The 576,716-nt window shown below is 43.6% G+C and overlaps 5 protein-coding genes, 1 non-coding gene and 1 pseudogene across 19 annotated transcripts; 4 read left to right on the forward strand and 3 right to left on the reverse strand.

Moving 5' to 3' along the window:
- Positions 1–15,518: 15,518 nt before the first annotated feature.
- Positions 15,519–38,162, reverse strand: P2RY2 (purinergic receptor P2Y2). Of its 5 annotated transcripts, XR_005020900.1 has the most exons (4): positions 37,775–38,069; positions 28,016–28,298; positions 19,765–23,034; positions 15,519–19,111 (listed from the first exon to the last, which is right to left on the reverse strand). XR_005020900.1 is itself a non-coding variant. In XM_036860465.1 (3 exons), exon 3 carries the CDS (start codon positions 23,028–23,030, stop codon positions 21,900–21,902), a length of 1,131 nt encoding a protein of 376 aa, XP_036716360.1. In that variant the 5' UTR covers positions 23,031–23,034; positions 28,016–28,298; positions 38,077–38,162; the 3' UTR covers positions 15,519–21,899. The 5 variants fall into 5 exon arrangements, 4 of the variants coding, with proteins under 4 accessions (XP_036716360.1, XP_036716362.1, XP_036716361.1 ...); XM_036860465.1 differs by lacking the exon at positions 37,775–38,069 and adding an exon at positions 38,077–38,162 and having other exon boundaries at positions 15,519–23,034; XM_036860467.1 differs by having other exon boundaries at positions 15,519–23,034; positions 37,835–38,069.
- Positions 38,163–110,826: 72,664 nt separating this feature from the next.
- On the forward strand, positions 110,827–428,150 carry FCHSD2 (FCH and double SH3 domains 2). The gene is made up of 20 exons (XM_036860366.1): positions 110,827–111,609; positions 113,387–113,484; positions 178,738–178,783; positions 250,464–250,540; positions 263,241–263,385; positions 275,667–275,800; positions 279,504–279,558; positions 280,424–280,552; positions 346,099–346,221; positions 357,342–357,437; positions 376,359–376,475; positions 385,966–386,070; positions 398,380–398,541; positions 416,611–416,745; positions 422,082–422,165; positions 422,286–422,463; positions 422,745–422,965; positions 423,948–424,077; positions 424,220–424,302; positions 426,808–428,150. Exons 1-20 carry the CDS (start codon positions 111,589–111,591, stop codon positions 426,889–426,891), a joined length of 2,223 nt encoding a protein of 740 aa, XP_036716261.1. The 5' UTR covers positions 110,827–111,588; the 3' UTR covers positions 426,892–428,150.
- Positions 343,724–343,796, forward strand: TRNAR-CCU. The gene has a single exon. It is a non-coding gene; the product is annotated as a tRNA-Arg (tRNA).
- A 129-nt stretch (positions 428,151–428,279) lies between the features above and the next one.
- ATG16L2 (autophagy related 16 like 2) lies at positions 428,280–449,139 on the reverse strand. Of its 5 annotated transcripts, none has more exons than XM_036860367.1 (18): positions 448,990–449,139; positions 447,024–447,123; positions 446,398–446,500; positions 442,859–442,932; positions 442,301–442,552; positions 442,114–442,179; positions 441,658–441,765; positions 440,194–440,256; positions 439,481–439,589; positions 438,978–439,083; positions 438,138–438,208; positions 437,804–437,875; positions 437,571–437,691; positions 437,141–437,246; positions 436,321–436,470; positions 436,065–436,112; positions 435,841–435,942; positions 435,153–435,492 (listed from the first exon to the last, which is right to left on the reverse strand). In XM_036860367.1, exons 1-18 carry the CDS (start codon positions 449,105–449,107, stop codon positions 435,405–435,407), a joined length of 1,857 nt encoding a protein of 618 aa, XP_036716262.1. In that variant the 5' UTR covers positions 449,108–449,139; the 3' UTR covers positions 435,153–435,404. The 5 variants fall into 5 exon arrangements, with proteins under 5 accessions (XP_036716264.1, XP_036716265.1, XP_036716262.1 ...); XM_036860368.1 differs by having other exon boundaries at positions 435,482–435,558; XM_036860369.1 differs by lacking the exon at positions 440,194–440,256 and having other exon boundaries at positions 428,280–435,492.
- Positions 449,140–467,510: 18,371 nt separating this feature from the next.
- STARD10 (StAR related lipid transfer domain containing 10) lies at positions 467,511–502,217 on the forward strand. 2 transcript variants are annotated; one of them, XM_036861940.1, is made up of 7 exons: positions 467,511–467,854; positions 477,954–478,264; positions 498,076–498,223; positions 498,846–498,949; positions 499,582–499,699; positions 501,513–501,565; positions 501,797–502,217. In XM_036861940.1, exons 1-7 carry the CDS (start codon positions 467,827–467,829, stop codon positions 502,040–502,042), a joined length of 1,008 nt encoding a protein of 335 aa, XP_036717835.1. In that variant the 5' UTR covers positions 467,511–467,826; the 3' UTR covers positions 502,043–502,217. The 2 variants fall into 2 exon arrangements, with proteins under 2 accessions (XP_036717835.1, XP_036717836.1); XM_036861941.1 differs by lacking the exon at positions 467,511–467,854 and adding an exon at positions 477,432–477,573.
- Positions 502,218–504,051: 1,834 nt separating this feature from the next.
- ARAP1 (ArfGAP with RhoGAP domain, ankyrin repeat and PH domain 1) lies at positions 504,052–567,345 on the forward strand. 5 transcript variants are annotated; one of them, XM_036861693.1, is made up of 35 exons: positions 504,061–504,174; positions 522,195–522,279; positions 526,832–527,383; positions 538,657–538,826; positions 539,407–539,474; positions 540,087–540,217; positions 540,359–540,514; positions 541,051–541,120; positions 541,429–541,549; positions 541,953–542,155; positions 542,665–542,774; positions 545,217–545,416; positions 547,253–547,338; positions 548,570–548,752; positions 549,840–550,014; positions 551,226–551,360; positions 553,092–553,227; positions 553,502–553,604; positions 554,473–554,668; positions 554,944–554,995; positions 555,102–555,265; positions 555,430–555,663; positions 556,009–556,114; positions 556,521–556,668; positions 556,757–556,843; positions 556,931–556,999; positions 557,320–557,437; positions 559,133–559,246; positions 559,500–559,645; positions 560,190–560,222; positions 563,858–563,940; positions 564,727–564,777; positions 564,948–565,011; positions 566,395–566,544; positions 566,796–567,345. In XM_036861693.1, exons 3-35 carry the CDS (start codon positions 526,875–526,877, stop codon positions 566,811–566,813), a joined length of 4,389 nt encoding a protein of 1,462 aa, XP_036717588.1. In that variant the 5' UTR covers positions 504,061–504,174; positions 522,195–522,279; positions 526,832–526,874; the 3' UTR covers positions 566,814–567,345. The 5 variants fall into 5 exon arrangements, with proteins under 5 accessions (XP_036717586.1, XP_036717587.1, XP_036717588.1 ...); XM_036861691.1 differs by lacking the exon at positions 522,195–522,279 and having other exon boundaries at positions 504,052–504,174; positions 555,451–555,663; XM_036861694.1 differs by lacking the exon at positions 560,190–560,222 and having other exon boundaries at positions 504,062–504,174; positions 555,451–555,663.
- On the reverse strand, positions 544,211–544,601 carry LOC118899765 (annotated as a pseudogene).
- Positions 567,346–576,716: the final 9,371 nt, after the last annotated feature.

A 576,716-nucleotide genomic window follows, 5' to 3' on the forward strand; every position in this document is an offset into this window, starting at 1 on the left:
TCGCACAGAAACGAAGACCCAACACAGCCATAAAAAAAAAATTCAAATTCTCCAGAGAATTCCCCTCTCAATTGCTGTATTAGTTAGGTTAACACTAGCTGCAAAAACAAACAAACCCAAAATAATAAAACAGCTCAAACACAATAGAATTTAAAAAAAAAACAAAACACGCAAAATAATACTATACTTATGTATAAAGACATGAATGGGAATGACCAACCGGGTAGAGGTCAGCTTTGATGGGAAGGAGGAGGTGAGATTATAGGGGACACAGTAATAGACCCTGTTTCTCCCCTGACTCCCCAGCCCCCCACATGCTTTGCAAAGACAGAGGGTGATCAGGGCCAGCACAGAGAGGAGGCACCTCCTCTCAGAAGCCTTCTCTGTCTCCCTCCCCATCAGACAGCTCCCAGGGCCTCCTCTGGGCTCCCAAGGCCCCAGTGTTGGCCTCTGATGCATCCGATCACTCTGGCCTGATGTTGTCTCTCTCCACATCGCTCCCTTACCAGCAGAGGTGAGGCACTGTTCCAGAACAGTGTTTGGAACACTGCCTACGAACACAGGCACTGTGTCTGTGGTTCACCAGCCCTGTTTTCTCCACACTTGGCACAGTGCTCTATAATAACTAAATGAAGGAATGAATATAGGTCTCTTTGGGGATTTAGAGTCATCATTATCATTCATCTCTTCTCTGACCCTCTCTATGTGCCCAAGCATGCTCAGGGCACCGGGGATACAAAAATGAATTGTCCATGGCTAGTGCCCTCAAGAAGTGTCTGGTTTGGAAAGGGGATAAGCCAGGATGTTGTGGGCACAGGGATGCAGAGATGCGCACTGAGGCATAGGAACCCAGAGGGGCCCAGGGCCCAGCCTGGAGACATGGGCACAGGGGAAGTCAGGGTACAAGTCCTAAGCTGGTGTTTAAGAACAACTAGGGTCATCTGGGTGAAATCAGGGGAGGGGGCAGCATGCAAAGACCTGGAAGTGAGAGAGAACATGGCAAATTCTGGGAACCTTGTGTGGCTCAGTCCTGTTGGAGAGTCCAGTGGAAGGGAGGAGTGGGACGGACAAGGCTGAAGAGGTGGGATGGACCAGGTCTTGCAGGGCCTTGAATGTCAGGCTGGGAAGCTTAGTTTATCCTCAGGGCGATGGGAGCCATGGAAGGGTATAAGCAGGGGACGGGCATAATCAGAGTAATGTCTTGGAAAGTTTGCTCATCCCAGCTGCTGTGCGGAGGGGCAGAAGAGGAGGCAGGGGACCAGTGAGGGCCAGTAGTCCAGGCAGGTGGCCAAGCTGGTAGGGATGGAGGAGGGGTGATAAGTGAGGAGCTGATTAGAAGGGGGATTGTGGGGGCTTTCTAGGAAGTAGAATCAGCAGGATTTAGGCAGATTGGATGTGAATGTGAGGGAGACAGAGGGTTATCTTGGTTTGGGTTCCCCCAGAAGCCAACCCTGGGGCAAGGAATCAAGTGCAAGTAGTTAATTTCTGAGATGATCCTGAAAGCATCATAAGGGCCTGGGGAAGTAAGACAGGAAAAGGAAGGAAGCCAATTCAGGGTGGTTGTATGGTCAGGCCAACTCAAGGTGGCTGTTCTCCTGTTCTCTTTACATCCCCTGCCCGACCAGTGCCTGCTTCGCCTACACCCTACTCACATGACTGACCTTCCTACCTACTTGCTCCTGGCCCCAGCTGGTAATTGTTCTTATCAAAGGGGCAGTGAGGGGTGTGCCCCTCTGTTAGTTTCCCTGGTAACTGATGAGCCAACCTGATGTCAATCCCCTTCTACCCCCTGGGAGTGAAGACTGCTGCCATGTCCTGCCCCACGGTTGCTCCAGGACCTTGCTTCAGACGTGTAAGCTCCCCCATCCATTAAACCATTGATGTCTTTGTCGCTGACTCCCGGCTTTTTCTTCGGTCTTGAAGCTGGGCAAGCACAGGCCTTTGTAGGCCTGTGAGGTACAGCCCAACAGTGGTCAGTGAACAGATTATCCCTGGGGGTCAATCCCATTGGGAACCTCTAGGAGGCGGCACAGAACATGCCTCAGAGATTTCCCACATGAGTGGCAAGGAATCTGGAGCATTTATCTATCAACTCTAGTTGTCATTGGTTAAAAGCTGGTCCCCAAATTTTCTGGCCCTTCTGGCCAAGCGTGCTCCAGACGGCCAGAGAAAGCTCCCAGGCAGAGTCCCAGGTACCGTCAGTGAGAAGCTGTCGGGATGTAGGGAATAGTGAGTGCTGAGGGTCGTGAGCAGGGACCTGCTCCAACATCTGCTACAGGGGAAGAGGAGGCCCATTTACTCCCAATAGGCTGAGCCCTGGTTCTCCAAGGTGGGCAGAGGAGAGGAATCTGTGTTGAAGTTGGGGAGTGGGGGTTGTCTTGATGGCCCTGACTTCTCCCCAGCGTCCTCTCCCCAGTCCTCAGCCTTCTTGCCTGGTCCATCCACTGCCCCCAGATGGTATGCAGAGCCTCATCTGATTTCCATGGAGACTGTGCTCCAACCCCTGGAAATGCCTACTCCGATTAGCTTTGCCAAGTGGTTTGATCATTGCACCCGCATCAAGTCAGAGAAAATTGGTGGCTCTTTAATAAAATAATATCCCATCACCCGGGGTTGACAGCGGGCTGGAGACACAGATTTGGGGAACTTACCAACTTAATGTTTGGTTTTCTAGGCCATAGGGCAGTGAGTTTGCTTAATGGGAGAGAGAAGATAGAGAAGAGGGTTTGGGCTGGAGCCATCAGTTAAAGGAGGGAAGAAGAGATGCCCAGGGATAAGACTGAGGAGGAGCAGCCAGAGCAGTAAGATGTGCAGCAGAGCAGTGTGGTGTCACTGAGGCCGAGGGAAGACAGGCTTGGGAGAAGGAAGGAGAGGGCTGCAGGCTCAGAGCTGGGCCCAGGAGCCAGGCCCCATCTACCTGGCTCCAGGAGAGGTCAAAGAGCCCTTCGTTAGAGTGTGTCTGGAAGAACACTTGCTTCCTCCTCTTCCTCTCCCTACTCCTTCCCCCTCTCCCAGCCTCTGCCTGTGGCCTCAGAAGCCTTAGCAGCTGGCAGACATCCAGTGAGACCCAGAGCTATGTCTGGCATTTCCAACGACTTCTGAGACTTCCCTTGCTCCTGTCAGCCCCCAGCCTTGATGTGCCTGCAGCCTCCTCTCAAGACCAGTGCTTCTCTTTTAGCCCCAACCATGGTCCCAAGACCCCCCATCCCCTTTCCTGAGGTCCAGGAGCCCCATGCCGCACCTGTTTGCTCTGTCAGTCCAGCATCCATGGGCAGCTTATGTCCTGAAAAGGGCCACCACGTCCGGAAGTTCCCCCTTTCACATTCCTACCACATTCCAACTGCCCAGCCAAGTATTAACCCTCAAATTCATAACCCAGGAATTTCAGCCCTGGCAGCTCCTCCTCAGGGCTTTGAATTCCTCCCCTGCCTCCATGTACATTGATGGGAGATGGGGGTGAGTCATTGCCCCTTTCCTGGTCTTAGTTTCCTCAACTACAAAATTGGGTCGACAATCCTTGCTCTGCCTCCTCCCATGGCTGGCTCTGAGGGTTCACACTTTGTAAATTCTGCTAGTTGTACGTGCTGTTCCCCCTCTTGGAATGCTGTTCCTTTCCTTTCTTCTTTGTGAGTCCTGCTCACCCTTCCAAGCTCTACTATTAAAACATGCTACCATTTTTTTCATGTGTGCTATGAGCCAGCATTGTGCTAAGGGCCTTACATATGTTATCATGCTTCATTTGTACATGGAGTCTGAATAGATACTCTGATTATTCCCATTTTACAGACGAGGAAACAGGCTCAGAGAGACTATATGACTTGCTTTAGGTTACGCAGCTAGGAAATGTTGGTCAGAACTAGAACTCAGGACGTCTGAGGTAAGATGAGGCCTTTCTCATTTCAGTCTGGCTCCCTCCTATCATGCCCACCAGAGCTGCCCCTGATTCAGAAGTTAGCTTGTATTAAAAGGAACACAGTGTTGGGCTTCCCTGGTGGCGCAGTGGTTGAGAATCCACCTGCCAATGCAAGGGACACGGGTTCGAGCCCTGGTATGGGGAGATCCCACATGCCGTGGAGCGACTAGGCCCGTGAGCCACAACTACTTAGCCTGCGCGTCTGGAGCCTGTGCTCCACAACAAGAGAGGCCCGCGCACCGCGATGAAGAGTGGCCCCCACTTGCCGCAACTAGAGGAAGCCCTCGCACAGAAACGAAGACCCAACACAGCCAAAAATAAATAAATAAATTAAAAAAAAAAAAGTAAAAGAATTAAAAAAAAAAAAAAAAAAAGGAACACAGTGCATGTAGTAAAGAGGTGATAGTCCACAGAGGTCTGCTGTTCAAACTACCTCTGGAACCTCATTGGCCTCTGCAACACTGCCTGCTGCAGGGGGACGGAGAGGGTAACAAAATCAATACGAGGAGCAAGAAGCCAAATTACATGAGAGTTGAACCCTGAGATCAGGGGGCAAATCTTTCACTGGGTACCAACAGATCCCTGTCCCTTTTAAATCAGACTTGTTGAATCTGAGGTACAGCCAGACATTATTGTTTTGTTAAATAGTTTAAACCTCATAATGAAGAAAGAATTGATGTTTTCATTCATTTCAGCTCTTTAAAAATCAACAAATCAATATCCAAAGATTGGAAATGACCTAAATGTCTACTCATAGGCAACTGGTTAAATAAATTATGGCTGTGAACAAAACAAGTAAGCTTTTTGTGCATTGGTGTGAAGAGACTTTCAGGAAATCTGCAGAAGAAAGCTAGAAATATGTGTACAAGTATGTAGCCTTTTGTGTATAGAGAAAGAAAAAAGAGCACACGGCTTTTAGGGCTTGTATATGCATACAGTTATCTGGAAAGATGAAGAAACCATGAATGGTGGTTGTTTAATAGAGTTAATGAGAGAGAGACTCTTCACTGTTTACCTTTCAATATTTGTTTTGTTTGAACTGAGTGAATGCATTCTTTAGTTGAAAATTAAATAAAGAAACATATCACTTTCTTAAATCAAGATGTCACATTTAATAAAGTTGCTACAGGGACTTCCCTGGTGGCACAGTGGTTAAGAATCTGCCTGCCAATGCAGGGGACACAGGCTCGATCCGTGGTCCGGGAAAATCCCACATGCTGCGGAGCAACTAAGCCGGCGCGCCACAACTACTGAGCCTGCCCTCTACAGCCCGCGACACAACTACTGATCCCACACACCGCAACGAAGCCCGTGCATTCTAGGGCCCGTGCTCCGCAACAAGAGAAGCCACTGCAATGAGAAGCCCGCGCACTGCAATGAAGACCCAATGCAGCCAATAAATAAATAAATAAATTTTAGAAAAAGAAAAAAATTAAAAACAAAACAAACAGACAAACCCACAAAAGAGTGTGCTAAGAAAGCATTCTTGAAAAAAAAAAGTTGCTGCAAATGAAGGGGTTTGATAGCATCTCATTATTGAGAAAAATTGAAAAATTTTATAAACAAAATTTTATATAGGGATTTACCATTTTTCTAAGTAGTTTTGCATAAATTAACATATTAATCTTCTTAAGCCTTACTTAGAAGAGATGACTACTCTTATTTCTTAGAGGAGGAAACTGAGGCTCAGAGAAGGCAATGGTCTTGTTCAATGTCACCCAATCTGTAAGGAAAGGAACTGGAACTGGAGCCCCGGGGCCTGATAACAGGAACCACAGAAAATGCAGAACAAAGCCACACCTTTGCTTCTCAGAGTGCTGGTGACTCATTAAAAGGGAGATAAAATAATTCTGTCCTCTTGAGTGGTTTGAAGATTAACTGAGGTAATGTATGTAAAACTCTTAGCACTGTGCCTACCACAGAGCAAATAATCAAAAACTTTCTTTACCTGTTGCTTTATTAAAATTTTATTTAAATAACAGAAGAGGATGTTCCAATTCAGTTGGCGTTTCTTGAAATGCCATGAAATGTTCATGAGATATGAACACCCCATATTTCAGCCATACTAACTAAGAAGGGGAGAAGCAACAGAGAACTGAAGGAAGTCTAGGAAATGATCTTTGCCCTAACGATGCTTATGGTCTTATTGGTGAGACAAAGTTTAAGTAGACTCACATAACTTTTCTACAGTTATTATTGTCAGTGTTCAGATAATTTTTTCCATACTAAGCCTCATTGTAAAATTAAAAAGGAATTGTCCAATTTTATGTGCAGTGCTTTTAAATGACAAATGACAAAATTTGCAGGGAGAACTAAATGTTTTTTTCAGAATATTTTATTCTATTTTGGATAATATTGTGCACAACGTTTATACTCTCAACCACCCTCCAGCATAACTGAGGTCCTGGGCACATATCTAGTCCCCTAATCATCCTGCATTAGTGAGGGTTTTGGCATTAATGGCGCCAAAATGGCGGTGTTGTCATCTGTTCTCTGCTTTATCTAATGTTTATTGTATTGACATACATGATGCTCACCTTGGCTTCTGGCAATTCCCAGATTAGAAAAATACTAACAGAGTAATGCTGTACTTATTGAAAACTGTCATATAAAAAAAAACAACAGAATTGTTCTTTCCAGTTAATTTTTTTCCCCAAAGTTTGAGAATAAGGGGATTAATTTGCATCTCAGAGGAGAAAGCCCTTATTTTCTGGAGAGGGAAGTGTGAGGAGGGCCGCATATGTCCTTACTCACCAGGAAGCTTGGTTCATGTGGAAACACTGCCATCTGCCACCACTTGAAGATGTGACTGGCAGAAGCTCTTGGATGTTGCCACTCTCAGAAGTGGACAAAAAAGGCCAGAAGAACAAAAGGTAGGATAACAAGAGGGCAAGATCAGGAGGGTTTGTGTCCACCTTGAGCTGCTTATGTGGGTTGGAAGGGAGGCATTTCATCAGAATCCTGCTGCCTCTTTCAGTAACAGAACTGACAAGAAAGAGGACCCTTCCAAAGGATTTGGCACTTCTGGGTTTAGGGGAGGAATCCACAGTGTTCAGCTTTTCTCCAGGTGGCTTATGGACTGATGGTGTACGTCCAGGATTTAAAAAAGAGCAGGAGACAAAGGGTTCCAAGCAGTGATGTCTAGTGTATAAACAACTACACCTGGTCAAACCTGTATACAAGATGTGCAGGAGATGAGAAAGCAAAGCACAAGCCAAGATTACCTATGAGGGAAGTGATGAAAAGAGTCTCTTAGAAGAAAGATCGAACAATCCTCCATCTATAGAATGGACATAGGGACAACATCCCTCCGTGAAAAAACACCAATAAAATAAAAACCTGGATCTCCTTACATGATCACTGCTTTTCCTGGATTTTAACCAGCATTTTCCTTGTTCCTCAGGCTTTAAATAGGGAGTTCAGCATGGACCCCTGCACTGGAATAGAAAATTCACCAGTTTGCTGACCCTGGTTCATAGACCCTGGAGAATGTTTGATACAGGAATACTACTAGCCAAAGAAAAGAGAAATGGCATTGATGTGAGAGAGGCAGGTGCCACAGGGTTTTGATCTGCCTTGAGCAAACTGGATGAAAATGAATAGAAACGAAGACTAGGTACTGTGATAGCAATGCCCACTTAAGTGAAAACCACCACCTCACTGACATAGGTGCTGGTACAAGGTGTTTAGAGGACCAGGAAGCTGTCATATAGATAATGGTTGATGACGCTGACATTGCAGAAGGTTGGCCTACGCTTCTGTCCTGTGTGGGCAGTGGCTCCAGCAAATCCCATCTCATACATGCACACACACACACACACACACACACACACACACATGCTTGCACAAACCCAAACCTCAACACCAAACACATCTGATGAGACGTGGTGCCTTATACAATCATGGATTATAAATAGCTACAAAGCAATCACTGGTCATTATTGTCAACACATAGTATTTAGAGATGATAATGAAGAGAAAGAAAGTCAGCTGAGTCACGCACCCAACACAGGAGATGATGTTCTTTGATACAAAAGTCAACAGCAACAGAAATCCATGAAGCATTTGTTGAAGAGGAAACATAGCATTCAGGTATAAAGGTAAGAACTTAGGCCAATTAGAGTGATTAGGGCCAGGTTCCCCACCCTGGTGATAACTTGTTAACCCAGAAATGGTGAGTTCAGGCCCTAAGAAGTAGTTTCCGCCAGGCATTCCCATATGGGGAGACATGTGCAAAGAAAATGCACCTCCCTTTCAAACTATAGAAGATGGGATGATTCTCATGAGTACCATACACACTAAGTGGTCTGCTAGGGCTGCTGTAACAGAGTACCACAGACTAGGTGGCTTAAACATCAGAAATTAATTTTCTTACCGTTCTGGAGGCTAGAAGTCCAAGATCCAGGTGACAGCAGGATTGGTTCCTTCTGAGGGCCTCTCCCCTAGGCTTGTAGATGACCATCGTCTCCCTGTGTCTTCATACCACCTTCCCTCTGTTTGTGTCTGTATCCAAATAGCCTCTTCTTGTAAGGACACCAGTCCTACTAGATTAGAGCCCACCCCAGTGACCTCATTTTAACTTAATTGCCTCTTTAAAGATCCTTTCTCCAATAAGGTTACATTCTGAGGTACTGAGTGTTAGGACTTCAACATATTTTGGGGGAGGGATTCAGCATAGAAGAGTGGAGAAAAGCAAAATGTAGTCCAGTCTCTTCTCCGTTTCTGATTTCCTCCCCCTGTTTCCCTTCGAGACAAATGGCTTCTGATCATTTAGGGATTTGGGACTTATATCTTTGTAGCAGTGAGTAGAGATGGGACCCTGGCTTCAACTTCCATTCCTATATTTACTCCTCTGCCATTTTTTCCCCGTGTTTTGTTTTGTTTTGTTGTTGGTTGGTTTCTTGTTTTTTTTTTTTAATGAAGAAACAGGTCATTTATCCCATAAAAGTTCTCAAATTCTGGATCTGGTTAATTGCATCCCCATGTTGTCATTTAACATATTCTTCTGTACCCTGTAGTTCCTGAAAACTGATAGTTAAATCGGTTTGATCAGATTCAGGATCAATTTTTTGGCAAGAATTCACAGGTGGTGGTGTGTACTTCCTTTTGCACCACATCAGCAAGATATGACCGGTCTCCTCTCTCTCTTTTTGTGATGTTAATATTGGTCAGTGGGTTGAGGTGTTATGAGACTGTTAGTGGGGACACAGCCATTGATGATCACTGCCTAGACCTGTCCAATGGAAACATAATGCAAGGCACAGGTACAATATAACAATTTCAAGTAACCACATTAAAAAAAGTAATCAGAGAACTTCCTGGTGGTGCAGTGGTTAAGAACCTGCCTGCCATTGCAGGGGACATGGGTTCGAGCCCTGGTCCGGGAAGATCCCACATGCCATGGAGCCCGTGAGCCACAACTACTGAGCCTGTGACCCATGACTGCTGAGGCCCGTGCACCTAGAGCCCATGCTCCGCAACAAGAGGAGCCACCGCAATGAGAAGCCTGCTTGCCGCAACGGGAGGAAGCCCTCGGGCAGCAACGAAGACCCAACGCATCCAAAAATAAATAAATAAATAAATAAATAAATTAAAAAAAAAGAATATATTAAAAAATTAATCAGAAATAAATGAAATTGATTTTAGTAATATATGTTATTTAATCCATTCTACCCAAAATATCATTTCAACATGTAACCAATATGAAAAATTAATGAGATATTTTACCTTTTTTTGTTGTACCAAGTCTTCAAAATCCAGTGTGTGTTTTACGCTTGCAGCACATCTCAGTTCAGACGAGCCATGTTTCAATAGCCACTCATGATATGATTACAAACACTGTTTAAGATTTCTTTATAATTCTCATTGTCCTTAGAATATGTCCCTCTTAGGGGTGTACAGTAAGGCAGTTATTAACTCCAGGAGAAACAAAAAGTTATGCAAGAAAGAAAATGTAATCATAGAACACTATTAGATGTTAACTGCCAACAATACTTTCAAAGTCATAAAAATGTAAGCACTGAATATTGATTTAACCAAAAATTGCAACAGGAGGATGAGGGAAGACAACTAAATATTCATCTTTTATAGAGGAAATCGGTAGATAATGTCTAAGATGGAATTAACCAATTTTTTTTAACAGTCTGAATTTGTTATTGCCATGAGACAGTTTTCTTTCCCTCCGGTCAAGCTTACATTTCCAGCTCATTTCCGTTTTGTGAATTTAACACTAATTGCTCTCCTCCTCCTCTCTCTGCCCTCCTACCCCTCCTCCTGAGGAGGAACTGGGAGAAACGGAAAAGTCTCTTTTACTTCAGCAGGATTGTGATGTCCATGCTGTTAGGGTGAAGTACATGCTCCCTCTTCCCTAATAACCTTGAGTTGGACCATGTTTGTCCTCTGTCAGAGGCAGGCCCTGCAGTGAGGCATCCCTCCTCGGCACTTGTGTGAGTTCTCTGCCCAGGGAGATGAGCGAGCGTGGGCAGGGATGGTGATCAGCAAGGCTTGGAGGAGGAGGAGGCATTTACCAAGTGAGCAAGGACACTGCAGACAGAGAGGCAGCATGGGCAAAGTTAAGCCACCTGGCACAGACCCGCAGTGCACCAAGGGCCTGGGGTTACTCCTCAGAGACGCTGTGCAGCTACCCTGACTTTGCTGGCAGCCCAGGACCCAGGGCCATTTACTAATCTACTTGATAATAGGCAAACACTCTGGCGTCTGCTCAGCCCAAGGTCTTGGAACAAATGGATCCAATTAAAAGGCCATCATAGGGGAATTCAGGGGAAGAGGAAAAAAGCCATTGATCAAATCAATGCCCAGCTGCCCTGGGGCTGGTTTGTGACCTTCTGCAGCAGAAGCCTTTCTCCCACTCTGCCCTAGACCTGGGGACCTTCCAGACACCCCGGCCCCATCCTCCGCTCCTCCACGCCACCCTCTGACCAGCTGTGTGGCACTTCACTAGGTCTTCTCTGGATCTCGATTTTACTGCCTGCCAAACCCTGCAAGAAAAAACTGTCAGGTATCCTGCTGGCTCTTCCTTCAAAATACATCTGGCATCAGTCCATTTCTCACCACCTCCATTGCCTCCACCTGGTCCTAATCCTCAAGATCTCTCACCTGGATTTCTTCATTGGCTCCTTCCTGCTCTGGCTGCTCCCATCCTCACCCCACTGTAGTTTATTCACCACACTGAACCCAGATTTAGCCTTCTAAAATGTAAGGCACACCGTATGTCTGCAATGGCTTTCCACCTCACTCACTGTCCTACAAGATTCCACCAACCTGTGGCCTCCACTTCACTTCTTCCGTCTTCACCCCAGGCACCAGCCTCCTTCCTCTGGCAGCCAGACCTTTGCACTTACTGTTCCCTCCGGCTGGAAGGCTCTCCTTCAAGTCTGTTCGAATGCTCTCTTTTTAGCCTCTCCTGAGGCTTCACCTGACCACCCTATTTAAAAATCACATCTTCCATGTCCTCCTAATCCCTCTTCCCACTCTGCTGTTTTTCCCACAGCACCTGTCACCTCCTAACACAGCATGGAATTTACACTTTATGATATCTGTTGCTTTTTGTCTCTCTCACCCTACTAGGCTATAAGCTCTGAGGGAAGGATCTTTCTTTTTCATTTACTGATGATTTCCAAATACCTACAACAATGTCTACAACATAGTAGGCTCTTGGTAAATATTTGTTGAATAAATAACGAATGAATCAATAATAATAAGGTTCCTGCCTCAAAGGGCCCTTGTGAAACTTACATGAAATAATTTGACTTGCTTTGCAAAGGAAAGGAATTATATAAGAGTACCCACTGGTACTAGATGTTCTGCAAAACAGTTACATGGTTTATCTCGTTTATTCCTCACTATGAATCTCATTCATTCATTCAATGAGTAATTGTTGTGCACCTACTATACACTAGGCACCGTTCTAGGCATTGGGGGTAAAGCAGTGACAAAACTAGACAAAAACCCCTGTCCTCTGGGAGCTTTCAGGAAGAGACAGACAATACAAATAAAACATAAGGGACTTCCCTGGTGGCGCAGTGGTTAAGAATCTGCCTGCCAATGCAGGGGACATGGGTTCAATCCCTGGTCTGGGAAGATCCCACATGCTGCTGAGCAACTAAGCCCGTGCGCCACAACTACCGAGCCTGCGCTCTAGAGCCTGTGAGCCACAACTACTGAGCCTGCGTGCCACAACTACTGAAGCCCGTGTGCCTAGAGCCAGTGCTCTGCAACAAGAGGAGCCACCACAATGAGAAGCCCGCGCACCACAACGAAGAGTAGCCCCCGCTCGCTGCAACTAGAGAAAGCCCGCGCGCAGCAACAAAGACCCAATGCAGCCAAAAATATAAATAAATAAACAAATAAACAAACAAATAAATAAACAAACAAGCAAATAGAATGTAAAGTGAGTGTGATTACCCCTCTTTTTTATGACGAGGAAACTGAGATGCCCAAGGTCATCTGATAAATGAGTGGCAGAGCCAAGATTCAAATGTAAGTCTCCAAGGTTTATGTGCTTCTGTGCCTCGTGGATGAGGGCATCCGGGTTTAGGTGGAGTGAAAGCTTGTGGACAAGGTGTGTGGGTCTGGGGTGAGGATGTGGGGTGGGGCCTGGAGGGCTGGCTGAGACTCCCTCCTTAATTTTTGCTTCCCACTCTATCCCAAGGGCCTCCCCTTCCTCATGATTGAGAGTCAGATGCATTTTACCTACTGCCATACTGGTGGGATCCAAATCACAGGCATCTCGTGGGTGGTGGGTAAGCTCTTACTTCTTCCCAGATGGTGTCACAGGGGGCGCTGGGAGGAGCAGCTGAGCTCAGTCACACCTCCCAGGGGAGGGAGTCCAGTTGTAGAGGCCGCCATTCGAGGAGGCAAGGACTGGGGGCATACAGAGGGCAGGGCTTCTGGTAGGGGTGGAGGTCCTGGAGTGGGGCAGGGTAGGGAGCTGGGGGTGCCAGCCTGGAGAAGAGCCAACTCGGGGTCATGGTGACACCTTCCCGTGGCTGCCCTGGGCTGAGGGCAGGTGTGCCGTGTGCCCCTAAGGCCATGCTGGGGAGACAGGGCTCCTGTGAGGAGGGTTCTCCCACAGGGACAGGGGTTGCCTAGGAGGGAGTGATCTCTCCATCTCTGGACGTTGGGGGGAGGATGCAAATGATGTCAGGGTGTTAGGGAGGTACAGATAGGACCCTTGTTGGTGGGATAAACCTTTTCAGAGACCCCAGCTTCAGAGAGAGGAGAAGATTCTGACTTCCCTTCAGAAGAGCTCCCAGACCAAATGGAGGGGCTGGTCCTCAAGGCCTAGAGCCCAGCCCCAGATCTGCAAGTCCTTTGGGAGGGCCTCTCTAGCCCCACTCCCCAACACTCAGCTGTGTCCTCAGACCCAGGGTTTGGGTGTCTTCCTGGCAGCCAGTGAAGGTGGGGGACACCATCTGGGGCCTCTGGAAGGTAAGCAGGAGGTCAAAGGAATACCCATGGCCAGAGAACATCATAGAGCTGTCCTCAGGGGCCACTCCTGGCAGAACCAATGAGGATCAAGTCAGTAACTTTGAAACCCCAAGCTGGGACATTGGGCCTCAGAGGGGCAGCGCCCTGAGGATGGAGCAGCTGTATCTGCCCCTCAGTCTTACCTTCACAAAACCAGCAGTCGGACACATGCTCCTCTGAGGGAATAAAATACCCCACAGTGCTGGTGCAGAGTGGATGGATCAGCTAGGGGCTCTAGGGCGCTAGATGGGGAGTCCTTGCAAGCTCACAGGGGCAGGTTGGCTGGAATGGAGATCTGAAACGTCACCTGCTCTCACCCAGGAAGAGGCAGCAACCTCTTGTCAATGCTGATCAGCCCCCACCATCAGGAACACACCTGTAGCCAACAAGGTCAGGCTTATCACTTGCTGCAGCAAAGACTTCCCATCAGGGAATTCCTTGGGGTGTCTCCAAAGGGAGGAGTTAAGGAAGGGGTGCTTATAGGGTTGTGGGGCTGGAGTGAGTCAAAGGATGGTCTCTGGCAGAGATTGGTCAGGATTTGCAAAGCAGGAAGTTGCTGGAAGAGTCAGAGATCTTATGTTGAGAACACAGGAGCCCTTGTGGAGAATTACTATTAAATCAGTTTGCCTGTGGTTTTCTCTTGGAACATGTGGGTCTAAATACATGGGTGTTTTCAAGTGTGAGCTTAGTCTGAGATGGACATCACGGCTTGGTCAGGCACTGTTAACTGTTTTGTAAATCAGGTATGTTTCGCAAATTGTGTTCCCAGTTTCAATTCTCAGTCCTACCCCTATCTCGCACACTCCAACAACCTGGCTGCCAGCAGGATCATTTTCTTCTCATCACTCCACAGGCGAGAGTCTGGACCCCAGCCCCCATTCCTGCCTCTGCTGCCAGCTCTGGGCACCAGGGGGCAGCAGGGCAGCATCCATGAACCCAGGACTCACAGTAGACTAAGCACAGCCAGGCAAGGGAGCTGAGCCAGCGCTCAGATTGAAGGGATATGTCTGAAGCTCTGAACTGTCCCTTTTGATTTCCTTTGTTCCCAGGAATTCTGGGGACAGGGAACAAAAGGGTAAGGGAAATGGGAAGTAAGGAGGGAGGGAAACTGAAGGAAAGGGAGGAAGAATGGCGAGGGAGAGAAGGAAAGGGGGTCTACAGAGCTGGCAGCTGGATCCCCTCCCCACTCCCATCTCTTCCTGTCATCCCCAACCCTGTCTACTTCCATCTCCTGGTTTTAGTCTGACTCCATGGCAACCCTTCCTGGTCCCTCTCTTTCTCCCACAGGCTAGGCACCCACCTGTGGCCCTTCTGTCTCCAGGTATCTATGTGGTACCTGCCGGGACAGCCCCTACCCCTCAGCTTTCTCCCTCACACACAGATGTGACCACTGTGTGTGACATAAACACAGACATAAACACACACACACACACACACACTACCACAGGCTGGGTGACGACTTTTAATTTCCTCCCCCACATTTTGCAATTGCTTTGGTCACAAAGGCTGGTCTGACAGTTTAATCCCACAGTGAGGTAGGACTTTTCATGTGGCTGCTGATTTGGAATTTGGCTTCAGGACATAAAGCTGAGGACACAGAGGGGTAAATTACCCACCTACTAAAGTAACCTGAAAACAATTGGTGTTAGATACCTTCTCTGAGTTTATTACCCCAGCTCTCTACCACCCTTCACTCTTTTTAAAAAATTATTATTTATTTATTTAGTTGCACCAGGTCTTAGTTGCGGCAGGTGGGCTCCTTAGTTGCAGCTCCAGGGCTCCTTAGTTGCAGCTTACTGTCTCCTTAGTTGCGGCATGCATGTGGGATCTAGTTCCCTGACCAGGGATCGAACCTGGGCCCCCTGCATTGGGAGCACAGAGTCTTATCCACTGTGCCACCAGGGAAGTCCCCCACCCATCACTCTTGACTCTACAAGCTGAACACCTGACATCTCTGCAGCTGTGAGTTCACAACCTAGTGGGACGGGGGAGGGGGCCGGACAGGGCTTTCCCACTCCCAAGCCAGGTGAGGGATGCTCTAGGAAAATCACTCAGGGAGACTGGAGTGTATCAGTTAAAGAGTCTCAGCAGGAAAGATGGGTCACACTCAAACTGGTGACTTTGGGATTGTTTAATGAAGGGACTCTTACAAAAGTGTGGTCTGGTGTTTGGGAGACTCCATGCAGAGGGGCACTGATGTCAGGTTGTCAGGATCAGAGAAGCAAGGACAGCAAGAGGGGGCTGTGGCAGTCCTGGGGATGATCCACTGGTCCCTTTCCTCCTCACCTTGCCCCACATCCAGAGGAGAGGGGCACGCAAAGGAGAGGGAGCAGGGTCCTCCCAGCACAGGGGAAGAGGAGGAGGGAGCAGTAAATTAAGTAGGCGATTGGAATTTTAAACTGGACTGAACTTTAGTTGTTATCCAAAAGTGACTCAAAGTTTTGGAGTTTACCAAATATGCAGTTATGGATGGAAAAGGGAAATTAGACATCATCAAGCAGAGAGAGTCGATGGGAGAAAAATAAAACAGTTGCACGTTTGTGCCTTACTGCATGCTCACTGTTCAGTAAACTGGAAAAGGAGGTACTATCAGTTCCATTTTACAGATGAAGAAACTGAGCTTGCAATCACAGAGCTAGTGGTGGCTAAACTGGGCCAGAACCCTGATCTTCCTGCCTCAGCTTCCCTGTGTCCCCCGACCTCCTCCTTTCCCTGAAGCTGCTACTTGGTAACTCTGAGTTCAGCACACACTAAAGCCACAGTTGGTACAAACAGAACTCAATCGGGAGCTCCAAGGTCAGAACCCAAGGTACACCCCCTCTCACCCACATCACTCAGGCTTCTCCTCAGGATGTCCACCCCAGGCCTTCCAAGATGAGCTGTCACTCCCAGGAGGTAGAGACCAGTGCTGATGGAGGAAACGGAAGAAGCCACAGAGCCCTGGCCTCACATTTAGTCTCTATGCTGACTGCTGCGTGACCTTGGGTGAGGCACAGCCCTCTCTGGTCTCCAGTCTCTCAATGCAGCCAAATAATCCCTGGGGTCCCTGCCAAGAGGGAAAACTGTTTCCAATTGGTCAGGTCTCCCAGGGGGCTCACATGCTGTTTCACAGTGGCTTTTAGGAGTAACAGGCCCAGGAAGTGATGTCAAGTTTGGGAGGTGAGGAGCAGGGCAGGGAGGCCCAGAGGGTAGAAGCAGGGGAGATACTTTGGGGCAGGCGGATGCCCTGCTGGACAATGGTGCAGGGCAGCCATTGTGCTGGGAGTGGAAGATCCTTTTCTGACTTCATCTCCAAAGGCTGAAAATAGTCTCAGGTGAGCCCCTGGGGGCTGACTCGGTCTGGCCCATTGTTCTTGGCTGGGACAGGGCTGAGACTGGACACCTGGCTGAGCTGGAGCCGAGACAGAGGCAAGCCCTACCGAAGAGGCTGGAGTGGCTGGGCAGAGCCAAGGCCTGTTGCATATGGGGAAACTGAGGCCCAGAGAGAAAAAAGTATTCACCATGTCACATGGTGCATCAGGACAGAGGAGGATGAGTTTGGCTTCTGGGGCTCATTTCCCCCACCCTTCACCCCCCACCTCAAGCACATACCCCTGGGGAAGGTAAATGCATCCTTCATCCTGCAGCGCAGTGACTCCTGGCCAAGTTCCAGCCTCTACCCCACAGGAGGCAGAAGCATCAGACATTCAACTGGCTCCACTCCAAGGCAATGTGTGGTGCCAATGGAGTCACTTCACCTTTCTGGTCACTTGATACTAGGGGAGACCCACTGCCCCACTCTAGTCCTCAGAACTGAGGACTCATGGGGTCTTGGGAGTGCCTGGGGGAGTAGCTGTTAGTTGTGTCTTTGATGAAAAATCTGGGTGGCTGCTGCCCTAAGGTAGGGAGAACTGGAATGTGGGAAGCAAGGTCTCCAGGTTCTATAGAGTGACCCAGAGAGGGCAAGCAGTTGGCCTCAGGTCACACAGCAAAAACTGTCCATCCATTGCCTGCTCTGGCCCAGCTCCAGGCCAGTCCTCCAGCCCTGGGTCTCTGACTCTTGGATAAACCAAGGAGAGGCTGCAGCACCCTGTGGTGGGCACCACCAGTCAGGGAGAAATGGCTAAGCCTGCTGCCATGGGTGGGTGGGAGCCCTCGAGCCCATAGGGGCGGGCTCTGGAAGATCAGAGGCATCCTCCTCTTCCTCCTCCTGCCATCACTTCCCCTTACTGCCCTTCCACAGCCCATCACCTGGACAAGGTTCTGTAAACACACACAAGCTCAAGGGCCTGAGAGCCACCCAGTGCCAAGCAGGGCAGAGGGTGGTCCCACACCTCACCCCAGGATGGACCTGCTCTTTCCTCCCACACCCTGGGGAAGCCTCAGCCACAGGGGACACTCTATTGCTCACTGGCCGGACACACTGTCCTTTCCTTCAAATCACTTATCCCAATGTGGTTACTTATTAAGTTATGTCAACTCCCTGAGGGCAGGGTCCAGCTGGCTCGCCTCTGTATCCCCTTGGCACAGTGCCTGGCGTGTAAATGCTTATCATGTGCCAGGCCCTGTTCTAAGTGCTTCATGTGTATTCATTCAGGTAAGCCTCCCAATGCCCTACATGGGAGGTAGTATCTCCTTCTAGAAATGAGAAAATGGAGGTGCTGCAAGATTGATTTGCCCAAGATGCCACAGCTGGAAGAAGTGGAGACAACCCTCAAACGCAGGTGGTCTGGGCAGAGAACTGGTGCTCTTAACTCCATCCTCACTAGACTGCCTCTCTCATCTTGAATCACACAAAGGGTCACTTACAAACTCTCCTGCCCCGCAGGGGTTGCAAGTGGCATGGGATACTGGAAAGGGAACTAATCTGGGCATCAGATGGACCTGAACTTAATCTTGACTCACCCATTTACTGCCTGTATGACCTGGAGCAAGTCCTCACCTCTCAGAGCCTGTCCTCTCATCTGCTAAATGGGGGTAATAATGTCTATTTCACATGGTGGTGGTAAAGAATAAATAATAATGGATGTGAGAGGGCCCTGCCTGGTGCCTGGGACATGGGTCAGTACCTTAGCTCCCTTCCTCAGGGGCCTGGCTCTAAACAGATCAGCCCAAATCTGCCTTGACAAGGGTGGTGGCAGACGGGTAGCTTTGGTGGCCTGACCTGGACCAAGATAGGAGTAACTGTGTCTGGAGGGCACGTTGGCCAGGGCCTTTCCTAGCCTTTGGAGGGTGAGAGTGTCCCTCCTGGGCCCTGGGACAAATGCCACCCGGGGCAGAGACCCCTATGTGCCAGGGCCCCTGCCCCCGTTGCATGGAGCTCACTGAGAAGAGCTGCTGTAGGCCAGTCAGCAGGCATTTACTCCTCCCAGCTGCTCTCCCCGCCCCCCTCAGCCCCAGGTCCCTGGCCTCAGCTCCCCAGCTCCATCAGAGGTGGGAAGAGCTGGGGTGGTGGGGGTGATTGCAGGATTCCCACAAAGGCACTGACCTGCACTAAATGGAGCAGAGCCGCAGGGGCAGCCCGAGCCCCTGGCGCACGACCAGGCGCCACGCTGACCTGCTGAGTGACCATGGACAAGGCCCTGCCCCTCTCTGGCCTGGAGTCTGCAGCTGGGCTGGATAATCCCTGGGGTCCCTGTCAGGTCCTGTGACCTTTCACAGCGTCCTTCAGGAGTCAACAGCCCCAGGAAGTGATGTCAGGGTGAGGAGGTGGGGAAAGGGCAGCAAGGCCTGGAGAGTAAGAGGAGATATTTTGAGAGCAGGCAGGTCCCTCCACGTCACTGCTGGACAATGGTCTGGGGCTGGGAGTGGAAAATCCTGTTCTTACTTGGGCTGAAAATAGTATAAGGCAACAGGGTCAGGAACCTCACCCACCAGGCGGGGGGCCTGGGCACTGAGAACAAGGCCAGATGTCCACACCAAAGGGCCAGACAGTTTGACTAGGGTCCTCAGGAGGGGCCCTGGGCCTGTCCCTGGTTCCCTTAGGGTCTTCATTCCCCACCCCCACCAGTGCCTGCCACACGATTAGATGGTGAGTCAGGCCCTCCTGTCCCCTAGGTCCTGTGTCCTTAGAAATCTGTAGGCAGTTGGTTTAAGGAAGGTGTCCTGGAGCTAGGCCATAGTGTGGTCTCTGTGTGCTGTGGCGCCCTCAGTTCTTGGGGTCTCCAGGACAGCTGCTGGAGGGGTAACTGGGCAGGACATGAAAGGAATGGGGACTATAGGGGAACTTGGGCCTGTGGTGGACACAGCCCCATCCCCAACCACAGGTAGACACTCAAGAGCCCCCAAAGTCACAATGTATAAAACTCCCTGCCTCTGAGTCTGAGCAGGGCTGAGGGGGTCAGAGCTCAGCATTAACACTCCTGGCCAGTAGAGTATCTCACCTGGGTAGAGGTGCCTTATAAACTGGGATTGGGTTCAGCCTGAGCAGCAGCTGGTAGGCAAGAGATAGGCTCGGGCCTGCAAGAAAGGTTCAAGGACAGACTGTAAGAGATCATCACAAAAATGCTCATAAGGACCTGGGCTACATTAACAGGAGTATAGAACCTAGAATGTGGGAGGTGAGCATTTCACACTACTTTGGGCAAGTCACCCACATTGCACAATGCAGAGGAATCATTTGGGTCATGGCTTGTGACAGGTCCCTGTCACATGGGGGAGCCCATGTGAGCGACCTCTGGGGGGTGCCGTTTTGAAGAGGCAGAGTGGGAAGAGTGGAGAAGTCATAGGAGGTAGGTGTAGGTGGGGTGGGGAAAGAAGGACCTTCTCTCAGGCAGAGTGGGCCCAATGGGCAAGGGCTCTCCCAGAGGGAGAGGGAGAGAGAGAGAGAGTCCTTATCCTTGAGGTTCAAAGTGAGGTCTGTCAGTTTTGCCCTATTCCTGCCCAAAGGCTAGGGCTGGGCCCTGTCCAGATGAACTCCACAAATCTCCAGAGTGGTCCTGGCTAGACCCAGAACCTGTCCCAGGTGAGACTCATCTCCCCCACACTAAGCTCTGACCCAGCCTGAGCACCAACCATTATGCCAGGTAGCTGGATTTTCCCAAGAGGCAGAGGACTGGACAGGAAGACTGAATCTCTCCCACGCTTATCCCCAGTGCAAAAGAAACCTCATGGTCAGGGAAAGGAGGGAGCCCTGACTTGGCCTCCTTGTGACCCGCCCCCCCTCCCCATTCCTGCCTTGAGCCTGGGCACCAACTGCCCAGCCGGCTTCCAGTTCCTGCACCCCCTGCTCTCCTGCCCCCATGTCTTTGCCTAGAATGCACCTGCACCTGGATGTTCTTCTCTGATGAAGTGCTTTTCTCAGAAGTCCACCCACTCCAGGAAGCCTTCCCTGATGCCCTGGTCCACTGCCCCAACCACTCAGCATTATCCAGTGGTGTGCTAGAGAAACTTGTACCTGCTCTCAAGAGCCCTCTGTTAATTTTTCAGGAATTTTGCAAGGAGGCTGACATCACATTGGTAGTCTGAAACTGGCTGTGGCAGGAGTATTCGTACCACAGAAACTGGCAATGCTACAAATAAGGGGTTCCTCTCACCCCCGCACCCCCCGCCGAGAGTCAGCTAAATGGTTGAACATTTACCAGCACATGACTGGTCATCGCCATTAAATCCTAAACTGGGGGATCCTGAGGACTGGGACCCCACCTGACTCCCCTCTGCACCCAGAAAAACCAGGCATAAAAGCCAGTTAACTTTAAAGTGGAGGATGACCTGGGGTCTGGAGAGGATATTCCTCATATGAGACCACCACTGAGGCAGCTACTGGGAAGGCAGGTGGCAGAAGAGAACAAGTTGGAGAAAGGACCCTAGTGTGGATGGTGAGAGCCCCCCAGGCTGTATCCCCAACCTCCAACTACACAACGGGGTCCGGCTCAGCAGGTAACAACACCTTTAGTACAAGTCCCAGCCTCAAACTGGCTCCCAGCCTCCAGATGGGTTTATGACATCAGTTCCCAGACGTTCATCCCTTGGGCTGGGCGTCCTCCTCAGAGCTGAGCCCACGGTGGCACTCAGACCACTCCGACTCATCGTGGGAACCTCTGGCTCAGCCCTGACTCCTTACGAGGGTCCTCTGGTCAACTTGCGACCCTGTCCCTCCCAGGTAGCTCAGGCGCAGGCTTGGCTGTGTGACCTTGGTTAAGTCACTTTCCTCTCTGGGCCTGTTTCTCCACTTGACTTGATTAGTCTGGAGCCCAGCCTAGGTACCTTGGCAGGTACAGCCAGGTATTTACGTGGGATTCAGGTCAGGGGCAGCACTGGCCCCAAACCCTTGCCTTTCTTAAAACCTTACTCACCAAATCTCACATACAAATGGTGACTGGGGATGTGGGGACTGCTGAGCTCTCTGGACCACAGAGAACAAACTGCGCCCCTGTCAAATGACAGAGCACTGGGGTCACGGTCCCCTTGACCATCCGGCCTGATTCACTGATGGTCCATATCTGGGGAGACTGTCCCATTTGAACAAGTCTACAGTCCCACCCGACACAAACTGGCACAGGCCCAAGGGGTTCAGGTCCTACAGCCGGATGTCCTTAGTGTTTTCACCACCAGATGGTGTGGACTCTGTCTTTCTAGAGTTCTCACTGTTGGCCGAGTCTTCTGTCCTCTTAGTATCAGTTCTGTTGAACCTGTGCAGGCCCAGCCTGCGGCGAGGCTGGGTGGTAGGGGTGGGGTCTGTGGGTGCCTTGGCATCCCGAGCAAAGCGCACGAGCCTCTGCCCAGCCAGGAAGTAGAGCACAGGGTCAAGGCAACTGTTGGCGCTGGCCAGCGGCCGGGTGACCTTGTAAGCCATGTTGATGGCGTTGAGGGTGTGGCAGCTGAGGTCCAGCGAGCGGAAGGAGTAGTAGAGGGTGCGGGTGACGTGGAAAGGCAGGAAGCAGAGGGCAAAGACAGCTAGCACCACGGCAATGGTGCGCACCGACTTGCGCTTGGCCCGCGGCAGGCCTCCCGTGGTCCCGTAGGTCGGCTTTAGCAGCCGCCGAGCCATGAGCACATAACAGACCAGGATGATGGCGAAGGGCACCGTGAAGAGCAGGCTCAGCATGACGGAGCTGTAGGCCACGAAGTGGCTGAAGAGCTCGGGTGCCGAGGTGTCGTGGCAGGTAATGCGGCCACCACGTGCACTGGTGGTGACGAAGTAAAGCACGGGTGCCTGGCAGGCCAGCACCAGCACCCACACGGCGACGGCCACCCTGCGGGCATAGCGGGCCCGGCCCCAGCGCAGTGAGCGCAGTGGACGCAAGACACCCAGGCATCGGTGCACACTGATGCACGTGAGGAAGAGGATGCTGCAGTAAAGGTTGGTGTAGAAGAGGAAGCGCACCAGCTTGCAGAGCACTGTGCTGAAGGGCCAGTGGTCACCACGGGCGTAGTAATAGACCAGCAGGGGCAGGGAGGCCGCGTACAGCGCATCCGACATGGCCAAGTGGAACATGTATGTGGTGGAGGCGTTCCAGGTCTTGAGGCGGCACAGGAAGATGTAGAGAGCCACGGCGTTCAGACACAGCCCGAGCACGCACACCACGCCGTAGGACACAGGCAGTAGCACGTACTTGAAGTTCTCATTGAAGCGGCACTTGTAGCCCAGCTCATCCCCATCCCAGGTGCCATTGATGGTGCCATTCCAGAGGCCTGGGCCTGTGGCCATCGCCCTGAAGGGAAGTGGGTGGTGGGGAGAACGGCCATCAGGACCCAGCAGGGAAGCCTGACACCCCCACCTGACCAGGGCCATGAGGGACCCCAAGTGCCCATAGACTCCCTCGGTTGAGATCTGCCCAACTACGTTCAAGGCTTTTGTTGCATCTGATCTGCCTCTCTCCCTGGACCCAGGGGGCCCAGAACCTTGGAACCCTGGAACCTTAAGAATTCATGAGATCCATGACTGTCAGGATCATATAATTCTAACACTTTGGAACAGGGATAGGCAAACTACCCCCTGAGGGCCAAATCCAGCCTACCAGTCTGTTTTTGTAAATAAAGCTTTATTGGAACACAGCCATGCCCGTCTGTTTACGTAGAGTTGAATAGTTGTGACAAAGACCATATGTTCCTCAAAGCCTAAAATACTTACCAGCTTGCCTTAAAAAAAAAGAAAAATCAGTGCCCCTGTTTGAGAACCTCAGGAACACAGAGTTCTAGATCTAGGATTCTGAGCTCTAGAATCTGAGGATCTGGTGGTCCCAAAGGGGTACCATCTGAGATTCACGGAAAGGGGCCTTTGAGGCTGACTGGGTCCACCTCACACCCAGTGCCCACTGCCTGTTTGTGGCCAGTGGGCAGCCCACACCTTCCTGGTGGCATTAGGAAGTTCTTTCCTTTGGCTCATCTTTCTTCTCTCTGGGGAGGCTCTGGCCCTGTGCCTGGTATTTTGGTATTTGAGGGAGTATTTCCAAGGGTCTCCCTCTTCAGTCATTCATTCACCTCTCAGCAAATATTTTTAGGCACTCTTATTCTGGTACTTCCTGCATCTGTAAACAAAAGTCCTGCTCCCTGGCCTATGAGGCTACCAGATGGGGCTGTGACCCTCCTGAAGATTCCAGGGAAGTCTGGGGTGTAGGTGGTAGTGTGGGCATCGGGGGACTCCTGCTGGGGGGCAAATTCAGCTTCCTCCAGGCTTGCCCAGCTTCTCTTCACACATCATCACTACCTTGACCTTCTCCTACCTTGTCCCCAGTGAGCATATAACACAGCCGTGATGCCTGACCACCCAGACAGTGAGCACCTGGAGATCAGGATGCCACCTTCCTCCTCTCCCCACCTCTCCAATGTGACCAAGAGCTCTCTCTCAGACTATCCAAGTCTGGAAGGCAAAGATGTGCCCAAAGGTCTCAGGAGGTAGGCTGGAAGTCATAATGGGAGTCCCAGCGGGGCAGGTTTGGGACAAACACAAAGAATAACTTTCTAATAGTGTGAAGGGGCAGGGGGAGCTGACATTATTCAAGCCCCACTACTACTATGTGTGCTTTATTCATGTGACTTCATTCTATCCTTACAACATGGTTCTGGGAGCCAGGTTATCATGCCAGGTTTCCGATAAAGAGGCTGAGACACAGATCATTCAAGTAACTTGGCCCAGGTCACAGGCTGGGGATAGGCTGCAATTCCTATCTGGGTTCATCCCACAATGGAAGGGGTTGTAGGAGGAGGTAGTGAACTCCCTGCTTATGGGGGTGTGCAAGTATCTCTCTAGCAGAGTCTGCAGAAAGGCTTGTGCCCTATGTGTGGGTGTGTCTGGGATGACAGAGAGGGCAGATGACATGTGTGTCCTCCCCACCCTGAGAATCTGGGGCTGTAAAATCCCTTTCATTTTGGAACCTGGGGTCCTGAGAGACTGGAGCTCAGAGATTCTGCGGGGCCGGTGACATCTACTGCCTTAGACACTGAGCTTCTTGCCCAGCCTGGTCTCCCAGAAGCAGCCTGAGGCCCATGAAGTTACGATTAGGGGGGCTGAAGGACACACTGCTCCCTCAGCTTCCTTCTTTCCCCATAACCCTCCCCTTCCCCCATCTTCCCTGCCTCCTATTGTCAGCAAAGATGCTACCAGGAGGCAGGGAGCCTGCACTTGTGACCTCCCTCCCACGGACACAGGTTCCTCCCCAAGGAACCGGGACAGATCCAGGGTGAGGAGGTAGGTATGGGGTTGGGGTGCGGGGCGCTGGCAGGGCCAAACTTCTGGGACCCCTCTTGCCTGGGGCCAGGACTCAGGGCCCAGCGTTAAAGCACTTCCTGCATCCCACTCCACTCCTTGCAGCCCAGTGTCACCTCCACCCTTGCTGCTGGAGCCACTGCATCAGCCTCCCTGTCTCCAGCCTCAGTACCCCCAGTCCAGAGGGGTCTTTGGAAAAGACAAAGTCATTCTCCTGCTTGAAACCTCCTGTGGCTCCTGTCTGCTCTCAGGAGAAAACCCAGCTCCTCGGTCTGGTACCAGAGGTTTTCATAATCCAGCCTCGGTCACCAGCCGCATCCCCTGTGACCTGCAGTTTCCTGAATGCACCCAACGCTTTTCCCCTCCCAGCCTTATGTTGCTGCTTCAATCTGGAATCCATTCACGCCCCTCGCCTCCACCTGTTGAAATTACAACTCTATCCTTCAGCGCAGCAAACTCCAGTGATTAAGAAGAGCCCGGCCTCTGGACACAGAATGCCTTTGTTCCCTCATCTGTAAAATGAGGTGATTAACAGAACCTATATCACAGGGCTGCTGTGAGGATTAGGTAATTCGTGTAAAATGCTTGGAGCCATGCCTGGCACACAGTAGGTACACTGTGTGTTATGAGCTTCGAGGCTCAGCTCACATGCTGTTTTTTCCTGAAATCTTTGGGGAGCTCTTTCAGGCCAGGGGTGGAGGAGAGACAGAAGGTCCTGGAGGCTGTGAAGCAGGTGAGTGTGGTGGACCAGGGGAATGACTCCAAGGCCCAAGCTGGGGTCAGGCTTGGGGACCTCGTGAGGGGAGAGGTCTGAGAGCTGTTTGGGAGGGAGGCTGGAGAGACTGGCCCAGAGGGAGTCTGGATGGAGGAGGGGCCAGGATGCCTCAGGCTCAGGGGTCGGGAGGAGGGGGAACTCAGTGTCAGGCGTGGTAAGTGTGAGATGCCACATCATGGACTGTGGGGAAGGGCGAAGGCTGGGACCACCAGATCTGGTGCACTGGGAGATGAGCAGGAGTTGCTGGCTCACAGGAGCTGTAGGAGGAGCCTGGAGGCCCGGGTGTGAGACTAAGGATCTGTGGAGGAGCCATTCCCCCTGGGGACACCGGCTTGGGGTGTCCAGCTCTGCCACAGAGCCCCAGATGACATCAGGTATTTCCTGCCCTCCTGAGGTTCAGACCTCTCATGGGCTGAATCCCCTGGCCTGGTAGAACTGTGGTCCTCAAACTCCCCCCATGAGGTGCTCTGCCCCACTGGAGACAGGGAGGGTGGCCCCTCTGTACTCCATGCTCAGGGAACCACCCCCCCAAGCCCCACCTCCCCACTGCTGCTCCGCTCCTGCCCCGGTGCTGAGGCCTGGTGGGTCTCTCCTCAGAGTCGGGGTCAGGGCCCTCATCTTCCCTTCATGGTCAACATCTCATTGCTCTACACAGTTTCTTGCTAATTACTCATGATGGAATCTCTGACACTGATGAGAGGGGCGGAAACTTCCCTAAGTCTTTCATGAACCAAGGGAGCTGCCCTTTCCACCTGTTTTAAGACATCCTGACCTCCACCCTCACAGGCCAGCTGGGGACTCTATCACTATGGCTCCCGTCCAGACTGACCCTGGCTGTCCTCTCCCTCCGCAGGCTGGCCCACCAACCTGTGAGTACATCTTTCCTGCCCCACCCCCTCTGACCAGCCCCTGCTTATAGAGACAGCCAAGTGCCCAGCCCTCTCCCTCGGCCCTCCCCACTGCCTCTCCTGACCCCTGATGCCCTTGGGGCCTCACTCCCATCTCCCCAGGACCAGCTCCCGCCTAACTTTGTCCAACACCACTCACCAGCCCCTCTGTGTCCAGTTCTGGCTGGCCCTGCGCTCAAGAGCTCCTAGAGTGGAGGGAGATATGAGCCATGTAAGTGCCTGCCAGGCTTTCCTGCCTTTGTGTATTGCTGTTCTTTCTGTCTAGAAAGCCTTTCCAGACCCACACACACTGCACTCTATCCTGCCCATCCCTCAAGGCTTTTCTCAAATGTCACCTCAGCTCTGAAGCTCTCCCCCTCCATCACTAATCCCCCAGGGCATTCCTCACACCCTGCTGGGAATTTGTCCTTCCACTCTCTACCCCAACACATTCCAGGTGCTCCTGGAGGACTGGGTCCATCTGATTCCTTTCTCTGGCCCTATCATCCAGCAAGAGGCCTGATCCAAAGCAGGTATGACATGAATGAGAGAATGAATGAATGAGTGAGTGAATGAATGAATGAATGAATAAGTGAAGCAAGCACAAGAGCTATGGGAGGCCAGAGGAGGCTAAGCTTTATGATGGTGGCTCTCCTTTCCCTTATTCCTCTGAGGACTTTTCAGAGGACAATGACATTGAAGGATTTCTCAGCTGCTGATCCTAGGTGGCCAGGGGTCATACCAGCCCTCCAGGGGCCCAGCCCACCTGAGGCCTGCTCCTGCCCTAGGCAGGCTCCTGGACTGTCTCTCTTTCAAGAGTCCTGCTCTACTCTGGACACATCAGAGAAATGACAGAGGGAGGGGAACCGGACCCAGGCGTTCTGGAGACGGGTCAGCTCTCTGACCCACATTCCTTTACCTCACCCATCTCTGGCTCAGGTCATGGGTCAGTCTGGATCAGGAGCTCCTGATCCTAGGTCACCACCCCCCTTCACTTTGTAGGGGTCAAGTCTGGGCTGAGCAACTTCCCTGCAGCATCCTCATTTCATCCCTCACCTCATTCCTTGGCAGATGCCGCCATAGACGTTAAGCTATTTGTTCAAGGTCACACTGCCAGGAACTGGAAAGATTGGGTTTGATACCCAGGGCTGTCTGGCTCTGAAGCCTGAATTCATCACAGCCTGGGATGGAGGGAGCAGGGCACAGATCCCCTTGATTTACCCCCAGTTCAGTGTATACACATGCACGAGTGCACCAGTCCCAGCCTCCCAGCCTCCAGCCTCCCAGCCTCCCAGCCAGTGGACCCTGCCCTTGCACGCCCATACCTGACTAGCCCCTGCTCTCGCTGTCAGGATGCTCAGCGCAGGCTCAGGTTCCTCACTCATGAATGCACCCGCCTGGACCCCTGGACCGAGCTGCAGGGAACTCTGTGGGAAACAGGAAAAACAGGTCCCCTGGCCTGGAGCCTCGCCCAGCTTCCAGCATTTCTCAGGGCAGGCAGTGCCCAGGCTCCTGAGACAGGGAGGTGGAGACAGCTTGGGCTCTGGGTCACAGGAAGTCAGCCAGGCCGAGCCTTCCCCGGGCTGCCTCTTCTGCTGCAATCTTGGTCTGAAAGAAGCAAAGAGGTGAGCTGGTGTGCTTGTCCCGGTAGGCAGGAGTGTCCTCTGCCCACCCTCACCCCCTAGCCATCCACCCTTAGCTCACATGTTCTAGGGACGGTTGTTCCCAGCCTTCAGGCCCAGGTCCCCTTTCACGGGAGGGTGGCTCTGCCAGGCAGGGTCTCCCCCATACCCTGCAGAGCTGAGCTGAGCCTCCAGTGCCCCCTCCCTTGGTCCTGGTCTGGAAACAGTCAATACCCTCCTTGCCCAGTGTACACTCGACAGTACTCTGGCCAACCTAGTTTAGCTCAAGCTGGGTCTCTATCTGGAATACCCTTCCTCCCTCATCCCACCTCTAACCATTCCTCCCGAGGTGTTGTAAACACACAAGGACACACACAGGCATGGACACACCTAGATACACAGATACACAGAGATTACACAGTCATACTCAGATGTATACACACACACTCTCTCTCACACACCCAGAGTCTTAAACAGTCAGGGCCTGGAACAGCCTTTAGAAATCACCTCTGCCAACCTCCCATTTGACAGAGGAGGAAACTAAGGCTCAAGCCCTCACAATAAGCCACGGACAGAGCCAAGAGCAGAACCCAGCTCTGGATTCTGGCCCTAGTTTTATGTCTTGCTTGGAGCCCCTCCCACAGAGCAGGCACAGTGCTTCAGTGAGGGGATGGTGACCTGGTGGAGGAACGCCTCTGTGTGGGCAGGTCCCAGCAAACCTCAGAGAAAAAGAACATCCCCTTCCTTTTTCTCCTGGTTTCATTTCCCTGCAATGGGGGAGTGGGGTCTGAGACAGCTGAGCCAGGTCCCCAAGCTGGAAGTACAATGCAAGCATGGGGGAAAGTGGGGAGAGGAGATGGGTGGCTGCAGGAATAGGGCAGGGGGAGGGGGTACTGGAAAGGCCCTGGACCCCGTTTCCCCAGTGCACCTTGCCCCAGGAGTCTCAGGCTGACATTGGCCAGCGGGCTGGTAGCTGTTTGCCAGTGTGTTCTGGAGTCTAGTGACAAGGTGAAAGAAAGAGCTTCACCTTTTCACCCACTCCACCCAGGGTCACACACAATCTTCTCCTCCTAGGGAGATATCTTCACTCAAAAGACTAAGGTAGAACAACCCACATTCTCAAAGCCACTCTCCCATTTCTGAGAAGGGTCTCTACCATCCATCCTTCCAGGCTTCAAAGCTCCAGTATACCCTTGACAACCTCTCTCTTTCCCACCCATGTGAAACCCTCACTCACCAAGCCCTGTCAGTTCGACCAATGCAGTGGCTTAGACGTGCCACTCTTCCCGACCCCATGGTTTTGGGCCTGCGTTTCTCCTCTAGACCATTGCACTAGCCTACTTACTGGTCTCCCTGCCTCCACCCCTGCCCCTCCTGTCCATCTTTCATACTGCAGTTATGGGTCTTCCTAAACCACACATCTGACCACATACTATGGAGCTCAAAATCCTTCCATGGCTCCCCATTGCCCTCAGGTTGACATCTAAGTTCCTGAGCCTGGCACTCAAGGCCCTGCTGATCTGGTGCCTGCCGCCCTCCACACTACTCTCCCTCTCCGCCTCCACCCTCATCCTTCTGTCTCCAACACAGCAAAAGCAGTCCCATGGTCATATCTTTGCTTAGGGATACCCTCCCTTATCTTCTAGCAGCTATGTCATAACAAGAGTTGAATGCTTTCTCTGTGCCAAGTTCCATGTTAGATGGCTCCATCAACCTCTTCTCGTTTAGTCCTGAGAATTTCAGAGAGGTTGAATGACCTCTCCAGGGTCACATAGCTAGCAAATGGCAGAGCAGCCCCGGTCTGTCTGACTTTAGGAGCTATGCCCCTGACTGTAAGCAGATAGGGTAGGGGTTCCCCAGAGAAAGAAAACCAGGCATGGCTTTCTTGGCATAAGAGAAGCCATATTAGGCCTAGGATTTAAGCCTGGCCAAAAATGCTTGCCCTTGAACAGGTCTCAGTAATTAATGATCTTAAGGGCAAGAGAAGTAGCGATAGCAAATACAATAAATCAGTTGTAAAGATTCCCAGTCCTGTTTCAATGGTAAAGATTAGCCTGAAGCACTTTCTTGAGCAGTTTTGCAAAATTTAAACCCCCCTTGAGGGCTCAACCACCAGATCAACTGGAACCTAAGGAATGATGATGATGACCTTTTCTGACTTGAGTCCTCAGTCAACTAAAGCTTGGACCCTGTCAACCTTTGTCCCAATTATATGCTGAGTTCTCTGCTCATATCCCTTGCAAGTGAATATGCATGTGCTCTTAGCTTAAAACTCCCCCAATTTTGCTGTTCGGTGAGACACTGCTTTGGGAAAGGTCCCCGGTGTTCTCCTTACTTGCTGCAAGTAGTAAGTACTTCCCTCTCCTGCTCTTTGGCTTGGTTGTGCCTTTTGGCTTGATGCCCATGAAGAGGCGAACCCAGTTTTGGGGTAACTACCTCATACCCTCCAAAGCCCGGATCCTCTCTTCCAGGAAGCTCCCTGACCAGCCCTCTTTGAGCCCCACAGCTTTGCCTGTCTGATTAATTCTCCACCAGAGGGAACGTCTTACTGGCAGGGCCCAAGATCTACTCTTCCTGGTAGTTCCCCATTGTGAAGCAGCCATGATGGTTACTGTACCCATCTTACAGTTAAAAAAAAAAAAACCAACAAGGCCAGAAAGGGTAGCCCAAGATCTCACCCAAGGTCACCAATAAGCCAAGGGCAGAGCCAAGCCTAGCATGCAGACTGACTACCCTCTCCCTTAACCTGGCTCTGCCTCTATCCCACACTGAGTCTTTCTCCCTGTGGTCCCAGGCTAGCGAGCCCAAAGCCAGGAGGAGTGGCTGGGGCAGTTCCCAGGCTGGTTGCAGAATTTCCAAGGTGGTTGGACAACATTCCAGCTTCTCCACTAGGGTGGCTCTGGAATGTACTGCCTGCTCGACACCCACCTGGCTGGCCCTGTCCAGTTTGGCAGGGGAAAGTGACCCATCACCATTCTGGAAACTCCTGCTGCCTGCCTCTGCTGGGGGTGGAGTGCTGTGAAGGGAAACAGAGGCTCTGGATCCAGAACACCATTGAGGGACAGGGGAGGGCACTGGGCAGGTGGGAGATCCCAGTTCTGCCATTCCCAGCTATAGGATCTGGACGAGCCTCAGCTCCACAACTTAACTCTCAATTTCCTTGCAATCTAAGAACAGTACCTGCCTCATAAGTTTGTCGAGATAACTAAAGGAGATGATTTAGACTCATTTTGTGAAATAATTAAAAGAGATATAATTTTAGCACGTGAAGAAGGCAGGGAGGATGGGAGTATCCCAGGAAGATAAGAGGGGCAGGAAACCCACAGGTATTATGGGCAGAGTAGCAAGGTCACAGACACATGACCACAGATCAAGGTTCCCACACTGAAGGCTATCCTCAGAAGGGAGGGCAGCTTAGGGACCCCCAGCAGGACTTACACCCCACCATACCCCATCACTCACTCACCCTTTACAGGGGCTGCCATACCTACACCTGTCCCTGTGAGGGGCACTTAGGGACTCTGAGGTGGGTCAGACCCTTCCGTGATCTTGAGGAGCTCACTGTCAAGGCTGAGGGTGGAGGGAAGAGGACAGGGGAAGAACCAGAAATAGTCAGTGACAACTTAAGGTGATGAGAGTTGAAGGAACCAAGAGGGCCGCTAATGGGAATGGGGGTGGGGGCGGTGATCAGGGAAGGCTTCCTGGAGGAGAGGACACCTGCCTTTGGAAGATGGGTAGGAGTCAAGTGGGTGGAGAGAGAAGAGGAGCAGAGTGAGCGAAAACTGGGGCAATATGTTTGGGAAACTGTCAGTCATCCCTGTGGCTTGAGGGGAGTAGAGAGGGCAAGGCTGGGTTGGAGGACAGGAAGAGTCTTGGAAGTCATCCTCTGCCCCCTCCCAAATGTCCTCCATGGGGCTGAAGGCCAACAGGCCCCCAGCCTTGCCTGGTGTGCTTTCTGCACCACAAACACTGGGGCTTGTCTGGGGAAATAGCTGAGGGCTAACTTCAGATGTTATCAGCAGGTGCTGTTGTAATGTGAGGCCTCTGCAGCCTCCTCTGGAGGCCCTGGGTCTCTGTAGCCCCTTCTGGAATCTCTCTCCCCCTTGGGAGCCCTCAGGATCCTGACCGTGGGAGCCACCCATTGGGGCTGAGCTCAGAGCATCTGAGTGTGTGGGTCTCAGGTCAGCTAGGCTGGTCCTCCCACCTTACAGATCAGGAAACTGAGACTCCTGAAGAGGAAGGGCCTTATCAAGGTCTGGTCTTCTAATTTTCAGTGTGGGGTTGAGCACCCCCAAACCCACCCCAGGGCAGGACTCCAAGACATCTGATCCACCTCTGACACAGCCCAGCCCCGCACAGTTGCTAAACTGAACAAGTTCAGAACCACAATGCCCTGGACTCCACCCTAGCCCATCACACCCGAATGCCTCCAGCCATACTCAAGAGGCAAGAACCCTGGGTTCAGGCTCCCACTTGGAACCATCCATGCTGTGCAATCTTGGTCAAGTCAGTTCCACTCTCTGAGCCTCAGGTTCTTCACTGGTCAGACAGGGAGAATCACTGCTACATAAGACAGCTCATGAGGAATGAGCAAGACAAGGGGGCAGGTGGGTGCTCCGTGAGGCTAGCAAATCATGCACTGTCCTAATGTGGGGGCTGCATCTGCCCATCTTGACAAAGAGACCCTGAAACACTTCTCAGCAGGGGCCTTACCAGGTGACCTAGCAGAGGAGCAGGGGTCATGGTCAGAGGAGTCAGGAAAGGCTCCTAGAAGGGGCTGTGATCAGGTCTGTGCAGAAGCAGGAAGGGTCCAGTTTTGGAGGAAAGAGGGAGAATGGAGACCCCAATGTAGAAAAAGGGACAAAAGTGTTGGCCAGGATATACGTGAGCCTGTGATTCTGATTGTCTCACTCAGAGTGCTTCCAAGATTTGGAGTTCATTGGTTCTTACAGTCCAATTCCAAGAGTCTCTGGTTCCAGGAGTGAATGCTAAATGTTTCTTCACTTCTGTTATTCATTGCTTCTGATAGCTTTGGTTTTGAGATTTTCAGAACCACAGGAGTCTAGACTCTCAGAGTAACACAATCATAAATCACTTTCCCAGGAGCCACAGTGTCTCAACAAACATTTGCTAATACCCCCATATGCCCAACCTCGGAAAGACCCTGCAAACCCAGACTCAGATCAGACTCTGTCAGGCCCTTGAGCAGCTCCAGTCCGGATGGGGAGAAAGACACAGACATGGACCAAGTCTGCTTGAGTGATTAAGCCATGACTAAGGGAAGCCCTGGGGATATGGAATCCAGAGTAACCTCTAACTGGCGTGGGGAGGTAGTCAGGGAGAGCTTCCCTGAGGAGGGGTCATTTGAGCTGGGACTTGATGGATGATATGGAGTTTGTCAGGTAGACAAAAAGGTAGGAGAGCACTGAAGGCAGAGGGAGGAGCATGAGCAAAGACTCCGTGGTGTGACAGTGTGGCCTGTCGGGGGAAGGCTGGGGGATCATGTGAAGTTGGAGTGGAGGGTTAGGTGGCACAGAATGCGGGAGGGCCTGCAGGTCTCACACGAAAAGGCTTGAAGGCCAGGTTGAGGCCTCAATCCTGAGGACAATGAGGAGCTATGGCAGGGCTTAAGCAGGGAAGGACATGGTAGGAGTTGATCTTTGCAAAGATGGTGCCACGTGGAAGTTGGATAGGAAAGGGGGGTCAGAAAGGAGGGATCAAGAAGGAGACTACACACATAATGGTCCAGTGAGGGGAGCTGATCCCTTGGCCCTGGATTTCCTTGTGAGATGGAAAGTATCCTTGCTGGCCCACAGCCCAGCCACAGCAAGACTCCTCCCACAAGCTGAGGCTGGGGAGATTGGGCGCTAACCAGGGAGCTGTAGCAGCACCAGGATCCTCCCCAAGGCAGGGGGAGAGGAGAGGAGAGGGCCCCAAGAAGTCTGAGGGAGGCCCTCCTCCCATGCTCCAGGGCCCAGGCAGTGTCATTGTCACCGTGATGACAGTGACAGGGCACCAGGGTAGAGCACCAAGGAGGAAGCAGCTGCCCAGAAGGGCCTAGGTTGCCCACCTTCCCAGCAGGGGCTCCAGCTACTCACTGGACCAGACACAACTCAGGCCTTGGAGACGGCATGACAGAGGAGTAGAGGAACCCCTCTGTTCAAGAACCAACTGTATCTCTCCGTGGAGCAAGATCTTCCTCTTCTATTATACACCTACTTTCACCTGGTCATTCATTTCCCAAACACTCACTGGCACCTTCTCTGTACCCAGCCTGTGTTGGGTGATGTGGACAGAGAGAGACAGTGGGCCCGGCCTGGCCTAGTCCTGCAACTGACCTCTAGGATGAGTACAGAGGTCAGGGAAGGCCCCCATAGCCAGTCTCCCAATGGCTGGGAGAGGCCAGACCTGAGGACACAAAGGCAGGCCTAAGAGGAAGGTGTGGGTCAAAAGGTACACCAGACAGACCCACAGAAGGAAGTTTGAGGAGAGGAAAGATTTCACCAGGGATAACTCCACCTCCCCTCACCCAGATCAGCAAGGCTTCTCCAGCCCTGTGGGCAGCCTGAGCAGATACTATCTTACCAGCAGCTGGGTAATCAGGCCACAAGCAAGAACTGAAGACATGTTTTCAGGATGGAATTCAAACTTCCCTCAGCCTGAAAACTAGAGGACCTGGCCTCACCCAGATGGGGCTTCTGTCTTGAATGGGGAGGGTTAAGCTAGGTAGGGCAGGTAGGCAGGAACCCCAACTTTCACCAGCTTTGTGACTTTGGTCAAGGTGCTCTCTGAGCCTTTATTTCCTCATCTGCAAAATGCGAGTAATAATTCCTCCCTTACAGGGTTGGTGGAAGATAAAATGAAGTACATTTATAAAATGTTACTAGTAAGCTGTCTCTGCAGAGAGGGCAGGGAGAGGAAGGCTGTCAATAGTTAAAATTCCAATAAACAGCACGATCTCTCACTATTACATTAGTGTTCTTGTATCGTCTTCAAAATGCATTTAGGTCTATAAGTATCACGCGCCTCCCCTGTGCACTGCATTTTACAGCTTACAAGGCCCTTTCCTAGACACTGTCTTAAGAATCCTCATAGCAACCTGCATTCGAAGACACAAGGACCATCATGCCCAATTTACAGATGGCAAAACTGACACCTAAAGGGGCACAGTGGCTCCTCACAGTCAGGAAAGAAGCCAAATCAAAGCCTTCACAGGGTCACCTATGAGAACTCGGTGATGTTCTCACACTCTTTTAGCTGGTCCTTGGAGGATCCAGAAACCTCAAAGCTCTGTGCACCCTGGGCAGGAGGAGGACAAGAAAGGAGGGGCCATAGCCTCACTCTGCAGTCCAAGCTTGGCAACCATTTGTGAGTGTCACCCACTGTGACACCCCAACCCCTCCAGCCAAACCCCAGGACAGTCCAAGGTAAGACGAAGTGGGGAGTGATAAGCCTTTCATGCCAGCTGTCCTCCCCCCCACCCCCACATACTCTCAATTCAAGACTTCACTGGTTCTGGCCTCCTTTTAGAGGCTGGCAGGGCAAGAACTGTCCCAAGGTCACCCAGCGTGTTGGGGGCAAAGCTGGGATGAGATCAATTTCAAGTCTCCTGGCTCCTACTAGGGGAGGGAGAATCCTAACTGTCCTCAAATTCCTCAGCAAGAGCATCTGAGGACTCAGAGAAGTGTTTAGCCAAGGGGACAAGGGCTCCAACTTTAAATAATGCCTGGATGGTTCTGGTGTCAATCTCACAAATGCCCTAACCTTCACGTACTCAACACTACTCAATCCATTCTCCACGCTGCAACCAGAGAGATTTTTCTGAAATGCTGTTCTGACCATGCCCTGCTCACAAAACTTCCAAGGTTCCCTATTGCCTTCTGGATGAAATCCAAGTTTTCAGCTTGTACACCCTGAGTCCTGTAGTGTCCCAGGACACACTGTTCTGATAATCTGTGCATCCATTCTGGTGACCTGATTCTGGTTTCCCCTTCTTTGTAATGACGTGGAGCTCCACTGTAGACAGGCTTTCACTGGGGAAGCTGGGGACAGGGAGCAGGCGTTAGGGGCTGCTGCTGCTCTCCCAGTTTAGCTCAGCACTGTGCAGGGTCCTGGCAACACAAAAATGAGTGAGACCCAGTTCCTGCCATGCAGGGGTCCCCAGACCTTGGGAGAGGGAAGGAGGAGACAGACAGAGACCATAACAGTCCAAGGTGGGACCAGGGCTGTCAGCACCAGGACTGCAAGAGCCCAGAAGAGGCTCCAACTCAGCTGAGGGAATCAAGGAAAGCTTCCCAGAGGAGGGGGCATCTGAGCTGGTCCCCAAGGCTGGGTAGCTCTCCAACTGAAGAAAATGAGAGTAGAAGGGCATTTCAGGCAGCGAGTATAGAATATGCAATGGTCCAGAAGCAAGAAACTGACTACTGTGCACAGCAGATTACATGCATTTACTAGAGGGTGAAGAGTCAGGCAGGAGAGGTGGCTGGAGAAGGTGGCAAGGACCAGTTCTCAGGGGCCTTGAGTCCCAGGCCAAGGGGCTCAGGGTTAGTCCAGTGGAAGTCCTGTGAAAGTTTAGCCCAAGAAGGAGAATGATTGGGATTTGTGTTTCAGGAAGTTCCCTCCAGGAACTGATCCTCCCACCCCCAAGCAGTGAGCCTGCCCAGGAGGATATTTGTGTTGAACATGACCCACACACCAGCTCTTCAATAGTCCTCATGTTCCACATCATTATTACTCCCCCTTTACAGACGAGGCCACTGAGGCTCAGAGAAGGGACATGCCTTGCCCACGGTCACACAGTGTACAAGGCACGATGGAGTATAGCTCTCTGGGTCTCCAGAGAGCTTTTAGGGGGCCCTGTCTGCTCAAAGACTCTCTTTCCCAACCGCTCCCACCAATAGATAGCTGAGACTTTATCTGGTCCCCACCCTGACCCTCAAAAGCTCCCCATTATTCCAGCCTAGATCCCAAACAAAGTGGGCACTTCAGGCTGTGGGCCCAGGGAAGCTGGGGATGCATGATGAAAGGAACAGCTGCCATCAGTCCCACAGACTCCAAACTGGCAGTTCTGGTCCGCACCAGGGCCTGGCCCTTGGGTCTGGCTCGTGGCGACCCCAAGCCTGACACCTGCGGCCCTAGTTGGGGTGGGGAGAGAGGGAACTGTCTTTCTCCAGACTGACCCTTCGTACCGCAGCCTGCCAGATTAAAACTGCCCTGACAGAGGGTTAACTGTCCTTCTAGGCCACTGCTCTGGCACCCCCACCCCGCCCCACCCCAGTCTTGCCGATGCCCAGGCGAGGTTGCCACCCAGAGCGCCCCTGGAGGGAGGGGGCTCAGCGGGCTTCCAGGGTTGGCCTGTCTCTGGCCCCGGTCCCACGCTGCCGGGGCGCCCACACCAGAGCACAAACACAAACAAGTTCCACAGGTTCAGCAACTCGACCCCGCAGGGGCGCATGCACTCACCCAGTGACACACAGACTTTCCCAAATACGCGGACGCACATTCACCCGGGTATCCGTGCACATTCACCCGGGTATCCGTGCGGGTATTCGTCCACATTCCCCAAGTTCGAAGCTCCGGTGGAGACCCAGCTCGACCACGGACCTGCCGGAGCGCTCACACCGGCTGGGAACCGCGACTCCTCGGCCAGCCCCGCGCGCTCCGCTCTGCCTGCCCGGCGCCGGCTGAGTCGCCACCGGCCGCGTACCCGGGCCCGCCCGCCGCCGTCTCCTCGTCTCCGGGCCCTGCAGGCGGCCCGCCCTCACCTCGCAGGGCGCTCGTCAGCCCGCAGTGCCCCGGCCGCGACTCCCGGTTGCCAGCGCCGGCGTCCAGTCGCCGCGGCGGAGACCCACGTGCCTGAGAGCCCCGCCCGCCCCGCCCGGCCTCCTACCCTGCCGGGTCAGGCCGGGGGCGGGACGGACTCTGGACAGACCCAGGCACAGCCATCACCACCTCCCGTCCCGACAGACACTCCGCCAACCACTCGGGGACGCTGCCGGGCGATAGGGCCGCGGGGTCAGGGCGTCCGCTTCGGGTGCTGCCCGGAGAGGGGCTGGCGGCGACTGTCCTACCGCCTGGGGACCGAGGCTCCCTGGGCTTCCTCATAAGGGATGATGAGTGGTTTTCAGAGACGCTAAAGTTTTGCAAAGTTTGGTATCTTTGTGGCCCCTGTCACTGCCCACCGCGAGACCATCCGCGAACCTGTGTCCACTCCTCCCAGGCACCTTGCTCAGAGCACTCGCCTCCTATTTCCAGGAGGAAATCCGGGCATTCAGGGTTCTGACTTTCCAGCTCTGGAGAGGAGGGTGGGGGGAGCCTCCCCTGTGCTCTCTGTGCTTAATCTCAGACAGAAAGAGTCACTAGAAATTTCCTGAACACTCGGCTTTTTTTGGTCCATCATCTTCAGCTGCTTCCCTTGAACTGCCTTCTCAGACGACTCCAGCCACAGACATCACTCCCGTCTCTACCCTCAACCCCACTCCCATGGCTCCTGTGGCCAGGGACCCTATGTCTGTCCCTTTCCTGGACTGTGAGCTCCAGGAGAGCAGGGACCAGGTCTGTCTGCCTTCTTCTCACTGGTCCCAGAGGTCCCAGGAGTTGTTCAATACTTGTTGGATGTTTGAATGGATGAATGAATGAATACCCCCCTCTCTCTCATTCTGGTCTAGGCGTCAGGAGTGCATGTTCCGGCTCAGCTTCAGCACTGACTCTGGGAGAACTTGACCCAGTTCCAGCCCCTTTCAGGGCCTCTTTTTCTGTGAATTAGAGGCAATTACACTCACCCTCCCAACAACCAGTGACCTTCCATGTATGGCTTTAGGCAGTCAGTGTCTGGACCCAGTGCACAGGAGGTCTGTTTCTGTGGCCAAGGAGCTTGCCCAGGGCCCTGGGACCTTGAGTCCTGCTGGGCTCCACATCAGCTGACTGGGGCCTGGCTGCAGCCTTGCCAAGAGTGGGAGCAGGATGGACACACAGTCCTGTGTGGCTCAGCCGCCTTGGCAGTGCCCCAGGGACCTTCACCCGGGAGACACAAAGGCCTCTTGTCCAGTCTCCTCCACCTATTGTCCAAGCTGGTCCATGCAGCTTCTAGGGGGCTAGGAATCTCTGTGGCCCCTACTTGTGGAGTCTGGGCCTTGGGGTCTCAGTGTGGGGAAGGCCCCCTGGACACTGGAGGCCTCAGCCAACCTCCTTCTTGCCTCTCCCATCAGCCCTCTACTGTAACTGCTATTTAGGTCCAGAGAAAAAATTCCTTTGATACCAGTATGAGGACCCAGGGCTCTGCCTCAGTCTCCAGCCGACTGGAGGGTGGGCAGCCCAGAGTTCTGCTCCTGCTCTGGTCAAGTCCCTTACTTTACAGCAGAAGAAACTGCATCCCTGAGAAACAGTGTCTGAGCTACCACAACAGGTGACTTAGGCCTGAGGCACAGAGGAAAGGGATTTGCCCTTGGACACCACAGCCTTGAGTTCAGGTTCCCATCTTGCCTCACCTCCTTTGATGCTTCTCTGAGCCTCCGTTTCCTCTTCTGCAAAATGGCAATAATGATCCCTTTTTCAGTGGCCCGTCTGGTGTCCTTTTTTCAGGGTTTTGCCCATCATCCCCAGTGACCTAGGTTCAAAGGGTTAGGATTCCCCTCTGATAAGGGGCTGGAAGTCTAGGTCTCCTGACATCTTTCCCTGACACTCATCACTGGGCTTTGGAGATCATCAAGTCCAGCAGGCTCCAAATCCCCCAGCTGAGTTTCCTCTACTTAGGGCAGCTGAGGAGCCCCCATCCCACTTCAACCTGAGCTCTTTTGCTTTTATCTTTGTATTTACTTACATTTTCTTGTAAGAGTTTGACGAACCATGATCCGGCTAGGAACTGAGGCCCAGCGAGTCCCATAGCAAGCCCCACACAAGGCTCCGTTACAGATGGGTGGAAGAGCATGCAATCAAGCAGCCAAGGCGGGCTAGTGGCGAAGGCCCAGACACGTAATGGTTCCCACAAGGAGGGGGGACCATGAGGGGAAGCAGGGAGCAGGATTCCATTAGCGGCAGCAGGTCAGGATGGGGAGGGCAAGTCCAGGAGCGCTTCTCCCCAGGCATTAGGAGGCTTCCTGCCTCTCCAACCCCGAGGAGGCATTTGGCTCTCTCAAGCCTTCTCATCTTCCCTCTCTGACTGTTCTCATCTCCCCTGAGAAAACCCACTCTGAGAATTTGTGCTGGGGGTGGAGCCCTGGCCCCGGCTCAGGTCTTGTCGCTAAGCTGGGACATGACACCTCCAAGCCCTCCTTCACAGGCGCCATCACTGTCCCCCAGCCATTGCCTGCCTTACACCCTCTGGTGGCCACCACCACCCTCAAGATAAATCCTGGCTCTGCAGCCTACCACACCAGGCCTTTCCTCCCCGCCACCTCCCCTCCTGCCTCTGCTCCAGTCAGACTGCAGTGCTGAGCCCTCACTCGCCTCCTGCCTGGCACTTGCTGCTCCCTCTGCCTGTGCCCCTTGATGCTTCTCCACCCTTGGTCCTTTCTCCTAACTCCCCACCATCGCTCCTCTAAGTCCCAGCCCAGGTGCCCCATCAGGTACCTCCCTCTGTCACATCACTTACTGCAATCTTATCACTGTCGATATCTATCTCCTCCTCTAATGGGGATCTACTTGAGGGCAGGGCTAGGGTCCATCCTGTTCACAGTTACATGTCCAGCACACAGCACTGTCTTTGTCACCCGGGCAACCTCAATGAATATTTATTGTGTGAGTAAATGAGTAAGAACTCTACTGATTGCCTTCTTTGTGCTTGTCATTGTCTCTTTTTTTTTAACATAAATTTATTTATTTTATTTATTTATTTTTGGCGGTGTTGGGTCTTCGCTGCTGCGTGTGGGCTTTCTCTAGTTGTGACGAGTGGGGGTTACTCCTCGTTGCAGTGCACAGGCTTCTCATTGCAGGGGCTTCTCTTGTTGCAGAGCATGGGCTCTAGGCATGTGGGCTTCAGTAGTTGTGGGTCGCGGGCTCTAGAGCTCAGGCTCAGTAGTTGCAGCGCACGGGCTTAGTTGCTCCGCGGCATGTGGGATCTTCCCGGACCAGGGATCGGACCCATGTCCCCTGCATTGGCAGGCAGATTCTCAACCACTGCGCCACCAGGGAAGCCCTAGTCATTGTCTTAAAGTATCTAATTTAATCTTCACCAGAACCCTAAGAAGTATGTGTTATCATTATCATTTTACATATAGGGAAACTGAAGTGCAGAAAGCGGAAGTGAATGTCCAAATCACACAGTGAGTCTGCGGTAGGTCTCCTGGCCCTGAAACTGCAATGGGCTGGGAAGGAAGGCCCTGCTGAGTTCCCGGAGTGATGACTGAGCCATGGCACTGGGACCAATGCTGCAGCTCTGGTTACACAGGGCTGGGCTGGCTCCAGCAGCCTTGTCTTGCTAGCTCTCTGGACTGCTGCATCGGACTGGACCATCCCTGCCTCCCTCACCGACCGGGAACTGTGCTCCTCAGATTTCCAGGGCAGGGGCCAGGCCTCTGATGTCAAATGCGGCCTGGAAGCTCTGGCTCTTGGCATGCCAAGATGCTGGCACCCAGGGGAGGCAGCCCCGGAGGCAGGAAGCCTGGTCCAGGTCTAGGCAAGCCTCTGTTCTACCTTTCTACCATCAGGACCAGCTACATAATTTGAGGGACCCAGGGCAAAATGAAAATGCAGGCCCCTTGTTCAAAAATTGGCATGAGGGCTTCCCTGGTGGCGCAGTGGTTGAGAATCTGCCTGCCAATGCAGGGGACACGGGTTCAAGCCCTGGTCTGGGAAGATCCCACATGCCACAGAGCAACTGGGCCCGTGAGCCACAACTACTGAGCCTGCGCATCTGGAGCCTGTGCCCCGCAACAAGAGAGGCCGCGACAGTGAAAGGCCTGCGCACCGCGATTAAGAGTGGCCCCCGCTTGCCGCAACTAGAGAAAGCCCTCGCATCGAAACGAAGACCCAACACAACCAAAAAAAAAAAAGTAAATAAAAAAATAAATAAGTCAGGGGCTCTTTAAAAAAAAAAAAAAAAAGCAAGACTTGCTAGATCTTTAAAATAAAAAAAAAATATTGGTATGAATCTCAAGATGGGATAGTAGAGCATTAAATCAAGTACAGGGACCTTCAAAGCATGGGTCAATGCCTGTGAAGCCAGTCCTATCCTCAGACCTTGGTTTCTTCCTCTGTCAAATGGGCAAATGATGGCCACCTGGCCAGGCAGTGATGAGGATGAGGTGGGAGATGTAATCAGGAGTTTCAGTGAACAGCCTGAGGTTGCGTAGGGGTCTGTGTGGACATCATTTGTTGTTTACCTCTCAGCACTAACTAGCAGACCAATTCTTGTCAGGAGTTTGATTCCTCACACAGCTCCTTTTCATGAACTAAAAACTAAGGCTCAGGCAAAATGGCTTGGTCAGGGTCACACAGAGACTCAGTGGGGGAAGCCAAGATCAGAGCCCTGGCCAGTCTCTCTGCAAAACTGGTGCTTTTTGTAACACAGGCAGAGAGAGAAAGGCAGGAGGGAGGGGGTTGCTGCTCAGGACAAAGAGGGCCACTGTGCAGACACAAAGACCTGACCACAGAGGCCCCTGAAGGAGCTGGGCCAGATGGGTGGATAGAAAAGCCCCTTGGCAACTGGGGGAGGAGCCAGGAGCTGCCTCCCAGCCTCTCCCTGGTCGTGATGGGGGTGGGGAGGTGGCATGCAGAAGCTGGGAAATGGGTCAAGGAGGAGAAACAGACTCAGGGCCAGGCCCCTTATCCCAACCCCAGGCCCAGGCCACCAGAGCCAGAGCTACCCACTCTGCCTCTCCCCAGCTTCTCCTGGGCAGCCTGCCAGCTGAAGGAATCGCCCCCTCATACCACCCACCACCTTACTTTCCCCCACCTCAGTGAGAGTGGGGCTCGTCAGGGAGCTGACAGCTCCAACCTCATAATCCTGCTCAGAAATTTCTGGCTACTCTCCATCACCCACAGGGGGAGGAAGCATAAACCCCTCAGTGTGTCATTCAAGGTCCTTCGTGACCTGCCCTGTTGACCTTTCCACACCCCCCTGTCCCCACTCCCTATCAGCCTTCCACAACCTAGTCATATGAGACATCCCACAGTTTTCCAAATCTCTCAGTCCATTCACACACAACCCTGCGTTTGCTCATGCTTTTCCTTCCTCCTGGAGAGATCTTTCTCCCTGCTCATTGCTGACTGAAATCCTTTCTCGTTCACTAACCAGTTCAAGGCCCCCTCTACCAGACAGCTTTCCTCTACTCCCACGGTTGGATGTAACCTCCACTCTGCCCCCAATGTTGGATTCACCCATTCTCTTGCAGAGCTTACCCCAGTCTGCCTTGAGCTGTAGTTTGGATCCATAAAGCCTGCCTGGAGGAGGGGGCATTTGAGCTGGGCCTTAAAGGGTAGGTGGACTTGACTGGTGGATGACAGTGGTAAGCAACCAACAAGAGCTCACAGAACCAGCTCTCTCTCAAACATTTTATTTAAATCAATCTATTTGGTTCAGATAGCAAGGGATCCATAGTTCAGAATGGCAGGAGATGAGTGTGGGGGGCCAGGTCAAGGGATATATAAACTGCAAGGGCCAAGTCATGACAGGTTTTATATGACATACCATGGACTTTCTTTTGTTTGCTTGTTTAAAACACACCTGAATTTACTTCTCAGCTCTATGGTTTACTAAGTAATTCTGCTTTTATCTTTATTATTTTCTTCCCTTTAATTATCTTGGGGTAGCTTTTCTGTTCTTTTTCTACAAGCTTATTAAAGTGAATGCTTATTTTGTTTCTTGTCATTTTTTAAAATAACATAAGTATTTAAAGCTATGTTTTCCCTCTGAATTTAGCTTTGGCTGCACATTGTACATTTTGATATGTAAAGTTTTCTTTATCATTATTTTATAAATAGTTGGTCATTGAATTTTTTATTTTCTTTGACCCAGTAAAAGTCTTTTTAGGGGAATATTTAGGCTGAGGAGTTGTTTGTTTTAATTGTTTAAAAGAAATATTGTGTTATGAATTTCTAGTTTTATTTCAGGTGTATAGGGGGACGTTGGTTTAATTAAAGTCTGTAGTTTATGTATATTTTATTTTTTAGAATTTACTTTTTATGTGTTCTATGGATTTTTTAAAAGATGTGTGTTCACTTTTTATAGGAGCCATCCCTTGATATTTTATTAGTTTAGTTGTACCATATACATACACACACATATATTTTAAAATAATATATATCCATATTTATTTTTAGCCTATGTAACCTATCAGACTGATAATGATGTATCTCTTAATACTTTTTTATTTACATTAACTTCTCCTTCTATTTGTACTTCATCTATTTTGATGCTCTATGATTCAATATATAAGAGCCTTCCTCATTATGGATTGTATTTTTTTTTTTTGGCTGTGGGCAGGCTTTCTTTAGTTGCGGCGAATGGGGGCTACGGTGCACGGGCTTCTCATTGCGGTGGCTTCTCTTGTTGCGGAGCACGGGCTCTAGTGCTCAGGCTTCAGTAGTTGCAGCACACAGGCTCAGTACTTGTGGCACGCGGGCCCTAGAGCACATAGGCTTCAGTAGTTGTGGGGCATGGGCTCAGTAGTTGTGGCACAAGGGCTTAGTTGCTCCGTGGCATGTGGGATCTTCCCTGACCAGGGATCGAACCTGTGTCCCCTGCATTTGCAGGTGTATTCTCAACCACTGCGCCGCCAGGGAAGTCCATGGATTGTATTTTTTAAATGAATAAAAGTATCCCCCTTTTAGCCCATTTAATGCTTTTAGCCACAAGTTTTATTATTTCTTGTATCACTATTACCATCCCCTACTTTGCACTTACCTAACATAGCTTTGTTTGTGGTTTTTAATGTAAATTTTCTTTGTCATTTAACTTTTTTACTTAAATTTTTGAATGACTAATGTATTTACGTTTCAACAATTAAAAATACAAGAAAAAAAAATATACAGAGAAAAGCCTCCCTCCATTCTCCATTATTCATCTACACAGTTCCCACTTCTCCCTTCACCCCTAAACTGGAAAGTGGTTTTATTATTTTCTTGTGTATCCTTGAGTTTCTCTGTGCAAATACAAATATTTCTACTTATTTTCCTTTTTTTAAAACACAAACGTAACATACACAATACACAGAATTTTGCATTTTATCACTCAGTTGTACCTCGGGGATTTTTCTTAATCTTCCTTCTTCAACTTGCACATTGCAAGTTTCCTCATTCTTTCCAGTGGCTGCAGAGTATCCCATTGTATAGAGGTTCCAGAATGTAGTTAACCAATTCTCTGTTGGTAGACATTTGGATTGTTTCCAATTTTTGCTAGTACAAACAATGTTGCATTGAATAACTGTGTACATACTTTTTGTCCATGTAGGAAAATTTCACAGAAATATTATTACTAAATCAAAAGGATTGTGCATTTGTAAATTTGATAAGTACCGCTGAATTGCATGTCATTGGGTTGTACCAATTTACCCTCCCATCAGCACTGTATGAGAGAACTTATTTCTCCATAGCTTCACCAACACTGTGATAGCAAACTTTAGCAATTTTGCCAATCTGATAGGTGAAAAATCTTGTCTCGGTGTATTTGAATTTGCATTTCTCTTATTTTGAGCACATCTTTTCATAACAAAAGAGGCATTTAAGATCTATGTGCAGGGGCTTCCCTGGTGGTGCAGTGGTTGAGAGTCTGCCTGCCAATGCAGGGGACACGGGTTCGAGCCCTGGTCTGGGAGGGTCCCACATGCCGCAGAGCGACTGGGCCCGTGGGCCACAATTGCTGAGCCTGCGCGTCTGGAGCCTGTGCTCCACAACAAGAGAGGCCGCGACAGTGAGAGGCCCGCGCACCGCGATGAAGAGTGGCCCCCGCTTGACGCAACTAGAGAAAGCCCTCGCGCAGAAACGAAGACCCAACACAGCCATAAATAAATAAATAAATAAAATTAAAAAAAAAAAATCTATGTGCATTTCTTTTTCTATTATATCCTTTAACCATTTTTCTATTAGGTTGTTGGGCTTATTGATTCTATTAGCTTTTTATATTTTAGGAAGATTATCTATCCCTCTGTTATCTGAATTAAAAATGGTTCTTCCCAATTTATCATTTGTCTTTTGAATTTACATAGGTTTTTCTTTTTTCAATTGTAGAAGTTTTTATTTTTCTGTTGTTGAATTGATCAATCTTTTCTCTTATGGTTTCTGGATTTTGAGCCATAGTTAGAAAATCCTTTCCTACTCTAAGACCTTTTCCCCATGTTTTCTTTTAATACTCATATCCTATTTTTTACATATATATCTTTACTACACTTGGACATTATGTGTATTTGAAGTATTTCTTATAAGCAGAATATAGTCTAGTTGAATTTTATTTTTAAACATGAGGCTGAGAATCTTTGCCTAGCATAGCAGAATTTATTTATATCTATTTCATAACTGATGTAGTCTCATTTTACTTCTTTATTTTTGTGTTTCTTTATTGCTTTGTTTTTTCTTCTTTGCTATACATTCTAGGTTTTTCTTGTTTTTATCTTCTATAATGGTTTAGAAAGTAGAGCTCCAGTTTGTAATTCTATAAGCTTTCAGATTGTCAAGCACATATATTTAAACTCATATGTACCCAGTTACTAAAGTCAATAAAATGTGTCACTTATTGATTATGTGCTAGACACGGTGCTGGCTGCTTTCCCGGAGTCTCTACTACTGTCTGCATTTTACAGACAAGGAAACTAAGCTCAGAGTGCCTAAGTAGCCTGCCCAATTTTCGATGATCTCCTCTGCATGATCCGAAATTTAGTAGGCTTCAGGCCATCAGGGCCACCCCTGGAGCTGGAATGGAAGAAATCTCACTTAAACAACATGGCTGAAAAGGAAGGAGGAGTGAAGTCTTCTAAGTCAAATCCCCAAAGGATTCAAAAATCCCCACAGTGGATTTCACAAGGGCCTCACAACCCTGTGACATCAAACTGTTGGATTTCTGCCAGTCTGATAGGTGAAAAATCATGTTTCCTGTAGTTTGGGTTTGCATTTCTCTTATGAGGGAAACAAGCATCCTTTCATGTTTGCAAGCCATTTGCATTTCCATTTCTATAAACTGCTTGTTCACATCCTTTGCCCACTTGGGAGGCATCCAGCAAATAACCACTATATCAAAGCTTCCTGGGGTATGTGTTTGTTTTGAGAATACCAAGCAGATGACTTTTAGAGGTTTATTCTGCTTCTTATAGAAAATCATTTCAGAGATAATAAGTTCTTCATCTGAATCTTCAGAACAATTTTCTTCCTCCTGTGTGTAGGATCTTTTCACAGGTCCCATGTTGATTGTTTTTGTTCACTCTTGCTCCACCAGGCAGAGAAAAAGCCAGGCCAGGCACCGCCTCCTGCCCCTCTCAGCTTTACATTGCATTGCTTAATAATGGTGGAAGTTTCAATCCCACCGTGAAACAGATGTTGTAGACACAAAAAAAGAGAAGCTGATGGGGTTTATTAGGGAATTATCACCAACATCATCAATAATAGCTGGAACTTAAATATCACTATCTATCTATATTTATATCTATATCTAGTATATATTATATGTAGTATATAGCATATATAGTATAATATATAGTATAGTATATACAGGTACATTTATTTATATATATGTATGTGTATACATATATATACTAAATATATACACACTAAATTTACACACATGCACGTAAATTTAGTTCTCACAACAATGCTCTAAATTGGTATTATTATTATTATTTTTTTTTTTTGGAGAAAAATAAAAACTATGCATTTATTCGACACGGGGTGCACTTGAAATGTTAGTGGTCATTTCAGGGAAGCTGGAATTTAGGCTGTTGATAAATTCAGACATATTTTTCAAACACCCAGCCCTCTGGCAATATACTTTTGACTTAATAAATTTAGACAAGTCTGTGTTAGTGAGCAATGTCCTATTCAATTTATATATGATTGTAATGTAAATAAATTCTTTTTTTTTTTTTGAGTCAAAGGTCTTATAATTTTAATAGATGCTGCTAGACGCTTCTTTTTATTTTTTATTTTTGGGAGAGCATAAATATTTATTTGCTGAATAAGGGCATGAATGAGGGTTGAAGTGGAAATGTTTCTAGTCTTAAAAATCATAGTGAGAGAGATAGCCCAGCTTCCCTTGCCAAGATCTGCAGTGAAAATCTTCATCCCTCCAACCTTGTCTTCTGCTTTCGTGGTTAACCCCATCCTGAGCGGCTAGAAGTGATATATGACATTCTGGTGGGGTTTTATTCTCAAAAATCTACTACCTCCTTGGCTTTCTTTATCTTACCAATAAAGAGTGCATGAGAGGATGAAGGATGGGGTGAACATGGGGAATGGGTGAGGCTCAGGGGTGGGTGTTGCACATAACATTTGCCCTTATCAAGGTCATGGTCACTTGTGGGTCCTCATCTCATGTGGCCTCTCATGGACGCTGAACAGAGTGTCCACTCTCTCCTTCTTGAAACACCGTCTCTTCTTGGCCTCCAGGACACCACATTCCAGCTCACTGGTCCTTCCCCTTTCCTCATTGGATCTCAGCCCTGGGCCTCTTCTTTTTTTTTTTTTTTTTTTTTGGTACCCTAAACCTAGCCCTAACCCTAAAACTAACCCTAACCCTAACCCTAACACATACCCTACGCCGTACCCTAACCCGTACCCTAAGCCATACCCTAACCCGTACCCTAAGCCGTTCCCTAACCCTAACCCTAACCCTAACCCTAAACTACCCTTTACTGCTTCTGCTTCCAACAGATTTCCTAAGCACTAGTATTTTAAGGAACAGGTTAAAAAGAAAATCCTAATGTGATTTATAAATTGGTATTATTACTATCCCCATTTTACAGATGACAAAGGTGAGGCACAGAGAGGTTAGGTTACTTGCCCAAGCTCACACAGTTAATAACTGATGGAGCCAGGACTCTACCATGACTTTCTGGTGCTGGAATCCATGCCCTCAACAACCCTGACGGTTGGGGTATGGCCAAAAGTCCATTTAGTCATTGCTGCCCCTGGGTCCCTGAGAGAAGGGTAGGCAGTGGGAATTAGTCTGTTTTATTTACTTTGGAACCATTGGTTCTTCATTCATTAATTCATTTAATCCTATGATTCATTCATTCAACAAATATGTATTGAGTGCCTATTACATGCCAAGGCCTGTGCTAGGTGCCAGAGACATCAAGATAAATTTTAGACACGGTTCTTGTCCTTAAGGAGCTTGCAGTAAAGGAGAAGGGAGGCACATGGTCAGTTAATGACACAGTATGACACATGCTATTCTGTTTCAGAGGGAGGAGCAAGTGGTGTGTCACCCAAGAATGTGTTTCTCACTCTGTCCCTGTCTACCATCCAGTTCGTGCAATTTCTCCCTCACACTTTGCCTTGTGATCCTCTCTTATCTTTAGTTTATATAGTATCATGGCAAGTTTTTGTATTATTGCTTATCTTCCTGATCATTTCACAGGGAAAATGATAGTGGAATGATCAGTCATGTCTACCCTAATTTTTTTTTTCATCCAAGAAACATGGCCTTGTTCCTGAGAGTGATGGGGAGCCAGGAAGGGTTCTGAGTAGGACAGACGGGCACTTTAGAATGAGGTCTCTGGATGTAGTGTGGAAAATAAATTGAATGGGGGAGGTGAGGCAGGCAGTGCAATGAGAAGGCTGCTCAATAGTTCAGGTGGAGGATGAGATCTGAGCCAATGTTGTGGCTGGGGGAAGGGAGAAGGGTGTGGATCCAAGGAATATTAAGGGAATGGAATTCAAGGAATTTACTAATTCATTCAATAATGTTTAATGAGCAGCTACTAAGCGCTGGCACTGTACCAGGTGCCAGGAATACAGCAGAAAACAAGATAGACACAGTCCCTGCTTTCATTCAGTCTAGAAGGAAAAGATAGACAACTGGAGCTTTTACAATAAAAGATAATAAATGATGTGACAGGACACTACAGAATAACAGAAGGGGAGACATGGGGGCTGTGACGGAGGAGTCCAGACTGATGCCTGGATTTCTGCCTTGGCTGTAGAAGTAGATGGTGGTATCATTATCTGAGCCAAGGAACTCAGGAGGGCAGAACCCCATGGATGTCTCTCGAAGTCTCCCAAGCCCAGGACATGCAGGAGCAGGGGAGGCGGTGAGCAAATGACCATTGAATGAATAAATAAATGGATGAGGGCTTGTGGATACTCCCCAGCCCCCAGCCTGACCCTGAAAGAGGAAGATGGGGAGTGGTCCAGAAAGAAACTTGAAGTTTCAGGAAGCTCAGTGGTTACTCAATACCTGCAAACCACTAACCTCTTTTCAGTTACCCAACGGGCCACATGTGGCAGCTGTCACTTTCTCCTGATGCCCAGCAACCAGAGCTGGGCTGCCATGACTCAATATATTTGGGGCCTGGGCAGCAGGCAGACTCAGCATAGCCCTTGGTTATTCAGAGGCCATCAGCCTGGGCCCCAGAGAGTGTTGGAGGAACTGAGGGAGGAGAGAAACAGCCTTGCAAAATCTCTGGGTACATGTCCTCAGAGTTAGGGACCCTTCCTCTGGCTCCCGCATCCCCTGTGTGCCCTCTGTCTTGGCATCGAGACCCCACCTCTGGGTCTATCTGCCTCCATCCAAGGGCAGGGACTGGGTAATCACTCTTTGTATCCCCAGCACCCAGCCCAAACAACCGTTTCTCCCCAGCACATGATAGAAAATATTTCTTGAGTTAGTTCATAGTGCTATGCCTTCACCCCCAGGGGTTAGTCTCCTCGACCCTCAGGATAAGCCCTGCTAGCAGCCACACAAACACCAGTCCCATTCTTGGCATGTGGCAAGGATGCCTATGGTGGGACTTCCTGGTGGCGCCGCGGTTAAGACTCCGTGCTCCCAATGCAGGGGGCCTGGGTTCGATCCCTGGTCAGGGAACTAGATCTCACATGCATGCCACAACTAAGGAGCCCACGTGCTGCAACTAAGGTGCCCGTCTGCCACAACTAAGATGCAGCACAACCAAATAAATAAATAAGTAAATAAAAATTTTTTTAAAAAACAGAATAAATTAAAAAATTCATTTCCAAAGAAAAGGATGCCTATGGTTATGTCCCTGAGTGGGTAGGCTGAGGCTCTGAAAGCATCTGAGCAGGTAGGAAAAGGCACCAACCCACTGCCACACCACTCCCCCCGAGCCTATCAATATCTGAGAGTCTTAGAATTGTAGAATCTTAGAATCTGAAGGACAGAAAGGCCCTCTGTGGTCATGACCTCCAATTGCCCTTTTGTGAAATCCCAACTGTCCTGTCCAGGCCCTGATCACAGTGCCCTTGGCAACAGGAACTCACCGCAACCTGGGATCTGGGACCTGCATTATGTGATTTCCCTGAGGGTCTCCTTTCTATCTTCAAGCCCACACAAACCCCAGCTTCCCCCAGGGCCCAGAACGGGCCACCAGAGCCAGGGCTGGGGATGGGAGTGGGGTCCCTGCAACTGTTACCTCCAGCTCTCTGCCGTCCCCAAGAGATGAGGAAGTAAGCAGGAGGTCCTTTCTCCAAGGCCACAGTTAAAGTGTCATCACATGCAATAACCAAACCATCAATGGGGCTGCATCAAGGCCAAGTAGGACAAGAGACAGGTCACTTTACCAAGCAGAAAGCTGAAGTGTTGTAGACTATTTTAAGGTCGTGTGCAATAGTGGTTAAAAGCACCTCCATTACGTATGAGCTGTATGACCTGGTGCTTAATCTTTCTGGCCTTAGTTATCTTGTAGGTAAAATGGGACACTGACCCGGTGGGCTTGCTGTGTGGATTAAATGAATGTACACAAAGGGTCAGCCCAGTATAGCACTAAGGAGGCACTCAGTGAATCCGGGCTCTCACATGGCGATATCTGGAGACCACGTGAGCCAAACACCACCCCTGGCTCCTCAGGACTCAGAGTCCGTCCAGGCTGATGGCCAACTGCAGTACCATTGGGAAGAGAGAGGCCTGCTCCATCCTGGCAATTGCCCAGTGCTGTTGGTCGTGCCCGTCTTGTGGTCTCCCCACCCCTTGGGTCTTTTCTACCTGAAAGTGAGCTAGGGCTCTCCTTCCAACTCATGAGTCACTTATTTGTGTGGCTCTTCAAGCAAAATGTCATGTGTTTACTGAAGTTTCCCAAGTGCCTGCTGGGAACAGAGCCCTGTGTGGGGAAGTCCAGGGGACCAGAAGAACCACTGAGAGTGGGTCCAGGGAGGTGGGGAGTGCCACACAGCCAGCCCCGGGCAGGGCAGGAAGTGGCCAGGAGAAAACTGCAGGCAGTTTCCATGGAACCCCACAGCTATCCCAGTTAAATTCATTCTCAAGTACGTATTAGACAAAGGTTTTTTTTTAATGACTATAGATATAACGTCTCTTCATTAAAAAACATCTGAAGAATACAGAAAAATATAAAACACAAAATAAAAGGTCTGACAGTCCTAATCCACACAGATAACTGACGTTAAGATTTTGGTGTGTTTTGTATCAGAGTTTTCTACGCATTGTAACCTAGTCATAATGCACATAGAAATTGTATCCTCTGCTTTTTTTCACTCACCATCATGGCACAAACAAACATTTTCCTGGGATTTTACAACCTAGTCATTTTATTTTATTTTATTTTATTTTATTTTGGGCCGCGCTGCACGGCTTGTGGGATCTTAGCTCCCCAACCAGGGACTGAACCCGCGCCCTCAGCAGTGAGAGTGCAGAGTCCTAACCACCGGACTGCCAGGGAATTCCCTATAACCTAGCCAGTTAAAATTCTACCCTGTTGATTTCAGTTCATCATTCTTACAAAAATCCTTAACTTGTGTTGAGATTTAGCCGCCTCTTCCCAGGATAGAATGGGGCTGGGTGCCAGCCTGGAGGAGAAGGGAGAAAGAGGAGGAGGAGAGGAAGGGGAGTGGAGGTGAAGAGACAAAACCAACCCCACTGGAGGTTCATTCTCTTTGCCCCTCTCCCCTCCTCAGGCTAAATCTGTTTCTCAGTATTGAAAAACCCCAGGGAGTCATCTGACCCCCAGAGTCACCTGGGCATACCTGATGTCCGTCTGAATCTTTCCCCTGCTCATTCCATACACCCTTCCCTAAAAGGAAGGGAGCTCACTCCCTGGTGGGTCAAAAGCCTTCTTTCCTGGGCACCAGTCCTGCAGACCTTGGACAACAAAGACCCTGCTCCAGCCTCCCTGCCTACACTTGGATCCTGTGCCCACTTGTCACGTGACCTGGTTTCCAGGCCTCTGTAGTCTGGTCACCTTCTCCTGACCCAGAGCATACCCCAACATGTCAGAGAGGCCTGAGAGCTCAGGTGGGTCTGGCTGAGTGTGCAGCAGAGCAGGGCAGTCACCTCTCTTCTGAATGCTATGTCTCTGCTAATGCCTCCTTCATTTGCTTGTTTGGTAGCTGTTGCCTTGGCTCACATAGAGTTGTGGTCAGCTCAAACTCTGAGCTCGGTTTTGCATTATTGTTGGTAAACCAATTCATCCACATCCTGTGCTTGGACAATCATTTGAAAAAATCTAATGCAAGACTTGATACTTTGCTCTCTTTATGTATTTGAATTGTGATTTTTAACTCTTTCTCTTGGCTTCTTGTAGGAGAATTTGATACATGTGTGCTGTCTTTATCCAACCTATTGATAAGATGATAACTTGACAGGCCCAAGACAGAAATCCCCTTCCCACAGGCCCTAGTCCATAACCAGAGCTGCTACATAAGTTTGACCAGCTTCCTAAAAACCTGTGAATATATATCACCTTCTTTAAAAATCTAATCATGCATAGGTATACACCAAAGAATTGAAAACAGGTACTAAAACAGATACTTATACATGAATGTTCATAACAGCACTATTCACAATAGCCAAAAGGTGGAAACAACCCAAATGTCCAGGAATGGATGAATGGATGAACAAAATGTGGTATATACATACGATGGAATATTACTCAGCCGTAAAAGGAAAGAAGTTCTGACACATTCTACAGTGCAGATGAACCTTGAAAACATTATTCCATGTGAAAGAAGCCAAACACAAAAGGTCACATATTATGATTCCATTTATATGAAATATCCAGAATAGGTATGTGGGCTGAGGAGAGAGGGAAATAAGGAGTGACTGCTTAATGGCTATGGGGTTTTCTTTTGGGGTGATGAAAACATTTGGAACTAGATAGAGGGGGTGGTTGTACAACACTGTGAATATATAAATGGCACTGAATTGTGCAGTTTAAAATGGTTAATTTTATGTTAAGTGAATTTCACCTCAACTTAAATAATGCATCTGCAAAATGAAAACAAAAACAAATGCATCTGCAAAAGAAAAAAATCCAATGCATTCATCAGACAGCCTTGTGCCAAGTACTGGGGACACTGAGATGAAGGAGACCAGCTCCCTGTTTTGGCCTGGTAGAGCCCAAAGCCTTTGACACTAACAGGGCGCTACCCTCTGAGATTCACCTTCCTTTTTGTGGGTTCCCTCATTGGTTACTATTATCACCACCATGCAGACTTCCGGGGTGCTGCCCCTCCCATCTTAGTGAGCTGGGCTGGTACAACACAGAATGCATCCTCTTAGTAACTTTGCAGTGGAGAAACCTGACAGACATAACCTTGGCCATGTGATCAAGGTTAACATCCACAGTAATGAGTCATGTTGATCGAATGTACCCTTGATCTGACGTGATGAGAATGGCACTTTAGCTGTGAGGTCTTACTCCTAAGGACTCCTAACTCTAGTCTAATCATGAGAAAAACATCAGGAAAACCCAAATTGAGAGACAGTCTACAAAATACCTGACCAATACACCTCAAAACTGTCAAGGTCATCAAAAACAAGTAAAGTCTAAGCAACTGTCCAGACCAGAAAGAGGGTAGGGAGGCATTATAACTAAATGTGAGGAAGTATCCTGAGATGGAAAGAGGACGTTAGGTAAAAGTTAAGGAAATACAAATAAAGTATGGACTCTAGTTAGTTGACAATAATGTACCAATACTGGTTCGTTAGTTGTGACAAATACAAGATGTTACAATAGAGGAAACTGGGTGGGGGAGTATATGAGAATCCTCTGAACAATCTTTGCAACTTTTCTGTAAATATAAAACTATTCTTGGGACTTCCCTGGCGGTCCAGTGGTTAAGACTCCGCACTTCCACTGCAGAAGGCACAGGTTCGATCCCTGATCAGAGAACTAAGATCCTGCATGCTGTGCAGCACGGCAAAAAACAAAAAACAAAAACAAACAAAAAAACTATTCTTTTTAAAACTTTATTTATCTTAAAAATGTATCCTTCTAAAATCCTTACAAGGGCTATAACAAGGCTGTTCAGATAGAGGTGACAACGGAGAAATGAACAGAGTGGAGTGTGACCTGCTAAACAGTTTGGTGTAACAGGTGTCATTTGTTCTCAGGTGCTAAGTGACCCCAGGGAGAAAAATAAGGGCTTGCCTGATTGCGACCCTACTTTCCAAGTTCCTCACCAGCCTCTTCCTGACTTGGGAGCCCCCTTGTAGACACCAATACCTTCAAAAATTCAGACTAAGAGTCAGGGTTTCTCTTCCATAGCCAAGGACCCCATAGCGGTTCTGCTTTCCAGACCCTGGACCACACATCTTCCCCAGAGGACTTACACGGGGAAGAAATTTAGGTGAGATGCCTCATTGCCTTTTCACAGGTGTAGTTTTTTGTTTTGTTTTTTTTTAATTAATTTATTTTTATGGCTGTGTTGGGTCTTCGCCTCTGCGCAAGGGCCCTCCCCAGTCGCGGCAAGCGGGGGCCACTCTTCACTGCGGTGCGCGGGCCTCTCACCATCGCGGCCTCTCCTGTTGCGGAGCACAGGCTCCAGACGCGCAGGCTCAGCAATTGTGGCTCACAGGCCCAGCCGTTCCGCGGCACGTGGGATCCTCCCAGACCAGGGCTCGAACCCGTGTCCCCCGCATCGGCAGGCAGACTCTCAACCACTGCGCCACCAGGGAAGCCCCTCACAGGTGTAGTTTTGAGGCCTGATGGTTATGTTCTAAATCAACAGTAGAATGATATTTTAATCCTACATAATATCCATAGATGCTCCCACCCATTAATCAGGGATTATTTCCTTCTCTACTGAGCAAATATTCCTCCATTTGGTACGTGATGATATCACGGATGCCTTTGAACAAGGCCTTTATCAAATACAAATGCAGGGTAGGGCACGGTAGAGGTTAAGAGGAATGGTTTAGAATAAACAACCCTAGATTCAAGCCCTGATTCCATCACTTGTTAATTTACTTAAACCCTATGACCCTGTTTCCCCCACTGTAAAATAAGGATGATAATAATAATGTCTATTTTATAGGATTGTTGGAGGAAGAGATAATTCATGTAATGTGTTTAGCACAGAACCTGATATAAGGTCTAAGGTTCCTGTCAAGTTTCTTGGATGGAGCTGATGAGAAGTCTACAGGCTCCAGGGAAGTGGCACCTGCCACCAAGGCCACTAGTCCATGAGTGAAACAGAAGCCAGAATAGAGAGAGAGGACTGACTGAATCCTGGAACCAATGGGAGAAAAGGAAGGGGTAGCAAAGGATCTATCCACAGCCAAACTTGACTCTGAGGGTTGCTGGTGAGGAGACTGGCACAGAGTGGCTCTCAAGGTCTCAGGCATGTCTGTATCCAATAGTACGTTATATTCTCCGAGGCCATCATCAGATGAATCATAGTGAAAACTGCCCCACACCCACCCCTGTGAGGACTTGCCCTGTACCGGGTACATACCTGGAGAGGCCAGTGAAGTCCAAGAGGTCCAAGACGTGGGTTTTGATGTGGCCTGAGCTCCTGGAGCCCTCTAGTTGAAGGACCGTGAGGAGGCTTGTGTGGTACACCCAGGGGCAGCCAGGGTGGCAGAACAGTCGGAAGCCTCTGGGCGTTTCAGCCCCAATTGCACCCTGGTGCCCAGCACTGTACCTGGCACACAGTAGGTGCTTACTGAGCACACAGATGAGAGAATGAAATATCCTTGTCCTCAAGTCCTTCACAGTCTAGCAGAGGAGACATGGCATACCGCAGACCCATGAAGCATCTTGCCCAGAAGTAAGCCTGGATTGTGGCCATTGAATACCTTGAGGGAGCGAAGCACTTGCAGGGTGATGCGTGGTAGGATGGTGTGAGCCTGGGCCACGGAGAAGGAAGGCTGTGTCTGTGCAAGGGGACCAGCCACCCCAAGAGTGCTGGGGAGTGCATGACTCAGGGTAGGGCAGGGCTGCGGGCTGGAGGAAGGGTGGAGCACCCTGGGAAAGTGCCAGTGAACCCCAGGAGAAGCCAGCCTCATCTCTGCCTTCCTGATTCCTTCCCTCCTTTATTGTTTCTGGGCAAAGACCGCTGCAGAGTTCAGAAACAAGCAACAGCTTTGCTGGCATCGGCAGCATGAGTAGCAAAGATCAGAATGGGATAAAGCTGGAGTGAGTTTCTCAGGGCCGAAAATAGGCAACATCTCAGAGATTACTTTAAAAAAATGAGGGCGGGGACTTCCCTGATGGTCCAGTGGGTAAGACTCCACGCTCACCAATGCAGGGGGCCCAGGTTCGATCCCTGGTCAGGCAACTATATCCCGCATGCCCCAACAAAGATCCCGCATACCGCAACTAAAACCCGGTGCAGCCAAAAGAAATAAATCTTTAAAATAATAATAAAAATAAAGACAAGGGCGGCTCAGGGTGACAAAAGCTTGAGCCTCAACATTGGATAAAGCTGGGTTAAAATCCTGGTTTAGCCTAAACTCCTAGCACCTGAATTCCCTGCTTCTTTAATCTGGGTATTGGAAATGGTGTCAGTAGGGGCCTGGCTCTTTGAGTTGGGGCTCAGTGCCTGGTAGGTAGACATTGCCTGTCACTGTCACTGCACTGCCCCAGACCATGGCTGTGAGCAGTCTGGACAAGCAGACGCTGAAAGCAGCCGGGGCCTCCATGTAGGGCAGAAAGCCACTCGCCTTATCTAATATTGCTGAGTGACTGTTTTCATCTACAAAAATTGCCCCAGCAACACCTGATGCCCTGAGTATGACTGGTCCTCCCAGCCAGCCAGGAGCAGCTGTACCCTCCCTCATCTCTCTATCATTTCATCTTCCGTTCTGGGTTCTCAGCCCAGTCCTAGAGAGCACGAGAGAAGAGAAAAACCCAGCCCCTGCCCTCTGGAAATGTAGGATCTCGCAGGACAGGCCACCCTCCGAGCAATGGCACGTCATGACGCTAAGCCTCCCCAGGTCACAGGGCCACAGCACTAGAGCTCTTGGCAGGCCTGCTCTCAGCCTCCTCTGCACTGATCCTCTACGCCATCCACACCCCTCCCCGCTTAGTTCATTGCACACACCTGGCCTTCACCTGCCCTCTTCCCTCCGTCTGGAAGGCCCTTCTTCCAACTTCAATGGGGAAGGTCTCCTGGGAGGCCCTCCCTCCACTGTTCTCCCCCAACACTTTCATTTTTTCCACTGATTGAAGCCTGCTCTGTGGTAGGGCCCGAATAAAACAGAACAGGTAGGGCCCCACTGGCACAAAGCCTCTAGTCACGTGGACCGGTCAGTCCTGTGAAAGCACGATCATACTCCTGTTTTGTGATCTTTTGTGTGTCTGTCTCCCCACTAGACTGTGAGCTCCAGGGAGGCAGGGGCTGTGTCTGTCCTGATCACTGTTGCGTGTCCAGCACCTGCTACATAGAGGGCACTTGGCTGATTGAATGGCTCTGTGACAGTGAGTCTGACAGCACTCTGGGAACTCAGAGGAAGCGGTCCTGATGCTAAAGAACAGCTAAGGGAGCTTCCTGCAGTGGGTAGAGTTTGTATAGGAGGGAAGGGGGCAGGAATAGAGCAAGGGTGTGGAGGTAGGTATGAGTCTGGGCTGTGCCGGAGATGGTGGGGAGACCTGCCTGCCTTACTGGGAGGAGGGGTGATGACGTTAGCTGGATACGGGGCAGGAGGAGTTCAGGGGCTGCCTCTTGGTGCCTCTCTGCCTCTCTACACAGCTCTTGGTTTCTCCCAACTCCTGGTTCTCCCTCCCTCATCCCCCTACCTTCTAACAAGGCATCAAGAAGTCCATGGATAAGGGACTCAGAGAGCAGCAAGGTAGGTGACCAGAACTCTGGTCATCTGAGCGTCTGGGACCTTCCTCTGTTGAAGTCCCGGCTCTAGTCACCTTTCCCACCTGGAGTTGCCAGATAAAATACAAGACACCCAGTTAAATTCAGACAAACAATGAGTGATTACTTAGCATAAATAACATTGGGGACATGCTTATACTAAAAAGTTATTCATTGCTTACCTGAAATTCAAATTTTTATTTGCTAAACCTGGCAACCCTTTCCCCACCCCACTCACCCCTGACTTGAGCCTCCGGGGAGCCATCAGAGAGATCCTGGGCCTCCTGCAATATACTCAACAAAGGCAGAATTTAGATGGAAGAGATACTGAAGATTATTTAGTCTCATCCCTCGCCCCATGGACTGGGAGACTGAGGCCCAGAGGGGACAGGCACTGGCAAGTCCTTGGGCCCCTCCCAACTCCCTGGCTGTAACTTGGGCCTCCTGGAGAGCAGAAGGACCCTTGGGGATAGGGGTTTAGGAAAGGCCAGGGCCCTCCTGGGTAAGGCAGGGCAGGGAGCCTCCAGGTTAACCTACCCCCAGGCAGTTTCCTGGATCCTGACACCCCAGGTGAGTCACCACCTGCCAGACTACATCTAGAGCAGTTCCAAGGCCCTGGGCTCCTCAGCTCCTGCTGGGCTTGCTGCCCGGAGGAGCTGGGTGGGGTAGGGGGGAGGGGATGGGGGAGCTGGGTGGGAGGGGGAGTCTCTTGGGCAGGAGCAAGTGGGTGGGGCTGGACTTCATGGGAGAGGCCTGGCTAGCCCCCTCAGGCACTTCAGAGATGACTCAGTTTCACTCCCAATGAAGAAAATGGGTGGGGGGCAGGAGAGCGTGGTAGAGGCAGGAACTTGATCAAAATCACCCAGGAAAGTCAGACCCACAGGCCAGGGTTTTTCTATCAAATTGTCATTCCATGCCCCCTGCTGAACCTGCTCACCCCCTCTCCCTGCTCTGTGTTTCTTCATCTCACTTTTCCCTCCTTGATATTATATTATGTGTTAGTTTGTTTATTATCAGTCTCCAGTTAAAACATAAATCCTGTTCACTCTCTGGAGATCCCAGAACAGTGCCCGGCCCTGAGTAGGTGCTGAATAAGCCTTTGTTGAAGGAAAGCGCCGCTGTTACATCTCGCCTTGTGTGGAGCACGTGGCATGATGCTTCAGTCCCCCCAGCCCCAGGTGTGCCACACAGCCTCTGCCAGGAGCGCAGCTCTGTACGGGTCTGTGAGCCCCGGGTCTGTGAGTCCCCCCGCCTGGATCAGTGGCTCCCTCCTCCACTTGCAGCCCAGCCTGGGTCCGGAGGAGGGGAAAGTAACAGCACAGGGCTGGGATGGCTTAGGGGTTGGGCTCTCACCTGTCTGTCCTAGCGTACCCTCTGAACCAGACACACCCGGACGTGGCTGGGGGGCTCAATCCCAGAGTTACACTGAGCTGACCTTCCCAGCCAGTGTGGCCCAGGGGATGGCACTGAGCCAAGAGCTGATGACGTGTCCGCCTTGCCACATTACCTGGCCTTTCCCCTCCCCTTACTAGTCCTCATTCTCCTTCTTTGTACAATGGCAGCTTTGGGCTGACTGATCGCTAAGGCCCACCAGCTCCGCCTGTCTTTGGTTTCTTCTTATTCCCTGTCCACCCCAGACCTCTGCACCAGCCACTCTAAGCCACTTGGTAGAGGTACCCAGTTCCAGCTAACAGCTATGTGCTCATGGCAGGTTTGCACAACAGACTTCCCTTTTAACGTATGGATAAATAGTAACCTCTCAGTAAAATCTTGGAGTCCTCTCGTGGTAGTAATGGTGCACGTACTGATGGGAAGGAACTTGCCACAGTGAGTAACATGCTCTGTTCCCCTCTCTTTGATTATCACTTTGACATTTGTCACAAACATACCTTCTGTTCCTCTAATAATATCTATGGGTCTATTTCGCTGTCAGCAGCAAAGCTCCCCTGAGTAATCTCAAAACCCTGAAGAAACAATACCTTGGTATCACATTCTTCTCAAGGTTTATTTTGTAGGCAACTTTGCCAACAACAACCTCTGTTTATGTATTATGCCCTGGGGGTGTCCACTGCGCCAGCCACTACCCTAAGGGTGCCCCTTATCTTTAGGTCCAAGACCCTCCCCTCTATCCTGGTCAGGCCCTTTGGTGACCCTATTCCCTGTCCTTCCCTGGGGCTCAAATCCAGGCCTCATCTGTCTTAGAGACCATGGATGGTTGGGGCCTCAGGGACTGTCTTAAGGGCACTTGGAACACTTCAATGTCATCCAGAGAATGTTACTCAGAGAGGTCTGTCCAGACTTGTCTGGCCCCAGCTCTCTGGCCAGTCTAGACATCTCCACCTCTAGTCAAACGATCTCCCTGGTATGTCCAAAGGTGAGCTTTGCATCTCTCCCCAAACCTGCTACTATCTCAACCTCAGCGAGGGCACCTCCAGCCAGCTGGTCACCTGTGCCAGGAACCTGAGAATCATGGAGCCTCCTCTCACCCCCTCCCTGCCCTCCTCCAATCACTCAGTCCTGGCCATCCCTCAGTGATATCCTGGGGATTGTCCACCTCTCACCTTCATTAGCCTCACCTATGTTCTTATTTCACCTTCTCTCATCTGAACCTTGAACAGTGGACTCCTTCAATCTCTGCCCTCAATTCCGTGCTCCATGCAGCAGCAGGGAGGAATCCTACTGGCAGCACATCCAACCTCATCATTCTCCTGCTCAAAACCTTTCCATGGCTCCCCATTGCCCTCAGGATAAAATTAGCTCCTTGCCCTGATATTTGAGGCTCTTCATGACCTGGACCCTGCCAGCCTCACCAGCTCACCTCACACTGCTGTTCCACTGACTGCTGAGCATTCTCCTGCTCCCAGCCTTGGTTCAAGGTGATCCCTCCACCTGGAATGCTCCCTCCTTCCTAATCCTTAGATTCCTTCATCTTCAATCATCTGGAGAGTCCACAGTGGGAATCAACTTGTTATCCAGGGAGGATGGATAAACAAGGCTTTTCTCAGGGCACATGTGTATGTTTAGCATCAGTCAACGTTTATCTGTTTATTCATGTATATATAGGCTTGTTTCAAAAAGGATTTGAGGTGGACCCTTACGTATTTACTGAGTGGCAGCCAACCGCCGCAAAGCTCCATGTGCGCATGTGCATCCACACGCCCTCTGGCAGACATGAGACCCAGGAACCGCAAGGGCCAGGGCACAGGGCTCCAAGGTGAGGGAACTCAGAGGAGTTGGGAAAGAGGAAGGAGGGTGGCTAGAGAGGTGGGGGGACTTGGAAGGAGGGAACAGTGAAAAGGGCATGACAGGAGGTGGGAAAAGAGGGAACAGAAGGAGCAAAGGCTGCAGGTGGGGGAGGGAGGAGAACCACAGCTTCCTTCTGTGACCCTTGCTTGCATTTCCTTTCTCTTTTGCCCACGTTGGCTTCAAGATCTCTTCCCCTTTCCTCTTGCAACATTGCCCAGTGGGGGACAGGGGGACAGGGGGACAGGGTGGCGATGGAGGTAGTGGGGGCTGAAACTGCGGGAGCCACTCAGGCTCCAGATTGCCCTCAGGAAGGAGCCCTGGTCCCCAGCCAATGAAAAGCCCTGTGGTCACAGCACACTCCGGAGTTCCCAGCACACTTTCCATCCTCCATTCGTCTCCCAACCAGCCTGTGACTATGTATCACTGTATCCACTTCATCAGAGAGGAAACCAAAGACCAGAATGTTGGTGACAGAGCAAGGACGCCATCCCTCCGTCCTCAGAGGCTAAAATCCTTCTTCTGTCAACTATTCCAGGTGCCATCTGCTCCTGAATCCTCTGGGCACAGCACAGGGAGCTCAAGAAGTAGGTTGGGGGCTTCCCTGGTGGCCCAGTGGTTAAGAATCCGCCTGCCAATGCAGGCAACACGGGTTCGAGCCCTGGTCCGGGAAGATCCCCCATGCCGCGGAGCAACTAAGCCAGTTCGCCACAGCTACTGAGCCTGCGCTCTAGAGCCTGTGAGCCACAACTACTGAGCCCGCGTGCCTAGAGCCCATGCTTGGCAACAAGAGAAGCCACCACAATGAGAAGCCTGTGCACCGCAATGAAGAGTAGCCTCCGTTCGTTGCAACTCGAGAAAGCCCGCGTGCAGCAACAAAGGCCCAATGCAGCCATAAATAAAAATTAAAAAAAAAAAAAAAGAAGTAGGTTTGCATCGGGGAGGGTCCCTGAGAAAGGTCTCCCCTCACTGCCCTCTCCAGGCCAGGGGGCACCAATACCTGGGCTTAACCTTCATGGGCTACTTTAGTCGCTGGGCCCCTCTGCATTTCTACCTAGCCCTGGTGCACAGGGCATAGAAGCCGGCCAGGCACCAGGAAGCCCAGGCTTCAGCCCCAGTGCTGCTATCACTAGCTATGTGGCTCTGGCCAAGACCTCAGCTCCTCTGCCCTTTGCCTTCTGCAGGCAAGTTGCTGAGCTAGAGGGTCTTCAAGGTCCTGAGCTCTCTGAGCTCCATGACTCAGATTTCCCTGGATTTGGTTTGTCTGTCTGCAGAGTGTGTGCCAGGCTGAGAGCAGGACCAGTTCCCATCCCATCCTGCTGGTCATCCCTGAGGGGGCTCTCCAGGCAGTGGGGATGGTGGCCAGGGGGTACAGATTCTAGTTTCATCTGTTGCAGCCAAAGCTGGGGCTGGCCTGGCCCACTCCCCAACCGTCCCCAGCTGACCCCAACACTGAGCGGCTGGTAATTGACCCAGGTTGAGCTGAGGCAGCTGTCAAGGCAGCCCTAAAATTAGCCCCAACAGGGATAGCGAGAGAGCCCTGACCCAGGCTTCTGGCTCCAACAGCCCCAAGGGACTGAGCCCACACTTCACTGAAGGTGGGAGAGGTCAGCCAGAGTTCTGGCAGTGTCCCTACCATGATGTTGGGTGGGGAGAGTCACAAATGAGTATGGACACATTTCAGGAGGGGGGATGAAGGGCGGGCACCCTCTGCCAGTTGATTGGGCCCTGATGTAGCTCCCATTCCCCAGCCCATCAGAACCCTGAGAGGGTCCAGGGAAGGACCTTGTTATTTATATTCTTCCAGAACAAGGTTGAGGCAGCCAGCCTCTCTTCCCAAGGCTGAGTTGGACAGCCTCACACCTTAGCATGAATTCCCAAGCACAGAGGAGGAGCCAGGAGGTATATCAGCCTGCTGTGGGAGTAGGTTGGAGATACCAGGGACAGGCCCAAAGCCAGCCCCTCCCACTTAGAAATAGCAGCTCCACCCACTTCCTTCCTCTCTGCCTTGTGCTCTGAGGATCTTGTTAAAATGCAGATTTTAATTCAGAAGGTCTAGGGTGGCATGTGAGATTCTTCAGGATTCTAACAAGGTCCCAGTGTTGGTCTGCAGACTACTTTGATCACAGATCTTAGTTCCCAGCCAGCCTGGGTGGACCCCAAGGCCAGGGTCCTTGTCTTCTGTTTCATAGGTATTCCCCAACCAACCCCAGTAGAGCCTGGCACAGGCATGTGGGCACATGATATAGCAGGTGGCTGACTGTTTTATTGTGGGTTCCTGTGTGGGTGTGTAGACGTTCATGGCAATCCTTGTGCCCCTGTGCATCCAGCTTGTGACTTGTTACATGTATAGAGAGTGTTCAAAAATGCAAGCAATAAAACAATAAAACAAAAAAACAATAAAAACAAAAGTTGCTAACATTAAAAAAAAAAATAGCCAAGGGACTTCCCTGGCAGTCCAACAGTTAAAACTTGGCGCTTCCACTGCAGGGGGCACGGGTTCGATCCCTGGTTGGGGAACGAAGATCCCGCATGCCGCATGGTGTGGCCAAAAAATTAAAATTAAAACATTAAAAAATAGCCAACTTTTACTGAGCACTATGCCCAGGCCAGGTACTAACAAGTTTACATACAATGTCGTATTTAAGTCTCATAACAACTCTGATGAGATGAGAAAATTGAGGGTCACAGAGGTTAGGTGACTTGCTCAAGGTCACACGACTGTTAAGTAGCAGTCAGGGTTGCTGTCAGGGCTGGGCTACACATGTGCACAAGTGTCAATCAGGGCACCCACCTTGGTGCCTGTGAGCTGGGGGGCATGTGTGCAGTTGGGTGGACATGGGCGAGTGCAGGAGCGAAGCAGCACCAAGGATGAGTAGGGGAGGTAGGCGTCAGTGCATAACGATCAGAGCATGTGCAGAAGGCAGGTGGGGAGGAGGAGGGAGACACAGGCAGGAGTCAGACCAGCCTGGGCTTGAGTCCTCCCCCTGCCAAGCCGAGTTTCCACTTTCTCCTCTGTGAAATGAATGTATAAGAGTTGCCTCATGAGGCTGCTGCTGTGAGAAAGAAATGTGATAACATGTACAAAGTGGCTCACCCAGGGCCAGCCTGACACACAGTAGGTGCTCAGGATGTGTGAGTTGGCCTTTCCTTCCGCCATCCCCCCATGACTGAACTGCTTGTCAATCTGGGGAGTGGTTTCTGGCCTGGCTGGTTGCCGCCAGTTCATTGGATTAAAAGGAGGCATCCTGGGAAGGGCCAGGGACAAGCAGGAACAAGGCCAATAGGGTGGTGTTGGGGTCACAGCTGAGAGAGCCCCCCAGAGAGGGACAGACATCCAGACAGAGCTTAGAGCCTGGCCCACTGCCTCTTGCACTGGCTGAGACAGGAGAGCTGCAAGGCTGGAGACCACCTCCCCCCACAACTCAGGGAAGCCCTCTCAGGAAAGTAAACACCCTGTACCTTGACTCAGCCCTCAGCTATGCCAGGCACATCAGTCCTCATGGTCCTCTACAGACCTTGGCCCCCAGTGGGGGCCAAGTCTCCTCTGGGTTGGGCCGGATGTCTATTAGGTCAGGCTTTTGTAAGTCCCTGATGACTCATTTTCCCTTCCTCCACCCACACCCTAACCTTGCTCCCAGAGCTGTGGTGTCCCTGACGCTGCCCACACCTGGATAGCTCCCAGCATGGGCAGCTGTGAGGCTTCAGTAGGCAGACCCCTTACCCACCAACCATGCATTGCAGCAAATTTGCTGCCTGAGTCACTCCTAGAGTAATAAGCTGCCTCCTGTAGGCCTCTGCAAAGAGTGGGAAGTTGCCTGGGTGGGCATTAGTCTCTCCTGGGACTCAGGTGAATGGAGAAGAGGAATGGAGTCTAGGACACACTGCTGATGAGAGATGGCTAAAGGTCATCAGGGAGACTGAAATATAGCACTGGTGAGTCTAGATGGCTCACAGCATTCACCTCCTAAATTTCCCACGTGAGGATCCTAAGGCCAAGAGAGGGCCATCACCAGGCCAGGGTCGCCAGGAAAAGGGGCACAGAGCCCACCCCACCCACGTTGCTGATGGGAGAGCGCGTGGATGAGGCCGCGAAAGACGCTGGCTTTGGCGCCCCTATGTGGCAGAAGAGAAGAAAGACAGGGCTGGGCTGAGATTTAGGAAACGGGTTCCCTGGGTGGAGTGACCCCAGTGTGTGGGGAGTACCCTTCCTGGATACAGGGCGAGGACTCTCTTCAGTTACACAGCCCCTGCCCCAGCTGGTCACTCCAATCCAATATCTACCTCCCCCACCAGACTGGGAGCCCCCCAGGAGCAGGGTGGGGTCTGATCCATCACATCCCTCGGATATGCTGGGAGGGCATTGTGAAGCTTTGAGGAAGTGGTTTGAACTGAATTGAATTCAGTATAAATGGAAGGAAAGAGGGTGGAATGTGGACAAAGATTTATGCACAAGAATGTTCACCAAATCCATGTCTGTAAGAGCAAAAATTGTGTTGATTATTGTTGAAGTGGGTGATGGGTACAGGGGGTCCATTATACTATTCAATTCATTTTAGTGTGTGTTTGAAATGTTTTGAAACAAAGGAATTAATAGAAAACATAAAATTCTAACAATAGAAATCTAAATAAATTATGATGCAGCTGTGTAAAGGAATATTGTCTAGAGGCATTAAAAATGCTGCCATGGGGTTCTTTTGTTTTAATTATAATAGCTTTATTGATCTATAATTCACATAACATACAATTTACCCACTTAAAGTATACAGTGCAATGGTTTTTAGCATATTCACAACGTTTTGCAGCCATCATCGTAATCAATTTTGGAGCATTTTCATCACCCCCAAAAAAACCCCATACCCGTTAGCAGTCACTTATCATATGCTCCCAAACCTCCCCCTCCCCTCAACCCAGCCCACAAATCTACTTTCTCTCCCTGCAGATTTGCCTATTCTGGACATTTAATGAAAATGGAATCACATAATACGTGGTCTTCTGTGTTTGACTTTTTTTTACATAGCATAATGTTTTTAAGGTTCATCCATGTTGTAGCATGTATTGGTACTTCATTCTTTTTGTGGATACACCACATTTTATTTATCCATTCATTAGTTGATGGATATTTAAGTTGTTTCCACTTTGGGCTATTATGAATAATGCTGCTAATAACATTCATATACAAGTTTTTGTGTGGATATATGTTTTCATTTCTCTTGAATATATACCTAGGAGTGAAACTGCTGAATCATATATTAACTCTATGTTTAATTATCTGAGGAACTGCCAGACTATTTTCCAAAGGGACTGCATCATTTTACATTCCTACCAGCATTGTATGAGTGTTCAAATCTGTCCACATCCTTGCCACATGTGTTATTATCTGTCCTTTTAATATTCTAGCCATCCTAGTGCGTGTGACCCATGTAATTTTTAATGACATGGAAAATATCCTTGGTGTAATGTTAGATTTCTTAAAAGTAGACTTTAGAACTGTTATACAGTGTGATCTCAACTCTATATAATATAAATTCCTACAGAAATCAGACTAAAAGATAATCTACCAAAATGTTAATTTAGTTATCTGCGAACAATTTTGATTTTTATTCTTTCCTAAATTTTTGACAATTTGAACATGCTTTCATAGGGAAAAAAAGCCAATATTATAAAAGAAGTTTAAAAAATCAGTAAATATTAGAAAGAGATAATGCAAATAAATTAAAATAAAATATCAAAAATGTATCAAATGAAACTGATTAAGTGTCAGTATGCAGGACCTTGGGCACTTGGAGATGGGGTCTGAGTGGTGATGGAAGAGGCAGAAGAGTCAGGCCATAGATTTTAGGGTGTAGGGGTGTCCAGAAAAGGAACATTACTTTCAGTAGGAATCAGGGAAAGCTTCATGGAGGAGGCAGCCTGCAGCTATATGGACTCTGAAGCAAGAGGCAGATTTAGACTCAAGGAGATGAAGTGGGGGTATAGATTACAGATCCCAGATATCAGACATAAGCCTGACCTCTGCGTGCACAGACTGCTGGGGTTGCAGACAAGGACTCCAGTGTCTCTATAGGAGAGACGGTGATCTGAGCAAATCTGGCTCTGCCCTAATTTGGGGTGACTGACCTTGCCCAGTATGCTGAGGATGAGTTTCCTACTCTCTGAAATGGCCATGATAACCTTCCTTGAGAGTTGTCATGAGCACTGAATGAGATAGGAGTGTGAAGCAGTCTCCGGCACAGGTCTAACCCACAGCAAGTGAGTGATTTACTGCAAGGAAATAGGGAGATGCAAGGTTGACTCTAAGGATGGGATGATATAGGGGGAAGTCTGAAGCAAGGAACACTTAACTGGACCTTGAAGGATGGAGGATTGGTTGAGGAGGGGGCTGACATTCCAGGCAAAAGCAGCTGGGATCCTGAGTCTCCAGCAAGAGGCAAAGGGTTAAAGGACAGGCCAACTGTGGGTGGGATACTGGAGGGAGGAGCACCTAGCTTTCTGACAGTAGATAAGTTACTACAGTAAAGCTACAAATACTCCCCTGGGAGGGATGCCAAGCAGTCAGCTTATCTACTTTTACCAGCCAGCCCAGAGAGGCTCAAGGTCACATAAGGAGATTGGGGTCTCCCAGGCAAGGGCTCTTCTGCAGGAAGTGGCCCCAGGACTGTGGACTGCAGTGAGAATCAGGGATTTGCTCCTGAGCCCTGTGTGTCCTCCCCACCCACCTCTCAGACAAGTGGCCCCCCTGGGATTATGGATGGAGTTGGAATAAAGAGAGGAGGCAGTTTCATTTTCTTCTTTATTCCTGTTTTGTTTCGGTTTTTTTGCCCTCCACACTGGGCTAGTGCTGCCTTTGTTCCTATAATAAATGACACAAGTGGCTGTTGCTGCTTTTTTTTTTTTTTTTAAATATTTATTTATTTATTTATTTTGGCTGCGCCGGGTCTTAGCAGTGGCACAGGATCTTCATTGCGTTGTGTGGACTCTTAGTTGCGGTATGCATGCAGGATCTAGTTCCCCGACCAGGGATCGAACGCAGTCCACCTGCATTGGGAGCACAGAGTCTTACCTGCTGGACCACCAGGGAAGTCCCTGGTGCTGCTTTTTAAAGAATATTTCCAGAACAGCTTGCTTAGACTTTGCAAAAAGTCAATGTTACAAGATTTTGCAACTTATTGTCAAATGTTTCTGGGGGGGAAACCATATCCAGGGAGATAAAGCAAACATGGCAAAATGTTAACAGTGAATGCACTGTAGATGCAGGGTATGTGGGTGGACATGGTACTACTCTTTAAACTTTCCCATAGATTAGAAAAAAATTCTTTTAAGTTTTGGGGAAAAAATGCAACATATAAAACCATACATACAATGTGAACCAAAAATTAGAAGGAAGGAACACCAAAGAAACAGAATCTTTCTGACCTTGAGTTAGGCAAAGTGTTCATAGAAACAATACCAGAAACATGACCTGTAAATGAAAAATATTGATAAATTGTGCTCCATCAAAATTAAGGATTTCTGCTCTTTGAAAGACACAGTTAGGAGAATGAAAAGACAAGCCACTGTTTGGCAGAAGCTATTGCAAGTCACTATCCATAAAAGGAGTTGTATCCAGAACAACTATAAAAGACAAAAACAAACAAACAAAAAACTATAAAAAATATAAAGAACTCTGAAAACTCAGTAGTAAGAAAACAAACCACCCAATAAAAAATGGGCAAAACATATGAACAGTTACTTCACCAAGAAGGTATATGGATGGCAAATAAGTATATGGAAAGATGCTCAAAAGGCAAAAATTAGTAGAAATACAGAGAGGAACAGAAGAATCTATCATAGTTGGAGACTTCAGCACCCCTATTAGAAATGGGTCTAGGGCTTCCCTGGTGGCGCAGTGGTTGAGAATCTGCCTGCCAATGCAGGGGACACGGGTTCGAGCCCGGGTCTGGGAAGATCCCACATACCGTGGAGTGACTAGGCCCGTGAGCCACAATTGCTGAGCCTGTGCTCCGCAACAAGAGAGGCCGCGACAGTGAGAGGCCCACGCACCGCGATGAAGAGTGGCCCCCGCTTGCCGCAACTAGAGAAAGCCCTCGCACAGAAACGAAGACCCAACACAGCCATAAATAAATAAATAAATAAATAAATAAATAATTAAAAAAAAAAAAAAAAGAAATGGGTCTAGCAGACTTCCCTGGTGGTCCAGTGGTTAAGAATCTGCCTTCCAATGCAGAGGACACAGGTTCGATCCCTGGTCGGGGAACTAAGATCCCACATGTCGCTGGGCAACTAAGCCTGCATGCCACAACTAGAGAAGCCCGTGAGCCACAACAAAGAGCCAGCGCAGCAAAAAAACAAAAATGGATCTAGCAGGCAGAAAATCAATAAAGAGGGCTTCCCTGGTGGCGCAGTGGTTGAGAATCTGCCTGCTAATGCAGGGCACACGGGTTCGAGCCCTGGTCTGGGAAGATCCCACATGCCAAGGAGCAACTGGGCCTGTGAGCCACAACTACTGAGCCTGCGCATCTGGAGCTTGTGCTCCGCAACAAGAGAGGCCGCGATAGTGAGAGGCCCGCGCACCGCGATGAAGAGTGGCCCCCGCTTGCCGCAAAGAGAGAAAGCCCTTGCACAGAAACGAAGACCCAACACAGCCAAAAATAAATAAATAAATAATAAAAAAAAAAAAAAAGAAAATCAATAAAGACATAGCTGAACTTAACAACACCATCAATCAACTGTGTGTAATTGATATCTATAGACTACTTCATCCAACAACAGCAGAATATACATTATTTTCAAGCTCACTTTGAACATTCAGCGAGATAGACCACATTGTGAGCCATAAAACACCTAACCAAATTTAAAAGAATAGAAATCATACAACTTCTGCTCTCAGACCACAACAAAAATAAATTAGAAATCAGTAACAGAAAGATAATTGGAAAATCCCCAGATACATGGAGATTAAATGAGGCACTTCCAAATAACACATGGGTCAAAGAAGAAATCTCAAGAGAAATTTTTTTAATATTTTGAACTAAATAAAAATTAGGGACTTCCCTGGTGGCACAGTGGTTAAGAATCCGCCTGCCAGTGTGGGGGACACGGGTTCGAGTCCTAGTCAAGGAAGATCCCACATGCTGCAGAACAACTAAGCCCGTGCACCACAACTACTGAGCCTGCGCTCTAGAGCCCGTGAGCCACAACTACTGAGCCCATGTGCCACAACTACTGAAGCCCACGCACCTAGAGCCCATGCTCCGCAACAAGAGAAGCCACCGCAATGAGAAGCCCGCGTGCTACAATGAAGAGTAGCTCCTGCTTGCTGCAACTAGAGAAAGCCCACGTGCAGCAATGAAGACCCAATGCAACCAAAAATAAATAAATAAATGTATTAAAAAAGAAAAAATTAAAATACAACATCAAAATTTGTGGGATGCAGTGAAAGAATTATTTAGAGGGAAATTTATAGCATTGAATGCATATAATAGAAAAGAAGAAAGATTTGAAATCAATAATCTGTTTCACTTTAGGAAACTAGAAAAAGAAGAGCAAATTAAATCCAAAGGAAGAAGAATAAAAGAAATAGTAAGATTTAGAGATGAAATTGAAAACAGAAAATCAACAGAGAAAAATCAATGAAACCAAAGCTGGTTCTTTGGAAAGACTGATAAAATTGATATACCTCTAGCCAGGCTAACTGATAAAAAAAGAGAGGATATAAATTACTGATATCAGAAATGAAAGGGGGGACATCACTACAAATCCTATGGACACTAAAAGAATAATAAATGAATATCATGAGGAATTATGCCCACAAATTTGATAACCTAGATGAAATGGACCAATTCCTTGAAAGACACAGTCTGCAAAAACTCATACAAGAAGAAATAGACAATCTGAATAGGCCTATATCTAGTAAAGAAATTGAATCAATAATTAATAACCTTTCAAAACAGAAAGCACCAGGCCCAGATGGGTTCCCTTGTGAATTCTACCAAATATTTAAGAAGAAATTATACCAATTCTCTATAATGTCTTTCAGAGGCTAGAAGCAGAGGGAATACTTCCTAACTCATTCTATGAGGCCAGCATTACCCTAATACCAAATCCAGACAAAGACATTACAAGAAAAGAAAACTACAGACCAATATCTTTCATTAACATAGATGCAAGATGCTCAAACACATTATTAGTCATTAGGGAAACGCAAATTAAAACCACAATGAGATGCCACTACACACCTATTAGAATGGCTAAAATTAAAAAGACTGACCATATCAACTGCCGATGAGGATATGGAGCAACTAGGACTCTCATACACTGTTGGTGGGAATGTAATATGGTACAACCAGTTTGGGAAAAAGTTTAGTAATTTCTTAAAAATTTAAACATAAGCCTCCTATATAACACAGCCATTCCATTTCTAGGTATTTACTCAAGAGAAATGAAACCATATGTCAAAACCAAGTCTTGTACCCAAATAATCAAAGCATCTTTATTTGTAATAGCCCCAAACTGGAAACAACCCAAATGTTCATCAGCAAATAAGTGGATAAACTAATTGTGGTACATACATACAGTGGAATCCTACTCAGCAATAAAAAGGAATGAGCTGATGGACACCTTCTGGAATGGTGGTGTGAGGATCCCTGCAGACCCTCTCCCCAATGGAACAACCATAACTGTGAAAAATTACATATATATATATACACACACACCATTCTCTGGAAATTGCCCTAACGGCACACAGCAAAGGACGGAATGTTTACTCAAGAAAATCTACTAAATCTTGGTAAGGACAGTAAGAGTCTGGAGCATCTGATCCATGACCCTTTCCCTGCCCCCACCAGCTAGCTCAGTGTGATGGAAGCCCCACTGTAGACAGGTGAATCTAAGAACACAGGGCTCCTTCTTCCCCAGCTTTCAGTTGAGGGCTATGGTATCTTCCTAGGAGGAGCAGGCTGCCAGCATTTCTCATTGTCTCAGCTCTGTGTTGCTGGGACAATTGGTGCCACAAGAAAAAGGATTCAGTCAGTTGCTTCCTTCACACCATATACAAAAATTAATTTTAAATGGATCAAATACAGAAACTTAAGAGCTAAAAGCATAAAACGCTTAGAAGAAAACATAAGAGTAAATATTCAGCACCTTGGGTTTGGCAGTGGAATCTTAGATATGACAACAAAAGCACAATTGACAAAAGAAAAAAAATACTTTACAAATTGAACTCTGTCAAAATTAAAATCATTTTTGCTTCAAAGGATACCATCAAGAAAGTGAAAAGACAATCCACAGAATGGGGAGAAATATTTGTAAATCATGTATCAGATAAAGGACTTGAATCTAGACTATATAAAACTATTACAATTTAATAGTAAAAAAAACAACTCAATTTTAAAATGGGCAAAGATCTAACTAGGCATTTTTCCAAATAAGATGGACAATTAAACAAATAGAAAAATAGACCGTAAACACAAGAAAAGATTCTTGACATCATTAGTGATCAAGGAAATGCAAATCGAAACCACAATGGGATATCACATCATACCCACAAGGATGGCCATAATTTAAAAAATCATAGAATAACAAAAGTTGGTGAAGATGTGTGGAAATCAGAATCCTCATAGATTGCTGGTTGGAATGTGAAATGGTGCAATTACTATGAAAAAAAGCTTAGCAGAGCTAAGGCTGGGGGGTGGGCAGCCTGGAGGGCCAGGATCTGAAGCCCTCCAGCTTCCCCTTCTGGAAGGGATGTGCCCAGAGGGATGGGAAATGGGGAAAAACCTCTTTTTCTGGCATCAACCCATGCTAGCAAGGTACTAATGAGTGACTTTATATGCATTTTCTTACTTAATCCTCACCACATTGCCATGAAATAGGCACTATGATTATGCCCATTTTACAGTTGAGGAACCTGAGGCCAGAGTTCAGTAACTGCTTGGAGATTCTTCTCCTGATCCGAGGGCTGTGCCCGGGCTCCCTGGAGGCCAGAGAAGTCACAGGATTGTATCCCCTAGGATCAGCCTGTGAGAAGCCTGACCTAGCCCCTGGCCTTGGGGAAGAGGGGAGGCTCCAGGAATCAGGACCTTTGATGCTGGGTAACCTGAACCAGAGGGGATAGGGTTGGAGTTCAGGGTAGGGACTGTGTACCTGCCAGCATCAGGGGTCAAAGCAGGAGGTGATCATGGGGGGCAGGGAATTGCGGGGAAGCTCTGATGACCACAGGTACCAAGGGCTGTGACCTTTCTGACCTCATATCCTGACACTTCCTCTTCCCCCTCAGTCCTGTCACCCTCAAGCTTACACACATAAACTCTCTCCTCTGTGCCTTTGCACAGGCTGTTCCCTGAGCCCAGAATGCCCTTTGTTCACAAGGCAAGTTACTATCATTCTCTAAGCCCCAGCTCCAAGTGTCTAGCCCTGGGCTCCCACCTCTTTCTCATCCCTTTCTGTGAGATCATAACTGACTCCTTGAGAAGGTCCCCAGGACCTGGCCCAGAGGAGAGTCAATGGGATTTGGGATGACAGTAATTCCTCTTCTCCAGCCCTGGACTTTCTGCTGTTGCAGCCCCTTATCCCCAGTGGTGGCTCTCAGCAGGCCTCCTTCTCCCATGGCTGGGGCCAGAATTCCTTCAGCATCTACCACAGAGCGGCACAGAGGTCCTTCAGTGAGTGAAGGCTGGAGGTGGCATCCCCAGTTGGACTCAAGTCCCACCGATTGGGCCCCAGGTGGCGCTGTCAACCCAGGCAAGAGCTGAGAACCCTCAAGCCCAGGAGCCTCTGGCCCTGGTGCAACCTGGCACACAGAGATGGTGCAGGGTTGTTGTCAAACCCTCAAATTCCAGAGCTGCTTCTCCTCATCCGATCCAGTGCGTCCATATCTGATTTAAAAGCTCAGGATGTCAGGCCTAGATTGACAGCGGTGATCCTTCTAGTGCCCAGATACAGAGGAACAGCGATCCTTGCAAGGCCACACAGCTGAACCAAGAATGCCCAGATCTCCTGAGAGGTCTAGGGTGGGCCAGTAGCTGCCTAGGTACAGTCATTTCACCCAGACTCTACCACAATCAACTATATGATGGGACAGCCTCTTCCCCTCTCTGAGTCCAAGTCCTACTGCCTCCTGTGGGCAATGAGAGCTAAAAAAATGGCCAGAGTGCTGGGTTCTGGTCCTGGAGTGCTGACTGGCCAGTGCCCAACGCCTGAGCCTCAGGGACACTGGCTGTGAAATGGGGGCTGCACCCAAGAGCTCTGAGCTGCTGGCGTCCAGGATCCCACTGGGTGAGAGAAGCCTGGGTGTGGGGCCAGTGCCTTGGCCAAGGACAGATGGCTCCAGGAGCTGCCAGACGGGAAGCATTTTCCACGAGCCGGAAGGGCTGGCAGAGCCCAGGGCCAGGCTGAGCAACCACAATGGACCCTTGTGTGGAGGTTTAGCTTGGACCCACCTGCGTGCCTGGCCCCTGGGCTGGGGTGGGCCCTGCTTTCTGATCTGCAGCCAGACCCAGCTCCCAGACAACTCATCCTAGGCCCAGAGACTGGGATCCCAGTCCAGCTCCAGAGTGATGCCCACAGGCCTGTTGCCTGTGCCTGAATTTCTGCCATCAGCCTTCCTGGAATCTGCTTGCCTAAATGACCTCACACAAAATGAGAAAGCCCATCTCCCCAAGCAGATGGGAGCCCCAAGAGGGCAGGGGCAAGTCTTCTCCTCCTCAAGCCAACTAAGGGAGCTCAGGACAGACTGTTGGGCCAGCCTGCTTCAGGTCTGACAAAGATTGCTGGCTAGGGAGCCCATCTGGGAGACCTCGGCTCTAGTCCTGGCTGAGCATTTCCTCTTCTGCCAATGAGAGGGAAGGAGGGGTGGTAATACTCATTTGAGGGGACCCAGATGCTGGTGGGGAGGACTTTCAATGCATCTGGCTCCCCGTCTGCCTCAAGAAGGACTCCACCTAAACCGGACAGTCTCCACTTATTCTCCCCTCCTGCGGGCTCCCAATCACACTTGCCCCTGGAACCCTGCCTGAGGCTCTGAGCTGCTTCTGAGGCAGCCCTCAGGAAGCCCTTCTGGACACTCATGTGGGCTGCACACAGTCTCCCCTTCTCTGGGCTCCCATGGTCTTATACCATCACTGCTTGGAGCACAGGATCCTGCCCACCTAATGCTCATGGTCGTCTCAGCAGCTGTTGCTGGGACCCCTGCCATGACCAGGCTCCCCATGGGACACTTCACATCAGCCATCTTTGTGAGGTCCAGTAAACTGCCCTAAGCATGAAAGGAGATGATGCAGGAGAAAAGGCTGTGCATAAACTGTATGTACCACCACGAGTTGCTAATATTTACAAGATGGAAATTTTAAAAAGACCTTGTACCTGGATCAAATTTATAAAGGCTTGAGGTCTGAGATGAGAGGAACACAGTGGAACGTGACTAGCACAAAGGTGGATTTGATGTCTGGCTGCATTAACAGAGGCATAAAGCCTAGAATGTGGGAGGTGACCAACCAGCTCTTCCATGTAGCTTTGTGCCCATTTCTCAGGAAAGGCTTCAGCACTGATGCCCCTGCCCAGGTAGTTTTAGACCCAGAGCAGAGAAGATGCAGAGTCACTCTCCTCCCAGTTTAATAGGGCCACTCGGGGCCATAGGGCACTGACTTTGGGCCCCAAAGAAGATCTGGGGTGGTCCTGGGAGGCTGGTCTCAGCTCAGAATGAGAAAGGCAGTCCCACAGCAGAAGGAGCTGCTTCCAGAGATAGGCAGTGAGGGTGTGAGACCGGGGTTGGATGAGCCCATATGGGAAGTCTGTGGAGAGGATTCCTCTCCTGGTGGGGTGGACTGAAAACTTAAATGGCCCCTCCATGATAGGGCTTTGAGAGAGTCTAAGCTCCTGAATCACTCTAAGAATCTGAGTTTCTAAGATCAGTGGTGCCTTGGCCTAAAGCCACTTGGTAGTGAATATCTCAGCAACACCAGAAACCATGCCATTACCTTTGTTTGTTTTACAGGGTGTGGATCAATATACCTTAAAAAAAACACAAAAAACAAAACCCTGTCAGCAGGAGGCAAGTTCCTGCTGTCCCAAGGTCATTTCTGTTGATTTTGTCACTGGTACAACTGGGCAGCTGGGAGCCGGGGCAGTGCCTGGAGTTGGCCCCTGGCTTTCCCCCTCCCGCTACTTCCTTGCATTGTCAGCCCTGGGTCTCAAACACAACCTAGCCTGGGTAAGGTCAAGAGCACAGGCTTTGGAAGTAAACAAACCTGGGCTTGAGTTTCTGCACTACCATCTACCAGCTGTGTGGCCTTAGGCAAGTAGCTTTGCCTCTCTGAACCTCTGTTCTATGATTTGTTAAACATGGTCAAGAATGTTTGCTTCCAAGGTTGTGGAGATTAGAAAGAATATGTGCTAAGGACCTGGTACATAACAAATGCTCAGCAAATGTGGGCTCCTTTCTCTTCACCCTTTCTTCTCCTTGGGAGACATTGGTGCAGTGAGAGACCCTGGACTGGGGGTCAGGACATTCTGGGTCTGGTGAGTGGGTTTTGTTGTTCACTGGCTGCCTGACCTCAGACAAGTCCCTGGCCCTCTCTGACACTGGTTCATTATCTGAGAAATAAGGCAGGGGCACCAGACCATCTCTCTAGGGGCCCTTCCTTTTCCCCAGACCCAGATAGAGCACTGACTTTCCTGAGCATGGATGGGAAATGCTCTGGCTGGGAGGCAGGACTCTGGTTTGAGGCTGGACCCTGCCCTGACACACCAGGTAATCTAGGACATGCCCTTTTCTCCTCTGAACCTTGGTCTTCCCTTTAGTGTAATGGATTGGATGCCATGGGCTCTGTAGCCCCTTTGGCTCTGATGATCCAGGATCCAGTGATCCCCATGGGTCAGGCAGGTCCCCTGTCCATGGGCACTTCCATCCGCTTCCCCACCTATAGCAAAAAGCTCAAGTCCCGCATTCTCCGTGGCAGAATCCACCCTGTATCCAACCTCATGGTCTTTCCTTCTACATCTCCTCTAAGACCCTGAGAGATACTGGGACTCCTACCCCACTGTTTCCTTCTCAGTGCTCGGTGTCCCATGAGCCACCGGGCCTCTCTGGGCCCTTCTTCCCTGAAATCATGAGATTTCCTCCAATAGGGAATCATCTTGATGCCTTCCTACTCATCTCACAAGAATAGAAGGAATGCTTGCTTGCAGAAGAGCCCCCAAGTAATGATGGCTGCACTTTGGAGCACGCAAGCACACTACTTGAATTCCCACCATCACAGAGGCATCCTTTTCCCTGCAGCTCTGCAGAAACGCATGTTTCAGGTTGGGCTATAGGCCCAGAGGACTTTACACTATGCACCTCCTTGGAGAAGTAGGCAGAGCACTTTAGAGAGCCCTGCACTTTGGCGTCACGAGCCCTAGCACGTGAGGTGAGAGGCAGTCACTATGTTGGTCTCGTTCCAGACAGCTGGCAAATGGCAAGTTCACAGCCTCACAACCAATGTGTGGGCTCTCGAGGGCTTCTGGAACAGTGAGAGGCCATCACTCTGCTGGGAGCCAAGCTCCTGCTCAGCATCACCATGGGGCTGTGCCCAGATACTGCCACCCTGCAGGAAGACGGCTGCCCAGGTGCAGAGGCCTGGTTCACCCTGCTGGGCACACCGCTTCCTGCATCTGATTTCCTCCCGGAGAGGCAGCCAGAGGTAGAACTTGGGGTTCTCCTTCCCACTGAGCCTCCTGGCCGTGTTGGCTACTGCTACCAGGTTGGTGAGGTCTGGCCAGGAATTCCACACACACCTGCCCCCCCCCCACCCCGAGGCTGGGGGCCTCCTCTGGGCATCCACAGTCCTGAGCCCTGTTTCTCATGGACTAGCTGACCACATTGTGCATGGCAGTCAGCATACTGCCCAGCTCAAGTGCTCTGGGGAAAGGGGATTGAGTCATCTTGATCCCCACGGCCCATGTTAGGGCTTGGCAAAATATAGATACTAAATAATTTCTCCCATCTATGCCCTGTTTTGAGTCCTACCAGCACTGACCCATAAAGGTCCTAGCAGGGACCTCCTTCCGAGAGAAACAAAGGGGTCTTGCAGTGGGCAGTCCTTAGCTACAAATGACGGAAAGCTAACATTAGCATCAGGGCAGATCCTGAAGGGGAAGTAGGGACTGTGGAGTGGGATATGGGGTCCCAACAGTCTCTCTGCTTTGGTCTCAACCCACTCTCTGCTTGCGTCCTGGGCTCCAGCCCACCCAGACACACTGCCTGTGAACTGCCAGATTTGTAGGTGTACCATCTCAGTGCCAGGCCTCTCACTATTTCCTCCTCTTGAACGCTTTCTTCATCCCCTTTTCTCTGGAAACCCTCCTGGCTCCAAAGTCTACTGACTGTGGGACACAGAGGTGACCTGTCCTCTCCATGTTCTCCCAGTTTTTTCTGCTTATCAGCTCACCTGGTCCCAGAGCTATTAGTGCTCTTTGTCTTATCTGTCTCAGGAGGCTGCTCTGAGAGAAAGCAAATAGCAGCCTCTGCAGCCTCAGTTTCCCCATCTGTGAAATGGGGACAGCAATCCCTACCATTCCAGGTTGATATGAGAGTTAAATGAAATTAGTCAGGTCAGAACCCAGCACGGAGTCATTGCACTTGTCCACACACGTGGCAGGAGGTAAGGCATAGCCAACCTGCACCAAAGATGAAGGGGCCTCTGGGCTGGGGTTCTCAGCCCTGTGGAAAAGTTCCGCTAAGCAACTGAACACCTCACCTCACCTCCCAGGCACGGGGAGGAGTGGCCCAGGGATGTGGGAGGCCAAGGAGAGAGGGCAGGCACATTATAACATCTCCAGGTATGGGCGGAGTGAAGACTGCTAACCTCCTCTGGGCACAACTTGTGTGCCCAGCCCTCTGCCAAGTGCAACATGGACTCCATCTGATCCACCCATGCCTGGCTTACGGGATCCTAGAGGACTTAGGGCGCCACTTGGCTCTTTCCACTGTCCCCACACTGTACCAGTGATGCCATGACGCCTAGAGGCAGACAAGTGTTTACTTATATTTATAATCATAGATGTAGTGCTCCTCCACATAGTGAAAGTGAATTTCCACCATGAGAAACTAACTCTTTTAAAAATAAACTTTATTTTGGAATAATTTTAGATTTATGTAAAAGTTGCAAAGATAATACAGAGAGGTCCCATATACCTCTTACCCAGTTTCTCCCATTAACATCTTACATTCCTATGGGACAGACACAACTAACACAACTAAGAAATTGACGTTGGTATTAACTATTAACTACACTCCAGACTTTAATTGGATCTCACCATTTTTTCCAGCAATGTCATCTTTTGTTCCAGGATCCAATCCAGGGTACCACATTGCATTTAGTCATCATGTCCCCTACTCCAGTCTATAGCAGGAGAGACTGACTTTTTAACTGATGATTTCACATGCGAAACAGAGGAGAGGACTTTTCCGTGGCTTCCTTCACTTTCACTTTCACAAGTTCACTTCAGAAAATCCCCGTTAGACGTGACTTTTCTCACCAGAGCAGCGCACTCCTGTTCTCCCTTCACCGTGATGCCCCTCCCAGCCTTCAGGCCTCTGGATGCCCCAAGGAGCTCCCGCCCATCTCATGTCTCCCCTTCCCTCCTTTTTCTTACTGCAGGGATATTTAATTCTGCCCTGCCACTCCAACCCACCATTTTAACATCATCTTTAAGCATGCCAATGACTATTATTCTGAGAATTATAAAACACCTGAAATTTTAGTTTTAGTTCCACTCTCTTCCTGGGGCAAAAAAGTTATGCTCTCAGAGGAGTGAATGGGGAAAATACCCAACACAAAATTCCCCCAAATTCATCCTCCCTTCCTTCTTTCCTGCAGTTACCACATTCCTTTTGGGAACCTGTGGTCCCAGGAAAGCCAACCCCAGGGGTGGAAATGTGACCTAAGGGACTTCCCTGGTGGCGCAGTGGTTGGGAGTCCGCCTGCCAACGCAGGGGGACATGGGTACGAGCACTGGTCCGGAAGATCCCACATGCCATGGAGCAACTAAGCCCGTGCGCCACAACTACTGAGCCTGAGCTCTAGAGTCCGTGAGCCAAACTACAGGGCCCACGTGCCACAACTACTGAAGCCCACATGCCTAGAGCCCATGCTCCACAACAAGAGAAGCTACCGCCGTGAGAAGCCTGCGCACCACAACGAAGAGTCGCCCCCGCTCAACGCAACTAGAGCAAGCCCGCACGCAGCAACGAAGACCCAACACAGCCAAAAATAAATAAATAAATAAATAAATAAATAAATTTATAAAAAGAAATGCGACCTAAGCCTGACCAATCAGTACCTTCCATCTCTTGGCCACAGTGATTGGTTCAAGAGAGGCTTGTCGCCCAAGGTGGTCCAGCCAGAGTGAAGCTCAGGACTTTTGCAGGTGCTCTGGTTCATGGGTGCTTTGTTTTGCTCAGGGGGGTGGAAGGCATCCCTATAGAGATTGGAGGCCTGTGGCCATTTTGTTACCGCAACTGGTTGTCGAGGAGTTTCATTCAATCTGTTGAGGTAGACACATAAGCAATTATGGGTCTTTTTTCCTTCCTAATTACTCCCTTTACTCTTTCTTCTTCTTCTTTTTTTTTTTTTTTAACATCATGGGTAGACTTTTATAACTTTCTGGTCTCATTCATTTATTTAAACTTAGACCAGCCCAGTTTAAAACTTCAATCTCCTATCCAATTCATAGTGATTCTTCTACACCACCCAGGCTAGAATTGTGACTAGAGGGGCTTGGCATGGGAATGAACCATGATATGCCAATGACACACTCTGCTCCTTTCTGGTCACTAGCTCCTGGGGTTGGGGAGGAAGCTTGATGAGATCTCCTGCCAGCCCAAATTCACTCTGCAATGGAGAGGGGTTCCTGGTCCTTCTCTGGTTCTGAGTGCCCTTGGTGACCTCTGTGATATGGTGGTCTCCACAGAGGGGATATGTGCGGTTTCTTGGGTGCTGTTCAGCTCTACATTGGCCCCCTCATTGCCAAGGACTCCCACAGATAGGGGCCACCTGGCCTTCCTTTGTCCCTACCATTGGTCTGTCTCCAGCCCCTCCCCCAGATCAGGAGTCCTACTGCTTGGCCTAGTGGCTGCCGGTTGGCCCTCTGGTTCCTGCAGCACCTCTAACCCTCACGCTCTTTCACATGGAGCCATGGGAAGTATGAGGAACTGGGAGGGGTGGCCCTATTTTCCTCCCAGGCCCGCCATATCCTGGTCCTGACAAGCTTGCTGACACAGGCCCTTCCATGAGCTTCTTATCTTCAGAACTCTCTAAGCCACTATCTGTGTTCACAAACAACCCCAGTCTCACGGTAACATGGCCCAGGCACTCCCTGCCCACAGCCCAGCTTTCTCACTACACTTTATTCCAGCAGCAGTGCCAGGATGAGCCTGTAGGGTTCTATCTCAGCGAGTGTCCAGGGGGAGAAGCCCCTCTCCCCCTCTGCAGGCACCCCAGTCTCTTCAAGGGAGCCTCTTGGATGCCTCCATTCTCCCTCTTCTGCCCCCCATACACATACGCTTAGCTTTGATGGGGAAGAGAAATTCTGGAGATTTGGAGCCACTGTTGGTTGAAATGTGCAAGCATTAGTATTAAAAGGGGCCTGGAGAGCCAGTGGGATTTCAGCCTGGATCTTCTCTCTCACTTTAGAGAAGAGCCCTGTGCCCACATCTTTGACCCCCCGCCCGCCATTCCCCAGCACTAGGTAAGCCCCTGCCTGCCTGAGCTCCAAGCCCGCCATCTCCTGTAAAGGGAAAAAAATGATGCATTTACTGAGCTTCCTCAGAGGTACATCTACCACAAGATGGCTTTCCTGGTCACAGTGAAAATAAGTGCTGGAGTGTTTCAAGTTCATGAGTCCTTGGCATTCATTAGTTTGCCCCTCAATCTGATTAGCTAGTGCAGGGACCAGCTAGGTGCCAGCAAGTGCCAGTCCTCCTGGGTACCAGACTCTCCTCAGTGGAAGAGAGGATGCCCAGGGCTTTAGCCTGAGCTTCAGACTGGCTCTGCAGAACTTTCTATTGGTTGCTAGCCTCCTGCCTGCATCAGCCCATGTCTCCTGCCAGGAATGCAGACTCAGGAGGCTGGGTATATCTGCATCCCTTCTGCCTCCCCAGTTGGTACTGGCTCCTCCAGCCAGAACTCTGCTGCCAGAACGAGCCAGAACTCATTCTTATTCTCTAAGGACTGCCCAACTCCCCTCTCCCTCTTCTTCTTCCCACTTAGTTAACAGGGAGAATTTCAGGGACAGCATCATTCACGGTCCCAACAAGACACAGATGGCCCACTCAGTGGAAAGTGGAAGGAGGTTTATTTATAAAGTGCCTACTTACAAGGTGTAGGGGAACTTCAAGTGCAATATCCTGGAACTAGTAACAGCAGAATGGCCTGAATGGCCAAGGCGGGTGGGAAGCAGTTACCGGAACCTGGAATGAGAAAGACTCATGTGGAGTCAGCCTCTTTGAGAGGAGCAGTGACCTTTAGTTGAGGGACAGAGCCAACCCAAGGCACTGCCACAAGAAGGGAGCCAAGAGAATAAATACCCTGACCTCACTCTCCTCCCTTCCTGGGATCTCCATTGGCCTAGTCCAGCCTGAAGCCAGAAATACAGGACTCCTGTTAATTGAGTCCGCACAGATCAGCCTCCTGGGGCAGAGAGCAGAGTGGAGAAGGCTAGAGAATGGAAAATATCCAGCATAGGGAATCCAGTGTCTGGGGAGTTTCTGCCTTTTTCTGTAAGGCTTCCCTATCACTTGTACCCATGATTATCTGTTCTAGCAGGGCCAGATTCTCCAAGCCGTGGTCAAGCACATCTTGTGCTATAGCTCATGGCTCACAGCACAAGTTTTCAGTCTTAACGCATGTGGGGAGCACTTGTCTCATTCCTGTTGTCTTTAAGACATATGAATCCTGGCACCTCCCCTTTGCATTGCATATCCCTTTAAGTGGCACTGGTCAGTCTTGCACGGAGATGGAGGCATTGATTTGCAGCTTTGAATCCATGTTTGGTTCCTACTGCCAGAGCCTAAAACCTCTTAATTTTTGCCAATTCTCTCCCTCTTTCCACCACCATCCTGTAACGTTTCGTTGGGAAGCTCTAACCACAACTCGGCATCCTCCTCTCTTTTCCCTGGGACTGCACTCCCTGCAAATGTCTCTCCTTTCTGGTAGCACGTAACCTTGACCAGAGGTTTCAGTGCTTGTCTGGTAGCCAGCTCTACAGCAGCAGCTCCAGCTCCAGGAAATCCTGTCTCTGAACCTCAGGCTAAAAGGGGAGGGAGTGGGGGCCCAAATCAGCCAAGGGTATCTGCCCCAGTCCACCTCGCCCCTTCCTGGAGATACTCTGGTTTCTTAATAAGTCATGTGTCCTTCAAGGTTGTATTAAACATCAATTTCCAGCCTGGGGTCACACAAGGATGTTTGGGGGGGAGGGGGTTTGACATCAGTCTATTGAGCTCATTTCGTAGGGTGCATGTCTCCATTTTTCACTAACTCTTATTTTCCTATTCCCATTTCTCGTATCAGCACCTTGATTTCCTTTGGGAGATTTTCCTGCCTGTGCTCTCAGTTCAAGGAGTTCCTGTGTGGCTCACCCCATTCTTCTAGCTCCAGGGTTGGGGAAGTACCCCAGCCAGTCCCATAGGACTCAACCCTGGTACTTTCCTCAGAACTATTAGGAAATTAAGCTCTTTCCCGTAGGGTTGATGATGTCCTGATGGTACTTTTGAGGGCCATCTTGCCACCACATGGGGGACATAAACTGAGAGAGAAGCCAACACAGAAGAAGGCAGAGTGGTGAGATGGAGACAAATTCCTGGTGACTTGACTTGTATGCCTGGATCTAGCCATTCCTGAAGCTAGACCTACTCCTGGCTTTCACATTTATGTGAGCCAATAATTCCACCCTCCCCTTTTATGTTTTTGGGTTTTGTCTATTTGATTAATACATTAGAGATGAACTTCCATAATTTGCAACCAAAAGGATCCTGATTAATATACCTCTGGAAAAATCCATTCTTTTTTTTATTGGAGTATAGTTAATTTACAATGTTGTGTTATTTTCAAGTATGCAAAGTGATTCAGTTATACATATATATATTCTTTTTCAGATTATTTTCCATTATAGATTATTACAAGATATTGGGTATAATTCCCTGGGCTATACAGTAGGTCCTTGTTGTTTACCTTTTTTATAGATAGTAGTGTTTATATGTTAATCCAAAGTCCTAATTTATCTCCCCCCGCCCCTGCTATCCCCTTTGGTAATCATAAGTTTGTTTTCTATGTCTGTGAGTCTATTTCTGCTTTGTAAATCAGTTTGTATCATTTTTTTAAGATTCCACATATAAGTGATATCACATGATATTTGTCTTTCTCTGTCGGACTTATTTCACTTAATCTGATAATCTCTAGGTCCATTCATGTTGCTGCAAATGGCATTATTTCATTCTTTTTTATGGCTGAGTAATGTTCCATTACGTATATATACCACATCTTCTTTATCCATTCATCTGTTGATGGACATTTAGGTTGCTTCCATGTCTTCATTTTAACTAGTGTTGCTATGGACATTGGAGTGCATGGATCTTTTTGAATTAGAGTTTTCTCTGGGTATATGTCCAGGAGTGGGATTGCAGGATCATATGGTAGCTCTGTTTTTAGTTTTTTAAGGAACCTGCATACTGTTCTCCATAGTGGCTGCACCGATTCACCTTCCCACCAACAGTGTAGGAAGGTTCCTTTATCTCCACACCATCTTGAAAAATCCATTCGTGATCAGGCCAGAATGCTGATCTCACAGCCACAACTTCCCTCTGGTGCTGAGGTAATATTCCAGGGTTATCTCTACTTGGGCTGAATCAGCCTGTACTGGCACTTTTGCAGCAATGGGGAGGGAGGAGCATGTTGGCTTTTAATTTTTATATTGGTAAGAACATTCAACATGAGATTTACCCTCTTAACAAAATTTTAAGTCCACAATAGAGTAATATTAACTATAGGTACAGTGTTGTATGTTTGGTTCTTTGTTTAGGGTAATGATTAAAACCCAGATTCAGCTGAGAATTTAACTTCCCATCAAAAGCCCTGGGCTGGGACTTCCCTGGTAGCGCAGTGGTTGAGAATCCACCTGCCAATGCAGGGGACACGGGTTCAATCCCTGGTCTGGGAAGATCCCACATGCCGCGGAGCAACTAAGCCTATGTGCCACAACTACTGAGCCCGTGAGCCACAACTACTGAAGCCCACGTGCCACAACTACTGAAGCCCGCACGCCTAGAGCCCGTGCTCCGCAACAAGAGAAGCCACCGCAATGAGAAGCCCGTGCTCCGCAATGAAGACTAGCCCCCACTCGCTGCAACTAGAGAAAGCCTGCGCGCAGCAATGAAGACTTCACGCAGCCAAAAAAAAAAAAAAAAAAGCCCTGGGCAGGGTCCCAAATGTGGTGTCGGCCCTCCCACCACAGCCTCCACTCACGCCCCTCACCAAGAAGCAAGACTCAGAACTCCTCTCAATTACCCCAAAGTAAATCTTCACCACAAGGCCCTAGTGAGAAATGGACGTCATATTGAAGACTTCTATTTAGAGATGGAGTAAGGTTTACATCAAACGGGCTTCTCTCCCCTCAAGTGATCCCAAGCCTCTCTCTTCTCTAGGGTCTCCCCTACCCTCACCTTTCTTGCCTCTCTTTTTTGCAGCACAGTTAGCTCTGGGCTTCTCTTCCTTACCCATGATGTAAGGCTGTGATCTAGTGTAGGAAAGGCCATCACCCTGACAAAGACTTTGTTCTCAGCAAACCAGAAACCCTCGAGCTACCTGGATATAGCTTCCTGAGAAGGTATGGGGGGAAGAGAAATTTTAAATTTTCTGAAACAAATATATATTTTTCCCTGTCATGTGTTTTAATTCTTTAGAATCAAATATATACCCCACTACTAAATCATCCTCTACTGAAGATCAGTTTCTGAAAGTTACCTGGAGTCTTTTTCAGAAATTATTTTTCTGCTTAAATTGGTCAGTTTGTTCCTGTCACTTGTTCCCACAAGCTGACTGATGTAGTGGATCCCCTCTTTCCCTCAGTCACTGCTTCCTCCCAGCCTATGCTGACTCAAGCCCTTCTCTCTGTCTTCCTGCCTCATCTCCTGCTTCTAATGGCTTAGCTCCTTCCTCAGAATGAGGAGGAGGAATGGCTGGCCCACCTAACCCCTGTTGCCCCCACTTAGGAAAAGCATTAAGCCAGGCCATCTCTGCGGTCTCCAGCAAGTCTATAAACTAGCTGCCCTTGGGATGCTCAGCTGTAGCTAAGGGAGGTGGGTGGGAGGCATGTGGAACAGGAGGAGGGGAGACCCCTTCACAAAATGGCAGGCATGACAAACACTCTGGGGCTTGGTCTGTTCAGAACTGGAGGTGACTGTCCCCTTACCTCAGAACTGGTCACATCACACCTGGAAAGTAGCCTCTGAATCCAATCCCCAGATCAGGAGAGAGCCCTGGACTGAGTGAGCCCTGCCTGACCAGAAGAGAGAGACTGGAGCAAGGAGGGAACATCACCCACAAGGGCCAGGTGAGGGAAGTAGGGAGCCCAGAGGACATCATCTCCATCTATACCTACTGACAGGCTCTCCTAGCATGGGAGCTGAATTGTTCTAGGTGGCCTGGAAGGCAGCACTCAAAGAAGATATGAATATTGCAAGGGGCTGAGAAATATTTTCCTACAGCCAGAGCTGTCCCACAACAGTCCAGGCAGCCTATGAAGACAGTGAGCTCTCCAATGTTAGAGGAACTCAATAAAGCCTGGGTGATGGGCTTCCCTGGTGGCACAGTGATTAAGAATCCGCCTGTCAAGGCAGAGGACACAGGTTCGAGCCCTGGTCCGGGAAGATCCCACATGCCATGGAGCAGCTAAGCCCGTGCACCACAACTACTGAGCCCACGCGCCACATGTACTGAAGCCCATGAGCCTAGCGCCCATGCTCCGCAACAAAAGAAGCCACGGCATTGAGAAGCCCACGCACCGCAAAGAAGAGTAGCCCCCGCTCGCCGCAACTAGAGAAAGCCCACGCGCAGCAATGAAGACCCAAATGCAGCCAAAAATAAATAAATTTAAAAAAAATAAAAATAAAAAAGCCTGGGTGACTATCTGGCAAGGTTACAATGGAGAGGATTCCTAAAAGATTAAGTTGGCTGAACTAGATGTTCTTTGAGGTCTCTTCCAGCCCTGAGCTTTGATATTTGGAATACTGACTTGGAATGAATAAAGACTGAAATGACTACTTAGTACTTTGCTGAATGCAGGCTAATTTGTCAAAGAAGTGTCTGCTGAATCCATGTTGATTTGTCAAAGAAAGTGAATGAATGAAATTAACTGGTTGCTCCAATAAATACAGGATGCTTGAATAAAGACTGGTTCATTCATTGATTAGCTGAATGAAGATTGATTGCTTCATTGCAAGAATGAATCAACAAATATAGGGCATAGATGAGCAGGCTGGTTAAATGAAGGTTTGATGGCCGATAGGATTCAGTTCCTTGGTTCCTGCTCTGTTCTCTTATCACGACCTATATCCTGCTTGTCTTTCTTTTCCTTCCTAGTATAGTCCTAAGGAAATGTTTTCATTTGTGTGCTGGGTGTGGAAAACATTGAGGCTAAAGATTCCTTATGCATAATCAGGATTTCATTGTAGGCAAATTTGGTTGCCCAGGCATGTGCCTATGGTGACTGGTCTAACCTGCTTCAGGACTGATGGGAGATCTGAAATTAGCATCTTGACCAGAGGAACTGAAGGTTACAGCTGGGGCTGGGCCTCATCTGGACTCACTCATGTGTAGGCAGAAAATGCTATGTTCTCTGTGGGTTAGCAGAGGGTGCCTATTTGGCAAGAAAATATCTTCCCAAATATTTTTTCAAGGTGCCTAAAATTCCACCAACAGAATCACACCTTCTTTGCACAACAGAGCTGAAAGACTGTTGAGGCAGTACCTTCCAACAACCTGTTCAGATTTTTGCATTTTGGAATAAGTAAGATCCCTGGTAAAATGTGAATGGAATCAGGGAAGGAATGCATGTGAAGCTCTAGTGGCTACATTAACCAACTAGTGCCATCAACTCCTTAGGTCAATTTGGTCTGTCACCTGAACTCAGTGTCCCCAGTGAGGTTCAGAGAGATCTGGGCACAGGCTGGTTAAGTTTGATAGAGGGAATGAACAGGAGATAACCTGAACACTTGAGTACTATCCTGGGCTGTAGATCTAGGCGAGGGGGCACTGTGGAATCTTGAGGATGAAGATCAGATGGGGAGCTCTTGAAATGTACTTGAGAAGGATTTGCAGGGAAGTGAAGTGCAGAAAGAGGCCCAGGGTTGTCTTGAGCTTGCCTGGGTGCAGAAAAGGATAATACACTTGTCTGGTCCCCCTCACCCTGCCATACTTCTCTAAGGTAGAGAAGTCAAGAAGTTTAGAACTACATGTAACTGGTATGATTACTCTGTCAGCTTAGGGTACAAATTATAGTCACATTTCCCCCACCCCAATAATTGCTTGGGCTCCCACAAGATCTTAGTAATAGGAAGTCTTATTAATAAGACTGCCCCTCTAGAGGCCATTTCTCCCACCTCATCAGACTGCTCACACACCTCAGGGATTAGCTTATTTCAAACGCAGTCAATGCTGAGCACCAGCCTTGTTCCACCGCCTGCTCAGAGCCCCAGCAGCCAGTAACACACGACTCAGTTCCCATTCACACTCCTGAGCTCAGGCAATTTTCTCCAGGAAGAGAGTCCAAAGCCACAGAGTTGAGCCTGGTCACCAGTGCAAGGCCCCTTTCCCATACCACTGAGTTCCCCTTGGGGACCCAGGGGTCCTACCCCACTGACCAGTGGAGCTTACTGGGGATGGCTATCTTGGGAGAGAGTTGAATAATTTTGAACCTCACACGGGAAGGGGCTGGGCCTTCTTCCACCAGCACCCTGGAAGCTCCTTTGTCCCCTGCAAATGTATTGCCTTCCTCCCCAGCTCGGCATCCCACTGGATCTTGAGTGAGGCAGCCTTTGTCGAGTCCACAAAGTATTCTGTTTTGTTCTGCCAGGGCCTATTTACATCTGATAACCTCAAGTGACTGCCAAAACAGAGAGGGCCTCCTCCAAGGTGACTGGCTAAGTCCTCCCCCAAGGACAAAGAATGAAAAGCTTCCTGCTGCTGTTACACTTGGCCTCCTCCACTTAGTACTCTAGAAGGGAGGTGGCCATGAGTCAGGGACATTTTGAAACTGTGGAACTCAGATTGGGACTTGAACCCACGCGCTGGGACTCAAACCCAGCCAAAACCCACATTGGGACTTGAACCCACGGTCTTTTAACTGAGATCACACACCTGGTCTCAGGACTTAATGAAGCTCAGGTTCTTGATGTCTCATCATAGAAAGAATTCAGTGAGAGACAAAGTGATAGGTAAGAAGTGGAGTTATTTAGAGACAAACACCCCACAGACAGAGCGTGGGCCATCTCAGAAGGCAAGAGTGGTACCAGGGTATGGGGTTGTCAGTTTTTATAGGGATGGGTAATTGCATAGGCTAATGAGTGAGAGGAGTATTCCAGCTATTTGGGGTAAGGGGCAGGGATTTCCAGGAATTGGGCCACTGCCCACTTTTTGACCTTTATGGTCGGCCTTGGAACTGTCATGGCGCCTGTGGGTGTGTCATTTAGCTTGCTGATGCGTTACAGTGAGTGTGTCCTGAGGCTCAAGGTCTAGCGGAAGTTGACTCGTCCGCCATCTTGGACCTATTTGGTTCTAACCAGTTTCTGTCTTGTCCTCGGGCTATGTCATTCTTTTAAAGGTTGTGCCCTGCCCCCTTCCCTCCTGTTTCAGTTTTACACTGTGCCACCAAGTTCCTCAGAAAGACTTCAGGGACCTCTGGGTGGGACAGGACAGGGAAGGGGAGACCCAAAGAAAGTAACCTCACACACGAGCCCCCGACCCCAACACCTCTCCAGCCCTCCTTGTCTCCAGTCAGCAACTGCCAGCTCCTCACCCAGACTTCATGGAGCCTTTGGGTAACTTCTGCAGCTTAAATATGTTAAAAACAAAACAACAACAACAACAACAAAGTCCAACCACATTGAGATACTGCTTCACACTCATTAGAATGGCTAATGTTATAAAATAACAAAAAGGAAAATAACAAGTGTCTCTAGCCTGTGTCCTCAGGAGAAACTGGAACCCTTGTGCATTCCTGGTGGGAATGTAAAATGGTGTGGCCACTGTGAAAAACGGTTTGGTGGTTCCTCAAAAAGTTAAACATGGAATTACCAGAGGATCCAGCAATTTCACTTCTAGGTATATATCCCAAAGAATTGAAGGCAGAGACTCAAACAGATAATTGTACACCCATGTTCAGAGCGGCATTATGCACCACAACTGATAGGTGGAAACAACCCAAAACTCCATCAACAGATGAATGAATAAACAAAATGTGGGATATCCGTATAATGGAATACTATTCAGCCTTAAAAAGGAATGAAGTTCTGACACATGCTACAACATGGATGAAATCTGAAAACACTGTGCTAAGTGAAATAAGCCAGACAAAAAGGGGCAAACGTTGGATGATTCCACGTACATGAGGTACCTAGAATAGGCAAATTCATAGAGACAGAATGTAGAATAAGAGGGTACCAGGGGCTGGGGGGAGGGAGGATGGGGAATTATTGTTTGATGGGTACAGAGTTTCTGTTTGGGATGATGGAAAATTCTGGAAATAGATAGTGGTGATGGTTACACAACATTGTGAATGTACTTAATGCCATCTGAAAATGGTTAAAAATGGTAAATTTTATGTTGTATATATTTTACTACAAAACAAAACCTATCCAGGCCACGCTTCTTTGCCTAGAGCCAAAATTTGGTAGCTCCATCTCGGCTCAAAGGCTCTTCCTGCCCAAAGGTGCAGTTTCCGAAGGGGCCAAAGCAAGCTGTGCCCTCAGTTCCGTCAGCTTTACTTGAGCAGAGATATTCTTTCTTACTCCGTGGCTGTGAGATTAGACAGGATGAGGGATATTGGAACACCCAGTCAGCACACTGCACACAGGAGCAATTTCTTCTGCTTCATCCTGTCCTGACTGGAGGGGCCCTTAGGGTTTAGAGTCCATTTCTTCATTGTACATGTGGGGAAACTTCATTATACAGATGAGGCCCAGAGAGGAGGCATGACCTGCCCAAAGCCACACACTTTTCCTGACTCACTGCCCAGTATTCTTTCCTGGGCTGGGGTGCTGAGAACAAATCACCTTGGGGCTGGCAGTGTTTCTCTGGGAGGTGATGATCTGTGACTTCTAGGCTCTGAAGCCTCTTCAGCTGGGCCAGTGTGGGGACCAAGTCACTAGGATTAAAACTAGGATGGTCCCACACCCAGGTGGAGAAGCAGCCACTTCCATCTAGGTGTGGTAGGGATGCCCCACCTACCCCCAAGCATTTCCCTACCCCTACTCCCTCCCCCAGTCACCCCCTCTCTCTCCTGCCTTCTCCTCCCAACTTACAGTGTCCCTGATTACTTCACTAGCATGTGTCCTCAGGAGACCCCTTCAGGCACAGGGTGACAAGGCAGGACAAATTGATGGGTCAGGCAGTAGGGTGCCCAGATGAGTTTAACCAGTCAGCAAACTGTCACACGCAGGCAAAGCCTGCCCGAGGTGCTGGGGAACATTGATTTGGAGGGTAGGCATGTCTGGGTCCCAAGGTCGGGGGTCTAGAGGACAGACATTTCTTCCTACTCCAGCTGTTCTTCCAGGCCTAAAACTACCTGGTCTTATTTTCCCAGCAAAGTGAGAAAGGTTTAATGGAACCCCATTCCCAGCCCCAGAGGGCAAACAGCAAGGTCCTGACCTTGTCTGGGGTGGGGGAATCTGGGAGGGTTTTCTGGCATAGGGGACCCCTAATTTGAAATCCAGGCAATCTATGGGAGTTGGGCAGGCCCAAGGAGTAGGAGTTAGAGGGAGGTGGTCTAGTCATAAGGGGGTAGCTCTGACACTGTCTGGGGGCCCCTGTGTCCTGGTCCCAGTGTGAACTGGGATGGGAGAGGGTATAGGAGAGGATGGCTCTAGGTCCCTGGAGGGAGGGAGGGATGGGGGAGCGGGGTGGGAGATGGCCTGCCCAGGAACCTTAGAGGGGGACCTTACCCAGGTGAGGGCAAGGTATCCTGACCTTGCAGGAGCCCAGGATGTGGAATCCCACCACCCTGGGAGGAGCCTGCAGACTTTCCAGGGTGGGTCTTAGCAGGCAGCCTGGCTGGTTGTAGGAGCTCTCTTTGGCCTGGTGGCTTTCTTCCTGATAACCTCCAAACCCCCTCAGGATGTCTCCTTTATCTCTACCTGACACGCCACCCTACCCACCCACCCCGCAACCCCGGGCTCTGCTTCTCTGCCTAGGTTTCCACCTACCAGCGCGGTGCAGCACTGGCCTCAGAGATGGGGTTGGGATGGTGTGTGTGGGGTGGGGGGGTCAGGGATGGGTGGGGATAAGAGTGTAGTTCATCATAATTTGAATCCCGTCATGTGAGCCAGAAGGGACCATGGGGATTGTCTAACCCAAACTATTTTACAAACGAAGAAACCTAGACCCAGACCTAGACTTGGGTAGGGAGTTGTCCAAGGCTATTCAGTGAGCTAGGAACGGAGACAAAATTAAAACCCAGGTCTTCTGATCCCAACTGAGGGCCTTCTTTCTCTGCCCAGAATCCTGCAGGAAGGAAATAAGCATTTTAGCCAGAGCAGTGAGTCTCAAATTTATGTCAGCTTGAGACACTGCACTGAAGTTCAATGTGGTCACTTTAGGGATTCTTTGGAATCAGTTTGCTGATAAACCCAGACATGGGCACTGACACCTGTTTTATAAGATGTTCTACATTCCCACCAAGCCAGAATATTCTCCTGTCAATTTGTTTAGATTATTATTAAAGTGAAGGTACAACATTTTGAAATTCAAGTAGAGATTTTGCAGATACTCATGACTAAGGCTAGAAACCTGGTTTGAGAAATGGGCTGGAAGGACAGACAATCCTGGGAAGGTGAGCAGACAGGACTACACTGCAGAGTCCATTATGATGGGGCACAGGGAGGGGCTGGACTCCTGCCCTCTGCCCGCCCCATGCCCCAGCCCCCCCAGCCCTCTCACGGTGACAGGCAGGCCTGGGAGCATCCTTCCCGTGGTTTTGATCACACGGGAATCTTCAGGTTCCAGACAGAAGTCAAAGTCCTTCCTTGATGAGGCCTTGATGAGGGATCCTGGACTGGACATGCCCTTTTCTGGGCTTTGGTCTTCATCTGTAATACAATGAAGTGGAGAGATTGGTGGGGATAGGGTAGGGGGAAGGGGGCAGGAGCATCTGTTAGAGCTGCCACTGCAAACTGGGCAGTTTTTTTGGTAGTTGAGATAGGTGGGGAGCTAAAAAGATCATCTTACCCTTTACTCCAATTCTGAGACATCATCTTTCAGAAATAATGCAAGAGGAAAAGGCATGGGTCTAGAAAGGACTGATAATCGTCCTTTAGTTATAATCCGCAGTTTGTCCCTTGGCTGGCAGCTTATTTTATTTTATTTTTTTTTTAATTTATTTATCTTATTTTACTTTTGGCTGCATTGGGTCCTCATTGCTGCCCGCGGGGCTTTCTCTAGTTGCAGCGAGAGGGGGCCACTCTTCCTTGCCAGGCCCAGGCGGCTCTTGTTGCGGAGCACAGACTCTAGGCGCACAGTCTTCAGTAGTTGTGGCTCGTGGGTTCTAGAGTGCAGACTCAGTAATTGTGGCACGCGGGCTCAGTAGTTGTGGCTCACGGGCTGTAGAGCATAGGCTCAGTAGTTGTGGGGCATGGGCTTAGTTGTTCCGTGGCATGTGGGATCCTCCCAGACCAGGGCTCGAACCCGTGTGCCCTGCATTGGCAGGCGGACTCTCCACCACTGCGCCACCAGGGAAGCCCGGCAGCTTACATTTTTGTCCATAGATAATCATTTGATCCTGTGGCAGCCCTGGGAAACCATCAGACCGTCCCCACCCCTCCCCGAGCTCCCCCAAAGTGATCTCAGTGTGTTATTGCTGTCTGTGTTCCGATCACCTCCAGCCTCCTGCTCCACCCCAATGGATCTGAGCCACTCCAGAGTTGCCTCCTTTCTATTCTATATCCCTAGGGCCCAGCAGCTCACCTGGACCAGAGAAAGCACCCAAAGAGCTAGCTGAAAGAATCAGTTGAGACCAAGTAAGTGCTCCACACACATTCTCCCCCTAAGAACCTGCAACAGCTCTGTACCTGGCTACCCAGAAGGAGGCGGATCAGTGGCAAGTCAGTGGACCCAGAGCTTGAGCACAATAGGCCTGAGCCCGGGCCTCTGGGAAAACGGATGGCCAGATGACCTTGGTGAAGTAAGAGCCAGGACTGGGGCCACATCTTTTGGTTCACCCTCTGCTGGCCTCCCAGCTTCTTTGGCTCAGGAACGCCCAGGATTCCGGGCATGTCTGCCTGTAGCCTTCTAAAAATATCCCGGCTGCCCAGTGCCTCCCAGATGTCTGAGCACTGACTCTGTGATTTCCCTGCTGGTAACGGGTCAGCCCCGACATGCGCAACCGGTCTGGCTCAAGCCACTTCCTCTGCCTCCCACCACCCAGCCTACCGGAAGCTTGGCCCAGCCCCACTTCCCAACCCTTGAAAGGCAAGCGGGGGTAGAGGTCTGACTGAGAGACCTCAGAGATGTTGACTCCAGTGCCTTCTGGGAACAGACCAGAGAACTGAGGTCCAAGGACTTGCCCAGGGCTCTTGGGACACTAAGGTCCTCCCCAACCCACTCCCCAGCACTCTGTTCATGCCTGCTGCTGCCCCACTTCCCACATGCTGCCTGGAGTCCAGGTCTGTAAGCTGGATCTGACTTCCCCATTCCAGTTGTAAACTCCTGACAGCAGTGATGGAGAAGATCCCTGTGATCCCCATGGTGCCCAGAAGAGTGTCCAATCTGGAGTGCATGTCAGTAAATGTAGACTGGATTAAACGATGTAGTGGCAGCCAGGGCTGTGCACAGAGCCCTGGGCCAGGGACTAGGGCCTCTAGGTTCTAATCCAGGGTCAGCCTCTGTGATACCATATGTCCTCATTAATTGCTCTGGGTGAGCCTCAGATTAACGGAGTCTGGATGAGATAGTGTCCAAGGACTAAGCCAGCTCTGCTGTCCCAAAGCCATGAACTGATGACCTGTTGGGTATTCCTGTCCTCTCCTTTGCTCCACTGTGTATGGGGAGATGGCATATCCGGCTGGTTCCACCCAGCTCCAGGCTCTCAGCTCCTACTCCTCCCTGTGTACCTCTGAACATCCCACCTCTGGTCCTACCCCCGTAGACCGAGCTCTTCCAGTGGTGCCACCCTCTGACTCTGCAACTGGGGGCCCAGGAGTGAACACACCCGCCCCACCCCTCACTTACTAACCGTGTGACATTAGGTAAGGCACTGACCTTTTCTGGGCCTGAGTTTTATGCCTTGTACAATAGGGATAAGAAGACCCACCTTAGAGGAATGTTAGGAGAGTCAAAGGAGATTCCACATCTCAGATTTGAGGGCATACATCTCCTGCAGAATGTCTTCCCTGACCTCCCGGAATGGCTAAGGTGCCTTTGCTGGCTCTCCAGTTCTGCCTTCCCTCCGTCACACCACGTCCATGCTGTGTGGCTCTCCATGCATCCATCCCCCAACAGGCTGGGGGCTCCTCAAGGCCATAAGTCCCCAGGGCCCAATACAGAGTCTTCAAAGCTGAAGGCCATGGGAAGTTTTTTGGCCAACAAAGTGAGTGAATAAAGCCTGGGGGAAAGACAAAGTGTTGTGTAGAAGTCTGGGAGTCTGACTTAGGAGGGGTCTGCTTGAGAGTGGGCACTGGTGGTATGAATACAGAAAGCTGCTTGGAGCCCTTCCCTCACTTCTCTGATTGGTGAATTCATCTGTGAAGATCCCTGAGAAGTATCTTCCCTGAGAAAGCTGTTCACCTGGGCACATGATGCACTCCACTGCAGGATTCTTTACAGGTCTGTCTCTCCCCTCACGATGTGGTGAGTTCCCTGAAGACAAGACCCTGTTGGATCTCATATACCAAGCACTGTATCTGGTGTGAGTCCAGAAAGGGTTGTGGAGAGAAAACAAGTAGATGAAGGCAATGATTTCTGAATGTGACATGGGGTTGAATTGCCTCATCTTTAATGCCCCTCCCAGACTTGGGGAGAATATTAAGTTACCAAGCTGTTGTCTTCCTTCTGGAGTCACATGTGGGTTAAGTGTGAGCTGGTGAAGACTGATAAAGAGCTGTGAGAATATATTTCCAAACCCCATCTTTGGGCCTGGACTTTCCTCTGCTGAGGGAAGGCTGCAGAAACCAGACTCTAGGCATAAAAGGCCCCTGGATATCCCAAAGATGTTTCTCAAGCCCTTGATCTGAGTCTATTTACTCGTATTTTACACATTAATTTTACACCCTTGGCGATCTGGTTGTCAACAGTTTAAAGGTTAATTGGCAGCCACGGTGGGGTGAGGTTGCTGTTACAGGCAGGTGTCAGGCAGGCTGGCACTCACCAAGGCCGCAGAGAGAAGCGGCAGGGAGATAGAAAAACAAAACAATATTACACAGGCAAAAGCACTTAAGAGCAACACAGGTTGGGACCATTTAGTTAAGGTCAGGCCTCCCTAAAATAAATGCCCCTTGGTACATCACTGCTTCTGTTCTGGGAAAATCCCTTTTTGGACCTCAGTCTCCCCGACCTGTAAAATGAACAGGCTCCATGAAGGGCTCTGCGTGTTTATGATTCTGCAGGAGTTCCCTCATGTGAAGCCTTTCACTTCACAACTATACAGGTCAAATGAGGTCAAGACTCCAGTCTCCAGGGGTTTTGGGTAATCAGGCTTTCCTGCCACAAATCCCCAAGGGTAGAGACTGTCCTTAGGGGGAGTCCACCACCAAAGTTGTCTGGGCTGAACTCCCAAGAAGAAACAAAACTCCCCAGGTACTGGCACAGAGCCTGTGGCCCATCGTCGGCTTGCTGCCTACGGAAGGGGTGAAAAGGAAGCCTGACTCTGAGTGAAACGGAAGTGCCTAAGGTCTGACGGTTGCTCTCAGCATTCTGCAGCCAGGAGGGAAGTAAAACTGTCTGGGCATCTGGCAGCTTCCATCCTGAAAGCCCATGGGACAGCAACAGGTGAGGCCTGGTGTAGGCGTGCTCTCTGGTCCAGAGCCCTGGCCCGTGCCGCCTAGGGGGGAGGTGGGAGGGGGAGGTCCCTGGAGAACAGAGAGATATTCACAGCCTAGTGGGAGATAGTTACAAAATCATGGGTTAATCGTGATTATCAATGTACATATGGGTGCTGAAAAACTGTCAACAGAGAGCACCTAATCCAGCCTGGGGCTCAGGGAGAGCTCCAGAGCAGGTTAAGTAACCTGCCCAAGGTCATATAGCTAAAAAGCTGTCCAGCTGGGCCAGAGACTTGAAAGGAAGGGGAGTTCAGAAAAAGGCATAACTAAATAGTAGTCTAGTCAGCTTGTGCTTAGTGCTCTCATCAAGATCTGAACAAGGCTATGGAGACCCAGAGGCATAAGGATTAATTCTGACCTGGGGGAAGAAGGAAGGTTTTCTAGAAGCAGGGGTTTTGAGCTGGGGTTTGAAGGATGAATATGAGTTTATCAGGCAGAGAAGAGTAGGAAAGGCTGAAGGCAAAGGGAAGTGCATATATATGTTGTGTTTGGAACAAAGACACCTAAAACGGTGAGGCTGAGAGATGAGGTCAGGTGGGCCAGCAGGAGTCATGTGGTGAAGGGCCTAGAAGGTCACGTTAAGAAGCCTGGGCTTCATTTGGAGGGCAGGGGGAGCCATAGAAGCGTCTTGAGCAGAGGAGTGCATGGTCAAAATAGCATATTAGAAGGCTCGCTCTAGCTGCTTAGGAGGGCAGAGGATAGGAGAGAGCCGGGTTGGGGGAGAGGCAGGAATGTTGGCAGTGAGGCAGTGACAGAGGATGGAGGGTAACTAGGTCAGTGTCAGGCCCAACCCCTGGTGAGGAATTGAAACTTTTTAGGAGCCTCTAGAGGGTTGGAGGAAATGAGAATTGAAACCTGGGCCCTGCTATGGCTGCGGTCTGGGCAGGTGCGGTTAGCAAGGGAAGTGAAAGAGTTGGGGTGACTGGCCGTCCAATCCTGAGGGAGGTGAGAGAGCTTGGGAGGGAATGTAGGAGGCCTGTCCTCAGGCGGGAACCCTGTTCCAGGCTAGGGCAGCGTCAGGCACCATGTCCAGGGAGGCCGAGGGGCACCTGCCACTGACCACTGTGTGGCCCACCAAGTCCCTGCCCCTCAGGGATCTCACTTCCTTCTGCCAAGTCTTTGCTCAAATCTCTCTTGAGATAAGCTTTTCCTCCCTCTCCTTCCTGCCTTTCCAGCACCCTGTGATTCTGGATGAGGCCCTGCCCAGCCCTCCAGGGAGCCTTCTCTGAGCAGAGCAAGTTCCTGACTTCCCACCCTGCCTGAGTGGTGGCATGGCCATGCCCTGCCTTGAGGCATGTCTTGTTCTGTGGTCTTGGTTCACCGTTCTAGTCACTGTTATCTTGCTGCAGGTGCCCCTGTCCCATCTGACCCTTCCCACAAGAGTACATTTAGGAGTGACGGGTCAGAATCAGACCCTGGGGCCCTCAAAGAAGCCACATTGCACATGTCTGCCCTAGAGCAGCTGAATGGGAGGGCTGTTCCTGGGTCAGGCTGGTTGGGTCTTTGTTCTGGGGAAAGTCTTGACCTGACTAAGTCAAATAGGCAGATCTAGGTGGAGGGTCCCGTATTATTTTTGTAGTGTATTTAATTTTTTTTAAACTGAAGTATAGTTGATGTACAATATTATATGTTACAGGTATACAATATAGTGATTCACAATTTTTAAAGGTTATACTCCACTTATAGTTATTATAAAATATTGGCTATATTCCATCCTTGTAGCTTATTTTATACATAATAGTTTGTATCTCTTACTCCTTATCCCTATATTGCTCCTCCCCATCCCCTCTCCCCACTGGTAACCACTAATTTGTTCTCTACGTATGTGAGTCCGTTCCTTTTTTGTTATTTTTACCAGTTTGTTATACTTTTTAGATTCCACGTATAAGTGATATCATACAGTATTTGTCTTTCTCTGTACGACTTATTTCACTTAGCATAATACTGGAGGGTCCTGTATTTGTCAGGAGGCCAGCAGGAAGCAATTCACCTGTAACGGTTCAAATGAAGAGACTTAATGAAGGGACTGCTGTACTGAGGTGTGGGCAGGTTAAGGGAACAAACAAAAGATGGTGAGGCACCCACCCAGAGACTAGGGCTGAAAGAAGGGGCAGGAATCACATCACCGGAGCCCGATGAGAGGTAGGGCTGCCTGGCAGAAATGGGATCAAGGAGGGAGTGGGGAAGGAGCGGAGGGAGAAATAGCCCAACCACTCTCTCCTCTCATCTTCCAGTCTCCTGTCGTTTCTCATTGTCCAAGCCCAAGTGGAAGCCAGTTGGCAAGGGGGCCTTGTGATGCAGCCCACAGGGATCAACCTCCTGCAGGGCTGAGGCTCTGGGTTGAGGTGCAAATAGAGAATAACAATCCCCAGATATGCCTGAAAAATTGTCACCCAGATGGAATATCTGGAAGACAGATATTCACTGGCCTTGACCCAGTCATTTCTCTGTGATCAGTGCTGGGTTGGAGGTTTTTCTTACTGCCCCAGAGAGAAAAGACCAAACTTCACCTTTACATTCATATTGCTACCATCTAGAAAGCACTGTCTGGTGACCTAGAGAATAACAGAGCCACAGGGGTCTCAAGAGTAACCATCCCAACCTACACAGTGCCTGAGGCTCAGAGAAAGTGAGAGCTGCGCCTGGGGTCACAGGGCCAATGTGATAAAAGCAGTATCCAGATTATGTAGTTAAGACCACATAGCTAGAAAGCAGCAGAGCCAAAATTCAAACTGGTTAGTCTGACTTAGAACTTGACCCAGGCTCTTAACAGAGACCCCAAGCTGAGTGCCCAATATACAGGGAGGAAAGGCACTGGAGTTAATGTGACCCAGCCCAAGGTGCCTTGTCCTTCAGACCCACCCAAGCCTCTCCTTGTGGTCCATGCACTCATAAGCCTCCTCCTGGGTGGAGTGGCAGTGAAGTCACTAGCCCAGTGCAGCGTGTGAGAACAGAGGGCTCAACATAAACAGACGATAGGCCTGAGCAGGCCCTCAGGCACACCCTCCCTTACGGTGCTGTACTGGGCCTTCTATTCTGTTACCTGGCTGCCCATACTTAATGTTCCACTGCTGGTAAACCGAGCGGTCTTCAGGCCTTCAAATCCATCCATCCAGGATGCCTTGTCCTAGGTGCTGGGGATACAGTGACAAATAAGATCTCCTCCCAGAGATCTATGGGGATGGGGAACACTGATAGGAAGGATGAGACAGGCAATACACATGCCTATTATAGAGTGTGTCAAACACCATAAAGGGGTATCAGTTTTCAAAATTTAAAGCAAACATCAAAGTGGGACACCCATGAAAGGCCACAGTTCACCTTCGCAGGCTCATTTCCCAGGATTCATTATTCAAGCTCTTCCTAAACATGGCTCAGGCCCATCCAGCCTGCAGTTTCTACTCTCTCTCACTGTTCCTTTCCTGGGAGTGTACACCTCCCATGCTTCAAGGCCCACTTCCGGTGCAGCCTTCCAGTTCCCCTCTTTTAGACAGAGGCAGCTTCTGCACCTGGAACTACCATAGCACTTTGATTCTGTGCTTTGGAATTTCTTACTCAGGCTCAAACAATAGTGAAGCAATTCTAGATCTTTTTTCTCCATCTATAGCTCCTGTTTTTTAAAATATTTATTTATTTATTTTTTGGCTGCACAGGCTTTCTCTAGTTGCAGTGAGCGGGGGCCACTCTCCATTGCGGTGCGCGGGCTTCTCATTGCGGTGGCTTCTCTTTGTTGCAGAGAATGGGCTCTAGGCTCACGGGCTTCAGTAGTTGTGGCACGTGGGCTCAGTAGCTGTGGCTCGCCAGCTCCAGAGCGCAGACTCAGTAGTTGTGGTGCATGGGCTTAGTTGCTCTGCAGCACATGGGATCTTCCCCGGACCAGGGCTTGAACCCGTGTCCCCTGCATTGGCAGGCGGATTCTTAACCACTGGACCACTAGGGAACTCCTATAGCTCCTGTTAATTCAATTTTTCATTCTCCCCTCCCTGAATACTACAGGTGCAGTAACCATTTGCTCAATGAAAGTTTGGCAGCCCAGTTCTCAAGAGGAGGAGCTGGGTGAGTCCAGAAACTATGACAGAGTGGTTAACCATCTGGACACTGGAGTTCCAATCCTGCTTCTAATTGTGTGATCATGGGGAAGTTACTTAACCTCTCTGAGCCTCAGTTTCCCCATCCTGAAAGTCAGGATAATTGGTGTTGTGAGAATCAACGCGTTAACATAGTCAAAGCCCTCAGAGCTGTGCCTGGTACTCCATAAGCATGTAAGAAATGTTAGCTATTATTATTACAGCTGTCATTAGGAGCCAGGGGTGTGACCTTGTAAACAACTCCTCACACCTAAGCAAAGCTTGTGCAGATACACACAGTGACTCAACACACAGCCACATTTGGAGATGGGGCTGAGTGGGTAACTGTAACCCCATTTTAGAGATGAGCAGAGGCTCAGAGAAGGCAGGGGCATTCATTCATTTAACAAATATTTATGGGCAATTTCCACATGTCAGGCACTGCCTCTCTTCCCACATGAAGATTACTGAATCCTCAGAGGAAGGGATGAAGGTACTGTGTTTTAAACAGGTACCCCTAGGTGATTCTCAGCTCAGGCAAGTCTCGGAAAATGCTTGGATTCTGGGATACTAGGACAAGCATCTTGCCACATTCCAAATTTGGAACTGAGTTTTATAGGAAATACCATTTTCTGGTGGCAGATTTGCATATCAGATAACAGCACAGACCCTGGAACCTGATTAATTGGGTACAAATCTTAGTTTGCTTTACCCTTAGCAAGCGTAGGGTAAAATGGGGTTAATAATATTACCTACTCCAAACTTGTTGTGAGAATTAAATTAATTATTTATGTGAAGTGTTGACACATAGTAGCTATTATAAAGTGTAAGCTATTATTATTACTGTGCCCAGTGTAGACAAGCATCAGAGAGAAGGCAGGGGTGGTGGATTTAATGTTTCTTACCCCAGGATTGGCTCTGCCTACAGTGTTGGCACTGTCTGTCTCTTCAGGGAGACTCACCACCTGCTCCCTTCCGCTGGAAGAGCTTTCCTGAGCTAGGGAATTTCCTCCCGTAGCAGCTGACAGCAGCTCCCAGCATTCTGATGCCACGCGCTCTGCCTGCAGCAGCATGGCAAGAATTAGATCCCATGTTGGGGCCAAGGTTGGACTGTGAAGGCAGGTGGGCTTAGAGGTTGGATGTGTCCATTTAGGAGGGCTGAAAACCAGAGGGGGAGTACAGGTCCTGGGGAAGCTTCTCTCCTTACACTGGGTCAACTTCTGTTGAGAGTGGTGCTGAGCTCCCCCAGGCCACAGGATGTGGTATGTGGATGGATGTGTTGCAGACAGGGTAAGGGTGGGTGCCCAGGGAGGAGGCAGAATGCCAGGGCATCTGCCAGCCCCCTAGGATGCTCATTTTGGCCTACTGCCCTCCAGCAGGGAGCAGGCAAGCGTGTTTTGTTTTGGCATTAACTGGGCAGGCTGTGGGAAAATAAGCAACAGGCTTCCTAAGCTGAGCAGGGCCTGCTCCCTCCACAGGTCAGCACACAGTGGCTACAGAGCTGTCACCTCCCCATCCTGCTGTCCCTCCCCGACAACTCCAACTCCCTCCCCTGGTCTCTGCCTGATCCCCATCCCCCAGCTCAGCCTGGAGGGTCTTCTCCATGGAAGAGGCTCACAGATGGGTAGCATCCCATGCCTTCTAGGCTGGGAAGCCCCAGTGCTACAGATGAGGAAATGAAGGCTGAGGGAGGGCAGGGACTTCCCGGGTCCTCACGGTGAGTCAGGAGAAAACCAGGACTGTAGCTGTGCTTAACCTCCTCCCATGGGAATTCCTCTTTTTGTGTTTTATTATTTTTTTTTTAATTTGCAAACAAAACCAGAACAAAATGAAGGGAAGCTGAAGGAAAACACATGTACACACAGAGGAAACTCACATTTGTAGGCAATATGATTGCAGGCATTTTATATAAACATTCCCATTTAATTCCCATCACAATCCTGCAAAGAATCATTATTCCCCTTTTATGGACAAGGGAACTTGGTTTAAAAGAGGTTTCAGGACTTGGTCAAGAACCCAAAGCTTGGCAGAGGAGGAGGTGGACATCTAACCCAGGTGTGCCTGACCCCAAATCCCTGTGATGTCACCCCTCCACCCAAACCTGACTGTTTTACCCATCGGTCCTAGCTTCACAGAACTGTAATCACAGTGCAGCTCCCAGTGGGAAGCCTTGGTCAGCATCCCACGTGGCAGTCATTCAGCCTTCCTTAATGTATCCCAGGATGAGTAGTCACTTGTTTACATAGCTCCCCAGCCTTTTGCAGATTATGTACCCGTTATTTCATTTAAACTGCACCCACCCCCCTAGGAGGAACACAGGCCAGAATTTGCAATGTGCCAAAGGTCACACTCGGCAAGTGCCTGGCCAAGATAGGACTAGAACCGTGGTTTCCTGCCTCCTGATGTCAAAATCATGTGACTCTTAGCTCCTACTGTAGCCCTGGGACTGTCCCCTGATCCCCCATCCAAGCTGTAACACTCCCTGACAGGGGCACCAGCTGACCACGTAATTCCCTGCCCCAGTGCCTGCCTCTTGCGAACTCACCTCTGGCCTTAGATCCCTGCTACCCGACTCTCCTGGGCTGCCCTGCATGACCTGGACTCACTGTTAAACCTTTGGTCCACGTGTTGAGATTGGGAGTTGCTGGAGTACAGGGCCTGGGTCTCACCCTAAAGACCTGCTTACAACTGAGCCCAGAATAAGGGGCTTGTTGACGCTGGATGGAATCCAAGGTCTAGTTCTGCCACAAAGTCACTTTGTGGCCTAGGGAGAGCCCCTGCCCTCTTCTTGTGGCCACAGATCTTGAAGCCTCACTCCAGTGGGCTGTGATTCTCTGTCTGGAGAGCTGACTAGTGGAGGAGACAGGCACATTCCTACAACAGGCAGACCAGAGGCCTGTGTTGAGAGATCACCTCAGGCAGGAGCAAAGGCCAGTATGTGTGTGGGGGATGGAGGTGGAGGGTGAAAGATAACTAGGGTAGAAGGGAAGTGAATGGGGGTGGGGTTCACAGGCCGCATGGTCTGCAGCATCATCCCCAGGTCGGGGTGGTGGGGCTCAGGCAGGGGACAGCTGGCATTGGGATGGGCTGACAGGTATTCCTGAGCAGCCCGTGACAATGTGAGTGGGGGATAATGACAGAGCAGGAAAGGGAGTAGAGGGGGCTTTGAATCCCAGCTGCAGGAAGGGTAAGGGGTGCCTTGGTGCAGAATGGGCAGATGGGATGGTGGCCACCTTCTCTGGAGAAAGCCTTGGATGGAGTGCCAACCTGTCGCGGTGTCCATTCTGGACCAGGGTTGGGTGGGGTGCTGTTCACATTCTAGCCATGCTCAAGTGCTGCTGCATACTTTGCCTCCCTGAGGTTTCTCCCGGGAGCCCTGTGGAATTTTGGAATAGCTCATCTTCCAGTGCCCACTCTTTTTTTTTTTTTTAAACTTTGGATTTATTTATTTATTTATTTATTTATGGCTGTGTTGGGTCTTCGTTTCTGTGTGAGGGCTTTCTCTAGTTGTGGCAAGTGGGGGCCACTCTTCATCGCGGTGCGCGGGCCTCTCATTATCACGGCCTCTCTTGTTGCGGAGCACAGGCTCCAGACGCGCAGGCTCAGCAATTGTGGCTCACGGGCCTAGTGCTCCGCAGCATGTGGGATCTTCCCAGACCAGGGCTCGAACCCGTGTCCCCTGCATTGGCAGGCAGATTCTCAACCACTGCGCCACCAGGGAAGCCCCCAGTGCCCACTCTTATATCTGCTCCAGGCCAACTTTCAGTCCTGGCTCTGACTTAAACTTTAGAATCCATTACTTCCAGGAGACTTCATAGCAGCACGCATGCTGGAGGGAGAGCATAGCTTCAGAGCCAGAGGTAGCCAGGGGCCAGGCCTGGCTCTCCTGGCCCAGCTGTGTGACCTTGGGTAGGTCATTTCACTTCTGGGCCTCAGTTTGTGAAATCTGTGAAATGGGTCATATGTATCATTGGGGTTGTTGTGAGGGTGTAGAAACGTGTAAATAACATGCCTAGTTCAATGCTTGAAATGTGGAAGAGGTGAAATAAATGGTAGCTGTTATCAATTCCTTCCCAGGGTGAGAATCCCATCTGTGGCCTCCTTGATGGAAGGGAGCCAGCACCTGCTTGCACAGACCCAGGGATGGGGGAGCTCACCCCCTCCAGGGGCAGCTCTGCCTGGAAAACCTCCTTCCTTAGATGCAGCTGAGACCTGTTTCAGTTCAGTCTCTGGGGCCACAGTGCATGCTGCTCTGTGGCCACAGGAAAGCTTTGTGGCATTTCCCCCAAAGAATCTCAAGAGATCTTACTGGTAACACAGTGCTTGCCTGCACTGAAGGAGCAAGGCTCTGGAAGTCCCCAGCCTGGTTCAAAGGGTACATTTTAGTCAGGCTTACATGTCACAGAAATCTTCCCCATCCCTGTGGAGTTTGGAACATACAGATTGTATCCTCCTGAGTCTCCTTTTTTCCTGGGCGAATTCTCCCAATTCCTTTGAACATTCCTCATAGAGGCGAACAGGAGAACTGGGTTCTGGTCCCAAATCCATCACTTCAGGGCAAGTCACTTATCATCACTGAGCCTCTGGTTCCTCATTTGTAAAATGAAGAAAACAATACTCTCTCATAGGATTACAGTGAAGATTAGCTTGGAAAAGTAATATAAAAGTTTGGGGTTTGGAAAAGGCACTTGGTAAATATTAAACACATTTTAAAAGAAACCACATTTTAAAAATATTTATTTATTTATTTGGTTGCACTGGGTCATCTTCCTTTTTTTTTTTTTTTTGGCTGCGTCAGGTCTCAGCTGTGGCACGCGGGATCTTTGTTGAGGCATGCGAGATCTGTCCTTGGAGTGCGGGCTCTTTGTTGTGGCACATGGGCTTCTCTCTAGCTGCGGCGTGCGCGTTTTCTCTCTCTAGTTGTGGCGCATGGGCTCCAGAGCGCATGGGCTCTGTCGTTTGCGGCATGCGGGCTCTCTCATTGAGGCACTCGAGCTCAGTAGTTGTGGCGCGCGGGCTTAGTTGCCCTGCGGCAATGTGGGATCTCAGTTCCCCGACCAGGGATCGAACCCGCGTCCCTTGCACTGGATGGTGGATTCTTTACCACTGGACCACCAGGTAAGTCCCAGCACTGGGTCTTAGTTGCGGCTCCAGGGCTCCTTAGTTGCGGCACGTGGGCTTCTCAGTTGCGGCATGCAAGCTCTTAGTTGCGGCATGCACGTGGGATCTAGTTCCCTGACCAGGGATCGAACCCAGGCTTCCTGAATTGGGAGCGCGGAGTCTTATCCACTGTCAGGGAAGTCCCAGAAACCACATTTTTTGAGAAAGCAGTTAACAGGTAAGCCCATTTGGTGTTGCCCATTCGCTTTCTTTTTTTTTTAATAAATTTTATTTTATTTTGTTTATTATTTTTGGCTGCATTGGGTCTTCGTTGTTGCGCACGGGCTTTCTCTAATTGCGGTGAGCGGGGGCTACTCTTCGTTGTGGTACGTGGGCTTCTCATTGCAGTGGCTTCTCTTATTGGGGACCACGGGCTCTAGGCACGTGGGCTTCAGTAGTTGTGGCTCGCAGGCTCTAGAGCGCAGGCTCAGTAGTTGTGGCACATGGGCTTAGTTGCTCCGCGGCATGTGGGATCTTCCCGGACCAGCGATTGAACCCATGTCCCCTGCATTGGCAGGCGGATTCTTAACCACTGCGCCACCAGGGAAGTCCCGCCCATTAGCTTTTTATAACACCTGTAAAGGAAATCATTCCAGAAAGTCAATGCCATTCCTGGTTTCAGAATAATGGCAAATCAGGTGGAGGGTACCCTCCTAAATCCATAAAATAAAGCCCCAGGGTTTGACTTCAGCTGTGAAGAGCTTACTAAGTTCCAGGCTCATTCACTTACCTTACTCTGCAATTGGGGACCAAGGCCCAGAGAAGGCCCAGCAGACCAGTGATAGAGGCTGGATCCCAAGTCTCCCAACATCCAGCACCTTTATACCCCCAGTACTCACTTCCAGTAAAGGGAGGTGAAGGGAGGATAATTTCTGGGCCAGACTAGCTGCACCCAGGACTAGGATTCAGCAAATCTTTGTTAAGCACCTTTTGTGTGCAGGACACTGCATCTGGGCAAGCACTGTTACCCCTTCCTGCCACTAGCCCGGTGTCATTCATGGAATGGTTAGTCTGGAACTCAGCCATGGTGAAGGCCCAGGCTGATTCTTTCTTGCTCATCCTTGTGTCCCCAGTGTCTGGCCCAAGGCTTGGCACAAAGCAGGACCTTAGCAAATATTTTTTGAATAAAGGATGAATCAGAAAGCATTTATTGAGCACTATGTTCCAGGCCACATGGTAGGAGAAATTCTATTTAACACAACAAGACTGTGAGCCTGGTATTAGATCCCCATTTTTACAAGTGAGGTAATAAAGGTTCAAAGAGGTGAACTGACTAGGTCAACACCTCACAGTGAATTGGTGGTGGAACTGAGACTGGAGCCCAGCCTGGCTACCTCCAGCTGCCAGCCCCACAGCTGTCAGGGAGCTGGGCCTCCAGCCACCTGTTCCCTTGCCCCAGGCCTTCCCTGATAGTAACTGAGAACTCTGATAAAGGGTGCACTTTTGAATGGCTTCAAGGAAACCAGGAATAGCAAGCCTGGTCTCCTAATTCCTATACAGATTAATCTGACTCAAGCATAGCTCTGATTCTACCACCTTCCTATACAAGAATCTAGGCTAACAATGTAAACAACCTAGGTTGTTCCATCTTCCCAATTTCTGGCCAAGTGGCATTGGGCAACTTATTTGGGTCTCTCCAAGCTTCACTCACCTTCCTCTTTTGCCTGACCATACTTCTGAGAATAGGTGTTTGAGACCCCAACTTCTGATAAAACTGGGTTGATCTAATTCACCCTTCACACAGCCCTATGGCTCTGGAAGAGCTATTTTCATTCTTCTAAGGACCTCAAGGGAGGCTGATATCCCTACCCCCAGATGGTCTGGATAGAGGAGGAAGTTGGGGTGAGGAGAGCCACCCAGAACATCCTCACTGGGAGATGAAGCCTGAGCTCACCCAGCCAGCCAAGGGCAGGCAGAGTGGACTGGCACCAAGAGGTCCTGACTCTCATTCAAGAGCTTTCCTCTATTGCCCCTGCTGCCTCCTTTATTTTTCCTCATGATTGTCATCGGCACCTGTTTCTCTATAACCCAGAGAACACTTAGTTACCCAGAGATTCTAGTCCTGCTGTGTAACCTTCATAAGGTCCCCACTCCTCTGCCTCCCATTTGTGAAATGGGGATCCTGGCCTTAACACCCTCATGGTCCTCTAGCACGCAGTCCACACTCTTTGACTTGGACGCCCTGTAGCAGGGAACCGATTTTTTCTTTGCAGGGCAACTAGACGCCCTCCCCCAAGCCAGGCACCCTCGGCCGCTGCGAAAGGACTTGTCCACGCTCGCTCCTTGGTGCCTAGACCGGCCAGGCTCATCCGCCCGAGGGGAGAGGGGTGTTGGAGGACCAAGAAGCAAAAAACGGGACTCTACTACTGCCACAGACATGCTGTCCCCCCCATTATCACACACACACACACACACACAGACACGCTGCCCTCCCATTCACACACACACACACTCCGGCAGGAGGCGGGGGCGCCTTATGCGCGTGCGTCGGCGCAAAGCCCTCTCCCGCCCACGTGCGCGCCCCCAACCGGGGGCGCGCGCCGCGGCTGGCGGGAAAGCGCGCGGGAAGCCCCCAGCTGGCTCCCACTGTGGGGGAGGGACAACAGGAGGCGTTTGGAACGTGCCATTCTCGGAGAGAACGGGGGGATTTTCGTGCTGCGGTAGCATTTTTACCCCTCTCATTCGCCGACCGATCCGTTAGCTCCCCCCGTCCCCTGCCGCGATACGGAGCTCCGCGCCGCGGCCACGCTCCCTCCCTGCAGCCAGGCCCGGCCCCTCGAACCCAGCTCTGCCTAAGCTTATTCCCTCCGTCGCCGGAGGCGGGGCGCTGCGCCACGCGCTGGGGCCGGAAATTCCCGCGGCCTGAGTGGAGGAACCCAAGCGGAGAGTGCGGCGCCGCCTTCCACCTCCCCCGGCCGGGCGGGGTGTTGGGCCCAGCGAGGGCCAGGCTGCCTGAGTGGGGGCGGGGGGGGCCGCGTCTGAGGAGCCGCGGAATCGGCGGCGGGTGGATAGCCGCGGCGGGCAGGGAACCGGACGACGGGAGTGCTCCTCGAGAGCCGCTCGGCGAGCTGGGAGAGCCTGCGCCCCCGCACCCGGGCCCCCGCCCCCTCGCGGTCTTCCGCCTCCTTGCCTCACACACCCCCAGGGCCGCCGGAGCCCAGGCCTTCTCGGCGCTTCTCCTCCTTCTCTTCACACTCACCCTCGGACCCGGGTTGTCGTGCCATCCGCCGGCCTTGCTCCCTCCGGGGCGAGTCCTCGTTCTCAGGCTCTCCTTAAACACACACACAAGCACACGCCCGCTCTCTGGGCGGCCTTCTCCTCTTGGCCCTCCTCCTCCCTTCCTCACTTACGCCGCCCGTCGGAGGAAGATTGATTGTCCCTTCAGCATCATGCAGCCGCCGCCGAGGAAGGTGAGAATGCAGCTAGGGGTCTTCGAGGTTTTGGGGGGGGATGCGTACAAGGAACGCGGCTGGGGCGACCACTGCGCCCCCTCCCCCTTTGCGCAAGGGGCCGTGACCGCCGTCGTCTCGGGCTTGTCACTGAGTTGCCGCCGGCTCCTAGCGGGGGGCGCGCGTGTTTGGTGCCTTCGCGTCGGAGGGGCGGCCAGGGCTCGTCCCCTCCACCGCGCCGTAGACGCCCCCCCCCATCCCCAGACATTTCACAAGAGTTTCGGGTGTGCGTGTGTGTATGTGTGTGTGTGTGTGAGAGAGAGCGAGCGCGCATGGCAGTGCTGCTCTCTGCAAAGTGCTTTCTCGGGGCTGCACCGAGGGGAGGCGGGGGAGCCCCTGCAGCTTGCAGAGCCTTTTGCTTGTGTGATTGTTTAGTCTGCACCAGGTTTGAGCCCTCCGCCCGCTTGTCGCCACCCTCCCCCATTGGCAAATTTACAGGGAATTTGTTTCCAGCCTAGCCTTAATGTTTGGCCCGCTTTTCCCACGGGGCGACCGCAGAGAAGTCGCAGTAGTCACCCCCACCCCAAGGGAAAACAAGAAATTAAGCATTGAGCGGTCCTGTCTTTCTCTTCCCCATTCCTGCCCCGCCCCTCCGACTAGGGGGCGAGGAAGGTGGTGGTTCTGTCCCCAGGAGAGCGAGAACCGGGCCGTGCTTGGCGTTTGAGCCGTGATCTGGGCTTCGGGTGGGAGTGACGGAGTGACGGGTGCTCCGGGCTTGTCAGCAGCTTCCCCGCTTCGCCCTTCCAGAACTGTTTCAATGTCCTCCTCCCAGTTTTCCCAGGGACTGAGGCTGTGTCCTTGTCTTTTCAATCCTGCAGATGGTTCCTGAGTGTCTACTCTGGGTGGAGGAGGCTGTTCTATCCTCCCCTTGTGGGCAAACATTTGCTGAATGCCTAACTCATTCGTGTCTGCTCCCTCTTTTTTCTCTTTCTTAACCCGGGTTCTCCGGTTAAGTGAGTCTTTTTCTTTCACACACGTACACTTACCCCTCCGGTAGCCCTGCTTCGGCGATGGGGGTTCCAGGCCCACTGTAACCTGGATCCTGGCCTGGCAGGAGAGGCACTAGCCGGTTTGCATATACTGTTCTAGCTCTTTGAAGTGGAAACGCCACGGGGACCGGCTTGCTGTGGTGGCTTAAAAGCACTGCATATGTTGGAAGGTCACTTTTGCTTTCTTCTTTGTGAGAAAGAGATTGTGATTTGATGTGCTGTCCAGCAAGTTGAGGGCATCATCCTGAGAGTGTGCTTCTCGTAGCCATTATGGAATAATTTATGTAGTTGATTCATGCATAAAATTTCATGATTGTGTAAGTTTCGGTCATGAGATATTAGGCATTCTTATGCCCACTTCTCCCATCTACACTCTGCTCACCTCTCCTGATGTTTTAATGTCTTTGAATCCTTTTTGGAAGAAATAGAAGACAGACTCTTTTAAAGACCTGGATATGTATTGAGCTTGTACATGAAGTGAAATGACTGGCAGTTTATTTTGCACCTCTTTAATCTGTAATTTTTATACTCGTGTACTTTCATTTAGCCTCTGCTTCAGGTTGTTTTAGCTAGTTTTTTCATTAATTATCTGCAGTAAACAAAATTATGTGGCTAATAATGGGTTTATGGTCCTCTGGGGAGAGGCAAGTAAGAGTTATATATTCTGACAAGTATTTTGTATTTTCCTTAAGTAATTTTTTTGTTGTTAAAGTTGCAGTAAGGCCTCATAAATATATGGTATATTTTAGGTGAAAGTTACACAAGAACTGAAAAACATTCAAGTTGAGCAGATGACAAAACTTCAAGCCAAACATCAAGCAGAATGTGATTTGCTTGAAGATATGAGGTAAGGTTATAGTAAATAGTTTGAGAACTTCTGTATCTCTATTTCAAACAACCTTTGCATTACCAAGCTCCAGGAACTGATGACGGAATTTCCTTTTGGATTTCCTGCTTTAAGGCTGTTAGAGCTTTGACTCAGCTAGAAATTATAACTGGAATTAACACAATACAAACTTTTTTTCCTTTAGTGGAGAAACCTATAACCTACACATACTATTATGAAAAAACAAGGTTCTTACAAATTTATCAGTCAGATTATAATCACTGAAATAGAAATTCTTATTTAAATAATTTTTCTGCTAAATTGACCTTTCTACATTTATTGACCTTAACGATTTCACGTGGAATTTTAAACTGACACATGGTTAATGGTTAATATCTGGGGGTGAGCCAGTCAATCTCAGATGATTATTAGAACATGATAAATATAACTTTGTCTTTGAACATTAAATCTAGTGGGAAATGTGTTTATCATATTTTATCATTAAAGTTACTTGTACCCCTATTCAAGATAACTTTGAATTTAAAAGATAAGACATCTTGCCAGCCTTGTGAAAGTCAATGTCTTTCTTTATAGAGGTAATCATGACTCATTTTATTGAAAGAAACACCACTGTTTTAACAATCCTATAATACAAACTGACAGTTCAACAAACATTTTTGTAAAGGAAAATGATTTGCATGTTGAAACAGAGTCGCTGCAATTATTTCCCTTTATTAATACATTTATTAAATTGGAATTGGGTCTGTAAGCCTCATCAGTTACTTATTTTTTCCTGTGGTGCACAACCTCATGTTGGTTTCATGAAAAATATTAACTATATGTTATTATAATAAAATTATATGTGTTTGGATAGCTGAATTGTTCGTAGCCCAAAGATTTTTACTTAGAGTTCCTTTCCCCCCCATATTTAATTTAGATACTAAATTAAATTAATATTTCTACTATTTACGTATCTTTTCAGGGTTTCTAACTAAGGCATATTAATTTAGACTCATCCAAACTTGGATATACCAAGATCATTGTTTTCTGACTGAAAACTACTCTATTTTTTTTTTAACTTTTTATTTTATATTGGCATATAGGTGATTAACAATGTGTTAGTTTCAGGTGAAAACTACTCTATTTTAATTCTGTATTTGTTTCTTTGTTTTTTTTGTGGACACAGGGAAATTTTTAGACTTAAATAATTCCTGTGCAAGACACCTGAAACTTTTCATATGGTTACGAATTAAGCTTTTAACATCTATTAAGTGAACGAAGGTATTTTATATTTTAGTAGTTTAGGAAGGCAAAATTCGTTTGTAAGTAAAGATCCTCTGTGGAGTATGGATAGTCAGTAGTCATTAAGTCCTTTTGATTATATTCAAAAGACCTCTTGTTTGCATTTTCTCTATTTCCCCTGTTGCTTGTACCTTGACTTATGGTCAGCTATATGGACACGTCACTGCTAAGTTGATGTAGATTGTTGCTCCTGTTGCTACTGTTTAGTTGTTTGTATTATTTCTGACTTCATCACATTTCACTAGCATTGTTGTGGAATATCCTAATTACTGTAGTGTTCTCATATCTTCCACCTCCCAATCTCTCCTTTTAAATCTGTTTTCCACGTTGTTACCAGTTAACTTTCTAATAATTGTTTATTTATTTATTTTCTTTTTTAAAAAATTAATTAATTAATTATTATTATTATTTTTGGCTGCGTTGGGTCTTCGTTGCTGTGCATGGGCTTTCTCTAGTTGTGGCGAGCAGGGGCTACTCTTTGTGGTGCACGGGCTTCTCATTGAGGTGGCTTCTCTTGTTGTGGAGCACAGGGTCTAGGCACGTGGGCTTCAGTAGTTGTGGCGTGTGGGCTCAGTAGTTGTGGCTCACGGGCTCTAGAGCGCAGGCTCAGTAGTCGTGGCGCACGGGCTTAGTTGCTCCGTGGCATGTGGGATCTTCCTGGACCAGAGCTTGACCGTGTCCCCTGCACTGGCAGGCAGATTCTTTTTTTTTTTTTAAACATCTTTATTAGAGTATAATTGCTTTACAATGGTGTGCCAGTTTCTGCTTTATAACAAAGTGAATCAGTTATACATATACAAATGTCCCCATATCTCTCCCTCTTGCATCTCCCTCCCTGCCACCCAGCAGGCAGATTCTTAACCACTGCACCACCAGGGAAGTCCCTCTAATAACATTGTTTATTACGTATCAGGTTCTCTGTGGTCTTCTGGATAAAGACCAAACACTTTGTCATAGCACATGTGACCCTTTGCAACCTAGGTACAAGCTACAAGCTTCATTTCCTGGCTTAGTTATTACCATTTCATGCCCTTGCATATCCTTTCTCCTTATTCCCCCTGCCCTGGCCACTTAGGACTTCTGGTTATCTAATTGTGTTCTCGACATTCATGCCTTTGTGCCCTCCTAATTTTCACCTGGCAAATTCTGGTTACCACTAAGTTTGCAAGTTTGATCTTCTCTGTGATCTCAAAGAATTTTGATTTTGTACATGCTTCTGGCTTCCCCCCTCATGTGAATTCCTTGAAGTCAGAGGCTAAGTCTTATTCATTTTTGTATATTTGTACCCTTTGTAAACAGCTGGCAGAATTGTTAAATGAATGTAACTGGTTATATTTAAATGCAGCTTATTTGTGTTTAAGCGAGATATTTTATAAGCTCTGTTTGTAGGGGGCTGTAGTGGTGTCTCTTGAGCTTGTGTTTTAATTTGATTCATGTAGGCACTTTAAAATGTACTGTGGCTATTTGATGTAGAGCATATCTGTATTTAAATATAATATGTAAATACAGAGACTGTTGGTGCTCCAAGGATTCATGGATTCTTTATTATTTTAAAGGAGTCAGTGTGTTTTTCTTTGTATTAAATAAATAGGATGAATCCCTTCATTCCTATATAGTTGTGAGCAGAATACTGTATTACCTCCTAAAACATGAGTTTAGGTTTCTGATTTGCTTTCTTTCCCCCCAATGGTAATACTGAATTGGAAATTGAAAATTTTCTACTCTCAGTATTCATAACTTTAATTGCTTGAGGAGGAAGTGGTCTGGCTTTGTTGATCTGTCTTAGCAAGTGGAATGACCTTTTAAAAAAATTCATTAGAAATCTCTGAACTTGGATTTTTATATGTATTATGTTGTAAAGGATCTTGCCTGCTTTTCCTTTTTTGAGGCTCTCACCACCTTCCTCCCCAAAATCCCACAAATAGCTCTCCTTCTCACTGATGCACCCCCACCAGTGTTATGCTCAATTTAAATTAGTATGAATTCACCCCCCAGAGTGCAAATGCCTTTTATTCTTGACATAAAGAAGTAAGTAAACAGAGAGAAATTTTTTGACTTTAAAAAAAGTTAAAAAAAAAAAAAAAACCACAACACATTAAGCTGTAAATAGGAAAATTTTATTCTGGGTTATGGCTAGTTTCCACTCCCCTCCCCCCTTCTTATCTTCTGGAATTTTGAAAGGAGATCAATTATGATATAGTTTTTTTCCTTTGCTCTCTTCCCCTTCTTCAGTTCATTTGAGTTCCAGGGGTGCATGTAGAAGCTGGTGTGTTGGAGTAAAGTATGAGAAGGAAAGATAACTCATTTGTTGTTAATCAGGGAAATTCCATGCTTTGGGAAGATTTTTATACTGAAGTGCTTCCTGTTGACTTTTGCTGTCAGCAGTAGACTAGCACACTTTACTTTCTTTTTAGCTTATTATTTTTTATTCTCTCTTTGCTTTCTAGGGCCACTTATAAATAAGTTTCTAAATACTACAGCCTATGTGTTGTTTATTAATATAATGTATTTCTTGTTTATTCTTATGATGTGCTAACTCGAGTCAGTAAAGAAAGTTCTTTGCAGGGATGCAGAATATAAAGAATTACCTTCTTAGGGCTTCCTTGGTGGCACAGTGGTTAAGAATCCGCCTGCCAATGCAGGGGACACGGGTTCGAGCCCTGGTCCGGGAAGATCCCACATGCCGCGGAGCAACTAAGCCCGTGAGCCACAACTCCTGAGCCTGCGCTCTAGAGCCCATGCTCTGCAACAAGAGAAGCCACTGCAATGAGAAGCCCGCGCACCGCAGCGAAGAGTAGCCCCCCCTCACCGCAACCAGAGAAAGCCCACGCACACAGCAACAAACACCCAGTGCAGACAAAAATAAATAAATTAAATAAATAAATTAAAAAAAAAAAAAGAATTACCTTCTTAGCAGACATTTTTAGGTCATTATATAATATTGAAAAGTCATAGAATTTTAGAGTCAGGTGCATACTGTGATGTTTGCTGATTTTATAGATGAAAATGGAAACCGAGACAGTTGATAGGAAGTGAATCATGTTGAGGTGGACTCTTCAGTTATTTCTCCTAATTTCTAGACTAGTGTACTTTCCCCTATATCTGTATTTCCCAAGCTTCTAACCAAGGAACTCATCATGGCTCCCATTTTTGGAAACATTTTGCATATCAAAAAGTACATTTTTTGTTTTATTTTTCACCTTTCATATACTGAGCTGTCAGTCAGCTTTGAGTCAGTATTTTAAAACTAGTAACATGAGTCCAGCCAAAGGCAAAGATACTTAAACTTTACCTCAGAGCAGATTGAGGGTATGTGTGGTTTCTCACAGATGTTCTGAAAAATTTAACCTGGCTCAAGAAGCACTTGTCCTTTCTTTGCAGACATCTGGAGGTCTAGTGACCTCAAGTGAGGAATTGCTATACTATATGTTGCCTTCTCTAAACTGTAGGTTCATGGGCGTCACTGGGGATTGGATTCTGAAGTCTGTTGATGGAAGCTCTGAGACTTTTTTTCACTGCCTCAGAGACCTTTATGTCTGAAAGGGAAACTTAGAGGTAATCTGGTCTAGAGGGTTTTTTTAAAAACAGGTTTATTGAGATCTAATTCACTTGCCGTACAATTAACCCATTTAAAGTTTTTTTGTATATTCATAGCATTGTACAACCATCACGATACTTTAACTTTAGAACATTTTTGTCCCTCCTACGGGAAACTGCCTATTAGCAGTCACTTCCCATCACCTTATCCAGCCTTAAGCAATTATTACTTTCACTCTCTGTAGAAGCAGAATCTATATAAATGGAATCATACAATATGTGGTCTTTGGTGACTGGCTTTTACTTAGCATAATGTTTTCAACTTTCATCCATGTTATAGCATCAATACTTCATTCCTTTTTTATTGCAGAATAATATTCCACTGTATGGATATACCACATTTTATTAATCTGTTCCTCAGTTGATGGACTTTTTTGCTATTATGAATAATGTTCCTTTGAACAAATTTTTCTGTGGACTTATGTTTTCATTTATCTTGGGTATATACCTAGTAGTGGAATTGTTGGGTCATATGGTAACGATATATTTAACTTCCTGAGGAACTTTTCAAACTGTTTTCCAAAGTGGCTGTACCATTTTATATTCCCGCTAGCTATAATGTATGAAGGTTCCAGTTTCTAAACATTTTTACCAGTGTTTGTTATTGTCTGTCTTTTGATTATAGCCATTCTAGTAGTTGTGAAGTGGTATCATATTGTGGCTTTGATTTGCATTTCCCTAATAGCTTATGAAGTTGAGCATTTTTTCATGTGCTTACTGGCTATTTGCATATCTTCTTTGGAGAAATGTCTATTCATATCCTTTGCCCATTTTTTAATTGGGTTATTTGTCTTTGTCTTATTGAGGTGTAAAAGTTCTTTAAATATTTATCTTATCAGCTATATGATTTGCAAATATATGCAGTATCTGCAATATTTTTCCCACTCTGTGGAAGAATCACCTGAGGTAATTCTTATGTGCCCTAAATTTTGAGAACCACTGAAGTGGTGAAAAGAATAAGGACTATGAAGATAGACCAGAGATTGAAACCCAGCTCTGTCACTAATGCTGGATAATCTAGGACAAGTTATTAAGGTTCTCTGAGCCTCATATTTCATGTATGTAAAACAAGGTTAATGCTTACCTTTTTGCTTTTCTGTAAAAGTTAAATGAGATAGGTGAAATGCCAAGCACGGTAGATATTCACCATTGGTAGCTATAGGATGTTGTCTTATACAAGGTAACAAGATAAGTTATTGTGTTTTATTAATTCTAAGAAGCACATTTTTTTTACATTCTTATATTTCTGAAATCCGGATACATCTTACAGTTGCTTTTGGTTGTGATGTGTTTGTCCTTGTCTCTTCGTGAACAGAACTTGCAGAGTAGTTAGCAGCAGGCTTGGAAGAAAATCCCAGAGATAATGGTTTGAATACAAATGTTGGATCACCCGGGCTTTTGTAAAATAAATAAATTTATTTATTTATTTATTATTTTTGGCCACATTGGGTCTTCATTGCTGCGCACAGCTTTCTCTAGTTGTGGTGAGCGGGGCTACTCTTTGTTGCGGTGCACGGGCTTCTCATTGCAGTGGCTTCTCTTATTGCAGAGCTCGGGCTCTAGGCACGAGGGCTTCAGTAGTTGTGGCACATGGGCCCAGTAGTTGTGGCTTGTGGGCCCTAGAGCACAGGCTCAGCAGCTGTGGCACACGGTTTAGTTGCTCTGCGGCATGTGGGATCTTCCTGGACCAGGGCTTGAACCTGTGTCCCCTGCATTGGCAGGTGGATTCTTAACCACTGTGCCACCAGGGAAGCCCCCCACCCAGGCTTTTGATGGCACAGAGGATGATACTGTGTGGAAAAACAGTAATGACTGATTCAAAAAAGTGATTCAGAAGAGTTTGAGCCTGAGTGTGACCAGTTTATGCACCAATTTATTTCATTTACCTTTTAAAAATTGTGCACAAGAGTAATACATGCTAAAAATCTAATTAATGGGGACTTCCCTGATGGTCCAGTGGCTAAGACTCCATGCTCCCAATGCAGGGGGCCCGGGTTTGATCCCTGGTCAGGGAACTAGATCCCGCATGCCACAGCTAAAGATCTCTCATGCTACAACTAAAAGATCCAACATGTCGCAACGAAGACCTGGCGCAGCCAAATAAATAAATAAATAAATAAATAATTTAAAAAAATCTAATGAAGTTTAAAAGAGCTCTTTTAATAAGTATAAATAAAAATTGTATCAATAAGTGATAGGGTCTTGTATCAATTTAAATGGCAGCATTTTTTCTTAGTGGAAAATAATGTGACTTGCAATCAGTGGAGTTTTAGATATGATGAAAATTGGAAGTAGCAGGTCAGGTGCTGGACCCTGGTCTTTTTCATTCATTCAGCAATCATTGTTTCTCAATCCAGTATTCTTTCAAATTAGAACTTGATGTAAATCATGAGAGGGAGAATTTTTTAAACAGAGCCGTATGGAATTAAACTAAGGAGTAATAATGAAAGTTACCCACCACTTGGGTTAAGAACAGAAGTGTTGAAGAATTTTTATGTGCACTTTTCCTTGATTTGGTCTTTTTAGCCACACCCAAGTATATACATATGAGAGATGGTGAAGATGATCTGAGTGGTAGGGTAGCTGATCACAGCTACTGGAATGAGTACCAGCTTAGAGATATACAACCTGGGTACGAATCCTAGTTGTTAATCTTTATTAATTATGTGAATTTGGCCACAAGTTACCACAAGTTACTTAAACTTTTGTGAGCCTCATGTTTCTTATCTGTAAAATAATGAAAATTATAATACCTTATGGGGCTATTTTGATAATTAAAGTAATGCACATAAAAGCTTTCTTGCATAGTGTGTGGAACATAGTAGGTGCTCAAAAAATGCAAGTGGACTGTAATTTTGTTAAGTAATTGAGAACATCAGTTCAGAAATTATGGTCTTTGACTTACTCATCCTGTAAAGAGTTAACCTGTGAGTTAAAAAATGTGATGAACCTCAAAGATAAACTGTTCAAGTAATACCAAAGAATTTTCTTCACTAAGTTCAGCAGCCTTAGGTACCTTCCATCTTTCTGTGTGTTGATAATGATTCTCCTTATGATTGCTGGATGGCATATACAGTTCCAAGCATGCTATTCTCGTACAACGTTAGGTGGAAAAAGAGAAAGGAAGTGCAGTTTCTCCTCATGCAAAATTTCCCTCTTTACCTTCCCACCTTCCCTCCTTTCCTTCTACTAGGGAAGACAGTTTCTACCAGAAATTATCCCAGAAGACTTTCCCTTGTATCTCATTGGCTGAGTTTGCTTCATATGCCCCTGCAGCCTAGCTGCAAAGGAGGCTGGGAATGTGATTACCTTCTTGGAGAGGTGGTCTTTGCCAGTAAGAAATAGGTATTGGTGGCAGTAATATGGTTTTGCCCTGTTTGCCACAGGGACCCATTTCTAATTTACTCCTAGTGTTTCCCGTAAAAGTGTAAAAAATGTGTTGACTTTAGATTATGAAAGATATAGCTAGAATTCCAGTTGTCCCAAGCAGATTGGGAATAAAAGACTCCTTAGAAACCATTTGTATCCCCTCCTTTCAACTGCTTTTAAGTTCAGTGTCTTAGGTCGGGAGTAGGTTTTTGTATTTACCATAGGTAATGGGCCAGTAGGCCAATGGCCTCTTAGGATTCTCCTCTTAAGAATACAGGAGTGGTTAAATATCTTGCCACTTTTGGTTTTCTGATAATTTGGGGAAATCGTGGTCTAAGGGCCCTCCAGGTAGTTGCATTTTTGCTGAACTCCTTTTACTTCTCAGGTGAAAGCGTTAATAAGTAGTAAAGCGGCTAAACTGAAAGCAGGGAAGGACAAATAAGAGCTAGAATTACTCCTAGAAATTGAGGATTGGCAATTCAGTCATGAAAGTATAGAGAATGAAGCCTTTTACCTGAGGAGGCCTGTGGTGATAAGTTGATGTTTTTCTTTGTAAATTCTTCGAATGTTCATTTGAATCCCACAGGTGCTGTCTGTTTTGTTGGTGTCAATCTTCAGGAATGATCTGATGCATAAGCAGGAGTTAGTAACAGACTTACTAACTCCTGCTTATGCATCAGATCATGGTTTGTGCTGTTGGCTCTTCAGTGACTAATTTGGGAACTAGGCACAGAAACGCAACCCTCCAGTTTGTTCCATTGCTGCAGATTTCCTGTCATGTGTTGGTCAGGACTAACTTAATAGAATCTTAGCTGATGTTTTTATTTCATTTTATTGTTTCCTCACAGTATTCCTTGGTCATGCTTTAACATTCCATTTGATCTCCTTTTTGGCATTCATGTATGAGTGTCTTGTCATCCAGATGTTTTCTGTTTTGTTAACTTTGAAATAATCCCAATTCAAAAAGAAAATGTTATTTCTGGTGTTATGTAAAGTGTTACCATGTCTGTGGTCCCACAGGAAACAACTGGGAATGTATATCCCTTGATTATATTTTAGTGTTATTTGTTTTCCCCCCGTTGGTAGCTGGAGAAGGGGGCGAGAGGCAGAGACTTTTTATTGTATACCCTTTTTGGTAAGTTTTGAATTTGGAACTATGTGAATATTATCTACTCTTAAAACTAAAATTAAATGATTCAGTATTGGTGAATATTTTATTGCTTGTCTGTTAAAGATAACATACTATAAGAATTTATAGTAGTTGATGCTAAAATGTCATTTTTGGCTTTTAGTTAGTTTTTAGTGAAGTTATTTTCATCATTAATAGACTTTACAGTTTATTTCTAATATATACCAAGTATTAAGAATACTTGATTCACAAACTTCATAAAATGATTGGTCTCAAGCTGGTTGTTGTTCAGAGTTGGGGAAACAGGCTCTGTGTATTACTATGTTCTTTTCTTTGTGTGTTGTGGAATTGTTTTGTCTCCAAACAAGCAAACATATTGGGTGATTAGATTGATGTCCAGGCTCAAATTTTATTTTAGTTAATTTTATTCAAAGGTTTTATATCAAAGTCATCATTTAACATATTGTTTCTATGGTAAAATGTATTTTGCATTATTAGCCAACTTTCTCCATGGGGAATTCTTTCATCTGTTTTACTCTAGAGGTATTTTATATACTAGTTTTCTCAGCTATATTGACCTAATTGAATATTTTTGGTATTCCATTTGCTTCTCTTGCATTTTTAGCTATATCTTTCTATTTTTCAAGTGGTTGTTTTAGGTGTTACACCATGCATCTTTAATCATTCATTGTATACCTTGAGTTAATATTATACCATGCCACATAAGACACTTAAAACAGTCCAGTTCTAATTACTCCATCCCAGACTTTGTGCTGCATACTTTATAAACCTCATAGTACAATGTTAGTTTTGCTTTAAACACAGTTATCTTTTAAACAGATTAAGAGAAGGAAAAAAACTTTTATATTTACCAATTTTGACTCTCTTCCCTTCTTGAGACCAATACATAGGTTTGAGTTTCCATCTGGTATCATTTCTGTTTCGGCTGAAGAACTTCCTTCAGCATTTCTAGTGCAATTCTGCTGGTGACAGTTCTTTTAGCTTTCACTTATCTGAAAGTGTCTTTATTTCACCCTCATTTTTGGAAGATAATTTTTGCTGGATATAGAATTCTGCATTGACAGTTGGTTACTCCATTATCCTCTGCCTTCATTGTTTCCGATGAGAAGTTAGTTATTATTTATATACTCGTTCTCTTCTATCTAATGTGCTCCTCCCCCCCTTTCTGATAGCTTTTTTCCTCCTTTTTATTGGTTTTCTGCAGTTTGAATGTGATGTGACTAATGTAAGTACCTTTGTAATTATTTTTCTTGGGGGTTCATTTAACTTTTTGGATCCATAGGTGATGTCTTTCAACAAACCTGGGAAATTTGGGGCTGTTATTTCTTCAAATATTTTTTTCTGCCCCATTCTCTCTTCTTTCCTTTTTGGACTCCAGTTACACGTGTGTTAAACTGTTTGATAATAATCTGTGTTCTTCAGATTGGATAATTTTTTTTAAATTAATTAATTAATTTATGGCTACATTAGGTCTTTGTTGCTGCGCACGGGCTTTTCTCGAGTTGCGGCAAGCGGGGGCTACTCTTTGTTGCGGTGCTTTCCCCCCTGATTATGAGTCACATTTCCTGCTTATTTGCATATCTAATAATTTTTTATTATTTGGACATTGTGGATGACACATTATAGGAAGTTTCGATTGTGTCATCTTTCTTTAATGAGTGTTGAGTTTTGGGGTTTCAACTGAAAGCCTGCGTGTCCAAGGTGTGCAGCATTATCTCCACTCTGGCTGAATTGGAATTCCAGTGTGTCCCAGCAGTGTGCAGTTTCTGGTATCTGTTCGGCTCTTAGGCCTGCAGTAGTGACTCTCCTAGGCCTCATGGAGTCTCACCCTGGCTTATGTGTGGCCTAATACTCAGGCAAGGATGCTCAGGGAACCCCCATGCGGATTGCTGGGGCCACCTCTTCTCATTGTTGTCTCCTCTCTAGTACCCTGTCCTACAAATTCTAGCCTCTTCAGTAGCCCAGAACTGTGATCTCTGCATCTCAATTCAGTGAGACCATCATGCTTGGCTTAGGCTCCACTTCCCTGTGATGGAGTTGGGAAAGTGTCTCGGGCAGAAAGCTGGAGCAGATGTGGTACACACTTCCTATGCTGCCAGTTTCATACCTAAAAATACTAGAGTCATATATTTTGTCTAGTTCTATAGATGTTACTTGAGGAGGGCTAGTCTGGTACCAGTTACTTCATCATGTCTAGAAACGGAAGTCTACTTCTCAGATGTATTGGAAGAAGATATTTAACTGATTATGAATTTATGTATGTTTAATATCTGCCTAATCTAAATTAATCCTTTGCTTTTGGATATATGAATTTGGATATTCCCTATAAAAATGTATGTATTCTGTAGCACAAAAATTTTTTAACAGCTTTATTAAGATATAATTTTTAAAAAAAGGACATGCTATGTAAAAAAAAAAAGATATAATTCATATATTATGTAATGCACTTATATAAACTGTATAATTCATTGGCTTTTGTTATATTCACCGAGTTGTGCATCTATTACCACAGTCAATTTTAGAACATTTTCATTATGCTAAGAAGAACCCTGCACCCCTTAGCCATTACCCTTCCCTTTTCCCCCCATTTGCCCAGCCCTAGGCAGCCACTAATCTACTTTCTGTAGGTTTACTTGTTCTGGACATTTCATATAAATGGAATCATACAATATGTGGTCTGTTGAGACTGTCTTCTTTCACTTGGCATAAGGTTTTCAAGGTTCATCAGCATTTTAGCATCTGTCAGTACTTTATTCCTTTTTATTGTTTGGATATACCACTTTTTTTTTTTTTTTTGCTTTTTACTGTAACATTTTAAAATTGAGATATAATTGACATATAACATTCTTTTCAATTTAGGTGTACAACATAAAAATTTGATATATGCATATATTGCAAATGATCACAGTAAGTCTAGTTAACATCTATCACCACACATAGTTGCAAATTTTTTCTTGTGATGAGAACTTTTAAGAACTTTTACTCTCTTAGCAACTATCAAATATACAATACAGTCTTGCTAACTGTAGTCACCATGCTGTACATTATATTCCCAGGACTGACTTATAACTGGAAGTATGTACCTTTTGACCCCCTTTACCCATTTCACCCACTCTCTGCCTCTGGCAACCACCGATCTGTTCTCTGTATCTATGAGTTCAATTTTTTTTTTTTTTTTTCTTAAAGATTCCACATGTGAGTAAGAGCTTGTCTTTCTCTGTCTGAATTATTTCACTAAGCAAAATGTCCTCAAGGTCCATCCATATTGTCACAAATGGCAGGATTTCCCTCTTTTTTTATGGCTGAATAATTTTCCTTTGTGTGTATTTTTGTGTATACATGTGTATATATCGATATACATATCACATTTTCTTTATCTGTTCATCCATCCATGGTCACTTAAATTGTTTCCATGTCTTGGCTATTGTAAACAATGCTGAGATGCACACAGGGATGCATATATCTCTTCAAGAGAGTGATTTTATTTCTTCTAGATACATACCTAGAAGTGGAATTGCTCGATCATGTGGTAGTTCTATCTTTAGTTTTTTGAGGAAACTTCATACTGTTTTCCATAGTGGGTGTACCAGTTTGCATTCCCACCAACAGTGTACAAGGGTCCCCTTTTCTCCACACCCTCACCAAACACTTGTAATTTTTTTTCCTTTTTGATAATAGGTATTCTAACAGGTGTGAAGTGGTATCTCATTGTGGTTTTGATTTACATTTCCCTGATGATTGGTGATGTTGAGGACCTTTCACTTATCTGGCCATCTGTATGTCTTCTTTGGAAAATGTCTATTCAGATTCTCTACCCAGTTTTTTTTTTTTTAAATATTTATTTATTTATTTGGTTGTGCCAGGTCTTAGTTGTGGCTCACGAGCTCCTTAGTTGTGTCAGGCAGGCTCCTTAGTTGCGGCCTGAGGGCTCCTTAGTTGTGCATGCAAACTCTTATTTGCGGCACGCATGTGGGATCTAGTTCCCTGACCAGGGATCAAACCCGGACCTCCTGCATTGGGAGCTCGGAGTCTTATCCACTGCGCCACCAGGGAAGTCCCTCTGCCCAGTTTTTAATTGAATCGTTTTTCTCTATTGAATTGTATGAGATCTTTATATATTTTGGATAATAGTCCCTTATTAGATATGATTTGCAAATATTTTCTATCATTCTGTAGGTTGCCTTTTCATTTTGTTGATGGCTTCCTTTACTGTGCAGAAGATTGATGTAGTCTCACTTGTTTATTTTTGCTTTTTTTGCCGTTGCTTGTGCCATCTATAATGTAAAATATTAAAGATGATAGAAGGAGGGTGCCATTCTCTGGTCATTCCTTGAGTCAGGCTTTACTCATTATTATCATTAATAATAATAATAATCATCATCATCATCTAATTCAAGGAATGACCAGAGGGTGTCACTCAAGAATGACAGTTCTCATGTTTTTCTAACATATGTATCTGGATCTGTTGGCTTTTTAGCTATATTTCTTTGCATTATTATTTTTTGTGGCTGCCCTGGTGATTACAATATACATCCTTAATTATTTACTGTCTATGTGCAGTTAGTATTTTACCACTTCAGATAAATTGTAGAAGTGTTATATCCATCTAGGTCCATATCTACCCTTCTTTCCTTTATGCTAAAGTGATTATTTGTAGTATATCTACATACATTATAAACCCCACAAGACAATGTTACAATTTTTGCTTTAAACTGATATATGGTTTGTAAGTAAATTAAGAGGGAAAAGGCAAAAGTTCTAAAAGTCTTTTGTATTTACCCAGATATTTACCATTTTCAGTGCTTTCCATTCTCTTCTGGGGATTTGAGTTTCTATCTTGAATCATTTCCTTTCATCCTGGAGAACTTCCTTTAGCATATCTTTTTTTTTTCCTTATAATTTTTTCAGCTTTACTGAGATATAATTGACATGTAACATTGTATAAGTTTAAGGTGTAGATGTGTTGATTTGATATACATGTATTGTGAAATGATTACCACAGTAGCTTACTTAAAACCTGCATCACCTCACATAATTACCATTTCTTTTTTGTGGTGAGAACATTTAAGATCTACTCTCTTAGAAACTTTCAAGTATCCAATGCAGTATTGTTAACTATAATCACCAGGCTGTACATTAGGATCCCAGAACTCTTCCTATAATGAAAGTTTGTATACTTTGATGAACATCTCCCCATTTCCCCCACCCCCCAGCCCCTGGCAACTACCATTCTACACTCTGTTTCTGTGCGTTTGGCTTTATTAGATTCCACATATAAGTGAAATCATACAGTATTTGTCTTTCTCTGTCTGACTTATTTCACTTAGCATAATGCCCTCAACGTCCATCCATGTTCTTGAAAATGGCAGGATTTCCTTCTTTCTCATGGCTCAATAATATTCCATTGTGTATGTGTCATTCACATATATACATATGTATATATAATTCATATGTCATTCGTGTGTGTGTGTATGTGTATATATATATATATACACCATGATTCTTTATCCATTAATTTGTTGACAGACACTTAGGTTGTTTCCATATCTTGGCTATTGTCAGTAATTCTGCAGTGAACATGAAGGTGCAGATAGCTCTTCAAGATAGTGATTTTGTTTCCTTCAGATATCTATCCAGAAGTAGAATTGCTGGATCATTTGGTAGTTCTACTTTTAATTTTTTTTTTTTTTTTTAATTTTTGGCTGCCTTGGGTCTTCATTGCTGCATGCGGGCTTTCTCTAGTTGCAGCGAGTGTTGCGGTGCGCAGGCTTCTCATTGCGGTGGCTTCTCTTGTTGCAGAGCACAGGCTCCAGGAGCATGGGCTTCAGTAGTTGCAGCACATGGGCTCAGTAGTTGTGGCTCATGGGCTCCAGAGCGCAGGCTCAGTTGTTGTGGCGCATGGGCTTAGTTGCTCCACGGCATGTGGGATCTTCCCAGACCAGGGCTCGAACCCGTGTCCCCTGCGTTGGCAGGTGGATTCTTAACCACTGCGCCATGAGGGAAGCCCCTACTTTTAATTTTTTGAGGAACCTCCACACTGTTTTCCACAGTAACTATACAAATTTACATTCCCACCAACAGTCCACAAGGGTTCCCTTTTCTCCACATCCTTACCAATACTTGTTATCTCTTGTCTTTTTGATGACAGCCATTCTAACAAGTGTGATGTGATATCTCATTGTGGTTTTGATTTGAATTTCCGTTTAGTGTATCTTGAAGTTCAGGTCTGCTGGTGACAGTTTTGTTTTATGTGAAAATTTCATTATTTAATCTTCATTTTGAGGGTATAATTGCTGGGTAATGATTTCTGGCTTGACAATTTTTTTTTTTTTTTAATCTAAGTGTAAGTGTAGTTGGTTTTTACAATGTTGTGTTAGTTTCTGGTGTACAGCAAAGTGATTCAGTTATATATATGTACACATACACGTGTGTATGTGTATTCTTTTCAGATTCTTTTCCATTACAGGTTATTACAGGATATTGAATATAGTTCCCTGTGCTATACAATAGGACCTTATTGTTTATCTATTTTATATATAGTAGTGTGTATCTGTTACACTTCTATTTTATCCCTCCCACTGCCCCCCCATTCCCCTTTGGTAACTGTTTTCTATGTCTGTGAGTCTGTTTCTGTTTTGTAAATAAGTTCATTCATATCATTTTTTAGAGTCCACATATAAGTGATATCATATGATATTTGTCTTTCTCTATCTGACTTACTTCACTTAGTATGATAATCTCCAGGTCCATCCATGTTGCTGCAAATGGCATTATTTCATACTTTTTTATGGCTGAGTAATTTTCCGTTGTATTTATATACCACATCTTCTTTATCCATTCATCTGCTGATGGGCATTTAGGTTGTTTTCATGACCTGGCTATTGTAAATAGTGCTGCTGTGAACATTGAGGTGCATGTACCTTTTCAAATTAAGAGTGTTCTCTGTATATATGCCCAGGAGTGGGATTGCTGGATCATATGGTAGCTTTATTTTTTGTTTTTTTGTGGAACCTCCATATAGTTTTCCATAGTGGCTGCACCAATTTACATTCCCACCAACAATGTAGGAGGGTTCCCTTTTCTCCACACCTTCTCCAGCATTTATTATTTGTAGACTTTTTGGTGATGGCCATTCTGACCAGTGTGAGGTGATACCTTGCAGTTTTGATTTGCATTTCTCTAATAATTAGTGTTGTTGAGCATCTTTTCATGTGCCTGTTGGCCATCTGTATGTCTTCTTTGGAGAAATGTCTGTTCAGCTCTTCTGCCCATTTTTTGATTGGGTTGTTTGTTTTTATGATGTTGAGCTGTATGAGCTGTTTGTATATTTTGGAAATAAAGCCCTTGTCGGTCACATCATTTGCAAATATTTTCTCCCATTCTGTAGGTGGTCTTTTTATTTTGTTTTTGGTTTCCTTTGCTGTGAGAAGCTTATAAATTTGTTTAGGTCCCACTTTTTTTTGTTTTTTTTTTTAATATAATTCTGAATATACTCTTTTATTTTAATAAATTTATTTATTTATTTTTATTTTTGGCTGTGTTGTGTCTTCGTTATGGTGTGCAGGCTTCTCATTGCGGTGGCTTCTCTTGCTGCGGACTATGGGCTCTAGGCATGTGGGCTTCAGTAGTTGTGGCACGCAGGCTCAGTAGTTGTGGCTCATGGGCTCTAGAGCGTGGGCTCAGTAGTTGTAGCACACGGGTTTAGTTGCTCCATGGCATGTGGGATCTTCCCAGACCAGGGCTCAAACCCGTGTCCCCTGCATTGGCAGGCGGATTCTTAACCACTGCGCCACCAGGGAAGTCCCCACTTGTTTATTTTTGCTTTTATTTCTGGGATATACCACGTTTCATTTATCCATTTATCAGTTGATGGACATTTGGGTTGTTTCACTTTTGGCTATTATGAATAATGCTTCTGTGAACATTCATGTACACGTTTTTTCCATGTATGTGTGTTTTCCTTTCTTTTGGGTGTATGCCTACATGTGGAGTTGCTGGGGAATATCTTGGCTCTATCTTTATTTTTGTTTGTTTACTTATTTATTTACTGATTTGGCCACACAGCATGCAGGATCTTAGTTCCCTGACCAGGGATTGAACCTGTGCCCCCTGCAGTGGAAGTGTGGAGTCTTAACCACTGGACTGCCAGGGAAGTCCCTCTTTGCTCTGTCTTTAAGTGTTTAAGGAACTGCCAGACTGTTTACCAAAGGGACTGCCCCATTTTATATTCCCACAAGCAATGTATTGTTCTGATTTCTCCATATTCTTGCCAACACTTGTTGTTGAACATTAATTATATCTCAGAGCCTCCCAGCACCTATGCATTCTGTCATCATCACCATCATCACCATCATCATCCCCATTTTATAGATGAGGAGACCGAGGCTTAGATTGGTTTATAGATGAGGAGACTGAGGCTCAGATTGCCCAAGATCAGAGTACTAAGCAATTAAACATCTGGGTTTGAACCTAGGTGTATGCCTGCCTTTAAAGTTTAAGTTCTTTGTCCATTGAAAACTATTGGTATATGATATATCATTTGAAATCAAGGGAAATTTCATCGTATTTCCAAGCAGTGAGAGCACCTATGTAGATAGATATTTTCTCAGCTTTTATTAGCTTTTGGCAGGAATCCATTGAATATAGGAACATCCTTTCCCTGGTTTTGATAGCTGTACTGAGTTTTCTTTTTTTTTTTTTTTTTAATTAATTAATTTATTTATTTATTTATGGCTGTGTTGGGTCTTCGTTTCTGTGCTAGGGCTTTCTCTAGTTGTGGCAAGCGGGGGCCACTCTTCATCGCGGTGCGCGGGCCTCTCACTATCGCGGCCTCTCTTGTTGCGGAGCACAGGCTCCAGACGCGCAGGCTCAGTAATTGTGGCTCACGGGCCCAGCTGCTCCGCGGCATGTGGGATCTTCCCAGACCAGGGCCCGAACCCATGTCCCCTGCATTAGCAGGCAGATTCTCAACCACTGCGCCACCGGGGAAGCCCTACTGAGTTTTCTTGAAAGTAGAAGACAGATGTCTTTCAGGATTATTTTAAATAACTGGGGCACAGCATTTTCAGTGCCCAGCATGTCTAGATATTGGGGAGGGAGTGTTTTGTTTCAAGCGTTACTACTTAGAATAGATACCAAAGAAGAGGTGTAAGATTCAGTGCCTTGCAGATCTTTCAGTCTGGCTGATTAGTACAAGATGGAAGAAGATCCACTGCCTGGAGTTTCTTGTTTTTTCAGAGGCAGGATTGTTGAAGGACTGTGTGAAAACTGGACTTTTAGAGATCTCTTGGCTCTTCCAATAATTATATCTGGGGTTTAGGTTGTCTCTTGAGATGTTTCCGTAGTCAAAAATGCCTTATCTATTTTATTTTATTTTTTTGGTTGTTGTTATAAGTTAAGACCAGGAAGTTTTGTGGTCTTGGGGCAAAGGATACCATTTCTGAATAGAACTGAAGTCTTGCTATGCAGCAAGGTTTTTTCTGGCCACCTAATTATGTTTATTTTTAACCTTTTGGCAATGTACCTAAAATAAAATATACTCCACAAATAGCTTAGAATTAGCTCATAGTGGGTGGTAGAAATGTATATAATCTCATGATACTTTATATTAGTAAACTCACTTTAATAAAAAAATTATTCTTTACATGTTTGAAACTAATAGGTTGCAAAAGTTATTGAAATGCTTTTTATGTAGGAAATAGGTGCCTATTAGCTAATTATGTTGTTTCATTTTGTATAGCTGTGTGCATGAGGACAAATATTTTTCTGAGGAGAAAAGAATAATCATAAATTTACTTTCAGGAAAATAATTAGATTTTCAAAGTTTCATTAGTTTATAATAAATATGGAAGAATAATAGTAGCAAATTGTAAAACTTAAAATTTTAAAAATGGCTTTGACAGTGGCCTATTTTGTTAATATAGCATCTTTTGACATTGATTTAGGTCTACTCTTGATATATTAGTACACATGTATTAAAATTAAGTCTTCACACCTCCTATATGTTATACATCAGTATCGTTTTAAGGAAGGAGAAAGCAAGGAAAAAGATCTCAGAGATTAATTTTACGTAACTGGCAGGCAGAAAACTGAAAGATTTATGATGTACTATCTTTTAAATGTACAGTGTAATTCAAGTATGAGGAATAAGATGTATCTTGCACTCATGATGTTTAAAGACAATGTAGTAAAAAATTATGTTAGCTTTTATTTGCATCCTATAGAAATAGCAAAAGTTTTCATTTGATTAAAATGTTTGATATTTGTTCTTTGCCATGATGTCAAAAGAATGTGTGTTCCATTTTAATAAAAGATGATCTGACTAATGAATGTCTCCCACTCTTCCTGGCAAAGAAAACTTGGCATCTTAAATTGAGTCTTAAGCATGATATATCATAGATGAAAACATTTAGAGTCATGGTATTCAAAGGTGAACTTGCTTATGGATCTCCCGACAAAATGATTCTGGCAACTTTGTTAATATTGATAAATCCTAATGGATGGTTATTTTTTTTACTTAAAAATGCAGTTTTAGGTGGGGTTTTTATTTTAGCTTTTTAAAAAATTTTAATTTATTTTTGGCTGCTTTGGGTCTTTGTGGCTGTGCGCAGGCTTCCTCTAGTTGTGGCGAGAGGGGGCTACTATTTTTTTTTTTTAATTAATTAATTAATTTTTGTCTGCATTGGGTCTTTGTTGCTGCGTGTGGGCTTTCTCTAGTTGCGGCGAGCAGGGGCTACTCTTCGTTGAGGTGCGCGGCCTTCTCATTGCAGCGGCTTCTCTTGTTGCGGAGCATGGGCTCTAGGCACGTGGGCTTCAGTAGTTGTGGTGCGTGGGCTCAGTAGTCGCGGTGCATGGGCTCAGTAGTTGTGGAGCATGGGCTTAGTTGCTCTGCGACATGTGGGATCTTCCTGGACCAGGGCTTGAACCCGTGTCCCCTGCATTGGCAGGCGGATTCTTAACCACTGCGCCACCAGGGAAGTCCCTAGGTGGGATTTTTTAACCCTTTCTTTCCCAGGTCTTTTGTGTGTGTGTGCCATGAGATCAACACTTTTGAAAAATGAGAGGACACAGTAATCTTCTATCATCATGCAATTTTTACTGAATTGACCTAATACTGCTTAAAGGATGTTATGATAAAATGCATTAGAAGGTTTCTTGTGACTGTCTTCATCTTAGGGCCTATCCATGACAAACTTGGACTTCAATTTCTTTGTGATAAAATTATCTGTTTTCAGGTAACTCATTTTGACAGCATTATTTCTCTTTATTTATAGTACATCAAGAGCTGAAAGGCAAAGAAGTTTAAAGATGCCCAATTAAAATAAGTCAGTTGGTCAACACATGTAACTAGAGAAAAAGCAGCTGTATTTTAGACTGTGTTTAATCAGTCTGAGAGGTGGTGCTCCCCAACTCCTGTGGTGTTGGGAAGTAGGAGGAGGAAGAGGAGGAAAGATAGTTATGTGATGAGGAAGATCATAGAGTTTTTCCAAATTTCTGAATATTGCCATCACAATGTGATGATATTGCCTTCTTTGAAATATTTTGAATTCCCAGAATTAAACACAGCTTATTCAAATGTAGGTGATAACAACGCATTGTATAAGGAAGAATCCCCTGTGGACTTTGCAACATTACAGATGCTTGGCCCTACTCTTAAGATTCAGAGTTGGTTGATTTGGGGGAGCGATCTGGGCATGTATATTTTTAAAAGCATTGCAGATGATTCACATTTGTAAGTAAAAATGAGAACCAGTGTTCTAGGAGTTATCGCAGTTGTTTAATATGCATTTCAGATCTTCCTGACCTTAGGCATTCTAGGAAATGTTGCCTTGGCTAAGAGATACTATAGGAGAGGTAGATTTCTAAGATGTATAAAATTATCAATTGGTTAATCAGCCTGAGTAGAATAACTGAGTAGATTATTTGTAGGTTGAAAATGTCAGCAAGGGACTTCCCTTGGGAAGGTCCAGTGGTTAAGACTCCCTGCCTCCACTGCAGGGGGCACGGTTTTGATCCCTGGTTGGGGAACCTAGATCCTGCATGTGGTGCAGTGCAGCCAAAAAGAAAGAAAATGTCAGCAAAATAATGGGTAACTTTTCACATTTATTTTACTTTTAACACAATCTTGTTGGATGAGTAAGAAGGTGGTGGTCTGGCTTGTTATTAAGTGTTTTTCTCCCTTCTTTTATTTGTATGTGATTTTTAAAACTACATCTATATATAAAAATGATTTAATTATTATTATTTTTTTTTGTTTTTGGTGGAACAAGGAAGGATGAATAGTTTTATAATTATAATTCTCTGATTCTCCAAGTGTGTTTCCTAGACTAGTAGTATCAGTACCAACTGGGAACTTGTTAGAAGTGCAGTTTCTCTGGCTTTATCCCTGTTGACTGAAAAAAAATGCGCAGCATGAGATTTGTGAGTTAAGTTTTATTTTGGGCAAAATTAGGATTATAGTCCGGGAGATAGCCTCTCAGATAGCTCTGAGGAACTGCTCTGAAGAGGTAAGTGGAGAGGTATGTGATTTTGGTGAAGGGGGATATGTGTGTGCAATCAACCACGCATTTTGGCAGAAGGTTACTGCTAGTCACAAGAAGGTTGCTGCTAGTCACAAGAGGCAGATGTCTCTGTTAATGATTTTTTTAGTGCTTTTCTAGATATGAGAAGATGCAAGAAATTGGGCTCATAAAATCTTCTCCTGAAAATATCTAACTATCTGAAGGCCTGTTCTGCCAGTTCTTCCCAGAGAACAGAGTGCCTCATTCCTTATCTCCACCCTGAACTCCTTTCAGGGTGTGTGAAGGTCAGCAACTGCAGTGACTAGTGACCTAATCCTTTTTAGTTGGCAGGGCCCCCTCATGGTCATAAATTCCGCAGTGATTTGGGAGGCATTTCATGACCATTTTTATTTTGTCCCATGGTGCTAGGAATGCTCATTCCTAGGTCAGGCAGGGATTTTGTTGATAGCCACACAATGTGCTATTACTGGACTAGGCCCTATTAACAGTAGCCAAAGTCTCTGGACCACCTGTCATACCACCTGGTATGGTCCAGGAAATGACTCCCTTTTGTTGCTTCTTCCCATATCTAGAGTTAAACTATTATAATCATTGATCTCATATAGAACTATCTGGTCAATTGCTTCAAGTCACCTAGTCATCATTTTATCAGAGGCTCAGTCAGACATTTGGTAGTGTAAGAAAGAACAATATTGTAAAACAGGCAAAATACAAATAATATAGCTGGCAGTATTAGTAAGGTCATAAGTAAGAATTTAAGCCAAGAACTTCCGTTAGGTGTTGCCCAGTGTATACCCAGATCGTCTGACTTAGTCTGTTCTGTACCAGTCCTTATCTTTAGGGGAAATTATATATTGGCATTGTCCATAATGTACCCAGCCCAATTTCCTAGTGTATTGGTATGGTCTAATTGTTCCCAACGTAAGGGGAGCCTTAAACTTAAATGACCATAGTCTGGTGTTAACCACATAAATCCATTCTACAACTGAGGGAGGTTATATACTTTGGCTGAAATTTTGCTTGTTATTCTGATTGAGCTTGAGTGACCCTGAAAGCAAATTCGTATTTATGGCCAGGGTCAGAGCAGGTGTTATTAATTGGCCAGGTGAGGGAATCCCACCTAATCACATCAGTTAGTTGCCTGAACAGAATCATAATTTCTTCCTTCTAGAATAAATGTCCTAAGGGCCATCCAGTTAGAGCCTTGGGGTGGAGAAATTCACCAAGGTAACCTAGAAGTACTGGATACAGGTAATTGATCATAAACTTAACAATTAGATTAACTTTAACTCGGCATACGGTTGTGAAATATTTGGTTCATAAGCAAAGGTATGAGCAATTATCAAAGTAATTGGTATACAGGACTGGTCTGGCATCTTGGGTCACCTGTCTACTTCAGATGTTGTCATCTTCTCATCCTGGTCTGGTAGCTTCTTCTCTGTTTGAGCATTGTTTTAAGGTGATTTTAAGGTCAACAGTCCTCTCTGTAGACCAGTCCAGTGCAGGGGCCTAAGTGAAATATTAATTCAAGAGTCAATTCCCTTCAGTTTCACTGTGCATAGGGTAGTTAAGAGTACTTGATAAGGGTCCTTCCATCTAGGTTAGAGATCGTCTTTTAAATTATGTCTTTTCCAGTATGCATAATCTCCTGGTTGCAGGTCATGGGGCATCTGATCTTTATCCAAAGATTATTTAGATAAGCTTCAGAAACAAATTCAGAGTGTCCTGTTAATAATTTAGTAGCTGTCTGGGAAGTAAGTCTTAGGCAATAAATACAGACCTCAATTAACAAAATTAGAGTTTCATTTCTACTGAAACATAATATTTTTCTCTCTAAAATTACCCTCATTTCTACCAAATATAGCCAAATTAAGACTAATTTGTTTGCGAAATAAGTCTGGTTTCAGTAAACTTGGCCTGATGATTTATATAAGTATAATTGATCATGTAGGCTTTTTTAAAAATGGGCTTTGCTAGAATTTTTTATAAGGAATCTCAGATTAAACTTTTAAAAAAAATAAATTTATTTATTTATTTAATTTTTGGCTGCGTTGGGTCTTCATTGCTGCACGCAGGTTTTCTCTAGCTGCGGCGAGTGGGGGCTACTCTTCATTGAGGTGCGCGGGCTTCTCATTGCGGTGGCTCCTCTTGTTGCGGAGCGTGGGCTCTAGGCACGCGGGCTTCAGTAGTTGTGGTGCACGGGCTTAGCTGCTCTACGGCATGTGGGGTCTTCCCAGCCCAGGGCTCGAACCCGTGTCCCCTGCATTGGCAGGCAGATTCTTAACCATTGCGCCACCAGGAAAGTCCCAGATTAAACTTTTTCAGAGGCCACTTAGGGCCAGGAAAGCCATTCCAAGAGCTTGTCACAGATTTTGCCTTACAGATCTAGGTGAATTCTTCCCTTTTCAGGGTCCCCAAAATACCTTGAGATTCCTGCATCTGTTAGGAGGTGGCCTTCCTAATTAATCTGATGAAGCTGCTGGGAACCTAAGAGTTTTCAGTCTCTGGAGAGATCAGGTGGAGAGAAAGATAAATGTTTCAATTCTACTTACAAGGATATAATTTGCCAAATTGCTGTAAGTCATAATTAGCTTGAGGGGAAGGGTATCCTTATATCTGGAAAACATAGATTAAAACTAGAAATGTTTCAGACAGAAGTCATAAAAATTATCACCATATTCACCAGTTCACTCAGTCGTATGTAACTAATCCTTTTTGTTAACAGTTCTATGAAGACATTAGGTTTTCTATCAAAATTCTTTAATTTCTTACCCAGTTCAGTGGTGTGATCTGAAAGCTATCAGAAACCTGTACTTGTCAAAAAGTCCTTGCTGTGAATCTTCTTGAAGAGGAAGCATTTTTGCAGGGGCATCAGAGTAAAACAATAACTGTCCATGAATGACAAAAGACTTAAGAAGGCACGGTTAAAGACCTAATTACAATGCATTTGACAAAGAAACTTGTTTACTGCCACAACATACAACATTTTAACATAATAATGAGAATTAGACTGATAACATTTTACCAGGCATACCAGATTTTTAGGAATTCCATATAATATTTAGAATATCTATATAAATAACATTTACCCATATGGTATAACCTAAGAAGATTTATTACTCATTTGACAATACTTCCCATGTAATTTAAGACACCAAAAGAACCTAAGTTTAATATCTCTCTTTGGGATATTTCAGGGCCCTTTGAAGCATCTCAAAGTTAGCTAGAGGTCAAAGGAACCTCATTACAATTTGGTTTGGGAAGTTGGTCAAAAATTATCAAAAAGGTTTTAAAGCATTTGGTCAGGAAGGATCATAGGTCACCATGAAACAGAACTTATTCAGTTAACTGAAGTGACAATAAAAGATTTCAAAGGCATATATGGAACAGATCACTTAAAAGGTAAAGAAACTTAAAATCTGTTATCAAAAACAGCTTAACATTTTAAGAAAACTTGTCCTCTTAACAGGGAGAAAAACCAGATTCAAGTTTTGCACCAGCTTACTTTCAAAATTTATTTACTTTACTAAATTTGTTCTAAACATAGCCAGTCCTGACCATGCACAAAACTCTTTTCTCAGGGTTCCTTTTCCACAAACCTTCCATTACTTTCTGTATCTATATTAGTTTGTCCTTCATTTTTTCCATCTGGAAACAACCAGCTCTAGGACGAAATTACTTCCTTTTCCCTTAACAAATGAGGGAAATGCCCCTTCCATTCCTCATACCTTCTTTTACTGAAAACACACATCCTACTTTGCTACTTTGTACTGAAATGTTTCCTTTATTATTTCTGGTAGCTCTAATTACATATTTACTTATTTAATTTAATTTTTTTAAATAAATTTATTTATTTTGTTTATTTCTGGCTGCGTTGGGTCTTCATTGCTGCGCGTGGGCTTTCTGTAGTTGTGGTGAGCAGGGGCTACTCTTTGTTGCGGCAGGCGGGCTTTTCATTGTCGTGGCTTCTCTTGTTGTGGAGCATGGGCTCTACGTGCGCGGGCTTCAGTAGTTGTGGCACGAGGGCTCAGTAGTTGTGGCTCATGGGCTCTAGAGCGTAGGCTCAGTAGTTGTGGTGCACGGGCTTAGTTGCTCTGCGGCATGTGGGATCTTCCCGGTCCAGAGCTCGAACCCCTGTCCCCTGCATTGGCAGGCAGATTCCTAGCCACTGCGCCACCAGGGAAGTCCCTCTAATTACATATTTAAATTAGAATCCTCACCTCTTAAAATCCTTAGTTTCAAGTGAAAACTAAGAAGTGAGCAGTTATGAATTGTCCTTTACGTTAGTATTTCGTAGGTTGGCAAACATAAATACCAATAATAATTTCTAAACAATGTGCTTTCTTATAGAAAATATCAGTGTGGCACCAAACATATTTATTAATAGTCGTAAATGCCTTTAGTTTCTCTGTAAAAGGAAGCCAGTGTTCAGTAATTAATGTTTCAGTATCTTATTTTGTTTTTGAACCTAGCTATAAAATAAACTTCCATCATTTAACTTAATTTAGCATAACTAAATTTTGTTACCAAATATCTGGAGAGACTGTTTTTAAGTAGACATTCCTAAAGCATAATTATTCTTAAAGAGTTCTGCCAAAAGCTCTTCTCATTTACATTTAACTTACTTATAAAATTCCAGCATACCAAGTTATTCTTCTTGCTGACAAATTTGTAACACATATAGTAAGATCGTATTTCACTTTTATTAAACCTAGGTACAGTGAAACTATTATACTTGATGTTGATGACTCTAAAGACATGTCTATATTAATTAAATCAGCAAACTTTAACTTTAATACTGAATATTTCCCAGTTCATGTGAACCTGAAATTCATTCTGGCCAGTTTCCTTTTATATTTCTGAGAATTTATCTAAGTGCTTAATTTCCTTTAAGCCAATTAAGTAGAGCTCATTTACAAATTAATTTTGATAATACCATCCAAAGGTAAAGGCATGTATGCAAACATAGACACGTAGACAAACACAAGCAGAGATCTTATAGCTTTATTTTAAAACTTAAGTCACGAATCAAGTATTACAGTATAAAACTCACTAGTTTATAAATAACAGTTGGAATAAGGTAAATTTAAAAACGCCTCTTTCACCTTTTTTTCCTCCTCAGTCTCAGGAATTAGAGGTGATCTAGATAAATGTTTCTGAGAGCCCTGGTCCCAAGGCACAGGGAGAGAAAAAGCAAGTTCTCCTAGAAGGACTTTTTCCCTCAGGGTCAGAATTCTGAAAAGATGTTCTATCAAGCCAGCTTTGTCTAACAACTGCATACACAATGAAAGAGCCCATACTGGCCATTTTCAGAGCCAAATTATCCTTTAATTTCCAACTAAGTAAGTACTTGTAAGTATAAGTTTTGTGTGTATATAAACTTGGCTGGGGTCTTAGTCAGAGGCCAGCTTTCTCATGCCCCTCATTTCTCTGTTTGAAAGTCTCTATTTCCCATTTTAAAGTTGAATTTGTCAGGGATAAAATTTATTCATGAAATTGTGTGGTGGCCCATTGTGCCGCTTGTGAGCTTAACCCCTCTACAAGTCACCCTAGAGTCATTTAAGCCCTCTTACGTGGCTCAGTTTCTCCCTTTGGTGGTCTGCGACCCCTGTGGGTGTCCAGATCACTGGATGGCCAATTCTTTTAATTAATTTTTTGAATCTTATTTTATTTAATTTTTTATACAGCAGGTTCTTATTAGTTATCCATTTTATACATATTAGTGTATATATGTCAATCCCAATCTCCCAATTCATCACACCACCACGCCCTCCGGCCACTTTCCCCCCTTGGTGTCCATACGTTTGTTATCTACATCTGTGTCTCTATTTCTGCCCTGCAAACCAGTTCACCTGTACCATTTTTCTAGGTTCCACATATATGCATTAATATACGATATTTGTTTTTCTCTTTCTGACTTACTTCACTCTGTATGACAGTCTCTAGATCCATTCACGTCTCTACAAATGACCCAATTTCGTTCCTTTTTATGGCTGAGTAATATTCCATTGTATATATGTACCATATCTACTTTATCCATTCGTCTGTCGATGGGCATTTAGGTTGCTTCCATGACCTGGCTATTGTAAATAGTGCTGCAGTGAACATTGGGATGCATGTGTCTTTTTGAATTATGGTTCTCTGGGTATATGCCCAGTAGTGGGATTGCTGGGCCATATGGTAATTCTATTTTTAGTTTTTTTTTTTTTTTTTTTTTTAATTTATGGCTGTGTTGGGTCTTCATTTCTGCGCGAGGGCTTTCTTCTAGTTGTGGCAAGCGGGGCCACTCCTCATCACTTTGCGCGGGCCTCTCACTATCGCGGCCTCTCTTGTTGCGGAGCACAGGCTCCAGACGCGCAGGCTCATTAATTGTGGCTCACGGGCCCAGACGCTCTGCGGCATGTGGGATCTTCCCAGACCAGGGCTCGAACCCGCGTCCCCTGCATTGGCAGGCAGATTCTCAACCACTGCACCACCAGGGAAGCCCCCCTATTTTTAGTTTTTTAAGGAACCTCCATACTGTTCTCCATAGTGGCTGTATCAATTTACATTCCCACCAACAGTGCAAGAGGTTTCCCTTTTCTCCACACCCTCTCCAGCATTTGTTGTTTGTAGATTTTCTGATGATGCCCATTCTAACTGGTGTGAGATTATACCTCATTGTAGTTTTGATTAGCATTTCTCTAATAATTAGTGATGTTGAGCATCTTTTCATGTGCTTCTTGGCCATCTGTATGTCTTCTTTGGAGAAATGCCTATTTAGGTCTTCTGCCCATTTTTTGATTGGGTTGTTTGTTTTTTTAATATTGAGCTGCATGAGCTGTTTATATATTTGGAGATTAATCCTTTGTCCGTTGATTCGTTTGCAAATATTTTCTCCCATTCTGAGGGTTGTCTTTTCGTCTTGTTTATGGTTTCCTTTGCTGTGCAAAAGCTTTGAAGTTTCATTAGGGCCCATTTGTTTATTTTTGTTTTTATTTCCATTATTCTAGGAGGTGGATCAAAAAAGAGCTTGCTGTGATTTATGTCAAAGACTGTTCTTCCTATGTTTTCCTCTAAGAGTTTTATAGTGTCTGGTCTTACATTTTGGTCTCTAATCCATTTTGAGTTTATTTTTGTGTATGGTGTTAGGGAGTATTCTAATTTCATTGTTTTACATGTGGCTGTCCAGTTTTCCCAGCACCACTTATTGAGGAGACAATCTTTTCTCCACTGTATATCCTTGCCTCCTTTGTCATAGATTAGTTGACCATAGGTGCTTGGCTTTATCTCTGGGCTTTCTATCCTGTTCCATTGATCTGTATTTCTGTTTTTGTGCCAGTACCATACTATCTTGATTACTGTAACTTTGTAATATAGTCTGAAGTCCGGGAGTCTGATTCCTCCGGCTCCGTTTTTTTCCCTCAAGACTGCTTTGGCTATTCGGGGTCTTTTGTGTCTCCATACAAATTTTAAGATTTTTTGTTCTAGTTCTATAAAAAATGCCATTGGTAATTTGATAGGGATTGCATTGAATCTGTAGATTGCTTTGGGTATTATAATCATTTTCACAATATTGATTCTTCCAATCCAAGAACGTGGTATATCTCTCCATCTGTTTGTATCATCTTTAATTTCTTTCATCAGTGTCTTATAGTTTTCTGCATACAGGTCTTTTGTCTCCCTAGGTAGGTTTATTCCTAGGTATTTTATTGTTTTTGTTGCAATGGTAGATGGGAGTGTTTCCTTAATTTCTCTTCCACATTTTTCATCATTAGTGTATAGGAATGCAAGAGATTTCTGTTCATTAATTTTTTTTTTTTTTAAACATCTTTATTGAAGTATAATTGCCTTACAATAGTGTGTTAGCTTCTGCTTTATAACAAAGTGAATCAGTTATACATATACAATATGTTCCCATTTCTCTTCCCTCTTACATCTCCCTCCCTCCCACCCTCCCCATCCCACCCCTCTAGGTGGTCACAAAGCACCGAGCTGATCTCCCTGTGCTATGCGGCTGCTTCCCACTAGCTATCTATTTTACATTTGGTAGTGTATATATGTCCATGACACTCTCTTACCCTGTCACATCTCACCCCACCCCCTCCCCATATCCTCAAGTCCATTCTCTAGTAGGTCTGTGTCTTTATTCCCGTCTTGCCACTAGGTTCTTCATGGCCTTTTTTTTTTTTTTCCTTAGATTCCGTATATATGTGTTAGCATACTGTATTTGTTTTTCTCTTTCTGACTTACTTCACTCTGTATGACAGACTCTAACTCCATCCACCTCATTACAAATACCTCCATTTCATTTCTTTTTATGGCTGAGTAATATTCCATTGTATATATGTGCCACATCTTCTTTATCCATTCATCTGTCGATGGACATTTAGGTTGCTTCCAGGTCCTGGCTATTGTAAATAGAGCTGCAATGAACATTGTGGTACATGACACTTTTTGACCTATGGTTTTCTCAGGGTATATGCCCAGTAGTGGGATTGCTGGGTCGTATGGTAGTTCTATTTGTAGTTTTTTAAGGAACCTCCATACTGTTCTCCATAGTGGCTGTATCAATTTACATTCCCACCAACAGTGCAAGAGTGTTCCCTTTCCTCCACACCCTCTCCAGCATTTATTGTTTCTAGATTTTTTGATGATGGCCATTCTGACCGGTGTGAGATGATATCTCATTGTAGTTTTGATTTGCATTTCTCTAATGATTAATGATGTTGAGCATTCTTTCATGTGTCTGTAGGCCATCTGTATATCTTCTTTGGAGAAATGCCTATTTAGGTCTTCTGCCCATTTTTGGATTGGGTTGTTCGTTTTTTTGTTATTGAGCTGCATAAGCTGCTTATAAATCTTGGAGATTAATCCTTTGTCAGTTGCTTCATTTGCAAATATTTTCTCCCATTCTGATGGTTGTCTTTTGGTCTTGTTTATGGTTTCCTTTGCTGTGCAAAAGCTTTTAAGTTTCATTAGGTCCCATTTGTTTATTTGTGTTCTTATTTCCATTTCTCTGGGAGCTGGGTCAAAAAGAATCTTGCTGTGATGTATGTCATAGAGTGTTCTGCCTATGTTTTCCTCTAAGAGTTTGATAGTGTCTGGCCTTACACTTAGGTCTTTAATCCATTTGGAGTTTATTTTTGTGCATGGTGTCAGGGAGTGTTCTAATTTCATACTTTTACATGTACCTGTCCAATTTTCCCAGCACCACTTATTGAAGAGGCTGTCTTTTCTCCACTGTATATGCTTGCCTCCTTTATCAAAGATAAGGTGACCATATGTGTGTGGGTTTATCTCAGGGCTTTCTATCCTGTTTCATTGATCTATATTTCTGTTTTTGTGCCAGTACCAAACTGTCTTGATTACTGAAGCTTTGTAGTATAGTCTGAAGTCAGGGAGCCTGATTCCCCCAGCTCCATTTTTCGTTCTCAAGATTGCTTTGGCTATTCGGGGTCTTTTGTGTTTCCATATAAATTGTGAAATTTTTTGTTCTAGTTCTGTGAAAAATGCCAGTGGTAGTTTGATAGGGATTGCATTGAATCTGTAGATTGCTTTGGGTAGTAGAGTCATTTTCACAATGTTGATTCTTCCAATCCAGGAACATGGTATATCTCTCCATCTATTTGTATCATCTTTAATTTCTTTCAACAGTGTCTTATAATTTTCTGCATACAGGTCTTTTGTCTCCTTAGGTAGGTTTATTCCTAGATATCTTATTCTTTTTGTTGCAATGGTAAACGGGAGTGTTTTCTTAATTTCACTTTCAGATTTTTCGTCATTAGTGTATAGAAATGCAAGCGATTTCTGTGCATTAATTTTGTATCCTGCTACTTTACCAAATTCATTGATTAGCTCTAGTAGTTTTCTGGTGGCATCTTTAGGATTCTCTATGTATAGTATCATGTCATCTGCAAACAGTGACAGTTTTACTTCTTCTTTTCCAATTTGTATTCCTTTTATTTCTTTTTCTTCTCTGATTGCCGTGGCTAGGACTTCCAAAACTATGTTGAATAATAGTGGCGAGAGTGGACATCCTTGTCTTGTTCCTGATCTTAGAGGAAATGCTTTCAGTTTTTCACCATTGAGAATGATGTTTGCTGTGGGTTTGTCTTATATGGCCTTTATTATGTTGTGGATCCCTCTGTGCCAACTTTCTGGAGAGTTTTTATCATAAATGGGTGTTGAATTTTGTCAAAAGCTTTTTCTGCATCTATTGAGATGATCATATGGTTTTTCTTCTTCAATTTGTTAATATGGTATATCACATTGATTGATTTGCATATATTGAAGAATCCTTGCATCCTGGGATAAATTCCACTTGATTGTGGTGTATGATCCTTTTAATGTGTTGTTGGATTTTCTTTGCTAGTATTTTTTGATGATTTTTGTATCTATATTCATCAGTGATATTGGTCTGTAATTTTCTTTTTTTGTAGTATGTTTGACTGGTTTTGGTATCAAGATGATGGTGGCCTCATAGAATGAGTTTGTGAGTGTTCCTTCCTCTGCAATTTTTGGAAGAGTTTGAGAAGGATGGGAGTTAGCTCTTCTCCAAATGTTTGATAGAATTCACCTGTGAAGCCATCTGGTCCTGGACTTTTGTTTGTTGGGAGATATTTATTTATTTATTTACATTTATTTATTTATGGCTGCGTTGAGTCTTCATTTCTGTGCGAGGGCTTTCTCTAGTTGCGGCAAGTGGGGGCCACTGTTCATCGCGGTGCGCAGGCTGCTCACTATCACGGCCTCTTTTGTTGCAGAGCACAGGCTCCAGATGCGCAGGCTCAGTAGTTGTGGCACACGGGCTTAGTTGCTCTGCGGCATGTGGGATTTTCCCAGACCAGGGCTCGAACCCATGTCCCCTGCATTGGCAGGCAGATTCTCAACCACTGTGCCACCAGGGAAGCCCTGTTGGAAGATTTTTAATCACAGTTTCAATTTCAGTGCTTGCAATTGGTCTGTTCATATTTTCTATTTCTTCCTGGTTCAGCCTTGGAAGGTTATACCTTTCTAAGAATTTGTCCATTTCTTCCAGGTTGTCCATTTTATTGGCATAGAGTTGCTTGTAGTAGTCTCTTAGGATGCTTTGTATTTCTGCGGTGTCTGTTGTAACTTCTCCTTTTTCATTTCTAATTTTATTAATTTGAGTCCTCTCTCTCTCTTTTTCTTGATGAGTCTGGCTAATGGTTTATCAATTTTGTTTATCTTCTCAAAGAACCAGCTTTTAGTTTTATTGATCTTTGCTATTGTTTTCTTTTATTCTATTTCATTTATTTCTGCTCTGATCTTTATGATTTCTTTCCTTCTGCTAACTTTGGGTTTTGTTTGTTCTTCTTTCTCTAGTTCCGTTAGGTGTAAGGTTCAATTGTTTATTTGAAATTTTTCTTGTTTCTTGAGGTAGGCTTTATTGCTATAAACTTCCCTCTTAGAACTGCTTTTGCTGCATCTCATAGGTTTTGAATCATCGTGTTTTCATTGTCATTTGCCTCCAGGTAGTTTTTGATTTCCTCTTTGATTTCTTCAGTGATCTCTGGGTTATTTAGTAACGTATTGTTTAGCTGCGATGTGTTTGTATTTTTTACAGATTTTTTCCTGTAATTGATATCTAGTCTCATAGCGTTGTGGTCGGAAAAGATACTTGATACGATTTCAATTTTCTTAAATTTACCAAGGCTTGATTTGTGACCCAAGATATGATCTATCCTGGAAAATGTTTCATGAGCACTTGAGAAGAACGTGTAATCTGCTGTTTTTGGATGGAATGTCCTATAAATATCAATTAAATCTATCTGGTCTGTTGTGTCATTTAAAGCTTCTGTTTCCTTATTTATTTTCATTTTGGATGATCTGTCCATTGGTGTAAGTGAGGTGTTAAAGTCCCCCACTGTTATTATGTTACTGTCGATTTCCTCTTTTATAGCTGTTAGCAGTTGCCTTATGTATTGAGGTGCTCCTATGTTGGGTGCATATATATTTATAATTGTTATAGCTTCTTCTTGGATTGATCCCTTGATCATTATGTAGTGTCCTTTCTTGTCTCTTGTAACATTCTTTATTTTTAAGTCTATTTTATCTAATATGAGTATTGCTACTCCAGCTTTCTTTTGATTTCCATTTAATCCATTCACGTTTAATGTAATTATCAATATGTATGTTCCTATTACCATTTTCTTAATTGTTCTAGGTTTGTTTTTGTAGGTCCTTTTCTTCTCATGTGTTTCCCACTTAGAGAAGTTCCTTTAGCATTTGTTGTAGAGCTGGTTTGGTGGTGCTGAATTCTCTTAGCTTTTGCTTGCCTGTAAAGCTTTTGATTTCTCCGTCGAATCTGAATGAGATCCTTGCCGGGTAGAGTAATCTTGGTTGTAGGTTCTTCCCTGTCATCACTTGAAATATATCATGCCACTCCCTTCTGGCTTGTAGAGTTTCTGCTGAGAAATCAGCTGTTAACCTTATGGGAGTTCCCTTGTATGTTATTTGTCGTTTTTCTCTTGTTGCTTTCAATAATTTTTCTTTGTCTTTAATTTTTGTCAGTTTGATTACTGTGTGTCTCGGTGTGTTTCTCCTTGGGTTTAGCCTGCCTGCGGCTCTCTGTGCTTCCTGGACTTGGGTGGCTATTTCCTTTCCCATGTTAGGGAAGTTTTCGACTATAACGTCTTCAAATATTTTCTTGGGTCCTTTTTCTCTCTCTTCTCCTTCTGGGACCCCTATAATGAGATTGTTGTTACATTTAATGTTCTCCCAGAGGTCTCTTAGGCTGTCTTCATTTCTTTTCATTCTTTTTTCTTTATTCTCTTCCGCAACAGTGAATTCCACCCTTCTGTCTTCCAGGTCACTTATCCATTCTTCTGCCTCAGTTATTCTGCTATTGATTCCTTCTAGTGTAATTTTCATTTCAGTTATTGTATTGTTCATCTCTGTTTGTTTGTTCTTTAATTCTTCTAGGTGTTTGTTCTTTAATTCTTCTAGGTCTTTGTTAAACATTTCTTGCATCTTCTCGATCTTTGCCTCCATTCTTTTTCCGAGGTCCTGGATCATCTTCGCTATAATTATTCTGATTTCTTTTTCTGGAAGATTGCCTATCTCCACTTCATTTAGTTGTTTTTCTGGGGCTTTATCTTGTTTCTTCATCTGGTACATAGCATTCTGCATTTTCATCTTGTCTGTCTTTCTGTGAATTTGGTTTTTGTTCCACAGGCTGCAGAATTGTAGTCCTTCTTGCTTCTTCTGTCTTCCCTCTCCCAATTCTTATATATGACTCCCAGGTGAGCAAGTCTTTTACTTAATGAGTGGGTTTCCCTATGGGACCACTGCGTGGTAGGAGGACTCTGCCTCTACCACTCCCATAAATATTTCAGTTGTCTGAGAAAGCCGTAACTGACCAGAGGAGTCTTGTCTGTCTTCTTGGGAGCAAAGCTCACATCTAATATCTTCACTTTTATCTCAACAAATTCTGTCAAAGCAGCCAAATTGAGGAAAGGTGTCAGATCAGCCTCTTACCTAACCACTCAGTCCAGACCACTCAGTGACATTCAACTCAGCAAACCCCAGTGTCTTTCAACCAGCTCCCCACCCCCCACCCACAGTATGTTTCAGCTGAGGGGCCAAGTACCTTTTATACGATGCCAAGTAAAACTCAGGATCATCGACTGATATGGGAGATCTGAGAACCAGGAGAGACTCACCCAAGTATGTCTGGACTTTCCCAGGAGGCGGACAGGCTCAAGGGGCCTCTGCTGGTACCAAGTGATGGTTCCTTAGGGAGTTCAAGCAAAGGAGAGAAGTTTGCCCTGAGCCCCTTTTGTTGGTCACCAAAACTGTCGATTGAAAAAAATGCACAACATGAGATTTGTGAGTTAAGTTTTATTTGGGGGCAATGTGAGGATCATAGCCTGCGAGACAGCCTCCTAGATAGCTCTGAGGAACTGCTCTGAAGAGGTATGATGGGGGAGAACAGTATATATGTGATTTTGATGAAGGGGGATATGTGTGTGCAATCAAGCACACATTTTGGCAGAAGGTTACTGCTAGTCACAGGAAGGTTGTTGCTAGTCACAAGAAGCAGATGTCTCTGTTAATGATTTTAGTGATTTTCTAGATATGAGAAGATGCAAGAAATTGGGCTCATAATATCTTCTCCTGAAAATATCTAACTATCTGAAGGCCTGTTCTGCCGGTCTTTCCCAGAGAACAGAGTGCCTCATTCCTTATCTCCACCCTGAACTCCTTTCAGGGTGTGTGAAGGTCAGCAACTGCAGTGACTAGTGACCTAATCCTTGTAGAGGCAGAAGGCAAGTGATCAGTTTTAGTTGGCATCCCAAACCTACTGAATCAGAAACTCTGGGAGTGGGACCCAGCAAGCCCTTTTAGGTGATTCTCATGAATGTTGAAGTTTGAGGACCACTGTTACAAATTATAACGGTTGTCTACAGTGGTGTTTTATTGTTTACCTATTTAGTACTTAACTAATTCATTGTTAGAACTTCCAAAATTTTATTTTAGATAATGCTGCAGTAATTTTGTATACATACCTAAGGATGTAGACATTTTTTGGCCCTTAAAAATTACTAATACTTTGTTAAGACTTTATTAAGCTTTACAGGTTGCTTTTCTGTTTTTAAAATGCTTAAAAATTTATTTCATTTAAGTCTCAGCTACTCAAGAGGTAGGTATTATAATTCACTTCTTATAGGTGAGAGAACCTAAGCCCAGAGAGATTCACTAATTTGTCCAAGATCACAATTTTTAATTTTTAAATATTTTATTAAAGTTATATATTTAGAATGCTTTAATTTCGGAAGCCTTTTCTGTACCCCTCTACTCGTTACTTTTTAGGTGTCCTTCCTCTGTACAAAGTTGAAATAATGGACTGTCTAGCTAAGTGGGACATAACAGAATAGTACTTGAAATATGAGGTGAGGGAGAAAATTGCATTTACCAGAACTCCTTTCTGGGATAAATATGAGAGAAATAAGCAGAATTGGATAATCTTTTTGTTGTGTGTGTGTGTGTGTGTGTGTGTGTGTGTGTGTGTGTGTGAGTGAGAGAGAGAGAGAGATTCCAAGGGATATGTACTTAATTGCCTTTTAAAAAGATTGAGTAAAATTAAGTCTAGGAATAAGTTTCACTTAGTAGGATATGCAAGTTTGGCGCCAGAGCTAGGTTGCTGGCATAGGGAAGAGGGCTGAGCTCCGTAACTAATGGCCCTTATTCACTGCCCTTCTTTTCAGCAGCATTCTGCCTGTTTTCTAAACAGACGTTCAAAAACAACAAGAAGATTGACTTGAGGAGGTGCCAGATTAGCTTGCTTGGGGAGCTTGTGCTTTTTACTCTGCCTGTGTGCTCCCATAACGTCCTATGCTTGTCACCGTTAGAGCACTCATCACATTGTATGTTAATCTTCTGTGTTTTTATTTTTTGGTTTTTGGGTTTTTTGGTATGTTTTCCCCTCCAGTCTGTGAGCTTTTTGAGAGCAAGACTGTATCTTTTATCATTGTATATATTACAGCCTGGTATATAGATGCTGAAGAAATATTTCTTAGTGAATGAGACATTGTTGGCCAAACAATATTTAATAAACTTTAAAATCTAGTTTTTAGAATTGTTGTTAAACTCAAGTTTTATTTTCCTTTGTTTACATAAAGACCTCGTATGCACTATAGTACCTAATTTTCAGTGTTGCATGGTGGTTGATGTCCGTATTCATATCCTTGTATATTTATGTAACTATCTTTTTAGGATAAATTTGTAGAAGTAGAATTGATGGGTCAAACATTATCTACTGTTTAAGTGATTGTTTATACTTGTTGCCATATTACCTACCCCTACCCCCCACCCCCACTGTCTGTATAGATTTACTTATTTCCAGACTTGGGAACAGCATATATTATCATTATTCTAATGTTCTAATATTGGTCATTCTAATAGGCAGAATAGTCTTACTGTTTGAATCTGGATTTCTTTGGTTGTTAGCAAGGTCAGGTCTTTTTCCTTCATACTGGACTATTTCACATTATTTTACATTTTTTGTTAATCATCTGTCCTGTCTTCCTCCATTTGGGCTGCTGTAACAAAATGCCACAGATTGGGTAGCTATAAACAGCAAAAATTTATTGCTTACAGTCCCGGTTGCTGGGAAGTTCAAGATCAAGACACCAGCATGGTCACGTTCTCCCGTGAGGGCCCTTTTCCTGGTTTATAGCTGGCATCTTCTTGCTGTGTCCTCACAAGCCTGAGGGGCTAGAGATCTCTTTGGAGCCTCTTTTATATGGGCAGTAATTCCGTTCGTGAGAACTCCACCCTCATACTTAAGTTCCTCCCTAAGGCCCACTGACTAATACCATCACATTGGATATTAAGATTCCAACATAGGAATTTTGGGAGGATATAAATATGCACACTGTACTATGTCCTTAGCCTAATTTTCTGTTTGAATATTAGGAGTTTTGTAGGAGTTTTAAATATTTTAGGCTGTTTGCTTTGTTTATTGCAAATACTTTCCCCCAGTTTGTTGTTTCTTTTTTAACTTTGACTTTTTTTAATCTAAAAATCAAAAGTCTAGGTTGGTACATACTCATGGGACACATGTGAAAAACCTAATGATACCAAAATTGAATATAAAGCTATAAAAATATTCTAGAAAGTACTTTAAAAAAATGATATTCCATTATTAGATAAAGTAGAATTGAAGTCTAATCATTAATAAGAATAAAGATACTTAAAGATAAATGGAACAATCCACCTGGAAGAACTAATAAGCATGAAGATTTATTCACTTAATAACATAAGAAAGCACAAATTATAAAATTGTAAGGAGAAATTGACAAATCTGTAGTCATAGTGGGAGATTTTTAACACCAAGCAAATTTTAAAAGGTGTGTAGAATATTTAAATTCCATAATTAATAAGCTTAGTTACATACATATAGATTCTACCTAATATGGAGAATATGTTCTTTTCAAACACAAAAATTGATTACATAATTATTAGTTCATAAAGGAAGTATCAACAAATTCCATGAAAATTATACCATACATTTTTTCTTATTTTTTTAATAATTTAATGCTGTGTTGCCTTTATTTATTTATTTATTTATTTGGCTGCGCCAGATCTTCATTGCAGCATGCAGGATCTTTTTTTTCAATTGCGGCTCGCGGGATCTTTGGTGTGGCATGTGGGATCTTTTTAGTTGCAGCATGCAGGATCTTTAGTTGCAGCATGTGGGCTCTCAGTTGTGCGTGCGAGATCTAGTTCCTTGACTAGGGATTGAACCTGGGCCCCCTGCATTGGGAGTGTGGGGTCTTAACCACTGGACCACCAGGGAAGTCCCAGTATAATTTTGTAGATATAAAAATTGAGGCTCAAAGAGGTAAAAATACTTATCCAAAGCCAGGGTTAGAAAAACTCAGGTCTTCTGGCTTCTAATTTGTTCGCTTTCTGCTTCCCTAGTGTATCTTTCTTTTGGAGGTCTTCCCCTGGGAAAGCGAGGTCAAAGAATAAAGAGCCTGGTATATTGTGGAGGCAAATGGTGGTGTCTTATGTGGAGGGTATACTGTAGACTGTGGAAGGGAAGGCGATGAAGTAGGGAGAGAATGCAAAATTGATTATTATCCTGTTTCATTGTCCTTGTTCTCTTTATCTTTGGCTTTATTTTTATCACCAATCTTTACAACATATTATTTATTGTGAAAAAAAGTCTTAGATAAAAGTGGTTCTAGGTTCTCTTCCCAGTTTTTCCCCCTACCTAACCAGAGCTACATATTAACAATTTTGTGTCTTTTAATTGCTCTGATCTGTATTTTCCTCATTTATGGAATGGAAATAACCTTTTCTTCTTACTTCACAGGGTTGTTGTGAAGGGCCGATAGGATAAGATGGGAAAGGACTTTGAAAAACTTGAAGTGCTTTACTAACAGGGGGGATTATTGTTTGCACACAGGAGTCTCTGTGGCTCAGTCCATTGCTAGGCTGCTTCTAAATTAATGTATTCTATTCAAATGTAATGAAACTGTGTTGTATAATTTGGTATTTCACCATTTAGTGTTCTAGCTCTCTTGCTTTATGTTAATAAGTTTGTACTGTCTTTTCTGATTAGCAGAGGAGAATTAGGTGGTAATACCTTGAGTGTTATTTAATTGCACCAAGTGTAAAGAATACCAAGTGGCAGGCCAAGTGAGCTGGACTGGAATTATACTGTTAGCTACTAGCGCTCATATTATAGCTTGCATTTGAGTTCTCTGCGCAGTAGGGAAGTGTGATTGTCTAGTCCTTGGGAGCTGTTTAAAGGTTTTAATAACAGAAAACATTTCTTTGCATTTTTGTCTTAACAGTAGTATTTACTAGGACCTTAGGCACCTTGTTCCAGGTATTGCAAAAGTAAAGGATATAGGAGTGCTTTTCAAAAATTTAAAGACTTACGAAGCTCTGGAGGAGGGTTTACTTGATTCTCGGAATTCTTAGAGGAATAGTATGTCAGATAAGTGTGGCTTATTATAATTAGATTTTATGACTATCTAAAATAAATTTACATACATTTAAAATGACATGAAGAATGATGATGTTAACAAGCCCCTTTTCTTTTTTTGGGCATTTCTTAACTTTTTTCTTGAAAAGCGTATTTTTTTTTCATTTGACAGTAATCTATATTTTATGTTTAGATTTTATATAGGTTCATTTCAATTTAATTGAGCATCTATGTTCCAGGTATCAAACTTAATGCTTGGGGATGTATAGATGTGTAAGAGACATAAATGTAGGTATTTTCAATGTAACGTAGTTAGCAGTAAGAGAGATATTTGGTTGGGGAGTGTGAAAGACAGATACTTGGTCCAGCATAGAGATTCAGGCAGTGATCTCTGGAAGAGATGATACTTAACCTAAGTCTAATCAAATCTTATAAAAGTGGAAGCAGGTTAAGTTTTCAGCAACGATAAAAATTTTTTTGTCAATCTTTTGCAGATTCTGAAGTAGTGGTACTTAAAAGGATAGTAGTTGTTATTTATCATTTTTATTTTTTTCTCAATTTTATTGAGGTATAATTTACATAGAGTAAAACTCATCCATTTAAAAGTGTATGTCGTTTGATACATTTTAGTTTGTATGTAGTTGAGTTATCAAGGCCACACTTAAGATATAGATCATCTCCACCATCCTGAAATGTTTCTTTGTACCCTTCGATGCCCCAGCCTTAGAGGGCTACTGGTCTACTTTCTGTCATTATAATTATCTTTATTAGAATTTCATATAAATGGAATCATACAGTGGGTATTTTGTATTTGACATCTTTTATTTAGTGTAATTTGTTTTTTAGTGCAGTGTTTTTGAGATTCAAGGATTTTTTCAATGTTCCATTTCCACACACATCTTCATGGACACTATTTTGATTCCTTGAGCTGTATGTCTATCCTTAAGCCACTACCCCACTGTTTTGATAAGTATAGCTTTTTAGTAAGTCTTGAAATCAGGTAGTATAAGTCTTCCAATCTTGTTCTTCTTTTTCAGAGTTGTTTTAGCTATTTTAGATTTAAAATTTTTCAGTATAAGTTTTTATCATTAACTTGTCAGTTTCTTCAAAAAGCCTGTTAGGATTTTAATTGGGTTGCATTGAATCTATAGTACAATTTGGGGAGAATTGTCATTTTAATAATATTGAGTCTTCCAATCTATTATTATTTAGTTTATTTAATTTCTTTTTGTGGTGTTTTGTAGTTTTCACTATACAGGTATTCCATATCTTTTGTTAAATGTATTCATAAATATATGTATTTTTGATTTGTGTATAAGTGGAACATTGAAAAATTCATTTTCTAGTTGTTTATTGCTGATATGGAAGGGAAATTAATACTGAGTATCAGCTTATATCCTGTGACCTTGCTAAATGTATTTACTATTTTAGTAGCTTTTTTGTAGATTCCTTACTATTTTCCTGTACCTGATCATGACATCTGAAAATAAAAATAGTTTTACTTTTTCCTTTCCAGTTTTTATGCCTCAGTGCTTTTTCTTGCCCTTTTGTACTCTCTAGGACTTCCAGTACAATAGTGAATGGAAGTGGTAAGAGTGGATATCCTTGCTTTCTATCTCCTTGCTTTCTTCCTAATCTTAGGTAAAAAACATTGAGCCTTTCATTGTTGCATATGTTTTAGCTGTAGATTTTCCATAGATGCCCTTAAACCAGGCCTATGGAGTTTTTTATTCCTCGCTTCTTGAGGGTTTTATTTAAGCCATGGTATTGGATTTTGTTTGTTTTGTTTGTTTGTTTCCAGCCATATTGAGATATGATTGACATATAACATTGTGTAAGTTTAAGTTATACAACAGTGATGATTTGATACATGTATGTATTGCAAAATGGTTACCACAATAAGGTGAGTTAAGACATCCATTGCATCACATAATGACTTTGTGTGTGTGTGTGTTGAGAACATTTAAGGTCTACTCTCTTAGCAACTTTCAATATATAATACAGTATTGTTACTATTAATCACCATGCTGTACATTAGATCCCCACAACTTATAACTTATTTGTAGTCTTTGACCAACATCTCCCCATTTTCCCCAGCCCCTGGCAACCTCTATTCTACTCTCTGTTTCTATGATTTCAGCTTTTTGGGATTCCACATATAAGTAAGATGATATAGTATTTGTCTTCTCAGATTTATTTCACTTAGCACAATGTCTTCAAGGTCTATACATGTTGTTAAAAATGGCAAGATTTCCTTCTTTTTTATGGATGAGTTTTATATATCTATATACCTATCCAAATCCCTATCTATCTCTCACATTTTCTTTATTCTTTCATCTGTTAATGAACACTTAGGTTGCTTCCATGTTTTGGCTATTGTGAATAATGCTATGGTGAATGAATATGGACCTACAGATATCTCTTTGAGATAGTGATTTCTTTTCCTTCAGATATATATTCAGAAGTGGGATCATATGAATCATACAGTAGTTTTGAGTTTTTTGAAAAACCTCTGTACTGTATTCCATAATGGCCATACCAGTTTACATTCCCACTGGCAGTGCACAGGGGTTCCCTTTTCTCCACATTGGCCAACACTTATTTCTTTTCTTTTTGGTAATAACCATTTTAACAGGCGTGAAGTAATATCTCATTGTGGTTTTGATTTGCATTTCCTTGATGATTGGTGATGTGAGCACCTTTTATTGTATCTGTTGGACATTTGTATGTTTTCTTTGGAAAACTTTCCTTTCAGGTCTTTGACCCATTTTTAATTGCATTATTATTATTTTTTGCTGTTGTATGATTTTCTTATATATTTTGAATATTAATGCCTCATCAAATATATGGTTCGCAAATATTTTCTCCCAATTCATAGCCTTTTCATTTTGTTGATTGTTTCTTTTGCTGTGTAGAAGCTTTTTAGTTTTGATGTAGTCCCACTTGTTTTTTTGTTTTTTGCTTTTTGTGTTTGTTGCTTGTGCTTCTGTCTCGTATCCAAAAAATTGTTGCCAAGACCAGTGTCAAAGAGCTTTTGCCCTGTGTTTTCTTCTAGGAGTTTTATGATTTCAGGTCTTACCTTTAAGTTTTTCATCCATTTCACATTAAGTTTTGTGAGTGATGTAAGATGGAAGTCCAATTTCACTCTTTTGACATTCCTTTTTTTATATTTTTTTCCGTGATGGTTTATCACAGGATATTGAATATAGTTCCCTGTGCTATACAGTAGGACCTTGTTGTTTATCCATCCTATATATAATAGTTTACATCTGCTAATCCCAAACTCCCAGTCCTTCCCTCCCCCACCCCCCTCCCTCTTGGCAACCACAAGTCTGTTCTCTATGTCTGTGAGTCTGTTTCTGTTTTTTTTGTTGTTTGTTTTTTTTTTATCAGTCATCAATTTTATACACATCACTGTATACATGTCAATCCCAATCGCCCAATTCAGCACACCACCATCCCCACCCCACCGCAGTTTTCCCCCCTTGGTGTCCATACGTTTGTTCTCTACATCTGTGTCTCAACTTCTGCCCTGCAAACCGATTCATCTGTACCATTTTTCTAGGTTCCACATACATGCGTTAATATACGATATTTGTTTTTCTCTTTCTGACTTACTTCACTCTCTGTCACAGTCTCTAGATCCATCCACATCTCAACAAATGACTCAGTTTCGTTCCTTTTTAAGGCTGAGTAATATTCCATTGTATATATGTACCACAACTTCTTTATCCATTCGTCTGTCGATGGGCATTTAGGTTGCTTCCATGACCTGGCTATTGTAAATAGTGCTGCAGTGAACATTGGGGTGCATGTGTCTTTTTGAATTATGGTTTTCTCTGGGTGTATGCCCAGTAGTGGGATTGCTGGATCATATGGTAATTCTATTTTTAGTTTTTAAAGGAACCTCCATATTGTTCTCCATAGTGGCTGTATCAATTTACATTCCCACCAACAGTGCAAGAGGGTTCCTTTTTCTCCACACCCTCTCCAGCATTTATTGTTTGTAGATTTTCTGATGATGCCCATTCTGACTGGTGTGAGGTGATACCTCATTGTAGTTTTGATTTGCATTTCTCTAATAATTAGTGATGTTGAGCATCTTTTCATGTGCTTCTTGGCCATCTGTATGTCTTCTTTGGAGAAATGCCTATTTAGGTCTTCTGCCCATTTTTTGATTGGGTTGTTTGTTTTTTTAATATTGAGCTGCATGAGCTGTTTATATATTTGGAGATTAATCCTTTGTCCGTTGATTCGTTTGCAAATATTTTCTCCCATTCTGAGGGTTGTCTTTTCGTCTTGTTTATGGTTTCCTTTGCTGTGCAAAAGCTTTGAAGTTTCATTAGGGCCCATTTGTTTATTTTTGTTTTTATTTCCATTACTCTAGGAGGTGGATCAAAAAAGATCTTGCTGTGATTTATGTCAAAGAGTGTTCTTCCTATGTTTTCCTCTAAGAGTTTTATAGTGTCCAGTCTTACATTTAGGTCTCGAATCCATTTTGAGTTTATTTTTGCGTATGGTGTTAGGGAGTATTCTAATTTCATTCTTTTACACGTAGCTGTCCAGTTTTCCCAGCACCACTTATTGAAGAGACTGTCTTTTCTCCATTGTATATCTTTGCCTCCTTTGTCATAGATTAGTTGACCATAGGTGTGTGGCTTTATCTCTGGGCTTTCTATCTTGTTCCATTGATCTGTGTTTCTGTTTTTGTGCCAGTACCATATTGTCTTGATTACTGTAGCTTTGTAGTATAGTCTGAAGTCAGGGAGTCTGATTCCTCCAGCTCCGTTTTTTTCCCTCAAGACTGCTTTGGCTATTCGGGGTCTTTTATGTCTCCATACAAATTTTAAGATGATTTGTTCTACTTCCGTAAAAAATGCCATTGGTAATTTGATAGGGATTGTGTTGAATCTGTAGATTGCTTTGGGTAGTATAGTCATTTTCACAATATTGATTCTTCCAATCCAAGAACATGGTATATCTCTCCATCTGTTGGTATCATCTTTAATTTCTTTCATCAGTGTCTTATAGTTTTCTGCATGCAGGTCTTTTGTCTCCCTAGGTAGGTTTATTCCCAGGTATTTTATTGTTTTTGTTGCAGTGGTAAATGGGAGTGTTTCCATAATTTCTCTTTCAGATTTTTCATCATTAGTGTATAGGAATGCAAGAGATTTCTGTTCATTAATTTTGTATCCTGCAACTTTACCAAATTCATTGATTAACTCTAGTAGTTTTCTACTAGAAAACTGGCATTTTTAGGATTCTCTATGTATAGTATCATGTCATCTGCAAACAGTGACAGTTTTACTTCTTCTTTTCCAATTTGTATTCCTTTTATTTCTTTTTCTTCTCTGATTGCCGTGGCTAGGACTTCCAAAACTATGTAGAATAATAGTGGTGAGAGTGGACATCCTTGTCTCGTTCCTGATCTTAGAGGAAATGCTTTCAGTTTTTCACCATTGAGAATGATGTTTGCTGTGGGCTTGTCGTATATGACCTTTATTACGTTGAGGTAGGTTCCCTCTCTGCCCACTTTCTGGAGAGTTTTTATCATAAATGGGTGTTGAATTTTGTCAAAAGCTTTTTCTGCATCTATTGAGATGATCATATGGTTTTTATTCTTCAATTTGTTAATATGGTGTATCACATTGATTGATTTGCGTATATTGAAGAATCCTTGCATCCCTGGGATAAATCCCACTTGATCGTGGTGTATGATCCTTTTAATGTGTTGTTGGATTCTGTTTGCTAGTATTCTGTTGAGGATTTTTGCATCTATATTCATCAGTGATATTGGTCTGTAATTTTCTATTTTTGCAGTATCTTTGTCTGGTTTTGGTATCAGGGTGATGGTGGCCTCATAGAATGAGTTTGGGAGTGTTCCTTCCTCTGCAATTTTTTGGAAGAGTTTGAGAAGGATGGGTGTTAGCTCTTCTCTAAATGTTTGATAGAATTCACCTGGGAAGCCATCTGGTCCTGGACTTTTGTTTGTTGGAAGATTTTTAATCACAGTTTCAATTTCAGTGCTTGCAATTGGTCTGTTCATATTTTCTATTTCTTCCTGGTTCAATCTTGGAAGGTTATACCTTTCTAAGAATTTGTCCATTTCTTCCAGGTTGTCCATTTTATTGGCATAGAGTTGCTTGTAGTAGTCTCTTAGGATGCTTTGTATTTCTGCGGTGTCTCCTTTTTCATTTCTAATTTTATTGATTTGAGTCCTCTCCGTCTTTTTGTTGATGAGTCTGGCTAACGGCTTATCAATTTTGTTTATCTTCTCCAAGAACCAGCTTTTAGTTTTATTGATCTTTGCTATTGTTTTCTTTGTTTCTATTTCATTTATTTCCACTCTGATCTTTATGATTTCTTTCCTTCTGCTAACTTTGGGTTTTGTTTGTTCTTCTTTCTCTAGTTTCTTTAGGTGTAAGGTTAGATTGTTTACTTGAGATTTTTCTTGTTTCTTGAGGTAGGCTTGTATAGCTATAAACGTCCCTCTTAGAACTGCTTTTGCTGCATCCCATAGGTTTTGGATCGTCATGTTTTCATTGTCATTTGTCTCTAGGTATTTTTTGATTTCCTCTTTGATTTCTTCAGTGATCTCTTGGTTATTTAGTAACGTATTGTTTAGCCTCCAGGTGTTTGTGTTTTTTTACGTTTTTCCCCTGTAATTCGTTTCTAATCTGATAGCGTTGTGGTCAGAAAAGATGCTTGATATGATTTCAATTTTCTTAAATTTACTGAGGCTTGATTTGTGACCCAGGATGTGATCTATCCTGGAGAATGTTCCGTGTGCACTTGAGAACAACGTGTAATCTGCTGCTTTTGGATGGAATGTCCTATAAATATCAATTAAATCTATCTGGTCTGTTGTGTCATTTAAAGCTTCTGTTTCCTTATTTATTTTCATTTTGTATGATCTGTCCATTGGTGTAAGTGAGGTGTTAAAGTCCCCCATTGTTATTGTGTTACTGTCGATTTCCTCTTTTATAGCTGTTAGCAGTTGCCTTATGTATTGAGGTGCTCCTATGTTGGGTGCATATATATTTATAATTGTTATATCTCCTTCTTGGATTGATCCCTTGATCATTACGTAGTGTCCTTCCTTGTGTCTTGTAACATTCTTTATTTTAAATTCTATTTTATCTGATATGAGTATAGCTACTCCAGCTTTCTTTTGATTTCCATTTGCATGGAATATCTTTTTCCATCCCCTCACTTTCAGTCTATATGTGTCCCTAGGTCTGAAGTGGGTCTCTTGTAGACAGCATATATATGGGTCTTGTTTTTGTATCCATTCAGCAAGCCTGTATCTTTTGGTTGGATCATTTAATCCATTCACGTTTAAGGTAATTATCGATATGTATGTTCCTATGAACATTTTCTTAATTGTTTTTGGTTTTTTTTTTTTAATTTTATTTTTTATTATTTTTGGCTGTGTTGGGTCTTCGTTTCTCTGCGAGGGCTTTCTCCAGTTGCGGCAAGCGGGGGCCACTCTTCATCGTGGTGCGCGGGCCTCTCACTATCGTGGCCTCTCTTGTTGCGGAGCACAGACTCCAGACGCGCAGGCTCAGTAGTTGTGGCTCGCGGGCCCAGTTGCTCTGCGGCATGTGGGGTCTTCCTAGACCAGGGCTCGAACCTGTGTCCCCTGCGTTGGCAGGCAGATTCTCAACCACTGCGCCACCAGGGAAGCCCCCTTGGGTTTGTTTTTGTAGGTCCTTTTCTTCTCTTGTGTTTCCCACTTAGAGAAGTACCTTTAGCATTTTTTGTAGAGCTGGTTTGGTGGTGCTGAATTCTCTTAGCTTTTGCTTGTCTGTAAAGCTTTTGATTTCTCCATCAAATCTAAATGAGATCCTTGCCGGGTAGAGTAATCTTGGTTGTAGGTTCTTCCCTTTCATCACTTGAAGTATATCATGCCCCTCCCTTCTGGCCTGTAGAGTTTCTGCTGAGAAATCAGCTGTTAACCTTATGGGAGTTCCCTTGTATGTTATTTGTCGTTTTTCCCTTGCTGCTTTCAATAATTTTTCTTTGTCTTTAGTTTTTGCCAATTTGATTAATATGTGTCTCGGCGTGTTTCTCCTTGGGTTTATCCTGTATGGGACTCTCTGCACTTCCTGGACTTGGGTGGCTATTTCCTTTCCCATGTTAGGGACGTTTTCGACTATAATCTCTTCAAATATTTTCTCGGGTCCTTTCTCTCTCTCTTCTCCTTCTGGGACCTCTATAATGCGAATATTGTTGCGTTTAATGTTGTCCCAGAGGTCTCTTAGACTGTCTTCATTTCTTTTCATTCTTTTTTCTTTATTCTGTTCCACAGCAGTGAATTCCACCATTCTGTCTTCCAGGTCACTTATCCATTCTTCTGCCTCAGTTATTCTGCTATTGATTCCTTCTAGTGTAGTTTTCATTTCAGTTATTGTATTGTTCATCTCTGTTTGTTTGTTCGTTAATTCTTCTAGGTCTTTGTTAAGCATTTCTTGCGTCTTCTTGATCTTTGCCTTCATTCTTATTCCGAGGTCCTGGATCATCTTCACTATCATTATTCTGAATTCTTTTTCTGGAAAGTTGCCTATCTCCACTTCATTTAGTTGTTTTTCTGGGGTTTTATCTTGTTCCTTCATCTGGTATATAGCCCTCTGCCTTTTCATCTTGTCTATCTTTCTGTGAATGTGGTTTTTGTTCCACAGGCTGCAGGATTGTAGTTTTTCTTGCTTCTGCTGTCTGCCCTCTGGTGGTTGAGGCTATCTAAGAGGCTTGATGGGAGGCTCTGGTGGTGGGTAGAGCTGACTGTTGCTGTGGTGGTCAGAACTCAGTAAAACTTTAATCCACTTGACTGTTGATGGGTGGGGCTGGGTTCCCTCCCTGTTGGTTGTTTTGCCTGAGTCAACCCAACACTGGAGCCTACCTGGGCTCTTTGGTGGGGCTAATGACAAACTCTGGGAGGGCTCACGCCAAGGAGTACTTCCCAGAACTTCAGCTGCCAGTGTCCTTGTCCCCACGGTGAAACAGAGCCACCCCCCGCCTCTGCAGGAGACCTTTCAACACTAGCAGGTAGGTCTGGTTCAGTCTCCCCTGGGGTCACTGCTCTTTCCCCTGGGTCCCGATGCACACACTATTTTGTGTGTGCCCTCCAAGAGTGGGGTCTCTGTTTCCCCCAGTCCTGTTGAAGTCCTGCAATCAATTCCCACTAGGCTTCAAAGTCTGATTCTCTATGAGTTCCTCCTCCCGTTGCCAGACCCCCAGGTTGGGAAGCCTGAGGTGGGGCTCAGAACCTTCACTCCAGTGGGTGGACTTCTGTGGTATAAGTGTTCGCCAGTCTTTGAGTCACCCACGCACCAGTTATGGGATTTGATTTTACTCTGATTGCACCCCTCCTACAGTCTCATTGTGGCTTCTCCTTTGTCTTTGGATGTGGGGTATCTTTTTTGTGAGTTCCAGTGTCTTTCTGTCGATGATTGTCCAGCAGCTAGTTGTGATTCTGGTGTTCTCGCAAGAGGGAGTGAGAGCACGTCCTTCTACTCCGCCATCTTCCAGCTTCTGTTGTTTGTTTTTAATATTTATTTATTTGGCTTTGCTGGGTCTTAGTTGCAGCACGTGGGATCTTTGTTGCTGCATGCGGGATCTTTAGTTGCAGCATGTGTGATCTTTCAGTTGTGGCGTGTGAGCTCTTAGTTGTGGCATGCGGGATGTAGTTCCCTGACCAGGAATCGGATACGGGCCCCCTGCATTGGGAACATGGAGCCTCAACCACTGGACCACCAGGGAAGTCCCTCTGTTTTGTAGATAGGTTAATTTGTGCCATATTTTAGATTCCACATATAAGTGATATCATACGGTATTTGTCTTTCTGTTTCTAACTTATTTCACTTAGTATGATAATCTCTAGTTGCATCCATGTTGCTGCAAACAGCATTATTTCATTCTTTTTTATGGCTGAGTAGTATTCCATTGTATATGTGTACCATGTCTTCTTTATCCATTCGTCTGTTGATGGACATTTAGGTTGTTCCCATCCAATTTTATTCTCTTGTATGTGGATATTCAGTTTTTCCAGCACCATTTATTGAAGAGACTATCCTTTCCTCACTCTGTATTCTTGTCTCCCTTGTCAAATATTAGTTGACTAATTATGTATTGGTTTATTTCTGGGCTCTCTGTTCTGTTCCGTTGGTTTATATGTCTTTTTTAATGCCAGTACCGTCCTGTTTTGATTACTGTGGCGTTGTAATATAGTTTGAAATCAGGACATGTGATATCTCTAAGTTTTGTTCTTTGTCAGAATTGCTTTGGCTATTCAGGGTCTTTTGAGTTTCCATATGAATTTTGGGGTTGTTTTTTCTATTTCTGTGAAAAATGCCATTGGAATTTTGATTTGCATTGAATTTATAGGCTTTGTGTAGTATGGACATTTTAACAATATTAATTCCTCCCATCCATGAACATGAGCTTTCTTTCCATTTATTTGTATCTTCAGTTTCTTGCATGAATATCTTAAGTTTTCAGTGTTCATCTTTCACCTCCTTGGTTAAGTTCATAATGTTGAATTTTGTCAAATATTTTTTCTGCATCTATGGGAATGATCATCTGGCTTTTCTCCTTTATTCTGTGGTGAGTTACATTGATTAATTTTTCAGTGTTGAACCATGCTCAGATAAACCCCATTTGGTCATTATGTATTATCCTTTTTATATAATGCTGGGTTTGATTTGCTAATATTTGTTAAGGGCTTTCACATCTATGTTTGTAGGGATATTAGCTGCAGGATTTTTTTGATGCTGGTTGTTGTTGGTTTTTGGTGATGTCTTTTCAAGTTTTGGTGTGGTGATGATATTGGTCTCATAAAATGAGTTGGTAAGTGTTCCCTTTTTTCTCTGCTTTCTGGAAGAGTTTATGTATGGTGGTATTCTTTCGTTCTTGAACGTTTGATAGAATTAACCAGTGAAGCCATCTGGGCCTGGAGTTTTGTTTTTGTTTTTTGAGAGATGAGTGTTTAATTACAAATTCCACTTTTTAAATTGTTGTAGGGCTTCTCATATTTTCTATTTGTCTCCTTCAAGGAATTTGTCCATTTCATCTAGATTGCCAAATTTTTGGAGCATGTCTGTGGGTTCTTTGCACTTCCTGTGGATTTCCCATGGCTGACCTTGTACTTCCCTGATCCGTATAGTCATCTTTTTTTCTGGCTGCATACTGCTTCTGTAGCTCCTAGGAATTCTGGGGTTCGCCTCTTGCATCTATTTTTAAGACCCATTGACACACCAGGTGACCCTCTTCTATGATACCTGACAAATTTATATGCTGACATTCACTCTCACTTTTGGGCCCACATATATTCACAGAAAACATCAATAATTTTTTTTTAATTAAAATTGAAGTAAAATTAACATAAAGTTTACCGTTTTAACAATTTTAAAATGTACAATTCAGTGGCTTCCAGTACATTCACAGTGCTATACAACCATCACCACTATCTAATTCTAAAACATTTTTATCACCCCCAAAAGCAACTAATTAAGCTGTCATTCACCATGTTACCCCTCCCCTAAGTCCCTGACAATCTGCTTTCTATTTCTATTGATTTGCCTACTCTGGACATTTCATATAAGTGGAATCATACTGTATGAGGCTGTAAAGGTTAATTTTATATGTTGGCTGGGCTGTGGTGCCCAGATTTGTGTCAAACATTATTCTGAATATTTCTCTGAGGGTGTTTTTGTATGAGGTTAGCATTTAAATCAGTAGATTTTAAGTAAAGCAGATTGCTCACCATAATGTGGGTGGGCCTCATCTAGTCAGTTGAAGACCTGACTAGAACAAAAGACTGGTCTCCTGAGTAAGAGGGAATTCTGCAGGAGATGGCCTTCGGACTTGAACTGCATTATCATCTTTTTCCTAGGTCTCCAGTCTGATGGCTTTCAACTTAAATTGCAGCATCAGCTTTTCTCTAGGTCTTCACCCTATTATCCCACTCTGCAAAATTTAGACTTAACACCTCTATAATTCCATGAGCAAATTCCTTAAAATAAATGTCTTTTTATACATCTACACATGGTACTGGTTCTGTTTCTCTGGAGAACCATACTAACACAGTGGCCTTTTGTGACTGACTACTTTCACTTAGCATAGTGTTTTTGAGGTTCATCCGTGTTGTAATATATATCAGTATTTATTACTTTTTATGGATGAATAATATTTCATTTTATGGATATACCATATTTTGTTTATCCGTTGATCTCTTGATGGACATTTGGGTCATTTCCACTTTTCGGCTGTTATGAATAATGCTGCCATGAACTTTTGTCTACAAGTTTTTGTTTTAACATCTATTTTCAGGTTTTTGAGTGTATACTGAGGAGTGGAATTATTGCAGTATGTAGTAATTTTATGTTTAGCTTTTTGAGGAAGTACCGAGCACAACAGTTTTGCACAACAGGTGTACCATTTTACATTCTTACCAGCAGTGTATAGGGGTTCTTGTTTCTCCACATCCTGGTCAATAGTTGCTCTTTTCCATTTTGTTTTTGTTTGTTTATGTTATAGTCATCCTAATGGGCATGAAGTGTTATCTCGTTGTGGTTTTGATTTGCATTTCCCTAACAACTAATGTTGTTGGACATCTTGTCATATGGTTATTGGCTAGTTGTATATCTTCTTTGGACAAATGTCTGTTTAATACTTTTGCCCATTTTTAAATTGGACTGCTTGTCTCTTTGTTGTAGATTTGTAAGAGTTCTTTGTATATTCTGGTTATTATACTCTTATTAGATATATGATTTGCAAATATTATTCCATTCTGTTGTCTTTTCATATTCTTTATAAGTTCCTTTGATGCACAAACATTTTTAATTTTGATGAAGTTCATCTTACATATTTATTTTGTTGATTATGTTTTTGGTGTTCCATTTAATAATCTGTTGCCAAATTCAAGGTCAAGAAGATATATTCCTATGCTTACTTTTAAGAGTTTTATAGTTTTAGCTATTACATTTAGGTCTTTGATCCATTTTAAGTTTTATGTTTTGAATGAGATAGGGGTCCAACTTCTTTCTTTTGTGTGTGCAGATCCAGTTGTCCTGGCACCATTTGTTGAAGAGACTATTCCGCCTCTAATGGTCTTGGCATCCTTGTTGATAATCAGTTGGCCGTAGATGTTTGAGTTGGTGTCTGGACTATCAGTTCCATCAACAGACATATACAGAACACTCCACCCAACAAAGCAGAATATACATTTTTCTCAAGTGCACATATCTCAAGGATAGACCATGAGTTGGGGAATAAACAACTATCAATACATTAAAAAATACCAAAATCATGCAAAATATCTTTTTTGACCACAATGGAATGACACTATAGAAATCAACAGAAGGAAAACTGAAAAATTTGCAAATATGTGGAAACTAAACAATATAATCTTAAACAATGAGTGGGTTAAAAGAAATCACTAGGAAAATTAGAAAATACTTTGAGAGGAATGAAAACAAAAACACAACATAACAAAACTTATGGTATGCAGTGAAACTGCTTGGGAAATTTATAGCTCTAAACACTTACATTAAAAATGAAAAAAGATCTCATATTAACCTAACTTTACACCTAAGGAACTAGAAAGAGAGCAAGCCGAAACCAAAGCTAGCAGAAGGAAGAAAATAACTAAGATTAAATTAGAGATAAACAAAACAGAGAATAGAAAGACAATAGAATCAGTGAAACTAAAGTGGGTTCTTTGAAAAGATCAACACATTGACAAACCTTTAGCTAGTGTAAGAAATAGAGAAGATGACAATAAATAAAATCAGAAGTGAAAGTGGGGACATTACATCCTGTTCTACTGAAATAAAAAGGATTATAAGAGAGTACTATGAGTAGTTGTACACCAACAAATTGGATAACCTAGACGAAATGGATAAATTCCCAGAAACACACAAATTACTAAAACTGAATCAAAAAGAAATAGAAATGCTCAACAGACTTTTGACAAGTAAAGAGATTGAATTAGTAATCAAAAAAATCTTCCAACAAAGATAAGTCTAGGACTAAAACTCATGGTTGAATTTTACCTTATGGTTAAAGAAGAACTAACATCAATACTTTTCAGAATCTTCAAAAAAGTAGAAAATCAGGGAACACTCCTAACTCATTCTGTGATGTCCTTATTACCTTGGTAACCAAAGTCAGACAAAGATACCACAAGAAGCTACAGATCAGTATCCCTTATGAACATTGATACAAAAATCCTCAACAAAATACTAGTACACTGAATCCAACAACACATTAAAAGGATTATACACTATGACAAAGTGAAATTCATTCCAGGAATGCAAAAGTTCAACATAAGAAAATCAAGGAATGAAATATACCATATTAATAGAATGAAGGGGAAAAAAACTCCATTAATAGCATGAAGGGGACAAAATTCAATACCCTTTCATGATAAAAACACTCAAACTAGGAATTGAAGGAAACTTCTTTAATAATCCTGTTTTCTTTTTGTTTTTTTTTAAATATTTACTTATTTAGTTGGTTGCTCTGGGTCTTAGTTGTGGCAGGTGAGCTCCTTAGTTGTAGCATGTGAACTCTTAGTTGCAGCATGCCTGTGGGATCTAGTTCCCTGACCAGGAATCAAACCTGGGCCCCCTGCCTTGGGGGCTTGGAGTCTTAACTGCTGCGCCACCAGGGAAGTCCCCCCCGCCCCAAGGAAACTTCCTTAACATGATAAAGGGCACATATGAAAAGCCCACAAGTTAACATTATACTCAGTAGTGAAAGACTAAAAGCTTTCCCCCAAAAGGAACAAGGCAGGATGCCCACTTCACCACTGCTATTTTCTTGTGACTTTGACATTCTATAATTCTATCTGAAAGTGGTATTTGCTTCATTAGGGTTTTTGTTTGTTTGTTCGTTTTTTGTTTTTAAGTTTTAAAAATTCATCTGCTCCATGGCAGCATTTTTCTCATGAGGGTCCTTTAGCTACTCTGTTTTTCCTGTGCTGTTTTTTCTTCTTTTTAAAATTTTGTATTTGCATAGATCTATTCTTGCTCCTTTTGGGGTTATTTTTGAATGAAGAGGGTTTTTCCTGTAGAACTTTTTAGGATACCAGAAGTAGGTATCTTAGGGTAGCTTCAGTCTTCAAATTTACAGTAATTTTCTTTATGACCAGGGTTGAGTGTATGAATTTATTTTCTTTCTCCTCAGCTGGAGAAGATGGCTGCTGCAGGGCCGTTCATAGTGCAGGCTGTCTCACTATTTTTTTTTTTGCCACACCAGCAGCCTAATTTCTGCCAGTGTAGATTGTTTGTGTGATTTCTAATTTAGTACTTTCTCTTCTGTTTCTTCAAACTGAGCAGCAAACAAAGCTCCCTCTACCAGCCCATGTCCCCTGTTTTTGTTGTTGCGAATGTGGTTTAAATTTTATACCTCAGAAAGTTGCAGTTGAAGAAATGTACTCTCCCCCACCCCTTTGAGTTTTAGAACCTCATGCCTTATATTTACCCTCCTTCTCCAATTTAATTGTCTCTCCTTAGGCGTCTCTTCCACTTATATTTCTTATGTTTCCTAGTTTTATTGGAGATCATGTTTGCATTTATGTTTTTTATTCTGTTTGTTGCTTTTGGGTAATTTCTGAGAGAAGGGAGATTCTGACTTTGCTCTGTTATCTAATACCAGAAGTACTTAAAATGTAGTTTTTTGTTAGTGCTTTACATATTCAGTTAGTCAAAATATTTTAACTGGATTAAATTTCATAATTATAAACTGTAGATGTGATATTTTCACTTAGCTAACAAATACTTTTTTAGTATTTACTATGTGCCAAGGCTGTTCTAAGTGCTTTATCAATATGTACTCATAATTCTATGAGGTAGATGTTCTTTTTATTCCTACTTAATTGATAGGAAACTGAAGCATGGTAAGGAAAATTAACTTGCCCAAGGTTACCTAATTAGTAAGAAATAAGAACGAACACTTTCTACTTTTCATTCTATGCCTGTAGCATTTGTGGGTCTTGGCATCATTTGATTATACCTTATGTTAGTGAATCCCTTCAGAGCAGAGTCCATGCCTCATTCATTTTTATATTCCCAGTGCATATTTAGTAGAATACCTGAAATTCAGAAGATACTCAATGAATGTTGTTGGTGAATTAATATTTTTTATTAGGAGCCAAGTAATTTTCTCTCTGTCAGACTTGTATAGCTTCAGTTGTTCGTTCTAGTTGCCTTGTTTAAAAATTTTTTTTGTTTTTGGTATTCTCATGTCATCATTTTAATGCTATTGCCATATTTGTGTTAATAACACCTCTAAAAACAGCTGTTGTATTCCAGGGCAAAATTATAAAGGTTTCCTTATGAAAGAGTTGTCAGTGTCCTGATAATATAAGTACTAGTACCCTTACCCCAGTTTGCTATCCGTGCTAACAGATTATTTTTTATATTCTGATATTAGTTATTTTTAAACAGTGTCATTTGTAAAATAAGAGGTCAGCGAACTCAGAGTAGTAAAAATGTGGTGGTCATCTTGTACTTCATTTGTTTTTTTTTGTTTTTTTTTTAAATTTATTTATTTATTTATTTATTTTTGGCTGTGTTGGGTCTTTGTTTCTGTGCGAGGGCTTTCTCTAGTTGCGGCAAGCGGGGGCCACTCTTCATCGCGGTGCGCGGGCCTCTCACTCTCGCGGCCTCTCTTGTTGTGGAGCACAGGCTCCAGATGCGCAGGCTCAGTAGTTGTGGCTCACGGGCCTAGTTGCTCCACGGCACATGGGATCTTCCCAGACCAGGGCTCGAACCCGTGTCCCCTGCACTGGCAGGCGGACTCTCAACCACTGCGCCACCAGGGAAGCCCACTTCATTTGTTTTTATTGCTGAGTTTTATTCCACTGTAAGAATATGTCACTGTTTGTTGATCTATTATCCCACTGGCAGGCACTGTTTCCTGTTTTTGGCTCTTTATGAATAAAAGTGCTATGAATATTTTTGTCAAGTGTTTTTGTGGAGATTTGTTATCATTTCTCTTGGTAAATGCCTAGTATTAGAATTTATGTCAAGATAGATGTATGTTTAGTTACATAAGAAATACCAGATTTTTTTCCCAAAGTGGTTGTACCATTTTACATTCCCATGGACTACATGTTAGAGTTTCATTGCTTTGTACCCTCACTGATATTTATAATTATCAGTATTTTTAATTTTAGCCATTCTGGTGGATGTGTTTATTTTTAATATTCATCATTATGGGTTTGATATCCCATCTCCACTACCACCATTAATAGTTTGAATGTTCTTCGGTGTTCTGCTTATCCTGGTGATGAATTACAGAGTTAGGGGGTTCCCAAGACAACTCTCACTCCAGATACCAACTGCAAGTTTGGAGGCCTCCAAGACCACCCTCACTTCTGACATGGCTTGCAAGATCATGGTCCCCAAGACTAACCTTGGATTTGATAATTTGCTAGAAGAACTCACTGAAAGTTTACTTAAAATTATGGTTTATTATAGTGAAAGGATATATTTTAAAATTATCTGGCATGGCCTAAGTGTCCCAGGTAAACAAAAACACTCTTATCAGGCACGACATTCCAAAGGTTTAGAGATTACTTCCCAAAGCCAAGGGCAAAGGCCAGACCTCTCTTTGGGTGCGGCTAAACCTTTATTACACACCTTTATACCTTCCTTGGTTGTTTTTTATTTTTCTTTCATTAATTTTCTAAATATTTTTGTGACTTTTTAATGAAAATTTCAAACATACAACAAGGTTGAAAGAATTTTACAGTAAACACCCATCACCCAAACCTAAATTCTACTGTTAATATTGTACTATACAGTGTACTCATTTTGTCACTTATCTATGCATTTACCCATCCTCTATCTATCAACAATCCACCTTATTTTTAAAATTTATTTCAAAGTAATTGTACACATTACCAGGCTTTTCCCTAAATAATTCAGCATGCAGATCATTAGAGTTCAGTATTCCATATAGTTTCTTATTTTGAGGTAAAATTTATATACAATGAAATATAAATCTTAGGTATACAATTGCTAAGTTTTGACAAATACATAACACTCAAGTAACCCAGCCTCTATCAAAATTTAATTTTGTATTTTTCTTTTTTTTTTAAATTTATTTATTTTTTATTTTTATTATTTTTGGCTGTGTTGGGTCTTTGTTGCTGTGCGCGGGCTTTCTCTGATTGTGGTGAGCGGGGGCTACTCTTTGTTTCGGTGCGCGGGCTTCTCACCGTGGTGGCTTCTGTTGTTGCAGAGCATGGCCTCTCAGCGCGCGGGCTTCAGTAGTTGTGGCGTGCGGGCTTAGTTGCTCCGCGGCATGTGGGATCTTCCCGGGCCAGGGCTTGAACCCATGTCCCCTGCATTGGCAGGCGGATTCTTAACCACTCTGCCACCAGGGAAGCCCCCCCCCCCCTTTTTTTTTTTAACATTTATATATTTATTTGGCTGCACCGAGTCTTAGTTGCAGCATGCAGGCTCTTTTAGTTGCGGCAAGTGGGCTCTTAGTCGAGCCAGGCGGGATCCAGTTCCTAACCAGGGATTGAACCTGGGCCCTGTGCATTGGGAGCATGAAGTCTTACCCACTGGACCACCGGGGAAGTCCCCCTCCTTGGTTTTTAAAGCTCACAAAATGTTTGTGTTAACTGATATAATCTGTGACCAAGGTCAAGAAACTTAATTGGTTCATATGGATATAGACTGTGATCTTGATTCTGCCTATCCCAGGAGCTAACCTAACTGAGCTGTTTAACTGAAACTTATGAAGAGTCTAAAACGTGATTATAGAGTTTCTGTCTGTTCTTTCATTCATTCAGCAAACGTTTATTGAACTACTACCGTTTTCAGGCACTGTGCTACACATGTAAATACAAAGCACACTCATTGCTCCCAGGGAACTCCATAGTCAATTCACAGACAATTACAGTACTGGAAGTGCGTGCTATGTTATAAGATGCTGGAGGACCACAGAGAGGGTGTCTAAATCACAAGTGGAATTCAGGAAGATTTCTCAGGAGAGGTGATGTTTAAGCTAAGTTTTGAAGGATAAGAGACTTAGGTCAAGTAATAGGGGAAAGGAATTCCAAGCAGAAAGGACCACATTTGCTAGAGTGTGAAAGCAGGAGCCTAGGTCCTTTTACTATACTTAGCTCTAGCCTAGGATGTGAATGGAGGAGTTTATAGAGATGAAGCCACACTAGCAGTCAAGTCTGGATAGTAAGTAACCTCATCTGTCATGTTAAAGGAATTTAGATTTTTTTCCAGGAGTGATGAAGAGCCATTTCAGAAATGTTAGCAGGAAAGTGGCTTGATCAGATTTATTTTAGGAAAATTATTTAGAACATTAGATTTTTATTGAAGAATTGTTACATGGGTTTATTCTTATTCCTTTCTATATGATATGGAATTTATATGAGTTGATTGAAAATTAGTGCTTTTTTATCTTTAATTTTTTTCTAATTATAGAAATATTAATTATTAGAAAAAAAATAGAATAGAAAATAAAGAATCTCACGTCCCCTTCTTTTAACAATAAAAATTTGGATATATTCTTTGAGTGGCCCCCCCAGATATGTATTTTCCAGGTATACAGAATTTATACAGATACCTGTATTACATAGAGGTATCTATTAATATTTTTAAGATAAAATGAGATCTTGCTTTACATATTCTTCTGAAGCTTTTAAAAAATACTGGGTAATATATTGTAGCTTTCTTCATAGTATTTATAATTATCCCATTTATTATTAAGTATTTCTTTGTATAATGATTTATTTACTATCTGTTAGTCCTATTTGATGTCTGTCTTATTCAGTGCTATATCATCAGTACCTATACAGTGTCTTTTCCATGATAGCCAGTCAGTTAATGTTTATTGCATGAGTTAATTGAGGCTACCTTTCTATACCAGCACATACAGAATTACCACATTCTTTTTAGTGGCCATATAGGATTCTTCTGAATGTAATAGAATATATTTTGAAAGGTTAGTTTGTTCCATTTAACTATTAAATTTTTAAAAATATGCAGTGGGAATGTAAAATGGCACAGCTGTTATGAAAAATAGTTTGATGGTTCTTCAAAAACTTAAGCATAGAATTATCATATGACCCAGCAGTTCTACTCTTAAGTATACATTCAAAAGAACTTAAAACTTAGTTCTACATAGAAATTCATAAACGAATGTTCATAGCAGCATTATTCATACTATTGAAGATGTAGAAACAACTCAAATGTCCATTGGTGGATGAATGGATGAATTGTAGTATATCCACACAATGAAGTATTATTCAGCCATAAAAAGGAGCAAAGTATTGATACATTCTACAACTTGGATGAATCTTGAAAACATGCTAAGCGAAAGAAGCCAGACACAAAAGATTACATATTACATGATTCCTTCTATATGAAATATCCAGAATAGACAAGTCTATGGAGACAGAAAATTAGCTTAGTTGTTGCCAGTGGTAAGGGGAGTGGGAATGGAGAATGATTACTTACTTAATGGGTATGAAGTATTATTCTGGAGTGATTAAAAAGTTTTGAAAGTAGGGAGAGGTGGTGGTTGTACACACTGTAAATGCACTAAATGCTGTTGAATTGTATACTTTAAAATGCTTAATTTTATGTCATAAATTTTACCTCAGTAAAAAATATATACATGTACACATGGTATAGATTCAAACAATACAAACAAGAAATCAGTAAAAGGTCTTTCTTTTACCACTACGACCAATTCCTTTCTTCATAAGGAACCATTGTTAGACCAGTTTCATGTTAAATATTTCAGGGAATTCTATCACAGTGATTCCTAAGGGGACCACAGTAGCATTTCTGAATGGTACAGTTTTATATTTGATGGACTGTGGTAACTGAGAAGTATCATAATGATCATAATCCAGCATATACATGTAAACATTTTTATATGAAAAGATAGTAATATACTATATATATTATTCTGTAACTTTTTTGTTTACTAACCATTGTATCTTCCTATAAAGTTGCAGTTTACTAAATAATCCATCTTTTCCCCTTTGAATCAAAATGCCATCTTTTTTAGTTACTAAATTTTTATTTATTATATTGATATTTAGTATTTGGGTATATTTGGGTGTATTTCTGACTTATGTTTCATTATCTCTGTTTGCTCATTTCATTACTGAGCTGTTTTAATTACTGTTGCTTTTAAACTTAATTTTTACTATCTGGTGAGGGTAGGTGATAATTTTTAACATTATTCTTTTTCAGAATGTTTATAACAATTCTTTTAATATTTATTTTTATTTATTTATCTTTGGCTGCATTGGGTCTTTGTTGCTGTGCATGGGCTTTCTCTGGTTGCGGTGACTGGGGGCCACTCCTCACTGCGGTGCACGGGCCTCTCATTTTGGTGGCCTCTCTTGTTGCAGAGCATGGGCTCTAGGTGCGCGGGCTTCAGTAGTTGTGGCACACGAGCTCAGTAGTTGTGGCTCGCGGGCTCTAGAGCGCAGGCTCAGCAGTTGTGGCGCACGGGCTCAGTTGCTCCGTGGCATGTGGGATCTTCCCGGACCAGGCTCGAACCCGTGTTCCCTGCATTGGCAGGCATATTGTTAACGACTGTGCCACTAGAAAAACCCCTATAACAATTCTTAAGTGTTTATTTTTCCATTTGAACTTTATAATCAACTTACCTAAATAAAAGAAAAATACTGGAACAATGGCAAACTTATCTCTCAGCTCCTCAAACCTTGGCAACTGATAATCTACTTTCTGTCTTTATGGACTTGCCTATTCTGGACATCTTGTATAAATGGAATCATATAATATGTGGGATTTTATGTCTGGCTTCTTTCACTTAGCCTGATGTTTTCAAGTTTCATCCATATTGTAGCATATATCAGTATTTTGTTCCTTTTTATGGTTGAGTGATATACCACCATATGAATGTAGCACATCTTGCTTATCCTTTCATCAGTTGATGGACATTTGGGCTGTTGTCACTTTTTGGCTATGATGAATAATGCTGCTATGAATATTCATTTACAGGTTTTTGTGTAGACGTATGTTTTAAGTTTTCATGGGTATATACCCAGGAATATAATTGCTGGGTCTTATGGTAACTCTATGTTTAACCTTTTGAGGAACTCTCAGACTATTTTCTGAAGCAGCTGTACTGTGTTACATTCCCAAAAGCACTCTATGAGAGTTCTCATTTCTCTACATCCTTGCCAGCACTTGTTTTTGTCCATCTGTTTAATTATAGCACCCATTAATATTTTAACAGAGAAACTGATGTTGAATTTTAACAAATGCCTTTATATTTTATATGAAGGTTATCAGAAGATTTTTTTGCTCTGTTCTCTTGCTGTGGTTTATAATAAATAGATTTCCTAATATTGATGATGTAAATTTTGAGCAGTTGTGATCTTGTATTTGTTTTCTTTATTTAGAAGAAGAAATTACTTAGTAGACATGTAATTGTTTAACAACAACTAAAAATTGCACTGACAATTTTAAAATTAGTTGATATGCATGTTCAGAGTAAAAGAGTTAGTTCCCCTTTTCTTGGAGACTTCACTTGAACATTCTTATTTCAAGATGAGATACATCTAAGGTTAAAAGGGTTCTAAATAAATAGCTGAAATATTTCCTTTCATCTTTTGTAAAATATTAAAAATACCACCTCCTTCAAAATACAGGTAAGTTTTCAGATTTTTAATGATTAAAGTTTAAGCGAGTTCATTTTAATTAGTCTTGTTTGCCTGGGGAGATATATTTAGTAACACAGTCATAATAATTTCTCAGTCCAATTTTAGTAAAACAACATGGGTGTAAAAAAGGTTTGTGCATATGTTTATAAGTGCATTTATTTACTTAAAATAAGGACTTTATTTTTTCAAACATCGAACTAAAACATCAGAAAATATAGAAAGCAAAATCAAAAGAAGAAAGTGAAAGCCAGTAATCCCACTGTCCAGAGAAAACTTACATTACTATTATATATATGTATATGCAGACACACATAATTTACATATATATACACATACACCAAATATATATAATACAGTATACAAATGCATGTATACAGTGTGCTTTACATATATGCATATATAATATATAGTTTATATGTTTTCTCTTAAGGAGAGTAGACGAATTGTATTTTAAAGGACTGTGTTAAATGCTTTATAATGCACCAAACCCCATAAGGAAAAGGATCTTGCTCAACTCTTTTTTTGTTTGTTTTTTAAATTGTGGTAAAATACATATAAGATTTACTATCGTAATCATTTTTAAGTGTACAATTTAGTGGTATTAAGTACATTCATTTTGTTTTGCTGCCACCACCATCCATCTTCAGAACTCTTTGCATCTTGCAAAACTGAAACTCTATACCTATTAAATAATAACTCCTCTGATCCCCTCCTCCCACTCCCTGGCAACCACCATTCTCCTTTGTGTCTATATGATTTTGACTGCTCTAAGTACCTTATATAAATGGAATCATACAGTATTTGTTCTCTTGTGACCGACTTATTTCACTCAGTATAATGTCCTCAAAGTTTATTCATGTTGTAGCATATGTCAGAAATTCCTTCCTTTTTAAAGCTAAATAATAGTTATCCATCCCAAACAAATGTAGTAAAATTTTAAATACTTTAATTTCTTATAGAAGAAGTGAATAGTCATGTTGGTAAATTTAAATAATTATTAAAATGGGGAGTTTTGGTTTATCGCCTTTTTTTCTATTCCAGCTTTTTCTTTATATTTTTCACCTTTTACTGTGATATCTCTGCCTTAATGAAGTGCTTTTAAGAGCACGGATACCTGACACCTCACAGAAAAGTCTTTAAACTCAGACTACTCAAAGTAAATTATTAATGTTATCATATTTCATTGACTCTACCTTGCCTGTGGTTTGTAAGGTACACTGTTATTTCATGTACTGTTAAGATAGAAAAAAATACTGCCAATCATTATTTATTTGTTTATTTATTTTTAAAGGAACATTTATTTATTTATTTACTTTTTGGCTGCATTGGGTCTTTGTTGCTATGTGTGGGCTTTCCCTAGTTGCGGCGATTGGGAGCTACTCTTCGTTGCGGTGCGTGGGCTTCTCATTGAGGTGGCTTCTCTTGTGGCGGAGCACGGGCTCTAGGTGCATGGGCTTCAGTAGTTGTGGCACGTGGGCTCAGTAGTTGTCTGCCAATCATTTAAAAGATGAATACCAATATCATAAATGTTAAAATGTGAAAAGTATTTACTGTAGAATCTGTGAAATATAATACATGTGTGGAAAGGGTGCTCTTATTATACCATAACATGTGGTGGCCTTGTACTTTGTTTTGTGACTCTTGTAAAAGAATGGAATGAAGGAAATGATTTGACTATTTCATGTTGAGAAGCTGATCAAATTTTGATTTTCACCCTGTTTTCTGTAGTCCCTCTATGTTTATTATTATATTCAGGAAACATTTTTACTACCTACTATGCACTAGCCATTGTGATAACAGCAGCTAACATACACACACACACACACACACACACACATATCTGTCTTTTACTCTGTGCTGGTCACTATTTTGAGCACTTTATATATTGTCATTAACTAAATTTTACACTATCCCTATGAGATAGATACTATTTCTATATCCATTTTACCAAGAAGGAAACTGAGGCACAGAGAAGTCAAGTGACTTGACCAAGGTCATACAGCTAGTAAGTAGTGGAGCTAGGATTTGAATGTGGATTGTCTTAACTCCAAGGTCTGTGGTGTCAGCAGTATTCTTAGGCACATAAGGTGAATGACATATTGTGCCTTCCCTCAACACAGCTTACCAAGCAGTATGTGAGGGTGTGTTGATAACTGTACATAAAGTTATTGTTATATGTTTGGTAACGAATTTTTATTTGTGTTTTTAGGACATTCAGTCAGAAGAAGGCTGCTATTGAAAGAGAGTATGCACAGGTAAGCTTGGAAGTGGAGGTCCCCATCCTAGAATACCTCTTCTTTGGCTTAAGGGCAGATATGTTTGTTGGAGAGACGTGTTGGCATCCCTGTATCCTCCTTTTCTTATTTTTGGTTCTCTCACTTTGATCCTCCTTTTACTCCATTTGAATCTTCAAATGAAGAGCTAATTTGCTTCTTACTACAAAGAAGGTTGTGAACATTCTGGGAGAAGATAATAGTCACAATATTTGTAAAGTATTTACAAGTATAAGTAATAGTGAATACATTTTACAAGTATATGTACTCATTCTCCCTTATATATCCCATACTCTGCAGTTTTATGAAAGGTTAATTATTTTTGTTCAATCAGGTATTTATTTCTCATTAGGTCCCTGTTGATAGAGAATGGCATGCTTTCAGTGGATGATATGGTGCTATTTATAGGGAAATTTAAGCATTTATTTTATTTTTTAAAAAATATTTATTTATTTATTTATTTATTTATTTATTTATTTATTTATTCATTCATTCATTCTGCACCGGGTCTTAGTTATGGCATGCGGGATCTTTGTTGCGGCATGCGGGCTCTTAGTTGCAGCATGGGGACTTCTTAGTTGTGACATGCACACTTCTTAGTTGCAGCATGTGGACTCTTAGTTGCGGCATGCAGGCTTCTTGGTTGTGGCATGCGGACTTCTTGATTGCAGCATGCAGACTTCTTAGTTATGGCATGTGAACTCTCTGTTGCGGCAGGCATGAGGGATCTAGTTCCCCGACCAGGGATCGAACCTGGGCCCCCTGCATTGGGACCGTGGAGTCTTACCCACTGGACCACCGGGGAAGTCCCATAAGCACTTATTTTAATTAGAATCTTATTTGCTCTCAGATAGCTAAATGTGCCAAGGAAAAATTATGTTGATATATCATTTTGTGAGTATTAAGAATTAATAACTACCCATCCTTATACAAAAACAGTTTAACATAATTTGGAAATTTTGGCCCTTGTAAGCAATTACTTTCCATGTGGAGTAGAATTCTAAAATTGATCCCCCCCCCCAAAAAAAATCATGAAAGTAGTATTTGTTACAAAATTTAAAAATACAGGAGAACACTAGAAGGAAAAATTAACACCCAGAAAATGCTGTACATGATAACTCCTGTTATCAGTGTAATTTGTGTTGCTGCTGCTGCTGTTGTTATTATCAGTATAAATAATAAAATTGGGGAATGATTTTATTTGTACTTTGTTAGGTTTTGATTTTAGTTTTATTCTGATTTCTTTGTAGTTTACCAGGTAGCTGTCTGTCTTTATTTTATTTTATAGTCTTAGAAAAGGAATTATCTATTTTTGAAAACTTAGGTAGACTCAGTAATTCATTAATTCAGCCATTAGTTATTGAGTGCTTATTATATATCAGGTGCTTTACATAATGAATAGCATTAGTTCTAACTTTAGTGCTGGACCTTTATTCTTTGCATATATAATAGATACTAGTATTGATAGCTAATATTGATTTAATCCCTACATTGTACCAGGCACTTTGCTGATAATTTTACATATATTATCTGGTTTAATTCTCTCAATAAACCTTTAAAATAGGGAGTTACTATGCTGTTTACAGGTATGTTTTCATATAGTCCCTTTATAGATATGCTTCCATTGGGATCAGAGTATATTATCTGCTTTTAAAATTTAGTACAGGGAATTCCTTGGTGGTCCAGCGTTTAGGACTCTGTGCTTTCACTTCCGAGGGCCCGGGTTCGATCCCTGGTCAGGGAGCTAAGATCCCAAAAGTTGCGTGGCCAAAAAAAAAAAAAAATTTTTTTTTAATACAAAGTGAAAATTTTTGCATGATACATTCTTCTGTAACATATTGTAAAGTTTTAATAATCAAATAAATAGGACTTGTTCATGATTAAAAATATAAAATAGTATATTAAATTGTATGAAAAGTAGCAGTCCTCTGATGTAATGCCAGTCTTTTTCCTCAGAGAAAAGATTAAAAATGAATCCTGTTTTGGTTCTTTTGGTGATCTTTTCCATATCTTTAAATAATGTGCATATAATTGATACTTGATTTATCAACTCTAGACATTATTGCTTGATTACTACTTAATTAAATGAGAAATGAGCTTCTTAAGCCATTCCTTTCCAGCCTACTCTTTCCAATATAATTTGTCACTATTTTAGTGCCTTTGCTACTTTTCTTCTTTTTTTTTTAAAGGGAACTTTATTTTTTCCTTCCTTCCTTCCTTCCTTGGCTGCGTGGGGTATTCCTTACTGCGCGGGCCTTCTTTAGTTGCGGTGAGTGGGGGCTACTCTTCCTTGCAGTGTGCGGGCTTCTCGTTGTGTTGGCTTCTCTTGTTGCGGAGCATGGGCTCTAGGCGCGCGGGCTTCGGTAGTTGTGGCTTGCGGGCTCTAGAGCGCAGGCTCAGTAGTTGTGGCGCACAGGCTTAGTTGCTCCGCGGCAGGTGGGATCTTCCCGGACCAGGGCTCGAACCCGTGTCCCCTGCATTGGCAGGCGGATTCTTAACCACTGCACTACCAGGGAAGCCCAGCTACTTTTCTAACTCTAAATGATCTACTGAGACTTCTATCTCTTCTGTTAAACACACACACACATATGTTACATGTATAGATATATGTATTTATGTGTATATACATATACACATGATGCAGTTGAATTATATTTTACAAAGCAGTCAGATTTACTCTTGAAAAATTTCTTTAAATGTCTGTCAGGTAAATTATATCTGGTTGTGTTTATATAATTCTATATAATAATGTAAGCAAACTGTATAAGGAAGCTAATAGTAGATATTTCAAAATTTCATATTCATAAAGTAGAATATTTCTTTGTCTCTGCTTTGAACAGTTGAGTACATTTATAGAGAGCCAGTTTGCTGACTCTTCTTGTTATTTGTCATATTTGCCTTTTAGATGATATTTTTCAGTGTTTTCCCTGTTAATTTTTCAATTTATTTCTTTTCTTTTTAATTTATTTATTTAATTTATTTATTATTTTTAGCTGCGTTGGGTCTTTGTTGCTGCACGTGGGCTTTCTCTAGTTGCGGTGAGTGGGGGCTGCTCTTCGTTGCAGTGCGCGGGCTTCTCATTGCAGTGGCTTCTCTTGTTGCGAAGCATGAGCTCTAGGCACGCGGGCTTCAGTAGTTGTGGCTTGTGGGCTTCAGTAGTTGTGTGTTGCAGGCTCTAGAGCGCAGGCTCCGTAGTTGTGGCGCATGGGCTTTGTTGCTCTGCGGCATGTGGGATCTTCCTGGACCAGGGATCAAACCCGTGTTCCCTGCATTGGCTGGCGGATTCTTAGCCACTGCGCCACCAGGGAAGCCCCTGAATAACTTTTAGATTCAGAGCCATTAATTTCCTTGTTTTTCCACACTGTATTACCTCTCTACCACTTAGTGCATTAGAATGCAGCATTTCTTGACAGAGTCTCCCAGTATTTCCTCCAGGAATTTTTCCTCTTTGCTGATACCACTCTCTAAGTTTTCTTGCAGAAAAGTTTCTTGATCTTAGCAGATGGTGTCAATGGAAGGTTTTCTGACAATGATCAGATAGTCCTTAAATGTTTGTTGTTGGAAATGTGTAGGAGTTCGTTGTTTCCTCAAGCCACCAAATTCTGTTGTATCCTGACAGCAGTTAAGGGATGTTGTCAATGGTTAGATGCATCCTGATTTCAGAGATCTTAAAATGTTAAAAAAAAATGTATCTTGTTAATAGAATTGATGAGATATGTTCTTTTTCCCCCCCAGGCTCTGTAGAGATTTCATTGTTTGAAAAAAAAGTTGAAACTTGCAGCGAGGCATTAAAGAAAGGATACTCCTAACGGCTTCTTTCTTTCGTAGACTGAGGAATGTGTTGCAAAGTAAAATATTCATAATATTTTATACATATATATCTATAATGTAATATATCCATATTGGACTTTTTTTTTTGGTATGGGAAAAGATATCTAATTGCCTTTTTTTGTATTTATTGCCGTAGCCACTAACTACATATTTTTCAGTTTATGGACAAGAAGTGGGATACTAATTCAAGGAAAGGCGTTTTCAGTCTGAAATACAACAAATTAATGATAATGGGAAGATTACTTGACTTCTCTGACCTTTTTTTCCTTCATTTTTGAACGGAGTGATAACCATTCTTTCTTCCCTTCTTCTCAGCTAGTTCTGGAGACCAGATGCACTGGTCTCCAGAAATGAAGACTTCCCAGTCTATGTTTACACGTATAAGAAATATGAAAATAGTTCCCAATCTATGTTTACACGTATAAGATGGTCCCTCGTGTTCTTATTGTGATAGTTTTCCTTTTTTTTTGCAAATTGTTGTAACCTAGCTTTGCTAGATAATGGATTTCCATATTAGAAAGGGAGTGATGAATTATGGGGACCTTTGCATATAATATTAGATAATCCAAGTCCCATTTTTCTGGGAAAGGGTATAAGGTAAGGTAGTTGGAGGACCTTGTTCCCTTTGGAAAAGCACTGTAAAAACTCTGCCAATATGAGAACGTTTACTGTTTCATTAGGATAACTACTTAACCTTTTTATTATGCCAGATTTTTTTTTTAGCTGTCTTTTTTTTTTTTTGGCTTCGTTGGGTCTTCATTGCTGTGCTCGGGCTTTCTCTAGTTGTGGCGAGCGGGGGATACTCTTCATTGTGGTGCACGGCCTTCTCACTGCGGTGGCTTCTCTTGTTGCGGAGCACAGGCTCTAGACGAGTGGGCTTCAGTAGCTGCAGCACATGGGCTCAGTAGTTGTGGCTTGCGAGCTCTAGAGCGCAGGCTTAGTAGTTGTGGCACACAGGCTTAGTTGCTCCGCAGCATGTGGGATCTTCCCGGACCAGGGCTTGAACCCGTGTCTCCTGCATTGGCAGGCAGATTCTTAACCACTGTGGCACCAGGGAAGCCCAAGCTGTCTTTTAAAAGCCTTTTAAAATACAACCACAGCTCAGATTTTGTACTAGAAATTCATGCAATAGGACCAACTTTATGGAAATTTTCTTTATAACCCAAGTTATCTAGAATGTATCTATAATAAGAATCAATAACAGTTATTATCTTAAGCCATAGAGGTTTACAAAATGAAATTTCCATATGTTAGCCAGCTTTAGATTTTGTAATTTTTACTGAATTGAATTGAAATATGAAGAGAAATTTTGACCTAATGACATTTCCTCTAACTTTTTATTTGAAAAAAACTTCAAATCTGTGGAAAAGTTGACAGAATAATATACTGAAGAATGGTCAGTTTCCTCTGTATTAACCAATTATTAACATTTTGCCCCATTTACATTATGTAGCTATACTTTTTTTTCTAAGCTGGACAGTTTGAAAGTAAGTTATAGCTATCATGAGACTTTTCATCCACTTACTTTACTTTGCATCTTCTGAGAACAAGATCATTTTCCAAAATAACTAATGTCATTATCATATCCAAGATAATGAATAATAATTCTATAATATCATTTAATGTGTAGTTTGTATTCACATTTCCTCATTTATTCCCAAAATGTCTTTTATAGCTGTTTTTCCAAGATCCAGTTAAGGTTTACACATTGCGTTTGGTGTCTCTTGATTTTATTTCGAATATTTCACCTTTTTTGTTTTTCATGACACTGACTTTTTGAAAAATCTGGTCATTTTTCTTTTTTAAAAAATTACATTATTATTGACTGTATTCCCCAACTGTACATTTCATGCCCATGACTCATTTATTTTGTAACTGGAAGTTTACACCGTTTAATTTCTCTCCCCTATTTTACTCATCTGGTCATTTGTCTTGTAGGAAGCTTTTTCTAATTGTCCAGGTTTTTTCTTCATGATTAGATCTAGGTTAACTTTTTAGCAAAAATGCTACATAGGTGATGTTGGACCTAATAAGATTTTATGGTTTGTTTTGGCGAGTCTGATAGATTAGAACACATCACCGATATTGCCGTTTTCAAGCCTGATTGAATCTTTAACAGTGATAGTAGATTTTTATCATTTATCAGTTTTCAAAATTGTCTCAAGCCATTTCTGTTTTATTGTTTTTTTGCTATATCACATTTTGCTGGTGCTCTAAAAAAAATGAAGATTTGTTACATTAAAAGTATTTGGCAAGGCATAATTAAAGAGAAATTAAACATTTGAGAATTTGTTTTAATTTTAACTTATACATTTTAGTTTAAGTTATTAAAGTTTTTAAAATGTCAAAGCCTGTATATTCTTAACTTACATTTATACACATTTAAAAATCAACTGAAAATCAGAATATTTGTCATTATTGTGGGAATTTCCTTCAGAGAGTCTGTTAGTTGTTAAATTGAAAGCATGTGAAACATTTATGTTACCAACTGTCTAACGGATAATGTTTGATAATGACACTAGTATAAGCTTCCTTTTTGGGACATTCCATAGTTTTGGCTATTATTTGTTGTTGGTACATCATCTAAATAGTCAAGACTATTTAAATAGCTTTAAAAGAAGTCAAATCACAATTTATGTGAACAGCTGCTTTGAGTTTTTAATTTCCTCTATCAATTTTACCAATTTTAAAACAGTTTTTAAAAATATAGTAGTTGTGTTTTGGTTTCTTTTTGGTATCTAATATTAATATTTAATATTCTTTTAAGTATTTTAATATTTTGGTTCGTCTCTGTCAGGAGCTTAATCGTGTGAATATTGATGTTTCCTTAGTTAGACCATAAGATGAATGGAATCTATGCTCTAGCAGGACTTACTCCACTTAATTTTTTTATAAAAGTATTATTTTAAAATTAGTTTATTTTAAGATATACCACGTTTCATGTGTTGAGAAAATATTTTGAGCACTCTTTTAGGTACTGTGGATATAGCACTGTCCAAAAAAGAAGAAAAAAAAGTTCTAGCACTTACAGGACTTATATTCTATGGTTGTATATTGTCTTCCAATTAAATATATTAAATTCTTTCTCTTCAGGGAATTCCCTGGCGGTTCAGTGGTTAGGACTCTGCACTTTCACTGCCGAGTGCCTGGGTTCGATTCCTGGTTGGGGAACTAAAATCCCATAAGATGCACAGCGTGGCCAAAAACATAATAATAAAATTAAAGAATAAAAAAATTTAAAAAATAAGTTAAAAATTCTTTCTCTTCAAAGCCACTGATGTGGCATTATAGTCAACTGAAAAGAATGACCTTTATAGAATTATTACCTGTGGTATATGTTGTCATCCTCTACACAAAGAATTGATGGGCCAAAAAGGTTGAGTATTATTTGTGAGATTTAGAGATCATACAGATGAGCTGTCCCAAATAAAAAATATCGTAAAAGAAAAGAATTTAAGTGGGATTGATCAGATGACAGCAGCTTGAAAAATAGTACCTCAAGTACATGCACACTAAACTTGTAATACATTTTTAGGGGGATGTTAGAGGAAAGAAAGAAAATAATACTATGTATCCCTATTTACACTTGAAGGGATTTGAGCCCTGAACTTTTTCAAGTTTCTTGGTACTTTCAGTTTCCTACAAGAATATTAATGTTTTATGTATTAATGTTTATTAATGGTTTGTGAAATTCCAAAAATAATAGATAATAGATGTATTATTCAAAAATAATAGATGTATTGCATATCTATTTATACAAACAGACCAAATGAATCTCTGAAAACACAGAAGCCATATGAGTCACTAAACAACATTAAGTATTAGTGTAAAATTTAGTCTGGCTTTTGCCTGTAGTTAGCTAACCACTGAGGTATTGGTAAAATGATTTGCAGTACTCAAACTGAAATTGCTAAAGGCAAGTTCTGTGTATTAATATACTTCCTGTAGTCTTTGGCAGCATGCTGCTAGTGAAGGAAGGATACAAAAGGTTACTGTGGCTGGAGAGAAAGAGCAGGAAAAGATTGTGGACTTTAAGGGTGGCTCCTTGTCTGAGGACAAACACAGAGCAAACACAGGCACCCTGTCAAAAAGCCTGTGGTTATCACCACAGTCGCCCCTCAAGTGCAACTTTTTGCTATTTTTATTCTTTTAAGAAATAAATTTATGAAGAGTTGGGAATACTACCCAAGAAGTTAGTGTTGTGTATATGTGACAGGGTTCTTTTTTGGTAAATTTCATCAGCATAAAAGTTTAAAATGTAACTTATTTTAGCTGTGTACACCTGGCTTTCTGGCCATTGCTATTAAAGAAGCATTGGTAAAATTATTTGAAATGGTGGACTATATACTTGGAGTTTTCTATTTTGCTAGTCTTGTCCTGTAAAACAATAAGGATAACTATCTTGAGAGAAAGTTGAGGGTTGTTTTCTGTGTTCATGTTGATACTTATGTTTTTAAATTATTTTATTTTATTTTTGAGCTCCTTAGCTTGCAACAATGGTTAGAAATAAATTTTGGGAGAAAAGCAGTCTGATTTTTTTCCTCAAAATACTTGATATACATAGTTTGATTTTTAAAGTTTTAAAAACTGTTGAAAGAAGCACTGGTGGATATGAGTAAATGTTAGTATTCTTGGGCATGTAGATTTGATAGTTTTGTCTTCTTTTTTGAAACTTTGTTATATTTAGTTTTATTATCTTGCTTGTTATTTGGCTCTGCTCCCATATATAATTGAGGAATTATATGCAAAATATACTTTTTAAAATTTATTTTTTATTTATTTTTTGTTGAAGTACAGTTGACTTACAATATTGTATTAGTTTCAGGTATACATACTGCATAGTGATTCAGTGTTTTGCATATTATATTCCATTATAGGTTATTATAAGATATTAGGTATAATTCCCTGTGCTGTACAGTAAATCCTTGTTGCTTCTCTATTTTATGTATAGTAGTTTGTATCTGTTAATTTCATACCCTAATTTGTTCCTCCTTCCTTTCCTCTTCCCTTTGGTAACCACAAGTTTGTTTTCTACATCTGTGAGTCTCTGTTTTGCATATACATCTATTTGTATTATTTTTTAGAGTCTACATATAATTGATATCATATAGTATTTGTCTTTCTCTGTCTGACATTTCACTAAGCATTATATTCTCTAGTTATGTCCACATTGCTGCAAATGACAGTATTTCATTCTTTTTTATGGCTGAATTAATATTCCACTGTGTGTGTGTGTGTGTGTATCTCACATCTTCTTAACCCAGTTGTCTGTTGATGGGCACTTGGGTTGCTTCCATGTCATCGTGGCTGTTGTAAATAGTGCTGCTATGAACATTGGGATGCACGTATCTTTTGAGTTAGTGTTTTCCTTTTTTCCTGATACAGACCCAAGAGTGGAATTGTTGGATCATGTGGTAGTTCTATTTTTAGTTTTTTAAGGAACCTCCCTACTGTTTTCCATAGTGGCTGCACCAATTTACATTCCCACCAACAGTGTAGAAGGGCTCTCTTTTCTCCACATTCTCTCCAACATTTGTTATTTGTAGACTTTTAATGATAGCCATTCTAACAGGTGTGAGGTGATACCTCACTGTGTTTTTGATTTGCATTGCTCTAATAATTAGCAACGTTGAGCATTTTTTCATGTGCCTGTTAGCTATTTGTATGTCTTCTTAGGAAAAATGTCTATTCAAGTCTTCTGCTCATTTTTTGATTGGGTTGTTTGTTTTTTTGATACTGAGTTATCTGAGCTGTTTTTATATTTTGGATATTAACCACTCATCAGTTGCATCATTTGGAAATATTTTTTCCCATTCAGTAGGTTGTCTTTTTGTTTTGTCCGTGGTTTCCTTTGCTGTGCAAAAGCTATTATGTTTAATTAGGTCCTATTTGTTTTTGCTTTTATTTCTTTTGTCAGGCATTATTTCTTCAAATATTCTCTCTGCCCTTTTCTCTCTTCTTCTTCTGGGATTCCCACAATGCATAATTAGTCTGCTTGATAGTATCACACACTTTCCTTAGGCTCTGTTTGCTTTTCTTCAGTCCTTTTTTTTTTCTCATCCTCAGACTTGACAGTTTTCATTGTCCTGTCGTCAAGTTCACTGATTCTTCTGCCTGCCCAAATTTGCCATTGAATTCCTTCAGTGAAATTTTCATTTCAGTTATTGCACTTTACAGCTATAAAAATTGTTTGGTTTCTTTTTTAGATTTTTCCATTTCTTTATTGATATTTCCATTTTGTTCACATATTGTTTTCTTGACTTTCTCCACATCTTCATATAGTTCTTTGAGCATCCTTAAAGTCTTTGTCTAGTTTGTCTGCCATAAGTTCTTTTTCAGGGACAGTGTCAGTTTATTTATTTTTTTTCCTCTGAATGAGCCATACTTTCTTGTGTCTTTGTATGCCCTGTGATCTTTTTTGTTGTTGTTGTTGAATGCTAGATATTTGAATCTAATAATGTGGTAACTCTGGAAATCAGATTCTCCCCTTTCTGAAAGGTTTGGTGTTTTTTGTTGTTTTTGCTTTTTGATTGTTGTAGTTTGTCTCTGTGCCAAGTATCAGCCTGAGGTATAAACTTAAGTCCTTCTCAGGTTTTTTCTGAGCCTTTCTCTGTACATGCATGTTCACTTTCTAATTTTCCCTTTATATGTAGTAGTTTTTGAATTTTCTAGTCTTTAATGTCTGGCTCCTTAAAGGGAAAAATGACAGGAGGGAAAAGGTTGCTAGTCCTTTAAATTCCCTCAAAATCACTTCATCTGGATGTGGAGGTGCTTTCAGCAGTGGGGGAGGGGGTAGGTTACTTAAACAAGAATGGCTGCCTGCCTCTTTGTCTGCATTTCTATGATCAGAAGCGGCAATCAGCAGTCAAAACAGAAATCGCTGATATTTAGAGTACAGTGTCTTTTTTGCCCATCCTGGTTCTTGCAAGTTATGTGCAAGGTGCTTCAGGAACATGTAACACAAGCTGAGCTGCCTGCCATGTGCCAGGAGTAAAGGATGGATAGCTGCTACTGTGTGAAGAATTGAAGTTGACTGGAAAAAACCCTGCAATTTAACCATCCACATCTTCCCCTGGAAGTTGCTAACCTTCATCGGTCTTCAGAGTTCCAAAATAGTTACAGCAGATAGATTCTACCAGAGCAGTTGTTGTGTAGGTAGGGAGACTGATTCCTGCTGCTTCCTACTCCATCATTTTTCCAGAATCCTCCTCCCATTGTCTTCTTTTTAACCTAGAGTCTAACGTGCTTCTGACTTCAACCCTGATCATAGCTTCGCTTTCTGGTGCAGGGAGATGATTACCTCTTTTTGATGCCCATCTTTGTCTTATTGGTTTTCTTCTTTAATTTTTTAATTTCTCATTTATATATATTTTGAGTGGGGTGGGCAAACATTGCATCAGAGCATGAATTTATTGTATGATCTTCACTTAAAGTCTTTCTTCTTTTTTTAATAAATTTATTTTATTTATTTATTTTTGGCTGCATTGGGTCTTCATTGCTGGACGTGGGCTTTCTCCAGTTGCGGAGAGCGGGGGCTACTCTTCATTGCAGTGTGAGGGCTTCTCATTGCGGTGGCTTCTCTTGTTGTGGTGCTAGCATGGGCTCTAGGCACGTGGGCTTCAGTAGTTGTGGCACATGGGCTCAGTAGTTGTGGCTCGTGGGCTCTAGAGCGCGGGCTCAGTAGTTCTGGTGCACAAAGTTAGTTGCTCTGCGGCATATGGGATCTTCCCTGACCAGGGCTTGAACTCGTGCCCCTTGCATTCGCAGGCGGATTCTTAACCACTGTGACACCAGAGAAGCCCTGAAGTCTTTCTTAGTATTTATGGCTCCCTTTGGCTCTGGCATTGTATGGTATATTGTTGCCCATTTCTCCTGGAAAACTTTCTGACTGGAATGTATTCCCTCATTGCCTTTGAGTAGGAGCACGGGAAAAACAAAACAGTGCTATCCTGGGTATTTTTCCACACCCTTGGTATTAGAAAGATCAGGATGTCTCAAAATAAATCATGAGTTCTTGGGATTTTATGTTTGAATTTATTAGTGACAGAGAGTAGTAAGAAATGTGCACAAATTAAGACATGAATAGTGCCTCAACTTCCTGAACCGCTAGGTTTGGTACAATTAGATTTTTGGTTAAAAGTCTCCCTTGTACATGTATTATTTTCCTTGAGGTTTAACTTTAAACTAGTGATTACATTTGCATTCATTTAATGAATTTATCAAAAAAATTATTAACTCCTTTTTCAGTTATACAGACACAGAGGTTAGAGCTAGGCTTTGAGTGGTGTTATATCATATTTGCTCAGGGTATAATTCCACCTAGTTTTTTTAAAAAAACCTTTTAGTAAGGATAGTGGGTATACCAGGACAATATACAATTTGCTTTGCTTGTTGAAATAGGAATATTTTTTAAAGTTTTTTTCTTTCTTTCTTTTTGGCTGTGTTGGGTCTTTGTTGCTGCATTTTATTTATTTATTTTTGGCTGCATTGGGTCTTCGTTGCTGCGTGTGGGCTTTCTCTAGTTGTGGCCAGTGGGGGCTACTCTTCGTTGTGGTGCGCGGGCTTCTCATTGCAGTGGCTTCTCTTGTTGTGGAGCAGGGCTCTAGGCACGCGGGCTCAGTAGTTGTGGCTCATGGGCTCTAGATCGCAGGCTCAGTAGTTGTGGCTCACGGGCTTAGTTGCTCCACGGCATGTGGGATCTTCCCGGACCAGGACTCGAACCCGTGTCCCCTGCACTGGCAGGCGGATTCCCAACCACTGTGCCACCAGGGAAGTCCCAGGAATATTTTTTGATGCTATCATAAATGAGACTGTTTTCTTGATTTCCTCTTTGTATATAGTGTTGGTATAAGGAAGCACAACTGTTTTTTGTATGTTGATTTTTATATTCTGCAACTTTACTAAATTCATTTATTCTGATGGGTTTTTTTTAATAGAGTCTTTAGGGTTTTCTGCATATGAAATTATGTATTTGTAAACAGAGATAATTTTACTTTTCCCTTTCTGATTAGGATGCCTTTTATTTATTCTTGTCTGATTGCTCTTGCTAGTACTTTCAGCACTATGTTGAATAGAAATGGCAAGAGTGGGCACCTCATGTATTGTAAGTTGTGTATATAACTTTTTATCATGTTTTGTACTAGTAGTCTTAAAGTCAAGAATCTAGTCAGTTTGATTTTTAGGTGATTGAGGGGCAGATTGTGATGACATCCAGTTATACCAGTGTTACATTGAGATGTTACATCTGAGATTGTCCATTTTAAACTGAATATTGGTATATGTAGTATACTACCTAATGCCTGATTTTTAGAGCCCTTTATGCAGTAATAACCTCAGGTCTTAATGCCAAGTTGCTATGGCATAAGCCTGACTGGTTTTATGACATTAGAAAAAAATGTTGCAAAACTTTTAAAGAATGCAGAATTGGCAGTCCTGGTGGCTTGGTGCCTCATGCCCCTCTTAGCTCACTGAAAGGCTGAGGGATTCTCATTCCTGGTATAGCTGTGGGGGTGCAGTACATTATTTGGGAAGCTCTGATTTAAAGCTAGTAGAGAGACATGGAGTGGATTCTCCTTCAGAGCCTCCAAAAAAGGAACCAAGCCTGCTGACACCTTTATTTCAGACTTCTAGTCACCAGAACTGTGGAAGAATACGTTTCTCTTGTTTCAAGCCACCTAGTTTGTGGTACTTTGTTACAGCAGCCCTGGGAAATGGATACAGTAACCAACTATAATTTTCCTATTCAAATATTAATTTGAGCCTCTTGATGTAGCTACATGTATAAATATGATTGAAAAGAGGATCTTCTCCCTCCTAAGTTATGATAACCATAGTTTTTGGAGTACTAAGTATATGTTAGACATAATTATTTTATTTAAATTCTTATAATAAACACTGTAAGATACTGGCTATTATACCTACTTTTAAAATAAAGACACCGAGGCTCAGAAAGGGCAACCCTCACACAGTCTGAATGTTGGTGTCTGACCAAAAGCCTGTGTTTTCTTTCCTCTCTCACTGTTTCTGTATGTACTTACAGAGGTCAGTTTCCATTGGCGTTTATAGATTTTCTTGTGTAACTCACAATTTACTTCTGTATAATCTAGACAAATAAAAAATGATGGTCTCTTAAATGTACCAACCTTTTCCAAAAGTTCTGAGTTCTGTATAATTTTAGTATTTGTTTGCATTTCTTATTTTCAGCCAGGGGCCAGAGTATAGAACCAACTTATATCATTCTATTATATCATTCTATTCCTTTGGGATCATTGAATAGCTAAAACCAGTAAGTACCAAAAATTTCTCATGGGAGGTTCAGGAACTTTAGAGTTATGTCTAGAGAATCAGAATGATTAGATATCCATTCTTGTTTATTAATAGCTTTAAATAGATCATTCAGAACAAATAGTTAGTAGTCGATTTTTATGTAAGAGAGCCCCCAAATGTAGGGACTGCCAGTAAAGACTAACGTAATTGAAAGGGTATCATCTATCCCATTTGTGATGACTGGTCAAAGAGAAAATCAAACCTATTATCTATCTTCAGTGGAAGGAGATGACATAGTCCTGAACATGATGGTTTTGGGCTCATGTTTGATTACAGATAATTTTTGGGGGGAGGTTGTGACATTGCTGAGTAAATATTGAAACACTGCAGGGATCAAATACGTACTTGACAGTGCAGGGATCAAATGCATACTTGACACTGCAGGGATCAAATGCATACTTGTGCAGCTTCTCCATTCAATCCCTTTTCTAAACAGTATTGATTAATAGTGTAGTTCGACTAACACTGAAGACCGACCATGTGGCAGGTGCTGTTAGGTGGTGAGGATATCATTAATAAAATTAGAATATTTCCTTTTCAGATACAGGTTTTTTATATTGGTAATGGAAAGTAACATTTTAATTGGGTTGGGGGAAGATAAAGTAAAAACTATTTGCGGGCTTCTCTGGTGGTGCAGTGGTTAAGAATCCGCCTGCCAGTGCAGGGCACAGGGGTTCAAGCCCTGGTCGGGGAAGATCCCACATGCCATGGAGCAACTAAGCCCCTGCGCCACAACTACTGAGCCTGCGCTCTAGAGCCCGCAAGCCACAACTACTGAAGCTGGCATGCTTAGAGCCCGTGCTCCACAACAAGAGAAGCCACTGCAATGAGAAGCCCGTGCAGTGCAACGAAGAGTAGCCCCCACTCGCCGCAACTAGAGAAAGCCCGTGCGCAGCAATGAAGATCTAACACAGCCAAAAATAATAAATAAATTTAAAAAAAAAACTATTTGCAAATATGTTATAAAAGTGGAATTTTAAAAAATGGTATATATAGGTAGATAATTTATTTGATATTATACATAGTTTAAGCTTTAGAACTAAAAAGGAGGGGGCATGCCTTCTAGGATATTATAAAACCTGAAAAAAGAGAAGCAGTCTCTGCAAAATGAAATATTTTTATTCATTTGTAGTTATTAATAGGAATAATATAGCACTGATTACTTTTTTTTAACATCTTTATTGGAGTATAATTGCTTTACAATGGTGTGTTAGTTTCTGCTGTATAACAAAGTGAATCAGCTATACGTATACATATATCCCCATATTCCCTCCCTCTGGCACCTCCCTCCCACCCTCCCTATCCCACTCCTCTAGGTGGTCACAAATCATCGAGCTGATCTCCCTGTGCTATGCGGCTGCTTCCCACTAGCTAGCTATTTTACATTTGGTAGTGTATATATGTCCCTGCCACTGTCTCACTTCGTCCCAGCTTACCCTCCCCCCTCCCCGTGTCCTCCAGTCCATTCTCTACGTCTGCGTCTTTATTCCTGACCTGCCCCGATGTTCTTCAGAGCACTGGTTACTTTGTGATGGAATTTAATTGCTGTGTTGTTACATTCCTCTTAAAAGTAAAAAGGACATGGTTGCTGTGTTTGAGTAAGTCTTAGTCTAATGGAGAAATAGACCCATAAACAAATGAAACTAGCTCACCTAGTTTTGCGAAGGAGAATCATTATTCATCGTCAAATAAATGCATATCTAATGCTCCTCAGTAGGGCACTGCTTCATAGTATTGCCCACGTGAGAGAAGCTTCAGCACTGTAAATCATCAGGTGAGTTCGAATTTGGGATTCATATCTGAAATCACTTTTTATCTTTCCTTTCAATGTGCATGTTATGTCATTTACAATCAACAATTACATAGGTCTGTTGTTTGTTGTATCTGAGCATCAGTTGTTCTGTAGTAGGACTGCCTGTCTCTTTGATGCACTCTCTACAACCTGCAGAGTGACTTTTGAATAAGCAGTATAGCCTATGTTTTAAATCAGCTGGTCCCAAAGAATTTACAAATTGGGTGAAACGCCATCCAAGCTTTTAATGTGATGTATGGGAAAAAATAATGAACAGAAATTTAATTTTATAAACTGCCATTACTCTAGCATAAATAGTTGCTCTTTCTAATTCTCTAAGTTGGTTTGCTTTATGGATTTTCTGAGAAAGCAGGAGGTGATCTAATGCTTTTACTTTAAAAGAGGGGACTGTAACACTGTCCAGGAAGCATTCCATGATAGCACTCGCACCTGACTTCCCCACCTATAGAGTCCTTAAATACAGGATTATATTTCCCTTGTGATTTATTTCTAGCACTTAGTATAATATCTGGCACATTATAAGTGCTTAAATAACATCTGATGCATGAAGAATGCTTTTTTCATGTGTGCTGTGTTAGAAATTACAATTCAGAGTAAGAATCAATAAAATGTTATTCTTAAGCTGAGAAAGTGGTATTAGTAGAGGGAAATAGAAGCATGTCTTTTGACTAATAATTGAGAGCTACAAGTGGCTCATGTGGTATAAATTACTGCTTTATATTCTCAGAAATTAATCATTTAATGAAGTTTACATTTAAATAGTTTGCAAAAAGTTTATGTCTCATAGTAGGATTAAACTTTTACATCCATTTAATGACATTTGCCTTTGATTTTTAGAGTATTATATGTATGTAATTTAGCAGAGTTATATATATATAATTTAGCAGTATTATATGTGTATAATTTAGCAGAATTATACTCTTAGTCTTCATGCACTAATAAATGTAAACTAAACATTGATTCAAGGAGTATTCGTTTTTATTGAACTGCTGTTAATGTTATTAACTGTTATTTAATGAACAGTTATTAGTTCAAATAATTTTTTTAGTGACTTAAATATTAGAACTTGGTGAATTTTTGCATATGAGCAAGTGGTTTCTTAAATCAGTTTTTCAGGGTAGCTGCAAAGATTAGTAAAACTTGATTCTTATCCTCAAAGGATTTATAATCATGTAGAATAAAACAGATATGTAAATGAGTATAGTATAAGGCAAAATCAAGTGGTTTCCAAATCACAGTTGTATTCAGCAAGATTATAAGCAGAAACAATACATACTAATAGTGAATGATGAGAGAAGACTTTGGATAAGGCATTCACTGTCTATTACTGTTGGAATAAGATACTCCAGTTCTTAAAGTGAGGTTCCCTTTGTCCTGTTTGGCTCAGTTCTTAAGAACTAGGGCCTATTTTCAGTGCTTTTAGATTTTGTGAATTAGATATCTTGACTATTTGCTAAAAATGGGTCTCTGGAGGATAAGAATTTTCTAAATGAAGAGTATAGCCTGATGGTTAAGAATATGGTTTGAATTCCCCCTCTGTCACTTATTAGCTGTATAACCTTGGGCGGTTTACTTAACCACTCAGTGCTTCAGTTTACTGATCTATAAAATAGTATGATGATGATGATAATAATAATACCATGTAGGGTGGTCATTTGTCTTTATTTCTTATTAGAGTATGCTTTCTCAGGAATAGACACTTCATAGCAGAATAAATGGCTGGAGAGTCTGAGATAAACAAGACTGTCCATGTGCGTGCGTGCTCACGCATAGACTAAGACTCCAATTGTAGTGCAGTGAGATTAGAACTATACTGAAAATACGAGCAGGGAGACTGAGCGTAGGTTTTTAATCTGGGATTTTTAATCTATTGCACGTTTCAGGGAGAGAGCAACCGTTTCTTTGCTTTTTTTTTTTTTTTTAGACAGCATTGACTTTTACGTTTGGAACAGTTCTGGAATTCTGAGGATTCTAAAAGCCTGGATGTTAGTTACCTAAGTACCTTCTCTGATTTTTAAAATACTTTCTCTGACTCCTTAAAAATGATCAGTGCAAAATTAATGAGACCCCCCCCCCTTTCTTCTATTTAATTTTCCATTATTCTTTGTGTGCTGTTAACTAATTCTCTATTTCTGTGTTTTCAATTCAAATCATTTAATCTGTACTTGTGAATAAAATTGGGCTCATTCCAAATCTTTCTTTGTAGCCAAGTATATTGTAGTCACTAAATTTTTCAACTAATGTCATACTGAAAGGATGTTAAAATGTTAATATGCTTTATATTGTTCCCTTTTATTATTAATACATCTAAACATACAGCAAAGTTGAAAGAGTATAACAGTTAATACCCATATACCCACCACCTACATTCTACCATTAACATTTAGTATACTTGCATTATCACATATCCATCCATATTTTGATCGTTGTATCATTCAGTATTCCATTTTATTTTTGGTGTGTTTCAAAGTAAATTGCAGACATCAGGACACTTCCCTCTAAATACTTCAAGTGTGCTTTGTTTTTGAAAGATCTATTTTTTTCCCTTTTTTGTTTTATTCAGAGTTGATGTTTTAATACTTTTTATTTTCTATTTATATGCTTTATTTTAATTTTGGACTGAACTCACTGCAGTTAATTCTGTTACTAAGACTTCTCATTATTAATGCTCAAAATTAGATTTGCTTTTTTTTTGGTTTGGATTTTTTGTAGTCATGTAAGTCAATTTTCTTAAATATTTTTGGCTTATATAATTATAGCATTTTTACCCTATAGTTTCCAATACTTTAGGATATGATTGCTGATACAAGTTTTGAAGATAAGTTCTCCATACCATTAGACATTAAAAGCATTTCTTTTTTTAAACTATGTAGAAGATCTCAACTAGCTTATGAACTGTTTTTAGCCAAGAATTGTATATCATCTTTCCTTATGGCTTGTAACTTCTTGAAAGGAAGAACTCAAATATTCGTTGTTATATTGACTCTATGATATCAATGCTCAAGATATTCTGGGCACTATTGTTCTAAAGTTGAAAGTTTAAAAACAAATCCTAACTTATATTTTTCAGCAACTTTCAAGAAGTTATATTCATTATATATGTGGTGTATATTATAATGGAATTCAAAAAATCATAATAGGAAATTATTCAAGAGGTATGTAATAGTGAGGCATTGTTCTCAGAATAACAGGATATCCTTCTATTTTATAGACTTTGCATTTCCAGCCTATAGAAGAATATAATGACCTACTCTGGGCATAACTTTTTACAAAAATAATTTTATTATTTTAAAATAATTGAACTTGGACATTGAATTGGATAACTATTATAGATTAACTTGTTATTTTAGAATTGGATTCCAAGTAACAAATAAAATCCAAAGCACATCAAACTAAAATGATCTTTTCTACTGTTTTCGTTGTTGCTTCTTGAAATCTATATAGGATATCATTTTTTGAAAGTGTTCAAAGTGCAGTTAGATAAAAATTATAACAGAAGAAGGTCATTTTTCCCTCTGATCCACACACAAATGCACTTCTGTAGTTGGAACTCTTGTTTGTCTGGCTTGAAGATTCTTTTGGGTCTTCCAGATTTAGTGCTTATTCTTCTATCTGGATCAGATAAATCAAAATCAGACACGCAAATTAGAGTTTTAGGATACCAAGAGACAGACACCATGTAGAGGGGTTTTACATGCCCTTCATTCTCTGTCAGTGGTGATGCCTAAGTAGTATCTAAACTTATTCTTCTGGCCCTATGTCTGCAGGTAGGAATGTTTAATCGTCTTAATGGTCCTGAGCTCCAGTAATGTCTTTGCTTATTGAATGATTGGGGCAGAAAAATAGAGAAGCCTTCTCAACATTATGTTCAGCCATCTAGAGCAGGGGTTGGCAAACGTTTTTTTTTTTTTCAAAGGACTAGAGAGTAAATATTTTAGGCATTGAGGGCCATATGCTCTCTGCCACAATTGCCCAATTTTGCTGTTGTAGAGTGAGAGTAGCTGTAGATGGTTGGTAAACAAATACATGTGATTGTGTTCCAAGCTTTATTTAGAAAAACAGACAGCAGGTTGTAATTTGCCAGCCTGTGCGATATCGCTGTGCTTATTGAACTACCTGTTGTGAGGATTTTTTTTTCTTTAATAATTTGTGCATGGACACTTTTGTAAAGTACAATAAAAGTAAATTACTAGGAAAACAAAATTTATTTTTTAATGATAATTTATTCATTTTAATAGTCTTTTTTTTTTTTAATCTTTTGGCCGCACCACATGGCATGAAGGATCTTAGTTCCCTGAACAGGAACTGCACCTGTGCCCCCTGCATGGGCAGCGTGGAGTCTTAACCACTGGACCACCAGGGAAGTCCCTGGAAAATGAAATTTAAAAAGACAAAATATAAGCTTAAAAATTTTAGATTAAACAGATGATTACATTTCAATAAGTATAATTAAAACAGTCATACGTAAGGAAAAAGAAAAGAAGTAGAAATACTATAAATGTTGTTACTGGAAAGTATCTTCTAGCCTATTAATAGAGTTGCTATAAACAGTCAATTTTTTTGTCATTCTACAGTTCTACTAACTAAACAAAAAGTTGAGTGGAATTGCAACCCATTTATTAAATGTCTATATACACTCTAACAAACATTGTATATATCAATAAAATTTTTAATGTGTCAAATAAATTTGCTTCTTGCTGTTAATTTATCTAATCTAAGTTGGATTGACAACAGTGCTACTCACAAGAGATAATGTATATCTAAACTATTCCTATGTTTTATTTTAACAACATTCAGTGTAGAGAAACCAGACTCACAGAGGTGTGTTGATGAGAATGGGAGAAGAGATTTAAAAGAAATATCAGCTAACTCAGGATATTCGTTTCTAACTTTTTTTCTAAGATGAAGCAAATGTTTTTTTATTTACAGAATACGTTTTTCATTAGTAGTTAGTTCCAACAATTTGTCCTGTAGAGTTATAGTTAAATTTAAATTCTCTCTCAATTAAAGAAATGGATTCTGGAGTCATAAATGTCCTGTATATGGATCTTCTTTTGATAGGAAAAGAAGATTGAAAATGTTTCATCAAATTTGTAAGGTGTGTTCAAACTTTAAATGACACAATAGACCAAATAGACTTAATTGGTATTTATAGGACATACTACCCGAAAGTGGCAGAATCCACTTTCTTCTCAAGTGCTCACGGAACATTCTCCAGGATAGATCACATCTTGGGTCACAAATCAAGCCTTGGTAAATTTAAGAAAATTGAAATCGTAGCAAACATCTTTTCCGACCACAGAGCTATGAGATTAGAAATCAATTACAGGAAAAAAACTGTAAAAGAAATACAAAGACATGGAGGCTAAACAATACTAAATAACCAAGGGATCACAGAAGAAATTAAAGAGGAAATCAAAAAATACCTAGAAACAAATGACAATGAAAACATGATGGACCAAAACCTATGGGACGCAGCAAAAGCAGTTCTAAGAGGGAAGTTTATAGCAATACAATTCTACCTCAAGAAACAAGAAACATCTAAAATAAACAACCTAACCTTACACCTAAAGCAACTAGAGAAAGAAGAACAAACAAAACCCAAAGTTAGTAGAAGGGAAGAAATCATAAAGATCAGAGCAGAAATAAATAGAAATGAAGAAAACAGTAGCAAAGATCAGTAAAACTAAAAGCTGGTTCTTTGAGAAAATAAACAAAATTGATAAACCTTTAGCCAGACTCATCAAGAAAAGGAGAGGACTCAAATCAGTAAAATTAGAAATGGAAAAGGAGAAATTACAGCTGACACCATAGAAACACAAAGGATCATAAGAGAGTACTACAAGCAACTATATGCTAATAAAATGGACAACCTGGATGAAATGGACAAATTCTTAGAAAAGTACAGCCTTCCAAAACTGAACCAAGAAGAAATAGAAAATATGAACAGACCAAGCACAAGTAATGAAATTGAAACTGTGATTAAAACTCTTCCAACAAACAAAAGTCTAGGACCAGATGGCTTTACAGGTGAATTCTATTAAACATTTAGCAAAGAGCTAACACCAGTCTTTCTCAAACTCTTCCAAAAAATTGCAGAGGATGGAACACTCCCAAACTCATTCCACGTGAGGCTACCATCACCCTGATACCCAGACCAGACAAAGATATCACAAAAAAAGAAAACTACAGGCCAATATCACTGATGAACATAGACGCAAAAATCCTCAACAAAATACCAGCAAACAATGCAACAACACATTAAAAGGATCATATACCATGATCAAGTGGGATTTATCTCAGGGATGCAAGGATTCTTCAATATATGCAAATCAATCAATGTGATACACTGTATTAACAATTGAAGGATAAAAACCATATGATAACCTCAGTAGATGCAGAAAAAGCCTTTGACAAAATTCAACACCCATTTATGATAAAAACTCTCCAGAAAGTGGGCACAGAGGGAATCTACCTCAACATAATAAAGGCCATATATGACAAAACCACAGCAAACATTATTCCCAATAGTGAAAAATTGAAAGCATTTCCTCTAAGATCAGGAGGAAGACAAGGGTGTTCACTCTCACCACTATTATTCAACATAGTTTTGGAAGTCCTAGCCATGGCAATCAGAGAAGAAAAAGAAATAAAAGGAATACAAACTGGAAAAGAAGAAAAACTGTAACCGTTTGCAGATGACATGATACTATACATAGAAAATCCTAAAGATACCACCAGAAAACTACTAGAGCTAATCAATGAATTTGGTAAAGTTGCAGAATACAAAATTAATTCACAGAAATCTTTTGCATTCCTATACACTAACAGCAAAAGGACAGAAAGAGAAATTAAGGAAACAATCGCATTTACCATTGCAACAAAAAGAATGAAATACCTAGGAATAAACCTACCTAAGAAGACAAAAGACCTGTACTCAGAAAATGTATAAAACACTGATGAAAGAAATCAAAGATGACAGAAACAGATGGAGAGAGATACCATGTTCTTGGATTGGAAGAATCAATATTGTAAAAATGACTGTACTACCCAAAGCAATCTACAGATTCAATGCAATTCAATGCAATCCCTATCAAATTACCAATGGCATTTTTCACAGAACTAGAACAAAAAATTTTACAGTTTGTATGGAAACACAAAAGACGCCAAATAGCCAAGGCAATATTGAGAAAGAAAAATGGAGCTGGAGGAATGAGGTTCCCTGTACTGTACTTTGTAGTATAAAAAGCTACAGTTATCAAGACAATATGGTACTGGCACAAAAACAGAAATATACATCGATGGAACAGGATAGAAAGCCCAGAGATAAACCCACGAACCTATGGTCACCTAATCTATGACAAAGCAGGCAAGAATATTCAATGGAAAAAAGACAGCCTCTTCAATAAGTGGTGCTGGGAAAACTAGACAGCTACATATAAAAGAATGAAATTAGAACAGTCCCTAACACCATACACAAAAATAAACTCAAATGGATTAAAGACTTAACTGTAAGACCAGACACTATAAAACTGTTGGAGGAAAACATAGCCCGAACACTCTTTGACATAAATCACAGCAATATCTTTTTTGACCCACCTCCTAGAGTAATGAAAAAACAAAAATAAACAAATGGGACCTAATGAAACCTAAAAGCTTTTGCACAGCAAAGGAAACCATAAACAAGACAAAAAGACAACCCTCAGAATGAGAGAAAATATTTGCAAATGAAGTAACTGGCAAAGGATTAATCTCCAAAATATACAAGCAGCCCATACAACTCAGTATCAAAAAAAGCAAACAACCCAATCAAGAAATGGGCAGAAGACCTAAACATACATTTCTCCAAAGAAGACATACAGATGGGCAGCACACACATGAAAAGATGCTCAACATCACTAATTATTAGAGACATGCAAATCAAAACTACAATGAGGTATAGACCTCACACCGGTCAGAATGACCATCATCAAAAAATCTGCAAACAACAAATGCTGGAGCGGGTGTGGAGAAAAGGGAACCCTCCTGCACTGTTGGTGGGAATGTAAATTGATATAGCCACTGTAGAAAACAGTACGGAGGTTCCTTAAAAAACTAAAAACAGAACTACCATATGACCCAACAATCTCACTACTGGTCACATGCCCAGAGAAAACCATAATTCAAAAATACACATGCACCCCAATGTTTATAGCAGCACTATGTACAGTAGCCAGGACATGGAAGCAACCTAAATGTCCATCAACAGAGGAATGGATAAAGAATATGTTGTACATATATGCAATGGAGTATTACTCAGCCATAAAAAGGAATGAAATTGGGTCATTTGTAGAGATGTGGATGGACCTAGAGAGTGTCATACAGAGTGAAGTAAGTCAGAGAAAAGCAAATATCGTATAATAATGGATATATGTGGAACCTAGAAAAATGATATAGATGATCTTATTTGCAAAGCAGAAATAGAGACATAGACGTAGAGAACAAATGTATGGATACCAAGGGGGAAAGGGGTGTGGGAGAGAGGAATTGGGAGACAGGGGATTGACACATATACTTTTATTGATATTTTGTATAAAATAGACAACTGATGGGAAACATACTGTATAGCACAGGGAACTCTACCTAATGCACTGTGGTAACCTAATTGGGAGGGAAGTCCAAAAGGGAGGGGATATCTGTATGTGTATGGCTGATTCATTTTGTTGTGCAGTGGAGGCTAACACAACATTGTAAAGCAACCATACTCCAATAAAAATTAATTAAAACAAAAAAACAAACAGAAAAGACTGAGCAGGACCTTGAGGGGCCTTCCCAGGTACAAAAAAACAAAACAAAACAAATTTGTAAGGTGTGTAGAGATAATCTTTCAACAAATGTACAATATCTGATATTACCTACTTCATTGAAAATTATTATTATATTATGGAACATGTCATAAGCATCTCATTCAGTCTACTACTTCCTTCCTTGTTTGCTTTGACCTTATTGGCCATTGAGAAACATTTGTATGCCTTCCTTACATGAAGTATGAAGATCATTAAAAAATACCAAATATATAAGACAGGTAAGTCTGGCTGTCTAATTCACACCTTTAAAAATATTGGGACCAAACACTTTTATCTTGTAGAAACACTAAGAATTCATTTAATTTTTCATTTTTGACAGAACATTTCCCCTGATACCATGGACCTGTAGTATATGAGCAGTTTCCATATTATCACTCAGTGAGGATACTCTCTACCATATTGCATTAACCTTTTAAGTAATCCACAATTATAGTACATCAGTAAAGCATATTGTGTAGACAGGTGACTTTTATTTAAAATCATTGGCAAGAGGTTTCTCGATGAAGGAAGCCAGTGGCATTGACTTACACTCTGGAGTCAAGTCCTTAATGTGGTAAACTCCTAATCCGTTAACTGTCCAGAATAGTCCTGTCATGACAGTTTGCACCATGCAGAAAACACTGATTACACAAAGTTTAAACTGCAGATCACATTTGTTGAATAATAATCTTTCATAAGTTTATGCAGTTCAAAGTTTGGTGTGGCAATTAAGCTGAAAAAAAAAATTCTTCCTTCATAACACCATCCTAGTTCAAATGTAATTGCCATGTTTTATCTTTGCATTTATAAAGGGTCAATAAAAACACATTGCTAAGGTTGTGTGTTCTATGAATTATTTTCCGTACATTAGCCAGTTCCTGAATGCATTGGACTATGGTATCACTACACATTGATTCTTGCAGCGGGAGGTGGTAGTGGTGGGATGAACTGGGAGATTGGGATTGACATATATACACTATATGTATAAAATAGATAACTAAATAAAGAACCACCTGCTGTTATAAAAAATAAATAAAAATTAAATTTAAAAAAATTTTTTAAAAGTAAAAAAAAAATTGATTTTTTTAACATCTTTATTGGAGTATAATTGCTTACAATGGGTGTGTTTAGTTTCTGCTTTATAACAAACTGAATCAGGTTATACAATTACATTGTTCCCATATCATCTTCCCTCTTATCATTGCCCTCCCTCCCCACCCTCCCTATCCCAACACATCTAGGTGGTCACAAAGCACAGAGCTGATCTCCCTGTGGCTATGCGGTTGCTTTCCCACTAGCTATCTATTTTACATTTGGTAGTGTATATATGTCCATGCCACTCTCTCGTTTGTCACATCTTACCCTTCCCCCTCCCCATATCCTCAAGTCCATGCTCTAGTAGGTCTGTGTCTTTATTCCCCGTCTTCTTTATTGCAGGACTCACTGAATATTTTCCAAGCACACATATTTGATGGAGTTTTTCCTTAATGTCAACATATATGGTTTTTTTTAGTTTTAGTATCCTGAGGAGCTACTGGGTAAGAACACTAGAAAACACTAATGTTATATGGTGAAAGAAAAAACGTGCTTCCTTTGCTTTGTAATTCAGTACTCTTTATTTTCAAATTAATTTTTTGTGTTGAACTGTATTTTCTTATATTTTCTGTATAAATGTTTTATTGTTTCATAGCCAGTCCATCTCTGCAAATAACACATTGTGGTTTACCACTTCACTGTAAATTATACTTATAAGTAAAATTAGTATGAACTCTTTGGTCTTCCTTGTTTGAAATCACTTCCATTGTTATTTGATTTACCTACTTGTGCCTCATTCAGAGGTGTATCTTCCTCACCAACGAAGGCCAGTTAAGCTTTTGCTGTTTGTAAAACAGAGGTAAAAATATCTATTTATTTTCTTAAGTAAAAATATTAAATTATAAATTAACAGGATTGATTAAAAATTTAAATGCTTATAAAATGACAAGTTACGGAAATAAATGATTTTATTTTCCTCAGATTGTTTTCTCTTGCATTATAGTTGACAAACTAACCAATGTCAGATTGCTGTAAAAGTGTCTAAATGCCTACATTTAATTTCTGGTACTTTTCTTATTGTGGACCAGTAACAAACAGTTGGAGGACCTTTGTTCTGATCTAAGGATTACTGGAGGGTCACTGGAGTTGTTCTGAGGTTTTTAATTATTTTTCCTAGAGTAGAAATTCTGGGCCTTTGGTGAAACCCAATTATAACTTTGTTTTGCTTTGTTTGAAATACAGTGGGGAGAATATCTTCCCATATCTTTGTATGGAGACGTAATACCCAACAAATATAAAGTCAATTTGAAGTAACTTTAAGCAGGCAGTTTGCAGATGTTCCTTTTATCTCCCTGTGTAGACATGGAAAGGCTTGTTTAAGGATAATGGTTATAGTTAATGCTGTCTTATTTTTTCACCTGATACTGAAAAATCATTATGGTAGTGCCTGGGTTCCTATATCCATTTCACGATTACACCAATGTCCTTTCATAATAGGGACCTGTTAAGAGCCTTATATGTTTAGCAGCTATCTCTCAAATCTATTTTAATGAGGGTGACCCATTTCATATATGTTTATAGCAATCTTCTGTATATGATTTATAAATGTACACATACCTGTGTATCTGATATACCTATATCTTAAATATATCTAGACTGATAGACGTCCTTTTTTTCCTCACCTATTTCTATATATCATTGAATTGTTTTAAATGACTTTTAATGGAGCCTTGGAGCTGGAAGTGATGTAAAGTTCGTATGTTCCAATTCTCTTTACATTCATTCTCTCTTTTTAATATAGAGAAGGGGTTGGCAAACTACAAAAACCATCTGGCTTGACACCTGTTTTTATAAGTAAAGTTTATTGGACCATAGTCCATGCTCATTTGTTAACGTTATTCTCTCGTGGCTTCTTTCTTTTTTTTTTTTTTTTTAAGCTTGTACACTGATACCTTTTTTTTTTTTTTTTTTTTAATTTTATTTATTTATTTATTTATTTCTGGCTGTGTTGGGCCTTCGCCTCTGTGCGAGGCCCTCTCCAGTTGCGGCAAGTGGGTGCCACTCTTCATCTCGTGGCGCTGTGCCTCTCACTCTCGCGGCCTCTCCCGCTGCGGAGCACGGGCTCCAGACTCGCGCAGGCTCAGCAATTGTGGCTGGCTCACGGGCCCAGCCGCTCCGCGGCATGTGGGATCCTCCCAGACCAGGGCTCGAACCCGTGTCCCCTGCATCAGCAGGCAGACTCTCAACCACTGTGCCACCAGGGAAGCCCCTCTGGCTTCTTTCTTGCTGCACTGGCAGAGTTGACACAGGGATCATATGGCCTGCAAGGCCAAAAATATTTGCTCTCTGCACTTTACAGAAAAAAATTTGCCGAACACTGATACAGAGGTCTTGCAACTTCTTTCTGAATTCAGTGATAGTAATTTTATTGTCGTTCAAGGCATTCATCTTCTAGTTAGAAAGTTCCTGTTTATACTGAGCAAAAATCTTCTTTTCTGTGTAATCTTTGGGTACATGGCAGTCTTTTAGGAATTTGAAGACAACTTTTATGCTTGCTCTTATCTCTTTCTGCAGGTCTATACACCATTCCCAGTCTTCCCAGTCCTAAAATTCTGTAATTTATTTAGTTCACACTTGAATGGCCTATGTGCCTCAGTTTTAAACCTTTTACCAGTCATGTGTCCTGTCATTATTCCTCAGACATTGATACTCGGATCAGAACCCTAATAATCCTATGGATATGATTGGCTCAGAGTAGAGCAGACTGTTTAAGTTTTACTATGCATTTCTTATGTACTGGTCACTCAGTGACGTTATTTCTGTTAATAAAGACTAAGATGCATTATCCTTTTAGATAGCAATGTTACGTTAGTGGCTTTTATTGAACTTAAATTCAAAACCACGAAGTCTTTTACGTATTTTACCATTAAATCAGATCTTCTCCATTCTATTCTGAACCCACAGCAGAACTTTTACCTCTGTGAGGGTCCATTGTATTGAGATAGCCCACTGTGCCAGTTATATTGAGAAGTTTTTGCATCTTGAGTCTGTCATTCTTATATTTACTGTTTCTCTTAGCTGTCATGTAAGAATATGATAGTAGTGAGTTGCTTGATCATCACCTTGCTATATTTGCATGTTCATTATTGAACACAAGTGAAATTTTTATGGGAATTTCTCTTAGAATTGATGGTAATTTGAATCATTTCTCAGCAGATAATCCTTTCCCACCCTTTTCCTTGGGGTGAAATAGTCCTCTCTGACTCACTGACTTTGGACTTGGTCATATGGCTTACTTGAGCCAATAGAATGGAGATGGAAGTGACAGCAGGCAATTTCTGAAATGAGGCTTTAAGAGCCCTGGCAAGTTTCTTGTAGTTCTCTTGTACTTCTGCTATTTCCTACAAGAAAAACTTGCCCCAGCTAATTACTGCCCCTTCAGATTGGGTCCCAGAATGAAAGATAAGTGAAGGAGAACTGAACTCAATTCACAAACCTGAAGCGGAGGTGCTCTAACCAAACTCGAATTCATGAATAAGAAATTAGCATTTAATGTTGTAAGCCATTGGCATTTTTGGAGTTTTGTTATACAACATTAATTCAGCAATAGCTGACCCATACATGGCTAAACAAGTCATTCTGTTTGTAGGGAGTCGTCTCTGAAATGCCTATTACCTGTAAATAACAAAGTGATTCAATACTAGACCATCTACAGAGTGAAGTAAGTCAGAAAGAAAAACAAATATCGTATATTAACGCATATATGTGGAATCTAGAAAAATGGTACAGATGAACCAGTTTGCAGGGCAGAAATAGAGACACAGATGTAGAGAACAAATGTATGGGCACCAAGGGGGGAAAGTGGGGTGGTGGTGGGATGCATTGGGAGATTGGATTGACATATATACACTAATATGTATAAAATAGGTAACTAAGAACCTGCTGTATAAAAAATAAATAAAATAAAATTCTAAAATTAAAAAAAAAATACTAGGCCATCAAGAACCCTGGGTAAAAGGAGATCGGAGGTAAAATTTGGGTCTACATGTGCTGAGATGCATGTCCATGGCATGAGGTAAGAGATCCTCTGAGGAAAGGAACTACAGTTACTAAACAGGATACACAGATATATGCTGCTGCTCTAGCTGTGCCTCAAATGCTTTGGGTCAATTCTTTACTTCTTTGCAGTTTGACTTGCTACCATTGTTAGGTTTTTCTACTTCTTGCTATTCTGTTTTCCTGTACCTCCTCATCTTCTGTGATTTTTTTTCACTTTTGGAAATAGCGCATATTTTCACAGTTTATATGTAGTATGTAAAGAAATAACAGAATAAGACCACTGGAGTTCTAATTCTGGCTCTGCCATTTAACACAATCACTCCAAATAAGTTATTTAAATCATTTCGTCCTCTACATAGGGGGGTTAATAAATAACTCACAGTTGCTGCTAAGCTGAAATGAGATGACAAAGTCGTTGGCTCAGCATCATTTGTATATACAGTCATTTAGCAAATACTTACTGAGTGAATTCTGAGGGATACAGTGCTTTGCACATTATAAAAAAGTCATGCTGGAGAGGGTGTGGAGGAAAGGGAACACTCTTGCACTGTTGGTGGGAATGTAAATTGATACAGCCACTATGGAGAACAGTATGGAGGTTCCTTAAAAAACTACAAATAGAACTACCATACGACCCAGCAATCCCACTACTGGGCATATACCCTGAGAAAACCATAGGTCAAAAAGTGTCATGTACCACAATGTTCATTGCAGCTCTATTTACAATAGCCAGGACCTGGAAGCAACCTAAATGTCCATCGACAGATGAATGGATAAAGAAGATGTGGCACATATATACAATGGAATATTACTCAGCCATAAAAAGAAATGAAATGGAGGTATTTGTAATGAGGTGGATGGAGTTAGAGTCTGTCATACAGAGTGAAGTAAGTCAGAAAGAGAAAAACAAATACAGTATGCTAACACATATATACGGAATCTAAGGAAAAAAAAAAAAGGCCATGAAGAAACTAGTGGCAAGACGGGAATAAAGACACAGACCTACTAGAGAATGGACTTGAGGATATGGGGAGGGGTGGGGTGAGATGTGACAGGGTAAGAGAGTGTCATGGACAATATACACTACCAAATGTAAAATAGATAGCTAGTGGGAAGCAGCCGCATAGCACAGGGAGATCAGCTCGGTGCTTTGTGACCACCTAGAGGGGTGGGATGGGGAGGGTGGGAGGGAGGGAGATGCAAGAGGGAAGAGAAATGGGAACATATTGTATATGTATAACTGATTCACTTTGTTATAAAGCAGAAGCTAACACACTATTGTAAGGCAATTATACTTCAATAAAGATGTTTAAAAAAAAAAAAAAAACACCTATTAAAAAAAATAAAAAATAAAAAAAAAAATAAAAAAGTCAGTGTGGGACTTCCCTAGCAGTCCAGTGGTTAAGATTCCGCACTTCCACTGCAGGGGGCACAGGTTCAATCCCTGGTCTGGGAACTCAGATCATGCATGCTGTGTGGCGTGACCAAAAAAAAAATGTCTGTGCATTTTATGGCATTTTGACAATCATAGTCTTAGAAAGTACTTGTTGGTATCACATTGATGTCAAGTGAAAAGAAAAGAGAATTCTATTTCTATTTGTGGAACAAAGAACATAAGTATTTGCCACTAGAAATCATGGAACAGTTTTATGGATGTGTTTATGTTACATCATGGCTTAATGCTTTATTTCAGGACTTTTTACGTTACCCTTGGCAGTGAATAGGTACTGTCAGTAGCTGGTTTTTTTGTTCTATCGGAAGATATGAATCCAAGGCAGAGTATAAGAAGATTGCTTATGCTCTGTTTCCTCTTCTAGTTACGTTTATTCAGAATATATATTCAAGTAGATATCATGCCACTTGGTATTATGAATGATCATATTCTTTTCGTATAACCTTGGGTAAGGTACAATAAAAACAATGAAGCTAACAACTTTTCTCTCCTATTATTTGAGCGCGTATCAGACATTTTGACTGTTTCATAGAAATTTTTTTTTAATTTAAAAATTAATCGTGGTTTCAACAATTCAAATAGTACAGAGGTATATACAGTAAAAATCAATTGTCTTCTTTTGTTTCTTTTTCAAATTTACCCCCTTATGTTTGGCATGAATCTTTTCCTTTTATGTGTGCTCAGTTAATATGTAGGGTTTTTTTTAATCCTTTATAAAAGTAGGATCATACTTAAGCTTATTCTATACCTTGTCTTCATATTTAATAGTATTTTTATCATTGATATTTTCCTCAAGTGAATACTTAAAGAGGGCAATTTGGGCTTCCTGGTGGCACAGTGGTTAAGAATCCACCTGCCAATGCAGGGACACAGGTTTTGAGCCCTGGTCCAGGAAGATCCACATGCCGCGGAGCAACTAAGCCCTTGCGCCACAACTACTGAGCCTGCGCTCTAGAGCCCATGCTCCACAACAAGAGAAGCCACTGCAATGAGAAGCCCGCGCACCACAATGAAGAGTAGCCTCCGCTCTCCACAACTAGAGAAAGCCTGCATGCAGCAATGGAGACCCAACACAACCAAAAATAATAAATAAAATAACTTTTTAAAAAAATTTATAAAAAAAAAAATCTCAGTTTTATTGGCAGCACCATAGTTCACATTATGGCTGTAGATTATTTAACATCCATATTGATCCGCATCTGATTAATGTAAGCTGTTGAAAAACAATACTGTAATGAACATCCTTTTTTATCTCATTATACTTGTGCTTTTAATAATTTTGAAAATGACGTTCCTGTAACAAAGCATATCTGCATTAAATTTTTACTTATTTATTTTTTAAAAAAATATTTATTTATTTTTGGCTGCATTGGGTCTTTGTTGCTTCACGCGGGCTTTCTCTAGTTGAGGCGAGCAGGGGCTACTCTTTGATGTGGTGCACGGGCTTCCTGTTGTGGTGGCTTCTCTTGTTGCAGAGCACAGGCCCTAGGCACACACAGGCTTCAGTAGTTGTGACTCGCGGGCTCTAGAGCGCAGGCTCAGTAGTTGTGGCGCACGGGCTTAGTTGCTCCATGGCATGTGGGATCTTCCTGAACCAGGGCTCGAACCCGTGTGCCCTGCATTGGCAGGCGGATTCTTAACCACTGTGGCACCAGGGAAGCCCCTAAATTTTTTTTTTTTTTAATCTGTAGCTCCAACCCTGTCTTTTTTTTTTTTTATAGTAATCTTTTATTTATTTATTTATTTATTTAAAAATTTTATTTATTTATTTTTTATTTTTGGCTGTGTTGGGTCTTCGTTTCTGTGCGAGGGCTTTCTCTAGTTGTGGCAAGCGGGGGCCACTCTTCATCACGGTGTGCGGGCCTCTTCACTATCGCGGCCTCTCTTGTTGCGGAGCACAGGCTCCAGACGCGCAGGCTCAGTAGTTGTGGCTCACGGGGCTAGTTGCTCCGTGGCATGTGGGATCTTCCCAGACCAGGGCTCGAACCCGTGTCCCCTGCATTGGCAGGCAGATTCTCAACCACTGCGCCACCAGGGAAGCCCCTAAATTTTAAAATATATATTAATACGTAAAACAATTTTTTTTCTAATAGGTAAAAATTTTTTAAATGCTATAGCAATTTATGTTTCTACTGATGATTTGTAGGAGGATCTGGTGCATCTCACCCTTACCAGGAGTGGATATTGCCAGTCATTAATTTGTTTTTGCCAAGCTGGATCAAAAATAGTGTCTAACTTTAAGTTTTATTTCTCTGTATACTGGTGTTTATGCACATTCCCATGTTTGTAGCTATTTGCAGTGCCTTTGGCTATTCACGTAGTTTTTTATTGCTTGTTTTTCCTTTTAAGATCATTTCATAGGGGCTTTTCAAAACTTATTGCAGGCATTCAGGCAAGAGGTCTTTTTTACTTTCCTTCCCATTTTTCGTTTTAGAGTTTTTTATATAACATACTAGAAAAATAATGAATTATTTTTGTATATAATATGTGCATTGTTTTATATACATTAGTTATGCACCATTTGCCTAATTTTAATGTATATCTCAAACACATTTGTGCTTTAGTCTCTAAAAGACAGAGTTTGAATTCTTTTATTATAGGTTGGTAGAATTTTGGAAATAAGATTTGGAAGTGACTTTGGAAATATTTTTTGTGAAGTTCATTTCTAAAAAAATTTTTTTTAGTTAATTAATTCAACAGTATTAATAGAGTCAATAGTCCTAGAATTCTGTGGTTGAGCTTTAGAGTAAAATGATATTTATTCAGCATCTGCTGTGTCCCAGTCACTGTGCTAGGCATTTCATAGGCTCATTTAAATTCTCACAACAATTGTATCCCTTTGGTTGAATCTCCATGGGTCAGACTTGAGGAAATTTGTAACAGGGGTGCACATTGGAAATATCCATTGTAACCCTTTTGCTTTTCAGATGAGCAACCTGAGGTCCTAAAAAGTTACTGATTTTCTTGAGCAAGTAGTGCTATAGCTCAAATATCTTGGCCAGGCTGGGATTTCTTCTACCATCCTCTGCAGTAGTTACCCTGGGCTTAATTTTACTAAATGTCAGGAAAACTGGAACTTGGGGTAATTTAAAATTAATAACAGTGAAAAGTATGTCTGTACTCTGCTTGCAATGATTTTACTTAATAGGATGAGAAAGTTAATATTTACTTTTAATTTTTTAAAAAAGCAATCTGAGCTTGTTTTTGAACTTTATTGGAATGAAAGAATGATTCACTGCCTAAATTTAAATGAGTTTTATTTTAAATCTTTTAAGAATTATTTTTATGGTTGTCTACCTAAAAAATGACCTTACATATATGCAGAAAAATTAATATGTACCTGTTTTACTGAATTATAGTTGGTATATAAAATGTCATGGAAACTTAAGGAGCATCATATTCCTATTGTAGGAAGAAGAATGGTAGAGAAGTATGTCCAGGGCCTTCTAGAACTGTTGTACAGTTTGTGCCCTTGCTAAGCTAGGGTTCCAATGGAAACTGAAAACCAGTCTTGGCTTTCTTCGTCACGCTGAATGCCTTGGCATAGTCCCTTGAAGAAAGGCCCCCTTTCCTTCACACAGAGATAATGGTTGCCTTGCCAAGCTGTTTCCTGTGCAGTTGTGTCCTCCCAGAGAGGGCACCTTTAACTAATTCATCTACTAGAATGGTCCCTTTGAATCATACAGAGGTGATATATAGGATAGTGGCAGGCTCTGAATGTATCAGTAATCACAAACTTGGAAACAGAGTTACAAATACAGACTCTCACTGGTAATTGTTCTGTGTTCATCAGGATAGGCTATTGGTTTAACCAACAACCCCAAAATCTCTGAGGCTTAACAAGAAGAAACTGATTGTCACTTACTTAACACTTTATTGAAGGAGTTTGGTGAATGGCCTTCATGTGATCCAGGCTTCATTAATGTTGAGGCTCTAAGATTCTTTTTGATTGATTGATTGATTGATGATTGATTGCCGCTTTGGGTCTTCGTTACTGTGCGGGGGCTTTCTCTAGTTGCGGCGAGCAGGGGCTACTCTTCTTTACGGTGCGCAGGCTTCTCATTATGGTGGCTTCTCTTGTTGTGGAGCATGGGCTCTAGGCTCACGGGCTTCAGTAGTTGTGGCTCGTGGGCTCTAGAGCACAGGCTTCAGTAGTTGTGGCACACAGGCTCAGTAGTTGTGGCTCACAGGCTCTAGAGCACAGGCTCAGTAGTTGTGGCACATGGGCTTAGTTACTCCACGGCATGTGGGATCTTCCCAGACCAAGGCTCAAACCCATGTCCCCTGCATTGGCAGGTGGATTCTTAACCACTGCACCACTAGGGAAGTCCAAGGCTCTAAGATTCTTAGGGCCTCAAGTCCTCTGCTGGATACTCTGCATCTAGCTAGCAGAAGGGGAAGGAGGGAAACAGATTGTACAAGGGAGGTCTTGATGGGCCAGACCTGAATGTAGCACACATTATTTCTTCTTACATCCCATTTGCCAAAACTCAGTCAAATGGTCACATCTAATTTAAGAGGAGACTGTATGCCTTGAAGGAGGGGAGAACAAAAGTAAAGCTAGCAGTCTCTGACTTGTTTGATTTTAAAATACAGAAATAGTTTTTTTCTTAATCTGAAAATATTATTTTATCTATTTATACTGTGTACTGTTGAGTCAGTGTTTTAAGAGAACAATAAAAGTTGTATGTAATTTAACTGATTAATTCCTTTAATTACATAAATGGTCAGTGGATCTGGTAACCAAGATAGGAAGGAACAATTAAAGAAATAGAAATTTTAAATGATATATTACTTGGCAGGTTGCCCAGAAAAGTAGATGGAGCAATAAATACCTGCTTATGAAAACTAATAATATTTGCATTCACTACTTAATAGAGGCTTTTAATGATTTAATCTATGATGCAAAGAGTTTTGTACTGTAGCTAATAGAGATCTTGTATATGTTTCGTTAGATTTATATCTAAGAATTTCATTTTTTAAATGATAATGTAAATGGTATTGTGATTTTAAGTTCTGCTTTTCATTGCTGGTTTGTAGGAAAGCAGAGGACTTTTGTATATTAACTTTGTATCCTGGGATTTCCCTGGTGGTGCAGAGGTTAAGAATCTGCCTGCCAATGCAGGGGACATGGGTTTGAGCCCTGGTCCGGGAAGATCCCACATGCCGCAGAGCAGCTAAGCCCATGCGCCACAACTACTGAGCCTGCGCTCTAGAGCCTGCAACCCACAACTACTGAAGCTCGTGTTCCCTAGAACCTGCGTGCTGCAACTGCTGAGCCCTCGTGCTGCAACTACTGAAGCCTGCATGCCTAGAGCCCGTGCTCTGCAACAAGAGAAGCCACCGCAATGAGAAGCCCGTGCACTGCAACGAAGAGTAGCCCCCACTCACCACAACTAGAGAAAGCCCGCGTGCAGCAACGAAGACCCAACGCAGCCAAAAAAAAAAAAAAAACTTGGTATCCTGCAACCTAACTACAATCACTTGTTAGTTCCAGAGGTTTTTTCTGTTGATTCTTTAGGATTTTCTATATAGACGATCATGTCATCTACAAACAAAAGACAGTTTTATTTCTTCCTTCCCAAGCTATATACCTTTTATTTCCTTGTCTTATTACGTTAGCTAGAACTTCCAGTATGATGTCAAAAAGGAGTAGTGAGAGGGGACATCCTTGCCTTGTTACTGATCTTAGCAGGAAAGCTTCAAGTTACTCACCATTAGGTATGATATTAGCTGTAGGGATTTTGTAGATAGTCTTTATCAAGTTGAGGGAGTTCCTCCCTATCCATAGTTTACTGAGTTTTATCATAAATGGGTGTTTGGTTTTGTCAGATGCTTTTTCTGCATCTATTGATACGATCATGTGACTTTTTTCTTTTTGGCCTGTTGATGTGATGGATTACATTAATTGATTTTCAAATGTTGAATCAGCCTTGCATACCTGGGATAAATCCCACTTGGTCATGGTGTATTTTATACATCATTGGGTTCAATTTGCTAAAATTTTGTTGAGGATATTTGCATCTGTGCTCATGAGAGATATTGATCTGTAGCTTTCTTGTAATGTCTTTGTCTAATTTTGGTATTAGGATAATGCTGGTCTCATAGAATAAGTTAGGAAGTATTCATTCTGCTTCTGTCCTCTGAAAGAGATTGTAGAGAATTGGTATATTTCTTCCTTAAGTGTTTGGTGGAATTCACCGGTGAACCCATCTGGACCTGGTGCTTTCTGTTTTGGAAGGTTATTAATTATTGATTCAGTATCTTTAATCAGTTGAACATTAATGATTTAAATTATGAATTAAAAGAGATGTCAGATTAGATCAATAAATAAAACCCAACAATATGCTATTGACAACAAACATATTATAGATATATCTATATCCAGGTATAGGCCTCTTCAGATTGTCTTTCTTCTTGTTTGAGATTTTGGGCACATTGTGTCTTTCAAGGAATTAGTCCATTTCTTCTAGGTTATCAAATTTATGGGCATAGAGTTATTCATGGTATTCCTTTATTATCTTTTTTATGTCCATAGTATCTGTAATGCTATTCTCCTCTTTCATATCCTATGTTAGTAATTTGTATCTTCTCTGTTTTTTCTTAGCCTGGCTAGAGGCTTATCAATTTTATTGATCTTTTCAAAGAACCAGCTTTTAGTTTTATTGATATTCTCTGTTGATTTCCTGTTTTCGATATCATTGATTTCTTTGTTTTTTTTTTTGGGCTGCACCACGCGGCCTGTGGGATATTAGTTCCCTGACCAGGGATTGAACCCATGCCCCCTACACTGGAAGCACAGAGTCTTAACCACTGGACCACCAGGGAAGTCCCTCAGTTTCATTGATTTCTTTTCTGTCTTATTATTTCTTTTCTTCTATTTCCTTTAGATTTAATTCGCTTTTTTCTTATTTTCTAGTTTCCTAAGGTGAAACTTAGATTATTGATTTTAGATATTTTTTTAATTTTTATAATTTGTTTTGTTGAAGTAAAATAGTTGATTTAGTTGATTTACAATGTTGTGTTAATTTCTGCTGTACAGCAAAGTGATTCAGTTATACACACACACACACATATATATATATATATATATATATATATATATATATTCTTTTTCATATTTTTTTCCATTATGGTTTATCACAGGATATTGAATATAGTTCCCTGTGCTATACAGCAGGACCTTGTTGTTTGTCCATTCTATATATAATAGTTTGCATCTGCTAATCCCAAACTCCCAGTTCATCCCTCCATACCCCCTCTCCCCCTTGGCAACCACAAGTCTGTTCTCTGTGTCTGTGAGTCTGCTTCTTTTTTGTAGATAAGTTCATTTTTGTCATATTTTAGATTCCACATATAAGTGATGTCATATGGTATTTTTCTTTTCCTGACTTACCTCACATAGTATGATATTCTCTAGGTCCATCCTAAAATACATGGAAATTAAATAACACACTTCTAAATAACACATGGGTCAAGACTTCCCTGGTGGTCCAGTGGTGAAGAATCCACCTTCCAATGCAGGGGACACAGGTTTGATCCCTGGTCAGTGAACTAGGATCCCACATGTCACAGGGCAACTAAGCCCGTGCGCCACAACTACTGAGCTTGCATGCCTTGACAGGAGAACCTGTGTGCCACGAACTACAGAGTCCATGCACTCTGGAGCCCACTTGCCACAACTACAGAGCCCACGTGCCACAACTATAGAGGGAAGGCCCACGCTTCACAACTAGAGAGAAGCCCACTTACAACAACGAAGAGCCCATGCCGCAATGAAAGATCCCACATGCCTCAACGAAGACCCTGAATGCTGCAACTAAGACCCGACGCAGCCAAAAAAATAAAGAAAATAAACAAAAATTTTTAAAAATTAAAAATAAATAAAAACACATGGGTCAAAAAAAAACCTCAAGAGAAGTCTCAAGAGAAATTTTAAAATAGTTAAACTAAATGAGAATGAAAACTACTTATCAAAATTTGTGGGATGCAGTGATAACAGTGCTTAAAGGGGAATTTACAATATTAAATGCATATTTTCATTGTGGTCTGAGAGCAGACATTGTATAATTTCTGTTCTTTTAAATATTTTAAGCTATGTTTTATGGTCCACAATGTGGTCTATGTTGGTGAATGTTCCATGTGAACATGAGAAGAATGTGTATTCTGCTGTTCTTGTAGGAAGTTGTCTATAGATATCATTATCCAGTTGACGGTGTTACTGAGTTCTGCTATGTCCTTACTGATATTCTGCCTGCTGGATCTGTCCATTTCTGATAGAGGGGTGTTGGAGTCTCCAAGTATGATAGTGGATGCATCTGTTTCTCCTTGCAGTTCTATTAGTTTTTGTCTCATGTAGTTTAATGTTCTGTTGTTAGCCATATGCATGTTAAGAGTTGTTATGTCTTCATGAAGAACTGACCCTCGTATTATTCAATGCCCTTATTTATCCCTGATAACTTTCCTTGCTTTTAAGTTTGCTCTGTCTGAAATTAATGTAGCTACTCCTGCTTTCTTTTGACTAGTGTTAGCATGGTGTATTTTTCTCCATCCATTTACTGTTTTTTTTTCTGAATTTTATTTTATTTTATTTTTATACAGCAGGTTCTTATTAGTCATGCATTTTATACACATTAGTGTATACATGTCAATCCCAATCTCCCAATTCATCACACCCTCACCCACACCCCCCGCTGCTTTCCCCCCCTTGGTGTCCATACGTTTGTTCTCTAAATCTGTGGCTCTATTTCTACCCTGTAAACAGGTTGATCTGTACCATTTTTCTAGGTTCCACATACATGCGTTAATACACGATATTTGTTTTTCTCTTTCTGACTTACTTCTCTCTGTATGACAGTCTCAAGGTCCATCCATGTCTCTACAAATGACCCAATTTCGTTCCTTTTTATGGCTGAGTAATATTCCATTGTATATATGTACCACATCTTCTTCATCCATTCGTCTGTCAGTGGGCATTTGGGTTGCTTCCATGACCTGGCTATTGTAAATAGCACAACAATGAACATTGGTGTGCATGTGTCTTTTTGAGTTATGGTTTTCTCTGGGTATATGCCCAGTAGTGGGATTGCTGGGTCATATGGTAATTCTGTTTTTACTTTTTTAAGGAACCTCCGTACTGTTCTCCACAGTGGCTATATCAACTTACATTCCCACCAACAGTGCAAGAGGTTTCCCTTTTCTCCACACCCTCTCCAGCATTTGTTGTTTGTAGGTTTTCTGATGATACCCATTCTAACTGGTATGAGGTGATACCACATTGTACTTTTGATTTGCATTTCTCTAATAATTAGTGATGTTGAGAAGCTTTTCATGTGCTTCTTGGCCATCTGTATGTCCTCTTTGGAGAAATGTCTATTTAGGTCTTCTGCCCATTTTTTGATTGGGTTGTTTGTTTTTTTAATATTGAGCTGCATGAGCTGTTTATATATTTTGGAGATTAACTGTTTGTCCATTGATTCATTTGCAAATATTTTCTCCCATTCTGAGGGTTGTCTTTTCGTCTTGTTTGTAGTTTCCTTTGCTTTGCAAAAGCTTTGAAGTTTCATTAGGTCCCATTTGTTTATTTTTGTTTTTATTTCCATTACTCTAGGAGGTGGATCAAAAAATATCTTGCTGTGATTTATGTCAAAGACTGTTTTCCTCTAAGAGTTTTATAGTGTCCGGTCTTACATTTAGGTCTCTAATCCATTTTGAGTTTATCTTTGTGTGTGGTGTTAGGGAGTGTTCCAATTTCACTCTTTTACATGTAGCTGTCCAGTTTTCCCAGCACCACTTGTTGAAGAGACTGTCTTTTCTCCATTGTATATCCTTGCCTCCTTTGTCATAGATTAGTTGACCATAGGTGCGTGGCTTTATCTCTAGGCTTTCTATCCTGTTCCATTGATCTGTATTTCTGTTTTTGTGCCAGTACCATATTGTCTTGATTACTGTAGCTTTGTAGTATAGTCTGAAGTCATGGAGTCTGATTCCTCCAACTCCGTTTTTTTCCCTGAAGACTGCTTTGGCTATTCGGGGTCTTTTGTGTCTCCATACAATTTTAACATTTTTTGTTCTAGTTCTGTAAAAAATGCCATTGGTAATTCGATAGGGATTGCATTGAATCTGTAGATTGCTTTGGGTAGTATAGTCATTTTCACAATATTGATTCTTCCGATCCAAGAACATGGAATATCTCTCCATCTGTTGGTATCATCTTTAATTTCTTTCAACAGTGTCTTATAGTTTTCTGCATACAGGTTTTTTGTCTCCCTAGGTAGGTTTATTCCTAGGTATTTTATTCTTTTTGTTGCAATGATAAATGGGAGTGTTTCCTTAATTTCTCTTTCAGATTTTTCATCATTAGTGTATAGGAATGCAAGAGATTTCTGTTCATTAATTTTGTATCCTGCAACTTTACTACCAAATTCATTGATTAGCTCTAGTAGTTTTCTGGTGGCATCTTTAGGATTCTCTATGTATAGTATCATGTCATCTGCAAACAGTGACAGTTTTACTTCTTCTTTTCCAATTTGTATTCCTTTTATTTCTTTTTCTTCTCTGATTGCTGTGGCTAGGACTTCCAAAACTATGTTGAATAATAGTGGCAAGAGTGGACATCCTTGTCTTGTTCCTGATCTTAGAGGAAATGCTTTCAGTTTTTCACCATTAAGAATGATGGTTGCTGGAGGTTTGTCTTATATGGCCTTTATTATGTTGAGGTAGGTTCCCTCTATGCCCACTTTCTGGAGAGTTTTTATCATAAATGGGTGTTGAATTTTGTCAAAAGCTTTTTCTGCATCTATTGAGATGATCATATGGTTTTCTTCTTCAATTTGTTAATATGGTGTATCACATTGATTGATCTATGTATATTGAAGAATTCTTGCATCCCTGGGATAAATCCCACTTGATCGTGGTGTATGATCCTTTTAACGTGTTGTTGGATTCTGTTTACTAGTATTTTGTTGAGGATTTTTGCATCTATATTCGTCAGTGATATTGGTCTGTGATTTTCTTTTTTTGTAGTATCTTTGTCTGGTTTTGGTATCAGGGTGATGGTGGCCTCATAGAATGAGTTTGGGAGTGTCCCTTCCCCTGCAATTTTTTGGAAGAGTTTGAGAAGGATGGGTGTTAGCTCTTCTCTAAATGTTTGATAGAATTCACCTGTGAAGCCATCTGGTCCTGGACATTTGTTTGTTGGAAGATTTTTTTTTTTTTTAATTTATTTATGGCTGTGTTGGGTCCTCGTTTCTGTGTGAGGGCTTTCTCTAGTTGTGGCAAGCGGGGGCCACTCCTCATCACAGTGCGTGGGCCTCTCACTCTCGCGGCCTCTCTTGTTGCGGAGCACAGGCTCCAGACGCGCAGGCTCAGCAATTGTGGCTCACGGGCCCAGTTGCTCCGCGGCATGCGGGATCCTCCCAGACCAGGGCTTGAACCCGTGTCCCCTGCATTGGCAGGCAGATTCTCAACCACTGTGCCACCAGGGAAGCCCCTGGAAGATTTTTAATCACAGTTTCAATTTAATTACTTGTGATTGGTCTGTTCATATTTTCTATTTCTTCCTGGTTCAGTCTTGGAAGGTTATACCTTTCTAAGAATTTGTCCATTTCTTCCAGGTTGTCCATTTTATTAGCATATACTTGTTTGTAGTAATCTCTTATAATCCTTTGTATTTCTGCAGTGTCAGTTGTGATTTCTCCTTTTTCATTTCTAATTTTATTGATTTGAGTCCTCTCCCTCTTTTTCTTGATGAGTCTGGCTAATGCTTTATCAATTTTGTTTATCTTCTCAAAGAACCAGCTTTTAGTTTTATTGATCTTTGCTATTGTTTTCTTTGTTTCTATTTCATTTATTTCTGCTCGGATCTTTATGATTTCTTTCCTTCTGCTAACTTTGGGTTTTGTTTGTTCTTCTTTCTCTAGTTCCTTTAGGTGTAACGTTAGATTGTTTATTTGAGATTTTTCTTGTTTCTTGAGGTAGGCTTGTATAGCTATAAACTTCCCTCTTAGAACTGCTTTTGCTGCATCCCATAGGTTTTGGATCGTCGTGTTTTCATTGTCATTTGTCTCTAGGTATCTTGATTTCCTCTTTGGTTTCTTCAGTGATCTCTTGGTTATTTAGTAGCATATTGTTTAGCCTCCATGTGTTTGTGCTTTTTACGTTTTTTTCCCTGTAATTGATTTCTAATCTCATAGCGTTGTGGTCAGAAAAGATGCTTGATATGATTTTAATTTTCTTATATTTACTGAGGCTTGATTTGTGACCCAGGATGTGATCTATCCTGGACAATGTTCCATGCGCACTTGAGAACAAAGTGTAATCTGCTGTTTTTGGATGGAATGTCCTAAATATATATATCAATATCAATTAAATCTATCTGGTCTATTGTGTCATTTAAAGCTTGTGTTTCCTTATTAATTTTCTGTTTGGATGATCCGTCCATTGGTGTAAGTGAGATGTTAAAGTCCCCCACTATTATTATGTTACTGTCGATTTCCTCTTTTATAGCTGTTAGCAGTTGCCTTATGTATTGCGGTGCTCCTATGTTGGGTGCATATATATTTATAATTGTTATATCTCCTTCTTGGATTGATCCCTTGATCATTATGTAGTGTCCTTCCTTGTCTCTTGTAACATTCTTTATTTTAAAGTCTATTTTATCTGATGTGAGTATTGCTACTCCAGCTTTCTTTTGCATTCCATTTGCATGGAATATCTTTTTCCATCCCCTTGCTTTCAGTCTGAATGTTTCCCTAGGTCTGAAATGGGTCTCTTGTAGACAGCATATATATGGGTCTTGTTTTTGTATCCATTCAGCAAGCCTGTGTCTTTTGGTTGGAGTATTTAATCCATTCACGTTTAAGGTAATTATCAATATGTATGTTCCTATGATCATTTTCTTAATTGTTTTGGGTTTGTTTTTGTAGGTCCTTTTCTTCTCTTGTGTTTCCCATTTAGAGCAGTTCCTTTAGCATTTGTTGTAGAGCTGGTTTGGTGGTGCTGAATTCTCTTAGCTTTTGCTTGTCTGTAAAGCTTTTGATTTCTCCATCGAATCTGAATGAGATCCTTGCCAGGTAGAGTAATCTTGGTTGCAGGTTCTTCCCTTTCATCACTTTAAATATATCATGCCACTCCCTTCTGGCTTGTAGCGTTTCTGCTGAGAAATCAGCTGTTAACCTTATGGGAGTTCCCTTGTATGTTATTTGTCATTTTTCCCTTGTTGGTTTCAATAATTTTTCTTTGTCTTTAATTTTTGCCAATTTGATTACTATGTGTTTTGGCATGTTTCTCCTTGGGTTTATCCTGTATGGGACTCTCTGCACTTCCTGGCCTTGGGTGGCTATTTCCTTTCCCTTGTTAGGGAAGTTTTCGACTATAATCTCGTCAAATATTTTCTCTGGTCCTTTCTGTCTCTCTTCTCCTTTTGGGACACCTATGATGCGAATGTTGTTGTGTTTAATGTTGTCCCAGAGGTCTCTTAGCCTGTCTTCATTTCTTTTTATTCTTTTTTCTTTATTCTGTTCCACAGCAGTGAATTCCACCATTCTGTCTTCCAGGTCACTTATCCATTCCTCTGCCTCAGTTATTCTGCTGTTGATTCCTTCTACTGTAGTTTTCATTTCAGTTATTGTGGTGTTCATCTCTGTTTGTTTGTTCTTTAATTCTTCTAGATCTCTGTTAAACATTTCTTGCATCTTCTCTATCTTTGCCTCCATTCTTATTCCGAGATCCTGGATCATTTTCACTATCGTTATTCTGAATTCTTTTTCTGGAAGGTTGCCTATCTCCACTTCGTTTAGTTGTTTTTCTGGGGTTTTATCTTGTTCCTTCATGTGGTACATAGCCCTGTGCCTTTTCATCTTGTCTATCTTTCTGTGAATGTGGTTTTTGTTCCACAGGCTGCAGGATTGTAGTTCTTCTTGCTTCTGCTGTCTACCCTCTGGTGGATGAGGCTATCTAAGAGGCTTGTGCAAGTTTCCTGATGGGAGGGACTGGTGGTGGGTAGAGCTGGCTGATGCTTTGGTGGGCAGAGCTCAGTAAAACTTTAATCCACTTGTCTGTTGATGGGTGGCACTGGGTTCCCTCCTTGTTGGTTGTTTGGCCTGAGTCAACCCAACACTGGAGCCTACCCAGGCTCTTTGGTGGGGCTAATGGCAGACTCTGGGAGTGCTCATGCCAAGGATTACTTCCCAGAACTTCTGCTGCCAGTGTCCTTGTCCTCACGGTGACACACAGCCACCCCCCGCCTCTGCAGGAGACCCTCCAACACTAGCAGGTAGGTCTGGTTCAGCCTCCCCTGGGGTCACTGCTCCTTCCCCTGGGTCCCGATGAGCACACAACTTTGTGTGTGCCCTGCAAGAGTGGAGTCTCTGTTTCCCCCAGTTCTTTCGAAGTCCTGCAGTCAAATCCCGCTAGCCTTCAAAGTCTGATTCTCTAAGAATTCCTCCTCCCGTTGCCAGACCCCCAGATTGGGAAGCCTGATGTGGGGCTCAGAACCTTCACTCCAGTGGGTGGACTTTTGTGGTATAAGTGTTCTCCAGTTTGTGAGTCACCCACCCAGCAGTTATGGGATTTGATTTTATTGTGATTGCACCCCTCCTACCATCTCATTGTGGCTTCTCCTTTGTCTTTGGTTGTAGGGTATCTTTTTTGGTGAGTTCCAGTGTCTTTCTGTCGATGATTGTTCAGCAGTTAGTTGTGATTCTGGTGTTCTTCCATCCATTTACTTTTAATCTGTAAGTGTCTTTGTATCTAAAGTGGGTTTCTTGTACACAACATATTGTTGGATCTTATTTATTGATCTACTTTGACAGTCTCTGTCTTTTATTTGATGCATTTAAACCATTAATGTTCAAGGTGGATATTGATATTGATATGGTCAAATTTATGTCTACTATATTAGTTACTCTTTTCTATTTGTTGCCCTTGTTCTTTGTTCCCTTTTTAGTCTTACACTTTTTTCTGCCTTTTGTGGTGTTGATTGACCCTTTTACATTATTCTATTTTCTCTCCTTTCTTAGCATATTAGTTATATTCCTCTTTTTAAAGTTTTTTAGTGTTTGCCCTAGAGTTTGCAGTATACATTTATAACCAAATCTAAGTCTGCTTCCAAAAACCATTATACCACTTAATGGGTAATGTGAGTACCTTATAATAACAAAATAATCCTAATTCCTCCCCGCCATTGCTGTCATTCACTTCACTTCTATAAAAGCATACTTAATATATATACATATATATAAGATATATACATAAGTATGCATAATAGAATACATGGTTGCTATTATTATTTTGAACAAAATGTTATCTGTTAGGTCAATTAAGAATAAGAAAAATAAAAGATTTTATTTTACCTTTATTTATTCCTGCTTTGATGGTCTTCCTTTCTTTATGTAGATCCGAGTTTGTGACCTACATCATTTTCCTTCTCTCTAAAGAACTTCTTTTAACATTTCTAGCAAGGCAGGTCTACTGGCAACAAATTCCCTATACTTTTGTTTGTCAGAGAAAGTCTTTATTTCTCCTTCACTTTTGAAGGATAATATTGCAGATTATAGAATTCTAGGTTGACTTTTTTTTTCTCTCAACACTTTAAATACTTCACTCTTCTTGCTTGTGTGATTTCTGAGGAGAAATTGGTTTGATTCTTACCTTCATCCCTCTGTAGGTTAAATATTTCTTTCCTTTGACTTCTTTCAGGATTTTTTTCTTTATCTTTCATTTCCTGTAGCTTGAAAATGATATGACTAGGTATAGTTTTTCTGTTATTTATCCTGCTTGCTGTTCTCTGGGCTTCCTGGATCTGTGGTTTGGTTCTAACATTGATTTGGGGAAATTCTCAGTCATTATTGTTTCAAATATTTCTTCTGTTTCTTTCTCTCTTTCTTTTCCTTCTGTCATTTCCATTATGCATATGTTACATCTTTTGTAGTTATCCCACAGTCCTTGTATATTCTGTTCTGTTTTTTTTGTCTTTGTTCTCTTTGCTTTTCAGTTTTCCCCTTTTCGTCTGATATATCCTCAAGCTCAGAGATTCTTTACTCAGCCATGTTTGGTCTACAAGTAAGCCCATCAAAGCATTCTTCATTTCTGTTACAGTGTTTTTTAATCTCTGGCATTTTTGTTTATTTGTTTCTTAAGATTTCCATCTTTCTACTTACGATACCCACTTGTTCTTGCCTGCTATCTACTTTATCCATTAGAGCCCATGACATATTAATCATAGTTGTTTTAAATAGTTGTTGTTGTTTTAAATTCTCAGTTTGACCCTTCTACACTGTTGGTGGGAATGTAAATTGGTACAGCCACTATGGAGAACAGTACGGAGGTTACTTAAAAAACTAAAAGTAGAGCTACCATATGAACCAGCAAGCCCAATCCTGGGCATATACCCGGAGAAAACTATAATTCGAAAAGATACATGCACCCCAATGTTCATTGCAACACTATTTACAATAGCCAGAACATGGAAGCAGCCTAAATGTCCATCGACAGAGGAATGGCTAAAGAAATGTGGTACATATATACAATGGATTATTACTCAGCCATAAAAAAGAACGAAGTAATGCCATTTGCAGCAACATGGATGGACCTAGAGATTGTCATACTGAGTGAAGTAAGTCAGACAGAGAAGGACAAATATTGTATGATATCACTTACATGTAGAATCTTAAAAAATGGTACAAATGAACTTATTTACAAAACAGAAAGAGTTACAGATGTACAAAACAATCTTATAGTTACCAGGGGGGAAAGGGGGGAGGAATAAATGGGAGATGGGATTGACACATAGACAATACTGTATATAAAATAGATGACTAATAAGGACCTACTGTGTAGCACGGGGAGCTCTACTTAATACTCTGTAATGACCTACATGGGAAAAGAATCTAAAGAGCTGTTGACTTTTCAGTCTCTTTAGCTTTTTACTTGATGTTAGGACAGAGTGGGTGACTTACAAGCTTCTTACATGTAGAACCAGAAACTGGGAGCTCCACCCAAGGATCAGTGATTGCCTTTTTTCTTGTCATATGCCTTGGTGAATTGTTATGCTCTTTTTTGTATTTGAATTAGCTTCCAGCATTTGTCCTTTGAAGCTTCAGTGTCATGAAGTCTCTCTGAGAGTTCCTGTAATGTGAAATTTTTTTGTCGGCAGCATTCCTCTGGGTTAGCTCCATTCTTTTCTTCACACTCGCTTTCTTCATTTTATATCAGTATGTTCCCCTTCTCCCTCTGACTGCATATCTAGAATCTCTTTTAAAATGGCAGCAGTATCAACATTCCCACAGTCAGCCATTTCTTGTGTAACTCTTTGACATCTGGTTAGAATTTCACTTCCAGCATTAACACTTTTTATTTCTTTGCTGCACTTTCATCTTTGTTAGCTAATTCCTTCTTTTGATTATACATTTTTATAAAGTGTCATGTGGCTTTATCACTGTAAGACAAAGAGGCAACATAGTTACATCTTTACTGTCTGTGTGTGAACTGGATAACAGATGCACAGTGATCAATCACTGACATACTTTCAAAGAAGTCACTGATCTTGATATGCATCTGTTATTTGCAGTGATTTGTGGTCCAAAGAGCTAGCAGCGAAACCTGTGCTTTATATAGTTACTCACGTTTAGTGTACCATGGTAACTAAAATTCAAACCGTGTTGTTGGGGGAGTGGTAATCTAAACTGCAGTAACTGAAATTTATGTGTGTTGGAACCATGCAGAATGAGGACTGCCTGTAATTTTGATTTCTTTTTCTAGCTTTATCTTACTGACAGTGGCCCCCAGTGTTGAAGGAAGGTGGGAATTGCAGCATCCTTGTCTTGTTCCTGGTCTCAAAAGAAGACCTTTTAATCTTTCATCATTAAGTATAATGCTTGCTGTAGACTTTTTATATGCCAGTTGAAAGTCTTTTTTGTCTTCCATTGTGATTTTTCCTTGGATCAATTGGTTATTTAGAAGTGTGTTTATTTTTTAAACATTATTTTTTTTTGAAATCTGTATACATATATATTTGCACAATCATGAGTGTGAAGCTGATGTAACCTTAGTCAGCCACTACCCGGATGAAGAAGTAGAAAATTTTAGCCCTCCTGAAGCCTCCTTTTGCTCATTCCTATCACTAACCCCTCCCAAAAGGTAATTACTAACTTGATTTTAACAGCTAGGTTTGTTTTGCTTGTTTGTGAACTTATTTAAGTGGAATCATACAGTAAGTACTCTTTGGTTTGGCTTCTTTAGGTCAACATTATATTTGTAAGATTCTTATGTACTGTGTACTACAAGTAAGTTTCATTTATTCTCATTGATGAGAAGTATTCCATTATATAAATTACCACAATTCATTTATCTTTTCTGTTGATAGATCCTTGGTTTGTTTCCAGTTTATGGCAAAATGAAAATTTGTATACATTTTTGTTGGGTATATACCTAGGAGAGGAATTACTGGGTCGTAGGGTATGCATCTCTTTACCGTTAGTAGATATGGCCAAACAGTTTTTCAGAGTTGTTATACAATTTGCACTCCCACCAGCAGCATATGGGTGTTCCAGTTGTTCCATATCTTTGCCACCTCTTGATATTTTGGGTCTTTTTAATTTTAACCATTCTGGTTATTAATTAATCTTTGTGCAAATTATGGAGGGAACCTGTACTAATTGTTTTCTTCTGTGTAGACATCTCCCTGGCCTGGTTGCTGCTTAGCCTCTTGGTTTATTTAATGCTACTCATAACTAGCCTATTAGTTTGAATTTTATGTTCCTGACCTGATCCTAATGTATTGTTTTTGATACCTGGAAGGATATTTTTTCAGTTGATGCATATTTATTAAGCCCCTGTACCCGTTGGTGCCACTGTCAGAAACAGAACGACACTGGGCAATTTATGCCAGGAGTCCGAGAGAATAATAGATTAGGTATAGGTCCTCAGCAGTCAAGGGAAATGGTTTCCAAACTTTTTAAATGTCTACCCTGTCCTAATACATTATGCATATTGTAAGCATGCACAAAATTGAAAATAAAAAGATAAGGTAAGATAAATAATATTTTTAAATATCTTATTATTATGGTTTCATATTACCATAATACATAAAAGTTATAATATACACTTTAGGCAAGACTCTGTGGTGGCAAACCAACCTAAAATCTAAGTGGCTTATAATAACAAAGGTTTATATTTTGCTTACTTTATAAATCTGTTGCAGGTTGGCTATAGCTCACTCCCCCATTGTCACATCTTCATTCTGGGATTCAGTCTGATGAGATAGCCTCTATCTGGAATATTTGTAAATGGAAAAGAGGGTATGGCAAACCATGTCCTAATTCTTAAAGCTTCTGCTTGGAGGAAGTGTAATGCATCATTTCTACTCACATTTCATCAGCCAAGGCAGTCACATGGCCAAGCCTGATGTCATTGGGATGGGAAAGTGTAGTACTTTCTTAGAGGCAGGGGGAAAACCATCCCCCTGTATATATGTGTTTAATAACAGCCTTATTGAGATATAATTCACATACTATACAATTCACCCTTTTAAAGTGTACAGTTCAGTGGTGTTTGGTATATTCAGAGTTGTGCAACTATCACCACAAGCAATTTTTGAACATTTTTATCACCCCAAAAAGGAGCCCTGTACTCATTAGCAGTCACTCCCTGTTTCCCCATCAGTCTCTCCAGCCCTTGGCAACCACCAGTTTACTTTCTATCTTTATGGATTTGCCTATTCCAGACATTTTATATAAATAGAATTGTATAATATGTGGTATTTTGTAACAGGCTTCTTTTGCCTAACATACTGTTTTCATGGTTCATTCATGTTGTACATGTATCAGTACTTTATTCCTTTTTATTGATAAGTAATAACCCATTGAATGGATATAGCTATGGATATATCACATTTTATTTATCCATTCATCTGTTGAGGACATTTGGATTGTTTTCATTTTTGGACTGTTATGAAAAAGGCTGCTATGAACATTCATGTACAAGTTTTTAAGTGAAATATGTTTTCAGTTCTCTTGAGTATACAGTTAGGGATGGAATTGATGGGCCATTTGGTAGCTCTGTGTTTAACATTTTTAGGAACTGCCAAACTGTCTTCCGAAGTGGCTGCACTATTTTACATTTTACTAGTAATGTACGAGGGTTCCAATTTCTCCACATTCTCACTAACACTTGGTATTAACTATTTTTGTTTGTTTGTTTGTTTTTAACTTTAGCCATCCTAGTAGAGTGGTAGGGAATATTTTTGAATAGTAAATAGAGTCTGCCATACTTAACTTGGGTGTCTACTGTATACCTACATCAGAATGTATTGAAAACATTTTTTTTTTTTCAAACTAAGACCACTTGACTGTTACTGAAATGAATAGCCCAGTTTGCTTTTTTTTTTTTTAAAGAAATTCACGTTCTTTTATTTATTTATTTATTTATTTATGACTGTGTTGAGTCTTCGTTTCTGTGCGAGGGCTTTCTCTAGTTGCGGCAAGTGGGGACCACTCTTCATCGCGGTGCGCGGGCCTCTCACCATCGCGGCCTCTCTTGTTGCGGAGCACAGGCTCCAGACGCGCAGGCTCAGTAATTGTGGCTCACGGGCCCAGTTGCTCCGTGGCATGTGGGATCTTCCCAGACCAGGGCTCGAACCCGTGTCCCCTGCATTGGCAGGCAGATTCTCAACCACTGCGCCACCAGGGAAGCCCTTGAAAACATTTTTAAAGAATCAGATATTTCCCTCACTAGAGTGTCAGTTCCTTGAGAGTAGAAACTGTGGCTTATCTGTTTAAATTTAGGGTCAAGGAATGAATGGATGAATAAATGAATGAATGAATGAATTAAAGTAAGGATGTGATAAGTGCTATAAGAGACATAAGTAAAATACTTTGCGAAGGTTTACTAGAAGAAAACTGGATCATTTCGAAGCTGGAGCTAAATGATTTTTAAAAGAGTTTTGAATGTTAACTTGTTTCATGGACAGAGTTTAATATATTTTTTAAAATTTATTTATTTTACTTATTTATTTGTGTCTGTGTTGGGTCTTTGTTGCTGCGCGCGGGTTTTCTCTAGTTGCGGTGAGCGGGGGCTACTCTTCGTTGCAGTGCACGGGCTTCTCATTGCGGTGGCTTCTCTTGCTGCAGAGCACAGGCTCTAGGTGCACGGGCTTCAGTAGTTGTGGCTCGCGGGCTCTAGAGCGCAGGCTCAGTACTTGTGGCGCATGGGCTTAGTTGCTCCGCGGCATGTGGGATCTTCCCAGATCAGGGCTCGAACCTGTGTCCCCTGCATTGGCAGGCGGATTCTTAACCACTGCACCACCAGGGAAGCCTGACAGTAGAGTTTATATTAACTAAATCTTATATTAGTAACACTACTGAGGTTAAAGAAGTTATCTACTTATGGTTGGTTTAATCTTAACAGCACATGTATTTTCTTTTTATTGAAGTATAGTTGATTTACAATATTGTGTTAGTTTCAGATGTACAGCACAGTGATTCAGTATTTTTGCATAGTATATTCCATTATAGGTTATTACAAGGTAATGGGTATAATTCCCTGTGCTGTGCAGTATATCCTTGTTGTTTATCTATTTTACTTATCTATCTATCTATCTATTTATTTATTTATTATTGAAGTATAGTTGGTTTACATTTTAGTAATGTTGTGTTAGTTTCTGGTGTATAGCAGAGTGATTCAGTTATATATGTATATTCTTTTTCATATTCTTTTTTGTTATGGTTTATCACAGGATATTGAATAGAGTTCCCTGTGCTATACAATAGGACATTGTAGTTTATCTTATATACAGTAGTTTGTATCTGTTAATCACATACCCTTAATTTGTCCCTACCCCCATATTCTTAATTAAACATTAAAAATTTTATAATGTCTTATTTTAAAATAATATATTTGACATCTATGAAGAATATCATAATCTCTGTTTTCAAGCATTTGAGAAAAATCCTCCCTTAAATGAATTTAGGGCAGAAGGACTTGGTCACATTTTCTAGCATAACATGAGTTCTAGAAACTGTTGAGTTCCATGTAGATAAAGTAGGACCATCTTATGCCTTTTACTGAATAAAACAGGTAATGTCCCTTTGTCTTACGCAGGAGGGAATTGAGGAATGAGTAGGGCAAGAGAGGTTAAAAAAAATACTGTTTTGAATCCTGTAGAATAAAAAATTCAACAGCAGTAATATTTGAAATAACATTAATTCCAGAGATAATTGTAAGATCAGGTGTCAGAGCAGGCAACTTTAAAACACTCATTTAGAAACTAAGGAATCTGATGACTTTATTTAAAATAAAAAGCAAACCCCCCCCAAATTTTGATAACATAGCGTTAGTTAATAAATGCTAGGGAACAGTGTTCCCTTGTCAGTGTTGTATTTCAGATCTGATGGGTTTCTGTCTTCAGCCTGTTTCATTATGCCCCTGGATGAAAAAGAAAAATACTTTACGTATATGGAGTAAGAATAGTTCTTATTCAGCTTTGCCAGACAATATTTATCTCATACCTATAAGATGCAGTGGTCAAAAGTTAATACATTTCTGTATATATCTTACTGATAAGGGAAGGTGTAACCAACAGAGGAGATTTGGTATTAATAAGAAGGCAGAGCTGTTCAGCAAGGAGAGGTTGGAGAAGAGGATGGAATAAGCTGTGTATGCCATCTGAGAAATAGACATCAAACACAAACAGATATATACAACCCTCCCAATTGCGCCCCCCGCCCCATACATACAGTATGTAGCCTTTTCAGATTGGCTTCTTTCCCTTAGTAATATGCACTTAAGGCTCTTCCATGTCTTTTCACGACGTGTGTTTGTGTGTGTGTGTGTTTTTATATCTCATGCATATTGTGGTGGTACCCTTAGTGAAAGCACTCTGCCTCCAGCAAAAAAAAAAAACCTGCTTGTTTTTCCACATGACTGCGGAACAATTATAGCTTCTACTAGGAGCCCTTCTCCTGTTCCTGGGAAAATAGCTGGGTTGGCTGGCATTTGCATAATCGTCTTTAGGGCTATTGTGGGCGGGTTTGGGCTGCTGACACAGAGCTGCAGTCTGGCCACCTGTCCAGAACAAATGAACTCGGCCTTTGTGCAACATGATTATCTATTTCTTCATAGTGTTATTTCTGAGTAATGAATAATTTGATTAAAATATTATGAAACCTTTAGGAAATGTTTGTGTTGAACTTAAATCTTCCATTTAGGGGAGAGAGAAATTTCCTGCCTCTTCCACTGGCACAACTATATATTTCCATGCCACCTCTGGCATAGTTTTGTAACTGCTTTGTGAAATTATCATCATGAATATTAATTAGGGATGTGGGAATTTAAAAAGATACTTCAAAATGATTTGTATTCATTCTTCTATAAATTATAACTTAAGTGTTGTCTAATGTTTTCCAGGAATAATTAATTAAACATTTAAAGTCAGCAAAAGAAGAAGAAATATCTAAGGTCTTGAAATGCTAACCAGTCCTACTTCCTTCATTTTCCTTGATAATGAACCCCATAACTCATTTAGGAAGCTTCTGTCCTAATAATGCACACATTGCTATGTTGACTAATTTTATTAATCATCTATATTCAGCCTGTGATGGGAAATTTTTGTTTTTCTTTTTTTTTAAACTTACATGTGGCATAATGTTGATATTTCTTGTACATAATGACCAACTGAATTAAATTTTCATGTTAGAATTAACTTGTAACTGATTGACCCTATAATCATACTATATAAGAAAAGTCTCAATGTCAGAGAAGTGATCAGTGCATTAGTAAGCATTTTTTAAAAAATTACTTGCCAGAGTTATTTGAGGACAAAATTTATGTGGTTGTGACAACCGTCACTTCTCTTAGTTCTCACTAAATATTTATTGAATGAATGAAAGGTTGAATACTGCTAAGAGACATTATTGAGTACCTGTAGTATACACATCAGGTACTTTTTATATGCTATTTCATTTGATTATTGCAACAATCTATTTTTTGAGGTAGATGGTATGCTTAATTTTTTAATAGACTTTAATTTTTAGCAATTTTAGGTTCACAGTAATTTTGAGCAGTTAAGTTCAGAGTTCCCGTATACCCTCTGCTCCTACACATGCACAGCCTCCCCCTACTATCAACATCCCACACAAGAGTGGTACATTTGTTACAGCCAGTGAACCTCCATTGAGACATCATCATCACCCAAAGTCCATAGTTTACATTCTTCATGTTACACAGTCTATGGATTTTGAAAAATGTATAATGACATGTATCCAGCATCCTACTATCACACAGAATAGTTTCAGTGCCCTAAAAATCATCTGTGCTCCACCTATTTTCCCTTCCTTCCCTCCTAACCCCTGGAAACCACTGATCTTTTTACTGTCTCCATAGTTTTCCTTTTTCCAGAATGTCATATAGTTGGAATCACACAGTATGTAGCCTTTCAGATTGGCTTCTTTCCCATGGTGATATCCGTTTAAGGTTCCTCCATGTCTTTTCTTGACTTGATAGCTCATTTCTTTTTAGTGCTCAATAATATTCCGTTGTCTGGATGTGCTGCAATTTGTTTAGCCATTCACTTACTGAAGTGTGTATTCACCTACCTGATTTTACAGATGATGAGACTGAAGCTGAGATCAAGTAATTTGCCGGAGTTTACATGTATGATACATGTCAAATCTGAGACCAAAGCCCATGATATAAATCAGTGATCTCTAGAATAGGTTGTTCATACCATTGGGAGTGTACAAGATGGTTATATACACATTAAGGGGTTCTTTAAAAGCTCTCACTGTTTGCCTTTGTATGTTGCACTGTACAGCAGTTTTCATCTAAGTGGATTTACTGATGATATGCTCTGAATTAAACTATCTCACAAACTGTACAAATAGCTTTAAAATATCACTGGGAATAACACGAAAACTCATTGAAGATAATTCTAATAATGCAAGAACAAGCAAACACCAAGAAAAGAGCAGAGATAACACTTCTTTTAAAGATACTTCATCAGCTTAAGTATAATGTAAAAATGATGATAGCTCAAACAACCTGAAAAAAGCAAGCCAAAAATAACTTGTGATTACCTGGAAGACCATTTAATAATGGATTTATAACCACTTTTATAATGAGGAGCTTTAAACTGGTAACTGTCTTGAGATAGTAGTTATTGGTATATAACGTATGAGACTATCAAATTGGGAAGTTAATTATTGAATATTTATCTCATCCCTTTAAAGCTGTGTTTTTGTTATGTTTTATAATCGATATAATACATAAATACAAAGCATTGGGGTATTATTTAAAACTAAATATACATATACTTTTTTTTTTTTTACTGATAGATTGGTGCAGTCAAATAAGTTTTGGGATCCCTACTCTAAACTGTACTAGTTCATTTTCAAAGGTCTCATGCTAATTAAAAAAGTAAATTATCTTAATTTTGTTACCTTCCTCTCCTTTTAAGTTTATCTGGATACTTGTTATCCTCCCTTCCTTGTTTGAAAGAGTGTTCATCTTTCTAATCAGCCTTTCATCTTGACCCTAACCCTTTCCAGCTATGTTAACCTTATTTTTATAACTGTTAGCCGTTTTCTCCTGGTTTTCAATCCCTCTTTTTAACACTGGCTCCTTCTCTCAGCCTATGTTTTTCTTACATTTTTAAATTAACAAACAGAACTTCCCTTTAACATACCTCTTATCAAACTTCTGCCTTCCCTTTATATATTTGTGTGTGTGTGTGTGTGTGTGTGTGTGAGAGAGAGAGAGAGAGATGTGTTGCTATCCTTGATTGGAGGAGGCAACTATGTTGGAAGAGACTTTAGTACCTGCCATACATGAAATTGTATGAAAGACTGAACTCATGCTTTATGGAAAGAAAAGCTCAGACTCTCTCCTTAATTTGTGTGTGACGTTTTTCTATTAAAAAAATTTTTTTAGTTATTTTTCTCTGTGTTAAAATACACATAAAACTTGTCATCTTAACCATTTTTAAATATACAGTTCAGTAGTGTTAAGTGTACATTGTTGTACAGTCTCCAGAATATTTTCATCTTGTAAAAACTAAAGCTCTATATCCATTAAACAACAAGTGTCCATTTCCTCCTCCCTCCAGCTCCTGAAAGCCACCATTTTATTTTCTGTCTTTGTGAATCTACCTCATTTAAGTGCAATCATACAGTATTTGTATCATACCTAATGGGTAGAGTAGCTTTTAGATTTTTAAATTTATGATCAGTATTAAGAAATTCTTAATGATAATCAATCTTGATTTCAATTTCTTCCCCCTTCAACATGTGGTTAGTTCCCAGGCCGTAGTTTTGCTTTGGAGCATCTCTTGTTCTTTTCTCTTTCCACTGCTTAGAGCATACAATAACTTCCTAATTGGATCACCCTGCTTTCTCTTTCTCTTTATAATGAATCTTCCACATCAGCACCATGATCATCATTCTAAAATAAAGATCTGATTATTGCTCTCTCCTTTAAATTTCAATGGGTAATTTAACACTTATTGAATGCTTATTAAAATAGCTTTACTTAAACTTTACATGCCCTGTAAGTCATGAATTTACCTCCATTTTACAAATAAGGAAATTAACTGTTAGAGAGGAGATGTGACTTGTTTAGCATTGTACTACTAGAGAGTAATGAAACCAGGATTTAAACTCAGTATTATCTGACTCCCCAGTTCCTTCCGATTTTTATACTTGACACATTTTTTTTATGCGTATCTTTTCCCCTCTCCTTGGTCACTGGGAAGTCCTTTATACTTCCTCCTTCAAGGCCCAGCTCAAACATGACTGTTTCTGTGAAACTTTTCCCTGGCTCTGCTTGTCTCCTCTCTCAAATCTGTCCAGTGGTTTTTGCTCTCTGTTACTTAATAGCACTTTGTACATAACTGTAATAAACCCTTCGCTTGATAAAGGATCATTTAAAAAACAGAAGATAATGTTACTTTGTAACAAAGATTTATTAATTGAATTTGTGAAAATTATTCTTTACTGGTATTGTTAGAAGCATTAGGGATGAAAAATTATTTTTGTAGAAATGAGATACCATTATAGATTATCCATATTTTAAGAGAGCATGATGGTGACTGAAACTTTCAAAACAGCTAAATTATGAAACAATGATTTGCCTAAAACTTTCTCATTTTATGAAGAGTTCAATTCAGAGTTCTATGTTCATTATTCAAAGTTAGATTATGTATAATTCTTCACAGTCAGTTACACTGCTTTAGAGTGAAATACCACCTGTGCGTATTTTCATACTTAATCCATTGTCAGAACTAACATTGGAGCCTTAGTTTTTTCCTTTTGCACTAATCTGATTCCTAAAGACTAAAGATTCCTTAACCTTAGTTAATGAAAACTCAGTGTTAAAGATATAGATGTTAAATTAAAAACATCTTCTCTGAGAAAGACGCTGTTAAGAGAATGAAAAGACAGACTGAAAGAAAGTATCTGCAAAACATGTATCTGATAAAGGACTTGAATCCAAATACATCTTAAAACTCAACAATAAATAAATAAATGACCCAATTAAAAAGGTCAGGGACTTCCCTGGTGGCACAGTGGTTAAGAATCCGCCTGCCAATGCACGGGACACGGGTTCGAGCCCTGGTCCGGGAAGATCCCACATGCTGTGGAGCAGCTAAGCCCGTGAGCCACAACTACTGAGCTTGTGCTCTAGAGCCTGCGAGCCACAACTATTGAGCCCACGTGCCACAACTACTGAAGTCTGCATGCCTAAAGCCTGTGCTCCGCATCAAGAGAAGCCACTGCAATGAGAAGCCTGTGCACCGCAACGAAGAGTAGCGCCTGCTCGCCACAATTAGAGAAAACCCTCACGCAGCAACGAAGACTCAACACAGCCGAAAGTAAATTAAAAAAAAAAAAAAAGTAGGTCAAAGACCTGAACAGACACTTCAACAGAAAAGATACACAGATGGCAAATAAGCATATGAAAGATGTTCAACATCATATGTCATTAGGGAATTGTCAGTGAGATACCACTACGTACCTGTTTGACTAAAATCCAAAATAATGACAACACCAAATGCTGTCTAGGATGTGGAGCAATGGATTCCCATTGCTAGTGGGAATGGAAAATGGTATAGCCACTTTTGGAAGCTAAGCACAGTCTTATCACATAATCAAGTAGTTGCACATCTTGATATTTGCCCAAATGTGTTCATAACTTAAGTTCCGACAAAAACCTGTACATCAATGTCTGTAGCAGCTTTGTTCATAATTGCCAAAACTTGGTAGCAAATAAGATGTCCTTTAATAGGTGAATGTATAAACAACTTGTGGTATATCTAGACAATGGAATAGAAGTCAGTGATAAAAGGAACTGAGCTATCAAGCCACCAAAAGACATAGCAGACACTTAAATGCATCTTGTAAACTGGAAGAAGCTGATCTGAAAAGGCTACAATGCTATACGATTCCAAATATATGACATTCTGGAAAAGGCAAAACTATAGAGATGGTAAGAAGATTGGTGTTTGCCAGAGGTTGGGAGGGAGGAGGATGAAGGGAAGATGAATAAATAGGTGGCGCACAGGGTAGTTTTAAAGCAGTGAAATTATTATTATGATAATGCAATGGTGGATACATAACATTGTGCATCTGTCAAAACTCATAGAACTGTACAAGACAAACGGTGAATCCTAATGTAAACGGTGGCCTTCAGTTAATAATGTGTCAATATATTGTTTCATCAGTTGTAACGCATGTATTACACTAATGCAAGATGTTAATATTAGGACAGTCTTATGGAGCAGGGGAGTATATGGGAACTCTACTTTTTGCTCAGTTTTTCTGTAAAGCTAAAAATTGCTCTTAAAAAAAAACTCTATTAATTTTAAAATGTATGTGTTTATTTGTTCACCAAAATGGTTAATGATTTGGTTCAGCATTTATTTACTGAGCAAAGATTGAACTGTGCTAGATTTTTATAGCCCTGTCCTTTAAAGAACTTACAGACATCCCTTAGCCAAAATATATAGTGGTTTGAGATAGTCTGTGGTTATATCAGAGTGAGTTGAGTGCTCAGAAAGAGTTTTAAACTTTGAAAGAAGACCTGGTTTTGAACCCAGGCTTAACTAGCTACGTGATCTTATATAAATTACTTAGCCTTTTAAAACTTCCGTTGCATCTACTGCATAAGGTGGTGGCTTTAAATGTTAGTTGAGTGCAAATAGTAAGTACTCAAATATTAACTCTAATGACTAGTTATGTTTTCCATTCAACAAGAGAAATGAGGAAGAATGGCTCTCATTTGCCTTGAATGTTCAGTCACATTTTGTCTGTTTCTTCTGGAATGCCCCCCTCTATTTTAAGATAACTAAGGGTCCAGCTCATGAAATGATTTGCTTGCTGATTTGCTACATTCCAGTTTCTGCTTGAAAAAGGAACTGCTTTTACAGCTGTCTTTGAGATCAAGTGGACAGTTCAATCATGCTGACGAATATAACACTTCTCTTATTGTTTAAAACAACAGCAACTAGGTTGGTTTTCCTCTCAATAAAACCCTTCAGTCAGAAGCTTACAAATAGATATCAGCTAATCCAAGCCTTGATATCTAACTTTAATTTTAAAAATGGAATAAGAACACAATTTTAATGATGTCTAGTGACTCTTTAATATTCGAAATAAGCCAAAATTAGTATATTTTGCTCTAAAAATCTGTGTCATCATTTGTTTTCCAGTTAATGTTTTAAATATTATAAAATAAATCCCCCAAATTTGTTTTTTGACAACAGATAATATTCATCTTTATTGGAAGATGACTGTAACACACAGTAAAAACTATTGTTTTTCTTACTGAAAGCTTCCAGCAATGTGAAAAGAAAAATTCTCAAAATGTGGGGGAAAGAACATTCATAAAAGTATAACCATCATTTCGTGGTTAAACAATCTACTGAAAAATGGAAAATGAAGTAAAAACTATTGAAATAGGGGAGAGGTAAGCCTTTTAGTCAGTAGGGTTTTCTCTTGATTAAAGCTTGCATATAAATTGCTTTGGGAATAAATGGAAGAACTCTATAGGCATAAATAAGACTATCTGGAGCAGGGGGAAATGGTTGAAGTGAACTTGAAAATTATTAAATAACTGGCATTTAACATCAGGTAGATTTGGCCTTTTGCCTCCTAAAAGGAAGATACCTTTTACTAAACAAACTTCCAAGTTATACACTCCTATTGGCAACAGCATTATATAAACTGGACATTTAACATGTTCTCTCTGTTTAAGTCCAACAGGATTTTTGCACATACTTTCTCTTATTAAACTGTCATAATAGCAACATTCAGTGGAGAACTAAGAATATTTCAGTCAGATAACTTTTATACCTCTTTTGTATATTAAGGGAAACACTGTGAGTTTTGTGTAAGCACAGTAAATTAACTTATTCCAATTATTATTAGGACATAACTCTCCAAGGAAACATCTTTTTAAATGTGTTTTTATGATTCTATTTTAAGCTCAGTGGTAGTAACGGTGCTTTTACTCTGAATTGAGTAAAAGAAAGACATTGGAGGGTCTTTCTTAAAGAACGAGAATAACTTCATAGAAAACTTCTTTGAGAGTAGTTAATTCCTGAGCGCTAAAGAAGAATTCACTATATAAGTGTAAGTGTAAGCTTCAAAGAACAAGTTGGATGCTTAGAAGTGAAAAATTTACCCCACCAACCCTTCTCCCACATTTTCCCTACTATTTTTTCATCACAAATTTTTTTCACCTAAGTTATGCCAAACCCTGGAACGCCCTCTTCCTTTCTCAGTTGCTCAAATTCCTATTTGCTCTTTCAGATCCAGTTCCAGTGTACTTAAGTTTACACAGGTTTTCCTGACATCTCTCACTTTAGGAGAGATAGTGCCTTCTCCTCTTATACTTCTGCTAAACCTAGCATCATTTGTATTATAATCCAACAACCCTTTCTGCAATTAAATAGCCTACCAGTGTATTCATCCCTGGGGGACATACCATCATCTGTCCATTTGTATAAAGCCAAAATCCAAAGGGTCATCTTTGTTGTCTCCTCCCTTCTTATCTCTTCCATAGCTAGACCATTACCAATCATGTCAGTTTTTCCCTGCCAGATACCTTTATAAATCAGTCTGGTTCTCTCTATCTCCAGTGTCTCCACCACAGTTCAAACCCTCATCATCTCTGCCAGAATACTGCTGCAATAGTCTTCTTTGGATCTAAAGAGTCTCTTGTAGACAGCATATAGTTGGATTATGATTTTTCATCTATTCTGCCAATCTCTCTGTCTTTCGATTGGAGACTTTAATCTATTTACATTTAAAGTAAGGCTGTACTGACTTCTTTGTCATTTTGCATTATTGTCTCTTTTGTGTTTAGTTGAGTTTTCATAGTGGAACTTTTTAATTTTCTTCTTCCTTTTGCGTATATTCTTTGTGGTTATATTTAACATTCTAAAGTTGTAAAACTCTAATTTGAATTTACACCAGCTTAACTTCAGAAGCATCACAAAAACTCTGCTCCTTTACAGCTTCATCCGTAACCTTTTCATTTATTGATAGGACAGAATTATGTTTTTTTATATTATGTATCCAAAAACATAAACTAAAATTTTTTTGATACATTAGTTTCATATTGTATATAAAACAATATGTGGAGTTACAAAACAAAGTTACAATAACGCTAGCTTTTAGACTAACAATTTTTTAAAGAAATGTATAGTCTCTTAAACCAAGTAGAAAACAGAAAGTGGAGTTACAAACCACTGTTACAATAATACTAGCTTTTATAGTTGCCCATATATTTACCATTAGTGAGATCTTTATTTCTTCATACTGCTTCAAGTTACTGTCTAGTGTCCTTTCATTCCACCTTTGGGATTCCCTTGAGCATTTCTTACAGGGCAGGTCTAGTAGTCAGGAACTCCCTCAGCTTTTGTTTATCTGAGAATATTTTAATATCTCCCTCACTTTTGAAGGACAGTTTTGCTGCATATAGTATTTTCAATTGACAGTTTTTTTTCTTTTAGCACTTTGAATATATGGACCCAGTGTTTTCTGCCCTCCTACATTTCTGTTGAAAACTCTGCTGATAATCTTATTGAAGATACCTTGTATGTGGCTATTTGCTTTTCTCTTGCTGCTTTCAGGATTCTCTTTTTGTCTTTAGCTTTTGACAGATTGATTATAATGTGTCTCAGTGTGGGTCTCTGAGTTCATCCTACTTAGAATTTGTTGTGCTTCTTGGCTGTTTATATTCTTGTCTTTTGTCAAATTGGGGAAGTTTTTGACCATTATTTGTATAATCTGACTGTCCCTTTCTCAGTTCTCCTTCTAGGACTCCCACAGTGCATATGTTGGTCCACTTGTTGGTGGCCCAAAGGTTCCTTAGCCTTTGTTCACTTTTCTTCATTGGGGAATAGGGGTTCAACAATGGCCATCTACCTCTGTGTCTGCACCTTTGTGTCTCCACATCCTTGATCAGAAGCAGCAATCAGTGATCAGAGCACAGATCCCTGATATTTGGAGGGCGGGCCCCTATTGCCCACAGTGTCTCCTGCAGGCTGCATGCAGGCTGCTACAGGAACAAGTTCTTGGCTGCCTGCCACTGGGCTGGGAGGTGGGGGGTAACTGCTGCTGAGCTAAGTGCAGAAATTGGTTGAAATTAACTTTGTTTAACAGCCAAGCCTTTCTCTGGAAGTTACAACCTTGAAAAAGACTTCAGAGTTCCAAAATAGTTATGTGAGACAGATTCCGTCATTGGATCTGTTGTCTGTGTTGGGAAACAGAATCCTGGTGCTTTCTACTTTGCCATCTTCCCAGAATCCTCTCCTGCAATAGTCTTCTAAGTGGGGATATAACTCAGAAACAGCCAGATGGAAGAGATGCATAGGACAAGTATGTAGGAAGGGGTGTAGGGCTTCCATGCCTTCTCTGGGTGTGCCACTCTCCCACCACCTCTACATGTTCACCAACCTGGAAGCTCTCTGTACCCCATACTACTGGGGTTTTTATGCAGGCTTCATCATGTGGGTGTGATCAATTATTAACTCCATGTCTAGCCCCTTTCTCCTCTCTGGAGATTAAGAAACAGGGCTAGAAATTCCAAGAATATGGCTTGGTCTTTCTGGTGACCAGCCCTCATCCAGGAGCCCACCAAAAGAGTCACCTCATTAGAACAAAAGACACTGCTATCACCCAGGAAAATAATTGGGACTTAGGAACTCTGTGTCATGAACTGGGGTCAAAGACTAAATGCTAGAACAAAATTCTCCTAGCACCTCTATTTACTGAAGTTTTATGAGCTCTGTGCCAGGAACAGAAACCAACACATAAATATTTTCTTTTATTTCACAAGGTACATAACTCTTTGATTTGGCTCTTTTCCACTTGGCAAAATGAATTTAAGATTTATCCAGGACTTCCCTGGCGGTTCAGTGGTTAAGACTCTGCACTTCCACTGCAGGGGGTGTGGGTTCAATCCCTGGTTGGGGAACTAAGATCCTGCCTGCCGTGTGGCATGGGCAAAAAAAAAAAAAAAAAAAAAAAAAACTTGTGTAAATTAATAGCTTTTATTACTGAATAGTACTCTGTTCTAATGATGTACCATATTTTATTTAACTGTTCACCTATTGAGGGACATCTTGGCTGCTTCCACTTTCATGAATAAAGCTGCTAGAAACATTTGTGTGCAGGATTTTGTGTGGACATAAGTTTTTACATCAGTTGGCTAAATACTTAGGAGTGCTATTGCTGAGTCATATGGGAAGTCTATGTTTAATTTTGTAAGAAATTTCCAAATTGTTTTCCAGAGTGGTTGTACCATTTTACATTTCCACCAGCACAGGCGTGTCCTGTGGCTCTGCATTCTCACTAACATTTGATAGTGTAGTATTTTTTTGGAATAGCTCAAAGAGCTATTCTAATAGGTATGTAGTGGTATCTCATTGTTGTTTTAATCTGCATTTCCATAATGACAAGTGATGTTCAGCATTTTTCATATGCTTATTTGCCATCCTTACATCTTCTTGATGAAGTGTGTGTTCAGATCTTTTGCTCATTTTAAAATTTGGGTTGGTTTTCTCTTTACTGTTGAGTTTTAAGAGCTCTGTATATATTCTGGATACAAGTCCTTTATCAGATATGTGATATGTGTGTGTTTTTCCTAGTCTGCAGCTTGTTTTTTTTTTTTTCTTCATTCTCTTAACAGTGTCCTTCCTAAAGGAAAGAATTTAATTCTAATAAAGTTCAGCTTATCATTTTTTCCTTCATGTATCTTGCTTTTGGTGTTGTATGCAGAAACTCTTTGTCAGAGGTCAAAGAGATTTTCTTTTGTGTTCTCCTGCATGTTTTGTACTTATGTACTTTACATTTAAGTCTGTGAACTGTTTTGAATTAATTTTTGTGTAAGTTATAAGTGTTAATGTTCATTTTTTGGCATATGGTTATCCAATTGTTCCTGCACCATTTATTGATATAGACTATCCTTTCTCCATCTAACTGCCTTTGTGCTTTGTGAAAAATCAATTTACTATATTTGTATGGATCTATTTTGGGGCTCTCTTCTGTTCCATTGAGCTATGTGTCCATTCTTTTGCTAGTACTACACTGTAACATTATAGTATAGTAATTAGCCTTGAACTCATAATGTGAGTTCTCTGAGTTTGTTCTTGTTTTTCAGAATTATTTTGGTTATTTTAGTACGTTTACCGTCCATATACATTTTAAAATCAGTTTTTTGATATCTACAAAAAAGCTTTCTGGAATTTTGATTTGAATTGCAATGAATGTATAGATGAAATTCAGAATAATTGACATCTTAACAATGTGAACTCTTCTAATCCATTAACATGAGGATTTCTTGGATTTTTTTCATCAGTGTTTTGGAGTTTTCCACGTACAGTTCTGACACATATTAATATTTTGTTAGATTTATACCTGAGTATTTCATTTTCCCCCCAATGCTATCCTAATTTTTTTTTAAAGTTTCAAATTCCAGTTGTTCATTACAGGTGCATAGGAGAACAATTGAGTTTTATATGTTGACCTTGTATCTTGCAACCTTGCTAAACTTAATTATTAGTTCCAGGAGGGTTTTTTGGTTTTGTTTTTGTTTTGTTTTTTTTTTTGTAGATTCTTTGGGGTTTTTTACATAGACAATCATGTCATCTGTGAATGGAAGTAGTTTTATTTCTTCCTCTCCAATTTGTATGCCTTTTACTTCTTTTTCTTGCCTTTTTGTACTAAGTGGGACTATAAATACAATGTTGTAAAGGACTGGTGAGAGAGGACATCCTTGCCTTATTCCCAGTCTTAGGGGGAAAGCATTCACTTTCCATTAGAAGTATGTTAACTCTAGGCTTTTTTTTTTAATGTAATCATTTATTATTTTTTTAATTAATTAATTTATTTATTTGGCTGCATCGGGTCTTATTTGCAGCACGTGAGATCTTTTGTTGTGGCGTGCGGGCTCTTTGTTGCGGCTTACGGACTTCTCCTTAGTGGCAGGCAGGCTCCAGAGCACACGGGCTCAGTAGTTGCGGCACACGGGGTCGCTAGTGGTGGCACATCAGCTCCAGAGCATGCGGGCTCAGTTGCCCCGCAGCGTGTGGGATCTTAGTTCCCCCTCCAGGGATTGAACCTGCATCCCCTGCACTGGAAGGCAGATACTTAACCACTGGACCACCAGGGAACTACCATTAACTGTAGGCTTTTTGTATATACCCTTTATTAGGTTAAGGAAGTTTCCTTCTGCTACGAGTTTCTTGAGAGTTTTTATCATGAATGAGTGTTAAATTTCATCTCTTTTTTATTCTGTTTCGTCCTCAAATCAAATAGGTCATTTAGTATGTCATTAGAACTTGTTTTTTTCTTACATAATTAAATTTAAACAAAATTAATCTTTATTTCTGATAAAAGGAAAAGTCTAAAAATATCTAAATACATGTTTAATATGTAACATGAGATTAATACCTCATTTTATCATGAAATGAATAGAAAAGTAAGTAAAGACAGTTTATTATGTAATTTAAAGTAATATATTGATTTTTTTTACCTAACTTCAATTATATGCTGTACAAGACAATGAAAAATATTTCAAAACTTTGCTTAAGGGGGGGATGTGAAGTTCTCTATTACTATTAAAGCAATTTTAGAATAGTTAAGACATTGTATAATTTATAATCATTGTATAATTTACATCAGTTTGAGAAGTATCCAACTTATGCAGTGGACTTTAATTTTTAAAAGTCATTTACATAATGTTGGGAATTTCATGACAAAAAGGTATAGTATATTATGTAACATGGCTTCCTATAATTTTGAAGTGCCATCTGATGTCATATCCTTATAAAATTTAAATATTAGTTTCTCTGTATGTTAGCAGGGAAAAATGGATACAGAATAACCTGTGTGAGATCCATGGGGCACACTTCTGCTCAGCTTTCTGAGGTAAATGGGCAAAAGGTTAAGCCATCAGTCCATTTCCCAGTGTCTATTGAACAGTGTCTTTCTTTGTGTTGCTTCACTTGTTAGAGCAATATAGCAAGTGTTATTGAGAGGTGAAACAAAGCAAGTCTTACATCAAACACTGATGGCTTTTTTAAAAGTTGGAATGGGATATTATTGGATGTTGCAAAGAGTATATTGACAGTATATTTTTATGGAAACCACTGCTCCAGAGTAAACTGTATTAGAAATCAAATCAACATTATATATTAGTGATACTTATGTAAATATAAATATTATATCTAATGCATCAGTTTTAAAGAGTAATGTAATGTAAAGTAATGTTGTGGGCCGGGGAAGTGATTTAAAAAAAAAAAAAAAAAAACCATTTAAAAAAAAATTACCTCCGGTAATTTTTACCGGGTTTATCTTCCTTAGCCAATTACTTGTGGTAGATTTTATTTTCTATACAAGTAAACCTTTTATTCATAAGATGTAGCTTTAAGCATAATGTAAAAGGTAAACCAATTAAGTATAGAATGCTTTCAGAAGCATGAAATGTTATTTAGGACCTTTCTTATAAGGGCCATGGAGTATTTCTTGAGCATCCATGCAGACTAGATCTTGAACAGCTGCATGGAGCACACAGAAGCCATGATTCCTGTCTCTCTGAACTAACTTGAATAAAGTCTTTCATCTAAAGATCTCACTGTTTGTCTATTTCATGAATCCCTCATCTCATCTCTGAAGCACTCCATTCAGTTTAGTACAGTTCAACATTGTGGTTTAGAGCTCTAGAAATTGCTGTTGTAACTTATAATGCACAAAAATAACAAGCTGAAGTAATTTCAAAAAAATTTTAAAGAATTATACAAAATCTACGGTGATTTTGTGGGCAAAGATTTAGAATGATAACTAGGGATTCTAATTCAAACTTAACTAGATTCTAATTCAAACTTAACTGTGACTTTAAGTAAATTTTGTATGTTCTAAGCATCCAATTTCTCTGTAGTTATAACAGGGACCAACAGAATTAAGAGAAATAAGTGTGTTGAGATGCTTGTTAGTACGTTCATTTGTTTTATATAAATTTACAGTGCTGTCATTCTGCCCTCTTAGTCCTTCTCATAATCTGAGGCTCCTATCATATCCCATGTTCTGTAAAAATTGTTCTGCAACCACTTTAGCAGTTATTAAACTGAAAAAGTCACTATCATATTATTGAGATGTAAATTTGTTAAGAAAATATCAGATGATCTTTTCCTCCTCTGGGTACTTGTATCACATATTGCCACTTATTTGGCAGCAACCCATCCGTTGCCTCCCATTTTATGCTGTATGCTTCTTATTCCTGTCTACATATTATGAGTTCTTTGAATTCAGGGATCTTAACTTACTTGAATCTTCATAAAAATTAATATGTACTGCCTTCTAAATATGGAATAAACTTTTTTCATTGCTTCAGATTATCTACACATATGTTCCCTTTCAGTAATGGAGATGGTCAAATTTGACTATAATTTTACTAAGGAACTTATTTATTTATTGTATAAAAACCATCTGGTCATAATCTTAGAAATCTGATATATGTTTTTTTATTTGAGTATATGAAAATTAGGGAACCAGAGAAATTTTGATCTAAACATTTCTAACTCAGAATGGCAAAAACACAAAAGGAGTTTGAGCATTATACATTAGAAATGGAGTAACGTAGGTGGCATTTATTCGTGCAATCAGGGAACATTATTGGTAGCAACTATATACTAGGCTCTTTGCTATAGCCTGGAGACATAGTGATTAAAAAAAAAGAAAGAAAGAAAAAAGACAAGATCGGTACCTGATGGAGCTTATAGTCAGCAAATAGGCAAAGCATATTTGAACCAGACGGTAACAATGTATAAGGATTATGAATACAGTAGGCTGATGTGAGAGAGAGCAACTGAGTGAAGGGTGAGCTACTTTGTATACAGTGATTAGGAAAGCCCTCTTAGAGAAAGATACAAAGTAAGACCAAAAGGATAAGGAAGTACCTAGATTGTGGTCTCTAAATATGGTTTCTCTCTGAAAGTAATCAGAATTCCTTGGAAAACTAGCTTACTGCAGATCTGGAATAGGAACTGTAAAAGAAAACAAAGAAATTATTAAAGTCTATTGGGGTCATGATATGGGAGCCAACTTGGAGCAACTCCCACTGACCACAGATGTAGCATTTGGAGCATCAAGAGAATTGTGACTGCAATAGATTGAAACACATCCATTATTCAAAATATGTGAGTTCATAATGTTACTTTAAAAATTCATTGTTCACTTTTGGACCAAAACTGGACAGTCAAGTATTTATCTTGCCTTTCCTCTAAGAACTGTACCTCAGCATACCCGAACAGTCCAGGAGGGATAGTTCTTTAAAAAAGAATTCAAGCTAATAAATGCAGAAAGAATGATAAACTATTCTCTTTTAATGAAATGAAACCAAACACTTAGGCATTTAAACTTTCCACATTTTTCTTTATATACTTTTGAATATTTTGTGTTCGGAAATTTAAAAATCAGTTTAAAGGAGGGGCAGCAAGAACTCAGCTGGTAGGAATGGGAGTAGTAGGAAGAGATTTCATACAAATAAAGAACGGTGTGAACAAGGTACAGAAGTGAAAAAAAATTCTGTACGTATTCAGGGAAGACTTAGTAATTGTATTCCCCAAAGTGCAAGGTATGTAAGTGGAAGTATTGTGGATATGGAGTTATTTATGAGTTTTCAGAATACATAGGACCTGAAAATAGTGAAACCAAACTATTGCCAAATTCAAAAGGAACTCGAGATTCAAAGGAGCTTCTCTGTAGTTCCTGCTACCCTTTGGGCTCATTGAAATAATGGTAAACAGAAACATTCAACGATGGATTTAATTAAGCCAAATTGATTTGGCAGCAGACCTTAGTAGAAAGGTACCATGTATAGAATGCACCACTGATTTTACTTGGGCAGCTTCTGCTTAGAGTAGGCAGTCAATTAATGTGATTGTTCTTCATCTCAGCGTTTTATTTGTTCTTTTTAAAGTTGCATGTATAGAGATGAATATCCCAAAGTTAATGATTTCTGATCCATTACATTGGACCCTGTTACAGTGTTAGGGAACCACATATGTTTCCTTCTAAAAGTAGTATGCTCTATATTCAGAGTGAGTAGTTTAACCTTTCTTGCCAATAAAATCCTGTACCTATTATGGATACTCTGTTTTGTCCAGGTACATGTTTGTATGGATAACAATAAGTGAGTATTTCTTTGTGAAACTAATTTTTTCATTTTAAGTGATTTGTGCCATGGTATCATTTAAAAAGAAAACAACTCTTAAAGTCTGTCTTGAAAATTACTAGTATGGAATAGCACCAAGGTTTGTCCATTAATTTTACAAGCCAGTGTTTATCTGTCTGCTCCAAATTGAATGTGTTGTAGTCTTTCCTGGTATATGAGTTTGACTGCTGGGATTCAGAAATGCAGTATATGCCGCAGCAGAGGAATGATGGAAAATTGAGATGTCAAGCTGAGTAATCAGAGCTCTGTGGAGGTGGACAGCTGTGTTCCTTGTGATATACCGGGGTAGTTTGTTTTTATGGCTGGTCACATAGTTTGGTGAAGTGGGAAGCATTTCAATTAAGTTTCAATTTTCTCATCTTTATACTCACCTTCTTCCTAAAAATGAGGACAAGAGAAGACTTTGAAAATAATGAAACAAGTTATGGTGTTCTACCATTTATCATTGGTTCTTTACTTCTGAATTAAATTTATATATGGAAAGATGGGATTTGCTAAGTAATGTATTTTAAGGAAAAGAGCTTCCTTTATAGCACAATACTTATTTTATAATTTATATTTTATTATATTGTATATGTATTTTTTTAACAGGGTATCCAGAAGTTGGCTAGTCAATATCTGAAGAGAGATTGGCCTGGAATAAAAGCTGATGATCGGAATGATTACAGGTAACTTAATAAGTAGCTCTTGCCCATTTTCTTTAAAACTGGTTTCACACAGAGCCATGTCACATATATACAACATAGACTCCAGTTTTTTAAAAAATTGCTTCTTTCCTCTGCTGTGTTTTTAGATATAATGTCAAAATTATCAAGCAATGTTAATGTTCTACAACATATATAATGTATATGAAATAGATCATTTTCATATGTCTTAAGCCAAGATTACATTTTGTTTAATTGATACCCACATAGGGAATTTAAAGCAGACAGATGACAATGGAACACAAATTGTTTTCTCAGTGACCTATAGATGAAACACATTATCACAACAATAATGAAACAAGATTGTAATTTCTATCATGATCATTGATTCTTTACTTCTGAAACAAATCCTACATTTGGAAAGATAGGATTCTGTGAGCCTAGGGGAAAAGAGTTTCTAAGTTACATATATTTTATATATATATATGTATATATATATGGTATACAGACACACCCACAAGGTATCTAGAAATTGATATCTAGTCAATATCCCACATACGAATTTTAAAGAAGGTAGACAACAATGGAATATAAATTGTGTCTTCATACAGACGTCTTTAAAGTATTTATAATTTTGTTTAGAATTTGGTGTCTTTTTTGCAGTTAATTTGGAAGTATTTATTAGCTTTTGTGCTCAAGACTGTCCTTAGTGTTGAGGGAACCAGAGGTCAAAGACAGGATTTCAGAGCTTGCAGTCTGGTTGAAGTTAAGACTAATTATTACTCATGAAACAATAGTAGAGAATCCAGGGTAATTAAGAACTCAGTATTGAAGTGTGTGGTTTGGAATCTGAATATGAAATCAAGTTGCTGGATCATCAGGTAATTTCTTAATGGAGATGGAAAACTGCAGGATACACAAGAAACCTTAATAGTTCTTCACAGTTGCAAGACTGATAACTTGGAAGGTGGCATGATAGCTATAAATAATACATCTGTAGTTGCAATATGGAATAATAAAGCAAAACAGGAAATAAATATAGGAATTTTCTTGTGGACTTTTCAGTATCTACAAAGTTCAGCTAAGGGGGGAAAAGAGAGGAGATGAAACCCTAGGTGAAAGAGACAGGCAGAGCAAAGCCTTGAGGTGAAAGTGAGAATGATATGTTCAGTATTGCTGGCATGAGGAAAGCCTGACCAAGGAAGAGATTGGTTGCTAGAGAGTAAAGAAGGACTCCAACTTACAGATAGGTTCTATTCCAAGTTTGTTTGAAATTCAGGATGCAGGTTACCAAAGAAATAAGGATAAGGTTCTGCTCCCAGGCTAGCTTATGCAACCTAATTTTTAAAAGTATGTTAAGCCAACTGTTACTAAATATTTACTGTATACCAGATACTATGCTAGGAACTTTATCTCCCATGATTATCAAAACGTGATAATCAAACCTGTGAGGTACATATGATTATCCCCTTTTTATATACGAGGAAACTAAGTCTCGGGTTGTATGCTTTACTCAAGGTCACACAGCTGTTTAAACCCTCAGTCAGGGCTTCCCTGGTGGCGCAGTGGTTGAGAATCTGCCTGTCAATGCAGGGGACACGGGTTCGAGCCCTGGTCTGGGAAGATTCCACATGCTGCAGAGCAACTAGGCCCGTGAGCCACAACTACTGAGCCTGCGCGTCTGGAACCTGTGCTCCGCAACAAGAGAGGCCGTGATAGTGAGAGGCCCGCGCACCGCGATGAAGAGTGGCCCCCGCTTGCCACAACTAGAGAAAGCCCTCGCACAGAAACAAAGACCTAACACAGCCAAAAATAAAAAAAATAAAAAAACACTCAGTCATTTATTCATTCATTCTTTCTTTTTTAATTAATTTATTTATTTAATTTTGGCTGCATTGGGTCTTTGTTGCTGCGCACAGGCTTTCTCTAGCTGCGGTGAGTGGGGGCTACTCTTCGTTGTGGTGTGTGGTCTTCTCACTGCGGTGGCTTCTCTTGTTGTGGAGCACGGGCTCTAGGCACATGGGCTTCAGTAGTTGTGGCATGCGGGCTCAGTAGTTGTGGCTCATGGGCTCTAGAGCGCAGGCTCAGTAGTTGTGGTACACGGGCTTAGTTGCTCCGCGGCGTGTGGGATCTTCCCAGGGTCGAACCCCTGTCCCCTGCATTGGCAGGCGGATTCTTAACTACTGCGCCATTAGGGAAGTCCCTCATTCATTCTTTATTTATGAGATAGATGTGAAATATCTACTTACATGCTAGTTGTTAAAGTAGACTTCAGGATTAAAGAGAGTAGAAGGTATGGTTCCTGTTGTTAAGGAGCTTAAAGGAGATAGCCACTATAAACAGTTGCGATATTGGGTAGTAGTAGAGGTGCATTGGGACTGTAGAGGAAAACCTAGGCTTCTAGAGCTGAGTCTTAAAGGATGTGCAGGAGTTCATCAGTGTTGGGCAGAAGGAATTCTAAGCAGAAGTAACACCTTAAATGCAGGGAGGCATGAGAAAATATGAATGTTAGGTAGCAATGAAGTGTGTATGGGTTGGAGGGTAAGAGGAGTGGTGGACCTGGAGGATACCTAGATAGGCATCATGAAGGACTTTGCATATCACAGAGTTTCTTTTTTATTCAGAAGATAACAGAAGCATCAAAGAATTTCCATAAGAGGAATGACAAGTTCAACATACTTCAGTAACTGTATGAAGGTGGACTAAAGGGATATGAGGAAGAATTCAGAAAGAATAGAATTGCAGGAATTTAATCCCTCATCGTTTCTTATTTGAACCATGAAAATTATAGTAGAAATTAGGTTGTGGGGCAGATTTCAGAGATATTTAGAAAACTGAAGCTAGAGGACTTGCTATTGATTTGGCAGTTTTGTTTTTTGTGTTTGTCAAATTTGTTCTGAGGCAGACTACAAACAGTTTTCTGTAACTGTCAAACTATGAAGTAGTTTTCTCAGTATCTAAAATAGCTCTTGGAACATAGAAGGCATTTGATAAATATTTACTGACTGAAGGACGAAGTAGAGGGAGGGAGAGGAAGGATTGTAGAATGACTCCCAGGTTTTTTAACTTAGGCAACTGAGAGGATGGTGGTGCCATAGTGAAAAAAGACAATAGATCAGGATTGAGGGTGAGAATGGCAGTTGCCATTTTTTGTTTGTTTGTTTATTAGGAGTTTATTTCAGCTCTAGTCAATTAAAATTTCCCTTTAACTTTTTTTGTTTATGTTTGTATTGTTAATTTAAAAATGCTTACCCAAATAATGCATTCTTGTTGCATGTGTAACAGAGTATAAAGTGTACCTCATCCTCTTTGCCAAGCATCTTCCATTCACATTTCTACTAGAGTAATTGCTGTTAGAAGTATGTGGTCTTTTCTTCCATATTTTTCCTGTGCAGTGCATACATGAACATAAACAGTTGTGCTGTTTTTAACAGAACTAGAATTATTATATACATATGCTTTTGTAATTCCCTCCACACATACACCTTCCATACACATACCTAAGGAGTCTATTTTACTTTAGTTTTTATTTTTTTATTTTATTTATTTATTTATTTATTTATTTTTAATTTATGGCTGTGTTGGGTCTTCGTTTCTGTGTGAGGGCTTTCTCTAGTTGTGGCAAGCGGGGGCCACTCTTCATCGCGGTGCGTGGGCCTCTCACCATCGCGGCCTCTCTTGTTGCGGAGCACAGGCTCCAGACACGCAGGCTCAGCAATTGTGGCTCACGGGCCCAGTTGCTCCGCGGCATGTGGGATCTTCCCAGACCAGGGCTCGAACCCATGTCCCCTGCACTGGCAGGCAGATTCTCAACCACTGCGCCACCAGGGAAGCCCTATTTTACTTTATTTTTTATTTATTTATTTTTATTTAAATATGGTTGATTTACAATGTTATGTTAGTTTCAGGTGTACAGCAAAGTGATTCTTCAGTTACACATACATATATTTTTTTCTGATTCTTTTCCATTATAGGTTATTACTAGATATTGAATGTAGTTCCCTGTGCTATACAGTAAATCCTTATTGTTTATCTATTTTATATATAGTGGTATGTATCTGTTAATCCCATACTCTTAATTTATCCCTCCCCCTCCTCTTTCCCCTTCGGTAACCAGAAGTCTGTTTCCTCTGTCTGTGAGTCTGTTTCTGTTTTGTAAATAAGTTCATTTGTATTATTTTTTAGATTCCACATATAAGTGATATCATATAGTATTTGTCTTTCTCTGTCTGGCTTACTTCACGCTGTATGATAATCTCTAGGTCCATCCATGTTGCTGCAAATGGCAATATTTCATTCTTTTTAACGGCTGAGTAACATTCCATTGTGTGTGTGTGTGTGTGTGTGTGTGTGTGTGTGTGTGTGTGTATGTGTGTGTATCAATCACATCTTCCTTTATCCACTTATCTGTTGATAGACACTTAGGTTGCTTCCATGTCTTGGCTATTATAAATAGTACCACTGCAAATATTGGAGTGCATGTATCTTTTTGAATTAGAGTTTTCATCTTTTCCGGATATATGCCCAGGAGTGGGATTGCTGGATCATATAGTAACTCTATTTTTAGTTTTTCAAGGAACCTCCATACTGTTTTCCATAGTAACTGCCCAGTTTACATTCCCACCAACAGTGTATGAGGGTTCCCTTTTCTAAGGAGTCTATTTTAGATGTCCCTTCAAGTCGGTTTGTTCAGGTCCCCTCTTCTTTTTAATGGCTATGTTAGTGCCATAGTGTGGGTAAATCATAGTTTTGTTATCCATTTCTCTGTTGGTAGTTAGTTTATTACTATTGCAAATAGTGCTGCAGTGGATAACTCATGTATGCACATAGTTATATCTTTGTGCATTGTGAAAGTATATCTATAGGGTTAATTCTTAGAGGGGAACATGCTGGGTCAAAGGGTTTATACATTTAAAATGTGAAACTATAAATTAACGTTCATAAACTCTGTCTTAGTATATTTTACATGTCTTCAAATTTGATTTGAAATTACCCATTTCTTTTTATTTTTTACCAACAGGGCACATGGTCAATCTTTGAAAATTTTTGCCAGTCTGATGATACATGCACCATTTAATGCCATTAAACCCACCCCCATTTGCCTGGAAACTAGACTTCTGTAATACTACTTTCTCTTAGACCTTTTTTGTTTGTTTGTTTAAATCTTTGAGGACAGGTTTTTCAGTCCTGTCTTAGTTTGTTCAGGCTGCTATAACAAAATACCACAGACTGGGTGGCTTATAAGTAAGAGAAATTTATTTCTCACAGTTCTTGAGACTGAAGTCCAAGACAAAGATGCCGACATGGTCAGGTTCTGGTGAAGTCCCTCTTCTGAGTTGCAGACTTTTCAACTTTTAGCTGTGCCCTTACTTGGTAGAAGGGGTTTGGGAGCTCTGTGGGGTCTCTTTTATAAGGGCACTATTCTGCCTTCACCTCTGCAAAGCCTCACCTCCTAATACCATCATCACCTTTGGGGATTAGGATTTCCACATATGAATTTCAGGGGACCACAAACATTCAGACCATAGCAAGTCCTTTCTATGTAAATATTTCTTGGAGTTCCCTCAGCTCTCTTGTGACTGTTTTGAGTAATCTTATCTATATTTCTATCTTTAAGTATTGCCTATAAACTAGTAATGATCTGTGTTTTCATTAACTCTTCAGCTTGGGAACCAACAAGTCAGCTGCCTCCAACTGTGACTTCTTTTCAGACCTCATCTTCTCTTAGGAATGTTAAGTAGCTGCTTCTCTGTCTGTGATCTCTCCCCTTCACGATTTCATTGCCACAGTACCACCAACCTGTACGTCTGTATGTCTTTGTAAAATAGGCCTACTCTCACCACCTACTTGAAAATCTTCTATTGTTTCTCCTTGCTAATAGTATGAAATTAAAAAAAAAATTTTTTTATGATATCAAAAGCCAGGAAGAATCCTGACCCCAAATTACCTTTCTTTCCTCCTTTCTGGCCATTTCTCCTTCTTTCATGCTTGGTTCCCCAACCCTTGGGCACCTTAAGCTGCAGTTGTACTGCAGTTCTTATCAAACCTCAGCTGGACTGAGTATCAGTCATTCTCCCTGCCTTTACTTCTGTTACCTAGGCTGAGGATAGTCTCCCTTCCTACTACCAAAAACAGCAATACATGAACACTTATTTATTAAACACCATACTTTCTCCTGTTATCAGTCACTATGTAAGTTAATCTTAGATTATGAATTCAACTTGTCACATTTTCTAGAGTCTTCTTGATGTGTGGTGCTGTATTCCAGGCCAAGGGTAGATCTGTGATTTTTGTTTGTTAAACTTTTGTTTTCACTTAAAAAAAAAATTATAGATTCATGTGCAGTTTTAAGAAATAATACAAAGAGTGTTCTTGTACTCTTCACGCAGTTCCCCCAGTAGTAATATCTTGCGTAACTATAATACAACATCACAACCAGGAAATTGATATTGATACAATCCACCAATCTAATTTAGAATTCACCAGTTTTACATGTACTTATTTGTGTGTATGTAGGTGTATGCATATTAAGTTCTGTGGTGTTTTATCACATATGTAGATTCGTGTGACCACCACTACAGTCAAAATAAATTTGTTGGTTTATTTCTTAATAAAAATTTTCCCTGATAAGGTTTTCTCTGTTTTCCAGTGTAATAGTCATATGAGAAATAGTTCACAGCGTGATTTTAGGTGGTATATGGATCAATATTTTTGAATTTTACTAATTAAAACTTAATTATTATGGCAAGTTTTATTTTTCAATTAGAGTGGAATATGAAGTAGTAAGATACATATATTTTAGTTTAAAAGATGAGTCATTTTAACAAAAAATAATAATGGTACAGGAAATATGAGGCACAAATTGTGTAAGACATACACAAAGAACTTAGTATACACCTTTATTAGAGTGAAGAGACTCTTTTTAAAAATTCTTTAATAGTAATGCTGGACCAAGAACAATCTTATGTCAGTGAAAAGCAGAGGTTTGGGAGCCAGACAGATCTGGGTTTGAATCTAGTCTCCATCATTCCCTCCTCTCCTTCCTCCTGTAAGTATATATTGAATGAGTGCCTGCTGTGCCAGACCCTGTTCTAGGTGCTGAGGATATAAGAGTGAATAAAACAAAGCTTCTGCTGCATGGAGTCTTCATTCTAGTGAAAGAAGACAAGACAATAAGCATATGAGTAATTAAACATTGTCACTTGGTGACAAGGACAGTAAGCACAGTAAAAAGAAAACAGAGTACCTAGAAGTGGTTGGCACTGCAGTGGATATACTGTGTAGAGCCTAGACTTTAGGGAGACAAGAGCAAAATCAGAGAGAGGTCATTTAGGCTATTATAGTAATCCAGGCATGAGATAATGGTGGCTGAAACCAGGGTAGTAGCAGTGGAAGAGATAGACAGTAATCAGATTCCATTATATTTTTAAAGTCTAGTGAACAGTATTTCTTGGTGAATCAGATGTGGAATATGAGAAAAAAAGGAGGAATCAGTGATGATTCTAGGGGTTTTGGCTTGAACAACTAGAGGTTTGAGTAGCTGTCAATGAGATGGAATAGATTAACAGAACAGATTTTAACGAAATCAAGAATTTGCTTTTGAACATGTTAGTTTTAAGATTCCTACTAAATATCCAAGTTGGATATGTTAAATAGGCAACTGAGGGGTTAGGGAAGATGTCTGAATTAAAAATTCAGGAATAGTCAGCATAGTGACAGTATTTAAAGCCATGAGACTGCATGAGCTTATTTAAAGAGTGAGTGTGAAGAGAAGAAGCTGACTGTGGGGACACTCTAGCATTTACGGGGCAATGAGATGAAGAGGAACTAGCAAAGGAGCCTAAATTGTGGCTAGTGAGATAAGGCTAGACCAAGAGAGAGAGCTATCCTAGAAGCCAAGTGAAGATAGCATTTCAAGAAGGATAAACTAGGTCAGTACTGCTGATAGACTGAATAATAGACCCAAAGCTTGAATTGACTATTGGTATTAGCCACAGGGAGATCTTTGATGACCTTGACAAGTAATTTTAGAATGGTGGATGTTAAAACCTTATTTGAATTGAATCAAGAGTGACCAGGAGGAGAAGTGGAAACAGTAATTTCAGACATTTCTTTTGAGGAGTTTTGCTGTTAAAGGGAGCAGACATTGGGGTGGTAGCTGGAGAGAAATGGAGGGTTGATGGAGGGATTTTTTTTTTTTTTTTTAAGATGCGAGACATTATATGAGTATGATCCAGTAGAGAGGGAAAAGTTGATATTGTAGGAGAAAGCACAATTACTGGATTGCTGTTGAGTTAGAGGTTATATAGTGTAGTACAGATGTGAAGGCTTGGCCTTCGGAGCACAGGTAATTCATTGGAGTAAAAAGAGGGATGACACAGTGTATGGGTGCAAAAGCAGGGAGATAGGTAGATGTGGAAGGGAGCATGTGGACATTGTCTTCATACTTCATTATCAGCTGAAAGTGTGGTCATATTAGAGGTTTGAGATGAGAGGAAAAGGTGGGAAATAATTATCTAGAAGAGTGAGCAAATAAGTGGATTAGGGGAATATAGTAGGATTGCTGGGGGGCACTAAGGGATTATTTGACATCAGTTGAAAGTGAGACTAGGCAGCATGATTATTGTTTACTCCAGCAACGTTCTGTTGAACAGGCATTGGTATGGTGTAAACAGAATTTTGGATTTAACCAAGTTTGGAATTTGTAGATTATAATGACCGAAAGAGGACTTCCCTGGTGGCGCAGTGGATGGGAATCCACCTGCGAAGGCAGGGAACACAGGTTTGATCCCTGGTCCGGGAAGATTCCACATGCCATGGAACAGCTAAGCCTGTGTGCCACAACTACTGAGCCTGCGCTCTAGAGCCCATGTGCCACAACTACTGAGCCCATATGCCACAATTACTGAAGCCCGCGTGCCACAACTACTGAAGCCCGCGTGCCTAGAGTCTGAGCTCCGCAACAAGAGAAGCCACCGCAAGGAGAAGCCTGTGCACCGCAACAAAGAGTAGCCCCTGCTCGCCACAACTAGAGAAAGCCCGTGCGCAGCTAGGGTGTACGTTAGAGGGTGATCATAATGGTGGACCATGAAATCTAGGCTGGGTAAGGAGCTGTAAAGGGAGATTATGAGAGGGAGTGAAAGACAGTGGAAAGGAGGTAGGATGAAATGGATTGTGGGCTCTGATAGGGTTGAGTAATTGTTGAAGTGAGAATCCTAAAGGGAGTGAGTGGAAACAAGAGGTGTTGGTCAGAGATTAGATGATTAAATTGGTGTTAGAGCAGAGGGGTAGTTATTGATAATGGCAAAGTTTAGGTTATGACCATGAGAGTACTATTTCCTGGTGAATAGCTGTAGAAAAATTTCACAACCTCTCCAAGCCTTACTTTTTCTCCTCTGCAAAATGGGGATAATGCCTACTTTACAAAGTTGTCATGAAGATTAAATGATATGACAGATGTAAAATACATGACATAGTGCCTAGAATGAGATAGGTTCTTAAAAGAATTTTCTTCCTTTCTTATATAATTTTGAGCCTCATTTCCTGAACTGAGCAGAATAACAAAATACCATAAATGCTTGATACATTTCCTTATGTTTCAAAATTATATATATGAAGCCTAGTGTAATAAAATTTTTAGAAAATCACTCTATAACCCATTATTATTTTTTCCCAATTGGAATGAAAAACACCACTGCCATTGGAACTACCACTACTGTGTTAACAAGAAGTACTTCTATTTCTTCTACAATTCTGTGACTATTACTATTTATTCGTTTAAAAGAATCTGTGTGGCAAGAATTTTCACATCATTTTCGTTTAATTGTTAAAATAGCCCTGTGAGGTGCATGGTGCTGGTATTTTTGTTATTTTTCCATTTGCCAGTTGAGGAACTGAAAGTATAGTGAGATGTGCTACATACGATTATATTGGTTAAACTAGAACTTGAACCCAGGTTTTCTGACTGACTGGTACCCGAATTTCGTGAGTCATGGTGTGTCATTGTTGTGAATATGTTTGCCTGCTATTTATTTGTCTGCTAGTCTCTAAAGATCTCTTTTTAAACTCTGTAATGAAAGGACTTTTCTTTTTATTGTACAGTCCTCATAATTTATACATTCATCCATTCATTCAACACATACTGATTATAACCTTTCTAATGGTTAGGCCATGTGCTAGGCCCTAGAAATAACAATACAATTGTGAGAAAGACATATACCCTTCATGAAATTTTTACTATAGTGAGAGGGACAAACATTAACAATTAACATAAAAATATTTGTAATTGGGCTTCCCTGGTGGCGCAGTGGTTGAGAGTCTGCCTGCCAATGCAGGGGACATGGGTTCGAGCCCTGGCCTGGGAAGATCCCACATGCCGCAGAGCAACTGGGCCCGTGGGGCACAACTACTGAGCCTGCGCGTCTGGAGCCTGTGCTCCGCAACAAGAGAGGCCGCGACAGTGAGAGGCCTGCGCACCGCGATGAAGAGTGGCCCCCGCTTGCCGCAACTAGAGAAAGCCCTCGCACAGCAACGAAGACCCAACACAGCCAAAAATAAATAAATAAATAAATAATTTAAAAAAAAAAAAATTTGTAATTGAAGGAATAGTGCTAGAACCATGTGAACAAATAACAGGGAGGGACTTGATTGAGTCTGTGCATTGGCTTGGTGGTGATCCCAAGACTTCCCTGAGGAAGTTACATTTAAGTTGAGATTTCAAGGATGAGCAGCAGTCAACTAGATGAAGAGGTAAAAGGAAGAGGGTGCTACCTAAGGGGCGATCATAGTTTCCTCCTTATTCCCCTCCTCTGTCCTTCCTTCTTTCCTTTATTCCTTCCTTCCTTCGGATTACAGTTCATAATTGTCCTTGCTCATTTTCATTATGATTTAAAAATGTATTTTAAGTATAAATTAATAATTGCAAAACATAGTACTGAATTTTTCTCTTGGTTCATTCTCTGAGAAAATCAATTATCTGGACTGCTTAGGAGGTTCTGTGGTGAGTTTACATTCTAGATTCCATTGGTAGTCATGCAGTAAGGCCATGGAGGACATTAATTTTGCTGGGTTTTTTTTCCAGTTTTATTGAAAAATAATTGACATACATCACTGTATAAGTTTGAGGTGTACAACTATATGGTTTGATTTACATATATTGATGAAATGATTACCACAATAGGTTTAGTTAACATTTATTATCTCGTATTCATTTTGCTCTTCTTAAGCCCATCGTTGCTTTTATGCTGACAGTTTTTGCTGGCACAACACACTGACTCTTTTTTCCAAAGGGAAAGTAACATACCTCTGCTTAAATAAGTGAATATTTCCATCGAAACTGATGTATTTGGTGTATTTCAAACTACTAATCCATTACACAAACTGTTTATTCCCTTGGTTGAGAAGTACAGCTTCAAGTTTTTTTTAGTTCCAAGTAGGATGGAGACCCAGGCAAATTTTCTTTTTCTTGTTTTCACACTGTCATCCATTGACCCACAGCTAGCATTTTATGTAGCACATGGTCCCATACATTGCTATAGTAGGAAATCCACGTGACACAAGAAGGGAAATCTTAGGAGATGGATATTATAATCTATCAGTGCAAGTATCTCTTTTTAACAAGGTACCATTCATTGTTATGGTAAGTTATAAAATATGTTTGTAACTAGTTTAGGAGCATATTGGGACTGACTAAGGCATTTAGCAAAGCAGAAGAGAAGGTTTGAAAAGGAAGTTGGCCACAGAAAGCAAAGGATGAATAATTCTTTGACTTTACCAAAAGATTTCTGAGAGCACATTTATCAAGCAAAGGTGATGGGACTTGCTTGGAATGACTCCAGGCCGCAACGTGATGCTGGCTAAGCATTATTACAACAGAGAAACAGATGTAGAGCAATGATACCATAGACTTCTTTTCTCTAACAAATAGACTTCTCAAGAACATAAACAGTTGTTCATGATTTTTTTTCCAGCCACGTCAGTTTATGTAAGTTGAAAGAAAATGTACTTTAGAGGTATTCGTCTATATCTCAGTACTGCCACACTCTATTGTGATCTAGAGTGATCCTCTAAATCAGCGGTCCCCCCAACCCATCACCGGGCCGCACAGCAGGAGGTGAGCGGCGGGCAGGCGAGCTAGCAGAGCTTCATCTGCTGTTCCCCATCGGTCACATTACCACCTGAACCATTGCTCGCATTACCGTCTAAACCATATTCCCCCCTTCCGCCCCCCGTCTGTGGAAAAATTGTCTTCCATGAAACCAGTCCCTGGTGCCAAAAAGGTTGGGGACCGCTACTCTAAATCTCTCTGAGCCTCAGTTACTTCATCTATAAAATCAGGAAAATAGCATAATGAAATAATGAAACTTGATATTCATAATGACACTCCTGAAACAGTGAAAGGCCTGGAAAGTCTGAATTATTCACTAATTTTTATAGTGTTAGCTTTGTCTAGAATTGTAATCCTTGTATCACTTTACTTCAGTATCAAGAATAGCTAATGAATCAAAATAGCCCATTGTCAAGCTATAGAGGAATAGAGTGTATTCCAAGTTTCTACTTGTTATATATGCTAAAAATGCTACTACCTATGAACCAATATAAATACACTTTAAACTATAAAGAAAACATTCATTTTGTTTGTCAGTGCTAGCCAGTGAGCAAAAGGTTAGGCAACTTATTCTTCCTTTCCTCTGCCTAATACTTTTCTGTCCCTCTTTGAATTTAGGAGCATGTATCCTGTTTGGAAATCTTTTCTCGAGGGAACAATGCAGGTAGCCCAGTCTCGGATCAATATATGTGAAAACTATAAAAACTTCATTTCTGAGCCTGCAAGGACAGTGAAAAGCCTAAAAGAACAGCAACTAAAAAGGGTATCGTTTCTATTTGTTCTTTTCTTGTATGCATTTTAATATCTCACTGCTACATTTATAATCTGCAAGATTATGTTAAATTGCATTGTACACTTTGAGTTTTTCTGTATGGTCCAAATGTTTCTGATTTTAACATGGATTTTCTGATTTCAACATGTTCCTTCTAACTACTGTATTTTATTAACTGACAAAGGTGAGTGTAATTTGAATCTGTGGACATTCTGAAAGCTCAGTAAACACTTCTTACAAATACTTTTCAGCTTAAGTAAATAGATTCACTTAGTTTGGTGTATATTAAAATAGTTACAATGTTATTAATCCCACTAAGTCTTGAGAAAATTGGTCTCAGTTTCAACTTGACCCATTTTGGGTAATAATTTAAAGGAAGTTGACACATTGTTACTGAGTCTAAGCTCGCTTTGCTGGCTACGCACACTACAGGCCAGTAAATTGGGAGGCGAGGTGTTAAGGCAAGGAATGGCGACTTTATTCGGAAAGCCAGCAGACTGAGAAGATGGCAGACTAATGTCTCAAAATAACCATCTTACCAGGGTCTGGATACCACTTTTATAGAACAGAGAGGGGGAAGAGGTGAGGAAGTAAAGTAAAAAGGCTGTTAGTTTTGCCTGGCTTGGCCAGCATTGGGGAGGGGATGGGTTAATTTCTTCTTTTCTAAAGCCATTCACAGGTGGGCCCGGTCAGATAGTCTCCTTGTGAGCTGAACAAAGGCACTTTAGTTTAACATTCAGGCAGAGGGGCAGGGTTCCCTGAGGCAGGCCATTATGTATGATTATAATAACAAAAGCAACGAAAAGCAAAGGTTAAAGTCAAAGAAACAGATCCAACATGGAGTCAAAATTGGCTCTTCCCTGTTACCATATCTTGACCATATATAGCAAACTTATTACCAAAAATAGTTTACTCTAAAGTTTAGCTATATAGGTTACATAAAAGTTTTTAAATAGATATGTTTCTTTGTACAGGATTTTAAAATTCATAGAAAAAATCATTATTAAATGTGATTTTTATGAAAAGCTTGCTATTGAAAGTAGGTGATTGAATTGTGTCCTTTTAGGAAAGGACACAGTTTTACAAAATTAGAGATTATCATGATGCCTAATAAGCAATTAAATTTTTCTTATGGAAGTATTAATACTTTAGAAAATATTAAAGTGATTATTTAAGGAAATAACATTTCGCAAGCCATCCATTGTTTTGATTTTAATTGTCCTTTGGATTGTCACTACTTTTTTACAAACAAACAAAAAAAAACTAATCTTCCTTGTTTGCCAAAGATGATTTTAGTAGCCTGAAATCAATATGTTAAATGTATCTCTTTCAAGCACTCACGTAATATCAGTGGGTTTTAACATATTTGTATAAGAATGCCTCAGTTTTATCTTTGCTCAAAATTATCTCTTTCAAAACAAACCTAGCGAATAAACTACGTGACCACTGACCAAACATTGCTTTCTAATGGAAGAAAAAGCATTGTGTGTGTATGTGTCCATCAGTGCCTGCAGAGAGAGGGTGGGAGACAGAGGTAGCAGTTGATACTACTCCTTCCTAACTGGGAGGAAATACGATGTTTCAACTAGCCAATGCATTCACCAAATGTAATTGAATTATTGGAAGTTCTACATTTCTCAGTATAGGAATTTTTTTTTTTTTTTTGGTTGCACCATGTGACATGTGGGATTTTAGTTCCCCAACCAGGGATCAAACCCACACCCCCTACATTGGAAGGGTGGAGTCTTAACCACTGGACCACCAGGGAAGTCCCAATATCAGAATATTTTGAAAGAGTTAAAACCATTTGTGCTCTTCTCTGACCTGAATTTAACTAACATTCCTGGGCAAAGAATGTTAAGAATGTTTGGTGAGCTTTGACAAGTCCTCATATCTGTGAATTAACTTATATTATAGCTGATAATGGTGTTTGTTTAAGCAGTTGTTAAACACTAAGTATATATTGAGCATACCTGTCAGGACTCTGAAATTACAAATGACAGAAACTTACTTCAAACTGGCTTAAGCCAAGAAGAGAATGTATAACTAAACATTTCAGCTTGGATGGAATCCAGGCAGGGGTGGATCCAGGTCCTCAAATGATGACATTAGAGTTCAGTCTTTCTTCCCATCCATTAGCTCTGCTTTCCCCAGTGGCTTCATTCTTTAGCAACTCTCTCTACGTGGTGCCCCTCAAAGTGCCAGATTTACAAATATCAAAGCTAGCAAGCTAGCAATCCCACATTTTCCACTTTCCCCAAAGTTCTAACAAAACTACCAGAGTTAAGGCTCATCAACTTATCTTGGGTTACAGAGGTTACAGTCTTCATGCAAACTACGTGGACTAAAAATGGGAAAAGATGATTCGCCAAAGGAAAATTGAGATAGGTTCCCAATGGAGCAAGAAAAGCAACACATAGCCACAACTATTGGCTCCTCCAGTTGTACTTCCCAAACTTTACAACAAATTGACTCCACATAGGATCAGAAATGATCTAATTTTCTTCCTGTACTTCTCCAACCCTTCCTCCCCACGCTTTTTTTTTTTTTTGCCTATATTTGGATAATCTTGTATTTTATTTTCTTCTTTTTTATTTTAGTGTGATAAGAACACTTAACATGAGATCTACCCTCTTAACAGATTTTTAAAGTGTACAATACAGTATTTTTGTACAGATGATCTCTAGAACTTGCTCATTTTGTATAACTGAAATTTTGTACCTGTTGGTTAACAACTCCCTCCTTCCTTTTTTTCCAATCCCTGACAACCACAATTCTATTCTTCGCGTCCATGAGTTTGATTATTTTAGATATTTCATGTAAGTGGGATCATGCAATATTTGTCCTTTTGTGACTGACTTATTTCACCTAGCATAATGTCCTCCAGGTTCATCGATATTGTTGCATGGATGCATGCATAGGATTTCCTTCTTTTTTAAGGCTGAATAATATTCCATTGTATGTATATACCACATTTTTTAATACATTCATGCATTGATGCACATTTTGGTTGTTTCCATATTTTGACTTTTGTGAATAGTGCTGCAGTGAACATGGGAATGCTAATATCTCTGAGATCCTGATTTTACTTCTTTTGGATAAATACCTAGAAGTAGGATTGCTGGATCATATGGTAGTTCTTTTTTAATTTTTTGAAGAACCACCATACTGTTTTCCATAACAGCTGCACCATTTTGCATTCCCACCAACAATGCACAACAGTTCCAGTTTCCCTACAACCTTGTCAATGTTTGCTGTCATTTGTTTTTCTGGTAATAACCATTCTAACAGGTGTGAGATAATATCTCATTGTGGTTTTGATTTGCAATTTCCCTGGTGATTAGTAACATTGAGTAATGTTACACTTTTTGTTATCAATTTTCCTCCACTATTAGCTTTTTAATTTTATAATCTTGTTATTCTTATAGTAATTACCTTAGAGAGTCCAGTATGCCTTTCTGACTTACTATAATTTACCATGAATTGGCACTTTTACTGCTCTCCAAACTTTACTCTAAATTAACTTATTAAAGTCTAATGTGAATTAGTATTTTACCACTTCATGAACAATATAAAAATGTTTTAATAGTATAATTCCATTTACCTCCCCATTATGACTTTTGTGCTGTTAGGCCTTTTGACTCTGTCCATGTCTTTTGTACTTTTTCTGCATTTTCTGTATTAATACCCTTTTTTCTCTCTGCACTTCAGTCTGAATGTTTTCCACTGATATCTTGCAGCTGATTAACACTCTGTTCTGTTTCTTTTTTTTCTTTTAATTTGTTTTGATTGATTAATTGATTGAAGTAGAGTTGATTTACAATATTTTGTTAGTTTCAGGTATACAGCAAAGTGATTCAGTTTTATATTTTTTTCAGATTATTTTCCATTATGAGTTATTACAAGACATTGAATATAGTTCCCTATGTTATCCAGTAAATCCTTGTTACTTAACCATTTTATATATAGTAGTTTGTATCTGTTAATCCCATACTCCTAATTTATCCCTTCTCCCCTCCCTTTTCTCTTTGGTAACCATAAGTTTGCTTTCTGTATCTGTGAGTCTGTTTCTTTTTGTATGTAGATTCATTTGTATTATTTTTTGGATTCCACATATAAGTGATATCATACAATATTTATCTTTCTCTGTCTGGCTTACTTCACTTAGGATGGTATTCTCTAGGTCCATCCATGTTGCTGCAAATGGCAATATTTCATTCTTTTTTATGGCTAAATTATATTTCATCGTGTGTGTGTGTGTGTATACCACATCTTTTTAAAAAATTTTTTTTATTGGAATATAGTTGATTTATAATATTGTCTTAGTTTCTGCTGTACAGCAAAGTGAGTCCGTTATACATACACGTATAACCACTCTTTTTTAGATTCTATTCCCATATAGGTCATTACAGAGTATTGAATAAAGTTCCCTGTACATGCCACATCTTCTTAACCCAATTGTCTGTTGATGGGCACTTGGGTTGTTTTTGTGTCTTGCCTATTGTATATAGTTCTACTATGCTGTTCTGATATTTTTAATTTGCTTTTAAAACTTATCTTTTGGAATTTCAGTATATTTTTCAGTTCTGAAATTTTTATTTGATTTTTTAAAAATGGAGTCCATGTTTCTGGTGCAGTTCTCCATGTTTTTTCTTTATCCTCTTAAATGTGTCACTCCTAATCTCTGTTTCATAATTCCACTATCTGAATCACTATAGGTCTCTTTTTATCATTTACTGTTTCTTTGTTTGTTTTTGGTTATTTGGGTCTACTGGTTAAGTAGGCCTCACAGTCCTGGACATTGTGGATAAAAATTATAGAGGCTCTGGAAGATGTTTTCTATTTCCAAAGAGAGTTAAGTTTTCTAGCAGGCATATGGAACACTATCAGATCACCTTGATTGTGTTAGGGTCTGGTTTTAGGCTTTTTAGTCTGGTCTATTTCACTTATGTCCTTATTCCTGGGGTCTTACCTGAAAGTATGGGGTGCTTACCAAAGCCTTTCTACTTTGACAAGACTTGAACTCCAACCTTTGTCTTCTCAACATGATGTAGCTTCTCTGATCCCTCTGTTCACTGCTCAACTTATTAACCTTTCAGCTACTGTTCTTTCCTGAATTTCTTGGAATTTCACTATACACATGCCATTTAGAAGTCAACTGATGACTCAGGGAAATCACATGCAGATTTTTGGATTTGCTTCTCTGTAGTACCCTTCTTTCCAGGTCTGGCCTCTCAAGTTCCTGCTCTTTGGGCATCCACAAACTCCAACCTCTGTTTCCACAGTCTAGTAAAAAACCACTTTGTGTTTATATCCTACATCTCTGTGCCATGATTCAACAATTGCTCTAAGGAGAAAAGTCAAGGTGAATGTAGAACTTACCTAGCTGTGCTTCTGTTCTTCCAGATATCACAGTCCCTTAAGTCCAGCGTGTATTGCTGTTGTTTAATGCTGGCTATTTCTAAAAATCTCTTTTGTCTAACTTTTACAGTTTCTAGACTATAGGAAGATAGTCTAAAACAACTTGTTCTGTCATGATCACAACCAACTTTTTTTTTTTTTTTAATAAATTTATTTATTTATTTTTAGCTGTGTTGGGTCTTCGTTTCTGTGCGAGGGCTTTCTCCAGTTGCGGCGAGCGGGGGCCACTCTTCATTGCGGTGAGTGGGCCTCTCACTCTCGCGGCCTCTCTTGTTGCGGAGCACAGGCTCCAGACGCGCAGGCTCAGTAGTTGTGGCTCACGGGCCCAGTTGCTCCACGGCATGTGGGATCTTCCCAGACCAGGGCTCGAACCCATGTCCCCTGCATTGGCAGGCAGATTCTCAACCACTGCGCCACCAGGGAAGCCCACAACCAATTTTGACTTAAAATTCTCCCTCAGTAACATTTTTTAATTGAGGTATAATATTTATAATATAAAATTTTATAATATATACAAAAATTTATAATGTTATGTTAGTTTGAGGTGTACAGCATAATGATTCAAAATTTTTATAGATTATACTCCATTTATAGTTATTATAAAGTACTGGCTATATTCCCTACACTGTACAATATATCCTTGTAGCTTATTTATTTTATACATTGTTGTTTGTACCTCTTAATTCCATATCCCCTCTCTTGCCCCTGCCCCCTTCTCTCTCCCCACTGGTAACCAATAGTTTGTTCTTTATATCTGTAAGTCTGTTTCTTTTTTGTTGTATTCACTAGTTTGTTTTATTTTTTAGATCGTACATATAAATGTTAACATACAGTTGTTGTCTTTCTCTGTCTTACATTTCACTAAGCATAATACCCTCTAAGTCCATCCATGTTGTTGCAAATGGCAAATTTTCATTCTTTTTAATGGCTGAGTAGTATTCCATTGTGTGTGTGTGTGTGTGTATACACACACACACACACACACACACATACATACATATATATATATATACACCACATCTTCTTTACCCATTCATCTGTTGATGGAAACTTAGGTTACTTCCATATCTTGACTATTGTAGATAATGCTACTATGAACATTGAGGTGCATGTATCTTTTTGAATTAGTGTTTTCATTTTCTTTGGATATATACCCAAGAGTGGAATTGCTGGGTCATATGGTAGTTCTATTTTTAGTTTATTGAGGAACCTTTATACTGTTTGCCACAGTGGCTGCACCAGTTTACATTCCCAACAACAGAGTACAGGGTTCCCTTTTCTCCACATCCTTGCCAACATTTGTTATTTGTGGTCTTTTTGATGATAGTCATTCTAACAGGTGTGAAGTCATATCGCATTGTGGTTTTGATTTGCATTTTTCTGATGACTAGCGATTTTGAATATCTTTTCATGTGCCTTTTGGTCATCTGTATATCTTCTTTAGAAAATTGTTTATTCACATCTTCTGCCCATTTTTGTAATCAGGTTGTTTGCTTTTTTGATATTGAGTTGTATGAATTGTTTATATATTTGGATTTTAACCCCTCTGTAAATTTTTTTTGAAGTCTTTGTTGAATTTGTTACAATATTGCTTCTGTTTTATGTTTTGGTTTTTTGGCCGTGAGGCATGTGGGATCTTAGCTCCCCCTCCAGGGATCGAACCCGCACCCCCTGCATTGGAAGGTGAAGTCTTAACCACTGGACCACCAGGGAAGTCCCCCCTCTGTAACATTTTAATGGTCATGTTCTTTTTAAAATTTTCTCTACTTCATCAGTTTTCTTTTATAATACTTGGGGATAATTTCAGATACAATTATAAAGCGTCTGACTGTTGTGAAGATTATAATGAGAATTATATCATGGCTTTTTCTAAATCATTTTCTGTATGCTGACATTTGCTTATAAATCAAAACAAGAGCCACAATGATCTATGGCTTTTTAAAATTTAATCTATTCTTTTTTTTTAATTGAGTTAAAATTGACTTATTAGTTTCAGGTGTACAATGTAATCATTTGATATTTGTGTATATTGCAAAATGATCACCTCAATAATTCTAGTTAACATTTGTCATTCTTATATTAAACTAGCTATGCTTTTATCCATGTCTTTCTCATTTATACTAGAGTTTACCTTCCTTGAAATAATTGAGATTCACATTTGTATGATACTTTAGAGTTTGTAAACTGCTACCATATCCATTATAGTCTCATTTGATTTTCATGACAACCTGTTAGGTATGTAAATATTATTATTTTTCAAATGATGAAACTGAGGCTAAGAATGTTAGAGAGACTTAGGTAGTAAATTATTGAGCAGGAACTTGAATATACTACTTCCTAATTCCAAATCGTATTCAATCCTTTAAAAATACTTGGAGTTTAATGTTTAAGTAGGCTTACAGAAAAATACATACAACTTTTCACCTCAGTAGACTATTTATAGATGTTCCCTACTCCTTTGCCTAATTAGTTTTTATAGTAGTTGTAATTAATACATGGATAATTTGTTTTAGGATATCCTGTTTTCTGCATCCTCTATTTCCAAATTAATTGTTAATGTTTCTATACAAGCTTTATGTTTATTATTTTTTACTTCTGAATAAATTTTTCATTTACTCTGCTTTATTTAGTCATTCCTCTGTTTTATTACCACTAAGGTAATAAAAGTTAACTTTTTAAAAAGTTCTTTTCTTTTCTTTTTTTTTTTTTTTTTCTTTTTGGCCACACAGTGCGGCATGTGGGATCTTAGTTCCCTGACCAGGGATTGAACCCTCACCCCCTGCAGCTGAAGCGCAGAGTCTTAACCACTGGACCACTGGGGAAGTCCCAAAAGTTATTTTCTTAGGATGAATTTCCAGGACAGGACTACTGAGTCAGAGGATGTACTAGTTTGTAGGCCTTCAATGTATTGATCCAAGTTACCTTTATTTTTATTCCTGTCTTCAAGTTATTAGCAAGTCTGTCTATCCTAGTATCTGTCATACTCAGGAATCGTACTTTTAATTTCTTCACTAGGATCCTGAATTTTAATATCCAAGTTTGTCATTTTGTATGATCCCTTAGCCCTAATGTACACTTACACATTCATTTCTCTGTCTGCTCAGTGCTGATAACTCTTGAGAAAGAGCTGGGCATGTATCACATCAAGGCTTTTCTTAACATGGTTATTATTAAGCTTGTTTTTAAGTATATGACTTAATCCACCTCAGAAAATTGGATTTCTACAGAAGAAATTTGTTTTAAAAGTTGGAAAGGAAATCCTATTCCTTTGCAAATTAAGTTTGATGACTTTTATTTAATAAATATTTTTGATATTTTGTTATGTGCAGGCATTTTCCTTTGAAGAAGAACCCAGCTTACTCTCACTTGGAACAGTTCACTTGGGTGATGGAAACATTTGATTGTCGTTTTAATGAATGTTAGGGAAGAAAGGATCACAAGAGATCTCTTCAGTGTGCACACAGGCTATCTCTAATACTGTTTGATAAACAGTGTCTTAGAAACTTATGTAAAGGGAGAAAGCAAGTAGGAATAGAATCAACCAGAGTTTTCTGATGAGATTTTTGAGAAATCCTTTTAAAGATATGAACTGCCACAAAATTCATCTGATATTGTGGCACATATAGAAAGTAATTTAATTTAATAACCTTTTATAAATGAAAATGAATTAAGTAATCTCTATAAGACATTTGGTTACCCGAGACTAAGGAGAGATGTCCTTTAAAGGGTAGGGATATAAGGAGTGAGTGACTATGTGTTTGTGTTTCTGTGTGTGTGTGTGTGTGTGTGTGTGCGCACACACATGTGTGCATGCATATGTGCTCATGTACAGGTACCCATGGTGTTCACTTTGTGTGAATATACTGAGATCCTATCCACGTGGTTTGCAGTCCTCAGGAAAACGTTTGACCTACTGTGTTTCATTTCCTCTCAAAATATTCAAATTAGCAGACCCTTTCAGTGCTTAATATCACCCTGGGACTCTTGGGCTTCCCTTCATTGATCAGTTTTCTGAGGCCAAGTTTCATTGTTTTGGATGAACATTTTGGATGTAGATACCTTACACCTGACTCCTCTTTTAAATAATCCATCCCATTTGCCCATTAAACACAGTTGTCTTTTTTCAGACCATGCCCCAGTTCCTAGTTATTAATATCTAATTGTAGCCATGGAGCATTCTTTCAGCTCTTCACACATGCAAACATGGCATTATTGGGATGTTTAGCACTTCTCTATAGGAGTATCAGGTTGTCACGGTATTATTTAGTAAATAAGAGATTTGTTTATGATAAGGACTATTAAAAATTAAAGATTTTTCGCAAGATAAAAGCTTACTATTTTAGTATGTCTATATAATGAAACATTGTTCAGCCATAAAAAGGCATGAAGAATTAGTACATGATACAACATAGATGAACCCTGAAAACATTATGCAAAGTGAAAAAAGTAGATGTATAAGGCTATGTATTATATGATTCCATTTAAACAAAATGTCTGGAATAGGAAATTTATGAAGACAGAAAGTAGATAGTGGTTGCCAGGGGCTAGGGGGTAGGTGGAAATGGGAGTGACTGCTAATGGGTATGGGGTTTCTTTTTAGGGTGATGAAAATGTTCTGGAATGAGACAGAGGTAATGGTTGTACAACCTGGTGAATATCCTAAAAACCACTGGGGTATGTGAGTTATATGTCAATTCTTTTAAAGCTTACTATTTTAAGATAAAGTAACTGTGTGAAACCTTAAAAACATGGTTATCACAAAACTAGGGTACATACTATAATGGATTACATGGTAAATTCACCGTATGACTTTGGGTAAGTTGTTTAACCTCTTTAAGTCTGTTTCTTCATCTTAAAATTGGACTAATATGAATACTTTTATCACAGAGTTGTTTTGAGGACTGAGTGTGATGTAATACCTATAAAGTGCTGGACATAGTGTATTGTGCTTGTGCAGTGCACATAGGGAGTCTTCTTAAATGTAACTAAACATTCAGACTCATGAGTATCGTAGGCCACACCTGGCATGAGGATTACTTAGAAGGACATTAGGACAGGGAACACAGTTAAGCAGCAGGGCGGCATCCTGCATTAGTAGAATTAGTTCTCCCACCAGTTTATGCTTCAGTCTACATAGCTGATCAGAGTTATTCTGTTTGGTCCCCAGGTGACAGGTCTGGGACAAGGGAATGAGACTAACATGTGCAGGGGTAGCCACAGACTCTAAAGGAGAGGAAAACCTTTTATTACAGCTCTATAGACAGAGCTTCCAAGGTCCCTGCAAGGGACATGTCCAGATACAGGAATGACCATACTCACAGAAGCCCAAAGCCAAGACTTCTCCATCAAATATTTGTAGTTCATTTGTAGTTTCTCCCAAGTTGATGCAATTTACCCATCAGGTAGATTCATATTTATACGTCGTGTTGCTGAATAACCCAGTTGACATTGTGTCTTAGTCAGGTTTCTGTTGAAACACAGACTTTGGAAGTTAAGGATCCAGTTTTCATGCAGCAGGGAAAGAGGTGTTTTTTTGTTTTGTCTTATTTTACCCTTTATTCACAGCCTGACACTTATTAGGTGCTCAGTAAATATACCCATAGGGAACCTTCCAGATCTCTCACTTCCTGTAAAGTAGTGAAACTCTAGCCTATATGTCACATGTCTAAGTTTATTTGTGCTTTATCCTTGCTTTTCTGATGTCCTTGTTCTATTCCACACTGCTCACCCTGGCAAAATAGTCCCTTACTTACCAATGTCTCTTCCTGCTTTGCTGTGTTTTTTCAGTCTCCACCATGCACAGGCGATGCTATTCCAGGCTCTGAAGTTTTTCAATGGGGGCTGCCCTGAACTGGCCTCAGACTGGTGAAACTTCTCAGTGGTTTGTTTCAAACTGGGGAAAATAATTCCCCCTTTGGATATCCAGAAGAGTCCCAAAGCAGTGTTACTTTGGCCCCATTGTGTTATAAGAGTTTATTTGTTAAATATTTCTTTCAGTTATTATGTCTGTCTCTTCTCCTAGAATCTCTATGTGTATGCAAAGAGTTGAGTTGGGGATAGTTTTGAGTAATAATTGTTATGTGGTACCCAGGTTTCTTGCTTCTCTCCTTCATCTTGGGCTTATCCTGTCAGACTTCTCAGATTTCTTATTTATTTATATTTTTGGCTGCATTGGGTCTTCGTTTCTGCGCTCGGGCTTTCTCTAGTTGTGTGGAGTGGGACTACTCTTCGTTGCAGTGCACTGGCTTCTCACTGGGGTAGTTTCACTTGTTGCGGACCACAGGCTCTAGGCACGTGAGCTTCAGTAGTTGTGGCACGTGGGCTCAGTAGTTGTGGCTCGCGGGCTCTACAGCACAGGCTCAGTAGCTGTGGCACATGGGCTTAGTTGCTCCGTGGCCAGACTTCTCAGATTTCAATCCTCCTTTCCCAGAAGTGAATCCTTCAGTACCCTTTGTACCATCAGTTCCCCAAACATATAGAGAAACTTTATTAATATTATGAAGATTACAGAATTGCTTTAATCCTTTGCCTTTATTGCTATGCTCCAACACTAAGAGCATTTTCACTGTTGCTCTTCTTATGCCTTAGCTTAATGTCAGTTATCAGTAGCACTCAGAGGTTATTTCTCAAAGCAGAGTTGTTAAGCAAACTGTGACACTATTCGATACATTACTTGAGATGGGAGTACCAGCTGTTCACTGTATTTCAGTTTGCAATTTGAAGGGTACTAAAAGTGCTGATTCTTCTCCTGGGTTTCCATCCTGAGGGCATAGTGCATAGTTCTTAGGACAAACTCATTTTCTGTAAGCCTGAAGACTAAAATCATAATAATTGCACTTTGTATTTTACAGTGTGTGGACCAGTTGACAAAGATCCAAACTGAATTGCAAGAGACAGTGAAAGATTTAGCTAAAGGCAAAAAGAAGTACTTTGAGACTGAACAGATGGCTCATGCAGTACGAGAGAAAGCTGACATCGAGGCAAAGTATGTGTTTTAGCATTTCTGAAAAAGTGATTATGCAAATAAATGTTATTTTTGCCAGTACTTTGTTTTCTGTTAATACAGGGCATAGAGTCATTCTTAGGTTATATTGGTTTCATTGGACCTATAAATGTTACATACTTTAGACCAAATTTTCTTTTATATTAGTTGATTTTTATTTAAATTAATATAAGCAAAATGGGAATATTTGATCAGTCAGTTTTCACATTAAATTGAATTTTGAAAGGGAAAGAAGACAAATGAACATGGTATTGGAAGCTTAGCAGAAGTCTGGTTAAAGTTGCTATGGTGTCTAAATATCAGGGTTTTAGAGCCTCAATTTTCTCATGCCAGAGTAAATCAGTTGTAGTCGAAAATCCTTGATCCTCAGTATGCCTTTGAAGGACTACGGATGCATCAAGTGAATAAGACCACTGACCTCAGTATAGAAACCCTGCCCCAGAATTTCTCTTATATGAAGTTCTAACGTATATAATTTTTAATGTATGCTTTAGGAACTGTGTGTGAATTTTACTTTCAATATATGTAAATTAAAAGTCCTTTGAGAATAATTAGGAAAAGAAGGAACTGGCAGTTTATAACAGAAAGAAATGCAAAGCTAGCAGTAGAGATTTTTGCAATGACAACTTGAGGAAAGATTAAAATTTTTTAAGAAAAAATAAACCTGTGTTATAGAATGGGATTCTGAAGATGTCTCTGAGGAAAGGTGAGACTCCCATTCGGTGAGCTCACTGATGGAAAATGTAGGAGTTTGAACTCCTAGCCATGAAATCAGAAAGGCTATGAACACTTGTACAGACTAGGAAGGAGTCAGGGTTGTCTTTCTAATATACTTTTTTGTCTGCAGGAAATTAAGCAATCTCATAGGCATCTTGTGAAAATTTAGGGGCTCCTGGAAAGTTTATTTTGTCCCAAGGGATGGTAAATGAATACTCATAAAGTGCTTAATGTTACTGGAAAACATATTTAATATTTCCCTAACTTAGTTTATTATCTTTATTATTTTATTTTTATAAGCATACAAATATTTCCTGTACTTTCATAGAGTCAGTGAACCCATCTTCCCAGTTAGACCTGAAGTTTTTAGATTAGGTGCTCTCCGTTAGGAATATCCTTTCATGATGGTTCTTAAGAAATTGTTTTTTAAAATGCTCAGGGATTCTAGAACAGAGAATTGACAGATTTGTAGAGCATATAGAAATACCTACTTTAGCCAAGGTCCACAGGGTGAAAATGAGGACAATTGTGGGGCTGTTCCTGAGAAGTGTGGATTTGACAAGGTCTAATTCACAGGTGCTGATAGCAAGAAACTGCCTTCTAATATAGCCCAGATTCAAAGGAGATACAGCAAATTAGACATTTAATTCAATGTGTAACTTTTCTGGAAAATTAATTCTACAGCAGAGAGAGAAATGTCTCTTTATCTTCATTCACTCACTAAGTGTTTATTGAATGATTACTCTATATCGGGTACTATGGATACAGAGATGAGTAGATAAGTTTTGCCCTCAAGAAGTTTAAAGCCTAGAATTAAAAACAAACGTGTTTTAAAGTAAATTTATGATTTGTTTATTCATAGTAAACTTAAAGAAGTTAAGTACCTAAAGTCACTCACCTAGTAATCAATTTATTTTAGTAGTTGTGTGAAAACACTGTTTATGTAAGCATAGAAAATAGATTAATTTTGCCTAATGAAAAAGGAAACCTTTACAGAAAAAAGTGATGTTTGGACACAGTTCTGAAGAATGGTTTTTCTAAGTAGAGATGAGAAGGAAGATCAGGAAGGGGAATGAAAACTGGGCTGTATATATTGGGTTGACCAAAAAGTTCCTTCGGGTTTTTCTGTAAGATGTTACGGAAAAACCCAACCGAACATTTTGGCCAACCCAGTAGTTTTGATAGATGATTTGACAGAGATGTGTACATTAGGAGAGAGCATAGAAGGAAGGATACAGTTTGAAGGGATGGCTGAGTTCCACTTTGAATATGTATGTTCTGATAAATATGTGGGACCGTGGGGTGAATATATTTGGTAGAGGGTTATATATCTGACTCTCAGATGAGAATTTGAGCCTGAAGATCTTGCTTTGGGGGTCAGTTGCATATCAGATGATAATTAAAGGGATGAAAGAAATCATATATAAAATGAGATGAGAAGTTGAGTTTGGAAACCTAAGGAACATTAACATTTGGAAGGTAGGTGAGGAAGAAGAGTATGTAGTATGGTTCATTGTATATATTTTATTTGCTCTAGATAATAATCTTTGAGGACAGGAACTGTATTATTTTACCTATTATTAGTACCTTCTTTATTACCACAAAAGGATTGTATGAGGATTAGAAAATGAAGCGGAAGCCAGAGACTTGAATCCTTACATTGGAAAATCCAGATGCAACTCAGACTATTTAGATAATGGCTACAAAAAAAGTAGAAATGAGTATACCCCAAACACAGTTTTTCTTAACCCTGAACAGGCGCTCTCAAATTTTAAATTCTGTGGCCTTTGCTTTTCTAGATCAAAATGAATAGGAATCTGATTAATAAAAACAAAGAAAACCCCCATCAAATATGAATATGGCAAGGTAGAAAAATAACAGGAGTCTCTTAGACCCAGCTTTTTTTTTTAGTAGTGGAGTAGTTGGAATGCATGTTTGTACGTCCTTGAATGTTTCTCTCTTGTTAGAAAGTTGAGAGGCTGCTTTTTCTGTCCTCACATTTGCTGTGCAGAGACTGGCTTGCTCTGTCTTCCAATACCAAATGGTCTGCAACTTTATTTCATATTATGGCATAGCTTCCAGCACATTCTGACTTTTCCCATGGCAATCACCACGACACTGCAGTCAAGACAAACATTGCAGCTTCAGAAATTACTGGTTGTGGGGAATGTTGGTTGTTCCTTAGCATTTTTCTCCTTATGGTTATCTCTAGTTGTTTGCGTAAAGCCAAGATATTTTAATTACTGATTGTTAGATTATGGTTCCCCTCCCAAGCTGAGAGGGATTGAGGGAAATAAGGACACCAGAAAAGAGAAGGTTAAATAGAACAAAATCATATTAGGGCAGAAAGTCCAAGGGCTTTATCTCTATGTTCTGAATACTATAGATATGTTAAGAGTGGAGGGAGCACATAGGCAGGCACCCAAACAAGAAGAACTTTTAATGGGAGATGTGATGGAATTAAGGTCTTTGTAGAGCCTGGTCAGTATCATACAGTAGATTGCATTCCTGGCATTGGCACATTCATGGCACATTCCTGGCACATGGCCCTGAAAGCCTGCTAATCTTTGTCTCCATAGGTTGGTTATCCATGGGCTTCTTTAAGCTTCCTTGTGGAAACTAAAGCATGTGCAATTGTATGATACTGGGAATAACCTATAGTTTGATGACTCTTGTTTATTAGGAGATACCAACATATTGGATTCGTCAAATTGTATTTTTGTCATTCAGGATATTTTTATTTAATTAATCCCACTATTTTCTGTTTCACCATAATATTAAATTCTTCTTGTAGTAAAATAAAGGAAAATAATCATTGCTTTTGGTTTTCCATATATTTAGTTCTCTTTTAGAATAGTGTCACGGGGAAAGGTCACTTTTTTAAAAATTTAGTAATTATAATATTTAATCATTTTATTATGATGTAATTTGATAATTTTATTAACATACTTTTCTATTTTTATTATAGATCTAAACTTAGTCTTTTTCAATCAAGAATCAGTTTACAGAAGGCAAGTGTAAAGGTGAGTTTTTGAAAACTATATTTCACAATTGAGAAACCTTAGCTTAAAAAAAAAAGAATTGGGCCTTTTGAGGGTGCAGTTCAATTATTTCCATCTGATTTTCATTTAGAGAAGCATTTTAAAGTCATTAGGGAAGAACTTTTTTTCCCAGTTCATGAGGGTTTTTCAACTAAGTGTCAGCACTTTGGATACTCCCTGCTTCTCAAGATTGCTTTAGAGATAAGTTTCTATACCTAACCTGCTTAGGTAGCCTGTTGTCTTCAACACTTAGTCCAAGAGACTTTAACAAGTCCATGGGCTTTAGAAAGCTCAATAAAATCCATTTCACTCAGATTTATACCTCTGAGCAGATATTCTGGGCCAGATGCAAGTGAATTTTTCCTGTGGGATCAAGCTGCAGAATACCTGATAAATAAGCTTAGTGACCTACCTTTGTCTGCCTGGCTCCCAACTAGCATGCATTTCTTTTGGCACGTTAGGGGGTGTTGATTTTTTTTCAAACTATTTTCTAACTCCAGCAGATTTACCCAAGTCTTTGAAGATAAGGGACCTACTTAATTTGCGAACCTTTATTTTCCCGTCAGAATAAAATGAGCAAAACATTATGAAGTTCTCTCAAAAGCTTTGGAAATTCTTAAAGTGTAAATAACAAATATTTGAAAGCACTCTTACTGTGTCAAACAGTTCTAGTCACTGTTTATTTAATTCTTCAATAGTGTTGAAGAATTTTTATATGCATATAAATGTTTCTCCACATGGTCATCTTTACTCTTGTTGGGGAGCCAACTAAGAGTGGTATCCTCATATGTTTTCCAGTACAGTATCAGTTTGCACTGACTTTTTCTTTTCTCTTACTATGTTTTAGTTAAAAGCCCGGCGATCTGAGTGTAATTCCAAAGCTACCCATGCAAGGAATGATTATCTTCTTACATTAGCGGCAGCAAATGCACACCAGGATCGCTACTATCAAACAGATTTAGTTAACATTATGAAGGTAATACAGCCTTAATATCTGTGGTCATATTGTATCATTAAAGACAAAACAACTCATGAGTTGACTGTTAGGTGTATGGGATTGAGTCTATACAATAGCAGCCAGGCTACCTCGCATTTTGTTGGAATATACTTGGTATTGTTTAGGTGACCTCTGTTTCATGTAATCTGAATTAATTTTAGTATAAGAAAATGTTTAAAGCCAAATCATAGTCAAAGATTGTATTATTCCCTAGCAGCAGCAGATATTTACTGTATAGTGGTTATTAATATATGATTATTTTTTAAAAGCTTAGCTTTTTAAAATTTTATCATTTTATGCTTAATTGATAGGTAAACTTGTGCATTAATATTTTATGAGGTGCCTGTGGGTAAAACAAGAGAAAATGTAACTCGTAGTTATATGAAAATGTCTCTACCCTGAAATGTAGGGTTACAGTTTCTTGTATGACAAAATTCGATCTTGATCTTTCTCTGTTTATACACCTATATGTATCTTTAACTTTAACTCAAGTAAAGGACAAAGGGTGGAGGAGCAAAAAACATTTTTAACATGCTGCCAGGTTTGTCCTCACTGCTGATAGACAAGTTCTGCTTTGAATTGTATCTCATTCTCTCCTATTGTCTCAAGGACCCAAACTTTTGATTATTCTATCTTTATTTTCAACCCATCCCTCTCAATTTTATTGTTCTTAATGACTGTCCAACCACATTGCTTTCATTGAATTGCTTGCTTTGCAAATCAGAGGTGTTGAGAAGGGGGTGCAGCAGGAATGGGCGCTCTTTTTTTTCTACAGTGCCTCTGGAAAAGAGATAAACTCTGTCCAGAAACTACGAGTTCTTTCCTTGAAAGTAGAGACAGGACATTTACTGGAAACTTTAAGGAAAAACGGAGGGATGGAGAGAGTAAAACTGAACTAAGAAGTATCCTATTGCAAAATTTTTTATTTCCTTTTTGTTTATTGTCTGAAATCCCCTTCTCCTGGCTTCTATCCTGTTCTGACTTCTGCTGGTTAGGATACAGGTGGTAAGAGAGACAAGGGATTGTTTTGACATCCCAGATGAGAACTCTGCATACATTTTCCCATAAAATGTTGGACCTAGAGGTTTAGACATTTTAGTATCTTATTAGGTGTTACACAGTGCTTCAGACTTACAAGGACCAACTGGAGACTTGGCCTCCCAGTATAACCTGGTTTCTCTAGGGAAATATATATACTGTTTCAAACAACTCCTTTATTAAAAAAGATTTTTAATACAGCTCACATTTAAGTTTGTAATTCCCCATATACCATCTGCTATTACAACAAAGCTGTTAACTATATACTTTCCCCTTCGCATATTTTTAAATGAATACTGTATTAGTTTAAGCATCAGCAAAAATAAAATCTTTATGTTTTTTAACTTGAATCCACAGCCAAAAATGATCTCTTTCCTAAAACCCTATGGCGTTTTATAAACCAGGAAAGGTACAGTATTATTTGGGGGATCTACCCCCTGCCAGAATCAAAGAGGAGGTTAATGGGCCTAGCCAGCAATCAGATTATGTATCTTTGAACTTACTTGGAAGTCCTTATGCACCTAGGTATTTGATCATCATTGGGTAGGTTATGCTTCAGACTACTCGTTTCATGAAACATTAGAGGGTACTGAAATGATTAAAAAAAAAAAAAAAAATAGAGGCAGGAGTCCCTCCTGTCCCTTAAAAATAGGAAGATGGATTCTCAACTTTCATGTTGTATGTGTTAATTCATTTTCTTCCGCATGCTTATTCTATAGTCTGCAGTATTGGAAAACTCCCATTAATCATGCTGTTAGCTACTTAGTAAGTTTCTATCACTGAATTGACAGTGGCCCTTTAGTAGCTGTCTTGGTAAGGTCTATTTTCTGGATTTTTGTTAAAGTTATAATGCCTTAAGTAGAATCTTTTTAAAAAATATTTATATGAATAGCTTGGAAGCAGGAGATTTGAGTCATTGATTTCATCATACACATTTAATAGTCACTTAGAGTGTAGTAGCTTCTATGCTAGGCTTTGGGAAGAAGCAAAAATGAACAAGACACTCTTCTTATCCTCAAAGAGCTCAGTCTAGTCAAAGAGAGAGATACATAGAAATGATTACAAATTAGAATAATGAAATCACTTACTGCCAGAGGACCGTGGTTAGTAGTAATAGCAGCTATCTTTTTTTTTTTTTTTTGATTGCTTGGAATTATCCTGATCACTTTGGGCATATTATCCTTTACTCATTTTCTTCTTTATCCTGGTTAGAGTATATGGTTCATTATTTAAATAACACACTAGCCTATAAATGAAATGAAATGAAATGAAATCCCAGCTCTGGATGAACAACTCTCTCTATATCTGCATCTAAGTAGCCAAGCACTGTTGAAGAAAACTTTTCAACAGAACAGATTCATGATTATAAATTAATGTGGAACCAGTATCAAATGGACCCTCAACACTGCTCAGATATCCTACTGTATTTCCCTGGTTGACTTTCTCTACTATTTTCAACAATTTTTTCAACTTTTTCCCTTCTCCTCAAATCTGACTTACCCCTTTTCTTTCACACTTAGCAAGTGGTCTTTCTTCCTAATTTACAGAGACAATAGAAACCATTAAAAGGGAACTCCATTATTGTCCCGTTACAGGCTTCACCTGTGTTCAAGACTCTTCCAAGGAGTCTCAATAACTATCTAAAGATGACTGTTTCACTTCAGCTTTGGATCATATCTCATTCCCTCCTGCCTTCTCAGGGATTTATTAAACAATTGATTATTTTTTTCCTTATATTTCTTGGACGTTCTATTCTTAGATTAACAGTTGATAGGATCTTAGTGATGACAGCCCTCAGTATGTCTTGTGTTACTCCTCTAATCTGGATTAATTGCCCTCTGCGTCCTGTGTAATGCAGTTATTCTGGGACCTTCCTTTGCCTCTCTCCTATGTTGGATCTCCAGCTGTCTGTATCGCATCTTTTTTCTTGGTTTACTTTGTTCGTTGGTGTAATACATCCTCCAGTACTTTCTTGAGAGACTGGGCATGGGAGGTAATTTTTTTGAGATACTGTGTTATAAAGATGTCATTTTTCTGTGCTCATACTTGGGTATAGAATTAAAGGTTAAAAGCCATTTTTACTCAAATGTTGAAGACAATTCTTCATGTTTTCTTGTTTCCTGTGTTAGTACTGAGAACTCCAAACCATCTGATTCTTCATTCTTCATATCTGAGTGTTTTTTCTTTTGAAAAGCTTATGAAATATTATCAATATGTCCTTTGATTCTTAAATTAATTCTTCCCTTTTGTTTTCTCTTTCTGGAATTCTAATTATTAAGATGTTGGATCTCCTGGCCTAGTCCTTCAAATTTCTTTTTTCTATTATTGTTCTTTGTCATTATGCTCTACTCTCTGGGAGACCTCTTCAGCTTTATAGTTCAACTCTTTTATTAAGTTTTTAATTTTTTTTTTATGGATTTAATTAATTAATTAATTAATTTATTTTTGGCAGTGTTGGGTCTTCGTTTCTGTGCGAGGGCTTTCTCTAGTTGTGGCAAGCGGGGGCCACTCTTCATCGCGATGCATGGGCCTCTCACTATCGTGGCCTCTCTTGTTGCGGAGCACAGGCTCCAGACGCGCAGGCTCAGTAGTTGTGGCTCACGGGCCTAGTTGCTCCGCGGCATGTGGGATCTTCCCAGACCAGGGCTCGAACCCGTGTCCCCTGCATTAGCAGGCAGATTCTCAACCACTGCGCCACCAGGGAAGCCCAAGTTTTTAATTTTTTAAACATGGTTTTAATATCCTTTTGTTCCCTGAATGTTCTTTTTTTATAACAGGTTTTTGTGCTTTATCTTCTCTTTTTAATTCTGGTGGTCTCAATAACAGAATTTATTTTAAAGTTTTCTTTTCCGTGCATAGTCTCTCTTTTAGCCTGTTGGTGGGACTTGTCAACTTTGAGCTTCACTGTAGGGTGTTCTCATGGACCATTTGTAGGGGAAACTGTAATGTCAGTATCCTTGTATCTCTCTTGAGTTGGTCAAAACTCCTTCTTTGCTCCCTTCATCATTTCTTCAGATCTCTTTTCTTGTGTTGTTTGCTGAGGAAGACTTCCATGATCTCCTTAACCCAGTTACACTCCCACCCAATATGATGGCCTCATAAAATGGTTTATCTCATCTTTGAAGTACTTAACATGGTTGTAGTTTTACCTGTATCTGTGTGATTATGTGATAAATGCCTTATCTCCCACTTAACTATACATTCCACGAGGGCAATGATTGTGTCTGTATCACTTGAGACTCCATCCTTGCTACCTAGTACAGTGTTTGATTCCTAATATGTGCTAAATGTTTATAAATTAATACATATTGAAGAATGAATGAATGAATGAGTGAATGAACAATCAATCTCATTTTAATCCTTGCAGGATGAATCATTCCCATTTTACAAATGAGGAAACTATGACAAAGCCTGGATTCAACTCTGGCAGGTCTCTCTGCCTTCAGAGCTGGTGCCATTAGCTCTTTAAGTAATACCAGCTTATTGAACTTATTTCCTTTTTCCTTGTTAAATGTGGGGTAATCCTGCACTATCTTATCTCCTTTGGCTTCTGTGAGGAGCAAATGAGATAATGAAGAGTGTTTTTGTTAATTTTGAAACTTTTTATACACGTTATATATTGTCCTTTGAAGTAACAGAAGTTCTATTATTCTGTTTTAAATAAATCTTGTTTTTGAGGAGGGGGAGAGCGTAGAAGAGACCTTGAATACTTGAGAGTGAGAGTGGAGCAACTGTTTGGGTGTCTAACATTGTTGGGTTCTCTGTCTAGGTACCCAGAATACATTATTTCATTTAGTTTTCATAACATCTTTCAAGGTAAATATCATTATCCCTGTTTTACAGGTCAGATAGCAGAGGCTCAGTGAGGTTCAGTTAATGTATATAATAGCCAGGACTTAAATCAAGGTCGCTGTAACTTCATACCCTGTATTCTTTCCTAGATTTCATGCTGTGTTCTTTTCTACATACCATTCCAATCTTCTTGATGGTAAAATTTAGCATAATAAGCGGTAGCATACTGTAAATGTCATAAATTCTGAGAGAACTGTAGAATAAAATTAACAATTGAAAATTGCAGATTGTCCCCTGTTCTAATTATTCTAAAGAGTAAGATCATGTCAGTTTCTAAATAAAGTATTTAGACAGGTTCTCTAAGGAATATTTTGTATTCCATATGCCAGTACTGATTAGCGTGGATACTAAATATATTACTCTGTGTCTGTATATTATCAGGCAGGGTTTTTTCAAACTCCAAACTAAAACAACAATGACCAAAAAAAAAAAAAAAAAACTATTGCTAAGCCATGGAAACCAGATAACTGATTTCATCAAATCTATAGAAAGCAGTTCAGCTGACTGTTGGGAGGTAAGGTAGTTTGTTCCTCAAATGTTCCTTTTTTGTAGTGTATTCTTGTGCAATATATAAACTGATATTTTTACTTTTAGAAGCTTGTGGAATATTTTCTTAGTGGTTTGGATGAGGAAGGATGAAGTATAATGCATCATACTAGAAAAGGGAACAAATGTCAGTCTAATGAAAGACTTTTTGAAAAGCTTAACACTAGGACCCTATCTCTAGACAAATGTTTAGTGGAAACTAAACATATCTGGACTAGTTGATAATTGGGCAAAGTAATAAAAGGTGAACATCTTTATATGTGATAAATATAGAAAATATGATAATATGGCATATCTTTTACAGACATTTGTCTTGGTTAAATGAAGAGAAAGTCATTATTGGTATCCAAGTCTCTTATTTTTAAGGCTTTTCTGGCTAAAGCACTAATTATTCCAAAAGTCTTCTTCATTCTCATGTAGGATTTTTAACTCTCATCTTCTTGATTTTAAGTCATAACTCTTCTGGTTTCCCTGCCATCTCTCTAGCTGTTGTGCTTCTGATCCACCTAGTAATGTTTGTTAACTTAACAAATTAACATGGAAGTCCCCAAATCTCAAGATTGGCTCTCTGCTTCTCTTACTTTACATACTCTTTCTTTCAGAGAGTAATTATTTGGCTCTGTTTTTATTAATATTGTATGATTCTCAAATCTGAATGTAACCTTGCCCTTATAATTATCCATATGTTTGCCTTTCCTTCAGTGGCTGAAACTTTCTAAACTAGAGGCAACTCTGTTTCCCATTGTTCCCTTGAATAAGTACCCCCTCCTAGGTTTCAGGTGACAACTGCTGACAACAGCTGCACTGTCAAATACAATAGTCCTTAGGTACATGTGACTATTTAAAATAATTAAGTATAAGTAAAATTTTTAATTCTGTTCTTCAGTCACAATAGCCACATTTCAAGTGCTCAAAAGTGACATAGGTAGTGGCTACCATATTGAACAGTGCAGATATAGAATATTACCATCATCACAGAAAGTTCTATTGGACAGCAGTGGACTAAAGCTTATTTAGTTTTTGCTTGTTTTCCTCCCTTCCTCCTTTATCTGGCTATCAATAACACTGATGATCATTTTCCCCAATAACCATAACCATGATTGTATTCGTATTATTTCAGAATTAATTGCTTCTTCATTTGCACTGTATACCTTGAAATCAAACAGAGGTTGGCAAACATTTTCTGTAAAGGGCCTAATAGTAAATATTTTAGGCTTCTCTGTCACAACCACTCAACTCTGATGTTGTAGGATAGTCATTGACAACATGTAAACAAATAAATGGCTGTGTTCCAATAAAACTTTATTTATAAAAATAAGCATCAGGCTGGATTTGGCCCACAGGCCTTAGTTGCAGACCCTTGGTATAGAACTTTAAAAACTATATATGAAATTTTCTAAATATATAAATACATTCAAAGAAAAATTAAATGAATACCCATTAACTCACCACTCAGCTTCAGAAATGAAACTCTACTAATAAAATGGAAGCCTCCTGTATGACTACTCCCAAAACATCCCTCTCATCCACCACATTGTAACCACCACTCTGACAATATATTGTATTGTCTTAGATGGTATTGTACCCTGTAATATTCTTCAACTTGCTTTTTTCCCACTGAACATTATATTTGTTGAAATTCATCAATATGGATTTTAACCTTATTAATTACCGTTTTGCTGTTTAGTATTTCATTGTCTATGTATCATAAATTACTTATCCATTTTCTTAGCTGCAAGTTTAGTTGTTTTGGTTTCACTCTTATAAACAATGCTGTTATCAGCATTCTTGTATGTGTCTCTTGGTGTATTTATGCAAGAATTTCTTAAGGAAATATCCATAGGAGTGGTGTGTATTAGCAGCTTTACCAAAGAGGGCCAGATTGTGTTACAGCACTTTTTATTATACCTTTTAACATTGTTAGTGTGTTATGTTAAACTCAGCAAATATTTGAGTGTATATTTGGTGATACACATGGTGATACGGAGATAAATTGGACATGAGCCATATGAGCAGTGAGCCAGAAACAAGAAGGTTATAATTCTCTAGAGCAGCCCCTAAAGGGTATATGGAATATGAGGTGATACATCCTTTCCCCTGCTATATTGTTTATATTATGGTTGGCTCCCTGTGACACAAAAAATTAGGGTACTTCTTGCCCATTTTTACCAAACTTCTAAAGCAGTGATTTTAAAATATTTTTAGCAGTTGAACAACGGCTACAGACTCCTACATGGAATCCTTATACATAAAGCAGATAAAAGGGAAGCTGTTTGGTTAAAGCCTGTGAGCCTCTTTCTGCTTTGTGTGGGCCCCATTACCCATACTTGCATATGCCATCCTCTACTTCTTTCCCTTAGTTCCTGAGGCATTATGCTGAATACTAGGGTTCCTTGAAATATAATTTGGAAACAACTGTTCTAAGACAGGGTTCCTTTAATAGAATTCTTAGCTTTACCTAGCTAATCTTCATGCTAGATTCTTTCAAAGTAATCTCTTAAAAATGTAAATCAGATCATGATAATGTACTGCCCAAATCCTCCAGTGGACAAGACCAACAGGAAATTGAGTATTCTGACTTGAGAGCTTAATTGGATGTCTTAGGCTAGAGAGTCAACAATAATTGAGGGACAAAAGCAATCTTGAGAAAACAGAACAAAGCTGGAGGTATCATGCTTCCTCACTTCAGACTATTCTACAAAGCTGTAGTAATCAAAACAGTATGATCCTGGTACAAAAACAGACACATAGATAAGTAGAACAGAACACAGAGCCCAGAATTAAACCCACGCACTTACAGTCAATTAATCTACAACAAAGGAGGTAAGAATATACAACAGAGAAGAGATAATTTCTTCAATAAGTGGTGTTGGGAAAACTAGGCAGCTACATGTAAAAGAATGAAATTAGAACATTTTCTCACACCATATACAAAAATAAACTCAAAATGGATTAAAAACCTAAATGTAAGACCTGAAACTATAAAACTCCTAGAAGAGAACATGGGCAGAACACACTTTAACATAAATCTTAACGATATTTTTTGGGGATCTGTCTCCTAAGGTAAAAGAAACAAAAGCAAAAATAAACAAATAGGATCTAATTAAACTTAAAAGCTTTGCACAGCAAAGGAAACCATGGACAAAATAAAAAGACAACCTACTAAATGGGATAAAATATTTGCAAATGGTATGAGCAATAAGGGTAAATATCCAAAATATATAAGCAGCTCATACAACTTAATGTTAAAAAAAAAAAGAAACAATCTGATTAAAAGATGGGCAGAAAATCTGAATAGACATTTTTCCAAAGAAGATATACAGATGGCCAACAGGCACATGAAAAAATGCACAAGTCTCTGATTATCAGAGAAATGCAAATCAAATCCACAATGAGATATCACCTCACATCTGTCAAAATGGCTATCATCAGAAAGTCTACAAATAACAAGGATGTGGAGAAAAGGGTTCTCTAGTACACTGTTAGTGGGAATGTAAATTGGTGTAGTCACTATGGAAAACAGTATGGAGCTTCCTCAACAAACTAAAAACAGAACTACCATATGATCCAGCAATTCCACTGCTGAGTATATATCTGAAGAAAACAAAAACACTAATTTGAAAAGCTGCATGCACCCCAATGTTCATAGCAGCATTATTTACAATATCCAAGATATGGAATCAACCTAAGTGTTCATCAACAGACAAATGGATAAAGAAGATGTATGTAAACAATGGAATATTACTCAGCCATAAAAAAGAATGAAATTCTGCCATTTTTAGCACGGATAGACCTAGAGGGTATTGTGTTTAGTGAAATAAATCAGAGAAAGACAAATACTGTATGTTATCACTTATATGTGGAATCTAAAAAAAAATAAAACGAATGTATAAAACACAAGTAATCAAAACAGTGTGGTATTGGCACAAAAACAGATATATGGATCAATGGAACAGAATAGAGAGCCCAGAAATCCACACACCTATGGTCAATTAATCTTCTACAAAGGAGGCAAGAATATACAATGGAGAAAAGATAGTCTCTATGGCAAGTTGTGTTGGGAAAGCTGCACAGCTGCATGTAAATCAGTGAAGTTAGAACACTCCCTCACACCATACACAAAAATAAACTCAAGATGCCTGAAAGACTTAAATATAAGACAGGACACCATAAAACTCCTAGAAGAGAACTTAGGCAAAACATTCTCTGATATAAATCGTAGCAATGTTTTTTTAGGTCAGTCTCCCAAGGCAATAGAAATAAAAGCAAAAATAAGCAAATGGGATCTAATCAAACTTACAAGATTTTGCACAGCAAAGGAAACCATAAACAAAACGAAAAGACAACCTATGGACTGGGAGAAAATATTTGCAAATGACGCGACTGACAAAGGCTTAATCACCAAAATATACATACAACTCAATAACAAAAAAACAAACAACCCAATCAAAAAATGGGCAAAAGACCTAAACAGACATTTTTCCAAAGAAGACATACAGATGGCCAGTGGGCACATGAAAAGGTGCTCAACATCGCTAATTATTAGAGAAATGCAAATCAAAACTACAATGAGGTATCATCTCACACCAGTCAAAATGGCCATCATTAAAAAGTCCACAAACAATAAATGCTAGAGAGGGTGTGGAGAAAAGGGAACCCTCCTATACTGTTAGTGGGAGTGTAAATTGGTGCAGCCACTATGGAAACCAGTTTGGAGGTTCCTTAAAAAATTGAAAATAGAGCTACCATATGATCCAGCAGTCCCACTTCTGGGCATATGTCTGGACAAAACTCTAATTTGAAAAGATACATGCACCCCAGTGTTCATAGCAGCACTGTTTACAATAGCCAAGACATGGAAGCAACCTACATGTCCATCAACAGATGAATGGATAAAGAAGATGCGGTACATATATACAACTCAGCCATGAAAAAGAATGAAATAATACCATTTGCAGCAAAATGGATGGACCTAGAGATTATCATACTAAGTGAAGTAAGTCAGACAGAGAAAAACAAATATAATGTGATATCTCTTATATGTGGAATCTAAAAAATGATACAAATGAACGTATTTAAAAACAGAAACAGACTCACAGACATGGAAAACAAATTTATGGTTACCAAAGGGGAAATAGGGGTGGGAGGGATAAATTAGGAGTTTGGGATTAGCAGATACAAACTACTATATATAAAATAGATAAACAACATGGTCCTACTGTATAGCACAGGGAACCAAATTATATTTATATATGTATATATATTATATATATCTGAATCACTTTACTATACACCAGAAACTAACACAACCTTGTAAATCAATTTTCTTCAGTTAAAAAATAAAACAAAACAAACCAGAAACAGACTCCAGATATAGAGAACCAACTAGTGGTTACCAGTGGGGAGAGGGAAGAGGAAAGAGACAAGAGAGGGTTATGGGATTAAGAGATACAAACTACTACGTATAAAATAAATAAGCAACAAGGATATACTGTACAGCACTGGGTAATATAGCCATTATTTTTTAGTATCTTTAAATGGAGTATAATCTATAAAAATATTGAATCACTGTGTTCTACACCTGAAACAAATATAATATTGTAAATCAACTATACTTCAATTAAAAATTTTTTTAAAACAATAAATGAGTATTGAAGCAGAGAGTATATAAAACTACTTATGGGATAATATATAGGGTGATAAGAGGTATAAGGAGAATACTTAAACCAACTATTTTGAAGTCAACTTTATTAAGGTATAATTAACATACAATAAAATGCATCTATTTTAAGTATACAGTTGCTTGAGGTTTTTAAAAATATTTGTTTATTTATTTATTTATTTATGGCTGCGTCGGGTCTTAGCTGTGGTATATGGGATCTTTTTTGCAGCATGGGGGATCCTCTGCTGTGGCACGCGGGCTCCTTGTTGTGGCGCTCGAGCTTCTCTCTAGTTGTAGTGTGCGGGCTGTCTGTAGTTGTGGCACACGGGCTCTCTAGTTGTGGCACGCATACTCAGTAGTTGTGGCCCATGGGCTTAGTTGCCCCACGGCATGTGGGACCTTAGTTCCCTAACCAGGGATTGAACCAACATCTCCTTAGAAGGTGGATTCTTAACCACTGGACCATCAGGGAAGTCCCCAGTTGGTTGAGTTTTGACAAGTGTATATGCCCATGTAATCATTCGCATAATCACAATCAATATTTAGAATATTTCTACCCCCCAAAACTTCTCTCTTGTTCCTTTGCAGTATATTCAATTTGTATCACTATATAACAAATTGACACAGACTTAGAGACTTTAAACTAACCCCATTTATTATCTTACAGTTCTGTAGGTCAAAAGTCCAGGTGGACTCAGCTGGGTTCTCTGCTTAGGATCTCACAAGACCATAATTCAAGGTGTCACCTGCTCTGGGTTCTCATCTGGAGCCTCTTGAGGAGAATCCGATTCGAGGATCATTCAGGTTGTTGACACAGTCCTGTTCCTTGTGGTTATAGGACTTAAGTCCTTTAATTGCTTGCTGGCTGTAGGCTGAGGGTCACTTCTCAGCTCTTAGAAGTTACGCTCAGGTTCTTTGCACATGACTCCCTTCATGTCCAAACTAGCACAGAATCCTTTTCAGTTTTTTTCAATCTCTGCTTTCTCTTTTGCTACTAACTAGAGAAAATTCTCTGCTTCTAAAGGGCTCTTGTGAATAGATTAAGTCCACCAGATAATCTCCCTTTTACCATGTAACATAACATAATTGTAGGAATGATGTCTCATAGTCATGTGTTCTGTCCACACTAAGATTTTATAAGGGCAAAAGACATTGGAATCATCCTATAATTCTGCCTACCTCAGCAGTCTTGCATATATTTTATTAAATGTATTCCTAAATATGTCAGTGTTACTATAATTTATGTTTTAATTTCATCTTTCAATTCTTTTTATTAATATTTAGAAATACAATTGATTTTTACATATTGACCTGTCCAGTTACTGTGTTACTCTGCATAACAGATTATTGTAAAGCTTAGTGTCTTAAAACAGCATCAGCATTTATTCTACTCTTGAATCTATACTTTGGGTAGGGCTCAGAGGGGTTAATTTGTCTCTATACCATTCCATAGCAGCTAGAGCAGCTCAAAGGCTAGGGGCTGAATTCTTCTGAGAGCTTACTTTCTCATATGTTTGGTGGTTGATGCTCCCTATTGGCTGGGACCTTGCTGGGGCTATCGGCTGGAGCTTCTGCACTCGGCTTCTCTGTGTTGCCTGGGCTTTCTCACAGTGTTGTGTTTGGGTTCCAGAGACAAATATATGAGTGAGGCAGGGAGGCTGGCCAGACACAGGCAATATTGCCTTTTATGAAATTGTCTCAGAGGACATAGGGTCTTCTGCGTTCCAGTCATTGAAAAAGTTACAAAGTTCTATCCAGTGTCAAGAGGGATTGATGGGATAGATTCTACTTCTTAATGGCGGGGGGGAGGCAGGGAGGAGGCAAAGTTATGGAAGAACATATGGCACCAGAAATATTGCTGTGGCTTTTTTTTTTTTTTTTTTTTTGCAAATGCAGTCTGCCATATGACATTGTATCCTACAGTTCCTAAATTCACTTATTAGTTCTAGTAGCTTTTTTGTGGATTCTTTACAGATTTCAGTGATCATGATCATGTCAAATCAAATATAGTTTACTTCTGTCTTTCCAATCCACAAGTCTTTTTATTTCTTGCCTTATAGCATTGGCTAGGATTCTTAGTATAGTGTTGAATAGAAGTGGTAAGAATGGACATGCTTGCCTTGTTCTGAGATCTTTTGGGGAAAGGAAAGTGAGAAAACTGACTTTCTAATTATTCTGGTAAAGTATACATAACATAAAATTTACTATTTTGACCATTTTTATATGTATAGTTTGGTGATGTTAAGTACATGCACAACGTTATGCAACCATCACCACTATCCACCTCCAGAACTTTTCAATCTTCTCAAACTGTACCCATTAAACAGTAACTCCCCATTCTCTTCTCTAGCCCCCTGGAAACCACAATTCTACTTTCTGTCTCTACGAATTTGACTACTGTAGGTACCTCATATAAGCGGAATCATACAATATTTGTCCTTTTGTGTTTGCTTTATTTCACTTAGCATAATGTCTTTAGGTTCACCCATGTTATAGTACATGTCAGAATTTCATTCATTTTTAAGGCTGGACTTTTATTTTCTTTATTCTGTATAGCATACAATTGTAAGTGCCTTGTGAATCCTTGCTGCTGGGAATCTTAAAATTAGAAGTAGAACTAAGACCTCCACAAAAGTAACTACAATCTAATAGCATGTAATAGTAATAGCCATTATTTATTAAGCTTTTATTCTATACAGGCTTTACATTCATATTATCTCATTTAATCCTCAAGGCAATCCTGTATGTGAATGAATACCTTCCTTCCAATTATGTGGTTCTATGAATGCAAATGGTACAGATAGGTATAGGCCATCAGATCTCACTGGAATGTAAGATTCCTGAGAGCAAGTTCTTTGTTTTGTTCCCTGTTTTATACGTAGCACCCAAAATTGGTGTTGAATATATAAGGAGGGAGCAGTTGCAGTGGTCTTTCTTTGTGGAGGACCTTTCTTCATAGAAGAATTAGCATCTTAGGCCTTATGGGGAGTAGGATGTATGGTGGCAGAGAATGTGATTTCACAGGAATGGACTCAAATGAGCAGGGGAGTGAAAGTGATATACAACAGAAATCACTGGTTCCATTGCTCTTGGGGAGAGGCATGAGAGTACTTGCTAAGAATGCTAGCAATAGAGTTTTTTGTTGTTGTTGTTGTTTTAATTTAATTTAATTTATTTATTTTTTATACAGGAGGTTCTTATTAGTTATCTATTTTATACATATTAGCATATACATGTCAATCCCAATCTCCCAATTCATCCCACCACCACCACCACACCCACCACTTTCCCCCCTTGGTGTCTATACGTTTGTTCTCTACATCTGTGTCTCTGTTACTGCCTTGAAAACCAGTTCATCTTTACCATTTTTCTAGATTCCACATATATAAGTCAATATACGATATTTGTTTATCTCTTTCTGACTCATTTCACTCTATATGACGGACTCTAGGTCCATCCACCTCAGTACAAATAACTCAATTTCGTTTCTTTTTATGCCTGAGTAATATTCCATTGTATATATGTGCCACATCTTCTTTATCCATTCATCTGTTGATGGACACTTCAGGTACTTCTATGTCCTGGCTATTGTAAATAGTGCTGCAGTGAACATTGTTGTACATGTCTCTTTTTGAATTATGGTTTTCTCAGGGTTTATGTCCAGTAGTGGGATTGCTGGGTCATATGGTAGTTCTATTTTTAGTTTTTTAAGGAATCTCCATACTGTTCTCCATAGTGGCTGTATCAATTTACATTCCCACCAACAGTGCAAGAGGGTTCCTTTTTCTCCACACCCTCTCCAGCACTTACTGTTTGTAGATTTTCTGATGATGCCCATTCTAACTGGTGTGAGGTGATACCTCATTGTACTTTTGATTTTCATTTCTCTAATAATTAGTGATGTTGAGCAGCTTTTCATGTGCCTCTTGGCCATCTGTATGTCTTCTTTGGAGAGATGTCTATCTAGGTCTTCTGTCCATTTTTTGATTGGGTTGTTTGTTTTTTTAATATTGAGCTGCATGAGCTGTTTATATAGTTTGGAGATTAATCCTTTGTCCGTTGATTTGTTTGCAAATATTTTCTCCCATTCTGAGGGTTGTCTTCTCATCTTATTTATAGTTTCCTTTGCTGTGCAAAAGCTTTTAAGTTTCATTGGGTCCCATTTGTTTATTTTTGTTTTTATTTCCATTACTGTAGGAGGTGGGTCAGAAAAGATCTTGCTGTGACTTCTGTCAAAGAGTGTTCTTCCTATGTTTTCCTCTAAGAGTTTTATAGTGTCTGGTCTTACATTTAGGTCTTTAATCCATTTTGAGTTTATTTTTGTGTATCGTGTTAGGGAGTGTTGTAATTTCATTCTTTTACATGTAGCTGTCCAGTTTTCCCAGCACCACTTATTGAAGAGACTGTCTTTTCTCTATTGTTATATCATTGCCTCCTTTGTCATAGATTAGTTGACCATAGGTGCGTGAGTTTATCTCTGGGCTTTCTATCCTGTTCCACTGATCTATATTTCTGTTTTTGTGCTGGTACCATATTGTCTTGATTACTGTAGCGTTGTAGTATAATCTGAAGTCAGCGAATCTGATTCCTCCATCTCCGTTTTTTTCCTTCAACATTGCTTTGGCTGCAATAGAGTTTTTTTAATGAAGCTGAAAAAACTTTGACCTTGAGGAAAAAATTCTAAAATGACTTTAAAGTAGCTCTTTTTAAAAATTTTAACCAAGCAGATTAGAATGTGAATATTTGACTATTTATTATCTTAGCTTTTTATGCAGTTTTCTATGAACTATTATATTTTTCCATTAAATTTGGTTTTTATTTTTTCAGTGTAAGACCACTTTCATGTTAGAAATGTTGAATTATTTTTGCTGACTGGAAATGTAGACTTCGGTTTTGATTGGTCTTCCTAGATTCTGTAACATATTTACTGTTGGTTAAAAACTTGAGGTGGTGGACATTGATGGTTTAGCTTTGGGGCTAAGAAAGGAAGTGATATGTGAACAGACAAAATCTTCAACATTCTTAGCCATTTATAGCTTTAGAAAGTTTTCTTTTTTGGTCATTTATCAAGACCTTTCCCTATTGTTTTTCCTTTTCAAGCTATTTTGAAAAGGCACATAGTATTCACTTTTCTGATATTCTGATGGCTTTTGATTCTGATTCTCAGGTTGATGTAATTATGTCACAGAATATAATGGAGATTATATTCTGTCCCTGAGGTACTTAGTCACAGTTTAAACACCTGCCCACAGACAGGTGTTTTTCTGAATGTAGTGCCCTATTCCTGTGTTTGAGGGTCAGGCCTCACTTGTGTGCACTTGGTGATGTTTTACCTAGTGTAGCCAATGTGTAGGTTTTAAGTTTTATTCAGGAAAGCATTTAAACTTAAACATTGTATTTCTTTATCAAAAATAACATGCATAGAGTTTGCTGAACTCCATTTTCAGACATGACTTTATAATATCTGCCTTAAACGCATGTCAGGTCATTTTAATTGTTTTCATATTAAATCAGTCAGTTGACACATACCATATTTTGATTCTAAGGTTCAGGTTTTTAAAAAATCTTTTAATGTTTTCAAATCAGTGATACTTCTTATATTCTGTGGTTCCTTAAAGAAAAAGGAAGATAATTTTTCCTAAATTTCCAATTCATACAAGGCACAGAGGAAGAAGTTAAAAAAAAAAGTGGTTAAACACTCTACCCTCAAAAAATTAAGACAAAGACTGGTCTTTGTCTCTTTCTTCCTGTCTCTCTTTGTGTTTCTCTCTCTCAGACGCACTTTTGAAAGTTAACTGACCATAGGAGGTGGTAAAACCTAGATGCCAGTAACCTTTTCTGCATAATTCATTAATCTGCTTTTTATTCCCAAAATAAACATTGCAAAAATGAAATGAAATGATTCTAATGTGATCCAAGAAGGAGTAATTCCGTAGATGAAGGTAATAAGCACTGGGATGCAGTTTATTCTCTCGTAACGTTTTGAAGGGAATAAGTAGACTATTACCGTTGTATTTAATGTTCTGCACCAGAAAGTTCAAGTATTAACTTTAACAAGTGAGAATGAGGCTAAGTGGTATTCCAGGTGTACTATTTGATATTGATCTTAAAAGCTGATAAAAGGTAGCATATATATATGAATATATACACACACACGTTTACATACATACACACACACGTGTGTAATAAAAATCATGTTTTTCATGTAAGATGAATCCTTGGACGAGGTCTTAAAGTCATTATCCATCTATTTTTATTTATTTATTTATTTATTTTATTTCGGTTGCACCGGGTCTTTGTTGCAGCTTGCCAGCTCCTTAGTTGTGGTACGCAGGCTCATTAGTTGCAGCATGTGAGCTCTTAGTTGCAGCGTGCTTGTGGGACCTAGTTCCCTGACCAGGGATCGAACCTGAGCCCCCTGCATTGGGAGTGCGGAGTCTTATCCACTGTGCCAGCAGGGAGGTCTCACCCATCAATTTTTGAAGGGAAAACTAGCTGGTCTTGGTCTTTGCTTTTGTAGCAACATCTTTTAACATTACTATTATAAAACCGTTAAAGCACCAAGGAGAAGTAGTGGTCAAGGGATGAATCTCAGGTACATAGAAGCACAGCTGGATCCCTGGAGTGAAGGTGACTGGTCAGAAGCATTTTGACTTCTCCAAGCAGGCCTTATGTTCATGGAGTAGTTCATGGCCTTTAATACTGTCAGGAGCAGTAGCAAGTTTCAGGACTTTCTGGAATTCCATCGCAGCGCTATTATTTTGGAAATCGGAATAAAGCCTCATTTAGGAAATGAAAATTTATCCTCTATCAGTATAGTTGGAGATAAATATTATTTGGCAAGAAGGGCTCCCATTCAGGAGGGAGCCCACTGAGATACCTGTGCCACAGTTATTCTAATCCTACCTGTTGCAATCTGAGCCCTGATTGATCCTCATGTATTATCTTTCAATGACAGACACATCAAGACATAACTACAAATAAGATAGCACATCTGAGAAGGTGACCCTCTGGAGAGGAATAACTCTTTCTGAACGAAAGCTTCAGGTCCACCTGAAGTGTTTTCTAGGAAGCAGAATTATAAATAACAGTTTAAATCAAAAGACAGAGAGATTTCTCAGTGTTGCAAAGAGTATTGGGTTATATATCATGAAGTCTTTTTGTTTGTTCAAAAAGTAATTTTGGAGCAGCTACCCCATACCCTACCTAGAACCTTCAGTGGCTTCTTATTGCTTCTTATTCCTCCAAAGGGAACGGGAGGAAAGTCAAGATAATTTAAAAGGCACTATGTGCTCTTTTCTTTTGCCAACTTTATTTTTTGAAATTCAGGTATAATTTGCATACCATAAAATTTACCATTCTAAAGTGTACAATTCAGTGGGTTTTAGTATATTCACAAGGTTTTACCACTACCACCCCACTAAGTCTAGAACATTTTCATCACCCCAAGAAGAAACCCTGTACCCCATTAACAGTCACTCCCTGTTTTCCCTACCCACCAGCTTCTGACAACCACTAATCTGCTTTCTGTCTCTATGTTTGCTTTGTTCTGGATATTTCATAGAAATAGAATCATGCAGTATGTGGCCATTTGTGTCTGGCTTCTTTCATGTAGTATAATGTTTTCAGGGTTCTTGCATGTTGTACCATGTATCAACATTTCATTCTTTCTATGCTGAATAATACTCCATTTAATGCCTATACCTTATCTTGTTTATCTTTTCATCAATTGATGGACATTTGGGTTATTTCACTTTTTGACTCTTTGTCTATCTCTTTATCCTCATTTCATATTTCTGCCCTCTTCACTCTCTGCACTTCAGTAAGTGACTCTCTTTCAGTTCCTCAGTAGTAACAGGCTCTCTCCTATGTCAAGGTATTTGCACATGTTCTTCTCTCAGCCTAAAACTATCCTTCTCCTCACTCTCCAAATTCACTTTCTTAACTCTTAATCATGGTTCACGTCCCAGTTCAAATCTGTTTCTTTAGGGAAGCCTTCTCCAAACTATATCAGATTCCTCATTATATGTTTTCATAGCAGCAGATTTCTTTCCTTCCTAATATTCCTCCTAATTTGTAATTATATACTTGATTATGTTGTCTTTTTGCCTTCCTCTCCTACCCCTAGTATACTGTAAACCTCATGAAAGCAAAGTTGTGTCTGTTCTCTACTCATAATTGTATCCCTGGGGCCTAGCACACTACCTAGCATATGTGTGTGTGTGTGTATATATATATTTGTTGAATGTATTAATGCATGAATCTATTTACAACTATTAAGGACATAAAAATGAGAAACCATCTGCCCATGTGGAGCTTACAGTGCAGAGTTAAGCAGGCAAGTAAACAATTATTCTGCAGTGAAATGCTATAATGGCACTGTGTACAAATATAACGAGACCAGAGGAAATAGGAGGAAAGTCAGGAAAGGCTTCACAGAGGTGTTTTTGTTTTTTTTCTTTTTTTTTAAGTATTTATTTATTTGGCTGTGCCAGGTCTTAGTTGTGGCAGGTGGGTCTTTAGTTTGTGACACACGGGTCTTTAGTTTGTGACACACGGGATCTTTTTTTTTTAGTTGCAGCGTACGAACTCTTAGTTGCGGCATGTGGGATCTAGTGCCCTGGCCAGGGATTGAACCCGGGCTCCCTGCATTGCGGGCATGGAGTCTTACCTACTGGACCACCAGGGAAGTCCCACACAGAGGTGTTTTTGAATGAAACTTACTCTGTCTCATTTGGTAGAATGTAAGGCCTTGAAAGAAGGAATTGTGTATTGTTTACTGTTGTGTTTTAGTCCATAGAAGAGTACTTAGTAAATATTTATACAGTTGAATCAAATTCAGTTTTCCTGGCAAACAGGCAAATTGAGAACATTCCAGATATAGAGACAACAATAACTCTGGACTACACAGATAAGTAGTTCAGTATCTGTACAGTATAGTGTGCAGTGAGAGTGTAGCAAGAGATGGGGCTGGGCTGTAGGAAGAGCGTGTGACTGGATTTATATGCCCTACTGAGAAGATTCTGTAGACCAGGGGTCCCCAACCCCCAGGCCACAGACCAGTACCAGTCCAAACCGGGCCACACAGCAGAAGGTGAGTGGCAGGCAAGCCAGCAAGTGAAGCTTCCTCTGTATTTACAGCGACTCCCCATCCCTCGCATTACTGCCTGAGCTCCGCTTCCTGTCAGATCAGTGGAGGAGTTAGATTCTCATAGGAGCGTGAACCCTACTGTGAACTGAGCATGCAAGGGATCTACGTTGCTCATTCCTTTTGAGAATCTAATGCCTGATGATCTGAGGTGGAGCTGAGGCAGTGATGCTAGTGCTGGGGAGTGGCCGCAAATATAGATTATCATTAGCAGAGAGGTTTGACTGCACAGAGACCATAATAAATCAGTTGCTTACAGATTCATATCAAAACCCTATCAGTGAGTGGCAAGTGAAAACAAGCTCAGGGCTCCCAGTGATTCTGCATTATGGTGAGTTGTATAATTATTTCATTATATATTACAATGTAATAATAATAGAAATAAAGTGCACAATAAATGTAATGTGCTTGAATCATCCGGAAACCATCACCCCCACCCCCGTTCATGGAAAAATTGTTTTCCATGAAACTGGTCCCTGGTGCCAAAAAAAAGGTTGGGGACCACTGCTGTAGACAGTGGGGAGCTATTGAAGACTTTTGAATCAAGAAGCGAAATGATCAAATTTACATGTTAGGAAGATGACAGCGTGTGAAAGATGGATACTAAAAGCAGGAATACAAATCAGGCCATTACTACATGACCTGGGGCCATGAGTTAAAAAGGATGAGAGGATAGATTCAGAAGTTACAAGGAGGATTCTGCTGCTGATGATGATAAAAGTTAACATTTATAGAGTGCTTACTATATGTCAGGAACTGTGCTAGACTCCAGATGAAAAGATAATGAATGACACAGCACTTGTCCTTGAGGAATGAGGACATATGTGTACCTTTAGAACATGTACACAATGTGATAGAGCACAGAGTGGAAAGAATGACCAACCCAGTCTCAGGGAGTAAGGAAAACTTCTCAGAGATGGCAACATTTGTGTTGGGCCTTGAAGGATATATGGTGGGATTTTCCTATTCAAAGAAGTATAATGGCATCTTAAACAGAAAGAAGAACCAGTGCAAAGGCAAGAAGAGTGCCTTCTCATCGGTGTGGTTGGAACATAAGATTAGAACCATCAACTAGTCATCCTTTATTCTGCACATATTCCACTGATATTTTGCATTTGTTCCTTTAAAATTAATCCTCTTGATCTCTGTTCCATCATTGTAGTCTTTGGAGATATAAATATTTGAATCCTGATTCTGTCATTCATGATATTGACCATACTCTCCGTCTTTGTAGCATCCATAAATTTGATAAGCTTTCCTTCTATTTAGTCCCCCAGAATTAGATAAAATCATTGAAATGGATAGAACCCTGTGGTTACTTGGTTAGTAAAGATCTACTTCCAAGTTTATCCCTGTCTCTTAATAAGCCACTGTTAATTCAACAACTGCGAAACCTGTTAGCTATGCAGTTTTTTTATCTAAGTTTTTTCAGTCTTATTCACAATTAAGTATAATGTAACAATTAAAGGAGAGAAGTTTTGGAGCAAAGCAAATCTGATTTGACTCTTGGCTTTATCACTTCATAGTTTTGTGACCTTGAGCAAATTATTTCCCTTTTATAAGTCTCAGTTAACTCATCTGTAAAATGAGGCTGCTAAGTGTCCCATATTGCTTTGGGGAATGTTATGTGAGGTAAATGTTTAAGTACTTGCTGCTTTGCCCAGAATATAGCAAGCACACAATACAGTGGAAAAGTAGAAGTCAGCTGTATCACTATTAATAAAGATAATTTTTTGTTTATTAATTTAAAAAATTATATCATTTGTCTACTGTGTGCGTAGTACTGTTCTGGATATTGGAGGTACATCAGTGAAAAAGACAAAATAATACTTAAAAGCACTTAATATATGCTCAGCATTGATCTAAATTATTTACTCTCATTAACCTGCCAACTTGCTATGGTAAGTAGTATTACTCTCCCTGTTTACAGAAAATGTTAGTAAGACACAAAGAGGTTAAGTAACTTGCCCTGGTCACACTGGTAGGCACTAGTGACAGAGCTGGAATTTGAACTCAGACCAGCCTGGCTCCAGTGTGCTTTCTCTTAACCACCATGTAATACTGCCTCTCATCTGGAGTCACTTCCCCTGATGCCTGCTGAAATCAGGATATTCCATTTTTATGACAGTTCTAAAATCTAGCAGCTCTAATTATTATTAAATAAATTCATTAAATAAGAGGGTCTGTTATGATCTCATGTTGGTATGATTTTTGTTTTAAACTGTGCTGGTTCCTAGTGATTACCTTAGTCTTTTTAAATTATAGAGCTATTTATTTAATAGTCTTTTCCCAGAATTTGATAGGAAGTCACATTAAGCTTACTTCTCTCTAAATTTTTTAATATAATTAAAGCACATTTTTACTGAAAAAAAAATGCAAAGAGAAAAACTCAAAGTTTATGTCCTTAGTTGACAGTTGTTGAAGAAAAACATCTCAAAATATGAGTTTCCTATATTTTTCCTGTATTTTTTTTACATTGAATATCAATAGCTTATACCAGTGGTTCTCAAACTTTTTGGTCTCAGAACCCCTTTACACACTTAAAAATTATTGAGGAACCAAAAAGCTTTTGTTTATGTGGGTTTTACCTATTGATAGCTACTGTACTAGAAATTTAAAAACTGAGAAATTTTTAAGACACAAGGTTAGACAAGTACAAATTTCATTAGCTGTTAGAGCAATTGCATCATCACATTACCTACTCTGGAAGACTCTATCATATATTTGTGAGAGAATGGTGAAAAAGGCAAATAATATTTTAGTATTTTTATGAAAATAATTTTGACCTCACACACCCCTAAAAGGATCTCAGAGAATCCCCTCAGTGGTCCCTTGATTTCACCCTCAGAATTTATGCCTTATATTGATACTAAATAACATTTTTACTGCTTTTAGTTAGAAGAAACTCTAAGACTAAAATTGAAGGTCTGTAACAGTATTTCAATGGAATCCTTAGGTTTCAGTAATATTACTTGTTAAGGACTATCTATGAATTAGATACTTTCAAGGATGCACAGTTGAAACAGATACAGCTTCTTTCCTCAAAGAGCTTAGTCTCCTTAGGGAGAAACAGCATTTACAGGTCAAGTTGAAATACAGATTAGAAAGTGATAAGTGACATGCTGTGTATCTCAGAAAGTGAGCTCAGTATTGCAATTTATAAGTTAAGTTGCATAATTCCATAAAATAATGTTTGGCTCCTTATGATTCTCTTGACATAAGTGATTAAGTATAAACAAGAATTATAGCAAATTCAGAGATCTCTGTTTTGCATTTTGCTTAGATGGTACATTTAATAATTTACTCTGAAAGATTTGGGTATATAGAGAGCATGGAATATTGCTGTCTTCAAGTAATTTCAGATTCAGTCTCAAAATTGTTCATTTCTGAACTACACATACTTTAAAAAAAAAGTGCTTTAAAAAGCAACACTAAATACAGAGGAATACAATTCAAAATGGCTTGCAGACACCTGGATTTGATATACTTGTAGAGCAGCTAACAATTAGGGCAGGCAGAGAACACATTTTTTAACTGAACATTAAAAAAGAAAAGCAGGGCCAAAAGTTGCAATATTGAAGTTGGAAAGCATTCGATATGATAAGTGCTAAGGCAGCCTCACATGTATTGTACAATACCTGCCCATCCCTAGGTCACCATAGGTTACCCCACTTTGCAACCAACCAATAGTATTTCAGATCAAAAGCATGGTGAATAAGAAGTGTGCCTCTCTCCCCAAGCACGATTTACTCTCTGTACCTTCAGCCCTAAATTTCTGGCTCAGCTTTCTTACATCTGGGAATTCTTTTTATTACAGCCTTTCTTTACTTGCATCCTTTAAACCATAAGATTCTTCATTATTCTCTCTCCCTATCCTATACCTTCCCCCCACATCCACCCCTAACATTATCAAAGCAGAGGCAACTTTTTGGTGGCTTACAGAAGGGATGCTATTTTACTAGAAATCTTTGTAACTGCAAAAGAAATAGGGATGGCAAATAGGTTTCAGTTAATTGCCAATTGTAATAAATTAATAGTGGCTGCTTGGAATGCTGCGCCAAGAAGTTATCTGAGACTGCTAGGCTCAAGTGCCATGATCCTTAGCAGTTTCTGTTGTGGGCATGAGAGGAGCAAATGCCAGCACATGGGCCCCATATTTGATGTCCCCAACCTAGTAAATCTCTGCTTTGGACCCATTTAAATCTATAGGAACAGCAGATTAAAACATACATATTCCATATTAATATGTATTTGACATATGTAGGTTTTTTTCTCTATGTCTGTCCTGTTGAAAATATCTTCCTCAAAGTCAGACTGAGGTCAGTGCATTAAATATCTGATGTAGCTCGATGACAGCAAAGCAAAAAACAAAAAAACACCCCCAGAAACTTAGAATCAGAGGAACTCAAATTGTAGTTCTGCCTCTACCAATCACCATATGACTTACCTAACCTGTCTGGATCTCAGCTGAACCAGTTTCTGACATACAATATTAAATGCTTTTATTGCTCCCTTCAAAAAACACAGGAAGCTATTGGGAGCAGATGCTGTGAAATGGCTATCTTTGAAGTTTATTGAAATCAGGCTTACCCTGTGTGGAGACTTGTCATTTAGAGTGACACTTGACCAACTATAGGAGCAGATCTTAAATTGATAGTCTAGATTGTTAATCTCAGAACGGACCAAGCCTCTCTGTTGAACAAAGACTATAGAATATATGAAGTAGAAAAGAAAGATGACCGTTAAACCAGGATTAAAATTTCTGAAATGGGTGAAGAGTACTGATAGAACCTTAGAAACATCTAGGCTTGCAAATCCCTTTGGCTAGTGCCCCACCCACTCACCCTCCAGATTCTAATATTTAGAGAGACGCATGGCATACATGCACACACAAAGTATTTCTTGTGAGTGTGTGTCATATTCTTTAGGTGTGTCAAAGGAGGAAAGTAATTGAGAGACTGATCTAGTCCAGTGCTCTTATTTCCATAGATGGAAACAGGTCAGGTACTTTGATAGACTAGAATATTCTATTCTGAAACAAGATTTTGGATTTTTGTTTTGTTTTGTTTTCAGCTTAAAAAATCTGCTTCTTAGGAATATTTGGTTAAAATAGATGATTTTTTTTTTCTTAAATCTGATCAATTTTAAGTGAGTATCGGTAAAAGTTAGGGAGGAGATGAGACCTTTCTCTGAATGTGGGTTTTTAATAAAAGGAGATTGTAGAATTGATGAACTTGGAACAGAAACTGATTGATCAATGTGGGAATATATTGATATATAAAGAATACCCAGTTATTAGATTTTGTCCCACAGTGTTTATTTACATGAAGTCCAACAACTGTTTTAGAACTCTTCATTCTGCTTTTGTATTCTGCTCCTTAGCTCCAAAGGTTCGCCTATGACGACTTAAAGCAAGCCATTTTCCCCCTTTGTAAAATAGTGCTAAGGTTTGAAGGTGAAATAAAGCCAAAATCTTTAAGATTACAGCAGAGTACTTTAAAGTAGTTAAATGGTAAAAATATGGTAAGGTGTGTGTGTGTGTATATACATATATACGTATAGATTATACATATATATATATATACATTTATCACTCAATTTTTAAAAGGTTAATTTTTATGTTATTTTAAATAATTTATATTCGTATCATTCCAAACTTACAGAAAAATCCCAAGTACAGCAAAAACTAAGGAATCCCTTTTACTTGGATTCCTCCATTGATGTTTTCATAATTTTCTCCCTCTCCTTTAACATGTATATGTATGTATGTATATGTTCGTGTGTGTATCCATTGTCATTATTCTTTTTCTGATCCATTTGAGAGCAAGTTGCAGACATAATGCCCTGTCACTTCTAAATGCTCCAGAATTTTTTTACCCCAAATAAAGCTACTCTCCTACCTAACTATCCAAACCTACAACCATCCATATCAGGAAATCAACATTAATACAGCACTACCATCCAATTCACAGACATAATACAAATTTTACCAATGTTCCAACAATATCTTTTTCTGATTTCTGATATGAAATTCAATCCAGGACCATTTGTTCCATTTAGTTATCATGTCTCTTTAGTCTCCTTCATTCTGGAAGAGTTCCTCCATTTATTCCTGTATTTCATGACTTTGACAGTTTAAAGAGTATAGACCTTTGATTCTGTAGGTTGTCCCTCAAGGTGGGCTTGTCCCATATTGCTACACGTCCAATCTCAGGTCATGCATTCTTGACAAAAATACCTCAGAAATGATGCTGTGCTCTTCTTAGTACGTCATATCAAGAGGCCCGTGATATCAACCTGTCCTATCACTGATGATGTTAATCTTAGTCACTTAGTTGATTTGTTGTCTGCTAGGTTTTTTGCACTATAAAGTCATCATTCTTTCGTATGCAGTGGTAAGTATTTGGGGAGGAAACTATGCCAACATCCTGTTCCTCATCAAACCCCTATCCACCAGTCTTAGCACACTTTGAATCAACCTTCCTGAATCAACCACTTTTATGATGGTTGCCAAATATTGAAATATCTTCATCATTTCTTCTACATTTGTTAGTTGTCACTCTACCATACGGAAGAAGTTTCTATTCTTATTTATTTGTTTGTTTGTTTTGTTTATATCATAGTGATGGGTTTCTATTTTATTCAATGGATTGAAATTTGTTGCTCTTATTATTTAGTATCATGCTCAAATTGCTCCATACTTGACCAATAGGAGTCTCTTCAAGCTGGCTCCTGTCCTTCACACATGTCCCTATCATTCTCTGAGCATTTCTGGTGAAAGATGCTCCAGGCTTATCATTTACTTTCCTTGCCTCCATTCTGGAATCAACTATTTCCTCAAGAACTCCTATTTTATTTTAGTGGAAGATAATATTTAGAAACTAAATTCTGGGTAATTGGTATGCTCATTGCTTCTGGGTATTATTGCTTCTTGTCCCTCTCAGTGAACAGAGCTAGGATGTATAGACAGATACACATACATACAACTACACTCATTTCTATATCCCTGTGTGTGTGTGTGTGTGTAAACGTAAACTCACATTGAGATGTCCAATTCCAATCCAATACCTCAGGATTCTTTCTAACCTTCCCCTTATCTATATTTGTATGCAAATACCTTCTTTGACAGAAATTTGGCTCCCATTATCCTCAATGTATTTACTTAAGCTCAGTCTCTTTGTATATTATTCATCTCCTGACCACACTGGTCACCTGCTCAGCTTTGATCTTCCCCTCCCAAACTTGCCACTCTTGAATTTTCCCAATCTCAGTAATGGTAACTCTGTCCTTGCAGTTGCTCAGGCCAGAGTCATCCTTGTTGCCCCTCTCCAAATCTCACGTCTATCCCATCAGTAAATTCCTTCAGCTCTACCTATAAATAGAACCATTTTCCCCCCATCCCCATTGCTATTACTCTAAACCGTCACCGTTATTATCTCTTGTATGTACTTTAGCAAATCTATCTGACTCTCTGCTTCTACCCCACCCTTCAGTGTCTCTCCTCCACACAACAGCCAAAGCGATCCTTTTAAAACCTAACTCAGGACTTCCCTGGTGGTCCAGTGGTTAAGACTCTGTGCTTCCGGACTTCCCTGGTGGCGCAGTGGTTAAGAATCCGCCTGCCAAGCAGGGGACACAGGTTCGAGCCCTGGTCCAGGAAGATCCCACATGCCACGGAGCATCTAAGCCCGTGCTTTACAACCAGTGAGCCTGCACTCTAGATCCCACGAGCCACAACTGCTAAGTCCATGTGCCACAGCTACTGAAGCCCACATGCCTAGAGCCTGTGTTCCACAACAAGAGAAGCCACCGCAATGAGAAGCCCGCACACTGCAACGAAGAGTAGCCCCCACTCACCGCAACTAGAGAAAGCCAGCACGCAGCAACAAAGACCCAACGCAGCCAAAAATAAATAAATAAATAAAGACTGTGCTTCCAGTGCAGGGGGCATGGGTTCAATCCCTAGTCGGGGAAGATCCCGCATGCTGCACAGTGCAGCCAAAAAAAAAAAAAAAAAACCTAAGTCAGATGTCATTCCTTCGCTTAAAACCTTCTGGTAGCTTCTCTTCTCACTCATTTTAAAAGTCAAAATTCTTATCAAGGTCCTATGTCTTCTACCACTTTTCCCTCACTGTAATTCAGCCATATTGGCCTTCTCACTGTTCCACAACAATCATCCTCGCACCTCAGGACCTTTGCCCTTACTATTTCCTCAGCAAAGTATACTTCCCCAGCAAATATACCCCCAGATATCCACATAACTTACTACTTCTTCACTTCAGGTCTTTGTTCAAATGTGACTTTACCCGTGAGGCTTTCCCTGATTACCCAAAATAAGATAGCATCCTTTTCTTCACTCTCTAGTCCTTTACTTTGTTTTTGTTTATTGTATTTACTATAACTAGGCATAATATTTAAGAGCAGGGATTTGGTCTGGTTTTTCTTTCCACATAATATCCCTACCACCTAGAATAATGTATGACAAATAATAGATGCTCGATAAATATTTGTTGAATGACTTCTTGTGTATTCATGTTTGATAAATTCTTGTGGGTAAAAATGGTTTGGGTGGCATATTAGTGATGTCTCTTTTATATAGATGTAAATTAGATAGATGTTTTACTTGCTTTATGAGGAGAATTAGTGTCAAATAAGCTAATAAGCATCAAATAACCTGGCCTTTAGAGAGAGAGTTAACTTTCAAACTGTAAATCATTCAGAAAACAGAATTAGAGATTAGGGATACTTTGAAAAAGAACCTGTTAATGGAATTGGTAAGAGGTATGCTCATCACCAGTTATAAGTTTCTAAGATCTGGAGTTTACCTTGCTCCCTTAATTTCTGATGCTTGGCAAACCGTCTCCAGACCATTTCTCAAAGAATGTCCTTCTTCTTGAAGTTTAATCTTTCTGATCCAAGACTGTTGGGCATCTCATTTTTGCTGGCATATTTTATTTTTCTTAATATTTAATACCATATTTATTTTATCTTCTGTTGGAGTACAGTAACTTCATTAGTTCCTTTTATTCTTTCCACTTCCAGTAATAAAATTTTTGAAATATTTAGAGCCAGTAGAGGAATAGTTATTTTTTGCTTCACGGCAGCTTAAGGTTCTGGAGAGAGTGAACTATTCTTTTCACTTGGCGGGGGGTGGGTTATTAAAGTACAGTTACTATACAGTATTGAGGGCAAACTATTGACATTAAGAAGAAACAGATAATTGTATCATGAAAGCCTTCCTCCAGGAAGCTTTCATTGCCTTATATCTCTTGACCTGTGCAATCCTGTTTCATCTGTGAGAATAGGACTAATAGTATCCTTTTCATGAGTTGTAAATATGTGTAAGTGGTTGGCACATAGTAGGTGTTCTTTTTTTAATATATATAAACATATTTATTTTATTTTTGGCTGCGTTGGGTCTTCGTTGCTGTGTGTGGGCTTTCTCTCGTTGTGGTGGGCGGGGGCTACTCTTTGTTGCGGTGCACGGGCTTCTCATTGCAGTGGCTTCTCTTGTTGCAGAGCACGGACTCTAGGCGCACGGGCTTCAGTAGCTGTGGCTCATGGGTTCTAGAGCGCAGGCTCAGTAGTTGTGGCGCACGGGCTTAGTTGCTCCGCGGCATGTGGGATCTTCCCAGACCAGGGCTCAAACCCATGTTCCCTGCATTGGCAGGCAGATTCTTAACCACTGCGCCACCAGGGAAGCCCAGTAGGTGTTCTTTTAAGTATTCAATTTCTCTTTCCACCTTCTGTGATCTTCTACTAATCAACATAACAATGTTTTAGCTATATTAATAAACGCTTATGTATATAACCAAGTTTTCTTACCAAAATAGCTGAAGTTGGTGAACAGAAGTAAACAGAAAAGTGTTTGGAATTGTTTTTGCTCTGAAAATACTGAAGGCTAATATTAGATTAGTGTTTTCCCTTTCAAACCTTATATATCTTTCTGGCATTAAAAGAGAGAAGAGAGAGTTACTTCACCTGAGCGACCAAGCAAACCAATATAAATGAAGGTATGTAGGGAGTTGCCAAGCATTAAACTCATCGGTGCTCTTCCTCCTTAACTTTATCTTCATTTGGTAAAACATGTGCAGACATACCGTAAAGATGTAGGGATTTTTTTTGGTTCTTACCAAAAATAAAATGCTCTAAAGTGTGCCTGTTGAGAGTGCCAACAGCGTGTGGATTCAGAAAGTTATCTTTTAAGTGAAAGAAAGAAAGAATGTGTTTTTATAGGATTCTTGTCGATTAGAATTTTCCCTAAGCTTTACAGGGTAAGAACTTTATCTCCTTTACTCAAGTCTAGCCTTATTTCCTCAGCAAGCATGATTGATCTCAGTTAGATATTAAGAACTTATAAACAAACTCTGAAATGGTAGATTTCAAATCAGTGGGAAAATTAACCAGATTATAAAGGTAATGATGGTGAGGCTCTCTAGAAAAAGAAAAATTCTGATCCCCATATCATATCAAACCAAATTTTAGATTTGTTAAAGATAAACGCAACAGAGAAAAACATGGGTGAAGGTTTATCTGATCTTAGTGTGAAGAGGAGATTATTAAGTATTCTAGCAGAGGTAGACACCATATGGGAATGTGGTGATAGATTTGACAATCCTAAAATTTTAAAATGTGTAACACAACAACGATAACAATGATAGCTAACATTTATTGAGCTAAGTGCGAAGCCTTGTAGTAAGTGCTTTACATATAAATCAAAGTGCCAAGATTGAGAAACTGTGTCCTAGACCTAAACGATCTATAACCCTGGTCTACTGTCCATGTTATCACAGGCAGCGATATCACCTGATGTTGTGCCATGGTGTGACAAGTATTACCAGCTTCCCAATCTGCAGTATCCGTTTCCTCACTGCTTGCTACTCTGCCACTTAGCAAATGCCACCTATATTAGTTTTGTTGTTGTTGTTGTTACAGGAACATACCACTACAAGATACTAATTCTGTATTAATTAGGATACAGGCTAACCAACTGAAATAGACCCAAAATGTAATGGCTCAAACAAGATAGATGTTAATTATTTCTCATCCAATAGTTCAGGGTAGATAAGCAGGTTCTACCCCATGAAATTATTCAAGTACCCAGGTAGCAAGATGACTCTACCACTTTCTCAAATCACCCATTTGGCCAAACCTGGGTCATGACTTATATGCTTTCTAGCCCAAGGGTAGAGGAAAGAGAACCATTCTCTTAAGAGCAAAGATATACTAGATCTTAAGATCTAGTCCTGAAAGCGGCATATATTACTTCTATTCACATTGTGTTGGCTCACATGGCCATACCTAACAGCAGGGGAAGCTAGGAAGTACAATCCCACCATGTGCCCAGGAAGAAAGGGAGAACAGATTTTGGTGGACTACAAATGGTTTCCACCACAACCACTATCCGTGCTGTTTCTAAATATCTGATAAGGTAGATGACAATGTAGGAGTTAAAAGGTTCTTATAAATCAGTAAGAAAAGTTAAAACATCGTAAGAGAAATAAGGAAAAGTTACAAATTCAGTTTAAAAAAAGGGAAATACACTCTCATGTATAAGTTCAACTAATATTTGACAAGGGAGCCAAAAATACTCAATGGGGAAAGAAAGGATAGTCGCTTCAATAAATGGTTTTGGGAAAACTGGATAACTATATGCAGAAGAAACTGGACCCCTACCTTATACCATTCACAAAAATTAACTCAAAATGGATTAGAGACTTAAACATAAGACCTGATATCATAAAACTCCTAGAAGAAAACGCAGGGGAAAAGCTATTTCACATTGGTCTTGGCAGTGATTTTTTAGATATGACACCAAAAGCACAAGCAACAAAAACAAAGACAAGTAGGACTACATCAAACTAAAAAGCTTCTGCACAGCAAAAGAAACTGTCAACAAAATGAGAAGGCAACCTGTGGAATGGGAGAGAATATTTACAAATCATAGATAAGAGGTTAACATCCACAATATGTAAAGAAATCATGCAATTCAATAGCAAAAAACAAAAACAAAAACCTCAGTTAAAAAATGAGCAGAGGGGACTTCCCTGGTGGCGCAGTGGTTAAGAATCCACCTGCCAATGCAGGGGGCACGGGTTCGAGCCCTGGTCCGGGAAGATCCCACATGCAGCGGAGCAACTAAGCCCGTGCGCCACAACTACTGAGCTTGCGCTCTAGAGCCTGCGAGCCACAACTACTGAGCCCGTGTGGCACAACTACTGAAGCCCATGTGCCTAGAGCCCATGCTCTGCAACAAGAGAAGCCACTGCAATGAGAAGCCCACGCACCGCAACAAAGAGCAGCCCCCACTCGCCGCAACTAGAGAAAGCCCGCGCGCAACAACAAAGACCCAACATAGCCAAAATTAAATAAATAAATAAATAATAAAATTTTTTTAAAAATGAGCAGAGGAACTGAATAGACATCTTTCCAAAGAAGACATAAAAATGGCCAACAGGTACATGAAAATGTGCTCAACATCCCTAATCATAAGGGAAATGCAAATCAAATCAAAACCACAATGAGATATCATCCCATACCCATTAGGATGACTATCATCAAAAAGACAAGAGAAAAAAAAAAAAAAAAAAGACGAGAAAACAAGTGATGGTGAGGATGTCAAGAAAATGGAGCCCTTGTGAACTGTTGGTGGGAATGTAAATTAGTATAGCCACTGTGGATAAGTGTGGAAGTTTCTCAAAAAATTAAAACTAGGGACATCCCTGGCGGTCCAGTGGTTACGACTCCACTTCCAATGCAGAGAGTGTGGGTTTGATCCCTGGTTGGGGAACTAGGATCTCAAATGTGGTGCAGTACGGCCAAAAAATTTTTTTTTTAAATTTAAACTAGAAATATCATAAGATTCAGCAATCCCACTTCTAGGTATATATCCAAAGAAAACAGGGTCTCAAAGGGGTATCTGTACCCCCATGTTTACTCTAGCATTATTCACAATGGCTAAGATATGGAAACCACCTAAGTATCTACTGATGGATGAATGGATAAAGTGTGACACATGTATACAGTGGAATATTATTCAGCCACGAGAATCGAGGAAATCCTACCATTTATGACAAGTTGGATGAAGCTTGAGGGCACTACTCTAAGTAAAATCAGAGAGAGAAGGGCATACTGTATGATATTGCTTATATATGGAACCTAAAAAAGCCAAACTCATAGAAACAGAATAGAATGGTAGTTACCATGACCTGGGAGGTGGGGGAAATGGGGAGATATTGGTCAAAGAACATAAACTTCCAGTTATAAGATGAATAAGTTCTGGTGATCTAGGGTACAAATGGTGATTATAGCTATTAATATTGTATACTTGAAAGTTGCTGAGAGAGTAGATCTTAAATGTTCTCACCACAAAAAAGAAATGGTAATTATGTAACAAGATGAAAGTGTTAGCTAATACTATCTGGTGGTGATCATTTTGTAATATGTATGCATCAGATCAACACATGGTACATCTTAAACTTAACACAATGTCATATGTTAATTAGATCTCAGTATAGCTGGAGAAAAAAGAAATAAAAGACTAGTGACAGTACATCTATAGCCATTTGAGTTTTGACAAGGGTGTCAAGACTGTTCAGTGAAGGAAAGAGTAGTCTTTCAGCAAATGGTGCTGGGACAATTGAATAGCCACATGCAAAGGAAAGAAGTTGGACCTCTACCTCACATCATGTATAAAATTTAATTCAAAGTGAATCAAAGACCTAAATGTATGAACTAAAGCTATAAAACTCTTAGAAGAAAAAATAAAAAATATTTTTCTATCTTTGCCTCAGCAATTATATCCTAGAAATTTATTCTAAGTGTATAGATAAATAACCATGAGAATATTTGTCTGCATACATGAGATTACGAGATGAAAAATTAAAAGCAACTGAAATGTTTAAAAATAAAACATTCAGTATTTGAAGTAATATAAATATACTTTTAAATATATTTAATAACAAACAGAATATGTTTGTGATATATAACATTAATATGTATATGGTATAAATTAAATATGTAACAAAATATAAATAATAACTGCTATATCTAAATGATGTGATATGCTATAATTCATTTTTAAAATTTTTTAAATTTTATTTTATTTATTTTTTTATACATCAGGTCCTTATTAGTCATCAATTTTATACACATCAGTGTATACATGTCAATCTCAATCGCACCACCCCCACACCCCCGCCACCTTCCCACCTTGGTGTCCATACGTTTCTTCTCTACATCCGTGTCTCAATTTCTGTCCTGGAAACCAGTTCATCTGTACCATTTTTCTAGGTTCCACATATATGCGTTAATATACGATATTTGTTTTTCTCTTTCTGACTTACTTCACTCTGTATGACAGTCTCAAGATCCATCCACGTCTCTACAAATGACCCAATTTCGTTCCTTTTTATGGCTGAGTAATATTCCATTGTATATATGTACCATATCTACTTTATCCATTCATCTGTCGATGGGCATTTAGGTTGCTTCCATGACCTGGCTATTGTAAATACTGCTGCAATGAACATTGGGTGCATGTGTCTTTTTGAATTATGGTTTTCTCTGGGTATATGCCCAGTAGTGGGATTGCTGGATCATATGGTAATTCAATTTTTCATTTTTTAAGGAACCTCCATACTGTTCTCCATAGTGGCTGTATCAATTTACATTCCCACCAACAGTGCAAGAGTGTTCCCAATCTCCACACCCTCTCCAGCATTTGTTGTTTGTAGATTTTCTGATGATGCCCATTCTAACTGCTGTGAGGTGATACCTCATTGTAGTTTTGATTTGCATTTCTCTAATAATTAGTGATGTTAAGCAGCTTTTCATGTGCTTCTTGGCCATCTGTATGTCTTCTTTGGAGAAATGTCTATTTAGATCTTCTGCCCATTTTTTGATTGGGTTGTTTGTTTCTTTAATATTGAGCTGCATGAGCTGTTTATATATTTTGGAGATTAATCCTTTGTCTGTTGATTCATTTGCAAATATTTTCTCCCATTCTGAGGGTTGTCTTTTCGTCTTGTTTATGGTTTCCTTTGCTGTGCAAAAGCTTTGAAGTTTCATTAGGTCCCTTTTGTTTATTTTTGTTTTTATTTCCATTACTCTAGGAGGTGGATCAAAAAAGATCTTGCTGTGATTTATGTCAAAGAGTGTTCTTCCTATGTTTTCCTCTGAGAGTTTTATAGTGTCCGGTCTTACATTTAGGTCTCCAATCCATTTTGAGTTTATTTTTGTGTATGGTGTTAGGGAGTGTTCTAATTTCATTGTTTTACATGTAGCTGTCCAGTTTTCCCAGCACCACTTATAGAAGAGATTGTCTTTTCTCCATTGTATATCTTTGCCTCCTTTGTCATAGATTAGTTGACCATAGGTGCGTGGGTTTATCTCTGGGCTTTCTATCTTGTTCCATTGATCTGTATTTCTGTTTTTGTGCCAGTACCATATTATCTTGATTACTGTAGCTTTGTAGTATAGTCTGACGTCAGGGAGTCTGCTTACTCCAGCTCCACTTTTTTCCCTGAAGACTGCTTTGGCTATTCGGGATCTTTTGTGTCTCCATACAAATTTTAAGATTTTTTGTTCTAGCTCCGTAAAAAATGCCATTGGTAATTTGATAGGGATTGCATTGCATCTGTAGATTGCTTTGGGTAGTATAGTCATTTTCACAATGTTGATTCTTCCAATCCAAGAACATGGTATATCTCTCCATCTGTTTGTATCATCTTTAATTTCTTTCATCAGTGTCTTATAGTTTTCTGCATACAGGTCTTTTGTCTCCCTAGGTAGGTTTATTCCTAGGTATTTTAATCTTTTTGTTGCAGTGGTAAATGGGAGTGTTTCCTTAATTTCTCTTTCAGATTTTTCATCATTAGTTTATAGGAATGCAAGAGATTTCTGTGCATTAATTTTGTATCCTGCAACTTTACCAAATTCATTGATTAGCTCTAGTAGTTTTCTGGTGGCATCTTTAGGATTCTCTATGTATAGGATCACGTCATCTGCAAACAGTGACAGTTTTACTTCTTCTTTTCCAATTTGTATTCCTTTTATTTCTTTTTCTTCTCTGATTGCCTTGGCTAGGACTTCCAAAACTATGTTGAGTAATAGTGGCAAGAGTGGACATCCTTGTCTTGTTCCTGATCTTAGAGGAAATGCTTTCAGTTTTTCACCATTGAGAATGATGTTTGCTGTGGGTTTGTCGTATATGGCCTTTATTATGTTGAGGTAGGTTCCCTCTATGCCCACTTTCTGGAGAGTTTTTATCATAAATGGGTGTTGAATTTTGTCAAAAGCTTTTTCTGCATCTATTGAGATGATCATATGGTTTTCTTCTTCAATTTGTTAATATGGTGTATCACATTGATTGATTTGCGTATATTGAAGAATCCTTGCATCCCTGGGATAAATCCTACTTGATCGTGGTGTATGATCCTTTTAATGTGTTGTTGGATTCTGTTTGCTAGTATTTTGTTGAGGATTTTTGCATCTATATTCATCAGTGATATTGGTCTGTAATTTTCTTTTTTTGTAGTATCTTTGTCTGGTTTTGGTATCAGGGTGATGATGGCCTCATAGAATGAGTTTGGGAGTGTTCCTTCCTCTGCAATTTTTTGGAAGAGTTTGAGAAGGATGGGTGTTAGCTCTTCTCTAAATGTTTGATAGAATTCACCTGTGAAGCCATCTGGTCCTGGACTTTTGTTTGTTGGGAGATTTTTAATCACAGTTTCAATTTAGTTACTTGTGATTGGTCTGTTCATATTTTCTATTTCTTCCTGGTTCAGTCTTGGAAGGTTATACCTTTCTAAGAATTTGTCCATTTCTTCCAGGTTGTCCATTTTATTGGCATAGAGTTGCTTGTAGTAGTCTCTTAGGATGCTTTGTATTTCTGTGGTGTCTGTTTTAACTTCTCCTTTTTCATTTCTAATTTTGCTGATTTGAGTCCTCTCCCTCTTTTTGTTGATGAGTCTGGCTAATGGTTTCTCAATTTTGTTTATCTTCTCAAAGAACCAGCTTTTAGTTTTATTGATCTTTGCTATTGTTTTCTTTGTTTCTATTTCATTTATTTCTGCTCTGATCTTTAGGATTTCTTTCCTTCTGCTAACTTTGAGTTTTGTTTGTTCTTCTTTCTCTAGTTCCTTTAGGTGTAAGGTTAGATTGTTTATCTGAGATTTTTCTTGTTTCTTGAGGTAGGCTTGTATAGCTATAAACTTCCCTCTTAGAACTGCTTTTGCTGCATCCCATAGGCTTGGATCGTTGTGTTTTCATTGTCATTTGTCTCTAGGTATTTTTTGATTTCCTCTTTGATTTCTTCAGTGATCTCTTGGTTTTTTAGTAACGTATTGTTTAACCTCCATGTGTTTGTGTTTCTTACGTTTTTTTCCCTGTAATTCATTTCTAATCTCATAGTATTGTGGTCAGAAAAGATGCTTGATGTGATTTCAGTTTTCTTATATTTACTGTGGCTTGATTTGTGACTCAATATGTGATCTATCCTGGAGAATGTTCCGTGTGCACTTGAGAAGAAAGTGTAATCTACTGTTTCTGGATGGAATATCCTATAAATATCAATTAAATCTATCTGGTCTATTGTGTCATTTAAAGCTTGTGTTTCCTTATTAATTTTCTGTTTGGATGATCTGTCCATTGGTGTAAGTGAGGTGTTAAAGTCCCCCACTATTATTGTGTTACTGTCGATTTCCTCTTTTATAGCTGTTAACAGTTGCCTTATGCATTGAGGTGCTCCTATGTTGGGTGCATATATATTTATAATTGTTATATCTTCTTCTTGGATTGATCCCTTGATCATTATGTAGTGTCCTTTCTTGTCTCTTGTAACATTCTTTATTTTAAAGTCTATTTTATCTGATGTGAGTATTGCTACTCCAGCTTTCTTTTGCATTCCATTTGCATGGAATATCTTTTTCCATCCCCTCGCTTTCAGTCTGAATGTTTCCCTAGGTCTGAAATGGGTCTCTTGTAGACAGCATATATATGGGTCTTGTTTTTGTATCCATTCAGCAAGCCTGTGTCTTTTGGTTGAAGCATTTAATCCATTCACATTTAAGGTAATTATCGATATGTATGTTCCTATGACCATTTTCTTAATTGTTTTGGGTTTGTTTTTGTAGGTCCTTTTCTTCTCTTGTGTTTCCCATTTAGAGAAGTTCCTTTAGCATTTGTTGTAGAGCTGGTTTGGTGGTGCTGAATTCTCTTTGCTTTTGCTTGTCTGTAAAGCTTTTGATTTCTCCATCGGATCTGAATGAGATCCTTGCCAGGTAGAGTAATCTTGGTTGTACGTTCTTCCCTTTCATCACTTTAAGTATATCATGCCACTCCCTTCTGGCTTGTAGAGTTTCTGCTAGAAATCAGCTGTTAACCTTATGGGAGTTCCCTTGTATGTTATTTGTCGTTTTTCCCTTGCTGCTTTCAATAATATTTCTTTGTCTTTAATTTTTGCCACTTTGATTACTATGTGTCTCGATGTGTTTCTCCTTGGGTTTATCCTATATGGGACTCTCTGCGCTTCCTGGACTTGGGTGGCTATTTCCTTTTCCTCGTTAGGGAAGTTTTCGACCATAATCTCCTCAAATATTTTCTCGGGTCCTTTCTCTCTCTTTTCTCCTTCTGGGACTCCTATAATGCGAATGTTGCTGCATTTAATGTTGTCCCAGAGGTCTCTTAGGCTGTCTTCATTTCTTTTCATTCTTTTTTCTTCATTCTGTTCCGCAGCAGTGAATTCCACCATTCTGTCTTCCACGTCACTTATCCATTCTTCTGCCTCAGTTATTCTGCTACTGATTCCTTCTTGAGTAGTTTTCATTTCAGTTATTGTATTGTTCATCTCTGTTTGTTTGTTCTTTAATTCTTGTAGGTCTTTGTTAAACATTTCTTGCATCTTCTCGATCTTTGCCTCCATTTTTTTCCCGAGATCCTGGATCATCTTCACTATCATTATTCTGAATTCTTTTTCTGGAAGGTTGTCTATCTCCAGTTCATTTAGTTGTTTTTCTGGGGTTTTATCTTGTTCCTTCATGTGGTACATAGCCCTCTGCCTTTTCATCTTGTCTATCTTTCTGTGAATATGGTTTTTCTTCCACAGGCTACAGGATTGTAGTTCTTCGTGCTTTTTCTGCTGTCTGCCCTCTGGTAGATGTGGCTATCTAAGAGGCTTGTGCAAGTTTCCTGATGGGAGGGACTGGTGGTGGGTAGAGCTGACTGTTGCTCTGGTGGGCAGAGCTCAGTAAAACTTTAATCCGCTTGACTGCTGATGGGTGGGGCAGGGTTCCCTCCCTGTTGGTTGTTTGGCCTGAGGCAACCCAACACTGGAGCCTACCTGGTCTCTTTGGTGGGGCTAATGACAGACTCTGGGAGTGCTCATGCCAAGGATTACTTCCCAGAACTTCTGCTGCCCGTGTCCTCGTCCCCACAGTGAGCCACAGCCACCCCCGCCTCTGCAGGAGACCCTCCAACACTAGCAGGTAGGTCTGGTTCAGTCTCCCCTGGGGTCACTGCTCCTTCCCCTGGGTCCCGATGCGCACACTACTTAGTGTGTTCCCTCCAAGAGTGGAGTCTCTGTTTCCCCAAGTCCTGTCGAAGTCCTGCAGTCAAATCCCACTAGCCTTCAAAGTCTCATTCTCTAGGAATTCCTCCTCCTGTTGCCAGACGCCCAGGTTGGGAACCTGACGTGGGGCTCAGAACCTCACTCCACTGGGTGGACTTCTGTGGTATAAGTGTTCTCCAGTCTGTGAGTCACCCACCCATCAGTTATGGGATTTGATTTTACTGTGATTGCGCCCCTCCTACCGTCTCATTGTGGCTTCTCCTTTGTCTTTGGATGTGGGGTATCTCTTCTGGTGAGTTCCAGTGTCTTCCTGTCGATGACTGTCCAGCAGCTATTTGTGATTCTGGTGTTCTCACAAGAGGGAGTGAGAGCCCATCCTTCTACTCTGCCATCTTGGTTCCTAATCCAGGAAGTTACATGTATAATTCATTTTTAAATTATGTTGTAGAAGATTATTTAATGACATGGAAAATAACACTACTAACTGTTAAAATGGATCATAAATAATATGTAAGATATAGTCTTAAATTTATTTTTAAAGTCTATTGTATAACTATATGTTCAGATAGATAGAAAGAAAGGATACGATAGTCATCAAAATATTTAGAAGTGATTATCTCTGGATAGTGAGATTACCTATGATTTTTGTACAAATATGATTTCTCTATATTCCTCCAACCCCATAAAATTCTGTTCCCTCTTTTCTAACTGCTCTTTATACATAGTGTACAGTTTTCAAATTCCATGTTAGTTTCTGGATGTGAATATATCTTGGAACAAAAATATCCCCTTGAAAATTACTTTGTGTACTTTGTATTGATGATAATAAAGGAAGTTTAAAACTTAAAAAAAAAAAAAAAAAAAAAATATTACCATGTTAGTTTCTGGTGCTCTCTCTTGAATAGCCTGACATTTGTGTTTTATATGACCAGTCTACCACGCAGGAGTGACCAAGCTCTAATGTTTCCCTTAGAAGTATATTTTAGACTACACTGTAGTTACTTCTACCCATTTGGTTTGAACTTAAGTATGTATATTACTTATATATTTTTTATTTTATTTGTATTATTTTTATATTATATATTTTAATATAATTTATATTTTTAAACCATAAAATGCTAAGCAATAAGTGAAATATTATTCTGCAGCAGTTTACCTATTTTCCATTGATGTACACAATAAAGTATCCCCAGATTTTATAAGTAAGAGTATAATTTGTGTATATGTTAAGTGATGGGAGTAAAGCTGACCAGAAGATAGCTGCCCAGAATTATAAATCAAAATCAATTATTAGTGTAAATGAAAAGGGGAATTAATTAATATATTTCTGTGGTTCATCTATGAACCTCATCAGTAATTCTCTTCAATTTCCTCCCCTTTCATTACGACTATTAATAACTAACAAAGGTGTGTGAATTTCACCTCTACTGCCTTCCCATAATCAAAGGTAGAAACCTTAATGAGTAGTGAAATTAGGGAAAACAAAGAAACAGAAGAGATTTCTTTTTAAAGCCCCTAAATTAGCCGTAGAGTAGATATATTTTCTACAGAATTATAGGTCCCACCCAAGACTTGAGCCTTCCTGAACATCTGTGCTCTCCCATACCATTATATATTGATACCATGCCATTCTGTGCTGCCTTTGCCCTGATTCAATCTCTCACTAATGCTTTCCTTCTCAAACCTTTCCTTCAGGCATCTTGGACTTCTGTTCAATAGTAAACAAATCCCTTATTTCTTCAACATTAAAAAATTATAAAATATTTCCAACATATAGAAAAATACAAAAAATAATATTATAAATGTTCATGTGTCCATTACTAAAGTTAGCAAATAGTAACATTTTATTAGATTCAGATAAATTTTTTAAGGAAATCAGATACAGAGATAGTTTAAACTCCTAATGACTCTCATCTCTTCCATTCCTTCTTTTCTTGTTTCCTTCCACCCGAGGGACAGCCACTATTCTGAGGACACCATCTTTTCTTTCTAACCATGTTTTCAATACTTTTTTAAAATTCAGGTAATATATATTCATAAACAATTTACAATATTCTTGTGTGCTTTTAAAGAAATTATATACTATGGCATTGTCTTGTGCTTGTTCTGCAAGTTAATTTTTTTTTTTTTTTTTTTTGGCTGCATTGGGTCTTCGTTGCTGTGCATGGGCTTCCTCTAGTTGCGGCGAGCGGGGGCTACTCTTCATTGCAGTGTACGGGCCTCTCATTGCAGTGTCCTCTCTTTTTGCAGAGCTCAGGCTGTAGGCGCGCAGGCTTCAGTAGTTGTGGCACACGGGCTCAGTAATTGTGGCTTGCGGGCTCTAGAGCGCAGGCTCAGTAGTTGTGGCACACTGGCTTAGTTTCTCCGTGGCATGTGGGATCTTCCCAGGCCAGGGATCGAACCCATGTCCGCTGCATTGGCAGGTGGATTCTTAACCACTGTGCCACCAGGGAAGTTCAACTTAATATTTTTAATTAACATATTATGGTTTTGAAATTTATCCACGTATATATAACTCTAATTCATTTTAACTTCTGTATTAAATACCATTTTATAAACTGCATTTGATTTATGTATTATGCTACTGAAAGATATTTGAGTGATTTCTAGTATTTTACTATTAAAACAATGCTCCTGTGAGTATTTTTGTACATATTTTCGTATACACATAAGTCTACACCTGGAATTGAAATTACTGAATCATAGAGTATATACATAGTCTAGTACTGCCAAAAGGATTATACCACTGGATGCTCTCTCCAGCAGTATATAGGTGTACCCATTTTCCTCGGCGCATAATAGTACAGACATTTTAATTTTTGCCAATTGATGGGTTATAAATGGTATTTTCTATTTGCATTTCCCTAAACACTAGTAAAGTTGAGCATTTTTCATCATTCCTATTTTTTTCTGCTATGAATTGCTTACTCATATCCTTCATCATTTTTCTATTGTTATGTTTTTCTTCTTGATTTGTAGGAATTCTTTTTTTATTCTGGATACTAATTGTTTGTTATATTTTAAAAGCACCAAAGTTCAGGAAATTCCCTGGCAGTCCAGTGGTTACGACATGGGGCTTCCACTGCACAGGGTGCAGGTTTGATCCTTGGTCAGGGAACTAAGATCCCGTATGCAGTGTGGTGTGGCCAAAAAAACAAAAAAAAGTAACAAAGTCTGATGCTTTTTAATTTATATTTATGAACAGAAGATTTGAATTTTCATGTAATCAAAAATTATCATTCTTTTCTATTATTATTGGTATTTTTTGTGCCCCTACCTAGAACTCATATGGTTATTAATCTATATTTTCTTCTAAATGTTCTAAAATTTTGTTTTTGAGAGTTAGTCTTTAATCCTTTTGCAATTTACTTGTATGTATGGTTTAAGGTAGGGATTCTATTTTTCCTCTTTCTAGATAACCGCTTGTCCCAATACTATTTATTGAACAGTCTGATTTCAATAGCGGACTGACCACTATTACAAATCAATTCCCTTATACATGCAGATTTATTTCTTGGCTTTGTATTCTGTTTCACTGGTCTTTTTGTCTATTCCTGCCCAGTATCACACTATCTGTTCTTCAAAATTGCAGTGGTTTGTAATGGTCCTTCTCTGTTATCTTTAGAATCAGCTTGTTGTCCTATGTGTATTTTAATCGGGAGTACATTGCATTTATAGATTACTTGGTTGATATATTTTAATCTTGAGTCTTCTCATCTCAATACAGGTTTCCCCTGTCATCCAAAAGTAGAGTGTTCCTGTGAAACCTTTTGTAAGCCACAGTTGCATAAAGCAAAGGAGCAATTACCTTAGGATACATCTTGCTAACAAATGCACAGAATAAATAAAGATAAAGCACAGCTGCTAACAAACACAATTCAAAGCTTTGGTGTCTTGGTGCTGAGATGCTGAGTGTAGTTTGTGGGGAAGGAGCCTTGGCAGTGCCTCTCTCGCAGCTTGGGGTGTGCACTGCCTCTGTAACAGCTCGCTGCAAAACAAATGCTGAATGCTATTTTTGCTTTTTGCCTTTTTTTTTAGTAAAAGTGAAAATCCTCTTTGGATTTCTTTCAGTTAGCAAAAAACATATACTAATGTTGCGTAAAAGTGAAGTGGCGTCAAATGAACTTACAAAAAGTGGTGGATACCTGTATTTTTAGGTTGTTTTTTTTTTAATATCATTCAGTTAATGTTTATAATTTTCTTCCTAATGATGTGGAACATTTTTTTTTCTATTTTATAGTTTTTGCTCTTTTGGATTTTTTTTTTTTTACATTCCTTATTTGTTCATAATGCATATGAATGTTACTGTTCATTATATTAATATATTGACAGTTTTTTAAAACAGCTTTATTAGGATAATTTTCATGCCATAAAGTTTACCCATTATAGGGCTTCCCTGGTGACGCAGTGGTTAAGAATCCACCTGCCAATTCAGGGGACACGGGTTCGAGCCCTCTTCCAGGAAGATCCCACATGCTGCGGAGCAGCTAAGCCCGTGCTCCACAACTACTGAGCCTGTGCTCTAGAGCCCACGAGCCACAACTACTGAGGCTGCGTGCTGCAGCTACTGAAGCCCGCGCGCCTAGAGCCTGTGCTCCACAACAAGAGAAGCCACCACAATGAGAAGCCCACGCACCGCAATGAAGAGTAGCCCCCGCTCGACACAACTAGAGAAAGCCTGCGCAGCAATGAAGACCCAACGCAGCCAAAAATAAATATAAATAAGTAAATAAATTTATATAAAAAAAAAAGTTTAACCATTATAAATACACAATTCACTCATTTTCAGAAAATTTATAAAATTTACAATTTCATTTTAGAAAATTTCTATCACCCCTAAAAGTTCCTTCATACCTTTTTGCAGCTAATGCCAGCTCCCACTCTCAGCCCCAGACAACCACCAGTCTGTTTTCTATCTCTATAGATTGCTTTTCTGGCCATTTAATATAAATGAAGTCATACGACTTGTGGCTTTTTGTGTCTGGCTTCTTTCACTTAGCATGATATTTTTTGAGATTCGTCAACATTGTACCATGTATCAGTAGTTCATTCTTTTTTATTTTTGAATAATACTCCATTATATGGAAATATCACATTTTTGTTTATCAATTCACCAGTTGATAGACATTTGGAATTTTTTTCTGGGTTTTGGCTATTTTTAGTAATTTTGCTATGAATATTCATGTACAAGTCTTTGTGTCATCAAATGCTTTTATTTCTCATGCATATGTAGACTTTAAAAAATGCACAACGTGAGAGTTGCAAGTTAAGTTTTTTTGGGGGCAAAATGAGGACTGCAGCCCAGGAGACAGCATTTCAGATAGCTCTGAGAAACTGCTCCGAGGAGGCGAGAGGGGAGCTAGGATATATAGGAGTTTTGCAACAAAGGGCAGGTAGTCAGGAACATAAAAAGATTACTGGGGTTTTTTTTAATGTACTTATTTTTATTATTTATTTTATTTTTGGCTGCGTTGGGTCTTCGTTGCTGCACGCAGGCTTTCTCTAGTTGCGGCGAGCGGGGGCTACTCTTCATTGCGGTGCGTGGGCTTCTCATTGCGGTGGCTTCTCGTTGCAGTGGCTTCACTTCTTGTGGAGCTCGGGCTCTAGGCACACAGGCTTCAGTAGTTGTGGCTCGCGGGCTCTAGATCGCAGGCTCATTAGTTGTGGTGCATGGGCTTAGTTGCTCCGGGCATGTGGGATCTTCCCGGACCAGGGCTCGAACCTGTGTCCCCTGCATTGGCAGGCGGATTCGTAACCACTGCACCACCAGGGAAGGCCGATTACTGTTAATTAAAGTAACCAGATCATCATGTTAAGGAATTTAGCGCCATTCTGTGTATGGGAAGATGCAAGAGTCTGGGTCCACTGAAATCATTCCTTTGATATGCACTTCAGCTATCTGGGGCCAGTATCCTGTATTTTCATATCCTGAGTTTCCTCAGGGCTCACCGTAGGGAGTGGCTGCAGTCTGATGGCTGCTAGATGGCAGGTATCCTTTCCTTCCTGAGTTCCCTCAGGGCTCACGTTGGAGGGCTAATTGCTGATGACTGTGACATCCTTTGTTTACTGATATGGTAGGAAATATTCCATTTCTCGCATAGATATCTAGCTATGGAGATTCCTTACTTGTTGAGTGGTTGTTATATTTTCCTTTAAATTCTTTGAACAAAATTTCCTTTGAACATTTTTATAAAACTTTCTTTAAGGTCTGCATCTACTAAATCAAATATCTTGGGCTACTGAGGCAATATTTATTGCCTCCTTTTTTCTCTGAGTGTGGGTAACGTTTTAATGTTTCTTTGCATGTCTCATAATTTTTTGTTGAAAATTGGACATTTGAGATTATAATTGTGGAAGATCTGGATTCTTCATATTTTCCCCCTCTGAGGGTTGTTTTTATTCTTGTTTTTGTTCAGTTGGGTGGTTGGCTGTGTCATTGATTGCCCAGACTAATTCTGCAGAATTTGTCTATTCTGCAACATGGTGCTACTGACATCTCTGCTCAGTTTCTCTTTTTATTCTTTTCTTTTTTAAGAAATATTTATTTATTTATTTATTTAAGGCTGCGTCGAGTCTTAGTTGCGGCACATGGGATCTGCGTTGCGGTGCGCAGGCTTCTCTCTAGTTGTGGCACGTGGGCTTCTCTCTAGTTGTGGCACTCAGGCTCTAGAGCTCGTGGGCTCTGTAGTTGTGGTGCACAGGCTTAGTTGCCCCGTGGCATGTGGGATCTTAGTTCCCTGACCAGGGATCAAACCTGTGTCCCCTTCATTGGAAGGCACATTCTTAACCGCTGGACCACCAGAGAAGTCCCTTTTTATTCTTATTTTTAAGCTTGAATTTCTATGGTTCATCCCTGTGTCTGCATAGCTTGGAAGTCAGTCTGTGATTGGTCAGAAATTGTGCTCAAACACCTCAAAGCAGTAAGGCTTTCACCCTTTGGATGGATCTGTTTGTTAGCTGGGGAGTACATTCAAAGTTCAGGCATTCTTACCTTGCTTTTTTTTCTCCTGTGCCCTTTGAGGTCTCATCTGCATGTGCAAATAGCCTTCCTGTCAGCTAGGGATACATGGAGAGTTTATGGCTCTTTCATTTCTATGATCCTTACGTTAAATTTCTGGCTAATCTGCTGGTCAGATGCTCACCCCCACTGGGACCACAGTCTCAGTCTAGCAGAGCTGTTAGTTTTCCTGATGCACTTCCCACCAAGATCACTGCTTCTATTAATAATACCTGTAGACATGAGTTTTTTTAAATCTCTGCTCCAAATCAAGTTAGTCTCTCTGGCAATGAACCTGCTGGTTTTCACTGCTGGTTTTCAAAATAGTTCTACCTTATCCTGGTAGAACTATTACCTAACTGAACTGAACAGAGATGGGAACAGCCCCAGGCAAGAATGCCACAATTGCCACTATTCTTACCCAAAGATCAGCAGTTTTTCAATTTATTGTTTGCTTTTGGTTGATTTCCAGAGCCTGTAATAGCTGTAAACACATACATTAAAAAAGAAGAGAGATCTCAAATCACTAACCTACACTTCCATCTTAGGAACTAGGAAAATGAGAGGAAACTAAACGCAAAGCAAGAAGAAGGAAGGAAATAATGAACATTAGAGCAGGGACTTCCCTGGTGGTGCAGTGGTTAAGACCCTGTGCTCCCAATGCAGGGGGCCTGGGTTCGATCCCTGGTTAGGGAACTAGGTCCCACATGCATGCCGCAAATAAGAGTTTGCATGCCACAACTAAGGAGCCCACAAGCCGCAACCGAGGAGCCCGTGAGCTGCAACTAAGGAGCCCGCGAGCTGCAACTAAGACCCAGCACAACCAAATAAATAAATATATTTTTTAAAATAAATAAAATAAACATTAGAGCAGAGATAAATGAAGTAGGAAATAGAAAAACAATAGAAGCAAAAAACAGAAGTTGGTTCTTTGAAAAGATCAACAAAATTGACAGACCTTTAAGTAGACTGACCATATTTGTTTTCTTGGACTGCCATAACAAATTACCACAGATATGGTGGCTTAAAACCACAAAAAATTATTCTCTCACAACTCTGGAAACCAGAAGTCTAAAATCAAGGCGTCAACAGGGTTAGTTCCTTCTGGAGGTTCTGAGGGAGAATCCATTTCATACCTCTTCAAGTTTCTGGCTGCTGGAAATCCTTAGCAGTCCCTTGGCTTATAGACTGGCATCACTCCACCTCTGTCTTCACCTCAGTTTTTCTCGTGTCTCTTTCTCTGCTGTCTCTTATAAAAGAACAGATGAGGGACTTCCCTGGTGGCGCAGTGGTTAAGAATCCGCCTGCCAATGCACGGGACACGGGTTTGATCCCTAGTCTGGGAAGATCCCACATGCCACAGAGCAACTAAGCCCATGCACCACAACTACTGAGCCTGCGCTCTGGAGCCCACGAGCCACAACTACTGAAGCCCGTGCACCTAGAGCCAGTGCTCCTCAACAAGAGAAGCCACAGCAACGAGAAGCCCGCGCGTCACAACGAAGAGTAGCCCCCACTCTCTGCAACTAGAGAAAGCCTGTGCGTAGCAACGAAGACCCAACGCAACCAAAAATTACTTACTTACTTACTTACTTACTTAATTAATTAATTAAAAAAAGAAAAAGAACAGATGAGAGTCTTAATTATATGTGCAAAACTCCTTTTTCCAAATAAGGTCACTTTCATAGGTTTGAGGGGTTAAGACATGGATATATCTTTCTTTTTTTTTTTTTTTTTTTTTGAGAAACTTTTTTTTTTTTGGCCTCACGCGGCTTGCGAGTTCTTAGTTCCCCGACCAGGGATTGAACCTGCACCCTTGGCAGTGAAAGCACAGAGTCCTAACCACTGAATGACCAGGGAATTCCCAAGACATGGATATATCTTTTATGGGCCACCATTCAATCCACTACCCTGCCCCCCCCAAAAAAAAAGATTTAAATTACTAAAATCAGGAATGAAAGTGTGATATTACTACCAGTCTTAACAGAAATCAGGATTATAAGAGAATACTATAAGCAGTATACCAGCAAGTAACCTGGATAAAATGGACAAATTCCTAAAAACACAAACTCAAAACTGACTGAAGGAGAAATAGAAAAATCTAAACAATTTTATAATAAATAAAGTGACTGAATCATAGTCAAAAAACTTCTATAGAAAAGTGCAGTACCAGATGGCTTCATAGATGAATTCTCCCACATATTTGAAGAATTAACACCAGTCTTTCTCAAATTCTTCCAAAAAATTGAACACTTCCTAACTCATTCTCTGAGGGAAGCATTATTCTGATACCTTCTAATTTTTTCTATGCATATATTGTATATACATGCTTCAAAATCAGTATCATTTTGTTTTCACAAGTACCTTTTTCATATGAAACACATTTTGAAATATTCCTGCCTTTAAATATTACTTGAAAATGTGATTTTAATGACCACATAGTATTTGATTATATTAATATGCCATAGATTTTCATGTCCGTTTTTGTCTGTTTTTATAAATCTGTAGTGAAGACTCTTTTATACTAATCTTTGTATACCTCTTTGATAACTTCCTTGAGACAGCTTTTTAAAAATGTATTCCCTGGTCAAAAACAAAGATTTGTTAATACTTTCCATAGAGACTCATTACCTTCCAGAAAGATTATATCAATTTATACTCTGAAAAGCAGTGTACAAAAATACCTATTTCCTGAAACCCTTATCAAAGCTGTGCTGTAAAATTAAATAGATACACTTACAAAAGCAACAGTTTGGATGAGTATAATACTCTTAATTTAATATTATTTTAGTTTTCTGCTTACTGATAAGTTGAACATTTTCATTTTGTGCTATTTCAACAACTCTTCAGAACCGTTAAATATGAAGAAAAGGATGGATCATCAAAAGGATAAGAGAGAGTTAATGCTAAAGATAGTGATGATACATTAATAGAGTTGGAGCCCATATTTTTTACCAAGCGAACTGAAATCTAACATATTTTTATTAAGTACTTACATCCTCTTACATACTGTTTTAGACATGGAAGATAAAGTACTGTTAGCACACATTTTCATTGCAGGCCATTCATTCATTCATAATTTAACAGATATTTACTGGGTGCCTTCTATGTGCCTTTTATTGGAGATATAATATTTAACAAGATCCAGATGGCCTCTGGCCCCTTAAAGGAGAACAAAAATATAAAAATAGTCTTGTTCATTGACTATTTATTACTCTCCACACATTAAACTAACCTCATTACGTATATTATTTTCTTTAATATTAAAATGATATTTGGAAACTGCATTTTGGAGACATGCATGTGTCTGCTCAAACCTGTTCACATCAACTAAAATACTAACATACGTTATAAAAGGCCTTTCAGTATTGAAAGTGTGGTGCATTTGTGATAAGCAGAGAATGAGCACACACCCCCACAAATACACACAGTCTCATTCCATTTAAATATTGTTTTAAGACTTTCAGTCTTTAGAATCTTGGTAGTGATGAGTTTGAAAGGCTAAGGATGATGACAAAGCTGATTCCCACTTAGGGCTAAAATTTATTTGTCCTGCTTCTATGAAATTAGAGCTAAGAATAATCATAAATGCCATTTTAGTTTGGCTTTGTTTGCACCTTTTACATAGAGGCTATAGCACTGTTGCATAAAACACTTAGGGGCTCGTGCCAGAGGAGACTGAATAAGCAGTCCACAGATGTTGTTGAAGAAGCTCCCTGGAACTTTACTTCTTGATTACAGAAAGATTCACTCACCATCTTCATAGATTTCCTATAAACCAGGTAGTTTTTGGTAAGAGATCAAAATCTAACAGAAACTGGAATGTTTTTACCAAACAGGCAACGTTTAAAATCAGAATAAACCTCTGTTAACTCTTTAAAGCTGTTATAATTGTAGGTACCATTAAATTTTGGAATAAGAAACTAGAAACTTAATTTTTGTCTTATAATTTTAAATCTATTACTTAGAAAGGTATTTAAGCAGCAATCTATTACACCTACAGTCTTAGTAACTGGGTGCAAAAATGTTTATAGTTGTTACTTTTTTAGAAGTGGAATTATTGTTTTTACTGCTGAGAAATTGACTTTGTCTTTCTTGACTTCCTTCCTTCTTGAATGTCCTGAGCTAATGCTTTTTCTGTGATTCAAATACTGCTGAGCACAGCAGAGGTTGTTGCTGGAATTGACTTCAGTATGGACATGTGAGTGTTTATAATAAGAAAAGCCAAATTCTTTTTTCATGGACTCTATACTTGAAAGCTTTGACATACTGAATAACTGTATGCCCCCCAAAGTACAGTTGACTATTAAATTATGAAAACATCCTGCTTTACATGTTTAGCTCAGAGGCCACTTCTAGTAAATGTAAAGACCAAAATGTTTATAGCTCTTACCCTTACTTTCTAAAATGTATTTTTTAGAAAACATTCATAATCTTAAATCAGCTTTAGAGTGCAACTTAAAGACCATTTTAAAACCTTCTGAATTGATTTATTAGGAAAAAAATAATCAAAATGATGTTAGTCTTAGGTGAGCTTTGATAAATACTGATTTCAGTAGTTAAGTACTGAACCATTCTCTTAATAAAAAATGTGACTAATGTAATTCTTAAGACTTTCACATGTACTCCGGCATCATTTCCTCCAGAAAATCTTCCTTAAACCTCCACGTTTGTTCAGGTGCTTCTCTACTAGAACCCTGTGTAATTAAAATCATACTATTACATGCTTGTCTCCAATACTTGGCCAAATTCTTCATGGTTATATACTCAAATACACACATACAAACACAGATTCAACCCTTAGCATCATTCTTGGCATAGTTTAGGGTCTCAAGAAATATTTTATTGAATTGAGCTGTTGAATAATTACTTTATTTTTTTAACTTTTTTTATATAGGAGTATAGTTGATTAATAATGTTGTGTAGTTTCAGGTGTACAGCAAAGTGATTCAGTTATACATATACATGTATCTATTTTTCAAATTCTTTTCCCATTTAGGTTGTTACATGATATTGAGCAGAGTTCCCTGTGCTATGCAGTAGGTCCTTGTGTCATAGTACAAATTACATAGAAAATTCAGGTGCAAAGAAATTTAGCTATCACATGTTAATATACCATATGTCTAAGATTGTTCCTATCACAGGCTGTCTTTGAGCTATAAAAGATCAGACCCTGTTCAGTATAACCACCAGTTGTAGTTCAGAAACCTTTGAAGGGCATTAGACTATTTCCTTTCCGTTAATGGTTCCAAATATCCAAGAAATGTGTATTAACTCTTCCCTAAAATTTCAATGTAAGGAACTTTCAGATTACCTTTATCTGGGATAATGCTTCCTGAATTAAAACTAAGGCTTTATATTCTTCATGCTAAATATTTTCTGGCATTTCAATACTTTAGTCTCAAAAGTGCGCTCAGAAGATATTTAAATAATACAACCAAAAGATGAATATGGCGAAATTCTAGATCTAAATTAGAATGCCAAAAATTCTTCTATTTGCAGCAATCCTATTTACTGTCTGATATGTATGTTTTTCTGGTTTACATACCTAATGATCTGAACTTCAGTCATAGTTTCTCCCAGAAGCCTTTCTGTTTTCCTCCTTAAGGCCTTTTGTCCCTACAGATCTTCTTTTTTTTTTTTTTTTTTTTTTTAATTTTTGGCTGCATTGGGTCTTCATTGCTGTGCATGGGCTTTCTCTAGTTGCAGCGAGCGGGGGCTACTCTTTGTTGTGCTGCGCAGGCTTCTCATTGCGGTGGCTTCTCTTGTTGCAGAGCATGGGCTCTAGGCGCATGGGCTTCAGTAGTTGTGGCATGTGGGCTCAGTAGTTGTGGCTCACGGACTCTAGAGTGCAGGCTCAGTAGTTGTGGCGCACAGGCTTAGTTACTCCGCAGCACGTGGGATCTTCCCGGACCAGGGATCGAACCCGTGTCTCCTGCATTGGCAGGCGGATTCTTAACCACTGCACCACCAGGGAAGTCCCTTCAGATCTTCTTGCTTCCAGCTGTGTGACTGTGCCCATATCATCACTACCTGTTGGTCATCAGGACCACAGCTGAGGAAGAGCCCCACTTTACTGCAGGGGTGGTATAGTTGGTGAACAAAAATCTGCTATTTAACTAAGCAGGAGGCACGCTCTTCTAAACAGTCCTGTGGTGGAGTAAAAACTGGAACAGTGGGGCTTCCCTGGTGGCGCAGTGGTTGAGAATCTGCCTGCCAATGCAGGGGACACAGGTTCGAGCCCTGGTCTGGGAAGATCCCACATGCCATGGAGCGACTAGGCCCGTGAGCCACAACTACTGAGCCTGCGCATCTGGAGCCTGTGCTCCGCAACAAGAGAGGCCGCGACAGTGAGAGGCCCGCGCACCGCGATGAAGAGTGGCCCCCGCTCGCCATAACTAGAGAAAGCCCTCGCACAGAAACGAAGACCCAACACAGCCATAAATAAGTAAATAAATAAATATTTTTAAAAAAAAGAAAGAAAAAAAAAAAACTGGAACAGTGATGAAACTTCTTACCTTTGAATAATCTAGGACCCTCTTTTTCATGGGCAAAAATTCCTGTAGGCTCTTAGATTATTTTGATTACAGCGTTATTTAAATATGTATAAATAAACCCAGGTTAAAAATATATGCATATAGCTTTTATACAAGTATAAAACCAAAACAGAGTTATCATTTAATTACAAACGAATGTATAAAATCAGTAAAATTCAAATTGACAAAATGAATTAAATATAATAGCTGATAATGATCAGTTGACCCTAATTTGCTACTTGAAACTTAAGTTATGGTATTCTCTTCAGGTTCTTTTGATTTCTCAGTGCTTATACTACCATATGCCTATAATGACTCTTCTCTCTCACCACCCTTTTCGCTTTGTTAGTATAGCACCCACTGATGTCATTTGATCTCCTCTGTGTTTCAACTATGTCATTTACATTTTAAGTTTAAGATCATTTTAAGTTCAAGATCTATTCTCATTAACCTAAGACCACTGGAGTAAAACTACTTGGCCCACTGATTGTGAACACAGGCATTGGCACAGATATCACACGGCAGTACTCCAGTAAAAGGTGATCATCTGTATAATCCTGGGTTAAATTATATCTTTTTTAATGATTTATTAAAATACAAACAAAATGTAAATTCCCACAAATAATTTATGGACTGCAAAAATTATGTGATTATATCCTCAGCTTCCACTATAAGGAAAGCTACTCTAATTATTTTTGCCTATAAGTATATATGTGAGGAACAAAATAGATTTGAGATTGGGATGGGGACAAAAGGGATTTCCTAAAGCAGTATACTCAGACCAGTATAGTCTTGGCTTGACTCTCTTGAAGTATGCTGCTTTAAGTTTGCCTGCGCAATTCACTCACCTTTATCACATAATTTCACTTGATTGCTAATTCTGGAGTGTTTGTTGGAAATGAAGATTGTTTAGCAGGAGGGTGAGATGGAAAATAATGAATGGCTGAAAGACTAAAATTCATGTATATTTAAAAGATAGTCAAAGTGATATATATTAATATTAAAGCTTTTATATCAAGTATTTTTGGAGTCTGTGAAGCTCCTTGCAAAGTTCTGGGATTCCCTGGAGCACAGAGATAAAACATGGTCAGTAAATAAGCAAGCAGCAGCAGCAACAAGGTATCCTGGGGAGAGAGGGGAATCTGATTTCCAGAATTGCCACATTATATTTTATTTATTTTTTTTTTTTTTAAAAGATTTTACTTTTTTTTTTTTTTTTTTACTTTTTAAAAAAATAATTAATTAATTAATTAATTAATTTTTGGCTGTGTTGGGTCTTCATTTCTGTGCAAGGGCTTTCTCTAGTTGTGGCAAGCGGGGGCCACTCTTCATCGCGGTGTGCGGGCCTCTCACTATCGCGGCCTCTCTTGTTGCGGAGTACAGGCTCCAGACGCGCAGGCTCAGTAGCTGTGGCTCACGGGCCTCGTTGCTCCGCGGCATGTGGGATCTTCCCAGACCAGGGCTCGAACCCGTGTCCCCTGCATTAGCAGGCAGATTCTCAACCACTGCGCCACCAGGGAAGCCCCACATTATATTTTAAATGTCCCATTCTTAACCAAAAACTAGACATACAAAGAAACAAGAAAGTATAACCCATACACAGGAATAAAAGGAGTCAATAGAAACTGATCCCAAGGAAGCCCGTACATTGAACTTACTAAAGAAAGATTCTAAATCACCTGTTTTTAATATGATCAAAGAGCTAGATGAAACCATGTCCAAAGAACTAAAGGAAAGTATGAGAACAATGTTTCACCAAAGAGAGAATATGGACAAAGAGATAGAAATTTACAAAAAGGAACCAAATAGAAATTCTGGAATTGAAAAGTACAGTAACTGAGATTAAAATACACTGGAAGGATTTGGCAACAAAGCTGAACCGGCAAAAGAAAGAATCCATGAACTTAAAGATCAGACAGTTGAGATTATCCAGTTTGAGAAAGGAGTAGATAATTTAAGTCTGATTTAAAATACAATGCATGATGCAATAGGGACTTCCCTGGCGGTGCAGTGGTTAAGACTATGTTTCCAGTGCCTCCACTGCAGGGGCCATGGGTTTGATCCTTGGTCGGGGAACTAAGATCCCACATGCCGCATAGCCAAAAGATTAAAAATAAATAAATAAATAAATAAAATACCTCTCCCTTTAAAAAAAAGACAATGTATAAAGCAATAATTATAAAACATTGATGGGCTTATAATGTATAAAGATATAGCTCTATGACAAGAAGAGGGAGAGAATAGAGCTATGTAGGAGCACAGTTTTTTGTTTGTTTTTTTTTAAAATATTTATTTATTTATTTGGTTGTGCTGGGTCTTATTTGCGGCAGGTGGGTTCCAGAGTTGTAGCTCAAAGGCTCCTTAGTTGCACCTTCCTGGCTCCTTAGTTGCAGCATGCATGTGGGATCTAGTTCCCTGACCAAGGATCAAACCCCGGGCTCCCTGCATTGGGAGCGCAGAGTCTTAACCAACGCGCCACCAGGGAAGTCTCTGTAGGAGCATAGTTTTTGTATTCTGTTGAATTAAGTTTGCATTAATCCAAACCAGTTTGCTTTAAATTAAGATGTTAATTGTAATCCTCAGGCGACCACTATGAAAAGAACTCAAAAAGAGCTAGTAAAAGAAACAAGGGAATTAAAACAGTACACAGTTTTACAGACCTCACAAAAAGATACTATTATTATCTCTTTCTAGATGAGGAAACTGAGGCTTAGAGAGGTTATACAGCTTAAGTACACAGTAGAATCAAGACTCAAAACCAGGTCTGTCACCAAAATCCTTTAATATAGGTCCTATAAGGGAAATAGGTGAAATTCTTGGGTAGAACATAGAAATGTTTAGGGTTTATTATTTTAATAACCATCTTTGGTAAGTACCATACTCCCTAGACTCTATCAGATCAGGAATTTAATGCTCAAGAAGGTTCAGTGTTTCCCCAAAGTGACATTTCTAGTAAGTGGTAGAACGGGGATTTGAATGCAGGTGTATGTGGTTCAAGAATTTCTATTGAAAGCTTTGGGGTTGCAACCTAAATTTTGAGATGGTTTTAGCACACATAACTAGATAATGCATGCTAGTAAGTAACTCAAGAGGACAACACAGACTTTTTTTTTTTTTTTTAATAAATGAACTTATTTATTTTTGACTGCGTTGGGTCTTTGTTGCTGCGCGCGGGCTTTTCTCTAGTTGCGGTGAGTGGAGGCCACTCTGTTGCGGGGCGTGGGCTTCTCATGGCAGTGGCTTCTCTTGCTGCGGAGTACAGGCTCTAGGCGCGCGGGCTTCAGTACTTGTGGCTCACGGGCTCCAGAGTGCAGGCTCAGCAGACGTGGCGCAGGGGCCTAGGTGCTCCACGACATGTGGGATCTTCCCGGACCAGGGCCCGAACCTGTGTCCCTTGCATTGGCAGGCGGGCTCTCAATCACTGCGCCACCAGGGAAGCCCGACGACACAGACTTTGTAGAAAAGCAGTATTGAATTTTCCTTTCCTGGCTTTGTAATTCACAGACAGAAAGTTTCTTACTTGTTTCCTCTTTCATAGAACTGAAGTAATTTAGTGCTTTTAAATAAAATAACCAAGTCTAAAATTAGGTGATGTGTTTCTAATTTTACTTTATATCAGTTGACAAATTAAACCATCTATTAAGATATTTACAGTGATGCAAATACAGCCCGGTACTTGCTTTGATCTCTTTAAATTTGTAAAAATCTACTTTTTCTTTGCATCCTGCCAAAGTAGAGCTTGGAGTCTTCTCAGAAAGAGAAACAAATGTAGGCAGGCAATTATTGTTTTCTTCCATCAGCAAAGGAGGACTATAGAATTTCATGATTTAATTTTAAGACAGCTTATATTTATCATCATCTTGATATTTATATCCTTGACTTTTACCAAAGACTCTTGTAGAATACCCATTGCTGTCAGAAAAAGAAGGGTTTGCTTTTTCTAGGCTGCATTAAGGAAACTCAAGAGATTTCAGCATAACTCTATGACTATAGAATCTCTGCCCTTCCTGGATCTAAATAAGGAAGCCACTGTTTAAAGTTCTTACTTTAGGGAAAATTGCATCAGATGCTTAGAAAAATGACAAATTTTCTTTCTCCTAACTCCTAATTCATCATAATGTTCCTCTTCAAATAAGTTCTAGGAATTTATACTTTCCTGTAAAGTAAATGTTTAGTGGGACACCCTAGAATTCTAAGCTTCTGAATTTGTCTTTAGGATATCCTAATTTTTCTTTACTATTTTGAGTATTCACTACTATGAGTTGAGTTCCAAACTCAGCTGATTTTAGAGATCAGGTTGATCAAATGAGTAAAGAGGGCAGAAGTAATATATAAGAGAATATGTGGTCTACAAGTAACTGAAAAGAACATGGATGCTTAAAGGCATTCAAATTCAGTTTTTTCAAAAACACTGCTAGATTATTAAAACATATTGCTGATCAAAGTCCCCATGGTTTCTCAATTTAGGTATTACAGACTTCTTCCCCTAGCAATTTGTACCAAATAATCAAGAACAAAGTTTGGCTGTGTTTAAAATGTACATTTAGATGAGTTACCTCCCAAATTTTTGCATAATGGAAACCACCAAGAAGCTCATACTGCCAGATAAACTCATATTTGTATAAACCTTGAAAGAATGCTTCTCCTGCCATTTCTGAGCATATATGTGAATTCTAATGTGTCATTGATTGTGAAATTTATGGCTCTGCACACAGATCTCTATAGGAACTGAAGTTTGTGCACATCTGCTCATTTGAAATTGAACATACAACTATACTTAGAAAACATTCTTGTGCCTTGCTCATATAAATGCTAGACAGGGCTCAGATGCATCTTCACCATGCATGTCCTTGTCAAACTATTATAGTCGTGAAACTTTTATCATTTATTGTAAGCCTTAAAAAGTTTTTACCTTACTTTAAATTTATAAGAAATACATGAAGCTTTTGGATTGTATTTGTGATTCAGCTTTGAAATAAAAATTGCCTCTCTTGTTGCGGAGCACAGGCTCCAGACGCGCAGGCTCAGTAGGCCGCGATAGTGAGAGGCCTGCGCATTGCGATGAAGAGTGGCCCCCGCTTGCCGCAACTAGAGAAAGGCCTCGCACAGAAACGAAGACCCAACACAGCCAAAAATAAATAATAAATAAATAATAAATAAATTTAAAAAACAAAAATTGCCTACTTCAAACTTTTAGATCTGTTTAATTGAACAGAACCAGGAATAGTAAGGCAAGCTATTGAATTGTTATTACTTGCAGTTAGTGATCTATATGAATCAAGATTTTTTTTTATAATGCAACCAAGAGGAATAATTTAGATAGTAGGGCTGATATAGGCTACAATTATCATCCATAATGCTTTAGTAAGGAGTCTCTTAACTGCAAATAACAAAGACTCAACTCAAGGTAGCTTGAGCAAAATAGGAATTTGTTGGTTCAGGTAAACAAATCACAAGGACAAGGTGATGCTTGCTCAGGAACTACCCAATCCAAGGATAGTCTCTTGCCCTCTCCTCTGCCCCCCATTCCCAGCTTTACTCTGCCAAGTTTCTCATCACTGCTTTTCCTTGTGAGTTGGTTTATGTCTCCTGGGGGGAAGAATAGCCATTTGGTGGGAAGAATAGGCCATTTTGAACTCATCTTTCAGCTTGCATCCCAGGGATGACCTAATTTAGGTCAAGTGCCGGACTCTGCCCAATAAGTTTGAGCAAAGGGCAGGGGTGTGCTGTTCTGTCTTGCATACCAGCTTGGCCTGCAAGTTTACCCCTGTGGTCAAGAGAGTAGGATCTGAGGGAGAGAGAAGGTGTGCAACGTCATATATGTTTTATGTCTTGGGATTCCACATAAAAAGATGCCACTACTAAAAAGGTTTGAAAACTACTGCATTAGACAGAGTTTTGTGAAATTAGTTTCTTCTCTAGCTTATACAAAATTTTACCAGTGTTACATAACGTCACTAGGCTTACTTTTCCATCATGGGACTCAAGTGTGGGCTCATTCTTTTTTTTTTTAACATGTGAATTCTGATTGGTGTATTATTTGTTGAACAGATATATATTGAGTACTACCAGTACATCAAACCCTGCACTCAGTACAGAAGACACAGTGGTAAACAGCCAGACAAGATCCCTCCCTTCGTGGAACTTACCAAACCAAAAGCAAAGACAGACAAATAGGCATTACCAATGCCTATTTTATGCTAAGATTTTACACTATGATTAGGAGTTGTAAAGCAAAAAGACTTAATCATTCTGGATGTCCAGAATAGCTAATGATTAAGTGAAGATCTTGATAAGCAAGAGTTAGCCAAACCAAGGAGGAGAGGGTAGAGAGAAGTCAAGAAAGAGGAAGAGCCTTTGTGAAAACCCAGAGATAAAAGAGGAATATTGGAGGAATCAAAAGATGTACATTGTAGGGATAATAGGGAAGGAAATGGGGAGCAATAAGTAAAGAAGCAAAGAGGTAAGCCATGTCCAGATCATGTAATCACAAAGTCATAAAGGTTTTTGTTTTGTTTTGTTTGTTCTTTAGTTTAAATGTAATGAGTAGTCAGTGAACATTGTTGAGCAGTCAAGTAAAATATGCAGCTTGGAAACATCCGCCTAGGCTCAGTGTAGAAATGGGTTGGCAAGATGCAGGGCAACAGGAGATTGCTGCAGTAATCCAGATGAAACAGGATGTCTGGAGGGTAGTAGCTGTGAAGGTTAGGAGGAGGGGTTGCATTTGATAAATATTTAAGAAATGGAATCAACAAGATTTAGTAATTAACTAGATGTTGAGAGAAAGGCAGAGGGGAAAGTAAACCTTTACTTCCAAGTGTCCGACCTAGGCAGGTGAGTGGATAGTGGCATTACACACTGAGCTAGGAACACAAGAAGAAGAGCAGTTGGAGAAGAGAATGGTTTAGTCTAAGAGGCAGTTGGATATATAGGTGTGAAAGTCAGAGAAGGGAAATAGTGTCTGGTCAAAATTTAAGTCAGTCTGAATAATTACATGATATTTTTTCATCAGAGTAAAGCTGACCCAATTAAGATAAAGTAAATGCTTGATTCTCTCTAATTCACTCTCAAAATATTTCTTCAGTGCCTTCCCTCTCATATAATTGGGGCCTGCTTTTGTACCTTCCATCCCTCTCAGTTCAGTTCATTTCAGTAACTATTTATTGCAGGCTTTCTCTGCTAAGGCTAAAGTAGGGATATAGGCAGAAACAAGTGTTGCTGCCCTCAAGGAATTAATGGTGTATTGGGGAAATCAGATACATATATAAATGTTTTCAATATGCAATTTAGAATTGCATATTGGTGAGAGGGACAACTGTACGCAGAGCAATAGGAGATTGCAGCAATAATCCAAATGAGACAGTTACTAAGTACTATGGTAGACAACGGTAAGTACTCTGTGTGATAAGTACTGTGATGGAAGCGTTTGTAAAAAACATCTTCAAGCTCTTTCCTTTGGTTCCCAGTATTTAATTCTGTTTTAGGGAACTACTTCGTTTTAATTATTGGCTTTTTATCAAAGTCCATATATGCACTCTACCTTCTAATCACAAACCAGGTTGAGACAGTGTTAGCCAGAATTGCTTTGAACTTCACCTCTCGGCATCATCACTGGTTCAAACAATTGCAGTTAACTTGAGGCAGGGGGCTGGAGCCAATCATAGGGTAATCATCCACTTCCTATGCTTTGAATTCCAACCATTTCTTAATTTTTGTACCTCCTGCATTAACTTTATGAACACTAACAATAATACACCTAGGCCAGAAGGCCTCCAGCTATCTTATTCTTATCAACCATAAAAATTGGTACATGGACAGGTTAATGAATACTGCAACCCTATAAAGGTGATAATTAAAATTTGGGGTATTCTGGGTGTGAATATGATGACATGATGAAAGAAATATTTTAAGATTAATCTCTGTGTGCTAGAAGAGGCTCCCAATCACTTGGCCCACCTCCCACCTAATGTAAATGCATTAAGCCTCATTTGGGTCCCTGAAGCCAAGAGAAGCCTTTACTGTATTTGGTACATGATGACTAATGGTACATTTTTCTCTTAACTGGAATATGGTGGGAATAGCTTGTCTGTGAGCTAACTAATTCAGTGCATTTTTGTTGCTGTATTGAACTCTAGAGTAAAACGTTCATTTATTCTATAAATATTTTTGAGAATCTGCTATTTGCCAGGCACTGTGCCTGAATAAGACTTAATCCATGACTTGCAATAATACCCATGCAATATACAAAAGATTGTGGAAGCACTAAGGAGGAACTGTTGAGTCAGCTTTGTAAAGCATTTGGAACATAGTGAGCCATTAGTAAATGTTAGTTGCCTGTGTTAGCCATCATTATTACTATTTGAGTGGGTAAGAAGAAGGGAAGGACATTCCAGGCCAAGAGAATAACTTAATGGGAAACATGATAGTAAATGTCATTTTCCAGAATGACTTGGTGTGGTTGGGATGTGAGTACAGTGCAGACAACAGTGATAAGAGATGGTGCTAATGAGAGGTAGTTTGGGACTAGATTATAAAGGCCTTTAGATACCAGCTGAAGAATTTTGACTTTTCAAAATATACAGTGGGAGCTTAAAAAAAAATTTTTTTTGTAGCATCCCTTTTTCTTTCTAATATGATATCCAGATTTTCTTTTTACTTTTTTTATGGAAAATTTCCTGTATACAACAAAGTAAAAATAGTAGTATAATGACCCCCATGTATTCATTACCCAGCTTTAATAATTACCAATATGTGGCAAATCCATTAAAGATTTTTAAGCAAGGCAAAAAAGGAGACTAACATTGGGCCACTTCCATTACACTAGTTGATCTTCACAGTGTCCCGTGGAGTATGTGGTATTCCCACTTTCCCTAATTATAGAAGAGAAAACCATCAAAATGATGAAGTAAAAGTTCTGGAATTCTAACCCATATCCAGCTTATTTCAGAACTCAAGTTCCTTCCCATGCTGCCTTTATAATTCTGAAGTAGAGCATGATTCTCAGTTGAAAATAGATGCTGATCTGCCTACTTGATATATTGGTGCTCTTGACCCTATTCAGAATGGTGGACTTCTCTGCCTCCAGCCACTGTGGGTTCTACAGGGTCACCAGGATCTAAGTCTACATAAATATTCAACCTAATCAGCTAAAATGACTGTTTAGTCCAGTGGTTGTCAAAGTATGGTCCCCAGACCAGCAGCAAGTTGTTAGAAAATACAAATTCTCAGGTCCCACCCCCAACCTACTCAATTAGAAACTCTGCGGGTTGGAGCTCATGATGCCTATATTGCCGTTTGCTATGTTTAAATAAAATGCTCTAAGGTTTCCTGCAAACACAAGGTTATGACCATCTACCAAGAGCATTCTAAGGCAAAACCTCATATCAGAAGTAGCTATATGTTCATTTTTTAACAAGTTAATGAAAAGCATGTCCTAAGGTAGGAACTGTTATTCAGACTTAACACCAGCAGTCTCTCTGGGGATGTTGCATAACCTCATGGAAAGGAATCTTAAGGAATTTGCACTGCCTATATTTACAGTGCTTGATGGTGCCATCTAGTGGTTTAAGCATTATAGAACGTGCAGATTTATTAACGCTTTGGGGACAGAATTTGTGTATTTTTTAAAAGTCAATTTTATAGTGAATGTTTAATGAAGTAGGATATGTAATTTCCTTACTATAAAACCTCCATTGAGGATTCTTAGATATGATACCAAAACACAAACAACAAAAGAAAAAATAGCTAAATTAGACCTCAACAAAATTAAAACTTTTGTGCATGAAAGGACACTATTGAGGGGCTTCCCTGGTGGTCCAGTGGCTAAGACTCTGCTCTCCTAATGCAGGGGGCCTGGGATCGATCCCTGGTCAGGGAACTAGATCCCACATACCACAACTAAAGATCCCGCATGCTGCAACTAAAGATCCCACATGATGCAGTGAAGATCCCGTGTGCCGCAACTAAGACCTAGCGCTGCCAAATAAATAAATAAGTAAATTTTTTTTTTAAAAAGGACACTATTAATAAAGTGAAAATGTAGCCCACAAAATGGGAGACTATATTTGACAATCATATATCTTATAAGATATATGTATCCAAATATATAAATAGTATTCAAATATATAAAGAACTCTTAGAACTCAACAACAAAAAGAAAAACAACCCAATTTACAAATGAGTGTAGGACTTGAGTAGACATCTCTTCAAAGAAAATATACAAATGGCCAATAAACACATGAAAAATCCCTCAACATCATTAGTCATTAGAGAAATGCAAATCAAAACCACAATGAGATACCACTAGGACAGCTTGAATAATTAAAAAAAGAAAAACAGAAAATAAGTATTGATGAGGTTGTGGAGAAATTGGAACCTTTATACATTGCTGGTGGAGATGTAAAATGGTGCAGCCACCGTGGAAAACAGATTGTTAGTTCCTCAAATAGTTAGACACGGAATTACCAGAGGACCCAGCAATTCCACTACTAGGTATATACCCAAGAGAACTGGAAAATCCATAATAGCCAAAAAGTGGAAACAATCCAAATGTCCACCAACTAATGAATGAATAAACAAAATGTGGCATATCCATACAATGCAATATTGTTTAGCCATAAAATGTACTAATACATTGATGAACCTTGAAAACATGCTAAATGACAGAGGCAGGCACAAAAGACCACATATCATATGATTCCATTTATATGAAATGTCCAGAATAAACAAATTCATAGAATCAGAAAGTAGAGGGGCTTCCCTGGTGGCACAGAGGTTAAGAATCCTCCTGCCAATGCAGGGGACATGGGTTTAAGCCCTGGTCTGGGAAGATCCCACATGCCGCGGAGCAGCTAAGCCTGTGAGCCACAAGTACTGAGCCTGCGCTCTGGAGCCCATTACCACAACTACTGAAGCCCACATGCCTAGAACCCATGCTCCGCAACAAAAGAAGCCACCGCAATGAGAAGTCCACGCACCACAACGAAGAGTAGCCCCTGCTTGCCGCAACTACAGAAAGCCTGCGCACAGTAATGAAGACCCAACGCAGCCCAAAAAATTAACTAATTAATTAATTAATTTTAAAAAAAGAAAGTGGATTAGTGGTTGCCAGAGGCGGGGAGAAAGGTAGGAATGGGTGCAACCACTTAATGGGTATGGGATTTCTTTTGGAGGTGATGCAAATGCCCTGGAATTAGATAGTAGTGATGGTTGCACAACATTGTGAGTGTACTAAAAGCCACTGAATTGTACACTTTGAAATAGTTAAAATGGTGACTTTTATGGTATGCGAATTTTACCTCAATTTTTAAGATCTTTGTTAATTTGTAAGACTGCAGAACCTTTATTATTCTTATTATTGATATATTTTCCCATAGCTGTTGCTAGTATGTATGTATGTATTCTATTCTACTTTGTTAGCCTAAAATTATTCAATATATTCTTTTCCATCTACACAGTTTCCACGGTTTTTATTTTGGTGGCTATGCATATTTTAGTCACTGTGTATATCATAACTAATATATCTCAAATGTTTAGTGGTTTTCTCTTCTTTTTTTTCAATTTCAAAGAGTCCTGCTGTAAATGCTTAAATAAGTAAGAATGTTTAAAACTCTGTGTAGACTTTGCATTGGTGTTTCTTCCCCAAAACAGGATTTCTGAGTCATTTTTTTATTTTTACTATTTCTATTGTGTTTTTTCTCTGACTGCTCTATAGTAAGAATATATTAATTTAGAATCCTACCAATAATGGATGAGGAAAAATGGAGGAGATTAATGTTTATTGAATGTCTGTTCTGTTCCAGGCACTGTGTCTGGATCCTTTACATCCATTATTTCATTTAACTCCTACACCTACTCTTATAAAGTGACTACAGAAGTTGACATAACTAATAAACAGATGAACAAATATCAGAAACCAAACATTTTGTCTCCCAGGTGTTATCCTATCCCCACAACTTTACCAATATTGGGGTTTACCTTTTTTAGTTCCTATTTATTAGAGAAATTCATGTTTTCCCAAGTGATTGTTTAAGGTTTATATTTATCCTTACATAACGACCTATATCTTTTATTAATTTTTTATTAATAGATTTTAAACTGAACTTACCTTTTAAACAATAGGCATTGTGTGTCAAAGCTTTGTCATAATTTTTTTGCTTTTGTTTACTCCTCTTTTACAGGCTCTTGATGGAAATGTATATGACCACCTCAAGGATTATTTAATAGCCTTCAGCCGGACGGAGCTAGAGACATGCCAAGCTGTGCAGAACACATTCCAGTTTTTATTAGAAACCTCCAGCAAGGCAAGTTACCTTTAGTGCAATATGTGATGTTATCCACTTTAGAATCTAAAATGTTTTTTGCATACAAACAAAATGAAGGTACCAATGACATTAGAAGAATGCTTTAAAGGACAAATTTCCTGGAAACACTATTTCTTCTAACAAAATTGGACGGTGTATTGTTCTCCTTGATGAAGGTCAAAAAAGTCTATTGCCATGTTGCTCTTGAGAAGAATGGTTTAAAGAGCTTTTATCTTTCACTCAAATGAATTTTGAATACACTCAGTTCGTAAAACAACAAAGTCATGTGTCAGTGCGAAGAATAATAAAGGGGCACAAAAAGGAAAATTAGCATTTTATAATTGATAAAGAAATTAATGTTATAATACCTTGTTTTTAGAAATTAACCTTGCCTTCTATATGCTGTCATTCTTTGATAGTAATCTTTTCATTCAAAAGTGTTGACATCCATCAACTTTGCTGGCATGTCACACTGTTTACATAGAAAATAAATGAAATTGTTTTTCTTTAGGATCTGACAGATTAAAATTTTTTGCAGTAGAGAAACTGCCCTTTGGAAGATAAATTGTTCCTGCGATTAATAAATCTTATTTTCTTTCTGATAAATTAAGTGCATAGTAAATGTTTCCTGACTGAATGAATACATTTATTAAAATATATTCATTTTATAACTGCTATTTTAAAAGATCCAGTTCAATTCTCCTTTTTGGCAGGAGGAGCAGGAACTAGCTAATACCTTAGAAAGTTGTTTGGAAAGGAATCAGGGTCTCCATCTCACAAGACAGTGTCCAAAGACAGGAAAGAAAAGGGACACAGACTTTTCTTCCTGAACGCCTCCATGTGTATTTATTCGTATTTTCAGTGTACCATAGCTCCAATTCTATTTTTAGAAAAACATTGAAATTGTTAAGTTGATATGGGAGTACAAATATCACTAGTCTGGTGCTTAGAAATTCTGTCATATTTTTGTATTCTTATATTTTCACCCCCCAGGATTCAATAAAAGATATAAAAGGATGGATGTATAGAAAGGATAAATGGATGGATAGATGGATAGTTAAGTGAAAGAAAATGTAGAAAAATAATAATTGAAGAATCTAGGTAGTGGGTATATAGGTGTTTCCGTACAATTCTTTTTATTTTAACATGTGTACATTTGACATCTTCCGTGAGAGAATGTTGCAGGGAAAAGTCTATAAAAACATCTTGGTTTTGTTCCTTTTATGGAGAGGTTGATTTTTGACTAGTAATCAGATTGTTTATATTTATTGGTCCATTCAGATTTTCTGTTTCTTTTTAGTACATTTTGGTAACTTACACTTTCCTAGATGAATTGTCCATTTCATTTATCAAATTTGATGTCATAAATTTGCATATAAAGTTGTTTGCCTCTGTAGTTGTCTCCCTTTTCATTTCTAGTATTGTTTGTGCTTTCTCTCTTACTTTGATCAGACTTACCAGTCTATTTTATTAATGTTTTCCAAGAGCCAGCTCTTGTTCTACTTCTCAATGTTATTGTTTCCTGTCTCCTTAATTTCTGCCTTTATATTCATTATTTCTTTCTACTTTATTACAGTTTATGTTTTTATTCTTTTTCAGGCTTTTTTTCTATTAGGTTCTATATTTTCAGTCTTTCTTGTTTTCAAGTAAATCCACTTGAACCTAAAAAATTTCTCTTTCTGCTTTAATTGCAGTCCATGATATGTTTGTAGGGCTTTTTTATTGTTTCTACATTCCACCCCCACCCCCCCGCCCCTGTCATTAACCTATGAATTATTTAAAAGTGAGTTTTTCCAGTTTCCATTCAATGGGGGGAGTATGTAATAGGGTGGCATTTTTCATTTCTAATTTTATCAGAGAGACTGTCCCCAGACAGAATTCCTTGAAATCTCTTTTTCCAAGAATAAGTTAAGTTTGAATACACTACCTTTAGTTTATAAAACAGGTAAACATATAGTCTTTAAAATGTGCTAATATTTTATACAGCAGTTAACAATTTTCTAGGAGGTTTTAGCACATCCTCTGAGGTTGGTATTATCATGCTCATTTCATAGAGAGGAAAACAGACCCAGGAAGTTTATGTGGCTTGCCTGAGGTCACACACTCACACATAGTGTTTTCCGTGCTCTGCTACTATCTATATTATCTCTTTAGCTTACATTATTTTCATAGAAAATGAATTAAAAATGAATCAACTGATTTGGACACATAAAGAGATAAGCTTTTATTTTCCACTACATTCACTCACATGAGTATCTTACTCCCCAGGGATGAGGAATAAATGAGATGCTCTTATGTTTAGATTGAAAGTGGTAGTAATAAAAATTTTGTAAGAATGATGTAACTAGGAATTGTGCCCTTTTGTTCCTAGTACCAGAAGAGCTCATACCTATAAGTTTTATGCCACGTGTTTTTCTGTTACAAAGAGCTTGTTATGCTGCTCTTGTTATACTGCTAAAAGCAACCTAGTGATCTAATAACCCAAAAAGAAGTTTGAAACTCTTTTGGTTTTTATTCTACACCATTACTAGCTTGTCTTTTTTTTGGGGGGGGGGCGGAATTCATTTTTTTCCACATATCTAAATTGCAACTGTACATGTTCTCAAAGATATTTTGGAGGTAATCCATAGTGACACATTGTAAATTTTACGGTGCCCTCTATATCTTTTATCCCCTAAAGGGAAACAGCTGGCCCTAGGAACTTTTAATTTTAATTATTTATGAAGCTTGCTTTTCTTCTTAATATTTTATGAAATGCTTTCTACATGTAACTGAAGCAGATGTTGTCAGAGATATTTTCTCTGGCATAGTTAATTCTAAAAGTAGTTCTACTGGCCCTACAGTTTGTTTATGTGTGCTTGCTTTCTGTCTGCATAAGGGAATTCCTACCAATTAATAATGCAGGTCTTCTAACAATTCAAAAATAACAATGTTATTCTATATTTCTTTGGAAATTAAATTGTCTAGTACTGTCATTCTTAATACCTTGAAGACTTACCAAAAAAGTAAACTTAATAAAATGAAGGGGAAAAATCACATGATCATCTCAAAAGACACAGGAAAAGCATTTGACAGAATTCAACACTCTTTTATTATAAAAATGCTCAGCAGATTAGGAATAGAAGGGAACTTCCTGAACATGGTAAAGGGCATTTTTAAAAAACCTACATCACATATCACACTCAATGGTGAAAGACTGAAAGCTTTCCCCACCTAAGATCAGGAACAAGACAAGGATGCTCACTTTTTACCACTAATATTCACCATTGTACTGGAAGTCCTGGTCAGAGCAGTTAGGCAAGAAATAGAAATAGGAGGCACCAAATGGGAAAGAAAGAAGTAAAATTATCTATATTTGCACATGACATGATTATAGAAAATCCTGTAGATTCCACAAAAGTCCTAGAGCTAGTAAATGAATTCAGCAAAAGTTGCAAATACAAAATCAAAACACAAAAATCAGTTGTGTTTCCATAATACTCCATCAATGAATGAACTGAAAGAAAATTAAGAAAATAATTCTAACTACAATACCATTTGAAGAATAACTACTTAGAAGTAAATTTATCCAAAACGTGAAAAACTTGTACATTGAAAACTACAAAACATTGCTGAAATTAAAGAAGACCTAAATAAATGGAAATAATAAATGTTTATGGATTGGAAGGTTTCATATCACTAATATTTCAATATTCCCCAGGGACTTCCCTGGTGGTCCAGTGGGTAAGATTCCGTGCTCCCAATGCAGGGGGCCCAGGTTCCATTCTTGATTGGGAAGCTGGATCCCTCATGCATGCTGCAATGAAGATGCTGCGTGCTGCAACTAAGACCTGGCTCAGCCTAAAAAAATAAATAATAAATAAATAAATATTTTTAAAAATATATATTTCAATATTCCCTAAAGCAATCTAATCAAGATAGTATGGTAGTAGTATAAGGATAGACATGTAGACCAGTAAGAATTGAGAGTCCAGAAATAAACTCAAACATCTGTGGCTAATTGATTTCGACAAGGTTGTCAAGGCCATTTGATAGAGAAAGGCTAGTCTCTCCAATAAGAGGTGCTCAAACAACAGGATAACTACATGCAAAAGAATAAAGTTAAACCCCTTCCTCACTCCATATATAAAAATTAACTCAAAATGGGTCAACAACCTAAAACTATAAAATTATAGAAGAGAACAGAGGTAAATCTTTATTGAATTTGCCAATGTATTCTTAGGTTTAACATGAAAGCACAAGCAATAAAAGAAAAGATAGATAACTGAACTTCATCAGATTAAAAGTTTTTGTGCATCAAAGAACATTATCAAGAATGTGAAAAAGACAGCCCATAGAATGGGAGAAAATATGTATAAATCATGTGTCTGATAGGAATTTAATATTCAGAACATATAAATAACTTTTACAACTCAACACATAAAAGACAAATGACCCAATTTAAAAATGGACAAAGGACTTGAATAGACATTTTTCCAATGAAAATGTACATATGAAAAGATCCTCAGCACTGTTAGTCATTAGAGAAATGCAAATCAAAACCACAATGAAATACCACTTCCCACCTAGTAGGATAGCTTTAGTATTTAAAAACAAACACACACACAATAGCAAGTGTTGGCAAGGATGTGGAGAAATTAGAACCCTTGTACAGCGTTTGTAGGAATGTAAAATAGTACAGCCACTGTGGAAGGCAGTTCGGTAGTTCCTCAAAAAGTAAGACACAGAGTTACCGTATGACTCGGCACTTCCACTTTAAGAGAATTGAAAAAAAGTGTTTAAACAAAAATTTGTACAGAAATGTTCCTGGCAGTGTTATTCATAATAGCCAATAAATGTAAACACCCTAAATGTCAATCAACTGATGATTAGATAAATAAAACACAGTATATCCATACAATGGAATATTATTTGTTCATAAAAAAGAATGAACTACTGATACATCATACAACATGTATCCCACAGAATAAAATATATAAATAGCTATTACCATATTAAAAGATGTTTTTATGGGCTAGATTGTGTCCCCCTAAAATTCATATGTTGAAGTCCTAACCTCTGGTTCCTCAGACTGTGACTGTTTTTGGATATAGGGCCTTTAAAGAGGTTATTAAGGTAAAATGAGGTCATATGGACAAGCTCTAATCCAGCATGATTGGTGTCCTTATAAGAGGAGGTTAGAACACAAACAGGCACAGAGGGAAGACCATATGAAGACACCAGGAAAAGATGACCATCTACAAGCCAAGGAAAGAGACCCTCAGAAGAAACCAAACCTGCCAACACCTTGATCTTGGACTTCTAGCCTCCAGAACAGTGAGGAAAAAAGTTTATGTTGTTTAAGCCACCTCGTCTGTGATACTTTGTTATGGCAGCCCTAGGAAACTAATACAGATGCTTATACTCACTATTAATCAAAGAAATGGAAATTAAAATCACCATGAGATTCTATTCTACACTTATGAGATTGACAAAAACAGACAGGAATGACTGTTGGTGAGAATATGGATTAACAGAAACTCTTACACTGCCCTGAAGGGTACAGATTGATACATCCAATTTTAAAACATTTGACATTATCTAGTCAGTTTAAAGATGCACTTAGCTTATGACCCAGCAGTTCTACTGCTCGGAATATAACCTAGAGAAACTCTGGCACATGGATACCAGGAGACTTTTGAAAGAATGTTCATAGCAACTTCCTTTATAAGACTAGAAAAAGCTAGAAATAACCCAGCTGTCCACTGACAGTAAGATGAATAATGGAATACAAGATAGCAATAAAAATGGAAGCTCTGTAGGCACATGCATTAATATGGATGAGATTCACAAATGTAATATTGAGCAAAAAGCAAATTGCACAGCAAGGACCTACAGTATATAGCACAGGGAACTATACTCAGTATTTGTAGTAACCTATAATGGAAAAGGATCTGAAAAAGAATATGTGTGTGTGTGTATGGCTAAATCACTTTGCTTTACACTTGAAATTAACACAACATTGTAAATTAGCTGTACTTCAATTTAAAAAAAAAGGAACTTGCAAAAGAATACACATACTAAGATGCCATTTATACAGTGTACAAAATATCCAAGAAAACAGTATCATTTTGAGATACATCATATGTAGTAACACTATTAAAAGGAAAAAAAAAAAAAGAGGAGCTTGGTAAAATTCAGTAGAGTGGTTACATCTAGAGCAGCATGCATTTGCAGAGGGGCAGATATTCCCCAAGGGAGTAAAAATTGCTTCCGGATTTTGAGGGGTGGTTTGCAAAAAAATCTTAGATATTACAGCAGGCCACAGTACATAAACATATATACAGTATATTTGTGGTATTAAAATTTAATCAAAGAGGGAGATTAGGGAAAAAATGTCTTAAAAGGGTCCCTGGATTGGGGAGTGGGAGTGATAACACTTAAAAAACATTTAAAAAAAAAAAAGGTTGAGGAACACTCCTTTCGAAGGAAGGTAGGAATGCAATAAGGAGAGGGTATATAGATTTCGACAGTAATAGTAATGTTTTATTTAATCTCTGTGATGGATACAGAGGTGTTCTTTAACAACTGTTTATTGAATGCTACTTTAGACAGAGTCACTCTGCTAGTTGCTGAAGGATAACATCAGTAATGAGATTTAAGGCCTGACCTCAGTTGTCACAAGGAATGACAGAGGGGAGCAGGAAGGGACTGGAGGGAAAGATTACAAAGGGGATGAGAAAACTTTTGAGAGTGAGAGATAAGTTCATTATCTTGATTGTGGTGATATTTTTACAGGTGTATAGGTAAGTTAAGACTTATCAAAGTATACACTTTAAATATGTACAGTTTATTGTATGTCAGTTATACTTCAGTAACAGCTTTACAGAGAGAGAGATTGGGCATATATCCCAGAGAAAATGAAAATTTATTTTCACACAGAAACTTGGACACAAATGTAGAGTAGCTTTATTCATAATAGCCAAAAACTGGAAACTGCTTAAATGACCTTCAGTGAGTGAGGGATCAAACACATGGTGGTACTTCCATACTATGGAATACTACTCAGCAATAAAAAGGAGTGAACTGTTGATACATGCAACAAATTGGATGAACTTATAGGAAATTATGCTGAGTGAAAATGGAAATCTCAAAAAGATATATGGTGGGACTTCCCTGGTGGTCCAGTGGTTAAGACTCCGTGCTTCCACTGCAGGGGGCACGGGTTCAATCCCTGGTCAGGGAACTAAGATCCCTCATGCCGTGCCGCATGGCCAAAAAAGAAAAGATATATGGTGCATGATTCCATTATGTAACATTTGCAAAATAACATGTTTATAGAAACAGAGAACAGATTAGCAATTGCCAGGAATTAGGGAAGAGGAAAGTAGAGGGAGCTATTATGGAGTAGCACAAGGGAGTCATGTGGTGATGGTTCAGTTAAGTATCTTGATTGTGATAGTGGTTACATGAAGTTATACATATAATAAAATTGTATAGACCTCTACACATACACCACCCCAAAATGAGTGCATATATAACTGGTGAAATCTAAATAAGCTTTATGCTTTGTACCAGTGTCGATTTCCTGGTTTTGATATTTACTATATTTATGCAAGACGCCGACATTGGGAGGTGCACAGGATCTCTTTGCAACTTCCTTTCAAAATGAATTGTTCGAGAGAGAAGACCAGTAACTAACCCAGTACCTCTAGTGTACAGATCTTGTTTTCTATGTACTTTCTCCTACTCACTTAAAAAAATAATAATAAAAGTAAATAAATAAGAACAGTGCTTCTTGGGAAAATAGCACTGATTCTAGATCTGGGACATGAAATATTTAAGGTAAATGTTAAATAATTTGTCATAATGGAAAGCAAGGAAACTGTCAAAACTATCAAAAACTACTAGTCCCATCTCAAAGGGACTCAGGATGTGATCTTGCTAGCCAAAGATGGGATAATTTTAGCATCAGTAATGATAATAACAGCAGTAGATTAAAACACATCAAATATTTTTAAATCCATGACTTCATAATAATAATTTATTAAAGCTATAATTGGTCATTCTTTGGAGATTGCTAGGGAAACGGCTCAATTTGAAAACTAGATAATAAAGGGAAGAGGAAATGTTTATCCTGCCTTATACAAAATGTATCTCAAGGTAACTAAATAATTGACTTGGAAAGTTTTTCTTATGGAAGCATTCCAGCTAATAAATGAAACAGGAATGATAGAATTCCTTGAAAAAGTGATAGAAAAAATAGAAAAATCTCTAGTTTTTGTAACCCCTAATATGTTTAGGCATTTATCATCATAGGTCTGTTCTATTAGTTTCCTACGGCTGCTGTGCAAATTACCATAAACTGGATGGCGTAAAATGACCGAAATTTATTCCCTCTGAGTTCTGGAGGCCAAAAGTCAGAAATGAAAGTGTCAGCAAGGCTGCACTCCCTCCAAAGGCTTCAGAGGATAATCAGTTTCTTACCTCTTCCAGCTTCTCATAGCTTCAGACATTTTTCGGTTTGTGGTCACATTACTCCAATCTCTACCTCTGGTCTCATTGGCTCCTCTTCTGTCTGTGTTTTCTTCTGTTTGCCTTTTATAATGACATCACTTATCATTAGATTAAGGGCCCAACCACAGAATCCAGAATGACTTCCTAATCTCAAAATCCTTAACAATTACATCTGCAAAGGGCCTTTTTCCAAATGAGGTAGCATTCACAAGTTCCAGGGATTAGGACATGGACACCTCTTTTGGGGGGGCCACCATTCATTCAGCCCACTACAACTGTTAATATCAAAAAGAGACAAGTCAGAGGCAAGCCTCTTCATAGACGTAAACACCACCTTGTCAAAAAATAAAAATAAAACAAAAACCTAAATGCAAAGAAGCATCAACTTACAGGACACACAAGAAACAGAATACTACGAGAATGGAGTCAACAAAACTCAGACTGTGGGAAACTCTACAAAACAAAAACTCAGTTTCTTCAACAAACAAATTGCAGGGGGATGGAGGTAAGGGAGATGGAGGAAGAAACCTATATATGAAAACAAACCTAAGCAACATCATCCATTTGCACTGTGGGAACCTTACTGTGATCCCGATTTGAAAAACTTTTTAAAATATGAAACAGAAATTTGAACACTTACTGGTTGTTTTATAATATTTTTTGTAAATTTTAATATGGATATATTTTTTAGAGTCTTTGTCTTTTAGACATTACACTGAAATATTTATAGATGAAATGATATGTCTAGGACGTGCTTCAATAGAATTGGGGGAGGGGAGGAGCAGGTAGGTTTATAGATGAAACAAGAATTTGTGTTTTTGGAAGTTGGGTGGTAGGTACATGGGGATACATTATTCTGTTCTCTCTACTTTGAAATGTTCCGTAACAAAAAATTAAAAATTTAAAAAGGTTGATACTTCCCCCTTGAAAGAAAGAAAAAGAGGAAAGAAAGAAAGAAAAGGAAGTTTGGTTTGTGGTGCTTGAGAGGATAGGTTTAGCAAGTAGAAGGATGATCCTCTTAGCTTTTTTCTGCATAGTGACTAGTGAGGCTGTGTCTCAGGGCTGTGTCAAGAGCTTTCACAGGGGACTTCCCTGGTGGTGCAGTCCTGTGTTCGATCCCTAGTCCTGGAAGATCCCACATGCTGCAGAGCAACTAAGCTACAACTACTGAAGCCCACGCACCCTAGAGCCCGCGTGCTGCAACTACTGAGCCTGTGTGCTGCAACTACTGAAGCCCGCGGGCCTAGAGCCCTTGCTCCGCAACAAGAGAAACTACCTCAATGAGAAGCCCGCGCGCAGCAACGAAGACCCAACACAACCAACCAACCAACCAATAAATAAATAAATAATTTTAAAAAGAAAAAAAAAAGAGCTTTCACAGCTACTCTAGCTTAAAACTGGATTCCAGGAAAAGAAAAAACCCATTTCCCTTTTTTCAACCACTCCTTCCTCCATCCCACCCCTTCAGTCTGGATTAAATAGCACCATCTTTTGTGCTCTCCTAGTACCTTCTACATACTTTGATAGTGTATTTTAATTGTGTAATCTGTTTAGTTCTCCCAGTTTCTAGATTATAAGTTCCTTGAAGATATTGACTTTATTCATATTTATTCCTCTGTGTATTCCCCCTCTCTGCTGCATTTAACATTAGGCCTGATAAGCTCTCTCAGTAAATGGTTGTTGAATGGGGGTGGGGGTGCAGAGGAGCAATAGAGAATTGGGTTGTGCTGGTAAATAAAATGCAGAATATACCTCCTACTTTCTCCATCTCCTGAATGAATTCTTTTCCCAGGACTACTAAAGTATAGCCACAGAGCTGCTTTAAACTTTTCTTCCTTCTTCTGCCCATCCTCTGGCAGAGGTGCTAATGAGCTGTAATATACTACAAATGAAAGAAGAGTCAAGGGTAAGCAGTGTAGCAAAATAGAAAATGGGTTTCTGCACAATCAAATGTTGCTGATTTCCACTCTTTCCCAGAGTATATAATACAATGAATTCTTTTTAGATGACTGTCTTTCTGTGCTATTTGTTTTGTTACTTTATGTGTATTAGAATTCCCCTTCTCTATAAATTCCTTTCTAGTCTGTCTTCTTGGTATGCTTTAAGATGGTAATTAGAATACAACCTCCTTAAAAAGGTGGCAAGAAGTACTAGAAAAATACTATTTTGTGTTATGTATAAAGTTATTTGGCAGTTTCCTAGTAGATGGCAATCTCCATAAAGCAAACTTTAAGAGGCCTACAAAACTTTAGAACTGGGAGAGACCTGACAAACTAATGTGCTTCCCTATTTGCACCTACCCCCCCGTTCAAAAGAATAACATTTTGTGTAATAGCTATCTTTTTGCAGTCTTAAAATAGTACATATTGTCTAGTCCCCAAATCTGGGCTAGTTTCTAAACTAGTACTTTCCATACTTAGATTCTTGAGAAAATGGGGCACAAGGATAACAGCTATTATCTAAAATGAAAAAAAAAAATTGTAATTATAATTTCTTTTTGACCACGTAGTACTGGATGATTGCTCATTTTTAGAAAACAGCAGAATAAAGCTTAAACTTTAAAACACAATTATTGAACATTTTAACCTTATTAAAGACTTAAAGATATTTTATTTTCTCTTTAGGTGGTACGAGACTATAATCTTCAGCTGTTTTTACAAGAGAATGCTGTATTTCACAAACCCCAGCCCTTCCAGTTCCAGCCTTGTGACAGTGATACTGTAAGGGAATTCCAGATTTTCATTTCATTTGTCTTTAAGCTATGTTTGTTCTTAAATAACTACTATCCTTGGAATAGACAGACAAAAACTGAGTGTATCTCAATATTATAACAAAACTGTGAGGATGCAGAGAAACTGTGACATTTCTTCTTTCTAAAATGTGACTAACACGCCCAGTATCTTTATGCTAACAACTTTCTGCTTAATAAGGTTAAATCATAAAACAAGTTACTGGAAATCTGAAAACTGAACAGAGGGAAAAAGAAAAAAATATTCAATAAATTTTTTTCAATTCAAATGTAAATTACATACTTTCTATTCATGAAATTCTTCACATGCATACCCTTCCAAAGAAACCAGTGGTTAAGTTTTAACCAGAATAGAATTAATAAATAGAATAATGAATATATGCCTACAAATATTTTTACTGGTTTTATTAAAAATTATAGACCCTTTATAATTCCTTTCAGATTTCTTAGAATGTTAAAGTATTAACACAAATGCCAAATTGGCAGTGTTTAAAAAACAATCATTAATCATACATTTTTATCCTTGAGTTTACTCTATGAAAAATGATAGCCATTTTTTAATTAAAGAAAAAGAACCAGAATACTAATTTAATAACATTTTTTAAAAGGTATTTAACTTCTACAAGGTGAGAAAGCACATGTTGGCATATCTAGCACATCCTCTCAATGCAGGCAAGCCAAGGGGAAGTCAAGTTGTATTGGTAAAGTCTTGGTAAACCTAGAATCAAAACCAGGGGAGTTTATGATATCAGAGTTTAATGGTATCAGTTTAATAGAAACCTTTGCTGGAGATATCTTCATTACTTTTCCTACTAAATTTTAAGTAGCCCTGTTAGTGGCTATATAAAGAAATGTAGGAAATCAGCATTTCCCTCTAGATTATTAACCCTTGCCCTTTATAGTAGCCTTTTTTTATCGATCAGCTTTTGCTTAATGACTCGGAGACATTGTCCTGAGGATACAGGGTATGGACAAGTTTGCCAAGCTTGACTTAAAATTGCGACTAATTTGAGATTATTTTATCTTTGCCCATTTTCCTCAGGAAAATCAGAATAATAGTGACTCTCATCTCACTCATCCAAAGCCCAGTGACAACCTGAAATCCTTCATTGTTTCTGAACACTGTGCTAAATGTTCTTAGCTGTGTGTCCCTGTTTGCCTTAAAATTCTAACTGTATGCTGTTTTCTGTCCTTGTGCAATCTGTACTGGGCAGAGTTTAAAAGCTGCCCAACTGGTGGATATTGAGCTCTCCCCTGTCAGTGCTCTGAGAATGACCATAGCTGAGGTATATGTGGGTGTGGGTCAAGGGTGGGAGGGATGGGGTGTGTGGGTTTGCATGCTGATGAAGGGTGGGACCTGGTATTGGAATGAAAGTTATAAATATATGTGTAAGGGGCTACTGAATGCATAAGCTGGGGCTTTCTGTTTTTCCCTTATAAATTAGGGATTTCTTTTCCTGTTTATAGTGAAAAGATTGAGCTTCTCATTTGTCATCTTGTCTGAAGCACCTTAGTTTTCCTCAACAAGAGTGCTGGAAAGAACCTTAGAGCTAACTTGCCTTTATTAAAGAGGAAACTGAAGCCTAGAAAGGAAAAGAGACTTGTCCAGAGTCTTACAGTGAATTAATGACACATTAATGTCTTGATTGCAGTTTAATGTTCTTTCCACATGCTACTCTGTTTTCTAAGAAGAAATGTTCAGCACTTGGGGAGCAGTTAATTTTTTCATAATGGAAAAAGATAAATGCTCACACATTTGTAAAAATCATCCCAGATTGTCAACCATTGAAAAAGTCTTTAGAATAATCATTTTGAAAATGTTTTTACCTGTAAAATTTGTTGTATGTACTTTTTGTTTTATTGTAGATTAAGTATTCTTACTGCTCACAAAGAATAAAATCCCAAATAATTGGTTTTACTCAGTATGGACTAGTACTGTTCTTTCATATGAGAATGGAACCATTGTTTACTTGCTTTTCTGGTTTCCTCTTGGAAAAGCCTGTCATGGAGAGTGCCAGTCAGTGCCCCATTAACTTACTCCTCCTGCCAGGTAAATGCAGGGCATGTAGGAAGCACTAATTGCCACTATCTTCTGTCGTATTTCTGAAATTGCTATTGTTCCTATCCTATTTTGGAGCATATTTTAATTCAACAGACACTGAGTCCCTACTGCATCTGAGTGCCAATTGTTCAGATAGAGGCTGAGGATAGCTATTACATGTTAAGAGCCTGGACTAGATGAGCTCACTGACATGTACACAAATAAGTAAAATATAATGAGGCAAGTGCTGTATATGATAGAGTGCTCCTGCTGTCCATTGATGGGTACAGTTAATGCATCCTGATGTAGTATAATTTTTTTACAAATTTTTTGAGCCATATTTACATATCATATAATTCACCCATTTCAAGTATATGATTCACTGATTTTTAGTAAATTGACCAAATTGTACAACCATCATCACAAGTAAGTTTTAGAACATTGTCATGACCCCAGTAAGATCCCTCGCGTCCATTTACTGTTAATCCCTATTCCCATCCCCTGCCCAGGCAACCTCTAATCTATTTTCTTTCTCTATAGGTTTCTGTTTTCTAGAAATTTCATATAAATTGAATCATACAATATGTGGTCCCTTATGTCTTGCTTCTTTCACTTAGCATGTTTTTGAGGTTCATCTATGTCTTAGAATGTATCAATAGTTTGTACCTTTTTAATTACTGAATAGTGTTATGAATATACCACATTTTGTTTATCTGTTCATCAGTGATAGGCATTTAGGTTGTTACCCACTTTTGGCTGTTATCAATAATGCCGATATTAACATTTGTGTACAAGTCTTTGTATGAATATGTTTTCAATACTCTTGAGTTGCTGAGTCTTATGGTAAATTTGTTTCACTTTTTAAGAAATTGACAAACTTTTCCAAAGTGGCTACCATTTTGTGTTTCTACTACCATTGTATGTATATGGGTTCTTGTTTCTCCACATCTTCACTTACATTTGTTATTGTCTCTCTATCTCTTTGCTTATAGCCATCCTAGAGGATGTGAAATGGTATCTCATTGTGGTTTTGATTTGCATTAACCTAATGACTGATGATGTTGAGTTTCTTCTAATGAGCTTATTAGTGATTCATATATTTACTTTGGTAAAATGTCTATTCATATCTTTTGTCTTTTTTAATCAGATTGTTTGTCTTCTTAGTATGGATTAGATCTTGAAGATGAATTGAAATTTACTTTGCAGTGATTGAAAAACAACATGCCAGGAAGTGAAAATAACAATTGAAAATAATGAAAATAATAGGTGAAATTCACTGAAGATTTGTTTCATGCTAGATATTTTTCTGATTGCATTGCCTGTATTAACTCATTTAGTCCTCTCAACAATCCCATATTTTAGGTTCTCTTTTTAATACTCATTTTATAGTCGAGGAAACTATGGTTAAGAAATTTGCTCAAGATCACTCAGCTAGTAAGTGTTGGAGCCAGAAAAGCTTGAAAGTGCATTACCTGTATTTGAAATAGCAAGTAGGTTTGGTATGGTGAAGGTGTTGAACAACACCATAAATGTAGGTTGCAACCAGATTTTGTGTTTGAGCTTTACATATGGTAGTATATGGAGAACTATGGAATGTTTTCAAGTAGGACAGTCATATGGTAATTGCAGATGGATTCCCCCTGCAGGACAGTATTGTTCCTTAATTTTATTTTGGATTTTATAATTTATATTAGGAACTTTGAACTCCTTATGGATTTAATACATTTTTTATTCACTCAATAGATATTTATTGTGTATAATTTGTATATACCCTTGCCTTATATAGAGATGAGTAGTCAATAAATATTTGATCTAGATTTAGGTAAGATGCATTCAGGAAAGCCATAGGACTTTTAAAGTCACCACCATGATTAAAGGTAACTTATTTTCTTCTGAAGGTTTTTGTATATTATCTTAACATTTTTTTAAAAAACTTTTTAATATAACCCATTTCAAATTCCAGTATTTTCCCTACAAAAGTCAAAAATGTCCAGTTGAAAACATACAGTCACAGTATTACCACTGGAATTTAATTAAGGGTTGAAATTATTGCACTTCTTGTTTTTTTGGCTTATCTTTTTTTGTCTGCTGGTAAATCAAAATTCCTTTTCATTTTATTTTAATATATGATTATTTTGAGTCATGTTTTAAAATGATATACCAAAAGGAAGTGGCCAAAATGATTTTATAAGGTCACAATTCTCTATTCTGTACAGCCACAGAATTAAATTAGGAATCTTAGTTTAACCATAAGATGGTTACAAGTGACAGTGATCAGTGGCAAGTTTCATCTGATGTAGTAATTTAGTAGCTGGCTCATGGTTAATACTGAAATATTTCCATGTCTCTATTTCCATATAGAGTTACTGATTTCTAAAGTATCCTTTCTTTATTCTTCTTTATATCTTCTGGTATCAGATGATACCAGAAAGTCAAAAATCTTTCTAGAAATAGTAAAGTTCACGTTTCTTCACCGAAATGAAAGTTTTTAATACAAGATTGTTCTGAGAAGGATATGGAATGTAGCCTAAAATTTTTTTTTAATAATTTTAAAAAATTTATTTATTTATTTTTTTGGCTGCGCTGGGTCTTCGTCTCTGTGCGCAGGCTTTCTCTAGTTGCAGCAAGCGGGGGCTACTCTTCGTTGCAGTGCACGGGCTTCACATTGGGGTGGCTTCTCGTTGCAGAGCACAGGCTCTAGGCATGCAGGCTTCAGTAGTTGTGGCACGTGGGCTCAGTAGTTGTGGCTCGCAGGCTCTAGAGTGCAAGCTCAGTGGTTGTGGCGCATGGGCTTAGTTGCTCCGCGGCATGTGGGATCTTCTCGGACCAGGGCTCAAACCCGCATCCCCTGCATTGGCAGGCAGATTCTTAACCACTGCACCACCAAGGAAGCCCTGTAGCCTAAAATTTTTATTCCCCCCCCCCAAAAAGGATATTCTATGAGAGAGAATTTATTTATTTATTTATTTTAATATTTATTTATTTGGCTGTGCCAGGTCTTCGTTGCCGCATGTGGGATCCTCGTTGTGGCATGTGGGATCTTTTTTAGTTGCAGCATGAGGGCTCTTAGTTGCGGCATGCGGGATCTAGTTCCCTGACCAGGGATGGAACCCAGGCCCCCTGCATTGGGAGCGTGGGGTCTTAACCACTGGACCACCAGGGAAGTCCCAATGAGAGAATTTACATTTATCAGGCTCTCTATGTTGAAGAGTCATTCAGCTGTCACATGGGTCATACTTGTATTAGACATTCAAACAGGTGTTGTACAATGAGAAATCATGGGCTCTGGAGTCAAATCCTGGCTGTGCTATGTGCTAGCTGTGTTTATTTTTTTATTTTTATTTTTTTATTTACTTATTTTTTTAAACATCTTTATTGGAGTATAATTGCTTTACAATGGTGTGTTAGTTTCTGCTTTATAACAAAGTGAATCAGCTATACATATACATATATCCCCATATCTCTTCCCTCTTGCGTCTCCCTCCCTCCCACCATCCCTATCCCACCCCTCTAGGTGGTCACAAAGCACCGAGCTGATCTCCCTGTGCTATGCAGCTGCTTCCCACTAGCTATCTGTTTTACATTTGGTAGTATATATAAGTCCATGCCACTCTCTCACTTCGTCCCAGCTTACCCTTCCCCCTCCCCATGTCCTCAAGTCCATTCTCTAGTAGGTCTGCGTCTTTATTCCCGTCCTGCCCCTAGGTTCTTCATAAACACATGAAAGAATGCTCAACATCATTAATCATTAGAGAAATGCAAATCAAAACTACAGTGAGGTATCACCTCACACCAGTCAGAATGGCCATCATCAAAAAATCTACAAACAATAAATGCTGAAGAGGGTGTGGAGAAGAGGGAACCCTCTTGCACTGTTGGTGGGAATGTAAATTGATACAGCCACTATGGAGAACAGTATGGAGGTTCCTTAAAAAACTAAAAATAGAACTACCATACGACCCAGCAATCCCACTACTGGGCATATACCCTGAGAAAACCATAATTCAAAAAGAGTCATGTACCACAATGTTCATTGCAGCTCTATTTACAATAGCCAGGACATGGAAGCAACCTAAGTGTCCATCATCAGATGAATGGATAAAGAAGATGTGGCACATATATACAATGGAATATTGCTCAGCCATAAGAAGAAATGAAATGGAGGTATTTGTAATGAGGTGGATGGAGTTAGAGTCTGTCATACAGAGTGAAGAAAGTCAGAAAGAGAAAAACAAATACAGTATGCTAACACGTATATATGGAATCTAAGGGAAAAAAAAAAAAAAAGGCCATGAAGAACCTAGTGGCAAGACGGGAATAAAGACACAGACCTACTAGAGAATGGACTTGAGGATAGGGGGAGGGGGTGGGGTGAGATGTTACAGGGTAAGAGATTGTCATGGACATATATACACTACCAAATGTAAAATAGATAGCTAGTGGGAAGCAGCCACATAGCACAGGGAGATCAGCTCGGTGCTTTGTGACCGCCTGGGGGGGTGGGATGGGGAGGGTAGGAGGGAGGGAGATACGGGAGGGAGGAGATATGGGAACGTGTGTATATGTGTAGCTGATTCACTTTGTTATAAAGCAGAAACTAACACACCACTGTGAAGCAATTATACGTCAATAAAGATGTTTAAAAAAAAAAAAAACTTTCAGTCAGTGTGTCTCAAAATTTGGAATCTTTCAGGTTTTAGAAAGGTAATCCATCTGTCATATACTGTATAACACCCTGAGCAGGGTGTGTGGAAGTACTCAGTGATCAAACACAGTATTTTTGCAATAAAACATTTGAATATTCACATCAAATGAAATAAATAAAAACTATAAATAACCTCTCTTTAGTTCAAATGAAATTTTAGCTCCAAACTTACCAAAAAGAAAAAGAAAAAAAACTTAACGATTTTCAGAGCATTTTGGATTTCAAAATTACAGGACTGTGAACTTGTATAAACATGAGTGCTAAGAATACAATAGCCTACGAAGATCCAGATGCTTTTTACTTGAAGAGGTCCTTCTGAGAACAAATAATAATTAACTTTCTTAACATAATTAACAGTGTAGTATTAAATTTCATAAAGAATAAGTTGGATCAAATATTTAACACAATACATCTCTTATCTACCAGTAAACAAGTAGTACAGATCCCTTGAATGAGGGTTAATAAGATTGTTCCTGGCATACGATATTAGCATGACAACCCTAACATTATCTTTCTTGAAAATGGGTTGGAATGCTAGTATTTTACTCTGTTAGTGGTTTTCATTCATCATACATGACCATCTCTTTTTCTCTCTTTCAAATGGTTATATTTTGGTTACAGACTTGAAAAATAATGACTATGTTTCTTGTGTGAAAATCAGCTTTTCTATCCCTACTCACTTTGTCCTTCTGCGCGCAGGCTCAGATATCTGTCTGAACCTTCTATGCCCTTATGCTAACCTTAAAATGAACTGAAATCATATCTTTGTCTAAGGACAAAACAGTTAAAATGACTTAAAGACTAATATATCAAGAATATATTGGAATGAGCGGGAATTCCCTGATGGTCCAGTGGTTAGGACTCCTCACTTTCACTGCGAAGGGCCTGGGTTCAGTCCCTGGTCAGGGAATTAAGATCTCGCAAGCTGCGCAGCCAAAAAAAAAAACACTCTGTAGTGTAGTTCTTTAAAGTTATTTAATAACTGTAAATTTTGAAAAGACTGTATTTTAATATTACTTTCTAAAAAGATTGGTAATTTTTAAAAACAACATTGCTAGGCTCTGAAAGCCTTCCTAAACTCTTGAAAGAGTTTGGCTTTTGTTTTCTAAAAACAAAATTAAATCAAAAGATGTCTTTTCTTTTCTTTTTTTTTTGGCTGCACCATACAGCTTTCAGCATCTTAGCTCTCTGCCCGCCTGACCAGGGATGGAACCCATGCCCCCTGCAGTGGAAGTGCGGAGTCCTAACCACTGGACCACGAGGGAAGTCCCTAAATCAAAAGATGTCTTGACATTTAAGTAAAAGCCTAGACAAAATTTCATTGAAAAGAGATTTGTATTTTAGCAATGTCTTTTTCAATATTACTATCTCTATCTATGTTATCAATATTGGCGTTAGATAAATAGAATAATTAATGAGACAGTATGGTCATATAAAAATAGCAAGGAATCTCGAGAGGTCTCAATACAAGCTCTAGATCCAGCACTTACTGGCTAAGTGGCTTCAGAAAGGCACATACCTTTTTTGAGCCTAGATTTCCATACCTATAAATGGAGAAGAGTCCCTATTAGTATTGTTTTGAGAACTAAATGTATGTAAAGCAGTTAGCACAGAGCTTAAATAATCAATAAATGATACCCCTTTTTAAAATTAACATAGCTTTATAGTTTTCTAATTATAAAAAATGTTTTCACCTAAACCCTCACTGTTCAGAGGTAACCACTGGTAATAATTTGGTCAATATCCTTCTGAACATCTCTCTGCAGGTACCTACTTACATAGATGCGGATACACAACTTTATATAAGTAGATTTAAAATAGACTTGAATTTAAGCTTTTTTTTCTCATTCAGTAGTATATCATAGATATCTAATATTTGCATTATCTATACTCCCTAACCATCTCAGAAATTTGACATCCTGACCTCCCATCAAGTGGTTTGTCTTTATGTTTTTCATCTCCAGTACCTTCTAAAATTATGTCATGAATTTAAAATTCCAAGTAAATTAAAAATATGTTTTAAGAATATTTTTATCATTTTTACAGAGGCTCTTCTGTTCTTGAGTTAGGCGAGGCTCTCAGATAATGCTAAAAAGAAATTTGGAGCTCAGAGCAGTAGCAGTAGAATAGCAAAATTTCTGGGTCTCCTATCCAGAGAAACACACTGTTCCCTCTGCTTACAGCCAATGCATGAGCCTGTTTGTTCTCTTAAAATTAATTTCAGCACTGGTAAGGATCTGAGATTTCATCTCATCTTCAGATGTCTTGATTTTCAATTGAGAAAGCTGAGACCCAGAGAGGAAGTTAAGTACATTAGCCAGGATGACACAGCTAGGTTTCTTTGGGAAGTAAATATTATATATGTACAATGTAAATATATTTGAGGAGTAAATGTACTTCATTTTTAAAGGCTACTCTTTTTTTTTTAACATCTTTATTGGAGTATAATTGCTTTACAATGGTGTGTTAGTTTCTGCTTTATAACAAAGTGAATGAGTTATACATATATGTCCCGATATCTCTTCCCTCTTGCATCTCCCTCCCTCCCACCATCCCTATTCCACCCCTCTAGGTGGTCACAAAGCACCAAGCTGATCTCCCTGTGCTATGCGGCTGCTTCCCACTAGCTATCTGTTTTACGTTTGGTAGTGTATATATGTCCATGCCACTCTCTCACTTCGTCCCAGCTTACCCTTCCCCCTCCCCGTATCCTCAAGTCCATTCTCTAGTAGGTCTGTGTCTTTATTCTCGTCTTGCCCCTAGGTTCTTCATGACCTTTTTTTTTTCTTTAGATTCCATATATATGTGTTAGCATACGGTGTTTGTTTTTCTCTTTCTGACTTACTTCACTCTGTATGACAGACTCTAGGTCCATCCACCTCACTACAAATAACTCAATTTCATTTCTTTTTATGGCTGAGTAATATTCCGTTGTATATATGTGCCACATCTTCTTTATCCATTCATCTGTCGATGGACACTTAGGTTGCTTCCATGTCCTGGCTATTGTAAATAGAGCTGCAGTGAACATTGTGGTACATGACTCTTTTTGAATTATGGTTTTCTCAGGGTATATGCCCAGTAGTGGGATTGCTGGGTCATATGGTAGTTCTATTTTTAGTTTTTTAAGGAACCTCCATACTGTTCTCCATAGTGGCTGTATCAATTTACATTCCCACCAACAGTGCAAGAGGGTTCCCTCTTCTCCACACCCTCTTCAGCATTTATTGTTTGTAGATTTTTTGATGATGGCCATTCTGACCAGTGTGGGATGATATCTCATTGTAGTTTTGATTTGCATTTCTCTAATGATTAATGATGTTGAGCATTCTTTCATGTGTTTGTTGGCAGTCTGTATATCTTCTTTGGAGAGATGTGTATTTAGGTCTTCTGCCCATTTTTGGATTGGGTTGTTTGTCTTTTTGATATTGAGCTGCATGAGCTGCTTGTAAATTTTGGAGATTAATCCTTTGTCAATTGCTTCATTTGCAAATATTTTCTCCCATTCTGAGGGTTGTCTTTTCATCTTGTTTATGGTTTCCTTTGCTGTGCAAAAGCTTTGAAGTTTCATTAGGTCCCATTTGTTTATTTTTGTTTTTATTTCCATTTCTCTAGGAAGTGGGTCAAAAAGGATCTTCCTGTGATTTCTGTCATAGAGTGTTCTGTCTGTGTTTTCCTCTGAGAGTCTGATAGTGTCTGGCCTTACATTTAGGTCTTTAATCCATTTTGAGTTTATTTTTGTGTATAGTGTTACGGAGTGTTCTAATTTCATTCTTTTACATGTAGCTGGCGAGTTTTCCCAGCACCACTTATTGAAGAGGCTGTTTTTTCTCCACTGCATATTCTTGCCTCCTTTATCAAAGATAAGGTGACCATATGTGTGTGGGTTTATCTCTGGGCTTTCTATCCTGTTCCATTGATGTATATTTCTGTTTTTGTGCCAGTACCATACTGTCTTGATTACTCCAGCTTTGTAGTATAGTCTGAAGTCCGGGAGCCTGATACCCCCAGCTCCATTTTTCATTCTCAAGATTGCTTTGGCTATTCGGGGTCTTTTGTGTTTCCATACAAATTGTGGAATTTTTTGTTCTAGTTCTGTGAAAAATGCCAGTGGTAGTTTGATAGGGATTGCACTGAATCTGTAGATTGCTTTGGGTAATATAGTCATTTTCACAATGTTGATTCTTCCAATCCAAGAACATGGTATATCTCTCCATCTATTTGTATCATCTTTAATTTCTTTCATCAGTGTCTTATAATTTTCTGCATATAGGTCTTTTGTCTCCTTAGGTAGGTTTATTCCTAGATATTTTATTCTTTTTGTTGCAATGGTAAATGGGAGTGTTTTCTTAATTTCGCTTTCAGGTTTTTCATCATTAGTGTATAGGAATGCAAGAGATTTCTATGCATTAATTTTGTATCCTGCTACTTTACCAAATTCATTGATTAGCTCTAGTAGTTTTCTGGTAGCATCTTTAGGATTCTCTATGTATAGTATCATGTCATCTGCAAAAAGTGACAGCTTTACTTCTTCTTTTCCAATTTGGATTCCTTTTATTTCTTTTTCTTCTCTGATTGCTGTGGCTAAAACTTCCAAAACTATGTTGAATAATAGTGGTGAGAGTGGGCAACCTTGTCTTGTTCCTGATCTTAGAGGAAATGGTTTCAGTTTTTCACCATTGAGGACGATGTTGGCTGTGGGTTTGTCATATATGGCCTTTATTATGTTGAGGAAAGTTCCCTCTATGCCTACTTTCTGGAGGGTTTTTATCATAAATGGGTGCTGAGTTTTGTTGAAAGCTTTCTCTGCATCTATTGAGGTGATCATATGGTTTTTTTCCTTCAATTTGTTAATATGGTGTATCACATTGATTGATTTGCATATATTGAAGAATCCTTGCATTCCTGGGATAAACTCCACTTGATCATGGTGTATGATCCTTTTAATGTGCTGTTGGATTCTGTTTGCTAGTATTTTGTTGAGGATTTTTGCATCTATGTTCATCGGTGATATTGGCCTGTAGTTTTCTTTCTTTGTGACATCTTTGTCTGGTTTCGGTATCAGGGTGATGGTGGCCTCGTAGAATGAGTTTGGGAGTGTTCCTCCCTCTGCTATATTTTGGAAGAGTTTGAGAAGGATAGGTGTTAGCTCTTCTCTAAATGTTTGATAGAATTTGGCTGTGAAACCATCTGGTCCTGGGCTTTTGTTTGTTGGAAGATTTTTAATCACAGTTTCAATTTCAGTGCTTGTGATTGGTCTGTTCATATTTTCTATTTCTTCCCGGTTCAGTCTCGGAAGGTTGTGCATTTCTAAGAATTTGTCCATTTCTTCCAGGTTGTCCATTTTATTGGCATAGAGTTGCTTGTAGTAATCTCTCATGATCCTTTGTATTTCTGCAGTGTCAGTTGTTACTTCTCCTTTTTCATTTCTAATTGTAATGATTTGAGTCTTCTCCCTTTTTTTCTTGATGAGCGTGGCTAATGGTTTATCAATTTTGTTTATCTTCTCAAAGAACCAGCTTTTAGTTTTATTGATCTTTGCTATCGTTTCCTTCATTTCTTTTTCATTTATTTCTGATCTGATCTTTATGATTTCTTTCCTTCTGCTAACCTTGGGGTTTTTTTGTTCTTCTTTCTCTAATTGTTTTAGGTGTAGGGTTAGGTTGTTTATATGAGATGTTTCTTGTTTCTTAAGGTAGGATTGTATTGCTATAAACTTCCCTCTTAGAACTGCTTTGCTGCATCCCATAGGTTTTGGGTTGTCGTGTTTTAATTGTCATTTGTTTCTAGGTACTTTTTTATTTCCTCTTTGATTTTTTCAGTGATCTCTTGGTTATTAAGTAGTGTATTGTTTAGCCTCCATGTGTTTGCATTTTTTACAGATTTTTTCCTGTAATTGATATCTAGTCTCATAGCGTTGCAGTCAGAAAAGATACTTGATGATTTCAATTTTCTTAAATTTACCAAGGCTTGATTTGTGACCCAAGATATGATCTATCCTGGAGAATGTTCCATGAGCACTTGAGAAGAATGTGTATTCTGTTGTTTTCGGATGGAATGTCCTATAAATATCAATTAAGTCCATCTTGTTTAATGTATCATTTAAAGCTTGTGTTTCCTTATTTATTTTCATTTTGGATGATCTGTCCATTGGTGAAAGTGGGGTGTTAAAGTCCCCTACTATGATTGTGTTACTGTCGATTTCCCCTTTTTGGCTGTTAGTATTTGCCTTATGTATTGAGGTGCTCCTATGTTGGGTGCATAAATATTTACAATTGTTATATCTTCTTCTTGGATTGATCCCTTGATCATTATGTAGTCTCCTTCTTTGTCTCTTGTAATAGTCTTTGTTTTAAAGTCTATTTTGTCTGATATGAGACTTGCTACTCCAGCTTTCTTTTGATTTCCATTTGCATGGAATATCTTTTTCCATCCCCTCACTTTCAGTGTGCATGTGTCCCTAGGTCTGAAGTGGGACTCTTGTAGACAGCATATATACAGGTCTTGTTTTTGTATCCATTCAGCCAGTCTATGTCTTTTGGTTGGAGCATTTAATCCATTTACATTTAAGGTAGTTATTGATATGTATGTTACTATTACCGTTTTCTTTTTTTTTTTTTTTTTTTTTTTTTTTTTTTTTTTTTTTTTTTTTTTTTTTTTTTTTTTTAGCACTTTTCTTTTTTATAGCTACTTTATTTATTACTATTACCGTTTTCTAATTGTTTTGGGTTTGTTATTGTAGGTCTTTTCCTTCTCTTGTGTTTCCTAACTAGAGAAGTTCCTTTAGCATTTGTTGTAAAGCTAGTTTGGTGGTGCTGCTGAATTCTCTTAGCTTTTGCTTGTCTGTAAAGGTTTTAATTTCTCCATCAAATCTGAATGAGATCCTTGCTGGGTAGAGTAATCTTGGCTGTAGGTTTTTCTCCTTCATCACTTTCAATATGTCCTGCCACTCCCTTCTGGCTTGCAGAGTTTCTGCTGAAAGATCAGCTGTTAACCTTCTGGGGATTCCCTTGTGTGTTATTTGTTGTTTTTCCTTTGCTGCTTTTAATATTTTTCCTTTGTATTTAATTTTTGATAGTTTGATTAATATGTGTCTTGGCGTGTTTCTCCTTGGATTTATCCTGTATGGGACTCTCTGTGCTTCCTGGACTTGATTAACTATTTTCTTTCCCATATTAGGGAAGTTTTCAACTATAATCTCTTCAAATATTTTCTCAGTCCCTTTCTTTTTCTCTTCTTCTTCTGGGACCCCTATAATTCGAATGTTGGTGCATTTAATGTTGTCCCAGAGGTCTCTGAGACTGTCCTCAATTCTTTTCATTCTTTTTTCTTTATTCTGCTCTGCAGTATTTATTTCCACTATTTTATCTTCCAGGTCACTTATCCATTCTTCTGCCTCAGTTATTCTGCTATTGATTCCTTCTAGAGAATTTTTAATTTCATTTATTTTGTTATTCATCACTGTTTGTTTGCTCTTTAGTTCTTCTAGGTCCCTGTTAAACGTTTCTTGTATTTTCTCCATTCTATTTCCAAGATTTTGGATCCTCTTTACTATCATTATTCTGAATTCTTTTTCAGGTAGACTGCCTATTTCCTATTCATTTGTTAGGTCTGGTGGCTTTTTGCCTTGCTCCTTCATCTGCTGTGTGTTTCTCTGTCTTCTCATTTTGCTTAACTTACTGTGTTTGGGATCTCCTTTTCGCAGGCTGCAAGTTCGTAGTTCCCGTTGTTTTTGGTGTCTGTCCCCAGTGGCTAAGGTTGGTTCAGTGGGTTGTGTACGCTTCCTGGTAGAGGGGACTAGTGCCTGTGTTCTGGTGGATGAGGCTGGATCTTGTCTTTCTGGTGGGCAGGTCCACTTCTGGTGGTGTGTTTTGGGGTGTCTGTGGCCTTATTATGATTTTAGGCAGACTCTCTTGCTAATGGATGGGGTTGTGTTCCTGTCTTGCTAGTTGTTTGGCATAGGGTGTCCAGCACTGTAGCTTGCTGGTCGTTGAGTGGAGCTGGGTCTTGGCGTTGAGATGGAGATCTCTGGGAGATTTTCGCCGTTTGGTATTACGTGGAGGTGGGAGGTCTCTTGTGGACCAGTGTCCTGAACTTGGCTCTCCCACCTCAGAGGCACAGCCTTGACGCCTGGCTGGAGCACCAAGAGCCTGTCATCCACACGGCTGTATGAGGAGGAGCTCCTTGATGAGATGCAAAAACCACAGCCCAGCTGTGAACTCAAGAGTCTGCTTCCCAGTTCACCTGGCGGAGGCTGCGGGCTTTCCCTCGGAAGAGCGCGCGGGCCCGGTGACTCCCTAATGGCTGCTTTTTGAAGAACAAATAAATTTCATAAAATAAAATGTATAAAAATTCCTTAATTGGGAGATTCAAAAAAAATTCCTTCCTTAGTCATCCATTTTGAGTGGATTTTGTAGTGAGAATTTAAACATGAAGAAAGAGACCTTTTATTTTACAAGTGGGAGAGAGATCTCAATCCTCAAGTGAGCTTTGAGAACCTGTATTAAAATGCATGGTACTCAGTAAATTAGTCCCCTTTCTCCTCTGTTCATTCTGTTCTTCCCTACACAAAATACTTTCCTTCATCCATTAGAAACTGATTCTAATTCAGTATGTTTATTCTCTTGTCCCCCTGAAGGCACCATTCTAATAATCTGGTGGCCTGCCCCTCACTTTAGGTTATATGTTTACCAGCCTTTACTGAGGGCATTCTGTGTACTATTAGGCATGGTGCTAGATGCCAGGAAATGTATCCTTTCGAGGCCTCAGATTGCCTAAAGACAAATAGGAAACATACATGCAGCAGTCACAGTATAATGTGATGTTGGCCTGACAGTAGCCACTCAGTAGATGTCTAACAAATTAATAAATTAATATAATGGAGATATGTCTAAAGTGAAGGAGCCACTGAGTCTATCTGGGAAAGTCAGGGAAGATTTCACAGAGAACAAGGACTTGAACTGAGATTTGAAGAATAACTAGGAATTTGTCTGTGGACAAAAAAATATAGGGGAGTTATTCCAACCAGAGGGAACAGTACTCAAAATCATAGGCTTGTGTTTGGATTGACATTTATTTTCCAGGAAAAGACCTATCTGCTTCTGAAATTTTTTATTAAAGTTTATATGACTTTTGAAATTTGATGTTTCCAGAGTTTTCAAGAATCACATTTAGTTGACCTAACTTATCAAATAACCGAAACTGACAGACTAATAAAAAACTACCTAATCTACATTTAAAAGTCGATAGGAAATTCCTTTTATAGCATTTCTCTTCAGTTTGTAATTTATTTGAATTATTTTTGTGCTACTATTACTCTGAGAATTGTTATGTTATAATATATGCCTCTTTCAAAATAATCAAGTTAAATAAGTGCACTTTTCCAGAGCTAGGCTACAGTGCTGTTTGATACTTAATTGTTAAAGTCTCATGTTCTGCTTCAGGAAAATAACAATGTTCTTTAAATTATTGTGCTTGATAGCCTATATGTTACTATTCCTTTATGTATTTTAACTATACTTTTAAGAGGTAAAGGAAAAGTGTTAAAAGTATGAACCAACGATTAAATTAGCCAGCATTTTAAAAAGAAGCAGTCACTAGCATTCCTTTGCTAGAATCAACCACTACTGATACCACCATTTTAAAAGGTAATGATCTTTACTAGATTCAGATTTATATTCATCTTTGATCTCCAGAGTGGCATTAGAACATTTCTCTATGTATTGTTTAGTACCCTGGGCTGTGTTTGCCTTGTATGGAATTCTCATTTGTCTAGAACTGTATTATAGGTAGCCATGTTTTTCCATGGCTTGATTTCAGAATTCATGAAAAAGATCAATTTACTTGAATTTTAGTTATGTGTTATTATTCCCTGCCCAGAGGGTCCCAAAGTCACATCTCCCAGTCAGTGGTAATTGTGATCTGTTCTGATAATTGGGCACTCCTGAGTAATAGTAAACCCATAGGGAATGAGAAAAAAACCCTATCTTTATTTCTCCAGCTTTTAAGCACAGATAATACTCAGTAAAAAGGTACAGATTCTGTATGGGCACTTTGGCCATGCAGCCAGCACACATTTTTAGACCCATTTACCAGTTCCTAAAATGTACCTCAGTAATAAAAATTGAATTTCTCTATCAGTTGCCTTCTTTCTCATCTACTCTGTGCTCTATAAGTTCATTCTCTTTGAGATCCTTTCATTATATCTTCGGTCTTGTTTTTGGTTCATTATTTGGGCTATCAAGAACCTGGGAATTATTTGGACTTTTTTATTAACAGTAATGACAAAATTTTTTGTTTCAAGTAATTTTCTGTTGGGTCTTTAACATTAGCAGTTACCATCTATTGGATGCTTATGTATATACCATAAGAGAATGTTTAAAATATGACCTCGTTTTGCCCTAAGTAACCCCTATGAGATAGGTGGCATTTTCACCAATTTTCGGCTGTAACTAAGATACAGATTAACTAACAGCCCAAGATCATGAAGCTAATAAATGGCATAGAGAGGATTAAAACTGGGTTTATCTGGCTTAAAAACCTCTACCTGGGCTCTTCAGAGTATACCTTTCTACCATACATCCTATAGATCACATTTGCATCTTCATCCAGGGTTTAACTTTTTAAACCCTGGCTTCTGAGGACAGATATAAATGTAAATGCCTAGATCCTTTTGCAAATAAATATAATAAGAAAGTTGGTTCCCTAATAGCCCAAAGAATGAATCGGTATAAAATGTAAATGTAAAGTTGGTTAGATTTGGATATGTTTCAATTCATTTATCATTATATAATCTAGCTTTAGCTGAAATGTCTGCATAGAGTAAAAGTTCTTCAACCTTGCCTACAGTACCCCCAACAAAAATATTAAATTTGTAATCCAGTTTATCAAATCCTGTTTACCAATTTTGAGCTATGTGACCTTGCAAAAGTCAGTTTGGGTTTTTTTTTTCTTTTTTAATATTTATTTATTTACTTACTTTTGGCTGCGTTGCGCACGCAGGGCACGCGGGATCTTTCCTTGCAGCGCACCGGCTTAGTTGCTCTGCAGCATGTGGGATCCTAGTTCCCCGACCAGGGATCGAACCTGCATCCCCTGCATTGGAAGGCAGATTCTTAACCATTGGACCACCAGGGAAGTCCCACGAAAGTCAGTTTTTAAAGATCTTTCCACTCTAAAATTTTGCTTTTTGTATTAAAATCATCTTTGGATAATTCATATTTTAAAAAATTATTTACTTTCCTAGTTATTTTAATAAAGATTTTTTTCATGGGTTCTTAAGAGTTTAGAGAAAGTTAAAATAGTTTAGTGGTTAAGAGCTCTAATTCTGGAATCGGAAGTTGTAACATTGAATATCTGGCGCACACTGGAAATTTTATTTAACATCTCTGAGCCTTGATTTCCTTTTCTATAAAATGGCTGTGTGACCCGTCTCATAAGATTGTTATAAAAGTTATGTGAAGCACTTTCCACAGTACCTTGCATAATAGTGGTTAACTATTACTCTTGTTTAGTTAGATTTTGCAGTTTGTTCTTTATGAAATATGGGTATAGCGTTTTAGGGCAAGAAGAAACCCTTAGTAATTATTTGATCTAGCACCCCTATCTTTGAGATGACATTAAGGCCCAGAAGAATGACAAAAGCTAGTTTGAGGTTTGGTGGTAAGTATAACTAAATTAAACCCAATATTTTTGAGAATGGATAGGTTGTGTTGCTGTTACTGTATTGTTTTATTTTTCTTTTCACTTCTATGCAATGATTCTTTCTTTAATCCCATTGAAACTGTTGAGTTGTTTCCATTTTGTCTGTGCAACTATTTTAGTGTCATAGTAGGTTGGCATAAATACTTTTTCTTCTTTGCTTAGCTAGCTTGCTTTATACCCAAAATGGATCATGCTACAGTTAGAGATGAAGCTTTAATGTTCAGCAATGTAAGACAACAATCTGTGGTCATTTACGGTTTTCATACCATCCTCTTTGTCTTCTGCTAATCTTCTGTGACATGAGACATTGCTTCCCACAGTAGTGGAGCATGCCTCCTGTTTTGAGTGCTGATAAAGTGAAGGCCCTCTGGTCTACCTACAAAATGGTAGTGATTTCGATAAGGATAACAGTACTTTTCTCTCTGTTCTCTCTTGTGTTGTAGAGCCGACAGTTAGAATCAGAAACTGGGACCACAGAGGAGCACAGTTTAAACAAAGAGGCTCGGAAATGGGCCACACGTGTGGCACGGGAGCACAAAAATATTGTTCACCAACAACGGGTAAGTGTGATAGAGAATCTTAGGTTACGTCCAGCATTAAGCCAAATGTCAAACCAGTTTAAGGAGTTGAATTTTATTGATGTGGAAAATATCCAATAGATGTTTTTTCTATAATTTCTCAGCACTCAGAAGTATGTTCTCAGCTATCTGCTAAACTTGAAAATTCCTTAAGCCCTCTAGCAGCAACACAGTAATTTATCTGTTTGCCATAGAATTGCCTAAGGAAGACTAGTGATAGTGTATTATAATCTTTTGGGCAGTGGAAGAGATGTGCGTATGTTGAATTAGGCTTTTCATCTCCAAGACAGACTTTCTGAAGATGCAATTGTAGATTCCATGAAAATGTATCTTCAAGACTACACTTTAGGGACTTCCCTGGTGGTCCAGTGGTAAAGAATCCTCCTTAACAATGCAGGGGACGCGGGTTCAATCCCTGGTCAGGGAACTAAGATCCCACATTCCACGGGGCAACTAAGTCCGCGCGCCACAACTACTGAGCTTGCGCGCCTCAACTAGAGAGCCTGCATGCTGCAAACTACAGAGCCCGTGTGCTGTGGTACCCGCACGCCACAACTACAGAGCCCTTGTGCCCTGGAGCCTGTGCACCACAACTAGAGAAGAGAAAACCCACACGCCACAACTAGAGAGAAGCCTGCACGCCGCAATGAAAGATCCTGCACACCTCAACAAAGATCCCACGTGCCGCAACTAAGACCCAATGCAGCCAAAAATAAATAAAATAAATAACTAAATAATAAATAAATCTTAAAAAAAGAAAGACGAAACTTTAAGTACAAAGAAATTATTTTAGATATAGTAAATTTTTTTCTATTTTCCATTTATTTATAACTTTATTTTTCTTTTTCTTTACCTTCATATCCAGCTTCTTAAGAGAATTGTCTGTGTTTAGTATCTGTATCTCCTAACCTCCCGCTTATTTTTTAGCCTATTACATTTGAGCTTTCCCTTCTTCCCCTTTCCCTGCACCAATTCGTAGAGACTGCACATGCCAAAATTACCAATGATGTCTCTGTCACTAAGTCCAAAATGGCCACTTTAATTTCTTATCTTACTCAACCCGTTGGCAGTTGTATCACAATTGACAGTTCCCTTTGTCTTGAAATACTCTCTTCTCTAGTCATCCATGACTTAAACACTGTCATGGTTTTCCTTTTCCTCGCTAACATTCCTAGATTCTTTTAAAGGTTCTTCTTTCTTCATCTTACATTTACATTTTAAATTCCTTATGCTTCCATACTAGGCTATCTTCTTTTCTTATTCTTTATTCTCATTATAGGCAGTCTTTACTACTGCCGTGGTTTCACTTACCAACAAATAATAAATTACCATCTCCAACATTGGGCCTTTCTTCTGTGTATACATATATCCTCTAGCCTGCTTTGACATCTTCTTTTCACTGTCACATCTTTTCTCAGGCATCTCGAATTCAGTGTTCCACTTATCTAATGCTGCATAACAAACCACCTCAAATTTAATGCCACAAAAAGAGAATCTTTTCAATTGTTTCTTACTACTCTGGGGATTGGATGGGCTCAGCTTGGCAGTTCTCATTTAGGGGGTGGGGGTGGGGGTCTGTCATGTAATTACAATCAGATAGTGGCTGGTGCTAGAGTTATCTCACAGGCTTCCCCACTGAAATATCTGGTGTTTGGACCAGGAAGACTTGAACAGCTGGGAACTGGAATAATTAGAGCGTCTCATGCATCTCTGTCTCTTTGTGGTCTCTCCATACAGTTTGTCCAACATAGTGGCTTCAGATTAGCTGTACTTCTTACATGGTAGCTGGTAGCACAGGGCTGCAAAGGTGTGAGCCCCAAGAGCCCCAATAGCTCCAAGTAGGAGCTATATCATCTTTTCTGATCTAGCCTCAGAAATAACAAGATTTTAATTGTGTCATGTTTTTATTAATTGAGGCAGTCACAAAGCCCTGTCCAGATTCAAGGAGAGAGGTCATAAAGTATCAATACTTCTTGGTGGGGAAATTGCAAGGTTCTAGAAGAACATGTGGAATGGGAAATATTGTAGTAGCTATTTTTCGAAAAACACAATCTGCCACAGCCTAACTTCTGGCCATAACAGTTCAGATGCCTCTTGCATGCAAAATATATCTCTCCTCTTCACCCAAAATTCCCCAAAGCTCAGCATCAGACTCCAGCTTGAAATCTAGAATCTTGTCATCTAAATCAGATTCAAGGGAAGTAAGGCTTTTGGGTACAGTTCCTCTAATACAGTTTATCTCAATCAAAAAATTTGTGAACTAGAAAGACAAGTTATCTGTCTACCACACATCTAATAAACAGTGATGAGATTAATTACTGCAGCTTTATACTTCAAAATATGAAGCACACAAAGAGGTTTTTTCCACTAGAATGTCTGACTCTATTTGAAAGTAAATGTTCAGATGTTAAAAATAAATCTGTTTCCTCTCTCTGTTGTCAAGGCATGTTGAGTCTTTCTGCTAGGAGGTAGAGACAGACAGATTTCAGTGACTTTTCTAGTTCTTTATAGTGTGACCTCTGATGGGCTTTAATCTAGTAAGGTATAGTTTAAGCAATAAAATGAAAGAGAAAAATATTTGAAAAAAATTGTAGCTGAAAATTGTCCAAACTTAATAAAAACTATAAACCCACAAATCCAAGGAGTTCAACAAACCCCAGGTAGGTAAAACACAAAGAAGCATATATTCAGTTTGTTAAAAAACAGTAATACTCAATGGTGAGAGACTGAAAGCTTTTCCTCTAAGATCAGGAATAAGACAAGGATGCCCCCTTTCACTCCTTCTATTCAATATAGCACTAGAAGTTCTAGCCACAGCAATTAGGCAAGAAAAAGAAATAAAAGGCATCCAAATTGGAAAGGAAGAAGTAAAATTATCTCTGTTCACCAATGACAGGGTCATTTATTTATTTATTTAGGCTGCTCTGGGTCTTCGTTGCAGCGTGCACTCTTCTCTAGTTGTGGCGCGTGGGGTTTTCTAGTTGCGGCATGCGGGCTTAGTTGCAGTATGTGGGATCTTAGTTCCCCAACCAGGGATCGAACCCGGGCCCCCTGCATTGGGAGTATGGAGTCTTAACCACTGGACCACCAGGGAAGTCCCAACATGATCTTATATGTAGGAAATCCTAAAGATTTCACACACATACACACTCACACACATACACACACACACACACACACACATACACACCTGTTAGAACTAATAAACTCAGCAAAGTTTCAGGAAACAAAATTAACTCACAAAAGTCAGTTGCATTTCTACACCATATAATATACATTATACAATGAATAATTAGAAAAGGAGATTAACAACATTGTAAATCAACTATATTTCAGTAAAATAAATTTAAAAACAAAAACATAAAAAAGAAAGAAAAGGAAATTAAGAAAACAGTTCCATTTACACTGCCATCAAAAAGAATAAAATACTTAGGAATAAACTTAACCAAAGAGGCAAAATACTTGTACACTAAAAAGTATAAAACACTGATGAAAGGAATTTAAAAAGACATAAATAAGTGGAAAGACATCCTCCTTTCACAGAATGGAAGATAGTGTTAAGATGACATACCACCCCAAATGATCTACAGATTCAATGCAATCCCTATGAAAATCTCAACAGTATTTATTGCAGAAATAGAAAAACCTACCCTAAAATTCATATGGAATCTCAAGGGACTCCAAATACCCAAAACAGTCTTGTAAAGAGAACAAAGTTGGAGGACTCATACTTCCAAACTTCAAAACTTATTACAAAACTGCAGTATTCAAGACATTGTAGTACTGGCAAAAGAACATATAGACCAGTGGAATAGAAGTCTCAATATTTTTAAAATACCATTTATCTCCAAGTTAGTCCATATATAGAATGAAATCCAAGTCAAACACCCAGCAGGGTTTTTTTGTAGAAATTGACAAAATGCTTCTAAAACATACATGGGAATGCAAATGATCTGGTATAGCCAAAGCAATTTTGAAAAATAAGGATAAAGTTAGAGGGCTTACTCTACTTGGTTTCAAGACACAAAACTACAGTAATCAAGATGTTACTGTATTGGTGTAAGAATAGACTTATAGATAAATGGAACAAAGTGAAGAGTCTAGAAATAGGCACACACATATATGGTCAACTGATTTTTAACAAAGATGTAAAAAACTTGTAAAAATGCTAAATAAAATTTAATAAAAATAAATTCAGCTGTGTTTTAAGCACATGACTAGGGTACAAGGACAATTCAACATTAGAAAATATATCAGTATAGTAAAATGTGTTTACAGAATAAAGATGAAAAATTATATAATTATTGTCATAGTTGCCAATAAAGCACATAATAAAATTCCTTAGTGATTATGCCTTAGTGATTATGCCTAATCACTATGCCTTAGTGATTAAAAAGTAAAACGAAATTCCCAACCAGCTGGATTAAGACTTTTTCACTCTGACAAGGATAGCTTCCTGAAACTTAGAGCAAACATTATACCTGATGGTTGTATTAGTTTTCTATAGCTGCCATAACAAATTACCACAAACTTAGTGGCTTAAAACAAGTTTATTGTCTCACACTTCTATACATTAGAAGTCTGGGGTGGCTTGGCTGGTTTTTCTGCTCTAGCTCTAACAAGACCGAAATCAAGATGTCCACTGGGCTGGCTTCTGGGGGAGAATCCACTTCCAAGCTCATTCAGGTTGTTGTCAGAATCTAGTTCCTTATAACTGTATGGCTGATAACAGTGCTTTAAACTGTAACAGCTAAGGGCTACTCTTAGCTCCTAGAGGGCACTCTCTCTGGTCCTTGCACATGGGCTCCTACATCAGAGTCGGCAGCAGTGCATTGCATCCTTCTCATGCTTGGAATCTCTCTGACTTCTCTTTTGGCCTGTCTCTCATCTCACTCCAGCCAGAGAAAGTTCTCTGTCTGTGAGGGATCACGTGATGAGATTGGACTTGCTCAGATAATCCAGACATTAATCTGTGTTAAGGTCTATAACTCTAATATATCAGTAACTTATGTCTTACATATACACATTTCCAGGGATTAGAGTGTGGACATCTTTGGAGACCATTCTACCTACCACAATGATAAAATAAGAAAACAGTACCTGTGATCACCACTTTGTCAGTGCTCTTAATGAAAGAAAGATAAGGTGTTTAAATATTTGGAAGAGGTACATCTGTCATTACTTATAGATGAGGTGGTTGTGTACCCCCTCAAATATAGGAGACCCAGCTGTCAAACTGTCAGACGTAGTAAGAGTTCAGTAAAGTCAATAGAAACAAGACTACATACAAAAATCATTAGTTTTCATATTAGCTAGAAATAATAATTGCAAAATGCAGTTGGAAAAAAATTATTCACCACAGCAATAAAATACTGATAAATCAACCAGTGTCATGACCTATAAGAAGAAAGACTTTTTTTTTATCAAAGAAGACATGAGTAATTGGAGAGATTCATATATTGTGGATTTTTTTTTAACTTTTAAATTCTTTTTTTTATTGATGTATAGTTGATTTATAATATTATGTGTTTCAGATGTACAACATAGTGATTCACAATTTTTAAAGATTATACTCCATTTGTTGTATTATAAAATATTGGATGTATTCCCTGTGCTGTACAATACAGCCTGTAGCTTTTTGACTTTATGCATGTCTGTACCTCTTAATCCCATACCCCTATTTTGCCCCTCCCCCCTTCTCTCTCCCCACTGGTAACCACTAGTTTGTTCTTTATATCTGTGAGTCTGTTTCTTTTTTGTTATTTTCACTAGTTTGTTTTATATTTTAGATTCCACATATAAGTGATAACATACAGTATTTGTCTTTCTCTGTCTGACTTTTTTTTTTTTTTTTGCTGAACATTCTTTTTTTTTTTTTTTTTTTTTTATTTATGGCTGTGTTGGGTCTTCGTTTCTGTGCGAGGGCTTTCTCTAGTTGCAGCAAGCGGGGGCCACTCTTCATCGTGGTGCGCGGGCCTCTCACTATCGCGGCCTCTCTTGTTGCGGAGCACAGGCTCCAGACGCGCAGGCTTAGTAATTGTGGCTCACGGGCCTAGTCGCTCCGTGGCATGTGGGATCTTCCCAGACCAGGGCTCAAACCCGTGTCCCCTGCATTGGCAGGCAGATTCTCAACCACTGCGCCACCAGGGAAGCCCCTGACTTTTTTTTTTATGTGGTTTTCTAATTAAATTTATTTGTAATTTCAGTGAAATCCCAATGAAACTTAAAAAATATTTTTAGAGAAACTTCACAGTCTGATCCTAAAATGTATCTGAATTTTTCTTCATGTACAAGAATAGCCAGTAACAACAATAATGAGACATTTGTGCCTTAACACATACTGAAAGATGCAGTAATGATTATAGTAATTAAAACTGTAGTATCATACAAGAGTTAACAAATATATCAAAAAAATTTTTCTGTGTATGTATGGACCTTTAGCTGTTGATTCAAACAAACCACCCTGAAAAGTCATTTTCAGGCAGACAGGGAATTTTAATGGTGAACAGCATATTTTTTACATATATATATAAATTTATCTATTTATTTATGGCTGTGTTGGGTGTTCTTTGCTGCCTGTGGGCTTTATCTAGTTGTGGCGAGCAGGGGCTACTCTTCATTGTGGTACGCGGGCTTCTCATTGCAGTGGCTTCTCTTGTTGGCGGAGCACGGGCTTCACTAGTTGCGTCACTTGGGTTCAGTAGTTTTGGCTCACGGGCTCTAGAGTCCAGGCTCAGTAGTTGTGGCACATGGGCTTAGTTGCTCCTTGGCATGTGGGATCTTCCTGGACCAGGGCTCGAACCTGTGTCCCCTGCATTAGCAGGCGGGTTCTTAACCACTGCACCACCAGGGAAGCCCAGAACAGCATATTAAGGCTGCCAAGGAATTATTGTTAGGTCTGATAACAGTATTGTGGTTGTATTTTTTTTAAGTTCATGTTTTTAGAGACTTTCACTAAAACATGTAGGAATGAAATGACAGGATGTCTGGAATTTGCTTTAAAATGCTTTAGCACAAGAAAAATAAAGGATAGTAGGTAAAGCAAATGTGGAAAAGTCTCGTTAACTATGGAATCTTGGTGATCAGTATATAGGAGTTCGTCATACTAGTCTCTTTACTTTTGAGTATATTTGAAATATTTCATAATAAAAAGCATGTTGGACTTCCCTGGTGGTGCAGTGGTTAAGAATCCACCTGCCAGTGCAGAGGACATGGGTTTGAGCCCTGGTCCGGGAATATCCCACATGCCGTGGAGCAACTAAGCCCATGCTCCACAACTACTGAGCCTGTGCTCTAGAGCCCACGAGCCACCACTACTGAGCCCATGTGCTGCAACTACTGAAGCCTGTGCGCCTAGAGCCCATGCTCCACAACAAGAGAAGCCACAGCAATGAGAAGCCCGTGCACCGCAAGGAAGAGTAGCCCCCACTCGCCACAACTAGAGGAAGCCTGCGCGCAGCAGCGAAGACCCAATGCAGCCAAAAATAAATAAATAAATAAAATATTAAATTACTTTTAAAAAAACATAAAAAAATAAGTAAATCAAAAATCAAAAACATGTTAATGGTATTTCAAATCTTGGGGGAAAGGATTTATTCAGTAAATCGCATTAAAGCAATTGTCTGTGTATTTGGGAAAAAATATGCAATTAGATTTCTCCCTTCTGCCATATACAAGGTAAATTTCAAAAGAATTAAAGAGCTAAACGCTAGACACAAGACTACTAAAAACTAAAAAACATATAGAATATTTTTGGCATATTACCAGTGACTTCTTAAGTAAGACACAAAACCCAGAACCCATAAAGGAAGATGATTGATAAATATGACTACATAAAAAATTTCTGTAAAACAAAAGAACTTTTAAAAGTTAAGAGAAAGGGAATAGAATGGGAGGAAATATTTGTGACATAAATAACAGAAAAAGGACTAATATCTGGAAGGAAATATACTTAAGTAATAAGAAAAAGACAAAAAAGTAGAAAAATGGATAGAGGATATGAACTGCCCATTTATAAAAGTAGAAATAGAGATGACCAGCAGCATATGAAATGATATTCTATTACAGAGAAATGAAAGTTGAAACAATGGGATAATTTTTATAAAATTTCAAATACTGACGATATCCAGTGTTGGTGAAATATAGAGAAACATGCTCTTACACACTACTAGAAGAGTAGGTACAGCCTTTTGCGAGCAATTTGGCAATGTCTATAAAAATGTACAGTTTCCACTTCTGTGTTTTTACCTTAGATAAATATTCCCGTATGTATTCAAAGAATCATTGACTAGGTTGTTTGTACAGTACTGTTTATAGTATTGAGAAATTTGAAAACTCAAATAGCAGTAAAGTAAGAGTTGAACTATTGAATCTGTGGATTAATTAGAGAATGAAGTCAGTCAGTTTGTACAAACACAAAAAGGTTTCTTAGACACATTGAAGGGAAGGTAGATCTCATTTTATTATTTTTCAAACAAAACTGTACAAAGCATATAAGGAAATACATAAGAGATGGCTTGATAAAATACAAATAAATTGATGGGACCGTCTTTATCTTGGGGTGGGGAGCACATGGTGGGGTATGAAGATACAACAGATTTTTTACCATTTTGTATTAGTTGTTATTTAGAAACAATGCTTTATATTCATGTAATTTTAAAAAATTAAAGGTATACATATCAAAACATGCAATTCAAATGAGGTTTATAGATAGTGCCAGTGTCAATTTTCTGGGTTTTATATTGTACTATAGTTAGATAAGTTGTTACCCTTGGGGGAAGCTGGGTGAAGGGACTGTACTACTTTTGCAACTTCCTGTAAGTCTATAATTATTTCAGAGGTTTTTTTTTTTTTTAACATCTTTATTGGAGTGTAATTGCTTTACAATGGTGTGTTAGTTTCTGCTGTATAACAAAATGAATCAGCTATACATATACATATATCCCCATATCTCCTCCCTGTTGCATCTCTATCCCACCCCTCTAGGTGGTCACAAAGCACCGAGCTGATTTCCCTGTGCTATGCAGCTGCTTCCCACTAGCTATCTATTTTACATTTGGTAGTGTATATATGTCCATGCCACTCTCTCACTTCGTCCCAGCTTACCCTTCCCCCTCCCCGTGTCCTCAAGTCCATTCTCTTCGTCTGCGTCTTTATTCCTGTCCTGCCCCTAGGTTCTTCAGAACCTTTTTTTTAGATTCCATATATATGTGTTAGCATATGGTATTAGTTTTTCCTTTCTGACTTAACTTCACTCTGTATGACAGTCTCTAGGTCCATCCACCTCACTACAAATAACTCGGTTTTCAGAGGTTGTTAAATTATCAAATAAATAAATGAAAACAAAGGTTAAAAAGGGAATCATGGTCACTTGTCACTAAAGTCTTTAAAATTATCTAGATATTCTAGTCACTTTAAGAAAAAAAAAGAGAAAAATAGAAAACAATCATCATTTTCCTATTTTCTTTAATAGGTTCTAGATGATCTGGAATGTCATGGAGTTGCAGTTTCAGAACAAGGCCGAACAGAGTTGGAACAGAAAATAGATGAAGCTAGAGAAAATATTCGTAAAGCAGAGGTGAGGTGGCAGCTAATTGTGGCATTTTGCCCAGCTCCAGCAATGTCACAGCCGTGATGTGGACCTTTAGAATTCAGTTTCTATACACTGATTAATTTGAAGATTGATTCACCATCTGTGTCCAGAGTATTCTTTTTGAGTGCCTGTTTCATACAAGGTAGTACACATAACAAAAAGACACTGAACCCATTATGAAGAGTTTACCATCATGAAACATTAAATAACAAAAGAATTAAGTCACAATAAAGGTATTAATTTTAAAGTTTTCACAAGTTACGTAATAAATCAGTCAGCATAGTATAGAAATTGATACATGTAAGTTCAGTGCCTAGAAAAGTCTCCCCCCATATGAAAGGTTCACTGGATCCAGGGGCATAAGCTGACTTTTTAAGAATAGAGAAGAGTTGGTTAAGCAGACAAGGCAAAAAAACGTTACAGCAGTGGATTTTAATCTTTTGTGGAGTCATGGGACCCTTTGAGGATTATATGAAAGTGTGAAACCCTCTCTACCACAAAAAAATGTACATTTTATGTATAGTATTCAGAAGTTCATGTACCCTAGGCTAATATTCCATGACCTAGAGGGGGAGAAGTTGAGATGGAAAGAAAAGTTATTTGCAAAGGAGGAAGATATAAGATGTAGTTTGGCAGTTGGATTTGATTAGCATGGAGGATTTTTGTAAAGAAATGTGGTAGAAAGTAAGGAAAGTCATTGTGGTTAAGACCAGTTCATGAAGGACCTGTGCACACTTGTATTTAGTTATCTATCCAATGCAACATAGTGAAGGGATGTGGAAGTAGACATTAAAAAAACACTGCGACTGTCCAGCCTTCAACGAGAATATGTTCTTGTTAGGAAGGCTTAAAGAATGCCCAAGATAACTAAGACTGTAAAGCATAAGTGCCAAGGAGTGGTCCACACGAGTATACTTAACACTTAAGGAACCCAAAGGACACAGAGGTCACTATGGGAGGAGTTGTTAGGACAGGTAACACAAAGAGATAGGAGTTAAGATGGATATTGACAGATGAAAAGGGGATAGCAGAGACTTATGCCATGCAACCTCAAGAGGCAGAACTTGAACTGAAAGAAGAAGGTAGGAAGGAGGCAGATTTGAGCTTGCTACTGGGAAATACTTTCTAACAGATCTGCCCAATGGCAAAATAAGCTGCCCTAAGATATAGTGCAGCACTCACTATAAGTGTATAAGAAGACTCTATACAAGAAATTCTTGTATTGTTTTGAGCATTAATCTAAGCTAGTGATCTTCAAATACGCTTTCAGATCTCTAGAGGTTTTGAGGCAGTATTTCAGTGATGGGGGCGGGGCAAGGAGTGGGGGTTGGTAGTAAGTGGAGAGGCAGCATCAGCAAAGACAGGGAATACGAGCAAGTTTCTGGCACAGCCCCATGGAAGTGGTCTGAACCAGAAGAGGCTTGCTATCTTGCTATCTGGTCTAGAGAAGCCCCAGTAACCCCAGCTCACCTTCATTCCTGGCACATGATCCACAGCCTCCATAGTGAAGAGAGCAGAGTGAACAATAAATAGCCATTTTCCTCACTGAACTCAGGGTCATGGCTAAACCGCTGCCCTAGGGTGCTGGCCAAGCACGTTGGCAGGCTCTTGCCTAGTTTGAGAAACGTTGGCTTGTGTAGAAGAACTTTTCTTGTTCGTTTCTCCAGACTCTGCGTGAAGCCAGTTTCAGAGCCTTGACAGAACAGGACAAGTCTCAGAAGTTTTCTGAAGGGTGTGTTCTCTCTTGTATTTTCCATTTCCAGACTTCATCCATGGTGTCACTGTCTGGTACCCTACCTCCACCATGCCCTTCAGTAGTAGCAGTAGTAGGTATCAATCACACAAAGTCTGCATTTAGGCTGAATGACCTGTTACTTCCATGAATGTGCTAAACTGCCCTCTGTTTGTTAGCTTAAAGCTAAAAATATGAAGTGAGAGTCCCACAACAGAATGTCTCATCTCTCCTAATACTAGTATTTAAGTCTGCAGTCTCAAAGGTAATTTTCTTACCAAAAATATGCAATATTCTAGAAACCGTGATGCTAGATCCGTTATCTCAGTTTTGAATATCTGTGAAATATAGTTAATCCTACTGCTATCTTAAAGCAATCTCTTACTTGATTTTCCACTTATCAGTTACAAAAAATAACCCAGCTAAAATTAGATGGCAAATATGAGGGTAGTATTAGAGTATTATTTACAAGATTGTCATAATGAAATTTTTGCATAGACTAGACCACAAGAGCCTTCAGAGGAATTGAAAGTAATGGTTTCAATAGATTCCCTTTTTTTTTTTCTGCCTGTGTATCATTTGTATTGGATTTTCTCTTTCCATTCAATAGTTATTATAAATACTTACACAAAAGAGAGAAAACTAGTTAAAATTCCATTATATCCTTTGTGTTTGGTTTTTAACTCCTACAACATGAATGCTACCCTCCCTTGTTGATTAATCTGCTTTATCCAGTCTTTTCTATAATGTGTTTCCATTCAGTGTTGCTAATTAGAATAGAAACCTTTGTGGCACTCAGTAATAGATTAAAGAAATTTTTCCAGTCATAAGAAATTGAAAATGTAAATGGCCTGTGCTTTTCCAAAGAATAGGAATAGTATACTGTTTCCAAAGAATAGTATAATAGAAGTTATATAGTGATTAATTAATTATTGGCTGGTTAATTTGGGGACAGACTCACTAATTCATTAGTTTACCAAACACTTAATGAGTATCTGCTGCGTGCCAGATACTGATGAATATACTAGATATACATTGATGAACAACCTATTGTTATATTGTTATGATCTCTACGATTATCACAAGAATATTTGTACTAGCTGTGCTACTCTTTGCAGCCCCTGACTAATTTAAGAATTGGAATGAGGCAATAACTGCTTAAATTAAACTTTAATAACAATTTTCTTAACCAATTCAACCTAAACTTAATTCAAATTTAGGTATTTGAATTTTTTGAAATGCCTTTTGTCATACAGATACACACACATTCTTGATCTGACATATCATACCTATTTTTAAGGTAGCTTGCCAAGAAACCAAGAGTTTTAAATGCCCTTTTTGGAAGCTGTACATGACTTATGTTTCAGGATACAATTATTTTTTGGTGTGTTTAAATTGTACCTTTATTTGGGTTGAGGGCAGTTTTTTCTCTTTTTTAACAGTGAAATGTTTAACACAAAGAGGAGGAAGTTAATGTAAGAAGTCAAAGATACCCGGAAATTTTTAATGACATTTTATACATGTTAGGTATTAAGGTCTGCAGGAGGAACTATAAACTATATGACTCTTTCTCCAAGATATTAACTAAATTTTATGATCTGAATTGAATGTTCATTTGAAAGCCAAAATACATGGTATCAAATGAATTAACAAAACCAAAAATAAAATCACTTCTTGTCTATATAAACACATTTTAATAGATACCATTTTTTAAAATTATCATCTCATAAGTTTCTCTTGTACATGAGGAATTCAAAATTACAATGTCACTGTTGTACTCAATGACTCAAAAATGGTAAGACCCTTGCCATAATGCTATAAGAGAAGTCTAAAAACCTCAGCTGCATAAAATGTGAGGCCTCATTACTACAAGGTTAATGAAATGCTAAGGGTGACCCTGCTATAAAAACAAAATTTCCAATCATATTATATCCAAATTTATATTACCTCCAGACTTGTTATTGTGGGGTTTCACTGTACTCTTATAATGTAGTGTGTTAGTAGACCTCTTAACTAATCACTTTCTTCAATTTTTATTGTGAAAATTTTCAAACATATAAAAAAGATGAAGAATAAATATATATTTTCCAATATGCTAAATTCAACTATTAATATTTTGCAATATTAAATATGTGTTTATTTCTATACTATAAAATGGAAGTTAAGTTTAAAGGTCTGATTATAGTCTGTATTTTAGGCAAGAATACTTTATAAATGATGCTGTGTTTTTCATCACAGTATGGTTTTATCAAGTTTTCTCACTACTGATGCTAAGAATAGTCACTTTCAATTCAGGTGGCACTACCAAATCCTTCTACTGTTAAAGTTCTTTTTTCTTTTTCCATTGCAATTAACAAGTACTAGTCACCTCCAGGGACAGCAAATGAGTATTTTTCTCCCTTTCTTAAGTATTATTACTATGTCATGGAATTTTAAAAATCAACTTTATTAAGGTATAATATACATAAAATAAAATGTAACCATTTCAAGTAAACACTTTAATGTGCTTTGATAAATGCACACCCCTAAATATCCACTGCCACAATCAAGATATAAAATATTTCTATCACCCCAAAAAGTTCTTTTGTGACCAGGCAACAACTGATCTACTTTCTGTCATATAGGTTAGTTCAACTCCAACAACATGAATATTAGATCACTTGATATTGTCCTACATGTCGCATGTAAAGATCACCCCACACACTTTTATCCAGCCTTATTTTTTATCATAATCTCAGTTTGATGAGTTATTATGTATTCAAGTTCACTAATCTTTTCTTCTGTAGTGTATAACCTGCTATTAAGGCTATCCTGTGAATTGTGATTTCAGATATTACATTTTTAGCTCTATGAATTCTATTTGGTTCTTTATATCTTCCAGTTCACTCCTATTTATCTTCATGTTGTCCTTTAAATCCTTAAGTATGTTTATAATAGTGACAAAGTCCTCATCTACTCATTCCATCATATCTGTGATTTCTGGCTCTCTTTCTATTGACTGATGTTTCCTTTGGTTATGGCTCATATTTTTCTGCTATTCAAATACTTAGTACTATTTTTTACTGAATACTAGAAATTGTGACTGTTTGGCTGTTGAGTTTCTGGATTCTCTTTTCTTATTTTAAAGCCTGTTGAGTTTTGTTTGGGCAGCCAGCTCAGTTTGATCTGTTCAAGGCCTGTTTTTAAGCTTTGGGTTGGTTTAGAGTAGCCTTTCCAGTAGGGTTAATTTAGCCTTATTACTAATGAATTTCCTTTCTGCAGTTTCTTCTTTCGCCATGAGTATCCAACAAGTTCTCTGGTCTCTCAACTCTGGCTGGATGGAACTGCAACATCTTTCAGCCCTATACAATCTCTGGGAGTTTTTCAGTTCACAGCTCCACGGTAGATGTTCTTTCCCCAGTACTTATTCTTTACGTCTCCTCATGGAGTCCCACCTTATGTATTCTCAATTTATTATAGATTTGTATTCATTTAATCTATTTTCAGAATTACAGTTGTCCTTCTTTAAGCCCACTATTGTCTAAATTTGGCCATTGAGAGTCCATTTAAGCTGACTTCTGTGTCCTTTTGACATTACTCCCGCTAGTCTCTGAACATTTTTTGCTTTCTAGCACAACAAGCTATCTTAGGCTCACCTTGTATTTTCCCTGCCCAGACTTAGAATTAGCCTTTTCTCCAAGAAGCTCTGCTTTCTTTTAATATAGAATAGTATTTAGACACCAAAGTCTAGGCTGTGAAGGTGCTTATTGTTATGGGTATCATTTATTTCTTGGCCCTTCCTTTGTTGTTAGAGCTAGGAATTTTTTTAAAATCATGAGTTCATATTGATATTTTCAATTCAAATTTAAAATTGGAAAGATTTTATTAAACTTCTTTATTTTATATTTATATCTTTTTATCTTATATTGAAATTTTTAGTTCCTAATAATATTATACGATATTTTATTTGCCTTATCCTACATCTATATTAAACGGTTTCAAAATTACAATGCAAATATTATTAATAGTAAATTACTGAGTGAAATTTAAGATTTCTTTGAATGTAGACTATATCTCTACAAGGCTTCTGATAATAAGGGGCTAGCTTATATCCTCTTTTAGATAACAATTATTAATAAGGGTAAAAATATTTAAAATACCTATTTGATAAAACTGGAAAATGACCCAAAGCATATAAAATCTAGAGGGGAAAAGACTCTTCAAAGAATGGGACTATACCTGGTGACATTTACATTTTACAGCTCTTTGTGAGGGGCTGTACAACTAAGATTCAAGCAGAGAAGGGCTTCCCTGCTGGCGCAGTGGTTAAGAATCTGCCTGCCAATGCAGGAGACACGGGTTTGAGCCCTGTCCCGGGAAGATCCCACATGCTGCGGAGCAACTACGCTCGTGTGCCACAACTACTGAGGCTGTGCTCTAGCGCCTGTGAGCCACAACTCCTGAACCCCGCACACCTAGAGCCCCTGCTCCACAAGAAGAGAAGCCACTGCAGTGAGAAGCCCATGCACTGCAACAAAGAGTAGCCCCTGCACCCAGCACCGAATACCCAACACAGCCAAAAATAAATAAATTTATTTATTTATTTATTTTAAAAAATTCAAGCAGAGAGCCTAAGTCTTACTGGCTTGAGCTTGGATGTTGGAGAGTTCTCAAATTTGCATATAAATAACCATCCAAATCCTTGCCTAAACCTAAATAGACATGTGCAGCAGAAACTCCAAGGAACTTGGCAAGAAACAACAGCTAGAAGGCAAAAAAACTGAGCAGAAATTTCAGCTGTTGCTCACCACAGGGAAGCAACACTAATCTTTAGAAAACTGGAGTGATTATATTAATATCAGACAAAATAGACAGCAGGATAAGAAATTTTAAGAGGGATGATTCATAATGATTAAAAATAAGGTCATTTCATCAAGAAGACATAACAGTCCTAGACGTGTTTGTAACTAATAGTAGAGTTACACAATAGATGGAGTAAAAAACTGATAGAACTGAACAAAGAAATAGACAAATCTGCAATTGTAGTTGGAGACTTCAACCTTCCTTTCAGTAGTTGAAAGAACAAGGAGCTAGAAAATCAGTAATATAGAAGACTTGAATAACACTATTAGCCAACTTTACCTAAATGACATTTATAGAATACTCCACCCCACAGGAGTAGAATATATGTTCTTTTAAAGTAGACATGGAGGAATTCCCTGGTGGTCCAGTGGTTAGGACTCTGCACTTTCACTGCTGAGGGCCTGGGTTCAATCCCTGGTCAGGGAACTAAGCTCCCACAAGCCACACGGTGTGGCCAATAAATAAATAAATAAAAATAAATAAAGTGGACATGGAATATTTAGCAAGGCCATATACTATACCACAAACCAGTGTCAGTAAGTTTAAAAGAATAGATACCATGCAGAGTATATTCTCCGACCTATCAGAATTAAATTAGAAACCAATAACAGAAAGATATCTGGAAAATCCCCAGATATTTGGGAATTAAATTATTTAAATACAATAATTTGTTGCTGACTTTAAAAAAACCACCCAGCTTAATGGCAGAAACAGCAACGATTTTTTATCTTTCATCATCTGGGTGTTGTCTGTGCAGTTCTTCTGCAGGTTTTTCCTATGATTACTCTAAGAGCTGCATTCAGCTAGAGGGCTGGGCCTTTTTTCCATATGGTCCTCCATCCTCAAATAGGCTAAACAGGGCTTCCTCACATGGTAGAGGCACATACCAAGAAATCAAGTCCTAGTTGCACTCTTATCAAGCCTGTGCTTTTATCAGATTTGCATATGTTCCATTGTCCAAAGAAAATCATATGGACAAGCCCAGAATCAATGTGGGAGGGGACTACATGGAGACTCCCATGTTTCATTGGGAATAACCTTTTACCAGAATTGATATGACCTTGGTTAAATCATTTTTCTCATCTATAAAATAGAGTTTATAATATCCATTCTCAGAATTGTGTGGATTAAATGAAATAGTATAATCATATAGTACCTAGGACAAATGATAAAAGTTGTTTGGGGTGGGTTTTTTTTTAAGATACCAAAGGTAATTTAGAGTGGCAAATATTGGGTTGGCCAAAAAGTTCATTTGGGATTTTCGTAACATAAAATGCTGAACGAACTTTTTGGCCAACCCAATAACTATTCTCTACCATTATTCATTTCCTACTATATGCAGAGACCTAAATAGTAGGGTTACAAATAGACACAGTTCTTATCCTTAGAGAAATGATATTTTGAAGATAAGTTAATTAAGCCCAAATTAGATTTACAGACTTTATAACTGTCAAAAAGTTTCCTGGGGCTTCCCTGGTGGTGCAGTGGTTGAGAATCCTCCTGCCAATGCAGGGGACATGGGTTCAAGCCCTGGTCCGGGAAGATCCCACATGCCGCCGAGCAACTAAGCCCGTGCGCCACAACTACTGAGCCTGTGCTCTAGAGCCCGTGAGCCACAACTGCTGAAGCCTGCGCACCTAGAGCCCGTGCTCTGCAACAAGAGAAGCCACCGCAATGAGAAGCTCACACACCGCAACAAAGAGTAGCCCCCGCTCGCGGCAACTAGAGAAAGCCCGCGCGCAGCAACGAAGACCCAACGCAGCCAAAAATAAATAAATAAATAAATAAAATTTATTTAAAAAAAAAAAACTTTCCTAAACTCAAGTATGGCATGACACTTGGATATGCTTACGTTCAATTTTACATTAAAGTTGGTTGACAGTGTTAATACACCAAGTTTATATATCTTAAAAGATCTGACTTTTTAAAACATCATTTTAAAAAGCTCTGTCTTGGGCTTCCCTGATGGCGCAGTGGTTGAGAATCCGCCTGCCAATGCAGGGGACACGGGTTCGAGCCGTGGTCCAGGAAGATGCCACATGCCGTGGAGCAGCTAAGCCCATGTGCCACAACTACTGAAGCCTGCACACCTAGAGCCTGTGCTCCACACCAACAGAAGCCACCCCAGTGAGAAGCCCGCGCACCACAACAAGGAGTGACCCCCCCCTCGCCGCAACTTGGGGGACCCACATGCAGCAACAAAGACCCAACGCAGCCAAAAATAAATAAATAAATAAAAATCTCTCTCTTTTTATAAGTTCTAAAAATGATTTGGTCAAGCAGTATCTTTAATGTCATCAAGTTTCAGAGAGCTGTGCTCCCGAATTTTAATCAATTGGCAGATCATCAAAATTCACTTGAAAATGCTGGAAAATTCTGCTTTTAAATAGTTGTTAAAATATAAACAGTTGGAACTCTAAAGGAAAGCTAGCACTGTTTATTTGGGAACTGCAGTCTAAAAATCTAAGTTTGCAAATACCATGTTCCTCAATTGTTTGGTAAAGTACTGACAAAAATAAATCTTATGAAAACTAGATTACTTGGATTTGAGAAAACAGAGTATACTTCTCTCTCTCTCTGTCTCTCTGTCTCTCTCTGTTTTCTTTGTTTCTTTACTTCAGCAGTTAAATGACTTACATTTATAATTTCCAAGAAGAGGTTTGTTGGTTCACTTATTTTTCAAAAACATTTCATTGCATATATTAGTTTAAAATGCATACTAGAATGGTGCTGAGACAACTGGATATCCACATGCAGAAGAATGAAGTTGGACCCCTACCTCACACCATATAAAAAAATAAACTCAACTCAAAATGATCAAACACCCAAATGTAACAGCTAAAGCTATAAAACTATTTTAAGAAACATAGGGATAAATCTTTGTGACCTTGGATTAATTTCTTAGATAAGACCCCAAAAGCCCAAGCAACAAAAGAAAAAAATAGATAAATTGGACTTAATCAAAATGTTTAAACTTTTATGCTTCACAAGACACTATCAAGAAGTGAAAGACCCACATAATGGGAAAAAAAATATTTGCAAATCATGTATTTGATAGGGGACTTTGATCTAGAATACATCAAAAACTTACAATAAAAAGACAAAGGCAAAATAAAAACAGTAAAAAGACAGCCCAATTTAAACATGGACAAAGGTTCTGAGTAGACATTTCTCCAAAGAAGATATATAATGATCAGTAAGCACGTGAAAAGATGACATCATCGTTAGTCATCAAGGAAATACAAATCAAAACCACAGTGAGATACCACTTCACACCCACTAGGATGGCTAGAATCAAAAAGGGCAGACATTAACAAGTGTTTGCCAGGATGTGAAGAAATGGTAACCCTCACCCTGCTGGTGTGATTGTTAAATGAGGTCGCTGCTTTGAAAAACAATCTGACATTTCCCCAAATGGTTAAACATACAATTACTTTATGACTAAGCAATTCCAGTCCTAGGTATATAGCCACGTGAAATGAAAACATATGTCCACGCTAGAACTTGTATACTAATGTTTGTAGCAACATTATTCATATTAGCTGAAAAGTTGAAACAACCCATCACCTGACAAATGGATAAACAAAATGTGTTCTACCCACAGTATCCATAAAAACCAATGAAATACTGATACATGTTACAGCATGGATGAACTTCAACATTATGCTAAGTAAAAGAAGCCAGACACAAAACACCATATATTGTATGGTTCTATTTATATTAAATGTTCAGAATAGGCAAATCTATAGAGAGAGAGGGTAGATTAGTGGTCCCAGAGGCTACAGGGAATAAGTGATAGGGGAGCAATAGCTAAAGGATATGGGGTTTTTTTTGGAGATGATTAAAATGTTCTAAAATTGTGGTGACACTACTATATTTTAAATGGATAACCAACAAGGACCTACTGTATACCACAGGGAACTCTGCTCAATATTATGTAACAACCTAAATGGGAAAAGAATTTGAAAAAGAATAGATACATGTATATGAATAACTGAATCACTTTGCTGTACACCTGAAACTATCACAAACATTGTTAATCAACTATACTCCAATAGAAAAAAGTTTAAAAAAAAATAAAATTGTGATAATTGGACATATCTGTGAATATACTGTAAGCCAATTGTATTATACACTTTAAATGGGTGAATTGTATGATATGTGCACTTCATCTCAGTAAAGTTGTTACCAAAAAAAATTATTAGAAGAATAAGATTTTTACAAGACCGTTTACCAAATAGTGTGCCTGCAAGCAAAAAACTTTATATAAAGGTCTATATGATATCCAAAACCATTGAATTGTATACTTGAAAATGACTAAGATGGTGAATTTTATGTAATATGAATTTATCTCTTTGTGTGTGGCCACACCATGCCGCATGTGGGATCTTAGTTCCCCAACCAGGGATCGAACCCGTGTCCCCTGCAGTGGAAGGGCAGAATCTTAACCACTGGACCACCAGGGAAGTCCCTTTATCTCATTTTAAAATCTTAGGAATACAATATAAATTCAGCAATGAGAGCTCAGTGAAACAAGTCAGATCTCAGATCCTTTTTGATACCAACTCCCTCAGCAGAGAATCCAGAGAGTGATCAAAATCGCATACCAGAAGGGCTCAGTGAGCATACTTGTTTGTCCAAGATGTCCACAGAAGGCCATCAAGTGAAGGTCCTCAAAATTATCTCTGTGGAGCCTTCAAATGTTGAAGGAAGAGACAACCACTCTAATATGAGGAAGAATGAAGCTGAGTTTACTACTTGCTAAAACAAAAGAGAATGATACTTACAAAATATAATCTTTCTGACAAAGTAGAACCAATGCAAAGGGTTTAGAGAAGTGTGGATTTCAGGGATTGGCAGATTTTCAAAACTGGGCATGTATTACAGACTAGCTTTTAACTGGTGTGTAGGGATTGATGGACTATTGGAAGCAGGAGTGGAAGCTTAACTGCTGATGATTACCCGAGTGAGGCTGTGGGTGACTGGCTGCCTTGCACAAGCTTGGGGCTGTCACAGATTGGCTGACTCAGAGGCATGGCTATTGGAGTAAAGCAGTTACTGTTTGATTGGGACAGGTTTAAACTAATTCTATGATTACTTGCTTATGGCTTGGAACAAGAGCCAAAGAACAGACAGTGTTTCCTTTTCTTGAATTTGGAGCACAGGAACTTTTTATTCTCAGTATCTTCTGTTTCTGACAGCTGCGTCATAATTTAATATAAAATCTGTACTCAGTAGGCAGTCAGGAATTGTGGAAGTTTTTAAGCAAGGAAGTGACTGATGAGATCATTCGTAGACTTGTAAAAGATGGATTATAGAGGAGAAGAGAAAGTCCAGGAAATGGGTTAGAAGGCTGTTGAAAATGCTAAATTTTGGGATGTTCTGAGGCATAGCCTTATTAAAAGGAAAGGAAAGCAGACTTTATGGTGCATTAACATCTTCCTTTTCATAAGTTATATTTGATGTAACTTGTCAAAATGCAAGTGTGCCTTTTGCCATTGTCAGCAAGCTCTGATTCCTGTTCTTGTGTTCCCTTCCCTCTTCCCTTCTTCCCCTGTTCCTCTCTCCCTCTCGCCAAGTGAAAAATTAACATCTATGCCAAGGAAGAATTGCTAGTGAACATCAAGATTGTTCTAATTAATAAATCAGGAATAACTTAAAAACAATCAATTTGAGGAAAAAAATGCTCTGATTTCTGACCATTTTCTTGGTTTTCTTAGATAATTAAGTTGAAAGCGGAAGCCCGGCTGGACCTACTAAAGCAGATTGGTGTTTCCGTGGACACATGGCTAAAGAGTGCAATGAACCAAGTGATGGAAGAACTGGAAAATGAGCGATGGGCCCGCCTTCCTGCAGTGACCAATAATGGAACGTTACACTCGGTACGGTTTCTCTTGGATAAGATGGGCTGACTTCACTGGAGGATACTATTCTTTGACTATGTAGCCAAACTTGATAATAGCCAAAATTTTAAAGAAAAAATAATGGTTTTGCTAATGGTTTGGGGTTTTTTCCTTTAGTCTATCACTAATTGAGTTAAATTTAGTGCAGGAAAGAAAGAGAGAAGAAAAAAATAGTGCTTTTTTTAAAATGTGCAGTGAAAAGTATGTTATTACTAGTAGGTTTATCATTATACCACTCATGAAGTAGATATGTTTCTTGTCTGGAGGTAGCAGGATAAAAATTTTAGTCTGATGTTTCTAAAGTTTTCAGAGGTCTTCCCAGGGTAATGAAAATAAACATCCAGGGAGTTGTAAACAATCGTAAAGAAGGGAAAGGAACAGTCTGTGGCTTAGTCTGTTTAGTTCACAAGGGCTGTCACATTCTGCTCACAGTATCTTTCATCAGGGAGACAGTGCTGCAGGTATGGTTTTACAGACAAAGCCAGAACTCAAGCTTAAGTTTTCTTCCTCCAAATCCAGGGCTTTTTCCACTCTGATGTCATCCAGTTCAACCTTAGTTTTTCATCCTGGAGATCTGAGTATCAGAAAAGTTCAGTGATTTGCCTGATACTACATAGGTAGATGTATAATGCCTCCCTGGTCAAACTAAAGTATTTTCTGCTGCTTTCTCCCTACCCATTATTCTCTCTCATCCAGTTTATTTCCATATGGCATTTATTACAATCTATACTTGTCTTCTTCTTTTCTTTTGTTTATTGTCTGTCTTCTCTCGAATGTAATTTCCATGCCTACCTGGTTCACTGCTCTGCACAGCAAAGTACCTGGCACATGGTAGGTACTCAATAAATGTCTGTTGAAGGACAGAGAATGAATTGATAGATAGCTGGAATAGTAGCAAACTAAAAGCTAGAACTCTAATCTCCTGACTTTCCACTGTATCCATAGTGCCTCTTCATTGTTTGTGCCTTTCAGATAAAAGGAATCCTTGCTAGAGAAATTGGCCAAAGTTTAAGAACATTCCTGGAAGTTTTGTCAGTTTTTTCACATAGCATTCTGATTTTCTAATGAGAATACACTTGCGTATTTAAAAAGGATTGTGTGTGGGTGTGCATATTAAGGAAAAACAATCTATTGAAGGTTTATTTTTATTTCACTATTAATGGTAATCTAACTGGGGGAAATAAGCACATATCACCCACATAACTTTGGGGTTAGAAGAACTTGCCCTGTTTCTAGTACAGCAGAGTTGCTCTGTCTCATGGAATGTCTCTTACTGTTGCATCTTTTAAAAGTCACAATTTCCATCTAATTCAGGTTATTCTATTGAACAGAACTTATGACGATAGCAAATTCCAGGCACATTCGTGCTTTTGGCTTCTTCAGCAGTACTGTTGGCAACCAATCAAACACATGATTTTCCTCAGACTAGCTCCTTTTCTAACTAAATCAACTGGGTAGGCACTTATCACTTATGTGCCTACTTCCTGGGCAAATTGGAGATGACTTGGTCTTTCTCCTCAAAGAGCTTACAAGCTGGTAGAGCAGACAGATTTTTATGGATCTTAACAATACATGGCAGTGTATGACTGAGCTATTGTGTAGCAAACTCGAAATTGCTAACTCCTAACTCATCAACACACCTTGGAAAAAGTCTGGGTTTCAGAGATTCTAAGATCCCTTCCAGCTCCAAAATCTCATGATTTTGTGAAATGCTATCAGAAAAGCTTAATATACCTCATTTTATTGCACTTCACAAATAATTGCATTTTTTAATGAAGTGAAGGTTTCCTTTTTCATTATTATTATATTTGTTATGGTGATCTGTGATCAGTGATCTGTGATGTTACTACTGTAGTGTTTTGGGGCACCATGAATCTCACCCATTGGGATACTTAATTGATAAATGTTGTGTGTGTTCTGACTACTCCCCCAACCAGCCATTCCTCTGTCTCTCTCCCTCTTCTCTGGCCTCCCTATTCCCTGAGATGCAACAATATTGAAATTAGGCCAGTTAATAACCTACAAAGTGTTCAAGTGAAAGGGAGAGTTGCAAGATGCAACAATATTGAAATTAGGCCAGTTAATAACCTACAAAGTGTTCAAGTGAAAGGGAGAGTTGCACATCTCTCAATTTAAATCAAAAGCTAGAAATGATTAAGCTTAGTGAGGAAGGCATGTTGAAAACCAAGATAGGCCAAAAGCTAGACCTCTTGAGCCAAACAGTTAGCCATGTTGTGAATGCAAAGGAAAAGTTCTTGAGGGAAATTAGAAGTGCTACTCCAGTGAATACATGAATGATAAGAAAGCAAAAAAGCCTTACTGCTGGTAGGGAAGAAGTTTTAGAGGTCTGGATAGATGATCAAACCAGCCACAACATCCCCTTAAGCCAAAGCCTTAATCCAGAGCAAGGCCCTAACTCTGTTCAATTCTATGGAGGCTGAAAGAGGTGAGGAAGCTGCAAAAGAAAAGTTGGAAGCGAGCAGAGGTTGGTTCATGAGGTTTAAAGAGAGAAACAGTCCCATAATATAAAAGTGCAAGGTGAAGCAGCAAGTGCTGATGTGGAAGCTACAACAAGTTATCCAGAAGATCTAGCTAAGACCATTAATGAAGGTGGCTGCACTAAACAATAGATTTTCGGTGTAGGCACAATAGCCTTATCGTGGGAAAAGATGCCATCTAGGACTTTCATAGTTAGAGATAAGTCAATGCCTGGCTTCAAAACTTCAAAGGACAGGCTCACTGTCTTGTTAGGGGCTAACGAAGCTAATGATTTTAAGTTGAAGCCAGTGCTCATTTACCATTCTGAAAATCCTAGGGCCCTTAAGAATTACGCTAAATCTACTCTGCTTATTCTCTATAAATGTAACAATAAAGCCTGGATGACAGTGTATCTGTTTACAACATGGTTTTCTGAATATTTTAAGCCCACTGTTAAGATCTACTACTCAGAAAAAAAGATTCCTTTCAAAATATTACTGCTCATTGACAATGCACCTGGTCACCCAAGAGCTCTGATGGAGATGTACAGTGAGACTCATGTTGTTTTCATGCCTGCTAACACAATATCCCTTCTGTAGCCCATGGATCAAGGAGTAATTTTGATGTTCAAGTCTTATGATTTAAGATATACATTTCATAAGTCTATAGTTGCCATAGATAGTGATTCCTTTGAAGGATCTAGGCAAAGTAAACTGAAAACCTTTTGGAAAAGATTCACCGTTCTAAATGCTATTTAGAACATTCATGATTCATGGGAAGAGGTCAAAATTTCAGTATGAGCAGGACTTTGGAAGAGGTTGATTCCAACCCTCATGGATGACTTTGAGGGATTCAGGAATTCAGTGGAGGAAGTAACTGCAGATGTGGTGGAAATAGCAAGAGAACTAAAATTAGAAGTGGAGCCTGAAGATGTGACTGAATTGCTGCAATCTCATGATAAAATTTCAATGGATAAAGAGTTGCTTCTTACGGATGAGCAAAAAAAGTGGTTTCTTGGGACTTCCCTGGTGGCACAGTGGTTAAGAATCCGTCTGCCAGTGCAGGGGACACAGGTTTCAATCCTGGTCCAGGAAGATCCCACATGCCGTGGAGCATATAAGCCCGTGCGCCACAACTACTGAGGCTGCGCTCTAGAGCCCGCATGCCGCAACTACTGAGCCTGCGCACCCTAGAGCCCGCATGCCGCAACTACTGAGCCTGTGTGCTGCAGCTACTGGAGCCCGCGTCTAGAGCCCCTGCTCCGCAACAAGAGAAGCCACCACAATGAGAAGCCCACACACCGCAACGAAGAGTAGCCCCTGCTCGCCACAACTAGAGAAAGCCCGTGCGCAGCAATGAAGACCCAACGCAGCCAAAAAAATAAATTAATTAAATTAAATTAAATTATTTTTAAAAAGTGGTTTCTTGAGATGGAATCTATTCCTGGTGAAGATGTTGTAGATTGTTGATATGACAACAAAAGATTTAGACTATTGCATGAACTTAGTTGATAAATCAGGGTTTGAGAGGTTTGCCTCCAGTTTTGAAAGAGGTTCTACTGTGGGTGAAATGCTATGAAATAGCACTGCATGCTACAGAGAAATCGTTCATGAGAGGAAGAGTCAATGAATGCAGCAAACTTCAGTGCTGTCTTATTTTAAGAAACTGCCACAGCCACCCCAGCACTCAGCAACCACCACCCTGATTGGTCAGCATCCATCAACATCGAGGCAAGACCCTCCACCAGCAAAAAGATTACGACTCGCTGAAGACTCAGATGATGGTTAGCATTTTTTGGCAATAAAGTATTTCTTAAGGTATGTAAATTTTTTTAGACATAATGGTATTGCATGCTTAATAACTACAGTATAGTGTAAACATAACTTTTATGTGCACTGGGAAACCAAAAAATTCGTGTGACTCACTTTATTGTGATAATCTCTTTACTGCGGTGGTCTGGAACCAAACCCATAATATCTCCAAGGTATGCCTATACCAGCTAGAAAAATAGGAGAGAAGTTTGCCTCATGAAGGAAATGTCATTAAAGATAATCCTTGAAGAATTTTAACAGGAGATAAAGACAGGCTTCTGAGTATGAAGGAAGGAAACGAAGGAGATGTCCCTAGTATAGTGTCTGGCAGTGAGTAGTACAGTCTAGTTGTAAGTGTTGAATAAATTGGGTATTTTTGACAACTTTCGCAAAACAGCAGCTCATCTAGAGACATGTCATCCTCTGTGAAAGGAGCATTTTGCAATCCCATTCCACTCTTTCTTCCCTCTAGTCACTCTTACGGAGCCTGTGTCTTCCCACTTTCGGCTGAGGGATATAACAATATAAATAAAGGAAAAGTGTAGGCATAAAATAGTTTAATGAAGTCCCAATATTTATTTAACCTGATTTTAAATGACAGCCCTGAAATAATTTAGAGGGATTTGTATCTCTTCATACTGACAGCTGGCTGGCGAGGGGCAGGGAGCATAAATACACATTCTGAGGGCCAAATTATTTCTTCCATTATAGGTGCCAACAAAAGCATTAGTCATCAGGTTTAGAATTCCCTTCCATCTGGAAAACATGGTTAATAGTACTGTTAGACATTACTAGTGTAAAGTGCCCTATAGAAGATAAATGTTTTTAAAATATAGAGTCTGTTTACCTTATAGAATAAGGATAGAACTATATTTACTCGAGTATTAACTCTTTGCCTTCTGTATTAAGCTGTGGTACAGGATATAGGATTGGGAAGGAAAAAAACACAGAATATAGCAATTTTTTTTTAAAGGAGAGCATTCTACTGATATAATTATTCAGTTGATGGTTAACCAGAGTCTACATACAGCTTCCTATGATTGGATTGCTGCTAGTGACCCAGTCACCCCTTCTGTCACTCATCCCTCCCTTCTCTTATTTTCTTTTTTTTTTTTTTTTGCCAGTCTTATAATTGTATTTTGGGGGGGGCACAGGGTGAGGAACTTGAGAGAATCAACCCTTGCATTTAGAGCACCAGGACTTGAAAAGCCAAGTGCAGTTATGTAAGTCAGTATTTTAAATAATGCAACCTCTACCAGAATTTCTTGTTTTTTTCTTCATCTCCATATTCTCGGAATAGGAATACTGATAGGGCTGTTTTAATTGTACAGCGAATGCGGGTGCAGTGCAAGTTCAAAACAAGTTTGGGGGCTGGTTTACGTGAACCTGAGTTAGCTGCTTGGCGATCAACACGGTTTTTCATTCAACAGAATCTCGTGGGGCTTCTGGGTGAAGAACTTGCCCTCGTTCCTTCACCTCCGGCCGTTCCTATCCGTCTTCTAACGTATTTTGGTTGTTTTTTTTTTTTTTTAAGTCTTGGTTTTGAAATCATTTCTTCTTGCCGGGCCTCTAACCGGTTCTGTCAGTGGAGGACCCCTTCTTTCTCCCACTGATGAAAACAGGCCCTGCACTGACCCTGAACCTGAGATTTGGGGGTGACCCTTCATGCTGTGCAACTCTGACCTGCCCCTACTGAGATTTGGGGTGTGGGGGTGACCCCTCCGCTGCATAACTGACGTTGCCCCTGCACCCAGGTTGGTCTCTGGGCCTTTCCTTCTCTCATATTCTTGCCTTCTCTTACTCAAAAACCCATACCCAGTTTACAACCTAATTTTGAAATTATATTAATTGTAGAGTAGAAAAAGTTATATAACTAGATAATAAAAAATTAGGAAGTACAGTAGAGAAAAATTGACAAAAGCTCCATCCTTATAACACCACTGTTAGCAACTTGATTGAATTCCTTCCTCTTTCTACTATTCCTTTTTGAACATATTTATCATAATAAAGTTAATTTTGTATATTTTTATTTAACATTCCATATTGATGGTTGATCTTCATAATCATTCTTTTCATGTCTGTATAGTATTCCATCAGGAATGTGTTCACTTAACTGTTCTCTTTAGGTTTAATATTTAGATTGCTTCCGCATATTCTAAGTAATACTCTTTAAAACATTTGTATGCATTTTTTTTCATGCTGGGGATTTTTTTCTATAAGATATGTTCTTAGAAGTAGAACTACTGAGTCAGAGATTTTTAGTTTGAGGTTGGTTTATTTTTGTTCTTTCTGCTCTTTTTTTCCCCCTTAGATTCTCAAACTATAGCTGACAGTGTTTACATAACTTCCTTGTCTTCAGCCACTTCCCCCAACTACCATGCCAAGGCATCTGGACAGTTACTCTGTTGTGTAGTCTCCCTAAGTATATGAGCATTTTGCAGAGTTGCACAGAAGTAAATTCTAGGGGACCTCCCTGGTGGTCCAGTGGCTAAGGCTCTGTGCTCCCAGTGCAGGGGGCCCAGGTTTGATCCCTGGTCAGGGAACTAGATCCCACATGCATGCCGCAACTAAGAGTTCGCAGACCGCAACTAAGAGTTTGCGTGCCACAACTAAAGAACCTGCATGCCGCAACAAAGGTCGAAGATCCCGTGTGCCGCAACTAAGACCCAGCACAGCCAAATAATTAAATAAATAATTTTTTTTTAATCATTTTTAAAAAAATAAACGAAAGAAGTTCTAACTCTACTCATTATGAAGACCATGTTGAATATGTGTTTGAAAGACAAGAATAAAGATTTTAAACCTTTAGGATGCTAGTTTGATTCCCATCTGCCTCAATAATGCCTTATAGTCCTTGCATCCAACGGGCTTTGTTTTTGTAATACAAAAATCTGTTTGTTGGCTTGAGCTAAATCCCAAAGAAAGAAACAATGGATTTTTGTAATGAAATAAATGTAAACTGTAGAAAATAATGGAGCACACCTGCAACAATCTTCAATTGCTTTTATATTTACTGTATTTCCAAATGGGCAGTCGTCTTTTTATTGGACTAAACTCCATACTCAAAATGTCCACACTTTTAATGAAACTAACATTTCAAATTCCCAGTAACATCAGTTTAATTCAATTCAGTAAGCATGTATTGAGCCTGCACTGCTCATGATACTCTTTGCCAGGTGCTGGGAATTACCTATAATGTCTGTTGCATTGGTGTCCACAGATTGAGGGAACCACTCTCACTTACTGACAGCCAAGACCAAAGTAGGGCATTGAAAAAATGTAGAGCATTTCACTTCTAAGAGAAGTGTCTCTAGCTGTGTTATGTTCTTAGACTTTCTCCATAGCCATAATAACAAGTAAAGTACCTGACACAGATCCTTACATATATTACATGTTCAAAAATATTAATCTGAACCTCAAGATAAGTTGTTTACTCCAGTTCTACCAATTAAGCTTAAAATACTACCAAAAGGAGGGAATTCACATTGGTAAAGCATCTATTCTGTACCAGGTTCCATGTGAGGCACATTCATACATTATTTCAGTTAATGATCACAACCATCCTGAATGTATTTACAGATGAGAAGATAGATTTAGAAGAATTAACTGTCTCACCCAACAGCACACAGCTTGTAAGTGGAGAGAGCTGGGATTAGAACCCAGAGATGCCTGCCTCTAAAGCACTGCTCTTTACTATACTTTCCTTTTTTTTTTTAAACTTCTTGCTTTTTTTTTTTAATATAAATTTATTTATTTATTTTTGGCTGTGTTGGGTCTTCGTTTCTGCACGAGGGCTTTCTCCAGTTGCGGCGAGTGGGGGCCACTCTTCATCGCGGCGCGCGGGCCTCTCACTGTCGCAGCCTCTCCGTTGCCGAGCACAGGCTCCAGACGCGCAAGCTCAGCAGTTGTGGCTCAGGGCTTAGTTGCCCCGCGGCATGTGGGATCTTCCCAGACCAGGGCTCGAACCCATGTCCCCTGCATTGGCAGGCAGATTCTCAACCACTGCGCCACCAGGGAAGCCCTACTATACTTTCTTACTCTGTGGATGACCCTTTATTCCTCTAACCTTTATCATGATTCATTTCAACTGCTGTGCATTTTTTTCCTTTTTTTTCTTTTAAGCATCTGGTGAATCACTGACTGCCCTATTTTGATATATTTAATGGTCTTATAGCATCTTCAAATACTGTGTGGCCAGTTGTCATTAAAATTCCCAAGCTTTACTGATATTTTTAACAGCTTCGCTGAGGTATAATTGACATACAATAGATTACACATATTTAAAAGTGTACAATTTGTTTTGTCTGGCTTCTTTCACTCAGCATGATTATTTTGAGTATCATCCATGTTGTTGCATGTATCAATAGTTCATTTCTTTTAATTGCTGAGTAGTATTCTGTTGTATGAATATACCACAATTTGTTTATCCATTCACCCTGATGATGGGCATTTGAGTTGTCTGGGGATATTACAAATAAAATTGCTATGAATGTATGTTTGGTTGGGTCATACAGTGGCTATATGTTTAACATTTTAAGAACTGTCAGGCTGTTTTCCAAAGTGGTTGTACCATTTTACATTCCCTTCAATAGAGTACTAGTGTTCCAGTTGTTCCACTACCTTGCCAATACTTAGTATGGTCAATCTATTTAATTTTAGATATTCTAATAGATGTGCAGTAGTGTATCATTGTAGTTTTAATTTGCATTTCACTAATAATGTTGAGCATCTTCTTATATGCTTATTTGCCATCTGTATATCTTCTTCAGTGAAGTGCCTGTTCAGATCTTTCAACCATATTTTATTAGGTTGTTTGTTTTTATTGCATTTTGAGAGTTCTTTTTATATTCTGGATACAAATCCTTTATCAGATAGATGATTTACATAACTTTCTCCCAGTCTGTGGCTTGTCTTTTCATTTTCTTAACAATGCCTTTCAAAGAGCAGAAATTTTTTTGATGAAGTCCAACTTATTTTTTTCTCTTTCATGGATCATAGTGTGGTATGATAACTAAGAAATCTTTGCCTAACCCAAGGTCATAAAGATTTTCTTCTGTGCTTTATAGTTTTAGGTTTTACATTTAAATCTGTGATTCAGTGTGAGTTACGTAAGAAGAGTGAGTAAAATTCTTTTTTCTTGTTGTTGTTGAAAAGACTGTCCTTTCTGCACTGAATTGTTTTCATATCTTTGTCAAAAAATCAACTAACCATGTATGTGTGGGTCTATTTTTGGACTTCCTGTTCTGTTTCACTCATCTATTTGTCTAGCTTGATGACAGTACTACTCTGTCTTAGTTATTATAACTTTAAAGTCCTGAAGTCAGATTGTAAATCTTCCAACTTTCTTCTTTCTCAAAATTGTTTTGGATATTCTAGTTCCTTCACATTTCCATATGAATTTTAAAATCAGTTTTCTACCAGAAAACCTACCAGGATTTTTTCATTAGGATTACAGTGAATCTGTAGATCAGCTTGAAGATATTTGACATCTTAACATTATTGAGTCTTCCAATCGTCTTTAATTTCTCTAAGCAGTGTTTTATAGTTTTCAGTGTATAGGTGTTGCACATCTTTTGTCAACTTATCTCTATTTCATAGTGCTATCGTAATGATTTTTTAATTTCAATTACTGATTGTTCATTGCTAACATATAGAAATACAATTGCTTATTGTATATTGATTTTGTATCCTACAACATTGCTAAACTCATTTATTAGTTGTTGTAGCTTTTATGTAGATTTTCTCTATAGATAATCATGTCACCTATATATAAAGATAGTTTTACTTCCTTCCATGCTTGCTTTTTTCCCTTCCTGTAACAACTGCAATCTCCAGTACAATGCTTGAATAGAAGTGGTAAGAGCCAACAGATGTTCTTGCCTTGTTCCCAAACTTAGGGAGAAAGCATTCGGTCTTTCACCATTAAGTATGATGTTCACAGTAGGATTTTTGTAGATGCCCTTTACTATGTCAAGGAAGTTTCCTCTATTTTTGTTTAGTTTGCTGATAGGAATGGATGTTGGATCTTGTCAAATGATTGTTTTCTTTATTAGTTTGTTAGTACTGTGAAGTGCATTGATGATTTTTCAAATATTAAACCAACTTTGCATTCCTGATTAACTCCACTTGGATCTTGGTATATTGTCCTTTTTATATATTGATTGGAATTAACTTGTTAAAATTTTGATAAGTATTTTTCTATGTCTATTTATGGCAGATACTTTATTAGTCTATAGTTCTCTTATAATGCTTTTGTCTGGTTTTGGAATAATGCTTGTCTCATAAAATAATTTGAATCCCCTCCTCTTCAATTTTCTGGAAGCTTATGTAGAATTTTTTTCTTCCTTAAATGTTTAGTAGAAGTCACCACAATAGTTATCTGGACCTGGAGGAGTTTTTTTTGAGAGTTTTATTAATTTAGGCTGCGGCAAGTCTTAGTTGCGGCATGCGAGATCTTTAGTTGTGGCATGCAGACTCCTTAATTGAGTCATGCATGTGGGATCTCGTTCCCTGACCAGGGATCGAACCCAGGCCCCCTGCATTGGGAGCTCAGAGTCTTACCCACTGGACCACCAGGGAAGTTCCCCTGTGGGAGTTTTTTAAACAACAAATGCAATTTCTTTAATAGAGACAGGGTTATTCAACTTACTCTTCTTGAATGGACTTTGATCATAGGTATCTTTCAAAGAATTTGTCAATTCCATTTAAGCTGCCAAATTTATTGGCATAAAGTTGCTCATAATATTTTTTATTATTCTTTGATTGTCTGGAGAATCTGTAGTGACATCACTTCTCCTATTCCTGATATTGTTTATTTGTGTCTCCTCTTTTTTTTCCCTGATCATCCTACTAGAGGTTTATCAATTTGATGTATCTTCACAAAAAAAAAAAACAGCTTTTGACTTCATTGACTTTTTTGCCTGTTGTTTTTCTTTTTTTTATTTTATTGATTTCTGCTCTGGTTTTTATTATTTCCTTTCTTCTGATTAATTTGGATTTAATCTGCTCTTTCCTGATTTTTTAAGGTGGAAGCTAAGGTCCCTGATGTGAGACTTTCCTTCTTTTCCAATATAGGCATTTGGTACAAACATTTCCTTCTACATGTTGCTTAAGCGCCACCACACAAATTCAGATACCACACAAATTCAGATACATTGTGTTATTATTTTCATTCAGTTTTAAATATTTTCTAATTGGCCTTTTAATTTCTTCTTTGTTTCATGGGTTGTTTAGAAGTATTATTGAATTTCCAAATATTTGGGAATTTTACAGATACCTTTCTATTAATGACATAATTTATTTCCATTGTGGTCAGATAACATACCTGAATCATGTTAAATTTATTGAGACTTGTTTTGTGGCCCATTATATGGTATATCTTGGTAAATGTTCCATGTGTACTTGAAAAGAATATATAATCTGCTGGTGTTAGCTGTTATGTTCTATAAATGTCAATTAAGTCAAGTGGGTTTATAGTGTTGTTCAAGTCTTCTGTATCCTTACTGATTTTCTCAGTTCTCTACATGATGCCCTGTGCCTTATGAGGTTTTCTGCTCTGTTAAGAGGGAATAGGAAATATTCCCAGACCTATGTGAATGCTGAGGATTGTTCCCTCTAATCCTTTGGGTGGTTCTATTGCTGGCTTCAGGTAGTTCTTGACATATATGTGCTGATCAGTACTTAGCTGAAGACTTGAGGGGGACCCTCTGCAGATTTCCAGAGTTCTCTCTGCATTTCTTCATTACTCTACCCAGCAAACTCTAGCCACTTTGACCTTCCTGAATTCCCAGTTCCATATCCTCAATTCAGGGAGACCACCATCCTTTTCTTGGGTTCCCTCCTGCTATATCTCAGCTTGGAAACTTTTTTCACACAGTAAGTTGGGGAAATTGTTTGTTTCCCATCCACCAAGGATCACTAACTTTCATCACATGATGTCCAGTGTCTTGAAAACTGTTCTTTCATATATTTTGAACAGTTTTTTAGTTGTTTCTGGAAGGAGTTTAAATCTGGTCTCTAATATTCCATCTTGCCTGGAAACAGAAATCCATTTTGCTGATATTTTCAACATCATTTTTTAAAATATACTTGTGTTGTATCTGGAATGATGTTCACTGTGATCACTTTTCTGTCTAGATGGAATTCAGAGGTTCTGCTAGCCAGTTATAGGGAGCTGCCTTCCTCTATGCTGGATATCACCAGATTTTTTAAATCTATATTCTCCTTTTCTCATAAAAACAATAATGATGTATTAAGTACCTCCTATGTACTAAGCATGTGTTAAGGGTTTAAGTATTGCCTCACTTAATCCTTATGATAACCTTGTTAAGAAGTAATTGTCTTCATTATAGAGATGAGGTCATTGAAGTTGAGAAGTCAAATAATTTGCCCAAGGTCATATAGCAAGTAAGTGGCACAGTCAGCATTCAGACCCAAGTCTGTCAGATCCAGGGACCATAAAGCTGATGAAGCTCTTCAGAGATAATTTTGCTGAATACAGGAGGTCAGCTACTAAAACCAACTTGGAAAAGTTCTTTTCTGCCCTTGCAGTAAGAGTAAGCATTTTACAACATCTAAGAAAGGAAAAATATTAATACAGCTAGAAAGAATAGTTTTGATTAAAATTCTGTCAGATGACAGGAAGGAAAAGGGATAAGTGAGCAGTTGTTAAGGAACAGGAAGAATGTGATTTTAGAAATGCTTGGTCAAGAAGGCATTGCAACAGCTAAGTTACAGAGGGTGGAAGAGGAAAAGGAAGAAATTGTCCTGAGATGACATACTTTGGAAAGCTGCTAGAGCAATGCAAAAGCATGTGGCAGTGACCCCTATTGCTGTCACTGCAACCTTTCAGTCCTTCCGTGAGAATCAAAAAATGAACTCAGGGCTTCCCTGGTGGTGCAGGGGTAAAGAATCTGCCTGCCAATGCAGGGGATACGGGTTCAAGTCCTGGTCCGGGAAGATCCCACATGCCACGGAGCAACTAAGCCCGTGTGCCACAACTACTGAGCCTGCACTCTAGAGCCTGTGAGCCACAACTACGGAAGCCCGCGTGGCTAGAGCCCATGCTCCACAACAAGAGAAGCCACCGCAATGAGAAGCCTGCACACCGCAACGAAGAGTAGCCCCCGCTCGCCGCAACTAGAGAAAGCCCGTGCGCAGCAATGAAAACACAGTGCAGCCAAAAATAAACAAATAAATAAATAAAATATTTAAAAAAAAAAAAAATGAACTCAAAATGAAGGAGGAAGAAAGGAATGTTCAGTATCAAACAACGTTGCCAAAATGAAATGTATTGGATTGATTCCCAGTGCCAAAGCACAGTACATATTAACATTCCTTATGCTATATTTTTGGAAACATGTTCTGCCCACATTGGCTTTAATTTTAGTTTTTATAGATGTATGGGTGTTTTGTTTTGTTTTGGTTTTTGTAATGCCCAGTTTTTTTTTAATGTCTATAACCTTTACTAGAATATAAAGGCAATGTCTTCCAAGTATATATAAATATGTTTAAGTTAGTTTCACGGCAGTTTCCTGCATGTGAACCTCACCTTTTATATGGCGCCCTATTGGAAAATAATAGAATCATAAGCCTGAGATAATTTGAAAGGTCAAGATTTGAGTCTATTTTCATTTATCTGACTGACCATACATGAATATTTGTAAGATGAGGCACGTGATGCACTCAGCTGTGGAGAATTTTCAGTAATAGTTATAAATGAGACTATTACAGGGGCTTTGAAATGGAGGCAATAAATGTGACAAGAAATATGTACTATTTATTCTTCAGGAACCCTCTCCTTCCCCCAGTTCTTTAGAATTTTATTAGGTAAATAGCAGTTGAAGAGAGTCTTTTAAAATGTCAGTGATAATTACACAAGAGAAATCACATTAGCTCAATAAAGAGTAGAACTTGACGTTATAGGCAGCCTATACTTTTTGACTCATTGAATCTCAGGAAATCTCTGACCTTCTTCTCAATTCACCATTTCCATATTCACAGGGCCCTCTGTGCACTTAGCATTTGGTTGTGCTCATTTCCCACTCTAGGTTGTGAACTCCTGCAATGCAGACAGCGTCCTTCATTTCATATCTAAGAGCCTAGCTTAGTGTTCAGCATATAGTAGGTATTTGGTATTTTAATTAATTGTTCTACTGTAAAGCCCAGTTGTGACTCTCCATTCCTTATATCCTTAATGTGTAAGCATTAGTGCCTTTGCATGTTTAAACGTAGGGAAAAGTAGCCAAGTAAGTGTTTATATGTAGCTAGAAACCAAGAAACCTTTGAGCCTATTCTCTTTCTTCTTTATTGGATTTTTAATTTAAAAAGTAAAACAGGGGCTTCCCTGGTGGCGCAGTGGTTAAGAATCTGCCTGCCAGTGCAGGGGACACAGGTTCGATCCCTGGTCCAGGAAGATCCCACATACCGCGGAGCAACTAAGCCCGTGCGCCACAAATACTGAGCCTGCGCTCTAGAGCCCGTGAGCCACAACTACTGAGCCCATGTGCTACAACTACTGAAGCCCACGGACCTAGAGCCCATGCTCCGCCACAAGAGAAGCCACCTTAATGAGAGGCCTGCGCACCGCAATGAAGAGTAGCCCCCGCTCACTGCAACTAAAAGAAAGCCCGCACACAGCAATGAAGACCCAACACAGTCAAAAATAAATAAATAAATAAATTTATTTTAAAAAAATAAAAAATAAAACATGCCTATTCTAATAGTTTATAGTTCAGAGGTATATAAAAAACAAGCCAATCTCCTCTATTCTCCAGTCTTTATTCTTCTTACTTTGCCTACCTCTGTCAGATATTTATGCTCAGATAAATATTATTTGTATTTTAATATAATGGACAATACTCAAATACATTTTTTACACTCAATTCGATTTTAATTAATATATGCCTTTTAGCTATGATGGGTAATATACATTGAAACTGAGTTAAATTGTTTTCCTTGTGCTACATTTCAAAAGAAACTGTACCCTTTTCTGTGGCAAAATATACATAACATAAACTTTACCATTTAAACCATTTTTAAATATAAAGTTCAGTGGCATTAAGTACATTCACATTTTTGTGCAACCATAGCTATCATCCATCTCCAGAACTCTTTTCATCTTGCAAAAGTGAAGCTCTATACCAATTAAACAATAACTCCCCTGGGGCTTCCCTGGTGGCACAGTGGTTGAGAATCCGCCTGCCAATGCAGGGGTCACGGGTTCAAGCCCTGGTCCAGGAAGATCCCACATGCCGCGGAGCAACGAAGCCTGTGCACCACAACTACTGAGCCTGCGCTCTAAAGCCCGTGAGCCACAACTACTGAGCCCACGTGCCACAACTACTGAGCCCACGTGCCACAACTACTGAAGGCCGTGCGCCTAGAGCCCGTGCTCCACAACAAGAGAAGCCACAACACTGAGAAGCCCACACACCGCAACGAAGAGTAGCCCCCATTCGCTGCAACTAGAGAAAGCCCGCGTGCAGCGACAAAGACCCAACACAGCCATAAATAAATTTAAATAAAAAAATAACTCCCCTGTCCCCCAACCCCCAAATCCCTGACAACCAACATTCTACTTTCTGTCTCTATAAATTTGACTACTTTAGGTACTTCATATAAGTAGAGTCATACAGTATTTATCTTTTTTGTGACTGGCTTATTTCACTTAATATTAATGTCCTTAGCATTTATCCGTTGTAGCATGTGTCAGAATGTCCTTCCTTTTTAAGGCTGAATAACATTCTGTTGTCATATACCACATTTTGTTCATCCCCTCATCTCAGTGGATGCTTGGGTTGCTTCTACCTTTTGGCTATTCTGAATAATGCTGCTATGAAGATTGGTAATCAAATATCTGTTCATGTCCCTGCTTTCAAACTCTTTTGGGAGGAAGAATTGAAAGAATAGAATAGAAATTAAAATTGAAAAGAATTGAAAGAATAGAAGTGAAATTGCTGGATTATATGGTAATTCTGTGTTAAACTTTTTGAGGAACCATCATACCATTTTCCAAAACAGCTACACATTTTACATTCCTACCAGCCGTGCACAAGTGTTCCAGTTTCTCCACATCCTTACCAACACTTAATTCCTGGTTTTCTTATAATAGCCATCCTAATGGGTGTGAAATGGTATCTCATTGTGGTTTTGATTTGCATTTCCCTAATGATTAGTGATGTTGAGCATCTTTTCATATGCTTGTTGGCCACTTGTATATCTTCTTTGAAGAAATGTCTTTTCAAGTCCTTTGTCCATTTTTGAATTGAGCTGTTTTTTGTTGTTGAGTTTTAGGCATTCTTTATATATTCTGGATATTAATCCCTTATCAGATATTTTTTTAATCTTTTTTTTTTTTACATTTATTTAGGCTGCGCCAGGTCTTAGTTGCAGCACACGGGATCTTCATTGTGGCATGTGGGGTCTTTAGTTGCGGCGTGCGGGATCTTTTAGTTGCGGCATGCAGGCTTCTTAGTTGCGGCACGTGGACTTCTTAGTTGCAGCCTGCATGTGGGATCTAGTTCCCCGACCAGAGATCAAACCCGGGCCCCCTGCATTGGGAGCGCGGAGTCTTACCCACTGGACCACCAGGGAAGTCCCAATCCCTTATCAGATATGATTTGCAGATATTTTCTCCATTCTGTGGGTTGCCTTTTTACTCTGTTTTCCTTTGATGCACAAAAGTTTTAAATTTGATGTAGTCCAATTTGTCTATTTTTTTTCTCTTGTTACCTATGCTTTTGGTTTCATATTCGAGAAATCATTGCCAAATCTGGTGTCATGAAGCTTTTCCCCTCTGTCTTCTTCTAAAAGTTTTATAGTTTTAGCTTTTATGTTTAGGTCTTCTGTCCATTTGAGTTAATTTTTTTTTTTTTTTTTGGCCATGTCATGTGGCATATGGGATCTTAGTTCCCAGGCCAAGGATCTAACCCACACCCCCTGCAATGGAAGCACAGAGTCTTAACCACACTGGACCTCCAGGGAAGTCCCGAGTTAATTTTTGTAAGATAAGGGTCCAACTTCACTCTTTTACCTGTGGATATCCAGTTTTCCTAGTACCATTTGCGGAAAAGACTCTCTTTTCCTCATTGAACATCTTGGGACTCTTGTCAAAAATCATGTAACCATATATGCACTGATTTATTTTGGGGCTTTCTAGTCCCTAACTCATTTTTAATGGGTGTTATTTATCTATGATATGAACACATCATAGTTTATTCAGACATTCCTCTACTGATGGACATATAGGTTGTGTCCAGGCTTTTACCACTACAGGCAGTGTTGCAGTAAACATCCTAGAATATATAGTCTTACATCCTGGTGCTTTTATTTCTCCATAATAGATTCACAAAAGTGAAATTGCTAGATCAAATGTCACGTTTAGTTTTTAATTTCAGTAGGTGGGGATTCTTTTCAAGGATGTACCAGTTTACATTTCTACCAGCCATAGCTGAAAACCTGTTTCTCCACATCATTAGTAGCACTTAGAAATCTTTTTACTGTTTCCTGATATGATCAGTTTAAAATGGTAAGAGGCCTTCATTAATCAGTATTTAACTGACTCTTGGTTTTAAAAAGAAAAAAAACTCTGCCCTTTCATAACATGAAAAATGCAAGTGAGAACAGAACAGATACTTTTCTTTGTGCAGTTGAATAAGTAAATTAACATTTTGAAACAATCAGGTTTTAAGTGTTTTTTCTGCTTTCATCCATTTTCTTGAAGTAAGCAAGCTAGCCAATGGCTTCTGATTTTTCCTAGCTTAATGCAGATACCGAGAGAGAAGAAGGAGAAGAGTTTGAAGACAACATGGATGTTTTTGATGACAGCAGCTCCAGCCCTTCTGGCACCTTAAGAAATTATCCACTCACCTGCAAAGTTGTTTATTCCTATAAGGTTTGTATTTCTCTAACATACTTCTCATATTAAATTGTGACAACTCTGAAGATACAAGTAACTGTATCTACCCAGCCTCTTATACTGTACTTATCATAAAATTGGTGTTCAGTTCCTATTAGAGGCAACATAACATAATGGGAAAGAGTCCAGGCTCTGACGTCAGACTGCCTCGGTTAAAATCCTGTCTCTGACACTTACGATCTACATAACCACGCTAGTCCCTTGGTCTCTGTGAGCCTCAGTTTTCTTATCTATGTTATGGGGATAATATTATAGGGCTAGTTTGAAGACTAAATGAGATACCACTTTTATAGCAAAGCATTTAGCACAGTGCCTGACATCTAGTAAATTTTCTGTAAATAGAACTCTTACCCGTATCAATTGCCTGACACAAGACCCTCCATTAGGATAGTTCTCAAAATTGGTATTAAAATAAAATTGCTTGACAGAGCAGTTTTGTTAAACTTTACCTTTCCTAACCTTAATATAACCACCTCTTGTTTCCAGGTTAAGCAGGGATCTGGATAAATAGATTCCTGAACTTCCAAACTTGATTTGGTATAATAGTTCTTAATCTCTCTCACCCCTGCCCTGCTTTCACATTAACTTTTTACTCAAACAAAGTAAATTGAGTTTCAGTTCCCCGGTTCCTCTCTTTTCCTTATTCCCTTCATCAATCACTAGCCAGTCCTGTTGAGTCCACCTCCAAAACATATCCTGAATCCATTCACATTTCGCATCTTGGTCTAGGCCATTGCTTTGATTACTGTAAAAGAAAAAAACCCTAATAATTGGTATCCCTTCTTCATACTTGTCTACCAACAGTCCACTTTCCACTCTGCAGCCAGAATTATCTTTAATACGTATAGGAGATTATTTTATTCCCCTGCCTAAAACCCTTTATAAGCTTTCCATCACACAAAGAAAAATAAACTCTTCACAAGAGTCTATAATGTCCAGATTGATCTGGCCCCTGCAAATCTCCTTAGCTTCATGTCAGACCAACCCACCCAACCCACGCACTACACGTTAGCAACTCTGGCTGCCTTTCAGTCTTCAAAAGCACTATGCTCCTCTGACTTGACAGCTTTGCACTTGCTGCTCCCCTACCTGGAACTGTCTTTTCCCAGATCTTGGTTGGCTGCCCACTGCTCTTCATAGAGGCTCAGCTCAAATAGTGCCTCTTCAGGTTTCCCCGACCACCTAAATGCATAGCCAACTCCTCAGTCACTACTCTATCCCATTGCGCTTTTGTCCTCATTTATTTACTATATAGCACCTATCACCAACCAAACTGAATCTGGTTTGTTTTCATACTTCTTTATCTGACTCTCCACTAAAGGTCCATGAAGGCAGAAACCTTGTCTGCGTCTGTGTACCTTGTGTATGTGTCTTCAGCACCTAGGACAGTGCCTGGCACATAGTGGGTCCTCAGGAAATAATTGTGGAATGAATAAATGAATGATGTAAGGAAGGCATGAACAAATGAATCCCTTTCATTTTAATGAATGGCATTAATTTAAATGAATTCCTTTCATGTTAATGCCATGCTTAAGGGACAACAGCAGAGGAAGGGTCTGAAGAGAATCTAAATCATACATGGGACAGTCTCACTCCTACCGCCACCATCCCTGGAGAGCCAAAAGCTGATATTATTTACTCCTCAATATCAGTGATTACCAGACTTTTTTTCATTTAACATCCTTGTATTATATATTTAAGTTAACAATACTTCCTCTTTTCTAAAAGGGTTGGGATTTTTTTTTCCCAATGTAAACTGTTTTGATAACCTTTTGAAATTTTTAAGTCATCTTCCGAGATACTTGTAAGGTGTTTTAAAATATTATAAAACTTGGTTGGGATTGTTTCCCTATCTTCCGTCTCAGTATTATATTTACTTTGAAGTTCCAGAATTAAAATTTAAGGTCCTTAAACAAAGAAGGTCCTAGGTATCTGAGTGATTATTACATCTGAGGAATTTTACAGATGAGGTAGCATTTCAATGGGATCATGAATAAGATTTTTCTAGTTACAGTGATAAGGTAGGGAAGGGAAAGAGCCTTATAAGCAAACAGCAGATACAGAGACACAGTTTGATGAGATAATAGGGTGTTCAGGAAATGTTAAACTCAGTGTTGCGTGAGCTTCAAGTGTGGGAAATAGAGCAGCTGGAAGTAAAGATGTCGGATAGACCTGTGGATCAGACTGAGTTTGGCTTTTATCCTGGCTGAAGGAAGCCATTGGGTGTCCTAAAATCAGACTGGGCTTTTAAATAAGGTAACCCTGGTCGTGATATAGATATTCCAGAGAGGGTAGCTTAGAGTGGAGAGAGACTAACTATAAGCCTAGTTGTGATTCCTATGGTCCAGACCAGCAAAGAAGGCCTAAGTTAATCTGGTGAGAACAAAGAAAAGCTAAATTTAAGGAGTAGTTTCAAAAGCCTTAAAAATGCTCATAACTTTGACCCTACCTAGTATATATCCTAAGAAAGTGACCCACAATATAGAAGAACATTCTGGATACAAAATGCTCTTTCATCATAGTACTACTTTATAATAGCAAAGTTGGCAGTCCAATAAGGAAATAGTTAAATAAATTAACCATTCATATAATGTAACCATAACAAATTTTATGAAGATAATTGAAAATTATATTAGAGTTTTTTATGTAAGAAGAAATATGTCCAAAAAGTAAGATATCAAATTGTATTACCTTAAGGTCTTAATTATACATATTTCTAGCTTTTCTACAGTGAACATGTATTACTTCTGTCATCAGGAAAAATCATATTGTTTTAAAAGAAAACAGGAAACTTAGAGAGATGGTGGTGGGAATGGAGGGCATGGCTGCTTCTGGCATTCTGGCTGCCACTGCATATTAGGACTTCATGAGGTAGTGTGAGACCGTGTGTTTATTTAATAACTGTTTACTGACCACTTGCTGTCTTTAGTTGGGATAAGTGAGAAGAATTACATTCCCTGCCTTAAGTAAGTCATTCTAATAGGAAGCGCACAAGTGCAAACAACTAACTTGAGTGCCACAGTAGTCAGTGTTAGAGGGATGCTCAAAGCCTTATAAGAATAAAAGGAGGAAAAAGCAACCAGCTCATTGTGGGTGGTCTTGGAAAACATATAAGCTGGGCATCAAATCATAAGTAATAATAATAGCTACCATTTATGAAGTCCTGTGTGCCCGGTATCATACATATATATATATATTTTTTCTAATCCCTTCAATAACCCTATAAGGAAGATATTATCAACCAACCCATTATTTCAACAAGTGTCAGTACATGAGCATCTTCCATGTACCATGCTGTGCTCTTTTCTAGGCTTGGGGATATAGCATTGATGAACACAGACAAAAATCTCTGCCCTCGTGGAGCTTACATTGTAATAGGAATAAAAAAGAAAACTGAGGCTCTAAAAGGTCTTATGGTCACTTGCCTGTAGAAACAGACTGAAGCTGGACTTGAACTCACAGTAATCTAAATCTAGTCACCAGATGGGAAAGAGGGAGCAGGGCCTGCTGGAAAGAAGGAACAGCCTGATAAAAGCATAGAGGCAATAAAGAACGTGGTATGTTCAGAGAATATGGAATAGTTTGCTGGGGCCAAAGCATCAAGAGACCACAGGGTTTTGAGTGTCATGCAAAGGACTTGACCTTGTCAAGTGGAAGAATTGGTCACTGCTTAGGTATTGTATGATCAAGCTAGTGTCTGCTTATATAACAATGTTGGACAACTTGCATGGACCTTCATGACTTCTTTTACAAGGGCAGCATTATATTTAAAGGTGTTCTTAACCCTCCTGCTTTGCTGTCACACACACTGAAATCTGGTTGTGTTGATAACTTTTTAAGTTTTGCCACAGAATTTGTTACGTAGGTGCCTTTTGCTAGTATATTCAAGGCATAGTGTGGTTTCAGATTAGAGAAAAAATTCCATTGGAGGGGGTTGGTGGTGGTGGTGGGATGAATTGGGAGATTGGGATTGACATATATACACTAACATGTATAAAATAGATAACTAATAAGAACCTGCTGTATAAAAATAAATTAATTAAATTAAATTTTTAAAAAATTCCATTGGAAAAGCTATCAAAAATCAGTGAACTTTTTTTTTCTCATATTTTGAGATCAGAGGTAATATATTTAAAATTCTGGTCCTGGAGTATTTCTGTGATTGGTCAGCCATTTTCAATACTATTTTTCTGTCTCAAGCAGCTATTGTAGCAATATCCAGAATCTGGGTTTGATGAAATGTACATGAAATGGGAAATGAGTCTTTGGAAATGAGTCTTGCCTTACTTTTGCTTGCGTAATTTGGAGCTATTTTACACTTTGAGACTGTGAGATCTGAAAAACTATATGGTCTAAAGCAGTAGTTTTAACTAATCTTGGGACTTGGGGAAAGCTTTTAAGGCTGTTCACTAAGAGCCAGAAGATGTCCGCAGACCCCTCCTGTTACATGTGACGGGCAAGTCTGTTTAGGAAACAAAGCCACAAAGTCTCTCTCTACAACCCCCCTGCAGAGTCCCTGAGAGCTTGCTCTCAGATTCTACAGCCTCAGGGGTAGTATTTAGGTGTCTGGTGCTAGTGGACTCCTGCTGTTAGGGATTTAAAAAAAAAAAAAAAAATCACAGCAACTTCTGTAGAAGCACTCAAGTGGATCAGCCTAGTCTCTACAGTTAAGTTGGAGCATAATAAATCCAAACTTTGACCAACCTCAGTCATTTCTCTCCTACAACTTTCTTCTCTTGGCCACTGTTTTATGGTGATTCCAGACGAATTCCAGGCACTGCTCAAGCTATCAGTCAATCCATGTACATAGCTCTTCGCATTTTCACAGCCTGCACCTCCATGGTAGCCCTCTGGTGTAGTTCTAATTCACGGCTTTCTCCTTTGCTTGTGCTTCCCAAATCATCATGGTTCTGTGCTTATTCATCCCACACTGACTCCCCCATCTTCCCGAGAATGGCAGGATTGTCATTTTGAAGAAATGGAGGCATCAAGAAGTTGAATAACTTACCAATAGATACATAAGCTGGAGCTAGAACCCAGGTCCTCTACTTCCAGCAGAGTGCTGTGTTCACTGAACCTGATTGCCTCTTGAGGATTCCGTTTCTCCAGTTTTTGTTGTGGCTTTATTTTGTTTAGTTTTTTAAAGTAAAACTTCACCTCATTATGATAGTTTTACAACACTCAAATTTTTATGTTCAGTACGTTTTTCAAAATCATTTCAATATTTTGATCCCCAGTTTTTGTTATGATCAGTTCACATCTGCTCTTTATCTAACCTTTTTAATTTTGTCCATGACCATCCTACATTGCAGGCTTCTCAACCAGATGAGTTGACCATTGAGGAACATGAGGTGTTAGAAGTGATTGAAGATGGAGATATGGAAGACTGGGTAAAGGTATATTCCTTTGCTCATATCACCCCTTCTTGTGACATTTTCAGGAGTTTGTTTTGGTTCTTGTTGTACCCTGTCCAAATTGTGTGTGCAAACCTGTTTTGTCACATGTCTTTTACTCAGGCTCGAAATAAAGTCGGCCAAGTGGGTTATGTACCAGAAAAGTACCTACAGTTTCCCACCTCGAACAGTCTGCTGAGCATGCTGCAGTCCTTGGCTGCTTTGGACAGTCGGTCACACACATCCAGCAATTCCACGGAGGCCGAACTCGTTTCAGGCAGCCTCAACGGAGATGCCAGTGGTAAAGACTGAAACAAGGCACTCTTTATTTGGTCACATTTGGCCTAAACTGTATTACCCTGGAGTCAGCCTTAAGTAGGTTAAAAAGCACAACTTTATTCCTTTTCTGTAATATATTTGGTCACGTTTATCCTGTACAGTAGAACCCTAAAGTTGATCTTCAGTGAGTACAGGATTATAGCTGTACGATGGCCTTTTAGTTGTCACTTGTGCATGGGGTGGCTGCAAAAGTAACCTGGTTGTCAGTGTTCTTACTGCATTTTTCTCTCTCTTGCTACCTAGTCTGTTTTGTGAAAGCACTTTATGACTACGAGGGCCAGACAGATGATGAATTATCTTTTCCTGAGGGAGCAATCATCCGAATCTTGAACAAAGAAAACCAGGATGATGATGGCTTCTGGGAAGGGGAATTCAATGGGCGGATTGGAGTTTTCCCGTCAGTGCTAGTGGAAGAACTTTCAGCCTCAGAAAACGGTGACACTCCATGGATGCGAGAGATTCAGGTGCACAACAGGGGGAGAAAGCTGAATTAAAAGATGTTTAAAGAAAATGACTCCCAAGGAGTCTGTTGACCCACGCAAAAGTGGGCTGTGGTCTCGGCCTCACCCTCACCACTCCAATCCTTGGTTGCCGGGTTTCTGCAAAACTGAATTTGGGAAGCAGAGACTTGTCAGTCAGGCTCTTGTGCAATGGCTGTATGACAGCTCACTTCTCCCACATTCTGTTCTCTGAATTGGGGAGCCAAAATACTAAACTGTGTGTGACATACAAAAGAATGGTTTGGTGGAGAGAAAGAAAGAAACCAGAGAGGGAATGTATTGTCTCTGTGGTTAGTTTATGCAGCAAAAATACTAGCTTGCTCTTTTTCTCCCTCACACTGTCAGAGCCTCATTGCCCAGCCCAGGTCCTGCTAGTCCTTTTCAGAGAACTGATGAGCCTGCCAGAGCTCCATAGGCTTAGCTCATCATAGCAAACCTTGTCTTTACGGGAAACTTCTAATTCGGATCAGTCACAGCAGGCCTGGCAGGTCCAGAACCATAAGGAACATGTCTGTCCATCTTGCTTGTGTGGTATTGTGACCACCTAGCGTGACATTTACAGAACCTGGGTTAGTCAGAAACTCAGCCAATTATTTTATCTTCACTGAAAAATACAGCTTGTCCCTTTTTTTGTTCTTCACTGAATTGACTAATTTGGTATGTTTTCAATAGAACTCTAGAGAATGGTTTGACTTGGTAACTGTTTAAGATAAACTAAAATCAGTAGTATAATGAGATCTGTGGAAGGAAAAAGTTAAATGCAACACAAAACTGGGGGTTGGGGTGGTTATCCTAGGTTCATTTGCTTCTAATGAGGCTGACCAAGAAAGTTAATAATCATAACTTAGCTCCAAAGAAAAGTAATTTGCCAGGAGTAGTCAGAGAAGCCTGCTAGTCTCTCCTTCCTCAAGTGAGCACTTCGTAACCTCTCTTCCCTTTGCTGCAGATCTCTCCCTCCCCCAAGCTGCCTGGCTCCCTGCCTCCACTGCCACTGTATGACCAGCCTCCTAGTAGCCCTTACCCCAGCCCAGATAAGAGGAGCTCCCAGTACTTCCCCCGCTCTCCTTCAGCAAATGGTAAGGGTTCTCCTGGGCATGGGTCTACATACGCTTTCATTCAGAAATCCACACGTTCACCTGAAGAGCAAACAGATCTGCATTAGCATTTTTATTGCTCAACAACACAAATAAATTGAGCTTCTTTGATTCCCTCCCTTAGAAAACAGCTTCCATGCCGAATCGCCAGGATTCTCACAGGCATCCAGACATACTCCTGAAACCTCATATGGGAAACTACGACCTGTAAGTCTCTTATCTGGCAGGGTTATAGAACGCGTAGTTTCTCCAAATTGAAAGTTAGAAATTAATGTATCTCCATGACCCCTGTGTTGTTACTAATTCCCTCCATGCCAGGGTGAGATGGAGTTGGGAAGTTAAAAAGAGCTCTGGAAAAGGAAGGCTATAAAAATGAACACATCTTGGAAGGTCAAGCTTACACTGGTGCTTTCCTCACTGAGCCGTGGTGAGATTGCAAGGTGACAGCTATGAAAGTGTATTTAAATTATAACAAGCTCTGTGAGCATTAAAGTGGTCTAATTGTGAAACAGAAGCATTTTTTTTTCCAGCAGGCATTTAATGAGAACCTATTTTCCAGGCCTCTAATTGCCTCTTTGACGGACACTGAGATGAAATAAGATACATGCATTTTGAGGTTTGAGAGCTTCTATTCTCAAAAGAATCTATTCTTACAAATAATCACCTCTACTCACCCCTCACTCTGCTGCCAACGACTCCACCCCACCACCTCACTGTGAAACAGCTCTTCCAAGGTCATAACTTTCGCATGCTAATCTAGTGCATATTTGCAATTTTATTTTCCTAGACCCCCTTTTCAGCATTTGACACAGTTCTTTGAACCACTCACTACCTTTGGCTTTGTTCATTCAGCAGATATTGAGTGCCTTGTTAAGGACTTGGTTCTTGATCCTAAATGTTTAGGAAGCTATTGTAAGATTGTAAGCAGGACAGTGATATGACCAGTTGTGCATTTTTAAAACACTACTATGGCAGCTAAGTGGAGGATGAATGGAAGGAAGGTGACAGAACGGACACAGGGAGCGAGCTGTTAGGAGGCTGGAGCAGTGGTCCAAGCAAGAGGGGACAGTAGCGTGGACTAGAGGGTAAGAGCGGGAATGGAGAGAAGTGGACCTATTTGTTCTACCACACTTTCCTGGTCTGCTTTCTACTTCCTGGCCCTTCCTTTTTGTTACTGAGTCCACACTCACTCTTCTTGCCGCACGACAGGCCAATAAATCAGGAGACGAGGAATTGAGGCGAAGAATAACTTTATTTGGAAAGCCGGCAGACCAAGAAGATGGCAGACTAGGGTCCCCAAAAAACATCTTATGGGTCTGGATGCCAGTTTCTTTTATAGAACAGAGAGGGGAGAGGGGTTGAGGAAGTAAAGTTAAAAGGCCATTAGTTTTGCCTGCTTGGCCAGCATGGGGAGGGGATGTGTTAATTTCTTCTTTTCTGCAGCCATTCACAGGTGGGCAGGGTCAGATTGTCTCCCTGTGCGCTGAACAAAGGCACTTTAGTTTAACATTCAGGCAGAAGGGGCAGGGTTCCCTGAGTCAGGCCACTGTATATGATTATAATAACAAAAGCAACAAAAAGCAAAGGTTAAAGTCAAAGAAACATCCAACACAGAGTCAGAATTGGCTCTTCCCTGTTACATTTTCATTGACCTTTGCGGGCTTCTCTGCCTCTATCCATCTCTGTTGATGCTTCTCAGGGTTCTTTCCACTGGCTGCTTCTTTTAAAGTCATTAAAGTCACTCTCTGAGTAATCTCATCTACTCCCAAGGCTTTGATAACCATTTATTTACTGACAACTCCCAGATTTATAACTGCCAATCCAGTCTCTTCCCTGAGCTTCAGACTTGTGGAAATCTCAGTGTATATGTACCAAAACCCCCAAAACTCAGCAAAACATGAGTTAATTATCTTCCCTCCCAGACATACTCCTTCTCCCATATTTCCTGTCCTGGTGAGTGGTACCCCCATCCTGCCAGTGCTCTGCCATCACTCGTGACACCTCCCTGACCCTGCCTTCCACAAAGAGTCATCACAAGTCCTGCCAGGTTTACCTTGGAGACAGCTGTCAAGTTTTTCCACCCTTTGCTCCCCCACTGCCGGTACCCTAGTGCAGGCCAACATCAGCTTTCTTTCAGACCACCACAGGAGTCTCCAAAACTGTCACCTGTATTCTTGCCCACCACCACTGTTTTCTTCAAACTTTTACCTGAGTCATCTTTTCACACATCTGATACTGCTGTTTAAAATCCACCAAAGATTCCTCTTTGCCTACAGAATAAAGCTCAGATTTTTAAATATGGCTTAATGAGGCCCTTCATGACTTACCCCCAGCCTATCTCTCTAGTCTTATCTCTTGCAACTCTCCTTCCAAGACATGTTGAAAGGTTTTCAGTTCTCCAAGCATTGCTCTCTCGCTTTCAACTCTAGGCCTTTGCTTTGGACGAGGCTTTTAGGGCTACAAAGACTCTTGTGCCCATGAGGATTTCAGCCTAGGCAAGAACCTGAATCATGAGTTTCACATTTCATCAGAACAGTAGGTCCTTCTCAGTGTAAGAAGTTGTGAAAATTAAGTTGAAAGCACATTCTTAAGAGTATTTCTGAGAGCCCTGGGTTGCCCATGTCCTTGGATAAATGACTAGTTGGGGTTTGGATGCTTCAGGCACTGAATCAGGAAGCTGACTGACAATCCATGTGATGGTTTCCTGCTCAGGTCCGGGCAGCTCCGCCTCCACCTACGCAGAACCACCGAAGGCCAGCAGAGAAGATCGAGGATGTGGAAATCACACTGGTGTGATGATGGGTTTGCCCGTCCATTACTGCTACAATCAAGGCCAGGCTTAGAGTTTGGCCGGTCTTGTTTTTTAGGCACCTTTGCATGATGATGACTCGAACAGAGCAAATACAAGGAGGATTATATGTGACTGGGTGGCCTGGTAGACTCCTCCCATGTTTTGAATATTTTGTGCCTTTTTTTGTTGTCATTTTCTATGTCATCTCTCCTACCACAGCACAAATCCTAGAGGGCCCTAGAAGCACAGAGGGGGACAGCCCTCTTGCCTAACAGTGGCCCATTTTTGTATGAGACTCAAGACCAGGCCTCAATCAGGGCACAGTCACAGAGATACTGATCATGTGCACTCGTACAGTATATTACTGTGGCCACAAGGATGTGGCAAAGATTCTCATCTTGCTTCAAGTGGCTTTTGCTCATCTGATTGAGTTTAATCAGGTCATGTTGGCTACATAAGGAAGCAGAAGGAGGGATTTCAGGAGAGGCTGGCTCCTCCCCGCAGTTAGTCCCCAAATTGAGAAACTGAAACCGTATTGGAAAAAAATGGACTGCCCTGAGTTTAGCAACAATTGCATTAATGCACATCTCTTCCACAACTAACAGATTTAAAACAATAACAGTGTCCTATGTATTAATATTTATGCCATTCATTTAGTCTTAGTGGAGCTAACATGGAGGGGCTGAACTAGTAGCCGAATCTCATCCCATCACATAGACTAATAGAAAGGAGGCTGTGGCGAAAGCAGAAATGGAGCTTCCAGATCTGAAATGAGCCAATTTAATGTTCTTTTTATATTTGGGTATTTTTCATTTTAATTTTTGCAGCGTATACTATTCTGACCAGTATCCTTAGAATCTGAATGTCTGGATAAACTGGGGACACATACTTGCCTTGTCGAGCTCCTCTACTGGGGAGGCCTCTAGCATTATCTTATTCCCGAGCCAGTCCACTGGCCCAGGCAGCCACCCACCACATAAAATGCAGCTTCCCAGGTCCAACTGACCTGACATTTCCTTGGGAGGAAGAACCTGTGGCTCATGGAAACCAGCTTCCTGTGAAGGACTAAAGGATTCCACAGGTGCAAATTGACAAGTTCTCCATGTCACAGGGAGAGCCAGGAGTAGCCTTCTCTGCAGCTAACAAACCCATAGCAGCAGGCGTCCCAGAGTAGGCCTCTGGCGGCCCTCCACCTCCTATGGAAGATAGGGAGTGCATTACTTAGGGACTAAGGGATATTTGCCAGTGGCTTTTTTTTTTTTTTTTTAAGAAATCAAATTTGCAGAATTTAATTCGAAAGTTGTCTTATGCTTTGAAAACGCCATCCCTCCTAAGAATCTAAAAACTTGAAATGCTCGCCACATGTCCCCATGGGATTTTTGACCAAAAGTAAGGTCAGAGCTGAAGAAATTTTCGGTTAGTCCTTTGATCACTTCAGTGACAGTACCCAGTGATGAATCTTCTCTGTGATTTGAGGATTTTTGTTTTTGTTTTTTGCTTCTTAACCTGTTGATCTATTTGAGGTCTTTTTGTGTTTATCAAACTTATTCTTAAGTTTAAAAAAGAAATGAAAAGGGTGGGTTTTTTTTTTTAAGATTTTAAAGTTTGTTGACAAGTTAAAAATCTTCAAAGCACTTTAGAAATCTTCAAAGTGCTGATATCAGGCAGTTCTTGCCACCCAGTCTTGTATTCTCTCTTTAGCTAGCAAAATTGTCCTTGAATCTGGGTTTTCCACATTCTCAGAGGATTATTTGAAATCTTTTGTTATATTTTAAAATATTTTTTGGAAGAGCTGCTAATTTTATTTTAAAAAAACAAAGTTGTAAAAATATGCCTCCTTTTTAAAAAGAACCCCTCCCTCCAGGACATGTAATCCAGTGTCACAGTGCACACGGCTGGGCTCAGAGGAAGCACCTCTGTGCAGATGTGCTTTCTTTACAGTGGCTGTAAAAACTTTGTATTTATTATGTATAAAATGTTGAATAATAAAAAAATGGAATTAAGTTTTCTAAGTTTTACTTATAAAAAGATTTGGGTAAGCAGGCTTTTCCAAATACCCAGTGCTTCTTATAAAGACACTTCTAGGCCCTCCTTTAAACCCTACAACAGATACAGAGAGGGGGAAGTAAATTAATCCATCCATGGGACAAACAGTCCCGCATGCCACCCACCTGCCAGGTGTAATACCCTGAATGCTAGAGATAGAAATAAGTTGTGGTCTTGGCTCTCAAGGTTCTTTCCCAGTGGAGAAAAAAGGTATACACATGACGACAGTACTGTGTGAGGTGCTGGAAGGGAGAGGCAGAGAGTGCACTGAGGGAGCCGAGGAGGGAGCTCTGATTCTGCAGCTGAAAGGGCGAGAGGAGGGCCACTGAGTCCCCTCAGAGGATGTGACTGCTGGCTTCTAGGAAGTGGGCACTCTGGACTACTCTGTCCTTTCCTAAACCTCTACCCTGAGTAACAAGTCAAGGGAAGGAGATTTTACTGGTCTTGGGGGTGGCTAGAGGATTCCAGGTGAAAAGCCAAGTCCCTCTGGCTGCCAGCCGGCCCAGTGAGGACCAGAGGTCAGCCTGTTTGGGGAGGGGCCCCACAGCCCTCCTCTTCCAGAGCTGGGCATGTGCTATATGTATTCTTCCAGACGTTTTCTGTGCATAGAACTCATATGCACACACTGCCTTTTTATATGTGAGATTATATATTTAGGTTTACCTCATTCTTTTTGAAGGCTGCATTATATTCCACTGTTCGGATATATCATAATTTAAACATTCCTACAGTGATGGATGAGGAGGTTGTATCCATCCCTTTGCTATTCGAAAGTTGAAATTAACACCTTTGTACATAATTCTTTAAAAATTTGTTCCAGTAAAAATATTGGGTAAATTCCTAAATACGTAATTTGAGAGTCAAAAAGGTATGTGTGTATTTAATTTTGTTAGATGTTGCCAAATTGGCCTCCAAAATGACCGTATCCGTTGACACTCCCACCAACAGCGTAGAAGACAACATGGACTTTGGAGTTGGAAGGTCTGAGTTAAATCCTGCCTCCCACTTGACAGCTGTGGAACCCAGCTTCAGTGTCCCCATCGGAAACATGAGAATAATGCTGTGGATCCAAGAAGGACATGTAAAGTGTGCAGCACAGGGTGGTCACCACAAGCATTCCTCACCATCACTTCCCCCACCTTCAGCGGCCTCCCCTACAGAACTGCTCCTTGCTATCCTTCCAGCCTCCTAGTAACACAGGGCTGTCATGAGGCCCAATGGAAAGAGTGGGTGTGAAAGTGCTTCACCATAAATATGGTAAGGACTATCAGTGCACATTTAATATCATTTCCATCTTTTGCCTTCCCCTGCTAATGAAAGCTGCTCGCATTCAAGACTACTGTTGGCCCCAGAGGCCCTGGTCTGTGACCAGCAGACGGAATTAAGCTAATCGTCCCACCCCTGTATCATAGCTATATTGGGGCCTCCTTCATCACAGGAACTAAAGGTAAGGCAGCTGAACCAGATTCGCAGCACATCACCTAGATCCCTTTCTTCTATGACCCACCACCCCAGCCCACATCCACGGGCAGACAGAAGCAAGCGGGAGGGTATCTTCTGGCCTTAGCCCTGCCACCGCTTGATGGACGCCCTTTCCACTGGGCTGCCACAACCCCGGCTTTAAAAGAAGTAGAATGAGATGATTTCTAAGGGCTTATCCAACTCTTACGTTCTAGGTAAGTTCAGTTTCTAGATGCAGAGTGAGAACATCACACAAAAAGGTCACAATATTTGAGAACAGACTTTACGAACACAGAGACTTCTCAGGATGGCCAAAAGTTGAAAATTCAAGCCACTGGACTCTCCACTGGGACAGAGCAAACTGTCCTCTGGGTTGTGGTCACACCTGGGCTGCACTATTCACTCACTGCCCAAGGAGCCCGGCCAAAGCTTTCGGTTGTGAAGCCAGTTATTTCCTAACCCTCTGAGGGGCCTTATAACAAAATCTGGCTGAATCTTTGCATGTAATGCTTGTTATGAAGCTATTTTTCATGACTAAAATACAACCACGTTACAGAAATTTTAGTTTAGAAGGGAGAGAATTGTAATTTGTCCTGAAATCCTACAACTTAACCAGTATAAGTTTCCTCCTAGACGCTCCCTGTGTTTGCTGTTACTGCTTGATCTGCCAAGGACCCCATGAATGCCAAAGAGCATCTTGTTTCTGGACCATTTTCCCCTGGTCCCACTGGCCAAAAAAACAGATGCAGCATTTCTGCCATGTCTGTGTCAGAGAGCCCTGGTCTGGGAATATTTTCCTGGAATGTTATCCTGAAACAACAGAAATGGACACACCTCTTAAAGTTCACACCTCTTCCACACTGTGTGCTAAACACCTAAGCATGCTTTTTGTCACCCACTTGCTCCTATGAGGGGCAGGGGAAGAGCCTGGTCAAGAGGCCTGTATTCAAGTCCCTGGGCTGCCTCGATTACCTATGTCCTTAGGGTCATCCCTTCACCCTTCTGGGCTTTGCTCTTCTTATCTCTAAAGTGGGAATGAGAAGACAATACAAACTTCAATACAAACTTGGTAAGACCCAGGGGGATCAAATAAGATAATGTACAGATAAGCTGAAAGTATTTTTGACTAGTGGATGTGCATCTGTAAGAAGAAAACAACCTGTACCAGACACGTCATGTCACATCTCACAGATGGGTTCACACCTAGTGCCACCAGGATTCCTCCAGAGAACGATGGGCCAGGGCCACCTCTATTTGTTCAGTCAGCAAACTTACTGCCCCAGGCCACGTTCTGGGCATTGAGACACAAGTGACTCAGTTCCCATCCCCATCACCAATGGGCTCACATCTGGTGGGGGTGACATGGGAACAGCAGTTTCAAGCCAAGGTGCCTCTCCCAGGACAGGGAGATGACCAAGGGGCAGTAGGAGCCCAGAGCAAGAGCCTCTGTCATTTCTCCCTCTCAAGCTTAGGCAGGCAGAGGAGGTGGTACCCATGCCTGTACAACAGCCCCAGGGAAGAGCCCGGATCACCATTGGTGAGGCCCAGAGCCATGGAGCAGGAAGAGTCTCACAGATGAGGAAACTCTACCCACTGTGATTTGCCCAAGTTCTCTCAGGAAGATAACTGGGAGTAGAACCTAGAACCTGGCCTCCAGAAGGCCAGGCCAGCACCTCTCTGCGGAACCTAAGTCCAGTTTTTAGAAAAGAGCGAATCGGGGGCCTGGATTCTTATCCCTGCTCTGCTGTGTGACCCTGGTCCCTCTCTGGCCCTCAGTCCATAGGCACAGCAAGGGTGACACTTTTGACATTAGGGAACAAACTCAGGCAGGCAGCCCCTGCGTACTGAACACCTGAGGAGCAACTATTGAAAACCTGGAGAGAACCGGAAGCTCAGAGAGGTTTTTTTTTTTTTTTTTTTAAATACATCTTTGTTGGAGTATAGTTGCTTCACAACACCATGTTAGTTTCTGTTGCACGACAAAGCGCATCAGCCATATGCATACACATGTCCCCGTATCAGAGCGGTTTTAACCACAGGGTTCTATCCCTGCCCCCTCTGCTGCCCGGGACTGCAAAGACTAGAGGTGCAGCCTTCCCAGCTGGCACCCCTCTGAGCTCTTCCCCTGCTTGGCCTTTGCCAACCCTTTTCCCCACACTTGCCTCATTCCCTGGAATGCCCACCCTGTCTCTGGCCTTCCAGACTTGCTCCTCCAAGAAGCATTCCCTCCAAGTAAGTTAAGGTGTGCACGTGCTCCCTGAAGTGAGGCAGGCGTGTGCTAGCAGATCTGCCCCATGAAGAAAGGAAGGCTTAAGGGGAGTAAAGGGGTCACTGTCCCAGGAGTTGAGTCAAATAATTTCCTGAGCTCCCTTTTCTGCATTCTCTAAGCAGTCTTCACTGCAGTCCTGTGAGGTACTTGCCCCAGATGATGTAGCTGGTTCAACAGCCTCCCAGGATTCAAGTTCACCTCCCTCCTGGGGCCCTGCATGTCCCTCAGTTCAAAGGACACTAACCCCCCCAGGCTTAGGCCTAGGCACCCAGGGCCAGAATGGAAAAAGAGAAGCAGGGAGGGATTTAGTTTAGACAGAAAGCTAGAATCACCTACCCGATGGAGGCAGCGGGCACACTGCTGGAGCACGGCGGGTAATGCCCTGCAGCTCTGCCTAATTGGGTGCCCAGATTCTCTGACATTTTGTTTAAAAAAAAAAAAAAAAAAAGTATGACAAGAGTCACAATCCTGCTGTGCCAACTGTGATGATCTTATATCACTTACCCTCTCTGAGCTTCAATTTTCTCATCTGTGAAAGAGACACCTACATCACAAGGTGGTTGGGAGGAACAAGATACTGGATAGAAAGCACAGGGCCTGACGCAGCTCAGTAACGGTGGCTACTGGAAGCTTTGGCCTTTCTGGCCGTGAATCCCAGGAGGCGGGAGAATGGCCTTGGCAGACCTAGGCAGCTGGTGACTCCTGGTGGCCGCTGGGAGCCAGGGCATGAGGGCCAGACCTTCAGCAGTCTTAGATTCAAAAGATCCTGGACTCCTAGTCTTTGACTGTTAGACTTGCTGAGTCCTCAAATAATTTAGTCACTTATGAACATTTCCTGAGGCTTTCTCTGTGGCTCTGAGACCTGATCCCAGGGAATACTTTGCTCCCATCCTGGCCTCTTCCAAGAGCTTCCTGACTGAGATGGAGGGGGGCAGACACAAGCGGGGGGGGGGGGGCATAGAGATGGAAGAGGCTCCTAGCCAGCCTGGCAGGTGAGGAGAGGCTCTCAGTGAGGGGATCCTGAAGGACAAATTTGAATTAGGAGCTGGGAGGGAAGAACATTCTGGGCAGAGAGAAAATCACACGCAAGACACATTCAGAGTAGCAACAAAGTGAAGATGCAGCTGAGGCCAGCAGGGCCACGTCCTGAGGGTAAGGAGTTTCTCTTCAGGCAGTGCAGAACTTCAAAGGGTTGGATGTATGACCACAACACCTTAGAAAGTCACTCTGGCCGTGGCAAGGAGGGGACTAGGTGGAGACAGCAGGTCGAGGACAAGGTGGCCTGCAGTGGCAGCAGGAATGGAGAATTAGACGCAACAGCCCCACGCCTTGGTGCCCAAGAAGAAGTGGGGTGTGAGGGGAAGAGACGCTTATGACAGGGATAGATGATGCCTAGGAGGCAGCTGGGTATGTCACCCAGAGCTCAGGGGACAGCTGGGCTGAGGGCAGTGAGTGAGCTGGGATCAGCAGAGCGTAGATTTGGGTATTTAGCCAACACTTACACAGCCTTTGTCATGTGCCAGGAACTTTACAAATACTAATGCATCGAGTCCTTACAACAGTCTTTGAGGTAGATACTATTTTCCCATTTTACACAGGAGGAAACTAAGGCACAAAGACATTAAGTAACTTGCTCAAAATCATTCAGCTACTCAATAGTAGAGCAGAGATTCAAACCCAGACAGTCTAGCTGCAGAGTCCTGGCTCTCAGCTCTCTCCTGCCCATCCTGGAAATAGTTTCCAAAACCCTGGGACTCAGGAGAGACACTGTAAGGTAATAAAGGAGGCTGAGAGTTCTAGAGTAAAGCCTTGAATCTCAACTGAGCGGACCCCCAGAGGTCAGCCCCTATCACTCAGGGACAGAAGTCCCCTTCGATGCCTGGTGACTGGCAATGGCCGTCCCGCTGACCCTCCTCCACGCCCTAGGTTGGGGAAGGAAATGGAGTGCCCAGGTTCCACCCTGCTGGGTCTGCCATGTACTCCAGATGCTTGTTGTGTGGATTAAATCTGATGCTGACGTAAGCGAGGCCCAGGCCCAGTCCACGGATGTCCTCCCCGACACACAAGGCGTCTGCCTCGGGGGCAAGAACGTGGCCCCAGTCTAAAGGCAGGCCTCTTGTACCGAGTACCTGACATCACTCTGGTTTTTCAGGATCCTTTCCACAGGGCCCCTCTTGACTGTCTCCCCTGCTCCCTCCTCAGAATTCACACGGTTCTCCTCAGCCTCGGTCTACCCTGGGTGCCTGAAACAGAAGGGCCCAAGGACCAGGACCACCTTAGACCGAGGGTTAAATTTCTACTGCTCTAAAAGCCACTGCCCTTTGCTGCCTCTGGGCCTTTCTTCAAGCTGTCAGCACAGAAGGCGGGCCAGCTCTGCCCAGCTCTGTGCGGGAGGAGGAAAGGGAGCCAAGCCTGGGTCTCCTTGAGCCTCCACCCAAAGGCTTCCTTGTTCCCTGAATGCTGCAAAGAGGCAAGCACACACCAGTTTAAATGTAATTTTTTTCCACTTTTCCCAGAGAAAGTGAGGAAACAGAGATAAAAAACAATACAGTAATCCCCCCCAACCCACACTTTGTTTTTAAACAAACAAACAGGCCAGGTCCTGCCAGGCCTTCTTACCCACTAAATGCCACCCCCATCCCTGCACCCCTACTGGCCCTGGAGCCTCTGGGGCAGTGGGAAGCTGTCCTCTGGCTTCAGGCTTTGGACTAGAGCTCCAGCTCAAGCAGGAGAGTCGTGGCACTAGTGCCAGAGCACAACCTTCCTGGCCTGGTCCACGCTCACCACGTGGCTCCCAGAGTAGCACCAGGCCACGGCATTGACGGCAGCGCTGAGGAGAGGGAGAGGCAGGCTTCAGGGGGCGTCCGCAGCTGGGCTCTGCCCCTCATTACTGGACCTGGGCATTTTGAAGCCCTCTCTGAGCCCACCTCCTCACCTGTAAAATGGGCTCAGAGGGCTGTGGTGAGAGCAGACCCAAGTGCACATGGGAAAACACCTTGTGAACTGTGAAGGGCTCGGGCAGGGGGGGGCAGGGAATGGAAGGTACGGGACAAGGGCTGGGGGCTCCAGGATGCCCAGCATGTCAGGACCTGGAATCAGCTTAGCAGGACTGGGGAAGGGCTGGGGGTGGGGTACTGGCGCTGGGGTGGACAGGTGGGTGGGCAGTGGTCGTGCTCACCAATGGGGTCCCCGAAGGCTACTCTCCAGTTTCCCAGTGTCTACATCCCAGATGTAAAGGGCTCCATCCCAGGAACCTGCCAGTGCGTAGCTTCTGTCTGGGCTGCAGGGGCCACAGCACAGCAAGAGAGAAGAGATTAGAGGTAAGGACACAGACACACACCAACACAGACACAGACAGATAGGACACACTCAGGCATGGGTGCTGCGCTCTCATGGACACACCTGAACACAGCTTTGGTCCAGTCAGAACCGCACCTGAAGCCATCAGCCCTGAGAACAGACAGGGTCAGGTCAGAATGGAGGTGGCTCAGCCAGGAACTTAAAGAGCTTCCTCTCTCCGTCAAGGGCTTGGCCACCTCACCAGGCCCTGGTCCAGAGGGGCCTCCAGGGAGGGCCCCCCGCTGACAGGCCTTTTACAGGGGACAAGGCCCAGCTGCCACAGCCAAAGCCACAGGATCAGTGGGCACAAGGCAGGTACCTGAACACCTGGCGGATATTGCTGACACGCAGGTCGATGACCTTGAGCGTGTCATCTCGGGAACAGCTGAGCAGATGCAGCTGGTCGTGGCTGAGGCTCAGGGAGGTGACCCGGCCCTGCACAGGGATGACCTGGGTGCAGCGGGGTCCCCTGAGGAGCAGGGACAAAGATGAGGATGAGGAGCAGCCACCCTGACAAGGCTGCTCCTGACAGACTAACAAGTCCAGAGGCGCCCCTGGTCTCAGGCCACTAAGGCCAAGGCTGACAACTAATCGCCCACTGCAGCCAGCCCCTTCCAACGGGAACTTACTAAACCCTTGGGTCACTAAAATAAGTGCTGGGGGCGGGGGCGGGGAAGAAATCAAAGTCTGTCTTTAACTATGTGAAAGAGAGAGCAAAGGGTTTCAAAAGGCAATCTCTGCAGATGAGTAAGAAGCCTGAGGCAGGCCTGGCACTGGCTCTGGCACTGGTTCCAGCACTGGCTTTTATAAACCATTCAAGCCCAATGCTGGGCTCTTAGGCTCAAAAAACAATAAAACTTTTGTTCCTTTTGACTAAAAAGTGGTGATTACATGGGAAAAAAGAGCTTCTCCATCTTGGTTGGCAAGACCCAGGCAGGGTCCCTTGGTTGGACCAAGGGCCAATAAGAAGGAGGCACAGGTCTCCGAGGGCAGCTGAGCCTTCAAGGGGCCAAGCCCAGCACAGAGGCCACCAGAGCCTCGCTTCCCCAAGGTACCCTCAGCAGCTCCATGGCTAGAAAAAGGAAGAGAATACAGGAGCCCTGCCCCCACCTCCACCACCCACAGCCTGCGCCTATCACCTGCTGTCCCAGAACCGGATCTTCTGGTCATTGTGACCACTAATGATGACATGGTCCCCACACACCACATCGTTACAGTAGGAAAGGACATTGATGGTCCTGGAACCTAGGGACCAAGGAGTAGAGCCCCAGCCTCAGAGAAGGGTTATCAGGAGCCAACCCACTGGATGTATGGAGAAGCTGAGGCCCAGAAGCCCCAGAGGTAAGGTGTCCTCCCAAAACTAGAACCCAGGTCCCCTGTTTCCCAGCCCAAAGCCTGAGGTCACCTAGAAACCAGGGAAAGCATCATCGATGGGGGATAGAAGAGAGGCCTTGGGAGGTTTCATCCCAAATGCCTGTAAATCTTGGAGCCACTCCCAGAGAGCAGGCTGAGGTCCCTCATAGCCTGGCAGGGTCCTGGCAGTTAGGAAAGGGGAGCTTTGGGCCTCACAGTAGGCTCGGCCAAGGTCCCACTCCTTCACTGTCCGGTCCCGGCTCCCGGTCACCGCCTGATGCCTCGTTAGCTTGAATTTGGCAGCCGTCACCTTGTCTGTGTGTCCAGATAGTGTCTCCTGCCACCATCCCAGATATGCATCAAGGGTATGGCCAAGACCCCATAACAAACCCCTCCAGGCCCAAGGCATGACCCCTGACCCCCAGGCTGCCTCCCCAGTCAGGCCTTACCTTGGACTGTGCCTCCCCAACCTTCCAAAGCTGGGCGGCCTTATTGTAAGTAGCTGCCAGTACCTGGGAGCCCTGGGTAGATGGGAGGGGAAAGGATAGGTCCTGAACCTGGGCCTGGCCAGAGGCAACTGCAGGCCAGAGAGCTGGGGCCAGGGCTGCCTCAGAGCTTCCCCCAGCCCAGATCACCCAGGTAGGCAGAGGAGAATCGAGGCCCAGGGAGGAGGATTGTGTAGAGCTCTAGGATACCCGTGATGTTCCCTCAGGCCCCAAAGCCCCCGCCTGCCCAGTGTGGAGACTGGGGGAGGGACATCCTATGCCCCCCAGGTCCTCTCACCGAGGGGTCAAAGTCCACACTGGTGATGCTGCCGCCAGCTCCTTCAAGGGTCTGGTTGGCCTCCAGGCGCCCTGGGGGGACCAGGAGAAGGGACAAGTGAAATGAAGTCACTAATATCACGAAACAGAGGAGCCTGGACTGTGAGTGGGAAGATGAATCTCTCCTGAATTAGAGGACAGAAGTGCTGGGCCTGTTCTTGGGGGAGCGGCCGGGGTTGGGGGGTGGGGGTGGGGTCTAGCTGGAGGCTGCACCTTCCTGAACTGCCAGCAGAGGGCCCCGGGGGGCTGCAGGTCATCTCGCGGACATCTGGAAAAGACCAGAGAGAAGGGACTGTCCCTAGGTCACACGGCAAGCCAGAGCCAGGCCAGCTGGAGACTCACCTCCTCCAGGAAGTCTCTGGGAGCCAGCTCTCACTCCCCAGTACACCCCCACCCTACAGAGCACAGAGTAGATAGCTAACATTTGTCTCACAACTGAGTTCTGAGAGCTCAGTGACACTAGAAGAGGAGGTGGCCTGGTGGACCCAAGGGACCTGCTCCTCAAGGGCCTGTCCCTGTAGAACCTCATGACATGGTACCTCCACCACCCCAACAGGGACCATCTGAGTTTAGCCCTCCCCACCCTGCAGCCCTCGACTTCAGGAGGTGGGAGGCTCTGCCCTTCTTAGGAGCAGTGACCCCAGAACTCTTGCCAAGAGTGGCCAGAACTCTGGCCGCTGCCCACAAGAATGTCCCAGGTGAGGAAACACAAAGAGACTCAAGACCCTTCCCACCAAGGAGCAAGCTGAAGGTGAGGTCTGGAGAGAAAGGATTAGGCTGGCCTGTGGGCAGGGACCCTCACCTCCCACGACATTCCAGAGGAGGATGAGGCGGTCAGCCCCTCCGGTGGCCAGGAGGCTGCTATTGGGGCCAAAACGAACAGCATTGACCTCGGAGAGGTGGGCATCCTGTGGGGAAAAGGGGAGGTCGGTGCCCCTGGTCCTCGCCACACACGCCTCTTTGCTCACGCTCACAGCTCTATGTCACACATCCTTGCACACATCAGGTCTCTGTTCGAACACTGAGTTTCAAACTTAGCCCCACCAGGGCCCATCATCTCTGACTGGACCCCTGCAGCAGCCTCCCGCCATGTTCCCAATACTCCACTACCTGGCCTCGTGGTCTCCCGGCCTCCTGTCTCTCCCTCTCACTGTAAAATGCCGAAGGGCTCCCACCACAAGCTGTGGGAGGAAAACTCCTACTCCCAGTGAGGGGCCCATCCTTGCTTCCCCAGCCTCCTTGGACCACTCCTGGGACCTGCACTCCCATATCGTACCCCATGCACTTGGCCCAGCTCCTCCTTACCAGCACATCCTGAGCTCGGGTGGGAAGTCGGGCGGCCACACACACAGGGATGCTCTGGTATCGCTGCTCAGGGGCTCCCCCAATTGAGTGGCCTCTCCTCTTCTTGAAACTGCAGGAGGGGGTCAGGAGGGCATTCAGCAAGGCCTTCTGACGTGGGAGCCTCAAGCTCTCCTGAAGCAGCAACAACAGGAAGCAGACACGGAAGGCAGCAGAACATGGCCAGGAGGTGCAGCAGGCACGGTCCCCACCAGCCTCTGACCCCAGGGGTCAGTGTGGAGACAGTAGGGGCACCAAGACAGGCACAGAGGCAGGGCAGGGTTGGTGGATGCAGAGAAACCTCGGAGCAGGGTTTCAGTCCTGGCCTGGCCACTGCTTGGCACTGTGACCCTGAACGAATCCCTGACATTTCTGGGCCTCTATTTCCCAAATGAGTAGTAGCTCCTTTCTGGCCTCAGGCTGGAGCTTTTGGTCCCCTGTGACGACCGTGGATGAGGGACAGAGCCTGGAAGATAGCCAGGCAGGGGCTGGGAATGAGGCCATGCACCCAGCTCCTGCCTCTGGGACTCAGCAGAGGCTCACACACAGAGTGCTGGGCAACGAACGGAAGGACACACTGATAGACATACACAGCCCAAGCCTGGGCTCCAGGAGCCTGACACACACATCCAAGGGGCCCAACACCTTCACACACATGTCGGTGCACACACACTTACTCCAGAAGCCCCTTCACCACATCCACACAGCGGGACAACGTCAGGGAGGTGGCGGAGGCAGACCTGGGGCAGAATCGAGAGAGACGTGCTAAGGGACTGGCCAGTGGGTGTGCAGACAGCAGTCATTCATCCCTACACTCTTGAGCCGGGACAAGAACTTTGCTCCTCCAAGGCCAGGAGAGTAGGATGACCCAGAGGAGTCCCAGGAAGGTGGAGGAAGGGAGGGATTTGGAATGAAGTCTCCCAGTTTCACCATGATGGTTAAGAGCTGCCTCACCACCCAAGTGCCCCCCAACAAAATTTCATGGGAGGCTGAGCTGGGGCCTATGGAGGGGGGTAAAGGTGTCCCCAGGCTGAGAAAGCACAAGGCTGGGAGCAGGGGGCTGGGAAACCTAGATCCCAAAAATACCCAGGAGAGCATGTGTCCTGAGAAGACCTGGCCCGCCAGGGCTAAGGCTTTGGGGACTGCATCTCATGCCCCTCCCCAGGGTTCCTTCACTACCCCGAGGCCTGGACACCAGCGACCTGCAAAAGAGGGCTGGAGGGGCTTCCCTGGTGGCGCAGTGGTTAAGAATCCGCCTGCCAATGCAGGGGACACGGGTTCAAGCCCTGGTCTGGGAAGATCCCACATGCTGTGGAGCAACTAAGCCCGTGGGCCACAACTACTGAGCCTGTGCTCTAGAGCCCGTGAGCCACAACTACTGAGCCCATGTGCCACAACTATTGAAGCCCGCGCGCCTGGAGCCCGTGCTCCGCAACAAGAGAAGCCACCGCAATGAGAAGCCCGCACACCACAACGAAGAGTAGCCCCCACTCGCCGCAACTAGAGAAAACCTGCGCGCAACAACGAAGACCCAATGCAGCCAAAAATAAATATTTAAAAAATTTTTTAAAGTAAAAAATAAAAAAATAAATTCAAAAAAAGAAAGGGCTGGAGGAGAGCTTACAGGCTGGGGAATAGGGGGAGGGCAGTCTCAATGCCAGGCCAATCAAGACAGATGGGGGAGACTGGAGGTGAGGGGCATCCAAGACTGAAGCCTCAATCAGGTCCCACCCATATGAGCTCACATCTATACATGCTTCACAGGCATTCAGGTACGCTTACCTAAGCTTGTACACACATATGCTCTGATGTCCCTGTGTATGCACACACATGCCTGTGACAGCTGAACCCTGGACCTTGCCAACAGGTTCCCTCCTGGTCACACCCTTTCACCAGCCTGACATCCCACCCCCAGAGCTCTGGTCCTGGGAAGGAGGAAAAAGTGGGTGAGGACAGAGGTTGGGGTCTCAGACATGGCACTGACCCCAAGTGGCTCCAGGCACTGGAGGTCAGATCTGTCCTGGGGTCCAAGCTATACCCCAGTCTCTTCTTAAGCCCCTTCTCAACCCAAGAGCTGGCCCAAGGTCCTAGAGGAAGACTCTGGGATGGGACCCAGCTCAGAGCTGTGGGACAGTGCTCACCTGAAGGGTCTCTTCCATTTCTCACCAGCCTCACTCTCCAGTGGCTCAGCTGCCAGAGCCAGAGTGTCTGCTTCCTCTCTGATCCCATCGCCTAATGTGTCTGGACTCCTGGGGGAGAGAATTAAGCTCAGAATGGCTAAGGGACCAGGCCAGCCCCTCCGTGCCACGGTGACGATGTGCAGACCCAGAGATGAAGGTGTCCCTGTGGACGCACGTGTGGCGGGCGCAGGTGCTGGCTCCTACGACCACACGTGTCTGCACGTGTCCTGGGCTCGTTTTGCCTGGGGGCCTCGGCACCGCGGCTGTGCACACTTGCGGTCAGGTGCACCGGTTGCCGCAGGGAGGTGGGGGTGGGGTAGAACCGTAGCGGCCCTGGGGCAGGGCACTGCAGAGGTCGCGGGGCAGAGCCCGCGGCGGAGCCTCGGCAGGCAGGTCTCGGCGCATCCTCATTCTTACTCGCTTATGCTCACTGTCCGCTTGGCTGCCTTCTTCAGCTCCTGGGACACCCGCGCCTGCTTGGCCCTGGGATAGAAATGCCTCCTGAAAGTCGGGTCGCTCCGGTGCCCGGAAGGCCGGGCCGGGCCCCTCCCCCACAGGACACGCCACCGCTCACGTCTCCGAAGGGCAGGCCCAGCGCTCTCACCTCTCGCGGCGCTCGTTGCGCAGGTTGCGCTCGGCTGCGGCGCGCGCCTTGCGCCGCACCAGCCGATCCAGCAGGTCGCGTGCCTCCTCCTCGAGCCTGCGCAGAGCCGCCTCCTGGTGCCCGACGTGCACGCGCAGCGCCTCATAGGCCGCCCGCTGTGCCGCGTTCAGCGCGCGCCGCGCACCCACCTGTCCCGCCTCCTTCTCCCGCGCCTCCTGCAGCTGCGCCACGCGGGCCTCCAGAACTGCCAGCCTGGAGAACGCGGAGAACCTCCGTCACCGCCCTGGGGGAACCGGTCTCGGGGCTGGGACAGACTTGCCCCAGGCCACGCGGCCAGCCGGCCGGCTAAACCACGTCTCCGACCAAGCCTTCGGAGTCCTGCAGTTCCTGGCCTCTGCGACCAGCCACAGGCCTGGGGGGTGTTTGAGGACGTGGGGAAAGCTGTCGGGCCCTTCTGGAGACCCGCGGGATGACCCTGTCCCCTCCCCCTGGCAGTGATGGCCCCGAGCCTCCCCAAGGTGCGCGGGGAGGACCCCTCTCGCACCGCCCGCGCCTCACCTGCTTTGCCGCTCCTCCAGCTGTGATTCCAGGGTGCCCAGGGCCGCGCTCTTTTCCACCACCTGGTAGGCCATCTGCAGCGGCGGAGGGGCCGGACAGGTAGGCATGGGTGCCTCTGGGCAGGGCCTCCAGCCCCTCTCTGGCCGAGAGGCTGGTAGGACGGAGTCTATCTCTCCTCTCACCCGCTCCCTAGCTCAAGAGAAAGCTGAGGCGCAGACAGGCGTTGCACCAAGCACAGGAATGCACTGCTGTTTCAGGGATCAACGGAAGGGCCTTAGGCTCTGAAGCTTAACACCGGAGTTTCAATTCTGGCAGCGCCACTTATATTCTCTGTGACCCGGGGTAGTCATTTAACCGCTCTAAACCAGCTCTGTTTCTTCACCTGTCCAGTGGGAATGGTTGTGCTTACCTCATTGGGTAACACGGAATTACTATAAGGAATAGTATCTCAAATAATGATGATTGGTTATATAGCACTTAAGTGTGCTAGGTCTTATTGCAAGCACTCTACAGTATTAACTCTTTCAATCCAGTAGGAACTGCCATTCTCCCCATTTTACACATGAGGACATTGACACAGAGAGGTTCAGTGTCTTGCCCAAAGTCACACAGCTAAGTGGCAGAACTGAGATCTGAACCCAGGCCACCTAACATGCTCCAAGTAAAGCTCTGTGTATAGGAAGGGTTCAAGGGATGTGTGTTCTTTTCCCCACCTCTCCAAGCCCTGGCTTACCCAAGCATAGATCCCAGAGAGCAAGAAGGAGCTCTGAGCAGAGGCACACAGGCTAACAGGAATGGACTGTGGGAGCACCGGGCCCAGACTGAATACCAGAGCTGCCCCCAGCCCCAGAGTGGGGGTGAGCGTCATCTCATCTGTCCCCCGCCCCACTGAACAGTCCTTCATCCGAGAGCCAAGAGCTGGGGAAACCACAGAACTGAGGGGTCAGTGGGAGAGACAGATGCTAAGCAAAGCAGTTCCCACCACTGTGGCAAGAGGAATATGAAATAACCAAGGCTGGGGGCTCTTGCTGCTGACCTGTCCCTGTGTTCTTTCTCACATGGGCCTGGTGAGAGATGGGCTGAGGAGCAAGGTTGGTGTCCACCTGCACTGACTCCTGGTGTGAGTGGGCCGGGGTTAGGGACCCTGCACATTCAGGGTCCATAGCTGGCCCAATTTATAACACTTATAATTCCTTCCACCATTAAACAATCTGATCATCACTTCCATTTCCTCACCTGTCATATATTTCACTGATGTTTTGGCATTCAGTATTTTTTTGATGCTATTCAAAAATCCAAATAATAGAGATGGAAAACAGATTAGTGGTTAGGAGTTAGGGATGATTGGAGGAGAGGGGCGAGTTGTGACTAAAACAGGGTAGCAAGAGGGAGATCTTTGTGGTGATGAAATAGTGCTGTATCCTGATGGGCATGCAAATCTACACAGGTGACAAAATGACAAAGAACTATATACACTTCATACCAATATCAATTTCCTGGTTGTGTGTACTGTAGTTACATAAGATGTAAGCAATGGGGGATATTGGGTAAAGGGTGCACAGGACCTCTCTGTACTGTCTTTGCAACTTCCTGTGGATCTATAATTATTTCAATAAAAAGTTAAAAAAAAAAAAAAGTTAAAACAACAATAATACATGCTTGTTGTGATATGTGAAACAGTACTAAGAATTAAAGAAAAAGCCCCTCCCCATCCCTTGGCGTATCCAATGGGAACTGACTGGTTTGTGTCTGAGGACATGATGAGGAGGGAATGCTGAGGGCGAGGGGTGCGTGGAAGTATCCCAGACAAAGGGAACCATGAGCTCAGGGACAAGAGAGTGGCAGGAAATGCAACACTGAGGCCGGAGGACTCAACTTGGTAGCCAGGCTAAGGAGCTTTGGAAAATATGTACCAAACTGATCATGGGGAGAGGTGGTGAAAGGGGCTTCTACTTTTTTACTCTATGGGCTTCTGTTCTCTTGAAATGTTCACAACAAGCATGTATTTGTATATTAATTGTCTTCTTTTTAATGGAGATCATTTTTATTATTAAAATATATCACTCTGAGTGCAGAATGGAGAATGGATGGGGGTGCCAAAGGAGGAGTGGTCCAGCGAGGCATGAGAGTAACTTGGACCAGGCAGACAGGGCACAAAAAATGGAAGTTGATGGATTTGGAGGCAGGATCCATGAGCTGGTGACTAGCTCAGGATGGAGGGCTGCTAGGGGTTAGAGGTGTCCCTGGGTTTCCAGCCTGGTGACTACCAATGGAGGGGGGGATGATCTATCTCATTTATCACCTAGTCTACAAATATTCATTAGCATGGACTGTGGAGACAGGCCCCAGGGATACAATGGAGGCAAACCAAAGGCATCCCAGTTCTCGGGGTTGTCACAGCCCAGAAGGGGGCTCAGATTTTGAGAATCACCTCGCAAATGTAGAGTTGCAACTACAACAGGGGCTCTGAGGGAGAGGCTATCACTAGGTTCATAGCCCCAAATACACATTAGTTGAGCAAGTGACTTGGCATGCGGTAACTAGATAGGTGTTTACTGGCCCATCAGCCTCCTCCAGTGGACTGGAAGCTCCATCGGGCCAGGTCTTGTTCACAGCTGCATTGCCTATGCCTTGGATATAGTGATTGTCAATAAATATTTGTTGAAAGAATGAATGGAGATCACAGAAAGGGGATTTGTGGGGGAGAGAGTTCAAATCCTGGCTCCAGCTCTCTAAGCCTTCGTTTCCTCTGAAATATAAAGTTGTGGAAGATTAGCTGAAGTAACGCTTAGCCCAGCGTTCTCAACGTGGTGTTGGCCATATAATCACAGGGGCGATGGTTAGTCTGATTTTAGATGTGAAGTCCAAAAAGCAGCTGAGCAAGAGAGTCTGAGCTCATAAGAGAAGGCTGAGCTAGAGATGGGTCTGGGAGTTAGCAAACAGAAAGTCCTTGGGAGTCAGTTAACCCACCCAAGCTCCAAAGAACACCCACATCTGAAGGGAGGGGGATAAAAAGGAGGGAAAGTAGCCAGAGAAGGAAGTTCAGAAGCAACAGCTACAGAAGTGAGAGGAAAACCAGGAGAGTGTGGTGAAACAGAAGCCAAGAGACACCATGGGGCAGGGGCAGGGGGAAGCAGTGTCAGGTGGGGCTAGCATACCCTGCCATGGAGGTGGACCACCTCACTTTTGTCTGCAAATGTGTATTGAGTGTCAATTGGTACTGGGCCCTGAGGTTTGCAGGGCAAGTGGTGAGCAGAGCAGGCTGGACCATCCAGAAGGGGGAACAGAGGCTGCCTGTTTCCTGCACCCCTCACACTCCTCCCTGAGCTCTCACTGCACTTCCTCCAGCTGCTATTGGAGCCCACTTCATCCTGGGCTGCCAGGGCCAAGCTAGAGAGCACTCGGACCCCTGTCTGGCCTCAAGGCACTGGACTTTGGAATCTCCCTCACTTGCTGGCTCCCTTGGACGACATGTCCCAGCCCCAAAGTTCTGGATCCTGGGCCCACCCCATTCTCTCTCAGACCCCTGCCCAGCCTACCTCTCCACACACCAACCGGAGACCCTCCTCCTCCTCTTGCCACTTCACCCTCAGAGCTGCTGGTGATGGGACTCGGTCTGAGTCAGGCCCTGACTCCTCCTCCCTGTCAACCAATCAGAGAGTGGTGTTCATTGTCCCTCCATTCACCCAGAGGATACACACGAACAGTTTGAAACCAGAGCCATGAACTTTCTCCTGAGGAAGGTGGGAGCCAGAAAGTCAGTAGAGGAAAGAGCAAGTCTCCAGAAACTAGAGCTGCCCGTGAACCTCTGCTCCTGGATTCCCCCAGGCCTTGAGTTCCCAGGCCAGGACCCCCTCAAGAAGCACTTCCCAACTCTTTGAGCCCCAATACATTCCTGGTTTTCATCTTCGCTCCCTCTTTGGAATAGGTGGCATCGTGTCCTTTCTGTAGGCATCAGGTGAGGAGCAAACAGAAAAACACAGAGGTGTGTGGGCGTGGGAGGACAAATGCAGAGAGATAGACATTCTGAGCAGCTGGCCTGGGGGAAGGCTCGAGAGCCTGCCTCCCCCTCCCCTGGGCAGCAGCCAAGGGCCAATGAGGTGCCGGGGTGGGGGCAGGGCCCAGGCACAGGAAGCCCACTGTGACCACAAACACAAACACTCACCAGGGGCCCTGGAGGAGAGCCCGAGTGACATAGGTGGGCTCTGGCTGCAGCTTCTCTGAGAACTGGGCCAGCAGCTCTGCTTTCTCTATGAGACGGTTATCTGCGGGTGCAAAAAGGTGAGCCTGGAGCACAGACAGACACTTTCCAGCAGACTCTAGGCATACAAGTTACCTCTCTGGCTGGGAGGGCTGCAGGAGCCGAGGGATGCAGAAGGGGGAGCTACTGGCAGGCTGGGCTCTGCCCTTGCCTGAGGGGTGTCTGTGCAGCTCCATCAGGACCTCCAGCCCTTGCACAGCTTCTAAGAGCACAGCCCCCAGGCCCTCCCAGGAGAAGACTTGCTCTCCCAGGGACAGAGAAGGACGACCACTGCAGGGGAAGGAGATGGCTGAGTACTGCCTGCTGAGGTTCTCAAGGGAAGGAAGGGGCCAGGGGTTGATCCCCAGGGCGGGGCCTGTCCCCAGACAGTGATGAAACAAACTGAGCTCCACTAGCCTGTGGCCTTTGGCAAGATACTTCCATTCCAGGGGCTCTTTCTGGGCTAAAAAACAACCCTGACTTCCCCAGGGTTGGTGTAAGGCTCCCCCCAGGCCAGAACAGAAAGTCCTTGAGTTTGTTAGTTTCTGCTACAGACCCTGGAATACAGCCTCTCCACCCCCACCCATGGTCACTTCCTCTTTTCTCACCAGGTCCAGGGTAGGGTAGAGATGGTAAGCCCAGGCCTAACTCCTCAGCTCCTTTCCCTCTTCCTGTCCCCTACCAGTCACCTAGGTCACCTAGGTTGCTGGCCTTGTTCTCACACAAAACCCCACCCCAACCCTCAGGGCATTGCTCTGCCCCACCATCACCCCCAGCAAATGTAAAGAAGATGCCATTTTGTCCAGTTTATGAGTGAGAAATAGGAGGCTTAGGGGTATGACCTGCCCAAGACCACAGAGAAGACTGGACTTCCAGTGTCTCTGAGTTAAGCCCTCCAGGATCACTCCAGTCCCACAGATTTGCAGCTCCCAGGGGATGGGGGTGACTCCCTCAAATTGGACTGTTCCATTGTCCATCAGAGCAGTGGAGAAGTAAGGCTGCCTAGAGGCAGGGGGCTGGCCTCATATACCTGAACAGAGAGGACCTGCAGCCCAGAAGGCTGCAAAGAAATCTCCCAGGAAAAGAGCAACGAATTCAGTTGTGGGGCTGGGGGGAGATGGTTAAGCAGCAGCCAAGATAAAGACCAGTGATGGAGCTGGAGGGACTGTGATTAGACTTTCAACCCCAGCCATACAATCTCAGATGACCAGAGGTGCTACACACAGGTGCACACCTGTTCATCCTGGCTTGAACTGCCATACCCCTTCCTGACCAGCTCCCCAGAAACACTCTGAGAATCTGACTTCCCCAGGCTCAGCCACCTCCCTCCGCAGCCTGGATCCCCCTTCTTCTCCCTCAGGCTGGGGTTGGTTGGGCACAGAGATGCTCCAAAAACCTGAGCCAGGATCACCTATCAGTGGCAGAGCCTCAGACTCTGAACTCCCTCCCTAGGGATTCAGAGTTTAAAAGTAGCTGCTCTGGACAGCCCCGAGATCTTTCACTGTGCTTATGGGGACCAAATGGACTGACCAGGCTCTACCCCGGGGACGGCCCAAGAAGGAGAAGTCTAAAAATCCAACATTCGCGTATGAACGCGTGCACAGGAAGCCCAGCCGGTGGAAGGCAGAGCCAGGCCCTGAGGGGCGAGGAAGAGCAGGAGCACTAGGGGGGAGCTCCGTCCAGGAGGGGGCTCTGAGCAGAGCCTGGGCTGGAAAGGGCAGGAACGCTGGCTAGTCGGAGATAGCGCGTAAGAGACAGCGAGTCCAGCAGGCCCCAGGCTTCGGAGGCGAAAAGGTGTCCGTGACTTGGGTCACAGCCGGAGGGGCCAGACAAATCCTTCCCCGCGCCGGAGCCCTATCCCCTCGACGGCCCCGGGACGCACTGCACTCACAGGCCGGCACCAGCTCCAGGAAGAGGGACTTTTGCGTTCGGTCTCGCTGTCGAAGCTGCCGCACGATGTGACGTTTCCAGCGGGCGGCGGGGACGCCGGGGTCGCTGGGCCCCGCCATGGCCGCCCTCTCCCGCCTGCACCGCGCGCTCCCCCCGCCGCAGGAGGCGCGGCCGGGCAGGGGCGGGGCCCCAAGGGGACTCCGTGACGTCAGGGGGCGGGCAGCGGCGGGGATTCCCCGGATTGTACTAAGAGTGGTCTTGGGGGGGAGAACGGAACGAAAACGTATGGGGGAACCGCCCCAGGGTCTAGACCACCCGGATCCCACAAAAACTCTCACATGAGTGGGGTCTCCTATAGCTGTCGGGGCAGAGAGCGAGGAGCGAGATCGGAGCGATCTCCGGGGCGGCTTCCCCCTCGCCTGTTGGCGCGCTCCGCAGGCGGGGCCTCCGGGGCCTGTGTTCCTTAACCCCACTGTGCCCGGACTGAAGTCAACAGTAACAGACACTCTAAACCCGGGACCTGGAGACCCCCTCACACCCGGACCCTGCCCTCGAGGCTCTCAAGATCCGTGAGCGGAGGCGACACAGACACAAGGCAGACAATGTTTGACAGCGAGATAAGAAAGCACGGAAGAGGAAGGGACTGAAGGGAGGAGGCCCTGCTTTGCGGAGGTGATGGCACTGAGTTGGGTCCTAAGGGAGGCAATAGGCATTGGCCAGGAGGAGAGAGAAACGGATTCCAGGCAGCTGGAAGAACAAATGCAGAGGTTCCAGGACATAAAAACTTCCAGCAGATTCGAGCCTGGAAGGACGGGAGGCAGAACCGCCCTTGTGGGGAGCAAGGTTTTAGGGTCCAGTTCGTCGCAGAAAATTTAGGACCTTGAGAGTGAAGGAGTGCAGCTGATTTCACCCAGCAAACCCCTGGCCCAGAGGGGAGAAAAAGCTTGCCTGAGATTGCACAGGAGTGGATGGCTGAGCTGACCTGCAACCCAGTATCAGCAACCCTGACTCAGGGCTCAAGCGATCACTCTATTTGGGCGGCCTCTGGAAGAGCAGCAGCATCTCTTACGGGTACACTTGACAGTGAATCGTGGGTTTGCAGGGAACTGTGACAAAACTGTCTCCAGCAAGACCCCTGTGCAGAGCTCTGCAGACAGGCTGGTGTGAAGAATGAAAGGAGAGATTCGATGGAGCCATACAGGCCATGGAGGTGACAGGTTTGTTGAAATGCAGATGGGGTTGGGATACGGGTCTTGGAAAGCTGTAAATGCCAGTGACAACGCAGGAGAGTGTACCCTGCTCTGCTTTGAAACCACAATGAGTTGAGCTCAGTACCCCCTGTGCCATTGTCTTTGACTCTCATTTCCTTTGCACATGCTATGCCTGCTGTTTGGAACATCTTTCCCTCTAGTGGGCCTGGCTCCTACTCATAGGTCACCTTCTCCAGAAAAACTTTGTTCCACTGCACTGAGTTAAGCCTTCTCTGACCTCAGCCCCAGCCCAAGCCTAGCCTGTCTATTGAAGGAGTGGGTGGTGGGTGTTAACATTAACTAGAAGGTGTGCCCAGGAGAAGGGCATGGTACCCACTGGAGGCTCAAGGCCAGTTGACGACAGTGATAAATTCCTTTTAGGACTGACTGACTTGCAGGTGCCTGGGGACGCCATCATAGGAGCTGAGGTTGTGCGCATTGAAGGATATATTATTGCTGTGAGGCACAGAGGTGTTATTTCTCTCAGTTGGAGAGTCATATTGGGGTGAGAGTTTCCTAACCCTTTTTTGACTCACAAAACACTCCTAGGAAATTTAAAATAATTTTGTCGTTTTTCAATAGTATATGATAAAGAGGTATTTGATCTTGGCTAAAAATATTTAATTTTTATCTTTAGAATATGAAAAGTTGGGACTTCCCTGGTAGCGCAGTGGTTAAGAATCCACCTGCCAATGCAGGGAACACAGGTTCGAGCCCTGGTCCGGGAAGATCCCATGTGCCATGGAGCAACTAAGCCCATGTGCCACGGAGCAACTAAGCCCATGTGCCACAACTACTGAGCCTGCGCTCTGGAGCCCGCGAGCCACAACTACTGAGCCCACGCACCACAACTACTGAAGCCCATGCGCCTAGAGCCTGTGCTCCGCAACAAGAGAAGCCATCGCAATGAGAAGCCCCCGCAGCGCAACAAAGAGTAGCCCCTGCTCGCCGCAAGTAGAGATAGCCCACGCGCAGCAATGAAGACCCAACGCAGCCAAATAAATAAATAAATTTATAAAAGAAAAAAATATGAAAAGTTGTATTATAAAATTCGCTTTTTAAAATTTTAGGTAATATTCATAATATATGAAGACAAATTTCTTTTTTTTTTTTTGAATTTCTTTTTTAATTTTTGGCTGCCTTGGGTCTTCATTGCTGCGCGCGGGCTTTCTCTAGTCGCGGCGAGCGTTGCGGTGCGCAGGCTTCTCATTGCGGTGGCTTCTCTTGCTGCAGAGCACAGGATCCAGGAGCACGGGCTTCAGTAGTTGCAGCACATGGGCTCAGTAGTTGTGGCTCACGGGCTCCAGAGCACAGGCTTAGTTGTTGTGGCGCATGGGCTTAGTTGCTCCACGGCATGTGGGATCTTCCCAGACCAGGGCTCGAACCCGTGTTCCCTGCATTGGCAGGCGGATTCTTAACCACTGTGCCACGAGGGAAGCCCTAGAAAACTAATGTTTTTTAGAATGTAGTTTGAAACTTGCACCTGGGTTAGGCATCTCCCAGCAGGCAAAGTGATTATTTAAAAGCCTAAATCAGTTCTTGTTACTCTACTTTAAACCCTCCTAAGGCTTTTCAGCATATTCAAAGCAAATCCCTAAACCTTTTCTGTGGTCTTCAAGGCCCTGCTTGGTCTGGCTCCCGCCCACATGTCTGACCTTACCTCTTTCTACTCTTTGATAAAACCTTATTCACAACACTGAAATCACTGCCAAACTCAGTCCCACTGTGGAACCTTTGCCCTGGCTATTCCCTATTCCTGGTGCTCTTCCTCCCGAACTTTTAGGGGCTGACTCCTGCCCACAAGTCAGATTTCAGAAGACCTTCCCTGTTCACCCAATCTGAAATAGCTCCCATCCCAATTAATGTCTACAAATCATCCAGTTGCTGTTCCTTTCAGAGCACTTATCACTCTCAGAAAGGATCATGTTTCTGTGTTTGTTTTGTTGTGTATGACCTATCTCTCCTATCAGGCTGGAAGCTTCAGCAGAGCCAGGACCAAGTCAGCCTTGATCCCAGCTCTGTCTTCAAACACCTAGAACAGGGCCTGGCATCAGGTGACTAGGTGATCAGTAAATATTTACTGCTGTTGCTGTGTTATCAAAAATATACAAAAACAGGGACTTCCCTGGTGGCACAGTGGTTAAGAATCCACGTGCCAATGCAGGGGACACGGGTTTGAGCCCTGGTCTGGGAAGATCCCACATGCCGCAGAGCAGCTAAGCCCATGCGCCACAACAACTGAGTCTGTGCTCTAGAGCCTGTGAGCCACAGCTACCGAAGCCCGCGTGCCTAGAGCCCGTGCTCCGCAGCAAGACAAGCCACCTCAATGAGAAGCCCGCGCACTGCAATGAAGACCCAATGCAACCAAAAATAAAATAAAATAAATATATATATATATACAAAAACAGCTCTCATGACTCAGTGCTTAGAAGTTTTGAATTCAAAATTGTAACCATTTTTAACTGAAAAATAAATCACATGCCCATAGCCAAAAATTCAAATAGTATAAGAGTGAGACTCTTCACTTCACACCTTCGTATTGTTTAGCATAGGACAGACTATTCAGTGGTCTTTTGGTTATCTATTACTTAATACAACTATTTCTTAATAGCTCTCATGATTCTGAGTGTTGCCTGAGCTCAGATGATTCTTGTTTTGAGTCTCTTACATGGTCGTAGTCACAACCAGGACTGCAGTCATATGAAGACTCACTGGGGCTGGTCGCTAATAATGGCTCACTTATTTAGCCAGCAGGAGATGCTGGCTGTTGGCTGGAAGGTGGATTCGAGCTGAAAACCTGAAAACGAAAGCCCTACATGTGGCCCTTCCACGTGGCTTAGGTTTCTCAGAGCACGGTGGCTAGATTCTGAGAGGATGCATCCCAAAACAAGCATTCCAACAGACAGCAAGAAAGCTACTAGTCTCTTAAGCCTTGAGCCCAGAAGCTAGCACAGCATCACTTTCTCTGCATTCTATTGGCCAAAGCAGTCTCAGTCCAGGCCAGATTCAAGGACAGAGACCCCAGCTTTCAATAAAAGAAGTGTCAAAGAATTTCTGGCCATCTTTAATCCACTATATGTGGTACCAAATAAACCTTCAAATCTCAGTGGCTTAAAACACAAAAATGTATGTCTCTCTCACATTCCAGTGTGAGGTAGACCATGTGGTATACTGTTCTCCTTCAGCAGTGACTCAGATCCAAGCTGCTTCCTCCCAGCATCTCCATCATCTCAGAGTTCTTTGATCCCAACTGTCCGGATGGGAGAGAGGTTAGGGGTGGGGGTGGGGGGGAACATTCACACTGATACTTAATTGCCTTGGACCTGAAGTGGCACATTCTTCTGCCCACCTCCTCGTTGGTGAGATCACATCTACTAGGAAGGCTGGAAAATGTAGTCTTCCCCTGTTCCCTGGAAGAGAAAAATGGGTGTGAACACATCATTGTTGCTGATACACACCAATGTCCCAGTCTCCTTCTCTAGAAGTATCACCATGAACAATTTAGTGTGTATCCTTTCAGAAATATTTATGTATATACAAGACTATAAACACACATGTAGCATTTACACACTGTTCCACATTTTGCTTCTTTATGTAACTATATTTTCAATATGTCTTACAGAACTTTCCATATCAGACTACATAGATCTATGTCATTCTTTTTTTTTTTTTTTTTAGTTTCACATTGTCTTTATTATTGCTTAAAAAAAATTAATGAGTGTCAAAATCTTTTTTTACTTTCAGGAAACTTGAGGATTTTTTTTTGAATTTTAGAATTTTATTTATTTTTTTATACAGCAGGTTCTTATTAGTTATATATTTTATACATATTAGTGTATATATGTCAATCCCAATCTCCCAATTCATCACACCACCACCACCCCGCCACTGTTCCCCCTTGGTGTCCATATGTTTGTTCTCTACATCTGTGCCTCTATTTCTGCCCTGCAAACCGGTTCATCTGTACCATTTTTCTAGGTTCCACATATATGCGTTAATATACGATATTTGTTTTTCTCTTTCTGACTTACTTCACTCTGTATGACAGTCTCTAGATCCATTCACGTCTCTACAAATGACCCAATTTCGTTCCTTTTTATGGCTGAGTAATATTCCATTGTATATATGTACCACAACTTCTTTATCCATTCGTCTGTCGATGGGCATTTAGGTTGCTTCCATGACCTGGCAATGTAAATAGTGCTGCCATAAACATTGGGGTGCATGTGTCTTTTTGAATTATGGTTTTCTCTGGGTATATGCCCAGTAGTGGGATTGCTGGGTCATATGGTAATTCTATTTTTAGTTTTTTAAGGAACCTCCATACTGTTCTCCATAGTGGCTGTATCAATTTACATTCCCACCAACAGTGCAAGAGGGTTCCCTTTTCTCCACACCCTCTCCAGCATTTGTTGTTTGTAGATTTTCTGATGATGCCCATTCTAACTGGTGTGAGGTGATACTTCATTGTACTTTTGATTTGCATTTCTCTAATAATTAGTGATGTTGAGCAGCTTTTCATGTGCTTCCTGGCAATCTGTATGTCTTCTTTGGAGAAATGTCTATTTAGGTCTTCTGCTCATTTTTTGATTGGGTTGTTTGTTTTTTTAATATTGAGCTGCATGAGCTGTTTATATATTTTGGAGATTAATCCTTTGTCCGTTGATTTCTTTGCAAATATTTTCTCCCATTCCGAGGTTGTCTTTTTGTCTTGTTTGTACTTTCCTTTGCTTTGCAAAAGCTTTGAAGTTTCATTAGGTCCCATTTGTTTATTTTTGTTTTTATTTCCATTACTCTAGGAGGTGGATCAAAAAAGATCTTGCTGTGATTTATGTCAAAGAGTGTTCTTCCTATGTTTTCCTCTAAGAGCTTTATAGTGTCCGGTCTTACATTTAGGTCTCTAATCCATTTTGAGTTTATTTTTGTGTATGGTGTTAGGGAGTGTTCTAATTTCATTGTTTTACATGTAGCTGTCCAGTTTTCCCAGCACCACTTATTGAAGAGACTGCCTTTTCTCCATTGTATATCCTTGCCTCCTTTGTCATAGATTAGTTGACCATAGGTACGTGGGTTTATCTCTGGGCTTTCTATCCTGTTCCACTGATCTATATTTCTGTTTTTGTGCCAGTACCATATTGTCTTGATTACTGTAGCTTTGTAGTATAGTCTGAAGTCAGGTAGTGTGATTCCTCCAGCTCCGTTTTCTTCCCTGAAGACTGCTTTGGCTATTCGGGATCTTTTGTGTCTCCATACAAATTTTAAGATTTTTTGTCCTAGTCCTGTAGAAAATGCCATTGGTAATTCGATAGGGATTGCATTGAATCGGTACATTGCTTTGGGTAGTATAGTCATTTTCACAATATTGATTCTTCCAATCCAAGAACATGGTATTTCTCTACATCTGTTTGTATCATCTTTAATTTCTTTCATCAGTGTCTTATAGTTTTCTGCATACAGGTCTTTTGTCTCCTTAGGTAGGTTTATTCCTAGGTATTTCCTTCTTTTTGTTGCAGTGGTAAATGGGAGTGTTCCCTTAATATCTCTTTCAGATTTTTCATCATTAGTGTATAGGAATGCAAGAGATTTCTATGCATTAATTTTGTATCCTGCTACTTTACCAAATTCATTGATTAGCTCTAGTAGTTTTCTGGTAGCGTCTTTAGGATTCTCTATGTATAGTATCATGTCATCTGCAAACAGTGACAGTTTTACTTCTTCTTTTCCAATTTGTATTCCTTTTATTTCTTTTTCTTCTCTGATTGCCGTGGCTAGGACTTCCAAAACTATGTTGAATAATAGTGGCGAGAGTGGACATCCTTGTCTTGTTCCTCATCTTAGAGGAAATGCTTTCAGTTTTTCACCATTGAGAATGATGTTTGCTGTGGGTTTGTCATATGTGGCCTTTATTATCTTGAGGTAGATTCCCTCTATGCCCACTTTCTGGAGAGTTTTTATCATAAATGGGTGTTGAATTTTGTCAAAAACTTTTTCTGCATCTATTGAGATGATCATATGGTTTTTCTGCTTCAATTTGTTAATATGGTGTATCACATTGATTGATTTGCGTATATTGAAGAATCCTTGCATCCCTGGGATAAATCCCACTTGATCATGGTGTATGATCCTTTTAATGTGTCATTGGATTCTGTTTGCTAGTATTTTGTTGAGGATTTTTGCATCTATATTCATCAGTGATATTGGTCTGTAATTTTCTATTTTTGCAGTATCTTTGTCTGGTTTTGGTATCAGCGTGGTGGTGGCCTCATAGAATGAGTTTGTGAGTGTCCTTCCTCTCCAATTTTTTGGAAGAGTTTGAGAAGGATGGGAGTTAGCTCTTCTCCAAATGTTTGATAGAATTCACCTGTGAAGCCATCTGGTTCTGGACTTTTGTTTGTTGGAAGATTTTTAATCACAGTTTCAATTTCAGTGCTTGTGATTGGTCTGTTCATATTTTCTGTTTCTTCCTGGTTGAGCCTTGGAAGGTTATACCTTTCTAAGAATTTGTCCATTTCTTCCAGGTTGTCCATTCTATTGGCATAGAATTGCTGTAGTAGTCTCTTAGGATGCTTTGTATTTCTGCGGTGTCTGTTGTAACTTCTCCTTTTTCATTTCTAATTTTATTGATCTGAGTCCTCTCCCTCCTTTTCTTGATGAGTCTGGCTAATGGTTTCTCAATTTTGTTTATCTTCTCAAAGAACCAGCTTTTAGTTTTATTGATCTTTGCTATTGTTTTCTTTGTTTCTATTTCATTTATCTCTGCTCTGATCTTTATGATTTCTTTCCCTCTACTAACTTTGGGTTTTCTTTGTTCTTCTTTCTCTAGTTCCTTTAGGTGTAAGGTTAGATTGTTTATTTGAGTTTTTTCTTGTTTCTTGAGGTAAGCTTGTATAGCTATAAACTTCCCTCTTAGAAATGCTTTTGCTGCATCCCGTAGGTTTTGGACCGTCGTGTTTTCATTGTCATTTGTCTCTACGTATTTTTTGATTTCCTCTTTGATTTCTTCAGTGATCTCTTGGTTTTTTAGTAACGTATTGTTTAGCCTCCATGTGTTTGTGTTTTTTACACTTTTTTCCCCTGTAATTGATTTCTAATCTCATAGCATTGTGGTCAGAAAAGATGCTTGATATGATTTCAATGTTCTTAAATTTACTGAGGCTTGATTTGTGACCCAAGATGTAATCTATCCTGGAGAATGTTCCATGTGCACTTGAGAAGAAAGTGTAATCTGCTGTTTATGGATGGAATGTCCTATAAATATCAATTAAATTTGTCTGGTCTATTGTGTCATTTAAAGCTTGTGTTTCCTTATTAATTTTCTGTTTGGATGATCTGTCCATTGGTATAAGTGAGGTGTTAAAGTCCCCCACTATTATTGTGTTATTGTCAATTTCCTCTTTTATTGCTGTTACCAGTTGCCTTATGTATTGAGGTGCTCCTATGTTGGGTGCATATATATTTATAATTGTTATATCTTCTTCTTTGATTGATCCCTTGATCATTATGTAATGTCCTTCTTTGTCTCTTGTAATAGTCTTTGTTTTAAAGTCTATTTTGTCTGATATGAGAATTGCTACTCCAGCTTTCTTGTGATTTCCATTTGCATGGAATATCTTTTTCCATCCCCTCACTTTCAGTCTGTATGTGTCCTTAGGTCTGAAGTGGGTCTCTTGTAGACAGCATATATATGGGTCTTATTTTTGTATCCATTCAGCAAGCCTGAGTCTTTTGGTTGGAGCATTTAATCCATTCACGTTTAAGGTAATTATCGATATGTATGTTCCTATTACCGTTTTCTTAATTGTTATGGGTTTGTTTTTGTAGGTCCTTTTCTTCTCTTTTGTTTCCCATTTAGAGAAGTTCCTTTAGCATTTGTTGTAGAGCTGGTTTGGTGGTGCTGAATTCTCTTAGCTTTTGCTTCTCTGTAAAGCTTTTGATTTCTCCATCGGATCTGAATGAGATCCTTGCCAGGTAGAGTAATCTTGGTTGTAGGTTCTTCCCTTTCATCACTTTAAATATATCATGCCACTCCCTTCTGGCTTGTAGCGTTTCTGCTGAGAAATCAGCTGTTAACCTTATGGGAGTTCCCTTGTATGTTATTTGTCATTTTTCCCTTGTTGCTTTCAATAATTTTTCTTTGTCTTTAATTTTTGTCAGTTTGATTACTATGTGTCTCGGCGTGTTTCTCCTTGGGTTTATCCTGCCAGGGACTCTCTGTGCTTCCTGGACTTGGGTGCCCATTTCCTTTCCCATGTTAGGAAAGTTTTCGTCTATAATCTCTTCAAATATTTTATTGGGTTCTTTCTCTCTCTCTTCTCCTTCGGGGACCCCTATAATGCGAATGTTGGTGCATTTAATGTTATCCCAGAGGTCTCTTAGGCTGTCTTCATTTCTTTTCATTCTTTTTTCTTTATTCTGTTCTGTGGCAGTGAATTCCACTATTCTGTCTTCCAGGTCACTTATCCGTTCTTCTGCCTCAGTTATTCTGCTATTGATTCCTTCTAGTGTATTTTTCTTTTCAGTTATTGTATTGTTCATCTCTGTTTGTTTGTTCTTTAATTCTTCAAGGTTTTTGTTCTTTAATTCTTCTAGGTCTTTGTTAAACATTTCTTGCATCTTCTCGATCTTTGCCTCCATTCTTTTTCCGAGGTCCTTGATCATCTTCACTATCATTATTCTGAATTCTTTTTCTGGAAGGTTTCCTATCTCCACTTCATTTAGTTGTTTTTCTGGGGTTTTATCTTGTTCCTTCATGTGGTACATAGCCCTCTGCCTTTTCATCTTGTCTATCTTTCTGTGAATGTGGTTTTTGTGCCACAGGCTGCAGGATTGAAGTTCTTCTTGCTTCTGCTGTCTGCCCTCTGGTGGATGAGGCTCTCTAAGAGGCTCTGAGGATTATTTTTTTAACTGATGATATTTTGTATTACACAAATTGAATTGAGGTAATTCAATTACCTCAGCTGTTGCATGTGCTGTGCTTAGAAAATGCTTCTCTGATTCAGTCTTTTATTCATTCAACAATATTTTCTTAGATATCCACTCCATTTAAGGTACTTTAGTGCAACTTGGGTCTCTTGGGGCACAACCCACTGGATCATAGAACATGAGACAGCAGGACCCTGGTGCCCCTGCTGCTAGTGTTGGAGGGTCCCCTGCAGAGCCAGGGGGTGGATGTGGCTCACCGTGAGGACAAGGACACTGGTAGCAGAAATTCTGGGAAGTACTCCTTGGCGTGAGCCCTCCCAGAGTCCACCATTAGCTCCACCACAGAGCCCTACTTCATTCTTTTTAAAGCTGCAAAGTAGGGAATTCCCTGATGGTCCAGTGGTTAGGACTCTGTGCTTTCACTGCCAAGGGCCCGGGTTCAATCCCTGGTCGGGGAACTAAGATCCTACAAGCTGCACAGCACAGCCAAAAAATAAATAGATGAAATTTTAAAAAATAAAGCTGCAAAGTATTTCATTGTATGGATGTACTATATATATAAATCAGTCCTATACTGATAAATATTTAGACTATTTTCAATTATTTGCTCTTACTATGCTACACTGTATAGCCTTGTGTATAGATCTCTGCTTAACTATGTTAGTAAACCCGTAGAAAGGTTTCTAGAAGTTATTATATATCCCAGTAATATCCAATTAGAAAATGTAGTAAAAATGAAGTCATTCACGACAGCAACAAAAACTAATATACTTAGGAGTATAACAAGAAAAAATTTACTAGCTGAAAATGAATGACATAAATTAATTTGATTGTATCAATTATACAATATATTTAATGTATCTTAATGTGATCAATTAAATTAACTGAAGAACATAAAAGAATATCTGAATGAAAGAAAATGTATAAAATGTTTGGGGTTGGGAAGACTAAAAATAAAAATATAATTTACACAAATTATGAATTCAATATATTCCCACTGAAATTCCAATAGGATATCATTTTTATGGAATTTGACAAGTTGTTTCTAAAACTCATCTCAAAAAGAATACCCCCAAAAAAATTTTTTTAAGATTGAGGAAAGAGGACCTGCTGTATAGCATGGGGAACCCTACTCGGTGCTCTGTGGTGACCTAAATGGGAAGGAAATCCAAAAAGGAGGGGATATGTGTATACCTATGGCTGGTTCACTTCACTGTGGAGCAGGAGCTATCACAACATTGTAAAGCAACTATACCCGAATAAAAAAATTTTTTTTAAATGACAAAAAAAAAAAGAATGAGGAAAGACTATTACAATGAAAACTGCGTGCTGTTGGTTCAAAAATAGGCAAGATTTGGACTTCCCTGGTGGCACAGTGGTTAAGAATCCACCTGCCAATGCAGGGGACACGGGTTCGAGCCCCGGTCTGGGAAGATCCCACATGCTGTGAACCAACTAAGCCCATGCGCCACAACTACCAAGCCTGCACTCTACAGCCCGTGTACCACAATTACTGAAGCCCGTGTGCCTAGAGCTCCTGCTCTACAACAAGAGAAGCCACCGCAATGAGAAGCCCGCGCAGTGCAACAAAGAGTAGCCCTGCTCGCCACAACTAGAGAAAGCCCAGGCACATCAACAAAGACCCAGTGCAGCCAAAAATAAATAAATAAATAAATTTATTTTAAAAAAAAACAACCTTAGAAAAAATAGGGAAGATTAGTAACAGAACATAGAACAGAAATAGATCCTCCCATGTAGGAATTTAATATAAGATGAAGGTGGCATTTCAAATAAGTGGAAAAAAGGAATCTCTTCAATAATTTATGTAAGGACAATTAGTTATCCAGTTAGAGAAAAAAATATAGTTAAAATTTTTTCTTCACACTATGCAAAAGTAAATTCCAGAGGGATTATATTACATTATAACTTACAATCATAAAATGATAAAGATATCAGAAACAAGTAGGATAGTTTATCGATAACCTTGGGATATGGAAGACCTTCCTAAACAACATTCACAGCACAAAAATCATTAGGGAAAAGATAGATAATTTAACCACATCAAAGTGTAAAATTTCTGGATAATAAAAGACACCATGCCCTATCAAAATTCCAAGAGCCTTTCTTGCAGAAATGAAAATGCCAACCCTCAAATTCATATGGAATTGCAAGGGGCCCTGAATAGCCAAAACAATCTTGAAAAAGGACAAAGTTGGAGGACTTCACACTTCAAGATACACTACAAATCTACGATAGTAAAAACAGAGTGGTACTGGCGTAAAGATAGACACATAGACCATTACATTAGAATAGAACTGAGATCCAGAAATAAAGCCATACATCTATGGCCATTTGTTTTTTGACAAGGATGCCAAGTCAATTCAATTGAGAAATAATTGTTTCTTCAACAAATGGCACTGGGACAACTGGATTTCTATATGCAAAAGAATAAAGTGAGACCCTTACCTCACATCATATACAAAAAACTAACTCAAAATGGATCTGAGACCTAAACTTACGAGCTGAAATTATTTTAAAAAATCTTTGAAGAAGCATTGGGGAAAATCTTCAATGACTATTATTTCATGAATATGATACCAAAAGCACAGGCAACAAAGGAAAAAAAGAGCTTTTGTGCATCAAAGGAGATGATCAAGAAAGTGAGAAGACAACCTACAGAATAGGAGAAAATATTTGCAGATATATATCTGATAAGGGTCTAGTGTCCAGAATATATAAAGAACTCCTAAAACTCAACAACAAAAATAACCCAATTCAAAAAATAAGCAAAGGATTTGAATAGACATTTCTCCAAAGAAGATACACAAAAGGCCAATAAACACATGAAAAGGTGCTCAGTGTTATTACTCATTAGGGAAATGCAAATCAAAACCACAAGATACCACCATATGCCTACTAGAATGGCTATAATTTAAAAAAAATTGTTTTAATGGAAAATAATACGCATTGGCAAGGATGTTAAGAAATTGGATGAATTGGAAGATATGGATGGACATATATACACTATTGATACTATGTATAAAACAGATAACTAATGAGAACCTACTGTATAGCACAGGGAACTCTACTCAGTGCTCTGTGGTGACCTAAATGAGAAGGAAATCCAAAAAAGAGGGGATATATGTATACGTATAGCTGATTCACTTTGCTGTACAGTAGAATCTAACACAACATTGTAAAGCAACTGTACCCAAGAAAATTAATTTTTAAAAAAAAGAAAGAAATTGGAACAACACTTGGGCATTGCTGGTGGGAATGTAAAATGGTACAGGTGCTGTGGAAAAGTTTGATGGTTTCTCAAAAGGTTAAACATAGAAACTATTGTATGACCCAGCAATTCCACTGCTAGATTTACTGACGGCAAGGACTCAAAAAGATAGTTGTATACCCATTTCATAGTAACATTATTCATAATAGACAAAAGGTGGAGACAATTGGTGTCCATCAACAGATGAATGGATAAACAAAATGTGGTTTATACCTACAATGGAATGTTATTCAGACATAAAAAGGAATGAAGTTCTGATACATGCTACAACTTGTATGAACCTTGAAAACTTATACTACATGAAATAAGTCAGATACCAAAGGACAAATATTTTATGATTCCACTTATATAAAATATATAGAATAGTCAAATTCATGGAGACAGAATGTAGATTAGAGGTTACTGGGGCTGTGTAGAGGAAATAGGTAGTTATTACTTAATGTTTACAGAATTTGTTTGAGATGATGAAACAGTTTTGGAAATAGTGGTGATGGCTGTGCAACATTGTGAATGTAATTAATGCCACTGAATTACACTTAAAAATGGTTAAAGTGGTCATTTTTATTTTATATACACAAAGTAAAAAGAGAAAACAGATAGGATAGTATACACAAAGTGAAAGGACACTATACACAAAGTAAAAGGAGAGGCAGATAGAGAGATGGATGAGGAGAAAATACTTGCAACACATATAACAAATTAGTAAAATCCAGAAGATATAAAGAACTTCCACAAGTCAACTAAAGAACAGAAAACCCAATACAAAAATGGGCAATGACTTTTATCAGAAGAAGAAAAACAAATGGTCCACAAAAAATAAAACTATGCAAAACCAGTGAAATGTAAGTTAAAGTATGACTGAGAGGTCAAGTTTCACTCATCAGATTGGTAAAAATTAAGAAATTTATTAATATTTAGAGGTGGTGAGGGGAAATGGAACCATCATTCCTGCTGGTGGGAACGTAAACAGGGCTAACCTCTTGGGAAGGCACTTTGGTCATACTACACACACACACATTCAAACACACTCTTGGCCCCAGCAGTTGCACTCCAGTATATGACAGGATGAATGGTTACATATATGGTATATCCACGAGGTGGAATTCAATGCAATCCAAAGAAGAAGCTGGATCTGTGTGTCCTAACATTGGAAATATATGTCTGAAATACTTCATAATACTTTTTAGACTTCCCTGGCGGTCCAGTGGTTAGGACTCTGTGCTTCCACCACAGGCGGCCCAGGTTTGATCCCTGGTCAGGGAACTAAGATCCTGCAAGTCTCGAGGCTCGGCCAAAAATAAAATAAAATAACAGTAATCATAATACTTTTTAAAATCCAACAGGTTTATTTTTTGTTTCTAATGTTTATGTTTTGTTTCTAAATGATGAGATTAAATGTTCAGACTGCTGTTTGCAAGCAGTTTTCACAAATGACACCTGGGAGAGTGGGCTGGCTTTATTCTCGGTACATGCAAAGCCAAATGAAGTACGATCATCACGTCCACTTTTTTTTTCTTTTTTCTAGCTGTAGCTTTGCAGTCTTAGTGACATCTGGATGTGCTGTGTATAAACTTTGATTGGATAAATACAAGAATCTGGCAACAATCATCTTTAGACAACTTCACAGGTTTATTTTTATGCTTCTCTTTAAATAGTTATGTCTATAACCAATGGTTCACCAAAGATTATAAATTAAATAATATAGAACTAAAAATTAAACAGTTTAAAAGCATGAAATGGTCAAAATGCTTGGGGTTTGAGGGAAGTGAGTTCATCTGTAGCTAAAGGGGTCCTGGGACCCCCAACCTTCCCTACACACCACGTGCATGCACTGTTGACTATTGCATTAAAGTGAAAACAGCGTTTGGAATGGGATGAACTGAAACTACACCCACCAAGGAGAGAAACTTGTGATTTGGGCATCATTCAATACGGGCGAATGTGAACGATGCTTTGAAATGGGCAGGAAAGATGACCCCTTCTCATTTTCCAAAAAGTCAGGTCAAAGTTATATGAATAAGAGGAATAGAAAATTCTTTGGTAGATGAGATGTGGCAGAGGTGGGGTGGAATAAAGTGGCAAGAGGGTCCTCCACAAGGAACTTAAATCCTCAAGATGTTGAAGTATATTTGGTTTTAGCCGTGTTCAAGAGAAAACCAAGCACAGCCCAAGGGGACGCTTCTTCCCACAGTACTCACCCTCCCTCTGGGCAGCAGGCAGGCCACAGCTCGACGCTATGCAAAGCCACCAGGCTCAGCGAAAATAGGTGGCTATGAAATTCCCAAGGCACTAGCAGGGACTAGGGACTGGATGAGCTGATGACACAACTGGAAGAGCTTCAAGGGAGGAGACCATGAGAGATGAGGGGGAGACAGGTGGGATCACCTCTGCAGCCTCCTTTTTGAGGCCCCAGCCATTATCGAGGGCTCGGCAGGTGGGGAAGGGGCAGAGTAATTGAGACCCGCTTTTCACTTGTAGTCCCCCGTTCCTTCCAACTTTCTAAAGTTTTAGGCTGCTGACCTATGTGAAAAGCAGCTGATCCAGTGTGATGACGTTTGAGATCAGTGAGTGAAGAGGTACCTGACCCAGGTGAGGAGTGTCCCCACCATCTCATGGTCAGAGGTGGTCAGTGCCTAGTTCTTACTTGGAACACGGCAGTGAAGAGTGGTTGCCAAAAAAAAAAAAAAGATTCAGTGTTAAATACACTGAGTTTGGGCTTCCCTGGTGGCGCAGTTGTTAAGAATCCGCCTGCCAATGCAGGGGACACGGGTTCGAGCCCTGGTCCGGGAAGATCCCACATGCCGCAGAGCAACTAAGCCCGTGCGCTACAACTACTGAGCCTGCGCTCTGGAGCCCGCGAGCCACAGCTACTGAAGCCCGTGCGCCTAGAGCCCGTGCTCCGCAACAAGAGAAGCCACCGCAATGAGAAGCCCACGCACCGCAACGAAGACCCAACGCAGCCAAAAATAAATACATAAATGAATTTCAAAAAATAAATAAATACACTGAGTTTAAGGAACCAGAAGCAGACATGCCAGAGGCCAGAGAAAGGCCTAAACCATAGATTGAGGAATCAGCTTATGGATGGAAGTGAATGAGGTCATCCAAAGAGAGTATGCAGAGTGAAGAGAGGGCCCGTGATAGAACCTGGAAGACACCAGTATTTCAGCGTGTCCTAACCCAATCAAAGATCACCAGGGACAAATCCATAGTCCAATGAAGTCAGGTTTATTGACCCATTGCTATGAGGAAGACAACACACCAGAGGAAAAATGAGGTGTCCTACCAAACACAAAGGAATAGAGACAGTTCTTACAGGATTTGAGAGAGAGGTGGAATTAGGTGAAATTTAAATGAGGCAATATTTTGATGGCTCAAAGCAAAGCAGAACTGCGTCTGGACTGCTCAGTGGACTCAGGGTCCTGTTTCCTTGGAAACAATAAAGTTAAGGCAGATGTGGAATATATGTTTAGAAATCCCTTATCTGAGTCTCTGCACCTGGGTTGTAAATCCTGTCCTTTTACTGATTTAACTCCTCCAGGCAAGAGTTTCATTCCTACTTATATAATTTCAAACAGCAAAATTTCTGACAGTCTATGATTTTAGAAAACAAAGTTGCTCGGTAAGAAAGAAGTAGTCACTCAAAGGAGGGGGTTGTTACGACATTTTATAGTTGCAGTATATCCTTGGGGAAAATATTGTTTCTTATTAATTTTGCAGCTGGCTTTATCTGTGCCTGTTATTCCAGTCTGATGAACACCACAGCAGATTTTTACAATCTGAACTAATTTTTAGGTTTTCAAGGGACACACAGTGGAGGTGGAATCTGCAAAGCCTAAGTGTAGTGAGTAGGCAGTGTGGACAAAAAAATGTTGCCTGACAAGTCAGTAAACAAAGAATGTTTCCTGCCATCCAGCCATCAGCCACTGCAGCCACCCCTGAACGGTGCACCCTGAGGGGAATTCTGGATGGAGAAAAACAGGATACTAGCCCTAGATAGTTAAGATGCATACCAAAGGAATAATTTCAATGAGCCCAGACTCTTGCATCTTCCCATGCATAGGCACTAAAACAATTAACTTGAGATATCTGGTTTCTTGTGTGTGATTAGCAGTAACCTTTGGATGTCCACTACATGTTTTTTTCAGGAAATACTCCTTGCTCCTCCCTTACCTCTTTGGAACAGTCCTTCAGAGCTATCTGAGAGGCTGCCTTCCCCGGCTATAGTCCTCAGTAAGGCTGTGAATAAAACAAAGTTCTCAACTTTTAGGTGGTGTACTTATTTTTAGTCAACAGTAGGAAGAAAACTAAAGTGTTAGGTCTCACAAAGCGGGAAGGTGATTGTTGGTATTGAACACTAAGAGGTCTAGTTTAGTATAGTGTGCCGCTGTCAAATATGGTAGCCATTAGCCATAGGTGGCTATTTAAATGTAATTAAAAGTAATTAATTGGATTTTAAAAATAAACTCAATTAAATAAAAGTTTTTCTTCCTCCATGGTACTTAGCCTTATGTCAAATGTCCAGTAGCCACAGACTAGTCGCTACCCTATTGGACAATGCAGCTATAGAATATTTCCCTTATTACAAACAGTTCTGTTGAACAGCAGTAAGAGAACTCAGAGTCCCAGGCGACGGTGACCCCTGGGACTGCAGTCTCCAAAGAGTGATGGGGGTGGAAGCCCTGTGGGAGGTGCAGACACATAGTGCGTAGTATTCTTTCTAAAACTCAGTCCAACAGCGCTACTCTCTCCTTATGACAGCTACCGTGTAACTCGTGCGTACCTCGAACCCACAGCCCAGGCTCAGAGAGCGAGACTCCACCACTTCACCGCGTTTCCCTGCCTGCACAAACTCACTACATGCCCACACTCCATCTCCCAACATGCCCCGGGCCCTTCTCCTGCGACTCTGGCTCTTGGACTTCTGGGAAATGTAGTTTTAACAGCTTTCCAACTCCGGAAAGGTTCTAGCAGCGAATTGAGGCTCCCAAGAGGCAGTGCGTGGGCTGCTCCTGTCCAGTTCACCGCGGCCACCATATCTGCCGTGAAGGGCGCCAAAGTCGGCACCCGAGGTTTAGTACAGCGGTAACTGAGATGCTGGAGTCCTGGGAGACCGCGCTGTGCCTCTCCCTGCCATTCCTTAGGTCTCCGCCGCTCCGGAGTTGTAGAAATGCCTCAACCGAAGCAGAGCAGACAGGGCGCCAGGGAACCGTAGTAACTGGGCGGCCACAACCGCTAGGGGACTTGAAGGCAGCGTCTGACAGCGAGCAGCCAGACGGCCGCTAGGCGGCCCCTTACGCGGAGCGCACGCGCAAATGCTGGGCCTCAAGGCTTCCGTAAACACCAAAGAGCGCCTGCGCAAACGGAGCGCCTCGGGATGGACACGAGGGGGCGCCTTAGCAAAGGTAAGAGTAATAAATAGTAACGTAACGGTCCCGTTGTTTTTCTGTTGTCCTTTTTCTTATGGTTTGCAAAGCACAGCCCCCTTCATTGCCTCTCTTAATTTGATCCTTAGAGCAGTCATTTTACCAGTGGGGCAACGGGTCAGAGAAAGTCATACAGCCAGAGTCCTATAATCTTAAGAGTGTGGAAGACCGCAGATGGTTCAGGATTCAAGGACTCTAGTCCAGGCTCTACCTCTGAGTTGCTATGTGACCTTGATAGTTCTGTTCCCCTGAGGACCTAAGCTTTCTCATTTGTAAATGGAAATAGGTTATTGGAAGGATCGAATAAGATCCGGAAGTGAAACTAAGTTGCCAAGCAATGTATAAAGGCAAAAGATTATTATAATCGGGTGATTGCAGATTGAGGAGCTATTTCCTCATGATACAAATTGCAAAACTGAGGGCCCCAAGAGGAGCAGGAGCTTGCCCCAGGTCTCAGCAGTCTGTGAGCAAGGGCTAACGCCCAGGCTTCCTGTGTTTGGGCTTGGAGCCCTTCCCTGCACCCCAAGGATTAGTGTCTTTGTTGGATACAGGCTTAGAGAAACGGAGTCTGGAGGAGTCCTTATTCCTCATCCTTCTCCTACCCAACCTGGGCCTAGTGGAGAAAGGCCCTGCTCTGTTGAGATGACTACCAAAGGGTAGAAACTAAGGAGGAACTGGAGAATCCTGAAGACAGAGGACAGTGTTGCTGGAGCTGTACAGACCCTGCTTCTCAGGAGAGTGGCCTAGGTAAAGGAAGGAACTCAAGTGTGACAGATGAAGGGGTAATGTGAAGGGGACAGACCCTGAATGGAAAAGAGTGGGCTCTGTTTCTGAGCCTGGGAGGAATTGGGTGCTCAGGTGATTCCAGTTGGGGCCAGCGACAGCTGGAGGTGGTGCCTGGGCTGGCTTGGATGCTAAGAAGAGGAAGTGATGCAGGTTGAGCTGAGAGGCTGTAGGAGCCACTCCTCCAACCAGGTGGAGCAGTCAGGTGACACCATAGGCACACCATACCACCCCCCAAGATCAGGCAGCTGCCCGTCAGGGAAATGAACTTTTCTCTGTCCCTTGGAGCTGGGCTGTACCCAGTTGTTTGTCTCTGGAGTGCTCTTAGAGGTTCTGGACATAGGTATAGGAGGGGCTAGGAGAGGAGACCCTAAGGTCTGGTTGCAGATGGGGCCTCCTCAGGCAAGTCATGAAAGGCAGGTGTTCGTAGAAATAGAAATTCAAGATCCTCCCCACCTCCAAATATCTAATTCTCTGGGCCTTCACTTATCATCTCTGTTTTCAGCAGGGGAAACCGAGGCTAAAGGAAGAAAGAACTTTTCTTCAGGACACACAAGGAGCTGGCGTAAAATTGGACTAGGACAGGGATCTTTCCATTACATGGCAGTGATCAAACATCTTCATCAAACATTTATTGAGTGTCTAATGTATATGCTGAGAAGAGCTACCTTAGGGTACAAACAGAAGCCAGGATTGCAGTCAGAGCTGGCTTTTAACTAGCCCTCCCAGTGACTTAATGCTGGGATCCTTGGCGAGTCACTACCGCACTCTGAGCCTCACTGTCTGTAGAGTGGGGTGGTAAGCCTTATTCAAGGGCTGTCTTGAAGTATAACTATGAAATAAATGAGTTAAGAACTGTTACGTGTATAGAACACCACCAGGCACGTGGTACATGCTCAGTAAACATTAGCCACTCTTTGTTACTCATGAACACAGATGGAGGCCAGCTGCAGATAGGGTTCTCCCAGAGCCCAGCAGGGGCAGAGATGTCGCAGCCCCAGATACCTCCACTCTGTGCCCAGGGAGCCTGCATTTCTGGAAGTCAAGGGGGACACTCACATCCCCATTTCCCCCTCTGGCACTGGGAACCTGGCAGGGAGCATTTACACTTCTACATGCACGTGATTCATTTCCTCACAACCTGGGTCCAGAGTAAAGGTGATTCTTGCCCAAAGCTCACAGCCCTGGACAGTGAGACCAGAACCACAACCCTTTCTCCCGGCAGGACAGAAGTCCCAAAAGGCTGACAGCAGGGCCTTGACTTGTGTGTCCCCTGAACAGAGCAGGAGCCATGGGCAGAGAGGAGCCTGGGTGGGAGACAGGGCCCAATGTCAGATAACCCTGCTGCCAGCCCACCCTGTTTGAAGGTGGCAGTCTGGCTCAGTGGTAAATTCAGCTCTGGTCCAGGCCTCCCTAGTGGAGGTCTGGTTCAAACCCCTTATTCATAGAGGAAGAAAGAGAAGCCCAGAGGGGCCAGGAACTCACCAAGAGCCCTACAGTAAGGTGGGAGTGAGTCTGAGCCAGAACTCGGGTGTCCTTATGTTAGGCCACGGCTCTGCCTGGCAGCTAGTTTGAAGGGGGCAGGGCTTGGCTCCATCTCTCCTTCCCCACGGTCACCACAGTCCCTCTTGGAGCCAGCCTCAAATGCAGCCACCTGGGTGGGTTGTGGTCGGGGAGTGGCAGGGTGGGGGTGGGTGCATGGATAGGTAAAGGGAGGGGGGAGCACAGGACCTGGTCAGAGAAGCCCAGAGCCGAGCTGGGGCAGCTGGACTGGGGAGCTCTCCTTGGTGTGTGCGGCTGCTGCAGGATTCTAGGGCCTTGTTAATCAGTCTGAGGCAGCAGAAGATAAAACTACCACGGGAGCACACTCCTGGAGGAGGGGAGCGAAGCAGATTCAGGAATGAGTCACAGAGCCCAAGCCCTAAATTTAGAAGGTGCTGAAGGAGGCAGCCGCCCCCGGGGGAGCACTGTGGAGATGCCGGCTAACCCGGGGCACCAGGGCCTCAGGGCAGGGGGTAGAGGTTGGCAGGAGTCCCCTGCACAGCAGTGCCCCATGGAAGCTGGGTCTGTTCTAGGCCTGTTCCAGGTGTGAATTTTGGCCCCAGAATGAACCCCGGCCCAAGGCAGAGCCTTCAGCCCCACTCACTGACAGAGCTCCTAGCAAGCCTTCCCCACACCAGCCCTTCACAGGGTCTAGGAACCAGCCCCTGGAGTGTAGATGTCTCAGTACTGTCCTGCCTGCTGGCTGGGCATAGCCAGGCTCCCTGGGTCCTGCTGCTGTCCTAGCATCCAGTTGTCAGACACTGAGGATGGGCCTGTGTGGATGCAAGGAGCTCATGCCATTGAGTGAAGGCCTTCCAAAGGGAACCCATCCAGGCCTCTGTAGCTGTTTGGAATTGGGGTGAGGGAGGGGAACAAGATGTCATAGCACTCACTTCTGCTTTATTCTCAGCCCTCCAGTCTCCAAGTGAACCCAGACTGTTTCTTTTCCTCCATGTCAGAAGAGGGAGGCACTGCCTCCAGGTCAAGGAGCAGAGACTTAGGAAAGAGGCCATGCCTTGGGGAAAGCTGCCAGACAGGGGGTAAGGGGGCTCAGGAGACAAGAACTGATAGCAGCTGTGGCGTTTATTGAGTGCTCATTGTTTGCCGGGCACCATGCTGAGCTCTCCACATGCGTGAACTCACTTCGTCCTGGAGGCAATGGTGTAAGCCCTACTAGCCTACTCATTCTAGAAATGGGAGTGCTGAGACACAGAGAGGTTAAGTAACTTGTTCTAGATCACACAGTAAGAGGTTTTTTGTTTTGTTTTGGTTTTAATTTTATTTATTTATTTATTTATGGCTGTGTTGGGTCTTCGTTTCTGTGCGAGGGCTTTCTCTAGTTGCAGCAAGTGGGGGCCACTCTTCATCGCGGTGCGCGGGCCTCTCACTATCACAGCCTCTCTTGTTGCGGAGCACAGGCTCCAGACGCGCAGGCTCAGCAGTTGTGGCTCACGGGCCTAGTCGCTCCGCGGCATGTGGGATCTTCCCAGACCAGGGCTCGAACCCGTGTCCCCTGCATTGGCAGGCAGATTCTCAACCACTGCGCCACCAGGGAAGCCACACAGTAAGAGGTTTTAACCCAGACAGCCTGGCTCCATAGCCCAAGCTCTTAACCATTGTGGTAGACTGCTGAGCAGGGTATTTCACCCTGTCTATTCCTCCTCCTCTTCTGGCCTTCCCTCCCCATCCTCCAGTCCCTGTACCCTAGAGTCCTGGGAGCTTCTCTCTGGGCCTTGCAGGGTCTTGCTGCCCAGGGTGCTCCCAGGCTTAGGGGAAAGAAGAGACTAACACAGGTCCACTGCAACCCCCCCACCATGCAGGACTTCACAATTTACAGAGCCCATCCACCTGCCCCAGGCCGGTGGAGAGGCATCTTGAGCACCACCACTTCGACAGGAAGACAGACCAGAGAGGTGCAGGGCCTTGCCCAAGGTCGGCAGGGCCCAGAGTGGAACCATGGAGACTCCTCTTTGGGAGGGCCCCAGGCCCAGATGGCCAGCGCCCCCTCTGCAGGCTGGGTCTTTCTGCTGATGATGTCTTTTGGGCACTGCCGCCTGCAGCAACCCAGTTCAATTGCTGGGTCGATGCAGCCTTCCAAAAGCCCTCGAGTTTCCTGTCAGAGGCTCCTGATCCATCTGCCTGACCCCAGGCCTCCCCTCGGCTATGTGCTCAGGCTGGGTGGCAGTGGTGATGGAGGTGTCTTTGTGTGTCTCTGGGGAGGACGAGGTTTTCTGGCCCTTTTACCAGGGCAAGAACTCCAGCCTTGGGACGACAGCCTCTTTTCTGGAAGCCCACACAACTTCCTTCTTTCGGTTTCTTCGTATTTTTTAATCTCAAAGCTGGGCCCTCAGTGCCCTGACAGGACAGTTTCCACCTCCTGGGACTAGAGTGGCCTCTGGGGCGCACTTAGGATCACCCGTTGGATGGGGGAAGGGGCAGAGGGTCCACCCCCCAAACCCCTACGCTATTGTTCCTACCAGGGAGAGGCTCATCTAAGAGGCCTGCTTGAGGAGCTCAGACCTGCCCAGGGACACAGCCCAGCCCAGGTATAACATGACTTCCCTCGCACCCCTTCTGCCCCTGCCAGGGGACCACACGTGGGGATACCAAGGATAGGTTCTGTTTCTTGCTGGGCCTTATTTTTCTCATTTGTCAAATGAGGCTAAGAGTCCCTGTATGACCTTCCACCTAAGGTTATTGTGAAGGTTAGACAAAATGAGTGTGGCAGACTCTTACTCTGGCCCAGGGCCTCTTCACAGAGAGGATGTGCAAGGCCGTTCATGTGTGTGTGTGCGTGTGTGCGTGTGCACGTATGTGCACGTGTGTGCAACAGCTGTGACCCGGGTGCTGACTGTACCTTCCCAGGGCAGATGAGGGACTGGTGTAGCTCTCTGAGGCTTTGTGATGTGGGTGTGGCACAGGGCCTCAGGTATAAGGTTGCCAGATTTAGCAAATATTTGATACATCCTCATACTAAAAATGATTTTCCTTATCTGAAAATCAAATTTCATGACGTGTCCTGTGTTTTATCTGGCAACTCTACTTGGGTGACCTGGTGCACCCTAGCCAGTGTACCCATGTTGGGCTCCCATGCATGAGACTGAGATTGTACGTGGCTCTGTGGGTCTGTGACAGGACATCAGTGTGATGGCACATGGCTGTGACAGTGTCACCAGGAGGAGAGGGGATGTGGGTAACTCTGATTGTGTGCCTTTCTGTGACTCGCTCAGGCTCTAGCAGCTCCCTCAGGGCAGTGCTTGGGCTGTTTGCTCAGGGAGGCCCATCAGGGGTAGGAGACCCACCCTGGGCAAACACTTAGATCCAGGTCCAGTTGGGACGGGGGTGCCGAGCCTATTGCCACCTGCAACAAACTGTAAACGACACGTCTGGCTCAAGGCCGAGCCAGCCCTGGGGGCCTCAGGGTGCTCTGTCCTGGGCCCTTCCAGAGGGACCTCAGGAATCACCTCTCTACTCTGGTGCTTCCTGGTGACATCACACAGGTCATTGCCCAGTCTTCTAGAACGGTGCCCCCAGGGTACTGCCTCTTTACCCTAGGCAACCTGGGAATTTTCTCCAACCAAACGCAGGGTCAGTTACCCCTGAGGAGAGGGAATGGGGGGGAGAAGGGGTCGGGGGGGGCCTTCTCCTCATCTCCCAGAGGGGAGATCGAGGCAGCCATCCGTCTGACTAGATGATGAGTTGGAGGGAGCACCCCGGAGCAAGTCAAGACCTGGTAGCCCCTCATTGTCCAGGACACTGGACAGGGTGGGGCCCTTGGGCAGAGGATGAATCTTGAAGCAGAGAGAGGGTGGTGACTACCCCAAGGTCACCCCTGGGGTAGTGAAGGTAGTGGTGTATAATGGGGAACAGGGACAGAGCCTTGGGTTAGGAGCTGGGAGACCTATGATCTTATCTCTGCTTTGTCCCTGCTGGTGGGGCCTTTGTTTCTCCATCTGTACAGTTAGGGGCTGTGGCCATATGATGTCAGTCTGAGGGTCTTTAGTCCTGATGGGGACTCAGCGAGGGGAGTTGAGGGGAGTGTGAGGGACCAGGTCATGGATGGCTCCAGGCAGGTGCCCTGACCCTATTCCAACTGCTGTCAGGGGGCAGTGAGCAAGGACTGGTGTGAATATCTCCAAACGACCCCCTACCCCCATTCCAGGTACTGGAGGTCCCTAGATGGGTTCTGTCTTACTTTGATTCAGGGGCGTCCCCATGCCTCCCACACCTCAGCTGCTCTCTCTGTGAGGGGCATGTGTAAGACCCAGCACTTGCTCAGCACCCTGGGTAATGATTCCTCACATTCTCATGATGCCTCTCAGTTTGCTAAGCACCTTCTCTTTCTCTTACACGCTCCCGCCTTCCACTCCCACTCTGACTCCTGCTTGGTGTTGCCCCATTCTGGGGCTGGGGCCCAGAGAGGCACCTCACCCAATCCACTTTCCGTCAAGGGGCCCTGTGGCTGGTGCAGGGGCTGCAGGGGGCAGAGCAGGGTCATGCTTTGCCAAGCTTTTCCACTGTTTACTCTTTCCTGAGAATCTTAACAACCATCCTATCAAGATGTTATCTTAACACTTTTTTGTTGGAAATATGCCATTTTTGGACAGTGCATTTATTCCTCCCTACCCTTCTCCCTCCGGTTATATTTTTAGTTACTTGAGCGTGAAACTGATATATGTACAACTCTTTTCCTTGCAATAAGTATAAGTAATAAGTAGGTATTATTATTCTAGATGAAGAAACTGAGGCTCAGAGAGGACTGTCACCTGCTCTTGGTCACACATTTAGGAAATGGTATAGACAGGATTTGAACCCAGTTCCACAGGCCCTTTGCACTTCAGGCTGTGGGAAGCAGGGATGGCCAAGTCCTAGGACTCCTCTCCAGACTCCTCCCCCAGGTCACCCATCCCAGCCCTCCTAGCCTTCTCTCTCTGCTGCTCGGTGGTGTTTGAGACAGGATATGAATCTGCTTTGCTCCAGGCATGTTTGGGAGGCTGTCATGAACCCTTGAGCCAGAGATACCTAAATTCCTGGGGTTTGGGGGGGGGGGCCTGCAAGGGCAAATTAATGATGAATAGGATGAGGAGTGATGCCCCAGCTAGCCTGGCCTAAACCTCCAGGCAGGGTTGAGCCCAGGGCATAACCATCTGAGCCCAGAGGTACCAGGTCACCCACCTTTACTGCCCCAAGACCCAAAAGATTCATTCTTGGTTAATCTATATTTGGATTTGAGTGTTGGTTTGATTTCTGCCATGTGTACCTCCCTGAGTTTGTGTGTCTTAGGCTGGCAGTGCTCTGGGGGGTGGAGAAGTCCTGTCAGTCTGCCCTCAGTGCTATCTCCTGCTGTCACCCCAGCCTTATCTCTTCTACCCTAGACTGGGTGATGGGCATGAGAGGAGTACTGCCCTGGTGCCTGCTGTCAGCTGAGATGTGTGTCATTGGGGCCCTAAGAAGGCAGGAGCCGCCAGGCCAGTGCTTCTCTCTCTTTTCCTCGTGGCAGATCCCAGAGGCTACAGTTCACAAAGCAGGCTCTGTGTACCCCTCTTTGAATCTCCCATTAGCCTGGGTATGAGGCTGTCAGATAAAACCACTGAAGCCAGGGGAGGGGCAGTGAACTGCCTAGGGTTGGGGTGGAGGCAGAGGACATGCATAGCAGAGAGCCAGAGCCCTGGCCTCCCGAACCCAGATCCAGCCCCCCTGCCACCCATTTCCACACACTTAAAGAATGTGGGTTAGAAGGGGCGAGGGTGATTATCTGACTATGCCCCTCACACTGGAGATCTAAGGTCATCACACAAGCCTCATGGGGACCTGCAACTCATTTTACAAGATTTACTTTGCAGAATGCACCTTGGGGTCACTTGCCATCAGGGCTCCCTGCTCACCCCCTCCACTTTTAAAATTGGGCCTGATTCACACACATCTCAGAGCCCTAAGCACTTCAGGAAGAAACACCTCTATTTGTGAACCCACCGTGACAACTCCTTATCTTTCTCGCGCACCTTTAAGAAAAGCTGTTCCATCCCAGAGCTCTAGGATGGTGAGGCTAGGAGGTTATACATTCTGATGCTCACATTCTACAGATGGGAAACTAAGGCTCAGAAAGATGATGGGGACAGCCAGAGCAGAGAAAGGAACCCTGGGGTGGGAGGAGGCTGAGATCTGGGTTCTGGGAAGGATGGCCATGTACTCACCGTGTGGCAGTGGGCAAGTGATGGGCACTTGTGCCCTATTAGCTGCCCATCCAGGGGAGCTCACCACGGGCCCTAGCTCTCCCTAGCCCTCCGTAGTCAAGGGCCAGTCACTAGGGTCAGTGAATGCTAGCCTTGGGCCCATTGCCACACTCATACTGGCCTCACCTCAGAGAAATTGAACTATTGGCCTCAGTTCACCCGGAGCAGCTGGAGGCGGAGCTGGCACTAGGACCCAGGGGGGCAAGTAGCAGCCTCCCTGGCTGGAAGGGGTGGCTGGAGTACTGGTGGACCTACCTGCCCTGTGGCTGTGGAGCTCTGGACAGCTTCGCCTGGGGAGGGACAGGGTAGCCCCAGAGCTCTGGGGCCAGATGCTCTTGAGAGCCTAGTCTAATCCATGGGAGGTGTGTGAATACATGCAGGGGTGCTCAGGAGGGGTGGTGGTGGACAAGGGCCAGAGTCTGGGGCTGGAGGAGAGCCTGGTTAAAGCTCCCAGCCGGGAGTGAGATGGGAGTGGAGATTTACCCACGTCTAGCCAGCCTGTGAACCTTGATGCTAGTGGTTGTTGGGGGATGCAAGCTGTGGGCTCTTGATTGTGGTGGGGGGAGTGTGCCCATCTTTGGGTCTCTGGGTGGTTCCTTGTGTCTAAGTAGGTTGTTGCAGAGGTGTGTACCTGTGAGTATGGGAGGGTGTTGGAGAGAAGGGGTTCGCAGGTAACTTCCAGAATCCCTCTTCGAGCACCTCCTCGCCCTTCTTCTCAGAGCCCACTCTTTCTGGGCCCCTCCCCGACCCCTGCCTGAGGACTGGTCGGGCCAGGTCCCCTTCGGAGGAGGGTGGGGCGGGCGCTAGGACCCGGCGGGGCGGGGCGGGGCGGGGCTCCGAGACCCATCAGCTGTACCTCCGCAGCCTGGAAAATACCCAGCGCCGGCGAGCGGAGACCCCGGAGCCCCCAGCCTAGCCCGGGGAGAGGGAGGGAGGGGGGGGGGCGCGCGGGGCGGGGGGGGGGCGCGCGGGGCCGGGGGGGGGGTGCGGGGCGGGGCCGGCGGCGGGACCCACTGCTCCTCCCCCCAGAGCCCCCGCGCTGCCCCGGTCGCCCGGGCAGCGCGGCGGCGGCGGCGGCGGCGGCGGCAGAGGCGCTCGCACCTCCGGCCCCGGCGGGCCCCGGCGGAGCAGCTGGCACAGGTGAGCGGGCCGGCCCCTTGGGCACCCCACCCCGCCCCCACCACGGGCCCCGCGCGCTTCCCGCGCCGGCGCCGCTGCCGAGTTAGTTGAGCCAGTCCGGCCAGCGCTGCGCGGACCCCGCCGGGCCGTCCGTCACCTCGGGTCGCGGCCTCCCCCGGGTCCCGACGGGCCCCCCCCGCACCCGATAATCAGCCCCCACTCCGGCCCCCAAACCGGAGGTCTGGGTCGCTCCTAGCGGAGGGGGAGGGGGGCGTACTGCTCTGTGCCGGCGGTGCGCGCTGGCCAGCCCCTGCCTGTCTCTAACTCTACCCGCCAGGACCCCGAACAGCCGCACCCGCGCCCCCAGCGCACTGACTCCGGTTCCCAAACCGGTCTTTCAGGTCCCTGGAAGGTGGCGTCAGCATCTGCAGCCGCGTCGACGTTGTTGGAGCTTCCGCGGAGGACCCAGGAGAGCCGGACTAGGACCAGGGCCCTGGGCTTCCCCATGGAGAAGTCAGCTGCCTCAACTGAGCTCCAGGGGCCTCGGCCAGTCCTGGGCCGCGACAGCGTCCAGGTGCCCGACGACCAGGACTTCCGCAGCTTCCGGTCAGAGTGTGAGGCCGAGGCGGGCTGGAACCTGACCTACAGCAAGGCCGGTGTGTCTGTGTGGGTGCAGGCTGTGGAGATGGATCGTACCCTGCACAAGATCAAGGTAGGGTTGCCCTGCAGCAGGTGTAGCCTGCACTGCACCCTTACTTCCTCTGACCAGGGAGTCTCCTGGTCCTCCCGCAGGGTTACAGACACCCGGATGTACACCTCAGACTCTCCCGTGAGAAACCAGGAGGAGGCACAGTTTGCTGGCCCCATCTCACAGATGGGCCAACTGAGGCCTGGAGAGGGGGTGTGACTCACTCTGGCTCACTCAGCCAGAACCCAGGCTTCTGCACACCCCTGCCTGATCCGGGGAGGTGGGCTGCTGTCAGGCCTACCTAGGAGAATGGTCTCCCTCAGGGAGCCCTCTGCCCATGGAAGCCTTCACCACGTCCTGACTTGAGTCATCTGAGGAGGGAGACTGAGCCCTTCTCTCCTGAATTCCTGGTTCTCTCAGCCTAAGCTGTGTATCTTTCCCCACTTTCTGCACCCTTGGGTGCCAGGGACCTGATTCCTTCCTGTCTGATGCCCTGCTCTTCCCCCTTCCCTCCTGGCTGTTCCCTGAGTCTCTCCTGCAGGGACTCAGGATCCTGGCTGGCAGATCCTGAAAGCAGGACTTAGATGTCTCTGCCTTACACAGGGCCAGACTGGGGGTGGGCTGGGGGAGGAGAGGACCAGCAGATGCAGGGAAGATGTAGGCACATGCAGCCTCCCTCACAGCCATCAACCCCATTCCTCACAACCCCCTGATTTTCTTCTCTTTGCCAAGATAGGGCCAGCTTGGGGTTTGGGACCCCGTGAGCCCACCTACCCTGGGGAACTAGATGGGGAATAGGCTGGTGAAGACTCTGCTTAGAGGCCTCGGTAGCTTTCTCCAACACAACACATCTGGCATTGCTGTGAGTGCCACTTTTCAAGGGGGCAGGTCTCCCTTCAGTGGAGTCCTGGTAGTAGACTGTACCCTTCCCTTTCTCTTGCCTCACCCTTCCTGCTGTCCTTCTCGAACATGTGGAGGAGTGTATTCCTGTGGTGGAGGGGGGCAGAGGTGGAAGCAGGACACTGAACTCAGAGGGCACTCCTGCCCTCCCTCTACTTCAACCCCTCTTGCCTGGGACCTGCTCTTGGATTTGGATTTAGCTCTGGCATCATGGCCTCATACCAGGGCCAGAGATGTCTGACCTTCCCTCTCTGACACTGTGCCTTTCTGCCTCACTTTGTCTTAGTCATTTAGACCTTTGTCCATCTGTTCCCGTGTGGTCTTCTGGCTCACCCATTCTGTCTTCCCTTCTCCCTTCTATAACTCTCTGTCTGCACCCTGGCTATCTGACTGTCTCCTTCTCTCTGGGTTTCCATGTGTGTCTCCCCTCCTGGGACTCTCTACCCAGGCCTGAGGACCCTGGGCTGGGGCCTTCCCGGAGGCCTGACCTGTGTCTGAGCCTGAGGAGCAGGGAAGGGAAGGGCAGCTGGTATGTTCCAGCTTAGTGCTCTCTGAGGACAGGGACAGGTCCTATTCTTCTTTGCATCCTCAGCCTCCAACACAGACAGAGCAGGGATGTTGGTTGAATGAAGGATGGAAGGAAGGAAGGAACGAAGGAACAAACTGAATAAAACGTGAGCAAAGTTTTTGTGAGAACAAGGTTGTTTTCCTGACTGTGACCTAGGAAAGGCTCAAGGCTGGGCTGTGCAGTGGGGTGGGGAAGTGTAATTTCCCCACCGAGCTGGCTCTCCAGAAGGAAGAGAAGGGGAAAGTCTGAACTGAGACCAGTACTCCCACCCTCTGTGTCAACAGGGTGGAGTTGCCTCCTCCATCTGGCTTGGTTAATGAATAAACCCAGCCTAGTCCAGGACTGGAGTTGGCAGGTCTGGGGTCCGGAGTGCCACAACGGACCACTTGTGGCCAGATCAGATTTGTTAGGTGTTCTTCCTTGGGAGTGGAGGGGACTTGGAAAAACGGGGGTATTGTGGGCTTGTGGTCAGGGCATACACCTGACCTTCCTTCCCTCTCAGACTGAGCAGAGGTTGGAGGTGCCTTTACAACCCCAGTTTCATACTCACCCCTCACTGGGGTGCAAGTATGGACACCGAGGTCCAGAGAGGAACAGGGGCCAGCCCAGGCTCACACAGCCAAGTCCCAGCAGAGCCAGACTTGGCACCCGGACCTTTAGCCTACCGGCCTAGTTCTCTCTGTTGTGCTCGCCACAGTGGAGGGGGACTGGGGCCAGGAGGTGAGCAGAGCTGGGGCCTAAGGAGGAGGCTGGGGCCTTGGTTACGGGCATCCCGAGATCTCTGATCCCCTCAGCACAGCCAGATGGAGCTGTGGGGGACAGGCAGAGGTCTCTGAGCTCCCCATCCCCAAGATTCCAAGAATCCGTTTCTGGTAAGAGCCCCTGCTCTGAGCCAAGCGTTTCTCTTCATGGTCTAATTTACCCTCAGGCCAGTCCTGGGCAGCAGTAGGCTTGTCTCCATGCTACAAACAAAGAAACTGAGGCTGAGAGAGGTGATGTCACTTGCCTAAGGTCATATCAGCTGAGGCAGGAGTGGAACCCAGGCCAGCCTGGCTCCAGAGTCCCTGCCTCTCTCATCTTGGGCTCACATCTTAGTCAACATTCTGGCATTTGACCCCATCAATAACTCTTTGAAGGACGTGGTGTTTTCATCATCCCATTTTTGTTTGATAAATGAGAAAGCGGAGGCCCAGAAAGGGGAGTGGCTTGTCAAGGTCACACAGCAGGTCTGAAGCCAGAGTCCCCAGGGATGATTGGGTCACTCCGGGAGGCTGCGACTCAACCACAGGTATTTGTTGAGCTCCCCCCTCCCCACAGCCTGTTCTGGGCCTGCCCTCTGAGCTGGAGAAGCCAGCTGCCTCCTGTACATGCCCTGTGTGCATGATCCCAGGTTGGGGGAGCAGGTCCACCTATCTGCCTACCTGATTGATTTCCTCTTCCTCACTCCCTTTCCCCCAGACTTATCTTCTCCCTGCTCCTGTGTCCAGAGGTTCCTGGAAGACACTGTGGCTCTGGCCCAGCATTTGGAGCCAGGACAAAGGGACAGGGCTGCTGGAGGCCACCTCTTCCCTTTCCCTCCCTCCTGGCCTCCGGCCTGGTCTGGTCCCAAGCCTGCACTGTGCTCCGGGCACTGGAGAGGAGGCAGATACCACCTCCTGAGAGGTCAGGCTTCGTCCCAAAGGCAGACGCTGAACGTGGATCCTGGGTCCAAGGCAGAGGGCAGTTTGGAACCTGAATACAGGTCTCTCAATGCCCAGGCCAGGCTTCCCCACAGCTCCTGTAGCAGTAGAGAAATGGGAAACCAGGGGGTCTGTCATTTATTCAAGCAGGGCCAGCTGGGGAAGAGGCTGAGGTCCAGTCCTGGCTATGGTATTCTTTTGCTGTGTTTGTGACTGTGGGCACATCCCTGCCCTCTCTGGGTTATGTCTCCATCTGTGCCATGGGGCTCTCCTGGCTCCAAGGGCCTCTAAACTCAATGCCTGGGCTGGGGCCCATGGAGAGGGGTGAGGCACAGGGGACAGAAAGCAGGAGATGACACGGCCTGCCCAGCCCTGCCCTGGATGCTCACGTGCTCGGGCTCTCTGATGCTGCTGTGTACCTAGCCACCTGAGAGGTAGAGGAGACCTGGCCCCTGTCCTCAGAGGTGTCCAGACCTTGGTGGAGAGAAGACTGACAATTCCAGGTGACCCCCTGCCCACTGCATGAGGCAGGTGTCCACAGGCAGACCACAGAGGCAGGAGTGGGCCCGGTGGGTAGGGGCCTTGAGGGGCTTGATGGTTGAAGCAGGGGTGCGAGGTCTCCTGGGGGAGTGCAGCTGAGAACCTGAGGTTCCTCTTGCCACAGGAAGCTGGGTGGTGGGGACCTATCTCCTCTGACTTCCTGTCCTACGACTCCTCCTCTTCCCCTTTGGAGAAAGCTTCAGTGACCCCTCCCTGACCTGTCTCACTGTCCACCTGCTTCCACACCACAGGCCCCCTGAGTTCCAAGCTCTTAAGCCAGTGCTCCGGCCTGTCCCCTCTCAGCACCTCATTCTCTCCCCCTGTAAAATTTGGGATCATCTCAGGGATCTCCAAGGGCCCTTCTCACTCTTAATGGTCCATGGGACTCAAAAGGGTCATGGGGAAGGTGGGGACAGTTGCAGGGCCAGGTGTTTTCTTCATGTTGTCCCACTGAGTCTTCACAACTGTCCTGTGGCATAAGTCTTATGAACTCCATTGAACAGATGTGAAAGCTGAGGTTCAGGGCAAGAATTCACTTGTGCAGTCAAACAGCTAGGAGGTAGCCGAGGCAGGATCAGAGCCCAGGTCCTTGAGACTCCAAGGCCAAGATCTCTTCACTCCCTTGGGCCTGCTTATTAGCATCATTGGGCCCTTCCGTCTCCTGGACCCTGTGGCTCAGAACCTACCCCTGTCTTCTGCCTTCGGTCTCCCTGTACTGTGCCATTGTGGGAGGGCACCCTGGAGTGGTCCCAGCTGAGCAAGAGCCCAGTCCTTACTGTGTGACCTTGGGGGGTCACTTCACCTTTATGAGTCAGTCTTCTTATCTGTGGTGGCAGAGGCAGGAGTTAATTGGGTTTTAGGGTTTTGGATTCAGTGAGTTCAGGTTCAGGCTGGGCCTCTGTCGCCTCTGGGGCTCAGTTTCCCTGTCTCTACAGGAAGTTGCTGGGCAGGTGGTTTGTAGAGGCTGTCCTGGCCTTAGGCCATGGTAAAGGCTTCTGCATTGCTGGACACAGAGTAAGGACGGAGAGCTAAGGCCATGACAGTCTGTGCCATCTGAGAGGTCCCTAGATGGGGCTCCTGAATCCAGGCTGAGGCCCTGAGACCCCTGTCCTGGATGGCTATAGCTCTGACTTGGTGTGAGGGCAGCTGGAGGAGGTAGTCCAGAGCTGTCCTCAGGGGACAGGCTCCCAGAGAGCATGCCCCAGGGAGTCAGGGTCTGGACCTTCAGGTGGGGGAAATCAGAGAAAGGAAAGGTCAGAGGTGGCTGGAGGCTTTAGGGAAGTCTTTCTGGAGATGCCTGGGTTGGCCTGAGGCCACAGGGGGAGAGCACAGGGTCCAGAGTCCTGGGCATGTGACCTTGGGCAGATTGCTGCCCCTGCCTAGGCTTTAGCTTCCTCATCTGTCACATGTGAATAGTAGTGCTGCCCTGCCTGTCTTTGGGCACTTCATTCAGGTTGGGGACAAAGAAGGAAATCAAACGAACCCTGCCCTCAAGGAGCTCCCAGTTGGATGCTGGGACAGACACTTATCACAGGAGCTGCAGAGACCCAGAGCAGGCCTCTGAATCAGCCTTGGGGGCCAGAGAAGGCTTCACAGAGGAGGAATTCTCAGGTGATCTGTTTGGAATTGGGTAGAGAATGAGGAGTACAAGTTTGACAGCATTGGGAGCATTTCATACAGAGGAACAGCTGTGTAAAGACCCAGAGGCGGGAAACAGGGCAGTGCATTAGGAGAGCTGCAGGTGGTTCATTGTGGGGCTTGGAACTCAGGGGGCTGGAGGTGATTAGACAGCTAGACCAAGGCTCTAGGATTTGGGTCCTGGAGGTTCTAGGGTACCAAGGGAGGGTTTTAGACAAGGTAGGTGGTAGGAGGAAGATGCTGCTGTATTTATCTGGACAGACATGCCAAGGCCTGCACTAAAGCAGGGACTGTGGGGAATGGAGCAAGGGATTGCATCCAGAAAGATTTAGGAGGCATAAGGGATGGGACATGGTGGTTACAGCATAAGTCTTGTGCAGGCTGGGATGTAAGATAGTATGGATGTGCAGCTCCCTGGGGGCAAGGAACTGGTGGGATGGGTGCTTTCAGTCAGTGTCCATCCACGCTGGGGCTAGAAGAGCCCTCAGCCCCCAGGCTGGCTCTGTTCCTCCATGACCAGCTCCCCAGGCTCTGGCTTTTAAACTTTAACGAGCCCCAGCTCAGTTTCCAGCCGAGAGTCTTTAAAGTTTCAGGAGATGAGAGAAAGGAGGCAGTCCTGGAGACAGATGGGTTTTCTTTCTTCCCCTGTGTCTCCATGCCTGGCTGGGCCACCTGGAGCCAGGGCTGCGGGTGCCATGACCCCGGAGGCGTGGTGCTCTTTAGGGATCTGGGACCTTAGCTGGGCTGCTCCAGTCTGTTCGTGAGGGGCCAGCGGCCACCGAGATAGATGGGAATTAAAACTCTATTCCCACCCTGCCCTCTTACCTTTACCCCTGACCTGGGCAGGTGAGCATCCACCCTCCCCCCCCCAGCAACAGGTGAGAGGAAAGGTGCTTAGACCATGCATTGGGCTCGAGGTGTCTCTGTCCCTCCCTGTGCCTCACTTCAGGCATGCTTGGTCTGGCCTCAATGCTCCGGGACCCCTGGAGCTGTAGAAACACAGGCAGTGGAAGAAAGTATCAGGTCCAGAACTTAGTGGTGGGTCCCACACCAAATACAGACTCCTGTCACCTGTCATTAAAGAGAGGCTGGGCAGGTGGCACTGGGCAGCTGGAGCTGTTCTCTGGGGCTTTAGCATAATAATTGCCTCCCTGCCTCTCAGCCTGGCTCCCTGAAGGCAGCTACTTGCTACCTCTGACCTCTCTCTAGAATTCTTATGTCTTGGGGCAGTTGAACAATGCCTGCAAGTTTACCTCCCTCCCCTTCCCCTCCACCACGCAATGGGAAGTACAGGTAAATACTGCCTTTGGTCTCCTCTGCATTGTCTGGGCCATGTAATCTCATCCTTTGAGTTCCCTGTCACAACCTGCATCTAACCTTGGTTTCCTGAGAAATCCCTCTACCATCTCCTTGATGCCTCCTCCTTGTTTTTGGACCCTTCTAGATTGCCTGGGACCTTGTACTAGACCAGGGAAGTGACGAGTCTTAAGGCAGAGGCCTGACAGCCAGAGGGGATGGAGTTCCCTTGTGTGTCTCCAACATTCATTCATTCAACACATATTTATTGTTCACATACTGTATCCCAAGTATATCCAGGAATTTAGTGGGAAACCAGACAGATCAGACCCTGTTGTCATGAGTTTACATCCTGAGGGGGAGACAAGCAAAATAGAAGCAAATAACTAAATAAGATACCAGATGGTTGTTGTGTGTTATGAGGGCAGGATGATGTGATGGGAATTGTCTGGCCTTCTATGTTTGGGCCTTCTGTGTGTGGAGCTGGATTGTATGTGCCTGTGTGTGTGATCTGGTCCTTAGTTGGGTAGATTGTGAGCCCCTCAGGGGCAGGGCACCTGACAAAGGTCATTAAATCCATATTGAATGTGTTTGTGTGTGTGTGTGTGTGTGTGTACACGTGCCTAAGGTTGGGTGTATGTGCCTCTGAGTGTGAGACTCTGTGTGTGTTTCTGTGTCTGGCATTACTTTGTGTGTGTGAGTCACACCCCCTCACTGCAGCAGAGTTGTCTCTGATCCAATTATGTCTCCTCAGCTGTCTCCCAGTGGCTTCCGCCCCCCAGCTCAGCTCTGGCTCTGCCTCGGTTTTCCCCTCCCTGCTTCCCTGCAGCCTCCTGTCTTTGCCTCTGGGCCTGTCTCTGGGTCTCAGAGTCTCCCCTTGGGGTGTGTTTTCTATCCCTGTCTCTAATGGTTACTGCCTCTGCCTTTACGTCTCTACTTGTCCTGTTTCCTCCTTTTTTTTAATCTGTCCTGGTTATTTATTCGTTCAACAAACCTCTTCTCGTGTCTCCCACCCACTCTGCCAGCCACTGTGCTGGTGCTGGGGACCTGGAGATGGATCAGACCTGGGCCCTGCTCTTAAGGCCTAGTGGGGTGACTGATGGAGATGGTGACAGCCCTTCGTGAGGACTCAGGTCGAGGGAGACGTGGCTGACAGCGTGGTGGGGGGCAGTGGCGTCTGGGTGGGACCTGTGGGGCCCATCAGGAGTCAGGTGGCAGGCTGAGAAGGTCTTGGTGGGTGCGGACTAAGGGTGAGGAAGGAGAGGAGGCAGAGCCAGAGTTGGGAGGACGTTTTGGTTAGGATTTGATCTTGAAGGCAGAGGCAGCAGAGGCTTTCAAGCTGGGCAATACCATCATCACTGGGTTTTATTTTTTATTTATTTTCTTATTGTATTTTATTTCGTTGCACCACACAGCTTGTGGGATCTTAGTTCCTTGACCAGGGATCGAACCTGGGCCGGCAGGAGTGAAAGCTCAGAGTCCTAACCACTGGACTGCCAGGGAATTCCCAGCACTGGGTTTTAGAAAGCTCCCTGGCCCCAAGTGGCAGATCGGCCTGGGAGCCAGGGGACCAGTGACGAGGCTGTGGCTGCACCGGTCCAAGCAAGGATGGTGAGGCCTGCCTGGGTCTGGCGAAGAGGAGCTGTTGGGAAGGTCATGGCCAAGCAGGATCCCAGGTTCCAGGCACAGGCGGGGAGCAGAGGGGAGTGGGCATTGGGGTTGGATAATCCAACAGTAGTGGATATGGTGAGGGTGAGCCTATGGGCTGTCCAGGGGGTGATGCCCAGGAGGCTGTTGAAAATGCAGTCTGGAGCTTGCTAGAGAGCTTTTGGGGCATGAGGCCACTGTTAGCGCCTGAAGTCCTGGGAAGTGTTTATCCAATTTGTCTTTGTCTGCTTGTCTCTGTGTCAGCCATGGCCCCTGTCTTGTCTCACTGATCTCCCCGACCCCCTTTCTTTCCTTGCAGGCCCACCCACGCTCTGCTCTTTCTCAGGTCTCCCTCCTCTGTCTGGCTCCCCACCTCCGCCAGGGCTGGAGCAGAGTGGTGGGAGCTCCAGACCAGGAGGTCAGCTTCCAAGATATCAGAGCAGGATGTTCCTCAGCTGCAGAGGCCTGGGGGGTGGGGGTGGGGGTCCAGGGAGGCTGCTGGAGACTAGGTAGGGGGAGGGGAAGGGGATGGAGGCACAGTAGGGATGAGTCACTCAGCCCTGCGTGGAGAGCAGCAGAGGGGCCTAGCTTGGTCTGCCTGAGCAGACTCTGGGAGCTGTGTCTAGGGGAGACATGGCAGTACCTCCGCCTACCACTGGTCTCAGGAGGGCCGCACTTTAGGAGAGAAGATGGGTTGAGGTTATCTGGTGCCAGATCCCCTTCCCTTCAGAAGAGGCTGTCTAGTCATTTTACAGGTGAGAACTCTGAGGCTGAAGGTGGGGGAAGGAGAGCCTGTGACGGGCCCACACCAAACCTGCTCTCTGTGTCCTTCCAGCGCCCCTTACTCCAGGCAGAGCTGCCCCAGCAGCCCCAGCCCCTAGCGTGGACCCTCCAGGGATAGTCCTCATCTGGCCAAGTGCTGGCCCACCTGGGATTCCTTGAGTCCTTGACAGAGCAGAGCCTTGTTCTTAGGGAACAGCTTCAGGGGTGGACTTTGGGTTGACACTGGGTTCCAGGATGGTTCTTCCCTTCACTTTTCTCAGCCACCATTTACAAATGGGCGTAATCTTCCCTCCTCACGGGTAGTTGAGAGGATGGAATTAGGAGAATTTGCAAGGCCCTAGTGCAGAGCCTGGCACAGAGCTGGCACGCTCTTAACGTTTGCTGAATGGATGAATGAATGAACAGTCTGAGGTACCCAGGGGACAGCTCCATTTCCTCCTGCGTCCATCCTTGTTCACTGGGGTTACCTCGTGGAACTGCATGAGCCTTCTCCTTCCCCCAGCCGGTCCAGGCCATTTCCAGTCCCCTCCAGCACCTCTGCCCAGCCTCTTTCCCCTCCTTACATCTGGGTGCCATCTGCTATTCTATTCATCCTGTAGGACTCTGCTTAGGTGTGCCCCTCCCTGTACCTGCGTCCCCCTGCTTCCTTCTCTCCCTGCCGTGAGCCCCCAGGATTTTCATGCCTGTGTCCCAGCTGAGGGTGGAAGGACCCTGAGCCCCCTCAGGCTTTACTCTCAGCATGGCTACACCACACAGAGCATTTCCAGGCAATTCAGCATCAGCCTGGGCAGCCTCAGGCCCATCTCAGCAGAGTCCAGGCTCCCAGGTCCAGGGCACAAGGACCTCGGGATTCTGGACAACACACTTAACCTAGAAAAAAAAGAGTATGGTTTCTTTATCTTATATAAACTCTGTTGTACCAACAGTAACGAGAATCCAAAAATGATAAATTAATCCCCCAGAGCCTCAATTCCTGAGTTAAACTTCCCCTGGTTCCTTCCAGCTCTCATTCAAGGGTGTAGGTAATTTATGTACAGTTGAGACCATGGCACAGATGCAAGCTTGTGTCCTCTTTTGTTCATTTAACATTGCATCTGTGGAAATGTCTCATATTGCTACAGAATCATTAATTCAGGAACATTTCTGGCAGCTGCTCCCTGCCAGGCCTCTTCTGGGTTCTGAGGGGCCCCTGCCCCTGCCCTGAGGGAGACCACAGTCCTCAGTAGCTGGGCAGTGATCTTCAAGGTGAGGTATCATTCTTAACTCAACCAGGCCCTGTTGGTGGTGGTGTTCCAGGTTGTCCCCCAGTATATTTTGCTAATTACAAATGCAATAATACAGTCATGAATATTGTAACAGAACTTTTTTTCTCATTTTGTATTTTTTTTCTGAGTATAAATTTCTGGTCCTGGAGTTCCAGGACCTGAGTTGAAAGATACATTTTTATGATTTTTAAAATATCTGCCAAACTACTTTTCAGAATAGTGCAACCAGTTTTTGCTGTCACTAACTGGGTAACAGTTTTACCATATGCTCACAAGCAGTGGTTATTTTATATACTTTTGCTATTTACTAAATGTAAATTGATACTTCAGGACAGATTGAATTTACTTTTCTTTATCAGAATTATTAAAGATCTTACAGAAAGTCCCAGAATCTCCCTTCACCTGTCTCTGCCCCTGCCCCTTACACTCCATTTTATGAGGATGATGGCAGAAGTAGTAATCAGCCTCAAGTGCCACAGAGAGTTTTACAAGCGTCCAGGAGGTTTTCACAACGACCCTTCCTTCTGACCTCCACAAAGCACTGAGGGCCACCAGGCATGGCCCCAAGCACTCTAAAAGTCAGAGAAGCTCACACGGGCATGGCCTCTTTGCTGGCTCACCTGTCCCTCCTTCCATTCAGGCAGCATTTCTTTACTAGACCATGCCAGGCACTGGGGATTCCAAGACAAGCAAGGGGCCAGGATGAATCGATGCATCGCAGTGTGTGCTGATGAAGGGAGGCGGTGGGGTGGAGGAGGAGGCCCCAGACCAACCTGCAGAAGTTAGGGACACGGTAGGCGGCCTGGTCAGGACACAGCCAGGCTGAAGTTTGAGGGCAAAATAGCAAAGAACCAGCAAGGGGAGGTCCTGGGAAAGCAGGACTTATTAGATCTCTCTCCTCCTACACACCCCCACCTCTGCTTCCCCTGATGCCCTGTGTCAGTGCCCTTGAGCTGCTCTTGAGATTTGGCGGGGACATGGGGGGAAGGTCTTAAGGGTCTCCATTCTGGGGACCCCAGAAACCCAGAGGCAAGGGCAGGTGCTCTAGCAGCTTGGCTAGATGATGGCCGTGTGGGGCCTTTAGGAGGGGCAGTGGAGGGCCCTGAAGCCAGCAAGCAGGTGGTGCGCAGCCCTGGGAGGAGGACTTGGAGCAAACAGGGCAGAGGGGCCACTGGAGCTGAGCCTTTCATGTGCTGTGTGCCCTGGGTCAGTGTCTGTATCTTTTAACACCTGGACTGACATGGTGAGGGCAGTGCCTGGTTGTGGGTTGTGAGGGTGGAGCCTGTGGACTTGTGCAGGGCCCTGGTACAAGAGGGCCACGCACCCCCTCCCTGTCCGTCCACCCTGTGGCAGGATCTGAGGCATTTTTGTTGTTTTAAACTTTGTTCCTTGCCCCTTTATATCCTGCCCTTTGGTGTTAGCAGGAAAGTGCTCCCCTCGGCAGGGCCTGAGAAGTCAGGGAAAATTGCCGGGGCCTAGGGCTGGAGAAGGGCAGCTGCCGCTGGGGGCTTTATGTACAAGTCTCATTTAATCCTCACAGCTCTACTCCGGGGGGAGGATTATCCCTGTTTGACAGATGAAGATACTGGGATTCAGAACTGAAGTCCTTTGCCCAAGCCAAGGCCACACAGGCAGGAAGCGGCAGGACAGAGGCCTATCTGACCAGACAGCCTGGAATTGCTGCGAGTGTGAGCTTGTGGGGCAATGCGATGGCCCAGGTCTTCTCAGAGGAGACTTCCAGGTGCAGAGCTCCAGTGCTGAGCTTTGGAAAAGCACAGCCTTGCCTTTAAGCCCAGGGAGGGCTGAGGATAGAGTCGGGAATTTTGTTCAGAGGAAGAATCTCTGAGCTTCGCCTGCCTGGTCAGCAAGCCTTTCTGAATCCAGTGAGCTCTGCGTAATAACCATCAATTACGGCTTCCCTGGTGGCGCAGTGGTTAAGAATTTGCCTGCCAATGCAGGGGACACGGGTTCAAGCCCTCATCCAGGAAGATCCCACATGCCACAGAGCAACTAAGCCCGTGTGCCACAACTACTGAGCCTGTGCTCTAGAGCCCGCGAGCCACAACTACTGAGCCCACGTGCCACAACTGCTGAAGCCTGCGCACCTAGAGCCCGTGCTCCGCAACAAGAGAGGCCACTGCAGTGAGAAGCCTGTGCACCACAACAAAGAGTAGCCCCCTCTCGCCTCAACTAGAGGAAGCCCATGCGCAGCAACGAAGACCCAACGCGGCCAAAAATAAAATAAATTAAAAATTAAAAGAAAATAATAACCATCAATTAACTAAGGCAGTCTCCAGTTGCCAGCGTGTTTGTTTTAGCTGGGCCAGTCCTGCCCCTTGATGAAGGGAGCAGAAAGTCCTGACACTTTGGGGTCAGGCACACCCAGGCTCTGGTTCGCTCCACCTCTGTTAGCTTTGTGGCCTTGGTTAATCATTTTACCTCTCTGGGCCTCACTTTCTGCATCTGTAAAATGGGGGTGATGATATCCATCAGGGTGTTGGGGGGGTAAGAGACAATATTTGCACAGGATGCAGCTTGGCGCCCTTGACAGCTGGCAGAGGTGGTTTGACCTAAACTTCAGCCGCTGGGGGGTCCGTGGTCCAGGTGCTACTGTCTCCTTTGTGGGATGATGAATTAGTGATTTGGAGCACATGGTAATGGTTATTGAGGTGGTAGCTGTTGTTTGGGGCTATGATTGATTTGATAGCTAGTGCTCCACCCTGGTCAGGAGTGCTTTCTCTGTTTTAAATACGGTTCTTTTGGGAAAGGGTGATTTGCTTAATAGTTATTCCTTTAACAAAACTGCTAAAATGCAATGTGGTGAGAAGTCAGCACAGCCTGAGGCATGTTTCAGAGCCCAGATGGACCCCTTACCCTTCTCTGGGCCTCAGTTTCCCCAGTGGTGACCTGAAGAGTAGAGGTGGAAGAGATCATCTCCTGGGTCCCTAGGACTTTGGGATAATCCATGTGCCCCATATATCCCACGGGCAAGGATATTGGAGACCTGCTGTGTTAAGGTCTTGGCATGTGGGCCAGACTTGGATCCATCTGTCCGTGTCTCAGTTTGCTTGTTACTGCCCTGGCCATTGGCCCTCAAAGCCACACCACAGCCCCATGGACATGACCTGACTTCTTTTCCTGTCTCAGGTCAGCCATCTCCCTGGGTCCTGGGAGATACTTCAGCCCCTTCCCCTACCAACCACTTCCCTCTTCTTGTGGAGATTCCTCTTTCTCTAATACTGAGCACTGGGAAGGCATCTCCCAAAGAAGCACGGGGCAAGGGGTGGGAGAGAGGAGGAGGGTAGAGTGAGACACCGCTAGGGCACTGACCCTGCTCTGTACTTATTTATTTAAGCCTCCAGGTTTTTGCACCCCCCAGTCTCTCTGCCTGAAATGCCCTCTCTCCCCTTTCAGCAATTCAACTTCTTTTAGGTTCAGTTGCCCTCTGATCCCACAGTTCCCATGCCCACCCCCCCAACCCAGCTCATTCTCTAGTGAGATTTTATGTCCCCATCTCTCCCACTGCGCACTTGATGGGCCCTCTTTAGGGCAGGGCCCAAGTCTGGTTCACTTCTCAGTTCCCTGCCGCCCAGTTGCAGCCCTTGCACACAGCCGACTCCGGGCAGTAGTGAATGGATGGATGGAAGGGCAGGGCCAGGTGAGGCAAGAGAGGCGCCTGGGGCCCAGAATGTAAGGAGGCACATGCAAACACAACCTGGTCCTAGCCCTGTGGAAGGGTGCGTGGCTGCTTGTGGAAGCCTGCTTAAGTAATAACAGCTACTGTTTTGGGGGTATCTATGTGCCAGGCATATTGCATACATTATCTAATTTAATTTAATCACAACGTCCCCATGAGATAGGTACTTTTTAAAATTTTTAATTTATTTAATTTATTTATTTTTGGCTGCATTGGGCCTTCATTGCTGCGCGCAGGCTTTCTCTAGTTGTGGTGAGCAGGGGCTACTCTTCATTGTGGTACGCGGGCTTCTCACTGCGGTGGCTTCTTTTGTTGTGGAGCAGGGCTCTAGGCACACGGGCTTCAGTAGTTGTAGCACACGGGCTCAGTAGTTGTGGCGCATGGGCTTAGTTGCTCCGCGGCATGTGGGATCTTCCTGGACCAGGGCTTGAACCCGTGTCCCCTGAATTGGTAGGCAGATTCTTAACCATTGCGCCACCAGGGAAGCCCCGAGATAGGTACTTTTATTATCCCCATTTTTCACATGAGGAAACAAAGACTCAGGTGAGTTAAATCTTGTGCCTAAGGGGAGGAACTGGAATTGGAACCTGGGATTGCTAGACTCAGAGCCTGCAGGAGTCACCCCTGATGGCCTTCCTTGCTTGTCCATTCCCTTCCAACCATGGCTCTATGGGGTTCTGGGCAATCCCAGTTCTCTACCTCATGGGGTTTGGAGAGAGTGGAGTGTAGGGGGTACACAGTCTAATTTCTCTGGTGTCACCTGCTCCCTCTGGGCCTCAGTTTTCTCAGCTGTAAAATGGCTGCATGTGAGACTTCCTGCTGTAAACCAGGCCTTAAGGGCTTTGCAGCCAAGCATGGCCTGCTCCTTGGCTGAGCAACCCCGGCACTGCCTCCCATTCAGTTCTGGTTTCCAGGAGGAGCGCCCAACCGGCCAGCCAAAGTGAGTGACTTGCACAGGGCCCAATGGCTGTGGATTCTGGTCACAGCCCCGCCCACCAGGTGCTCTCCAGTGACTCACCTCTACCCCTGCTCGTCCCTCCAGAAGCCTCTTAGAATTACCTTGCCCATGTGGCGGCTGCAGCTGCGCACAGGAACAATGCTGGATGTAATTTACCCCTCTTGGCTCATGCGCACAGCCTCCTGGGGGCTGTGGAAAGAGCCGGGCCCAAAGCCAGACTGGCCACCTGGACCGCCTTGGTTTCCTCACCTGCAGCGCTGCCTCCACAGCCTGAGTTCTCCCCTTCCCAGCAGGCCCCACAGCTGACCTTCCTCCCCAAGAGCCTGCCGTGAGCTTGGGAACCCTTTGAAGTTTCCTTCTTTATCTTAAAGATAAGATGTTACGCAGAGTTTATGCTCAACTCAGTGCCTGGTCTGTCTTGTGGCTCTGCGTGCTCCTCCCACTGCCTGCTGTCTCAGACGGAGGCCCCTGGTCCTGAAGCCACAGAAGTCCAGAGGGAGAAGAGGCAGTCTGGGCAGTGTAGGCCTTTCTCAGTGTGCACCCAGCCGTGGGTGCAGCTTGCCCTGGGAGCACCAAGGCTGGCCTGAGGGAAGAGGAATCCCCAGGTTGGATCCTAACCTACAAAGCATAATTCTGTTGTCACTACTCCTTCATACAGTCACTGTGTGGAATAACACGTTGGAGAACTTGCAAAGCCAAACCAGCTTCCATACTTGGATTTAGAGAAGTTCTGGTTTCCTCAGAAGCCACACTTGAGTGCTCCTTCATGGTTAAGAGTATTGGAAGATCCGGTTTTGAAGTTCTGCTGCTTTCTTGCCTTATGATTTGGACAGGTTGCTTCCTCTCCTGAGCCTCAGCTTTCTGTTTTGCAGCACAGCTCACCGGGGGGTGAAGAGTGAGTGTGTGTGTTGAATGTCAGGTGCAACACCCAGACCTCAGTGTCGCTGCACAGTGGAGGTGTGTCTGTATGCTCCTGATGATGCCAGATCTGGCCTCTGCCGTCTTCTCCATCCCATCCTTCTCATCACTTTGTTCAATCACTCATTTATTCATTCGCTCATGTTTCATTAGTCTTTCTCAGTCTGATATAGTTCCTGAGTCTTTCCTTGACTTTCATGACCCTGACACTTAGAGGCCAGATATTTTGTAAAAGTCCCTCATTTTGGGTTTGTCTGATATTCCTTATGATTAGATTTAGATCATGCATCTTTGGCAGAAATATCACATTAAGTGGTACCTGTATTCTTTTCATTGCATCCTATCAGGAAACATCCAGTTGTAACTTGGCCTATCACTAATGATGTTCACTTTGATCACTTGGTTAAGGTGGTATCTGCCAGGCAATGTGAAGTTACTGATTTGATGGGAAGGTACTTTGAAACTATATAAATACCCTATTCCTCATTAAACATTAAATTTATTTATTTATTCATACCTGTATATACTTTGGTTTCCTATTTTATTCAGTGGAATATAATCTGTTACTATCATTATTTATTTTAATACATGAGTTGGCCCAGCTTTAGCCCATGGTAGGGGACCAGCTGTCCTGTTTGCCTGGGACTGAGGGATTTCCCGGGATACGGACTTCCAGTGCTAAACTGGCAAACCCTGATGAGTTGGTCATGGAACCAGCAGGAGCCCTTCACACTGGCTCCTGTGTCTGCTGGGCAAGGTCCCTATCACTCTGTAAGTATGTTGTCCTTACTTTCTGGCACAGTGAGATGTTCCAGGTACATCTTATACTTACTCCGACTTAGCCCTGGAATTATGCATTTCTCCAAGAAGACCTGGAAGCAGGACCTTTGAGTATTAGGCTGCAGCACACCATGGGCACTGGAGCAGATGGAACTCATTCAGCTTCCCTACAGGCCACACTGTTCTCTCTGCCAGGGCCACTTGCTAGATTCCTACCTTCCATGCTGAGCTTCTCCATGAAGACTGATTCCCCACATGCCTCACCGCACACAGCTGACCACCTCCTCTGTGCCCCATTGGGCAGTTTGGGCACCTCCCCATTTCCAAGTTGGTCTCCTCTCTCAACTGGAAGCCTCTGAAGGACAGGCCTCAGATTCATCTCTGACTCTTCTGTGCTCTGCACAGAGCTGAAGCTGATTAAATGACTGGATCTAGTCATACCACCTGGTGGAGCAGAAAAGCAGAGGGCAGGGAGGGAGGATGACACACAATGAGTTTTTGCAGGCTGGAGCTGTCCTTGAACTTTGGTTTTCTTAACTAAAATGGGGCTAATCCCTCAGAGTGTTGCTGTAGGAATAAAATGTGGTAATGTGTAGAAAGCCCTTAGGATAGTGCTTGTGGTGAGCACACCTCTCAGTATCTCTGGGAAACTTTTTTTTTTTTGCTGCGCTGGGTCTTTGTTGCTGCGCGCAGTATTTCTCTAGTTGTGGCGAGCGGGGGCCACTCCTTGCTGTGGTGTGCAGGCTTCTCACTGCGGTGGCTTCTCTTGTTGTGGAGCACCGGCTCTAGGCGCGCGGGCTTCAGTAGTTGTGGCACGTGGGCTCAGTAGTTTTGGCTCGCGGGCTCTAGAGCGCAGGCTCAGTAGTTGTGGCACACGGGCTTAGTTGCTCCACGGCAATGTGGGATCTTCCCGGACCAGGGCTCGAACCCGTGTCCCCTGCATTGGCAGGCGGATTCTTAACCACTGCGCCACCAAGGAAGCCCCTGAGAAACATTTTTATTTAATTTTTTTTCATTATTGCAGAAGCAGTACTATATATTTTAGAAAATTAGAAATACAGACAGCAAAAAGAAAATAAAGCTATTATATGCTCATCATTTATAGATTGCCACTGTTAACACCTTAGTGATTGTGCTTCCCAGGCCTTTTCTGTGCATATATTTTTCCCCCAAAATGAGATTATATCATGCATTCCATTTTGTAACTTGCTTTTCTTCAGGCAGCAATCTCCACCATTTTGTTTCAGTAAATTTTCAGCACATCTAACTAACACTCAGATCATATTCATATTTCTCCTATTGTCCCAAATATGTCCTTATAGCTGTTGTGTCCAAGCCAGTATGTAATCCAGGACCACACTTTCTATCTGGTTATTTGTCCTATAAGTCTTAGTCTAGCCTAGTTCCTTCCTTATGACATTGACCTGTAGAAGAGACTGGACTAGTAGCCCTGCAGAATGTCTCACCATCTGGCTTTGTCTTGTATTCTTATGGTGACACTTAACTTGTTCCTCTGTCCATTGTATTTTCTGTTGAGTGAAGCATATCCAGGGCTTGAGGAGTTCACTTGTGCCTAGAATACCCAATGGGTAGTGTCCTTCCTGTGTCCTCTCATCACCATTAGTGGTGCCAGGGCCTAACCCAAGATTAGGGGGAAGGTGATGTGACCCCTCCCTCATATGGCTGCATGTATTTACCTTTTAGTAGAAAGTAATGTGTGGTTCCCTTGGCACCGTCTGAACACCCAGTTCTGGGAAACCTTTTTTTTTTTTTTTAATATTTATTTATTTATTTATTTATGGCTGAGTTGTGTCTTCGTTTCTGTGCGAGGGCTTTCTCCAGTTGCGGCAAGCGGGGGCCACTCTTCATCGCGGTGCGCGGGCCTCTCACTATCGCGGCCTCTCTTGTTGCGGAGCACAGGCTCCAGACGCGCAGGCTCAGTAGTTGGGGCTCACGGGCCTAGTTGCTCCGCGGCATGTGGGATCTTCCCAGACCAGGGCTCGAACCCATGTCCCCTGCATTAGCAGGCAGATTCTCAACCACTGCACCACCAGGGAAGCCCCCTGGGAAACCTTTTTAAACTACACAATAGAACTTGTCCATTTGCTGAGGGGAACTTGATCCTGGGGTTTGGGCTTTCGGGTGAAAAAAAAATCATAGAACAAGGATATGGACTGAGTTTCATCTTGCTGAGTGTAAATCTAGTAAAACCTGGTTCTGTTTTTATTTGCTTTCCAGACATGTGATCTAGGTTAAATCCCAGCTTTGCTACTTACCAGCTGAGTGACCGTGGGCAAGTTCCTTAACCTCTCTGAGCCTTAAGTTCCTCTTTGGATTTCTTGTCTGGTAGAGTTATTGTGGGGGTTAAATAAAAAACAAAAAGTGTCCTCGGCTCTTTTCTCCCCTAGATGGAAAGCTCTTTGAGAACAAGGCTGATAAATAATAAGAAATCCAAAGATGTTTGTTGGGGGAATTCCCTGCAGTCCAGTGGTTAGGACTCCTGTGCTTCCACTGAAGGGGGCATGGGTTAGATCCCTGATCGGTGAACTAAGATCCCACATGCTGCATGGCGTGGCCAAAAACAAAACAAAACAAAACCCAAAACCAAACCAAACCAAACAAAAAACAAAGATGTTTGTTGGATGGCGGAAAAAAGAAAAAAAGGGCAAATGGTGATAAGTACCAGGTGATAAGTACCATGGAGGAAAGACATCATCCATTTAGGCATTTGTTTGTTCATTCATGCTTTCATTTCATTTAACATGTACTCATACCAGGCTCTGTACTGAATCGACTGAACCTCTGCCCATGAAGTTCAGGGACCTGGAGGGCACAGATAAAGAGATTCAGTGTATGGCAGTCCAGAAAGTTGGCTGGGTAATTCAGGAAGACTTCCTAGAGGAGACCTAGAGGATGAATGGGGAGGTTTGGTGGGGGCTGAGATGGGGGAGACAGTCTCTGGATGCAGGGGCTTTTTCCTGGCACAGGTGGCTTCTGGGAGGGCTGGACAGGACTCATGGCAAGAGGTGAGCCCTTGCTGGCTTCAGAGGTCACTGTTCCTCCTTGTCCTCCTTCTCCTCCTCTCTCCTTGCCTGTCTGCCCTCCCATCCCCTAACCAGGACTTTGAGCCCTGTGTGACCCTGACAACCCATGTGTCTGTCTGCAGTGCCGGATGGAGTGCCGTGATGTGCCAGCAGAGACGCTCTACGACGTCCTACATGACATTGAATACCGAAAGAAGTGGGACAGCAATGTCATTGAAACTTTTGACATTGCCCGCTTGACAGTCAACGCTGACGTGGGCTATTATTCTTGTGAGCAGACGCGAGCACGCCGATCCCAGCCCCCTCCACCTCCATCCAGGCCTCCAGCCCAGCCTCCTCCTCCCACCTTCCATCCTTGGGGTCACTCCCATGGCCAGGCTGCTCAGAGACCTGAGTGCAGAGATGTAGGGCTGCCCTCCCTGAATCCCTATCCACTCCCAGACACTTGAGCACACATACATGTGCACTCACAAACACATATGTACTCCCATGTTCAAGTATACACATTCCACACAAACACACATGCACAGTCATGTACAAAACCCACAGCCACATGCCACCTACTCACAGTCACACATTTCATGGACACACTCACAGTAATACCATTGTTTTCTCATACACTCACATTCACATATACAAACAGATCAGGCCAGCAAGGTAAGGGCTGTGTGAGGCTGTGAGGAGCAGGGATGGCTGGATACAGGAGGGGAAAGGGTTCTGTTCTGTCTCTTTGCTAGTTCCAGAAACTAGGTCTGGTGGTGGTGGGGGGGGTACCTGTTTGGACCAGGGGGAGCTGGCAGTTAACCAGGCATCCCTATGTCTCTGGGCTTTGCCACACCCTTTCAGTCAGGCAGGCCAGTGGTCTGGCTGAACTGTCCCTTGTCCTCTACAGGGAGGTGCCCAAAGCCCCTGAAGAATCGTGATGTCATCACCCTCCGCTCCTGGCTTCCCATGGGCACTGATTACATCATTATGAACTACTCAGTCAAACATCCTGTGAGTCAACCTGCCTTCCCTGCTGGGTGGGCAGGGGAAGGTACCAGGTAGGGCTGGGCCAGCAGGCCTAGCCCAGGGAGAGGACCCTGGCTGCTATCAGGACTTTTCTGTGACTTCAGGCCAGGCATGAAGCCTTCTGTCCCTGTTTCCTTCCTATACAGTGAGAATAATGGTTCCTGTCTTCCTGCTGGGGCTTTCAAGCAGATGAGAGGGCGGTGTGGGCCATCACTGTGGACAAGTGGGTGGGATGGACTGGCTGGGAAAGGGGGAGCAAGAGGTGAGAGGTAGGGTCCTCTGACCCTCCCTGAGTCTGGGTCTCCATGGCAGGAAGGACAGGCAGGTGCAGCTGGCTTGGCAAGGGTGTGTGCGTGTGTGCGCACGCTCATGCACGCCCATGTGTTTGCTCATGAACCCTGACCCCAGACTTGGGTCTTTCTGGAGGGGAACAGGGGAAGCTTAAGAGGGGCAAGGATGACTCCTGACTCCTCCCTTTTTCCTCACCCCAATATCAGGCCTGGCCTGGAGTGGATGCCAGGGGATGTAAACCAACTCTGTGTGTGTTAAGTGTACTTACAAAGACACCTTCTTTTCCCACACCTTGAGTCTCACCTCCCTGTGCCTTCCATTCCCAGAAATACCCACCTCGGAAAGACTTGGTCCGAGCTGTGTCCATCCAGACGGGCTATCTCATCCAGAGCACGGGGCCCAAGAGCTGCGTCATCACCTACCTGGCTCAGGTGGACCCCAAAGGTGAGGGCTTGGCCCTGGAAGCCCATCATGGGATCCTTCCTTATACCGCAGGGCATGGGGCTTGATCTACTTGATCTACTGGGATCCAGAAGGGCCTCTGTTAGGAGGTGTTTTGTATTTTGGGGCATCTGCGCCCACAACATTCTTTGAACCAAAGTTTGAGACTTTACAGTTGTTTGAAAAGCAAGGGCCAAGGTGGTATAGCCACTGCTCCATGACGAAGCTTATAGCTGTCTTCCTGGACTCCCACTCCCCCATGCTCTGACTTGCTCCCTGCTCACTGGCTGCTCCCACTCTGTCTTGTTGGCTTCTATCCTGGAGGTCTGGGTTTCCTAGGCCCCAGTCCTTTTTCCCTTGGCGGGGCTCAGCTACTCCCCAGGCTTCTGTGGCTGGGTTGACCACATGTCTCTCTTTGCTGAGATCCAGATCCCTGTGGCCATTGGCCTCTTGGACATGTCCCTCAGGGTGTCTCTTAGGACCTGAGGCTCCCTGTGTCCAATGCTGAACTTACTGTCTCCTCTCCTAACTTGCCCCTTCTCCTAAGTCTCTTCCCTCTAGTCACTCATGCCAAAAACCTGGTGGTTGTCTGGGGTCCCCTCTTCTCAGCTCCCAAATCTAGTCACTAATTATTATTGATTTTACCTCCTAAATAGCTCCTGAATCTGTCATTTCTTTCCATACTCAGTGACCTTGTCTGTCCATACAGCTACCAGAGGGATTTTTCCAAAGGACTTATTTCCTTGTGACTCTCTTCTGCTAAAGTCCTTTTGTGACTTTCCATTGCCCTCAGAGTAAAGTCCAAGCCCCCTCCCCGGGTTTCCCAGTCCCTCCTCATAGCTTACACCTTCCTACCTATCTAAGCAGCCCTTTCCCTCGGCCTAGAAACACCTCTCTGCCCTTACTCATCCCTCCAGGGCTGCTTCACCACCTCTATCCCTGATACCCAGAGGAGTCGCTGGCTCCCTGCCCTGTGGACCCATCCCCCTCTAACAGAGTACTTGGCATACTGTTGGGGCCCCCCAGACAGTGAGTTCCTCTCTCGGTCCCCAGGGCTGGTCCAGGGTGGGTATCACTGAGTGAATGTGGAGTGAGTGAAGGAATGGATGAATGACTAGAGGAGGGGTAAGCCTTGAGCATCTTTGCCTGGGTATGCCCCCAGCACCACTGAGGGCCCACGGGCCCAGGCCCAGAGCTCCCCAGCACCTCACTGAGTGAGTTTATTGTGTGTCAGAGGCAGAGCAGACACTTGGGAATCAGACAGGGTGGAGAGCTGGGCTGTGGATTCTAGGTCAGGCCAGGCTGGAGTGCTTAGCCAAGAGGTCTATGTAGCAGCTAGGCTTCCTGGGCCAGGGGGCTTGGAAGGACAGGCAGAGCAGCGGATGAGCACCAGGGCCGTTCAAGGTAGCGGGACTGGGTATGAGAAAAGGGAGGTCAGTGTGAGTAGAGGGGAGGCAGCAGGTGAGAGCTCGACTGGCCAGGATTTCAACCCAGGTGTTGCCTGTGGTCACCTAGGACCCTGTGGTTTTCTTTTGTGTAGCCCTTGGGCTCACCAGCGGGCAGAGGCAGGGGGTGGTGGAGGTGGGGGGTTAACAGAGATGAGCCTGAGGACCATGGTCTGAGGTAGAAAGAGGGGGTGAAGATGATGAAGTCTTATAGGGCTTGCCTCACAGCGCCCCCTCCCTAAGGAGAAGAGCGTGTCCTCCCTGGAAGCCCCAGGCTGGAGTGAGGGGGCTGGTATGTGTGTTTGTGGGGGGCTGGTTCCCTGAGGTTGCTGCTTCCCTTTTCTCCTCACTACCCATTCCTGCCCTCATAGGCTCCTTACCCAAGTGGGTGGTGAATAAATCTTCTCAGTTCCTGGCTCCCAAGGTGAGTGGCCTTGGGACTTTGCGGGTGTGGGGTTTGGGGGAGAGGGTTCCAGGATGAGGGGGTGGAGTCAGGGGGGGAGCTAAGGCTGAGGGGCGGAGTTATGAAAACTGGATCAAGAGTCAGGATCCTGGGAGATGCGGACTGAGCCGCTGGAGGGCGCAGGAGGGGATGTGGTGAAGACATAGTCCGCTCCCCGCTCACCCCTTACTCGGCGGTGCGGCGGCTCCGCAGGCCATGAAGAAGATGTACAAGGCGTGCGTCAGATACCCTGAGTGGAAGCAGAAGCATCAACCGCACTACAAGCCGTGGCTACACCCAGAGCAGAGCCCGTTGCCGAGCCTGGCGCTGTCGGAGCTGTCTGTGCAGCACGCGGACTCGCTGGAGAACATCGACGAGAGTGCGGTGGCAGAGAGCCGGGAGGAGCGCATGGGCAGCGCGGGCGGCGAGGGCAGTGATGACGACACTTCGCTCACCTGAGCACGGCACCACGGCAGGGACCAAGACAAGACGGGGCGGAGCCCAGGGGTGGCGGATCCTCCCGCGCTTTCTCCCCTCCCCCACTCCTTGCGCCTGCTGGGGACGCTGGGCTCCGGCCCAGGCTGGCGCTGCGGCGCGGCTGGACACAACCCCAATAAACGGTCCCACAGACTCAGCCGGCTCATCACTGTGCCTGCTTCCCACTTGCTCAGGGCACAGGCGCCGCCCTCGGTCCCTCTATTCTACAGTTCATTTTGTTAATTTTATTATTGATCACCTGGACTTTGCTCCTTTAGATATCCCCTCATTCCCGATGTGTAGCTCGGAACACACCCCCTCCTGTCCCTGGTGTGTTCATTATCCTTGCATCCATTCATTAGTTCACTTTTCATCCATCCACCTGTCCTTATTGTGTGTTCATTAGGCCATTCACTGCAGGCTCTTTGGCTACCTTTCACTGCTCTAAAAGAAGGAGCAGGTCTGGCCAGAGGCCCGGGGTCAGGGGTCAGAGAGTGGGGTTCTATTGTAAGACCTTCAGCCTAAGGCCCGCTGGGTCCAAGCTATGGACTGGGGGTCTGACACTCTCCAGTTGTGACAGGAGGGGGAGAGGTCCTTGGGTCTCAGACCACAGCACTGTGGGCCTCAGAGCTTAGGCTGGGGCAGCATGTTCTGCAGGGAGTTTGGGGGTTGAGGTGAGTGTCATCAGACTCCAGTGCAGTGGAGGGACCAGGCCCTGTGATTTGAGCCCTCCCTAGATCATTTAGAAGACCTCAGGCCTGTGTTAACAGAAAGGGTGGGGCCTCCAACCGATTGCCAGTGGTCAGATGCCAGTTCCCTGATCCTGTGTTCCACCTGGCTGCTTTGATGTCTAGGCTTTGAAGTCTAGAGGGATGCCTGGGCCTCTCCTGTTCTCTGTAGCCCACAGGTGCCCTCTGCTGCCTGAGGGTCACCCCTGCTATCAGGTCGGGAGGAGGGCCTGGTGCTCCACCCCTCTCCAGTGTTTTTGTACCCCGTATGAATTTTGAGCCGGAAGTTCTCCCCAAGGTCTGGCCTTACCCTCTCCTGGGAAGCGACTTAACTTTGCCTGTCAGGAAGACACTTGGAGTCTACTTTTTCCTAGAGGGGCAGGGTGAATGTTCAGTAGGGGTAGGCAGGACATTCTGTAACTCACCAAGACTTGGCCAGTTTACCCAATACTGACTTTGTAACTTCGGGCAAGCCCTGGAACTTCTTTGGAGCCTTATTTCCTAATCTATATCCTGGGGTGATGATTTTTCACCTTCAGGCAGATTGCGATAAAAGGAATAAGTTGCCCAGCACTGGGCTTGGCATGTAGTAGGTGCTCAAATTAATGAAGCCCAATCTCAGCCCTGGACATAGGACCTGGAAATGCCTGCCAAACCCCAGACCCTCGACCCTCATCTGTGTGTATGCTGGCAGGATGGGTAGAAATCTCCCATTCTCTAGGCCAGGGAAGTTGCCTGGCAGCCAGGACCTCAGGCTGCAGCCTTTATAAAGCCAAGGGATCCTTGGGTCCTCTGACTAGAATCTTCCCCACCACCCTGCTCCTGAGAGATGTGGGTCCAGGGAGAGAAGTAGGATATTTTCGAAGAATGAAGTGGGTAAGGACTTCCTGGAGGAGGAGGTCAGGGACTTTGGTCTTCCAGCTTCCAACTGCCCCTTTCCGCTCTGTGGGTGGGGCGGTTTGTGGCTTGTCCCTCCCAGGGAGAGGGGCGTCAAGAGGCAGAGAGACTCAGGAAGAGATGAAGACTCAGAGGGCGGGGGTGGTGGAGGTAGACCGGAGCCTCAGGAGACGGAGACGGACCTGTGAGCAGCGAGAGGGACAGGAGAGACTTAAAGATCAACCTGTCCGCAAGGCGGGCCAGGCCAGAGGACTCGAAGACCGTGACTAGGCGTGGCCGGGAAGGGGGCGTGTCCCTGGGAAGGGGGCGTGTCCCTGCCCCCTTCTCCGTCCTCCCCTCCCCGGGGCGTCACGTGGGGCGGGCGGAAGCGCCCGGCAGGGTGGGCGCGCCTGGCCTGCGGCCGCGAGTTGGCTACACCGGCGTCAGTGGTGGCCCCGGGACCCCGGGTCCCCGCGTCCCCGCGTCCCCGCGTGGAGTCTTCGCTCACAGGTCAGTGCGGCTGCCGGGTCCTCCCCGTCCGCTGCCCCTTGGCCAGGTGTGGCCCGGAGTTTCCCCATTCCGCAGAAGGGAACGCCGAGGCCGCGCGGCGACTCTGCGCCCGGCGACTACTTCCGCGGGCGTTTCTCTGGGTCACGTCGTCTGTTCTGACTGGTGGTGGTGATGGGGTCGCCTCCGGAGGATGCGCGGTCGGGCTAGAGACGGTAGGGAGGAGGGCGAACCGGCGGGACAGGGGGCTTCCACCCTTTAGCCCTTTGGCGTGAAGTCTCCGAGGTTCCGGGGCCAACCCGCCCTCGGGCACCTTGATTTTCTCATCTGTGAAATGAAGGCTCCCACTTCGTTGACTGCAGAGACCCTTACCGGTCTGCAAGTTCTTATGACCTTATGCGCTGGACCTGGGGCACCACTGATCTTGGGCAGACTACTTCCGGGCTCTGCGCCTCAATTCCCCACCAGTAAATGGGGGCATGGCTTCCCAAGAGCCCCTACCTGGCCCAGTTGCTGGAAAAAGAAGGAGGTGTGTGTTCACTGAACGGGGTCAAGCCGGGAGTGGGTTATTGGGACTGGAGAGAGCAGACTCCGAGTGCAGCCTGAGGGCATGGGGTGGGCCTTTGGTCCCAGATCTGGAGGGGTGGTTTTTAGTGCTGGGGAACTCTGGTCGGTATCTGGCATATGCACCCTCACTCCCCCAAAGCTCCTGTCCTGGGGAGCCTTCCCCAATCCCCAGGGCTGCAGGGTTGGACAGATATATGGAGGTACTCAGAGAAGGATTTGACTGTTTGCCGAGCAGCGTCCAGACAGAGGCACCCAGGATACCTGTCCTCGGAGAGCAGAGTGTCCAGGCTAGGAGAGACCTCCCAGCAAGCTCATTACAGGGTAGAAGGAGCCCTGCGGAGTCAGAAGACAGGTGCAGACAGGTACTGGGATGGAATCAGGCACTGGGACTCTTGGAGGCTCAGGAAGGAGGAGATGGTTGGAATGGGCCTTGGCAGTTAAGTGGTAATTCACAAGGATAAGGACCCTCAGAGGAGGGCAAAGCTTGTGCAGAGGCAGGAACTTGCATGGTGTGTTTGAGGAATGGCAAGGAGATGTAAGTGGCTGGAATGGGTAGCAGGGGTTGAGTGTAGAGAGAACCAATCCCCCGGTCCCGTGGCTGGTTGAGGGTTGTCCAGACCCTGGCTTGGGGAATCCTGTCTTCCCATTTGCTGCTTGCTCACTGGAATAGGGCAAGAGGGGGTTGTCCCAGGCAGAGTCCTGACAACTGTGAGGTGGAAGTGGGCAGATTGCTCCCAGGCTTCGTTGGGGCATTCAGGCCTCCCCAGTCAGCCCCAGCCTCACCCCCATCGTCTCTTGGACTCCAGCCATGCCTTTCCACACATCATGCCTCAGCCCTTTGTGCAGGTTGCTTGTCCTCCCCTCTACCTTACAGAAGTTTTCTTCTCTTCCAAACCTCCCAGGTCCTTTGGGACTTAAGAGGTGGGCCTTCTCCTGCCTAGCCTTTCAGTGCTGTGTAGGGCACAACTTAGGAAGGGTCTCCTTGGAGCTCTGTGGGGAAGGGGACTGCAGAGCTGTGGGGGTGACTGGGACCTGGGACAGTCCCTCTGCAGCCACCAAACACTACGTGACTCTGCAAGTTCCCAAACCTCTCCATTTCCCCATCTGCTGGGTTGGGTGATAAGCCCTGGCCCCATGCTCCAAAGAGAGACTCTGCTGGAGCAAGAATTGGGCCTGTCTGAGTCTAATTCCTTCCCCCAGCAGTGAGTGTTTGAATGAAGAAAAGGGAGAACCTGGGGAGAAGGGGTCACTTCAGAGGGGTAAGGGGCCTCTGAGAGTCCTAAGGGCTAGTTGTGGACTAGGCTAGTACAAAGCCCTAGGACAGAGGGGAGTCCCCTCCACTCTCCGGGGGCCCTCTCCCCTCCCCACCCCACTCTCCCTTTGGCCAAGCTCAAAGCCAGCCAGCTGATGCCCAAACAAGTGGCCTCTGTTCCCAGGATGGGGGGAGGGGAGGCAGGACCTGGGCTGCAGGGCCTGGGCTGCAGGCCCGTCTGTCCAGCACTGACCCTGGCCCCCCGCCCTTCACTCTGGATCTTAACCCTTGGGGGCCTGAGAGGGGCCCTGGACTGCTTGAAGGCTGGTACCCCTTGCCCACCAGCTGTCCCCTCCACCCCACTTTAGGGTCCCAAGGGTTCTGTTGCAGCAGGAGGGGGTGCAGTAGGACATGAATTGGAAATGGAGAAGGAAAGGAGGGAATGGAGGTGGGAGGGAGGCTGAAGCAGATATGGCCATGGACAGAGATCACTTGGCCCAGAAGCTTTTTTCATAGATGAGGAGACTGAGGCCAGGGACCAGAGATCGGACCAGGATCACACAGCAAGCCCTAGTGGGGGTCAGGACTGACCCGACTCCTAGTCTGGGCCCTCTTGGGGAGAAGAAAGGGAAAGGGAGGGACCTCTACTTGATTTGAATACCTACGGTGTGCCTGACACTGCACATTTGTTACTTTATTTAGCTTTACATCATTCCGTGAGACAAGGGTCATCCTCCAGTAAGACAGGGGAAGAAACAGCCTCGGAGAGAGCTGAGTAATACTATCAGCGAGAATGACGCCAGCAAACATGCACACAGCACCTTTGTGGGCACTACTACGTATGTTAACCAGTTTCGTCCTCCCAACAAACCTAGAAGTTAGGCACCATTCTACAGATAAGGAAACTGAGGCACAGAGAGGTTAAGTAACTTGCCCAACATCACGGCAAATAAGTGGTAGAGGCAGAATCAGGACCCAGGCATTTGTTTGCCTCCTTTGGCCTGATTTCCCCTCCCCCAGCCTGACGTCACTCCTTGAGCTCAGTCCAGGGTCCCACTCAGTGAGGGGCTTTCCCCTGGGTGGTGGCCAAGGCAGCCTCGAGCAGAGTGTGACCCCAGCCATGCAGACCCGGCCCTCCCTTAGGAGCAGAGTCCAGTCCCTTGGGCGGCCCCTGTCACCCCCTCCTCTGGTCTCTGTCAGGCTGGACTCTTCCCCCTCCATAGCCCTGCATGGAGGGGCACTTCATGTTTCAGGAAGGGGCTCTGCACCAAGGGTCTGAACAGCAGGAGGGTGTGGGGAGGCCCTCAGAGATCCCCTACAAGTACAGTCCCAGTGGAGCTCAGGGACTCAACACCAGTATCCCCAGCCCTGATCAGAGAGGACATCTTGTCCACCTAGCCCCCCTCCACCCCCCCACCACTGTCAGGCCCCCAGACCTGTAGATTCCAATGAGGGTTCTGGAGAAGACAGTCTCAGCCCCAAAAGGCAGGTGACCTCAGGTTCAGGGATGGCCTGGGGTGGCGGGGAGGGAGGGCAGTGCATCGCTGGTCTTCTACATGACCTTCCTGTGGAATTTCTCTCTGTCTCATCGTTTGGAACATAGTTCAGAAGGGAAAAAAGATTCTGTCCCATAAACAGGACGTCTGTCCCAGACCATTGAGACAATCAGAGTCGCTGGGAGGGGATGTGGAGTTAAGTGACCAATTCAATAACAAAATTATTATTTAATAGTAGTAATAATAGTAGCAGTAGCTACTGTTTTTTGGAAGCTTACTACATGCCAGACACTTGTGCTAAACATTTTATGTACTGATTTCATTTAATCCTCAACAATAGTCCTACGGGGTAGGCACTGTTCCCTTTTTACAGATGAAGAAACTGAGGCCTCGAGAAGTTAAGTAATTTTCCTGAGATCATTTATTATATAGAAGAGCTGGGAGTCTGAATTTCTCTAGCTTCACAGTGAGAACCCTGAGCACTGGGAGACACTGCAGGCAGACAAGATCCAAACCCTGTCCTTCTCTGGGAACTCCCAGTCGGGGTGGCAGGCAGGGACGGGAGGGCTGCCTGGGCAGGTGACATTACTGGTGACGCGCAGTGGGGATGGGATGCCTGCTCGCAGGCTGGACTGGCTGCTGTCAAGTCTTAGCCCCCAGGGGCCCAGCCCTAGGATGAGCAGCTCCTGCTCGCTGCTCTTGTCCTGTCCTGTCCAGTTTGGACTTTGTTGAGTACAGTGGTTCTCCTTTTTACTGCTGAGGAGACTGAGGTCAGTAGAAGTTAAGTGACTTGCCTAGAGTCTTTCAGCTGAGGAAAGGGAGAGCTGGGACTGGCACCCAGGCAGGGGGCTCTGAGGCCTGCACTCTACCTCCCTGCCTGGTCAGGGCCTCCTGGGCCTCTGAAGCCCTGAGCTTCCTTCAGATACTGCCCACCTGCCTTGTCACAGTGTCCAAGTCTTTCTCTCTGGCCAAACCAGGAACCTGATTCCTCTCAAGGTGCCTGGGGTTTGGTACAGCTGGGTGTCGGTGACTGAACGAACAAACCTGGGGAACATGGTTGCAGAGCTAAGAGGCCAAGAAGCAGAGACCAGCTGTGGTCAAGAGTGTGATGCTCATGGCCAGTGGGGTCCAGAGGAGGATTCAGGGGTCAGAGAGCACCCCCACCCCCACGCCCCGGGAGGGAGAAACGTGGCAAAATCTTCCTCCTCCTCATTGTTTTCATTGTTGTGAGAGCAAAAGGTCGTGAGGGCAAGGGGGAGGGAGAGGAGGATTGGGACCTCTCACAGCCACTCCCCTGTCCCCATTCCCAGGGCAGGGAATTGGAGGTCACACCTGGAATCTCAGCTTCCCAGGGCCTTTGGGGGACCCTGGCCCCGCCCTCCCTCCTTCTGGCCAGGCCAGTGCTGGGGTGGGTCAGGCCTTAGGACAGGGGGAACAGTAGCAGGGCTAAGCTACCGCTGCATATTGCTCCCCTGCCCCACAGGTGCCTGGGTTTCCTCTGCCACCTTCCTTCCCGCCCCAGAGGACGCTGTGCGGCCCCTGGGCATCCCCTTCTCTCCTTCCCTCCCCTCCTTCCCGCCATAATGCTGGGGCCAGGGCTCTGCCTGTAATCAGGCCTGGAGTCAGGAGCTCATGGTCTGTCCCCAGCCTCTGGTTCAGTGAGAGGCCTTGGGTTGGTCATGGACTCAGCTTCCCTGGAGCTTCAGGGAGGGAGCAGGAAGCAGCAGCACCTGGGACATCCCCAGCCCCCAGGTGTGGACAGGTCAGGACAGAAACCAAACAGCTCAGGTAAGGGGGGCGGGGGAAGGGCTTCTCCATCCCTCTCCACTCCCACACTCCCTCTCCCCACATTGGGCAGCTGGGATTTTAGGATTCTGAGTCTTGAGACTCTGGGCATTGGGGATCAAGGATTCTAGGGTTTTATGTGCCAAAGATCCCCAGCTTCCAAATTTCCAAAATTCTAGGTGCCAAGAACCTGCAAAGCTTCCAGTTGGGCTGCGTGGATCCTGAGTTGAGGCTGAGCCCTGTGCCACACCTTGGCCAGCTGGTGCCAGACAGACAAGGCCTGGAGAGTTTCTTGGGGCTGCTTGGTGGTGGTGCGGGGGGAGGCTCTTCATGCCCTTTGCACCTACCCACCACTCCCAGCAGACACCCAGTTGACACACACCTTTCAAGAAATCTGAGAACCAGGTTCTGGAATGGACTAGGTAGTAGCAGAAGAGATAGCCAACTTAATGGAGGTGGGGAGGAGACAGACAGGGGCCAGGCCTCCTCTTCATTCGTTGGGGGTGGGGCTGTCCTGGATGCCAGGATGGGATTGAGAGGAGGCCCAGGGAGGGCTGGTGGCTGACTGGGTCACAGAGCAAAGCCTGGGCCGTACTGCTGGGCGAACCAGTTCCTCTCAGGGCCGACATGGAATGTGGCTCAGCAGGCCCAGGTCCAGCTTTGGAGTGTCAAAGCCAGGCTCAAGGACTCTGAGGGGTGGTGGACAGAGACCTGGGCCCGGGAGCCCCAGGGGAGGCCCTGACCCTCCTCAGGGGGCAGCAGGGGCAGGGAGACTGGACCTTGGCTGAGGGCCTTCTAGTAATTCACAGTGCCTCCCCAGGTCCTTCCGGTGCCCATGTGGGCCTGTGGGCACAGCAGTTGCCCTCAATGGGCCCTGGGCATGGGAGCGGGAGCTGCCTCATGGGGAAGAGGGCTGTTCCCTCCGCACGAGGGAAGTGCCCTCCTCTTGGAAGACTTCCTGGCTGGGTGAGCTCCTTTCTGCTGCACATCCCTCTGGGGGGGCACCGTGCGTGTTCCTGTGTGCGCATGTGCGTGCTCTCAGGCCCAGACACCTCCTTGGAGGACCTGTGCTTTTGCCTTTGTTTGGGTGCGATCAGCATTCCATGTCCCAGTGGGTTGGGGTAGGAGGTACCTGGCTCTGCACCCCTTGATGTGTGAGCTGGGTGAGGCTTTTACCCACTTGAGTGGGGACCTTCACCCAAGCGGGCCGCGGTGTGGTTCTGCAGCTAAAATGTGTGTTTCCAGAGGCCCTAGCCTGATGGGGAGAAAGGGCCTCCCTGAGCTTTGCCAGATGACAGCAGGACAGCTTTGGGGTGGAGTCTCTCTTGCTTGGTAAAGGGGTGCCAGAGCCTCAGCTAAAGTCCTACCTTTTCCCTCATACTGGGGCTGTTCCTCTTGCTGTCTCCTAAGCTCTAAAGATGGATAGCTAAGTCTAGGGAGGCCAGAGATCCAGGGAGTATCTAATGGTTCTAGTGGTTCTGTTCCAGGACGTGAACCAAAACACTCCTCTGCCTTTACTGCCTGTGACCTGAAAACCCACATTTCTCAATGCAGGGCTGGCCTAGCCACTTGGAGATGGGGGGTTACTCCAGTGTCTCTGAGGTCACCTGAGGGGACCTCCCCCTCATAGTTCTTCCAAGGAATAGGCTAGAGGAAGGGGATGGGGTGCTCAGGCTGGGGTGCCTGGGTCCTGTCCTGACTCGTGTGGCCCTGGTTGGGTTCTTGTCCCTTTCTGGGGCCCACTTTCCCCTTCTGGAAGCGGGAGGATTGGATTAGGAGGTCCCCAAATGCCTAAGGAGCAGGTGCTTGGGCATGTGGAGAGCTAGGAGAAGGCGGGGCTGCGGTCTGGCAGGCAGGAGGCTGGAGCTGTAACTGGTGGGCATGAGCAGAATGGGAGGCACCTGGTCCTGGGGGGCTAGAGGCCAGGTTCTAGCCACGCTTTGGCCACTGATTGCAGTGTGACCTTGGACAAGTCATCACTTGCTTGGGCTCCTTGCTTTCCATGTGTAAAATTGGGAGATTTCATTCAAGCAGTAGATATTCACTGTCTGCCAACCCTGGGCTGGTAGCTGGGGATGCAGGGAAATCAGACCCCGGTCCTGCCTTCAGGGAGCATCCAGCCAAGGCTGGGGCGAGAAAGAATGTGTGTGTATATGTGACACAGCGACAGATAAGTGACATACCGGTGTGACCCAGGCTGTGACCGTGGGAGTCAGAAACTGCTGCCTAGAGCAGGTGACACTTGAACGTGAAGGGCAAGGTAGAGAAAGATGTTCCAGGCGGAGGGAACATGATAAGCAAAGTCCTGGAGGTCAAGTGTCCAGCGGTGAGAGTGGAGGGAATGAACCTGGAAAGGGGGAGTAAGTGGCGGGACCCAGAGGATGGAGGCCCTTTGAGCCCCGCTGGGTAATGGGGAGCCGTGGAAGGGTTAGGCAGGCCAGGGAGGGGGAGATTGGTCTCAGAGATTTCTGGAAGTCTGGGGTGGTTCTCACCTGCTCCGGGGAACAGGACTTCCCCTGTGTGGGTGAGGGGCCCCCCAGCAGTGCTTATCAGGCCAGCACAGCAGGAAGTGGCAGGGGTAGCCACAGAGGTGGAGAGAAGGGGCAGGCCCAGCCACGGAGGGTGCCAAGGAGTCTCAGAGTTGAAGCTTTCGCTCCTAGGCCTCTGGACATGAACCTTGAACCTTGGCACTTGCCTCACCCAATCGTCCCTCACCCTACCCGTGTCACGGGCCCTGTCTCAAGCTCCTGACCAGGGCGAGCCATGCCTCTGTAGACGTCCTTTCATCCATGCCCCCAGTGGCCAGACACTTCTAGCCACTGGGGATAGAGCCATGAATGAGACAGTGCCCCGTCCTCTGGTTGAGGAGACTGACAATGAACAAATAAACATATAATACAGTGTCCGCTAGAAATAAGGGGGGTGTCGAAAAATGACATGGGGTCAGGAGAGAGGGATGGATGGGGGACACTTCTTTAGGCAGAGTGGTCAGGAAGGAAGGCTGTGCCATGCATTTGAGAAGGCGCTGGAAAAAGTATGGGAGTGAGTCATGCAGGTGTCTGGAAGAGCATTTCAGGCAGAGGGAGCTCCAGGGCCCAGCCCTGAGGCAGGAGCACTCAGAGTGGATTGGAATAACAGCAAGGCAGGGACAGACCATGCAGGCCTGGCGGGCCTTGTCCTGGCTTTGGCTTTACTCTGAGGGAGGTTGGAAGTCACTGGAGGGTGAGAACTGGTAGGTTGGGATCTGTTTTTTTTTTGTTTTTTTTTTAAATTTACTTATTTATTTATTTATTTTTGGCTGCGTTGGGTCTTTGTTGCTGCGCGTGGGCTTTCTCTAGTTGCGGCGAGCGGGGGCTACTCTTCGTCATGGTGCACCGGCTTCTCATTGCAGTGGCTTCTTTGTTGCGAGCATGGGCTGTAGGTGCGCAGGCTTCAGTAATTGTGGCACTCAGGCTCAGTAGTTGTGGCTCGCAGGCTCTAGAGCGCAGGCTCAGTAGTTGTGGCGCACGGGCTTAGTTGCTCCGTGGCATGTGGGATCTTCCCGGACCAGGGATCAAACCCCTGTCTTCTGCATTGGCAGGTGGATTCTTACCCACTGCGCCACCAGGGAAGTCCCTGGGATCTGTTTTGAAGGCATACATTTATTCCCCACAAGCCCATTTTACAGATGATGAAACTGAGACTCAGAGAAGTTATGTGAATTCTCAAGTCTCACAGCAGTAGGACCCCTGTCCTGCCTGCCTCTCCTGCCGCCCCATGTACCCTGCTGCCCTTCATGGCTTCCTCTTGTCTGGACCAGTAAGGCTAAGTGTCTTAGTGTGGCCTTCAAGGCCCTTCTCAGCCCACACTCATCCTCCCTCCCCTCTCCTGCCTGACTTCCCTGCTCCTGGTCTCCACACTCTCCCCTCTGAGGAGACGGAGTGGAAGGAGGGGCTCCTGTGTGATCTTGGGCAAGTTACTGAACCTCTCTGAGACTCAGTTTCTTCCTCATCTGTAAAGTCGGGCTAAAACCATCCACTTTCCAGATTGTCATGAGGATTATATGAAACAATCCATGTAGCAGGTTTGGCACAGCGCCTGGTAGATGGGAAGCACTCCATAACCATGGCCTTTTGTCTTTTTAAGCAGGGATGACAGGGTCAGATAAGTGGGTTAGAATGTTCCCTGTGAGCGAGAGAGGAGAGTCTTTCCTTTCTGTTGTCTGGTTATAGAGTTGGGGAGGCTGAGGTCCCACATCAAACTGGAGGCCAGAGCCTATGGGGCTGGTCCCCCGTCTCCCTGTCTCCCTCTTTCCTTTCCAGCCCCTGCCCCACCCATCTGGTCACCTCCACGCACCAACACAGGAGCTTCCTCTTTTCAGGTGCCAGCAGCAAGGGGCCTGCTGATCACTGGCTTTCCATTGCAGGGGCTGCCTAGGGAGAGGGCAGTGTCAGGTCCCTGTTCTCCTGGGCTGCTAGTTCTGGGTGCAGAGGAACCCCAGTCTCTCCTTCTGGGTGGGCAGGCACATCAGGTGCCCAGTTGCCTCAGAGAGGATGGAGTCAAGCAGCCTTCCCTTCCCCTCCCCCATCAGGCCAGGGCTGTCCTCAACCCCTCTGGTGTGTGGTGAGGCTCTGACTGACATGACTCTGGCTCTGTCCACTCCTGCTGCCAGGGAGTCCGTCGTGTGCCCTGTGCACTCACATCCTCCCTGTGGTTAGCCCTGTTTCCTCCTGTTTCTGCCTCATTTGCAGTGTTAAGAGCTCCCCCGATGCCAGCTCCCGCGTGGGGGGCAGTCATCACAGAGGAGGATCATCCTGGAGTCACCCTGTGGTACCTCAGGCCTCCCCCTCACCCAGCACCTTTGGTGGGAGAGGTGCTCCCTGCCCTGCCTGGGGAGTCCCCAGCCCAGGAGGGCGTGTCTGTGACTGAGGGGCCGGGGGCCAGGCCAGAGACCGTGCTCTCCTGGTGAGAGAGCACCAGGTCTCCACAGGTGCTGTGCGGCTGGCTGGGCCCCCCTTCCAGGTGAGAAGGGCCTGAGCTGGGACCTGAAGAGTGAAGGGTTGGGGGCATAGGGCTGGTGGATGTGGGTCCGGGCTGGGGGGTTCAGGTTTGGAGGAGCTCTGTCTTGTTGGGGGGGATGGCTAGAGGAGCAGGTAGAGGGTGCTCTGGTTGAAGGTGTGGGGGACAGAAGGGCAGGGAGGAGGACCCAGGGGTCAGGCAGGCTGGGGAGGGGCAGTGGGGATGGCGAGGAGGGATGAGTCAAAAGCGAGGTGATGAGGAGGCAGTTAGAGGAAGGGGAGGGCGTGGTCCAGAGTGATCCGTTTGGAGGTGGGGATACTGGTAGGGCCAAGGAGGTCAGTGTGTCTTGGACTTTTTTTTTTTTAATTGAATTATAGTTGATTTACAATGTTGTGTTAATTTCTGCTGTACAGCAAAGTGATTCAGTTATGCATATATATTCTTTTTCATATTCTTTTCCATTATGGTTTTTTTTTTTTATAAAAGTGACCATTGTAACCATTTTATTTATTTTTTAGAAATGCTTATTTATTTATTTATTTATTTATGGCTGCGTTGGGTCTTCATTGCTGCACGCGGGCTTTCTCTAGTTGCGGCGAGCGGGGGCTACTCTTCATTGCAGTGGCTTCTCTTGTGGAGCACGGGCTCTAGGCGCGCGGGTTTCAGTACTTGTGACACACGGGCTCAGTAGTTGTGGCTCGCGGGCTCTAGAGCGCAGGCTCAGTAGTTGTGGCGCATGGGCTTAGTTGCTCCGCGGCATGTGGGATCTTCCCAGACCAGGGCTCGAACCCGTGTCCCCTGCCTTGGCAGGCGGATTCTTAACCACTGCACCACCAGGGAAGTCCCTCCATTATGGTTTATCACAGGATATTGAATATAGTTCCTTGTGCTATGCAGTAGGACCTTGTTGTTTATCTGTCACAGACTTTTTGACAGGGCCTGAAAACCAAACCTTTTAACTATCAGCTTCATTTATTGTGAGTTGAGGTACTTCAGACATTCACACTTCATCCTCTCCAGGGTGGAGAGGGGCTTGGGCATGAGGGGGGCCCCCGGTGAGGTTTGGGGGAACGTGGGTGAGGGGCAGGGCTAGGGTGGAGTCAGATGCTGTTTAGAGAACAAACCACAGGGACCCTGGCATCTCATGTTCATAGTGACCCTCAGTCCATTTCTCATTTGAAAGTCTGTGGGCTTCAGTCTGGCCTCCGGATCTGTGGTTGGTGGGGAGGAGGGGGTGTCATTTGATAAACTGTGTCTTAGCCCTCCGGGAGGATAAGACAGTGAGGGAGGGGGTGAGCTTTGGGGCTCAGTTTCTCATCCTCCAGTCCAGATGGCCCAGGAAATCAGTTTCATTTACGATAGTTCTCTTGGTATTCTGTGCATGTTATATTGAAAATCATAAAGCTACTTTATAATGATGGTTTTGGGGAAGAAACTGGGACAAACTCATTTCTGATAGACTTAAAATGCTTTTATCATTTTTCATTCTAATTATGAAAGTGATATGCAACTGTAAAAACTTTAAACAGTACAGACATGGAGGTTGTAGAAAGTGATTAGTCTTTCAAGATTTGGGGTGGGAATTAGGGGTAGGCCTGAAATTTAGGTCAGGGCTGTCTACTGTCCTTTAGTCTTTTTTTTTTTTTTTTTTTTTTTTTTTAAATTATTTATTTATTTATTTATTTATTTATTTATTTTTGGCTGTGTTGGGTCTTCGTTTCTGTGCGTGGGCTTTCTCAAGTTGTGGCAAGTGGGGGCCACTCTTCATCGCGGTGCGCAGGCCTCTCACTGTCGTGGCCTCTCTTGTTGAGGAGCACAAGCTCCAGGCGCGCGGGCTCAGTAGTTGTGGCTCACGGGCCTAGTTGCTCCGTGGCATGTGGGATCTTCCCAGACCAGGGCTCGAACCTGTGTCCCCCGCATTGGCAGGCAGATTCTCAACCACTGCGCCACCAGGGAAGCCCTGTCCTTTAGTCTTAAATGTCCATTGATCATCAATAAAAACTAGTTGTACATTTTATTAGGGCGATGCTGAGGGGGCTGCCCTAAGGAGGTTGTTACAATATCCTACCTCTCACCTACTCCACTGGGTGCAGATGTGCGTGTTGCGCACTGCCCAAGGGTACCTGGCTGGGGGCAGGGAGAGCCGGGAGAGGAGGACTGAAACAGCCTGTCCTCTTTGCTGAGCTGCATGCCCTGCTATGGGGCTCCTGAAGCAAGAGGCATTTTTTTCTAATTTGCTGAATGGTCCCACCTAGGTTGGAGGCAGCCCTGCTTTCCCCAGGAGAGGGGAGTGGGTGAGTCCACTGTGGGGCGGGGCATGTGCAGTGCCTGGGGCCCCCCAGGAAGAGGTCCAGGAGGCCGTGGTGTATCCAGCCTGGAGCCTTGCTGGGGGATGTGGCTGGAGGCAGGGTGTGGGGGTCCCTGGTATCTGGGGAACTGAGAATTCCAGGGTGCTGAAGGCATCCAGACTAGAGCCTGGCTACAGGGCCAGCAGCAAGGGCCCCTCTGGACGGGCCCGGCCAAGGCCTTGGGGCTCGGAACAGGAAGTGTCTGTCTTAGCAGCAGAGGAGTGAGCAGATGCCGAATGAGTGTGGCCTCTAGTACACACATGGTCATGTGTCACGGTCATCTGGGTGACAGCTCTGTTCTGTGGAGGGGGAAACTGAGGCTCAGAATGTGACATGACTTGCCCAGGGCTTCAGGCAAGAAGTGATGGAGCCAGGACTGGAACCTGCTCTTGCCTGGCGTCCTGGGGGGATGGGGTTCTGGCCTGGAGCCAGTGGCCCCCAGTTCCCTACCAGATGGCTGAGGCAAGCCCTGGGGCCTGGACTCAGTCAGTCCTCTGCCCTGAGGGCTGTTCCTTGTCAGCCCTCACCACTCCTGTCAGGCCACATCACAGATGGGATGGGGCAGAAATCTGGTGCCTGGGCAAGTGACGGGGCGGAGGTCCGGGGCCGGGGTTAGGGCAGGAGACCCCAGTGTGCCTCCTTGGCACCCGTATGCTGTGGCCACCAGTCCCTGAGAGACAGAAAATAGGCTTCTCGGTCCGTGGGTTATAGTCGGCTGCCTGCCTGCCTGAGGGCTGCACCTGCTGCCTTGCCTGGCAGGGCTGGAGGGAGCTGGCTTCTGTGGAGGGGCGGGGGCCACTTCTGTGCCCTCTGGGTCAGGCACCCAGCCCCCACCTAGTTCCTCATATCTGAGGGAAGTGTCTCCAAGTCCTCTTGCCTGTGTTAACAGAGCCCTGAGAACAGCCAGGAGGGCAGCAAACAAGGGTGGCCCTGCCTCCAGGTATGACCTGGTGATTGGGCTGGGGGGACTGGGCTCAAGGGGCGTGGGCAGCATGGGGCTCTGGGCAGTTGTACGCAGTCCGGTTGTTGGTAGTGAGTATGGGGACTGAAGGCTGTGCGTGTGCTGCTCGGCGGGGTGGGCGGTGTGTGAACCTGGAGGCTGTGTGAGGTATGCATTTGTGGTATGGGTGGGGTGTGCATAGTAGACCCAGGCCTAGCTGGATATGTAGTGCTCTTAGTTCCTGTGTGGAGAGCTCTGAGGGCTTTCCTGAGGTCTGGGCTCTGGGGTCCCTGCCCAGCTTGCCTAGGATGGGGTGGAGTGCTGTGAGGGGGAGGAGGGGGTCGGGGGGTGGATGAGCACAGGCCGCAGGTCTGAAGCTCCAGGCCTGCCTTCCTCCCCTTCCGTTCCGCCCACCGTTGGGCCTTCCCTTGAATCCAGAGCACAGCTCTGTGCAGAGAGGGGGCTTTGAAGATGCAGTTGGGGAAGGGTCCTCGCTGAGGGGACTCCAGAGCTGAGTGGGGAAGGAGTTAGGACCATCAAGGCTACCGGATCCAGGCCTGACTCATTCATGCAAATAAGAATGCAGAGGAGGCTCACACCCACATGGGCGACCAAGGGCAGATCCCTAAACCTCTCTGGGTGTCACTACTGTCCTTTCACATCTTCTGTTCCTGCCCCACTGAACTCTCCCCATCTCTGGATCTGCCAGCTCCTTTTCTCCATCCCCGGGCCCTGCACACTCAGTTCCCTTTGCCTAGAAGTGCAACCTCCTACTTATGCTCCAAGGCCCAGCTCAGGAGTGCCCTCCGGAAGCCTCACTGCCTCTGCCAGACAGACAGTCACATCCTCTGAAGGCCCTGTTGGCTCTAGCAAGTGACCTGGGCAAGTTTCCACTTCACACAGCCTCCATGAAATGGGATAAAAATCCCAGACCTTGGGACTGTACCGGGGATGATTCAGGTGAACGTGGAAATCTGGCGGAGGCTGGGCATGCAGTGGATATTTAGGAAACCAAAGAAGTGAGAGTGTGCTTGTCCTTAGCTAAAGCTCAGGGCTGCCTTTCTGCTGGACTGGCAGTACTGGTGTCCCTAGTCAGTAGTGGGCAGGGATGGTGCGAGAGAGATGCTGCGCTGGGACAGAGAAGGGGCGATGAGATTTAAACTCTGCCCTTGGGTGTTGGAAAGGTAGTTAAAGCACAGAAGGATGAAAGTTTTGGCTCCAGCAAGAGGGACTCAGGCCAGACCTGCAGAAGGACTGGTTGGCAAGGATTAGGGAGATTCCAGACAACCCTTACCCCTGGACTGAGTGCCCTTGTGAGCACAGCCAGGTCCTGGGCTCTACTGTGAGGGCAGGGGAGACAAGAAGGGGTACAGGCTCTCAGGATACCCCAGGCCAGGTTGGGGGTTGCGTGGAGATGGACCCCCCACAAATGGGACAACCAGGAACAGAGCAAGAGCAGCACTGAGCTGCATAACTCAGCCTCTGAGGCTTAGGAGCCCAAAGGGGCGGTCAGGGAGGACTTTCTGGAGGAGGCAGCCTGGAATCAGCACCTGAAGGTGGGAGGATGTGGTTCATTTACTCATTGACAACAGACAGTTTTGGGGGCTTCCACATGTCAAGCTGGTGCCTGGTGCAAAAAGTGAAATGGAGGGAGTGGTGGGCCAGCTGAGCCCGGCCGGGGCTTGGGGCATGTCCTGACAACTTGGGCAAGTCACTTCCTCCCTGTGGGTGTTTGTTTCTTCATCTGTAAACGGCAGGGCTGGAGCCAGTCAAAGGATGGTCAGAGGAGCTGGACTTGAGGACACTGGGAACCGTGGAAGGGGCTTTGAGCAGGCATGGGACGGTGGTTGGCCCAGTGGAGAGGGGCTGGAGGGAGACAGGGTAGAAGCAGGGACAGGGTGGGCTGGTGTGATGGTGAAGCCTGAGCTGGGCCCTTGGGGTTGGGGGGGAGGGGAACCCCCCAACTTGTGGCCATTGCTGTCTCAACAGGATGACACTCTCCTCTGCTGGTCCCTGCTTCCTTGTGGGTGGAGATTCAGTGATGTGTCTTAGCAGCCGAAGGGCTTAAACCTCCAAACTCGGCCAGGATTAGGGTGGAGCAAGTGAGACAAAATAAATGAGTGCAAAATATGAGGAAGGGGGTGACCAAAAAGCTCAGTAATCAAGGTAAATAATAATTTTAAGAAATATTTTTAAAAAAAATTTTTTTTTTTTTTTTGGCTGCGCTGGGTCTTTGTTACTGTGCACAGGCTTTCTTATAGTTGTGGCGAGCGGGGGCTGCTCTTCATTGCGGTGCGCGGGGTTCTCATTGTGGTGGCTTCTCTTGTTGCGGACCACGGGCTCTAGGTGTGCAGTAGCTGCGGCGTGTGAGCTCAGTGGTTGTGGCTTGTGGGCTCTAGAGCCCAGGCTCCGTAGTTGTGGTGCACAGGCTTAGTTGCTCCACGGCATGTGGGATCTTCCCGGACCAGGGCTCGAACCCGTGTCCCCTGCCTTGGCAGGCAGATTCTTAACCACTGCACCACCAGGGAAGCCCTAAACAATATTTTTTTAAAAATCAAAATTAATGAAAAAAAATCCAAGATAACCAAAATATCAAAAATTTAAATAAAGAGATTCAGTATCGCTGATTTCTTTTCTTTGTCTCAGGCTCTAGCATGGCTTAGCAGGGCACTGCTCCAAACTTCTTTTTTCAAGCAGCTGCCTCCTCCAGGAAGCCTTCCCTGACCCCCGCCTGGTGAGGGCCATGTGGGCTGTTTTCGCCGGCTGGGTGGTATCTGACACCCTCCAGCCTGAGATTCCTGGAGAGTGGGTACACGTCTGAGGTCTGGCTCGTGCTTCTAATGCCTTGAATGAGGTTGTCCTAGAGGGGTGTCAGTGCGGAGTCCCGAGTCTGACCTTGGCCTGAAGCCTTTAGTGTAGGATTAGGAACTTGAGAGAGGCCCAAGAAGGGGCTGGGCCCTTCTCAGGGACAGAGGTGGTTTCCTGTTTCCCAGCCCTCATCATTCCAGTAGCCTGGTTGGGCCATCATCCATCATTCCATGTTGAATCTTGAGAATACTGCCTGACCTGTAGCAGCTGCTCAGTTAGAGCTTGTTGTCACTGTCGAGAGGCAGTGGGCAAACTGGTTAAGAGTCTGGAGCTGCACCGTCCAGTAGAAATGTAATGCGAGCCACAAGTGCAATTTGAAATTTTCTAGTAGTCACATTAAAAAGAAACAGGTGAAATTAATTTTAATAGTATATTTTATCCAAATATCCAAAATACTATAATTTCATTATGTAATAAATAGAAAAAATTATTGAGATATTTTACATTCTTATTTCTTTGTACTAAGACTTCAGAATCCAGTGTGTATTGTATAGAGCACACTTCATTATGTGGCCACTTTTGGAGTTTCAGTAGTTGTATGTGTCTACTACTAGTTACTGTATTGGGCAAAGCAGGTATAGACTATATTCAAATTGCCCCTTCTCAGCTGTGTAACTTTGGGCAAATTACTTAACCTCTCTGTGCCTCAGTTTCTTCATCTTAAATTGTGAGGTATGTACCTCATAGGGTTGCTATGAGACTTAAACAAGTTAGTAAAAAGTGCTTTAGGTGCCTGGCACATAGTAAAAGACTATTTACATTGTCTTATTAAATTCTTTTTAAAAAATCATCATTTGAGTAGCACTGCCATTTTTTGCCAACTCTTTATGAAGTACTAATTACTTAAGATTTATTTTTGAAATATTCACTTTTAAACCATACCTATTTTAGCCCCATCCTAAGAAATAACTGTGAAGTCTACTTAAGATAAATACCTAACTAGTTAATTTTACATGTTCACCCGTACCCCCTAAAGTCATCCTGCAGAGACCAGCAGTTTGTGGTTGACCCTGCCCTAGTAGCAGGAAACGTGGCTCTGCCCAAGACCTGGGCCTTCGACCCACCCCCCCGAACAGAGCCCCGGCCATCTGAGCTTGTTGGTGGCCTGCCCTCAGGGATGGCCACTTCTTTCTCCTGCCTGGAAACACCTTCTTTTGGTCCCCATACACATTTAGGAGCAGGGCCCCTGGGGTCTCACGCCCTTGCCTCACCCCTCCACCCCCCACCCCCCGGCTCTCAGGCTTAGTGGAGAGGGCCCTGTCGCCCTGGGTCTCCCCGGGTCTCCCCAGGTTCCTCCTGACAGGCTCTGCATTGTGGGGGCCCTGCCTCAGTCATGCAGCTGCGTCTGCCCCCTCCCCATGTCTTCCCTGGGGGCAGTCCAGCCTCCTGGCCAGGCCCGACATCCCTGCTACAGCCACTGGTCCCGGGGGAGGGCCAGAGAACGGGGTGTCCTGACTCTCCTCTCCCACTGGTGTGGCCTCCACCTCTGGGCAGGCCTGTCGTCGGTCTGCCTCCTCACCCCCTCCTCACCCCCGCTGGAAGGCTTCCTCCCTTTAACCATAGCCTGGTTTCCATTACGCTCCCTGAACCCTTCCCTCTCTTCCTTCTCTTTCTCTACCCTCTTCTCCGTCTCTCGCTTTCTTACATCTCTTTCCTTTTCCCTGTCCCTCGCCCCCTCCCCCTTCCTCCTTCCTCTTCTTCCTCCTGGCATCCAGCTGCCCAATGTGGCCTTGCCTCATAGGCTTTCTCATTCACCCCTGTCCTTGCAGCTTCCACCTCAGGCCAAGATGAGGAGCCGTTCAGAGTAGCTGCCGCCTCCGGGGGACCCCGGCATTCTGGGCAGCCCAGCTGGTGGTGAGTCAGGGAGGGATGGGGGGCGCTGGGCTGAGTGTGGCAGGCTAAGTCCCAACATTGAGGTGGAGGAGGCTTCATGAAGGTGAGACCTAAGGTCCCGTTTTCCATTTTGAAAACTGAGATTGAGAGGCAGAGAGAGGGTGAGGCCAGAGACCTTGTGAAGAGCCTCCCGAGCGGGCTTTGAAGGGATGGGGCCAGGTAGGGAGGGACCAGTGGGTCAGGTGGGGTGTGTACCTGCTTACTTGATTTCCTTCCATGCCTGGTGAGTTATGGTCTCTTTCTTACTCCCAGATGATCGTGTTATCTTTTAAATTGTAATTTGTTGGAAAATGGTATAAAATTAAAAAGATACAGAGGATACAGTGAAAGGTAACCCTCCCTCTCTTGTCCTGCCAGCTGCGGGTCTCCTCCCCAAAGGCAGTTTCTTGTATACCCATCGGAGTATTCTGTGTATAATGTGTGCATATGTGTATATGTATATGTTTTCTTTTTTTTTAACCCAGATTTTTACATAATAAAACAGTGTTCTGCACCTTGCTTTCCCACCCAACAATAAATCTTTATATCATTGAATATGAACTTTAGAATCTGCCTGTGGGTAATTTTAGTTGGGATTGTGTTAGCTTTAGCTTAACCCTGGAAGAACTGATGTCATTATAATGTTGAGAGCCAGCTTATTTAAGAACATCAAATGTATTTCTGTTCATTCGTGTCTTCCTTTGGGACCCTCAGGAGCCTTTTATTTTTTATTTAAAAAAAATATATATCTATTTATTTGGCTGTGGCGGGTCTTAGTTGCGGCACACAGGCTCTTTGTTGCGTCGTGCGGGCTTCTCTCTAGTTTTACGCATGGGCTCAGTAGTTGCAGCACGTGGGCTCTCTAGTTGTGGTACGCGGGCTCTAGAGTTGCCCCGTGGCATGTGGGATTTTAGTTCCCTGACCAGGGATCGAACCCACGTCCCCTGCATTGAAAGGCGGATTCTTAACCATTGGACCACCAGGGAAGTCCCTCAGGAGCCTTTTAGAAAAATGCACATAGTTCAATATTTGGATGATAGAAAAAAGATGTAGAGTGAAAAGTTTCCCTCCACCTGAAGGTGGGTTTCCAGGGAAGCTGATGGGGCCCAGGGAGGGCCCGGGCAGTGTGTGCATGTGGTCATGTGTTTTTGTAAATTCTTACAAAAGTAAGATGTTCTTTATTTTTTTTAATTAAAAAAAATTTTTTTTAATTGAGATGTAATTCACAAATAACATTATATTAGTTTCAGGTGTACAACATAATGATTTGATATTTGTATATATTGGAACATGATAAGATACTCTTGTATTCTTTTTCTGAAAGAGGGCATCCAAATTGGGTAAACTTCAGGCCCTGTGAAGTCTGGCTCTGCTTCTGCTTGCTCCTGTCGCCCTCAACCCTCAGTTTTCCTCCTTATAGGCAACCAGCGTCACCTGTCTCCTATGTATCTTTTCAGAGATATCTTATGCATTTAGTGGTAGACACATACTGATCTATCCTCTCCCCCCACCCCCTTTTTTTTTCCCCATGTGAAAGGCAGAATGTTCTCTATACTGTTTTGAACCTTTCTTTGGTCACTTAATACATACTGGAGGTCATCCCTCATCAACATGTAAGGAGTTTCCTCCTTTTTTTACAGAGTTTCCTCATTTTTCTTTAGTCATTTAGCTACACATCTTGGAGGTCATCTCACACTAATACGTAAAACGTTTCCTCATTTTCTATGGCTCAGTATTCTCCCGAATGACTACACTATAATTTAGTTAACCATTCCCTGATTTATGGGTATTTTGGTTACTTCCAACCTTTTGTTGTTATACACAATGCTGTAACCAATAACCTATGCACGTCACTTTGGACATGCATCAGGAAGACTGCAGGGTAAGTGCCCATGGGTGGCTGGATCAAAGGGCGCAGAAGCATTGGGGTTTCAAATCTCTGGTGGCATTGCCCTTCCCAGAGGCACTGGCCCGGCCAGGGAGGGGAATGCCTCACCCTGTCACCACTTAGTGTGGGGAGGTTAAGTTCCTTTTCCTGTGTTTAAGAACCATTTATACTTTTCTTTCTGTGAATTTCTCTGTTCATATTCTTTGCCTATTTTTCTGTTAGGTTACTGGTCTGTGTCTTATTTCTAGGTGCTTTTCACTTTTTAGGAAAATTAATCTATGTTTGGGGTATGAGTGACAGCCCCTAGTTTGTCATTTATCTTTTGGCCTTGCTTATGCCTTTTTTTTTTTTTAATCATGCAGGAATGTTTGATTTGTATATAGTTGATATATATAGTTGTATATTTCACTCTTTTCTTTATCCTTCTGGATTTGTATCATTTCCAGAAGGCTTTTGCCTCTCTGAGACAAGGGTTTTTTAAGTTCTTTCATGGTTTTATTTATTATAATGAAATCTTTGATTTGTCTGTAATTTATCCTGTTGTAAGGTGTAGAGGTCCAGCTTTGTAGCTTGCTCCACAGCTGTCCCGACAATTTAATAATCCATCTCTTCCCCACTAGTTTGAGATGTTACTTTTGTTGTATACTAAATCGTTAGATTTATTTGGGTCTATTTTTGAACTTTCTGTTCTGTTTAATTGATCTGTCTGTTCAAGTGCTGGTAACCTGTACTGTTTTAATTGCCATGGTTTTATGTTTTAATATGTGGTGAGGCTGATTCTCACTCTTTACCCTTCCTTTGCCCCACTCCCTCACTTCCAGAATTTTCCTGGCTCTTCCTGCTTGTTTGTTTTTCCACATGAACTTTCAAATAAACTTGTCTAGCCACCGCCCCCCCCCAATTCTTTGTGTGTGCTTAGCAGGATAGTGCATATTTATAAATTAACTGAGAATTAATATCTTTATGATGTTCTCTATCCAGGAGAATATTACGTCTTTCTATCTGTCCAGCTCTTCTTTTTGCCCCTTAATAACATTCCACATTTTTCTCACTATAAATCCTTTTAATTTTATTTTTTTATTTATTTTTGGCTGCATTGGGTCTTCGTTGCTGTGTGGGGGCTTTCTCTAGTTGCCGTGAGTGGGGGCTACTCTTTGTTGTGGTGCGCAGGCTTCTCGTCGCGGAGCTTCTCTTGCTTTTCTTGTGGAGCACGGGCTCTAGACGCACGGGCTGCAGTAGTTGTGGCACATGGCCTCAGCAGTTGTGGCTCACGGGCTCTAGAGCGCAGGCTCAGTAGTTGTGGCTCACGGGCCTAGTTGCTCTGCGGCATGTGGGATCTTCCCAGGCCAGGGCTCGAACCCACGTCCGCTGCATTGGCAGGCGGATTCTTAACCACTGCACTACCAGGGAAGCCCGATCCTGCACATTTCTTATTAAGTTTATTCTTGGTGGTTTTTATTTTGTGATGCTATTATAAATGAGGTCTTTCATCCTGGTTTCTACCTGGTTATTGCTTATAAATATCGATTCTATTATATTAATTTTGAACCCAGCTATCTTACTAAATTCTTTTATTGTTTGTAATAGTTTCTCAGCTGAGCTTCTCAGGTTTTCCAACTCAAAACTCATATTATTGTTAAGTAATAGATTAACTCTTCTTTCCCAATTTTTATACCAATGGTATTTTTTTGTTGTCTAGACTTTTATGATGATGGAAGTTTTTCTACTGTTTTTCCATTAAGCAAAGTGCTGGTTTTTATTTTAAGGAAGTGTTGATCCATTTCTATTTTACTGATACTGCAATTTTTGTTTAAGTATGCTGGATATTGGGTTTTATCATATGCCTCTTTAGGATCTGTGGAGATGAACAGATAACTTTTTTCTTTTGATCTGTTAATCACTGCCTTGCATCATCTGTTCCTTGACTCTTGCCAGGTCAGGAGTTCTTGAGTATTGGTAGGGGACCTTAGTCCCCATTGCCTAGTGCAAGGCTATTTTGAAAGAACAAATGAATGAATGGCCTTTCCTATACATTCCCCCCTGCCCCTCCTCGGGGGTGGGAGGGTTTGCTCACTTATAGGACCAGGACCCCAGAGGCTGTGTGATGCTGGGTTGCCTCATCTCCTGGAGTATTCTGCTTCCTCCAGGGGCATGGAGGTGGGGGTAAGGCTCAACCCACAGACTGGGCCTGCAGGGGCACCAGCAGTGGTGTCCCTCAATCCCACCTATACTTGCTAACCCCTGGACCTGGCCCTCAGCTGGAAACTGGCACCTCAGAAGGAACTGGGTCCTTGCCTGGGTCTTGCAGCGGGCGGGAGGGAATGTGTGTGCAGACATAGCCACAGCAGTGGCCAAGGCTGTGGATGGGGGTTAGGGTAGTACCAACTCTGAAGGTCCTGGAGGGCTTCCTAGAGGAGCTGGATGCTAGGAGGCCACAGGGGTGGGGTGTCAGGTTTCAGGCAGTGGGAGAAGCCTGCGTGTTCAGAGACCAGGCAGTACCTGGCCTTGCCTGGCACATGGGACACAGGGGAGAGGGCTTAAACACCGAGCTTACCCCATGGCATGGGAAAGCCACAGAAAATTGTTGACTGGGGACCTATACCTGGGCAACCATGCCTCTGACCTGTGCCCATGTATCTCTTCCAGGTCTGGACAGAGTCCTGCTGGCTGGCTTCTGCTGACAGGAACCATGGCAGAGGCCGGGGATGGGGCCCTATCGGTGGCCGAGTGGCTGCGGGCACTGCACCTGGAGCAGTACACCAGGCTCTTTGAGCAGCACGGACTGGTGTGGGCCACAGAGTGCCAAGGCCTCAGCGATGCCCGCCTGGTGGACATGGGCATGCTGCTCCCCGGCCACCGCCGCCGCATCCTGGCTGGCCTGCTCCGAGCCCACACGCCCCCAGCCCCTGCACCCCGCCTAACCCCACGGCCCGTGCCCATGAAGCGTCATGTCTTCCGCTCACTGCCTGTGCCCACCACTCCACCGGAGCCACTGCCCATGGCTGGAGAGGACGAGGGGCTACCCACTGCCCCACCCATCCCACCACGGAGGAGCTGCCTTCCACCCACCTGCTTCTCCACCCCATCCACGTCTGCCCCAGACCCTGTGCTGCCCCCGCTGCCTGCCAAGCGGCATTTGACAGAGCTCAGCGTTCCGCCCGTGCCCCCTCGCACTGGGCCCCCCCGCCTGCTGGTGAGGTGAGTGGATGCCGTCCAGAATGGAGGAACATGAGCAGAGGATCTAGAGGGTTGAGGGAGAGTCTGTGGCCTTTGCCACTAGGGTAAGAAAGGCACCTTGGTGGAGGGAACAGCATGTGCAAAGCTCAGAGGTGGGAAGCACCGTCTTCAGGTGCTCTGAGCAGACAGTGTGGCTGAACTGTTGTGTGAGTGAGGGTGGGCTCGTGGATGGCGCTGGTGGGACATGCTGTGAAGGCCAGGCGGGGATCCCAGGGAGTTTTTAAGCAGAGCGATCGGATGAAAGCTGAGTACGGAAAGGATGACCCCGGCTGCTGGTAAGGTTGATGGGGGAGGAGGCTGGGAGACCAGTGAGAGGGCGCAGGGCCAGGTGGGAGGCCCCCGCTCAGGCTGTGCTAGTGAGACTGGAGAGAAGTAGGCAGATTGGAGTGAGAGGTCAGCCCTAGAATGGATGGGACTTGGGGACGGCCTGGGCATGAGCAGAGAGGGAGAGAGGAGGCTCATGGCATCCAGGTTCCCATCTTGGGTAGATGGTGGTGCAGTCCCTGATCTGGGCCCTGGCCACAGGAGGGAGTTTGGGAGGAAGTCTGGAGTTCAGTTTGGGGCCTGGTGAGATACTGGGAGAGCAGAGTGCATTTCTCAAGTCAGGAGGTAGCATGTGGAGGAAATGGGAAGTCTAGAATGAAGAACTCGTTCTGGGGGATGCAGCAACTGCCCTGGGCCTGGCGCTGGTGCTCCCGTCTTCCCCTTTCACACTGCTCCTGCCAAATGTCACCCGATCCTGGAGACACTTCTCAGGCCACATCCTACTCACCCTCCCTCCTCCCCAGAACTGTTTTCTCCCCTCCTAGCTCCTTGTACTCCTTGTTTTCTTGAGTTTCCTCCTAATTCTGTGGACACGCCATTTAACCTCCTTTACATATGCCCTCCCTTCCTGCCATTTGCTGGGGTGCCCAGCTTGGAGGAGCATCCCCAGGTATGGCTGGATATGTGGGGTGTCATGGAGCTTTATTGCAGCACTTGGACAAGTCAGCCTGATCTGGGAAGGCTTCTTGGAGAAGGAAGAACTGTGCAGAGAGAGGTGTCCTGGTCCCTGTTACTGCTGGGCACTGTGCTAGGTGCTTGCTCACATGCTCTCGTTTGATCCCTGCTCAAGTGCTCCGGGGCATTTGTGTCCTGTTTTCAAGCAGAGAAACTAAGACTCAGAGAAGGGAGGGGGCCACTGGCTGGATCCATGCCAAGTATATGCTAGGGGAGCCGCCGTGGGGAGGGTCTGGGAGGTTTTCTTCACCCAGAGAGGGGCTTAAAGTAAAGGGGCCTTCAAAGCCAAGCCAGAGCTGTGGTGTTTTGAGGTTTGATTGGTGAAAGCACACAAAGTTTATTGTGCCTTTCCCGGGTTCACACAACTGGGAGCCGCACTGGGGTCCCCCGGGAGCCTGGCTTATAGCCCGGACTGGAGTTTCCTGGTGCCACTGCACCCTCTAGTGGCCACTTCCTGCATGTAGGAGTAATTTCTATTTCCTTTAACTCCATCATTAGGATGGAGTGTGTGTCTGTGTGTCTGTCTGTCTATTTGCTTGTCTCTGGGGGTTGGGAGTGGGTGAACAAGGGCAGGAGGCAGGGCCCTGTCCATAGGAAGTTCACAAAGGCTAAGGAGGCAAAAACCCCAGTCGAGGAGTGGAGGCCTGGGTTCCTGCCTAGAAGGCAGAATACCTGAGCAGGTCCAGTTGGCTCCATGACTCTGATTAGGAGCTGCCCCTCTGGGCCTGTTTCCCCATCAGGTGTCCTCCTTGGCCCTCCATGGCCCTCCTGGTACTAACATCTGAATTCAGGAGACTTTCTGGGTAGAGCAAGGGTCCTATCTTCACCCCAGGGTACCAGGCCCCACTCTCAGATCCTCAGTCTGAACTTAGCCAACGTCTGGGAGAGGCCAGACTCCCATGGTCAGGAGTCCGGCCCTTTGTAGCTAGAGGACCCAAAATTCATTCCATGCTCACAGAATTTGTAGGCAATTATTCCTTGCAATTTGGGGCTGTTCCTTAGGGCAGAGTGGCAGGTGAGCTGCCAAGCCTGGCTTCCTGTGTCCTGGGGTCTTTGATATTTGGAATTGTGGGCATCTGCAGTCGTAGCATCCTGGGCTCGCAAGGTGTACAAAGTCTTTAAAGCCCGGAGGGAGAAAAACTAAGGCGGACAGAGCCTCACATATGTGTAACAGGCGAAGGCTGGGCAGGTTTGGGGCGAGGATGGAGCCTGACTCGCTACCCTGTCCCCTCATAGCCCCTTTCTATGACTCCAGGCTCCGTGGTGCACAGTGGAAGACTGCTCAGCCTGGCCTGCTCCTGCCCCCCTTGCAGGAGTCCCCGCTTCCTGATGTGGCCTTCCTGTCCTTGCCTGCACCCTCTAGTGATGAGGGTCTCACCCTCTCAATCGTAGGGCCTCTTACACCAGATCAGGTGGTGACTGAGGGAGCATTTTTGCCTGGCTCCGGTCCATCACTGGGCTCCCCAGCAGAATTTGGGATTTAGTGACTCCACATGAGGGCATGCCTGGCCGGTTTGTGAGTGTGCACCCATAGGCGTGTGTCTGTCAGGGTAGTAGCGTGTCTGTGTATTTTTGCATCCACACATGTTCTAAGGGAGGCGATGTATGATCCTAACGTATGCATGCAGGTGGGGATTTATACAGTTTCAGTGGTGACTTGCTGTAGCGTGTGCAAATTTATCAAGGCCTGTGTGCACACATACACATGCCCATGCCTACTGGTATTGTGGGGACTCAAACAGCATGAGTGTATTTGTGAGTGCATGTGATGTGGGTGGTGAATTGGCATGTGTGTTATTTGTGTACTGTCAGGTGTGAGCCAGTGTGTGCTTGTGCTGTGTTTGCACATGCTGCCAAGAGGCTGAGCCCCCTAGAATGTCAGCTCCATTAGTGCTCAGATGCTCGTCAGTTTCATCTACTACTGAATCCCCAACATCTGAAACAGTGCCAGGTGCCTAATAGGCACTCAGCAAGTGTTTGCTGTGTTAGTAAATAGATGAGGCCTGCATGAGCTTTTGTACTGCCGGGCGCTGAGCACATGTGCTGCCCATGCTGACTCAACCCCTAGTGGACCCTGGACAGTAGGGTTACAGGACACCCCAAATCCCTTCCCACTACCCAATCTCTGTCACCCCAGGCCTCTTAGAAAGGGAGAGACTTCAAGGGAGGCAGGCAGAAAAGGAGCAGGGATGGGGTCCTCTCCCCTCTGCCCCAGCTGGGTCAGGACTCTCAGAACCAGGTTCATTATTCTGCCTGGCCTGGGAGGACCCCATTGCACCCTCAAAGGGTCTGCACACCCACCATCACTTAAGCCTGTCATAGGGAACTAGCTGACAAGTCCAGAGATCCTGAGAAACTTCTTCAAAGTCACACAGCCCAGCGCAGGGGAAGCTCATGTTCAAACCCTGCCTCCTGGCCTGGGACTGTCTACTCAGCTCTAAGTATCATAGATGTGAACGCTCCGAGCCTGCTTCCCTGAGCGTGGCAGAGAGGTCATTGCTGATCCAGGGTTCCAGGGTCACCCGGCAGAGCCCCTCCTAGGCTGCTCTGGGCCTCTGTTTCTTCCTCTGATTCCTGGATGTCTGGAGATACCTTGGGAAGAGGGAGTATTTGTCCAGACAGGACAGCTACCAGCTAGTCACACTGCAAGGCCTCACACCTGTGCCCTCGACCACCCTGCAGCCCAGCCAATCCCTGGTCTTCCTGAAGGCTGATCACTTGTTGCCAGGGCAGAACTTGCTCCCTTCAGAGAGCCTCTTTCCCAGCTTCTCTGGGCCTCCTTGTGGGCGTGGGGAGGGGCCAGCCAAGGCCAGGGCCTTCTGGGTGTCCACTCTGTAAGGTCCTGCTAGATGGCACTGGGGTGGCTTGTCCACTCACTCCAGCTGGGTGGGGGGGCAGCCTGGGGGCGGAGAGGAAGTGTCTGTCCCGGAGGATTCTGGGTGACTTTTCTCTCTGTCTCAGTCCGTGTTTTCAGGAAGTGTGTGTGTTGGCCAGGGCTGCAGGGGGGCGGGGGGAGGCGGAGAGCAGGAAGCTAGAGGAGACCAGAGCTGAATTCAGACACAGACACACACGTACACATACACACACTCACTCACTCTCGCGGACAGACCCACAGTTACACACAGGAACACACACTCAGACAAGTGATCACAGACACTCAGACCCAAATCACGGGTGCACAGAGCCATGCCTGGACCCAGACGCGGCCTCAGGCATACCCAGGGAGTGGGGCTAGGCTGTCTGTGAGACCAGCCCAGGTCGGACACAGGCTGCACAGGCAGGGAACGGCACACGCTGGGCCCGGCTGACCAGAGAGAGCCACAGGAGTCCTCGGGCCCCGGACCCAGAGGGCGTCAGAGGGTGAGCGAGGGGCCGCCTTGGGCTGGGCTGTCGGCCAGGGGAAGGTGGGGAGGCTCCTCTGGCGGGCCTGGGAGGGCAGGAATCCCTGTCTGTCTGCCACCTCTCCGCAGGCTGGGTTTTCTGTGCTGGTCTCCTCCCCCTCCCTTTTTTACTCTCAGAATTTTCTGACTTCTTTCACTTTCTCTACATTTTCTGTTTTTCTCCTGCCCTTTCCTTTTCTCCCCTCTCTCTTCCCCCTCTCTGCCCTGGGCTTTCCAGGTCTCCATCTCCCCATAAACCTCTCTCCGCGGTCTGCTGGGAGCCCCCCGGGGCCTGTTTTCTGGGCTGCACAGACTCCTCCTCTGTGGGGTCTCTGCCCCAAGAAGGATCTGGTGCTGATCTCGGTTCTGACTCCCTGCACCCCACTGAGGATTGCCTCCAGAGGCTTAGGTGACTTCTCTCAGGGTCAAATTCAAGGGTGCTGTGGCTCTGGGCAGCTCCTACCAGAGCCCCCTTGCCCTCCCCCAAGTCCAGGTGATAGGAAGGCCTGCCAAGGGCTGGCACTTAGCTGGCGACTTCCTATCCCTCCTTCCAGGGCTGGTGGTGTGGTGGGGGTGCCTGTGTCATTGCGGGGCTCCCCCCAGTTGCTGTGATCCCTAATGAGCTCAATAACCCTGTGCTTGGGCCACTGGGGACATAGAGATTCCTCTAACCAGGCCCTGTCTGTGTACCTGGCCCTGCCCTGCACCCTTGGCTCATCTTTCCATAGGGCCCAGCAGACACCTGCACCTTCTCCTCCAGCCAGGCCAGCCCTGGGATGGGGGAGAGGGGCTAGTACAGTTGTGAGCCACCTGAAGGGTGAACTTCCTCCCCCCGCTGCCTTCACAAGCCAGCACAGGGTCAGGCCTGGGAAGCAGGAAGAGCTGCCATGGGAGACCTGGGTCTCAGCCCTTTCCTGCCCATGACAGCAAGACTCCCAACTGTGTGAGCTTAGAGGAGGGAGCAGTTTGGGTGGACTTCCTGGCGAAGGAGGCGTGTCCTGAGCACCGGGGAGTCGATGATCCAGGTCATCTGGGGATTAAACAAAAAAAAGACTCCCAGCAGGATGTCTGGCACATAGCAGGTACTTAGCAAGTGGTAGCTATATTGTTCCAGGGTGAAGTACAAAGAGCTGGGTGAAACCTTGGTTTTGAGGGTGGATGCCAGGTCAGTCGGGCACTGCTGTATGGAGGGATGGAGAGCTGCTGACCTCCAGTAATCAGTATGTGAGTGGGGCGATGGTCATTCATTCATTCCGAACACAGTCAAGGAAGCCCCCTCTGTGTTGGCATGGCGAGGGATTGGCCTGAAGGGACTCACAGCATATGCAAAAGCTGAGAGGCATACCGCAGACGTCACATCTAAGCAAGTGAGACCCCAAGAAGGGCTTTCTCTGCCATGGCTTGGACAGAAGTAAATAGGACAGAGCCCGGAAAGCGCTAGAGGGGCTGACCCTTGGGCCTCATGATGGAGAAGGAAGGACGAGGGCAACCACGGAGGAAGAAAGAAACATAGGGCTGAGGCCTGGGCCCCAAGAAGAACAAGGAAGTAGGCAGTTGGGAAAGATTGCCCCTGTGGGAAGAGGAGGGCAGAAGAGGAGGCAAATGTGTCCAAATCAGAGTCTGATCCCACCTCTTGGCCCTGCTGGTGAAAATCCAGGAGGTGGGTTTGGGCTGGGTCCCTCCAAGGCCTGTGTGACCCTGTAGGGGGAAAGTCCTGATTCCAGGACAGGGTATAGGCCTGGGTCCTTGGTCCCCTGAGGTCAGTTCAGTGAAGCAAACATTGACAGATACAACTATACTGAGTGCTCAGAAGTGTGGGGACTGGAGAAGCCTCAGGAGGCCCCTGGGGCATGAAGGGAGGCGCAAAGTGGAGGGGGAAGATGTATGATTTGCACCTTTGGAAGGAGGAGTAGGAGATGGCCAGATGGAATTGCGTTCCTGGTGGAAGGAACAACGTATGCAAAAGCCTGGAAGTATGCATTTATGGAATGCAGCTCAGTCAAGGTTGGCTGGAATGTAAGAGTGGATCAGTTCAAGGCCAGCCTGAGATATTCAGGCTGCCCCACTCTGCAGCCCTGCCCATCTGCCCTTATGGTGATTGACATAAATAGAAAGGAGTGAAGGGAGAGCCAGAGGCCACCCTGGAGGAGAGGGCTACGGGACAGGTTACTGGCCCATCCTGTGGGGCCTTAGCCTCCTTCCACCACAGGCAGGGTGAGAAAGTTGTGCTGGTGACGTGTGGCAGTTGGCTCTCCTTACTGAATTATCAGTGAGCCTGGAAGCAGACCAGAGAGGAACCTGAGGCTCAGAGGTGAAGTGACCTGCTTTGTAAGGACACAAACTGATGTGAGGTCTCGCTGGGATGCAAGCCCAGACCCACCTGGCTGCAAAGCTCTGTCTCTTACCTACAGTGACCACAAATATCATTTCGTCCAGGACAGGCCTGCTTACACCTGTTGCCCTGACACAGTAATTAATAGGGCCTCTTTTAACTCTCAGAAATGTTCTGGTTTATATGATTAATTATATGGTCACTCTACTCGTACCCATTCTGGCTCGGGACCCTCATATATCCCTCAACCCGCAGATACAAGGTTGGCTGTGTGTATTTGCCCTAAACCAATAAAACAGACCTTCTTAGGCTGAGGGCCCAGGCTGGAGTGGGCCCTGCCCAGGAGTGCCCAGATCCATATGTCACTTGGATAGAGGAGAAAGGGGCTGAAGAGGCAGAGGAGCCAGGAATGAGGGGCAGGGGGTGAGCAGCTCTGTGTGGGCATCTTGGAGGCTACCTAGAAGAGGCCCATTGAGCCGTATTTTGAGGTACAGATAGGCTTTCCATGGACTGAGATGTAAGGAGAGGGCAGGGAGATGCAGGCAAGAGGAAGTGGTGTGAGCGAAGACTCATAGGAGGGACCACTGAGTCCCTGCTCAGGTTTGGGGTTGATCTTCTGGTCTTGTGGGGTCAGAGATCAGTGGGGAACATCCCAGCTGGACCTTAGCCGCAGACTGGAGCTGGGGCTGCTCTAAGGGGTGTAGGCACTGAGTGGCCAGGACTCTGGCTGGGTTAGGATCATTCTGTGGGCACTGCCCCTTCCCCTGGGATTTTCCCACATCCGTGCCTTCCTGATACCACTTCTCCTTTCCTGGGCCTGGCTCTGACTCAGCATGACCCTGGTGCCTTTTGGTAGGCAGGCGGGGGGTCAGCTTGGAGGCTTCCTGGAGGAGGTGTCTAGAATGAGGTCGGGAGGCCCATGGGGCCCCCTTGCTCCCACCTTCTTGGCACATAGCCCTCTTCCTGCAAAGGCTTTGCTGGGAGAGGAGCCCTTAGCATCTGTTCCCCTCTCCTTTCTTACCGTGGTAACACGGCCATCAGAACTGTGATCACATTTCCTTTTGGATGGAACATCAACCCTAGAGCTGCCTGGATCCTGAGTTGGGTGGCCAGTGTGAGGAGACGGGCCTCAGAGAAGCCCTCAGATCCTGGCTGTGGCCTCCTCATTTGCCACTGGTGGTTGAGCTTTCAGCTGTGGTGCTGGACTTCCTGGGTGCAAATCCCAGCTGTGGGACCAAGGACAAATTACTTCGTGTCTCTGTGCCTCCGTTTCCTCATCTGTAAAGTGGGAATAGCAATAAGCCATACGTTATTGAATGAATGAATCCACGTAAAGCACCTAGAAGACAGCTGGGAAAACACACACACACATAATTAATAAGAATTAATTAATCCAGGTCTTCATTTATTTATTCATCCCTGCTGAGTGCTGGGCATACAGTAGTGAAGAAGGTGGGTATGGCACTTGTCTTAGGGAACCCACATGCTGGGGAGCCAGGCCTCAGGAAGGGCAGAACCCTCTCATATGATCAGGCAGTGATGGGGGAGGACTGGGGGCCAGAGATGGGAGGACCGATGCCGCTTGGGCTCTGAGGATACTCTGTTGCCATCACCTTTGCCTCAGCACTGGCCCTCAGTCCTGGGGTAAGTGGGGAGCCAGGCCCACTCAGCCTGCTTGGTATTGGAAGGGCAGAGCCTGTCCCCCCTGCTCTGAGCCAGTCTGACTGGTCCTGGTCCAACAGCTTGGAGCTCTGCTGTCAGCTGATCACAGGCTGGGCCCCCAAGGGCCCCTTCCTCTTGGAGTCTGGGAGACTGTGTGATAGACTGCTTTGCTTGTCAAAAAGTCTCCAAGGACATTGTGCTTGACTAGCTGGGGGGCCGACACCGCAGGTCATGCCCTTGGGCCTGTGTGTACTCACTCAGCCTTTCATTTGCTTCTCTCCCCACCCTGTCGGCCAACCTATCCACCTACCCATCCACCCCCCACCCACCCATCCAACATGCTCTTGTTGCTCACTCAGCCAGGCCCTATGGGTGGGCTGTGGGGATAAAGAGTCAAGTCCAAGGCTGCCCCTGCCCTAAAGAGACTCAGGGTCAAGTTGGGGAGACAGCCTAGTACAGTGTCCATCAGGGGGTCTTCGTAGGTCCAGCTAAACCCCTACCCTAGGCCCACTTGGCATCAGATTCCCTGAGAAGCATATAGAGAGGGAATAGCTGGCCACCAGGACAGCAGCAGGTCTTCCTCTGCTGTGGGGTCCTTGTGGCAGTCAGTGCCACTGTCCACACATCTGTCCAGGAGCTGTTCTCTGTGGTCCTCCAGGGGGCAGCTCAGGGATGAGGCATGAGACTCACAGCCAACAGGTGTGGGCGCCACCCTGGCTTAGAGAACTCTTGCCCCAAGGGGCCGGTATGTCTTCTAACAACTGCACAAGTGTGGTTTCAGGTCCCTGCACAGGCTGTGCCCGGTTACGAGCCACCACACTCTGGGAAGTCCAAAGCTCCGACTTCTCCCCCAGGTCAAGAGACCACTTACAGTTTCTCCTAGTCTAGGTGCAGTTCCACACTCAGGCCACTTTTGCCAAAGGCATTGTTGCCTCAGAGCATGGCTGACATACTACTTTTAGCAGGTTTCTAGGGGGAAAGAGTTTTTTTGTTCATTCTTTACCCTTGGAGAGGAAGGAGATAGGGTGCAGGGTAATGTGGAAGTAGCCAGGTGTCCTAAGAAGCACCCAGACTGTGGAGTCAGGGTTCAGGTCCTGGCTTAGGTGCTAGCACAGTACCTGGCACAAAGGAGGGAGGTACTAAAAAGCAAAAGTTACTTGGAATAATTCATCTAAAGCTCCTATCAGAGGGGAATGTGGGCAGGGCCTGGAGGAGCAGGAAGGAGGGGTCAGGAAAAACTTTCAGAGAAGGGGCACTTGAGTAAGAAGTTAAAGAATGAGTAGATGTTCTCTGATCAGAGACCAGGGAGCAAGGTATTCCTGCAGGAGGCAACAGCAGGAGCAAAGGCCTGGCATCATGGTCATGCCCCAGCCCTTCCTTGCTTTCTCGGTGGTCACACACTGTCAGCCACTGCCAGGAACACTGGGGCAGTAGACCAGGCTGAAATCACCAGTGAAGAAAGTTGCCCACCCGCTCTAATGCTCCTCCTCAGCCCCTGCTGGATGCTGGCAGAGACAGCAGTTGGGGCCAGGCTTCTAGAGCTCAGGCACCTGTTCGGCTGGTGGTCTCTGTGCATCCTGTGTGCTGACGCACGACACGCCTTGTCTTGGTTAATCCTCCAGCCACCCTGCCACAACAGTTTTGTAGTCCTCATTTTACAGAAGAGGAAACTGAGGCTCAGAAAGGCTAGGTGCTTGCCCCAGGACACACAGGAACTAAGACTGAGGCAAGGTTGAAACCCACGTCTCTGATGTCCTTTGGAGACACTCAACCTGCAGGAAGCAGTGCAATCTGTGCTGAGACAGACAGACAGGAGCACTGTGGCTGTGGGAGTCCAGGCACCTTGAACCTGGCCTTGGAGTCAGAGAAGGCTTCTGGGGGGAGTGCTGGCAGAGATGAGAAGTGTGATGGGTTCAGGTGAGTTTGAGGGGTCCCGGGGGATGGTGAATATTCAAGACAAGAGAGAAGATGGTCTTGATCCAGAGACCCACGGCTCACGGCCTCAGGACTTGGTTTCTAAGGCTCTGGTCTGTGCCCTTGGCCTCGATGCCCATTTCAGTCCTGCGCCATCCATTCTCCAACAAACGCCTTCTTATCCTTAAAAGCTCAGGTCCAGGGACTTCCCTGGTGGCACAGTGGTTAAGAATCCGCCTGCCAATGCAGGGGACACGGGTTCGGTCGCTGGTCCGGGAAGATCCCACGTGCCACGGAGCAACTAAGCCCGTGCGCCACAACTACTGAGCCTGTGCTCTAGAGGCCGCGAGCCACAACTACTGAGCCTGCGTGCCACAACTACTGAAGCCCGTGCGCCTAGAGCCCATGCTCCGCAACAAGAGAAGCCACTGCAATGAGAAGCCCACGCACTGCAATGAAGAGTAGCCCCTGCTCGCCGCAACTAGAGAAAGCCCGTGCGCAGCAACAAAGACCCAATGCAGCCAAAAATAAAAATAAATAAATAAATAAAATATAAATAAATAAAAGCTCAGGTCCAGTCTTCCCTGACTCCCCAGGCTAGGATGCAAACCACCCCCCACCCCATTCTGGTCTTCATCTCTCTTTTAGAGTGGAGACCAAGTGGGTACATGTGGCTAAAAGTTAGCACTTTGGGGACAGGTGACCCTGTCCCAGCAAGGCAGGGCCAGCTCATGAAGCCAAAGAAGGTACCTGCTCTGGGGAGCTTGGAGGGTTTGGGGCGGGGGAGTGAGGCAAGGAGGGCTCTGAGTGTGTGGAATGAATGAGTTGTGCTGCTGCTCATGTGAGCTGGGGGCGCAGTGGGTTTGAGTCCTGTTTCTGTCTCAGTGTTGTTGGCGCAGTGACTCAGCCTCACTGAACTTGATGCCCAACTTTTGGTCTGTTCCCAGCCTTCCTGCCAAGGAAGAAGAGTTACTGTCACCGCCACCATCATTCTCTCCCCAGCCAGAGCCTGAGGAGCCCCTGGCCACCTTCCCCCGGGGGCCTCCCCAGCCCCCATCTCCACCTCCCAGCCCCCCAGAGATTCCCCCGAAGCCTCTCCGCCTGCTCCCGGAGTTTGGTGAGTGCCGTAGCGAAGCATGGGGCTCTGGGTAGGTGGCCTGGGATCAGGGCTGGAGAGTCTGCAAGGACGTAAGGATCGTGCTCCCCTTTCTGTTGGGCCCTGCCACCGACCCACTCTGTGGCCCTGGACAGGTGAGCATCCTTCCCTTCATCCTCAGAATGGAGACAGCACCCAGCTCTCTGACCTATTGACTGTTAGGTGTGGGCAGATGGCAGACTTCCTGATTTGCCCATGGTTTAAAGTCTGGGACTGTTTTCCATGGTCATGGGCAGTTTGCTTTTCCTTGGATTGTCTACTTTTTCTTGTCTCGATTCTTGTTGCTTTTTTTTAGCCTTTTTAAGACAGTCCCTACCCTGACCCCCAAGCTTGCTGCCTGGTCAGACCTCCCTGTGGTGGCCTGGCCTCTCCTTTGGCCGCCTCCTAGTGCTGTCCTGTGAAGCCCTGAGAATATAAATAGCACTTCCTGTCCTTTGTGCCTTTTTTTGAAAGCCAAGCCAGGGTGGGGCAGGGTCTTTCTTAGGCTGGGGGAGGCCAGGCTTCTTTGCCCTGAGTCTCCCCCTCCCCTCTATCTCCCCAGATGACCCTGACTACGATGAGGTCCCAGAGGAGGGGCCGAGGGCCCCAGCTGCCGTGATGACCAAGAAGGTGGGTCAGGCAGTGGTTAGGGTTTGGGCTGTCTGCCTGTCAGCGTGGAGGGCGGGCTACCCAGGTGCCTTTCAGACCCTGGGGACCACCAGATAGAGAGTAGGTAGCCGGCTCCCTGGAGAGTTCCCTTCCCCTTCACTGTCTTGCTGTGTGGGGGTCTGGGGGCTCTGGTTTGTGGCTCCAGATCCAGTCTTCAGCTGCATCTGGATGGCTGTGTGGCCCCTTCTCTCCCTTGGTGTTTGGAGCACATCTGTCTTGGGGTGTCTGTCCTTCTGTCTCTGTTTCACTTTCTGTGTCCCCGTGTCACCCTCTCTCTGAGTGCCTTAACTCTCCATCCATGTGTCTTTTTCTCTAGCCCTTTATCTTTCTGTCTTTGTCTCTCACCTGGGCCCGTGCCTGCACTGGTGTTCTCTGTCCTTGTGACCCCGTCTCCCTGGGTCCCTGTGCAGACTGCTGGGGGTTGGGAAGGAGAGGAGCGTGAGGAAAGAGAAGTAAATGTGCAGAGTTGTGTGGGTCCAGGGTGGAGTGGACAGAGGGGGATGTGGCAGCCCCTAGTTGGGTGTGATCTGGGGCTTGAAGGGGAGCATGACACTGAGCGGGTCTGGGGAGCAGGAGGAGCCCCCAGTGAGCCAAGTCCCTCGGGCCGTGCGCGTGGCCAGTCTGCTGAGCGAGGGGGAGGAACTGTCCGGGGACGACCAAGGGGATGAAGATGAGGATGACCATGCCTACGAGGGCATCCCCAAGTAAGCGTCCTCTTCTCTCGGGTGGTTCTCCCACCCAGCTCTCCTCCTTCCCCAAGCCCGGCCCAGCCTGTCCATCTCCTCTGCCCCCACCCCATGGGAGCCCCCACTCTGGCCTCCTCATTCCCTCTCTTCTCCCCCCAGTGGTGGATGGCACACCAGCAGCCTGAGCTCATCCTTGTCCAGCAGCCTCCTGATCCCTGATCTCCCACCGCACCCCATGGACGGGCTGCCTATGGGCCCCACCCCCAGCCCACCAGTCATCAAGGCTGGCTGGCTGGACAAGAACCCACCACAAGGGTGAGTGAGGCCTGCTGGGTCCTACTGGTGCTCTGCGTGCTGTGGGCTCTAGTATACTGGTATCGCGGATCAGAAAACCAGAGGGGACAGGGTTATTGGAGCAGGTCTCCCTCCAGGCAGACTGTAACTGCCGATCATCCCCACCAGACCTATGCTTTATTACCCTTAAAACTGAGAAGTCCTTTCTCTGGCGGTCCAGTGGTTAAGACTCTGCGCTCCCAATGCAAGGGGCACGGGTTTGATCCCTGGTTGGGGAACTAAGATCCCTCATACTGCACAGAGCAGCCAAAAAAAACCAAAAAAAAACAAAAACAAAAAAAACCCCGAAACTGGGAAGTCCTACTTTGAGTCTGACTTCAATCACTCTTGCTGTAGGTAAAGTTCATCTTCTCAGTGACCACTTGGGATCCTTTCTCCCTTGGACCTGGCTGTTCCTAACTTTGTATGTGGCTGCCAGAGGGGGCTAGGGTGATCCCGGAGCCTCTCCCTAATTCCCAGTCCTTTGCTCTGTTGTCCCTCTGCCTCTACCTCTCCAGATCTTATATCTATCAGAAGCGATGGGTGAGACTGGATACTGATCACCTGCGATACTTTGATAGTAACAAGGTGAGGCCTGTGTTAGTCCGTGATATGACCCTGCTTCAGCCTGGTCTTGGGTTGAACCCCGACACTGGACCCAGGCGGAGTCCCTCCCTAGATGAGTCCTCACCAGAGCTGTAGTGTGACTCCTTGAACTGTGTCCTCCTGGCCCATTGGCCAGCCTTGGCCTTGGCCAGGGTTGGTGTAGGGGCTGTCACTGACCACCTGTGGGAGGTGGGGCTGCAACCTTCATTTCAACAGAGGTTGAGGGAGACAAGGAGGGGCTGGGCCTCTGTGGGCCTCACCCCCACAGTCGGCTCCTCTCTCTCCCCCAGGATGCCTACTCAAAGCGCTTTGTCCCTGTGGCCTGCATCTCCCGAGTGGCTGCTATTGGGGACCAAAAGTTTGAAGTGATCACGAACAACCGGACCTTTGCCTTCCGGGCGGAGAGTGATGGTAGGGAGGGGGGCAGGAGGAAGACTGGCAGTTTGGCTTGAGAAGTGGGGGAGGAGAACCAGGGCACGTCTCCCCCCACATCAAACCGAGAGACGAGTCAACCCTCTGTGAGGTGGGGGAGGGGAGGGCCTCCTCTGACCAGCTTTGTGCTGAGTCCTCAGAACCACACATCCCCATTTACAGGGGAGAAGCAGGCTCAGAGAGGCCAAGTGCCTTGCCCACCCTAAGTGGCACAGCTGGGATTGGAGCCTGAGCTTGTCCAAGTCAGAGAACTTAGAGATAGGTGGGCCAGTCTGGGCGGGCTTTCTGGCAGAGGTGTTGCCTGAGGAGCCTGGAATGGGGAACCCTTAGGGGGATCCCTACCAGGCTGAGCTGGGGCTTACCCCTTCCCCTTTGCCTGCAGTGGAACGGAAGGAGTGGATGCAGGCCCTGCAGCAGGCGGTGGCTGAGCAGCGTGCCCGGGCCCGACTGTCTAGTGCTTATCCATTGGGTGTTCAAGGCTCAGAGCCCCCTGACCGCGCCGGCAGCCTGGAACTACGTGGCTTCAAGAATAAACTCTATGTGGCCGTGGTTGGGGACAAAGTGCAGCTTTACAAGAATCTGGAGGTGCGACTGGTCAGCCAGGCTGCTGAACCTCTCCCATGCCCCCTGCCCACCTAGCCCCTTAGCCCTGCCCCCCACCCACCTGGTCCTTCAGCCCCAACCCCTGCCCACCTGTTCCCTCAACCCCACCCACCTGGTCCCTCTGCCCCGCCCACCTGGTCCCTCAGCCCCCACCTCCCCTATCCTGGTCCCTCAGCCCCGCCCTTTCCCCCTTCCCATGACCCAGCTCTTTGCCTGCCCCCCTTCCTGCCCCTAGTTCTGACCCCTCTCCTGCCTGGTCCCTGAGCATTACCCTCCCATCACCGCCCTGGCTCTTGCACCTCTTATTTATTGCTACATGGCCTCTGATCAAGGTCCATTTACCCATGCCCAGATTCCTGAGCCCTCCCTTATCTCCTTCCTGGGCACTTTCTAGTCCCTAAAGTACCACCTCCCCCTCCTCTCTGCCCCCTCCCTGGGCCTTGAGCCCTACCCCTCAGGCCTTGCCCTCACCCCTTCCCACCTACTGCCAGGAGTACCACCTGGGCATCGGCATCACTTTCATTGACATGAGCGTGGGCAACGTGAAGGAAGCAGCGGACCGACGCGGCTTTGACCTCACCACCCCCTACCGCATCTTCAGGTGAGCCTCCCTCATTGTTCACCTGCATCCTCACTCCCTCCCAGTATTTTCTTCTTGCATATGTAGGAAGCTGCCCCTTCTTCTAGGATGGATTTCTCCCCTCTCTTCCCAGCCCTACCCACCTGCTGGGCCTTTACCTTCACTTGCTAACCTGCTCTGATCCCTTCCTTCTAAGATATCTCACTTATACCCCCCTCTCTCTGTCCATCACAGTCCCCCCTTCCCTGCCACAGTGCTCCCATATGGGCTTTCTGCACCGCCCACTCACCCTGCTATCCCCTCCAGCCTGCCCTGCTCCCTCAAAAGTGCTTGTCTGTCAATAATAGTTGCTTGTGATCAAAGGCTGCTCTTCACTCCCTATCTCGTGTCCATCCTGGGTGCTTCTCCCTGAGCCTCCAAGACTCTACCATCTTGGTTTCCTCTGACCTCAGTCATCCCTCAGTGGTCTGTCTCTGTCCTCTGTCTTCTACCTGGACAGACTCGCCCACTCCCAGGCCTTCAGCCACTGCCTCTGAGGCACTATGCCATGCCTGGGTTCAAATCCTGTGTATCAGCTCAGCTGCCGTGACAGAATACCACAGACCCAGGGTCTTAAACAACAGAAGTTTATTTTCTCACAGTTCTGGAGGCTGGAAGTCCAAGGTCAAGATTCTGTCAGGGTTACTTTCTGGCGAGATCTCTCTTCCTGGCTTGTAAGTGGCCGCCGCCTCACTGTGTCCTCACACGGCCTTTCCTCTGTGCACATGGAGCGAGAGAGAGATGTCTGGTGTCCCTTCCTCTCTTTATAAAGAAACCTGCTCTTAGGACATTATTTAACCTTAGTTACCTCCCTAATGGCCGTATTTCCAGATACAGTCACACTGGGGTTTGAGGCTTCAACCTGTGAATTTCAGGGGGACACGATTCAGTCTGTAACATCTGGGGTCCATCCCTGGGTCACTACATGACCTGGGCAAATCACTTGGCCTCTCTGTGCCTCAGTTTCCTCGTCTGTGAGGCAGTCTCTGTGAAGCTGTATCTGATACAGTGTGCGGTGACTGCTCAGTCTAAACCGTGTCACCCCTCCTCCAGCATCGTCTCCTTTGCCCTTAGCTCAGATCTCTGCCTTCAGGGTCTTTCTCCTGAGCTCTAGAGCTGCACGTCTAATGGTTCTGTGGACATTTTCCCCCTTATATTCCTCCCCAGCTCGCTGCTCCTTCTTGGGCCCCATCTCCACCCACGGGGACCCCACCTCTCCTACTCACCCCTGTGCAAACCCATCACTGCCCCCGTCTTGCCTCCATCACTCCCTCACCTCCGTCTGGCCCCTTTCCTGCAGGCCCTAGGCATGTGGGCCCTCTGGCCTGGCGCCTGCCTCTTCACCCTTGGGCTGCCTATCTGTGACCGTCAGAGGATCCTTTTTTTTCCTTTTTGTTGAAAGCCAAGTTTGTATTTGTTCATTTCTTAGATTCGTAGTAATCTTTGATTGACGTCTATGGCATCAGATTCTTTGCCATCCTCCTTAACTACCACACAACTGTAACCAGCCACTTTCTCTGGAGTTTTCCTTCTCTGTCAGCTTTCCAGAGCCCTGCCCATTTCCCTAGATCCTTGTTGTCATGGACCTTAATCAGGTTGATTTGGTGTTCGGCTCCAAGGGCCTCCACCAGCCTGGCGTGCGTGGGCTCCCCCAGTTGGACGCAAGCGCACAGAGACGGGCTTAGCGCTTGGCTGGGGCCTTGGCAGCTTGGCAGATTCAGCCTTCGTGGGCGAGGGTGGTCTCAGCACCTCTGGTAAAGCAGCACTGACGTCCATTCCATCTCCAGCAACAATGCCCTCCTCGGCCATGGCAGTGGTGGAGCCGAATCTTGAATGCACACATGTGACTTGGTGGCAGCAGGGAAAGAAAGAGCTAGAGGGAAAACATCTCTGTGTCCCTCACCCCCCTGAAACCCTCTACGGCTTCACTGCTGTCCTCTGGGTGCACTTTGACCTCCTCTTCATGGCACAGGCTTGCCTTCTCTGTCTCCCAGCTTCTTTTCTGCCAGTACCCCCATCCTGCCCGCAGGCCCTGGAATGCCCTGTGTGCCCTCCTGTCTGTTCGCACATGCTGTTCCCTCTGTCTAGAACACCTTTCTACCTCTTCACCTGGGTAAGCCCTCCTCATCTGTCAAGGCTTAGCTCGGCCACCATTTCTTCCCAGCAGCGTTTTCTACTCCCTGGGCAGGGCAGAGCCTCCTCTGGCCCCTCCGCCCCCAGCCCTCATTCACACGTCCCTCAGATTTGGGGTGTCCTTGCCTTCGTCCACGCCCACCCTCCCCACAGACCCTGGGCGCCTCCCTCTTCCGACAGTCAGCTCTCAATGCATTATTCACCCCCCTTCATGCTGTGCCCCCTCATGCTGCCCCCAAATCCCTCTGAGTCCTTTCCCACCAGTCCCCTACCCCACTTCTGTGTCCCCAGCTTCTCGGCCGAATCGGAGCTGGAGAAGGAGCAGTGGCTGGAGGCCATGCAGAGAGCCATTGCCGAGGCCCTGTCTACCTGGGAGGTGGCCGAGCGCATCTGGGCCGTGGCCCCCAACAGATTCTGTGCTGACTGCGGAGCTGCCCAGCCTGACTGGGCCTCCATCAACCTCTGTGTTGTCATCTGCAAGCGCTGTGCAGGTGTGTAGGGGGGTTGGGGTGCCAGACCAGGGCAGGACAGGGCTGGCGTGTTGAGAAGGCAGGTGGTCTGGCTGGCTGGAGGGGCTGGAGCGAAGGCAGTATCAGAGAGCATCGTTTATGAAGTTGCACTTCTGTGTCGAGCCTTTCCCACCGTGATTAACCTGCACGGCAGGGATTCAACTTCTCACGTCATGAGTGGGGACACCGAGGCACAGAGAGGGAAAGTGGCTCCTTCACGGTTACCTGGCAAGTAAGTGAGTCTGGATTTGAGCCCAGGCCTGTTGGAGTCTAGCACGGCTGTCACATCAGAAGAGCGGAAGTAGGCCAGGTCTGGCAGGGCTTTGCAAGCAGAGGGAGGAGCTGGTGTTTTATCCAGAGGGGGATGGGAGGCAGGGGTGGGAGGGACGTGGTCAGATTTGTGCGTCCGACTCTGGCTGATGGGTGGAAGCTGCGTCAGAGCTGGTGAGACTGGAGACGAGTGAGGAGACTGCTGCGGATCCACAAGAGAGAGGAGGTGGAGCCTGGTCCCAGAAAGCGAGCGTTTGAGAGACGTTTAGACCTACGGAGGAAGAGTCCCAGATCATACGCGGAGGATGAGAGAGAAAGAGGGTGGAGCCTAAGATACATTCATCTGTTCAACCAGCGTTTATTGAGGGTCTGTGCTGGGCACTGTGCCGAGTGCTGGGAAAGGGGCCCCACTGGGAACAGTCTTGGCTGGCTGGAGGTGGGGACCCAGGGGTGGAACAGTTCTGGGAAGTTGCTGCGGGACATCTAGGTCAAATGTCTAGGAGGCCTTCGGCTATGAGGGATGGGTGTGGAAAGCGATGACTCCATTGGAGACCAGATTAGGAAGGCATCGGCTCATGGAAGGAGTGAGGGTGTCCAGAGTGGATGAGATGCTCCATAGGAGGTTGCAGAGCGAGGTGAGGCCTAAGCCAGAGCCAGGCAGTGCCAGGCACTCATGGTGCCCCCAGCCCAACCCCTGCTCCAGGGGTCCCTTGTGGGATCTGTAGCTGAGCAAGGCTGCATCCTTCCAAGCCCAACTTCCCCCTCCCCTTTCATTTCACGGAGATTTATTAAGCGCTCACTGTGTGCCAGACTTTGTTCCAGGCACTGAGGCTAGACCCTAAAGCAGGCAGTCAACATTCCTTCTCTCGGGCAGCTTACATTCTGATGGGAAGAGGCAGAAAATACATACACAAACCAGTAGAAGTATCAGGCAATAACAAGTGCTAGGTAGAGAACGTGTTTGCTGAGAAGCCATCTCTGAGGAGGTGACAGGTCAGCTGAGATCTGAATGTCAGGAGGGAGCTAACCTTGGGGAAATGGGGGAAGAGAATCCAGGCAGAAAGAACAGTGAGTGCAAAGGCCCTCAGGTAGGAATGAGCATGGATGACTAGAAGAGGAAGGAGAATTTGAGCGTTAGGGGGGGAAGGGGAGGGGGAGAGGCATGAGATGAGGAGAAGAAGCGGGTAAGGAATTTTGATCTAATTCTGGGGAGAATTAAGAGAGAGTCTAAAGCAGGGGTTCGAAGTAAGAGGTTTGCATTTTAAAGAGGTCACTCTGGCTGGGCTGTGTGGAGAGTGGCCTGCAGGGAGCCAAGCATGGCTGTAGGGAACCAGCTGGGGGACTACTGCAGGAACCCAGGTGTCAATTACAGGGCTCAGTTTTGGGGTGCCCTGGGCAGGAGTGTGTGGGAGATGGAGCTGCAGGCCTAGCCCCTGGGTCCTGCCCATGGCCTCTCCCTGTCTGCCCCCATGGGCACTGGGGTAGGGGGGGAGTGCTCATGTAAAGGAGAGGGCCCAGATGACCCCGTGTCTGGTCCTCTGTCTACAGGGGAGCACCGTGGCCTGGGCGCTGGTGTCTCCAAGGTGCGGAGCCTGAAGATGGACAGGAAGGTGTGGACGGAAACACTCATCGAGGTGGGGAACCAGCTATGTTTGGGGTCTGCCCCTCTCAGCTGCTGCCTGGGTCTTCCAACCCCATCTCCCCCATCTCACCAACCCCAGCACCCTGGAGCTAGAAGAGACCTTTGGGATCATCTAGGGGGTGGGATTTTGGAAAAGCTGATTTTTGGCAAAGTCAGCAAACTGGCCAGTGAGCTAAGAATGTTTTTACAATTTTAAAAGGTTGCTTAAAAAAACAAACAACAAAAAAAAAACACCAAGAGGAATATGCCACAGAGACTGTGTCCTGCAAAGCCTAAAATATTTACTTCATTTTATCTCTACTCATGTGCACCAATGGGTGTGAGTATGTCCATTTGGGGGATGCTCACACGTGTACATTTGTGCCTGTGTACTTGGGGTTGCCAGGTACTGATATGTGTGGTAGTTACAGGGGAGAACCTGCAACAGGAGGCTGGACCAGGGCCCGACCACACATGGCCTTCCTGACAGCCCCAGCCAAGCTGCAGACTTCAGAGTAATTTGGGTGTCATATCCCCTGTGAGTTAGGGTTAGAATCCCCAGTTTACAGATGAGGACGTTGAGGCCCAGGGAGAGAAAATAACTTGCCCAAAGCCACAGAGTGAGTCAGTGGCGCCTGGGACTGTTTCCTCTTTGTTCTCTGCTCTGACCCCAGCACCCCACGCAGGCCCTGACAAACAGGCAAGGTGGGAGGCCCAGGAAATGGCTGTGGAATGAGTGATTGGCAGAATGAAAGAATGAATAAACTAGTCCCCCGAATGCCAGACTCTTGTGCACAGTCTGCCCTCACCCCTCTTCCCCTGAGCCCAGAGAGGAATGTCAGGGACAGGAGATGTTTCCAAAATCCCTGTCCACCCAGTTGGCTGACGGGTTAGCCGCCACCCCCCGACACCCCACCCCCAGCTGTGATAGTCTCAGGAATGCAGAGTTCCAGATGTGGGACTGGGTGGGGAAGTAGCAAGGCCCCCAGCCAGGCACCAGGCCTGGGGCGTCCACCTGTCAGACTGTCTGCCTCTTGTCCTAGGGACTGGGCTCAGGCCCAGCGTTGGTGGGGGAGCACCCATAGCCACCAGCAGGCCAGGCTGTCCCTCAGCTTCCCTGATGGGAAAGTGGGCAGGTGGCCTGGCTCTTCCAGCCCCTCACCTAACAACCTCAAAACCAACATTTTGCGGGGCATGGGCCCCTGGCTGTAGGCTCCCTTCTAACCTCTTGCCCACACCCGCAGCTCTTCTTACAGCTGGGCAATGCTGCTGGGAACCACTTCTGGGCAGCCAACGTGCCGCCCAGTGAGGCTCTGCAGCCCAGCAGCAGCCCTGGTGCCCGGCGGTGCCACCTAGAGGCCAAATACCATGAGGGCAAGTACCGACGCTACCATCCGCTCTTTGGCAACCAGGAGGAGCTGGACAAGGTCAGGGCACTGGGCCTGTGAGGCCTCCTAAAACACCCCCATTATTCATGCGCCCCCCCATTCCTCACTCTATTTCAGCCCATCTTTTCCACTAGCTCAGAGTGATGAGTGGCCCTGTAGGGAAACTGAGGCCCAGAGGGCAGAAGAACCCTGCCTAAGCCACAGGGACAGTTGGGACAAAGCAGGGAGGAGCCAGGCCTGACCCTTGGGCCAAGGCCACGTCCCCAGCATCTGTCTGCCTCCCTCCCCTCCTGATTCCTCTGTCTCCTCACCCCATCCTTCTCCTTCTGAATCCTGCCAAAAGGAGTGAACTTGATGGGGATGCTATTTCCTGTCAGGCTCATGAAAAACAGCTGGCTGCTCCAGCCCATCCCCATCCACACCCCACTCAAGATGAGGCCCCTCATGGGCCCCAGGCCCTGACAGGCCGGGAGCCAAGCCCTGTCCCTGGTCTGGCTTGGCCTGAGTGGGAGGTTGCCTGCTCTGAGGCAGAGAGATGCCACTTGTGACTTCTGGTCAACCTTCAGCCCTTCCCCCAAGCAGCCCCACCCAGTCAGGCTCAGTCCAGCTAGAAGCCCAGTGGGAGCCAGGCCTCCACCTCCCAGGAACCCAGGCGTCCAGCCCCCAGCCCAGCCCAGTCTAGCCCGCCAGCCAGGAGGGGCGGCAACTCCCATTGGTTGGGAGGGATGGGCAGGCGGTGAGGAATTCAAATGTGGGAGGAATGAGCTACAAAGCACCCCCCTCTGGCCTTCCACAAGGCAGAGGGAGCTTGAGATCCTCTAGAGAACACAACTGGTGGCTGACAGGGTCCCAGGGGGCTGTCAGCAGGGTGAGGCCTGGACTGCTAGGACCCCTGGCCTCTGTGGGGATGCCCCTGCCCCCCCTCACTCCTCTTGGCTTTTCTTTTCCTCCTCCTGTCTTTCTTCCTCCCTTTCTTCTCTTTCACACTGCGGGTGGGCCCCTAACCTGGTTGACTCCTTCCTCTTCCCGACCCCGCACCCCGACCCCGCCGCAGCACGACCCCTGTCCCACTTGCCTCTCACTCTGGCTTAGGCTGACCCTCCCCACTCCTCTCGCCTCCTCCCAGGCCCTGTGTGCCGCAGTCACAACCTCAGACCTGGCTGAGACCCAGGCGCTCCTGGGCTGTGGGGCTGGGGTCAACTGCTTCTCGGGGGACCCTGAAGTCCCCACGCCCCTGGCTCTCGCCGAGCAGGCGGGACAGACACTGCAGATGGAATTCCTTCGAAACAACCGGACCACAGGTGAGTGGCTGGTGGGACCATCCTCCTCAAGGGATGAGGCCTCCCTGCTGCCAGGGTCTGGCCCTTTGGAGGGGATGCCAGTTGTTGGGTGCCAGGGGCTGGGTATTGTCCTGTGAGGTTTGATTTACATACCACTTGAGCTATAATGACAACTTCTCCAGGGGCCCTGGTGTAAGAGTGTGTGTGACGTTTCGGGTATGCACGTCAGTGTACATCTGTGCCTCTGGCTTCCCCTTCCCACGCGTGTTCGTTTGTATCTCCCTTTGTGTCTCCGTCTCTGCATCTCTTTGTGTATTTGTGGGTTTCTCCCTGACCCACAGTGTGGGACCTCGGGGTGGCATCCGTGTGCCGGTGTCCGTGTGTCTCTGAGTTGCTGTGGCTCTGCTTCCTTGCCCCTGGGAGTGTCGAGGGTGTTGGGGTTTGTGCATGTGCAGAGAGAGCGTGTCTGCGCTGCTGTCGGGGGGAGGTGCTGCCTTTCTCTGTGTGCAGGGGACTCGCCACAGCAGCCCTGTCTGCCGTTCTCTCTGGGTGGGGCTCTGTTGCAGACGGGTTGGGTCCCGTTTGGCTCCCGGTCTCGGGGTAGCTGAGGAGGGGGTGGTGGGGGTGAGCGCTGCTGGTCATGGCCCAGCGCTAGCCTCTGGGGCCACATCCTAGGACTGAGGGTGGAGATCTGCGGCCAGGGCTCTGGGCTCAGGGCCATGGGTGGGTGGGGTGCGCCGGGCTGGAGAGAGCCCAGGTGTCCGGGGAAGGCACAGGAGACCACCCAGCTGGCTTGGGCTTTGGGACTGCTGGGAGCAGGGCTGGAGCCAGGCTGCTTCCTTAGGCTTTGCGTTGTCTGAGACAAGCTCCCTCTGGGGATTGTTGGTGAGTTTGCTCGAGGCCCCCCCCCCCCCATTCTAGTGTGCTGGTCCTGTGCCTCCAACAGGAAGAGCTGGGCTGGGGAGTCAGGGGAGCTCCCTGGGAGGAGAGGTACTGGAGCCGGGCCTTGTGAGTGGGATTGAATTCGCACAAGTGGGGAAAGGTGGAGAATGGCTTAGGCAAAACCCTGAATGTGGCAGTAAGAGCCCAGGAGTGCTAGTCAGGGAACGGTGCTGGGGAGGGAGGGGCGGGTGACTTGAGTGCCAGCTTAAATACCCAGCCCAGGTGGGGGCGAGGGGGACACCCTTGGATGGTGAGCATGACCAGCCACTCTTTCCCCCCTTCCCAAAAAGAGGTACCTCGGCTGGACTCAATGAGGCCCCCGGAAAAGCACTACTCAGTTGTCTTGCCAACTGTGAGCCACAGTGGCTTCCTCTACAAGACCGCTTCTGCCGGGAAGCTGCTACAGGACCGCCGGGCCCGGGAAGGTGGGTGCCGGGCCAGAGCCCACCCTGGCCATGGCATTCTGGCATGGTGGCAGGGCCAGAGAAGCCAGAGCTGGCCAGGCTGGGTGATCCATGAGGGCGCCAAGTGCACTCTGGCAGTCACCCTGCAGGGCTTCCTGGGTGTGGTCTCAGGTACACAGTTGGTGATTAATAAATGGGCTGATCGGGGTGGGAGTAGAGCATGGCACTGCAGAGCAAGTCACTGCCAGAGTTTCCTTTAAAACAAAGAAGACTTTATTGAGTACCTATTAGGTGTGGGCCCTGTTTTGGACATCTGGTATTTGGAGCACGTGGATGCTAGGAAGTTTGAGGACGAAGCTTAAAGGTCTGTCTGTCTATCACCTCAGCCTTCCATTTGCTCCCAACTCTGAGTAAAATCCACAGTCCTTATTACCACGTCCCACAAGGACCTGCACATCAGCCTCCCCACCCCATTACCTCTCTGACTCTTCTTCCCTCACTCACTCTGCTCCAGCTTTACTGGCCTCCTTGCTGTTTCTCAAACATAACATTCATGCTCACCAGACCCTTTGTACTTGCTGTTCCCTCTGCCCAAAATGCTTTTCCCTAAATATCTGCATGGTTAGTCTCTCACTTCAAACAGGTCTCTGTTTAAATGTCACTCCTCGAAGACTTCATTCCCCACCACTTAATCCAAAATAGCAAGCCCTACTTTCACACTACTTATCTGACATTATTTATGGGTCTATTTATTGATTCTCTGTGCCCTACTGGAATATAAACTTCTCTTGGCCAGCGCTGTAGCCCCCAGCACCTAGAACAGTGTCTAGCACACAGTGGGCCCTTGCAAATGTCTGCAGGATGAGGAGTGACTGAGGCAGGGCTGGCGCTCCTGGAGGGAGCCCAGCCTGGGAGGCAGACTCTGGGACACACTGCCTGCAGAGGGCAAATGTCATGTCCTCGTAGCCAGGATGAGAGACAGTATCTGCTGTGTGAGCATTGTTGAGGCCGTTGCTCACTGCATCCTCAGCACCCCCGGATGAAGCCCTCCAGCTCCCAAACAGATTTCTTTGGAACTCTGTGTTACTCACCACCTCACTGCCCCTGGGGCACTGCCCCTAGTCTACCTTCCTCTGCCTGCTAATGTCATTTATGTAACTGCCTGGGTCATCCTTTTTTCACCCTGGGTGCCAGGAAGCTCTGAGCCAGTGTGATGCTCAATGCTGTGAACTATACGAGCCTGCATGGCCTTGACAATCTGTTCTTTCTCCTACTTTCCTGGTCCAGATTCCCATTTCTTTTCCTTTATGGGATCTTGTCAGTCTCCTCAGAGTCACTATAGGAGGAAGCAGAGTATAGAACAATGGGTCCTGCTGGCAAAGGAGGGTGGGGGACAGGAGGCTATGGTATGAAAGGCTTCCTATGGCATTTGGGCTGGCCTTGAAGGATAGAGGGTGTGGGTGAAGGGAACAGGGTGAGCAAAAGCAGGGAGTGTGGGGTGTGTGTGCAGGAGTGATCAGAGAGGTGGCCGGGGAGGTGGGCAGGGGCAGACCTGGCAGGTCCACGGGAGAGGTGTGGGCTGGGCTGGGTTGGTGGAGCTACAGGGAGGAGGATGGATTTGGGGGAAGCTTGTGAGTTAGAATGGAGAGGACATGGGTCAGGTGGGAGTGGAGGCCCAGGGAGGATGCAGAGGTAGTGTTCAGGTGAGGGTGGAGGGCTCCCTCATGGTTCCCCTGCCCAACTTCTCCCCAGAATTCAGCCGACGCTGGTGTGTGCTTAGCGACGGGGTCCTGAGCTACTATGAGAATGAGCGGGCAGTGACCCCCAACGGGGAGATTCGGGCCAGCGAGATTGTGTGTCTGGCAGTGCCCACTCCCAACACCCATGGGTGAGCACCCCTGGGCAGAATCACAGACTGTTATTGATGTAAAGTCCAACCCTCCATTGGGGAGACAGGGAAACAGAGAGGGGCAGGACCTCCCCAGGGTCGGACAGCAAGCTGGGGCTGTGCAGGGGCTAAACCAGGTTTCCCGAGGCCCTAGCCTAAGGCTTTTCTCCCACCTCGTAGGGGGCCAGGGGAAGGGTAGTCACAAGGGCAGTGTGGCGGGTGAGGGGGCAGTGCTGGGTGGAGTGGGCCTGAATCCCGGCCTGTGTATCTACAGTTTTGAGCACACCTTTGAGGTGTACACAGAAGGAGAGCGGCTGTACCTGTTTGGGCTGGAGAGCGCAGAGCTGGCTCGTGAGTGGGTCAAGTGCATTGCTAAGGTGGGCCTGGGTGAGCAGGCGGGTGTGGGAGGAGTCTGTCAGGGCCCAGGGTAGGACCTCCTGGCCAATCCCCTGTATCCCAGCTTTCCCACCGCATGGATCAGGGGCTGGATGGAGGGCAGCAGACACAGAGCCAAGGCCCTGATGTGATCTGCAGCTCCCTGGTGGTGGGGGAGGTCAGGAGACCTATCTCAACTATGTGGAAGGAGGGCCGTGGGTCTTGCACTCCCTAGGTGCTCAATATATGTTTAATAATGAATGACAGGCAGAGCCATCCTAGGATGGACAGTGCTGTCTCCAGGGGGAGCGCCTTGTCCTGGAGGAAGGAGGCAGGAAGGCTGCAGAGGAGAGCTCTGCCCTGGGGACTAGAATCAGGTGCCCTCTGGCTCTCCTGTGCCGTGAGGGCCTGTGACTCTCATTCTCTTGTTCATCGATCAGTCACCTGTGAGCCTCCTGACAGTCAGTCCTCAGAGCCCCGGGGATCCAGATGAACCGGTCTTGATCCCAGCTCCTCAGTGGCTCCCATGCTGGTAGGGGAGACAGATGGGGTCCAAACAGCAAAAACTGTAATTGGTGCTACAACAGAGGGCAAGAATGCCTTGGTGCCATGTGGCCCCAGAGAAGGGACATCCCTAATGGTGTCTGGGAAGGTGTTCCAGAGGAGGGCATATCTGAGTGAGTATGAAGTGGGACATGATACCCAACTTAGTTCACTGCTGGGTTCTGCCCTGGGGGAGAGAGAGGAGACAGTTGGGTGGAAAACAAGTACATGCCCACAAGCCAAAGAGCTGGGGTATCCAGGGTGGGCAGTGCTGTTGGCTGATGCAGCCTCCCTGGCTATCTCCCCTTTCCCTGGCCTCCCCACCAGGCATTCGTGCCTCCCCTGGCTGAGGATCTGCTGGCCCGGGATTTTGAAAGGCTTGGGCGCCTACCCTACAAAGCTGGCCTGAGCCTACAGCGGGCCCAGGAGGGCTGGTTCTCCCTCATCGGCTCCGAGCTCCATGCTGTCTTCCCAGAGGGGCCCTGCGAGGAGCCGCTGCAGCTTCGGAAACTACAGGAGCTTTGTGCGTACACCTGGACCTGGGCCCCAATCTCCGGGGCACCCTATCCTGGGCTCCCAGGCCCCAGCCCCTCCCCAGAAGTTTGAACTCTACCCTAGCCTGGCCAGAAGGAGCCAACCTGCCCTCTCATGTCCTCTCCTGTCCTTGGGGTGCATCTCAGCCACCCCAGGGGTTGGTGGGTGTGTCCCAGGGGTGTGTGGACCCAGAGAGCCTCAGCAGGGAGCGGGCTGTGGACCATGAACAAGGCCTGGGCCTCACCTCAACCCATCCCTCCACAGCCGTCCAAGGGGACAGCGAGAACCAGGTGCTGGTGCTGGTGGAGCGACGGAGGTGAGCTCTGGCCTCCCTGAGGGGCTCTGAGAAGCCTGGAAAGTCTGACAGGCCTGGGAGGGGTGGGGCAGGGGTAGGTTCCCAAGTGACTGACTCCCTGGCCCAGGACGCTGTACATCCAGGGGGAGCGGCGGCTGGACTTCACGGGCTGGCTGGGAGCCATCCAGAAAGCAGCGGCCAGCTCAGGGGACACGCTGTCGGAGCAGCAGCTTGGAGACTCGGATATCCCGGTGATTGTGTACCGCTGTGTGGACTACATCACTCAGTGCGGTGAGCCCCGCCCCCGTGGCACAGGCCCCGCCCCTCCCCGCCTCGAGAGACTTTTACCTCCTGCCCCAGAGGCCAAGCCTCGCCTTCCTGGGATCTCCCTGAAAGCCGTGAGGCCCTCCCCTTGACCAATGCTCCTGGCCCCTCACGTCTGGCTCCGCCCCCAGCTCAGCCCCACCCCTCTCCAGGCCTGACGTCTGAGGGCATCTACCGCAAATGTGGGCAGACATCAAAGACACAGCGGCTGCTGGAGAGCCTGCGGCTGGACGCTCGCTCTGTGCGCCTCAAGGAGGGCGAGCAGCACGTGGACGACGTCTCCTCGGCGCTCAAGCGCTTCCTGCGAGATCTGCCCGATGGGCTCTTTACTCGAGTCCAGCGCCTAGCCTGGCTGGAGGCCTCAGGTGGGCCCTGCAGCCCGTGCCCAGCCTGAGACCAGGCCAGTGCTGCTGACTTGTACACTCTGATCTCAGTTTTCCCTCCCCTCCCCATCATGCACTTGGACTAGGCATGCCCCAGTGGTGGGCTCCAGTCCTTCTCCCTCCTTTCTTCTTATTCCCATTGTCACTCTATACAGAGCCAGGGTCCCTTGGAGAATTCTTTGTCTTTGCTGCATGGCTGGCCTGATTTGACTTGGAGAGGGGCAGGGAGTGGTGTCACCTAGGATGAGAGGCAGGGCAGCCAGAGGGGTGGGACAGGGGAGGTGGTTACAAGAGGGTTCCTGACCTGATCCATCTCCCCCCACCCAGAGATTGAGGATGAAGAGGAGAAGGTCTCCAGGTACCGAGGGCTACTGGCGCGTCTGCCCCCAGTCAACCGGGCCACGGTGAAAGCCCTTATCAGCCACTTGTACTGGTGAGAAGCGGCACTACTGGGGGGCTGGGGTAGAAAAGACTCTTCTATTCCCAATCTGGCTGACTGTTCTCCCCTGGGAACCAGGTGGGCCTGGGAACTGAATGTTGCCTTATGATGTGCTCTGGTCTTGGACACTTTGTCTCCCAGCTTACTTCCTGCAGGGTGGGAGAATAGAGGCGGTTTCAGCTGGCGGACAGATCTCTCAGTTTCCCAGCCCTACTTCTCCCCAGGACCCAAGACATGGCCAGAAAGACTGTCCCCTCGTCTCCTTAACTACTTGTCCTCTCTGACTGGGACCTTCCCTGGCCTCTCTCCAGGGGCCACTCATGGGCTTGTCAGGAATTGGGAAGGTGAGGTGGGGAAGTACTGGGCTGACTCCTCAAGGCTTCCCTCCTTCCCTGTCCAGCGTCCAGTGCTTCTCAGACACGAACCAGATGAACACGCACAACCTGGCTATTGTGTTTGGGCCCACACTCTTCCAGACAGATGGGCAGGACTACAAGGCCGGCCGCGTGGTGGAAGACCTCATCAGCCACTATGTGATGGTGTTTAGTGTGCGTCCCCAGCCAGTGGGCAGTGGAAGGCAGAACTCAGCCCCTGGGCGGCAGTGACCATCTGTCCCTGTCCCTCTCCCTTTCCCAGGTGGATGAGGAGGAGCTGAGGAAGCAGCGGGAGGAGATCACTGCCATTGTGAAGATGCGTGTGGCTGGCACTGCTAGTGGGACTCAGGTGAAGGACAGGGCCTGGGGTGGGGGGCTCAGGCCAGCCGCCTGCACCTGCTCCCCAGGCCTCCAGCTGAGCCCTGTCTCCCCACAGCATGCCGGTGACTTCATCTGCACTGTGTACCTGGAGGAAAAGAAGGCGGAGACAGAGCAACATGTCAAGGTGAGGGCCAGGGACCTAGAAGCTAAGGGGCCGGGAGAGTCAGGCTGGACTGGGTACAGGCTCAGATGACCAGGGGAGCACAGCTTCCATGCTAAGGGAAGCCCTGGTTTGGGACCTGTATCTGGCTGGTGCCAGGGCCTGTCTCTTTCCCTTCTCCCCACCTAGCTCATCAGGACTACTCAGACACCCCCCTGCATCCCAGGACTCCAGAGGACCCTGAGAGGGGTGGGCTTGGCCCCTGGATCACACAGCAGGGTTGTGGCAGAGCAGGGGCTGGGGATGGGGTAGGCTGATCTCCTCCTCCTCCTGGGTCCCCACAGATCCCAGCATCCATGACAGCTGAGGAGCTCACCCTGGAGATCTTGGATCGCAGGAATGTGGGCATCAGGGAGAAGGACTATTGGACCTGCTTCGAGGTCAACGAGAGGGAGGAGGCAGGTGGGTGACCACAGGATTGGTGCAGGAAATGGGGCGGCCCCAGTCTGTCCTCCTCTACCCCACAGTGTGCTGACAGTGGTGGCAAAGGGGGTTTTAGATGATGGATGTTGCTGTCATGCTGTGATCTCAGTGATGGTGGTGGTGATGTGCTGACAGGGGTTCAGGTGATGTGGCTGATGGAAGGGACTGTGAAGGGGTAGATGGTGTCGGCTATGGCGCTTTCTCAGGTGTCGGTGAGAATGGTGTTGCTTGCAAGGGTGGAGATGCTGAATTTGATAGTGGGATTGTGAGTGACAGCATTGGTGGTGAGGGGGGTAGTGGGTGGTGATGAGCATGCAGAAGGAGTGGGGTGGGGTGGTGCTGGTGGTGTGGTGAAGGGGCCATCGTGGTGAAGGGGAGTGATAAAGGCATTTTAGGGTGAAGGATGGTCTCAGTGGCAGTGGAGGATGAGGGCGTATCTGTTCATTTGTTTTACTGTTATTTGTTGAGTGCCAGGCACTGGGCAGGGGAGCCAGACACACAGTCCCTACCCTTTTGGGGGTAGTCTGGTATGGAATAGAGACACTAGTCCCATGATCACACCAGTAAACGCACAACTACAGCAGTGTTAACTGCTGTGAAGGAAAGGGCCACAATGCCACCAGAGCTTTTTTAAAATTTTTATTATTCATTTATTTATTTATTTTTGCTGCATTGGGTCTTTGTTGCTGCGCGGGCTTTCTCTAGTTGTGGCGGGCGGTGAGCGGGGGCTACTCTTCTTTGCGGTGCACGGGCTCCTCATTGCGGTGGCTTTTCTTTCTCGCGGAGCACGGGCTCTAGAGCGCAGGCTCAGTAGTTGTGGCGCACGGGCTCAGTTGCTCCGCGGCATGTGGGATCTTCCCAGACCAGGGATCAAACCCGTGTCTCCTGCATTGGCAGGTGGATTCTTAACCACTGCGCCACTAGGGAAGTCCGTCAGCAGAGCATATAACAGGGTCTTTGGCTTTGGAGTCCCTGGGTTAGGAGGTTAAGGAAGAGTAGGGGTTCCTTGGTGAAGAAGAGGGGAAAGTACTTCGAGGCAGTGGGAACAGCATGGGCAAAGGCCCTGTGGTGGCTAGGGACACCATCCTTTCAAGGAGCTTAAGATAAGGGCAGTGAGAGGTTGTGGCACGGGATGGGGCTGGAGATAGAGGCGGAGGCCTCCCTCAGGGCCTGACAACAATGCAAGTCCATTGAAGGGTTAGTGGTTGGGAGCTTGAAAAGATTGCTCCTTAACTGCTGGGTAGAGAGACGTGGGGAGAGGGGATGAGAGCACACAGCAGAGACTGCTTCAGAGGCCACAGTATTGGTCCAAGAAGATGGGATCATGGGCCAGGGTGGCTGCAAGTAGATGGACAGAAGCAGAGAGATTCGACACATGGAGGCTGAGAGGGAGGAGGGTTTGTTTCTGGCTTGGGTGGCCTGGGGGGTGGTGCCGGTTTCCCTGATGAGGACACACAGGGAATATCACCGGCTTGGTTTTGGACATGTTGGGTTGGAGTAGGTTTGGTCCCGGCCATGTGTGTTGGGTGTGGGAGGTGGTCAGGGCAGCGATGTGGCGCTAGGAGGCAGAGGGAGTGGACGGTGCCCTTGGGCACGTAGGTGATGTGTGTCCGTGGGCCAGCCCTCAGTGCTGTCAGGCCAAGTGGCCCTGGTGACGGTGCGCCCTCTCCCCAGAGCGCCCCCTGCACTTTGCGGAGAAGGTGCTGCCCATCCTGCATGGGCTGGGCACGGACAGCTACCTGGTGGTGAAGAAGCACCAGTCCATGGAGGCCATGCTGCTGTACCTAGGTAGGTGGTGTCCCTGGATGGGTGGTGCCTACAGGGTTGGGCAACCTGGTGGTGGGTCCCTCCATCCGGAGCTGGGGCGAGATCTGGTGGCGCCAGGCAGGAACAGCTCAGGCAGAGGGCGCCAGGCGGGCAGGCCTCTTCGGAGGCTGGGGCAGGATGGAGCAGTTTCCTTCATCCTGGGACCCTGCCCTGGGTGTCTGTGTCTGTGGGCAGGGGGTTGGTGCAGCCTGTGCCCACTCCACTCCTCCCCCAGCCAGCCATGTGGGCGAAACCAAGCACGGCATGATGAAGTTCCGAGAGGACCGCAGCCTCCTGGGCCTGGGCCTGCCCTCAGGTGGCTTCCACGATCGCTACTTCATCCTCAACAGCAGCTGCCTGCGGCTCTACAAGGAGGTCCGGGTACGTGATCCTGCTGGGTCCTGCCCCGAGGTGGGCACCTGCACCCGAGTGTGCTCAGACACCCGAGCACAAGTGTCCCCCTGGGCCTAACAATGGGAGCATCCCCATCGCGGGGTCTTGGGGTGGCACAGCAGTTGGGGGGAGCTGTGGACTCTCAGAGACCCTCCTGCTGTGGCTCTCGGTGATCACATGGCTTTGCCCTGGAGCCCTACTAGGCCCTGGTACCTGGATGCCATCACATCAGGCGTGTGCTGCTCACCTGTGCCTGGTCATGGCACCCACAAGAACATGCTACGTGGTGACAGCCCCAAGTTGTGGCCTGTGCATGCCTTGTTGCTTTATAGGCCATACCCCATCCCGGCCCACTCCATGCCCATGCTGTCCACATGCCGGGCATCCTCCCAGACCAGACGCCATCTCCGTCCTAGCACTGCCCCCGCTGCCCCAGCATACAAGCCACATCCCGCCATGCACCACTACACACACTGTCCTAGCTCTGGACCTGGGCCTCCTTCTTCCGTAACCCTGATCCTCTATCAAACAGAGCCAGAGGCCATGGAGCGGGGCCCCTGAGACCGTGAGTAGCTGTGGGTCAACTGCCAGCTGCCTTACACCTCCTGGGGGCCAAGTGAGCCTAGTGGGAGCATGGGGACACAGCCAGAGCTCCTGGCCGTCTCCAGGCATGGTTTCCCGGCCTCCACCCTAGGGCTTGTGGCCTAGGCTCCTTCTCTTCATCCCCAACCCTACGCCAGAGTCCTTCCCCCAAGATAAGGTCCCCCATCAGTGCGATGCTCTAGACTTTTCCAAAAGATTCAGGGTGGAGGCTGTGGAGCCAGTTAATGGAAGCCCCTAGGTTTGAATTAGAGCTCTGATCTTCACCTCCTGTCACCCCTGGAACCACCCTCTTTCCAGCCCTGGAGAGAGTTCCAGGGCTATTAGAATGTCCTTGCTACTGCCCTTATCTTGAAACGCAAGAGCAGGACTACAGAGGCTTGTGGTGTATTCCCCAGCTGTAGTAGCCTCCCGAGCTGGTCGCCAGCCTTTGTTTGCACACCCTGGGAGACAGGAGTTCGTCCTCTCCTCCCTTGGTGCTGCTCTATCCCTAGAATGATACTGAGTATCACTGTTCAGGTTCAGCTGAGATCTGCCTCCCATGACACTCCTGTGGATCCCAGCTGTGCCTTGGGTGCCACAGAGTATAGATGCTCTGCAGAGACAGGCAACAGAAACATGTTTCTAAGCCCAGGGGTCCAGCCTGAGCTCCTACCAGCGTCTCCCGCCCTTTCTGCCCCTTGCGTCTCCTGAGGACGTCTGGACAGACCTGGCTGCCGTGGGAGCCCAGCAGATAGAGCAGGACCCTCACCTCCCTCTCTTTGCACATTATACCTCTATTAATGCAGCCTGGGCTCCTGCTGACCCTTGTGGGGAATGCCTCGTCTTCTCTCCTTTGCCTCCCTCTGTGATCACATCCTTACTTCTGGGCCCATCCACCCCTCCAGTCAGTTTCCCTTGGTTCTGGATGCTATTTCCCTGGCCCTCTCCCTCTAGGGGTGCTTAGCCCCTTGGAATAGAACCAGACCATCAATGTGGGCAGGGAGGAGGGAGAATGGCTGAGGCACCTGGAAAAGCAGCTGCTGGTCCCTTGACATGGAGGAGAGGAGGCAGCAGAGCTAGAAAGAAGCAGATCTAATGTTTATCGAACCAGGCTTGGTGCCCAGCCTTTCACATACTGGGACATGTAATCTCACTACTGTCCTGTGTGGAGGGGTATTGTCCCTTTTTCACAGGTGAGAAAGCAGGCTTCAGGTGACTTGCCCAGGGCCATCTCTAGCCTGGGACTCGAACCCAGATTTGTTAGCCTCAAAGCTTCAGCTTTTTATTCCTTGAAATATAGGAATCAAGGCCTCATAGCAAAGGCTGGTCAGCGCAGGGCTAGATGGTGCTCTCCCCAGTGGCAGCCGGCACCTGGTCTCACAGGAGCCCTGGGAAGGTGTGTTTTGGCTACTGAGGTGTTGGTGATTCTGATATTTGCTAGCTTATGGGGCAACAGGACAGAAGATTTGGAATTGGGACAGTCCCTGGCAGTTCAGGCTATGTGAACACCCAAGCCTCGTCCTGGAGTCTCCCTGGTTAAAGACCCTGAGGCCCCTGGGAAAAGCACAGTCTAGAAAGATCTTGGTTCCAGCAGAGGTCTTTGAGCGTCAAGGAGTGAACTTCATTCCCTGCCAGTGACCTTATACCTCGGAGATGCTGCCAACATGAGCTGTTTGATCAGAAATGAAGATTACATTGACTGACGCTCCCCTTGCCCCCCAAAGTCCCCCTCAACCTTCTTGTCTTGGCCATGCTCACATCATAAGCCTGCCACGTACACGCCACACGCACCAGTACCTGAGGAAGTAGCGGCCTGAGGGTTGTTTTCTCTGATTCTGAAGGAGCCACAGCCTGGCTTGACCGCCTCCATTCCCTTAATCCTCTCCACGCCCTGACTGCAACCACTGTTCCTGTCACACGCCTGGGCCGGCTCCGCCCACTCTGGATTCACTTTACTCCTTGCTTTTAGTTCTCTTCCCCTCACACCCACAGCCCGACTTCTTCCAAGCCCACTGTCTGCTTTTCATTCCCTCAGCCTGATTCCTTCTGTACCTGCAGCTCAGTTTCCCCCACCCACATCCTTTCTCCTATCGTGCTCCGAGCTGGATGTTTTCCACGCCTGCAGCCTAACTTCTTTTACGGCCTCTGTCTCAGTCTTTCCATTCCCGCTGCCTGGTTTCTTCCAACTGCAGTCTGATTTCTTCAGTGCTCTCAGCCTTTTGTCTTCCCTGTTTGCATGCAGGCCTCTTCTTTCTTGTATTCTCCCTAGACGTTGTTTCTCCCATATCAGCAGCCTGATTTCCTTATCTCTGCCCAGTTTCCTCCCTGCCTGCAGCCCTGATCGTCCTGTGCCCGCGGCTCACCTTGTTCTGGCCCTCTTGGGCACATAGCCGTTGTCCTGCTATGTGCAGGAGATGTGGGGCTCCCCCATCAGGGGCTTGGTCATTAGGAGGACTGGGGGTGAAAGCAGGGTAAAGGTTCCTAATAAGCCCTTCTTAAACTATACCCCCTGTGATAGCACCGAAGTCTCCACTGATTCCCTAGGCAGCCCATCCTGTTGTGACCTCGCAGGGAAGTCCACCAATTCCCGAAATTCTCCATCTCCCTGGCCATCCCCTAGTCATCCCCTAGTCCCCTCTTTTTGTTCCTGCTGAGGAGCCATGCCTGGGGGTGGCTGGGAGCAATGGTGGGGAACAGTAGAGGTGGCTCAATCTTTGACCCCCAGTTTCGGTTGTGAGTCCCCCTGTCCTGCCATCCACCCTGGTGTCCCTGTTGGCACCAGGGGTGCCTGGTGGGGGCAGGGTTTCAAGCAAGTGGCTCCCAGAGCAGGAGGAAGGCTCATTAGCTTGACCTCCAACCCACTTCTTCACTGGAGGTCATTGCTCCCATCCCCCTGCCTCTGAGCCAGCCTGCTCCTTCCAAGCCCAGACCCATCTGCAGAGGCGGGGACCAGAGATGAGCATGTCAGTGATCTGGTGCCCCTCCCCAATACATTGGTCTGTCGCTTCCTGCCCTAGACCACTGGGAAGTTCTTCCTGTGGTCTACCGAACGGCCATTCTGCTTCAGCTTGAGTCATTAGCCTTCACTTTGTGGAACCAAAGAGCCAGTAACTGCTCACCTCACAAGCCTTCTGTTCACACAGTCAACCCTGGAGCCTCCATGGGGCAGGGAAGGGTGAAGAATAAATAACCTGAGACAAACAGACAGCCGAGGCTCTCAGCTCCTGTACACTCATTCAGTTTGGTGCCAAAGGGTGATGTGCAATGTGCAGACTTGTCCCTCTGCAGACAATCTGGATCAGCCGATGATATTGATACATATCAGTTCTCGATTTGCGGGGCAGCAGGGAGGGACTGGGAATCAACTGCTGTGGACATCCAGCTGCCTTGGGGACAAGGGTTGACTGTCTGATGCTGGGGCAGGGAGAGAGGCCTGGGGGCTCTGTTGAGCTAGATTGTGAGCAGGGAGGGCTTTGTCAGGAAGGCTTTCTGGAGGAGGGCTCCTGGGATGTAGAGGGGCTGGGGAGAGGGGGGAGGGAGGCACCCAGTTGGGAGATCTGCCCCAGTGCCCACCCTGACTGACTGAAGTTCCTGCTGCTTCTGCCCTCCCCCACCCAGAGTCACCGGCCTGAGAAGGAGTGGCCCGTCAGGAGTCTCAAAGTCTACCTGGGAGTGAAGAAGAAACTCCGGCCACCCACCTGGTGAGCTGGGGCTGGGGAGGTGGGTCCACAACTAGGGCCTGCGGGGCTCAGAACTGATGGGGGAGGCACAGCTGAGGGCTGTGAACTTGACAGGGGCTGGCTCATAGTTCTGAGGGTGTGGTCTCCCAGCCCAGCAGCAGCAGCAGCACCTGGAAACACATTAGAAACCCAAATTCTTGGGTACCACCCCAGACCTGCTAAATCATGTATTCTGGGGGTGGGGCCAGCAGTCTGTGCTGTCACAAGCCACCTAGGGGACTCTGATGCTTGCTCATGTTTAAGAACCATTGGCCTGGATTGAAATCCAGTTAGTCACTGACTAACTCTGGGACCTTTCTGTGCCTCACTTCCCACATCTGAGGAATGGGGAAAATAATGGCACGCCTGTTCCAAAGGGTGGTTGTATGGGTTTTTTTTCCTTCTTTTTTTAAGTGAAGTATAATTGATATGGTTGTACGTTTTAAAAGTTGAAAAGTGATGCATAGCCACTATTAACTGTTATTAACTGCAATCACTAGGCTGGGGTTTCTGGCATTCGCCTTTTACCCGCTGGCTGTGCCTGCTTCTCTCCGGGGGATAGGGCTGGGGGGTGGGGGAGCCAAGGCCCTGGGAGGCTGGCAGGGCTGTGAGAGGAAGAGGCAGAGGCCGGGATGTGCTGTGCCCGCAGAAGGACTTGAACTCTGCCCCCAGCCCTGGCCCAGGCTTCTGGGCTCTGTCCTAGGCTCTCACCGGGGCTGTGAGGCCTCTCTGGGCTGTCAAGTGATCCCACCTGCCCCTTCTCTGCAGCTGGGGCTTCACGGTGGTGCACGAGACGGAGAAACACGAGAAGCAGCAGTGGTGAGTGAGGGCCCCAGGCCGAGGAGAGATGGTAGCATGTCCGCCTTGGTTGGGTCCCCTCACTGTCCAGATTTGGGCCCTGCCCCCGAGACCCTAGGCGGGGGAACAGGGTAGGGTATCCCTGCTCAGCCAGGCCCTGGCGGCATCCAGACCTGTGCCCCACCCTGTAGGTACCTGTGCTGTGAGACGCAGATGGAGCTCCGGGAGTGGTTCGCCACTTTCCTCTTCATGCAGGTACCAGGCGCGGGGTGTGGGGTGGGTCCCGGGAGGCCTCCATTACAGAGAAGGGGTATGAGTGCTTCTTCACTGTTCAGGCCACCGATTGCTTCAGGATGTTGAGTTGCTTTTAATCCACTTGTTCGTTCATTCTCACGTAAACCCTTCCTGGTACCTGCTCTGGTCCAGCCCTGAGCCAGGCATGCTAGAGACAAAGGGTGCAGACCCCTGCCCTCGGGCACTCACTCCCCACGTGGAAAGGAAAACAGACCCAGAAGGAGCCTGTTAGAGCCCAGTGCTGTGGTGACAGAGGGAAGCCAGGGACCCTACCTCGTGGAGGTGGTGGGTGAGGTGCGGAAGGCAGCAGGGAGGAGGTATCGTGGAAGCTGAATCTTTGGGGATGAGGGAGCGTTCACCAAGCAAAGGCGGGGGTGGGGCGGCTTCGAGGCAGAGGGAAGAGTTTGCACACAGGCGTAGCAGGATTGCCCGACAGGGTGTAAAGGGAGAAGCCAGGCATGCTAGAAGTTGGCACTGGAAACGAAGTTGGGAGTAAAATCTCAGTCTTGAAGGCCATGCCAAGGAAACTGAACTTGACCTAGTCGGCAGTTTGAAGGGAGAGTTTTAAGCAAGAGTGGTGCGCAGGGTTGAGTCTGAGTCTGAGAGTTCATTCTGGGTGCGGCGTGCAGGGGAGGATGGGCTGAAGGGCCGAGCCTGGAGGTGAGGAGCCCAGTGAGGTAGCTGCTGCAGTGAGCCAGGTGGGAACAGGCTGGGGAGGACTCGAAGCCAGAGCAGGGCTAGAGGGGTGGGTTGGACTTAAAATAGGTGTTTGTTTGTTTGTCTTTTGGCCCTGCGGCATGCGGGATCTTAGTTCCCTGACCAGGGATCGAACCCGTGCCCCATGCAGTGGGAGCACGAACTCTTAACCATTGGATCACCAAGGAAATCCCAAAACAGGTTTTTAAAATGAGAGCTCAGAATTGTTTGGGGAGAAGGGAGACAAAACTGTACCAGGGCTTGGGCTGAGCTCTTTTAGCCCTGAGCTTCCTGGTAGTCAAAGTCTAAAGGGAAACAGAGCAGATTCTAGAGTTTTCTTGGTTCCTGGTGAAAGGAAGCAGACATGTTCCTCTAGAACTGTTTTCCTGGCACTGCGTTCTTGGAGCGGTTTGTTTGTGGACCTGGAAGTGAGGGTTGTTGAGTAACGTAATTGGCTTGGTTTTGCCGGGGATACAGTCATGTTCTCCTAACAGCTGCTTCTCATGTCGGCTCAGATCAAAGCTGAGGGTTTCGCCTCAGATCATAGCTGGAGGCATTTCTGGGAAGGGTGGGTGGATCCGGAGCTGAGTGTCTAGGCCAGCGAACCGAGCCCAGGCCCCAACACCCCTCCTTTGCCCTGCTGCCCAGCACGACGGCCTGGTGTGGCCCTCAGAACCCTCGCGCGTGTCCCGGGCGGTGCCTGAGGTCCGGCTGGGCAGCGTTTCGCTGATCCCCCTGCGCGGCAGTGAGAATGAGATGCGCCGGAGCGTGGCTGCCTTTACTGCGGACCCCCTTTCTGTGAGTGGCTCTCCGTTCCTGTGGGCAGGCGGCTGGGGACCTGGCTGGAGCCTGCCTTCCACCTGACTCACCTCAGCTTCTCCTCTCTGAGTGCCCTCCGGCCCTGTCCCTCCGTCCTCAGTGGGAGTCCTGACAGGCCCCTTTGGTTCACCTGGTTCACGGGAGACCCCTCTCTGCTGGCCCCTGGCCCCTGCTCCCTGTGAGTCTTCACAACGTGCTCATGGAATCTGGACTTCTGTGCCTTCCCACAGCTCCTCCGAAACGTCTGATCGCAGGTGGGACTCTGCCACCGTGAAGCCTTCGTGGGCAGACACCCTCATGCCCTGCGTGCCTGGTGTGAGCCAGCAGGGGGCGCATGAGGAAGCCGCATCCCCAGACCCCTCATCCTGACTGCAGCCTGGGGTTCCCTGGCCAGGACATGGGGGGGCAGGCAGCAGGGTCTGCCTGAGGAGGAATCCCTTACCTGCTCTGTCCAGGTGCTCAGCTCTCCTGGCCTGGCCTGCTCCCCACCCGGGCCACACACCCTGAGTTTAAGGGGTTGGAGAGATGGGCATCAGTGAGGCACTCTGGCGGACTACCATCCTTTCAGAGGCTCAAGGCCCTGGGGCCCCCGCTGGAAGGGAGCCCACCCCTTTGCCACAGACTCCAGAACAGCTCTAAAGGAGCACTCAGCTGGGGTGGGGAGGGAGCTCTTGGGTAAATGTATACAGGGCTGAGAACTGGACTTGGGGGACTTTAGCCCCCCTTCTGGTCTGGGCTTACTGGGAGGGCCTAGGCTGCCCGGTGCCCCTTCCCCACTTTGGGGACCTTTTGATAATATAAATATATCTGTATATTTTATCCCCTGGTGCTGAGGTCTATGATTGGTTGGGGGTTTCGGATGTCCCAGGGTAAGAGGGGACAGGAGGACAGGCGGTCCAGAGGTGAGTGCCTTGGATCCTGAAGCTGGGGACCTGACCCTGCTGTCTCCAGGCCCTCAGCTGTTCAGATACTCTCCCCCTGCCCCAGACAGAGCCCCAGGCTGGCTCCAAGCTGTCCTCATTGTACTCCTGTGCAGCTGGCGTGGGGATTGGTGGTCCTGACTCTGACCAGGACAGACCCCAGCTAGACTGAGTCCCTCTCCCTGCTGCAGTCTGATTCTGAGCCAGGAGCTGGTTGTGTGGCACATGAGTGACTCAGGGTAGCTCGTCATCAGCCCTTCTAGAGACACAAGGTCACAGAGGGAGTGACAGGAGCTTTATTAAATTAGGAAGAAGGTCCTCAGGTTACCCTTGGCTCCTGTGCACACCCCTTCAGAGGTGCCCTGCCTTGGACCAGGAAGCTGCCCTCACTGGCCACTGCCTGGCCATCTCCAAGAAGACAAGACCCTGGCAAGTGGGGAGCGATAACGAGCCGTTCAGAGACGAATTTGGGACTCGCTGGGAAGGTGCCAGATACCACATTCTGCCTCTGCCTAGAGCCTCATTACCAGCCTCTCTCCAGGGGCCCAGCGGGCAGACAGGCTGACCTCCCAGCCTCAGCCTCAGCCACTGGAGCTGGGCAAAGTGGGTGGGGGGTGGGTCCCATGACTTCTCACTGATCCAGTTCAGTGGGGAGGCCTGGATGCAGGTGGCGGTCTTGGTGCCTGGACTCCAGGTTCCTTGTTCCTGTCTCTCGGGAAGGGGAGGTAGATGCCAGACTGGAATGGGTTCTCTGGCCGGCTTCACAGTCTTGGACTAAGCCCCCCCGAGTCTCCCACTTTTGTCCTGCCCTAGGTGGGCTGCTCCAGGCCAGGCTGACCATTCCACCTGCAGCCAGGAGAAAACCCTTGTTCAAGTGCTCAGGGGCTGGAATTCTTCCCTGGATCTGACCTTGGACTGACCAGCTAACCCTGAGGCCCGGAGAGGGGGTGGGTGAGACTGGAGGCGCCCCCCCGCTAGGCTGCCAAGTGTCACTTGCCCCAGCTCAGGGACAGGCTGCAATGACTGCATTGGGCCACCAGGGGGCAGCCACGGACAACTCAACATTACTGGGTCCCAGAACAGGTTCTGGAGGGCCCCACGTCTTCTGTTGGAGTGTGGGGTGAGACCTGGCCCTCCCTGCCTTTGACCCCAGGGCTGGTGATACTCTGGAAGGCAGCACAATACAAGAAGTGCTTTGGACTCCCAGGCCGTTGGAACCCAAAGGAGAGAGGAAAGGCCTTTGTGGGTCAGTGCCTGTGTACTCTATGTACTGTCTCCTGGCAGAGGAAGAAAGGCCAGAGAAGGGAAGTGACTTGCCCAAGGTCACACAGCTCTTCTGAATCAGGGTTGAGGTCCATTTCCACTGCCCCATTTTGGGGTGTTCTCCTTCCTCCACTCCCTTCCTGATTCCAACTCTGCTGTCTCCTCTCATAAGTGGCCCCATTTGTCCCCTGGGGAAGGGGATCTGAACTGTCAAGAGTTAATGATGCTTAAAGTGCTTTTCCTGGGGATCAGGGATGACATCCCAACAGGAGTCTTTGGGGCCTCAACCTTAATGAATTATGGTAAAGACAACAGTGTTGAGTGGATTAGGGCAGGAGGCTCTGCTGGTCTTTGTCACAAAGATTTGTAGATATGGGGTCTCTTGGGACCCTGGGTGGTTTGTTCACATATTATTTGAGGTTGGTTTGAGGGGGATGGATAGAGAACCTGGAGCCAGACGTGCCGAGGTGTGGGCAGCAGCTCTTGGAGAGGGAGGAGGCTTCCTGGAGGAGGAGGTGCCCCTGAGTTGGCCCTGAAGACTGGAAGCCTTTCCAGCTGTACATGGTAAGGAGGGGGTGCAAGTTGGGGTGAGGGTGGGTTGAAGTGTTGGGGGAGGAGGACAGGGCTTCCAGGGTCAACCCAAGTCAGGGCCTAATGTCAGGGGAGCATGGGGAGGCCTGGGATAGAAGGCTATGGCAAGTCAGAGCTTGGGGGTGAAGGCATTGTGGATGGAGAGGAGGCTGAGCCGGGTGGGGAGTGGGGGCTGGGAGGTGGGGTGGGGTGTCTGTCTCTCTTCCGCTTCCTTCCTGCTCAACCTGCCTACCCTGCAAAGCATTCAGCAGCCATCCAGCCCTCGAGGGCTGGGCCTCAGGAGACCCCTGGGCTCCACAAGAAATCGATGGGGCCGGGGAAGGGAAGATAGGCCCTGCCTCCTCTCCGCTTCCCCCTGAGCCCGGGGATTGGAAGGGGGGCCTGGAGCTGAGACCTTTCCTGGCCCCATACTCTCATGGCTCCTAAGCCCCCTGCCCACAACTGGTTGTTTTTGAAAAGCAGGGGTGTGGATGCCAACTGGGCAGATGCCGACACTCCCATCTACAAACTAGATTTGGCTGAGTTCCTGAGGTCTCTGATCCTCAGTGTTCTCTTTTGTACTTTGGAGATATTAATAGCACCCACTAATGGGAGGATTAAATGAGCTAATAAGTGTGAAGTACCTAGCACTGTCCCTCGATAACCCCTTCCCAAATATGTCTGGGGAGGCTTCATGGCATCCAGGGTCCTTTCCAGGCCCAATATATTTTCATTCAACAAGCATTTCTTGAACACCTACAGTGTGTTCAGGGCGTCACTGAACAATGAGCCAGAGCAGATGAATAAGTGGCGTGGGGGAAGGAGGAGCTCTTCTGGTTGGGGTAATTGATCAAGAAAGACTCTGAAGAGGAGGTGAGCCTGGAAGGACAAGCAGTGTTTCTGCAGGTGGAGTTGAGAGGGAAATACTTCTGGGAGAGGGAATGGCATGAGCCACAGGCAAGGTGATGTGGCCCTGCAGCGAGCAGCCTGTTGTGGTTGGAGCTTAGTGCACCACTGTCACTCCAGGACCTGTCCCCCATGCCTCTGGTGTTGGGGTCTTCCCCAGCCAGCTTCCTTTAGTCAGCTCTGTGACCTGAGTGACCCAGACTTTGATCTGGGGTATGTTTGTCTGTCTGTCATATACATAGAAGGATAGCTGGCATGAACCTCCCAACCTCTCTTCCAATATGACCCCTCCTTCAGGAAGCTCTTCTGGATTGTTCTTTCATCCAGAAGAACTTAGGGTGCACTTAGGGTGTGTGTGTGTGTGCACACGTGCGTGCACATGTGTGTGCCCTGGCCACTTGCATACAGCTAGAGACTGGCCCAGAGAAGAGCTGTGAGGGACAGGGTTCCCTGGTCAGACCAAGCTGGTTCAACCCCAGCGTATTCCCCTCTCCCATGCCACTTCCAGCCTGTGGAAATTTCCGCATTTTCTCTGCCATGGTTACAGCTCCTACTGCTGTATTTATCACCCTGGAGACACAGTGGCACAGGCACACACATGCCACACACACACTCATGCCCTGCACACACGTGGTGCCTGCACACTTTCTCCTGAACTTCCACACACACACACACACACGCTGCACGTGTATGAACGCCCCTGCACACAAAGCTCTCTAGGAAAATTGGCCCCCTCCCTCCCGCTCCTCCTCCTCCACTCTGTCTTCCCACCACCACCCACCTCAAAACACTGAGACCAAAGAGATGGGCTGGATGGTGCCTCCCACCACTTGTCAGCTTGGGAGGCCCTTCCCCCTTCGTGACTACAGTGTGTTCTTCCCCACCACCCCGCCCTTCCCCCTTCTGCGTCTCCCCAGCTCTCCCTACCCTTCCCTTCTCTCTGCCACTCCTCTGCACTCCTGCATGTCTCTCCCTTCACCTCAGTCACTCTGAGTCCTCTCTGTGTCACTCTTTTGACCCTCTGAGGTGGAAGCTGTCCTGTCTCCCTGCCCTCCCTCCTGAGGGGCACAGGATGGGGACCTCACAGGCACTGATGGAGACAGAGGGACAGGCCAGGGGGGCCCAGGGCCTGAGCCTCCTCAGCTTCTGTCACTTCCAGTCCCTCCTCCTGGGTGAGGGGAGCGCTGTGTGCCTAACACCATGGAGACCAGCGTCATGGCAACAAAGCCCGGTGGGCATAGCCTTCCTCCTCCGGGGGCCCCCAGAGCCCCCTAGGAGGAGCTGCCAAGAGGCCCTGAGGAGGTGGGCCTTGTGCTGGTGCCCAGCACTGCCTGCCGTGCCCACCTCCGGCTCATACCACCCCCAGATCACCCCCATCCTGACCAGCTCTCCTGCAGCTTCCACTACCACAGGTCACTAATCCCAGTGGGGTAAAATCTTTTTGCAAACATGAACTCCAGAGCTGGGGACCCTGAGGGCTCACTTATAGACTGAGGGCCAGAGAGGGCAGGGGTTTGCCCAGGGGCACACAGCACGTCTGGCCAAGCTCCTGACTCTTAGATCTCAGTTCTCTCCTCTGGCCTCCCACCTTCCACTCAGATCAGCTGTCAGTGGGGTGAAGGGGTCACTTCAGCCACCTGGGAGGTCTCTAGCCAGTCCTTAGTGTTGGCAGTAATGACGATGCAGATGACGATGCTGATAAGCCCTAATGAAGCACCCACCACCTGCTGGGCTAAGGTTTTGCATGTGTCATTTTATTTAATCCTTGTAACAAACCCTATAAAAAAGTTACTTTTTGTTCTCATTTTATCCGTGAAGAAACTGAGGCATAGACTTGCCAGTGTCAGGTGACTAGTAAATGGTAGAGCTGGAACAGGAATACAGGTCTTCCCCAGCCGGCGCGGGCAAGCCAAGGCTTTATGCCTGGTTCCCTCCCCAGCAGGCACTCTTCTAAATCAGTGACAAACTGTGTTTTCCGTTCTGTCTTTCCTTCTGGAGAGAGTTCCTGGGGGAAGATCTGGGGCTTAGTCTAGGTCTGGCCTTAGGGTTTCCAGAAGTCAGGAGGTTTCTTTTCTAAGGTGATGGAGAGGGAACAGCATGCTTAGTCCTAGGGAAAACCTCCCTTGCGGTACGGCAATGCATAAACTAGTTCGCAATCTCCAGGTTCTTTTAGAGTCCTGTCTAAACCCAGGCTGGAGCCTCAGGATGGAGGGAGGAGATCCTCCCTCCTGGGCCCAGACGCAACTTCTCTCCCGACCTTGATGGAGTCACGTTGCAGCTGCTTCCCTGCTGGCTTATGTAATCATTCAAATATAGCAGCTGCCTTTATCCCACTGAGTCACACCCCCTCCTGCCCCCCCCCCACTCAGGTGCAGGGAGTTAAGGGGGAAGAGGTAGATTAGGGCTGAGTGGGTGGCTCGGGCCTCCTGGTAAGGAGGATCCTAGTGTGCTGGATTGGAGGGTGGTGGAGGTGAGGGAGCTGGGCCAGGGCGCCAAGGAGAGTAAAACCTTCCCCAGAGTTGGAAGCCACAGAGTCACTTCTGACCTGTCCCTGCTGAAATTACACATTCCTGGGGATCCCTTCCCAGGGTTACAAGCTGTATCTGCAGATTTCCCTCCCAGCCCTCTGTCCAGCTAGAGGAGGGGAGGAGGAGGAGAAGAGGTGAAAGATTACAAGAGGAGGAGCTAGTCCAGTGGGGCAGTGACCAGGAGTCCTTGGTCATAGGCCCAGCCCTGCCCTTTACTCACTGTGCGACCTGGGTGTGTTTCTGTCCTCTTTCACCTGTTTCCCCATCTGTACAATGAGGGATTGGACTCTACTGGCTCTAGCACCTTATGCTGCCTGATCCGTATCCCAGGAGATGACCTCGACCTTAGGCAGAAGGCACTTCCAAGTGTCTGGTCCAGGCCCATCCTAGGCTGACATCCCTCTCCTCTTTTCTGTGCCCACCCTAAGTCTGCCCATCTTCCCTGGGCCAGTTCAGCACTACCACCCCATCCATGGGGCAGTGTAGGTAGAATGCTAGGATTCTGAGCTGAGGGGCTGCCTCTCCCCTCCCTGAACTTGCCATCTGTTCCACCACTTCACCCCCCCTGCCTAGCAGGAACGGGGAGCTCACTGCCCCCACCTGAGGTCACCCCTTCCCCCATAGGGCAGCTCTGGCTGATCCTGGAACCTGAAGTAGGCCCACAATGCCTCAGCCCTCAGTTTCTGCATCCCCAAAGCCACCTTCCTGAGATGTGGAAGAAGCCATTCTGGAGGCAGTGGTGGCCTTTGTTCCTTTCAGCAAAGGCCTTGTCACCCATGGTGTGGTGGGGTCTGTGCTTAATGTGGAAATACAGGGAAGTATGCCAGGCCCCTGCCAAGGACATGGGGCTCCTCTAGCCATTGTCCTTGGAGCCACAGTTGGCAGCTTCTGGCTGAGGAGGAGAAGGAGAAGCACTGTGAGATGGTTCCCTCTGATGCCTTCCCCCACCTCCCTGCTGAGATCTTGTTGCCAAGATCCAGATGTAGACATCCTGGCGCCCAGCCAGAGGGAGTCACCCAGGAGTTTTCGGGCCAACCCTCCGTGAAACCCGTGTTCTGCCAATAACCAGCCTTCCCCCTGGAGAGCAGTGGGCTGTTTCACGCTCCACAGCTTCAGTCTTTTCCCTACAGGGGAGGAGAATTCCCACAGCAGATCGGTAAGGCCTGCACCACCTGTGTCCTCACATCCACCTGCAGCCTCTTACTGAGGGCTTGCTCCAGTGTGTCCTGGACTGAGCTCTGAAGTGCCCTGTCTCGTTTCCACGCTCACCTGTGTCTCCTTCCTACTTTCCTACCTCAACATTTCTCACTTGTATCTGGTGAGGCTGCCCAAAGGCTGGGGCCTGGAGCTGAGGTGAATAGGACTTCGGCCTGTTCTTGAGGAAAATGTGATCCAGTAGGAGAAAGGAGATGGGCCTGAGCAGGGGGATGAGGTGTTGGGACAGGTGGCAAGTTAGGGAGGGGAGAGACAGCCAGGCATGCTCCGCCCAGAATCCAGTTACCCCTCCTGCCTACCCTGTCCCTGGTGGGTGGGGGCAGGTGTGTGTTGAATTGGCCTAGGAAGGCTGGGCCAGGATTTGGGATGGGCAGAGAAAAGGAAGACAAAGGGAAGTCAGCCTAGGAAGGGAAACAGACTATACCAAGTCAAGGAGGAGGAAACGACTAGCATGTGCTTAGGGACTAGACCCTGCTCCACCTGGAGCAGAGGGTGGAGAGGTCAGCCAGGGTCGATCATGAGAAACCTCAGATGCCAGGCTGAGAAACTTGGCCTTTATCCTGAGAGCACTGGGAACCAAGCAAGGGTTTTGAGGAGGAGTTAACATGACCAGCTAGATGTCTTAGAAAGTCAGTGCTAGAGGCAGGATGGAGATGGAATAAAGGGATTGAGTTGGAGTAGGGGTCTGGAGAATGACCAGGGAAGGGGGAAGTAAGCTGGGGCTCAGCACAAGGAGGGAGTGGATAAATGTGAGAGAATTACAGAGGGAGAATTGACAGGCCTTCATGACAGATTTGACAGAGGAAGTGAAGGAGAGCAAAGAGTCAAGGCAACTTTGAAGTTTCCAGATTGGGGATTAGACGTTTGCTGATGCCTTTGATAAAGACAAAAGATGTGTTGATGTTGAATATTTGAGTGTGAGGGGCCTGTGAGATGTTCCCAGAGGATATGTTCAGGAGGTAGCCTGTACTGGACAGTTGGAGCTCCAGAGAGAGGGCTGGCCCACAGGGGGCACTCGGGAGTTGGGGTGTTGGGGGAGCGCTCCGTGCTCCGTGGGGGGGGGGGTGGATAATGAGGGGAAACAGGGTCCGGTCCTCCAGAGAGGGGGCAAAAATAGGAAGAATCAGTGAGGGAGACAAAGGAGCGGCCGTGTGGAAGGTGCGAATGAAACAGCCGCCTGGGAGGGGCCGGGGAGGACAATGAGAAGAAGCCGCCTTCTTTGGCAATGAGGAGGTATCTGGAGCCTTTGGAGCCTGCGGTCCTCGCGAGGCGGTGGGCGCGGAGCGGAGGCCGGATCCCAGAGGCTGCATCCTCCCGTCGCCTTTGGCAGCCACCCGCCTCCCAGGAACGTCCTGCTTCCCTCCAGCTCCCCAACAAGCAAAAAAATGTCTGCTGGCCGGCTGCGGGGCAGCGCGGTACAAGCTGATCAGCACCCTGGAGAGCGACCGAGGCGGGGCCTGCGGTGGGGCGGGGCTTCGCCGTAATCCCACAGGGCCTTTGGTTCCCGCACTGGCTGGTTTTGCAGGCCGGTTCGAGGTGGAGGAGTGAAGAGCAGGCCCGGACAGTCTCAGGCCTTCTCTCTTTTCGGCACCTGCCCCCTCCCGACACTGCCTTGCAGGAACCCCTACCCCAACATTTGGGGCTGTTACTCCCTTAGCGCCATCATTTCAACCTCTTTAGGGGAGGGAAGGGGAGGAACGCACTATGTACCAGGAATTTTGTGGATGTTACCCAAACCTCACAACTCTATGAGTTTGGAATTTGTCACCCATCTTTCAGATGAGAACACTAAATTGAAGTTCAGAGAGGTTAGATAACTTGCCCAGAGCACATGGCAGAGCTGGGATTTGAACTTATACCTGCCTGGCTCTAAGTCCTGGAGTGCGCATAGTCCTGGATCTTGCACCTCATTCCTACAGACTCCTTACTTCCGGGGCAACTGTGGAGGCTGATGTGGCAGTGGGGTGGGCAGGAGACCCTCCCTCCCCCCTGATTTGCTTGAGCATAATCCTGGGAGTTTTTTTTTTTTTTTTAAATATCCTCTTTTTTTTTTTTTTAAATGCTTTGGACGCTAGTGCTGCCAATTATTAGTTATGTGTTCTTTGGCAAATTTCTTGTTTTTTTTTTTTTTTAATTTTTTTTTTTTTTTTATTTTTTTTTTTTTTTTGCTGTGTTGGGTCTTCGTTTCTGCGCGAGGGCCTTCTCCAATTGCGGCAAGCGGGGGCCACTCCTCATCGCGGTGCGCGGGCCTCTCACCATCGCGGCCTCTCTTGTTGCGGAGCACAGGCTCCAGATGCGCAGGCTCAGTAATTGTGGCCCACGGGCCCAGCCGCTCCGCGGCATGTGGGATCTTCCCAGACCAGGGCCCGAACCCGTGTCCCCTGCACTGGCAGACAGATTCCCAACCACTGCACCACTAGGAAAGCCACATCCTGGGAGATTTTTGAAGATGAGACCTCTACCATCATTTCCAGAGCAGGAGAGGAGAAAGAAGGCTGAGAGGCAAGTAAGGCCTCAATGCACCTGCTCCCCTCCACGCCCAGAAGGCACCCTCCTTTGAACTCCTCTGACTCAGCTTCTGACCGCCAGGCTCCTCAGGGCATGAAAGGGAGCTGTGCAAGGCCAAAACTGGCTGTGGTCCAGGGCCTTGGCTTTCTGAGCCCATAGAATGCCTTCCTAGCTAGCAGGCATGGAGGGGAGAGGTCCTAGGCATGGGCCAGGTTGAGGAAACCATTTGCCCAGAGCTTTC

This window comes from Balaenoptera musculus, chromosome 8, assembly GCF_009873245.2.
Source record: "Balaenoptera musculus isolate JJ_BM4_2016_0621 chromosome 8, mBalMus1.pri.v3, whole genome shotgun sequence".
In the NCBI taxonomy this organism is placed as follows: domain Eukaryota; kingdom Metazoa; phylum Chordata; class Mammalia; order Artiodactyla; family Balaenopteridae; genus Balaenoptera; species Balaenoptera musculus.

What these genes read in the sequence shown, in the direction of transcription:
- STARD10 (XM_036861940.1), top strand. Translation starts at nt 467,827, where the DNA reads ATGGACACGAGGGGGCGCCTTAGCAAAG. An exon ending in ACTACTCAGTCAAACATCCT is followed by an intron (nt 498,950 to 499,581) that starts GTGAGTCAACCT and finishes TTCCATTCCCAG; the next exon opens with AAATACCCACCTCGGAAAGA. An exon ending in GGCTCAGGTGGACCCCAAAG is followed by an intron (nt 499,700 to 501,512) that starts GTGAGGGCTTGG and finishes CTGCCCTCATAG; the next exon opens with GCTCCTTACCCAAGTGGGTG.
- ATG16L2 (XM_036860367.1), bottom strand. Translation starts at nt 449,107, where the DNA reads ATGGCGGGGCCCAGCGACCCCGGCGTCCCCGCCGCCCGCTGGAAACGT. An exon ending in CCCGAGCTCAGGATGTGCTG is followed by an intron (nt 439,084 to 439,480) that starts GTAAGGAGGAGC and finishes TTTTCCCCACAG; the next exon opens with GATGCCCACCTCTCCGAGGT. An exon ending in TTGGGGAGGCACAGTCCAAG is followed by an intron (nt 437,692 to 437,803) that starts GTAAGGCCTGAC and finishes GGATGGTGGCAG; the next exon opens with GAGACACTATCTGGACACAC.
- P2RY2 (XM_036860465.1), bottom strand. Translation starts at nt 23,030, where the DNA reads ATGGCCACAGGCCCAGGCCTCTGGAATGGCACCATCAATGGCACCTGG.
- FCHSD2 (XM_036860366.1), top strand. Translation starts at nt 111,589, where the DNA reads ATGCAGCCGCCGCCGAGGAAG. An exon ending in ATAATGGAACGTTACACTCG is followed by an intron (nt 398,542 to 416,610) that starts GTACGGTTTCTC and finishes GATTTTTCCTAG; the next exon opens with CTTAATGCAGATACCGAGAG. An exon ending in CCGCTCTCCTTCAGCAAATG is followed by an intron (nt 424,078 to 424,219) that starts GTAAGGGTTCTC and finishes TCCCTCCCTTAG; the next exon opens with AAAACAGCTTCCATGCCGAA.
- ARAP1 (XM_036861693.1), top strand. Translation starts at nt 526,875, where the DNA reads ATGGCAGAGGCCGGGGATGGGGCCCTATCGGTGGCCGAGTGGCTGCGG. An exon ending in GGGTCAAGTGCATTGCTAAG is followed by an intron (nt 553,605 to 554,472) that starts GTGGGCCTGGGT and finishes CCTCCCCACCAG; the next exon opens with GCATTCGTGCCTCCCCTGGC. An exon ending in AAACACGAGAAGCAGCAGTG is followed by an intron (nt 564,778 to 564,947) that starts GTGAGTGAGGGC and finishes CCCACCCTGTAG; the next exon opens with GTACCTGTGCTGTGAGACGC.